This window comes from Stigmatopora nigra, chromosome 8 (genome assembly GCF_051989575.1).
Source record: "Stigmatopora nigra isolate UIUO_SnigA chromosome 8, RoL_Snig_1.1, whole genome shotgun sequence".
NCBI lineage: Eukaryota > Metazoa > Chordata > Actinopteri > Syngnathiformes > Syngnathidae > Stigmatopora > Stigmatopora nigra.
In genome coordinates this window covers 3,742,345-4,319,060 of record NC_135515.1, presented here as the reverse complement: position 1 = coordinate 4,319,060, position 576,716 = coordinate 3,742,345, and the positions used below count along the sequence as shown (strand labels likewise).

The window sequence follows — 576,716 nt, the reverse complement described above, 5'->3', positions numbered from 1 at the left end:
TTAAAGATTAACAAATAAAGGTGCTTAAAGGCAGTGATCTTCTGTGTGCTACATAGGCGACCCTATTCACGTCTCACTAATTATAGCGGACGCGCGTATTTCAGGCCGTGGCGTATTTATACCCGGCCCTCATCACACTTTCGCAGCTTTAACTGGACACGCTGTCTGACTTGGACACATCTCGTAAAGACCTCACACAGGTGCCTTAGTGACATGTCAGGTAAAGTTAAAATTGACTTTCAAAACTTTCATTCATTTTAATGCTGTTTTTAATATTTTCCCACTTTATGAATTGATCTAAAATAAGGAAGCACATTGACTAATAATACAAAAATATATAATTATGACTGAAACACGTTGTGTAGGTTGAGGACTACATCTATCGTAATGAGGTCTTCTCAGGGAAAGTGATTCACTAGTAATTTGTCAATGTCCTCTTTTGTCAACAGGCGGACCAGCTGACCGAGGAACAAATCGCAGGTGAGTACACGCCGCGACAATGCCGTTAGCTTTAGCAGCTCTGAAGTGACAGAGAGATGATCGACTGCAGAGGATAAACGCTTAGCCTGCGGTTGTCACTTGCTATTCTCCGACAAGCCGCTTGACATTCAGCCAAAGCGGAAATCAGCGGGGCTGTGAGTCAGTCTCTTCTGCAAAAAAAAAAAAAAACTCACATATTTGTTTCCCAGTCTGAGCTATAAATTCACTCGTGCTTTTACTTCGGCATCCTTCCAGCGTTCATTTACTTAGGCATTAGGAATGAGTCATAAGCACATAGACACACACACACGTTTGCTACTGCTTAATTTGGTGCGTCCCTTCTAACGGGTAGGAGGCTCTCGGTGTCACGGAGGACCGTGTCAGTTAATTGTGTCAACTTGCAGAGTTCAAGGAAGCGTTTTCGCTGTTCGACAAGGATGGCGATGGAACCATCACCACCAAGGAGCTTGGCACGGTTATGCGCTCCCTGGGCCAGAACCCCACTGAGGCCGAGCTTCAGGACATGATCAATGAGGTCGACGCTGACGGTGAGAAGCTGACTTGGTTACTCAAGCAAGATACAAATGCAGCACTTGAATGTTTACATATTTAAGTTGTATTTCAATTTTTTTAATGGAAATTGCTTTTTGTACCTGGTTAGGAAATGGGACAATTGATTTCCCGGAATTCCTGACAATGATGGCGAGGAAGATGAAGGACACAGACAGCGAAGAGGAGATTAGAGAAGCATTCAGAGTCTTTGACAAGGTCTGGAACGATGCGAAACAATGGCCATCATCCACTTTCTGCCAAATGTCACCATGTGGTACCCCTTAGCCTTTTTTGTTTCACCGATACAATGCCTGTAAAAGCTATTAGTTAATTACTTTAACTAAGTTTCCATTTATTGCAGCATACATTGATTAAATGTGCTTAATTAATACAACCTTTTTGCAGGATGGCAACGGCTACATTAGCGCAGCAGAGCTACGGCACGTCATGACCAACTTGGGAGAGAAGCTCACTGACGAGGAGGTGGACGAAATGATCCGTGAGGCCGACATTGACGGCGACGGTCAGGTCAACTACGAGGGTGAGATGATCGGGATGCCAAAGTCTTGTCAATTAGTCACTTGAAGGAGAAGGTTTCTTGGAAAACACTTGCAAAAGGATAGAAAGCTTTACCAAATGAGGAGTCATGAACAAAGCTCAAATTGCCTCTTTTTTGTCTTCCAGAATTTGTCCAGATGATGACCGCCAAGTGAAGAGAAGACCGAATTTTCTCTTAAACGTTGCTTGTCCTCTTGAGATAACTGTCTTTAAGAACATAAAGGAACAATTGTCAGCCGATGCCCCCCCCCCCATTCGTTCCCTCCCTTTACGCCCCGCCCCTTTAACCAAACAAATCAATTTTATGTCGAATTTGGCCACTTAATACAAATCCAAATACTTCTACGATATCTGTCAAACAATCACCCACAGACAAATCCCCCGAAGAAGTTAACGGACCAAGCTTTAAGAGGGCCAACGGCCTTTTACTTCCGACCAAGATTCTGCCGAGTCACCTAGCTCATGAATAATTTAGTGGGAAGAGCGAGGCTGCCACTGCAAGGGCACTGGGTGGGAAAGGAACCGATGCCACTGATCACTTTGGAGAAGTCGGTTATTCTAATCTGTCCGCTTCCACAAAGAAAATCACCTCATTACTAGCACTGGTGGTGATTCTCTCTCAATATCAATTTGACTACTCTTGCATGCAGCCGTTCTGTGGTTGGTTTCCTGTCTCGACAAGGTGGTTCTGATCCTATAAGAGGTAGTGGTCAGATCTTGTATACAGTGGAGGTATATACTTTTAATATATAGCTATATATCTGTAAAAAAAAACAAACAAAAAAAAGTGTCACTGTTGATTATTTCAAGAGCAACTAGTTGCAGTCTGTGGTGTTCATTGGTGCTTGGTTGAGGGGGAAGAAGAAGAAAAAAAAAGCATTTGAAAAGTTTGGCTAAGAAGACCGATCTGGGTGCTCTCTCGTTTTTTTTTTTGGAGCCGGTGGCTTTATGCATCGCCACGGTAACCGAGCGGGAGTGCTCGTGTGATGTGTTGCTTGAGGCTGATTGTTGTGAAGACGCTCCCGAGGACTGCTGTTAATACATTTGTTCTGCAAACTGATACAATATCGATGTAATGCTTTCTAAGTGTGTTCTAAAATATTTGTTGACAAGAAATTTTGGTCACAAAACCTCTCTCTCTCGCTCTCTCTTTGTCTATCTATCTATATAAATATATATAAATACATGTATATGTAATATACAGTATATTGGTGTGTTGTAAGTTTTGCATCGCCTGTTGTTGAAGTAATAGTAAATGGCCGTGCTGTTTTCTCTTTGGTTTGGAAATGTGCCATAACATTCTCTAAATGCCTCAACCTTCTCTCTCTCTCGCAAGATAAACTTATGTCTACCATACTCTCAAACTAGATTACATAACAGCACGTGTTGTATATCATGGTGTAGATTTTGCAAAAAAAAGGAAACACTATTTGTCTGCTGCGATAACTTGTCTTTCCCTCATTTTTTTTCACCCTCGTTGGCTGTTTGTTGCTTCTTCAGTTTTGTAGTCCAGTGGTTTCACCTCCCAACCCGCTTGCTCGTTTTACTCAACCGAGTACTACTTGTATATTTACAATTACCTAACGTGGTCGGCCTGTTCTAATAAAACATGAGAATGGTTGTAGCAGCGAATTGGAGTGGTTTTTAAGAATTTTAATAAAGTGAATCATAGTTGGTGAGATTGAAAGTTAAGATCACGTCAAGGCATGTCAATCAGTGATGTTTTGATTCCGAGATGAGGATGTAAACGTGAATGGACTGTTACCTTCTGATGGTGTCCCTAAAGATGTAAAGATGTGATATATTTTCCAGAAATCAATAAACTGAATGAGCTTTACTTCGATGTCATGTTTGGGGCTTATGGTTTCCTTCTTTTCTCTATTTCCAAACTTAGGTACATTTCTTCTAGTATTTTTATGGATTTATCATCACAGTACAGCTCACATCTTAAGGTAATAAGGACATCTTGTAAAAGTAATTAAAATATACCTCAAACGTTCATACTGTTCAGGCATATGCACTTAAAACAGCAATACCAAACTTTTTTAAAGTATACATATGACATATCTACAAAATATCAGTTCATAAACCTGGCTAAGAAAATTAATCAATATTTCAATTGCTGGGTATTTTTTCAAGCAGTTTCCAGATGCTGAAAATACTACAAAGTCTGCATAACATTCCAATAAAAACTTGTTCAATGTTCAAATTGTCATGCCCAAGTGACATCAAGATGTCGGTAAGTGAATTTCGTTCACGTTTTTTTCCATCCAGTTCACTGCCTTTCCTTTCTAAAATACTCTGTTAATAGTTTTTCCTTGCCAGTTGAATACATTTCCCACCTAGGATGGCTCCGCCTCAAACTGGGTCAGATTGAGTCACCCAATCCCTCGACTGGAGAAAGCACCCATGCAGCATCGTGTTATATTTAGTGGCTCATGGGATTGCTCCTGACCCTTTGCCCTCCATGCAACTGAGAAGAGCGTGAACCTTCCAGGCCAAAGCGACCAGAATGCCTCATAGGTGAGTAGATGTGATTGGTCGCCTGGAACCAGCACTGTATTTGCATTCACTGAGGTTAGCAGATCCACGAGACGAATTAAGAAACAGAATCACACTCAGCAGGAAAACAAATGCAGTCACAAGGAATGAATGATTCTCCTCTGGTTGGGGCATGAAGAACACTTACTCCAACGCTAGAGGGCGTCGTTACACAATTGCTCGATTTGGTCAAATGAAAATGCTTTTATAATAGTTTCTTGTCTTTTTCTGTTAGCTATAAGAACATGAAAATTTAAAAAAAAAGGAAATTTACCAACCTTTCAAACAGATTTTTGTAAACATAATTGCAATTTCCTACTTGAAACACTTGTTTTAGCATTTCATTCTTTCAAATTTGGTCCACTATACCATTTCATTGTCACTTATTAAAACCAAATAATATTCTTTATTACAGTATCATGAATAATTTGTACCAACTCAGACTTCTCCAAATTTTACACATTAGACACCAAACTTTACCACTTGTGGGTACTCTACTGTTGAATAGATCCACTATAAAGTAGGAAATACATTTTTAATGGCATAAATCCTTCTCTTAAGATGCGTGCAAATAGCCATCATTAGCTGATAGAGCATCCTCAGATTCCATTAGAGCTTGGATGACCTTAAATTGAATCAGCGTTGTCTAATTCCATTTGTGTGGTTTTTGTCTGTAAATTGTCTGCAGGATGGGGGAAGTCCTCCCTGCCTTTTTGTTATATAGACGCTTTCTTTTCAGTTATCTTTCAACGCTAAAGTCAAATACTACATCAGCTTTAATGGCTCTTCGTATTCTTTTCAGCCTGGCATAAAAGCACTTAATTTTTTTCCTATCCTCACCATATAGGTTTTTTTTATTTTTTTTATGGATTTCACAATAAATGGGGGATAACTTTAGAACTAATGGGGAGACTGAATTTTGACATCCTGTAAGGCCTGTGTCTTATTATGTGGCTGCCAATCTGGAAATGATATTTCTATTCATTATCCACCGCTACATTGTCTCCATAAACAGTTTGCATCGCCATGGAAACCCTTAACTATACTTCACTTGGATATTTTCATTTTTTTCCCAGCCAGTATAAAATCACTTGTTCGTGCAGTTCTAACGACGAATTCGTAAACATCTTTGCACGAGTGAACAACTTGTTTGTAAGTTTTGACATTTGTTTCCTAATGTTTAACAGTTCTTAGGTTAGCGCTTTAATATCTCCTCCTTCATCTTCACAAAGCACAATTGCAATACTACATTTCAAATGGGAAATTCCAGAATTCCTGTCCGTGGAAATGAACACTTTACTTATTACCCGCATCCTCATTGGCATCAATTCTGTGCTTCTGTAATGATAACTTGCCACGAGCCACTTGAATGTGTCATAAACTTGTTTGAGCGCTTCCCACTCATCCGTGCCAACCAATCATCCATAACCTTGGAAAATCCACACATTGTTTACCTCACTAATGCCAACATTATGCTCCAAAGATGAGCGTTCACATGGCAAGTGCCATTTTGCAACCTGATCCCCATGAAGTAAACATTGGTACTGTCCTGCTCTAATGATATTTTTGGCCAATTAGACAAACAGAGACAGGAAACAAGGCAATATGTGATTACTTACAATCATTTCTATTTGTTTGTGGGTTGTTTTTATGGCGCTTTGTCTCATTCATGCTTGCTGTTTGCCAGCTGTAAAAAGCAAACAAATGTTGGTAATAGACCAGCTAAGCAGGAACAGGATTATTGGCTTCATATTCTACATGAATGTGATTTTTTTCAGTCTTATTTTAACACTCTTATCTCTTTTATGATCTTGCAGAGATGAATTGATGCAGAAGAAATCTGAGGTTTATTTCAAGACATCCGTTTTTGGTTGATTTGCAAGTGATAAGAGCGCTACGGTGGCAGTGGAAGTCAACTCACTTAACCAGCAACAACAGTTTGGTAAGTTTAGTCGGTTAAAAATGTCAAATTATTAATAAAATAAAGTGTGCCACATCTAACTGACTTTGAATGCCAAAGAATTACACATCACTGTAGACAGACTATGCATTTTGTGTGGTTCAATTGCATATGGCAAATATATGGCCTGCTTTGGCTTCATCGTTGTTTAATTTTGCTTCATAAAATCAGGAAAAAAAACTCAAATGTTGTTTGCTTTTCACATGTATTGCTTTGCTTCCCGTTCCCATGCAGTTGTATGCTTTTTGTCTCTCATGGTGACAAAGTCTTACAAAAAGTATAGGTGTGTCGATATGATAGAAGGGTGGGTGAGGGAAAGTCACAGAGAGAGAGAGAGAGATAGAGAAAGAGAGAAAGTGTGTGTGCTGGTGTGTATGGGCGGGTAAAAATATGCAGTCAAACAGTGCTTTGCTGAGCGCTGCATTCAAACTTGGGTCGTCTTTTGAGTGTGGCTCACATGTGGACTTCACAAGGACACCACAATGGAAAAGTGAGTTACCACTTGATTTTGCTTAGATTATTATTATCATTTTTTAATAGGGTGGTCTTGTCATTCTAACAATCTGCTTCAATGTGTATTAAAATTGTGATTGAGCATAGTGAAGCTGGTAAGCAGGTCTAAAATTAGGTTTGTGTAACTTCCACTGTTGAGATTCTGGCACTACTGGCAACATCATTGATCATTTTGTTGATTATGATTATGAAATTGGATGTCCTCCATAGAACGGCTGTACTTGACAGTACTTTACAACTGTAATTGGAGCATCTTCTAAAAATCAAATCAAAACATAAAAGGTCAAAAGTCTGCATGCTGAAAAAGTTATGATTTATTTTTTGTCTTTTTATTTAGGTCTACAATGTCGTCTGTGTCTGTCTTGCTACCCTGTAGAATTTTATGTATATCTGTAGGTCATGGGAACCCCCCCAGTATGCAAAAATTGGGTATTGAGAGCATTTTTTTTGTAATGCCTCCAATGCAATACAGTATCTAGAAAAAGAGAATGACACGAACCATTTTTTCTTGCATTTTTTGGACAAATTGCTCAATTTATTAATGTCTAAAAATCAGTGCTCCATTTTATTGTACATATTGTCTCTCAGGTGTATTATCAGTCTTATTCTAAAAGGCATTTTGCAGAGTAGTTTAATCTGAGTTTTGGAAGGCACTTGTATATTTGATTTCCTTTAAAAAGGAGATGAATGGCCGAAACAGTTTATACGGACGAACAAGAACGACTTTGCCATTGCAAAACTCAAAACAGGAAGTGGCCAACATATTGCGACAGTCCTAAACAGAGCTACTGGGGGGTCACAAATGACATAAAAAAAAGGTTGTCTGTTCCACAGTAAAACACGAAAAAAAACAAGCACATGATGAGCACAAAAGCTTGTCCATTCTCTTTTTCATGTGGTTATGTGCATTTATAAGTTCACAGAAATGATATTTCTGCATCCCCCTGCAAAGGGTACATTGCGTTTTGGTTTGAACAAGTTGTGTTTATGCAGTAAGAACACATTTTTTTCTTTTTTTCCCACAGAATGCTTTACTAAGAACACCCCGGTTCTTTTTGGTATCTGGACAGACACTAGTCTCCAAATGAAACCAAACATCACCAAGGGAGCCGCTTAATTTTCTCCTAAGGACTGCCAGATGAACGCCAGCGCGTTTTGCGACGGGCCTTGGCCCAATGTCTCTGCCAGCCTCACGTTGCAGGGCGATAGCAAACCGGTGACCAGCATCGTCATGTTCTTGGCCGGCGTTGCCGGGAACCTGCTGGCGCTCTTCATCTTGGGCGTGCACCGAAAAGACCACCGCTCCACCTCGTCCGTCTTCTCCATCCTGGTGACGGGCCTGGCCCTCACGGACCTGTTGGGTACTTGTCTCCTCAGCCCACTGGTCTTCATCTGCTACGCCCGCAACGTGTCCCTCACCGGCCTCGGCAACGACATCCTGTGCCAGCTTAACGGCTTCTCCCTTAGCTTCTTCGGCCTGGCGCCCACCCTCATCCTCTGCGCCATGGCGGTGGAGCGCTGCCTCGCCATCAGCCACCCGTACTTTTACTCGGTGCACATCCGACGAAGCTTCGCCAAGGTGACCCTCGTCATCATTTACCTCTTTTCCCTCGCCTTCTGCCTGCTGCCTTTCGGCGGTATCGGCAAATTCAGGCAGTACTGCCCGGGCACGTGGTGCTTTATCGACATGGACGCCACGGGGGACGCCAACGCCGAGCGGGTGCGGGCCTTCTCGCTCACGTACTCCAGCCTCATGGCGTTGATCATCCTGGCCGTGTTCGCCTGCAACGGCTCGGTGATCGTCAGCCTTTGTCGTATGCACCGAAGTCACTTGATGCGACAAGGTTCGGTCCAATCCGCCAGCAGGAAGAGGAAGCTGAGCCTGTCCTTGTTTGGAAGGGGTGAGGAGGAGATGGACCACCTGGTCCTGCTGGCGTTCATCACCGTCATCTTTGCCGTTTGCTCGCTGCCATTGACGGTGAGGTCATATTTTACTTTCTATGTGTGTGTTTCTGTATGACTGATTTGTTTTTAACGGAAAGAGTCGCTTTGTGTGTGAAGTCAAATGTTGATGTGGTTTGACACGAATCCTCACCACCAATTTGAAAGCAAAGTAGTTCTCATACATGCAGAAGCCAGATTATATAAGTACTCCTATTTTGTATGCTATGGCCCCAAAAGCAGTTACTGAGGCTCATTGTTGGGATTGACAAGAGCAATTAACATGCTTGAGTGATGACATGGATGACACATACAGTAAAATTGTAATTCAATTCAAGTCCAACCAACCAGTCAAGTATTCTCATCAAATAGAAAACAATCGGCAAGTCCTCAAAAACTTGAATTATTGTAGCTGCAGGACTAAATTCCATCAAATTGAAGTTGAATCTGGTATGATTGCTAAAAAAAAACTCCCAATTATGCTACAACACCGGCAGCTGTGGGTTTCTGTGATGATAGTGTTATGAAATGTAGAAACCTAAAATTTTACAGCCAACACAGAATTTGTATTTTAACTGTCGTTTGACAACAAACGACCGTAAAATGTATGCTTAACAGGTCTTGTGGTGGCATCACTGTGCTCTTGGGGTTTGAAACCACGTACAACTAGGTCAGTTGCTCAGTACTCGGCAGTAAACTTTGCCTTGACATATACTACTCTGTCTATTTGAAAGGGGAGTAGTAATATAAAAAAATACCTAGGGAATAGCAGCCAATCAGGTTAATCAACATCTGTTCCATGTACTCAAACACTAGTCAGAGCATATAGGATACCTATCAACCCTTATTAATGATTGCAATTATCCTTATCAGTAAGCGATAAAAAAAAAAAACTTACAAATACACATATTTACTCACACAGGGCGCTCTTAGAAGTTGTAGTACGGCGTACACAATTTGAAATGATCCAAAAATACGGGAAAACGTATAAATTGACAGGTATGATATTGAGTCTGGGTACTTTTTGTCAATACAAACCTAATTTGAGGTTGTGATCGGAAAAGGTTTATGTGCAGGTCATTTATGGGAAGGCTTAAAAGTCCTCATTCCTGCTCTCAATTGCTCATTCCACTTCTTGTGGTAAAGACTGAAACCCACACCAAGTATGAGATCATGCATGTCAATTAGGGAATGTCAAGCCATGTCATGACAGATGTGATGATCCAAGGCCGGATCGCCCCCATTTCCCAGGTTTTGCATCTCTACAATCTGATTGTTACTGACTCCCGAGACCATTTTCGTATGTTAAAATCACATTGCAAAAGCCAAAAATGCAGTGGCATTTTTTTTAAAGTCTGACCACCACGAATAGAATTAACACTATTGCAAACAGATGTGTGAGAAAGCATCTGGTCTTTTGGCTATCAAGACTACAAACATTCCATTATAAACATTACGTTGATGTATTGTCTTATTCTTTATCCGTAGCGCTTATCTTTAAACTAATGACCACATTTGATTAGTTTCCTTTCCTTGACATCAAGTTGCGTCATATTTTGTCAGAAAAGATGTTCGATTCCACGAATGCTCATGAAGTTAATGTACAATCCCTCACCAGAAACATTTTCTACACTTGCTCAAATAACAATGGCTCTGCCAAGGAAAAACTAACTCTTATTGGCACTCTAATGCACTTAACTACCTAGCCTGACTAAACACAAATGTTTTAAACCTGAATTTAAATTTCAATCAGTTCACATCATCAGCTCACACTTCTAATTTGGCATATGTTTAGCACCCAAAACTATTTTTCGCAGTAAACGTTTACTGCTAAACCTTCCTTAGAACATCCAGGCGATTATAAAGAAGGCACAGCACTATCATTACTTGAGATTAGAAAATCAGACATTTTTAAAGTTGCATCCATTCTCAAATGACAACCTGGTTTTCACCTGTTTAACCAGTTGCCTCTGTAATCAAACCTTGAAGCACTAGAAACAAAATGCTGTTGCAATGACACACCTGTACTATACATAACACATAAATTCATCGTCATTTTGGTGATTTTTGATTTTTATCCAAGAAAAGACCAACACATAATATTGCAGTTTAAAAAAATGGCTTGCTTAGCTGATGCATGGTAGTTCTTTTTAACTCGCATTAGGAATAATTAAGGTTTAAAATGCATACCAACTAGACCACGAGTATTTGCGATTGCGTATTTTCTGTGTGTATTCACGTTCTGACGATTTGTGTCATGTCTTAGCATGCCTGGTCTCGCAACAAAAAGGGGGGGGGTCTGAATTTCAGTACTTGTTGTGCAAGGACTGCTTCTGCTTCTTTTGTTGACATTTTTACATTTTCATCTGCAACACGATTGGCACATTCCAGAATAAGGTGATCATTTAGGCATCTTTATTTGTTATGTATTTTTGTAGAGGCCTTTTAAAAAAATGAAAAAGTTTCTAGGCCCCAAACTCTTTGGTAGGTCCTGATTTTATTTTCCATTTGGATAAAGAGACTGTAGCCTTAATGCCTATTAACAAAATACAGTAGTTGGCCTTTCCTAATTTGGGGCCTCTGGACATAAGAAAATGAGATGAGCTATTTGGACAGTGTGGGAGAAGTTTTAAGGAAGTACTGGATCTATTTAGGGAGTTTTCTATTGGGACTCCATTTTTTTTTCTCAAGCTTGTCACATTAACGACTCAAACCAGTATCATTGCCAAACACCTTTGATCTAAACCATCTTAACTTGCAGTCCAAAACAAAACCCCCTTGGTGCTCATAGCGTTATTCCAGTGAACAGCTTGTAGATATAAAACCAATAACAGCTACAGATGGCCTGCGAAAGAACATCAAATTTGTTTGCGAAATAGGAGTGGAGTTCATGCGCTCTATTTTATAGGCAGCGTCAATAAGCATATACATTTATAGTGTTCGTTGGGGTGTTTCACCGAGAACTATTTTTCATGAGAAATAATGATTTGTTGTTTAGATCACAGCCGTTTTAAGAACAGGTACAGACCGGCAATTAGGTTTCGTGCTATTCCCATGGCAATCGCCAGTCAATAGTCAGCTCAATGCAGAGTTGGGTGAAAGCCATGGTACTGATGATGTACTCTTGAATCCTTCTTTTGCTGTTTTTATTTAGGACTGATCGTTTCCTGACGAAAGTACTTCATTGTTATGTTTTTAGCTGGCGTGAATTATTAAAAGATGGAAAATGGCTGAATCAGTCAAGCTTTGGTGTAAAGATGACAGGGATCCGTTAGTGCCGTCCGTTTTCGTGTGGTGACTCAGTCAGCAGGTCGTTATTGACTTAATTGAATCTACTTGATGACATCCCACAAACAAAATGCTCCTGCACCCGCTTAATGAAAGGGTCGCAATAATAGAGCAGAGGTAATGAGATTCGTTAGGTTATCTGTAAGGAACAGCCTCGGTACAAAAAAAAAAAAAACAACAACCGTTACCCAGCAAATGTATTATTTTGTTGACATTAAAGGTAAGCGGTTAAAAAAATAATAATTCGTAAGCAAATTATAGTTTGAAAACAATTCTCAAAATATTGTACTTCAAAGTTAAATACAACTGAACTGTACAAAAGAGAACTTGATTCAAAGTTACATTAAATCCAGCACCCCATCAGTCATTTTTTAGCAAGTCCAAATTAAAACCACACCACTATTTGCATATACGTATATTTAATATTTTCCAATATTTTATATATTGCAGTTACTGTTTGTTCTCCTGCTATAAATCCAAGACATCACAACCCACTCTATCATTCTTTCCTTCTGCTGCCCAAAAAAGAGAAAGAAGAAAAGCATAGTTCATTTTTAAATGTGGGGGAATGACACTTGTGTGGGTGGGTTGAAGAAGTCATGCTATGATCCAATTGCGCAAGACTAAGAATTAAATAGCAATATCACCGAGAGATTAGCGCCTCGTAAATCTAAAAAAAACATGACAAACTAAGCAGGAAGTAGTCTTACATCAAACAAAACCATGTGTGCCCAGTGAAGGAATAAATGGGAGGATATATCCATGCCTCCATGCTTTGACTTCTATTCGAGACGTATTATGTGTTGACAAAAAGCTCATCTCCCTGAATTTATTCTTCCAGTGGGTGTGGCCTCGCTTCGTGTGAAAGTCAAAAGATTTCAAAGGTCATCTTTGTTTTGTGCACTTTTGTTGCCCTGCAGCTGCTGCCTGCCAATTAAAAAAAGAAAAAGGTTCAATGAGAAGAAAGTTGATTCTCCTAAAGTATTCTTTACAATCAGGAATGCCGTTTCATTCATTGTTAAAGGACATTTAATCCTCCATTCAGTATTCACGCATGGTTCATGTTTGTTGAGATGAATGCAAACATTGACTCGCAGATTTGCTTAGCTGGAATTTGTGCTTTGACAGCATTGGCTTGAAAAACAAATGGTCATTAGTTTAATGAGGTTTAAAGGCTCCGAGGCTTCATTTGATTGGCCGTGAGGGCCGAGAAGGACGTTTGTGTCAGTGGATGGAATGCAAAGGTTGCAATCTTCAAAGTAAGGAGAGATGTTTTTTGCTTCTTTCTGCTTTACTCATCTTTTGTTTTGGGAACACTATGTGAATATGTGACTATAAAGTGTTATGGGGGTGCTGGAGTCTGTCATAGCAAAGCAGCTGGGGGGCCACCCAGCCAAATGCAGGGCAAAAGGAGTCAAACAACCAATTGCTTATTGCTAAGGACAATTTAAAGTATTTTACCAATCTAGTATGTATGTTTTGGGGTTGTGGGAGGAAACGGCATGCCCGGAAAAAACCCATGCAATCTCGGGGTGAACATGCGAACTCCACTCGAAAAGGTCTAGAGCTGGGATTGAGCCCTCGGTCTCAGAACTGTGAGGCCGAATCAATAACCACAGGGGGGCCTATATGTTGATGTACCTTGAAAAATTCACTAGTTTTGGGTTTATTACAGTTTAGTTATAAAAACATCTCTTAATGTCTTTTCTTAATGTGGTATCAGATTGGCTGGCGACCAATTAATTAATTAAATCGCCTCTGCCCGTTGTAGCCCGGGATAGGCTCCAGCACCCTCCGAGCAAATACGGCAAAAAATGCAGTCTGACAAGGTAAAGTTGAAATCAGCATTTTTGAATATTTGATTGAAACAACTTCTCTTTTTTTTACCATCCTTTCGTCAGGCATAAACAGGCAAATGTTTCGTTATGTTTTCTTCCCCCAAAACACGTGTTTAGCTTATCAATATGTCGTCGTCGTCATAAAACCGTTCATCAATAAAATATTTTCGACATGGTCGTCGTTAACCAAGAACAAAACTGCTAAGGACCATTAGAAATAATTTCGTCAGCGTTGTTGATCAAAGTGTGTGAATAGTTCAAAAGGACACTTGAACTGACTTTTTTTTGCTGCTATGGTGCAATTCATCAAAGGAAATAGTGTTTTTTTTTTCCTAATTCAAAACTTCTACGACTTCTGCCAGTCGTTTAGTTGCCACCTTGTTTTCTTTCCAATTGTGGCTTAACTATCTTTTATGTTCAGTCATGTTAGATCTTTATCATATTGCAATTCATGCTCTTGCCTGCCTTTTGCTTACACCCAAATGTGCCCATGTCAACACCCCGAGGAATTTTTTTAGCTCTGTTCGCACCCAAAGATTTAGAAAAGTCTCTTGTAGGTAAAGGATCTTCCCAAAGCTTTTTTTTTAAACTTTTAAATCCATGTTTTGAAGTAACTCAAGTTGCATAGAAACATATCCCCACCTTTTGTAGTCGTAGTTAACTCGATATTAACCCCATTTTTCGGAATATGAACTGTCCAAAGGCCCCCAAGTTAAAATGTTGGCAACCTTTAATGATGTTAATTTGTATTACTTATCAATGAGTATCTTGGCGGATGCAAAGTGAAGCCAAAAGCCTTCTTAAATATGGCGTAATTTGACAAATCAATCTCAGATGTCTGTCCTATCATCTGGCTTCATGATGTGGGTCACCAAGGGTTTTCGGATACTTGCCATTTCTTCATTTTTCTGACTCATTTTTCTGGAGAATTTCAAAAAAGCAGAACATGAACTTGGGGTGTTCCCCAAGTGACACATTTTTTGCCATGTGATGATTAGTTTAAGACATGACAAATGTAAAAACTACAAAAAGAGGATTTCCTTCATCCCAAGTATTGCTAAATTAATTAGAATAACCTCCCCGTTTAAAGTACATTTTAATTTAAAAACATTTAATTTTTCTCAATGAAAACTTGATTCAGGACACACTTAAAAGGCACAGACACAAATTCGAACACCCATTAAAACCATCAGCCGCCAACTAATCTGCTAATAGATAAATTTATTGCATCAACGCAGTCGTAAAAGCTATCGACTCCAGCCAAATGTATTATTAGTTTTGATGTTACTGCAAGAATAAATCTACCATCGATTATTAATGGCCGCATCCTACTCAACTTTGCGTTTACTTAAGCAAGAAACACTGCAGTGTATTTAACACGCTTGTCCAATTGCTTTGGCATAAGATGGAAATTCCTAATAACTAGATTTTGTAACTAGTAGAAGACCAAAATGATTTATGTCAGGGCCCACTCAGTATTTTCAGTAGTATGAACCTGCCATAAGTTGGCAGAGACACGTAGCGGTGAAATACGGCACCCTCGTGTCAAATTAAAAAAAATATAGTCAAAACATAAAAATGGCATTCATGTGACTTTGTAGCACAAAAATGTTTCACCTACATTATACTTCCTAACATATCCGAGCTGTACTGTACTTTTTTGTGGGCCTCCCGTTTTGTAGGATTGTACTATTAGGCTAGTATTATTACTGTAATTAGTGATTAATTGGTCCCCGCCTTGTGGTTTCCTGTATCTGGCTCCATTTTTAACTAGGTCTACAATGTCTTGTGTGTCTTCCCAAATACGGGATGAAATAAAAACCTAATTAGGCCAATCTGCGATTTACCAAGAGATACAAAAGTCGAACCGTGAAATAGCGAGGGAAGACCGCACTACAAAATCAATGTTGATCTTCAACGCAAATGTTTTAAGTCAACATGAAAAATAAAGTGATTAATCTCAATGTTCTAGACTTAAGCAGGGAGTGTCAGTGTGAAAAAAAGCCTCTGTGGTTGTTCCAAAATATTTGGATGTTGCATTACACAACTTAGTCATGCACAACAAAGGATTCAAATGAAACAAAGAAGGATAATTACAAGCAGACACTGTGAAAGGTTCTGTGGTTTGGGGAATATGGAGCTTGGTGAACTCTGCCTAATGTTTACCAGCTATCATGATTATGCATTGTGGGAAGAACTTCATCCAGAAGTATCCTTCCTTCACCCCGTTTAACTCTTTATTGACGGCAATCCATGTCCAATTTGATGCAGGAAATGAGTTCAAATACTATAGAGGCAGATAGCAAAAAGACAAAGCAAGATGGTCAGCAGTGATTTAATTTTTTTTTAATCATGACAGAAATCTTTAGTCATAGTATTTTACCTGTCTTTGCAAAAATCCTATCTAGACAAATAAATCCAAATGTATAAATAGATAAAATATAACAACTAATCATAGCTTGGGGCAATTTAGAGTGTTCAACCAGCCTACTACTCTTCATGTTTTTGGGATGTGGGAGGACACTAGATTACCCAGAGAAAACCAACATAAACTCAAGGAGAAAATGCAAACTCCACACAGTGAAGCCCAACTCGGTGATCAAACCCTTGACCCCATGACATCAGGCCAATGCGTTAACCACTCGCCCACCAGTATATATTTAAACATTTCTAGCAACTACCTTCCCTGTTTTCATTTCTCTTTTCCCAGTTTCAACAAAACTTCCTCTTTGCTATCTCTGCATTCAATCGTCATTTGAATTTACCCGTTATAGGCCAAGTGACTATTTTTGGTAAAAAAATAAATATCCCATCAAAACCTAATGTTCACATCAAGTTTAGCAGTTATCATGGACTTTTACTGACATAAATTATTCAACAATACTGTGGTCATCCCTGAAAAGGAGAATTTGGAATGCAACTTCCATATTGGTTTTCATTCCACTGTGTATTGCGGCAGTAGTTACGTAAAAAAATATGCTTCTAAATGGATATCAGCATCCCCACCAACTTGTAAATGATGCTTGCTAAAAAGCCAGGAAAGCATTTTTCCTGTCTATTGATTGGACGGTCAAATAGAATCAGGAAGCAATTTGGAGCAAAGACTATTCCAAGGCTGGAGAATTACAGACAGTGGAGCTCATACTAAACACTCAGACGGCCATTAGCGTAAAGTCGCGGGCGTATTGGCCATCTTGCATGACACGTCCGGTCCAGAACAAGGCATCTAAACCTAGCGAATAGAACAAAGTGTGTCCAGATGTCTCGGGGGGTGTCGTCACGGGGGGCACGGTAGACGTGACTGACGCACAGTAAAAATAATGACATGAAAATGCTCATTACCGTGTTTGCCAATTGGGTAGCGCCACAGCGGTTGCCGTGTAACGTGGCATTAAGGGGGAAACTCGCCGGATGCTTAATTAGGTGAAAATGCGCTAATTATGTCCATGAGCAGGGGAAAAATATTAGCTCTTTGGTTTAATTTAGTTTAAAGTGAATTGGATTTTCTCTTAATTTAGTCAATTTTAAAGACAACTATAATAATTGGTATTATTTTTAATTAATCTAAGATTTTTTTTGGCGGTGAACGTACTATTTAATGACTATATTATGGCTATATTTGTGTATTTTTGCTTCATAGAATATTTTCTTTTTCCATATTTGTTTTTTGCAATGAATAATTTATATTATTAATCAACCTTTTGTATTTTAAAATTATTTTATTGACATTGTATTTTAAAATTTGGTCATTATAATGTGTGTATGTATAAATTCAATTTTTTTTTGTTGAAATCTACTCTTATTTTGACATCTTTGCCCTTTACTTGGCTTGAACTTTTCACCAACTTGGAGTATGTACTAGCAACAGCACTTTGATTTATTTATTTAACTTATACACCCATTTGGGAAAGCATCCAATGGAACAAATTATAGTCAAGTTGGTCCAATGATCGCGGGGGTTTAGAGAAAACATTGCCATTGAACATGTTTAACACTTTGTGTAAGCCACTGGGACATGACAGGATGATTGATGACTTTGCACCAGTGCACTGTGCAAAACAAACATTGCACTTTCCAATTGGCACTAACTTGTACGTACCTTCAGGTTGAGTCTTGATTGGCCAAACCACATTAATATTATGGTGTTTAAAGACAGCATGGCTCCTCATGACTCGTGTCGTTGTTATTGGTGGACTTGTGTTCATAGCGCAGAGCCAAATGGTGCAACTTGGTGATGGATGATGCACTCTTAGACCAACAAATGGCTGTATGGCGTGGAAAAAGTGTGGTTTATAATGCTCTGTTAATGTGCTTTACTTATTCACTGACATTGGAAAATCTGGCATCTGGACACACAGTTATCTGTTGTCCATTTTCAATCACAAGTGCCATATTTTCTGGACTACAAATTGTGCCTGAGTATAAATCGGACAAGCAAAATATGTAGAGAGGAAAAAAAAACATTAATTTTCTTAATCCCTCATCCTCACAAGGATCATAGGGGGTGTTGGAGCCTAACCCAGCATGTATGTATGTTTATGGTATGTGGGAGGAAACTGGACTACCCAGAGAAAACCCATGTAAATTTTAATATTTCGGAATATTTCCTTCCCATAGACCTTTGCGACTCAACCCCACCCGTCGCGTGGTTTAGTTTCTTTGTGCTAGTCCTAGACGGGATGAGACAAAAGTTCTAATCTAATCTAAAATAAGCATTGTGGAAAAAGAGAAAATGTGTTCAGTTTTAAGAAGTTATTGCAAAACTGTGATGGATCATCTGAGTCAAGCACTACAGTTATGACAACAAACTTTTTTGTTGTTGTTGTAGTACTCGCAAATATAAACAGGACCTCAAATCCACATCATGACTACACATTTGCTGTTTAGTTTCTAGTACTTTTTTCCCTTATGCATGATGACAACACTTCCATAGATTTTCTGCTTGTGTACATTAGTTCACTCGAGACTCTCCTATGTCTTGCACACTTGTCAAACTTAACCACAACCATGTGTATTCAGGGCGGAACTCCTCCCACTCTTTGCCGTCATTCACCAAATTCACGTTGGATGCCTTAGCAACAGGGAAACATTTACATTAGTATGTACTGAAAAACAGAATCAGTCATTAAGGATGATAAACTTTGTTGGGATTTTGCCCAAACAGGTTATGAATGGTCGTTGATTGAGCTGAGAAATGAGGTGAGAAAGGCCGTTCACGGAGCAGCTGTTTGTCTTTCAGTGTCCAGCTGCTGTCGTCTGGCTGCTTGGACTGCATTTTAGGCAGTTTGGACGGCAGTTCACAATTGTCTGACTTGGACTTGTTACTGATCGCAAAGTGCAGATTAGCTCATCTTGGAAAAGTACAATCGAAAACAGTAACACAGGACGGGAAAGTAACCCGGAAAGGAGACAATCTTCAGACTTAAACCCTATTGTTGTATTGTTTGAAAACCAAAAATATCTATGCTAAACCCTTCTTTCTGTTTCCCCAGTTTGCCGGATTCATCAACGCCATCCACCCATTCATCGGCGACAGAGAGAACCTGGCCGCTTTCCGCTTTTACGCCTTCAACCCCATCGTGGACCCGTGGGTTTTCATCATCTGCCGCAAGTCGGTCTTACGACACCTACGCTCGCTGCTGAGCTGCCGTTTTGGTCGAGGGGCTGGGGTCAAGACCCCCGCTCACTTGGCCACCGTGCCCCTGGAGGGCCACGCCATTCAACGCAAATCTCCGGACGTGTCGCGCAACGGCTTTTACGCGGGTTTACCCGGATCGCCCGGTACATGACGTCAGGACGTCTGAACGAGAAGACACTTGGTGCAACCCCTAAAAAATCCACTTCCCACCCTTTTTAAGTCCCTATGTTAACATTAGCGGGCTGTTCAATGTGACTTGTTGTGATTCCAGCTTTGAAATATGCATTCATCCCTCTTTGTAGTTGTTGCCAGCCTTGGTCTTTTATTCACTCACTTTAAGTCTTTTAAAGTTCATCTGTGCATGACATCCAAGCCAAACTACTTGCCGTGACCCGTTCTGTAAATCTGCTCAAATTAATGTAGAATTTGATGTGTAATTTATAAAGTACATTCCATAGCACTTAATGTTTTTTTTTTTAATGTGAAATTAAATGGTACCTAAATACTGCAATGTAGATGTGTATTCAAGTGTTTTTTTTGTATTTTATGAAGAAAATATGTATTTTTAATCTTTTTTGTAATGTTCGTGACTGTCAGTAATGCTTATGCTAGTATTTGGAATGAGTCATTTTAAAAGCTCCAGCTTGTTTCACTGAATTCAAAATTTAAAAGGTCACAACAACAATTTAAGCAAAGAAAAACAAGTTCCTTCTGTTGTAAATCCCTTTTTATTCAACTTATACAAGAACACATTTAAGAAAATGTCATCCAGTTCACCACATTACGAGTAGCTTCCCGGCTCAAACAGTTTGACGACCACAGCTTCCCGGGGCCGCAACACCAACGTGTCGAGGGCTACGGCGCCCATACGGTCCATCGGTGAGCTGGCTACGAAGACGCCGGCCTCGGGCAGGGCGGGTGCCCAGCCGGGGTCCAAAGGCCGGGCCTCCGGCCCAACGTTGAGCAACACCAGAAAGTGGACGCAGCCCCACGAACGTAAAAAGGCCAAGATGGGTGGCGAAGAATCCTCGCTGGCGTTGGAGGACTTGTTGAAAGGAAGAAAAGTGAAAGTTCCAAAGAGGAGTGCTTCTTCACGCGCTCTGTTGTGACTCAGAGATTTGAAGAGGGCAGTTATTGAATGTCTTGACTTGAATGTATGCTGAAAGGAAGAACAAACTTCTTATCATCTTAAAATGTCCCAAACTCTCTTGTACTATGATTCCCTCTAGTGGAAAATCAATGCATTTTCAAAACGACTTACAACACTTACTGTGTTATCAGCTAATTCACTGTTGTTTCCTCCCTAACACGAAAACAAAAACACTGTCACTTCAAATATTGAAAATAAAAGAATAATATACAGAGCTTTTACTAAACCTGTGCAGGTTCCAACTGGTCATACTGGACTACCGGCGTCCCTGGCAGCGTCATGAGCAAGATCAGCAGCAGTCTCTTCAGGTCAGATGGGGCTTTGGATCCCACCTAAAAATAAGAGAAGTAGTATTAAAATGGAAAAATAGCTGCTTTTTCATGATTTATCTACGACTTGCCATCCAGCCAAGCCACGTGTCGTCCTCAGGCGCCTGGAGGTGAGCCTCAATGGCCTCCCCGACTTGACGGTCGGACGGCAGGCGAGGGCTTTGGGGCAGTACCGACTTCAGGACCACGTCCACCAAGGTGACATTGAGATCCTGGCTGGAGACTTTCAGGGAAGGAAGCGCCTCTCGTGTTTGTTTGACCACAACAATCCTAAAAATAAAACAAACAAAAAAAACACACTTAAGCATAAAGTGGAATCTTCTCACTAACATTGCACTGATACCTTTCTTCATCTTCTTTACTGAACTCCTCCAAAATACGCCTCCACTGAACTAAAGTCTGCAATGCAAAGAACCTCCATTCAATTGATTCAAAAGAACAACTCAACAGGCTAATAATAATAATAATAATAATAATAACCTTTTCTGTAAAGGCTGCATCTGTGTCACAGATTAAGAATCCTGCCACTCCTTGACTCAACCAGAACCGAAGTGTGTACTGTGAAAATACCAACACAGATATTATTAAATATACATAAAAAATAATAATAACATGTGTCACCTGTGCATGCTCTTCACTTTTTTCAGCCGTCTGCACCTCGCACACGTCCAGAACCACTTTGAAGCCTGCAAGAACACGGCCATGCATAGGATTCCAAACCATTTTGTTCCAAACCAAAACCTTCGTCTCACTCACCTGCTTTGTTGCTTTCATTGAACAGATGCTGGACATGAGGCAACGTCGCTGGGTGCTCCCCAGTGTCGTTTAAAGGGACCCACAATCCCCTCAGCACCAGAGCACTGATGCCCAAAGACTTCAGGTAAGGGAGTTGATCACACAGTGCTTTGTATGAGAAAGACAAATCTGTATATATCTATCATGTCATCAGGATATATAATACATTCAACAAAACATTAGGCACTTATACTATAGGTACTTAATATTTTGCCTGGGCAAGTTGCTGCCAAGTCTCCCAATCAAAAATAATTGGACGACTTGTACTTCCAAATGCACTCAACTATGACCAAACATAATCCAAATCTGATCTAATAAATGATTTTTAATGTTGTCAATGGCATGCAATAAAATAAGGTTTATAGTACTATATGTATACTTTCCAATATGAGCTAGTTGCACATACCACTTTGTTCCACTGGAGGGCATTAAATAAACGACAACGTCGTTGGTCCGTTAATCAGTCTTCATTAAACTACTATGTTTTTTTTTCATTTGGCGAGTAGTTTATGCACTGTTCTACATGGTAACTTCTACGTTCTTAGGGTCTCACCCTCAACTGCATCAGAGCTCCCAGGTGACGTCCCGTTGAAGAGATCAGGCTGCAACTGGAAAAAGAGCGACTCCTGCCACCACGCCAGCGGGGTCTCCACGGGTCGAGGGCTGGTCAAGATGACGGCCACGGCGGTTGCCAGCATGGCCAACCAGACCAGCCAGAAGAGCACCACTAGGTAGCAGCGGAGCCTCCTCCAACCTGGCCCACCTGCCGTTTCCTCGAGTTCTTCCTTACTCATGGGTCGCCATGTATACTCGTCGCCCTGATCCTGATCCCCAAATTGGAGCTCCGGGACGATTAATGCGGCGGTCTCCGAGGAGCTGGCTGCCCCGCTGGATGAGAGCCCCGGACCGGCCACGCTGCCGTAGCCGTTGTCGCCGACGTTCAGTGGCATGGTGCTGGTGCTGCAGGTTAGAGTTCATAGTTAATGCTTTTTATTATATTTGTCACCATTTCCTGTTTCTGACAGGTGTTTTAATCACCTCCAATCACCATCATATTTAGACATTTGCTTAGCAAGCCATCACAAAGAACCACATTTTGAGTGGTAGTATTTCATATCGCAAATTGCTAACATCTTTTTTATTAGTTGTTTACATAAAAAAGCTGTGTTAAAGCATTTCTAAGAATCCTCTTTCCTTCCCCTTTTTGAAATGTTTTATCATTTTAAATAAATTCTTCATAATCCAAACCACTGTACACTGTACTGTTACTTGCTGATGAAAAAAGAAACCCATCTGCTGCTCACCTTATTTTTGTCCCTCCTAGATTTCACCTCTGGTAGAACTCCGATATGCTTGTGTCTTGCCGTCTTGACTTTTGTGAAGTGAGGAAATAAGAAGAAAAACCTATCCAATAAGGGCCTTGCTGAGTCACTTAATACAAAGGTGGCGATCCTCACCACACACCCTCACAAGACATTCTGAAGACACACGACAAAGACCTTCCTTGCAGTTTTGGACTCATCTATCTGTCTGCCAATTCTCGGTATCCCCGTCCTTCCCCGACTACTTCTCTTATGCTATCGTGCCTTTTGTCACCTTTTGAACTCTGGCACCCGTATGTTAACTTCCATAGAGTATTGTCTTCAGTGTCTATCATCACAAGACTATGAAACGGCACGTGCGGCCAACACGTTGTTGATTGTGGTCCTACTGTACAGTAGCATCTCAGTAATAGGTAAGCATCTAATAACAGCCAATCCAAAATGTCTCCAAAAAACATTTTTTTGCCTATCCTAATGTAACTTAACTTAATTTAATCATCTCTAATTTCATTATTAATCCATTTTCTGTATTTTTTTGCATGGATTTGTGTCCAAAATTGAGTTTGCTATCTTTTTAAAGTCACTTGCTGTAATATTATGTAACACCTTTCAGTCAGAAAAAGCACCACTGGACCATCAGGAACTTGTAGAGTTTATTTGTTGAAAAATTCTTTTACATTTACCTCTATTATTTTAAATCATACATTCACATAATTTATATAAAGCAAATTCAAATATGAATTTCCTAAAATATACAAGAAAACCCATCTATATTCTAAATATTTAACTCATTGATTCCATTGATGTGTTGTCCAATTCACATAGATTAGACGTCATTCACCGACAATGGCAGTGGGTGAGTTATAATGTCCCAAAAATGTTAACTTTCTGATTCATTTACTCCAAAAAGTAGAAAGTCAACTGCATTATACCTCCAAACACTTTTGAAAATGAATTCCTCTTAGAATAAATTGAAATGTTTTCCTTGTAAAGGCAGAATGAATACTCAATAAACAGCATTAGTTGGACTCTTCTGATCCAGCAATATCCTGAAAGGGCAAACATCACCAAATTCACTCAAAAATGAAATCTGACATATAAAATTATGTTGCATGCTTTGTGTATACTTACCATTGGCTCGTGAGTCCTGTGAGCTGCGACGTGTTTCTGATACGAAGAGATTATGCAGTCTCGCCTAAATGGTGACAAAGGGAAATTTTAATCTACACATTCTTCAGAGTTTAATCCAATATGTTTTTCTCTAATGTGTTTCAGTTCTTACTTGCTGGTTATACCGCCTCCTAATGGAAGTCCCGGTATCTCCTCTTCAGCGAGGAACTTAATCACATACAAAAGGTCAGGATCTTCATCTTTGGAGCGCATCGTCTGAATGATTTCTATAAAGGAATATATCCTGGATTAGAGAATAAACATAAACAAATGTTTTTTTTTTTAGAGTCTGAGAGAAGCACCTTCTACTTTCATGTCAATATGGCGTTCAAGCGCTTCTTCTTGCCGCAGCGCTTCTTGGGAAATCTGGGGGGCCCCAGGTAGGCACACAATGATGATGCTGATGTTATCCAGGCTGCCCTACATGGGGCGAAACATTGAAGTGATGCCAAAATGTAGAAAAGTTATGATCATATATATCATATCTGCGGTGGTGGTTATACATCCACTGGATAAAGCTGTGGTAAAGGGAATTTTATGCAGGGATTAACCAATATTGATCCATATGTAAAGCTGATTGGATTAGAAGGTGCACTGTTGCCTTTTGAGAAAAGTCTTAGTTGCGCCTTATAGTGCGGACAATACGGCACGTCAAAAGTTGTTGGGCGCTAAAATAATGGTCTACTTAGTGCCGATGACATCATCATAGTCAACAATGTACATCGGACAGCCGAGGATCAGCAAGGCTCAGGAGTGCAATCACACTAAGCTTTTCAGGTGAAATAAATAGAACTGCAAGCAAGAGTTAGATAATGCCGCCGAGCTAGTGTATATTGATTAATGGTACTTACTCCCTTACATATAGTCCTAATCCTTACGTGTCATCAAAGCTCCCAACATAGCTTATACTGTAAACACCTATATATAGCGTCAAGTTGACGCTCTAAACACGGAGGCAGGACTAATCTGCTTACAATTAGACGTCAGCGTACTGCTTTGCCGCCATGTCCACACACACACACACGACGTCCTTCAATGTAAAGCTGTTCATTCATAAAAGCATGTCTTGTAACTATGCCAACTAACAGGCCCAAACGTAATATTTTTTTGTCTCCAAAATTCTTGTAAGTTTCAACCAACAAGCAAACACTACTGTATAAAGTTTTTGGGGAGTTGTAAAGAGAAAATAAGCTAAGAAATGTGAAACTAGTACTTCCACATTAGGTAACCTTTAGTATTTTTGTTTTAACCTCACCTTATAGAGACACAAGTCAATAACTTGTGCACAAATCTCTCGCAGGTCATCGCAAACCAACAAGCGAGAGCGCACAAAGGCGCAGAGTTCCTCGTTGCCGATGGCGTCCCAAACGCCGTCGCACGCCAGCACGACAAACTCATCCCGGGCCTCCCGCTCCACCTCGTACACTTCAGGCTCGGGCGATACTAGCTGCTCGGTCTCTGGCCTCCAGTCCACCTCCTTGAAGTCGAAGTCGCCGAGCGCCCTGGAGACGGCGAGCGATCCGTTGATGCGCTGTAAGGTGACCGAGCCGCCGGCGTTCTGAATGCGCTCCTTCTCCCTGGGATTGAAAGGCTTGTGATCTTCTGTGTAGAAAACCAGCTTGCCGTCGCGACAGAGCAAAGTGCGTGAATCGCCGCAGTTGATGAAGTAGATGTATCGTGGGGAGATCATGATGGCCGCCGCCGTGCTGCCGCTGCGGTCCCAGTTGTCCTCGCGGGCCATTTTGTGCATGTGACGGTCAATTTTGAGAAATCCCTCACGTATGCCTTCCTTCACCTGCTCTGGGTCTTCACTTACTTTTATCATTTCTGTGTCAAATACAGGGAAACGTCACATTATTTCTGGTCACTTTTAGGTTTAGATTTGGGAAGATGTTAACAAGACTTTTTGCTATGCAAGGCTGCCAAAGCAATTACTTAAAAAGTGGGGATATTTATTGCAGTGTGGTGTTAACTTAAAAAAAATACAATCTAATAATTTGAATCTATTAAAATTCATTCAGAGCACTAAATTGGTTAAATTAAGGTGAAAATGTTTGATAATTCAGTTAAAATTAAGTGATAGATTTCATTACAGTAAAAACAATATATAAGTTGTATGGAATTTTACTTTATAAATAATATAACTTGACTAATTTTTAATTCTTTGCACTTGTTTTGGTGGCCTTAGGGAAGAAAGCGTACTGCAGTGATGAAGACACAACAAGAAGACTTTCCTCACCACGTCAAATGACTTAAAGAACTGCTCTAATGGTATTCTTATTATTTTCTACAAATTTGTACCCAAAAGTATTGCATTGTCTATCTACATGAGTTTTGGCACCTTTTGTTGTTCTTTAAATAGCCTTAACCTTTTATACTCACTTATTTACCCTTGTTGAAATAGCTATTATTTAACCTTTCATAGACATTCATTTAACTTGTTGCTACCCATTCATGCCACTTTACTTGAGTTCAAATCCCCCCCAGTTTTAACTTACAAATACCTAAATATCACTGTATTCTGACTAATTGCATTTTTCAGTACCTGTGGAGAGGATGTGGTCCAACAAGTTTTTGGAGCAGTACCGTGCCACGGTACTCCCTGCATGTCCATCAAACACAGCAAAGTAAGCCCACTCGCTCAGTTCTCCTCTCATATGAGGCATACACGTGTGTGCGTCCTCCATCTGAGCCCTCCAACCTTGCATGCTGGCCACCGCATAGTTCACCCCCGATTCAGACCCCCCCTCAGCTACTTGCTTCTCCAAAATAGGCCTTTCTAAGTACGGGCTGGGCATATCATCGTCTTCATCGCAGTTATCCTGCTCCTCCATTCCCTTTTCTCTTGAGCCTCCTTTGAAAAAAAAGGTCACCATCTTCCCCGTTTCTTTGACCAGCTGGCGGAGGAAGGAGGGCACCTCCACGTTGCTCGCCCTACGAGCAGTCCTCATGGCGCCCCCGAGACGCCGCTTGAGCTTTCTGCTGGACCTGGTCGTCGCACGACTCCCCTTTCTGGTGACCCTGCGCCGGCCTTGAGTTTTCTTCAGCAGGTCCAGGGCAACTGGTAAAGGTAAATATAAACTGAAATCAAAAAGATCTGGATAAGAACCCTGTGGTCATTTTCAAGCTTGGTGTATTTAGACGTTGGATTCCTTCTGTTATTATGGGTACAACTCAGTCCTTGCGTTCTTTACTCCTCCCTTATTAGCCTTCAGCTTCTATTGGCTGGTCTATTTCAGCGTCTTTATCCCTCTCCCCAATGCTCACCTCAGTCTGAAGAACACGGCGGCATTAATCACTTAGCAGAAGGCCCGTCTGTGCAAACGGGAGATGTATCGGCATAAGCGAGTGCTACAAAAGTCTTAGCAGAGGTGTAGTTGTTAAATGTCTTCTATCTTAGGTGGCAAATTCCTAAATAGTTTTGCATCAAGGATTTCACTGAAATGCGACTAGTATAGCAAATACAATTTGGCTAACTAGTAAACGAAGGTAAAAACACAACAAATATTTGTATTAGCTTCAGCTATATTATATGAAATCAACAAAAAGTTATTACTATCATTCTTATACTATTCAGAGTTTGTACATTTTTTTAATGTTTTTATTTTATTGATTTTTTTTAGTTATTTTTTTAAATGATAACATTGTATTTAAAATTATATCATTTTTTTTATTTCCCATGGCAAAATAAGCACAAGCAACACTAATACAAAAACATTCTATTGCATAAGGTGCAGCAAAATATTTCTTCATAGACTACATCTTTGAGATCTCTACTTTGAATTTTAGATAAATTTATAGCTATAACACTTTCACAATTCGGTTGAGACAGGCTCCACCCTCTAAAATTAATCCAAATATGTAGAATTATACTTCCATTTTTTGTATATATGTATATATAAATCATTTATAATAGATTCCTAATAACAACAAAGCTCAAAACTTGTCTTTATCCTTCATTGCATTTAATGCCTGCAACTGAACATCTCCCCCCTGTGGTGTCTCTCAAACATTTTTTGGAACGTTGCCTTGACAAAAACTGTCAGATGCCAGGAGCACTTTAACCATGGTCACCATATCTTCATTTATAAGAACAAAATTTAGTGGATGAACCATAGCATAATGCAGCAAGTCCCATGCGCTGGCTTCTAATTCATTATTGATGGCTCCTCCCATCAGATGCTCCCATGGCTACTCCATCACGACCCTTCATCCAGACCAGAGCCATTCGCTCATGCGTCTCTTCGTTTAATGTAGCGTGCCTCGCTAGCTTCACCAGTAGCGCTGATGTGAGAGCAAGTGGAGAGAGTAGGAGGAGGGGGAGGTGGCGAGGAGGATGCTGGTGCGAGGCAGGGTGGGGCGCTCGGTTGTGTGTCGGAGCCGGAGGCAGGAAGCAAGCCGCTCACCCACGTAGCAGAGCATCACACAGGCAAAAGGGAGCGAAGGACCAGAGGGTTTTTCCTCTCGGTTCCCTGGCGATACATGAGAAAAAGGGGGCGGAAAGGGACTGGTGGGGGTGTCTTCCGGACTGGGAGGGCTCAGCCATGTCTTGATGGAGTATGGGCCAGATCTTAGGATTCTCCCACTGCCGTGAGTCTTCTCGTCTTTCCTCTCTTTCCGGCTGACTTGCTGACGTTTGTCATCGTCTAAGCTCTCGTATCGTCGCTTTCGTCTTGATGCGTTTTTATTATTTGATGTTGCGGCATTGCAGAGTTATATTTGTGCACACCATTGGGAAAAGAGATACCTGATTCATTATTTATTATGGAGGGCTAACTGTTGTAGCAATAGCTTTGACATAACCTTTAAAAGCTAAACACTGGTAAAGTCTTATCTGCAAATGCAGTGAAACGGGTAAGAGTTTTTTTTTAATTTGTTAAAAAAGATGCCCTGGGTGGAGGTGCATTTAATGTTGTCAACTTTTGATATAAACAAAATAACCTGTGGATGTAAATGTTGTCACAGTTTAAATGTTGATTAAATTGAGCAAAACCATCACAGTGTTTTGTTTCAGTGAATCAGAATTGTCTTAAATTTGGTAAACAATATATTAGGAATGTGTTTAAAAAAAAGAAATGATGTTGTATAGCCAAACATGGTAGTTGATCCATTCAAATAAATAATGCATTGGATTTTTATAGCCCATTTTTTCAGGATACTCAAAGAAATGTTACATTGTAGATGGAGATAGCCTACTAAAGTATAGCTAACATTTATAAGGTTATGCTCCATGACAAAATATATCAACATTGAGCATTTACTTGGTATTGATTGCTAATGTTTTGCTTGTTTTCTATATGAACCATTTAGCAACAACTTTTACCTCTTTTTTCTCTTTACAGAGGAATATGGCTCAGTGGCCTCCACTCCAGATTCAACGCCCCCATGCACCGATGGTATGAAAGCTGTGCGCTAACAATCTAACATGACTCACTGTAGTTTCTGCTTTTAGAATTGTAAAAGTGCAAGTCTGACATGTCTCTCTCTTAGAAAATATCTGAATTGAAGAGCCACAAGTGTACACTTGCTTTCTTTCTGATTCTAATACTCACAGAAGCTTTCAGTATGTTCTTTAAACATCAAACATTGAGACTCCTGAGGAAATTTGATGTGATCAAACGAAAGATATACATAGTGAAAGAAGCAAATACAGTTAGTTAGTAAACAGGATCAGAATATGCTTTTAAACCTATTTGAGTTTGATCAAATCTAATGATAACGCATGGCTACTAAACAAATGTTTCCAGAAAATCATATCTGCCAAGTGATAAACCTCTGCTCAATAATTGAACCCCCCCTATATTCTCCAGGTGGTAACGAAGAGTCTGAGCTATATGAGCTACAAACGGCAAGGGACTGGTCCGAGGATGAAACGACAGGATTCGACGATGACGACACATTGGCCTCCTCCCCCTCCATCTGGGGAACTCCACGTCAAAGCTCCTTGGAGTTGACGTTCTCCTACATCGCCATCGCCGAGCCCGAGGCCGTGGGGGCCTCACGCGGCCATAGGGTTAGGCGCAGGGGCGGCTCGGGAGGGAGTCGCACGTCCCTGGCGCGCACCGACACCCCGGAGACTCCGGTTGAGTCACCAGACGTCGACTGGGACTCCCTGAGTCGGGTAGACGGCGAAGAAGAGCGGGTGGATGCAAGGTCTACAAGCCCGAGGAGAAGGAGGCAAAATGAGAATGTTATAATGCAGCCAACATCCCAAACTATGGAGGCTGAGACTCAAGGGGTTAATGTAGAGGTCACAAACCTGGAGAGTAGATTGGTCCAAGATACATCTCAACCACAGATACTTCAAGGTAAAACCAGTTTGACGCTCACTTTTGTTCAACTGACTTTTTAAAAAAAAAATTTAAATCTCCCCGCCAACAATGGAATAACGGCAATTTTCATTAACTGATTCATCTACCAAAGCCTCTGGTGATGTAGTAATGTGATGTAGTAATTGTTTTCCCAGCAGTGGCGGCATCCTTACCGACCCCCGAGCCTGAGTCACCCATTGTTTTAGAGGAGCCCGAGTTTGTGTCCCCGGATGCAGTCACCAAAGATACTCAGGAAAAGCTGCTGAGCCAGTGTTTGCACTCAGACAGCGCCACAGTGTGCCCACCACTACAAGGTACATGTTACAGTTTTAGCTTCCACCTTCTAAATGTTTCAGTCGTTCTCATTGCGAAATGCCTGCACTGATCGCTTCAATGTAAAGAGATCGGATATCATATTGATCCATTCAGAGTAAAATAAGAACTGCAAACCCTTGAAAAGTCTTCTCTATTGCATCCCTGCAGCAAACAGATAAGGGATTATGTCTAAAAAAATAAATTAGTAATATATTTCAATTAAAAATAAAGAGTATTAGTGTTAGTGAATGTATAAAAAGTCAATATTAAATGAAAGCCAAAAAATGCCATCAGCCCAACACTAGGTATCAGGGTATGCTATATCATGGGTTTTTATTTATTTATTATTATTATTTCATTTTGCCCAAGACTATAATAGCTATAGAGCTCTTTCAGCGTTAAAAAAAAGCCCTTGGTTGCAAACGTGGGAGTAGGCGGTGCTTCAGCAAAGATTATTTTGGGCTGTCTGAGCAAGCGGGGCCAGGCCAAAAACAGCTGAGGGGTTCGAAGGGGAGCACGGCGGGACAGCGGGGGTAGCCAGGCGAAACGGTGGCCAAAATGGCGAGCAAAGGTGAGAGAATTCTGTTGAAAATGTTGGAGAAATTAATGCAATGGTCACCTGCCCTATCTTGTGTAGTGTTGTTGTGAAAAAGTAGGATTTGTTCCAAATGTTTTGCTGTCTGAACTTTTTTTTGGGACTGCGGTTTGTCCGACTGAATATCTGGCGGGGGAAATATATATGCAGTATTTGACATTTACTTTGTAGTACTTGTATGGTTTCACTGGTGTGAGTGCAGTCAAGTTTGTGGATCATTTTTTACCCTTTTCATTCCTAATGCCATTTTAAATGGGTTCTTGATCTGTACTGTGGTGAATATTGAATGAAGAGGTCTGCAAGGAGACCTGATGGGGAGACTGGTGTAGTACTAAGTCCGACCCGTGAGAGAGAGCATAATACTACATGTTAGAAAACTGCATTATTACAATTCCATTTGCTTTGCTGCAGCATTCTGATTAGTATAGAAATATTTGGCTTGATGTTTGGGTGATCAGGATTGAAATGGATTGTTAAATCATATTTGAAAGCTTGTAAAGCATAGACTTGTTATAGATATTCATTGAAGTATACCTATAGCTCTACTTGGACTCTTTTCACCACATTGTAAAATTCTGAGATGGCGCCAGGGACACAAAGTTATTTCTTTTGTCCAAAGTCAGTTGTCACCTGCTGAATTGCACTTTCCACCAACAGAAATCATAGTATGCTGTATACACACAAGACAGACATATACACAGTGGCACTTTTAAAAAGTCAAAATCATCTTTGTTCACCAACAATAATAAATCAATTACTAACTCATACACGCCACCTTCAGTCTCCACAGCAGCTGTTGCTGGGTGACGGAAAAGACAGGAAACCAAGCGGGGTGTAGAAAATGGTGCTGACGCCTGGTAGCAGGTGCCGTTCGAGGCTCCATTTAAATTCCCATTGACCGCTTGCTCTGCTCTGTCATCCAAGGCTAAATTTAGGATTCCTTATGTGTCCTCTTTGCCGCTCTGGCTTCTCATGTTGGAGGATGATAAGCACCCACTTCTTCCTTATGTCACACCTCAAATGTTACTTGAACCTTTTGCACCTTGGAACTCATTGATCTTTCCCCATGCTTAACATTTTAAACTCCAGTAGTACCTTGTTTATCGCGGTTATGGGAATCCCAGACCTGCTTTAATTGGTCAATAACTACAATGTAGGGACTTTTTTTTATTATGGTGTCCATTTATATTATTATAAATCTGTAACTTGCAAACAATGAGTTAAAAAGTTTAAAAATAAAAGTGGTATTGGCATTCAGTGATACAATACAGTATCGGTATAATATAGCTAACAAGGTTCTATATGTATGAATGTGAAAATTGGAATTACCATCCTGTCTGACTTATTTCTGCTGTAATATGAACAACCTACCCCAATATTTTTATATCTCTTTATTAATTCATACATCTTTATCCTATTTTCCAGTCATGGACCTGATCTATTGGAAGGACACGGAACGAACAGGAATGGTGCTGACTGGCCTGGTGGTGGGCCTTCTGTGCCTCTTCCAGCTCAGCATCATCACTGTGGTGTCCACGGTGTCTCTCGCCATCGTCTGCATCACCATCTCTGTGCGCATCTACTACAACATCATTCATAGCCTCAAGTGGGGCGATGGAGTGCACCCCTTCCGGTGAGCCTTTTTCTTACAGGAAACACCAGTCTCCTGCTCACTCGCCATTTGGTGGTTTGGGTGGTTAACTGCAAAAATTGAAGGAATACTTTATGTGGGAAAATAATTTCTTTTTTAATGTTTGTGGCAGGTCCTACTTGGACATGGACATCAGTTTTAGTGGAGAGCAGGCAGAGCAGCAAATGCAGAAAATGATTGTCATGACATTATGTGCCCTGGACAGCCTGAAAAAACTCGTCTTCGTCAGCAACCTTTTTGAATCCCTCAAGGTGAGACAGGGCGTTCTCGCTAATGACCAATCTGTGCGTTTGTGCTGGACCTTTTTGGACCTCCAGTCTTTCTCATTAATTTTTTTTTATGTGTCTCTTTAATTCCATCCATCAAACTGTATCTTTTTGGCAACTCTCATGATTGTGTGACATCGGTAGCAAAAAGATTTCAAAATTCATAAAAACTTCCAAGGACAAACTATCATGAATTTTTTAGTTTTGGCAGTGAAAGAAATTGCATCATCATTTTACTATTTAAAACTTTAGGAGAAAAAAACTATCCATAACTTTATGTATTTGTCTTCATCTTGACTACTTGACTGTTAACAGCATCAGGTTATGCTTCGAGAAGGTTCCAGTACATTAGCAGTAAATGTTTACTCGTGAGTGTGAGCTAAGGGATCTTTCACCTGAGGACCTTCCAAAGTCAACCCTGACTTGGCTGGAATGTGGCATGACATGCAGTAGCAGGATGAGGAAAGGGTAGGATCGGGTGGGGGGGTATGTCGATGGAGCCCCTCCCTGGCAGAGACTGTTCTTTCCCGTATTGGGATAAAGTTACAGTGGAGTATAAAAAGGGACACTGACACCATTGATGATCCCACTGACACCTCTTTTAGATTTTTATAGGACACGTTACAAAGCGAATGCTTGGTACTAACTTTTTATATTTTGGACGAGGAGCCAAATAGACATGAGACAAAACGTCCAATTGATTTGAATTGAAAAAATCAGGCTGACAGAGTTCAGACTGATAAGAAAAGACCAACAGTTAGGGAGTGTTAGGGCTTTATTTAAAAAAAAAAAAACTGGATGAATGTCAAAATTGTTGTTAAATGTGATAAGTATTGTGCTACTCTATATGGGTGCTCAAAAACATGTAATGTGGAAGACATAATGGTTTTAATCTTGCATTGTAGTTGCTGTTCCTGACCTATCTGGTGACGTACCTCGGTGATCTGTGCAATGGCCTCACACTCCTCATCATCGGTACCACAATCACATCTGGAAATGGTCAAAAACCAACTGCATTCATACCTTTTTAATGTATACTTGTTTTTTGTCCCCAGGTGTGATTGCTCTCTTTTCTGTGCCGCTTTTCTACCAAAGGCGTCAGGTAAAAAGCTTTTAAAATTCTTCCCATCGCCCCACTGTTTTTCTTTTAGATTTAATCACAATGCAATTGTTATCAAATGTTTTTAGGAGCAAGTAGATAGTTTCTTTGCGAAGATCCAGGCAGTCATTGACAACGTCAAGGACTTGTGAGTACAGCGCCATCTATTGAGGATTAAATGAATATGGGAAAACAAAAATGTATCACATAATTTAGCTTATGATCATTTTATTTTATCTAATTCCCACATTCTTATTTTTACCCGGCAGCTTCCTACGATTGGCCCATGGCGGCAACCCCCCGCCCGACCTGAGCCCAGCTGATGCCAAACCAAAAATTCAATAAACACTGACGATGATGACGACGAAGATGACGAAGCGTCACTCCAATGTCTTACCTATACAGCTATGTGTGCAGCTGCAGAGGAGGATGGGACGTTTACTATTAGAATTATCTAAATTATTAGGTTTTAAAAGGCTTCATTCTAAATCTAGCTTCTTTTTTTTAAATATCCAAAAGAGGCTGTTGAAAGCTGTCGTCCAAATGTGGTCCCCGAGACCCCCGTTTGGAAACTTCATATTGACTTGACATCATTTTTCACTTATTTTCAGATGGAGTGCATGGTGAAGTGTTATTCATTTTCATGACTGTCCTTAATGAGCGGATGCGAGTATGTCAAGCCATTAAAGTCACATTTTGTCCTTTTTCTTTGTTTTCTCACATCAGCTCATCACATTGTGTGTTTTTGCAGTTCCACCATCGATTTTGGGCAAAGTTGCTTTAATGCTGGAAAGCTTGTGGGGTAAGATTCTGTATTTAAAAAAATAGAAGGTGTCTTTTGGTGGAGGTTTAAGTATAATCATGAATGACTTTTATTTTGCAAAATACTCATCCTTTTTTTCACATGCACCTTGCCCTTGAAAGAATAGACTTTTGTACCTGTGAGATGCCTTTGTGATGACATGACTATCTTGTAAGTAAAATCCCTTTTAGAAATAATTAAACTGTACAGGTTAGCCTAAGAATTGTAGTCTCTTTCTACATTTTTAAAAGGCATTCTTTTTTTGCTTAGTAACTTGCACTACAACCAAATGGAATAATATAGTATGCAAAATATACTTACATATATAGTCATTGTATTTTTCTTAACATAGCACTTGGTGTGTTACCATATTTTGCCACAGGACGGCGACAAAGTCTAGCCTTCAATTTCCTTAAGCCTAATGACACCATACATTAAATTAACGTTTTGTTTTCGACTAACAGTAAGATTTACATTACAGATTCCTATATTTGAATTTTATTCTTCAACTTACATAATGTTTAAGTGACGAAGGTAGTATAGGGATGTAGTATAGTTTATTATAGGAGTTTCCTTTTCCGGAGGACTCAGACACCAACTCAAAAAATGTTTATATACAACTTGGGACGTCCATTTTTAATTATATTGTGACTAAAGCTCAGCCCTAAAAGTTTTTTCTTGATCTAGTAGTACTCTTTTACATGATCTGCTATTGCTTGTGTTGTGATGTCACAAATCCACAAACTCCGTGCGGTCTACTACGCGAAGTGGGCGTAGTTAAGTCAATGAACCGAGCATATATAAAACAGCTTCACACGCGTCAGGTCATTGTCGTCCCGAAAACCCTTTTTTGGTGATAATGACCGGACTCACTAAAGTTTTCGAGGCGTTATTTTGTTGTTCTTTTAAACATCGGACGACTGGGATCTCATGTTAGAGCCCGACCAGCGACTTATTTGAATGTCCCCCCATTCAGCTTGCATGGAATACCATCCAACCAAGGCGCCTCCGGTGCCGCCTCACAAAGCCCAAAGTGGCCGACCGGGGCAACCCCACGAGCGGCTGCTGAAGTGCGTCCTGCTCGGTGACGGAGCGGTGGGAAAGACCAGCCTGGTGGTCAGCTACACTACCAATGGATATCCCACTAAATATGTGCCCACAGCATTTGATGACTTCTCTGGTGAGTTCAATGAATAACTTTATATTGATTGATCATAACTCTTACAAGCTCTTTTATTGCCGATTTAAAAATAATAATAATAATTTGTATTTCAACCAATATTCTTCCACTGTATTTATGTTAAATACTTTTCTATTTTTTCCTATTTGTCTTGTACCTTGAACTGGATAAGCATTGTCAAAAATGGACAACCGAGTGGACTTTGGATTGTCTGCAAATACATCGTATTGTCCCTGACTATCCATAAATTATGAAATCAATCAATACCATCTATTATCAAACACTTACTGCAAGCAAACAGCCACAGATATGGCCCACAACCCATATATTTCACACCATTGATAATATAGTGTACCCTTGAAGTATTGTTCATACTTATTATGAAATTGCTAGACTATTAAAACATATTCTTGGCAGAGGTGAAGTAAATATGTTTCTACCTGTCTGTAAAAAAAAAAAAAAGGCGGCATCCAACCGAATTTGTTCCATCTCCCATGGTAATAATAATAAGGTGTGTTTGCTGTTAATGCATGTGGGTTTTTCTGCATCTGTATGACTCCTCCCTGTTGTTGTTCCCACTTTTCCAAACATGTCTCTGCAAGGTTTTGGGTAGCAAACCAATGCACTGACCCATGCATGAAAGTCATTTTCAGTAAGTCTGCATATTGTTATGTCATAATCACACCCAGTCATTAGTCTGCCCTTTTTTTGCTAATCGTTATTTCCATAGGAACATTGTTGCCTTTTTAATGTACTTCTTTTTGTGCCCAAGTTTGACAAACCCAGACAAACTGTTTTTGTCATAGAACCTTTAACTGCTCTTATGCACGTTGTAGGAAAGTTTACCATAAATGTCATTTTTGTTTAAATATGTTTTGGAGTAGAAAATTGGGCCTGCAAAAAATCTTGGTACAGCTTGATTTATTGCATAACAAAAAATGACAGTGTTGAATTCAAAAATATATTTAATGGTATATAACATAATGATTCATAAGCCAAGAAAAATCACCCTTAATTTCATTTTGTTTAATTTTTTGACCGTTTTTTTAAAGTTATGCACAGTCAATTTTAATACAAAATAAGACATGATACATTAGGTTTAATATGGGTGTTAAGAACTGTTAAACTGCAATTAAACAGAGTTCTGCATTAATTAGATTTTAAAGCCAACTGTACTGCCTCGAATCTACATTAAAAAAAAACTCAACTGTGGGAAGAGAAACCACAAAGACCCACTTGGCGGCTCACTGTCAGCTTTTGGTGCGCACAAGTGGGCTCGTTGTTGCGGTGGTCGTAGGCAGCCTTGACCCGTGGGCGCTCTCCTCCACATCTGTCACAGGGGCTCAGAGGCACAGATTGTCTTGACAGAGACTGATTGTGCACTTGGTGGGGTGGAGGGGCCGGGGAAGGGGGTTGCAGAAGTGGAGGGGGGGGGGGGGTTCATCGCTGGATGATGATGTCATTTCAGGCCCCACCAAAGAATTAAGGCAACCCAGTTTTCTTGCTGTCGACTTGAGAGGCGTTATGCAACGCGGCAGGTGCTAACAAGTATCACATGATCCATGTTAGCTAACAAAGATAGAAAAAAATGGAATTTGAGGCATAACATTTCATCGCAATTGAAATCAAACTGGTCGTACCCCCAAAAAAGTCATTAGTACAGGGTTTGTGGGGGTGCTAGAGCTCATCCTTCCATCTGTGGTTTGTTTCTTAAACTAATTGAAAACAACCCATTCAGTTTGGCTTAGCTAAAATGAATGTAAAATATTATAGACACGCTAACCCACAGGAATATGTGAACATAAACTATAGCCAGACATTATAGATGTACATTCTTTATCCTCTGCCAAGAAAGAATAACATTATTGTGGCTTTCCCTTGAGTTACTTTATTCATTTATTTACGGAAAAGCCATTTAACATACCACTCACTATAAATGTATCAATAAATAGTCTCTCTATAAACACCAACCTTTAACAAGTGACACATTTAAAGGCACTTTATGTTTGAGATGTTTTTCTGGCCTCCAATCTGAATGTACAAGGATTCATCTGGTTTCTGGTGTTGACTTCACTTTTTTTTTTGTGTTGGTACTGTGATGAGGCCGGCGGTTTCCAGCCGGGGCTTTGATCAGGTGGATATATGCGACCACACACACCCTACGGGCCTATTGTAAACGTTTCCATGTGCCCGTTGCTTTGTATCGCAAGAACCAATGACCCCGGCCGGCGTCTAAACTCGGGATGACTCACTCGCTTTTCATAAATGAGGCCCAGGGGAAGAGTCGCGTTAAACAAACAAATCGGCTTCCCGCTCTTGTCAAAAACACCACTGATCAGTACAAACCGTCCCGGTGGGCCGTGTACGCGTGTCTGAATCCAATTGACATATTTTTTTCTCTCTCTTTTTACCCGCAGCTGTGGTTCAGGTGGACGGAAACCCGGTTCGACTACAGTTATGCGACACTGCGGGCCAGGTGGGTTCAGTATACACACAAAAATGTCCAATGAAAGACTGTATGAATTATATTTGTGCAAAAGATGGTTCTTGAGAGTTTTCCTTAGGCAAAGAGGGATTTTTTTTTAGCCGTCCCATGAGAGAAAATGATGTTTCAATGCTATAAATGAAAATATATTTGAAAAAAAATAGACGTTTTCCTCAAGTGCACATGATAAAATAATTTTGCCCTATTACCGTAGCCCTTTTCAATTCAAGCTTCAATTTTTATGACTAAAAGCATAGGTATGGCAGCCATTTGCCTGGACTGGTCCAGTTATGTTATTAGATGATTGTGGGTGCATAATTCTTTGGTGCATCATCAGTTCATTGTATGAGTCATATGCCAGGGATGCCGTTTGATTCTCTGTTTTGGCAATAAGATTAGCGTATTAGTGGTCAAGCCAAAATATCGGACTAGTGACAACCTATTAATGCTGCGTTTACGCCAACAATGATATATTGTAATATAAACAGGACAAAAATTGCCATTTTACAAGATTAAAAGTCATCTTGCGGCTCATTTTTGTTTTAGTTTTTTTCATTTTCAGTGATAAACATGATTTTTTAGCACAATATCAGGAGATTGTAGTCATAGGAGGAAAGAAATGTAAAATTTCGAAGTTAAAAGCCTTATTTTTACGTGTCAATTGTCAAATGTCATGAATGAATTCCAAAAACCACAGAAATCGCCTGCAGTTGTGAAATTAAAGCGTCACAATTTCAAGTGGAAGCGACGACAAAAAAAATCTAGTTTGATAAACACGCTTTGACGAAGACCCTGTTTGATAAGCGTCCATATTGAGCCGCACGCAACGTGTCATGAGCTGCAAGCCGGCACGTTGGCGTGTAAAGGCAAATATGAGCAGATTAGCGTTCGTGTTTATGTAATTCCACGTGCCAGAAATGGTGGTCGTGTCTGCCAAGCGACTGACTGACTGACATGGGGCGAGTGACACGTTAAGAAGCGGTGGGCACGTGGGTGGGGGTGTTTTGGGGGGGATGAAGGGAGATTAGTGGAAGGGGAAGAAGAGATTTGATTTGGTGTTTGTTTTTGTTTTTTTGTAACTTTTTCATCATGTTGCACACTTGTGATATTTAAAAAATATATAAGTGAATGCGAACGCATGTAATTTAACGGAAACATTGGATTAAATTATGTTTAAATTTGAAGGAGACAATTTTTTGGGACATTTAGAGATCAATTCTTGTTTTTGCATTATATTTTTGTTCATAGATGGCATTTCTGATGGCATTTTGAGCTACTTTTGAGTCATATCTGTTCATGTTGAGTCATATCTTTTATTTTGGGCAATTCGTAGTCACTTTCTGATTAGTTTGGGTCAATTTCTGTTAATTTTGGGTCCATTTCTGATCATTTTTGGGTACTTCCCCCATCCATTCTCTTCACCTATTTTTCAATGAGCTCTTTCTTAGTCTATTTCTCAGTTCTCAAATAACATTTTGTTATTTGCACGTTTTTTTTACCCACTAGTTTTCAGATGATGATGCATAACTCAAACTTACGCAAACAAATTATAATACCATGCCATTTTTTCTCTCTCCCCCAGGACGAGTTCGACAAACTCCGCCACTTTTGCTACAACCGCACGGACGCCCTCCTGCTGTGCTTCAGCGTAGTCAGCCCGGCATCCTTCCAGAACGTGTGGGAAAAATGGGTACCGGAGATCCGCCGGCGCTGCCCGCTCACGCCAGTCCTCCTGGTGGGCACCCAGTGCGACCTGCGGCAAGACGTCAAGGTGCTGATCGAGTTGGCCCGGCGAAAGGAGGGCCCCGTGGCCGAAGAGGACGCCCGCGCACTTGCCGACAAGGTCGGCGCCGTGGCTTATGTGGAGTGCTCGGCGCTCACCCAAAAGAACCTGAAGGAGGTCTTTGACGCCGCCATCGCCGTGGGTTTGCGCAACTGCGAGCGCAGGCTGCGGCGTGAGAGGAAGGTGCGCAGCACGGCCGATAAGATGAAGATGCTGTCCAAGTCGTGGTGGAAAAAGTATGTGTGCGTCCAGTAGAAGCGGAATCGAAACCGGGACTTGGAAAGGACCAACACGTGCATATGAACTGAGGAAAATATACTGGGTTTCATCTTTTTTTTAACTTGTCATGCGGTACACTGTAATTCCACTTCAGCCAAATTCAGCCAAATCTTGCCTTCACAAGATGAAGATAACTTTTTTTTTACTACACATTTAAAGCTTTATTTGATTGACATTTTTTTCCCTGATGAATACCAAATCAAACTGTTTTGGAGTGTACCGTATGTGAATGGACGCCAGGACTTAAGGCACCTTTTTAAATCTGTTTTTGAGTGATTTTCGAATCAATGTATTGAAACTGGATTTTTTTTTTAGGGTGACATGAACAGAATATTTCACTTGGAATGGTAACACATATAGTTCTATAAAATGAAACATAAATCAATATAATTATTTTTTTTAGTTTTAAAAAACAACAAAAAAACAATAATCAAAAGGTATTCCAAATATTTTCTTACTATTTTGGTAAAATGGGATCACATTATGCAAGGCATTTCCAAAATATAAAAACATTGCACATTTATGGTTTCATCTCCTTGTACATTTGTTTTCCTCCAAAAAATGGCCAAAACATCACATCAAGTTGTCTACTTTCATTTATTTGTTAAAACAAATGATCAAATAGGTGAATTTTTTAAGTATTGGTTGTTTCTCAACATGGATTCTAACATTTTTAAATGTGCTAAATTCTGCCCTTCCACTTTTCATGATTGAATTTTTGTTAATCCCAAAAAAACATGTCATACCTCCCACTAGTGATGTTTTTTTAATCCATGTCATCATATACTGTTGGTGAATTTCATTTAATGACTAACTAAAGTCGGATGTTGCCACGCGGATGACCTTTGGTCCACGTGGTGGTCCGACACCAAAGTCCGCAAAAAACAAACGCGTACTCCCCTCAACTAAAGAGCGTGCCAAAGCATAGACGTGTGGTGATGGTGGTCCACGATGGTCCATTTTTTACGCTCTTCTGTTGACCACCAAAGAGACTCCAATTCTACTGTACATTTTGCTTCTTATTTTTCAGAAGCCTGTATTCATTCATTCATTGTTTCTTCATATCTGATCATGAACAAAGCGGATGCCTGAATGTGCCATGTTCACTTATGTATGTTACATAGTATATATACTTCCTATAAAATGATGTTTGTAATGTCACCATACTTACTGTAAGAGGTAATTAACAGCAAAATAAAATGAAAACATTTAAAATGGCACCATTGCATGTTTCATTTGTAGTTTTATGAGTTTATTCAGATTTTTATATTTTTTATTTTATTTTGGAGAATACACTGCCCCCTAGCGGTGAAGGTCATTATGAGACTCAACGTGACTGCAGAGCACGCTTCTGGTAGGAAGTATATTTTCAAACAAATCACATAAAACAATGATTATCTCATTCATATTGGTGTCTAACGAGTTGCTTACGTTTTAGGGCAAACCATTGTGTTTATTTTGATGTGAAGACCTGCGATCATCGAGTAAATACTACTACTTTAACGACGGTAAGCAAGTAATGATATACGTATCTTAATTGTGCTTTTGTGTGTTTTTCGGCCAAATCTGGTCATTTTCGAGAAATCGTGATCTTCAATCGCAGTTTCAGATGTATGGAATCGTTATATGTTCGATCTTGTGTGAATATCATACTAATTAGCGATTAACTTGAGCCTAGTTAGCTAGTCGCGAATGGATAGACGTGCAACTATCTTGAAGTTTTTGTTTGTTTTTTAAAGTCATTAGAGACTCAAGAAACCATTTCATTTTGGTATTTGCATTTAATACCCCCTAGAAAGTGCAATTACTCCTAAAATTATCCTGGATGACATTAAATGTTTGCCATCTAATCACCTGCCCTCTCTCTGCCTGTCATTGGCTGGGCTACGTTCCAGCACCCCCGCGAACTTTGAGAGGATAAACGGTACCGAACGTGAATGAGGAATGAATCTAACTAATTAATAGATTCATGGATTTCTCAAATATCATATAGCTGCAGCCCAAATTGCAATCTCATTTGGCCCCTGCATAGAAGTTTATGAGAACCATTGTACTCTTAAAAAAAATAAAATAACATAAAAACTACATTGCACTTTTGTTCTGTGAGTGAAGGTTACATAATAACAATCATATGAAGTCCAGGGATGAGTGCCATGAAGCAATCTGGAAGTGGAGTACCATGTCTCCAACAATAATTTGCAACCCAAGCCATGATTCTCTGCCCCACAAAAAAATAAAAATAAATAAAGCAATGATCTGCATGGTAATCAGAGGTCAACTCGATTGCAATAATTACTTAATGTCAGATAACTCAAGAGATAGTGTGTTGTCTGGCACCATAAGTGATTATTTTTGTGGGATTGGAGGTTGCGGGTTAAATCACAATCAGTTGCATAGTCAAAAATATTTCAATAACAACAAATAGTTGGCTTCTGAAACATACTGAATGCTTGCTTATTTAACCTTGGCACTTTCACTTTATTTGTGTGCAAACTTATTTTCTAGCCCAATCCAACCACCCAAAATTGTTGCTAAATACCCTATAAAACATACAGGAGCCATTTTATGACAAGGTAATGACTTTAATCATTGTGGTTCTTGCTTTGGCAGTTATTGGTCGGTAGGAATGATGAAAGAAACAACTTTTCAAGGTCATTTATGTAGCAATATTTGCACATTATTTTATTCTAGTAGTGGATATAAACACAGCAATCATCACATTTTCAATGTCATGGTTTTGACTTGAGTGGCTTTTTCTGGAATGTACTGCATCATTTTCATTATAAGTATTTTTTCTCCCAATTTTTTCAGGTATGATGCAACCAAACCTATTGTGCAAATCTCTACTCATTGACTGCTACTGACGGAAAATTACATCCAATCCATTCAAAATGGGAGGCCTGACAAAGGTAATAACACGAATCAAAACTTGCAAACCAAAAAAAAATGCTGCCTAAGGGAAATAAATTAGGGTAGCCAAACTACAATTATTAAAACCCTATAAAGTATGCATTTCCACTACTAAATATGAAACTTAAAACGACTAAATGCAGCAACTATCTCTTGTTACATGTGAAAAACATTTTTTTAGTCTATGCAAAAATCTTAAAGTTAACAAAAAACTTCCAATTTCATTTGGTAGATATCCAATTCTCAAGGAGGAATCCGAAGATTGCATGTTTTTTTGACAATATTTTCTAAACTTGTCTTTCCACATACAGTTCAAACTTTTTTTTCATTTTTACAGTAATCCGCAAACCAGAAAGTGGCGCCTGAATACCTTAAAAAACATTTAGTGGCATTTTAATGACAAGATAATGGGCTAAATCTGTGTTGGTGGTACATTGGTTTAATTAGTCAGCGTCTAAGTACACTTTATAAACCGCATTCTGCCAACTGATGCATTTCAGCATAACTAGATTGAGGAATGGTTAAGAGTCACTGAAGGATTCCTGGGACCCCCCCACCCCCCTCCCCTCAATTTCCAGCATGATGACTGCATAACTCGCCGGGTGGGATTACAGAAGAAATGAGCTCCCCCGGTCGGTCAGCTCAGTTGGGTAGGAAGGGTTTCGATACTTAGACTGTGTTCCACTTTGTGCTTTGTCTTTGGGATTAAATGTTACCCAAGACCTTGTAATGCGGTGTAATTTGTCTAGGGGCCTGATTAGACACCTACACCAAGGCTTGCCCTGTGATATTATTTTTGATGGAAATCCGCTCACAGGTATTATGTGGTTCTGTGGTGTGATGTACAGACCATTGGAGTTTTACGGTCATTTTCTCCAAAAAGTCCTTCAAAACCTGTTGTACTTTTATTTGTAAAATAAGCCTAAAAAGCATAACACGTACACAATCTCAATGCAGCATTATAATTATAAGGTCTCAAGTACTTGTGTGGCTCTGTGGCGTAATGGATAGCGCATTGGACTTCTAGGCTGTTAACTCACGAAGGTAATTCAAAGGTTGTGGGTTCGAGTCCCACCAGAGTCGTATTATAGTTTGATCGCCCTGGATAGATACAAGGTTTGATAAAAGGTTCTTGTCATGCTACCTCTGAAATGAAGAAAGAGTTAATAGTGGTAGAAGTATAGATAACATTGTAGGCAAATAGTTGAACTAAGTTTATCAAAACTGTTTACACTGTACCTTAAAGTACCAGTTGCATCTTAGTTAGTACTTCATTGAATTTGTTTGATTGGACTTGATGAGCCACAAGTCGACATTATTGTGTGGCTCTGTGGCGCAATGGATAGCGCGTTGGACTTCTAGCTAAGAATCTTGAGAAAGTCATTCAAAGGTTGTGGGTTCGAGTCCCACCAGAGTCGTTATTATAGATTCTTTGCCCTTGATAGATACTAGATTCGTGTCATGTTACCCCTGAAACAAAGAATGACTTAGTACTTGAAGAATAGATAACATTGTAAGCAAACAATTCTCAGTTTGTTGGTGGATTGAATTAATCTGAAGCTTTTACATTGTATCTTAAAGTAGAACATTGCTATCAGAGTTTTTGATTCATCACTCATCTCTTATCAAATGTATGTGATCTCATCATTCTCTGGTCCAAATGAAACTTGACCTGCCTGATATATGTTGGAAATATTTACGTGGAAGAGCAAGTCATTTATCAAGATAGATTGGGATTTCTATTTTTAACTGTTTCCAGGTGAAGCAGTTTTTTTCGTTGAGGAACCTGATTACATTTTTCCATAGTAACTCTGTTGCCTGTTATCAGTTGGGACTTGAAAAACTTTCCAAAACACCATAACTGCTTTTATTGCCCTATTGATTTCCCATGGCTTACTTTTATATCACTCTTGAAACACTAAAACAGCAGCATGTTTTGCGATTATTTTCTTACAAAGCACTTTGACATGACGTTATCTTTTCACTTTTCCATCTCTGACGTATTGGACGAGCGTTCATCCATTGAGGTTTGGGTTAATACATAACTTGACTCATGTCACAATCGAGCCTTGTCGTTTTGAAGGTCGTGGTAGACATTAACCACAAGCTCTGCGATACTCGATAAGAAAAGTTTGCAAAGCTCAAATTGCCCGAGACTGTACACTCGTTGGTTTCGGTGTCAAGAGACAAATTTTATCCAGTAGTCATGAAAAATAGACTTATTGTTGAATGGGTTGAAGTACATATTATGTGTCATTTCCCTCCACCGACACCTGATATTTTTATCAAAACATATTCCTTGCATGACTCTTAAGATTATTCCTTCCTCCTCTTTTTCTTTATCAGTTATTTTGTTCCCTCGCTGAGTGCGATTACTGGCAGCCTAAGTTGCTTTCATCTCTCATATGGTGCAGATAAGTCTGACAAAGGAGGTTGTCTTCTAATTCAAACACACCTAAGGCTAGTCCACGTTGTTCCCGCTTTGGACACCCCAGATAACGTGAGGGACTCCCAGGTCAAGCGACATTGTCAACAAATCTCAGAGAACAAACAGATGCTGGCGGAATCAGCAGGAGGTTCTGGAGCTCGTTTATAAAGCTGACACAAGCCCCTTGGGCTAAAGTCCTATCCATTAGTATGGTTAAAAAAAAAGAAAATCACAAGCACGCAACAATAAAACAATATAATCTAAATTTAGTGCTCCAATCAAAACCAATAAGCACTTAAACTGAATATTACATTGAGCTTTATTGTGGAGTGAGGAAGTAAAAAAGTACACACCTCTGTTCCCTATGAAAAGTTCGATGAAAGTTCAAGAAAGTTAAGTTTATATTGCAGTCATTGTGCTCCGTTTCTGTATGATGTAATGAATGTTACATACACTATTTACTGTAACCAGTTAATAGGCTTAAGACTGGAGAATTCCATAATTGCTTAATACTAGATGCTAATACATGAAGGTTATTTTCAGAAATTGATGTCACAAAAACATACTTTATTTTATACAGCCTAAATGCCTAGATGTTTTCTTTTGTACATAGTCTAGTGTTCGCGGATAGTCGGACTGGGGTATGGATTGGTGGCCATTGTGCAATGTGGACCGGAGAGCCACGCATTTTGCGGGGTAACTGGATCAGTATGAGTTGTTGGCTGTCGATCAGAACACATGTTGAATGGATTCAGTCTGATGAGAAACAGGGGCGTTCGTGTCCAAATTTTGGGACCAGTGCACTGACACATGCGCGACAACTGGATCCCTACCACAAATTGTGTTTATGTAGAGCTGCTTATGTAAGACTGACCCAGGCGCTCTCCTTCCCTTGATACCACCATCTTGCTGTGTGGCAAGTTCTTAATGGCACATTTGAGATAGAGTTAACACCTGCTCAGTTCAATCCATTAATTTGAATCAGTCCAATAAATTCATCAGTGTCTGTCGAGATAGGGGCTCCAAGGGCAAAATTCAGTTTCAAAATAGCACCAGGTTCTGTTCTAGTTCTTTTGTTCCAGAACATTTTGTAACTTGTGCTTCGTCACTCTTGGCAGCGTCCCCTTCTCCCCTTTTGTGTGGCGCACACCCACGCCAAACTCCCTTTCTCCTCTTCCTCTGTGCTTGGCCTTTCTCCCCTTGTAAATACGTGCATTCACTTTCTCAATGCGAAAGCACCAAAACAATGACTTATTCTTCAGGGCTGGAGCCAGAAGATTGACCCCTTGCGTCTCTTCTTTCTTGTCCATTATCTCTTTCTTCTTCTTCTTCATTTCTACCGACAAATCTCTTGAGTTTGCAAAGTTGGCTTCAACATGACTCCTACTTCAATAGGTAGAAAGGAGGAGAAACCACTTTGATGCTCTCGGTTCGAAAGAGCCATTGAGTCGCGATGCATCATTAGCCGAAAAAGACCAATCATTAATCAGTCGTCAATCAATCATTAAAGCAGGATATATTTTAGATAGCACTTTGTTTCTGCTTTTATATGTTAACTAGTTTTGCATTTGAATTGGACGATAAACTCGTTTCAACGAACAACTTCATAGGGCTATTTTGGTAGAAGTTACTGCATTGACATTGAAATAATATCATAACTGATTTTCAAAAGATTATTTTATCAATATCAAAGCATCTACATTTACTCAATAACTGCCATTTTCGGCGCTAGATATCCAATCCATTCAAAATAGGAGGGTTGGCAGCGAAAGAACGTTGCTAGTTCTTAGCTCAAATTCATTGTCTGCCTTTCGCCGCTAATAGTTGTGAATGGTTTGAACTCTTTAATCCCGATTGAAAACTTCTTAGTGGCTTCCGGGGTGTTGTTTGTTGTTTTTTTCCCTTTTTTATTATCTCAAGGGTCTTTTCCACCACACTAGAATGCATCTTCCACAGACACTTGCACACACAGTGATGCCGGAGCCCAGTGGAGCCACATTGTAAAGCGAGCTCACACTGGGCTTGTGTTTGTCCACTCAGGCCGAAAAAGCTGAGGCGCCCTCAAAGCTTGATTGCTGACTAATCCCCACAGTAAGACAACAACACCGACTGCAATCTCCCTTGGAGCATGTGCTGCAGCGCACAGCAGGTAAAAGGCCTAAAGGGGGGCTTCATTCTTGCCCCCTCCCTCAAGCCTTTTCTATTAGGCAGAGGATATAACTGCTTCCATTTTTAGTGTTTAATTGCGGAAGCCATTACCGTGATGTGCAGCGACACAGTGGCCCTAACTAGAGCGAAACCCCCCACCCCGAACCCATCACCTCAGCCCCCCGAGCAAGCTTTGAAACCCGAGAAAGCAATTCTGACCTTTGGCATTCTGCCTCCCGTGGTAAAAACCCGCCCCCCAAAACACATTATTTCACTGTTTCTACCCTAGTTTCGGACAGGATGTGACCTATGCAGAGGTCTCTGTAGGAGGGCCTTGACCCCAGACACTGTCCAGACTACATGTCTGGACCCAGCAAGCCCCATTGGGCTGACCATTAGACCTGATAAGAATATGTATAAGTACTCAGTTTAAGATAATGATATAAAGTCAATCACCTCAAGAGTTGTAGTACACCCAAAACTGGTTACCAGTCAGTGGTTCAGTTAACCATTTGCCCCTATCAAAGTCAAGCAAATGAACCACTACACTGTCCATTAGAATTTGCAGAGTATCTCCATTTAGCAATATTTTCTGGGGAGTTCCAGATGGAGGTCCTTTTTAGATTTTATCGTTAACTTGTGTATCTTATAACGCCATTAAAGGCCATTCCGTAAGCACGTCAAATAAATAAAAGCGCAATCCGGGTGGGACACGTTAGGAACCAGGTCATGACGTCTGCTGTGAGTCAGGTCCAAAGCTGCTTTTTTAGAACAAAGTACTGCAATTGCTGAACAAACTTTTAATACCTCATTAAACCACACAATTTGCAATTTGTCACGAACAACAACAACACAGAAAGAGAGCTTAAGCTTACTGGGATGTTTGCAGTATAAAATGTTCTCATTAAATAAGTGTTAAGAGTTACTGTGAACGAACAATTGTACACTTAATTAATTTCAGTTATTGTTGCGTTGCAGTCAGTCTTTTTGAAATAGAAGTACTACATATTAATCCTTCCATGAGTGGTTATTAAAAGACACATGCTGGTCGCTGTCTGATTCGTTGTTACCATAACAACTGGGCACAGCAAAACAAGTACTTTGAGGGCAGGAGAACTGACATTTTTTAATGTAGAGCATAACAATTTGGGTCCAGTTACTTTGTAATAATTACTTTTCTTCAATGTTGAAATGAAATTGAATGGATTGAATGCTGCCAAGTCAAGTAACCTAAGGCTATTTGGGGCATTCTACTCAACTATGCTTTGAGAGCACTTAAACATGCTGCTTCGATGAAGTGGAATTTTACATTTTGCTTTGATGATCTGCTATGAATGCTTTTATGGCGGAGTTTCATTCACTCTCATTGACGTTGATAGATGTCCAATCTATTTGAAGAGATTAGAGATGCAAATTCAGTAGTGTAAAAAGTAGAGTGCTGAAATTGCTCTTAATGCTGACTCTGGTGGGACTCGAACCCACAACCTTTGAATCACTTCATTTTAACTGCCTAGAAGTCCAATGCGCTGTCCGTTGCGCCACAGAGCCTCTTCTGATATTGATTTTGGACCTTCAATTTTTTTTAACCTGGATACCTTTAACTGTGGGGCTGTTGACATGCTAAACAGTTGACAAGAACAGCCTGGACTGTGTCTTACTGTAGTAAAAATGTATTTTTTCCTTCCTGATAAAGAACAGTACTTGGACGAAAGAAATTCAGTAGCAATCTGAATCAGGGAATATCCCGCATTATACTGCTTGTTAGTTAACTAGCATATCAATGTTCAATCCAGTGCACCACCACGTTGCAGCTAAAGTCTTACAAAGGTGGATGGATTTAAGTGTCAATTACATAGAGCTTCCTGTACAAGTGGTGGTCTATAGCTGCTTTTCAAAGGATTACAGTAGATCATTAACATAATATTATGACTATTTGTGTGGTTGCCATAGATCATCTGGCACCACTTAGTGTAGATCACTAGAGGAGTAAAGTACTAGAAATTTTGCAGACCAATTGGTGTAGTCATTGCCTGTTACCCACATTTTTCAGCATTGGGTAGCATAAGAGCTTTCCAAGCAGTTGACCTGCACAGGCTTATGCAAATAGACCTCATCCCTGGTTGCTAAAGTCACTATAAGACGACTCTGGAGGGACTCGAACCCACAACCTTTGAATTACTTCGCCAATGCCTATCCTAGAAGTCCAATGCGCTATCCATTGCGCCACAGAGCCTTACATATCCACAGTGGTGGAGCTGAGAGAATTTATCAGAGTTAAGACATTTACGTATATGGGAAAGACAGAGCTCCAACCATATAGCAATATGATCCAATATAAATACTCATTACAATCCAAGTCCAAAATCATTATGATGGCAAAATGCCTAAATCTGAAGAAAACCATACAATTTGTAAAAACAGGTCATTTTCTAGAGTAATCATTGCCTTATGTATCACCAAGTTATTTTAATATGAACCCTAGCAAACTCAGTAGCTCATTTACTCAGGACTTGATTTTTCCAGCACTTTTGCCACGTCGATCTTCTCGACAGTATCACTGGCCCGTGTAAATTAAACTAAATCAACAAATGGGTCTATTTCCTTAACCCGTCATTTTTAAAGACCATTCTGCTGTCCAAAAATACGCTAATCATTTTCCAGTCTTCTGGTCAGCCCAAAACTGCCAAAAGGTCAAAACACAGCAGAAATCCACAGATAGACTCATGATTATTGCTTTTTACATTTTTGTGGATGATTTTACAAGTACAAAGTGAGGCTTTATTCCTCCAAAGAAGGCTTGAAGGAGAGAAACGGAATCCAACGGAATCCCCTCTTGGCCACAGACTCCTAATTGGCCTCATTACTGCGTAACTTCCTGGTCAATGCACGCCACGCTGACCTTGGCCTTTGAAATGTAGAAGTGCCGTCTTGGGGTTGGTGCTCCAGGAACAAGCTTTCTCTGTGTGCGAATGCATGTGTGTGCAATAGCGAAACTTGTGCTGGAGTGCTCATTGGTGATCCCTCTGACGTCAATCTGCTTCACTTGCACTGGATCGATGTCAGTGTATAGTGTAGGGCTGAGGATTGTATTAGACTAGGAGCCCAAGTATCTATCAATCACTTTTACTGATAAACGCAGACTTCAGACCTGATTGTCAGTGTAAGTGCTAATTTTTTTTCATTCTCTCACCAGTAAATATTTCTCCATGGAGAAAATAAGTTTTTCTTCATATATATTTTATGTTTGCACACAGTTATGCTTGACTTTGTCCTTACTTCAGTTAAATTAGTCACTCTAGTAACCCCCATTCCTTCAATTAGGCAGTTAGCACAATTTGGGCACTGAAAAAAAAATCCCACTTTGTTTGTATGTAGCAGATTATTGAGATTCACCACTCAGGTTTAAGAGCCCAGGATTGAAAGAAAGGAGGCCACACAAAGCATATCGTAACACCTTGTGTGGGACGATGAGCTGGTGGAAAGTATGAGTCCTGTTTTATGAAGCGCCAATTGATGGGAGGCCCCCAGAGGGACTGCAGATGGAGAGTGTGACATAACCAGTGTGGGGGGAGGAGAAAGATAATTGGCACTCCCAACTTGGAGGAGGGAGACAGTGTTAAAAGAAGTGAGATAGTGGAGAAGGAGCAGGGGGGCACAAAGCAAACTGGAGGAGGCAAAATGAACTGACATCATGTCTTCAAACAACCTGAGGTCACCCCCACATTGTGTTGCCTTCCAATCTTATCTTGATAAGGTAGATTTTTAGCTTCTAGTTAATCACTAAAGTTGTATTTTGGGATAAAATGTTTTTTTTTCAAATGGAGGCAGTTTTTTTTGTAAAAAGACTAAAATGTGATTTGCTTCTTCCACTTTATCCTTTATAATCTTGGCATGGAATTGCAGTAAAACTTTTGGGGTTCAATATGCACATGAAAATAAGACGTGTCTAGATCTTTTTTTGGCAGATTTGAGAGGGGTATTTTATAATTTGAGTTTGATTCACTTAATAAGGGACAGCATGTATTAATGAACATATTTAGGGAACTACACAGTCACCTCTAGAGCCAGCCCTTGTTGATGTGTTGATTTTTTTGGCCAAATTCTTGCAGTGGAGGAGTAGCTTGGTGTTGGAAGATTTTGTAAACTTTTCGCAGTTCAGGCGTTTTTTTTTTTTAAATATCTGACAGTGGTGGTGCTTTTTTATGAAAGTCAAGAGTGATTCCTAGGTATTTAAATTCTTGGACTACACTGATCGTTTTTCCTTGGACAAAAACATCAGGAATATGGTGGTTATATTACAACTTAACGTCAGTATTTAATTCCAGTTTGAATCTCATGGGTTGAAGCGACTTAACCTAGCGCTAAGTGCCAACAACTGCTCGGCCATGATGATTTACAAGATGAAACGAAGGCATCTGATACGAGAGCTCCCTGGTCGTATCGCCTTGCATCATTCAGCGTGGGAATCATCTCGCATGTGTTATCTCTTTGCCGCAAATATGTCCACCACCATATCAAGTGTCACAAGCTGGCAACGCTCGTATATAGCGAACACAAATCACTGCCACGCACGCGGCGTGTTCCCCAGCTGCGGTGCGAGGTCACATGATGGCTCTCAGTGACCCTCTTCTTGTGTCGGCTCGTCTTGGGTTACACGCCGACATCTGCTGTGTTTTGGATCCTCTTGTCTTCTCTGTCTTAATAGACAACTGTAAAAACGGTGTCAATACCGGTATGTGATGCAATATGAAGTATTTGGTTATGTGCAAGATGCTTTGATAACGTAAAAATAGGTCATCCATAGATTTAAGTGCAGTCATTTTAGCTTGTTCGCCTTCTAATGAACTCGTCATCGTGACCTCAGTGTCCAATTGGTGTGTGATAATGCACACTTAAACCAGTTTTTCTTTGATTTTGTGCCAAGATCTCACCTTTAATGCTTTGTGATGGTTTCTAATTAAAGACTTAAACATTATATAAATATTTAGGTTCTTCCCCTTTGCATAAAAAAGCTTTGGGCTTGTGTAAACATGGCTGTGAATGCAAAAACAGACTTTTGCAATGGAACTACGGCCACAATAATTTACGTTTTGAGGCTATACTTGATGTAAAGAGTTGGAAAACCTCTGCTATATTTCGAACCTGGGCACATACGCGTGTTAACATTCCAATGCATTTTCTTGTGAATGGCTGCCATTGATCTAGCTCTCTTTGAGGCCACCTCCTAGCGTGAGTGTGGTGCAGAGCAGGTAAGCGATAGCAGGTAAACCAATACAGCCCCCCCATCCCCCACCCCTTGTGAACACACACGCCACTATTGTATTGTGGCTTGCTTCCTGGGCCCCCCGTGTACTACCTGCCGGCACATTCCTGCCCAGCCGTGTCAGAATGGCTTTGTGTTCACACTCCTTTTGTGGCGCTCTCCCATTCCGTGTCGCCCTTTTTCTAGTTTGTCTTCTTCCTCTTTTCACTACATGACAACATGTATTAATTTTGTTTGTGTTTACAATAAATATGTGCTTAAACGTATTTAATGCATGCAAAATTTTAATTGTGTGTTGTATTCCAATTGGAGAACTTTTAAACAACATTTATAGTGTATAATTTTGCAGTACACCAAATTAACCAGTGCTTGCTATAATGGACAGCTATTTAAAACTCAAGAACTTATAAAGCATTATTTGTACTTGTTTTACATTTAGGATATTTTACCCTTTACAGGCAAAGTGTCTATTTACAGTCATTTAAAAAAAAACAATTTTACACAAACTCACTCCAATGACTTGCAGTTATCAACACAAACAACATCACTTTTATTAAGTGTGTAGTTTCCCCAATTAAACTGATGACTTTAACTTTGTAGGGGGGTCAAATTGTAAAAAAAAAAACGTCTCAACGACCCTGACAAAAGTAACAATAAAGTACTGTTGGAACACTTCTACTTTGACAGTTGGCAAATAAAAGCCCCTTTCTGGGGTAACTCATATTTTGACCCATGAGTTTTGAAAGCCAAAACTGTAGCCCACACCGTGTGTCTAATAGCTAAACCATATGTCACAGATACACTAGACAGCTTTAGTAGTGGCTAATTCAGACTGTAGGAGACAATCTCTTTTGCACACTTGGAACGCCTGTAAGCCCAATTCCTGTAATTACGGAAAAGGGTTCAATTGTATATGCAAGTGGCAGTATTTCATTTCAGACTGCTCATTTGCACGTGATTGGTGGAACCGAAAAGTGCAGTCAGGTCTTAAAGCTGTTGAAAGCAAATAAAAGTTTAGAGCCTCTCCAGGCAAGAGTCAGAAACGGAGATGGTAAGTGACACCGTCCACTTGTTGGAGTTGTCACTTACTTTTGCGGCTTCATTTGAGCCTTTGGCCGCCTTCTTCTTCCTGCCTGCTCAATAATGCCCCGGGAAGCTTGATTACTTTAGGATGAGGTGATAAAGAGAGAGATTTACAACAGCCAGACAAAATCCGGCACTCCTTTAGTCCACTCAAATGTTATCACTTAGAAGCTGAAAAGCTATAGTTTCATTTTTCACTCCCAGTCAAGGATAAAGCAAATAAAATGTGATAGATTTTTTTTCTTTACTGCTAATTCCTATAGGCAAGGAGATGAAATGTGAGGAGCATGTTTGGGTTTCCCTCAAACATGGTGGTTACGACTAGGAATATATAAATACAGCATGGATACAGCTACGATTAATCGACTTTAAACGCGGCTGACGTAAACTTGTCAAATCTTATAGTCTCAAAATCTTGGCTCAGGCGAAATAGCGCAAAGGTCCTGATCTGGCCCCCGTGCCTCGAGTTTAACATCAACGCTTTAGCCTAAAGTGACCCTAAACAGCCCCCACACCATCACCCACTCTTTCCATTTTTCTTCTCAGCTTTGATCTTCTTCCCCTTCCCTAACCTGACCTAATGCTCTTCCCTCAAATCCCAGGGAGCCCCACATCCCTCTGTTGCTTATCCTCCATGGTGGGTTGGCGTTTAGGGGGGGGCGTAAGAGCCCGGCTGGGTGGTCCCACCCCAAAAAAAACCCAACCTCCCCGTTCTAGCCCAGGGTCAGGAGTCAGAGGTGAACTCCGACAGTGTGTGGGAAAGGTGCTATGGAGTGTGCGGAGCTGAGGAGGAAGGAGCCGGCCGGGGGGCTCTGCCGGGGGGCTCAGGCCGGTTCCTCCGCTTAACGCACCGGCGTGGCTCCTTAATGGAGCTGTGGGGTCAACGGGACAGAGAAACACAGGCGTGTTGCTGCATGGTGTCACTTGCGCTTTTGATTTATTGGTCCAATTCCTTCCCCAACGCGCCATTGTTTGGACTGACTGGGAGGGACGGGAGACCGCCTTAACTGCCCGGGTGATGTTCTCTTTGGAAGTTGCTTACGTCAGGATAGTCAAGGCTCTCAAGTTAAACTGTTTGGTTGGCGTTTTGAAACAATCACTGTTTTGAGGGTCAAGGTCCGCCATTGATGTAGAGCAGGGGTGTCAAACTTGGGGTGCTAAGGTTTATTTTTTTTTAAATTGGATTAAAGGAACTGGACCTGGAACCTAAATAGTCTGTTTTTATAGATCTAAAGCAATGTTTATTTGAGCTTTTTTTCCCCTTAATATTTTTAAATGTCTTTTAATCATAATGTCATCAAGTGTGATAGGACTTTGAAAAATTTCCAAGATTTGACTGGATTTTTTCTATTAAATTAAACTCCTAAAAATGCTTAACACAAGCAACTGTAACCCCCAAATCTTTTTTTGCAATACATTTCCCCGGAGAAAGATTTTGACGGCTTAATATTATTTCCGTGGTTTGCAGAATGAACGTCACAGTCAAAAGTTCCCAAGGACATATTTTTTTTTTTGTAAATGACAGTCATGAGGTGAACAAAAAACCCCACATTAGAACAAAACGTCCTGACAGGAAATGAAACCCTCATGCAGATCTGTCTGTTCCTTTTAATCTATTAATTCATTCTGGCTCTTTTTGACAAGCTTAAAAGAAAATCAACTTGAAGAAAAAAAATATAAAAAAGACAAACAGCTGCTCTCTGTTTAGGAAGCATCCCAATATGTGTACAAAATATGTGGTTAGCAGTATGTATACAATTATACACCTAAAAGTATGCAGTCCACATAGTTATTGTTATGACTAAACACGCCCTCACTGACAATGGCGCCTATTTGTTGACAGATTTGCGTCTTGTCAGACTTATATGAGAGTCTTTGGCCTCCAAATAGCGCATCAAAAACAACATTAGACATCTTTTTGATTGCCAGCCAAAGATGGCTATGAACTTGTAAAACAAAACAGCTGTCAACATGAAACGCTCGGTAGGATACAAAGATGGATGGCGCTGCCGTTTTGGTTAATGGAGTGTTTCTTATTAGGCACAGACTTAAGTTGCCGGAGAAACTTCACATGATTTATTTTCCCAGAGAAGTAATCTGTAAAGGTGGATGGTTTGGGGGGGAAAAGTTCTTGGTCATATAGTATTGGGAAATGAAAGCTAAATGTACAGTAATCCCTCGAAGATCGGGGTTAATGTAGACCAGACGTGGCCAAGATAAACAAAAAACAGCAAAGTAGGATTATCCTAATTATAACTACCACAATATAATGTTTTCGTGCCTATACAGGAAAAGTACAGTTATTAAAAATGGGATTTATTAAATGTTACAGCTGGAAGCATGTAAAAAACTGTGATCTATTAAGATCTAAATATAATGTATATATTTAAAAATGTACCTACTTTAAATACTGTACTCAGTGAAAATAGTTGATGTCAATCAAGTCCTTTTTCCGTGATATTGGAGGGCATACTGTACATGATATAAGAAGCCGAATTAATTTTGAAGGACTTTAAATGTTTTTTTTGCACAATTTGCTACTGAGTTTTTTAAAGGAACATTAGAAAAAATATATAGAAAAGGTAAAGTGTTAAAATCAATATGACACTCATGCGATGATGCAATGTTTTGTTTTTTGATTGAGTGGAAAAACTATTTTACATTATTTATATTGTCTTTGTTAGCCTTTGGGAGGAGGAGTCACATTTTTTTTCAGTGAAGTTCACAGACGGCAAAGTGACATCACGGAAAGTAATTTTGCAGCAAACCAAAGCAGGCGGCTGCCCCAAGGTGGCTTTTATGATTAGGAGATTATTAGCAGGGAAATGAAAGAGCCTCACGTATACTTCAATTGTGTGTGTGTGTGTGTGTGTATGTTTGTGTGAGGGATAGAAAAGGAGGTCATCAAGTTGGCCTGCCCTGACCATTTTCAAAATGAAACTGGGCCTATAATACAGTGAAAAAAAAGTTAGAAAAATCTATGTTTTAAAAGCTTTAACTGACATGTGTAGTATAGGAACTGAGGAAATGAAACAAGTGGTTACCATACATGTGTGGTTGGTTCCATTGGCGTTGATCAAAGGTACAGAGGCGTTTCAGGGAGCGACGCCCGCACCGGCATCCAATCAAGACCTTATTTACACAACAAAGCCAGCGGGCCTCACGTGAAAACGTTCCACGTGAGCCACCTTACGAGCCGATGTTGCCACATGTCGTCCATATGCCGTGTTTGTACTCAGGCTGAAAAGATACACTAAAAAAGTGCTCTCATACACACCTGCCATGCAGGTGGGAATGCTACCGCCAACATGAAGTTGTAGTACTTATTGAACTCCTCGACTTTTAAAAGTAAAAAAAGAACCATCTGAAACAGGAATAGTTCATATGAAGATTTGTAGAATGATGTTTTTTTTTGTAGAAACTCACCTTCAGACCAACTTATAAAAATGTCAACAAAAGTATACATACCGGGGAAACAAGGTCAAAATGAACTACGACCTCCCGGCTCCTTCTAGTGGCTAACTCATCCTGTAAATAACACTTTAAGTCCTTATTGGAGTCTATTTCCACCCGCTAATCAAATTTAACTCAAATAAATCAGTTTTTTCCAATTCCTTTGTATCCCAACTTCAACCAATCCAACAAAACCTGTCTTTGACAACAAAAACTCACTACGGGACGGAAACGGAATGAAAGGATCCATAGATAGGATGACAATTACAGTAGCAGGATTGAGAAGACTCCAACATGTTAGGACTTGTTGGCACCCAAGCAAAACCTGCATTCAAAGCAGGGTTTGACTCCACCATTGCTACTTTCCCAGGTGAACATCCCCCCACCCCACCTAACCTGACCTGCTCACAACTTGTCACTTCCCACAAAAGCTAATCCAGCCTCTCTCTCTCCATTGTGTCCCGCTCACTCAGCATTCAGAAGCCCCCCCCCCCCCCCCCCATGCCCCCCTCAGGCGAGACGCTGGGAACGTCATGTAAAAAAAAAAACGGATTGTAAAGAGCTAACTGTTGAGCCAGGCTTTAACTTTATTAACTGCCGCCTCCTTTGAGGTGGACTTGTCAGCCTTGACTGGGGCCCTTATGAAATCATGTCGCCATAGAAAAAAACTTATTCTATGGCCTTCTTTCACGACGACTAGCAAAGAAAGGGTCAGCAAACACAAGAGAGGCACACTTCACCCACGATTGACACCCACTGTTTTTCTGCCCCAAGTGAGGAAAATATCATTTGAAATCATTCAGTGTCATTGATCCTGATGCCCAATCCATTTCTTAACAGGACAAGAAAAAATGAGAAAATAAATTAATAGCCACACTGGAAAGAAATGTTAAATATACGTAATGATATGGATTTGAATGCTTCATTTTGAACATATGCCAAAAGAAAGAACAATAAACCTATAAAAATACATTGAAAAAATCGGACCAAACCAATGACACACTTTCGGATGAAAACAACAATACTTATGATAATAATAATAATAAAATTAAAGTGAATTTACTCAGTCTTCCCAAAAAAGATTAGGCTATTCCCCAATTTACAATCAGTCCCTTATTTATAATAGAAATAAACTAAATAACCATACACATAAGTAAAGATGAGAAAATAAAGACCCAAAATATAGAAACTAGCCAAAAAACAGCTCATTTTTAACTTGACAAATATCACATTCCCAATCATGATTTATTTCACATTCCATGCCCAAAAATCAAATGAATTATGTCCAATTTAATTTCCCCCACATCTTTTGCATGGTATTAAATATTTGAAAACTGGTCCCGTGATGATGTCATATATAATAGCAACACATTGTAGTCTAAGAGGATAAGAACATGAGTCTTTAATGGGGGGCTTTTCCAGGGGATGAGAACACAATTAAAGCAGATTATAGGAGCGTTGGCTGGTGAGTACAGTGTGTCACACTCAGCTGCACAGGTGTTGTACACCTGGGCCTTTTAGACTCACCTTTTAGCCTCACATTCACCTCACTAACAGGGGCTCAGGGACCCTCGACCCTCAGGCGCACCTGTGCTTATACTTCCAAAAAGGTGGACACATTTTTTGACCCAAAAAGTAAATCATAAAATATTGCAAAGAAATTCACGGCATTTGAAGTAATGATGATTGTTACCACTCAAGACAGGGACGACGTGATTGGCTGAGTTGCGGTTGGTCTCGTGTGGAGGTCACGGATGTCATCCATCAAAGTTGACATGATCCTCCAGGGCCCACTGTCTCCTCTCATTGACACACTGGAGAGCACCACGGGCTTAAGGCAGGACACAACTCGCAAAGGGTCTTTAAGTAAGCCCCCCATGGATTTCCTTCCACGTGAGTTTGTTCCACTGACCCATCAACTTTTTCAACTTTGTTCAATGTATCTCTTTTCATTTTAATTGAATAACTACCCGTGTGTTAGCTAAAATGAAACCATGAGTAATACTTGATATGCTGTTTGTCTTTTTTAAAATGTATTTGAAGGAATTAACCATTGAAAAAAAGGAAAATGCATTAAAAAATAAGATCTTGATGCACATTTCTCTTTAAGAAATGGGCCAACAAATGTTTGTTTTTGTCCTCGCATGATGATGTAAGTGAAATATTTCTTTACTAATTTTCCAGTGCAGGTGATCAATGCTGATGATTCGTGACAGGTGAGAGAGAGCAGGAAGGAAACGAACATGGACTATTCTGGAATGTTGTTGTGCCTGGAGGGATGGTGCAAAAAAGGCCTGCTGTGGCATTTGGGAAGGTAAGAGACAAACTCCAAAATTGGGCGTGCCTTGCAAAAAAAAATGTAGTAAAGTCATTTTAAGCGGGAAGTTTATTTCCAAAAACATACTTTTGACTCTCTACGTGCAATGCATTGCGTAAAAAGAACCTTCGGACGTCAACAAGTCTTTGTGTACGTGCAGTCTGGCATTTGTCAACGAAGACTTGATGCTCTCCACATGGGTTTTTTGGGTTCACCATGGGCAAGTGTTGAAAGATGGAGTGTCAGTCACATTGATGGAACATTCGCCCCATGCGAGGGGATCCGAATATATATAATAATGCAGCGCTTTTACAAGAACAAATGACAAAAAGAGGGAGGGATAGGATGTGGCACGTCTTTACCTTGCAGCCTTGCAGACCTGCAATCTGATCTTCCCAACGTAAACGACCTGCTATCAATTCTGATCATTTCGAGTGATGTCATGAAAAGATTCCTCAACAAGTTCCATCCGGTAGCTCATATGGGTCTTAACAGGAGATGCGCATATTTGATTGATTATTTCAATGACAGATCAGGTCAACTTATGCTACTTGTTTTTGTTTTTAGCAGTGCTTTAGGCACTTTCTTCCATTGACTTAAATAAGGATGAAAAGAGCATAATAATATTAAATAAAATGATCAGAACTGACAGATTTAATATGGAGTTAAATCTTTGTCGTTTTTGTTATTTATGGTAAAAATGGTCAATGTACATTGTGTTCGGTAGCAAGGTAAAATTATATCATTATTTCAAGTATACACAAGTTGTTGGCTAAGGTGTTGAGGATAGGCTGATAGGGTGGGTAAGTATGACTCATGTTTTTTTTTAAAGTAATGTAGTCAACCGCTGACGTTATTATTATTGTGCATAAAAGGTACATAATGCATGTATGTCATTCAAAATATGCTTTTTGTATGCTTCTTATAAAATAGCATTCAGGTTATTGCAGGATTTAGATGGACATGGTTGTATATGGTTGAGTTGCTATGTAATGTTTAGAGTTCACATTCCCTTTCTGCTCTCTGCCACTTCAGCAGGACGGCTTGAGTTTAGCCACAGGTTGTCAGGGTAACCAAAGCCACATTTTTTTTCTATTAGCCCCCTGGCAGAAGGGTGTACACTCAGACAGTTGCTAGGGCAAGGTATATTTTTGCAAGACAGTATTTTGGGTGTGTAAACTTTGCTATCATTCTAAATATCTGCCGTCTTTTTGTTCTGGAGATTTATCTTTAGTCTTGAAAATGAGGGGGTCGTCTTATATTCGGGCCAATACGGTGGTAGTAGTAAACAAAGCTGAAAAACTTTGTTTATTAGCACTGTAAATTGAAGGTTACAGTCAAATCAAACATAAAAACAGATCAATACAAATACTAATCTATCTGAAATAAGCACATAGTTTTGCTTCAGATAAAATTATTTACAAACACTAATGTTAGGTATCTTCATGTCCTTGTTTGAATTGACTTTTTCCATGTACTCTTTGAACATGACTCATTGTTTGGAGTAAATATTGCTTAGATTGTTTGGCATTGCATAGGGATTTCCCCTCTGTAATCACTGTATTTGTTGTAGAGTTTGAATTCCGTCCTCTGTCCATTCACCTTCCTCACAGACGTACGCACAAATCTGTCCAACTGAGCTGGTTGTCTAAAGTGGACAACAATGCCCACAGAAGGACATCCGTCATGATGATGTAAAAGAAAAATAAAGAACGGATACAATGAGCGATGAAACAGCCACAAAGGGAAGCAAAGTGAGTAACAGAAGCACAGTCTGGTACTTTTTTTTTTTTTGCTTAGCCAGCTGCACACCTTTGAGACCCCCCCTTGTCCTCCTTTCTTCTAGAGCCCACCTTAGGAAAACATCCAAACATCCTTGCCCCCACACGACGGCTTTAATCTCTGTGAAAAGAGCTTTTAACGACGAAGGGACCTGCCAAAGTGCAACAAAAGCAGGGAGGAACTAGGAGGATATTAGGTGAGTGCAACCTTCTGTAATTTATCACCTGTTGCCTTTGAGCCTCTTTACCTAAACCGTTCAACCCCGAGGGTTTTTGTGCAATTATTATTACTATTATTAATGGTTAAGAACAAGAGAAACTATGCATCAGGATGTTCAGTCCATTTGTCAGTCCTCCTAATTCAAATGAATTTGACGTCTAGCACTGTTTTTAACCCAATATTAATTTTTCGTTGCATGTCTTTTAAAAATATGCTAGATGAGGAACTCAATTCAATGCATTTTGCACAGAAAATCTAACTGTGGCTTTCCTGGAATGGTTTAAAGATATTGCCTGCCCTCCTGTGGACTATGATTGCAAATACTGATTTTATGTTTTAATTCACAGTATTTACCAAATGAATACTGTCATAGTCGAATGGATTGTGTTTTAAAGTCATTTTATTCCCAACAATATAAAGGTGAACGTATCATACAGACACAAGAGAAACAGGTTCGCTGCGCGTTTTTGTGCACCATAGGGTTAATGACGTCATGCCTGCACTGTGGCGCATAAAGCGAAAGAAAAGATTCCGTTTTATTGTAAACAAGTATAAATTAACTGAACTTTGAACAATGACCATAATTTATCGATATGTTTATTTCTGCCTTCTGCTTTTAATTTAGAATCCGCAACAAAAAGCAGAAAGCAGAAATACAATATTTTCAACCGTACAACCCTGTTGTTTGATTTCCAACTGCACGTGAACCCAACACTTACGGCAACGCATGACGTCATCAAGCAGTCCCAGCGTCCGTCTCGGCTCGATTGAGGCGAAAGCAACACTCAGACTGCATTAACAAAATCATTTAAAAATAAATAACTAGAAGAAACGCCCGACTTTCCAAGTCAACCGTGAAAACGGCCCAATTGACTCATTCACTGCAGCGAGGGGGGCAACATGTCCGAGACGTACGGTATGTTCGATCGGGGTGTTTTAATTCCCCGCTTAAGCCGTGAATATGAACGTTCCTCCGCTCTGGCAGGATGTGAAAAGCGCTTAGCTAACATCGCAAACTGGCTCGTTTACAGGGTAGATCCCTGTTGTTTAATGGTGATTATTCTTAAGGGAAAGGGAACTCTTTTTCTAAAATGAAAGACGCCGTTTCTGTCTGTGTGGGTGGTTGGATCTTTTATATCTACAGTTTACGGTACACCCCCTGCTTCCGTAGCACTGGGAGGCTACATTTGGCAGGTGAAAGTTGGTCAAACTTTAATATTTCCGTCCATGATTGACACAAGGGATCGGTGATCTGCAAGTAATGAAACAAAAAGATAATCTGCATTCATTGTCGTATTTAAAAAATATGTTTATATGACATAAAGCGAAACTAAAAGGGCCTGCAGTATAAGGAAGTTAGACAACGTTTGTGTGTGTTTTGGGTTGGACGGTGCAGGACGTCCAATCTGTTTTGATTGAATGTCATGCAATCTGAAAAGTTAACGGTATTTTCCCCATTTTATTAACCGTGGCTTACAAATTAATTATGAAATACCTCACCAGTGTAATAAATAGCCATCATTAATATTTCTAGAAAGGCAACTTGATCGTATTGGCTCTCAAGTTTTGCGAATGCCATCATATACTATTGTAGGACATATGTAATTTTATAAAGTACAGCAAATAAAGTATTGATTTCCTTTACTTCTATTTTGTTATTAGCCAACTTGCCTCTTCTTTTGATACTGTGATCCAACAACCATAGCATCCCAGTGGACTGCTGATAAAATGCCAAAGTTGGCGTGTCGCTGCTGTCACATTGACAACATTGTGAGGGACAACCGAGGACGTCTGGGAGGACGCTTGAAAAGCTGAGGGAAGCTTTTAGAAACTGCCAATTTTATTTAGTCAGCTGTGCTGTCTTAACACATCAAGCGGAAGAGTTTTTTCCCGTCTAAGTACAACTTCATGTTATTCTTCATAAGTCTGCTGCCAATTTCACCTTGACAAACTGGGCCTTAGGTCCGTGTTTGCTGAAGGAGTTGGCTTGAGTGCTTGTTTTTTGCTCCGGTAGACGGCAGTGTTGCTTTTGACAGAAAATCATGCAAGCATATGCGAGGCCTTGGTTTCATCATCTCATAGTTGTCCTCTGTGAAAACATCTGTACAAACACCTGGCGATGGCAATGGCGCAGTCACCCGAAGCCAGGTTTAACAGCTTTGACGCTTAACGTCGTGTGTTAAGTTCTACTGTTTGGCTTGGCCTTCCAATATTGTCAAAGCGCGCAAACCATGTTGTGTGCTCAGCGATTAGAAGGTTAATTTGGAGCCTGCCAGAAGCCGCGAGAGTGGGAGCTTGACGAGATTAAACGGATTGTCTATGCGGTTTCGAGCGCCAAACGCAGACTGTTCGGGTTGTCCCTTGGTATTTGTGTATCATTGATCTCTATTCTTTTTACTTCCAGACTTCCTCTTTAAGTTCCTTGTGATTGGCAGCGCCGGGACAGGGAAATCCTGCCTTCTTCATCAGTTCATTGAGAACAAATGTGAGTTTTGGGGATATTTATTAGCTAACTTTAAGATAAGAGTTATTTTGAATGAGTATTTGCGTGATTTATTGCAGTTAAACAAGACTCCAACCACACTATCGGCGTAGAATTTGGTTCCAGGGTGGTCAATGTTGCCGGGAAGACGGTCAAGTTACAGATCTGGGACACTGCTGGCCAGGAACGCTTCCGGTAAATTTGCGGGATTATGTTTTGAAATGCGACAGTTAGTGTGAAAGTTGGAAAATTAACAACAGAGACTGTTTGGGTTCTCAGGTCGGTGACACGAAGCTACTATCGCGGAGCAGCCGGTGCACTTCTTGTCTATGACATTACCAGGTAAAATATTTTTTGTGCAAATAGAGACAAAGGTGACAGTAAATCTTGATTCAGATTTAGTTTAAAAAAAGAATGCGTTCCCATGTTTTGTCTTACAGTCGAGAAACGTATAACGCCCTGACAAACTGGCTGACGGACGCACGAACGTTAGCAAGTCCCAACATTGTCATCATCCTGTGTGGCAACAAGAAGGACCTGGAGGCCGAGCGAGAGGTCACCTTTTTGGAGGCATCACGCTTTGCTCAAGAGAACGGTAAGTGGAAAGGATACGCTTGAATTTTTATTCATTTTCTTGTTGTCATGTTTCCTCGTTGCCTAATATTGCCCGTATCTGCAGAGCTGATGTTCCTGGAGACCAGCGCCCTGACGGGGGAGAACGTAGAAGATGGATTCTTCAAGTGTGCTCGTACCATCCTCAACAAGATCGAATCAGGTGAGCATCTGGTGTGGGCGGCAACTACTGAATTGACACAATTACCATGAATTGATACACCCCCCCAAAAAAAACTCAATTAAGTTAACCAATTTTAATCAAGTGCATCTAAAATAACTCAAAATGTGCACTGCATTTCAATAAATATTAGCACATTGTGGGATGAACTAACATCTGTAAGAATGTTAAATCATCTCCATAGTTAAATTGAAAACAAAAATATAGGGTGGAAAAAACAACATGAAAAAAACATTAGAAAATACCATTAAAAAATCATATTAAAATTGAAACCTGCCTTCCACAAATGTTTGAATTATATCACATTATGGTTCATGTAAGCCACACTAACAAATTTTAATATCATGGCCTACATGTCCAACTATGTGAGCACCAGATTATTTTTTTAATGTCCAAAAATAGTCACTTCCATGACTGACCATTGTGTTTACCTCCCCAGGCGAGTTGGATCCAGAAAGGATGGGCTCGGGCATCCAATACGGAGACGCTTCACTGAGGCAACTTCGACAACCCCGAGGCAGCACGTCACACAACAAGCAGCAATGTAGTTGCTAGGGTTGCATGCATGCTCCTCTTGCACGGTCCAATCCACAAGATGTCCCATGCAGGTCAGTGACTTCAGACTCCAACAAGTTTAGCCAGGGAACCTGTTTTAATAAGTCTCTCAGATCCAGGTGTTTTGGGGTGTCTTGCACACACCTCGGAGCACCTGGATCAAACAATCATGAGGACCACTTTAACTCTTGGCTTCTCAGAAGGTGTATTTATAGATGTGAGGATGTGCCGGAATGGTATTCAGTCCTTAGTAGACATGAACTCTTTCAATGCCATTTGGGGATGACAGATGTCCAATCCTTTGGCTCTTTTCGTTCTTTTACTTCAAATTTACATTCTTTTCTCACTAGTTGACGTACAACCTATTTAAATTGGGAAGGCAGGCAGTGATTGGATGTCTATCTATCGCCATAAATGATAGTCAACCAGTTAAATGGAAAAAAAAGTAATGGTACGTCAAGAAGAGCTTCGTTGTCCCGTTTTTTTGTTAATTGCACATTTCAGTGGATTTGATCCATTTTTGGACTCATCAGCTTTATAAATGCACAAATGTAAGAATCATCCTCCAGTTGGCCCAAGTGTAATACATATATACTTAAAGACCTCCCAAGTTAGCCACCTCATGCGCATACAGACGTCACAAGAAACCACATTTCCCACATTTTGACCAAAACGATTATACATGCACAAGGCTGTTTTATTTTTATTTTTATTTTTTTTCACTTTCCCTCAAAAAGAACAGCCAGATCACAACGGGGTATTTCCTTGATTTCGGCTCCACAGCTGGTGAGTTTAGTTAAGCTTTACTTGAGGAAAAATCTAAAAGAAAAAAACAAAAAAATCAGGCCAGATTCATCCAAAAATAACAAACTTATTTGCGTGTTCTAAAGCGTACACCTTTTGGGAACTCAAGTCAGCAGGTTAGCACACTGGAGAAGATAAGAAATGTTTAATATCAGTGTTTTTTTTTTGTTCATTTTCTGTATGAAGAGTTATTAGGGTCACACTGATAAGAACAATATATACTTTTTTGTTACTTATTAGTACCATTTTTCTTCTCAGTGTGGCCTCAATTCTACTTTTCTTCTGCAAGTGCACTTTTATTTTACGGATGTTTTTGTTTCTATGCTGAAATGACATAAATGTACATTTTCATTTGACTTGAAATTGAAAAATAGATTTGAAAAGTCATTTCTTATGAAGGAATATCTGAGTGGGACATTGAAAATTAGGCAAGAGGGGTCAGTTGGTGTTAAAAAATGCGACTGTTATTTATTTATTTATTTTTAAAATGTCATACCGTCCAATCGGAGCCACTCGGGTTGTTTCTTGGTAAGAAATGACACTTAATCTGAAATAAGACATCTGGAATATGATTTTGTGTTGTAAATAAGAGTTGTCTTTAGCAGGTGAGTGTTGCTCATTGATTGTAATAATTATGCAATCCCCAGTAAATTTGCTTGTCTTTTTCCAGTGAACAATTTATCTCATTGAATTTAGCAGACTACATTTAAAAAAAAAAGCTTTATTCTTAAAATCACGAGCCAAAGGCTTATGTCTTTTAAAAAGAGGAAGGTTATAATATCGCTAGGCTCACATGATGAGCAGTAAATGGTTGCCAAGGCATCCCAATCGTCTTGATTTATTCCCCCTAGCTCGGTTCAGTTACAGCCTGAGTGGTTTTATGTTGCCAGAGTGTATCTATCGATTGATTTATTGATCTTGGCCAGGCTGTCGGGTGACCTCATGATTCAATTCCACAAGGTGTAATTCTGATAGTGGCCACGAGACGGTGCCAAAACACTTGGATGGAATTCCACATGACGTGCTTTAGCTATTAGTAGTGTCGTTTTCTAACTTTAATTGAGCAATTTCCTTGTTAAATTCAAATCAATAGTCTTCACGTAATTATTCCGGGCTTCTGTTAAATAAAAGGCACAAATTTGATTAAATTTGCTTTATATTTACATCACTAATACTCCTCTTTTGTTAAATGAGTGGGTTAAGTGTAATTTCTGATGAAAGCAAAAAAGACTTAGGGACCAAAATTATTCTCATATATTTTTATTTACACATACTGGGACAAACTGGGAATCGTAAAAAAAATGTGAGGGACTTAGATGGACAGAAAAGGAAATATCACATAAGTACTATAGTGAATCATTCAAAACCAAAATAAAAAGTATCAGAAACCATATTGGAAAAGAGTCAACATTAGTTGATAGGTGGTTGTTTTACAAACAAAGTTGTTTTCCTGAAGCCAATAAGTAACTGACATTTAGTAAATACTGATTGAGGCACATTTTGTGTGCTCTGGAATGAATGCTTCAATTGATAGGCAACATAACTATCTTAAGACATGTATTCATATTTACTCACAAACCATACTACACACAACAGTACTGCTTCACAAATAGTGTGGCAAACAAGCACCATGTCATACAGAGGAGTGGACTACATTAAAATGACATTGTAAGGAGACGGATAGCCATCTTGTGCCCCAACAGTTTCCCATGACATATTCGACCATAGGACAGCAATTTATTTTAACCATAATTTTCTGACAAATGTATGTTTAATACAAAGGCCCTTGAACTGGAACACTGTTTTTACCTTGCCATTATCTTAAGATTCCTAATGTTCTATAGGTGATATTAAAGTCGTAAAATGGCCTTTACAAGATTAATATGACACCATTGGCATGTTTTAAAAATCCATTTTAAGCGCTGAGTGCACTGATTATGATGGTGCTTGTTCATGACAGTAGTGCTCTGAGATGAAGGTTAATTGGGGGAGCTGGATGTCAACGCGGCGGCCTTGTCAAACCATTGGAAGAGATGATTCACTTGGCTTCTTCAATTTTATAATAGGGGGGGATTACAAGCCACGCCACACATCCAAAATATCACAAAAGAATTTCAAGGTCTCCCTATTATCGACGGGAAGGGGAAGGAAGTGAGGAACGTGCCCATCCGTTGTCTACTCCAACGATTGGAGCATGAGGAGTTGCTTGAGAACCTTTGTCTGACTGGTCTCCCTGATCTCCCCGGCGAGGAACATTTCGTCCACTACTGTGTACACCTGGTGGGGAAACAGGGCGGCCGTTAAGAGCTGGGGAGTTTTTGGACGTATATTCGATCTGACGTAAACAGGACCGGAGAACAAAAATAGCAAAGGACAGCCACCACCAACCGCAGGCTGAAAGAGGATGTGGCATTATCTCTTTCCCTATTCATGTAAAGTTAAGCTTCCTGGAATTTCACCTCAGCAAATGACAACCTTGTCATATTTTAAAATAATCACTGAATGACCTTACACAAGTCAACTCGAAGTATTTTGGACAGTCCTCAGAAACTCAAGTTTGGCATTTGTTATTTGTACACTTCTTGGTGAAGCTTTAAATCTCATTATACTTGTTTATTGACAATAAAAGTATTCAATTCAATTTAACCTGTTTTGTAATTAAGTGATTTTTTTTGTCAATTTATTAGCCAGAACCAAAAGTAATTGAACTTTAAGCTAAATTATTATAGCTAACCTAAAAAAAAGTCTTTCTAAATATGACTTAGTATCGATTTTTTTGGACCATTTTACTGTGAATATGTCGTTGTAGTCTAGAAAGTAAAAACAATAGTCCTAAAACTAATTGTTTTCTCAGTTATTCTTCCACATCTCTTAGCACAGCTCACAATAATAAAATGGTTAGTGTTAATTTGTGCGTGGGCTTAAGTGCTTAAAAAAACATGTGTTTAGCAAAAAGCATCAACTGGGGAGTTGTTTGTTGCTAAGCATTCTCGTCTCGACCTTACATGGAAAAACTGACACAAGTTTTAATTACATTCGGGAGAGAAACCGGTCTACTGTGCCTTGTTTATCGCTTTGTCAATGTATTTACCTTGTAGAAGTTGAAGACAAGATCCAGTTCGCAAACATTGTGGAAGTACTCGTTGAGCACCTAGGATGGGGTAAATATATTTAGTAGTGTATTTTGTTAGGCTTTTACTGGTGTAGAATAGAAGATTTAAGTCAAAATATCAAAAAAACGTTATGGAAAATGTGATGATGAGGTGCTTCAGTCAATGATAATCATTAACGGACATTCCAGAACACAATTAGGGCATGAGAACTAAATCATCATACTTGACTTAGAGTAACTCTACTGTGTATAATGTTGTGCTGTGTGCGTCTTACCTCTACAAAGTTGTGGATTCCCTCGAGATACGCCAGGTTATTATCAGTCACGTCAACACAAATGCAGAAGTACAGTCCGGCGTAACGTCGGTAGATGATCTTGAAGTTTCGGAACTGTGAAAACAAACAATTATTTAGATTTTGATTTCCATGTTGAGCTGCATTTTTATGGACATGTGCACACTATTAATTTATTTTCTTTCAGTCAGAATCCTTACGGACAAGTATTTGGAACAGTTCATTAATCCTTCTGCCATTATTATTTAAAAAAAGGTGATTGTCCAGAAAATATCTTGAGTTTCTGCATGCTATATGATTCGAATATTGAATGCAAAATAGTAGTCTTTACCTCCACAAAATTGGTGTGCTTGGCATCTCTGACAGTCACCACAGCGTGGACCTCTTCAATTAATTTTTGCTTCTCATCGTCGTCGAATTGCATGTACCATTTGGCCAGTCGTGTTTTGCCAGCTCGGTTCTGGATCAGAATGAAGCGGATCTAGAATATAATGTAACAAATACACACCAATTAGACATTGACTGCAGCAATCACTTAATAATGTAATGAGACATAGGCCATCGATGTCATTCAAATGTACATATCTTAGTTTAAAGATGCAGAGACAAATTGATCCATAACACCAACGATCGAGGGTTTATTTTACGTTCTGATGATTGAATTGCCATGTTTTGATTTTATTAAGCGTCTATAGTAATAACGATTTAGCAAAAAGCTATCTAAGACGTTAGCATCTTAGCAGTGATCGGCATCTCAAGACATTTAAAACACTTTATCGTTAATATGCCACACATTTACCATGTTCGTCTTCTATTTGTGGGACCTTGTTGACTCCAGAAAGGCACGTTTATGGAATTTTAAGCGACGCGATTACTCAAATACATGAGTAATTCTTCCGATTCGCCCGCTATCTTTTCCAAGCTAACAGGAAATAGGGAGGGGGCGATTAGACCGCTTTGCATGTTGGGAGGAGTAGTTTTTATCAGCAAGTTTGAAAGAGTTGCGCTTTTTTTTCAACTACAATACCCGCAATACTTCTTTCGTTGATCACATGAGTATTTTTTTTAATTCCTCAAACATGATTTTCTTTATCATTGCCATATCGTTTACTTTGCTTTCCCGTTTAGTTTTATATCGTGAGCAAATATCCTTTTAAAACCAATTTTAATTGTGTTTGAAGGAATAAAGTACAGTTAAAAACTCCAGATTTAAATATTCATTATTTTCTGAAGCACTTATCCTCACAAGAGTCGTGGGGGGTGCTGGACACCATGAATTGGTAGCCAATTAAATTTTGTAGAGCAGTTTAAGAATAAGACTCTTGATCAACATGCAAAATAATACGAACAATAGATGTACTTTATAGATTCTGTGGTGATAGATGTACTTTATAGATTCTGTGGTGATGTTAGAGCTAAAATCTTGACCTCGGAATTGCCTGTGGTCTCATTGGGAAACTGAATTACCACAGCTGGGAGTTTGGACAGCGTTTCTTGCTGAGCATTTATTGGATTTAGATTGGGTGGAGGAATCAGGACTGTCGGGGATTGCACAATGTTTGAGTGCAGGAATGTCTTGGGCCCTTGAGCCCAAAAACTATTTCAGCTGCAAACCCGGAGAAAGCGATCGGGGTGAAAAAAATTCAATAGCAAGGACAACTAGTAATATAGGTAGTACACCATATGTATGTCTTTAAATATTTTCTCTCATTCAAAGTAATGAAGTTATTTTGTTAGGTCAAAAGCCAAGGCAGAAAGAAAAACAAGATGGATGAAAAACAGAAGGCTGATTATTTTAGCACAAACTTTGACCCCTGTTAATCTTGTTTTGCATGCCTCGGGTCATACAAATATTGCTTGAGAGCGACACAATGTCCGCTCTGATTGGCCTTCTGTTTTTTGTGTTTGTTCAAACAAAGGTCACTGCACTTTGAGCAAGGCCTTGCCTGTTGTGTGCTTCATTTTAAAGGCTATGGTGGCCAACAAAAATGCATACAATATTCTAAACTCGTGGGGTTCCTACATTGGGTTCATGCATAGTCCAAACACTTTGAGTACACTGAAGACTAATTAAATTGGCTTTCTCTGCGGCGTCTGTTGAACTTCATGGTATCAACCCCCGAGAAGCTGATAATATATCTAATTTCTATAGCTATTTTCTGTGTTTTGGTCTTGACATACGTGCTCAATCCCACGTTTGAATCTTCCTATGTAGAGTACGTATTCATGTTCTCCCGGGCTTGTGTGGGTTTTCTCCGGGTACTCTGGCTTCCTCCCACATTTTAAAAACATGCATGCATACACATACATATGATGCACAGATATATATTGAATTGACTGCTTTTATTGTCATTATATAAGTATAATGTGATGCCAATATGAAAGTAATTAAATTATGGAAGGAAAGAAATCACAATGGCATGAATGGTTATTTCTAAATGTTTATGTGTAAAAAAGAGAGAGAATATAATGTGAGTTATGTTGTAATGTTGTGCTTGAACCACTGGGCGAGACTGTTTTTCTGTTTTGGCCGAAAAAGGAAGGGAGATGCTGCCTAGAATCGGGAGAAAGGCCGCCGCCATTATTGGGAACCAGACAAAAAAAAATAAGACTTGCACACATTTTTAGGCTGCCAGCAGCCCAACAACACTAGCGAAGAAGACCGGAATCCAACCTTAGCTCCCCTCCTGTGCCTCCCCCTTTCTCTCTCTCTCTCTTCCCTCTCTCTCTCTCTCTTTTTTTTCTTCTTCAGCTCCGATCGGATCATCGCAGACATCTCGCTCGCCTTTCCCTCTCTTGGTGAATCTTTTATTTTGCACACAACAAAGGAAATAATAATCGCTCCAAACAACGTGGTGACCAAACGAGAGACAAAAAGACTGAGAAAGGACGCTTTTGAAACTCGCCCTTCCTGCATTTAAGCCCTTTTTTCCATTCTTCTCAGGCACGTTGAAGACGACTTTGTGTTGCATTTTGCTGGCTTTTTTCCACTAGAAATCGCGTTTGTTGGATCGCCCTCCGGCACGCACACACGCAACAATGCTAATGTGAAAACTTAAGACGTGAGCGTATAAAGTAACAAGAAATGGACACTTGAATACTTTTCCCGGATCCTAATCAAGGAGTGTTTTTGTCTCTTTTTTTTAAGACTGCGAGGAGGAAAGGAGCGGACGGGATCGGAAGAGGAAGAAGGAATGTTATGGTAGGTAAAATGACTTGCTTTTTCAATTCTACAATGTGATCAATGCTCTCTTAAATATTGTATGATTTATAATTAACATTATTACGACTTGATTTTCGCCATCAAGCGAATAAAATCCACATTTAAGAGTCCATCCCCCTAAAAGGATTCCGCGATCGCACCCTCTTCCTATGTAATAATCATAATTCTTATCCGATTTGGGTGCGTGTTTATTTATAGCTTATTTATAGGAAGTTTATTGAGAGGAAGGAGTTTTATAAACATGGACGTTATCCAAATAAACATTCAAACAATTGTTCTGAGCACACCTGGAATGCATTGATTGGATCCGGCCTGCAGATTTCCCTCGTGTTGGCCTTAAAAAAACAAAAAAAACAATCATAAATGCAAGGGAAAGTACATTTATTTTACTTAGATGTTTGTCAATTAATCACAAATGGAGGTAAGTTAAGTTTGCCAAGTCATCAAATTAACATTTTGTATGTTAAGCATTAAAAATGACTTTTAAGTCATGCATATTCCAATCATTGTGATTCCACGCCCATTTTTCATCTTCCTGGAATTCATTTTACATCACATGTGAAGCTATGTGGCTCGTGTCATGTTTTACGTTAACGTCACCACGTTAGACTTGCGTTACGAGGGTGACCTCATGTTAATGATTAACATAGCTGCGGATCTATTTCCTACGATAGAGTCAGTCAACGTTTAGCTTACTGCAAAGTGGTCCTTGGCCCCTTTTGCCGGCCACTCCCTCTCCTTCGGGTCCCCGCTGGACATCTGGTCACTTCATTTCAGGAGACGTACGTCTCTCTCTTTACTGCCGCTGGGTTAGGATTGATGCCCAAGCATTTAGAACCAAACCGGTCATGTGTCATTTCCCAATGAGGAACTAAAACAGGAATTTTGTAGCTGATTTTGAATCCTTTAAGCCAATCTGATAGCTTTATCGGCCAATGGAGGACTATAACGGTGTCTATAGTGTGTCACGTCTCGATACCGGCGAAGAAAATGTCATCTAATGCCTGGAATGATCTTAAATGAAGTGCATTCCCGATTTGATGACTGTTCATTTAATCATACCCTTACGTCGTCTAATTTATTGGAATTTCGCCCCCTATTGGTGTCGTTTTGGAGCCGATACTTTGACTCATTTTAGCCTGCAGTTTATTGGGTAAGATTTGTGATGACTCTTGTCTTTTATGGTGGTTAATCAACTGCCTTGGGAGGATGGCAGTGAGAAGCAAGTCAACAAAACACAATTTTCATGGCAGAACATCTCTTGGCTCCCAGGTAAAAGGCATTTGCAGCTGTCAGCACTTCTATTCCTCGCCCGATTGGGCTCATTGCAACATGGCAGCCACACCTCCATTCACCTCGTCCTCGCTCTGCATGCCACCGGCTCGTGTAGATCCACTTTTGTGGGTGAAGGCCATTGCTAAGATTGGAGGAAGGCTGACTCTGCTTGTCAGGCTGCCAGCCAGACATGTGGATGTATACTTTGATTAGGACACTGGAAGTGAGATTAAGACCCTCATTATCTGAATAACTTGCAGTTTGGCAAGCTTTATAAGAAGGAAAGTTGAGGACTGTACTCCCCTTGACGTATTCTGAGAAATTTAAAACAGTGCCGCTATCCCTAAGGTTGTTCGTAATATGAATGAGGTAGTTTTTGATTGACTATGGGTACATTTGAAAATTGACCCCATGACATATTTCCGTGTTAGCCCACTCGGCTTGTCTAGTCGTCAATGCCAAGTGACTTGACACGGCAAAGATGGATTGCTGGCTTCTTGGTCTTTTTCCTCCCGAATCATCCCTTCGCAATTTAGTTTCCCAGCAGAAGCTTGCTTGTAAATCAGTGTGAGCCTATGCTTGATGGAGAAAGGAGCTAATTATAGCAGGCAGTTTGGTGGTCCAGATTACAGACAATCTTCGTTCAATGGTGGCTTTGTTCTGGTGACCGATTATTAGGCAGAAAAGAGGTGCATTCTGGGATGATTGCATCTGAATTTCCATTAGAAAGTGTGCCTCGCCTTGGTTGAAATGAGGTTCTCTTTCCCTCAGTCAGTGTTTTAGATTCTTTGCGTATGACAGTATTGATATAATGACCTCGGTGGCTTTCCCATATTCTCTTTTAAATGTACTACTTTCAAAGAATTGTTGAATTATGCGCTAGGGATTGACCTCAAATCAGCAGTTTTTTTTCAATTGTGCCTCACATTTACCCGTGGGAACAAAATGACTATTAAATATCACCAAGACTCGTTATCTTTAGAATAAATTGCTCTCCCAAGAACTTTGAATGAACAGTTGACAAAAATTGAATTTGCCCTATACCTAATCCAGCCTATAATTGTATTGTTTTCCAATTGAAATGGCTTATTAAAGAGGACGGCTTGTAATAAGAGAAGCTTTTAGATATGATTAATGGTGGCTCCAAAGAGTCACGGCGATTTAAGTGGCCATTTGAATAAAACCGATACAAGATATCGTGAAAGAAGAATGCCTCAATAGGAGCAGCGGGATTATAATCCTTTATTTCTATTCCGTTTAAGTAAGAGCTGCATCTAAATTAAATAGATCCTAAATTTTAATTACAAAAGAATGTTGGCAAAGAAGACCTACGCACAACAGCAATGAATCTGTTGTGAAAAACCTTATTGACGTTGACTGAAACTGAAAACAGAACTCAACTGCAACGCTTGATGGAAATGTGGCTTTTGACAAAAGGTGGAACGAGGGGGCTCGTAAACGATACATGAGGGGAACGCTGGTTGAACTGTTGTCCCTTTTCAGGATTACAATAGCTTGGCACTCTGCGCTTTCAACTGCTTTTGTACGCTTGATACTTTTTCAGTGTTGGAACATAATCGATTGTTGGTTCTGGTACAAATAGTTGTTACCTTTTGGGTTTAGGAATTATCACTGAAGGCTTCATATTGATTGGGAAAATTAGCGTGAGAGAGGGCAAACTGTTGTTGGTGTCGGCTTTAGGTGAGAACTTTATTTCATCCCGTATTTGGGAAATTTCTTGGTTTTAGTAGCAAGACAGACACAGAAGACATTGTAGACCTAGTTAAAAAAAACTGGAGCCACACACAGGAAGGTCTTTGGGCCTTTGCCTTCTATATGAACTGCTATTATTAATTATACTGACAAGACAGATCTAAGATACTGAACCCTTGTTTTGTTGAATACTGTTTTTATACTGCAAGTTATTTTTTTCATGTTTCTTGTGAATGTTCCCTGTCGCCTGCTATTTTTAAAGAAGGTAGATGTTTTGAGTATTTTTTTTTTAGTGAGTGTTTTTTTTTTTGTTCAGGGATGGAGCTATTTTACCTTTATGGAAGCATTTTTGACATGAATCTGACTAGTAGATGAGTACTCTTAACCGTCTTCATGGATCTCTGCTGGCCACTTTGATTCCATTCAGCAGAAGTCCTAATCCATTCTCGCCGCGTTTTTAAGCCATGTGCTTTGTTTTGGTGAGTCGCCATTTAGCTGTGCAACAAACAATTGAATGGCTGTTCTCGCAACGTCTGTTTAGGACAGAAATACCATTTTTGTCCATTTTCCCACGTCCCAGATCACATCACGTAATTTTCTGACTTGTGCGGCTTAACGATGCCAAACAGAATGTCAGCCAAACGTCCGAAAAATCCCGGTTGTGGTTATGTGAACACTTTAAACAATCTAGATAAATTCATTTCAAATTTGGCCCAACTTTTGGCATCTTACGTCATTAGATGTGCAACTATGTACCTCCAGTTAATGAAAGCTGGACGCTTTCGTCTCGGACTGCCAAACATCTTGAAATTAGAAAATCAACTGCAGATAGAAACTCCCCCAGGCCTTCAAATACCTTGGCCAAACCCATGTTTTTACTTTCCCTGCATTTTCGGTCTCCCCTCTTTTTGTTTTTTCCCACGTCATCATCAGCTATTTTCATTCGGCATTTTTTTAGGGCACTGCACGTAGAATTGTCAGCTGTGGTTAAGGCCACCAAAACGGCACTGCCTTGTCACCCAATGTTTATCTCAGATGCCACTTCAGGGGGGGTTCTGACCACAACGTTAGCCTTTGGCGTGTCCTTCGCAAACACGTGGGTGCTGCAGGCGTCTCACATACAAACAAAAGCCCCATTTGGGGGGCTTCTAAGGTCGCTGCCATTTTACTTGTCTGAACTCTGGAGTGATCCAGACATTCGAAGTGTCGAACCATAATGTTTGTGTTTGTCTTTGTTGTGGTTCATCCAAGGCAAGCAATTAAAATGGGATTTAATAGCAGTTATTTTTGTAGAGATGGGCACAAAATTGCTCCTTTTGGTTAATTGATCAGTGATAAAATCCCCAAATTGGTTTGTTGACAAATGTATAATGCAGCAAATCGGACAAACCAAAATGAGACCATTACATTGCCCCAAAATTACATTAAAATGACATATAAGCCACTTTAATATTTTTTGACAATCTAGCTTAAGTGCCAATTATTCCTATTATCCAGGCATCAGTATGACAGTGTCCGTCATATCCTATTTTAGGTCCAAAGATAAGCAAACTTGCACATACCATCTACTATAAATGATATCCCAATGCTGCAAAGCTTTGATACCTCCACTCGGTCTAAATCTAAAGCCCTAGCAAAGGCTTTACGCTAGTAGCCCCTCAGCTGATGAATAAGCACCGCTCAGGCTGCGGATGGTTGAGTCGGCCTTTATCGATTGCAGCGCCACCACCTGTCACCAAGCCACCACTTAACTAATGATGTCCATACCAGCGTCACACGGTAGTGGGGGCGGAAAAAGAACAGAGGCAGCAACATAACGATTGAGAAATTTACCGGAAAAGCTTTGACCCAAGCACTGTACTTTTTGTTTAGTATGGCAGTACTCTCTTTACTTCCTGCACTTTCCATGTCTACGGCCGATCTAGTCTGTGTACTGGCATTAAAGAAAGACAGATTAGAGTTTCCGACAGGGTGCCAGTCTCTGCCTTGGCCTGGGTTTGACCTTGTTTTCTTTCTTTCAGTCTTTCTATCGTCACCAGAATCGCCTAAATTAGGGTAATGAGATAAAGGCAGTTAAATAATGGGAAGCATTCATGTAAGCCATTAACTGATATGTTGCTGTCACAGAATGAATTAAGTTATACTTTTTAAGTTGTATTTCAGTCAGGATAGTTCATTGTAAAGACCCCCCCCAATCCCACCCACACAAAAAAAGGCTGACTATGCTTGCATCAAGCGGTTTTAGTCACTCTTTTAAAATATTTACAGTATTTGACCATGGAAAGAATGAAACTTAGGCAAGAAAGTTGTGGTAGACTATTTTTCAGCCTTCGCCCCCTCAACAAGAACAATTTGTCGAGTGAGTAAGGACAATACTGGAAAAAAATATATATAATCGTGCTACACTTATTCTTCTGCCGAACTAACTCTTAAGTTATAATGTTGAATTCTGAATTTTGTTATTGTGGCAAACATCCTCTGAGTATAATTGGAATTAATCTTCCCCTCCCTCTCAATGTCATCATTTCCCAGGATGCACCAGTGGCCCCAAAGTCTACTTCTTATGTCAGAGTTCATTTCCTGCTGTGGGGCTGTTAAGAATCTCCCTTTTTGTCGCATTCCTAATACTCAAAAAATGAGTAGTCCCCCTAATCAAGGCACGGAGCACATACTAATAAATAATTGTAAAAAAAAACCCCTACATTTTATTTACACTATTTATTTTTCAAACAAAGCTGGTTTTACGTACTTTCTGTCACCAGCTTGTTTTCCGTTTTGCAATACTAACTTGCCGTCAGTCAGATAAAAGTGACACAGGTGAGGAATGTAAACAAGTTTTGTTTTTGACAAAACGGCCTCACCACGACTCGTGTTAGTCACAGTTGTCGGAGAAGCGAGAATGCAGACTTTTTTTGTTTTTCTTTTTCGGCCCAATGAGGGAAAAGGTCATTGAGAATGCCGTTTGTCAGGTCAGGACGAGCTGGGCCGGTTGTAGTTTAAATCCACGTGACTGCCATGGAGGGTGGGGGTGGGTAAGAGATAAGTAAACCTTAGAGATGTATCTCAATTTAATAGAATCCTCAGTTTATATTTTCTGGATTGATCTACTGGATTTCACAGTTTGTGGCGTAGTATTATTTATCCTTGTGGATTTGGAACTATGGCTGTGACTCCATTTAAAAGAGTAGTTAACACAAACATCATATCTGAGCTTGTTTTATTTTCTTCTGTGTTATAAACAAACGGAATGTATTGAGTCATACCGCTTTGACTGCAAAGAATTTCACTTTGCAGTGTTTTTCGGGGCAAACATAACGAACAAGTCGACTCGTTTAACCTGCCCTCGAACCGCAACCCTGGCTCTGTAAGCGTACTCATCGTCAGGCTGGCTGGAGGCGCAAGCCGAATACTCCCATCCTTATTTTTCTGCTTCATAACTATGTAAATATATCCTCTGCTTGTCCCCACTCAGTGTTTGGTCATAACAAACCCGATTCTGGGAAATTGTGCAGTGGCGAGCGCGTTCACGTGCAGTCTCTTCGCAAGCCCCGCCTCTTTCTACGGGGTACGTCGTTGAAGAGAGATGAGGATGAGGATGGGTGATGTAAGGGTTCTCTCCCAGAGATGACTAGGGGCCCCTCATGGGTGCTTTGTGGTTGGGGCGCTTGCTCCAAAGTGAGCACAGGAAGCGGCGATGGCAGTCTGTGGGGGGAAGGAACGGCGTACTGTTGTTCTACTTTGTTTGTTTTTTCATATGTCAGTACTAAAGCCAGAAACACAGGATGTGGACGCTCAAAAACAGTTCATTGCTTGCTTGTGCGTATGCACTGTATTTCTTCCTGGCTTTGAAAAACATCTGTTTGCTGTTTTCATCTTACTACTGCCAAGAAAATATTTTATTACTCAAATATTTGCATAAAAGGGACTATGTGGTAATTTTCAAAGTTATCCAAAATCAGCTTTACGCATTGAAATGAATGGAGATGTAGTAATTTGTTCCAGGTAGGGGGAAAAAATGCACTATTATTACTATTCTGTCGTATTATTTGATATTATATTACGACCCATTGGCATTTTAAATAACTCATATTTTTTATGTTGAAAAGATCTGCTCCTGCAATGCATATTATGTGCCAGTCAATGAAGCTCCCAATGACAACCGTACATGAGTAATACATACACTACAATTGAAAGTAGCTCTTTTAAAAATGTTTTTTTGATCAAACTGAAAAGAAACTCATTTTAATTTACTAGTAAATTACGAAATATAATAACATTGTTCAGAAACGCTATTTAGCAGCTTGAAAGTGTGTCACTCAAAGTCTTTTTGAATTCTCTGTCTAGAAAGCAAATCCAATCCTCCTTCCATATGGATTTTTTTTTTGCTGTCCTTCATTGACCAGACGCCAAGCGAAAATGCGCCCTTTTCTTTTCTATTTCTCTCTATCATCCTTTCTCCCCCTTGCTGTTGATTGGCTAGACCGAAAGGGAGGCATGAGGTTTTGTCGCCTAATCTGCCAGCAGATCGCCACTGATGGGCCTGTGCAGAATGGCTTTAGTAAATGACTGTTCCAGGCTGGAGCAAATCCTTTCTATCAGATAGCAGCTCTCTTCACTCCAGCCTCCTTTCCAAGTCTTCCTCTTGGCTACGTCCATCATGCTTTGACTTTATCTCTCTATCGCTACCTTGCACGCCGTCTCTACTTCTCTGTAGTCGCTTCGCCCATTTCCTTTCTGTTTGTTGTTACTGCTTTCATTATTTAAACATCTATACCCGTGATCTCGGTGGTGGATGAGTTGTTAGAAAGTAGAGATTGAACGGATTTGGGTTTGGAGATATTTGCTTTGGCCAGAGTAGATCACGTTTGCAGTTGTTTTGGTTGGTTGATGGTTGTTAAGAAGATGGATGGATTTTGAGTGCTGTGGAAATGCCAAAGAAATTGAAGGTGGACTGATTACAATTTTGATTGCCGTGAGCAATGGACAGGTTTCCCCGGGAAATTGCAAGAAGTCTGACAATGTAAATTCAGAGCGAAAAATTATTGGGCATAGAATGAGATTAAATTGAACTATTTACAAGGTCACAATATGATGAACATTGAATTATAGATTATACTATTACAAGATTAAAATTGTGAAAGAGTCATTTTGTTGCTTATTTGTCTCTAACATGAACTGTTTGGTTTCTAGGGAGGCAACTTTTGGTGACATAAACATTTTTTGTGTAATATTAATAGATTTTAGTCATGTTTGGAGAAAGTCATAAAATGATGCGATTCAAAAGATTTTTTGCATCACTTAAACCAGAATTTGTTCAGGGTCTGCAGACATCCACTTTTGGTGACATACCGACGTCGCTTCCGCATGGACTGCGAAACATGCCGTGCCAGTCCTCTGACTGTGTGATAATTAACAGGTTTAGAAGAGGCGTTTAGAAGAGACCACACACACACACTCACACACTTAAATAGGTGCAAACATTTTTTAAAAGCTTATGTGTTGTTTGGAAAGAATTTCAAGAAAACCTGTTAAAGAGGGATTTAATAGTGTTCTCAGCAACAACAAGTTTCAGTTGAATTTCAATTTGTTGTTCGACATAAAGCTCTTCTTGTAATACAGAAAAAGCATTCTGTTGTAGAAAACGCTTCGCCGAGTCACCTTTTGTCAGCTAGATGTACAACACTGAGCTCTTTCCCCCTGTAGGCTACAACCAGATGTTTGAACATGTTGTTCAGATAGTTGTCCAGTTTTACTGGCTGAAGCGAGAGGGAAGAACAAGAAGAATTTATTTAGTGGAAGAGGATTTAATCCTACGTTTTTTTTGCCATTGGAAAGATACAGGAAGAAAAATATTGAGTATTTCTAAGTCGAACTGTGTTTTGCATTTGAATATACTAACAGTATTGATGATTTTTTTGATGGACAGTTTGTAGTCGGGCTTAATTCTCACCCAAATTGCCCAAAAAGTATTTCTTGATCAGCATTCTCCATCTTACACTTTAAGGCTTTTCAATTCTCATGTGAAATGCTTAACATGTTTTTATTTTTAATTTTTTTTTAAAGTTTTGGATGCACTTGCACCTGGAGGGGGGAAAAATCCCTCAACTTTCCCTGCTGACTGTTGGAATGCTCCATTACACATTGGCTGAGCAGTTTTTTTTTATGTGCATTTAAACACGCACTGGTCTCTTAAAGTGGAGTCTTATGGCTTTAATAGTCCAGGGAGTGGGGTCCCAGGTTTTCGGCAAGTCCCACACATCCATTAAATCTCTCTCTCTCGATGGCTCGCAACCCAAACGGCTCGCTATCCCGTTCACACCGATGTGGCGGCGACTAATCTCGCCGCGCTCTAAAGGCCACGCAAAAGGGAATTTATGTCCGTCCGCTACGGAAAGAAAAGAGGTAGTGAAGAAGCGTTTGAGGAGGTTGACAGATAAGGCTCTTGTGCTTTCTGTGCGCTGCTTTTTAAGCGGTGTTAAGCTTCTTAATTAGACATAATCTACAGGCCCCAGACTGAGGCGGAACTAATGAAGTTAAAAGACTCAAATCCCAAATCCTGCCATCACACTTTCTACCACCCGCCATCATCCTTGTCGCATTGTCGCTTTTCGATCTACTGCCTGAATCTGAATTATGTATTTCTTGCTGTTGAAGCAAAAAAAATGTAGCTACCTAACTATGCCACAATTGGCAGATATCGCTGACATTGAAAGATAACTTTGGGAGACATTTTCTCCAGTTAGTGTTTCGTCAAGCAGAAAAACGGGCTGATTTTGCGATTTGACATTAAAGGTTGAATTTACTGCTTTTTGAGCAATCAAACTATGACTCATTGACTCCATTTTTTTTTGGGATTATTACTCAGAGTTCAAAGGACAATTCTGTTTATTTTCAGTGTTCTCCAAAATAGAACAGAGGTTGAAAGACTGAATACATTCACATTTTCTAGGGTTATTATTCTGTCAAAGTAGCTGCCATCATTTCTCAAGAGTAATGCGCTATATGCTCCAAATTTAAATGAGATCACATTTTTCTACACAGCACTAGTCAGACCAGTGCGCCTTTTTGTTATGTTTATGTGCGTGTTTATGTCTGCTATGCTATCATAACTTGGCTTCTTGTTCAAAAACAGTGACAAAATCCAATCCTAGCAACAACAACAACAACTTCTGAAAATGTCACGGTAACCCTTAATATTTTTTATCCTCTGGACTTCAAAATCATTTAACTGTGAAATTTCCCAAAGGCAAAAACACTGCCACGTAATGGCCCAAAAAAGGAACTCCTATTCGCCAACATTTTTGTTGACAAATGTGGACATTAAAATAAAAACGGACATTTTCAATCTGTTAAAACTATCTGTCCTTAGTCCAATTTTTGATTGTTGTGCATCGTGGTTGATCTATGAATTAATTGAGGAATTATATTTTGTATTTGGCCAGTACTTTTTGTCAGAATTGGGCATATATGGATTTATTGGTGCCTGTGTTGCCTGTAGGTTAAAAATTAGGCAGTAGACATCATTCAGCCTGTTGTAGTACGCGAGTGCTTGTTCTTGTTTCCTTTCTATCTCGTTACCAGACATTCATTTTATCGTTTAATGCAAAAGCCAGAAACATATTGATTAACGACTATGCGACAAAGCGTATAAGTGGAAGTAGATTCTTTGTCATCTCACCCTGCTGTTATCAATCAATCCTCCTCAAACTTTTATCGTTGTTCATTTGTGGAAGGAAAACCGTATTTGCTTTTCATACGCGTCGTCCACTCTGTAGAGTGATGGGATTTTCTGGCTTTTTTTACGACGAGTTTATCGCAACCGTTATTTAATTCACGCGCAGTGACCTTTTCCAAACGTCGTCACGCAGATGGGACGGTAAATGTAGTGGAAGATGTCTTCTTCCTCAGCTGCTGAAGTTGATGAAAGTCGCGTAACGCCTGCTACACAAAGCAAACAAGCAAGGACATCATAATGATGGCTCTGTCAAGCCAAGGCGCCTCATCAGGAAAATTCCTGACTCAGAATGTCGGGAAAGTGGTGAACAGCACAACAAGTTAATTAAAGTTTTTTTTTTATGCGTCTTAGCTCATATTGGTCTTTTCCGCACTGTCAAGAGTGTTGACTTGTCCTTGTTTTCAGTTACTCGCATCTACCCATGTATTCAAATGTGGGTGTGGGTGTTGTTTGGTGACCCAATTTTCCTCCCTAATCTCACCGTGGAGATATAGTACACATTCTCCAGACACTTCAGGAGGTACATCTGTTCAATGACTGTTGTCTAAAAAAATTTGCCTTCGCAGTGTTTAGGATTTTATCGGAATAATTACATTTCAAGTTTTTGTGATGGTTTCTATTTCCAAGTTGTAAAATGAGCAGTTTAACAATTGCAGTAGTTGATCTGGATTTAGTTAGCATCATTGTGTAAAAATCTATCAAAAAGTGGAATATGCCATTAAAAAGTGGTTTTCAGGAAATTATCGAGAATGTTTTGGCAACCAAATTTGACAATTTTGCTTTGTCATTTTTACTGTTTTTGGGGAAACAGGACTGATTGTATTAAATTTGGGCAGACTCTGCAACATTATGGCATTGTCATTAAATTGGTGGTTAACACTGCTACTTTAAAATTTTCACTTTCCTTGTTTTGGAACGAGTGGGCGAAAAGATGTCAGGTTTGACAATAGCCATTTATTTATTAATGCACTTTTAAAGTGTTAATTGAGGTTGTATTTGTTCAACAAATGATCTTGCGCCAAGTAAATCTGGAGTTACATTTATTTAGCTTGAGAGCAAAGATTTTGTCCCTACACTATAACTGTCTTCATTCAGATTAAGCCAAGGTAAACACCAGACCAGCTTCATTGACTTTATCAGCCCAGACTTTTCAGGTAATTTGTCTCCCTCCGTATGTATTTTCCCATTAAATTCCACTCTGCCTTGATCTGCTTCACGTCCTTCAAGCATACCTTGCCCGCTACTCACCGAGATCATTACCTCGCTGAGTGGATCTGAGCGCTGACACATTCTGGACACGCTTGATTAGCCATGGCGGTGCTCGAGGTAGCTTTGTTTAGAGCCAGAATGCAATGTTGAGCTCAGAGCATCGTCGTAGGAAGCAGAAGAATAGAGAGGACGTGGTGGCTGTTGTACCAAAAGGAAGGGAAAGAGGATGCTGAAAGGGGGAGATAAAGGGGGAGAGCAGGTGGGGAGGAGATAAATGGAACTGGAGGAGGAGTTGGAGAGGTGATGGGAGGACAGCGATGTCGAGTGGAGAGGACAGAGGAGAGGGAAAGAGAAAGAAAAAAAATAAATGACCTTTCCGCCTGTGCACAGGGAAGATAACTGTTTAGAAATGCTGAGGTGGACACAAGGCATATCTTCCACCAATAGAGCATCTCGTGCTCGTCTGCCTCTCTGCAATTGCTTCTCTTTCCAAGACTGACTATTTTTCACACTATTAGATTGTGTCACCCCATTTCTCTGTATTTTGGTCTAAATAAGGAGAAAATTATGCGGGGCAGTTTTTATTAAGAGTCGTCAGCATGAATCGCCATCTCAAGCTTAGCTCTGGACTTTCTATGTCATGTTTGCTTAGGGTTTCTTTAGCTACTCCTAACTTGGTTCACTCCCCACCAAATCTTATTTGTAAAAACGAAGCAATATACTATATGACGAGGCAATACTACTGTTCTTACGATATATCTTTCTCAGGCTTGCTAAAATGTGTTTTTACATACAGAAAGAAGGGGTTAATAAATTAGACATGTTTTTGCTGTTTGGAAAATGGAAAGGAGGGTGAATAAGAGTTTATTGCTCGGAACAGGGATGACCCTATCTGGGTTTACTTCTCTTTGTCTTTTATTCTGGCACTAAGACCCAAGTTGAGAGTCACTGGACACCTGTCAGCTGTTGCATTTACAATATGTGGTCTGTGCAGACTTTAGTGTATCCTTCGCATGCAAAATATGTGATCAACACGTCCCTATTGTGCAGTATTTCAATTTTTTAGCTAAACTGTACATATCAATCATGTAAGTACACCAAGGGATTTTGTCACCAATTGTGAGTCTAAAAGTAGACTTGTTCGTTTGTGATTGACAGTCAGAAAACTGCTTTTCTAGTGGCAGGCACATCTGTTTTTCCATATCTGGAGGATTTGCTACATTTAGTAACTGGAGTGTGCAGAGCTGAGGCCTTATGGGTGACGTTTATGACGGCAAGGTTGCTTCTTTTGTCGAACCCATGTTTCCATTGCCACCTCCTTTTTGCCGTATGAAAACAGCACATGCTTTATGAAGCATCATCTTTACTGTAATGGCTAACATGCCTGGTGCTTCTCCTTAGTTGTTGTCTGTCAGCCCATCTCGTTCCAGTGGGTGTGATTTTCACAGATCGTGGTTCCTTCCCCATGCTCGAAAAAAAAGTATCTACTGCTATTGATGCGTTTCCTCATGCCAAGATTATGTGCGAAAATCTCTTCTGCCCGTGCCAGTGTGTGTTTGCCTCTGTAGACGCAGACTGGAATTGAGCCCAAACGCCAGTGTCAACGGCGTCGTCTCGTCATAGCGGATGGGGTACACGACTGCTGAGCAATATGCGAGGTAGTGTTTTCCCAACAAATAAATTGAGGTGGCGCAAATAAAATGACTCGATAAGACGTCAGCCGTCTTTGCAAATTCCGTCGTCCAATAAGTGATTCCTTTTCCGTCTCTTCTTATATTTCCTGTGTCCCCCGATACTTTGCATCTACCCCCCTTTTGCCTTTCTATCCCACCCCCTTCTGGCAAATGCTCTGTTTGCCAGACGAACGGGAAGAACACACACATCTACACATCCATTCACACAAAACCGAGAGGCAGAAATAAAGAAGGCCTTATCTCTCCTACCAGAGACACTTTGTTCACGCGATTGCATGCTGATGAATAATATATGCGCTCACACACACACACACACATACACACACATACACATACCCCACGAGTTGCACTCTTCGATCGCTGATGATGCTGACACGGGCCCCTTATGTGGTCTTGTGTGTATTACTGTATGCGTGAGCACTGCAGACTCTTGTCACTGTAGAAGGATGAGGACTCTCTAGGGAGATGCTGATGAATGGGAGTGTTGTCACCAGTCAGTTCCAGCTGCATTAATGCTGCATGCTCTGATATTTTTTTATGTATTTTTCAGATGGGAACAAGAATGGAATGGGAAATTGACAAATAATTTTAAAAAAACGAACTCTGTGTGACATGACATTCTTTTTGTGACAACTCCCCGTTGACAGCACACTTTCAAAACTGTCGTGGTTATGTTTGATGGATAGCACCATGTTTTTATCGTTCTATATTTATGTTTGAGGTGGCTAGACTTTTTCGGATGGAGTTTGTATCCTGAATTTTCAAAAAGGCACGGATTCAAAACAGTTAAAACTCATAAGTCCAAGCTAGAAAAGCTTTCTCTTTAAGGGAGGGGCATCTGTCACTATATAGTGTTTATTAATTATTCATGCATAATCCTACTGCAGCCCTAATATGTATTTATTTATTTTATTACTTAATACGACGCTGTAGCAGACCTGGAAAATGACTTGTCAGATTTAATATTGGTTTTATTTTGTCTAAAAAAAGCTTTGTGGCACTTTAAATCTCTTCACTGCACTATTTGATGTTGAAATAAGGATTAAAAATGGTAGTGTTGACTTGGATTTTTTTGATTTATCCAATTAATTGGCATTGGAAACAAGCTTGATAAGGAAGTGGATTTGTACTCTGTCGGCATTGACATTTTGTATTTGACTTTTATATTCATCCTCTTATCAGCAATTTCTACACAATTTGCATATAGAATAATGCAAGTGAAAGTCTTAATTTGAATCAAAATTGATTCATATTTTCGCCCTTTACTTATCATACTGCTATTTTTTTTCCCTCTCATATCCTAGGAAGACATTTCAGCTTTACCGTGTCATCCTCTGAATTATTCGAGCGGGATCTTGCCAAGCGGCCACAAACATACTCAGCACTTTGATCGGTTATTATTCTAAATTAAGTAAGTGTGAGACATAAACAAGTCCAATATAAATGTTGCCTTCGCCTTTGGCTAAGATTTTAATCTATGGCAACTTTATATTCATATATTCATTCATCTTTACAAAGCCACTTTTCCTTGTAAGAATCGGGGGTATTAAACCCGAACTCTAACAACTGTAAGGCAGACATGCTAACCACTCCTCCACCGTGACGCCAACTTTATATTGTCAACTTTAAAACGGAGCTCTTATTGTTCCGTTTTGTGAGTTCTTTGTTCCTGTTTTGAAAATTATACATTCACGTAGAAGACTTTGCTGATGTCATTTAATTTTTGCTGACTTGATATTTACAGTCTGTTAACATTCCTGTTGGGACATTGTTTTGACATTGAAATCCTATGAAGCAATGCTTATTTTTCAGCAGTATTTTCTTTATTAGCATCAAGATAAAGGCTTTTACAGGGAAAAAGTACATTCTGAGTGTACCCTATTTTCTTTGTGGGTGTTTAGTTTTATAGTCAACTGGAGTGTAATGCATGGTTATGTTATGATCAGGGAATGCCATAGCCTGAGGTTTTTTTTGTGTGTTTTTGTGGTTTGACCTAAATCCAATCCTCTGGAAATGAGGTCAGAGTGCCCGATTGTCATGGAGGTGATCGGATCAGGACATCTGCACCTGGGACCGTTGCCCAAAAATTGAATGACGACCCATCCACGATTATAGCAGACATCTGATCGAAAATCCCATGCAGGAAAAGTAGGATTGAGAATGAATGGCTGTTTAGTTATGTCCATAACACGCAAAACTGCACCTGAGCACTTGCTATGTGCTTTGTTCATTTAGCGAATTGTCTGCCGTAGTAGTTAGCGGGGGGTGTCTCCTGCGGGCTTTTCGGTGTGTGAACAATGTGTCGTGGGGGGGGGGGAAATGCTGTCACAGCAGTCGCTAAATTTGCCAACAGACACATTTGGGATTGGGATTGTGCATTTAATTCAATCCAGCAGTGTGGCGTTACATTTGTCGTGTGTCTGATATTGCAAATCCCCAGAACTCAGTGCTGGGTTTTTTCTCCTCGACAGCTTTTAAGAGGAATATTGGCCCCACTGGCTTATCTTCTACAAGACAAGAATAGCGTATCGTACTTTAGAGATGCAGAACTTGTCTTCCTATGACTGTGTAGTGCTAGTAGGTGGACATCTTGCCATAATTCTTATTTAAATTTTTTAATCCTCAGTTAGTAGCAGTCTTGATGTGTCAACACAATTGCCTTTTTCTCATAGACATAAAGGCTATGATGAGTACGTAAGATCTAGTATATTATTGGGTTCAGCTCTATAGTTTTGCTAAACAAGTGTACATGTTTATTTATAAATGCACTTTGGGGCATTTGAGACTTTTTGATTTGATGGCAGCAGATCTGAAAAATCAGCAACTTTGGCCGAGTCATGTAAGACATCCACAATGAGAGGGAAGGGTCTTTGCTTTTTTTTTAGGAGTTTTTCGAAGTAATTATCCATTCCTCATGGCAAAAGCATTAATATTAAATTGAGATTCCTGTTTGCCCTCCGGCAAAATGTTTTTCTGTCGCTAAATGCTTTTTAGTTTGACTGTTTTTATTTGGGGGGAGAAACCCCAAATGGCTTAATTTTATATAAAGAGCAGTCTTCATTGAGTCCACTGTTGAGTTCTACAATTCGGTTGCAATGACTGATTGAGCCTCCATAGCAGCTCATGTTTTGAATTCCAATGACAAGGCCAAGATGTTCATTTAAAAGCTTAGTCGTTCATTTTGACACGGATTTATCACTCTAATTACAGCGAGGTCAAACACGAACATACCCCTGACGAGCCGTCACCTCCACGTACGTCTCCCGCGATCTAAATGGGAATCTGACTAGAGGTTAGCGTCTCGCCATGCAGAGCGGCCTGGCAAACACAACACCTGACAGGCCAATGAATGCCGACGTAAATGGATGGGATTTAATACGCGGCGCCGAGGGAGCGAACGGAACAATGTTTACCAGTGTGGTCAGGGCTCAATCGTGTTTAGATTGGTCTCGCCATTCCGCACAGGACCATTTGTCTTCTAATTGCTGTGATTTAATTAGACGCTTTCGTTATCAAACCATTGTGCCAAGAGTTTGATTTAGCTTCCGTCTCGGATTGTTTCGAATGAGACGAGAGCCGCACTTGAAAATCCAAACATGGAAGTGGCTTGTGGGCCCAAAGCCAGATTGGGTCCTCTCTTAGTGCCATTCCTCTACAAGCGTGTGATGAATGCCCACGTATGTTTAGTTCCTTCATTAAAAAGCTGTAAAACACTTGTGCTGGATGATGGGCGGATGGTACAGCTTTAATTATTCCTCTAAAAGGGCTTGATTTTGATTTGACGGCTGTCTCCAGGGCTATTATTTCAGTCACAATAAAGTATGTAATCCTAAAAACCAAATATTTTTGGTCAACCACGTCTGCCAATATGATGGTTTATTGGGATTTTGGTATTCTAGCGGGGTCTTTACAGGACAGAACGGTCCAGTGAATTTTCTTCCATCGCCTCAGTCAGAGTGGCTTTTCCAAATAAGCCTACTCAAAGTCATTTGGTCGCTCTGCCATTTGAGGTTATTCCTTCTCAGCTCCCACATACAGTCGACTTAATAACGGACTCACCCTTCCACTATCTCAATCCGCCCTCCCAATAGACTACCGAGCGAGGAAAAGGGTGAATGCGATGGAGGAAGTAAACAGAATACCAAAGTCCTGCGATGTGTGACTAGTGTGAGTACTGGCAAAAATCGTCCTTTGTCTACATGGGATAATCACACTAATGACCTGAGCCTACTCATTAATTGACAGTGCTGTACCTTTTTGCTACATGAGGGATGTACAACACTTTGTGCCCGTGAAAGCTTCCCATTCCTTTGGGATAAAAGATTAGAGGGGTTTTGAGGATGTTGTGTGTTAGGGGAACGTTAATGGAAGTGCCCTTAAAGGCTTGCTGCTCGTAATACATCGTTGTAACTGTCCTCATCTTGTCAATGCCTTGTTTTCACAGTCGTTTTTATAGCCAAAACAAGATTGGCGTACTCTTAAGTTAAAGTAAACTAATAATTGACTATACTTCATTGTTTTTCACCAATTCATGACTCCACAACTACAGGACTTAACACTGTGAAAACCTATTTAAAAAAGTATTGTTTAATAGTGACACGTTTCTGTGTTTTCAATTGATCTTGAGCTTTTATTAGTCATAATATAGGCTGAGTAATGATTGAAAGCATATGGGATACAAACATATTTTGATATGAATGTCAAAGTCAATCAGGATTTTTATGTCTACATGTTTTTGCTTAAGGGATATTGCACTTATGGTTCTATCACACTTGAAATAACCCCGCGTTAATACGAGTTGATGGAGTGTACTTAGTATTTAGTGTATTTACCATCCCCAAAGCACTTAAGGTTAACACCATTTCTACACATTGTAGATGTCTGATTTCAATTTCACTTGCAGATCACACAAAAAAATCAAAAAAGTGAGCAAACGACAGCCAATAATAGAAGACAATCTGTTGTGCACGTTCCAGTTTCGTTTTTCAAAATGAAGTGCTTATTTCCTACTTGTTGAGGCTTGTCAGGAAGACCATCGTAAAAAGTGGATGTGAGTGATGGTGAAGTAGCCAGTGCCAGTGTACCATTAGCCAACCGCAAGTGCTGAGCACTCAGCAAAAACGGCCAGCGTTAACCTTCTCATCCCTTTGCCGCCTCTCATCTCACATCCTTCTCAGCCCTTTTCAACTCACTTTGCCGGGGAGTCATTTTGCTCTTTCATGTTGCTTTTGGTCTCACAACCTCACAAGACTTTCTCTCATAACATAGTCATTATTTTCTTTCACGTAGTTTCTCACTCGGATGGCTAAATGGGTTCAGGTGTTTATCGTTTTTTTTTTTTTAGAATTTTTTGCCCTGGCGTAACAAAAGAATCCAATCTTTTTTTTTTGCTGTTTACAAAAATGTTGCATTAATTCAAAAGATAGCTGTTTTCATCTCATCACAATTTGTGGCTCTTTGTCTGACAAATTGGGCTTCTAAAATGTGTCCAATTTCACAAACTAAAGTGACATTTAATTGCCTCGGGTAAAAGTTTTTTGACCTGACAATATGAAAAAAAAATCTTTTATTTTGTAACGGGATGAACAATTCTCTCTTTAAATGTTATGATTATTTTATGTTTACATGCCCACCACATTACTAATGATATATTGATTTATACCCAGCACATTATTTTGACTAGACATCCAAATCAGTGCCCTTTTCAAGAGTTAGTTCAAACCTATAGAAATCCCTATTTGCAATCGTAAAGGTGCTTCATGCATTACACTTTTTGCCCAATTTTCAGCTTTGAAAAAGACTGTTTTCTGAGTACTGTTTTGTTTGCACATCTTGGACATTAGTTTGCATTGCAGTGTCTCAAAGTTGCTTTTTTTGCTACATCAGCCTTTTTCGGAGGAATATGATTGAGTGCATTGACTAGAAACGTTACCTATCAGGCTGTGTTTTTCATTTTTTGCCCTTGCCAGGTTTTTGTTAGCCTCTTGGTACTTGAACCCGCCCCAATCCCAATCGTCCTCTTTGCATAGGAAACATGAAAAGACCCAACCCCTGGGTAAGTGTGTTTTTTTTCCCCACCACTAAAGAAATAATCTTCAGAATACACATTCTCAGAAATAGGTTTACGCTATCTTTTAGTCCCCTTGAGGCTGACCCGTGTTCTCCATTTCTCTTTCTCCTCATTTAATTGGACTCGGGGAGACTCTGCAATGCATGACAATTACTCATAGTGGTGAATGGGGGTGGTCTTAAAAAATGGGAATTTATTTCAACTTTGCCTGTTTAAGCAGACTGCAGACATTTGGTGTGACTTGTTGAAGGTACAGCATCTACGTGCAAACATATGGCACACTTTTAGTGTGTTATGTTTGTGTTTGTGAGGACCATCTGTCACTTAAGAGTCTGTTCGCCGGCGTGTGAACGCAACATCTTCTTGTAAGAAACATAGAACACAATTCAGGGTAAAACTGCAGATACCAAGCATGAAAAACCTTGCTATATTTTTATTTGAGGGAGTGTTTTAAAAAGTCAAACTAATTAATTTTCAAACTGAGAGCAAAATCAATGCGACTGCGAGTTATTCGGCTGACAAGCTTTTCCAAAGCCTTTTATTTCAGTACCTTGATAGCAAAAAATAAAATTGCTTTGCAGTTTGTTTTTAGGGTGAGACAGACTGGTTTTTGATGAATGTAGAATTCAAAGTTTACTTTGTTTTGGGCCTGAAGTTTACTAAGTTGAAGCTCCTAAACTTTTGAGGTTAAGAAAAATACAAACCATTTCAATGACCAGCATTAAAACTGTATTTTCCACACTATGGCTTTTAGTTGCGCTTTTAGAGGCCATAGATTGCTAATCATAAACTAGATCCATGCCATTTTCTGTATATTGTAGCTTCAAATTCCTCAGAACTCATTTAGTATGGTTACAGTCAATGTTTTCAACAATCTGTTTTTACATTCTGATTTCATACCCATGTTTATCTAGTGTATTTTGATACCAAATCGGTTGATATGTATTGCACAAGAGGCGTTTGCATTTTCCTTTTTTCTCTTCCTGGCTTTCGAAGCACATTCCAAAAAAAAGCCCCCCTTGTCATTTTCGGTCAGTTCCCCGAAACATTAGTCCATTAAGGCGTCCAAAGTCAGAGGCACTTGTCATAACACATTAGGTCATTCACCTAACAGACAAATAAATGTATTCAAAACAAAGTGCAAAAAAACTTCCCTAAATGACAACCAGATGCATGCAATGAAAGGAGATACATATAAAAGGGGTTTTCCCTGCTTCTGTGAGACTGTCAACCCGATAACAGTCGGACTTGGCTGCTCATTCATGCAAAGTCTTTCAATCTTCCCTCAACCAAGTAGTTGTCATACCAAAGTACACGACATGTCCGTTTGCGTTTAGTGTCTCCTGTCAGTCTTTTAACTTGACATGTATTTGCATACTTATTTGTTGCCGTTAGAGCTATTTCCATGCGTTAGCCCCAGGTGACAACATAGCTAACGTTTCGCTCAAACATGAAATCTCATAAGCAGACATTCTATCGGCCACTATTGTAGGACTGAATGCGAAATGTAAGCGCCAAAGGTCGCGCTTGAGAAAATCACTGCTCCTATACCTTTTGCATTATATCACATTTTATGATGTGTCGCTTGCACATGCTGAACAAAGACTTTGTGTGTGAGCACCAGCCCATAAAAGCCCGAAAATCCATCCCCATTTGGTGTGGTGGTAAAGGAATATTGTACCTGGCTCAGTAAGTAAATGAAGCTGGTGCTTGTAAACTTTGACGCAAAGTCAATTCTGGTGAATGACTGCTACAAACTTTTGTTACAAAGTTGTTGATGTTGTCTCGGAAGCACTTGTATCCCATAACTCGTGCTCTGGTGTCGTCCACTCGGAGAGAAATGGTCTCCACGTTAAAGGAGACACCACACTGTCGCTCCTTCTAGATTAATGTGCGACACTGGGAGGATTTATAAGACAGTAGTTTGAACTTCCTGCTGTCACAGTCAGTGGCGCATTATATTTAGAGGTCCTATCTGTAAGACCTTCTGCTGCAGTTGAAAAGGTTAAACCGCCGTTACATACACTTTTCTGACTCTCTCATCCTTACGCTTGTCCAAATAGGCTTTTGATTCTTTCAAGAACACATGTTTTTTTGGACTGGGAGTCTGGGTTGCCTTTCCCTTCTTCATTTGTATCCTGCATTCTTACTTGTTGAGTGTGTTTGTTTACAGTCTTTGTCCAGCTTATCCTTTTTATACCCTCATCCGGCCGGCATCCTTCCGCCTTCTGTCCATCTGTCTGACAATTTCTTCAGGAGGTGTGTTGGGCCTGATGTGTAATAGCCAATGTGCTAGGCAGGCACGGGAAGAGTAGTAGTAGTATTACCTAAAACCCAGAAATTTCTATGTACGTTCTTGAAAAATGGCACTGTAATAAAGGTGGGTTTATGTGCAGGATATCCATATGTGCAGTGCAGTATATCAGACATGAAGGGATTTGCTACTGTATCCTGCTAGATGTTGTGTTGCTATGAGATCAGATCCCATCAATAAATGGACCGTGCCATTTGCGGAGATGCAGCAAGTCTATAATCCTTCTCAGAATTATTCTGGATTAGACCGTGTTTCTGGTTCCCCGACTGTTTTTATGTCTGCTTACAGATGTGCATTTTCTTGTCTGTTACATGTTAGGAATGCGCTCGTCAGCTACATCGTATAGCGTGGAGAATTCCACTAAGGGGAAAAAGCTTTGAACATTGATAAGAAAACCATAAAAGAAACTCGTGAGTACACTCTGTTGACATTAGGAATGCCAGAAACTATTCTTTTTATAGGGAATCAATGGACTTCTTTTTAAAGACAAGATTATGTAAATTTTGTGGCCTCCGTGAACCAAAATGGGATTCCACCTATTTGAAGGAGTGCTATGTGTCATTCTTTTATAACATTTGAAAATGCGAGCACATGACAACACGGAAATTCAAGGAATGTCCAACCCACGGTTTCTATCTCCCGCCTTCAACCTCCAGTTTCTTATTAATGGACGACACTTCCCCTGAGAGACACCGTGGTATGAATGGGTAGGAAGAGTGTGCAAGAGAGAGAGAAACCATGATGACCAGACAGACAATCCTGACAGATGGGGGGTGGGAAATCTATAATATGAGGAGGGTTGATCGCACACGAGTAGAAAAACAATAAGGGCAAGAAGGGCGGAAGAAAGCGCTTGTATTCTTGCATCATTCAAGTGTAAGAGAGAGAAAACATGTACACAACAAATTGAAGAAGAAGAAGAAAAAACACGTGAGAGAACTGCTATTCTCTCAATGTTGCCTTTCTGCCACTGTCATTGTCATTCCCGTCACGCTGCTTCATGACTGTTTCATGACCTTCTCAATTCCCAAACCTCCTGAGTGAATAACTGTTCACAAGCAGGAGACTGGCAAAGCAATCTGGAAAAAGCCTGATTCTTCATTGGTTGCTTTTCATTACAAAATAGATGCCAATCAACCCTTAAAAAACAATCAAATGCTTTTGCCGTTACAGAAAGGATTTACTTCAAGGAATAGCCCAGGGATATCTGGAGGATGAATCATTGATATCGCCAGTGCTATTGACACGCTACGTTCTGCCTCAGTGGTGAGCATTCATTAGATTCCCAGAAAAGTTGTCTTGAATTAGTTTCTCCTTGTTGTTGCTGTTGCTTTGTACAAAGATGGTTTAATCTCTGGCCTTCCTGACTCTTGTTAACGGGCGTAATGAGAGGAATGCAGAGCTACCCCGTGAAGGCGCGTACTTGGGCAAATATTTCTCCTTCTGGACAGTGAACACAGCCTGTTCTTTCCTCACTAGCTTTTGTAGCACATGGTTTTGTGAAGCTCACGCACTGATGCACCACTACCGTTGGTTCGGCCTATCTTTCTCGCCATCTCTTGTCCTCCAGATGGGCAGTGACCTAGAATAGGCTCTTGTTACTTGTCTCTTTTAACCCCTTTTAAATAATTGGAAAAAGAAAGTGCTACAGGAAGAGAACATTTTGGAAGGGGGGCAGAAAAACTGATTCTGCATCATTAAGGTCGCTTCTCTATTCTGTGTTTATATTTTGAAGGTAGTCAGCTGAGGGAAGGTACTTTGAGACTGGTGAAAACACTTGTAAACAACTTCCAATTATGCTCTGCTTTTAACGGAGCAGAATCGTCCAGAATGTGCGGTGAGCATCTGCGTAATAAAGTATGACTTGAATTATCCTGCCGTTTTCATTTTTATAACTTGCGCTTTTCTCAAGAAGGGCCTCAGGTTTATTTTTACACCTTTTTCCAGAAGTTAAATGCCTTCAAATTCCCAATTATTTACACTAGTATATCCATAAAACAATTTATTATCCTATTTGTTTCTTCTTTTGCTAGTACAATAATATAATATTGTATAATGTATATGTAATATGTATTTGAAGGAGACTGAATGTCTTTTTCGCGTCATTTCAGGAGGAGGAATCAATCCAATCCAAAATCCCCCCCTTTTTTTTATCAGAATTCCATTTAAAGCCTGGCCCCTTAGTCTTAAATTGTCATGCTTTCCTCATCCCAGCTTTACCACCACACCCTGCCCCTTCTTTCCTGAGGGGATTCCAGTGTGGAGCTCACATGGCTCAGGCCACTGACCTCTATCCCCTTCCCCTCTCAACCATTCTTCTCCATACCCCCATTCTCTCTGTGTGCGCTAACTTCCTAACCTCGACCTCCTCCTCCCTCCCTCCCTCCCCCAAAGAGAAGCTTCCATTCCTTCCTGCTCTTCTTCCACCTCATCCTCTCTCAGTTTACCACTTTTTTTTAAGATGAAGAAAAATGGACCAGCACATGCTTTAACTTATCTCGGTCTCTCAACACTCTGCCCTGACACAGCGGTATGTGTCTGGACATGTGTGCCAGACTCAATCTCAATCGACCAATGAACTAATCTCAAAAATTAGTTCCGTTCAGCCATAGGTGTCTTTTAAAAGTCAACCTAAACAAAAGCAAGTCTTCTCTCAGCAGTTTTACTGCCAGTTCTGTCAGTTTGTCTTAATCATTGTGAAGTCTGTCTCACAGACCGTTTATTTACACCCTATCTGATGTCAGATATCACCAAACAATAAAACTGCACTTTGAGTTGACTTGGTTTTGTAAAAATGAAACATCGTACGCTCAAATCCAAGTCTTAACTATTCGTCAGTTCTTAGGAATTCCAGAAGTGACTAAGTCGATTATATCGTAAACATCTGATCTGTGAATTATTACAAAAGGACAGCAACTGATTTATCTTTTTGTCAACATGCCGGTACATGTTTGTTAAAGCCAATATATATTATAGGTTAGTTGTCTAATGCAGTTTAAAAGTAGGACTTCTCCCTGTCTATTTGTCACCCCATTCAGTTTTTGTAAGTATACCATAAACGTTCTTTCGTTTAACATATCTAGAGGGTGAAGCTTGTCTTACTTTTCAATTGATTTTATGTACTTTTATCCCAGGTCTCAAAAGGCTAAACTACTCGTACAATATAATATATCATGTCTTACATTATCTATAAACATGCTGCAATTTATAATGTCAAAGTAGAACATGTATCTGTTCATTCTAACAAGAATAATGCTTATTCCTATAATCGTTTGATAAATATTTTATTCATCTTAAACCTGGCAAAACATCGCAAATCAGGACATTCTTTTTCATAATGAGTCCCTTTTTGTCTCGTATGCGGCAAAAGCACAGCAGGGAATATTTTTCCTTTGTTATTGATATTGACAGTCTTCTAGGAATTATGAAATCCAAGTTCTAAAGGCCTCTGCTGTAACTGTCAGCTTTGAACTTTGATTAAGCAAATTCCTCTCCGCTTTATAAAATCGAACACGTTTTATATGCCAAGTTTGACACATGGCAGTTTCTGTGGTTGTTTTATGCAGATGATTGCACTGTATTGTTTTAATATATAGTCTATATACTTGTTTTGAAAGAAAGCATGCCAGTTCCGTTTCACCACTTAACCCTCCAGAACAGAGTTATGCTTTGAAGTTTGATGTTTTCAAAAGATGAATGCATAACCGCAAAGTCCCCACAACAAAAATTCAAGCTTGATTTCGCTTTACTGTTTTTGTTTTAAACAGGTGATTCGTGCTGCATAATAATGTTTGTTTTAATGTCTACGTTTTGACAAAGATACGAGTCGTCGTTTCAGTGTTTCAAGCGGGAGAGGAATTACTTTCCTTACAAATTGTAGCAAACCACAAGGTTCGTTTCATCAAAACCTAACTTTGTTTCGATCATGTCACATGACATAATGCATTATAGACCCTCCACCCAAACAAAACAAGTCCAAATTGTTTATTTACTCTCGTATATTTACATTCAAATGAATGTGAAAACATTTTGTCTCACTGTTAGTTGATGTTTGTTTTTTAAAGTAAAATATAAAAACATGTTTTTCATTTTCAAACACTGTCAGTCGGCAAACTGATTTTTTTGGCCTTTCAAATGCAGATGGCTTTCCCTAGTTGGGCAATTAGTAGCTGAGACCACATGTATGCTTTCATCTATTTGTTATGTATGTCTTTCATTTGGGCTGATGGGAGTTTGGTGCTAATTTTCACTGATGTGCTTGTGTGTCATATCAGTGAAAATGTAGTCTTAATAATAATAATGTTAATGATTCCTCTGGAATTGAACAGCCCATACGACCTTTTTTGCGCAATACGACAACCATTATTGGTGGTTTGATAACCCCAAAATATTAAGGCTTAACAATAACAGTGTTGCTTTTTCAGCTTCCATTCATGCAACCCTATTATTTGAGGTGCTGAATCATCTCCAGCCAAGAAAAAAAAAACGTATTAAGTGATGTGCTAGATTTTATCAGCTGTTAATGACCATATTCTTTGTAGGAAACCTTAGTCAAAGGAATGATTGGGTGACAAATAGAAAATGATTATCAGCACAGATGATTATAATTAAGATTCTAGCGTTGGTAATTCTAGAAAAACGGCTTGTCAATATCATTCTATATTCATCTAAATTTCTCACTTACACTTCTCTTTGTCTCTCTTTCAGGGTGAAATCAGAGTGTAGTAAATCCTCTTGCATGGGATCCCCGTGTCCTTGGCAGCCTCCTTCTCTCGCTAGAGTTTGAGGCAAGCATGACAGGATGAGCTTCTGCCAGCGATGATGATGGCCAAAAAGCAAGATGCGCGGGCTCCCACCTATAACCTGGTCGTGGTTGGGCTGTCTGGTACGGAGAAAGATAAGGGCCAATGTGGAGTGGGAAAGTCCTGCTTATGCAACCGCTTCGTCCGGCCAAGTGCGGATGACTTCTACCTGGACCACACCTCGGTTCTCAGCACCAGTGACTTTGGCGGTCGTGTCGTAAACAATGACCACTTCCTCTTCTGGGGAGAGTCCGGGCGGACGGTGGAGGAAGGGCCGGAGTGCCGTATGAACGTGGTGGAGCAGACGGAATTTATCGATGACCAGACATTCCAGCCACATCGTAGCACGGCACTGCAACCGTACATCAAGAGGGCTGCCTCCACCAAGTTGGCTTCGGCTGAGAAGCTGATGTACTTTTGCACAGACCAGTTGGGGCTAGAGCAAGACTTTGAGCAGAAACAGATGCCTGAGGGCAAGATCATGGTAGATGGATTTTTACTCTGTGTGGATGTAAGCCGGGGCATGAACCGCAGCTTTGAGGATCAGATGAAGTTTGTTACAAATCTGTACAACCAACTTGGCAAGACTAAGAAACCCGTGGTCCTGGTTCTCACCAAATGCGACGAAGGAGTCGAACGCTACATTAAAGACTCGCACAGCTTTGCCCTAGCAAAGAAAAACCTCCAGGTGGTGGAAACATCCGCACGCTCCAATGTAAATGTTGACCTAGCCTTTCTGACACTTGTACAACTCATTGACAAAAGTCGAGGAAAGCCTAAAATCATCCTTTACTTTGAGGCGCTGAAACAGCAGAGTCAACAGATTGCCTCAGCCAAGGACCGCTACGAATGGCTTGTCAATCGAATTGTGAAGAGCCACAACGAGCTGTGGCCGGCTGTCAGTCGCCGGATGCAGACGGCCCAAGAGTACAAAGAGTACGTCTTCCTCGAGGGAACGGCTAAAGCAAAGAAACTCTTTCAACAACACGTGCACAGACTCAAGCAAGATCACATTGAGAAACGTAGGAAAGCCTATCTAAGTACTCTCCCACAGGCCTTGTCTATACTATTACCACAGCTGGATGAGATAGACCACTTGAGCTGGTCTGGCGTTCAGAAAGTCTTAGAAACCAAAAGAGATTTTTCCCATTGGTTCGTGGTCTTAGATGACACACCGTGGGAGACCACACCGCACATAGACAACATGGAAGATGATCGCATACCGCAGGACCTCCTGGAAACTCGCACGGCTGAGGATATCTACGAGACCCACCTGAAGCAGCTCAGGAATGACCGAAAACGGGCTGAAATCAGGTGGGAGTTTAAGGAGAGGCTGAGTGTCTCTCCATTCATTTCTCCAGGGAAGCCGTGGGAGGAAGCACGTAGCTTCATCATGAATGAAGACTTTTACCAGTGGCTGGATGAAGCGGAATATTTGGATATCTACAATAAACATCAGAAGGAGATTATTGACAGAGCCAAAGAGGACTTCCAAGAATTGCTTCTTGAATACTCTGAGCTTTTTTATGAACTGGAGGTGGACGCAAAGCCAAGTAAAGAAAAAATGGGAGCAATCCAAGAACTGCTGGGGGATGAGCAAAGGTTTAAAGCCTTGCAAAAGTTGCAGGCAGAGAGAGACGCTTTGGTCTTGAAACATATACACTTTGTCTACCACCCCACAAAGGACACCTGCCCCAACAGCCCCCATTGTGTGGACTCTAAACTCGAGCAGATCCTTTCTTCTAGATTTCCCACTCGCTATGCCTCGCCCGACATTTCCAGATTAGAGGGAGGCAGAGCCGAAAGGATCAATCTGGTCATTCTTGGCAAAGACGGGCTGGCCAGAGAGATGGCCAATGAAATAAGGGCATTATGTACCAGTGACGATCGGTACGTGCTAGACGGGAAGATATATGAATTAGCCCTTCGACCCATAGAGGGCAATGTACGTCTGCCAGTTAATTCCTTCCACACGCCAACTTTTGCACCCCACGGCTGCCTTTGTTTGTACAACTCGAAGGAATCGCTCTCGTATATCGTGGAAAGTGTAGAAAGGCTTCGCGAATCAACCATAAGTCGAAGGGATAGGGAAAACATTTTAGCCCAAATTCCGCTTTTCCTACTGCTGGTGACAAAGCGTGGGGTGGGTTCCATAGGGGATATTGGAGGGGAAACGGCTCACACCCTGATCCAGCAAGGCCTGCATGTGGCCGCAAAGCAGCAGTGTCGTTACCTGGAACCAGCCTCTCCGGGCATGGGCTACGGGCGCAATTTCAACGAAAAGCATCTCAACCAGATGTTGCGAGGTCTCTTGGAATCCCGGAGAAGCCTACGTAGTAGCTCGCCACCCTTACCTCCTTCAATAGCTGCCTTCAGAGACTCTCAGTCGCAAGCCGTAGTAGAATCGGACCTCAAGATTGTTATGTGCCTCATGTGTGGAGACACCTATGATCTAGATCAGCTCCTCGCTCCTTTCCTGTTGCCCCAACATTGTCGCCCCACGAGCAGCATCCATTGTGGCACCTCCGTCCTGTTGGATCTGAGTATAGGTAGTCAGAGGCAGACTATCGAGCTGTCTTTCCTGTCCTTCCACTCGTCGTTCTCTCTCCGCAAGACCAAGTTAGTCCACGGATACATTGCGGTTTATTCCGCTCGTCGGAAAGCCTCTTTGGAAACCTTATGTGCTTTCCTGTGTGAGGTTCAAGACATCATTCCGGTCCAGTTGTTAGCAGTTGGGGAAAGCCAGATGGAGCTCTCGGACTCTGACTCCGCCAGGGAACAGGTCAGTCAAGGGGAGGAACTGGCTCATGAAATTGAGGCGAGGTTCAACACAATAATATGTGGGCACGGAGGAGTTGTTGGCGGACTTCATAAAATGGATCTTTTCCAATCGTTCCTCAAAGATATAGTGGAGAAGCGCACCATTATCGAAGCCACTCACATGTACGACAACGTGGCCGAAGCCTGCACCAATGAGAGCATCAGCCCCCGTTGTGGCTCTCCCAGTCCGGTTAACATTCTCATGGACTCGGAAGACGACATTGACCCTTCGCCACCTTACCCCACCTTTAGGGAAGATGGAGGTCTTGGTTCCCATCTGGTTAGCTTCAAGCTCCCAGATATGGATTCCAGTGATACATTTTCCGTCATTTCTGAGCTCAGTACGTTTGAGAGTAAGCTGAACAACAAGGTGCCTCCGCAAGTGAAACCCAAACCTGCTCGTAAGGTCAATCTCGGTCCTTACGTGGACCAGCAGGTTGGTACCAACAGACGCTCCATGCCGCAAGCCGTCACCTGGGCTCCGGGTAGCGATGGTGGCTACGATCCTTCGGATTACGCCGAGCCCATGGATGCTTTGAGCAAACCCCGACACGGAGAAGAGGAGTGCATCTATGCGGTCCCTCATGATAGCACGCAGGGCAAAATTATCACTATTCGCAACGCCAACAAAGGTCACTCCAACGGGAGTGCAGGTGGAAACGGCTCGGACAGCGAAGCCGATAGTAGCTCACTGGAGCGCAGAAGAAAATTGTCAGCCATTGGGATAAAGCCCAAGCTTTACAGGGATAGATCAAAACGACTTGGGAAGTTCAGCAATTATCGGACGTGCTTCTCCATAGGCAGCGACGATGAAATGGGCGGTCCTCCCAAGGCTAGCCAAGATGACGGAGGAAGCCAAAAGGACAATTCCATTGAAGAGAATGAAGATCCCAAAAGGAGGAATATCCTGAAGAGCCTGCGAAGAAATACGAAGGTCAGTATTCTTTTGGTTTTTGTGAGGTTAATTTAACTGTCAGGTCAATTTGGATAACATGCTGTGTTTGAGATCAAATACCTTCAATTACAGAAACAGAAAAGGTGAAACATTTTTTGATCTTGGCATTAATAATGCATTGTTGAGCAATTAATTGTGAGTAGCAGAGATTCAGATGTATATGTCTTGAAACTTTCTTGTATTTTTTATTACATGCATGAGCAGCTAAGCTATTTCATCTACTTCCGTAAAAAGTACTGCAAAGTTTTTTTAGGTGATGCACATTGATACAAGATATTCTTCACATGCATTTGTTGACGGCTAGAGTAGAAATATAATTAGTTTTTGGCTGAGAATCAGCACCTGCCTGCCTCCTTTGGAGGATAACTTATCACGGAAGTCGAAGACTAATTAGTGCAATATTTGCTTTCGGGCAGCCTTCCTCAGTGAAAACATGACAAGCTTGAGAAGATCCTCCTAAAAAACACGTTGGCAAGTTTGTCCCTGACCGCTCTGTGGGAGCCCCCCAAACAAGCTTATTAGCAGAGGCAAAATGAAAACTCAAGTCATTAAATTGCGATCACAGATAGAAGAAATGTATTGTTGTAATGTATTCAGTTCACAGTTGGACTTCAATACATGTTAAAAGAAACTATTTGAAACCCTCGCCATCTCGTTTATATACTGATTAGTGCAATGAAACCAAGATGACATGTTGACTATTTATCTGCAAACATTTATGTAGTTCCCAAAATTACCATTTTTTTATTCGCATTAATTATATTTGGTATGATTCACCCGTCAAACTCATTTGTACATAAAAATAACTGAAAGATAGTCTTAGGTTTCAAGCCAACAGATGATAATAAAAAGAAAAGAAAAATGATGTTACCCTGCAGTGACAAGGATCTTCTTGGTGATTTAAAGTTGACTCCCCTAATTTTTGAGTGGTGTGTTTTTCATAGGTATCTGCCTCTTCACCCCCCCCCTCTCCCACCCCCGCGGTGACACTTTTGACCTTGAAATGTTTATCAGTCCTGGTATGCTGCTCATTCACTTGTACGGCTTGGTACAAGAAGACTCTTGTGTGTGTGTAGCTTGCACTTCTCTGATCATGAACAGCTTTTCACACAGTCATTGTGAGGTCGAAGGAGAGCCAATATGAAGTCTGTCTTTTATCACACAGTGGCCCTAAACATTTTTTCTTAGTAATTTGATTCATAATGTTAACCCAATGAGCACCAACAGTTTGCAAACTGAAAAGATAAGAGTACAAACTACACTATCATGGTATTGCCTAACTAACTGCCTGTGACCTAAATAAGCAAGGCTCCAGTAGAGTTGACCTTTCCCTTGAACCTCTGTGGCTGCAGGGTTTAAAATCAATACATAGAATTTTACAAATGATTATGTTTCAAACCATGCACCATTCGCACCATCATTTTTGCAATAATTAGCGACTCATTTTTAGTTTTAACGTCCACATTCAAGCCATTCATAGCTTTAGTGAAAAAGGTCTTATCTGGTTCCAACCTAGTGTTTCCACACTGCTGGCCTCACATAAAAAAAGACCCTTCATTTTCAATCTGCTCCAGTCTAAAATCCCCGTAGGGTAGCCAGCCGTCTGTGTGGGTGTTTTTGAGTTATCCGATCATCTTTGGAAGTCTACTTTGCTTTGACTTTCTAAGCAGTCAACACATTTTAGATCCACTGTGAGGCCGAGGGGACCGTCCACTCAAGAGTTGTGACGGCTGTCAACAAATAATTCAAACGGCTTTCCAATTTTTTGCATTTTAGCAACCTCCTCGGTCTCAATTTACCTGAGGATCTCGCAACCTATCCCATATTCCCTTTCCTCGCTCAGCTAGAGGCCGGAAACATCCCTCTCCCCTGGCTCCGTCGCCCTGCAGCTTTTTTTTTCATTGGTCTTGAGCCGGCAAGTGGAATGTTTTGAATTCCTCTGTCACCTAGTTCCACTCGAGTGTCCTCATGCAAGAAGTAGGAGAGTGGGAGATTAGACTAACGTAGACAACACAGTGCAGTGCGAGGATATTAAACTGAGCTGGGGAGAATTAAAGGGTATGATAACGCTGGCCTTTGACACATTGACGATTTGAACTTTCAAATAAATACCAAGATTGGTAGACATTGAAAAATCTTATTAAACTATTGGAGCATAATTTAAGTCTGTTATAATAGTGCCCGAATGTAAGACGACCACTGAACGACGGTGCAATTTTTTTTATTTTTATTTATTCAACTGCACATGTCAGGCTCTGTTGAACTTCTGTCCTAATGATTATTTTGTTGCTCTGTTTCTGCATGTAGCGGTTTCATTGTGCGCTACTGTGTGTAGAAGCGAGATGGTAAACCTTCAGTGTAGTGCAATATCGAGAGCTGAGGCCAGTCTGGGCTCCGTCTCCGTAATGAGCCCTCCTCCACCCACAATGTGTCAGGCCCGCTCTGTTGCTGCAGTCCATGTGAGCAGCCAACCATGCATCCCCGGCCCCACTGACTAGCCTGCCAGGTTATAGCCGTGGGGATCTGCCAGACTTACTGGAGATGCAGGCCTTTGGGGAGGGGGGCGCTTCAAAACACGGCCACCTAAAACCGTGATTGCACGGGTGTCAGAACGGGTCCTCAAGGGGCACAATGGGTGCAGGTTTGGGGGATATCTTTTCACTACTATAGCAAAACATGTTAAAAACCTAATCTTTTTTTACCCAATTCAGACCTCCCTACTTAAAAATGTTATTTGATTCAGAAGAAACCTCATTGATTAGTGTTGCTGTCGCTATGTACGCATAGTAAGATGAGTGAGTGAGGCTGTTTAGAAAGGAATTACAGTTTGTATTTTCAGTATTCAAAAAAAAAAGTATGGCGGCACCCTGGCGATATCGATCTAAATTATACGCAGATCAGGTTGAAAACAGGATTGAAGAACCGATTGCTTATCAGACAAGCTTTGAAGGAATGTGCGGGATGGCTGTCCATGCATTCCACTAAATACTCACAACCATAACACACGTAGCGTGTGAATGCACCTCATCCAAAGGGCCTTTTGTTAGCGTTGTCAATCAAGTAAGACAATAGCGCCAATGGTTTGTCCGGCAATGGCGTTTAAGCTATCAAGACCTGGACTCCAATTCCTCTAACCAATCTTCTCTTTAATTTCTTTTAGAAACAACGTGCCAAGCCGAGGCATTCCATCTCCAAACCTATCGAGAGCAACTACTTCGGAATGCCACTGGTTACCGCGGTAACTCTGGAGAGGCCCATCCCAGTCTTCATTGAGAAGTGCATCCGATTTATCGAAACCACAGGTAAGAAAACTGCATAATTGCACATCTTATCTTTTCAGTCATTTCAAGATCCTCTTTTAAATAATACATTCTTCAAATACTCTCTAGGCACCGCATATTTGTCAGTTAAAGTATAATCCAAGTTAATGGGGGGGGGGAAAGCATTTAACTCTGACATGTTAAAGCGTTTGTAAATATTTTTGGGATTGATTTTTTTTTATATTGTCTGTTGAAAAAGTCCAAACTGTTTTTGCATGAGTTCACAGAAAGCATTTCTGGTGCTTACTGACATTCCAGTACATTCCGCTTTTAATCTGTCTGCCGTTAAAGGCCTGTGAAAGCGTGGATTACTCAAGCCTTACAAAACATCCTTCGGAAGAGTGAAGGTAACTCTCTGGATAATGAGGCGTCGCATCACGTTAGGTCTGCCGTTGCCGTTTTCACACGTGTAATGAAGCACTTCCAAAAACTTCTGCCAGTGAAAAAAAAATTATTTGCGCACTCCACCTTGGGCGTTTTTCTTTGCTTTTTTTTCCATTGCAACTTTATTACCTCCAGTATTTGATTTGATTCACGTTCCCTTCCTTGTCCTTCACTGACTTGTTTCCGTAGCCCCGATTCGCTCCCCCCTCCCCCCGTCATTCTCTTTGAGTACTTTCGACCTGTCAGCTTTGATTTCCTTCATCTATTTCTTCACCCGTATTTCTTTATGGCGGCAGTATTATTACCTGCCTCCCTTTTCTTTGCTATCCGTGCATCTTTGGCTTCTCCTCTATTGCCTATCTCCATAAGTCAAAAATCAACACTCCGGTCATTAAAATCTGACTGCCTCTTTAAGCCCGAATAAAAACCCTCTCAAAAGCCACTTCAACAAGTATAATGTTCCAATCCAAAACCCATCTAATATAAATTTGATAACGAGTATCCACTAGACCAGCAGTTATCATTCTTAAAAGATTTAAACCAAGTACAAGTAAAGAATTAAAAGACTGACAGCACAGTTGAGCGTGGGTTTTCTCCGGGTGCTCCGGTTTCCTTCCACATTCCAAAAACATGATTGCACACTACATATTCTCCATAGCTATGAGTGTGTGTGCATGGTTGCTAGTCTGGTTGCGTGATGCGATTGGCCGTCAGCCCATTCAGTGTCCTCCGCCTACTGTCCTTCATAGTTGGCTGGGATAGGCTCCAGCGCCCCCGCGACGCTTGTGCAGTATAATTGTGGAAATTTGAGCCATATTAATCAATCACACTCTGTTCTGTGAAAATAAGGCCTAAGTTGAAAGGAACATTTGCAAAAGTAAAGCAACGATTAGATTAGATTAGAACTTTATTGCAACCTGTATTCGGAAAATTTCTTGGTTACAGTAGCAAGACAGACACAGAAGACATTGTAGACCTAGGTAAAAAACGTTTAAAAATCATCTTCCTTGCCTAGATGCTCCTAACTAAAATTGCCAACAGTTTGAATGATGGCTATGTAAAATGCTTCTTTCAAAATACCCAATTATTTTTTTTCCATGAAATTGAGCATTATTAGAGTAACTATGTAGGCTTCATGTTGAGTAACAATGCAAATGCGCTTTAAAATCAAGTTGTAGCTAAAAATAAATGAAATAAACGCTTTCATGTTAGCACAATAGAAGAGCCGTGGGTCACGGACGAGGGGGAAATCACTAACAATGTATTATGGGCTTTTGGTAGCTGCTGCAATTCAAGACTTAGCTGCAATCTGTGTCTGCGATCTCTGCCTATAATGCTGCTTGCAGGAAATTACGATATAGTGCTGACACCGTGTTTGTCACCTTCGTGGCGCTTGATAACGAGCGAGCGTCGAGCTTGCCAGGTTGACCCACAGCCGTCCCCCCCCCCTGTGCAAAAATACCTACAGCAGAGGACTCGCTGGTCATCTGTTTTTATCTTGACTTCTTTTGAAATATCCTTAATGAAGCAGCTTTTAATCAATCTTCATACTAAATGAACGATTATTACACACACTTGACCACTCAACTCACAATTATCTATGAAAACATTTCATTTTGTACGTGCGGTATGAATAAGCAACAAAAATAACAACCCCATGGGTCATTTCGGACCCCTAAGTGGGCCACTTCCAGCCCTCGGGTCGCTTCTATAATAAAGCAAAACCAGATGAGATTTCAAGAAGTCGTTTTCTGACAATAATTTCAACCGATTGTTCCCATTTTTTTGCGTCTTTTTGGAACAGCACGCATTGTAATATGTAGTCTTTTTTATTTTTACTCGACGCCACAGCTAATATCTTGTGTCCCTGCGGAGAATGCTCGTGCTGTTTTCTTGTTTTTCAGTGACTAGTCATTGTTTAAAAGAAAAAAATGGTTTTCAGTTTTCTGCACGATAGATATGGTGGTATAATGTGCACGCACGCCTATGCGGCGTGCATATCTGCCGGCTGTGTGAGCCTCCGTAGTGACGTAAAGGGCAGACCCCGTCGACCCGGCCGTCGCCATGGTGAGCGATGAAATGGGCCTTGGGGCGGCTTAGCCTGCGGAGAGGCTTTGGAGAATATCGACTGATGTGGGATTGGCTGAAGCGTCGTCCCGCTGTGAAATGCGATGGGGGCACGACTGGTTAACCTGCTGCCTCATTAATGACAATGACTTCATGTTTTTTTTTTTTTTTTTTTTTTGTGTGCCTGAGACTCCATTCAGATACTTACTGCTACTGCTCATCATATTTCTTTCATGAAAAATTGCTACTTCAGAAATGAGTCCAGAGTTCTTTTTAACTTAAAATGTGCCTTTATAACTTGTGGAAATTTTGATTTTTTTGCTTTTTCTAAATAATATGGGATAAATTTACATTAAAAGGTAGCACATATTCTTGGTAAGACCGATTTTGCTAACCTTTTTTTTATTCGTTCATTTATTTTTTTGACAACAATTTTCTCTACTTTTTGGTCAAAAACCAATCCTAGCACTTAACCGGAAAATAATATTTAAAACTTATTTTTTCATGCAAAAGAATGTCTTCTCTTTCTTTTCATAGATTTGGGAATAATCAATTGAAAAAAAAACAACAAATTCCCCCCAAAAATGTGGATGCTGTTCTTTAAAAGTACTTGTGCATTTTTAGTTTTTTGCTGCTTTTTGATTAACAACTAAATTTAAAAAGTCTATCCTCGTCAATGAACTCAAACTGACAAAATGACATAAACTACTTTTGATAGGCATTTGACCAAAATCGATCAATTATTCATTAAAAAATGTCTGAAATATTCCCTGGCTGCCAACTAGAATTGGCACCAAACTTTTCTTGGTCACTTTCCAAGAAGGTATTCTCCAAAACGTGCAATCCAATCCAGTAAAAAAAAAAAAAATCAAGCACCATTTTATTTTATTTTCGATACGTTGCGAATTGGTACTCCGCCATCCCTCCCTTCCTTCCTTCCTTCCTTCATCTTTCTTTATAGTTTGATCCTTTCATCTTTGCGCCCAACATTCAGCCGTCCGTCCCCCACCGTTGCTCTCGTCCTTGGGTGTTTACTGTTCCCATTTACCGTCCCATTTCGTTCTCTTTTCCTTCTCGTCTGCTTTGAAAAGCTTTTGTGGATAATTGATTGGGAAAGCGAGGTGGTCGATGCCATCCGTGTGCCTTGACTGAAAGCTCGCTCTACCTCGCCCACGCCGACTCTCCTTCGTCTTTGTCAAAAGTCTGAATGGGCAAGTTCATTGACGGAGATCATGTAAAAAATTGATGAATTACAATTTAAGCAGCAACGTGATTACCGTATTTACTTGCGTATAAGCCGTACCCTTAAAATTGCCTTAAAATGGTAGAATTTTACAATTTTTCGCATATAAGCCGCCTCCTGATTCACAATTTTCACCTGCATATTCATTGTTTTAATAGGAGTACAAATGTGTTACTTTGAAGGGAAAATCTTAAGAAAAATCATCACACGTGGTATTTCTGAGATACTGTATGAATCAAAAGCGCATTATTAGGGTCAATATCAAAAGGAATTCATTCTTCCAGTAATGGTTGATTTTTTTTGTACTGCAAAACTGAAAATAACCAACAAATAGTAACTGTTACTTTGCCAATATCTACTGGTGAAAGAGTATAACAAGTCTTGTGCGCATATAAGCCTTACCCTTGATTCCGTCATCATTATTTTTAGTTAAAAATACGACTTTCCTAAAGTTAGGCTATCCAACACTTTAAACTTTTTTTTAAAACTTTGCATCAGTACATCCAACCAACAAAACTATAGCCTTGTAAGCTGCTCTTCGTGCTTTTCATGTGTTGTCAGCAAGTAATAAAGACCAACGGGGGCCACTTTAACAAGCGTTTAACTGAAACCTCAAGACATCACACTTGACTGTGTCTTTTGTTTGATGTAAAAAGGCAGGAAACATACCTTACGAGCACATTGCAAGACAATCCAAGGTGGAAAGTATTAAGCGGAAAATTTGGACCAATTAACCTTCTACAGTTCTGCCTCAAAACATACCAATCTGGCTCCAATCTAGATCTGAAAACATTTTTTAGTAGACAAGGATTATGTATATGACAAGTGAATGTCTTAACATAGCACTCTGGTAACCTCAACTCATCTCGGGGCATCTGTGGCCTCTATGCTGGCTTTTAGCATGCTTTATGGGTTTAATAAGCACTAATAGTGTATTGAGAAGGACAAATGAGCTAACAATGGGCTATTGGAACCCTTGAGTGCTTGAGTATATAAAGCATTTTGCTCTTTTTTTTACCAGGGTTGAGCACTGAGGGGATCTACAGGGTTAGCGGGAACAAGGCGGAGATGGAGAGTATGCAGAGGCAGTTTGAGCAAGGTAAGTTATCTTCGTGCACTTTCTGAACCCTTTTTTTAAGGGTACATTGCATTACTTGGTTTGTCATGGTCCAAAAAATACATTGCTTCAAGGTTACTTACTGGATTTAAAGTAAAAATAAACACAAAAGTTCACTTTGTTGATTTTGTACCTACTGCTATTTTGCAAAAAAAAAGGAATTAGTCATCATTTGACTTTGGCAAATACAAATATTTTGCTGTTATCATCATTTTTGACCAAATAATTGATTATTTATCGTTGAGTAGGACAATAGACTGAAAGACCAGAATTTTTTTTAGTTTTTTTCTGACCTATTTTTTTTATTGAATAATCACACTTGCATATTGACTTTGTTAATGGTAGCTGCCTTCTAACTTCTCTCCCGGCTCTCAATGTGCATGTGTGCCCAAGCAAGTGTCTTATAAGGTTAGGGCGCTTCATTATCTCCAGATTGGTTTGTTTAATGAAGCACATCATGGCTAAGATGGACAGCCAGAGTGAAATGGCGGCAGAATGCAAGCGAGTAGACATGTAAATGAGGGGTTGTGGGAGGGGGGGCAGCATCTCAAGTCCAACTCGGAGCAGTGCTGAATAATTCAAGATGGCCATTTTGATTGACACATTGACAGATACTTATTCATTTAACTGTGTCTACTGTGCCGCATCAGGTTGCCAGATTTGTCTAATATCTTGGTTACCTCGTTTAGCCGCATAAGTGGGGTAGAATGCTCCAATCACCTCGCAAAATGAGGCTGTGTCATTTCTGAGCAGCCAAAAATAATGATCAAAGTCCACCGTTATTTATTCATGATTGGATTGCAGTAGATTTGTATTGAGATGCCGCGAAAGCACATACTTGCAAGCGTCGACACACATTTGAAGTCATGATGAAAAGGAAAACAAATTGTAGCACATCAAAAGTTTTAATTTTTCTTTTTGTATGTCATTTATAATCCCATTAATTACATTCTTAAATAATACAGGGGAGAGAGATACCAGGTCATTTAATTCATAAGTTTATATATGAGATAACAATAATGGCTGGGGTGAGTGGATAGTTAGTCGGCCTCACAGCTCTGGGGTCCTCGGTTCAAATCCAGGTCATGTCAACCTGTGTGGCTCCAGCACCCTCTGCGACCCTAATGAGGATAAAGCAGTTCAGAAAATGAGATGAGAGAGACAGCCCCACCTAGCTAACCCTAACCACTACTATTACTATTACTACAGCTCCATCTGGTGGATATATAACTGAACCCACTACTACTACAGCACCATCTAGTTTATATTATAACACCCCCCAATTACCACTATTACTACAGTTCCATTTAATGGATCTATAAAACAACCCACTACTACTATTACTACTACTACTGTTACAGTGCCTTCTAGCGTATATATGTATTACACAACCCCTACTACCAATACTACCACATCTCCATGTAATATAACAGTATCCCCTACTACTACTACTGCATCTTATAATCCATTGCACTTTAGATACTAAACACATTTTAAAATATGCCATTCTTTAACAGTTTATTGCTTCCTCTTTCTTAGATCATGGCTTGGATCTGGTGGAAAAAGACTTCACCATCAACACAGTTGCCGGAGCGATGAAGGCTTATTTCTCCGAGCTGGCCGAGCCTTTGGTCCCATACGGCATGCAGGGAGAACTGGTGGAAGCTTTCAGTAAGTGCTGCGACGACACTCCTCTTTAGTATGGTGGCTTGCTTATAAAACAGTCCAGTCGGTGGGTGCAAGGCTAAGGTCTTCCTTGAAACCCAAAGTCTATTGGATTTTCCTCCAAATCCCTTTTGCATTTCTTCAACCTAACAAGCACTTCTCGCGCAAGGCAAATCCATTCATGGGGAGAATTGGATTTGCCCCTCAGAGCGTTATACGCGGGAGTAGGATGGTGGTAAGAATATGTCAGTCTCGACCGGGGGGTGATAGAGGGGTAGTAGTCGTGGCTGCGATTGAAAAAAATTTTTTAAAGGGTGTTCCGGTCTTTTTTTGTTTTTTTGGCACTGTGTGCCCACACAGGAATTAAGATTAAAGTCCAAGCTTGGACTTGCTTAGTGGCAGATATTTACCCAAAGGGATGGCGCTTTCACCCCCCTTCGCTCACACATGTATTTGCATTTGTGTGTTTTTCATTTTTATAACCGCTCCGGCGAGACCCTTCAGCCGTGACAGGGACCTGATAAGACTTCTCCAGGCGCTACCAAAATAAAGGGACCCAATGCTTAGAAAAAGAAAACAAGTACGCCTTGACAGCTTCGTTTAGTACAAGATTGCACAACTAATATAGTGCTTTTTTGAATCCCCTCTATTGCTAAAATAAATTTCAAAAAGAATTCCGGCTAGTAAACTTTAAATATTCATAACTAAATTGTCTCTTGCACACAAACAGAAAATGGCAATTTTTTCACTAAAACAACACATTTCCAAAGGATTGGCTCTTAACAACAAACATTAAACATGATGCCAAATAAAGAGTTATACCACACTGGGCATTGTAGGAAAATTAAACATAAGAGTTAGTTATAGATGAGTAATAGGCGGAGAGTGTTAGACGCCAAGAAAATGCATGCCAGTCATCCCACTGGCAATTGCTTTCAAGTTGTTAGTAACCGTTACGTATTGTCGTATGGTTTTATACAGCCCCACAATGTTTGTCATTTGCAATGTGATCCCGGTGACAAATATTTTTTTATACAATTTAAAGCTGTTGTTTAGTGTGGCAATCACAGTTTGTCATGCCTCCATTTAAACATGTCTGATTTGTCGGCATTCTACAAATGTTAGCTCGCTCGTGGAGATGCCAAATACTCTCAAAGATCCATATTTTACCATGCCAGTTTTTACCAAACTACAAAAAATGCATCTTGCATGATTTTTTCTCCCAGCAATTTAAATGGGGACAAAATTAAGATGTTCGTTCATTTTAACTCATCATGATGATTCATTTCCAAAATGCAGTCTCATTGTCAAAATATTTTTAGCATTTTGCACGTTGTGAAAAGTATTATTTCGAAAGTAGCGTCCTCGTTTTCCTTTTCAAGGACTCGTGCATCAGTTTTTTCAAGCCGAGTCGATGTTTGTTAACTAAAACGAAAACATGAGTTGTAGTCTTTTTTTTGTTGCTAAAATTGAACTTATTTGTTTGAAAATCATTAAAAAATGAGATACTATTGATACTAAAGAGTCACAAAATCCAACAATTCTCTTTAAACACTCCGAAATCCAATTTTTTTTTAGACGTTTGGCAGCTCTGACATCATTTTCCAACGAGCCGTTAAATGATCTTTTTAGATTGTAGGATGCTGACCAAAAACCTTGCCAGCAACCAAGAACAAATCAAGTGTTAGCTTCTCCACCGCGTCCAACACGTGCTGATGTCACCGCAACGGAAATGAAAGAAAGCGGTCGCCCATCGTCGGATGCGATTTCCCCCGAGGACCCGATTCCGCCTAAAATGTGTTTTTGATCCAATGTGACCGCAAGGCTCAATTCTCTGCGTGTAAATCACGCGTGCTGCATAGAAGAGAACATCTGCCGCTTTTGTCCGCCCCGTTCGCGTATACAGTACACACGGGACCGACTGTTAGACGGATGACGTCAGCTTTTCTGACTCACCCCTCGTTGCCATCCGTCTTAACACACCCTATCTGTGTGTGTGTGTGTGTTTTTGCATGAAATCTCCAGGGGTCGCATGTGAGGTATTCTTGTTCTCTCAAATGTGTGTGGTCTTTGTGTCACACTTTGGCCTCCTTTTTAATCATGTGAAATGCATACTGTCATAGAAGGAAATCACTGGCCGGATTATTTTCGGAGAATCGAGTCCAATTGCTTTCATTACCCTTGTCGCACTCTTTCCGATGCACCCCGTCATCTTTTTGGATGACTTTCTTTGCCTCAGTGGTATTTTCTTGGTTGTTCCAAGGTGTGGCTCACGGGCCAAAAGTGGACCGCTGTGGGCTCAGGTCCGGCCCCACTGGGTCGTTTTGCCTGATAGGGGACTTAGTAACATACTTTATATACAAAATTAAATTATTTAATGTTTTCCGACCAGGTTGTGGCAAAAATCATTTGTTAATTTGCCCCGTGCTTTCAATAGGAGTCTTAAATGAGAGCCAAGAACCTGACAATTCCCCAAAAACAGAAGAAAATGATCCACAATTTACCAGATGGGGAAAAAGAGTGCACGTAAAATGTTCTCATTGAATGCTATTGACATCAATAGATGTCCAATTCACTTAAATATATCTTTCTGTGCCATTGACAGTGCTAGATGTCCATTGGACCTCCTTATCTATTTTTTTTTCCTACCCTTTCCGACCACTTCTCTTCGTCTTACCTGTCCTTTTTTGTGTCCCTCCTGTACAATACAGAGATCAACGATAGGGAACAGCGCTTCCAGACGATGAAGGACATTCTCCGCCGCTTTCCCCGGGAGAATTACGAGGTCTTCAAATATGTTAGCAGCCACTTAAACAAGTGAGTGACGAGGTCGGGGACATACTTTGATGGCCTGATGACTATACCTTTTTACAAGTGCATATTTCTTTTCTGCTACATGTTACTTACTCCACTTTATAACCTGCAAAAAACTGAACAATGCTTACATAACTTTTCCCACTTGAAGGTACAATAGAGTACTAAGTATGATCTGGGAGTGAAAGGAGACAAAACAACAAATACTATTGCCTAATCATGTAGAGTGGTGGCCCAGTGGATAAGTCATCAGTCTTCCACCTCTTTGGTCTTGGGTTCAAATCCAAGTGCTTGCAAAGATTTTCCCAATATTATTCCGGTAAATGAGTGAGACAAAAGTACAAGTACTACTGTCTACTCTCACAAGGTGGTGGCCCAGTGGCTAAGTCGTCAGTCTGCCACCTCTGTGGTCCTGGGTTCAAATCCCAGTGCCTGCAAAGATTTTCCCAATATTATTCAGGTAAATGAATGAGATAAAAGTAGAAGTACTACTGCTTACGCTAATGTGGTGGTGGCCCAGTGGTTAAGTCATCATCGTTTTTTGGCGCTAAAAAGCCTTACTATACTATGTCGTTTTTGGCGATAAAAAGCCTAACTATACTATGTCGTTTTTGGCGATAAAAAGCCTTACTATACTATGTCGTTTTTTTGCGATAAAAAGCCTTACTATACTATGTCATTTTTTTCGATAAAAAGCCTTACTATACTATGTCGTTTTTGGCGATAAAAAGCCTGACTATACTATGTCGTTTTTTTTCGATAAAAAGCCTTACTATACTATGTCGTTTTTGGCGAGAAAAAAAGCCTTACTATACTATGTTGTTTTTTGGCGATGAAAAGCCTTACTATACTATGTCGTTTTTTGGCGATAAAAAGCCTTACTATACTATGTCGTTTTTTTGCGATAAAAAGCCTTACTATACTATGTCGTTTTTTTTCGATAAAAAGCCTTACTATACTATGTCGTTTTTGGCGATAAAAGGCCTTACTATACTATGTCGTTTTTTTGCGATAAAAAGCCTTACTATACTATGTCATTTTTTTCGATAAAAAAGCCTTACTATACTATGTCGTTTTTGGCGATAAAAAGCCTTACTATACTATGTCGTTTTTTTTCGATAAAAAGCCTTACTATACTATGTCGTTTTTGGCGAGAAAAAAAGCCTTACTATACTATGTTGTTTTTTGGCGATGAAAAGCCTTACTATACTATGTCGTTTTTTGGCGATAAAAAGCCTTACTATACTATGTCGTTTTTTTGCGATAAAAAGCCTTACTATACTATGTCGTTTTTTTTCGATAAAAAGCCTTACTATACTATGTCGTTTTTCGCGATAAAAAGCCTTACTATACTATGTCGTTTTTTTGTGATAAAAAGCCTTACTATACTATGTCGTTTTTCGCGATAAAAAGCCTTACTATACTATGTCGTTTTTTTGTGATAAAAAGCCTTACTATACTATGTCGTTTTTTTTCTATAAAAAGCCTTACTATACTATGTCGTTTTTGGCGATAAAAAGCCTTACTATACTATGTCGTTTTTTTTTCGATAAAAAGCCTTACTATACTATGTCGTTTTTTTTCGATAAAAAGCCTTACTATACTATGTCGTTTTTTTGCGATAAAAAGCCTTACTATACTATGTCGTTTTTGGCGATAAAAAGCCTTACTATACTATGTCATTTTTTGGCGATAAAAAGCCTTACTATACCATGTCGTTTTTGGCGATAAAAAAGCCTTACTATACTATGTCGTTTTTGGCGACGACAAAAAGCCTTACTATACTGTGTCGTTTTTTTTTCGATAAAAAGCCTTACTATACTATGTCGTTTTTGGCGATAAAAAGCCTTACTATACTATGTCATTTTTTGGCGATAAAAAGCCTTACTATACTATGTCGTTTTTTGGCGATAAAAAAGCCTTACTATACCATGTCGTTTTTGGCGATAAAAAAAGCCTTACTATACTATGTCGTTTTTTGAGAAAAAAAGCCTTGCTATACTATGTCGTTTTTTGAGAAAAAAAGCCTTACTATACTATGTCGTTTTTGGAGAAAAAAAAGCCTTACTATACTATGTCGTTTTTGGCGATAAAAAAGCCTTACTATACTATGTCGTTTTTTGGCGATAAAAAGCCTTACTATACTATGTCGTTTTTTGGCGATAAAAAGCCTTACTTTTGGGACCTGTGGCCCAGTGAATAAGTCATTAGCCTGCCACCTCTTTGTAAGCTTACCTAACTTTTGCCACTTGAAGGTACCATAAAGTACAAAGTATGATCTGGGAGTGAAAAGAGACAAGATAACAAATACTACTGCTTATTCCTGTAGAGTGGTGGACCAGTGGATAAGTCATCAGTCTCCCACTACTGTGGTCATAGTATAGTAAGGCTTTTTGGACTTAAAAAACGACATAGTATAGTAAGGATTTTTTGCCTTAAAAAACAACATAGTATAGTAAGGCTTTTTTGCCTTAGAAAACAACATTGTATAGTAAGGCTTTTTTGCCTTAGAAAACGACATTGTATACTAAGGCCTTGGTCTCCCATCTCTGTGGACCTGGGTTCAAATCCTGGTTTGCTGTGCTCAGTAAGCATACCTAACTTTTCCCACTTGAAGGCACAATAAAGTACTAAGTATGATCTGGGATTGAAAAGAGACACAACAACAAATACTACTATCTAATCTTCAAGAGTGGTGGCCCAGTGGATAAGGCATCAGTATTCTGCCTCTTTGGTCTTGGGTTCAAATCCAAGTACCTGCAAAGATTTTCCAAATAATATTCAGGTAGATGAATAAGATAAAAGTATAAGTATTTCGACCATCTCTCACAAAGTGGTGGCCCAGTGGATAAGTCATCAGTCTTCTGCCTCTTTGGTCTTGAGTTCAAATCCTAGTGCATGCAAAGATTTTCCCAATATAATCCAGGTAAATGAATGAGTTAAAAGTATAAGTATTACTACCTTCTCGCACAAAGTGATGGCCCAGTGGTTAAAGCGTCCGTTTTCCATCTCTGTGGTCCTGGGTTCAAATCCAAGTACCTGCAAAGATTTTCCAAATATTATTCAGGTAAATTAATAGGATAAAGGTATAAGTATTACTGCCTTCCCTCACAAAGTGATGGCCCAGTGGTTAAGTCATCAGTCTTCCATCTCTGTGGTCCTGGGTTCAAATCCAAGTACCTGCAAAGATTTTCCAAATATTATTCAGGTAAATGAGAGAGGTAAAAGTATAAGTACTACCAATTTCTCTCACAGAGTGTTGGCCCAGTGGTTAAGTCATTAGTCTACCACTTGTGTGGTCCTGGGTTCGATTCCCAGTGCAAGCAAAGATTTTCTCAATATTATTCAGGTAAATGAATGAGATAAAAGTATAAGTATTACTACCTTCTTGCAGAGGGTGGTGGCCCAGTGGCTAAGTCATCAGTCTGCCACCTAAGTGGTCCTGGGTTCAAATCCCAGTGCTTGCAAACATTTTCCCAATATTATTCAGGTAAAAGAATGAGACAAATGTACAAGTACTACTGTCTGCTCTCACTGAGAGATGGCCTAGTGGCTAAGTCATCAGTCTGCCAACTATGGGGTCCTGGGTTCAAATCCCAGTGCCTGCAAATATTTTCCAAATATTATTCAGGTAAATGAATGAGATAAAAGTATAAGTATTACTTACTTCTCCCATAGGGTGGTGGCCCAGTGGTTAAGTCATCAGTCTCCTGCCTCTGGGGTTGTTGGTTCAAGTCCCAGTGCAGGCAAAGATTTTCCCAATGTTATTCAGTTAAAAGAATAAGTTCTAATGCCTAAGTGTTTAAGTGTATAAGTATTCAGTGGTGGATGAAAGATTTTGTCAAAAAAATGACTAAGTGTTTCACCCCATTTCCCTGGATAAAACGTTTCAACACCTATGTATAAGTGGGGCACGAGTTGGTGTAGTGGGTTGCACACTCGCCTTTGCACCGAGAGAACGTGAGTTCGCTTCCCGGTGTCGGCGGTTCACTGACCAAACAAGCGGTCGAGGGTCGGCCGAAGGCCGACCCGAGAACGCCTTTCGCACAGACAGGTCCTTCAACTGTCTTCCGAACTGCCGAAGGCAGTTCGGAATATAACCTTTTGCTGAAAAGTACGACTAAGTGTTTAATATAAATTAAAAAGATTTTTCTTTTTTTTTTCTTCTTCTTCTACTTGTTCCATTTACCAATTCTTCTTTCCAAGTATTTTCAGCCAAACGACGGCAGCGGGAATCGAACCCAGGTCTCCCACACGGGAGTCCTGTGATCTAACCTCTGCGCCAACCAAGTGGCTACACTTTCCTTAGTAATCATTTGAGTGTCTTGACAAGAAGTACACAGAAACAACTAAGTGAAAATGTGTCCCAACCGAGACTTGAACCCGGGTCTCCCAGACGGGAGTCCAGTGAACAAACCTCTGCGCCACACTGGCCACACTAGACTTTCATTATTGGAAGGTCTTGACTACTAATACACAGACAACTAAGGAAAAAAAGATTTACTATGTTGTCATTTTTTTTCACCAAGAAAAAAAACCTTACTATACTATGTCGTTTTGTTTTAAGAGAAATGCCTTACTATACTATGTCGTCTTTAGGGGGGAAAAACCTTACGATACTATGTGATTTTTTTTAGGGAAAAAAGCCTTACTATACTATGTGATTTTTTTAGGGAAAAAAGCCTTACTATCCTATGTCATTTATTTTTAAGTGCTAAATCGATTTACATTTTCAAACTGTATTTTTAGGTGTTTATGGATGGGTGAGCCATGACCAAATTTGTCTGTTTTCCTCAGAGTGAGTCAGAACAGCAAACTGAACCTGATGACCAGCGAGAACCTGTCCATCTGCTTCTGGCCCACATTAATGCGACCTGACTTCACGACCATGGACGCGCTGACTGCCACGCGCACCTACCAGACAATCATCGAGAGCTTCATCCACCAGTGCGCTTACTTCTTCTACAATCAACCCCTAGCCGAGGGCCCCCCGGGCTCACCCAGCTCCACGCTGCCCTATGGCGGGGGCACCTCGGCGTACTCGTGTATGGCCGGCGGCTACTCCTCCTCTCCGGCTCCCTCCCCACCGACCCCTTACGTCCTCCCCGCCACTCCTCCCGTCATCCCTCACTACGGCCCCCCCATCCACCATCATCACCACACTCAACAACACCACCACCATCATCACCACCACCAATCCCCGCCCCGTTCGCCGCCGACCACCCCCCAGTTACCTCTCCCAGCCCTGCTGCCTCCTTCCTTGCACCCTCATCATCCACCTACGGAACAACACACACTGTGAAAACACCAAGGGATCAAGGGAATATATTAAAAAAAGGAGTTTGCAAGTCTTTCGACCTTTAGAAAAGCAGAGAGATGATTTTAAGGTATCTGCAGTATATCTATACAGGGTGTTCCAAAATGGTTGATCCTATTCAAAATGCTCATATCTAGGAAACTACTGGATGGATTTTAATGAAACTAAATACACTGTTGAAGGTCATTTATCTTATTGGTTAAATTTACAAAAAAGTACAATGTACTATGAAAGATATTCATAAATGTTCGATATGATTTATGTATGTATGCAAAAGTAGCCCTTTTCTTTAATTTTTTTGGTGCCAAATCCTAATTAGTTTTGTAGTTGGTACCTTTGCAAAATTTGTGAAGAAGTCTCGCTGCACTGTCTTGGCTGACTTTAGAAGTAAACAGCATTTCATAACCTGAAAGAATAGAAATGCCAAATGTTACACACAAAAAACTTGAAATGCTTTGACACAAGTTTTGAAAATTTGAGGTAAATTTTATCAATATTCTCAAAATTATTGTGCTCAAACATTTTGGAACACCCTGTTTTTGTGGGTCAAACTCGATGAGAAAAAGCAAACTTACCTGTTTAGTACCCATTCTTCCTTGAGTTTGAGCCACAAATATGTTCTTTGGGAGAAGAGTGCTTTCATAGAAAGGAAGGTCCTGATTGGCCACTTCACTTCCCATCTCATCCCACTCCTTCTTCTTATCACCCAAACTGCAGAAGAACATGACAGCAAGATGTTGTCAGGACCTAGGAAAGACCCAAGGTGGGACACCATTGACATATGAACAGCCACGGAACTTTTTTTTTTTTTTTTTACTTAGCTGGAGGCCCCCTTGCACACATTTGCTCACTCAAATTCTTGTGTGCACACACACATGCACACAGACAAAGACGGACGGTTTCACTCCAGGCTCTTTGCCAGGCAACGAAGAGCTAGAGAGAGAAGAGAGAAAAGAAGAGAACACACCCAACCGGATCTGCAGAACGGGGCTCATTGGGTCATGGGTCCACTCACACCCTTGGCATTCAATCTATAGAAGTGTGATTACCAATTGACCGTTATCCTTTTTTTTAAGTCAGCAGCCCCCCCCCCCCCCCACCTCATGTTTCCACCTTTTCTGTTAGCAAACGGCGTGTAGGTGTGTGTTTTTTTTTTTACCTGTGTGTAAGTTGGTGCCAATTCTGCAGTTGTCAAAGCAAGGACCTTATTCAAAAAGCACTTTTCAGAGCACTTTTAGGGCATGTTTTTTATATATAATCTGAGCTGTGACTTCACTTTCATCTGACTTGCTTTTCTGGGAGCACATCACTGACATCTAAAGGAGAAATTGCGGTATTGGAGTCACTACATGGGCGTTGCACCACATCTTTCACTGCTGATGTTTTTTTTTTTTTTTGTCCGCTTTGTGTTTTTCCTTTTTTTTTTCCTAGGATGGTGTTTTGTGGGCCAAGGCACATATTTTTAGTCTAATTGATAAAAAAAAAATCACCCCAATTGTTTACAGTTTAATCTGTATAGAGCTGTTTTTGCATTGTAATGGTCTAACATTTGATTTAAACTTTGTCAAATTGCAAGCTCTCAAAACAACAGGAAAGGCTTCAACAATTAATTAATTTGAAGATGGATTTGTGTACAAACAAAACATCAATACTAACGATCGTCCCATGTTTTTTTGCTTATTTAAAGACCACAACAATTCAATTGTGGCCCTAATAACACCAACGGCCCAATCACATCTCCCCCTCTGCCCTATTCTACCACAACACCTCCTTGCCGAGCTGAAATTGTTTTTTTTTTTTCGGGAATTGCGACGGGAACAGATAGTCCATTCATCCGTCTGCCCCACCGGAACAGAGCATCCCCAAATTCCCTTCCCCGTCCCGCCGTTACCGTAGAAACCATCCAGATCGGGGGTCTCCGGAAGAACCGTAATCCAAACCGCCTTTGAAGTACATCTTTGTGTACTGTCCTACAGATACTCGCCAAGGTCACCTGGACACAATCATAGAAATTTAACAGGAGATTCTCTTAAAGCGGCCTAAGTCGTTCCTATGTGTACTTGTGTGTATGAGTGAAGTTGCGAGTACTGCGATTAGAAGTGTGTACGTCGGACGAGGTGTGCGTGGCAGACGTCCAGACGACGTTATCCAGGCAAAGGTGATGGCGAGGAATGCGGCTGCTTGACGCCCTGCCGGTTAAGCCTATTTGCTCATCCACATTATTACGAACAGGGGGGAGTGGGTTCTTTAAATTTGTGTGTAGGTGTGTGTGGGTGGGTGGGTGTCTCAGTAAATTCAATCTGTTGACTGTGAGGCAGCCAAAGAATGGACAAAAGAGATGACGCTTCAGAAAAAATGGAACTTTACAACAGAAAATGTGACTTTTCCCTTTCCCAAATGGTTAAATTAAAATGAAAAGTGGAGGGAAGAAAAAGTATATAGTGAGTTTTTTTGTATGGTATGTCAGGGTGGGCCAGGGTCTAACATTTTTGCCTCTTTAGTCAGTGGTGATAGGAAGAAAAAATAAGTTTTGTTTTTTTATGTTAATAGTAAATAAAAATGCTTTTAAAAATGTTTTGGGTGCCCATTATAGTGCATGAATTCTTCCTGAGAAAGGAAGAGAAGGGCCTGACCACTTGGGACTATTTAAGACATCATGAAATAAGATATTATGAACTGTTTTGAGGAGAGAGGAGGAAGAAAAAAAATACAAGTAATGGGAGTGTACTGTACTGAACTGAAAAGATACGTCAATTTTGCTGAGTCGGGTCATTTGTCTCAATGGGAATGATGTATGCAGCAAGGCCTTATGTGATCTGTATTATAGTTAATAAATCAAATCTTGTACAAAGGTTTTGTGTCACTTGCTATTCCTTAAGTCTGGAAAATAGAAAAAAAACAAAGTGTAAAGTGGACAATACATTTAATTGAGAAAAAAAAGACAATTGACAGTAGTTGGTCCACACACACACACAAAGAAAGACAAAGCATACCTCCTTGGCACAAAGTTTCAAGTTTTCACAAAAGCGGCGACAAAACTCGGCGCTACAGTGCGATGTTGATTCACAGTATGAGAGACGCTTCTACGACGTCCAATCGCTTCGTACTACATGCTGCTGAACTATAAAGCGCACTGCAGATAAAAAAAAAAAAGTTAAGACAGCCACCAGACTTGATACGTTACTACTTGGTAGATTTGACTAATTGATGAAAAAGGAACAGTCGTGCAATGCAGCCACGGAGTAACTTTTGTCGTTTTAAATACAGCGAGTTAAAAGAACGCAGCTAAAACTCACAAGGCAGACGGAAATGAAGTAAAATACTTAAGATTTGTGCATTTCTGATTGTTTTTTTTTTTTGGTGGTGGTACTTGAAATTTTATTGCTTTTGCTCTATAGTTGTGTCTTAATATTTCAATTTGTGCCACTTCCCTGACGTATTTTTGTAAGGAGGAATTCAGTGTAAATAATTGTGACAACTTTGCAAGGCTACCTATAAACATGTAGCATATGTATTTAGTCATGTTTCTGCTTGATTGTATATGCATGCCATTTTTTTGGTCCTCTTAAATTCACCTCAACTGGAGAGAATGTGGGACACATGAAATATTACACTAGAGTACTTATTTAAAAATGAAAAAAGTACAGGTCGGTAACATGGCTTTGTGAGTCCAAAATATTAAAATTAAGATCCTGGAACAATCAAAGTGCTTTTAAAAATGAAAAAATAATAATAATAAAATCTCGGCCTTAAAATATTCCTGTGAATTACTCATTTATGGGGATCAATTTAGAATGTACAACGCAAATCTTTCAAGTTCTAAGGATAAAATTTGAATTCTCAGGTTGCACAAATCTGCTGCAGATGAGCTGAAATTTAAAAACAATAAAAATCAATTTCCAAAATTGATCAGCTTTTAAAAATATCGGACCGGTGTATACCTAGATCCGAAATTTCAAATAAATAGATTGAACAGTCGCGTGAAAAACATTTGTAAACTTGGGAAAACCGGCAAGTAAAAAGTCCGATCCCAGACTAAAATGCCATGATTAAAAATGATTAAAACTGTGTGCGACAAAAAGGAGGAAAAAGTCATCGCTTGCGCGGTTCTACCTTATCGGCAACAACGCACCAGTTGGAGTGGTCGAAGTAGGCGCGGCGGACACGGAGCTCCTCCACCTGAGCGATGAGTTCGGCCAGTTCGCCCTCCCGGAACACGTGGTAGTAGCGCAGGCAGTCGGCCGAGGGGGGGTGGGCCGGGGGGCCGACCGCCGCCTCCGGGAGCGGCACGAGGTCGGGCAGGGCCAGGGCGCCACAGTCCTGAGCCAGGGCGGCGCCGCCGTGCCCCGCTTTTCCACTCCCCGGCTCCTCAAAGACGTCCTCCTCGGACGGCGTGGAGAAAAAGCTGGAAAAATGACGAATGAGGCCTCGGCCCACCGTCACGGGATCTCGAGAAGGGGGCCGGGAGACGGACAGGCTCCCGAAGTCGAAGATGGAATCCAGGGAGCGTGAGAAGAACCAGCGAGTGCCCGGTGGCGGCGGGGGGGCGGCGTCGGCCACCGACGATGCGCTCCTGACCTTCCTGTGCTTGTCTGCATCACGGCGGGGTTCCGGGGCGGGGTTCCACGGGACGAAGATGTCCTGCTTCTCGAATTTGCGGCGTTTCTGTTCCATGGCCCACACGTAGATCATGAGGCAGCCGCCCGCTCGCAGCGTGCGGGCCATCTCCTTTATTGCTCGGATACGACGTTCTTTGGTGGACAGGTGGTGGATGACTGACACAAAAAACACAACTTGTTAAACCGGGCACTCAATGGCGACCATTCACTTAAAGGTAAGGCTGCCAATTAAGAAAAAAATGGATTGCGTCCCCAGCAATGTTTTGGCAGAAATACTAAACAATAGAGTGAGAAATTCAGGTATCGTCGCGAGCCACCTCACCTGCAATCGAAAGCACGGCGTCGAAGCAGCCATCCCTGTAAGGCAAATGAAGCCCGTCGCACATCTGCACCTCGTGCCCTCGGCTCCCGGCAAAGTCCACCAGGGGGCGACAGACGTCACAGCCCAGCTTGAACGCTTGCTCGTTGATGTCCAGGTACTTGCCATTACCGCAGCCTGCCCGGGTGGAAGAAAGGGCACACCTGATTTAGCCGGGGGCTACCGGGGTCGCGGGGGGTGCCGGCGTTTGGGTGGCGGTGGCCCGCTCCTTACCGACGTCGGCGACGACGCTACCGGGCGGTTGCTCCAGCAGGAACTGCCGGACTTTGGGCCAGGCCTTGTAGCGGCTGTCGTTAAAGTAGGGCGCGATTTTGTCGTAGACGCCGTGCACGTGGTCGCGCTCCAGCCGGCTGGCGGCCTCGTCCATCGTGACCGCGGCTCAGCTGCCGTCACGCCTTGTCGACAGAATGGGGGAAAAAAATAAAGGTCAAAACAATAGATCAGAAATCAACGATAATTTAGCTTATCGACTAATCGTATGATTAATCGGTCAAATGGCACATTTTTGTTAATACCTTCAAAATGTCATAGTAAAACAATACTAAAAAAGGTTAAGTTGTTTTAGAATGTATTTTTCATTTTGTCCAACTGCAATAATCACAAATACAAACAAACGAAAGTTAGCATCTCCACATTTTAATTACTAATGGCAAATTGCGAGCAACAATTAAGTACATACTGCCACCTACTGTACAAAAATGTGTACCACCTATTCCTTCACCTTGATTTCCCCCATGAGTTTGAGTAGATTGAGTGACCCACAAATAGTAACTGGCAATAACCGTTTATCAAATCCATTGGAAACAAATTTAATGACCTTTTTAAATGAGTTTTTGCAGCCTTCCACAATAATCAAGTCAGTTCCTATTTTGGCTCGTGAGCCTCACGTGACCTTCACCAGAGGACATTCGGAGAACACACATATGGATAAAGTTGCAGATTTATTCTATCTCTCTCTGCATCATGTTTTCTACCTCGACATTTACAGAATAGAAACGGCGCGTTAGATTGAAGCCCTGGCTCGATAAAACGAGCGTTTTGTTCTCTGCGGTCATAAAACAGACAGACGGGTGCTTGGCTTTGTTTGCAGCCGGTACCATTAAAAACCCTGCGCAGTCATCAAACGCCATCAAAACTAATTGCAAATGGCATCACGACAAAATGTAGTGGGGCACAAATGTCTTTTTTTATAAGAGCCAAACGACTCATCTAAAAATTTGAGATCGATTGTTTAGGTTCTTTGGAAATTGCTCTTGAAATTTATGACCCTGTCTTGTAGGCCTGGGCAAGAAAACCATTTTAGGGATTGATTTTAGCTTTTGTTATTGTAGACAGTTTAAGTCATTTGTTGTTTTTTTTTCCAATATTGTTGCGGCTTATGAGATAGGGAACTGACGCGACCCCTGTGAAGGCAAAACAACACTATTTTCAAGCAATAAATGATGTCTGAATGCAGTTTTTTTTTGTATTTGAGGGCTAAAAACAAGGGGAAATAATTTGATTCGTGACAGAATAAATGGTTACTTTGCTCCAGTATTTACAAGCACCTTATGTTAGCCCAACTGCTTTCTGTCCTAAAGTGATTGAACTTATTAGCGGCTGTCAGTTTGCGAATTATTCCGCTGTTTGCTTGGCACTGGACATCCTGGTAAATTTGACCATTAAACGTGCGCAATGGAAACACTGGCGATTGACGACAGACGCCTTAAAAGCCTCCAAAGAGCTCATTTGCAGAGCAGATCGCCTCATCATCCCATCCGAGTGAAAGGAAAACATGTCTTATGTAACACTGTCCCTCTTCAGCACCCCCCTCCTGTCTCACAAAAGTGAGGGTCTCATTATGTAATCACCTCAGACTGACAATGAAAAGATAGGATAGCATCCTTTGCAGTGCAGTGGAGTCTAGCGGAAGATAACCTTGGAAGATCCAGAGGTCACAGCGTGCTCTAAACAGCAATGGACGCTCATTATGACGGGGAGTGATTCGAATTGGGAGCACCTGGGTTGCAGACAAACAGGTTTATCCGTCAAAGAAATGCCTGTAGCTATGACTCACTAGATAGTTTAATTTGAGCAACCATTCACTTACCGTTGCAGGTATGAGTCAGTTTACACCAAAACATAAAAATACAATAAGGTGTTTAAACATGAATGTCTTCTAAGAGGTTAAAAAGTTTGACATTGAAAATAAATCACGTCATTTACTCAGCATATTGCAAGATCTCGAAAATAGCTCACCATGAATGTGCCGAGATGCGTCTTCACCGTGGCCGCCTCAGAGCTCCCCTCGCCGGGGGTGCTGAGGTGAAGCACCCGCTCCTCGTTAATTGGCGACGGGGACCACGCACCTGCTGCTAATGCTGCTGCCACATTTCAGATCTTCACTAACGTACGTACACGAAATCACTTTGGGTTAGATTACGTGAAACGCACGGAGAAGAGAGTTGATGTCGGTGCGGTACCGGCCGCCGTTAAACAGCCACCGGACGCCCCGGGAGCCATCGCCGTCGCCGATGTCATCTCACGTTGAGATGGTGTGCACCTGTAAACTCACCCGCCGCAAGGTGGAGACAGGAAAACAACTTCCGGATAATTTGAGGGAATAAACGTGATGGTAAGACTTTTCACGAAAAAAATCTTAGCGCATTTCGAAAAAACAGATGAGTTACAAGAAAATGAATTATAGCTAACCCTGTTTAACTAACTCAAACCAAAATACACTAGGTAAAAAACCGGATTTACATTATTTTTAAAGAAGGAGGCTTTTCTTTTGAAAGGCACACACCCCTATTGTTGTTCTTTCTTACGAAAACTTGACTAAGCTGATGAGAGAGCGTGTATGCATTAAAAAAAAGGCACTCGGTGCAGTGGCACAGCTCGGATGGGATTGGCTCAGCGGCTCACGTGACTACTATACTACTAAAACAATACAACCTGTCTAGCACGTGGACGCGGAAGAAATTCAAGTTTTCCGGGAATATTGAACTTCTCACAAATCCAACAATTGTTTCTGACAAACGTAACAGTGTTTTTCAATTTTGTATTTCTTTCATTCCACTGACAGCTATCGATGTCAATGGTAACTGCCATGACATGAGTAAAGAATAATCTATCTGAACAATGTGAGGCATATGCATTCGGTCATAACATAAATAAATTAAAAAAAGAATTGACATTCATTGTTAAAAAATTAGAATAACTTTTAATATCTTTTTCACTTGAAAAAAATATTGTTGAAGTAAAATCCTTTGAGCGTTTAAAAATATCTTCAACTTACATAAAGTGTACAAAAACATGTTATTTAAAGACTAAAACGTCCCTTTGAATTTTTTTTTAAAGTCTAGGCAGTTTGAAAATTGATTTTTTTCTTGGCTAAATTTAGTGTCTCTGGTGGACGTGTTGTGGTTCTTGAGAACGCAACACAACGTCGACTGAGATGGGATTAGAAAAGCGATCCAGCATCTGTGCAATCTTCTCTTGAGTCACACCGTGCTTGTTCCTCCTGTAGTTTCAGAAAAATATGGCTTTTAAAAATTGTTTTCTTCCTGGCCTATAATAAACTAATTTGTTGATTCAATTTCAAATGCCTAACTTTGTGTCTTGCTGCTAGGAAAAAACTATTTTTTTCGCAGCAAATAAAAAAAAAATATTCTAAATATTCTTTTTTGGTTGACAAACAATAAAAAAAATTACTTCTCTAGCTCATGGGGGTCATACTTCCAGCTGGTGTTTGGTTCACAAAAGTCCACTCTGTATCCCATCTGCAAGGCCTGTTTGTTAAAAAAAAGAAAACATGAGTTGGCACAATTTAATCAGGAAAATCCCATAACCCTACCATACCATTTGCACATAAGGCTTCATCTCCCAGGCCTGCAGGTTGGTGTTATCAATGATGATGGGAGTGTGGCCATCATGCATGGCGTCGGAAGCTGAAAGCATCAACACAATTACTGTATTAAGATTTATGTCGCCTTTTCCATTGTTTTGATTCAAATATTTTACTTTAAACTGTTTTGACCAAGTGATATGTAGCCATTTTTTAAAATGTGGTTAAACTAGTATTGCAGAACTATGGACTTATAAGTGATGACATGTATTTTGTGCCTTGTGATCTTTCTAACCTCTTCTATGGTTCCACACGTGTGCCTCCCCAAGAAGGCTTGGCTCGTAGTGGTAGCCATCATTATGGACGAAGTAGTCATCAGTACTTAAGATGAGCCCGCTGGGACCGCTCTCCAGCAGTGACCTGTTGGACATTAAAAAGTTAGTCTAAAAGATTTGGATGTATATAACCTGATTTTGAGATTTACCTCGCCATTGTCGTTTTTCCTGAACCCGGTAGGCCTCTCATGAGAATGAGGACATAAGATGAAGACTCGTCATAGGGTGCATCCAAAGGCTGTTGATGGGATTGGTCTTCATTGAAATAACCCTGCGGTTCTTCCTGGCACCACCCAGAACCGTACCTACTACCACCATCGTCAAAATCCCAGTTTGGATTATAACGAGGGGCTGATGGGTGCCTGGGGAACGGTGGTAATCTGGAGGGATAGTGGTGGTCTCTAAAGGGAGGGGGTTGGAAATTGTGCGAATTTGGGAAAGAAGGCTGCCGGAAATTGTGGAATGATCTGGCATCCGGTGACGGGTGGAAGGCTGGTGGTGATGGATAATAATGATGATGATTTCTAGAAGATAAGTCTGGTCGATGGTTGGAATACGGCTCGTTTTTGTACCAGTGAGGCCGGGACATGTGTTTTTCTGGGGGTCTGCTTCTCCCCTCTGTGGGGGAGTTTGCAACATTGCCTTCCCATGAAAGGTTTTCTAAAGGGGTGCTTGTCGATGTTTCCGGTTGAACTAAAAAATCCTGTTCCTTTTGAGCCTGGCTGTCAATTTCTTGGAGCTCTTTGTAAAAGTCATTGAGAGAGTCGTTAATCTTCTTTTCTGAGGGAAAGGTGGGACCGATAAAGCTGGCGCTGGTTAGTCCCACTTCTTTTAAAACGCGTTGGACATCGGTAGATTCTATTTTGACAGCTTCAGTGCTTTGTTCCCCGTTAGTAGAGTTTTGGACGGATGAGGAATCAGCTTGCGACATCTATTCAAGACAAAAAATATATTGATCTGTAGTAAAAATATTTACTACATTTTCGTTAAACATCAGCCAAATAAGGCAGTTGAGGTATAATACTTATTTTCTTAAGGTATATACACTGAACTAAAAAAATGATCCTTTGCAGCGTATATGTGTAGGAGACTAACGAAGAAGGAATTGTATTGCTCAATGTTTACGTTGGTTTTACGATCCATATGCATTTACTATAAACTAGCTTGAAGTGCGATTGAATTCAATGTTAAACACGTTGCAACGTCAAATAATTTACCAAGAGCGAATCAAATAAATGCAATAACTTACCCTTTATTTCAACAACTGCTTACCTTGGGTTACGTAAATATTCGAACAGAATGAAATTGGACAGACGGATATACTAAGTGCTAAAGCTAAGTGAGTGTTTACGGATGTGACATCACAAACGAGTATTCTTTGTGGTTACCGAGCGCGCTTTTCTGCCACCTAGAGACGAGGCGTAAGCATTGCAGTTGTTTAAATCATCCCTCCTCTTCCAACTAACAGAAATACCACTTATATACAACTAAATTCCGTCCTCATTTGCACATTATCTCCAGTGTACCCAAAATAAAATACAAAAAATATATTTGAACACGTTTCTTTTGTAATACAACAATTCACAGTAACAAAGCCTGCGTATCAATCATAGCAAGCTCTTGGTCTTTCACAAACCCTTCCTCCTTTTCCTGAGGTGGTATTACCGACACACGAGTTGGGGTATCTACAGGTGTTATAGTTCTGGGCGTGGAAATTCTCCGAGGTGGGTTGAAGGTCTTCCTGACGGATGGCGATGCAGATGGGACTGTGGGGTGCAACAATGAGGGAGGCGAGGGGATGCAAGATAGGTAGTCCACGGCTTTCCTCCTCTTCAAGCTCCTCGGATCTTTCTCTAGAGAAGAAGGCTTGGACTGAAGGTTCCTGCTCACAGGAGTGAAGCATCTGAGGTTTCTGACTGCCTGTTGAGGTGTGTTCCTCGGAAGGGGGGCATCAGTGACAGTGCAACTTGACACAGTTATCCTCTCCTGGGGAGTTGTCGGAGTCTTAGGAGGGAGACTGGGAGCACTGTCCAAGCTCCACATGTCTTTTTTGAGAAGTTCAGAAAGTTTTTCTTCAGCACACTGAAAGAAGTTGTCTTGGTCCTGAAATATGTAAAGAGAATACCCCAGTTAACATGGATATTTTACTTCTACGACCACTGATCAGACTTTACCCGCAATCTGTTTCTGAGCTGATCGAGTCCCTGTTGAAGGTGCTCTTCTTTGGGATTGGTGGAAAATGTTGCAAGGTCTCCTGCATATACCACGGGGGTGGGTTGGGTGGACTGGCCCCTCAGCTGAATATTGCTCAAAGCCAGTATCACGTTGGGTTTCACTATTTCCACCAGGCCAGCTTGAAGCAGGCTGTTAAAACAGCGGACCTTCAGAAAGTTCATGTTGCAGTCCACCAGGTAGAAGGAAGGAGAAGGCCCTAAGAAGACAATTAAAAAAAAGAAATAACTACAATAAAAGTCAGTAAAATGCAAGTCAGTATAGAAATAGTACAAACCTTGTCCATCAATCACTCTGACAACAAAGCCAGTCAAATCAACCTCTCCACACAGAGGATCAAAATCCATGTTTTGAAGAGCCAAAAAGTCAGTAGATACTCTGGGTTGAAAACACGCTGATAACAATTCTGATGATGTCTGCATGAAAACAACAATTTTGTCACTGACAAATTATTTTATTTGGCTAATCATCATCATTGAATAAAATTGGTCACCTGCAAATCCTGAAATTGAGTACTTTTAATAGCGGAGAGCTGAAGTGTGGCAATCCTACCACGGTTTTTCCTCTCCAACGTGGCCAAGTTGTAGACCTTGTAGCGACGACCTTCCTTTAACATGGCCTGCAGGTCTTGGGATGGCCGCCAAATATTGAATTGGTAAACTTGGGGAAAAAAGAAAAAAACGACATGTTAATAAAATATGAACTACATACATTAGGTGAAGTGATAAAAGTGAACAATTCTGTTTTTTTGTGTGGTTTCCCTTAACTGTTGCCAGCAGGATTTAAAGAGTCAGCGATGCAAAGTCTCCAAACGGGGGTGACGTCTCTGAGAAGGCAGCTGGCTCGGTCATCTTCCGTGTTTTTCTCGGTAGCGCGACGGTAGCGATCCTGGATTTCCGCCTGTTTTTTGTCCATGAGGCAACGACGGTAAGCCTGCAGAGTCTCCAGCTGCTTCTCGCTCAGTTGGGCCTTGGAGCAAGAATGACCAAAGCCATGATGATTATGTCTACCATTTAAAACTTGGAAAATGAATTTTTACTTCTAGTCCAGCCATGTCATCTCCCAAAGCTTCATGTAGTTCCTGCCCGTCCTTCAGACCTGCAATATCCCGATGATTTAAAGTCCGCCTTCTGCCTTGAGGTTTGTTTTCTGTAAATAAGCATAGTTCAATTTACTTTTTAAGACATGCCAGTTTGTGTTTTTTTTTTTTTTTACTCCTTCTATACCGTCATCCTCCTGTTCCAACTCGGCTTGAATCTTAGCATAGAGCACCTCCATGGCTTTCTGCTTTTGGCCATTGTAACGAACTGCCTCCTTCTCTTCGGCGCGAGTAGAACGGAAAACCACACCTCCTTCAGACTTCCTCTCCATCCACTAGCAATATAAATGAAAAAAATAAAGCCACATTTACAAAAAGATCTAATAATAATTCCAATTGCACGTTTACATGACTGCAGTATTTCCAAGTACCTGTACAGGGTAACTTCTTAACACCAAGATATCCGCACATCCAACATGTCCTCCATTTCCATACAGCGAAGACAAAGGGAGCGGAAACGGACGAGGATCCTTGTAAAACCCCAGTTTGGTGTCCCATCGAGCAGGTCTGGTGCCATTAGCGAAAATCTACAAAAAACAACAACAATCTTTTCCTTCTGGAAATTCCAAATAAACATTCATATTCCCAACACACCTTCAACATGAGTGACTCGGGCGCCTCCAGTGGCGCACACCCATCTTGCGATCCCACCAACTGGGCGCCATGGACGATGATCTTCCCACCGACGGCAAGTCGACCCCGGCAAAGCCGAGCGCTCAAAGGCTCGTCTAGTTGGGCTTTCACAGCGTACCAGCCGTCTGTCACCCATACCACCGCACACTTGTTCTCCGATTGGCCTTTTGAGACCACCCCACAGACGCAAAGAACTAAAGTTTTGGTCGCCGTGTCGTCCTTTTCCACGATCTTCCGCAACGCCGGCCGGCGGCTGTGGTCCACCTCCACATCATATCTGCAAAAATAAATCAATAAATCAATAAATTTAAACCAAAAGAAGGCTTTGTCCTTGTCACCCACCTATACTTGAGTTGTAGCAAAACCCTCTCTGGCGTGAGGCACATGCCCCCAAGTGTTTCTGGGAAGGACCTCTCCATGGAGGCCAGCTTCCACACAATCCACCTGTAGTGATTGTACACCCACACGTCACTCAGGAGTTTAGGATCCACACCGGGCACGTCGCACAAAGCTCTGTAGGGGAAAGATTACATTTGATGTAAAAAAAAAAAAACATAGCGACTCAAATAAGGCTATTTGGTATGGAATCAACCTACTTAAAGAACTGCTCTTTGCCAGCCATCCCGTCCCTGCTGGGAACCAGGTGGCCGCCGTCCGCAAGTTGAATACCACTTTCGTCTGCGAGAGCCTCTTTTTTGAAGTACATCTCGAGTTGGAATCGGAAGGCCTCTGCGTTCTCGCTAGTGATTTTGCACACATGGTGATGCACTCCATATTCATAAAGCTGCAAAAAAATACATGAAACTAAAGCAGCCTCAAAATAATACAGCAGATGTCCAGTACAATTGAGATGTTTTTTATGTTTCTACTCATGATTAAAATTCACACATTTTACAATCATGTAGTTGAGGCAAAAAAAATGAAACTCACCTGTTTCTGTGTATACCTGCCAGGAGTCCTTCCATGAACCGAATCTTTTAAAGAAATCCTTGTCCCAGCCGAGTTTTTAGTTTGAAACAAGCTGCCCGGCAAAGGTCTTATCGTCTGCCGTTTCTTTTTCCTGATCCTCATGTCTTGCATATTTTGTGCTAGCTGGATTTTCTCGAGCGCCGTCCCTGTTGACGTACACCAATTTAAAAATCTTTGCTTGTGAGAATTCCCTAAAGTTGACAATGCGCCCATTCATTTGGTGCGCCTTGTGTATGCATTAAATTCAAAATTTGTATAAAATTTAAAATGATCAAAAAAAACTAATCAAATACGGGGAAAACGTATAAGTTGACAGGTATGGAATTACTGAATGTAACCAATATATTTACCTTCACTCCAGGTTGAGACAGATGGGGGGCTTTGATCGGAGAGGAGATGGTCTAACGCAGTTGTGCAAGAGGCCTCATTGTTAGCGTTGCTATTATACAATTTTGTGGAGTTTTGCTCGATTTTTATGTTTTCTCTTTTGAATGGAGGAACAAAACCCGGATGTGTTTTTGTGTTACAACTTCTCGGTCGCCCTTCTGTTTTCTTCAAAAAGGGAGGAATAGAGATCAACTCTGTTGGGGATGCCTGTGGAGCCCTTTTTGTTGATGCAGCACCTTCCATGTAGCCCAAGCCGTCTCTGTTTGGTGGATGAATGACGGATGAGACGGTAGGTCGTATTGACATCAAGGCTAGTGGCTCACCTGTGAGGTGTTGTTACGTGCGGGCTGAGAGAAAGGTTGTAGTTGAATGCTGGCCTGTCTTTTGCTAGACCTTAAAAAAGAAAACAAAGACAATGAATAGTTTTGGCCAAAGTAGTAAATTTCGGACTATTATCTCAGTGTTATTTAGATTTGGCAGGGTAAATTAAAAAAACATACTTTAATTTAAATACTTTGAGATACTGAACATTCATGTTTTGTTTGTATGCTGATAAATGGTCGTTTCTAGACCCAAATACTATTACTGATTCAATAACAACAGCCTCAAAAAATGCAATTAACATATTACCATTATGGAAACTTCTTTGCGGGCACAGCTTTGAACGTTCTGGACTGTCCAAAGATCTGTCAAATTCCTCCAACAGTCTTCTTTTTAGAGGAGGCTGGTCTACAATAATAGATGAAGTCATTTGCTTAAAACCAAAGCCTGATACTCTACCAAAACGGTCTGATTCTTACCATTCAAGTCAGCTTCTTCTGCTAATCTCTTTCCACACGTTTCCCTATCTGGAGTGCCGTTGGAGTCATTTTGTGTTAGCACGTTTTCCAGAGTCATTGACTCTCCGGCAAAACTCTCATCCCGCAGCAAAGCTTTGGTGCAGTCCAACGCTTCCTGGGCCAGGAACAACTGCTGCGTTTCGGTGCAGTTTATTAAATCTAATGACTGGAAATTGACCACTGAAGGCTCCTCAGTTGTCTTGCTGATTTCCCTATCAAACTTTTGTAAGATTTTCTGTCCTTCATGTGCGCTTTTTTCTATGACAAGGCTTTCCTCAAGTGGGGACATTGGTCTTCTGTTGTCGGACAACAAGATATTTTTCCCACCTGCTAGGCTGAAATTACTGCTGATGGGTGTTGACGTCTGGGGTACAACTGCCATTGCTTCCTGGGACTCCATGAAAAAGGATTTTGCCTTCTTATGGGCTTCAGAAGTAGACATGAGCCCAACATTTTGAAGGCTAGGCTTTTTGTCATTTTGTAAACTCTTGTTCTTGTCACACTCATCTTTAAAGAAGGATTTAGCGTTGGTTAGCGCTTCTTCGGAAACAGATACATTTTTTCCGCTAGCGGTACAGAATCCGCCACCACACAAGGAAGATAAAAGAATCTCCGATGTTGGCTTTGACCGATTGTTCGATTTCCCTATGCTTTCCACCTCCATAAATTGTGCAGCTTTTACGTTACCAGACTTGACTTTGGACAAATTTGCCTTTGTTTGACTTCTGTCCTGATCTTTTCCCGACATTCCAACAGTGTTCACGTCTTTGAAATGATCGTTTTGTGCAAATGCATTTGAAAAACTATCATCTAAGGCTCCCGTATTCTCCCTTTCTGACATAAAAGAACTTGAAGTTGAATAACTGGATTTACTAGCTGTATTTCTCTCTAAAGGACCACAATCATCAAACAAGGACTTTGCTTTCTTAAGAGCAGCTGAAGAAACTGCAACTTTTTGGCCTCCAGCTGTCTGGAATCCTCCTGCCCAGTTGTCCACACGGCCTGAGAAGCTTCCATGTTTCATGTTTGTACTTGAGTCGTTGTCTTGGACTTCTTGGAGAAGATGTCTAGCTTTTACCAAGGCTGTTGCAGACACAGATACCTTCTTCCCACTTGCAGTTGAGAATCCACCACCACTCAGAGAAGAATCAAAAACATCCAATGATGGATTTGAATGGTTTTCCATCTTCATACTACTTGGTCCAGTAACTTGTTTGCCTGCTGGTGTCTCAAATCCTCCTGCCCAGTTTACACTTTTCATGTTCATACTTGGAGCATCCTCCTGGTCTTTTTGGAGAAGATGTCTAGCTTTTACCAAGGCTGCTGCAGATACAGATACTTTCTTCCCACTAGCAGTTGAGAATCCACCACCACTCCAAGAAGAACCCCCAACATCCAACGATGGAGGCTTTTTAAAATTGTCCTCATTTTTACAACGCCATACATTTTTGCTTTCTGAACTTGGAGCAGCGTTTGAGTTTCTCCCGTGCGTATTTTTAGCAATTACTGTTTTTGTTAAAACTGGCTTCCCAGTATCTGATGGGAACTCACTTGCATCACAATCATCGAGCAAAAATTTGGCCTTCTGGAGAGCAGTGGACGAAACAGTGACCAGTTTGCCTCCAGCTGTCTGGAAACTGCCAGGATGTTGGTCAACATCTGAGAAGCTTCCATGTTTCCGTTCTGAGAACGGGTCCTCGTGGTCTTCTCGCAAGATTTGTTGTTGTTTTTCAACGGCTGCCTCCTTAATGCAAACCTCCTTTCCACTGGCAGTAGAAAGACATCCGCCACTCATGGAAGACTCAATTTTCCTTGATGACGAGAACCCGACTTGTGGTTCTTTTATTTCTATACAATCATCAAGCAAAGATTTTGCTTTCTTCAGAGCAGCTGAGGAAACGGCAACCTGTTTACCCCCAGCTGTTTGGAATCCACTTGGACAATGTCTAACATGTTTGATTTCTGAAAGTCTTCCTTGTTTCACTTGTTCGTCCTCATCAAAAAGATGTTTGGCCTTGGATATAGCCTCGGCGGACACAGATAAATGTTTCCCTGCAGCTGTAGAAAAGCCAGAACTAGCGCTCGAGTGGCTATTAGTGGAGACAGAATTTGACAATTTTGAAGAAGAGGGTTCTACATTGGCAAAAGTACCGAGTGGTTCCACATTGTAACTGTCTATAAAGACGTTTTTCTGAGAGACAGTGGACAAATGTGATTGAGTGTTTTCCTGAAAATCCTGGAACAAATGTTTGATTTTCTTCAGGCACTTTTTGGAAACACTTTTGTTTTCTTTTTGGATTGGATGAGCTGTTGGAGGTTCCCGTATGAGATTAGGGACTTTAAGTTTTGCTTTTTCTTGTGCTATCGAGTTAGCTTTCTCATTTGCTTCTGTGCTAAAGCTATCGTCGAAATCGATCCCAGATAGGAAGCCTGGGTCGAGTTCTTTGTCCGCTTCTATGGAGGCGACATTTTCTTGGGGTTTCAACTTATTGGTTGTAAACTGTGTGAATTCAAACTGGCTTTCTGCTTCTTCCAGGATCGAACACAACTCTTTGACATCAGCCTTCTGGGAGGCGGTCAATTGGCAGTTGTCTTGATTTTCTTCCAACGGATCTAGAGTTGACGTTGTGGCAATTTCTTCTTCATGGTTGCAATTCTCTGGTTGGCTACCCCGAAATGTGACTGTATTCACGTTTCCAGAAATTTCTGGAGCATTTTTTACCATTGTGACGGATGGAGATGCACCTTGAAGCGATTCGTTGGTCAAAGGAACTTTTATCGGGTAACTTGAGACAAAAGATGACCGAATTTCCTTATTGGGAGCATCATCTGATCTGATGGATTGGTCATCTTTATATGTGGTTGTCTTCATATCTACTTGATCTTTTGGAGCATTTTCAGATATTTGGACGGACGAAGAGAAGCCTTCCAGGGTTTTGGAAATAGTTACTGGAAAACTCCCTGTAGAAGAGGTTGTAGGAATGTCTTCGTCAAAGACGACTTTGACTGGTTCTTTATGGCTGGTCTCGTCAAAGAGGTGTTCAGCCTTCTGCAGGTTGGATGCCGATATCTGGATCGCTTTGTCAGAAGCAGTTTTGAAAGCAGAAACAGTTTTACCTATTTTTACACGAATGTTGGGTGGAACTGAAACCAAAGGGTGGGTTAAGACTTTGGGACTGCTGGGTCGTTGGAATAATGTATCATTGGCATTGGTGGGTGTTTTAACTGAAACCACTGCTTCATTTTGTTCTGTACTTGTTGTCTGTACAGTCCAACAGTGACTTGTACTAGGTTTCTCGGAGTGGGTAGAAGTCAGATGTGAGACGTCGGTACCGGCTGACAAGAAGCCACTGTCACACGCCGTTACTTCAACAATGGTCTCCAATGGGGGAGCTTCAAGTTCAACTCTTCCAAGATTTTGGGGCTTTTGTCGAACAACTTTCAACGCGGTAAGACAGGCTGACGGAGAGAAGGCTCGTGGTTGGGGAGCTACTTTGGGCGGTTCACCCTGGTGGGTCATTTGACTAAAATCTTTTGCAAAGACTCGGGAGAGCTGGGACATGTCTAAATCCTGGGTATTATTAGGCTGAAGCAAGGGAGGCAGTTTTTCTTCAGTCACATGTTCTTGAAGCTCTTCCTTTCTATCACATTCGTGGGATCTTCTCAATTTTTCATCAGACTTCTGAAACAGCTCAACATCATGACCTGAAAGTAAGAATATATAAAGTTTTAACTTTAAATTCACAGGCATTGTCTAGCATAACATAAAATGCACTCTTTTTGAAGGGAACTACACAGTCACCTCTAGAGCCAGCCCTTGTTTATGTGTTGGATTTTTTGTACAAAATCTTGCAGTGGAAGACAGCTTTGTGTTGGAACATTTGTAAACTATGCTGGCATCTGGATATTTAACAGTATTTTTCCAGTACCATTATTATTCTCTATTAGACTAAAAAAAAATTCCAAATACCTTGACTGATGTTGTTCAGGGAGTGCTTCTTCTTGTCAATGGTGTATATGAATTTAGCCTTTTTCTTAGTAAATCCAGTTGATTTAAAAGCTGGCTTGACTGTCTGACCAGGTGTACGATCACCCTCTGTCTGGGTTTTGCATTTATTATCATTAAGTGGACTAATTGTGGTGGCTGGAATGTCTGTAAAACTCAAAGGGGACCACTGTGAGGCTTCATTTTCTACTGGATGTTTTATGTCTTGCTCTTGAGCAGATTCTTCTTGTTCAGAGTTCTTCACCACCTTCAGTTCTGAATTTATGTCAGCAAAAGATTCATGCAATGGGCTGTGGGTCTTCCTGTCCCCATTAATGGCATCTGGCAACTCCTGGGTATTTTGAGGGGACTCTCGGGACTCTGGATGAGGGCCAGCCTCGGGAGAATCCGCTATGTTTGATTGGAGCAGGAGGATTTAGTATTCATTAGTTATTTTAATTGAACTCAGAAAAGTGGCGCCAGAACAAAACAAAAAGTAAGTAAAAGTAGTAGCAGTACCTTGTAGAGCCACAAGCAAAGAGTCATTGCCTTCTGCTTCATTTTGGTTTGCATTGGAAAGTGAAGGAAAAAGTTTCCGGACCAACTGAGTAAAAGAGGCCAGAAATAATGTTAGTAATCCCTCGATTATTGCGTCTTCACTTATCGTGAATTCACTACTTTGGGATTATTTTAGTTCATAAAAATGCTAAGAGTAGAACTGTACACAGGATCTCACCAAAACGGTGCCACTCAGAGCAAATGTCCCTGGGCGAGGACTTTCCTCTCTATCAGCTGCAGGAGGACAAAACCAACACAGTTGTTGCAGTGCATGTCAATTAAGAATTAAACAAGAGTTGCTTACATAAAATGATGGTGGAAGGCAAAGCGGATGGTGTATTCAGTGAGCTGGTCCATGATATGTCGGGGTTTAGGTTGGCGCCCAGGCTTTCGGATATGCGTTGGGCGTAGCTGGCCTTTTGTCATATAAACAACATGTAACTTGAAAGTTTAAAGTAGTAGTAGTAGTTTGAAGTAAAAGCACTTACTGGGGACTTGAGTGGTGTGTTAAGCAAACCTGATGGCAAAAATAGAAAACCTGCATTGGACTCAAATGACACATTTGAAGAAAATTTCAATTATGTGTAAATTGTATTACGTTTTGAGAGAATTTATGGTATTTATTTTTAAATACGTGTACATTTATCAAATAAATTAGACCCCAAATAAATGATCATTATGGGGCAAATGTGAACGCTTTAAATCCATTTAAGTTAAACGGCATAAAAGGTTGAGTGATTAAAATAGAGGTTGAAATAAACTTACCAAAACAGTCTGGATTGTGTGACTGCATGAGGCCATAATTTGAACCCATGCCCCTGTGTGATGGAATCACAAAATTGATTGAATGTCAAAAAACTTCAGAAATCTAGTAGCATTTTACTTACACATCTTTGAAAGTCTGAAACAGACATGGACTCCTGGCACCCCATGGGGAAGTCTCCTTCCCTGAAGAAAGCAAAAGATGGAAACTTTTGTCCAACCAAAACAATATAAGCAGACCTGCACTACATCATCATTACCATGTTGCTGGTCCTTGGCATCCGGCGACACAAAATTCCGCCGTCGGAACACTTTGGGAGTTGAAAACTGTTGACTTTCCGCCCTCGATGCAGAAGTTTCCTCCAATTTTTTGAAGTTTCCCTCTTGGTTTGGACACAATTCTTCTTGATCTGAGATGTTTTCTTCCCGAGATGATGCCTGGGTGGTCAACACTTGGAACCAATCGGGGTCCACAGGGCCCAACTCTTTCATGGAATAAAAAAATGGACGTTTTAATGAATATTTCTGCAATGCTTGTGCAGTGTGTGTTTTCTTACCTTTCCATATATCATCTGTCAAATGTTCGTACATTCTGGTAAGAAATCCACTCCCAGAGATTGAAATACTTTGAACAATTTCCAGTTTGGCAGAGGTAAGGTGGGTAATTAGTCTTGAGGTGATGCCAAAGGGAAATAATCAAATAAAATGATAAATTAGTTGTCATTTCTGATCTTTAAGACATGTTTGAGATGTTTGTAGAAAAAACAACAACTTGTTAACACAGCATCAAAATCAAGGAATTCATACTACTTACCATCACGTCGTGTGGCAAACTATCATAACGACACAAAATTTCAGCATACAATGTAGTTGTCCAAAAGTTCCCGAAGTTTTAAACAAAATGTAACGTTTATAGATAGTTTTGACTTCGAGTGCATATTCTGAATCCGTTGTGCGCCTGCGCAAGTGGTCGGCACATGTTCATAGCTAACTACGGCAGACACGGTGGGACAAATTGTGCAAAAATAACAATCCTAGTATTTATTCTTATTTTATGAATTTGTATGATTTTCTTATTAACAATGACTATTATCATATGCGTTCTATATAGTAATAAATATGACTATTTTTACAAGCAAAATTGCAATGCACACCACAATCTGGTGATCATACAGCTACATAGATATAATTAAAGAGGCAATTGAAATTGTGAAGCTGGTACGTATTGAGTGAAAAAATATGAATGATCAGTACGAACTACACACAATATGATAATTAAAAATGCTGAATATCAATTTTATGAAGATAATGCATAATTAATGTTTTTTTGTTTTGTTTATATTTGTCCGATAAGGTAAAAGTAGGAGATTTCCAAGGTGACCCTGAACATCACTTGAAAAATTAGAGGAAACGTGTTCAGTTTGAGGAGGACTAGCTTAACAAAATCTATTCCTTCAAAATGATTTTGTTTTTGTTTATTTGTGCCTCGACTGACTATGGAACCCCTACGGACCAAGTTATATTGTACAGAGGTAAATGCCAGATGATCAGGTAAGCAATTTAGACTTTTATTCGACTTCGGGACCCACTAGCATGACCTAATCATAATGATAAAAAAGTATGATGACTAAATTGATGCTCGGTAAAAAAATATGTACGTTTCTGCTTTTAGTATATAATACTCACTGTGTTTTAGAAAAGTTATTTGTATCACAAATGTTCAATGGTTTGTTATGTATTGCCTTGTCCCAGATCCTCCTCACAAACTTTATGTTAAAATCGTCAGACATAAAATAACGGGGAGTGTGGTTTTTAATGTCGATAGTGGGAAAATGATTTGATTTAGGATTTTAAAAAGTTTGCAAAGTGATTTGCAAATACACGTGTCGTTTGCCTCCACTCGATTGGTGTCGCTGTTGTACCATAATGTTACTTACCAAACGGGAAATAGTACGCGGGTTGGATGAGTTCACGAACCTTTCGTTAAACAGTGTTTCGCCACAGCGTATTCCAAATAAAATCACGTGCACATTATTGTTAAAATAACTATTCGTGCCCTCTTATTGCTCATGATTTGTTTTCAATGTGAGTGTAGCACAAAACAACAAATGTTCCAGGGTGGATCACGTGTAAAATCCATGAAGTTTCTTTGCGTTAAACGCCTGAATAGGAATTAGTAATGTTGTATTGACATCAAATATGACTGGTGGTTCAATTCTGCTGCCGAGGAAGTCTTTAGTGCCGTTAAATAGATTCAAAGTAATACTACTCTCCTATTGGTCTAACATGAATCACATGACCCACCGCGCTTGGCATTCCCAAATATTCCTTACATTTAAATGTATAAATACGTCAGCACTTTCCCTCTTAGTACACTAAATATGTATTGTGGAAGTTTGTATTATAAATGTCTTATACCTTTTACATTCCGACATGTGTTACCACTACTATAGGTCGTAATGGCTGGAAAGAAGTAGCCCTTCCTAATAATGGATAAGTTATCGCTTCTCGGCCTTTTGGCTAAGATCAAGTGTAGTATCTGTTCTTATCAGTTTAATATCTGATACGTCCCCTATCCGGGGACCATATATTAAATTGATTTTTGGAACTGGGAGATGGAATAGGGGCTTGCTCCGTCCACTCCACGCATCGACCTGGTATTGCAGTACCTCCAGGAACGGTGCACCCCCTCTCAATGTCAAAGAAACATAAGATTGTAGAGCTCCCATGGTACAAGTAATGAGTCCCTCTTTCATTCACTTAACAAGTATGACGTTAAATACTGTAGTAAATGGGTTATGCTTTGCTCTCAGTATCGTCCCATGCAAAATTTTGGCTTTCAATTCTTGTGTTTTTGGTATTATTTTCCTGTGAGCTGATTGTTAAATTAAGGCCAGTTAGTTGATCAATTTTGTGAAAGTTGCCATTGTTCAACACAAGACTGACTATTTGCTTCAAAGTCGTACATCACAACGTTGCTGCAATGCCCTGACTGCCTAATACAGTTGCTGCAACATGATTGGCCGCATATTACAGTTGCGGCAACCATTGGCTGCTCAAAGTACTGGAGACGCCCAGTAGTTTGTAGTGCTTTAGCCCGTGTGTTAAAGTAGTATTGCGGATATATACGTCGCTCGTTCTGTCATCCATTTGACAGTACACTCTTGTTTCTCTTCAGATCGTATAAATCTTTCGCCTTTTACTAAAGATTTCCGTGGGGAGGAACAACAAGAGTTTTATTCAATTTTTTGATGCTCTGCGAAAGCGGAGCTTCCCATTCATGTCAATATAAAGCATCTCAACCTTCTACAATGTATCGAATTGCAACACTATATTTTCTATCACGCCCAATTGTGTCTATTCCACAATTGTTTCGTTCGTGTATATTTTAAACTTATTTTATTACACAATTTCTATTTACTGTTCTGAATTTCTAAACATTATATTACAGATTTGAACAATGTTGTATATTCTTATTTAACAACTCACAGCATCACCATCCTTGACTTACTGATCAGACTGTAGTGATGCAACCTGCAGTAATAAATCAACTTTTGTTGTTGAGCCAATGTTGTTCTACTGGCAGGAGTTCTGAGTGGTCAGACGTCTCCAAGCACCATGTGTCTGGAGAGACTGGACTCCGCACAGGTGCTGCAGCTTTGCACCCGCTACCAGGACCACCTACACCAGTGCGCCGAGGCCGTCTCCTTCGACCAGAATGCTTTGGTCAAGCGCATCAAAGAGGTGACCAGCACTATCAGTGTACAACTAAAAACTATACATAGTCATCTTCCAGAGTTTAACCTCTAGGAACCCCTGCATTTTAAATCACTTGTTAATTCCTGATTTTTCAAGGTTTCATTCATGCTCATTTGCGTATAAGAACTCCAGCAAAAGCCATTTGTTCTAAGTTAAATAATGTATTATCCTAACAGGAGTCACTACAGCCTTCCCTCGATTATTATGACTTAATTCTTTGCGATTTTTTCTGTTATTAATTATTTAAAAATAATAATAAAGAATATATATATATATTTAAGTTCATAAAAATCCTTGCTGAAACTCAGAAGCCACTCCCCTGCCTTCCTCTTGCTACTAGGAATCAGCACTAAATAAAAAAAAGATAGTTATAATAGGGGTGACGCTACTTTCGTAATTTTCCGATTATCTTGGCCATGTCTGGTCTACATTAAGCGTGATACTTGAGGGATTACTGTATATGCTCTATTCATTTGTCAACTGACGTGCCTGAAGTACATATTGTGTTATATTTTGATTTGTGCCTTCAGACCCTTCTTAAAGTAATGATTTGGCAAACTAAGAACAAAATTATTGATTTATGATCATGCAAATGTTTAATGACTGCATTCATGTTCTGCACAACACTAAATGTTAGTTGCACTGTGCATTCCCAACCAAAGAAAGGAGAGAGGTAGTGCTCCATTGTCAAGTAGGTTACTCCAAAGAGCATGCGCATGGATTCTGTATGCGAGCAGCAATGCATGATGGGATTTTGTGAAATTATACTTTAAAGCTAAATTAAAGACCGGCCAGTTGATATAATGACTCAACTATGACATGTAATAGGTGTCGGTAGAATTGCCTTATACGGGGTCTGTGTTTATGACTGTGTTATTACAGTGTAGTAAACGAGCTCGTGACAGAGAATGACGAGCAGGCGACTCAAGATGGTGCTGCAAATGTGTACAACTCATACTTACCTGGCAAGGGAGACACCATGATCACGAAGGTGGTTCACCCAGGGTGAGGCTCAGCCATTGCACTTCGGCTGTGCTGACCTCTGCGAATTCCCCAAATGTGGGAATCTCGATTGCATAATTTCTGGTAGTGGGGGACTGCGTTCGCGCTCTCCCCTGATCTAATGTAAAGAAACAACCTAACAAATGCTTGCACATTAAACTGTGTAACATTTTCATTATGAATTAGAGTGAATAACCCAAAATGGACCCTGTCCCATATCTTTTTATGTCAATCATCTAAATAAGTTTTTGTATTCAATAAAGGTTCCTGCTCTATAAATAAAGGTTTTCCATTTCAATAAACATAATTTTCGCGTTTTTTTCACATTTTGAGGTGTCAGCGATACTCGGGGGACTACGATATTTATTGAAATGGAAAACCTTTATTTATAGAGCAGTAACCTTTATTGAATACAAAAACTTATTTAGATGAATGGCATAGATATGGGACAGGGTACATTGGGGGTTATTCACTCTAATTCATAATGAAAATGTAACACAGCATAATGTGCAAGCTTTTGTTAAGTTGTTTCTTTACATTAGATCAGGGGAGAGCGCGAACGCAGTCCCCCACTACCAGAAATTATGCAATCGAGATTCCCACATTTGGGGAATTCGCAGAGGTCAGCACAGCCGAAGTGCAATGGCTTAGCCTCGCCCTGGGTGAACCACCTTCTTGATCATGGTATCTCCCTTGCCAGGTAAGTATGAGTTGTACAGAAAAGCTGCACCATCTTGTTCCGCCTGCTCGCCATTTTCAGTCAAGAGCTCGTTTGCTACACCGTAATGACATAGTTATAAACACAGCCCGTATAGGGCAATTCTACCGAGAACTAATACATGTAATAGTTGAGTTATTACATCAACTGGCCGGTCTTTAATCTAGCGTTAAAGTATAATTTTGCAAAATCCCATCATGCATTGCTGCTCTCATACAGAGTCGATGCACATGCGCTTTGGAGTACTTGACAATGGAGCCCCACCTCTCTCCCTCCACATTTCCTGTTGTTTCTTTGGTTGGGAATGCATAGTGCTGGTATTCCCTAAAAATGTATGAATACCTGTGTAAATTAATAACAACATAAATGATAATCAGCAACCAAAAATTGAAAATGAGAATAATATTGGCGGTTTATTAAATATTTCCTACATAAATTATTTCTTCAAATTCAAATATATAATTTTTAAATGAACGTATTGTTTCACTGGTTTTATTTGATTTTCAGCTATCTTATATGAATAACATGGTTTAAAAAGATTTTGCATTGATTTATTTCAATTTTAAAACGAACCCAATGTTTGCAGGGCAGTTTTCTTTAGACGAAGACGTCATCGAAGAGGAGTTTCCTCCTCCTCCATCAGAAAAAGCAAGGAGGAGAAAGACTTCGCATACAACACTGGAGTTGTGCTGGTGCTACTCCCTGCTGTTGATCTATGCATCGCCAGTAGCCGTAATAAAACGGGGAAAACCCGTATTTCTTCCTTTGAGGTATGTCTTTTCCTTGTTTTTTCCACCCATTGGGCTTCATTTCCACAAAGGAAAAGAGCTAAAAAAAAATGACCAAATCAGAGCCAAAATGGCTCCACACGGTTTCTAGCTGCTCGATCGTATTCATCGCAGAGATAAAAACTGTCCAAATTGGACTGGTTCACGTTGTTCTTTTCCAGTAGCGAACGGAAAACAAGTAACTAAAATGTTATTTAACCCGTACATGATCAAAATAGAGCTATGTGGTTTATACTATTCGCGTTTTTTACTTGGACATGTTCTGTTGGTTGCTTTACTGACAGGGAGACGCTAGCAACACCCAATGTACTCGTAGTCACTGAAAAATATTAGATATATTAGCAAGATAATATACCATTATACTCGTTTAAGAGTGTTACTTGCTTGTAACTCAATGTGTATATAGTGGATCCCTTTATAATTGTGTATTCCCTAATGCACTGATTTATTAGAGTGAACGAACAGAAAAATATGTTGTTTTAGTGCCGTCTTGTGGTGGCTTCTTGCCATGACAGTAAGGTGGAAATTTAGCCCTGTGTAAAGAAATGGAGAATAATTAGTGCCACTGTTGGAATTTAAATCCCGCATTAATGCCCTATTGATACAGAGATTGATCATTTTTGGTGCAACATCATCATGATTTTGTAATGCAATATATAAACAAATTGCTTATTTTCATTAGTTGAGCATGAGTATGGAGGATTATGACTACCTGTTCAAAATCGTTCTGATTGGGAACGCCGGAGTCGGGAAGACATGCCTCGTACGCCGCTTCACTCAGGTAGGTGTTGATTTGGAAAAAAAAAGAAATGAGAAATATACAGTTTATTTTACACCTTCCCCCTGTAACTGTATTTTTCAGGGCCTTTTCCCACCCGGACAGGGAGCGACGATCGGGGTGGATTTCATGATTAAGACTGTGGAGATCAAGGGGCAGAAAGTGAAGCTGCAGATATGGGACACAGCAGGCCAGGAGAGGTTCCGCTCCATCACTCAGAGTTATTACCGCAGTGCCAACGCCCTCATTCTCACCTACGACATTACCTGCGAGGATTCCTTCCGGTGCCTTCCCGAGTGGCTGCGGGAGATCGAGCAGTACGCCAACAACCAGGTGGTCACCGTTTTAGTCGGTGAGTGGATCGACCGAAGCTCCTTTATGAGAAAGTTAGCTATTATAACTTTTTTTTTTGTGTGATTTTCACATTTTAATGAAAAAAATAAAATGATTAATAGCGGAAAAATAGTGAATCTGCGATAAGCGAAGACGCGATGATCAAGGGATTACTGTATACAATAATGTATTTATTTTTTTATCAATAAATCTGACAAATGGGATTGAAAAAACGAACTGAAGACGATTATGTCATTAACACGTTGCCAGTTTTCAATTGAACTCTATTGCAAAAAGCAACTAAATAATCAGAATGTACAAGTAAACTGTCAAAAGAAACACAAATATATATTTTCTAATCAACAAATTAGCAAGCTATCAGATCAGTACTCAAGTCCAAAAAATATGTGATCAGGAACACTCTTCCCACAATATTGCAGTATTTACATTACCATTAACAGCCATTTTTTCCGGCTGCCTCAGGTAACAAGATCGACCTAGCCGAGAAACGCGAGGTTGCGCGTCAACGGGCTGAAGACTTCGCCGAATCCCACGGCATGCTGTATTTGGAGACCTCCGCCAAGGAATCGGACAACGTGGAGAAGCTCTTCCTGGACTTGGCCTGCGAACTTATCCGTGAGGCCAAGCACAACAAGCTGGACAACAACGACGCGGCGCCCGCGCCTGGCGAGGGCAAGAACATCAGTTACTTGAGCTGCTGCAGCCTCAACTAAAAGGAGGCGCCTTTTCTCCCACCGCACAGGGCTCCGTTCCCCCCAACCCGTTGCGCCCCAAGTCTCAGTATTCACCAGCAGTGTTGCTAAAGCGCCACCGGCTAGTGTTTTGTCGCCGTGTACAGTAGAGAATGTTTTTTTTTCTGAAAAAAAAAGTTGCACACATCTTCTTGCTCCGTAAGAATTTATTCCAGAATTAAACTCTGACTAAGACATGGAATAAATGCATTAAAAATAAAATTAAAAAAGGCTTTTCGTACGTCCTCGCTCCTCGATAAACTGTGAAGTATTTTTGCCTCCTACTTGCTGCTACAGTACGGTTTTGCTAATGTGAAACAGCATTTTATTCCATTCATATTTTTTGTCGTATTAGCATTAGGAAGGTTTTAACCTACTAATAACAAACGATTTGGAAAAAAATCCCTGCTGAATGCAACATTTATTGTTTTTCGCTGATTTTAAATCAGTTTTTCTCTTTCACGTCAATTTTTTTAACTCATTAAAATAGCAGACAATTAATTAAGTATTGTCTGGCCAAGATTTATTGTGATTGGTTTACATTGAAGTGAGTTTGCAGTTGTTTGATTGTTTTTAATTTTTCAAGAAATGTACTATTCAAAACTACTCAAAAAAATCTGATCTGAGTTTTTAGTTTGAAAAAAAATGTCTCGAATCAACTATCAAAATAGAAACTCTGGTTAATATGTTAAATATCACCAATTTGGGTTCATGTGTCAATCTAAAATAAGTCGATAGTGATTATCAGACTTGTTTTTAACCAAAAAATGTGATGTTAAACCACAAATGTCCATGTAAAAAATGGATTTTTTTCCTGACATGGCAACATTACGCGCATTTTTATCTTTTGCCTCTGTAGTGGCGGACTGTAACATGGCCTCCTGTCTTGTAGTTTGTGTCCAGTTGTTTCCTTTGCTTGCCAGCGTGTTTTTTTGTTTTTGTTTTGTGCCATAACAAAAATTTAGTGCTCATGTAAACATCCAGACTGTAACGTACTGTACTGCACACACACGCCGTATAACTGCACATGTTTTTTTTTTACTGTAAACATTTTTGATGTTGTAAAGACTTAGCACTTTCCTTTTTTTGTTTTTTGTTTTTACTTAATATTTGTATTTCATTTTGCTGTTACTTATTGTTAATCCATTGGATGTGTGGTTAAAGCTGTAAGAAAACACTACGGCAAGGTTTATGTGTATGAAATATACTCTCAAGTGCTCTGTATGATATTAAATAATCTGACTAAATGCAGCTTTTATTCCTCTTAAGTGTGCTCTGTGGGATATAAAAGTTAAACCCAAAATAGCTTCATTTGAATATACAATTTAAAAATATACAAAATAGTTATTTTGATTTGTTGCATCAAATTAAAACTTCATTTACATTATTTATTTATTCATATTTAACGTGTTACGAGGCACGAATTGAAAATAGTACAATTAAATAAGGTGACTTCAAGTTTTCTGCACATTGGACTCCAACTCCCATGAGTCTCTGCGGCTATAACCCTTTCGCCATCGGCTATGCTGGAAGCTAGCTAAATTTAGCGCAGCTAGCAAAACTCAGAGAGGAAATTAAACTTGTTGTTTATGCTTAATACGTGATCCCGTGACAATTATTGTTCCTTAAATCTGGGTTTTTTTGCTTGATGAGAGCAGATTTGCTTCCTTTTTCCTCTTATTGATGAGGATCATCCGGTCTGCTCGCCCCAAATGTGCTGACGACAGGACTCTTGACAGCACAGCATCAAGATGACATTTCAAGCCAAGAAGACACTTTTGGACAGAATTGCATTTTTTTGCATTTTGTCATTGTTGTTTGTATGTTCAGACGCTTTAAAAACTCAACGATTCACCAGACACGGGGGATCGTTTACATCTAACAAGATCTCCGTCAGCTATGAAACTTTTTACTTTGAGCAGAAGGTGAGTAAAACATCTCTGATTTTGGAATATACGTCTAATTATTAATTGTGATTTCAATATTTGATTGTTTTCATGTTTTTTTCCGAACAAAAATAACCATAAAATATGCTGGGGTAAACTAGATGCTACAACTCGTGGCAGTTTGTTAAATTATGATCATAACATATCATAACAGTTGCCAGATTGCACTCAAATTGGGCTCCCTTTTGTTGTTTGTTGATACAGTAAACATCCTTAATAATATTTATCATTAGCCTAGGTCACAGAGTGTGTTATAGTAGTAAAAGAGGGAAGCTGATCATAAAAATATTTATAATATAACAGACGTTTTAACCATTATGCCACATAAAATGAATTGGACGTATTTTGCCGTCAATGGCAACCCAAAAGTTATGTGAGGTAACAAGTTTCATAAAACACATTAATACATTTTGAATGATTATTTTTTATTTCACTTGGCCTATTATTATTATTATTTTTTAAAGAAAATGTATATACTTTGTCAAATGTTTTCTTTTGCTTGTGTGGGTTTTCTGCAGGTAATGAAGCTCAATTGTATAAAGTAAAGCTCATTCTGATTTTATTTCGGGTTTGTTTTTAGACATGACGACTGCACACTTCCTCATTATGCTGAATATTGGCGATGTTGCACAAAAGCTGCGCCTGCAGACAATAAAATATTTCCTCTTACTACTTCCCGTAGTAAAAAAACACAATTAGTGTGTGGGTGTTCTGTCTTGATACCAAATTTCCGTTGGGAGGATTCGTGATCTTCTTGTAGTGTCCGTTAACCCCTTGCTGTCTAAATTTACTCCAGTCCAATCCTTTTCGGACCCAGTGGTTGTTCCTGCATTGTCCACGTGAGGGCATCACTTCTTCTTCTTTGAGGGCCAGTTAGTGCCAGTTCTACTAGTCCAAATTGTTGGAACTTCTATCACAGCAAAGAACAGACAATTAGTAAATTTTAATGATATAACTACATATTTATTAATAGTGAATTGATTACATACTTCGAAATTTGGTTAAATGGAGCCCCTGACTGCAGTTTGAGGGACAAAATTGGGTTATGAAAGTTGTTTGTTTATACAAAGATTGTGCTTTGTCGCCACCTTGTGGCATATGTGGAAAATGACACGTTTATTTGTGTTGGTTGGGTTTATTGTACGATTGTTGCAAAAATTAGGAAGATTTTTGTCAATCTTTTATTATCATTCAATCTTTTTCATTTATAAACACGAGAATTATGGTAATACAGAGCTATAATTTTAAAATGGTTATAATTTGAAGATATTCATTTAGTTTTTAATGAAAGAAAAGGAAAATCGTAAAATCCTGGCAAATATGAAGTAAAAAAAGTGACATTTAAAAGCAAACAAAGTCACATTTAAATGCATTCTTCACGCAATTCACTGAATATAACCCCACTGAGCATGCAGCTGCCCAAATGTGTTTCTTTTGGAGTCGGGTAAAGGGGTTGGGGGGGCACCCTGAGGGTCCGCACACTCTGCCAAAGCGAGACTGAATAGACGCTTTGAATCTTTCTACTGTCATTCCTGACTAAACCTAGTGCCCTCTTTTGTCTTCATGTGGGGACCGAAAGTGGACTTGGGTACAAAATCACCAAATGTGTGTGTTTATAAATGATTTTTATTTTTTCCAGATTGATCATTTCGGCTTTCTAGAGGATGGCACTTACAAGCAGCGCTACCTTGTGGCGGACAAGTATTGGCACTCCCCTGGGGGTCCTATTTTGTTTTACACGGGCAATGAAGGAGACATCACTTGGTTCTGTAACAATACCGTAAGTGATAGAGTGTACATTGTCGTCAATGGCGGTTAAAGCACAATCACATGATTGGTTCTTTTGGTTCAGGGCTTCATGTGGGACGTGGCTGGAGAGCTGGGCGCCATGTTGGTTTTTGCAGAACATCGTTATTACGGAGAATCCATGCCATTTGGAGCCGACTCTTTTAGTGTGAGAAGACAAAATGTCCCGAAAATGATTTAGTTTGGATTTCTTCCATTTTTGGTCAATTCTAGAAGTACTTTTTGTGTTCAGTTCTTATGTGAGAGAAGGTTCAATTTTCTTTTCGCAGGACAGCAAACATCTGAACTACCTTACAGCAGAGCAAGCCTTAGCGGATTTCGCCGTCCTGATCCAGAACTTGAAACACAGCCGAACTGGAGCTCAGCAAAGCCCGGTTATCGCTATGGGAGGGTCATATGGCGGGATGCTAGCTGCGTGGTTTAGGATGAAGTACCCCAACATGGTTGTTGGGTAAGGTCGGCAGCATGAACAATTGCTTTAACAGTCATGTCAAAATGTTTTTTTTTTTAGTGCTCTGGCAGCGTCGGCGCCAATCTGGCAGTTTACCGAAATGGTACCGTGCGGCGACTTCTACAAGGTGGTCACACGAGACTTTGCCATAAGTGGACGGAACTGTGACGCAAATATTCGAGCGTCTTGGAAGTCCATCAGTAACCTCTCTGCTACTGGTAAGGCACTAGCAAAATACTGTATTTTCACAACTATAAGGCGCACTTAAAAGTCTTACATTTTCGGAGAGTCATGATGAAATCCCAACTATTAGCTGCCCTCTACCAAAATAATTAGACAGGGCTGTTGTATTCTGATAGCTTCGGGTCTGGCATGGCTGTCAGAAGAGTTTGGCTTGTGTACGCCGCTGAAAAACGACAAGGACGTGGCTGTCTTCAAGGGCTGGCTCCAGGAGACGTGGGTTAACTTAGCCATGGTGGACTACCCCTACCAAGCCGATTTCCTGCAGCCACTCCCTCGCTGGCCAATCCAGGTATTGACACCAAAAACTATCTTGTCAATTCATACTGCAGTCTCTCTGTTTTTACCATTTTTCTACACTAAAAGTGTACACTGTGTAGTGTATTGCACGGATTGAAATAAAAAGTGTAGATGGTTTATTGTTTAACATACTAAGCGATGCGTATAGGGTCGTGAAATGTATTGTAAGGATGTTGTGCTGTTTTTCACACAGTGTGACTATTGTTGCTTCTGTGAGTGTGTACATGTTGGTCCAAATGCCTACTGGTTGTTTAGCAGACTTGCTCAATAACGGCCCGTAAACGCTTTCTCCCATAAAACGCCTGATTTGCATGTGAAATTCTCGGGGATTTACGACGGCCGTGTCGGAGGGGGATGTTGGGGGGGTCGGCTTTGGCGTCCTAAAACGCTGGGAATGCAAAAAAACAAAAAAACGACAATAACTGGCAAAACAAAAATAATTGATTAACCATATTTCAGTGCATTTGCATTTTTTGGGGTTTCTAGCAGGGGTTTGCAAACTTTTTTTGGGCCCGCAGGCCAATGCATGGACACCCCTGTCTTAAAGAAACTTGAGTTTGTGTATTTACAGTCAAAGTTGAACCAAATTTTATATTTGGAACATCGCTTTTTTGGTCACTTTTGTTACATTTGCCCATTTGACCCTCCCCTTTCCAACCATGAGTGTTGATACTGAGGCTTTTGTACGCCGACTCGGCGGTGGTCGATGGATGAGGACGGCCGAAGACACGTCCAAGCCGAGATTTACGTGGTGGAAAAAAATAAAGAACCCCTAAAAGGAGTAGTGGAAAGAGGGGGGTAGCATCTTTTCCTTACTTTTCAGCCAGGATTAGCTTTATACATTCATCTCTGCCAACACCTCTAAGCCCTCCAATGGCCCTTCTCACACTGGCTCACATAATCACATTAGCTTTGTCATTAAAAAAGAAGGAAAAAAAGAAGGTTCTCAGCCTAAAGCGCTTAAAGACGTCGCATACATTAGAGCAAGGGGATTCAAACTTGGGTTGTTTCGTGGGCTGAATTGTCAACTTGATTTCATGTGGGCCGGACCATTTTTCAATATGATATTTATATACATATAAAAAAACGGATTAAAAGAACTGGATCAAAAGCCCTAAATATTCCATTTTTTTATAGATCTAAAACAATTTGGTTGTGTTTGTTGGTGTTTTCCAGGCAGTGTGCAAGTATCTGACGTCAGATTGGTCAGCGTCTGACCGGCAAATCCTTCACGGTGTCTCACAAGCGGTCAATCTCTACTACAACTACACCGGAAGTTCCTCCTGCCTCAACACCTCTGAGACGGCTACCGGCAACTTGGGAATGATGGGCTGGGACTACCAGGTAATGGGTGTCCGTTATTATTTTTCCACCAAAAGAAAGGTCAGCAAAATAGGTAACAAATTGTAATATTATGGCATGTAAATGTAATGTCTTATGAGGAAACAAAAAGAGATACAGTAATTCCTCAATTATAGCGTCTTTACTTATCGCAAATTCACTACTTTGCATTTTTTCTGCTAGTAATTAGTTTAAAAAAACAAATATATTTATATATTTTTAAAGTTCATAATTGTGAAAATCCTTGCTGAAACTTGCACTGAGAAAAAAAATGTAGTTATAATAGGGGTGACCCTATTTAGTGATTTTTCGATTATCTGGTCTACATTAACCGCGATATTTGAGGGATTACTGTAGACAACAATAAGTGTTTCTGAAGTGAACAGAATCGAACCGTAGTTCCATTTCAATAGCCTTATGACCCAAGCTCCGCACTTTCTCCAGGCCTGCACCGAGATGGTGATGCCCATGTGCACCGACGGCGTACGGGACATGTTCGAACCCGCCGAGTGGAATTTCCAAGCCTTTTCGGACGAGTGCCACGCCATGTTCGGCGTCAGGCCGCGAGCCGATTGGGCCGGCGTGGTTTTCGGTGGAAAAGACATCTCCTCACACAGCAACATCATCTTCAGGTAAGAGAAAATCTTTTGTTTTCTGGCGCCGATATTTCCTCACAGATTCATTCCCATCTATCGCAGCAATGGCGGCCTTGACCCGTGGTCTTCGGGAGGCGTAACACACAACTTATCGGACTCTCTGGTCGCTGTCCTGATTCCAGAGGGCGCTCACCACCTGGACTTACGCTCCGCCAACGATATGGACCCACCTTCTGTACGTGAGGCCCGTGCTGTTGAGCTAAGCTATTTTAAAAAATGGATCAAACAAGCCCAGAAAATGCAATCAAATGCGGTCTAAAGTCTTCCAAAATGATATTTAGTGCTGTTTTCTTTGGTTAAAATCTTTATTTTATTTGATTTTTTTAATACACAATTCGGAATAAAGTGGGGCGGGAACATCGGGCTGGAAATTTAATAAAAGTTCACAGTCGGAGGAAGGCAATAACGGGATTGGCAGGAGGTTATTAGCATGTGACCCCGGCCTGCGGGCGACAATTCACTTCACCTGCTGCCTGGTTGTTTCCCCCCGCTAGCAATATTATTAACAGTGCTCCCTGGGGGTAAGGAGTGTAATGGAAGGTTAAGAGAGGCCAGGAGGGAGTTCACTCTTCAATCTGTGCAGGAGAAAGTCACAAAATTGGACAGGAATTCCTATCATTGTTGAATGGGACTATTATCATGATCAAATTAAGTGACTTTTACCCTAAAGTGGGGGTGTTGAGCTAGATATATTCTATTTTTGATGGTTTTCTTTCAATGTAATGACATTTTTTTATCAAAAGGGAGGAAAGTAAATGTTTTTTTGTCTTTTGTGCTTTAATTAAAAAAGGGAAAATGGTAAATGCTCTCTTTATTTACTAATGGAGTAAAAGCATCCTCGGTTTTATTTATTCTCATTTTTAGATTAAAAAATAGAGATAAATAGATATATTTGGATGAATCATAAAAATTAAATATTCATGCTTTTTATTTAAATACTTCGCTTATTAATGGAAAACATTATTACACTTTTTATCATTATCTGTGATTATTATTTCAAAAAAGGAAAGACAGAAAATTGAAGTATTTAATTTTTATTTATCTAAAAAAATAGGACATTATTTCAACTTTTAAAAGTATTTATTGTGATTATAAAATAACGGAAAATGAATTGAAATTGTTCATTTTCAAGGCCACAAAAGATAAGTATTCTCTATCTACAACTATAATCTTCATTTGAATTTTAGCAATGAACCAAATCCACACGCACATTTTACTTTGGCGGTCCACACTAAGGCCCCCTACCCTCCACTTTGACACCATTGACCTACACCGCCACGACGCGTTCGGGTAACAGGGTTGAGCGCTGGTATGTCCCACAACAAAAAGAAGCTGTACTTGTCACCAGCAACTTTTCCCGATGGCAAGATTTACCGATGGAGTCCCCCCCTCCATACCCTCCACACCCAAAGGCCCTCCTTAAAAAGTTTTCTCAGGACTGGCGGGGGCGCTTTATTCCACCGCCGTCCGACAGCGACCATCAATCAAAGGCGTTATTTAGTATTCACCGGAGGCCAAACGCCAAAGTGCGTGGCGCTCAGCGGGCGGACCACACACGCAAACACACTATATGGGATGAGATTAAGACTCGGGGGTGTCACATTTAAAGGAGAGAGGGAGGGTCGGCTGGAGACAGGGAATTTTCTTCACCGGACCAATAGAAAACTAAGGTGAGATTTGGATTCACCACCCCAAAATTACACTTTTTTTGACCAGTGTCATAAGAAATTTAAAAATTAAAAGAACTTAATGATGGCAAAGACATTTTTTTCATGCATTTCTATTGGTCATTCATAAAAATTGCATCAAATAGGACATTTTATATACATTTTTTATGATTTTGAATGCATTAGTGAATGTTTTTGGACATTATGCACTAGTTTTCTATTTATTTTTAAAATAATTTCATAGATCAATCTTTTTTTTGAACCAAATGATTGCAAGGACTATTATTTTCATAAGTATCTATTGGCCCTTCTTACAAATAAAGGAGAAGCTGTAAAATTGCATAAAATAAGACATTTTATTTGAAATTGTGATGATTTTGAATGCAGTAGTGAATATTTTTGGAAATTATTCACTACTTTTTCAGTTTTTTAAATTAAATATGTAATACAAATTCAAATAAAGGCCCATTTTGCTCATGTCCTCACTCCATTACAACTAATGATCTAAATTTGATGTCTCAAGTCCTATTTTTCCCATTTATAGCATCCCATAGAACACCAAAAAGTCAAATGCTATATTCCTATTGTGTGTATTGATTTGAACCTTTTCATGCATGAATTATTTATTTGCTTACTCTGTGAAAACGGATGGCGCTCAGACATTCAATTCTATTTGAGTGCCTTGAAAAAAAAATGAAGGATGCTGGATTAGAAGTAAACAATGTTAACCTCCCTCTAAGAATTCCTTTTAAAATCCCAAAAGCGACACGACCCTCCTCACGCCCTTTCTGCTTTTCCGCAACAATGGCAGCTTGTTTCCGGGATGTGTGCATGCGTGCGTCATGCTCCGCCAATGTCAAAGACCCTCCAGCGCTGCCCCCCTCCCCCGAAGCTCCTACAGCAAAAAAAAAAAGGTTGTGAAGATGGCAGGGGGTTGGTTGGTTGTTTTTGGGGGGGTTGACCCCTGTGGCCGCTTTGTCATAATCCCATCAAATAGATTTAAATAAGTGGAAAGAGACAAGAACACCGTTTTATTCATTGCAAATGGCTTAAATGTCCACTAGTGACAGCCTAATTTTAGTTTTTTTTTTAAAGCCATGTCATTGGATATCTATTATCGTGAATTGAGTGATTTTTTTGTCTAATTTGACCCACAAAAATGATCCAAAACAGTCGCATTGATTTTTTTATTCCAGTTTTCATTTGAGATACAAGTTGCATACTTAGGATATTTTTTTTATTAAGCTACAACAACTATTCAAAAAAATACAGCGCAATTCAGACTCCCACTGCTAGGGGGCGACAACAAACTTCCCATTTTGTAACTACATCTAAGTATATTTCATTTTTTGTTAGCTAAAGCGCTAATCGTATAGTTTGCTGTTGTATCGAACAAATATTACTGTAATATTTGTACAATATCAATATTAAAACACAATTCTGGCGCCATCTGGTGGCACAGTCATTTTACCCGAGCTTTGTTTGATTAGCAAAGCTGCCAAAAACCCTCAGAATCACTTCACTTCCTTAAAAGTAGATGACAAAAAAATAAAAACAAAGCTACACTTCCCTTTTCTGTAGAAATAAAGAAATCAAATCAGATTTTGGTGCAAAAAACATCCGTTTTTAGCCGAGATCTAATGAGATCGGCACTTTCCTCATTTTTTTTGGGCGCCATTAACATGAGAAAGATTTTTTCCAAGTGTCACCCAAAGTAGCTCACCTCAATTTGCACTACTCCCAAGAGGAACCCGATGAATTATTCAACAAGGAACTGACACAAAATAGTTAAAGTGCATCTTTAGAGCAAACCAAAAAAAAAAAAAAAATGGCGCTGCTGGCACACAACCCGGCGTCCCCCTTTTCAACGGCTGGCAAGGCAACTTCCTGTAAAGACGCCCCCATCAATGCTTCATATGCGACATTTCTGTAAAAGTCAGTGTGACTTCTCTTCTGTCCTGCGTTCTTTCCGTTCTTTCTTTTTTTAATTTAACAGCTTCGGCAGCTTTTCCAGTTAAATGGAGTGTTCCATTATTGGAGAGGCATTTTAGCGAGGGGCTGTGAGGTGCAATTTAATGAATCTCTGGCACAAAGCTTCCTTTCACCAGGCTCGCCGAAGAATGGGGGCTATTTAGACCCTGTAGGGCTTTATGTCAAAGGCGGCCCCATAATAGCTGTCAGGCTGGGGCAAAAATTCCCACTGGCCCTGGGAAGGCACCAGAAATCAACTTTATGTCAAACAGAGATTAAGACGCGAGCGGACTTTGCCGGAAAAGTCGGGCGTGCATTTTCCCATCAACCGAGACTGTTACCGGATGAACGGGATGAAAAAATGGCGGAAGGAAGTTGTTCAGGTGGTGAAAAAAGCTGGATTTGCTTTTTGCTTGAGATGTGGCCTTTTTTCGGGCTCTTTTTGAACATATAAACTGTATTAGTAACTCAAAAAACTGATGACTTAATCAATGGTACGGCTTATATGCATAAGAATTAGCACAAAAACACCATAACGCAAGAAAAAACTATATTTTGATGTCTATTAATGCAATTCAAGAACGAAAACGTATCTTGCAGAAAATGTGCAAAAAACTCAGTTACCATTGCTCGCTCAGGGCGCTGCAGGATGACAAACTAGACCGCTATGGACACACTTCCTGGTAGTATTGCTCACCTGACGTCCTTTTTGAATTTGTCTATATGCAGGTAATACCTTTTAAGAATGTGCAATCCGGCAATCAATTTATACACTAACACAGAAATACTATGTGTGATGATTTTCTTAAGATTTTCCCTTCAAAGTAATACATTTGTACTCACTGTAAGATACATGAATTTGGAGGTGACGGTACGAGACGTCTAATGGGACGTGGCACTGAAAAATGAGCCAGTTTAAATGAATTTGAGCTGTATCATTGTCAATTGCAGGCAATGAGTTCATTTTATGTTACTTCCTTGTCATTTTAGGGATGCAGATCACTTTTTGGGAGAATTTCTCGGTCTACAAACCACCAATTTCCCTTTTGAAGTTCTCGTGGGTTTTCCACACAAACCTAAACGACCGGGGAGTGTCCAAGTCCAGTTATTGTCCTTGTCTCAGCGTGGAATCACCAACCAAATCCCTCCGAGGAGAGCCTCAAAGAGTTAAGCCCCTCTCTCTTTGAGGGGGGAAACCCCCTCTCCCTTCTTGTGACATCACGGGGTCCAGCCCCCCGAAAGATCCCCCAGCTCCACTCGTCGGCTCGTCACTCGGAGGCGGACGACGTGGATTAACATCTGAGGCAGCGGCCCGGATCGCTGGCGGGCGAGGAATGGCCGCCATCATGAACCCGCCGCCGCCGTTCATGAATTTCTGCTTTCTGGGCTCTACAGTGGACGGGGGTCTCCCGGGGGAGTCGGAGGAGGACTGCAAGGAGACTACCAGGGAACTACTGAGCTTCATGGACTCAGCCTCCAGCAACATCAAGCTGGCTTTGGACAAACCGGTCAAGTCCAAGAGGAAGGTCAACCATCGCAAGTATCTACAGAAGCAAATCAAACGCTGTAGCGGGATGGTCGAGACGCCAGACGGCGAGGCCAAGGGTCCCGGATCCCCCACTTCGTCTGGCAAACCCGTCCCCAAGCGGGAAGGCGTCCAGGCTAGCCTACAAAACCGTAGCTTGGCCGCCCTCTTCAACCCGGCCAAGGAAATTCGTGGCGAGAAAGCCAAGAAGCCGCCACTCCGCCATCGCAACCTGCCACCCTCCTTCTTCACCGAGCCGGCCCACGACGCCAGAGTCGACCCCGCCGGCGGATTGTCGCTTCGTGATCTGGAGCGAGCCAACCCGGAGGCTGGCGACTTTTTCGACCTGTTAGGACCGGAAGACGTGGGCCGGGTAGCCGAGCGGGAACTCTACCGAAGCGTGGGCGACCAAGAACAGGCCGCCACCGCCGCGGCCTCCTCCTACGATGCCCATCACCTCCTTCCGTACCCAGACTCGTGGACGAGCTGCTCACCGCCCCTCTCCAGGAAACTCCCCACTCCTCACCAAGCGGCGCTCTACTGCCACCCGGAGGCCGGCGTTCCCGAAGGTGGCGAGGAGAACGCCCTCTGCTCCTTGGCCTTCTCCAACTTTTTCACAGACTGCTCACTTCCTCAGGTCAACTATGACTTTAATGGCGACTACAACAGGACTCATTACTCATCTCTATGAGAAAAGCCTTGTGTCAGGTGGGCGGGGCTCCATTTTTTGTTAAAAGCTGAATTTAAGTCAGAAAGGGCACTAACCTCTCTAATGCAGTAGTTGGAATATATATTTTAGGCCTGAATATACGCCAGTCCTCCCAATTGAAACAAATTATATCCCTGTCAGACCTCCCATTGCAAAGGGATTGGACATGTCAATGAATCGAGCCGCCTAAGTCAGACTACGTTTTCATTTTCCTCAAATTGAGATGAAAATATGTGCTGGAATATTACATTCATTCATAAATCAAGATCCTAGATGCTGTACCCAAATGAAATAAAGCTGGTCTTTATTGCCATGAAAATTGTGCTTGATTCTGTTTCAGCTGATGAAAAACCTTCATAAACTTTCTCCTGCATTCTTTCCATTGAAATGAGTTCAAATAACACTCTTTTCAATAGAATTGATTGTATTGTGATCCTGTTACATTTGGATCCAAAAGAGTCATTTAAAAGCTGGCTTTCTGTGTGTAAGTGCGCAAAATATTAAGATAATCTAAGGTCCTATTTTGATGGTATTTGGGTTTCACGTTGTTCAAAAAGTAAATATGCTGTTTTGTGTAGGGAATAGGGTCTCCTTACGTAAATTTCACAGTTTACCACAAATCCACAAAGAAATAAGAAAAATTTAGGTCGTCAAGGTCACTGACTAATTGATTTTAAGCATTGTGCGTAATGATGACACTGGCCAATACATTTTCCCTAATATATCTTTAAGAATAAGAATATGAAAGAAATTCCTGTTACAAATCTCCAAAAAATTCAATCACCAAACGAAAATCCACTTGTAGCATCCTGTATTTTATTTTGAAATCGCCTTTTTTTTTTGAAGGTGCACTTCCATTGGCTTGCTAGCAACTATTGAGCATGTTTTGCTGCGGATCTCTCTTGTTGATCTCTTCACGATCTTTCTGTTGTTTGGTAAGTTTTTAAATCGTGCTCAAAACAAATGTATTCTTGGTGATTCATCTTGAACCCCAACAAAGTGACGTGCGGTTAAGACATTCCTGAAGAAAATCATTTGAAAACTCTAATAAATTACTCTAAAATGTACTTCTAATACATATTCCATGCAAAACGCTGCATATATTTGTCATGAAGGATCGTGGATCGGATATATTTCTATATATTTGGTGTGTAATATTTCTTCCCATGTTTACTTCTTAATCGGGCCACTAGGTGGCAGTAAAATTCCACATGAGATTTTGACCCACTCCCTTGCAGGCAAGTAGCTTCTTGCACCTAATTTATAATCACAGTGGATGATATGCTGCATATATTTGAATATCATTCCCTTACTAGTGACGTCTATTAAGTCGTATACAAGTCAAAAAAATAAAACATCCCCACAGAAAACCTATGGATTTTTGGCCTCATATTAGGATTCATCATCACTCCAAATTGAGGCCTGCTTTCAAGCCAAATCGGTTGTACTTATATACAGACTCCAATCATGATGCGGGAATGCAAATTAAGACAAAAAATGTCTGCATTAATACCCGTCCAACGGCCAGAATTTTCTTCTTTCAGGCTGCTATCGCGGCACAGAAAAAGTGGCTTGCAGCTTCACTCAATTTCTTTCAGATACGTTTCATGTCTTGGCTGCCTTTCATTGGCGCCTTTTCTGTCCTCGGGGTTTCTGGGAGACGCTATGTCTGATAACAACATGACTTAACGTATTTTCTGACTGAATCGAGGGTACGGCTTATACGCGCCCAAATTAAACGACATGCACGAAACTGCTAGGAGGATAAAGACGAAAAAACATAACCCAAGACAATACGGCCAATAGGGTCATTTATTTCCAAATAGAGAAACGATAGACAGATAAAATGCTTAATAAAATTAATTTTGTGCCTAAAAATAAACCATATCTTGCATAAAAATGTGAAAAAAACTAATTTAATTGTGCTTGTCTTTGTTTACTCAGGGCGCCGCCACCTTGCATGATGGGATACTGAGTTTAAGGTTGGTGAACACAATGCATAGGACAGACTTTTCTTTACATGGATTTTTATGGTAAAAAAAAAATGCTTTCCCTTTAAAAGTAGAATAAATGGGGGGGGGGCTCCATCCGTTGGTCTGTCCGTCTTGAATCGTGTTCAGTCGGGTCCACGCCACACATGGTTGGCGTGGAAACACAAGGTGAGCTTTTAAAAGTTGCTCTCCTCGTAGTTGGTCACACTCCACCGGAGCAGAGAGGAATTTTGGGCCCCCCGGGCGCCAAATAGAATCTTTTGGCAGGATGTTAATTCGTCCCTGGAACATTCCGCTTGCGCTAAATCTTTCCTTTGAAACTGTCAACGACCCTGCTCCCGCATCAGGGCGACATTAGCATTTTCTATCGCCATCACGGCAGTTGAAAAAGAGACGCCTCCCAACTTGGCAGCCGATTAATTTGTTTTGCCATTTAACTGCTAATATTTCCGAAAGGTCTGCTACCTCCCAGTCGTGGTCTTTTTTGATTTGATATTCCCTTCCATAGATGTCCAATCCATTTGGACTAGGAGGGACTGGACATTTGCATACCTGTCAACCTTGGCCAATATATCTACTCTTATTAATGAATGTAATTCCTCTTTTTAAGCAAAAATAATTCATATAAACAGGGATGACAAGATCAGTTTTACCAAAAAACGTCCTTTTTTCAAAAAGTTATACGGCATATACGATTTGAAATGATCAAAAAACGTATAAAATACAGGAAAAACGGACAAGTAGGAATTTGGCTATCGTTTTGTAACTGTTTCTATCATAAAAGAATTGAGAGAAATATGATAAAATACAAACACAGTACTTCTAGATGGTAAAATATGCAAACCACCAGCTCAAATCCGATCAATCAAACAAAATAGCACCCTTTCCCCTTTTTGGCATGCAGAATGAATGTAATAAAGTATGATTTTCCCAATGTGGCAATCAGTGAAATCAGTTCCCCCCACTGATGTGAAGGAGAATACTTTGTAGTGTCCCAGCTGCGCTTCCCTAGAGAATCATGATCAGCTTCAAGATAAGATGACGGCAAGAGAGAGAAAAAAGTTACAAAAAAAACCACCCTGACTTGCATAAGATTCACAATTTCAATGTCCTTCTAGGTCTGCATTCTGGGGTAAAGGTCAGTCCTGCCTTCCAGTAAACAGTCCTTGGGAACCAGTTGCCAAAATAATTGAAATTAATACAAAAAGTACAGCTCAGATTCTCTTATTTTCCATTTTTTTTTCTTTATATATCATAGTAGAAGAGACAAATTGACATTTTTGTCCTCTCCAAAATTGCCCCCGTGAACGGACCGGGCGTGACCTGGCTGGAAGGCGGCTCCATTTGTATGCAGATTGTCTCGTTTGGCGTCAATAGAAGACATTAATGCGTCCTCATGTTGGGGGATCAGACGCTCTTGTTGTGAGATTTGATTTGATTAAGCTTTCCGCCCATTTTACATGAAGCCTCATTGACGTGTCCATGGTCGTGCCGCCCTGCATATCAATACGTGGAAATATTCATTAGGGCAAAGCATTGGCTTGCTATTCTTTTCCGTCAATCGTCCATCAACCTTTTTTGTATCCATTGAATGCGGGATTGACTTAATGGGAATATTTTTGGTGCAATTGTGGTACATTTATATTGGAATGGATGCGTTGAGGCATTTAACATCAGCGATTCCATTGTGATCTCATCTTTAATGTAGTTTGTTGATTCGTCTTCCCGCTTGTTGCGGGTGTGGTGGGCGGGGGTCCGGCTAAGGGTGGGCTGGAGTGCTAAATGCATCATTGAGTATGAATGTGATTGCTGCTGGTAGAACAGCTGTATGCCATTTGTCTTCATTTGGTCAATGAAGCGATTTGATGGCGGCCGTTGGGAGGATTTCACCTGTTACGCCGCGTGCGATTTTCACCTTGGGGAAAGAATGAGGATTTTTTCTTTGTTTTCTTGGATTGTCTTGATGGTATGACATGAAATAGATTTAGGATTAATGAGTGAGAGGCAAATAGTGAAGGAATAGTAGCTTATTCAAGCAGACATTTGTAAGAATAGCTCAGGTTTTGTCAATCTGGCCAAATATCAGGAGCGAGAGAGTGCTCCTCGCTGACCTTTTCCGAACACATTATGATAGCCTGCGTGCTGAGAAGGTCACCTCTTCAGCCTGGAGGAGGTGGTGAAGGAGAAATAAAAACCACAGGGACCACCATTCTTGCTCAGGTGTTGATTAAAAAGGCATCCTGACAAGTGGGGATGTGTATGGCCTCAAATCTGGTGATATGGTTCATATCCCGAAACTACAATTTGATTTATTATGTTATATTAATTTTTTGATCACTTTGGAAATCTTATTTTATGGCATGTAAGGGGCCCCAGCATCCTTAAAATTGCCTCAAAATCGTTGAATTTGACACTTTTTTTGCATATAAGTCGCCCCCTGATTCACATTTCTTAATAGGGAGTACAAATGTGTTACTTTGAAGTTCGAGTTTTTTCACGTTTTATGAAAATATGGGTTATTTTTTTCTTGAATTTCATTCTTAAACGACAAAATAAGTGTTTTATCTATTTATATTTCCTCTATCTTGAAAAAAATGACCATGTGGCTGCATTATCTTGCATTATGGCCTTTCGTCTTTGTCACTTTGCAGTTTTGTGCATGTCAAGTCTAATTTATGCGCATATAAGCCGTACCCTGAATTCAGTCATCATTGTTTTTGTGCCACAAATGCGACTTATATGCGAGAAAATACGGTAAATATCATTCCTCAACCTGTGTGTAGATTTTTTGGTCTGATTTAGAACTGTTTGCTCCAAGGCAGAATTTCACAAGATTCACTTACTTGGTTGTGTGATTCACGCTCGACAGGCAAGCGCCCACTCTGGGAACACGACTATTTTTACACAAGCAATTAAAAATTAAAATTCCCATCATCTCTGCCCTTTAAATGTTGTGTGTGGATACTCCAAAGGTGTAAGTGAAACTTGTAAAGTGAAACTCGGCCTGGCTTGCGTGCTGTCACTTTTTACAGCGTTGTAATAGTATCCAGTAAAGTGAACAAAAAATACTTTGTTAAAAATCTGGTAGGGAGAAAAATAGCCAAAATGCCATTAAAGAAAACCATAAAACATTTCTACCTTTTCCTTTCAAAGTGTCACTTGCAATTTGATTATGACACGTCCTGAGATACAAAACGTGACATTTATTTGGAGGGGATTTAGCGAGCCGGTGAGAAGGAGTTCTAAGTAATTGACATTAATGAAAAGGAGGTTGAAATCCACTTCTAGGGCAACGTCAGCCGTGTTCTTAACCCGCCGTTCGTTTTATTTGGAGCTTTGGAGATTTGGCGAAATGTCAACCTGTACGGGAAAATATTTGATTTCCCTAATGCAGAATAACACGTGGCTTCTTTGGTTTCTCCTTTTATCTTATACACTTTCAAATGTCATAATTAGATGGATTGTTTTCTTCCTTACTTATTTAACTCATTGGCTGCCATTCAGTGTTATTTTTGGCCCTAACTGGCATTTTATTGGATGAAAAACTCCCGAAGCAAAAATATGCAGGTGCTCACTGAGCATATACAGTACTTTATAATATCTGCAATGCCCTTGACTTCCTGTAAACACGGTATTTCCCCATGGGTTGACCAGTAAAACCAATAAATATCATTGTAGCCTCCCAGGATGAAGCCCGCCCCTCACGTCTCTCATTCCCATCGCTCATCCAACACCCCTCGCGCACCCGTGATTGATCGAAATGATGCCTTGCCAAGCATACTCCCAGGGATGAATGAGAAGTGTGGTTTGCACGGCTATAGATTGTTCCATAAAGTTGCTCTCTCGTGATGTTGGGACCAACGACAAAGTGCGGGTGTGTTCCCGCCCCCCCTGACCAGAAAATAAATAAAAATGGTGGCATAATTTACCAGCCCTTGTGCAAGCGAGCTAGCTCCATCTCATTTCCATCCGTCACCATAACGGTTGTTCTCAAAGGGCCCATTCAAGGCTGGTGCTGAGGTAGGGCCCCGGATGTAGGGCGTAAAGGGGCGTGGTTAAGGAAGGGGAGGATGTAAAACAAATGTATTATGATTGGAAGAGATCTGAGGTTTTTCTCGTGAAATTAATACCAGCTATGTCTGGGGTGGGCAAACTTTTGGGCCCGGGGGCCATATTGACTTAAAAAAATTGACAGATGGGCTGGGTCAGCACAAGATACGATACAAATAAAAAAGTGCATCCGTTAACAGTACATGTGAAACATAAAAAGAAAAAAAGGATTAAAGTATTAACATACTCATCACTCATCATTAAAGTAAAAAGTATAAAGTACAAAGTAAAGTAAAAGGAATGTATTAAGAAATATTAAAAGGTAATTTAAAAAATGATAGAGAGGCTGGGCCAGATTAAAAAGCCTAACAGGCCGTATGTGGCCCGCAGGCCGTAGTTTGCCCATGTCTGGGCTATGCCATGTTTTCAACAAGTGTATTTTCTTTGCTTTTCGTATTTACATGAAAAGTAAAGCAGAAAACAGGAACCATTTCACTTATTTATGTAATTGGATTAGACACAGATGATTTACCGCTCACACAAAGTGATGTAGTGGGCCGGATCTAGCCAGATCTGACATGATCACATGGTGCAACATCATCATTTCAATGTCACAGATGACTTGTCAGATTCCCGATGAAGTTTAGGGCGGAGAGAATTAAAAGCAAATGACGCTTCGCCAACCAAGCGCGCCAACATAGATGAGCCTGGCTTTCATTAAAGAAGCAGAATCACTGATTGCGCTCCAAATCATTCATCAGCGTAACCTTACTCCTGCTTGATCAGGCATTGGCTGATGACTATTTTCGATGTTTTTGTTACTTGCACTAACCTCTAGTCTAGTGTGAACTTTTTCATCATGGATGTTTGTGGCTAACATGGTTGGCTGATTTACATTAGATTGAAGTACAATAAAAAGATCTTTCTGTCCAACAAATAGTTGGAAAAACAGCATTTGGAGCCTTAATAGCTATTTAAATGGTGCCCAGTTTTATTGTCAAATCGAAGCAAGTTGACGATATTTGATGATCATCACTCACTTAGAACGTTTGTTGATGTCTAGACTTGTTTTTTCCATCCATTGATTTTCCTCAAGAAGCTCGCTTATGTTTCGCGTGTCGTCTCTTTGGCCGACTAAACCGATGCGCTACTGATTTCTCCTCTCACTCCCTATTTGTCGTGTCAGTATCGTGATGATGACCATATATAAACGCAGGAATCCAATAAAACGGAGCCGTGCGGCATGGAACGGGGTCATCTATTTAAAAACGGTATCATGTGGTATTTGTTTAGTAGCAGACTGTCGACCTTCGTTGTTCACGAATAGCTACTTGGAAAAGCAAATGTTTTGCTTTTTAGTAGAAACGGAACAATCACTCAAGGGCATTTTTTTACGTTTCATTTTGCCTTTCAGAGAAAAACTACAAACGGATAGGGGTGTATATTGATTGCGTCAGATTTGGTGACATGTTTCCAAGGTCACGATTCGATTTGTTTCCGACTCTATTGAATTGAATTGATTTATTTCAAAAGACTAAACCTTGCGATTTTTGTATTTCACTTTGGAAAAAAACTCATCAAAATGGGCATGAAAGTTATGAATTTATTTCCGAAACCACATTCCGGACTAAAGTAAACTTGTTTTATGTCTATATATTTATGCCCTTAATTGAATTATTTTCTTAGTTTTTAGTGCTTTAAAGCGAACCAGTTTTTGTAGAATCCTGCTCCCATGCAGCTGACTGCTACTCACTAGTGGATGGGAGTGGTAATGCAGCCACCTCTAGTTTATTTCCACCACAAACGTACATGTGAAGATCAAGTCAGGTGGAATTTGAATCGATATGAGAATCGTGCAATTTAATATTGCAAAATCTATTTTTTAAAGCACCTTTAGTAGCGGGGTGTCAATTTGCTTTACTCACTTTTCAGTAAAGGACAGACTTCAGTCTTATCCGGCTAATCGACGAATGATGCAACGGTTATAATAACGAGTCAATTATCTGAATTATCAATGCGAGAAATGTGACAATCTTCTCCATCTTTGGCATTTCTGTCACGATCAGGCGTTTTATAATTGAAAGGGTTTTGAGACGGCGCACGGATCGGCGCTCTCGGCTGATTAAACGCTGATAGGAGGGACTATAAATCAAAGGCAATCCCACCCAACTAATTAGCAGTTATAAGAGTTACACGCGCTAAACAACTACCGGGGCTCCTTTTGCTGACATAATCAACTTATTTGTGTCGGAGTGGAGCAAAACCCGCCAAAGAAAGCTTGAGGCGTCACAACAAATTCTTTGGTTCTCAAGGGCAAACGTAAAAAAAAAAAAAAATAGGGTTTTTAATTAACGAACGGCCAGGGTTTCATTCTAAAGCGTCTTTTATATCAATTAATAAACCTCGACAGCGGCATTACATCACGGCCCAAACTATGAAGGACATGCTTGGACTTAATTCAATCGTGGCAATCCGCGACGACATTGTGTGAATACAAAACGAAGCCGTTCCCTTTTGTGGGGGTGCCACTGGAGACATGGAGCTCGAGAGATAATCCTCCAGAAGAAGAAAAAAAAACCAAACAAATTTCGATCGTCTGCGTTGAGTAAAGATTGCGGCCTGAAAGGGTTCACCTTGAGAACGCGGTTATTATGTCCGTCCAGATACGACTTCTCGATGCTAATCGCCGTGTTCTGTGCCCGCTTTAAGGCAGACGGGGAAAAAAAATGCGCTGATGAGTGGTCCGCAATAAATGAAGCTTATCACTTAATGGCATCTTCTCGGCCCACCCGGTGACTCGCTGGAGAAAGCCCTTGCAAAATGTCACAGGCTTCACGTACCAGGTAATTATGGCGAACCGCTGTCCGTGGTCGTCGTCATAACCGCTAAAAGAAAAAATCAGCGGTCGTTCAGAAAGGCTGCACGTATTTCTATTCCTTGGCAAGAAAAAAGGTTGTGGGGGTGCTGGAGCAGTCAAATGCAGTGTAAATGATTCATATTAGAATTAGACACCATGTATATAATGATATATAACATAACATATGTATTTAGACATGATATTTTGGTCACCCTTGTAAACCAAATGTTATTAATATTGTGCCTAGAACAGGGGTGGGCAAACTTTTCGACCCGGGGGGGCTATATTGACTTTAAAAATTTGACAGATGGGGCGGGTCAGCACATGATAAGATACATATAAAAAAGTGCATCCGTTAACAGTACATATGAAGCATAAACAGGAAAAAACAACTAGAACTTTTTTCCATATTTTTTGTTGTCAAAATGGAACCATTATTAATAGATTTCTTTGTGTTGTTTTAACTTTGCATTTGGGGGCTAAAAGCACAAATAGTGGGAAAGGAAAATGTGTATTCATGCCAAAAAGGGTTTCAAAATGTGAAAATTCTCTTTACTCATTAGGAAATATGATTTTTGACATTTGGCAGCTCTGCTCTCAGCAAGTTTTACCCAAATGCCCATCAAGGATGTCGCTGAGTGATTAATAATCAGGTCAGAGTCGGTTCAACAATAATGACTCACTGATGAAGCTCCCCTAACGCTCACAGATGAGCTCGTGTCACAACCTGGCGTCTTTTCGGACCAACGTTACCTCTGGTGAAAGCCAAGTAGGCGATCGCTCATTCTGAGTAATGGAGCAGGTGAAATGTAAGTAAACTGAAATGCAAGAGACAGATGTTGGCGAGTGGGCGCCAATGTTGACTCATTAAGCCTGACGAGCCCCCCTTCCCACTACAGCCTTGTTTCCGACTTTTTTATATCGCTTCATTGAAGCAATTCCTGCATTGTTAGAATATGGCTAGACTGGAAAATAGTAGCATTTTTCATTTTATATTTTGATAAAGGATGGAGACGTGTTTGACACTAACAGATTGCTTATCTAAACAGTCGCAGGCTCTGACTCTGGATAGTATCTGTAAAACGCAGTTTTGCTAGCTACAAGCAATATTTTGGCTTCCCAAACTATCTATTTGGACTATATATGAAATTATTTGGACAACGTCGGCGGGCCGGATTAAAAAAGCGTAGCGGGTCTGATGTGGCCCGCGGGCCGTAGTTTGCCCATGCCTGATTTAGAACATGCATATCTGACTCGTTTAACAATCTTTTTTTTAAATCTTATCAGAATCCAAGTGTGATGCCGACAGCTAATATAAATGACCTGTCACAGCTGCTTCTTAAGTATTTCCTTTGATGCTGAACAGCTTCATTTCGCCGCCCTTTGTCAGTAATGAGAAGCGTCTCAGCTGCAGAGTGACCCCCCCTCGGGAGTAGTTTGGTTCCTTGAACAAGATGAGCCAAAAACCTGTGGGCACCCCTGGGTTAACTCTTGATAGCAAAAAGATAAATAACTTTGAACTTTTTGGCTTTAGTCATGGAACTGTGTTTTCTCATAGCAGGTCACAAACGGAAAGTTGCGGAAGGGAAGCCGCCGTGGTGCGCCAGTTTCCTGTAAGCGGCAAATTTCGAGAACATTAGGCAACAATTACCGTAATCAGACGTATTGAAGCGGCAAGGTAGCAGACAAGCTGTGTGCATCTGCTCGCCACATCTGGTTGCCCGTGGCATGGCATCCAGCGGGGGCAGACGCTGAGGCGTTTGTTTCCGCCCGCTACCGTTGTACAAATGACTTGCCAAAGGAAAGCCATGTGTCGTGTTGGCCAACCTACAAGGTTTTGCAGCAAGGCCGCTCCTGGGTAAAATGAGGAAAATCAAGTCGATTGGTTGTTACTTGTGCCTCAGCGTGCTCTGCCATTTTCTCTGTCTTGGGGTGAATTCTCTATCCAGAATGGAAATTTACTGGCATCCATCCACAACCAACTTCTGTCATTACCACCGTTGAGGGGATTATGTTGTGCCTGCCTGATTGTTAGCGGGATTATGCAAACGTTTCCAAGCGATTGCACCAAGAACTTTGGCCTTGCGCTGTTGTCGAGATTGTTTTTTTTTTTCCTAGTCTAGTTCACACGAGCTACTTTCGAACTTGCTAGAGTTTGATCTAACTCAGGTTAAGAACCATTGCACTAGATTTACATCCATGTAGTTAGTTATTTGTGTATTTTTAGCTAAATGTCGTTATTTGAAAGGTTTACCCTGAGGAATGTAGTGCATTCTGAAGCATTACCCTGAATTCTAGTTGTTAGCACCTCTACACATAGTCTAGGCCACTGGTGTCAAAGTGGCGGCCCGGGGGTAAAGTCTGGCCCACCGCATCATTTTGTATGGCCCGAGAAAGTAAATCATGAGTGCCGACTTTCTGTTTTAGGATCAAATTAAAATGTAGAGTGTAGATGTATATTAAATTTCCTGATTTCCCCCCTTTTAAATCAATAATGGTAATTTTTAATCCTTTTTGTGTTTTTGGTTCAAAAATCCATTTGTAAAATCTAAAAATATCTAAAAAAGCTCAAATAAACATTGTTTTAGATCTATAAAAAATGGAATATTCAGGCCCTTTAATCCAGTTAATTTAATCCATTTATAAAAAAAAATCTAAATATTAAAATGGAATGTTCATGTTCACCAAATCCCCCCCAAAAAAGTACGTCTTCTCAAATGATTCAAACATTAAATATATTTACCCATTCTCTTTCATTGACCCAAATTTCTTATTTTTAAGTGTTACATGCTTTAACAGGACTCCAGTTCATAGCCAAAAAAAAACAAAAACAAACAGAGGAGCTTCTTCTTACAACTCTGTCCCACGTTGCCATCTGTTGTCATCAGCAACCGGGCGAATGATTTCTCGTAATCACATGAGAGGGTTTTGCGTAGCTTTGTCTCATGAATAACTAGTTTATTGCATCGTGTCCACATGTAATAAATCCAGTGGCACGGGTGATAACAAATGCCGTGACATTGCTGATTTATTAATTTCCCGTCACACCCGTTCCCATAATATTGACTCATCAGGGCACCCGGCAGGCCTTTTAATCAGGAGGCGGGATTAAGCGCCTGGATAAGACGTAAAGCAAGGCATGCTCTTTACGAGGGGATTGCAAGACGGATAGCCCAGGCTCTGGTCTGGATGGGATGTCTCCGTTGGACCATTGGGCCTGCTGGAGCCCATCAATCAGGGTGGCACCAAAGGTCTAGGCCGCGGCTGTGTAATGATGCAAGCAGCATGTGGCCAAGCCGTCTCTGGCTACCGAGGTGGAAGGGTGTGCCCCGTCCGACGATTCATTCGAGCTAGCTACCGCCGTCATCCATCAAAAGATTTGTGGCGTACAACAGATTTTTTTTTGCAGGTTCATTTTGATGAGATCTGCTCCAATAGGCAATCTGTAAATGGCCTAATAAAAGTAGACATGGCTATTCAATGATTATACATTTAAATGCCTCATTAGGTTAAAAACTTGATGGAACACTATGGAACTGAGTTAATGGTAAATGGGATGGTTTTGACCTTTTACAGAGAAGTTATGGATTGGACGTCTGGTGACGTTAAACGGGTGTGAAAACATGTGCTTTCACAACCCAGTTTACCCAGTTTAATTGACTTGGGTGTCTGTCATGGTTGCGAGAAAGATTGTTGTGTAAAAAGGCATGCTTAGAAAGGGAAATCTGGGACAGGTTTTGTCACATTATTTTATGTATTAGAAGTCACCTGGACTTGCACTATTGAAAATCTAGGACTCCAACAGAAAAGTATAATCAGAAAATAAATGGACAATAATAAATAGGTCAAAAATTGGCATCCAATGGACATGTGTTGGTTTGAAAATATGAACCAAAAATCATGCGTCTATTACACAAGCAAATGAGAGAACAGCTCTATTAAAGTGCGAAATGGCGATTTGTTTAACGACGCCACAATGCGGGTAACTCTTGGCCCGGAAGCGCAATTATTCTGATCTTAGCTTTATTGCTCCGTAAATTCAGGTCAACAGGCCAAATGGATGGAAACTGTGCTTTATGAATTCACACTCTTGTATGCATGAGACATTTTGATGTTTGGATTTGCGCCAATATACAGTAATGAAGGATGTTGAATCATCTATGCGTTCTCCATTTTGCCTACGTAATCAATGTCAGAGGAGGGGGGATGTAGAGGGGGGTCTTCATCGTGCTTGAATGGCTGATAATTGCTTTTTGTTCTCAAGCTGATTATTAATAGGTAATAGAGGCAAAGCCCCTTTGATGGAATCCTCAAATTGGTTTGGAGTTCTGGGATTTGAGCGGCTTTATTTATCATTTCACATCATTACCAAATACGATTTTTTATTAATTTGCCATCAATTCTTTCCATTTACATCAGAGGATATTAACACCCAATGAAAATACCTTCTCCAACCCGTGGAAAACCCCGTAAAATCCTCGTTTGAGTTTTTTTTTTTTTTTTTAGCGCTATGAATTTTTCCTCGTCACATCTAGTTAAACCTGAACCTTATTTGGCCATCTAATCAATCCCACCTTCTAATTAAACAACGTGTTATTAGGACCGCTTTAATTACGCTAACAATGTAACTTTGGTTTAATTGAAAACACACTCCGACACCCCCGGCGAGAGTTCTCGTCAAAAGTCTGCAAAAGCAATCCCGTCGTCGATTGGGTGGGAAAAGTTGTCGGCGACCTTGGAAACAAGCAAACGACCTCGTGCAAATTAAAACACGGACGTGTCGTTATGCCTTTTGGCTTCCACCAAACGGGGGGAAAAAATGCTGGGCTCAAAAATGGCTGGGTTAATAGCTAGCTTTTACGCGGGGCGCTGAGGGTGTTGCGTCCTTTTTGCCAAGAGAGCCGCGTCGGCCTTGGATGATTATGAAGACGTAATGAGGTTCCAGCACATTACGTACACTTCTCCATGTCATTAGATCCCGTCAGGCGCAGAAACACTCATTTGGCTAATACGAACAAACCATTCTTCATTGACAAGGGTGGTCCGATATGGGCGGTTGCATGCCTTGTGAAGCTGTAATTACTTCATTCTTTCATTGGCAGACATTTAAACCTTTAGAGGGCATTTATTTAACTCATTGGCTGCCTTTGATGGCAATACATGGCCACCTATCACTTGTTTCTATGTGTGTGGTGGTGGAGAAAAGTGGTACTTTACTGAACTAGAATGATTGGACTCCTATTTTTTGTTAGATACTTCAAAACAAAAGTTTCAATTCCATTTTGTTGTTGCATAGAATAATTACAGAGTGAAGTAATGAACAGATGGGCACATGTGTACATGTCTTACGTTCCATTTAGTTTCATATTTCATTACTGTGATGGCCAACGTTTTCATCTATTTAACTAAGATATGAAATTTTGTTATCAGGAAAATGTTCATATGTATTGTGTAGGAAATTATAATAATGATAATAATCGGACATAGGCTTGGTCGTCATCATACTCAGAACTGCGTATGACGAAATTGGTAGTGCTTCTCCTTAAGGTTTGTTTTCTCGGCAAAAGACCCAAATAAGTGATAATTTCGGACTCGTAATTTGGCATTCTGCCGTTATGGATACATCACATGACTCATTGTCACCACCCAACATTTTTTAATATGACCTCACCCCGAAGTTATTACACAGAAGGGATTGTGTGTCGTGCTACTGCAAGTTTAGAGTCCTGATGGATGTGAGAAAAAAACTGTCCTTAAGCCTATTTGTCCGTACTTTGTGGGACCAATGCAAGTAGTTTATTCAGTTTTTTTAATATGAACATTTTCCTCAGGCCTGTTTTGACTACTTTTTTACAGAATTTTAACATTTAGTTGGTGCATAAAATCCCATGAAAGTAGGCCTTAAAATAATTGCAACTTGCACCCAGAGCCTGTGATAAAGCAAGGCTACCTGCACAGATGTGATAGGCAAAAAATAACCTGAATGACTCATATTTCTTTTAAAATAACTGTTAAAAAATATCTAGAAGTAAAGATATCCTTTTTTTTAAGACATCCCTCTTTGCCATCACAATGAGTACAAAGAATGAAATAACCTTTCCTTACTTCTCAATATTTGTACAGCAATTTCAAAGACATGAGTCATTCACCTTGACAAGGCTATTTTTTGCCTTAGTCTATCACTTCTACGCAGGTAGCCTCGTTTTATTACAGGCTGCGTCGGCACCTAGCAATTATTTAAAGAGGGCTAATCTAGAAATAATTACGGGGTAAACATCCGTCCTCTCCCCTCGCCGCTACTTCCTCGGATCACTCGCGTGTTGATTAGACTTCGCTGCTCACGCCATTTTATAAACTCCCTTCCTGCCTTTTTTTTACATTACAGGAACGCCATCAGCTGGGGTTCGGCGAGATTTATCTGAAGTAGACTTGATAGGTAAGTACTTCAAGTCCTCTAGTCGGCATGGCGTTGTTGCGCTGGGGAATGAGAGCTGAATTTTAAGTGAAAAGACGTTAATGGGATTAAAAAAAATAATAATAAAATGAAAAATATGGAGGTGAGCAGCCAGCATGCGGCAGGTGGCCCGGGCCCACGGTTCTGGCGCGAGATGGTTTGGCAGGCCTGACTGAGACTCTCGTGATACAACAGAGTGATGTTTTAATGAGCCCATGTCTCTATTGTGCTCCAAACGCTTTGGCAGGGAAAATGAATAGTCAGGCTGCAAGTATTTGCATGAAAATGGCGGACTATAAGCTTGAGAGGAAAGATACAGTAGCGATAGCAATGAAGGTGCAATGTCACAATGTGGTAGGTTCACATTTTTAAAATAAAGTGTTTGTATGGTGAGTCAATGCAAGAAATATTTGCCCCAAAAATGATAGTATTAGAACTGTCTAACAATCAAAGTTCATATAGGGTTGCAATTCATTAATCTTCCATATAGAGTATCCTCACAATGATCGCCCTGGATTGGTTTCCAGCCAATCACAGCACACATCAAGACAAATAAAATCGATCACAGTCTTATTTAAGGACATTTTAGAAGGCTGTCGTTATAGTGACATAAAAAATAAACTATATCACATAGAGCCAACAATAGGAATCAAACACAGGGCCTTCAAACTAACTCCCAGGTAAGCGAGGGTTATCATTTCATTATGATAGTAGAGATACTTGCCCCAAACCCAGAAGTCCTTTAAAAAGTAACAAATGACAAAGTATATACTAATTCTACCGGTTTGGACTATTCCGTTAATAGCATGCGTAGTTATGTTATGCGTGAAAGAGCATAAATAAAATTGCCATCCAATGAGAAAGGCCATCATCCCCTTAATAGTCCATTCCTGAAGTACCATTAAAAATGCATCACTGAAATGAAAGTGCCAGGCAGCGGAACACTTTCCACACACATTTCACACAGTTTATATTGTTTAGTTGTTGTTTCATTAATGCCCTTTGTGTCCCACCTTTGCCAATTGCTTACTGAATATACATATGGAATTGGGTTTTAGTCATAATGTTGAACCATAAGGTAATGTAGTAACACATACTGTATTTTCCAGACTATAATTCCCACTTTATTTTCATAATATGTGACTAATATGCAAGTGACTTATATATATGCATTTTTTCTCTCACTTACCAACAGCAATCTATTGTTGTTGTTTTTAAGGCTATTATTATTTGAAAAATGGTTATGTTAACAGATCTCTATTTTCCTATTGTTACTTTGACCTGCTTGTTCTTAGTTTCTAATCAAATAAAAAATTATACAACACCACAATATTTATAGACAAATATTCCTAGCGGAGTAAAAGATAAAATAAACTTTCCCATAACAAACACTCACTTTACTATATATCCACCACACTTTATTTACCACACATGCGATTTATTGTGTGAGCAACATATGTGAAAGTTTCTGTTAAGTATGTTACATGTGAAACTATATGAAGCACATTTGGGCGGGTGTCATTAAAAAAAAATGGAGAACACTCCTAGACGCCAGGCTGTATGTAGTAGGTGTGGAAATGACACCCCTTGCTGTGCAAGTGGAGTGTGGCTCACTCGGCCATCAGTGAGGCTAAGTACTACTGTGTGTGTGTGTGTGTGTGTGTGTGTGTTTGTGTGAGTGGGCGAACTCATAATCTTTCTGCAAAGTGTCTACTAAAAAGGTCTTTAGTATCAATGCGTGCCTCCCGGCCATTTCTATCACCACTTTTCCACTTTCTCCACTTTGCTATGCAATTAATTTACAATTCCATAAGCGATGTCAAATCTAACAAGGAAAGTGCCTTTTAATTAACATCAATAAACAAATCCAGACATAGCAATGAAATGGTTTAGTGTAAAATATTAGTAGGGGAGTGAGATGTCATGTTTTGTGATGGATGTTTTTTTTCCTCCATTTTTTTTGTGTCCTTGTGATTGCTCATTGTTTTCACCTGTTGGTTCCTCCCTCATTGGTTTCAGTATACCGGCTGCATGTTGTGTTACATGCATGTTTCCATGCTTTTTAAACTTATATATTTGTATTTAAAATGCATTTTTGTTAATGCATCGTCAGTATCAGCATTGATGCTTGTCTACTTGCATGCACATCCAAATCTTGTCCTTATTTGGGGTAAGTTTTAGTTTTTTTAAATTATTTATTTGTATGCTTGTCTGCACTGTGACACACTTGCACATTTAAGCCTGCAAAAAATAATGTAGCAGGACTAAAATGTATTAAAAAAAACATTATTTGAGTCACTCTAGGTGTCATCTAGCCACTAATCTTTTATCTTCATCTATAAAATTGTGCTGATCTTAAATATGCATTGGTTTAAATATCTGATTATGTGGCTGTTATGTTAGTGGATATAGTTCATGTTATGAATACTTATGGGATGTTGTGAATGCTAAAAGAGTGGCTAGTTAATTAAATGTTTACTTTTGACACTGTAATTCAATTTATTTTATTCTAGTTACCTAGATAAATTTCAATTTTGTGCACATTTTGGCACTGTTTGTGTTACGAGCTCCATCTAGTGTTAAATCTGACAAATGCAACATAACATAAGCTGAATTTAAGCTTTTTCTCCATGTCATAAGTCAATATTTTCATCATTTGCCGAGGAAAAAAAGGGCAGCGGGTGGCAATTCGCCCTGGGGTCGTAGTTTGGCTTGGGTGGATCACATGCACGCCATGGCTTTATTTTTATTTGATTTTTTGTCGCCGCGAGGTACACATCGGCCCTGCCGACTTGTCTGAATGCGGCGATTGTCATGTCAAAAGTGACAAGGTGCTGATTTGCCCGCCTGGCACTGAGCGATTGGACATCCTGTTGACAAATGGGCAGCGGAACAAAACTGGCAGCATGCTGGGGGAGACAAAATTCCTTCAAGGCCCGAGTGTTTGCCTCTCTCTTATCAAAGCTGCTTGAAATTCCACAATGTACTGATTAAAATAATCATTTCACTCTGTCGTGGAGCTAAGATAGTCTTTCCACTGCGTATGCTTTGCGTACAAATGCTTTCTCTTTTATTTATTTGCAGCAGTCACAAGATAAAAAGACGTAAAGGGTGTACATGTGATGCTTATTTTCCTTTAAAACACTGCCAATGGATTGCAAAAAGCTATTACAGATAGCCACGCTAGTAAAATGTACATTTTTGGTGTCTATTGCTGTCAATGGCAACTCATTTTTTGTACTATTAATCCTTGTCAGGTTTGCTGGAGCCTGACTATGGGGAAAAAGACAGACTACACCCTAGATTGGTCGCCAGTCAGCTGTAAGATGCACAGACAGACAAACCTCCAATTCCTCCACCATCGGGCATCGAACCCACGCCTGGCCGCACCCAAATCAGGTGAGTGAACTTCAACACCATCAGGCGGCTGCAAAAAAATACTGTGTGGTTCATTTCAAAACTGGTCGCTTGGCCAATCAATTGTGCCAATTTTAAAAAAGGTAAACAAAAAGGCAAAAAGGCACAAAATGATGCGGCTGGCCAGATTTGGCCCCCGGGCCGCCAATTTGACACCAGTGATCTATACTCCTCTTTGATTCAATTTGCGGGTGTATGTGCATATTCTTTTTCTTTAGTTTGTACATAAAGATATTTCTAATTAATACCTCATTTTCATATATATAAATAGACTGTTAGATATGGAGTTACAAAGGAAAACAACAATCCCAGTTGAACTGATTCATTTTTTTAACTGCACATTAGGCCACTGTTTTAATGCAATGCCAACCTATTCTACTTTATGCCCCATAATTTTATGTGCATATGCTCTTTTAACCGAACAAGGTGAAAGCAAGGCCACGGCGTTGCCGAATGTGCGGCTACCGAGGCTACGTAAATGTCAGCGCGTCTAAGGGAGGGAGAGTGGAACTAAGTGGGTCAGCGCATGTCATTACCAGGCTACGCGTGTAAAGGGATTAGAGGCATAAGATGCAGATTGGGCTTTCTCCAATGCACGGGTGCTTCCTCTATCCAGCGGTGTTAAATTTAACCTGCTGTGCTCTCCAAATATCAGCGCGGTATGATTTTTAATTTCAACAGAATCGTGGCAGGTTTGCACTTTCAGGTCAAAACGCAACATCCCCAAATTACGTTCCTGGAATGTCAAGTGTGTACATCATTTTTTATTCCAACTCGGGTGACGCCATTTTGTACAATACTACTCCATTTGTGAATCGACGTTCTGACAAATTATGGTCCATAGTTACTGTGCTAAAAGGAATTTAATTCAATGATTAGCCAATTATGATAAAGCACATCGGATAATTAGGCACATTTCCGGCTTTTGAGAAAATTGTCTTTTAAGTTCACATTATAGTGTGGAGAATACGGTCATTTTTTTTTAAAGCATTAACTCATTGGCTGCCATTGATTGCAATACATTAGCACATCTGGCAGCTAAAATGGACACCTAATGTTTCTTTTTTTTTACCTGATTCCGACCCCAATATGATCGAATATGTGTAAATAGTGTAAATAGCAACTTTGGAGGCAGTTTTTCTTTCAAGTTATCCCTAAAAAAAATTGTGTATCATGCTACGTGTTAGTACAACAACAACAAAAAAAGACAAAACCTGAGTGAAACGTTGCCCCCGGGTGTTTTTGACGAGCAGGGTTGTGATGCATCTCCCCCATGTCGTAGTGTTCTCGCAAAAAAAGCCTTATAAAAAATAAGCGTAAAAGTTTTCTACGGAGGCTTCAGTTGCCCTTGAGTCAAAATCAATGTCATCTACTGGCCAAAGATCCTCGCAGGTGATTTAAGAGGAGAAACATACAAACAGCTGCGAGGTGCAGTCAAATAACACCTTCCCAAATGGAAAATATATATTTTAAAAAGTCTTAGTGTGCTAAAAATAAAAGTACCTGGATTGATCTTGAACATTATACACCCAAGTATCCCAAAACGCTTTTTTTTCTATTTCCCACTGCTAGAAAAACTCAATTCCACCATCAAAAAAATTAAAAAAATAAAAAGCAGAAGAGCTCCCGTCCAGAGTTGAAGAACCAATTACCTGAATATATGTCTCAGGGCCCGAAATATCATCGTCTGCTTGTCAAAACCTGAGAAATGGCGAGTATGGGGGGGTGGGAAGGGGATTTTTTTTGTGGGGTTGAAGGACCCAATAGTGACAAGGAAACATGATAGATTAGGTCGTATTTTAGTCTGCCTCGCCCTAATTCTCCGCCAGTCAGTCAGTGTTATGAGCTCATCGTGAACGCCAGCACTTAGACTGGGGCAAAGGTCAAGACATTTTGCAGGTCCAGAAACTTTTACGGTCCAGACTTTTTTTTACTTGCGACATTGTAATCCTGTCTTCATGCTAAAAATTTAAAACAAGAATTAAAAAAAAGATTAGTTGTCCCATTGAAACCATCATTTATCAGATTAATTTTTCAATATTTAATATTTTCCATCATTATCATAGATTTTTTTTAAAATAAAACTTTATATACCTACGGTATTTTGCCGTTTAATGTAATTTTTGCTTTTTTGAGCCTCCCGTTTGTGTGCCATTTAATATACCCTGCCGTTTAATATACCCGGGTATATATTAAATGGCAACTTAGCTTTTTTGGCAAGATTTGAATGGTGTTCATAGGGGCATAATTATAGATACTTAAGGTCATTAAAATTCCAAGTCAGACTTTATTATACTTTATACTAAGTAGTTTTAACCTGAGCAGTAAGTAGTTTTAGACTGCAAAACGTTGATGCACCTTGTCACGGCATAAAGAGAGCATAGTGGATCGTACCTTCCCGTTTGTGCGCCATTTAATATACCCCTGCCGTTTAATATATACAAATGTTATTATTCGTTACTAGTGACAAACTACTTTAACTTCACAGAAGGCTGAAAAAAGATAGATTAGTGAACGTCTATTGTCATAAATGCCACTGCCAAAGTTCATGTGAAAAATTCTCTCAATTGTCTGTGTCGGTACCGTGTCACCACCAGCTGTCCCTCATGCATCGCCACATGTTTTTAATCACCGTCACATTTTTTTTTTAAAAAAAGGGTCCAAACACCCATCTGTATTTCCTTGAAAATTGACCCCGTGGGCACAGCATCAACTTACCTAGCAGGTAATCTTTTTATTTTCCCGCGGCGCATAAGCGACGGCAACAGCTGACGGCGACAGCGAGATTTATACACGGACACCGATACGTTCATCACTCTACGTCAGGTTCGCCTACGACAAACCGACACTCCATTTTTTTATTCTTTGATACGGGATATCTCTTTCGCCTTTTTGACAGCCGCACATTGAAGGATGACACTCTGAAATTTGACCAGTTGGATGGGAAAGAGAAAGTTGCTCGGAATATGATGCCTGGAATAATAAGGCTGCTATGAAGTATTGTTTTGATAGTCTGTTGATTGTTTTGCTATTTGCCGACTCATTGGCTCATTCATTAAAATACGATGTAATGTTGGGGTTTACATTTGAGCATTAGTGAAGATTCTATTAGGAATACTATGTCAAATTGTAATTGTACAATGACTTTAAAGCCAAAGCATGCGGTTGCAAATCTTGTTATTTGACCTAATAACAAATATAATCTGTTTTTGAGGAATAACGAAATCAGAGAGCATCTACCCATTCATTTAAGGCTACTTAGAGGTCACTTCTTGTTTTGAGGAATTTCAGGGTTGCTTCTTGTTCATAGGTGGTTTTCTGCTGATTTATGGGCTTTTTCAGATTATAACCTGTTGGTGTTGGTGCATTTTTCAGATTCAGTTCTGTTGGTTTTGGTGATTCTTCAGATTTAGTTCTGCTGGTTTTGGTGCATCTTCAGACTCGGTTCTTTTGGTTTTGGTGATTCTTCAGATTCAGTTCTGTTGGTTTTGGTGCTTCTTCAGATTCAGTTCTGTTGGTTTTGGCATTTTAAGGTTACTTGTTCATTCATCGTTGTCATTTTGAGGGCTAAAGCATGAATGTAAATGCATAGGAAACTGAACATAGTGCATTAGTGCATGCACTCTGTCACACAACTCACAAAATGCTAGTTTCACGGCACCCCCGTAAAAGCATTTCAGTCTGTATGTACAGTATGAAGGAGCTGCAAAGGGCCTGTCAATCAGAACAACCCACGGGCCGCTTCTGTCCCGCGGGCCGTACATTTGAGACCCTTGCATGAATCAGTTCCTAAGTGAGGGCATCGCAAGCGAAAAGACCTCCGTCTGTAAACGTCCATCGCTTCGTTCATGCATCACCGTCGGCCCGTGTTCGGCGTGGCGTCACGTGGCCATCTTGTCGTAAATACTTCAATCACGGCTCCCCCTGGAGAAAACGCCACTCTCTCCGACCCGTTATGAAGAAGAGAAGAAAGGATGAGGTTCGGGTCACTTTGGCATCGTCGCCGGCAGCTCATCAATCAGTCAGACGTGCAATGGCACCTTCGATGTCCTTATTATAACCACTTTTCATCAAATGCAGTTTGCGCCTAAAGCGCCGCAACGGACATCTTTGCGAATTGGGACTTGAAATTCAGAGTTGCTTCAACAAATTGTACTAGGTCTCATGTTTTTTCTTTGTTTTTGTGGTTAATTTCACTAGCCTTGATGTAGATTAAACGACTGCCTCTGAGAAGCAGCAACCATGGCATTCATTTTATTGTTAGAGTACCGTATTTTCTGGACTATAATTCAAACTATTTTTCATCATTTGACTGGCCCTGCGACTCAAGCGTGACTTGCAAACAAATACAATTCCTCCCTGCCAACAATATTGGCAAAATGATATAAAACTGGACCAAAACAAACAAATCTTGACCATTAGGCATCCCGTTGAACCACTGTATTGCAAACTCATGTTCTGAAAGCTATCCCCCATCCCCCTCCTTCAATTTCTAGCTGCTTTCATCGAATCACTAACGTCCTGTCTGGATAATCATGCCGAGTCACAACCAAAGCGCCGTCGTGGCCGCCGTCTCGCTTCCCCCTCCCCGACGCCTACAGCGGCTTAGTCACTTTTCATCTTCCCGCGGGGATTAAGTATTTGTCGGCTTTATTTACATGAAATATTCTCCAACGTGGCAGCTTCCGTGTCCTGCTTTTTTGCGTGCTAAACAGGAATGTCTTTGACTCTCCTTGTGGCCTTCAACAGCAAACACATGGGGAGACAAAACTAAAAAAAAATCAAGTTAATTAAAAATACTTTCTACTGGGGAAAGTGGCTTACTGTATACTGTTTACACGCTTGAGGGTGTCCTTTCTGCACAAGTTTCCTTATCGGCACGCACATCCAGGCTCTAATAAAAGGAGAAGTGGGCTGTTAGTTTAGTTTTTTTTATTTTCCTCCCTAACCCTCGACTAATTACCATCATTAAATCCTAGTATTAAATCACCTTTCATTGGATACTCCCTTCAAGAAGCCACTTTGTGTTTATAGTTATTTGACCGCCTCCAGAAAAAAAGCGTCCATGGCTGTTATAGGACAAGAACGATCCTTTTAATTCTTTAATCTCGACGCCGCACGCGGAGATTCACGAGGGTGTTGTGGAAGTTCGGGGTGGTGGTGGTGGGGGGGGGGGGGTGTTTGGCAATGCAGCGTGATGGGCAGGCTGGGAATAGCCTATCGCTGATGACAAACTGCGTGAACAAATACAAATAGCCATCGTGTTTGAGCAGCACGGGAAAATCCGTCCAAAAAACAACAGAATGATCTTTTTTTGATCAAATGCACATATTTGCCCTCAGCCATGTCAATACAGATTGAATAAATGGCAACATTAGTTTTCTAGAGGCTGGTTCAGAAAGATTTGATCACTTCCTTACAGGAGATGGCAGTCATTTGATGGAAATTTGACTTTATTCTCCTTTTTACTGTGGTTTAAATTGGATTTTTTTTCCATTTTTTTTGGTTTAATTCAGCTTCTGAGTGTGACTCATCTTATTTTTAACTTTTTAAATTCTTGCATTTAATATTTCTTCGATTAATGAATGTTACCTAGTTTTCAAAATAGCATGTTTTTTTTCAAAATCATTTGTAGACTAAGTTAAAATTTAAAACTAAATTGATATTTTCCCACATTTAATTTTACTTATCGTACTTAATTTAGTCATTTTTCAATGATTGCATTTTAATCATTCTAATTGACCTTCATCTTAAATGTATTTAATGTCATCTCTATTGCTTTTTTACTCTTACATTGATTAGAGATGTAATTTTTTTTAATTACGGCAACATTGATTACTTCAATTACTTTTATTTGACACTAACATATTTAATTCAAATTAGCATTTTATACATATTTTTTTTAATTTCCCTAATTCATACCACCACTCACTTCCATTCAACAATTTACCGAGTTTACTTTATCAGAATTTAACAGCTTGACTAGCGAACAATTAATTGTCCGCCATAGATGCCGGCAGACGTCCTATCTATTTGAATTGGGGAAAACCCAAATGGATTGGACGTCTACAAGTGATAAACTCATTTACAGACTTTTAATTGAGTTTATCGTCGAGCAATGCGTGTGTGTCAAGCGCTTTGTGTAATCGCGTGTGCTGATTGACAGGCCTTAATCCATGTGTGTGTGTGTGCTTAACCTTCCCTAAACACCCCCGCGTCTACGCACGGCCGCTTCGGGCCAAAAGCCCACCCCCAACCCCCCCATCCTCCAACTCTACACCCCGAGCATGCTAGCTAATTGAAAAGGCATACGTAATGAGATTTGCGTTGGAATCGGCAAAGAGTGCCTTTGGTATTTTTTTCATTAGCGCGTCAATTGACTCTGTGCACCAACATTGTAATTAATAATGTAGATGTGATTTGCTATCGGGGGAGAACAATGGCACTAGACCACATTGTGTGGTTATGATTTCCTATGGAAGGTTCGGGTTTCTGACAATCTATCAGGGCTGCCATGATTAATCGATGTTTAATCGTTTTTCAAAGGAAGGATTGACTATTTTGGAAGTCAATTAAATCCTATGGAATTCTAGAAATTCTATACATATTCTTTATATTTTTTTTAGATTTTTTTTTAAATCAGAAAATCTATTTTATTTTCTAAAGATAAAGACAATATTCAGGCAAGATAAGTCTTGATTTTTTAGGTAAAAATATTAAATATCCTATTTTTTAATGTTTTAAAATGTATCTTGAAAAAAGAAAACACTACATTTTCTCTAATTGTTGTTTCTTCTGACTTTATTTACATTTTTTTGTAATAAAGTCAGAGAATATGACTTGAGATAAAATGATATCATGACCATATTATGCTATCAAATTCATGGAAAAAAACAAAAGTAATTTTCAAAACAATATTCACAACCAAGTTCAATTTGCAATACATTTTTTAACACTCACTTGCACACATTTCTGCTTCAAACAAAACTAAATCAATACTCTACCTGCTTTTGTTTGAATATATCTCATTTTCAAAATGATTCAGTTAAACTTCTGACTGAAATGTAGTGAAATTTTCTTGAACTTGTCCCCTTTGCGACCCCTAAATATGTCGACTCTGCTTATGTCGCTATGATTTTCTTTGAACTCTGCACACTCCCATCAAGTGCGAGGCAGTCTTCCATTAATATTTGATGGAAAGCAATTCTATGAGCTAGCTCATCCAACAAAATGCTTAACAGCTTCATGGAAGAATAGCTGGGACAAGAATTTTAATATTCACAAAAAAACACATTTTCCCCCAAACATTCTCTCTTTGATATGACTCAATTCTAACATTAATTAATAAGTTGGCAGCCCTGTGGTTGTGGGGTTCATATTCTGGGTTCAAATCCCAAGTTTGGACTGTCCTGTATGGAGTTTGCATGTTGGGATGTTTCCCACATCCCAAAAACATGCATGCCAGGCTATTTGTACATTATATTGTCTTTAGGTATCAGTGTAACTGGTTGTGGCTCATTATGCCTTGCGATTGGCTGGCCATCAATTCTGGGATAGGTTCCAGCACCCCAGCGCGATCCTTGTGAGGATAATCAGTATGGAAGCGGAATGAATTTATCATTTAAGTCACAGGTTCATGATTTTTCCCCTTTTAAATCAATAATTGTCATTTTTTAAATCATTTTTTTCTGTTTTTAGTTCAAAAATTAATATTCAGGGCTTTCAATACAGTTCTTTTGATCCATTCATTAAAAAAAAGTTAAATATTATATCTAAAATGGTCCACGTGAAATCAAGTTGACGTTAAAACAGCCCGCGAACCAACCTGAGTCTGACACCCTTAACTTGAGTTATTTAATTGGCATGCAATACCCTAAATATAATATTCAACCTTGCTCACTCTTTGTAATATGTCAAATTTCCACCGTTCATTATATCAATAAATCACGCGTGTTTAATTTCCTCTTTGGAATGACTGAAGAAGACCTGAATGAGCCTCCATCAATCAGTCAAGACACGATTATGAAAAGCAAGCATTTTGTCATGTCTTAAATCTACAATTAATGTTTTTGTCCCCTTGCAATATCTCCAATGGTCATGGCAAGCAATGCTCAGCAATATCCAAGTTAGCACAAGCTGTCGGTGTGTCACTGTTATTTTGTCAGTTCCCGCGCGTGGAAACATAAAAACCAAAAACGACACATCACCGGGGGTCAATCACCTGCCACCTAGTACTCGCGCTGAGGAATTGTAAATGACAAACATTAAAGGGAAGTTTGTCGGTAGTCTCTGTACGCCAGTAAACGTGAATTGGATCAGACGGGGTCCTCCACTTTGACGGAAACATCTGTTTGTGGTCCTCTGCTTGTGTAAAAAGTAGCAGCAAGCTATTTTTACCATTTTTGAAGCATAAAGAAGATCTGTTTAGTTGTTAAGCATCCTTCAAATACCTTTGCATTTTGAAACAGAAAAATATTCGTACCTCCACATCAGAAATTAATTTGTTCCAGAATTGGTTTCATACTGGGATTTAATTTTTGTAAGTTGAGTCACAATGAAAATGCAGTATTGCTGAATTTCTCGATCGTTGGTGAATTTTTTTTTTTTTTGGAACCACCACTATCACATAGAATGTGTAGAAAACCCCTGGGTTTCCAAATAGTTTATAAACCTGGCGGGCAGCCTTTGTCCTCATTAATCCAAAATCAAACTAAGTTTTCATCAACTGCCAGAGGTAACTAACCTAGATTAGTAATTTCCTGAAAAATTAAAACAAAAAAAACTAGCAAATATACTTTAATAACTTATTAAATCAGACTAAATCAGAAAAAAAGTCATGCTAAACAATAACAAGAAATCCAAAACTCGTCTAACATTGAAACTCATTTTGTGTTTGTTTTCAAATTCGACCCTAAAGCAAAATATATCGTGTTTGTGCCATACTATCTTAGAAGCAAGATATAAAATGATTCTCATGTAAACTAGGCATCCGGCTCAATAAAATTGAACAAATCTGGTCTAACTCAATTAAACTGGAGTTCATCAAGTAGTACACAAATTCATTTTTCCTCATGGAAGTCCAACGACAGCATTTTCTCTCCGCCAAGATCCTTATTTGCCTCCCTGGGATGAACTTTCAAAGCAACAGCCATTGACATGTTGACACTCGCTTGTATGATTTACTATTTTTCCAGCAGTTCCACGCTGTAACTGCCACCAGATTTGAACAACATTGATTTCGCCAGATGCTGATGAGACAGAATTTTAATGCGTCCGTGGCAGCTCGATACTGATAAATTGTGTTGACATGAGCCTGGGAAAAAAAAAATACTTATAAACAGATTTACAGTGCAAATTTTAGGACTATGCAGTAAATTTCGGAAATAAAACGGCATCTGGCGCACTTAAGTCACAGTTTAATTTCGGGCGCAAATGTGTTTTACAGACGAGATTTCGAGGAATAACGCGTGCCAGTAGCTATGTTTTTACGTAAAATCCATGGTGGGTAAGAAAGTTCTGACCAAAATGCTAATCTGACCTATTGCTGCTAGTTCTAGAAACAAGGATTTCGGTTAAAAAATGCCAATTTAAAAATCAATTTAGGCAAAAATAGACAGGCAATGGCTAAAAGCACCCAATCGAAAACCGACACCACTTTACATCAATGGTCCAGAGTGGTTTGGTCAAATATCGACCAATAGATAGCGATGTATTACGCTTTCATCCATATCAGATTTGGTTGAAGTATGTGTAAAATATTTATACTTTATAAACTTTTATGAAGCACTGTATTAGTCTGAGTTGACTGTTTGGGTGAGTACATGGCAGCCCACCAGGTTTATAAAGCTTTGGGGAAATCCCTCATATATATATTTGTTCAATTTTTTGGTCAATTTTAGGGTTATTTTGTATTTTAACTCAATATTTGTGACACCACATGTCAGTTTTTTTTTTAAAGCATGAACACTTATGCAGTCTGCACACGCCACAAGGACAGCAGGACCTTCCATAGCAACACGAGAGGCACACTATATTACACATTCAACATTCAATCAGCAGGTGCGTTCAGACGGCGTGACATTTACAGACAGGGGGGTCTGGGACCCTCGTGTCACAGTGTAATTACGGACAATGCGCGTGACGCATGAAAGGAATTAAGAGCCGAGTCAAGTCAGAGTGGTTTGGGTGGATTTTGCTCATCGTCAGTCACTAGATTGAAAATCAGTTTTGTGCTTGGTGTACGACATTTACACATATGTCATGTGTACATATAGAGAATATACACTTATACCCAGCAAAGATTGCTCATAGGATGTGCATTGAAATGACTTGATGCTTTGGTTTAGCTGAATAAGCAGACATTTGAAGTGAAATGGCAGTGATCAAACCTCAGAAGGACGGCGTCTGCTTTTACGTCACATTGAATTTTGTGGATAGTCGTCTTTACTCGGGAAAGTGTATACGATGCGGCTTGTTGTTTTAAACCTGCTGACAATTTAAGGCACTGTTTAGGTGCCACACCATCAAACTATGGAAGTGGGTAGAAGTCATATGTCTTCCTGACAGGGGGGTACATAGGTCAATACTACACAAATATAATTCTGACTTGGAACCAATGTTTTATAGGCTGTTTCGCTACTCGAAATTGTCTTGAGGTACGTGTGAGAGTGTGAATGTTATTTTTTTTTCAATCTCAATGTGCCCAAAGATTGCCTGGCAACCTATTCAGGGTGTCCCATGCCTACTGCCCATAGTTGACTGAGATGGGCTTCAGCACCCCTGCGACACTGATCAGTATAAGTGAAATGGGAAATTATTTCAATGCATTGAATGATTTTTGCCTTCTAGTGTGTACTGAATCAAGGGTACGGCTTATATGCGCACAGATTAGACTTGACATGCATGAAACTGCAAGGTGACAAGGACGAAACGTCATAATGCAAGACAGTGCGGCCAATGGGGTCATTTATTTCAAAATAGAGAAAAGATAAACAGATAAAACACTAAATAAAATGTATCTTGATGTCTGAATGAATGAAATCGTAAAATCCAACAAATTTAAGAGAATTTAAGTGTACGGCTCATAGGCGGAGGCTGTCAATATGCGAGATAATACGGTAATCCATATCCGTTAAAGATGACAAAGTTCAGTTCCCAGTTTTCAAATTTGTAACCATCTTTTGTCTTGGCAACGTCGTCCCGCATAGCTAAAGCTAAGCTAGACTCGCATGGGCGACGTCTCTGCGGCAACAGTTGTGTTGACACTGCAAAGACAGGCTTTTGTGATAGACTATTTTCCATTATTTAAATTCAAGCTCATTAGCCGGCAAGCTCATTTCCATAACAAACATAGACACTTTGGGCCCAGCCATCCTCACGTACGTTCACAGTGGGGGCGGGAAACTTGCTCTCCCCCGAATACACGCAACCCTAATCACATTTTGGATTGCCTAATAGCTTCTTCACTCCCACTCGAATGAAAAATCGGGTCACCGCCAATTTGTGTGCAGCTCTAGATGACATTTTATTTTCTACTCCAAGCACTGATTATTCAATGCAACCTGTAAGTTGAACTATCTTTGATGTCAGTGGTCAACCACAGATAACAACGGCTATTTAGATCATTCTAGCTACCGTATTTTCTCGCATATAAGTCGTATTTGTCACTAAAAAATGACTGAATTGAAGGTAAGGCTTATATGCGCATAAATTAGACTTAACATGCACGAAATGACAAAGACGAAATGCCAAATTGTAAAACTCAATGATTTTTAAGGCAATATTAAGGGTGCGACTTATATGCGGGGGCGGTTTATGCAAAAAAAATACAGTAACTGTTATCTCTCCAGGATTGTCTTGCAAATTTCACCGAAATTCTGTACTTCTTCACGCTATTGTGATGTTTTAACAGTGCATTCCGTTTTGTACTCTTCCCCTTCTGTGTTTGACATATACGACGTGACACCAGCGTGCATAGCAGGCAGATAATACAAAAGTTCAGTGAAATAGGCATCCAAGTGTTAAATTGAACTGATATGTATTCATGAGCTGCCAGCTGCGAAAGGTTATCCACGCAGGTGTCGGGGGAGCGTGGTCCGTATGACCCCCACCCCCTTCCAAACACAAATTATTTTTTTATATGCTGCCATGCTGCGAGAGTGAGATGTCCCTCCGTGTGAAATGTTAACACTTTTTTGGGCAAGGCACGAAAACATGGAGAATGCCAAGGAAAGGACACAGTTGGGTATAAATTTTTGGGTAAAATAAGTCTTAAATCTTTGAATGGTGCAATTAAATTTTGGAGCAAGAAAGTCGAGTGTTTGGGTGTCTAACTCGCGACCTGGAGGGCAAAATGTGAAGTCTGCATTGTTTTGCATGGAAGTAAATTATTTGCATTGACATTGTTTCGCATTAGAAGGGAAAAACAACTATTTTAATTCACTTTAATTGTAAAATATAGTAGTCGACCAACTAATTGCTTACAATTGATGGCAACAGACATTCAAACCATGACATTTTTATATATTCTGACTGGTAATGTTAATCTTTTAGCTCCAATGATGTCCAATCTATTTGAACTGGGATATCATTGGCTAAATAACTTTGGCTTTTAGCCCTTACCGTTGCAGCCAATGTATTAATGCCGACATAATTACAATGAGTTGTTTCAGACACCCAAAAAGTGATACGCCTCACACCGACATACAACAATAACCCCCGGGTGTTTGATTTTGTTGGAACAAGAGGCCTCTACGGACCCTCATATCCCGTCTTGTTTGCATGGGCTTGTAATTACATAAAGCTTGAACAAACGAACCTCCCGCCTCCCCTTAAAACATCACACGAGCCGCCTCATAGGTCGACTCTCCGACGGGATCCCCGTGACATAATGGCCAATCATTTCAAACGACCAACGACGTGTATTTTTTTTTTTTGCCGAGATAATACGGCGCACATGGCGGGCTGGCGCTCATGGAAGCAATTACACGCGCAATCATTGCTCACAGGAAGAGCAAAGCCACCTCGTCTGGTGTTGAGTTACGCGCTGCCCGGCAGAACCCTCCGCCGGGCGTACGCCGACCCAATACTAATAGCCCGTTTGCGGGCGCCATTCATCTTGAAGTTATCAGTCGGCTTCCCAGGCAATATGAGAACATTGGAATAAACATTTCCAGACAGTCTCATTGGCCGAGGGGACCTTATTGATTAACGGTTCGAACCAAGCTCAAGAACCTAAGCCTGTAAGCATTGACTTCTTTTAAGTACAAGATGTTTTTTCAAAGCACGGCAGGGAGCCACTGTGTCGTCCCATATGACTATATTTGTGTATATTATGCGACTAATATCCCTTGTTAGCACAGTGGTAGCTTAACTTGCAAACAAGTCTACTTTAAAGTCCCACTGTTAGTCCTGTACACAAATATTCTAAATATTTTATTGTTTTAATTTAAGTCTGCAGTAGTACCTCGACTTACAAAGTTCTTTGCATATGAAATATTCAGGTTACAAAATGCCGCAATTGATTTGAGGAACATTCCCGAATCGTGAATACACTACATGTAAACCCATATTTTATTTTGAAATTGGCACACTAGAGTTGCTCTCTTATTGATTATCTCCTAATACCTCACTGGTTTGCCATTGGCTAGGAGGGTGCCGTGTCTCCATGATGCTTTTTGTATGCCTTTCGATCTATGGATTCATTTTTGAGTGTGTTTTAACCAATATTATTCTTTTATTTTTCATAAGATGCCCCCGAAAAAGTTCTTTTTAAATCATAATTTGAAATTATGTGCTTATGTTGTTATTTGCTAACCGTCCCCTCTGTTTTTGCATTGTTTATTATATTTTTAATGGCCTCAAATGTAATTTTCTTATTGTTTTTAACGGATTTCATACAAAATTGTTATACTTGGATCATTTTTAAAGGGTTACTTGATAATATTGGGGATCTCTGAACAGTTTCAGGCTTATACCTTTCAAATGCGTCTCTAGTTAGTACAAAGAAAATTAATATTGCAAACGCCCTTCTGGAACCAATTGGTATTTTCATATCTTGAAGAAAACCTTGCCCATTGTAAATTTTGAGTGTGTGTGTGTGGGTGGCTTGGTTGTTTGCCAAGGGTGCCAAATCAGCCAGGATTGCCTTTTGTTTTTCTCTCCTAGTACACACTGTATTCAAGACAGTACTTATCGCTTTTACTTCCTTCAGAGAAAACATCTCTCCTCATGATTTAACAGTTTTCTTGACTCTTGTCTCTGACAAATAAGCAAAAATAACACAACACGGACGGTAACACCGCTTGGCTATTATCTATAAATTTCAGTTTATTTTCCTGTGAAAAAGGAGATTTAACAAAGAAGCCAGACATTTGTTTTATTTAGTCTCGCCGAGCTTGGCGACGAGGCTATAAAAAAAAGGAAGTCTTTGGAGAGCCTCGCTTGATACTTATGTCGTGGAATATGGAAGTAGAACTCAGGATGGTCCCACTGATATCAGGGGTAAACACGGCGTTTTCAATTTCAATAATTCATGAGCGTAATAAAGGCGACTCTCCAGGCGAAACCGCCATCTTTTTGTTTTATTTTTAACTTGGCGCCGCACAGGAGCGACGAGCAAATATGGGATTTTATTAGCAACTCGGTGAAATGTTTATTGAGCCGTCCACACGCACATAGAGACATCGCCTCCTATCTGCAGCCGTCGAATTAAACGCCCGCAAACCCGTAATGGGATTACCGTAGCTAGGCTCTGGGAGACATCTTGCGTTACTTCTTTATTTATCAAAAATGCATGAGGTCGGCCAGATAAGACCAAGGTCAGAGTGTCTCCCGGGGTGCCAGGACTCCAATTATCGTCGGCGAAGACCGTCTCCATTTTCTCTCCTCACTCGTCGCTGTCGCCAAAAGACGCAGAACTATGGCAGATGAATTGAGGTCATTGGACGTGGCGTTTGGTTGGCATAGACAAATATGGAAAATTACAAGTGTGTGGACCGTCAGAGTAAATTCTTGTCATTTTGTAGATGCTTAGTTGGGAAGGTTGATAGAGACAGTTGTGTGGTTTATGGGGTTTTAGCTTAAATTAGGAGCAGTGATTGAAAGGAAATACATTTGAAGTGTGTTGGCTAGCATGGGTGGTCTTGTTGAACTGCTGTTGATGGGGTGAGATGTCCAATCTGTTTTGACTGGGAGGGGCGATTAAATGGTCGTTTCATTGTAGGAAATACTTATTCAGCCCGGTCAAATATACTTAGATATTAAACAGTACATAGATATTAAACAGTACTTAGATATTTAACAGTACTTAGATATTAAACAGTACTTAGATATTAAACAGTACTTAGATATTAAACAGTACTTAGATATTAAACAGTACTTAGATATTAAACAGTACTTGGATATTAAACAGTACTTAGATATTAAACAGTACTTCGATATTAAACTCTCTCTCTTAGAACCACTAAACTCTATATAATTTTGAGAGCTGGTTTCAACAGTAAACTGTCCCCATTTGACCGGCGACCAAAAGACCGGTGACCAAACGTCCGAGCACCATAATTTCACACAAGTCATGAACTTAAAAAAAATTCAATAAAAAAAACTGCGCCTTATAGTACAGAAAATTAAGGATCTCCATTTTCCAGCATTTTCCAGCATTTTCAAGCAAGCATTGTAACACAAGTGTCAAGCCAGTGTTTTCCTAAAGTATCGGTTGTTAAACTCTGCGTATTTTCCTAGTGATGAAGCTCATTACATTTCCCCCCGCTTGACATCCTGTCAGCACAGAAATACCCCCGTGAACACCTTCCTCATGTTACCCAACCAGACTGGCAGAGGACTTCCAGGCGCTATTTCCCCGTCTCGTGTAAACATACATTACAAGGACGGGGCGGCGCGTCCATTGGCCGTACCAATCTCGACGGCTCTCAATTTCCCCGCGCCGCCATCGCCCAGCGCCGACAGCCGCCCCCCGAGCCGACACTAATGCACGTACATTCCAAATATCCGATTACTTTTCATAAGAAATCTGGGAGACTGGCAGCCGGGATGGCAAACATAGTGTGAACTCTGCGTTCTGGGGGGAATTTAAGACCCCTTGACAGGAAATGTCTGAATATGCCACACGTTCACTATTGCTGCATTGATAGACGTGATTGAACCTGTCAAAATTGGATGGATTGGACATCTGTCAATGGCAGACAATGATTTAATTTTCAGACAAAAAGGTGAATTATGACTTTTATCCCTAACGCTGTCGTGATAACTATTTTCTGTGGGCATTATATTGTTTCATAATTTATTCTCGCTATGTGATATTATTTAAAAAACAACAATTGAACCAAATTAGGGACTAATGGAGTAAAAATGTATTTCGATGAACTGTCCATTTAAGTGTCAAACATGTTTTTTTTTTAAATAAAACTCAACTTTATATAAAAATTGAAGTAAGTAATTTCAAAATTATTATTAATAATATGCAATATGAAAGCGTGGTTTGTAGAAAATGAGGAAAAACTGAATGCCTTGGTATTTTTAGGGAAAAAATGGAGCACAGATGAAATTATAATTCTAATAATTGGTTGTTTTAGTAAAAATCAAAACTTCAGAAAAAAAGGGAAATAAGTCATTTCATATGTCATAAATAATATGCATGAAACATGAAAGTGTGCTTGGTATAAAATGAGGAAAAACTAAATGCCTTAGGGAAGAAAAACAGAGCACAAATTAAATACAAATTCTGATAATTGCTTGCTTTTTAGATCTTAATTTCCGTCTCCTTTTCAAAATCTTTTTGGTGCAAAATAACTCAGGGTCATTTCAATTTTCATAATTTTCCAGTTAACTATAACCCACTTGCAGTAATTTTATCTGGCATATTGTCACTTCTTTCCAAACACTTATGATTTGCACAAAAAAAGTATTTTTCCACTGCACCGAAAATATTGTCATAGTTCTCAAAATTCTCCAGATTTCTTCTCCCAAATTGTGTTGTCATTTTTTTTTTTTAACAATCTCTTTACAAGCACAGGTATTGGCCTTCCTTCCAATAAGCAAAATTGAATCTCCGGGAGTTTAATAACACAGCGTATGCCATTGTCGTGAAATCAATGAGGTGTCTGAGAAAGCTTTATGGCAGGAAATGTAGCGGACCGCCTCAGGAAATGACAAGTAATTCTTATTAACAGGAGTGGACTATTTCATTACAAGTTGACCAACATCTGACAGATGACTCAGTGCCGTTTGTGTGTACAATAGATTTCCCTCAGGAGTCTCGCTTTCTGGTTCCTTTGGCTCCCAACGCCGCCGTCTTTTCCGACAAATTTGCCGTGTGCGTTTTCCCCCTCTTGAAACGCCGGCCCTGATAATCACTGATTTGTCTGCGAGCGAGCACAGACGCTGCTGGTGATTATCCTAAACCGCCGAGGGAGGAAATCTTCAGATGGATTTATGTTTCTCGGGAGATTAAGCTGTCGCTGGCTACGGGTTTTTGGGGAAATCTAGGGCTGTACAGTACAACCGAGTAACCTCTCCTATTGGGCTTGGTTTGGTGTTCACTTCGGCGTTTTGGTAAAATTTCACTCTCAAATATGATATTCAAATTTGCTGTCAAATGTACGACACCGCTAAGGCAGTGGTCCCCAACCATCGGTCCCTGGACCAGAACCGGTCCACGAGCTACCTAATGTCGGTCCGTTAGAGTAAAATATATTAATGTTTTTCCCTAATCTCGCTCTCCTACTTGAAATGGGAAAATATCTTTTAATAATAATAATGATAAACACAATTTTGTCTTAATTTATCGCCTCCCCATTAGCCAATCCGTGCGGGGTTGTCCGGCGTAACAGGCACTTTGTAGCTAATTTATTTTGTACATAATAAGCGAAATGTTTTCACTTTTTGAAAGAATTTTGGGAGTTGTGTGATCGACTGTGCGCACTTTTGCACTTTTTATAAATTTCCTATCCACAATAACATCTGTTGTTTTGCCCCCTTTAGTCAAAAATGCACTCTAAATGGCAGCGAATGAACAAGAAAAACTTAAAATTCCCCAAACCAACTGGAAGTATACTGTAAAATCAGAAGAAAACATCCAACAAACCCTAACCCAGTCCCAAAAAAAAATATATCATTCAATATTTGGACGTCTATTGCCGTGAATGGCAACCCTAACCAACTGTTATACTTCTCATTCCATCAGTCTTTTCCCTGTCAACAATCTATTCTGTGCATGAATACTATTTGATTTAATAAAGCACAACCTCACCATGGCCCTACCAGGGCAGGGCTTGTATTCCCAGTACTATCATTTGTGTACAAATTAATTAAAATCCTTGGCTTTTTTTTCCTCTCTCTTTACCCCAGTCCTAATTCAAGGCTTATTTAACAAGCAAGCGTAGCCCCTACTTACATAACCTCTCGCATACGTCGTGATTTAAAGAGTCTGTGGCACTTTTGGCACATTCTGATGAAAATTAATGTGATGGGGAAGTAATTTTCTTCCACGAGGGACCTGATGAGAGTTTCCCCCCTCTGGCCAACCAGTAGGATTTCCATGTCAATTTTACACCCGCCTCATGTGCTTTCCCCTACTTGTGGATGTCAATTTTTTTGAAGAAAAATTAGTCTCTCAACATGTCTTGGAGCTTGTTGAAAATACAGAAATAACCTCATGAAAAATGTATGTTTATTGGTTCTGCAAGAGGGACAAATAAGGTTAATATCCCAATTACTGTCGGATAATTTGATGGCCTTAGCAAATGGGGTATTTAAGTAGTGCACTAATAAAATACTCCCTAGTGTCGTTTCTATGAAACTTGAATGTGTTTTTGTCAGCAGTTTTTAAACAGTTGCCAAAATGTGCATTAGCTTCGTTGGTGAAAGAAAGTATGAAGAAGGGGGAACAAAAGGGGGAGATTTTTCTGAGAAAAGCTTGATGTGAAACATGAACAAAATTACAAATATACGAGATTTATTATGTTTTGGTTGTATTTTTGGTAATACAAATATTTTTAATGGGAAAATGTAGGTTTTTTTTCAATTTATTTTTTTCTGGGTCTTTTTTCCTAAATTATTTAATGTATTGATGGTTTTCTACTTTTTATTTTTTGAGTAATTCGCTTTCAGATGAAATGACATCTTATTTATAATATTATTGCATTGCAGTTGTGTTTTATAACACTTGGTCTTACTGTATTTCTGTATTTTAATGTTGTGCTGATTACATAATTACATTAGAGTACTGCATTAGATTCATTTAGTGCTACAATATGCAGACAAACATATTTTCCGTTTGACCTTCAACAAAAAACTCAGTTTCTCTTTAAAACAGTTCAGAAATTTGACAAAAATCCTTTTCAGATACAACATATCTGACAGACCTAATTGACGTCAAACGATTTAAACGATTACTTGAAATTTTTACTCTTTTAGTTGCAAAATGTATTCATAACCGCTACCTCAAAAACTACAGTAAAAAAGTATACCGACTCCCTCCAACCGACACGATAAAAATATAGACGTAATAACCTCGGTGTTCAAATTTCTTGAAATGTGCGTCAAGAAGCCGCGTGAAATGCATTGGCAGCTGCGTCCCCAGCCACAATAGAATCAGTATGTAACAAGAGTTGCCGATGAATAAAAACGCCGGTTAATATATCGTCAAAAGGCGCTGCCTAAAAACCAAACGGCGGGTTGGCTAATCCAGGGTTTAGCGCCGCTGTTTTACTTTTATAGCCTCGGGATTATTTGTGTTGCATGGAGGTAGATTTAACCTGTCCTAAATCACTGGCGTTTATTGTTCCAGCTGCTAGTCGGGGGTAGGAAAAGGTTGCTTTTTGCTTGAGGTCGTCTGGCTCCGTATGAAATGTTTTCTCAGCTGCCGCGGCCTCACTTGAGCCTTCTCAGACTTTGGATGAGACGCAGAGCTAAACCCCTAACCACCCATGTAAACCCCCATCCCGCCTTCCTTCTTGTTCTGTCAGGAGAAGACCCCCCCCACTCCCGGGAAAACCCACGCTTCCAGGAGTTTTAGGAAAGTGGCTTCTTATTTTTGTCCAAACGTTATGATGCCATTGACTCTGGATTGTCGTATTTTACGGACTATAAGTCCCACTTATTCATAATTTGGCTGGGTCACTGATTTGTGTTTGGGTTTTTTAATTTTTTATTTTTTTTAAATTTTTTATTTTTTACCCTGACAGCCAACAGCTTGTTATGATTAGGCAAGCGGCCATCTTGAGTAGTACTGCCAGCATTGGAAACTTAAAAAGTACAAATTACAGAGTATGTAAAAATATACTTTTTTTTTAAACTACTCTCCGTTACTGTTGATTTACACTAATGTTTCACATACATTAGCTTCACTTAGGAAGGGCAGAATGCAATATTGGCAGCATAATAATTGCCAAGACAAGTCTATTCTTGATGGATGTTATTTGGAGTACTTGGTGTTCGTTGCCATCCGTGCTTTAGCCGGTAGATTCGTCACTCGCTGACAGGTTGCCGTGGAGAACAGTGACCAGATCCACATTCTTGCTCACCTGCATCCATCAACACCCTCTGAGCCTTCTTTCTGTGCAAGCTGCTATCACTGGAGTTGCCTCTCAACTTCATTTTTTATCTTGGGCACAATGTGTTTTGATCTTTGAACTAGGAGAGGGGTGCTTAGAGGCAAGTAAAAGGCAGGCCACTCTTTAAATTTCAACAAAAAAAGTGGATTTGAATTGAAGTAGTAAAGTTAAAAAGTTAATTCTCGTTGGAGGGAAAACACTGGAAATCCTGGAAACAAATTAACACATTTCATTGTTATTATTATTTTTTAAATAAAAGCAATCGTCAACAATGCAAATGAACGTGATGACAATTTTTCATAACCTTATTCAAGAAAATCTATTTAAATAGTCATTTTTAATTTTTCAATCAGACACAAACACATTTTTAAGGTAGAAAGGTCTTCATTAAAAATTAAATCTAAAATTAAAAATATTAGCAATGATACAACAGAACTACATTTTATAATATGAAATGATTATTAAATACTAATTTCTATTTTTAATCCCTTGTTTTAAGAAAATATACACTTGAACTTTTCAAATGCCCATTCAAAGTTCTAAATCCAGCATTTTTATCTTATTTCCAAAAATAATTAATAATATACAGCATACACTTTTTTTTATTTCACCTTCAAACATTTATTAAAAATTCCCCCAGCTTCCCAAATTCATTTAAAAGACCCTGTAAAATGCTTAAATGCAAAGTGAGTCACCAGTCCTCTATTTTCTTCTTTTTTTACGTGTGTGTGTGTTTTTGTAGAAGTGCTGTGCTCCTAAGTAGCCGCGATGGCGTCAATGTTTTTGCCGGCCAGCCACTCGGGAGGCTACACTTTCACTGACTCGCAGCCGTCGTGCGTGGGGTGCTAGTAAAGACGTGAAAGGCCTCGCTTGAACTGCTGTCAACATTAGCCACGAAGCTTACAACATTAGAACTTGAGAATAGCAGAGAAAAAAAAAAGCTGTTCAATCACAGAGAATACAGACAATGGGTCATGGAGTAGGTCAAAATCTTCTCTTGTTTTGAATTTCTCACATGCCAAAAGGTGATGGTGAAGTACAATTTTGCTGTTTAGCAACCACCACAAACAAAAAACCATAAATAACTTATTCTAGTGGGATAGAACACTTGTTTTTATTTGGGTATTACTTATTAATTAAATGTATGCAGTAAAATTTTATGACTTGAGCTGGGAAACGGCACCCTTGTGCGTTGGTCAATACGCACAGATTGTGAGGTATGGTGGCTCTGTGCTGCTAACAAGTGGACAGAAGTATAGCCACGTATTGTTTATTTCCACCGAAAAATTGGCGTGTCAGATTTTTGAATTGATACGGCAACGTAATATTTTAATATATCGCAGAATTGATTTATGAAAACACCTTTACTGCACAATCATGCGAAACTAACCTATTACAATCGTATTTTTGTGTTTTTTCCAGGAGCGGAAAGACGAAAACCCATCCGAGTTGTCAAGTCTTGCAACATCTCGGTAGCGGCAGACTGATTAGTATCTGGACGGCGGCCGTTCCCAGCGCCCCCCGGCAGGTTGCCTTCAATCACGCTGCTTCTGCTATTCCCAAGCATCTCCACTTCAGAGACGGCGAGATCCTATGCTAAGTGTCCGACTCGGTGATCTACCGGAGAGCCGCGACTCCGCTGAGACGCGTCGTCTTCCGCCTTGTTTGTCTCGCCGAGGAAAACAAATGGAGGTGTCTATTTGAGGTGAGCCGTTTGTTACAGTGGATGGTACACATGGCGACTATTTAGGGAAGAGTTGATATTGCAGGGTTGTTAATGGTGGTCTTGTTCTGAAAGGGAAACTAAGGACACTTCCAGGTATAATTTGGGAAATTTTGTAGGGTGTATGGCCCAGTGGATGAGTGGTTAGCATGTTGGCCTCACAGTTTTGGGGTCGAGGATTTGATCTCCGAGTACTCCAGTTTTATTGAACATATTAGAGCATGAAATGTTCTCATTTTCTGAACTGATTAATCTTGGGAGTGCTGTAGCCTATCCCACTCTTAATTGGTGGCCAACCAATCGCAGGGCAAAAGGAAACAAACAACCATTCACGCTCAGGGGCAATTTAGAGTGTCCAATCAGCCTGCCATGGATGTCTTTGGAATGTAAACCGGAGTACCTGGGGAAAACCCACACAGGCCTAGAGAGAACATGCAAACTCCACCCAGATGGACCGACCTGGATTTGAACCCAGTTCCCCCAATGTGAGGCCGACGCCCTAACCACTCACCCACCAGCCTGCTACCCATAATTACCTAGGATAGGCTCTAGCACCCCACGATTCTTGCAAGAAGAAGCAGTTCGGAAAATGAATGAATAAAAATAGCACCTTACCTTGATGTAGTAAAGCTTTTTTACAAAAGTCCAAGAAGTGTTGAATACAATGCTTCCATTTTTTTTCTTGCCAATTGGACGGCAGCCAAGTGGACTGGGTCGTGTCGTTAGGGAGCACCCGCGTGCGGCTGGCCCGGCATTCCAAAGCTATTGTTTGGCGCCGCTCGTTGCTTCATTAATGCGCAGCGAATGGCGGTGGGCAGCGCGGCCAATGTTAATGAGCACATTAGCTTGCTCCCGGGCCAGCCAGCGTCTTTTGATCAAGTTCATATCGGTCCGAGATGCAAAGACAGATGGCCCCGGTTAGATGATGCATCTCCAGTCCAACATTCAAGGCCACTTGAACTCGAAAGCACGGCTGACACTGCGGTTTACATGCCCAGTTTTTTTTTTTTAATACTATTTTACAAGTAAGATATATGTATACTCCAGTGAATCGATGGATGTCAATTGGGATTTTTCTATAGTGTTTCTGGCAGGGGGTGAATGTGCAAGTCAGTCTCATTCAGGATAATGGGCGTCTGATCTTTTTGAACTGGGAGGGCCTGAGGGATGGAATGAAACGGTATTTGTGTTGAAACTAAATTGGTGCTCGGACGTTTGGTCGCCTTTCTTTTGGTCGCCGGTCTTTTTGGTCCCTTTTGGTCGCCGGTCAAATGGTGACAAAGAGTTTACTGTTGAAACCAGCTCTCAAAATTATATTGATGATAGAGTTTAATATCTAAGAGAGAGTTTAATATCTAAGAGAGAGTTTAATATCTAAGAGAATTTAATATCTAAAAGAGAGAGTTTAATATCTAAAAGAGCGTTTAATATTTAAGTACTCTTTAATATCTCAGTACATTTGACCGGCGACCAAACGTCCGGTCACAAACTAAATTACAATCCAGCGTTTCATTGCGGGGGTGTTGGAGCTTGTCACTGGCCAACTAGAGTTAGCACGAATTAATAGCTTGTACACACAAGCGGAAGTATTTTTATTCATGTTATGTCGAGATTATGTAGATATCTTATCATTCCTGGCATCAAAATTCAAATGGCAAATGCTGGCAATATCAGAGCAGTTTTGCTCTGGAGAGCATTTTTCGATGACGACATTGTACCGCTCGGGTGTTCCGCTGGAAAAAATTGGAGTGCCATACAAATGGGGCTGACCTCTGCACCCTCGCCTACCATTTCTTCTCCCTCTCTGCCGGATTTGCTAACAATGAACAGAGCGGACGATAGAATACATCACAAATGCGATTGAGGCTAAAAGGTGAAGATGTTTTTCTTCCCTCCAGACACATGCAAAATCATTTTTTTCTGTCTTTGTTGTTAAAAAAATTGAATTTGCTCATTGCCAGGACTTTCAGTACCAAAAAATTGGATATCTTTTTTTGTTTGGGGTTACAACAACTCTGTTGCGAACACATAAAATATTTACTTACTTATTTTTTCATGGGTTTCTAATTGCCTCAAGCTGAAAAATACAAACATGCGACAATTTATTCATTCATACATTTTACGCATTGCTTATCCTTACGAAGGTTGCAGGGGGTGTTGGAGCCCATACCAGTCAATTAACCATTCACCCAACACAATTTAATTTTATATATTTCTTCCAAGATAAAACAAAGGTACCGAATATATTTATCGCAAAAAAAAAATATGACTAATGGGCAATGTTCCCTCTAAGCAATTGTGCACTACCCATCTTCTCTGCGCAGCAGCCATCATATGGCACGCAGTAAATAAAATCCAAACTTTTAGTTTTTTAAAATATTTTTCTACCCCTTTCCCCATCATGGCGCTGTTTACGCAGCAGCCAGTGACAGTAGCTCTGTCCACTCTTATGTTTTGCATATTTTACAGCATGTTTTCCATGAAAAAATAGAGGGAACATTGACATGCACCTGCCTATGGCAGGTGAGATACAGGTGTGCCCATAACGAGCAATGATGATGTCACTCATACTGGTACTCCGTGCGCTAAGGGAGGTCGTCTTTCTGCCCAGACCAACGAAAAATTTGAGGGAACAGTCATATATTTCAAAATATAGACTAGATAAAATGTTGTATTTCAAGGGTAAGGCCATACCTTCGTTTCCCCAGCTTCCTTAACTCATTAACTCGGGGCTAAAACGAAAAGTGATAATCACCTTCAGTAATAATGACCATTGCTCCAGATAGCTTCATTCACACTCCTGGGCGACCTCTCCATCAACGACTCATCACTTCCCCGGCGTCCGCATTTCACGTGACCGGGCCGGGTCATCTCACAATAAGTGAACGGGCGGAAAGGCGAGCGCTCGCCGGTCGATAACGCGACTGAATGGCGTGGGCGCGCATCCCCACTCATTTGACAAAATGAGGGAAAAGAGAAAAAAAATGGCGTAACTGTCAACACAAATGCTGAAGGTTAATTAAGGAGGTTAATTAAAAAAGTTCCACAGGAAATACGGAAACAAAAGTGATCAACTTTATGAAGGCTGCTTTTTCTTTTCTCGCTTGAGCACAAAATATAACGCTCGTCTAATAATAAAGCATTTTTAAAAGTTGACAATTGTCCCCATAGGAAATTATTAAAATGGAACTAATCATTTCCTAAGTACTTCATATAGTGGCAATGGTTACTAGGCAACGTGTCAATCAATCTCATCGTATTTGTAGAAGGAAAGCAAACTCGGCGGGTGGTTTTCTATTTTTATAAAAAGGCTTAAGATGACCACATTATTGATTTAGACTCGTGTAGTGGAAGAAGCTTCATCGCCGCATAAAAGGTCAGGCTTCCCAAGATGCTGGAAGGTTAAAATGTCCAGTTTAGGACTGTTATTTGCTTAATGGCCGCTGGGATTACTGTAGCCTAATGCGTTGTTTTGCAGTATACTTTGTTAATAACCATCTCTTCAACTATTATAGCCCAAACCTCAAAATAATAGACAGCAAATTGAATGTATTTACACTCAGAGACTTAAATGGTTCCTGAGAACCGAAAAAATTCAAACCTCATTTGTCGTAAGTTTGCATTGTTTTTATCAGGGGAAAAAATGGCCTTCCTCCAAATTTTTGTTCAAATAGAATCTTTCTAGCCTTAAACTAGCGGTCTCACAATGTTGTTACTTTTGTGAATCAGATCGAAGACATGGTTTATTTTAGATGGTTGACCAGTTTTGATATTCATTGTCGACCTAAAAAATGTCCAAATCCCCTTTTTTTATAGTCTTGTATTTACCAATGTCCTTTAAGTTAGTCATCATATCATTTTTTTACTCATTTATTTTGCAGTATTTATTTTTGGAGTTATACTACAGAACTGTAGTATATAAATGTGACAATTAATACTTTTACATACTATGGTCAAACCACAGATTGAATTGACCCAAATCGGATTTTTCTCATGTTATTTCATTCCCACAAAAAAAACACCGAAAAATATTGAGCATGAACCTTCCCTCATTGTCATTCTGACATCATTTAATTGCGTCCAATTCCTCACTGGCCTTAATGAGTCACGTACATACGGTCCGCCAGGCCAAAGCTTGGCTAAATGAATGAACGGCTAATTTCAAGATGTGATTTAAGGAATGAATAGAAGCTATTACATATTGTAGAAGCCTAATTAACCACTTGCTTGACAGGTTGTGATTGGACAGACAATTGGGCTAATTAAACCAGGGTACAATTAACCAAAAATACACGAGTAATTGATAGTGTCAACGCTATCCCTTTTGAGCAAATTTCTTTTCAGCGAGTGCCGTTTTACAATTCCTTAGCGCTGATCCCTTTCGCTATAAATGCTTGGATTGTACCCTTTCAGCAAAAAAAAACAAAAAACAATTGAATTCCCATTTGAAAACAAACTTTTTTGTTGATAATAATGTTCGATCGTAACACCAGTCTGCAAATGTTCCAGACCAGAATGCTTCTATGAGTCATCTCCATTGAAAAACATTTACCTTCCTTGACAATGCACCTGTTATGTAGCAAAAAAAAAAAAACTTTCATTTGCACAACCTTGCGCTGATAGATTTTACGTGGACCTAATGAAACCGTTTATGGGCTGTCGTTGATGTATTTTCAGTTCCGACTTTATCCAGCGCCAAAGGAAACATTACCTGACTTTGATTTTTCTTTCCAGTCTTGCCGCAATCATTATCCCGTTAAAGTAAACCTTTTTTTTTCAAATCAAAAGTAAATGCAGTACTTCAATTACGTATGTCTGTTGCAGATCCATGAAAAGCATTGCAAAGAAACAAATACAGTGCATTATATCATCCTCTGAGTCATTGCAGCTCTATCAAACTATTGGCTTTGTTACCCGAATGTGGCCTTTTTTAGAGGCATTTTTGAGCAGGTGGACATGTATCATATTTTTGTGACTAAGTCGCACTCGAGTATAAGCCGTACCAGCCAAAGAATGCAAAATAAATAGGAAAAAAACATTAATAAGGGGCATTTTTGGGAAGACCTTGTGATTGGCTGGCCACCAATTCAGGGTGTCCCATGCCTCTGGGCCAAAGTGAGCTGGGATAGGCTCCAGCACCCCTCCAAGACCCTAGTGAGGATAAAGTAGTTCAGAAAATGAGATTTTTGGTAGTATTTCTGTATTGAAAATGGAATAGGAATTAGTTCAGCTGGAAAAAAATGTCGAAAGTATAGGGAAATCAATTTATTTTGTGATTTTTGTCTGAAAATTTGCAAAAATACTGTAAGTTTAGAGTTAAAAAGGTTAAAATCAGTCAAATAATTATATTGCAATGTGTTTTTTTCAGCTAACAAACTAGGCAAAATTTATCCCACTTTTACCTTCAAATATCAACAATACATGGTTAAATAAATCTGTAAACAAGCCATCGATATACATATATTGGTAAAACAATGTTAATTTTCTCTTTTACTTTTTTAGAACCCTTATTTGAGTTGAATTTCTGCCTCGGGCGATTTGCATGAACAGCCACACTGGGTGCCATTGTTTGGTCATTTCCTAAAAATATGAACATTCCAAAGTCACCTTTAAAATCGTGTTCATTCGACATTCGCTCACCATAATGAGAATAGCGTCTATTGCCAGGGTTAGCTTGCATTGAACCTTATTGGCCGTGATCCTAATGTGTGGCTTTCAAAGCGTTTTTCCAAAACTCAAACAGGAGATTCCAAATTAGAAGCCCTAAAATGTGAAAATAGTTTGCGCCCGCCATTATCGGCGAGCCATTCGCCGCTTGGGCCTGGAATCGGCGTCTATAAAAAGTAATGATAGGCGGGTCGTGACACGCCGCACGAATCGCTTGCGCGCCGCCCTACGTTTTTACAAGGCGGCGGCCCGTCGTAACTCAAGCACACTTTTATGGGAGGAAGTACGAGCCTTGGTCGAAGGCAAAGCTTTAAGTGTACCCACTGCCGGCAGTGAATGATTATACTGGGCAACGATTTGGGGGAAAAAATCATTTTGGTCTGAAAGTGGTTTTTAAGTCATATTTGTGGGAGGAATTTGTCAGTTTTTTGGGGTAACCCATTCTCTAGAGCAGGGGTGGGCAAACTTTGCGGCCCGGGAGCCACATTGACTTTAAAAATTTGACAGATGGTCCGCGTCAGCACAAGATATGATACATATAAAAAAGTGCATCCGTTAACAGTACATATAAAACATAAACAGAAAAAAAGGATTAAAGTATTAACATACTCATCTCTCCTCATTAAAGTATAAAGTACAATGTAAAGTAAAAAGGAATGTATTAAGAAATATTAAAATGTAATTTAAAAAAAGATAGAGTGCTGTAAAACACTAAAAACAAATAAGAGTGGACACAGCTACTGCTACTGGTTTCTGCGTGACGGCGCCATCTTGGGGAAAAAACAACTTGTTTGGACAATGTCGGCAGGCCGGACTAAAAGACCTAGCAGGCCGAATGTGGCAAGCGGGCCGTAGTTTGCCCATATCTGGTTTAGAGTGCAATGTCAATAGTATACCAATACCACATTTCTTTTAAAACTAAATTAATGAATCTAAAATCCATGTGTAGGATCAGATAACGTGTTCAAAAATCATAAACGAAAGCATTTTGGACTGGGAAGTCTGGCAGAGATAATTCAATCCAATAATTGTTCCCAGTCCAAATAGATGAGACCTCTATCATCGTCAATGGCTGCAAAGACTTGATAGTCTTCATATTGGCCTTCATTTTTGGATGTAAAGCCTACCATGAGGAAGAAAAAGACTGCATTAGTTTTTAGCAGTTTGGCTTTGCTTGAGCGCCTCTTGTGACACGTAGTTATTTTTATTTTTTTTTGTCACGTCTGTCCCGAACGTGATAAAAGCAAGAAAAGCTGACAATGTCTGACCCTCAACTCCACCTCAATTTGATGTTGATCGACACGTAGTTGTTATCGCGTCTCGTCATTGGACTATCGGGTCAAAGGGTGATCATGTTCAAGGATGTTTTGCTTGTTATAATTTGAGTGGCAATCTGATGCAAAGTAAGCGGAAAAGGAAGGGAATTTTTAAATTTGACATTGAAAAGGGCTCTTATATTTTAAAAAAAAACAAGTACACAACAGTCATCATTCAAATGCAGGTTTAGATACTTAAAAATCACACGTACCTTATTGGCTGAATTGGTCAATCTTAAAGTTATGTTTGTGTAGGGTATAATTGTTTAATTTTTGGGTGATTTGTTTGAATTTGGGGGATTGTTTTGTTTTGTAACTCGATTTTCTTTTGTATTCAGAGAAAATATTTACGTAAAGGCGTTTTGTAAAGTGAATAATTTGTGAGTTGGGGCTTTCATAATGTGAGATATGTGCTAATAATTTTACAGGATACATTTGGAATATAAAATTGAAAAGGTGGTTCAATTTGGGGGTCAAAGGTCATGGGGGTCATGGAGCAAAAGTGCGCCTAGTGTTAGTTTTTTTTGCATTTTTTAAAATGTATATTTAGTAGAGCATATTTTAAGTTGCTAGCTTGTAACTTGAGATAAGCTTAATGAAAAAATGGATGTATATATTAAAAAATATATATATATGACGCTTGCTTTAAGCAGATAGTAATATAAAAAGGATATATTTTAATCTTCTGAGATAGTCACATTTATAATATCTACCATTGACAGTGATACATATTTAATAGATTTGTCAGCAGATAAATGAATAATACTAACTATATATAGTATATCCCTCCAAAATAATACCTTTTTGAATAATAATTTCTTTGAAAATAGGAGGAATAATCTACTACTGAATGTAATATATTCACTTTAAATTTGCATTAAAATGGAATTTCCTGATTTCCAAACAGACACAAGCATTCTGCTAGATATTATCACTTAAATTGATATATATGGATATATTTTAACGTACTTGATTTCTCGCGTTTTGTGAAGGAAGGATAAGACGCAACATTGGAAGCCATGGCGGGCTTTTTTCGCCATCCATGTCACATCACGGCCAAGTGGCGCCACTGGCGTCCTTCCTTCTTTTTATTTTTTTAACGGCTGTGGAGGCTCGCCAAATTGGACTTCGGGGGGAGAACTAAATGTGCCTTCAATCTCAACAATCCTTTTAATCTTTCATCAGTCGCCGTGGACGGCGCTCTTTTCACAGCCCGTCGAGAACGTCTGAGATGACGGCTCGGCAAATTAATGAGAAATCGCGCCACATAAAAAGTGTTTTGGGCACATGGCGCGTCTTAAAAAATGCTTTTCGGCGGCCCAACGGCAATCACGGTGAGGCTAAAGTGACAGGTCGCAGTGCTCTTGCGTGTTCTGCTTAACATTCACTGCGAATCGGATGCTCATTCAAGCTGAAAGTTTTCTTGTTAGCGAAGGGCGGCATTTTTTTTTTTTTCGGATGCTGGTTGACTGACAATTCAATTTGATTTTGGACACATTCCAAGATTCACTGAAAACAACAGGCGACCTTTCCAAAGTGTACGTTTTCAGAGTATTTGACTTTTGATCAAATTCTGAATGATTGATTACTTTGTTTGAGTTTAATTGAGATCGGTCAAAGTTGCTCTAAAAATGTGATGTTTTTATTGAAATGCTTTATGTTTCCTCCCAAAAAATTAACATTCAAAGGAAACATACTTAAGTTTTAATGATATTTTGTTCATTATTTGGAATATATTGCTTTTTTTGAGTGAAAATCAAATGGAAATACTGAAATTGGTGGTGATGAACAAACCAGAGTTGGTTTAAATATGAATGTGTTTTAGTTACAAGGCTTAAAAGTTTATATTTTACTCAAATTTTTGCTTTTTTTTTGCAGAAAAACAAATTGTAATGCCACTACTGACCAGAATTGCTATTCAAAACAAGTTTTAGACACATTCCCACTTATATTTAGTACTCAAACTTAAGAAATTGATCAAAAACATTCTCACAGTTCTTTCAGTTTAAAAGTTACTTAAAAAAACAACAACTAATTGACGACGGTAGACTTTCAATCCATTTTTTGGAACCAAAATGGATCAGAGAACAACAAACAAAATGATGCAAACACATCGCAATTACTCGCAGACAAAGCCAACCTCATTTTCTGATCCAAATCGCATCGAACCTCAATCTTTTTGATGAAAAAATCCTGATTTAAATCGCAGCCCTTTGTAAAAAAATAACCCCCACAAGATAAAATATCCAACGACAGTCGGTGTCAAGAACCAGACGCCACGCTCCTGTTTTAATGATTAACGGGGCAGATATATAAAAAAAAAAGATAAAGAAGGGCAAAACCGTAAAAAATAAAGAGGGTGGCAGTCAAGAGCAAAAGTGAGCATAGACCAATTAGCAGTTTTATGAGGCGAATAATTGAAGTCACAGCTCCAAGCCTCGTTTTAAAAGCAAACGTGTCATTTTTTCAAGGCGACGCCGGAAACAAGAAGTTTGCGAAAAAAAAACTTGTTGAATAATTAAGGAAACATTCTGAAACACCTGAAATATCCATCCTAGTTTGCCACTTGTAGTGTCACTTTGGATTCAGCTAAAAATATCCATATTTCTTCACGTTATTTACATATATTATAGTTTTTTTTTAAAATAATGACCTTTCATTGTTGTCCAAGCCGTGTGTTAAAAGCTAGCATTCCCACACTGGCGCAAATCCCCTCACGGACCCCCACATTGGTCTCCATTTTAACATGTGAAAGCATATTTAAGTTTGCAGCGCTTCTTTGCGTGCCAGATTAGCTTCTAAGCACACAATAGTTTGAATTAGAGGACCACCATAGCCATCCCCCCTTACCCCAAAAGCGACCCTCCGTCTCGTGGATGACCAAACACACTTCGAGGGTTAGGAACTCTTGACCGACAGCAGCGATAATAAGTGCAAGTTGCCAGCGGATTTCGTAACAGGACAAAAGATCGGTCTCAAAAAGGCGCTTATTTTCATGTCAGGTGTCAAAGGTTCGAAGTTTTTGCTCCAAATTACGACGTTGTTCTTTGCACATTGTCAGTATTTTAGTTTTTTTTCCCAAGAAACTAAATTGTTTTATCTGAAAATGGTTTATTTGTGTTTTGTAGGGAATTGGAAGATGAAGAAAACACTGCCGATGTATGTTTTTATTCTCTCTGACTGACGGCAAAATGGACACGTACAAAGAAGTGGAGCAGCTGGTAAGTAATCTATTTTGTTGTTTGAATTTGAATATTTTTCTACAGACTGCTTTGACTAAGTGTCAAATGATTTGTGGCTAAAGAGTTGGATTAGGTTAGGTTAGGTAACTTTATTAGGGAAATTTCATTGTCACAGTAGCAAGAGGGTGAGAATACAGACACAGAAAAATACATTGTAGACATAAATAAATAGGTATTAAATAGTTAATGAATAAATAAGTGTGTTGCTGAAATATATATTGTTTTGGTTGCTAGAGTGCTGTAAAATATACCCGTGTAAGATGGTAACATGCAACTAGTTATCATTCAAACAGATCTCCAGGTTTGTTTTCCAGAGTTGGGGGCTATGAATTTAAGAACTTTACCATTCAGTAGTGAATGGAGACCACCATACTTCGCCTTTGCTAAGTCTGCTATTGCTTTGAACTTGTACGATACAATTTAATAATTTCAAGACCCCTTTTCCCCACTTCCAATTTTGTATTCCACATTAAAAACAATAAGAATTCACATACATACTCCTTTTACCCTGTCTCCTATATTCCCGCGAAGTTAACATCACATAAAAAACTATTTTATTTCTTCCTTCCTACAATTCCAACACCCTGAACATCTCCAAGTCTTGAATATTCTTGAATACTCATTGAATTGAATGGCTATGTAAATCCACTCCATTAAGCCTTTTTCTGTCACTTTTTTTTCGGGATGAATTTATGTCCAGAATTCCAGTCACCTGCAAAAATTCAATTGTAAAGCATGACAAAAATGCTTTAAAGGTGCCATTGCCGTTTGGCCGCGATCTATTATGAATGCAGTCAGTGTATGGAGGGGGATAGAGGGACAGGGAAGGAGGGGTTTTGAGAGAGAGAGCGATGGAGAGAGAGAGAGAGTCAACGCCAACCTCCTCCTCGCACCGAAGGGGGCGTCCACGCTCGCTGCTCGCCTCGCGTGTGCTCAGTAGGAGTGGAAGCAGCAGCAGCAGCAGAAGCAGCAGCAGAAGCATCTTGTCACTCCCCTACCCGTGACACCTCGGAACATTCCACGCGCATTCCAACAAGGTGGACGTGCATACGCGTGCGTGCTTAAGCCACACTCCTCTCTGTGATTATTCCGCTTTTTTTGAACATTTATTTTTGGGGAGGAGAGAAGCAGGGTGGGCTGCACGCACTAAAAAAAGGAAGGAACAAGGACAGGATCGTTTCTCTGCCTGATTTTTTTTCCTTTTCACGCAGCATCGTGTGCAGTTGCGCGCACTGTGGGAATAAAAATCACGTATCCACCAGTGGGAGGATCGCCATCAAGTCAAGTGTGGACGGACCCCGGACGGGACCTGCTGCATTGTCTTCATCATGGTAAGATGCAGACACATGCTGCTTTGAAATGTACATCGTATGAACAGATGTGGTACCCCCCCATCCCTAGTTACTCCCCCACCACCACCCCTAACCACCTCCCCGTAGAACCGCACCTTCGGTCCCGGCAGTGTGCACGAGGTAGCTGTACCTATTGGCTTCAGGGTTTTTGTCCATGGGGGGGAAAATACATGATTTAAAGGCAAGGGTGTCCCCAATATGCTACCTTAGAATCGCTATTAGGATGATGATGAATTTGACATGCTGTCCATAGGAAAGGGAGTGTAAACAACTTTTGCTGGGTGGAGTGTAGGGGATAAAAAAACAGTTAAAATATATTTTTTAGATGATCACTGTTGATTTATCTATTTTTTTAAACGGAATATTCTTTCTTAAAAATATCTTTTGAGTGGTAATATTCGGACATTATATTTGGAAATTTTCATTTTTTTTTAACTAACAAAACACAAGCATTCCAATTGGAGAGGATAATTTAGTTTTCTAGAATTTTTAAATGGTACTTATTTGTAGTTTTTGAAATCATATTTCAATCATTTGTGACTTATTGTCACAGGGGGGTGGTGGAGCATGTCCTGGTCATATATAAGAGGTCTTATTTCATTATTAGTTGACTCTTTTTAGCCCAATGACAATAATTAGACAACCGGGCATGCTTCTTCTTCTGTTAATTTAAATGAGTTTGTCCCGAGTAGACATCCAATCCATTTGGAAGACATTTTCCGGATTAGACATCTTATTGTCCTCAATGGCAGCCGATAAGTCAGTATAATTTCAAAATGAAACTCTACAAGCCACACTCATGTGTGGACATACACTATATATTTCTTCAAATCATATTAAAATGCCAATTTTCCTTCCAATAAGGAAAAAAAAAAGAGTTTTTCGGCAATCCCCTAACCACATCTATGTCCCACTGTGTTTTTAAATGACATTTTTCCACTTCTAAAAATGTCCTGCGTTCAAATGAATAAGAAATGTAGGAGCCTCTTAGTGCCGTGTTGCTGCGTGCTACATTTTGAGGACTTTCCAAATCGTGTCTTTAAAAAAAACAAGAGAAAACCAGTGAGTGAGTCGGACCCCTGGGAGCCATTGTTGGGTCAGTGGGGAGTGGTATGCACCACTATTGGCTCCCATTATATTCATCTCTGATTGGTTGGCTACAAAGTTCTGCTGTTCACTCCTCCATTAATAATTTTGTTGAATCGTGTGGGTCCATTGACATGCGCTGCCTGTCGAGAAATGGAAATAATGTAGTTAATCAAATGTTGAGTTATGTTCGTTCACCCAGAGCCAATCATGTAATTGTGCGTAAACCAGTTGAGGTGTCAATGGGAATACTTGTAGTCTATGATTGACTGGCGGTTAGTTCAGGAACTTAATGTGAAAGGTATGTGTAGTTGCTGTTCAAAACTCTTTTGTGGGTTATTGACCTTTTGAAATGAGAGGTCAAATCCTCCAGGGTCATTGGAGGGGGCGTTGAGTAAGACGATTGTACTTGGGTCACTTTGTATTGTTCTTCCGTTAACTTTGTGGTGGTGACAAGCTCCACGCTGTCGTGTAATGTTGTTTTCATGGGTTTGCAGGGCCGGTTATTTGCTCTAGGCAATGACGGTGATTGCCCAAGGTGCAATCTAATTGGTGGGCGCACCCATTTTGTGTTTTTTGTTTATTACATGACTAATTAGACTATTTATCCTTCATTTCCACTTCAAGTTAGTGGCAAAGACTGTCCGTTTTTTGAGAAATTTGACGTCATTTGTACATTTTACCGCTTTTAACATCATTTGTAAATGCTACAAACCAAAAGTTTGACCTTTTTGTCTTGTGAAAATCACATTTTTGGAGAAGACTCCAATTAGTTCATATCAGACTAAAGCTGTTTTTACATTGTCTTCAATCATTAGCCTCAATGTCACATTTCTAATGCTGCACAATATGAAAAGAAATGGATATTTTCTCATTTTATTTGTCTAGCCTTGAGTTCCATGATGTATTTGACCCATAAACTTCTGTGTAAAGAACTAGAATAGACGTCTACAAAAGTCAATGGCAGCCAATGAGTTAACCTCAGCAACGATCACAATTGGTGATTTCTTCAACCTATAGCAGTAATTCTAAAGTGTGTAGTGAATCAATAATTCTTGGGTAACGGCTTTTTCAGCAGGCAGGCGCAACCTGAGTGTTTTTCAGCTTTGGCGGTAGGGTGGGGGAGCTTTGGGGGCTTCCCGTTTAGCCAAGGCTGCTCTCTGATGCAGCTCGTGTGCACTCCATCAAAGTGTAACACTTGAGTGTACGCCGTCTATATATTTCGACATAGCCGCATGCTGCCCCCCACCCCACCCCACTCCCCAAACTCATTTAAAGTCACCCACGAAAAGGGCCCCATCCTGACCCGCTCTTCAACCTTTTCCACCAACGCTCTCTCAAAGGAGCCCGAAGACATTTAGCCTGTCTGACCTTGCGGCGTCTTCATCCTCACTTTGTAGCGACGGCTTCATTAGTTTGGATGTGACACGTAGAGGCTACTACGATTCTTCATTCTAGCCTGTGCTGAGCGCCGGCTGTTTGTCTCTCTTGAACGCTGATAGCATTCTTTTTTGAGAAACTTTAAGAGCAATTATAAGAAATTTAACATTTTCAGAGTAAGTAGATGTGAAGTATGACCTGGACATGGGTTTGGACTAGGTTTTTATTTTAAATAGTGCATGGCATGTCGAAAGGGTTTTGGGCAGCATCACAAAAACATCTCATAAGTAAGCAGGTGTGAAGGTACGAGGCCCGCATAGCTTCAGGCTCCGATTACTTTTTTAAGTCACCGTAGGTGTTGTTTGGATAGGGGGCCAGGTGTTAGACTGTCTCGCTGGGACACACCTCCTGCACCCAAACAAAGATCCTTCATCCGGTCATTTGTTGGATGGGGGGGGATTATGTTTTTTCAGTGGAATTCACAGTGATAGACGACTAATGCATTTGAACTGATTCATTTTTAAATGCAGGATTCTGAATATGAACAAATGTAGGATTCTGAATATGAACAGATTTTGGATTCTGAATAGGAACACATTTTGGATTCGGAATAGGAACACATTTTGGATTCTGAATAGGAACACATTTTGGATTCTGAATAGGAACACATTTTGGATTCTGAATAGGAACACATTTTTTATTCTAGATAGGAGCAGATTTTGGATTCTGAATATGAACAGATTTGGGATTCCAAATGGGAATAAATGTAGGATTCCAAATAGGAACAAATGTAGGATTCTAAATATGAACAGATGTAGGATTCTTAATATGAACAAATGTAGGATTCCAAATAGGAACAAATGTAGGATTCTAATGATGCATAATCCACTCAATATGGGATTTGATATGGGGTTAGGGTTATTAGATGCCCAGCAGCTCAATGCTGCTAACCCATTGAATTATTTCCGCCAAAAACATAATCATAACGACTGATTAAGACCGATTCTGAATTGTGCAGTGTAATATATATATATCACCAAATCCATTTTTTAAAACTCCTTTAACCCACAGCAGATTTTAATACAGTTTATTGTAGTAGGCTTTTTTTCCACAATTTCCCAGACCAATGAACATATCCGACATTTATTCTCCAGTCTGAGATGCAAAGCACCTCCTTCTTGACCTTCCTTCTCTATCACCTGCACTGACTGTGATTACATATTGATCACAGCAGGGGGGAGAAATGCAAAGTTTGGCGACCACGTACGATATTTCACCGAGACGTCTTCATTAAAGTGTAGTGGCTAAAATGAGAGCCCCGATGGCGGCGAGACGGTAGAGGCGACGTGCGATTCACAGGGGCTTAATTACCTGAAGATTAAGCCACGTTTCAGCGTCTTGCATAAGATAGCGGCGGTCATGATGAAACGCCACGGGGGAGGCTGTTCTGACGGCACGGGCCAAACAAAAAGCCCCCGCGTGTTGTTAGCGGGACACCCCCCGAGGGACGTCGTCACGGTTGACGGCGGAACGGTGACCTTCATATATATATATACACTCCTTCCCTTTTTTTGCGGTGTGGAAATTTAATCATTGTCACTTTCCGCCTCGCAGTTCGACGCCAGGTTGCGGCGCTGTGGTGAAAATAAAAGGCGGGTCGAATGGGAGAAGTAATTTGCCATGCTGTGTTTTAAGGAATGTTGTTCGAGATGAGAAAGCAGAAGCTCTTAAAAAAACGAATAGACTGAAATTGTCTGCTTGAGGAAAGAGAAAGTGCTTCATGCAGGACATAAAACCTCAGGTCTAGAAATTGTTAGTAATTGGAGGGAGCTTTATAAAGCAAAAAAATATCTTTATTTTTCACAAAAGATGGTGCATTTACACTCTTTGACTCTTTCCCAGGAACTAGGAAATACTCTTCTTGACTCACTTGTTATACATATTATGTCTTTTTATCGCATATATGTCATATTTGTAGCTAAAAATATGACTGAATCAAGCGTACGGCTTATATGTGCACAAATTAGACTTGACATGCATAAAACAATTTGGGCAATACGGTCATTTATTTCAAAGTAAAGATAAGATAAACAGATAAAACGCAAAACAACATTTATTTTGACGTCTATGAATAAAATTCAAGAAAAAATAAATATTGATATTTCTCGCTCAGGGCGCCGCCATCTTACTGTGCTTATAGTGGTTACCATGTCAACGCAATAGTTGTTGAGGCTGACACACTTCATGGTTGTTCCTTTTTAATTTGTCTACGTACAGGCAACACCCTTTCAGAAGGTGAAAATCATATTTTTCAAACTATGTCATACCTGAATATAATAGTCGCACTAGCCAAAGAACGCACAATGAAAGGGATAAAACATCTTCCTCGCTCTGGACTCAGTCACATTTTTGGGGAATTTTACCCGATAAAATCCAAAACCAAGTACAAGCATATCTTAAAAGGCATTGAAAATGTTGAAAAAAATCATAATGCAATACTAGCTGAGAGTGAAATTTAAAGTTATATCATAATGTATGAATAATTTCACACATAACTCATACTGGAGTTTAAACCAGGGTTTGCCAAACTGTAAAAATAAAATAAAAAATGCTATTTATAATCCCAAAAAAATATGGTACCTCCATTTCCGGTGAGAGCCCAACTTGGTGGCGAATCCCGTGCCCCGCTCCATACATTTTGAGAGCATCGGCAAGCGGAGTGGTGGCTCCCAGCGGAGCTGACCTTCAGCTGTTACGCCATCAATATTTATGAGGCCCCGCGAGCGCCCCGATGCTCCAATCACACGTACGCACACAGCGGGGCGTTTTTCCTCTCAGCCGTCATGACATTTTAGCGGCCGGCCCTATTTATCAAAGACGTACAGAACGTGCTGACCTGTTCTTTTATGCGGCGGCGTGACCTAGACGACAACACCTGTCTGTTTGCATTGTGGTTTTAGTGTAAAAAATGCATCGATGTTATTGATTCCAAGCAGACGGTGACGTAAGGCATGCCAGCCCATAGTCGTCCATCATGCAGTAACACGGATTTGTTTTTTTGTTCAGATGAGTTGAAGAACGTAATCTAGGTTTTTTTGAGCGGGGCGTTAACAGTTCTAAGATCGAGGGTTCAATCCACGGCTTTTCTCTGGGTACTCTGCTTTTCTGCCATATCCCAATGACATGCATGTTAGGCCAAAAGGATGAGCACTCTAAATTGTCGTTGGATATGAGTGTGATTAGTCAGTTGTTTCTATGTATACACATGTATACACATGTATACACATGTATACACATATATAAACATATATACCCATATATACACATGTATACACATGTATACACATGTATACACATGTATACACATATATACACATGTACACACATGTATACCCAAATATACACATGTATACCCATATATACACATTTATACACATGTATACACATGTATACACATGTATACACATGTATACACATGTATACACATATATACACATGTATACCCATATATACACATGTATACCCATATATACACATGTATACCCATATATACACATTTATACACATATACACATATACACATGTATACACATGTATACACATATATACACATGTATACACATATATACACATATATACACATATACACATATACACATGCACATACACACATATACACATATATGCACATTTATGCACATATATACACACATATATGCACATGTATACGCATATACGCGCATATACGCACATATACACGCATATACATGCATATACACGCATATACACGCGTATACACATGTACACACGTACACACACATACACTCACATACACACACATACACGTATATACACGTGTGTATACATACATATATACGTGTGTACATGTATGCATATCTATATATTATTATCATTAACCACGATTGACAACGATACACGTCCAATCAATTTGAACTGGATCATTCGATCACCGCCAACCCTCCCAGTCCAAATCGATCGCTGTCTATGGTACTGAAACATCGTTGACCGCCTAGCATTGATTTTGATCCCCGGCCAGTCCGAAGTCCAGCTGCCTTGTTGCGTGTAGCTTTAGCGAATCCTCTTGAGTGATTTTTATGTCTCCGGCAGGATTAACCTTTTAATAGGAAGATTATGTCGCTTCGTCTCGATGTCTCGTCTGATCGTCTTAACATCTTAGTTTTTGCCAGCGTTATACTCTACATATTGCACCATCAGAAATGACTATTTGGTGCCCACTCTAGATGACAAACGTCATCTTCTGGCTCTTAAATGGCAGAATATTCAAGGTTCTAGTGTTGCTGTACTATAGCTCAACAGGATGCCATCTCCTATTGATTTGGTGCTAATCGATATTTTAAAGAAAGCTTTTCTTTGTCGCTCTGGACAAAAAGTGAACTCTACATCAGTATATAATGTCAAGAAAGCCACGTGTGATTATTTAGCCGGTGAGCGCAAAGCACTCAAGGATGCACAGTGATTGTTTGGCTATTTTTTTACCCTTTCAGAATACTTTCCTGCAGATCGATTACGATAAGAAAAGGGCGAAAGTTTTGTCAAGAATGTGTAGAATGTTTTATTTATGTTTTCTGGTATGTGGTAGATGTGGAATAGAATTGTTTCTTTCTATATCCCTTTTTTATTTGCAATACATAGTTTATGTTAACTCACTTTTTGGCCAATTTAGAATATATTTTTGTTCTCATGTTATGTGGACAAGCTAGTAGTTTTTTTATTCATATTTGGTTGTTTCAGGCAAATACTTTGGTAAAAAGATGGTTGGACAAAGTATTAGAATATTTTTACTTGTGTTCATTTTGTATAGTACCAAATCAAAGTACCGTATATTCCAGATTATAGTACATTTTTCCTTTTATTGTGCATTTTTTTGGACCAAAGTTTCCCCCAAAAGTTTGGTACCAAAATAAAAGTGTCCTCTATTGCTAATTGGATAAACCTTTTTGGAATTTGCTTGCAGTAAGTGCATTTGTTTTGTCTAAATATATTGGAAAATGGTCTAATAGATAATATTATTGAGACACTAGTCTGCCGCTCTCATAGAAAAAGTGACCCAGTACTTTTGTCCGCGTTGATTGACCCCCTTCGCATTCACGTGACCGGACGCGGACGCCAGCGAGCCCATCAGGCCTTGGCGGCTATCCCGAGCTGGGCGATGAGCGCTTGGTTCAGAGATGACGATTGCGTGTCGTATTGAGCCGCTGGAAGCCAATCCACAACCACGGATGCCAGTTTGAGTATTTCTTTTAGTTTTTTGCCAAAAGCCTAAAGGTCTTCAGACATTTTGAGGAAGATGTTTTCCGTAGAGGGTCCATACACTTAAGGAGTTGACTTTTTAGGTACTGGGTTAAATTTAAATGAGGCAATCAATGTTCATTCATAAAAAAATAGGTTGTTGTTGATGATTAGAGACTTCCAATCCGTTTGAACTGGGAGAGGCGAGATGGAAAGTATATTTTTTTAGACTAAAAATGACCTAAGCAGGTGTCGAAATTGATATCAGGACCAAAAGAGGTCAAACCGCAGGTTGACAGCTGTTTTCGTCCAAAATCTAAATCTTTTTTACCTATAGAATGGCAATTATCTTAAAATATATCATAAAAACACTGTAACTAACCTATGCACTTTAATATGTATATTTACTCCGTTTTTTTTTAATATAATATGGCTAGTTTTGGGCATTTACACACCAAAACTTGACATAAAAAAATCGAAAAAAAAGGTTTTTACGCATCAATCCATAACCAAACGTTAGCTAACGAGTATCTAAGACCTCAAACCGTTTTTTTTCTCCCTCCAGAATTCCTGCCGAGTGATTATTACCCCTTAAACTATACAACCACATCACCCCTTGCGACATGTTCCAAATTGCTTATTAACAAGTTTCTCCCAGCATTTCGCTGGTGACGCTTATTTTTTTCCAGGCTGTGTTTGAAGCGTGCGGCTAAAACGAATCAATGAAGAACGACATGAGGTTGCAGGGGGGAAAAAAAGCAAAAAGGCCCATGTCGAAAGCGACGGTCTAATTCGTACTTTGTCGCTTGTGACGGCGTGCCAAAGCGAACCCCTCGGGTTCTACCGCCCCGGTCTAGTCCGAGTAAATCCAAACACTTACCCACATTTTTATCCCCCTTCCCTATTGCTCAATTCAAAGTTAAAAGAAGGCACCGCCATCTTATTTACTTGTAGAGCGTTTGATTGTGTGCATTCGTGCATTAACGGTTCATTTTTTGGCGGCCTAGCACATCAACACGCTGTCTAGTTTTCCGCCATTTCCTCATTAAACAAAAAGCCGGCACAAACAGTTGTTTGCGCGAGTGGAAAAATGTTGGGATGACACTGCGAGGGATGTGTTAACGCGTCCATCTGCTCGCACGGGCGCTCGGAGAATTGGAAAAGCAGCCGAGTGTTACGGTACGAGCAAGGTGACGGGATTATTTTTGCTGCCAACTGCTCCTTTTTTACTCTTCCTGTTAAAGACGTTAATGCGCCTGCTTATCGTCTTTACATTTCATTGACTATGAATGAAGGAGTTGCATAAGACTGGTAAAAAGAAGGGGTGTTATTTCAATAGGAAGCGCGTATGGAAATATCTTAATATTAGAGTAAATTTAGGTTTGTGATCTAACAAGAAAATGTAGCAACTTGTTTCTTGTTTTTTTTTTTTTGATGATAGACGTCATGTGGCTTTAAATAACCTTGTCGCAATAAGTCAAGTCATTAAATTGTAAATAAAAATGAGGTCGGTAATTTTCCCAGTTGTGATTTAGTCCCGTGGGCGTGCATGCATTTATTAAAAAGTTCACTTATTGATTGGTTATGAGACTCCAGTTCCTTTTGGCAGATGTTTATTTGACATTATCACATTGTGGTAATAAAGTTCAGACACATAAAAAGGAAAATATATATTTTTTTATACATTGTGGAGTGGTTAACATTGCTACATTGAGGCTAATGGTGAAAAACAATGTAAAAGACGCTTTAATCTGCTATGGAACAATGCCAGTTTTCTTTAAATATAAAAACTTTCTGGTTTACAACAATTACATAATTTGAAACATTTAAAAAATGTGTTGGAGTAAATTTTGCAAGCAAATTTCTTAATAAAACCACATGTTATAGAAATGCAGACACAGTTACCCTCAATTATTTCACATTCAGCACTATAGTCTCTTTGGAATGATATATAATTATAATTGTTCTGTGTATTTCCGAAAGTTGCCGCATCTAAAAATTTCCTTCCACACAAGCTTCAGCGTGAAGTCGCCCTTAAAATAGTCCAATAATCCCTTCTTGAAAGCTGCTTGGTTGAAGGATAAGAGCGCTCTCGCTGCAGTCTCAAAGGATAAACTCACCCTTTTGTCTGCCTTAATATAGTATATTTAAAATCGTTATACATTTATCTATCTAGTCGAGTAAAATCATGAATCTTTCTTTTTTTTTATCGTAACTAGACATTTGAGACAACTTGACTGTCTGGGTACATTGCTTGCTGACAAGCTATATTTATATAGTGAAAAGGCGGAAGTGATGTCATGCTCAAAACAGGACAACATTAGCGATTAACAATGACATTTTCCTTACTAACAGAAACCAAGACAATCCCGATTAGAGCCAAAATGGGTAAAACGAGATCAATTTCACAACAAACATTCTTTTTGTCAAACATTTTCATCCCGTACAAAAGTTTTTTAGGCATACACAATTTGAAATGACCAAAAAACGCAGGAAAAACACAAGTTGACAAGTATTGTTTGAGTCACCCTCATAGTGTTAAAAACAAGACATTTGGATGTGCTATTTATCGGATCGTGACTCGGGATATGCAGAGCCAGAAAAAAAAAAAAATCAGCTTACCCTGGCACGACTTGCCTTAGGGACGTCCCTAATTATCAACAAAAATAAATTTAAACATGGAAAACTCCACAAAGACTGCTTTGAAAGCGTCCAATTCTTGCACAGTATTGGACTGTAGACCAGTCAATAAACATCAGTGTCTTTCGCTGCAGCAAAGCTATTGTGACTTGTTCGCTAGCGAAAGTCCTGCCAGGTTGTTGACAAATGACAATAAATCAGTAAAACAGGAGTCGGGAGCTTTTTGAGTCATAAACGAAGCAGCAGTGGGTCAACGCCGTGAGCTACAACACAGCCGACCGGCTAGCAGGAATATTCGTCTGACTCAGCTCTAACACAGACCGTGATGATCTAAATCAAATAAGCTTCTTATGGATCTTTGCACTCTAAAAAAAATCTGATCAGGTGAAGGTTTTGCTGCACAATTTCCGCTTAATTTAAACTCGGCATCAGATAGTTTGCAGCGTTTGTCTTCCAACGTCAGGCGGGAGACGTTTAAATGATATGACGGAAATACGCCAACTGGCAAATTAATCTAGTTTACATTTAAAATGAAAAGCCAGGCTAGTTGGCGGCATATGCTGTATTTGCCTAATGTCTATTTTATCTTTTCAATTTTTAGATTTATTGGTCATTTACTGGTTGCATTAATGATTAAATTAAACTGTCAAATTTTAGGTGTTGGAACAGTATTAGAAAATGTATTGAAACATTTCTACTTGTTAATAATGGATGATTTATCTGTAGTAGTTAAATCATTGTCTGCCATTGAGGGAACTGGATGTCCAATCAACTTAATTTGGGAGGGTTGGCTGCAAATGACAGTTCTAATTTTGATAAGGTAAAGAGTTTTAGTTTTTAAGAGCCATGTGATTTGATTTTGATGGTCAATGGCTGCAAAAAAAAAGTATTTTCACGACTATAAGGCGCACTGCATTATAAGGCGCACCCTCAATGAATGACAATGAAATGAATTTTTTTCCATATATTAAGCACACTGGATTATAAGACGCCCTGTCTATTTTGGAGAACATTTCAGACTTTTAAGTGCGCCTTATAGTCGTGAAAATAAGGTTTATAACATTTGGTCTGAGTCTATGTAATTTTGAATATAATACTTAGTATTTTTTTTTTTCTGGAGTATCAAAATTAAATTGAACATTTTATTATCCTGACAACTTAAATCTTACCATCACTTAATAGGAAGTATTTTTCCCCCTTGTATTTTCTTTTGTTGGTGACCCAAAAAATGGAAAATAGTAGTCTAAAACATTTAGCAAAGGCAACATCATCATCTATTCATCAGCCTCCATGTTGGCCTTGTCACGCCAAATCTAAAACCCAAACCTCAAAAATAAGTCAGTTGAGCGCAATAAAAACGTCACAGTTGTCGAGGAAAATTTTGGATTTCTCCATCTGCAGTTAAACAAGCATTCGGGGGGGAAAAAGCTGTGCTCATTTCTCAACTTGTTAAACACGTAGACGGCGTTAACACGCTTTGTTTCCGTCCGGCTGCACAATCCCCGCCTCACTCTTACATCCATTTCCCCCTTCGATCCTCCTCCACATCCGAACGGCACCCCGGTTTGAAGTCTCCTCAAACCCCCCTTCTCCAAACGCTCTGGACCCCAGGGAAGCTCGGGTTACAGGCGACCGATCCTCACCGCGTTAGCACAGCCCGTCAGAATAACAGCTCGCCATCTGGAAGCGATGCGGCGGCCGTCCTCGCCTTCAGTCACGCTGACCTCAATTAAGTTTCATTTGTAGAGCAGTTTTTGTCGCTCCTTCCCTTTTTTTTTTTCTTAAAGAGTCCCCTGCTTCAGGGTTCTCAATCTTGGGTTCTTCAAAACCAAAAGAGGATTGTGGCTCCTCCATTTTCTTGTGAATTTTATAGTATCATTTAAAGTTGGGAGTATCACCTCAGGGGGTAGTGAACTTGATCGATGGGAGTTTAGCTGAGCTACAGCAAGTTATTTTTCTTCGTAAAAATAAATGAATAAAGAGCAAAAACTGTTTTAATCCCATTTCGTTGTTGGGCAAAAAGCCAGGGTTACTACCGGGTTACTACTCTTCCGTTTAGTTTCATGACTTTGGCAGCCGGCGTTTTATTTTATTTTTATTTTTTTTCCCAAAAAAATAACCCTTCATGCAGGAAAATAGTGGGTTTTGTGTTGGAAATTGGTACCACACGAACTCTGCCGCTATAAGCCTCGTTTTTTCCCCCATTTGACCAAGCAGTCATTGTGAATTGAGCATAACAAAGGAAGTGTGCAAGCCAGTAAGCTTTCGTTTTAATCTAAAAAAAACAGCTAACTTGGATTTTTGAGAATAAACTAACAGTACAACGTTGATTACATCAAATACTTAACATTCATTATTGGGTTTTTTTGTACCAACTATCCTCAGAAGGGTGGGCAGGATGCTGGGTCTAATCCCAACCAACTATGGGGAGTAGGCGGCCATATTTGCAAGTGGAAAACAATGATTGTGTCATAACATTTGTACTCCCAATTAAAACCATGAATATGGAGGTGGAAAATTGTGAATCAGGGGGCGGCTTATACGAGAGAAATTGTAAAATTCAACCATTTTAAGGTAATTTTTAGGGTAGTAGTTGCCAATCGTAGGGCGCAACAAGACAAACATCCAATCACACTCATACTTAGGAACAATTTTGAATTAAAAATAGATTAGGCATGTTTTTTTAAATGATTTAAAAGAAATGGGTTCATTTAAAAAAGAACCCTATAGCTTTTAGAGGTACATCCCCTCTTCCCTGCCTCCACTCTCCCATTAGTCAACCTTATGAGGAGTTTTTGAGCGAGAGCACCTTGAGTTTGCCTGGACAAAGCCGGCCTTTGTACCCGAGAGAGCCTACTTGGTATGCCGCGGGTTAAGAGTGGATGTTTTTTAGGCGACGCATCCCGCTCGGGGGACCTGGGGCCGAGAAATGGGGGGTGTTCATGCAGTCTTTCTTGACCCCACTTAAACGGGAGACAATGAGCGCACTTGAGCAAAGTCCTCGTCGGCCTCCGATCTTGACGAGCGCTCGCTTTCGGGTTTACGGCGGCGAGAAAGAAAGGAAGCAAAACATGCATGAGATCATCCATTTTCTATGAGAGTTTGTTCAAGAGATTGTCATAAGGGAACTCACTGCGTGAGTGCGTTTTGGAGATTGGGAAAGTGGAACTTCAAAGAGTGAACAGGATCAAATACTAGAACAGAATTCATTAAAACATACGTAAAATAACTTTGTCATGAGGAAACTAGCTTTCATTTACTTGTGGTTTTGTGAAATTGAAGCATAAAGTCACAAATATTTTCACTTTTCTTGAATAATGGTGGAAGTTGTACAAAGTTTTGGTTTGAGATTGCGGTTACTTCATCTTGATTTGCGTAAAATTCGCAAGATGTCGTTATTGAAAGTGGAAAGACAGAGTTTGGAAGAAAGCCACCGTCCTAATGCCGGGCAGATAAAATAAAGCGGATTATGGGTAATGTAGTCTATACCCATTTGAGCCATTGGGGATGAGGCAGATTTTTTTTTTTTCTAAACCCTCAAAAGCTTTACAGCTTATAGGCACTGTTTTGTTTACCAAGGACAGTCTCTTATTTCTACGCTCATCATTGATGATCATTTGCAAACAAACTTGCTTGTATTTACATTTTGCCATAAGCCAAAAAGATATTACAGTTCAGTGAGTCATACTTGGTTTTAATCTTCATTGTCAGGGTATATAAACCATTTTAGGTCTTTGTTATGCGCTAAAGCTTCTTAAATAGTACTGAATTGTTCATGTTGCTGAAAATGCATATCTCTTTAAATCGATTCGATATTTTAACAGATTTTTAAGTTGTATTTTGACTAAGATTTTTTAATATAAATAGTTTAAAAGTCTAGCGGTTTCAATGGCAGTAAATATGAATACATAGGTTAAAACCTGACCTCCCAGAATGACTAAAGTTGTATTTATTTTCAGTTATTTCCTCAATTACATGCTTATATTTGCCTTTTATCTTATTCATACAATTATCATACCAATATATATTGCATGATATCAAAAACACCCCAAAAAAATTGCAATATCGTTTTTCCCCAATATTGTTCAGCCCTAGTCTGACTTTTACTTAATCACAGTTCTTCTTACAAGCACACCTTTCTCTGTTGCTCATATTTCATACTTTAGGAGCAAAAGACCGATAAAAACACGTGTGCCACAGGTGTTCTTCCCGTCAAAAATAATGACGGTAAAAAAAAGCAAACAAACCAACAAAAGACAACAAAATGCACATGGTTTTGTTTGCCTCAGTGTCAAAGCCATAAACACAACTCTGAAGGATATGTTCTTCTAAGTGAATATACCTTCACCTCTTCTACTTTCATGTTTTCTTGTGAAAAAGGAGATCCACTTATGTGTAGTTTTGGCAAAGAATGGCTCTTTGTAAGTAGGTTTTGGATGTCAGGCGGTGGGGGGTCTCAATGTGTGCATGTGAGGCATGCTGCCATTGTATTGGCTATAGGGCAATCTTGTGCTGCCGCCTCCATGAGTGCTTTGTGTCCTTATGAAATGATTGTTGTTTGCCCACTGTCCATTCAGGTGGTGTTTGCGGCTTTGGCTCTGTCACAAACGCAGTAGTGGCTTGAAAAATTCGGTCCTTTCTCTCAATTTTTGGCTTATGACAGAGTCCGTCAAATTAAATCAGGCTGAAGACCTGCTTCATCTTATGTTTGTCTTGTTTTAGATCTTATAAAGTCATCTTTTATTTAGATTTTTTTAGCATTTGACTCCAAGTCACATGCTTTCGAGGATATGCCAATCCCGAGCACTGAACTAATACCCCATTAATTTTTTCCTCCTTTTTTGTAGTCATCAAAAATTATCTACAAAACAATCTTTTTTTGACTGAAAAAATTGCCAATCACATAATTAGACTGAAGACAACCCTAATAGTTATACCTCAGGATTACTGTTTATGTGATTTCAGGTCACCTGATCAGATTGGGTGGGCATGAAGAACCGGTCCCCAAACTAAAAATAGGCCCTAGAATTGACCAGATTTACAGGCTCCTTAAAGTCAAGGTTTAAGCACCCTTTAAAAAGACTCTTTGTACCTTGGTAGTGTCAGTAAATGATGCGAGATGCTTGTGTCATCTCCTTAACGCTCAGCTCTTGAGTCAGCCATCTTGTCTATCTTTCCTCTTGAAAGCTGTCGATGCATGTTTGTCGGGTTTGGTTTTCACTCAAAACGACCGCATGAGTGCATTTTCAGAGGAAGAAAATACATGTCATCAGCCTGTGAGGGAAAATAAGGCATTCCTTGCTTTCCCCTTTTGAATATATGCCTTTAGCCGAGTGCTATTTGGATGACTTGTTAATGTAGTGGTTATTTTTTCACCTGCGTATCAATGAGATGAGGCAATAAGAGAATTGTAAAATGGTGGTCTTGTTGTACTGTACTCGAGTTGGTGTATATGCTTAAAGAAAACGGATGGTACAAGTAATATCATTCAAAAGGATGTTTGTTTTTCTGTTGGTTGTTGAACAGCCGGTTGGTCAGTTCTATGGTCAATTGGTCGTTCTGGCAAATACGTGGGTTGGTTTCTTCCTTTGTCTGCAAGTCATTTGGTTTGTTGATCATCGTACTGTCTGTTGATCTTTTTGTCCGTCGGCTGACCTGTCTTTCATTCTGTTTGTCATTCTATTGGGTTTTCTGGTGATCTGTTGCTTCAGTTTGTTGGCCAGTCAGCTTTCTGAAAGTAGTCTGGATCCGATCCGACCTTGTGACCAAATACTACACAGTCCAATACTTCAGAAATAGTCATATCGAGCTCTGGTACCGATACATAGTCTCGGATCAACCCATTACTACTTACAATCTATTTTTCTACTTGTGAATCGACTGGCTTTTCTGTTGTTTTTATGACTAGTCCTTCTGTCTTAGGGTTTGTCAGGCCATCAGTTGACCAGTCTGTCATTCTTTTTATCCAAAGGTCGGTCAGTCTATCATTCACTAACATAGTTATTTTCTTGAACCTGAAAATTTGCAACAAAAAAAAAACATTGGAGTAAATAAATGAGATCAATGAAAAATGTGACCAGTATTTGAACGCTGTTTGATCCCACCGCCAAACGATGCACATATTCCAGGAAACTCTTTCAAAGAACACCTGTGGAGAAGAGAGACAGACCTGAAAATGAGAGCTAATAAGATTGATCAGACTATGATGGGCACTTGCAGACTCTCATACGCTTTTATTTATGGAAGTATCCTTTTCTGTCCTGGCCCAAGTCCTGATTAGATCACCAATAGTGATTTTGGCCTTGAGTCGTGGCGATCAATCCTCATAGAGCGGCAGGATTAAATTAATACATCACAAGGTGCAGTGCGACCCACTAAGGGTAGACGGGGTGCCTCTTTACCTCCGGTGCTTTTAAATATTGGCTTCCATTGACAGAGGTAGAAGTCGATTTGAACTGGGAGTACTGACATTGAATGATGATTGTGAGGTGTGTTACTACTTGTATTTTACTGCAATTTTGTACTGTTAAATATTTTATTTTCCCAATCACTACCAAGCGGGAAGAATACTGGACAACAGCTGGTTTGATTGTTGCTAATGACCATGGTTTGATAGGTTCTGTCGCTCAGTGTCTCCGGCCTGCTGTTTTCTGATTCGGTTTTGCAAGAAAAAAAGGGCAAAAAATGAACAGCTAAAATCCATCTTAGCGTCATTACAAGCGGAGAAAATTGGGCCAATTTGGTCCAAGTGATGGATGGATAATTGCGTGCTTTCACGCTGCTCGCTAGTTTGATCACGCCGGGGATATTATCATGTTGTTCATAAATAATTCTGCTTATTGTGGTCAGCATGCGTGTATAATTGCTGGTGCTGCTTTTGTAACGATAATAAGGCTTCTTGTTGAAACATTGAGTGGCTTTAATAGAACTAACATTTTTTTTTTAAATTGTGGTTTGCAGCATAAAACTGCACTCGCAGTAAGAACTGATTTAAAATTTGGCTTCTTGAAGGATTTTGAAGCCCTGAAATGGAAATGGATGTGTCGGCATTCAAGGATTTATTGTCATGTTTGTCAGTCATTCATCTTCTGTTATGCTTATCTTCACAAGGCTTCTTTTTATAGTAATATATTATTTTTGGGTAACTGTTTCTTGGCTGTCTACATGTGTTACTACACAAATATCCATTGATTTATGATTTTTTCAAGTAGGTGCTCTATCTGAGTTCGGGTGTCCTACCTGGTTCTCAAGGGCCACTGTGGATCTTGGTTTTTCTTCCAATTGATTCTGCCAAGACACTTTAAACAATGACATTTCTGCTAAAACTAGCTCCACCAAAAAAAACGTTGTCTTGTTTGGTTAGGGTAAAAATCCTGCGCCAATTTGGAAACTCCTTGTGGAAGGTTTTGGAAGCAAGTTAGTTTTGTGGCAGTGTCTGGAGCCAAGTTAGTTTTGTGTCTACCTGAAATTGCTGCTTTTAGCCATTCAAAGTACTAAATACTTTTACCTCGATTCCAATCAAGCGACTCGAGCGCCCCCCCTTCACCCCGTCTTCGGTGCAAGAGTGATTAGCGGCGAGGTCCAGCTGCAGTCAGTCATAGACGTCTTCTGTTTATGTTAAGGCCCTTTTACACATTCACTTGAATGCACCGGTGCGCTGGAGGAGTTAGCTTTTGATCCTGGAAGGAGTCGGCAGTACCTCGACACCCCCCGCCGCCGCCGCCTCCCTCTAGCCTTGCATGGCTGAGGCTGAATTCCGATTTGTTTGGCGAGGCATTCAGCGGAACTAGGCGCCCTGAGCGCGCACAAAAACACAGGCCTCTTTGGCTAAAGTCTCTATTGAAAACACACCTTTCTGTGGAGCCAGGAGGCTTTTCAATGGAGGCCCGCCATTTGAAAGACTTCCAGAGGCCAAGTAAGTAGTACCCGTGTGCAGCTTTTTCACTGCTTTCAATGGTCCTCATAGACAATACCGCCGATATCTGCCCAACGACCCGCCGCGTTGCGCCGCTGGGTGCTCGAGAGTGGCCATGTCTGTGGCTTCAATAGTACAAAGCCCATGCAGGTTTTATTTCTATTTCTGAACATTTGTATGGGAATGTTAGGTGATGCTGATGTAGAGCCGACAGGCTTCTGACATTTCGAATGTCAAGTTTTGAAGTATTAGCTCATGAGCTGCGATTATAGGCCAAACACCTTAATCTCATTCGGAATTATTGCAGCAAGCCATCGCTTGTCCGAATGGATCGGTCATCCATCGCCCACAACATTGGCTTCTGTCCAAATGCTTCAGGTTCCTTTTTGTTCTAACCACTACCCGACTATACAAGTGCATTGGCTTATTATTACAACAATTTACCAATGCATTTACATTTTTTTCCAAGTCGACATACAACCGAGGCCTGCATCCATGCAGAGAAGAGACGAGTTTTGATGGAATTGTTTTGTTTTATGGAAGGGCTTCGAGGATGCTGGATCTGATTGGCCGGTTGGGCGTTGTCTAGAGGCTGGCCTTCAGTCTTGGATTGGGCAGAAGATTTTGTGGGATGGGACCCTGTGGCCGGGGCAACTCTGATTATATTCTGTCAGCAACCTTGGTGCCATTGGCCAATTGGGCGGGTCATGAGCTAAGGACTTTATGTCCATCGGTTATCATATGTCCGTGTGGATCGGTCAAATGTCAGTACACTGTTTGGTTCTTTTTGCTAAATCGCTCATTTTTTTTTGCCCATAAGGGATATTTTGTCTGCTGACACAAATATTCATGCACTCATGCGTTTTATTGTTGGTTACACTACCATTTGGATATCTTTATTTTATGTTGTATCAAAGTAAATAGCATCAGGCATGTCTAAGTGGGATTATTGACATGCTGATGTTAGCAAAAGTACTATTTCCCTTGGCTAAGTATTTAATTGGTCTTGCCAAATAAGCGGATAAGTGAGGCTAATATTTAACAAACATTATTTTTTTTGGAGAGTGCAACTTGCAGGTTTTCCAGCTTTGTTTCATGTTGAGGAGCACACGATTAATTATGGCAGGCAAAGAGAAGGTGAGATATTTCAGCTGCTGCAGTGAATAGCAACTCTCAGCACACTTGCTAATTGCGTGATGGATAACGTAAACTCATTTGCATTTATATTGCCCCCAGCTTCCCACTGCATTTTCACGGTGTTTTTAAGTGACTCCTGACACGGGAGCAACAGTCACAACGACGACTCGGCCAGAATATAAGCCAGGGGTGTTTGTATTGGGACCCGTCGATCCCTGCGGTGAGCAGAGCACGGTAGGGGGATGACGTCTGGACTGGTTTGACAGATTAGCGAGAGGCTAACACTGCGGGAGTGACATGCTCGCTGGAGGCTCTTTTGGGAAAAGGCTTCATTTTAACATGGAAGCTGTTTTAGGTCAAGCTTGTTTTTACAAAGTTCACTTTAAGATAGATTGATGCTCAGTTGAGACAGTATCTTTGACAGTATCAAAGCCAAACTAGTTGGCAGGAGTATTTGGAATACTCAATATTAAAAGTGTGTTATTTTCTGTTTTCGTAGAAAGTGAAATATATTTTAAATTTATTCTAAAGACGTTGATAGTTCTGGGCGAGGAGTGCAATACATAACAATATACTCATAACATATTGTGTTGTTATGATGCATAGTCATATTTTTTATTATATTTGCAAATATGACATGAACTATAATCAACTGAAGTGCTTACACTTTCAAAATCAACGACACACAACGGCCACTAGACGTCCCAAAATCAGCGTGTGATCAATCACCAGACGACACAAACATATGGTGCCAAAATAAACATGGAATAAATAAATAATGAACTAAATTGGGTGAAAAATAAATATAAAGTAGTGAACCTAAATATCATCTTTTCTAACTTTACATTAGGAAAGAGTTAAGCCACTAAGCAAGACAATTCAATTTTTAGTTAGTTCACATTTAGTACTGAAATTGGTAGTAGTTGTACTACTTACTACTTGACTAACTCAAATTTAAATCACTACTGCTCATGCCAACTCTTACATATTTTCCTAGATATTATGTCATCATTATCAACTGCTTACATCACTCATTACCTAAAACAATCTGACTAATATTGTGACCAACATTTAACTTGCAGCCATCATTCATAGCCAGGGGTCGAAGTTCAAATGAAGTAAACTCGAGTTGTCAGTTCTTAGTTCGAAAGTTCAACGTCAATCTTTTCATCCATTCCTATTGGAATTCTTAATGAACAGTTTCTTGACATTGCATAATACTCTGTATGCATATACATAATAGATCCATTATATATATACTGCATACATAATACATTTCCTCATCATTGTTGGTTAGGTTTGCTTATATGTGGTAACCACACCCCTGAAAAGGTGTTTTGCAAATAATTTAATGAGGTAGCCTGTGTTTACGTGCATTTCTACATACACAATGTGACTTCTTGGCATTGTTCATTTGAAATCTCAACATTATTTGTCTCAGACCAAAACCCTTTGCCAAATGCGAACAAAGCTATTGAAAACTGCTGAGTGGCCAAGATGTATTAAAGAGAAAAAAAAAAACACAAGTTAGCCAAACAGACCATTTATCATTTCTTTTGTCCCTGGCAATCAATTTGGGATCATTGCATAGATTAGCGTCTGTGGCCGAGAGAACTTTTGAAAAAAAAACACAGCACGGTCGCTATCTTTATCTGCGAGTCGCCGACACGTCGTTTGTCAGCGGTGGTTGTAAATAACTCGTCTTTGTGAGCGTATCCTCATTAACCTTCCACGTCGCTTTTTTTTTTCTAAGCTGCCTCGCTCCTATGAAGATGATAACGCTTTAAAAAAATGGAGCCGCTGTCTCTTTTGGATGTGCCCGGCGAAGGCTCTGTAGTCAAATCAAAGCGTTTGCTTATTATCGGGGCCTCGCGCTGTGCGATACTTAGAAGTGGGAATTAGTCACGTGGTGGGAAAGAAAGTCTCATGTTTTAACCGTTTGAATCACATGGAACGTCGCCTCATAAACTTTGTCACGCAAGTCCGAAAAATTAAAACAAGTTTGTGCCTATATATATATATTTCTATAATTTGTATGCCTAATTTGTATAAATAAGAAAAATATATAAATGAATTATATACATACATTTTATTTTTATAAATATGTATATATATATATTTATTTATGTGTATAAATATTTGTTTAGATTTAAAATGTCTAATTTGCTGTTCTTTAAATTCGTTTTTTAAATGGGTATTAATAAATCAATTATTAAATGAATGTCTTTTTATAAATTCCTCATTGGGCATATTTTTCCTCCATTTAAAAAAAAAATAACAATGAAAATCTAAGCAATTTTAGAAATTAGTCTTTCGGAAGCAAAATAAATGAAGTTAAATTCAAAAAGTGCAAACATAGCCATTTGGTAAGATGTTTATGCATGTACCTTTTTACAAATGTCCTTTTTATACCTTTCTTTGTTGCACCACTTTATCCTTTCGGGGCAATCTTAGTCTGCTGACCCGCCAGGCTTATAAAACATTTGGTGAAACCCTGCAGTCTTATGGAATACATTTAAAAAAAATACACTTACACCTAACTGTGTTTTACTGTAGCAAATAATACATCCATTCAGCAGAGATATCTCTATTCCTCCTTTATGGGCCAAACAATGGGACATCATTAGGATTTTTAGAATTCTCCTGTCATTGGGCCGTGAACAAAAAAAAAAAAGTCCCTATGACCCTCCTGGCAGAATTTGTGTTGTCAGGAAGTTCCACCCACGCCCCTGCAAACACAACATCCCTGGTGGAGGTCAATGCATTTTCAGATGCTACGCCACTGACTGCTTGGGGAAAACAAAGTGGGAAACAATGGGCCCGACTGGACCCTACTTGCCTCTGCTCGGGGGCGAAACGTGCCTGAAAAGCACCATTGTGCCCTTGTGTTTGTACCTATCGACAGCTGAAAGGATGGCGGTGATTAATGACTCGGGGCCGCCGCGCCAGGACCTGGGCCACGCTGGGGTGCGCGGAAACGCCGCCCACTAGCCAGCTGTAAGAGATCTTCATGACCTGGGTTCTCCTGCTGATTTGGTTGTTTTGAAACCATTCCTTGACGCTATGTTAATGCGAGAAAGCAGGAGGCTTTTATTTTTTTAGCTTTTGGGAATGTTGCACAAAGTGCATTGTTTTTGTTCTTGAATGGGGAGGGGTCGCCCTCATTGGTAGTCGGTTGGGGATATGGCGTTTTTTTTTTTTTTTGACGGAGTGATTGATGGAGGTTTAATGTAGAAAACGTCTAATTTTTGCAGGCAGTGAATGGACGTCTAGCGCCATCATGGCAGATGAGTGCCCTATAGAACAGGGGTGGGCAAACTTTTGGGCCCGGGGCCCACATTGTCTTTTGACAGATGGGCCGGGTCAGCACAAGATATGATACATATAAAAAAGTGCATCCGTTAAGAGTACATATGAAACATAAACAGACAAAAAGGACTCAAGTATTAACATACTCATCACTCATCATTAAAGTAAAAAGTATAAAGTACAAAGTCAAGTCAAAAGGAATGTATTAAGAAATATTAAAATGTAATTTAATTTATGCCAATGCCTGATCTAGTGCCATCATGGCAGATAATGACTTAAATGAGCGCCCTATAGAAGCTTAATACATAGTAAGGAGATTTGGTTCATCACTGAAATGTCGCTTTTTGAGTCATTTTTTGACATGTTAATCAACTCTACAATGTTTTTGTGTCTCCTGTTTTTGTCCATTTTTTTTCGTTTTTCGTGAGTGAAGAGAAAAATTGGCATATACATGAAATTGCATGTTGCTAAGTGAAATGTTTGGTTAAAAGCCAACCTTGTCAAGCTCGGTTAAGAAGGAATCCAGGATGTGGCCAAAATGACCTTCTGTAGTCTTTGGAAGCTCTGCTGATGGAAAAAAATAAACCAAATTTGATGTTGCTGAGTGAAATTTTACATTAAGATATGGCTTTGTGGAGTTTAGTTATAAAACTCTTTTTATAGTGAATGTGTTTTTGAATGAGGACCACTTTTGAAGGACACACAATTTGTTTGCATTTATTCATATAATTTGTATTTGTATTTTATGTAGATAGCTTTGTTAATAAACTTAATTTTCCCCTTTTTCTGATTCTAAAGGTCTGAGACCCAAACATCCTCGCCAACTTGACTTTGTCGACCAAAACTGAGCGGAAAGGAGGCCGGCGCCGCCATGGAAGTGAAAGAACGCCGACCGTACCGCTCTCTGACTTCAGCCCGTCAGGAGCCCCCCGAGCGGCGCCACACCAGCTCCTCGGCCGACAGCGAGGACGGAAAACCCCACCCCAGGTCGTACAGCTCCACCGAGACCCTCAAAGCCTTCGACCACGACGCACGGATGGCGTACGGGAACCGCGTCAAGGAGCTGGTGCACCACGAGATGGACGAGTTTGGGCGGCCCGGTGAGAATTCAACTCTTGGTCGCCTAGCGACAAGCTAAATACTATTTATGCAGTCGTAGCATCACAAATGTGCCTGATTAAACGATAGGTCTGACTCCCGCCTAACTCAAGGTCAGACTGCGGTCTTTATATTCTTCTATTGGTTCACCACGGGTGCTCACAGTATGTCATTTTTTACCCTGACAGCTCATCTTCTGCATATCTCTCTTAAGGCTCATTTATATTGGTTTGTTTGCGTTCAGGATGTCTGAGGCATTCTCAAGCATACTAATCCATCTGACAAATTTCACCCCACCCCCGCGAACTGTCTATGACAAGGGGTGTCAGACTCGGGTTGGTCCGCGGGCTGCTTTAACGTCAACTCGATTTCATGTGGGCCGGACAATTTTAGATATAATATTTAGATTTTTTAAATATAAATGGATTAAAAGAACTGGATTAAAAGCCCTGAATATTCAGTTTTTATATAGATCTACAACAATGTTATTTTGGCTTTTTTATACATAATTTTAGATTGTACTAAATGTTTTTTAAACTAAAAACTGAAAAAAATGATTAAAAAATTACCATTATTAATTTAAAAGGGGGAAAATCAGGAAATTTAATATACATCTATACTCTTCATTTGAATTTGATCCTAAAAAAGAAAGTCGGCACTCATGATTTACTTTCCCGGCCCACACAAATGATGCTGCGGACCAGATTTGGCCCCCTGGCCGCCACTTTGACACATGCAGTCTACAACATGACTGATCGAATGGTAGTCACGACGCTCAAGCCCATTTTTCCAACTTTGCCCTGCAACATTTTGGTAGTCATGATGCAGCGCTCCCGGTGTATTGCCACGTCTGAAAATGATGGATTGTACTTGACAGAGCCCAAACACACCTATAGTCTCATTCATCCTTCTCTACTCCATGTGTTTATGCACAAATATGTATTATTTTCCGGCCTCGAGTTCGAAGGGAGGGCAGCAGAGATGCGTATGATTACCGACAAGGGACGCCGAAATGAAGCATAGATGCGACAAGTCTGTTTTTTTTTTTTCAACGTCAAAGGAATGATAAAACAAGCTGCCATGACAGGTCGTTTATGTTAGCCGAGGTTGCTACACTTCGCTTCCCGTTATGATGAGAATCTAATGATTGTTAAATGAGTCAGATATGCATGTTCAATAGATCATCCTGGTACATAGGAGACGGAATGTTGCCGTCTACTAGGTACTAATGGTCAGTTTTTTTTTCCCATGGCAGGTCCAGACTTCTCCCTACGAGATTTGGGCTTCGTAGACCCTCACCAAGCCACGTCCTACCGGGGCGAGATGGGAATGCCCCATCGCGAATACTCCGTCAGCGTCTGTTCTGACGCAGACACGGAGACGGATGGCGTCGTATCCCCGGATCATGAGGCTATCCGGCTGTGGGGGCGTGGTGGGGGTACCGGACACCCCAAATCGGGCCGGAGCTCATGCCTATCCAGTCGAGCTAACTCCAATCTGACGCTGACTGACACGGAACATGAAAACACTGAGAATGGTGAGTGGAAGTTTGCTTTATTTTTTGAAAAAACGGAAAAATGACAAACTTTTTTGGCTAATGTAGATTTTCTGTCTTATAAAGTACTCTAATTTAGGTCTGGGCAATTTCACGATTGGGAAAAAACATTCAGATCGGCCATGTGTTTTTTGATCTAGTAGATGCAAACTGACTAGTTAGCATTTTTTGGAAGTATCTTTCAAAAAGATTCTGATTTTGAGAGTTTTCAAGCAGTGAAATAGTTCCATTGACGAGTTGTCAGTTTCTTTCCGTGCAGTATTGTTATTATCTCCCTCCAAATATTTCAGGGATATACTCAATTTATCTAATTTCTCACACATCCCAAAAATCAACTAATACCTTTTTTTGGTAGAATATGTTGCATTTCTAACCCCCAAAATTTTCCTTAAGCTTAAACTCAGTGGTAGTCAATCTCTTTCTGACTCATTAAAGCACTCTTAGCACTTAAAACATAAGAACATGGCCAATTAGACGAGTTATTTGGTTGGCTTGGAAAGCAGGATTTGCTAAAATGAAGAAAACAATGTAATTATTCTAAAGTAATAATTGAAAATGCTCTTCGACAATGATCCCTCTAAGCTGTCCTCGTGCGAAATACTCTTCTCTGCACAGCAGCAATCATATGGCGCGCAGTAAATAGAATCCCAACTTTTTTCCCCTGTATGTTTTACATGAAAAATTAGAGGTAACATTGACATGTACCTGCTTATGGCAGGTATTATACTGGTGTGCCCATAGCGAGCAATGATGATGTCGCTCAGGTTGTCTTTCTGCCCAGACCAACAAAAAATTTAGATTGAATATTGATCTTTAACATTTTACTAAATGTAATTGTTTTGACTATTGAGAACCAATGAGAACTTGACGGTCCTATAATGAGCTAGTGGTGGAAAATAACACTTGAAGTGTGTTATTTATGTCTTGAAAATTGTTGTTCATTGCCAAAAGATTTTGGAACTAGAGTTTTTTTTTTTTGAAGTTGCTTCCTGAGCCTTTTTTTTCTTACACTTGTCTTTCATTGTAAGTTCTTAAATATCAGCATGAATCAGCATCATGTTTACCTTTGAAAATGATCTTTTTTTTAAATTGGCTCGCAAAAACGTTGGCAGTTCCCGTCCTGTATGCACCAAAAGTGGAGATAGGATCTGACAGATGTGCAGTGCCGTTCTTAGCAACAGAAAGCCGAGCCCTCGTAGCGCCCGGCGGCGAAATTCTAATTACCCTGACGTAGCCTTGCGGAGAACCTCGCAAATAGTTTTTTACATTTCTATCTGCCGAGGCATTTTCTAAGCGACAGAAATGTCCGCGGGAGGGAGAATCCATCTGAGCGCTTGACTCTCGGCTATGGGGAAAGTGTGCCTGGGCCTCCACATTGCGCCTCTCTTGTACATAATTAAAGAGAAGCTCCTGGCACGGCGACGTTCACCCTGGCGGCGTTTCGGAGACCCCCGTCAAGATTCACTGCGGCCTTTTTTATTCCATTCGCTCAGGCAAAATGTGCATTTGGGCGTTTCATTCAGATAACATGCCATTTATATACAGCGAGTTAATTAAAATCCATCAAGTAGGCCTGCTTCTTCTATGTGTCTGTAAACCAACAAACAATTTACTGGGCTTTTTTAATGTATTCAAGCCGGCAGCGGGTAACCCCCCCCCCCCCCCCATTCACATGCGACTTACTTGACCCTCTGTTTAATGCATGCAAATAAGCAAGTGCAGTTTGCCTTCATTCCGCTTCTCCCATTGCGTACTACAGTGAGAATATATGTACTATATATCATATTTACTTGCACAGTAAACCCTCGATTATCCCATTTTTTTTAATAGTTTCTAAAAATATGAAAATGTACGCTGAAACTCGTAGACAGGAGCCACTTTTGCTATGAGGACTCTAGAATTTTTTATAATAGGAGTGACCCTACTTCGCGATTTTTGTCTGGTCTACATTAACCGCAATATTTGAGGGATTACTGTATATCATTTCCATTCACCAGCTGTCTCTCTGTTAGTTTCTCTCGTCTTGTCTATTCACTAAGCCTGTCGCCAAAGGCTAAAAGTCAATTAATTGCACAGTGAATAATCTTTTTCCTGGCTGCGATTTAAAAAAAATAATAATAATTATCGTCTGCGTACATGTTCAAATGTAACGCACTGATTGCCTCTATGAGACTTCAGTTGCTTTCACAGATGCTTATTGGTCATCAACACAGTGTAGAAGTCACGTTCAGACATACAAAAAAAAACCAAAATATTAAATATTGTACAACATTATCATTTCTACATCGAAGTTGGCTGGGATAGGCTTTAGCACCCTCCAACACTGAACGCTCGCCATCTTTGTGAGAATAAGCCACATCGAAAAAAAGGAATGTTTTGACTCAACATGTCTTGCTTTTAAATGGGTCATTTATTAAGACATCTCATATTTTTTTAGATTAATATTGCACATTGGCATGAATTTGTTGGCAATATATCACTGAAATCTGTTACTACGACAGCTCTACTATTTACTTTTCCACACACACACACACACACACACGACACTCCAAAGCAAAGCACATTGAATTGCAAATGTAAGGAATGCGTTCAAAGGCAACACTTCCTCGTGCACATCGCCTTGTATTCCACACGCCCTGAAAGCAGGAATCCTGCGAGCGTGCGTACTATTGGTGTGTCTTTTCTCCACACCGTCTCCCGTCATTTTCCCAAGAGATCCCCGTAAGGACACTCGGAGCGGCCGGCACCTGCTGAGTCACGGTAGAATGTCAAGGTGCTCGTCTCCTTGTCGTTTCAAAGAAGCGCCGTTGGCTTTGTCGGCTCTGACCGCGTGCTGGTTTGCCATCGCAATTCGCCTGAGGATTGAACTCTCGGTCGCAGAACTGTGAGGCGGACGTACTAACCACTTGATCACTATGCAGCCCTTTGTGTTCATTAATGAATTCATTCTTTCATTTTCAACTCTGCTACACGTATCAGAGCTGTGGGGTGCTGGAACCTAAGGCACTGATGGAGAGTGACCGTTTTGTGACCGGACGTTTGGTTGCTGGACGTTTAGTCGCCGGTCAAATGGTGACAAAGAGTTTACTGTTGAAGCCACCTCTCAAAATTATATTCATGGGAGGGAGTTTAATACCTAAGAGAGAGTTTAATACCTAAGAGAGAGTTTAATACCTAAGAGAGAGTTTAATATCTAAGTACTGTTTAATATCCAAGTACTGTTTAATATCCAAGTACTGTTTAATATCCAAGTACTGTTTAATATCCAAGTACTGTTTAACATCCAAGTACTGTTTAACATCCAAGTACTGTTTAACATCCAAGTACTGATTAATATCCAAGTACTGTTTAATATCTAAGTACTGTTTAATATTTAAGTACATTTGACCAATTCAAACCAGTTTAGAAACCCCTCTTCTATCTATTTTGTCCAGAGTAGCCTATCAGTAATCTGTCCCTGTCAATGGCAGCCATTGAGATAATAAAGACTGTTTTCAAGGGTGGAGTCTGGCGGGAAATCACTGTGCCTTTAGGCATCGTTCCAGGCCCCCCACAAAAAAATAAAACCAGACCTGGGACGATGTGCTTTTTTTTTGTTCCTTCACAAGCCTTTCGGCAACACTTTTGTCTTTCTATAGTTTTCTTTTTCCCAAACAAAATATTTGGGAAAACGTCTCCCGTTAAATCTACGTGACCGTTTAGCTGTTTGGCTAAATAATCTAGTCGGCTAGTGTGTCGATTTTTACTCCCCAAACGTTTGGGAAGTGTAAATGTCGGCAGGAATACGACATCAACTTGCGTTCATGTTAACACGATGGCACAACTGGCCTTAAAATAAACATGTGACATGATTTATTTATCCAAATAACATGCCTAAAAATAAACACGTCCGATCATGTCAGCGTTTGGTCGGAACGCCGCCCGACTCAGTGAGCTGACACATCACGAGAGCTTTGTATCCAAATCCGGTCCGCTCAAGTCTTTAAAAAAATTAGCTGCCATTGACGGTGATAGACGTTCAATCCAATTTGTTCATTCGTCACTTCCAGTCAAAGTTGATTGGACGCCTATTGTCGTCAAGGGCGAGAAAAAATCTTTCCTTAAATGAAAGTAAATCCAACAGGCGTCGCCATGGCAACAATAGAAGCATTGGTCTCGTTATTGCAAGTCTGCGTAGTGTCAATATGAATAACTAATTAGCACATAATGCTTCTTTAATTAACATGTTATTGGTTATGATTTGCTTCATGTAATTGTGTGATTTGATTAGCTGTTTTTATAGTATTAAAAGCAAAGGAAATGCATGATCATAACAGCTATTGGCTTTAAAAATGTAAATTAATAAATAAATGAAAAACACCCTTTGGAATGCTGGTGGTAAGATTTTAATATGTGTTGCTGAATAATGTTTGTGAAGGAATGGAAATAAAAGAAAGAGGACATCAATAGGAGGTGGTCATGAAAGCAGACCAAATAGTCACACAAATGAGCAGCTGCTTCATTAACAATCTTTAAAAAAATAAACAACTCTCTAATTATTTCAAAATATTTACCCTTCAACTCAGGATGTGGAATGTTATGAGAAAAATATTTTTGGAGAAAATAACTTTTTTCTTTGTAGTCGCAGTAGACAAAAGTGAAGGCAAGTCTTTAATCATTTTATTTAGTTCTTTATTTTTTTTTAAATTAAACCCTTATTTGATGATTGATTCTTCTATGTATTTTGTTTTTATGGAATTATGTTGTGTTTAATATGCTTTGAGTCAATTATTGGAGCCATCAGGTTTTAATAATGATTAGTAATTATTAATTTATTATTATTTTAGTTTTTGGACAAGTGCCTCAGCTTCATAGTTCTTGGTTCGAGTCCTCACTGTGTGGAGTTTACATCTTCTCAGGCTTGCGTGGGTTTTCTCTGGGTACTCCAGTTTCCTCCCACATCCCATAATCTTGCATGCTAGGCTGTTTGAACACTTGAATTGCCCCTAACTATGAGTTCATTGTTGTCCGTCTCCTTATGCCCTGTGATTGGCTGGTCACCGATTCAGGGTGTCCTTAGTTAGCTGGGATAGGCTACGGCACCCCAACTGGGCCATTGTGAGGATAATTTGTAAAAAAAAAATGAAATAATCGACTTCTTCCATTGACAAAGTGATCAATGTTTGCGTTTTCAGTATCCCAAAATGCCATTGACATGTAAACGATATCAATGACTATCTGGAACAGTTTTTTTGCGTTTTCACCCCCATTGTTGTGTAAACGGCCCAAGTCTGAATTTAATAGATGCGGCACGCTTATATTCATAGGACAGAGCAAGGTGATTCTTTTTTTTTTCTATGCTACCGCCTGCCGTGTTTCACTATTGATCTCAGCTCCAGCTCGTAATTCTTGACGTGTTATGTGATATTGCGGATGACGGTCATATCTGATGTCTGCGCGAGTCGCTGCGTAAGCCATTGTGTGCGTGCCACATTGATTGCTTAGACTCCAACAGCGTGACAGCCTTGCATTGAATTAATAAGAATATTAGTCGTTAGTGCTGCCACATGTGGAGTCCAATATGGCAGATCTATGAGGCGCTATCTCACCAAGATGTCTATTCATAATTCGGTAAAAGTTTGTTTTCGTATTGATCTGTTAATGTTCCCCCGGATCCTTAATTTAACATCCTACAGAGACGGACCAATGGCGTATGTTATTGCAGTAATTGTAGTTGTTTCAGCACTATATTTCCAAATTGTCCAAAAAAGATGGAAAGAGTCAGGATTCTTCTTAAGAGTCGTTTGCCAACGACTCCCAGCAAAACCCGGGATGACATCCAAACGGCTAGGCACTAAGGCAATACGAAAATAACCTACACAAAGGCTGGACTTAACACTTGGCCAGAAACGCCTTGACGCTGTCCAAGACCTGGAGAAATATTTTACAGACAGATGGGACAAAGTGTGCAATCTTTTATTTCTCTCATGAAAAAAACCACTGGTGTTAGGGCCATGGACATTTTTTTCTGGCAGTGTAATGACCTTCTTTGTAGGGAGTCTATACCCTGGACTGGTCGCCAGTCAGAAAGAGACAGAAAGAGACAAACGACCATTCACACTCACAATTATACCGGCACCAGGAATTGAGCCCACACCAAAGTCAGTCAAAATCGACATCCACAGCCTGTTTAAGTAAATTCGACATCTATCATTATAAAGGAAGGCAATTGGTTAATTTTGTGTCACTTCTTATTTTTCACTTCCATTTTGGGGTAATTACAGGTCACTTGTGGTAATTTTTGGATCAATTTCTATTGATTTAAGGCACTTTCGGGGATTCCTGTTAGTTTGTCAGTTCCTGCTGATTTTTAGGCATTTTATGGTTCCTTATTTAATCATTGGCTGCCATTGAAGGTGCTATTTTGGCAGCATAGTGCGAAAAAATGAAAGTATTTACTTATGGACGTACAGTATGAATGAGCTACAAAGTGCCTGTCCGGCAGAACAACCCCCGTGGGCTACCTCCGGCACGTGGCCCTTATGTTTGACACCCCTGGTACAGGCCCTACCAAAAACCAGATCATCCAACCGTCCTTAATTACAAGTACTACTTGAATTGATCTTCAGTGCAAACGAGACACTTGCAGTGAAGGTTCCATGTGCACAATCAGTAGCCGTGTTAATTATTCGAGTTGTTGAGAACAAAACATCGGTAACGCCGACGCATGGTTGCTCTCATCGACATTTCCGCTGTAAACATTTGCTGTTGCTACTATGCAACGACAAGATGTCACACGTTATCATTAGAAGGCAACAGGAAAGGTGGTGGGGATAGCACTCACATTGTTGTTCTTAGTAGAAGTAAACTATTAATTGAAAAACTCAGTACTATGTGTTTTTAATTTGTTTACTTCCATTCAGTTCAATTTTAACTGGGATGGGAAAGCTTGGAATTTATGCATTTTCCGTTTTTTTTCAGCTTCTGAAGCGAAACCTTTATTTTGGACCAGTTTGAATGGGCCCAAAGTGAAAAATGTAGAGCCACAGAATGGTTCTTTCCATTGCTGAGGACCAATGATGCAAATCACTTGCGGCTTCCCAGTTGGCCCCACCGCCATGTTACTTGTGGGGGCTATTTAATTGTTGACGTTTTTTTTCTTCTTTTTTTCTTTCCTGTTGGCCCGAATTAGAGTACAGAGCTTCTCTGGCTCATTTGGAAGCTAATTTGCAAGCCTTTAGAGGCCCTGGTGGACGCTTTTGAGTTGTTATCAACGTAGCCGCACACCCGCCTCATGGCAGTTTGTCGGATTGGGGGGGCCCCGAGAGGAGGCCGAGCCTTCCCTCCCAAGACCACCGCTTGATGCGGGACATTCAAAAGGGGATGATCGCCCTAATCCTGATGCTCTTTTTGCTAAACCCACAGAAGATCCAGCTAATTATCCCCACTTGTAGTTAAATTTATGCGCTTTTGAGGAGAAGCAATACATTCACGTCCTGTTTGAGACGAGATAGGGGGAGTCGAACTAATCATCTGACCACTGTGGAGTTGGGTTTTTGTGCGGGTGTCAGAAAGTTTAGCATTTCAGTTTAGCGTTTCAGTTTAGGGAAAACATAAGCCATCATTTTGTCAATTCATTCTACTTTGATTTTGTCTTGAATACTTCTCAATGGATACATGCATTGTATGAAAGCTTATATCAATAGTGTAAGCAGTAGTAGTAGTGGTAGTAGTGATAGTAGTGGCAGTAGTGGTAGTAGTAGTGGCAGTAGTGGTAGTAGTAGTGGCAGTAGTGGTAGTAGTAGTGGCAGTAGTGGTAGTAGTAGTGGTAGTAGTGGTAGTAGTGGTAGTAGTAGTGGCGGTAATGGTGGTAGTAGTACTATAGAAGTGTCATTTTAACTAATTTCTGCTCTGTGTCTAACTTGTTCACCCCCCCTGCTCTATTGTAATAAGTTGTAAATCCATGTATGCCATTTTATTATATTTTAAATGTCCTTATCAATTTTTCTATTAAAATAGAAGATCATTAGTGTAAGCCTGCTAGATAATCATCTTTTTCATTATTGTACTTGATGAAGTACGACCGGACCCCAATTTGTTACTTCGACATTATGTCCAATATTCCGACATTAAATACACTTGTTTCTGTCCGAACTGGACCACAATAATTAAATCATAGACTACTTATAATAGATTTAGTCCACGGTCGCATTAGTTTTTGGTTTGATTGGAACAAAAATGTTTGTCGGATGCTGAATAACAAGTCATATTGCATAGTATGTGATTGCTATGACAACCTGCTCTTTATTATTAAAGTTTCCTCAGTGTGTAACATTTTAAGATGCAAGAACTTAAACCCATATGCCGCTTCACACACACCATCTTAAGATGACACTTCATTTGGCACTAAATTGTTGGCGTGTTCCAACAAAGGTGAAATGTACTGGCGGGATGCCTGCCAATTAGTTATTCACCCTCACACCTTATCTTATTAATACCTTGTGTTGACTTTGACAACATCTGTTTTAAGCAGAAGGGAAAATGACAAAATTAAAACTCAAATGTTCCATTATTTTGAAAGTTAAGTAGCATCTTTTCAACAACACATATATATATTTAATTTCCTTGCAAGAATTAACAACATAAAATAGAAAAACATTAGCAAATAAGATTATATTATAGTCATCATAGCACAATCATTCATTTACTACCACCAACCCACTTCAAAATGGCCGTCTATTAGCGAAAACCTCAATTTAAATTCCTCAGGACGGATGAAAAGATTCCCGTAATGTGATGTCTATTATCGTCAATAGCGATGAAACGTTAATAATAACCCCTGATCCATTCAGCTTATAATAAACCAATTTATAGCAATGAAAGAAAATGTAAATGCATGCTCTGGACTGAGCGTCACTACATGTATAAATACAGCATAATTGGCGCTTTAGCCTTAATAATAATAATAATAAAGGGTCATTTACTGTCCCCCTGCGGGCGTCTGCATTTCCATTCATTGGCACAGTGGGAATTAGTCAATGGAAAATTGGATTGCCTCCTTTTTATCTTAATTTGCACTCTGCCGTACATTTTTGGTTTCTACTACTAGCACCAAGTTGAATTCGCTTTTCTTCTTTTATCACCGTCAAAAATGCACCATCAGCGTCTCTATTTGGCGATTTATTCCACGCTCACAGCTCAAACGATTCGCTTTCTTCCCTCAAACAAGACGGCGTGGCCTTGCCGGTGTTTTACATTCCGCAGATGTGCAAATAAACTCTTTGCACAAAGTGACTGAGATGGGAAAGCAGCCTGGGCATAAATAGTACTTTGACGAAGGTGCGGCGACAACAATGGGAAAATGAAATCAAAAGGCAGCCCATCCATTCGCTAGAAATGATGAGATGAAGGCAGGCGAGGCGAGTGGCGCTTCCTTTGTTAAATGAGCTGTCTAATAATTGTCCATCAAACAGCTAAAGTCAACTTTTTTCTGCTTTAAGATCCCGTCCTTCATTACACAATGATTGTGCATTATTAATTGTCCTGTCATTGCGTTTATGCACTACACAGCTGACAATTTTTAATGTCTACATGGCAATTTTTTTACCCCTGATATGGATATCAATTGCCCCATACGATAACATATTTTGCTGAATTCCGTGACCGGATGTTTGGTCGCCCTGACTTTTGGTCGCCCGGACATTTGGTCGCCCGGACGTTTGGTCGCCCGGACGTTGTGTCGCCAGATGTTTGACTGCATGACAGAGTTTACTGTTGAAACCAGCTCTTAAAATTATATTCACCCGGGCGACCAAACGTCCGGCGACCAAACGTCCGGTCAAGAAATTCAGCAGTGTTCCTGTTGGACCAATTTCCTACACATGCTTACAATTCTCTGAAAAATAACCAAAGCGCTGGTTGCCATAGCACTGAAGTTTCACGGCATTTTTACAAGTGACTCCAGTTTTCTGGCCAACAGCAATGTGGAATTGAAACAGTTGTTTTGGTGTATTTTCCCAAAAGAAAAACACTAAAATTGTAGCTCCGTGAAGTCCAATCTATACCTGTCAGTGACCCCCCCGAGGCGATAGTGAGACTTTAAATAAGAACCCGTCAAACATTTTCGCTTTGAAAATATTTTGCGCCTCACACGAACAAAAGCTATAATGATCCATTATATAAAGATTGATAATTATTTCCATTGTGTACTTCTATTGTGTGCCAGAGAGCTCTGGGAAATAATGGAACAACCACAGTGCTTGTGTAACCGAGGCCATTATGTGGGATGAAGAACACTCAGATGAGACGCATTATTTTGTGCAACACTTTTTTTTTAATCGAGCCACTCTTACCACACACTTTATGTTGCTTCGGCAGATAAATACCTGTCGAATTATACGTTTTTTCCCCCCCCATATTTTCTACGTTTTTTTGGATCACTTCAAATTGTGTTTAACAACTTTTGTACTAAAGCAGATTATGTTGCTAAAACAGCTCAGGTTGATCAAACACAAACTAAGCTAAGACTGCTAAGTCGGCTTTAGTATTACGTTTCCAACATGAGGTGAGTCTTAGCACTCTTCAGATTGCCTACGTTGGTGAAGTGGTATACGGAAATCTAGCCAGTTTTTGTTTTTATTTTCTGTATACAGGCCACCGGCACGTTAGTTCCAGACACTTGTGTCGGCCGGGAGTTGCTTAAAATAGTCGTCGCATGCCTGCAGGCTCAGGCCAACTCACAACAACGCTCACTTTTCATCTTTGAACAATGGCCGGCTTGAATGGGGCAACGCAGGGGGGGCAGTATCTACGTAGCAGGGGGTGCGGGGGGCTTAATGATGCCACACTACATCAGCGCTAATGATTCTATTGACAGGTCGGCGCAAATGGAAAAATTTGGTTTTGTTGTGAGTCAGAGCAGTTAAATGGTGGTCACAGTGTTTAAAAAATGGACAAAATCCAGGTCAATTACAAAGAGATAAAAGCTAAAAATGTACTAAAATAGAACAAAAAATGTGAAAACAAAGGCTAAAAAAGAAAAAATATGACCAAATTTATACACAAAAATATTAATAGTATTTCCCCTAGATATGTACTTGCTACTAGGTTACTCCCTATAAAATACACCCAAAATATCATATATGAGGAAAAAAATGTAATAATAAAAACTAAATTATATGATTGTTACACATTTAAAAAAAATACAACATTACTACAGAAATACAAGTCTACTAGCCTTAGTTATATACTTTGGGAAAAATACACAATCACCAAACAAACAATAATAAAAATTTACAAAACTGCAATAGCAACCAACTACTTTTGAAAGTACTACTGCCTGCCACCTGCAGTTCTACCACACCCTTCTTAGTCTTCATAATTGTTTGTCACGCCAAAGCGTAAACAGATGGCGTCCTTCAAACAAATCGCAGGGCTCGCCGTCCCTCCGGCTGGGAGGACGACACTTGACTGGATAGATGGCCGTGGAGGTGGGAGGGTGATGGAGAGGGGACGCTTCATCTTCGCCCACCACAGTGGAGCCTTCTAGAATGAAGGATATCCAGATAACTTAAATTGCGGCTTAGCTACTTCAAAAATAAGGCATCAATAATGTAAAGTCAACCAAAGTAAGTCGTTCTCAAACTGTATTGCAAGAATCACTTCATCAGTACAATTCAGTTGTATTTAACTTTGAAAAAGAACTACATTTTCATTGTCTTTTTGGGGTAACATTCATTTAATTACACATTGGTTGCCATTGAAATTGATAGATGTCCAATCAATTTAGATTGGGAGGGTTGACAGCGACCAATCAATCCCTGCACATCCCTACGATTCAAAATGATTGGTCGTCTATTGGCATCAATGTGTGTTTCATAACCAAATAAGCTTTTAATTTAATAAACTAACATAACACATACTGTGTAAACACTATTCACACACCAGGATTAGGAGTAAATTAACGCATAGTAAACACTCATACTAAAGATGGAAATTAGCTCTTGGCTATAATCTTACATATTTACATAAAAATGTTCATTAATATGAATATAAATATATTCATTAATATGTGCTGTCCGTTATTCAATAAATTATCGCCCAAACTGCTTTTGTAAACATTGACGCCGCCTACTTGTGGTGTGTTCAAAAACAAATTGGAGATTGCAATTGCTTGGACATCCTCAACACGTTCGACCAATCGCGTCCATTGTAATTTGCTGGACACTTAGCTTCTGAATAATGGCCGCCGGCTTTTAAGTAGCGATAACACTGTTGGTTGGCTATAAATGGAAACCCTGCTGTCTTGCGTGGTCATGTTCTTTTAGTACAACACAAATATCATTTCCATTTCCTAGGCTCGATCCATTTATGTGCCTATAAAAAGACTATTTGTGACCCGTTGTGCCATACATTTATTCCATTCTTGTGTAATATCGATTTCAAGTGGCTGCTCAACTTTTATTGGCTTGCTGAAAATGGGGAAAATAGCATTGATTTTGGCACGGACAAGAAGCTGGAGTTTAGACTATGTTTTTGGTGGCATTAGTTTGGGACTCAAAAACAAACGTACATGAAAATCAATCCAATATGATTATTACACCAACCTTGATTTTTTTCCATCCATTTTTGGTTCGTTCTACAAATTTTGTGCTAGTAGTAGAGTTAGTTCGTAGTAGTACATACATAAACATGTATATTTGTTATTGGAATGTCCTTTCTGTCAATGGCAGTTAATGAGAATACTTTTTAAGGAAATCCTTGTATATTTTTGAAGGTTTGTGCAGATTAGTGCTTTGCAAATCATCTCTTTTAAAGCAGAAATGTATTTTGGAATACAGTTATTGCTCTAGTTTTTGTCTCTCCTTATTTTTTTCTAAAAATACCGTCACAAATTGTCCATGGTGGGTCCCCTGTGAATAAAAGGAAAACTGATGATGATGATCAGTGCAATTTGAAAGCCATTAGGCGTCCAATTAAGGCATCACATTGGCAACAGTAGCTTAATGTAACTCCCATTATGAGGCTTTTTTTCTATTAAGAGAATGAGGTGTATTTAAAGGAACCTGTAATCACTTTTTTTCTTCTCTGTGGCGACAACACGGCGCGACCTTGAGGACAGATCACAAAAATAAGGCGCTTTGGAATAAGTGTCATTTTGAATTCATTAATAAAATAGACTGTGTGGAGAGAAAAAAAGGTATTGCTGAGGTCAATTAACAGATGATGTATTCATCTTAACATCTTTTTTGAAAAGGTAGGAATGAAAACGCCAGACTTTTGGGTTTGAAATTAACAGAAAATTGAGATTTAAGAGGTCAGGATAATAAGAATTCTTCACTTCATGGATCCGTGTTGACTTTTTTAATCAATTTAGTTGATCTCCATTCGAAAAGTCTCCCTTTTTAAATAGTTTTCTATTTATTTAATTTAAATTGATCATAGAATTTCCGATTGACGCCTCCTTAAAGTTAAAATGCATCATTTAGGTTATTTTTAATTCTGATAGACGTCCATTCACTTCATTTGCAGTCTTATATACTCAAAATTGAAATAATATAGCAAAGTACAATATGACATTAAAACATATAATAATTAGATGGACGGATGGTCTTTAAAATGTTAAAAAACAACCAAAATAAACATAATTTGAGCTTAACAAACAATACTCAGTCAAAACAACTGTGTAATGAAGACTGCTATAACTGCTATGTGTATACGTTCTTTTTCTAATTAGATCGAATAGCCATAATGGTCAACATTAATTTTAGCCCAAGGCAATGCAAACTAGTGCTGCTGCAAATGATTCCTCAATCAATAAAAACAACAACAAAGTCAATGAGTGCAACATCGTGTAGAAAAACTACTTATTTTTTAGAAAAAAGAGAAACAGAAAGCTTTTTTTTGGTTGAGTTTGGGTTTAAAAAGTGGAAAATATGTTTAAAATATTTATATTTGTTGTCTCATACCTATCAACCTCAGCCAATTGCATCCATAATGCAATTCCCCTTATTTAGCCATTAAAAATATTTGAAATGATCAAAAAACATAAAATATGGGAAAAATGTATAAGTTACAGTCTAACTGAGCCATTTTGGTGCATTTAAAGTATTCAAATGAGTCATATTGGATTAAAAAAAGCTTCCTTTTTATACACATTTATTCATGTCACATCACCCAAAGTGTTAAAAACTGCATTTATTAAAAAAAATGTAATCAGAACAAGCCGAACATGGCAAAGTGCTGTTATTGCGTTAATGCATTTTTTAATGAAAAACTTTTTACTTATTGTATTTAGTTTGTTTACTTGAAAACATAGCAATGGCGTTTACTCACTAATGAGTCATGGTGGCGGGAATGTTGCACTTAACGCCACTTTTACCAGCTAGCTCGTTGGCCCCCGTTAACGAGCTTGATAATGCGTCGGCGGCGGCGGCGGCAGACCTTTATAATGCGTGGCCTGTTTGCCGCTTGCTCGCCGAGGCTGTCAGGAACTAATCGGCCCACTCCGTGTTAAGTGAGGGTCTCGTTCGTGCTGCTGGAATGGAGTGACGGGAAGTGGGAGGTGGCCACTGAACTTTCGCCGCTTGGATTTTGTCAATGTGTGTTTGTGTATTTTTAAGCTTGAAATGTGGTCAATTGAGCTCTGACAAGTAGTTCAGACTTGGGTTCAACGATCACATATCCCATCCGCTCTTTAACAAAATAAATGGCTGAGTTTTAAGACCTATCGTATGTATACAAGTACATGTATTTGTATGTATACATGTATATGTATTTGTATGTATACATGTATATGTATTTGTATTTATACATGTACATGGATTTGTATGTATACATGTACATGTATTTTTATGTATACATGTACATGCATTTGTATGTATACATGTACATGTGTTTGTATGTATACATGTACATGTATTTGTAAGTATACATGTACATCTATTTGTATGTATATATATATATATATATATATATATATATATATATATATATATATATATATATATATATATATATATATATATATATATATATATATATATATATATATATATATATATATATATATATATATATATATATATATATATATATATATATATATATATATATACATATATATATATATATATATATATATATATATATCAGCAACATACTTATTGATTTGTATATTTACTCGTGTATTTATTAACTTACTTATTACCTATCTATTTATGTCTAAAATGCCTTTCCTATATCTGCATTCTCACCCTCTTGCTACTGTGACAGCAAAATTTCCCAAATACGGGATGAATAGAGTTATTATTACGACTCTGGTAATACTAGAATGTATGATTTCCGTGTTGTGGCAATTGGAGTTTGTGTCGTGGCTATTTGCATTTTGGTTTTGGCGTTCATGTTGTGGCACTTTGCATTCGTGCTTACGTAGTTGGTCTGACACTTCTCGGCCACTAGAGTTGAAAGATGGACCGCGACAGCGCCCCAATAGGCCTGCCGGACACTTACTGGCGGCATGTGGCCCGGGTCTCTCATACTAATGTGGCTAATTGTTTCCTAATGAGATGTGAATCAATGAGTTGCATTCGAATTCTCTTGAGGGACGCTCACCTAACCGTGATGGATGGATGTTTGGTCAGCACAAATGCAAAGTCGTGAGATGCCTTTGTTGAAATTGCTTGAATAGTTTTACGGTCGGTGACCCGGTGAGCCAGTGGTTAGCCCCTTGGCCTCACATTTCTGGGATTGAGGTTCGATCCCAGGTCCAGATCCAGATCTGGGGCGAATAAATGTTGCTATCACAGTCAATGGCAGAGGTTTCAGATTAGCCTTGAAGGAGAAAGTAAAAGGGTTGAGGTAAATTATTCACAGCTGCCATGTAGGTCAGTTCCTTTTTCGGTTGGTGAAAACTGTTGAGGTTAGAATTTGCTCTGCCGTCTCATGGTGGGAAAGATTCACGAGATTTTTAATAATAGTTTACCAAGCAAGCCAGATATTAATGGATAGTTAGATTTTGATGGTAGATCAGTTTAATGGTAGTTCGAAAACAGTGTGGGTTAAAACGGTCCTTTTTTGCAGAATTTTTCACACAATATTGTCATAAAAAAGGGAACATATCGTAATAGAATTCCATATTGCACGGCAGAAGGCTGATTTTCTGTATAAATAAAGTCACATGACTTAACATAGATAGAAGACTTAACATAGATACATTTAGTATTTTGATCAGTTATTGTCAGGAATTTTTCTTCTTTTTACAGAATACCAAGTAAACTTTGGATTTGATTGGATTGGATAACTTAATCCATCCCGTATTTGGGAAATTTGGATATTTTCTTCATAGTATGCATGTCAATCTTAAATAAATCCCAAAATTAGGGAGTCACCTTGGCCATTTTTGGTTGTAAAGACCAACTTGTTCCCAGGATTTTGTTCAAAATTGAACTTTCAAGACAAATGGGTAGGCGCTAGAGTGGAAAGAAAAAACAGCACATGATTGCAAAAAACTAGGTTGTGCTTATGCACTGTGAAATTTAATTTTGAGGTGATATTTTCACTGGGAAGTCTACCTTAAGGTGTTTCTGTGTGTGTTATAGCAGTTTGGCACAGTGTCACCAACCAACCTCATGTTTTGTTGCTTAAATGTGCGATGAAATATTATAACGAGTAACTATAGGCATAGGCATATTTTTTCACAAAAATCCATCCAAAAAGTACATTTATGTCTATTCTGATTAGTTAGTGATACAAAAAAATTGCAATGATCATTTTAAAATGCAAAATCGGGATTAAATATACACTTTTGGGATGCTACAGTGCAAAGTTTAATTTTTTTTACTAAAAATGATCTTCATTGGACAAGCCTGGAAGGTGTTTTTGCATCTTTTTATGCAAAGTCACGGCACGACTTCCTACTTCAAAGTCACATCTTATTCTTAGATCAAGGAGGAAATGTCACAAATTTTAATTTTGATTTTATTTTAGCGATTGTCATCAAAGTCTACGATTTTTTATTTATTTTTTTAATTTGTGTGATGTTTTTTGGCTGTTTGGCACCCACCCGCTATGCCCCCCGCCACCATGTGTCGTCTCTGTTTGTGGTCCGCAGGTCCTCCGCCTCTTTGTTCATCCGCCTCCTCCTCCCCCGTCGAGCGGCTCCCGTATCCTCCCCCTCGCGTGTTGGCCAATCACAACCAAGGGGTGTTGCTAGGTAACAACGCGGCCCAGCCAGCCCGGGACTCCGAATCGGAGGATGAATTTGGCCCCGGTTCGTTCTTAGTTAAAGCCGGCTCGGGGAGCCTATACGCCGCAACTGCCGACGGTGAGTGGTTTCTTAACTCTGTTGGCTTTTCTGAGAGAACTGCGATCTCTCGTGTTGTAGGTGGCGCAGATGGCTCAAGGCGAGAACACAGACTTTCTGTTTTTTTTTTGGCCATTCACTAGAGAGAGTAGAAAGTTTTCAGGTCGATACGCAGCCTCGGGGAAACGGGCGGCAAGTTTCAGATGTTGCTTTCAAAAAAAGATGGATGATTCGGATCCGACGGGCAGGGATTTGTCGCAGTGGACTTGCGGTTAAGAAGTGTGTCTTGCGATTTTGGATGGTCTTGTGAAAGTTTTGTCCATATTTGTCAGTGGCTTTGAGGTCACGGATAAAGGATGAAATCGTTTTTTGGTAATCTGGGTTTGGATTTGAAGATATTGCATACATTTTTAAACATATTGACAGGTCTGTGTGTCCTTACTCACAGGTCCTTAGCTATATGTATGCATTTTTATACTTTGCCCTCAATTAACCAGCCCCTTTTTGGATGGGGCCCGGGTGCAGCCACGCCCACAAAAAAGCACCCTTAGTTCCGCCCCTGGTTTGATGTTTTTTCTTCATTTTTTTTACTGCTTGTTCCGTTTCAAACTGACAGGAATACCCTTGACATTGAAAACGACATGTTGTGCTAATTCTTTACCTGAAAGCTCAGTTTTGCTCACTTTAGGGAAAGGTTTTGAACATGTTTTTTTCAGGGGTTATGTCGTAGTGATGACTTTTTTTGAGAGGGTCGATATCTGTAGCAAAAAATGATTTGACTCATGAGTTGACAGCTTTTCTGATAGTCGGTTAATCATTTCTAGACATTGAAATTTGTTAAAATCCTTCAATTAAGTCTCTTAATAGCAAATATCTTGTTAAAAAATTATTTCCAATTTTTTAAACCAAAAAAGGGCACATATTACACAATTTTAATCAATTCAAGAGCATTTAACTGATTTTATACCAAGATATGTCCACAATATTGATCTTTTTTTCTGCTGTTTTTAACATGTTTGGTTTAAACTATGGCATCCAAATGTTGTTTTCTTTACCAAAACACGCACTTCTCATTCAATCCATTCATTAAATGGCAAGCGAGAGAAACAATTGGACGTTTGATGCAGCGGGTCGAGCGTGTCATTTCCAACTGTAATTGCTCAATTGATGTGGTGCAATGCAGCAACTTTTCGCAGGCTTAATGAATTGTTAAAGCAAAACAACGTGGGGGCTTCTCTGATCTCCTTTGTGATTGGGATTAACTCCTTTCTCCACGTCAACCTTTGTGTTTCCCCCCCCAAAAGTAAAGCCAGCACAACTAGAACAACACACATTTGTTAAGGAATGTGGAACAAATAACCAGAATTTAGGTCGTGACATCTAAACTAAAATAAAGAAAATAGCATGCTAACAGAGTGCAGAAATCTGCAGCTATTCTGGGTGTGACATCATTTTCTGTTAAGAGAAATGATAGTGAGGAGAGAAGACTGATTACAATCACTTTTTGGGATTAATTTGCTTGTAAAATATGTTTTTTCTTCATTTTAAAGGCACTTGCTGTGAAATTTTATAGCTTTAAAAGGCCATTAAAGAATATATAGTCTGACATACTTTTTTATTGAAGTCGCTATTTAGGTGCTTTAAGAGTTATTGTTTTTAAATTAATGTTTTTTTTCTGGACATGAAGGCTTGAGTTTGACTAACTTTCATTGCCACTTGAACTCATCGACTTCATAATAATAATTATGTGAACAAAACAATCTCAAAATAACATACAAACACAAAAGTCTGCGAAACCTATTCGATGAAAAGTCTTCTTTTCCTTGCCTAACAGCAAAACGGTATGTTTTTTCACATTTTTCTGGTTTATTTTACAAAGATTCAGTGTTTCAGTCAAAACCAATCCATCCAATTCCTTAAAGTACCTCCTGAGGTGACAATCTGCCTTTAAGCGTCGAATTTCGGGGTAAATAAACGAAAGCCTGAAAGGATGCGGGATGGCTTTTTAGCTATTTCTCTTTTTTAGTCACATTGGGAGAAAGTGAGGAGGACCCCTTTTGTTCCACGTGGCCGCGGGCTTTCCGCCAGGCTGCCGGCGGGAGCCCCCGGCTGCCGCATACGAGGCTCGCCAACCCCGTTCCATTAGCATTTCTTAATGCCCGGCAGTGGGGGGCCAGGGGGGCTGCGGGTTTTTTAATGCAGCTGTTTTGGGGGATGACATAAAAAAAAGGGGCTCGTCCGCCCTCAGGCAGCTCACACCTGACCAAGCCGGAATGCTGAGCAGTGGGTGCTCAAGGCCTTTGGGGTCTTTAGAGGGTGTGAGAGGATTTAACCTAGATTGAAAAAGCTTCATCATCCCTCCCGTGTACACGCAAGGGCGAGGCACACTGTTTTTAAGTGGGTAGTAGTGGGTACTAAGTGGCTAATTCTCCATCTAGCACACAGGTGTCAAAGTGGCGGCCCAGGGGCCAAATCTGGCCCGCCACATTATTTTGTGTGGCCGGGAAAGTAAATTATGAGTGCTGACTTTCTGTTTTAGGATCAAATTAAAATGAAGTGTATAGATGTATATTATATTTTCAGATTTTTTTTCCATTTTAAATCAATAATTGTAATTTTTTGGATCATTTTTTCTGTTTTTAGTTCAAAAATCATTTTGTAAAATCTCAAAATATATTTAAAAAAAGCTAAAATAAACATGGTTTAAGATCTCTAAAACACTGAATATTCAGGGTTTTTAATCCAGTTCATTTAATCCATTTATAAAACAAAATAAATCTAAATATTATATCTAAAATTGTCCGGCCCACATAAAATCGAGTTGACGTTAATACGGCCCACAAACCAACCCTCTAACACCCTCAATCTGCCTCACAGTGCTGAGATCGAGGGTTCAATCCCTGTGGGTTCTGACCTCTCTGTGTGGAGTTTGCATATTGCTTGCATGGGTTTTATCCAGGTAATCGGAATACTGTTGTTGGCTTCAGTTTCCGCCTTGAAAATGTCTTCGTTCCATAGCCATGACTTAACATTTTTAGCCACTCCGTCTTCACAGTCTGGCTATTTCTCGCCGTCAAGAGCGCAGTCGGCAGCCAATTTTTCCTCTTCCATTCCTGCCGTTGCATGGCTAGTGCGGCTAATGGCCTTTGCATAGCGACATATCTCCCTTTTTTTCCGCTGACACAAATTGAGATGCATCACGTCCATCGCACGATGATTGCGGACCATCTGTGTCCTCCCTCCCACGGTAACGAAATCCCAGAGCCGTCCCTGATGGATGCGCGGCAGACGGACGTACAGAAAGCTCCACGTATAACCGCTCGTCTTGTTTCGACGGTGACAGGAAATCTATGGGATCTCGGGAGGGATAGCGGCAGGGCATCTGTTCCAAATGGCTCAGGACAGCCAAGAAAATATCCATTTATGGATAAATATTACAGTCTGAACCCTAGTTTATCTTGGGGGGGTTGGATGATGGACTGACTGCCCAAGTCTGCAAACTTGTGAAAAACATTTTCAAATTAGGGATGTCTCGATCCAATCACATCATTTTTAGAGGATTGTAAAAAAATGGAGCCATTTTGACATAATCGTTTATATATTTCAATATATTTACTCATGGGGTTCCATTGAAGTCATGAGTCGGAAATGACTTTTGTTTTTATAAATAATATTTCTAGCAAAACTATTGTTAAAAACCTCAGTTAATACAAATTAAAAAAACACTGTCTAGTTCCAGTTAAAAACGTCAAGTAATTTCAGATAATCAGCCTTTGTCTGTCTATTCAAACCCTGTGTGAAAAAACATTTTCAAATTAGGGATATCTCGATCCAATCACGTCATTTTCAGAGGATTGTAAAACACTAGAGCCATTTTGAAATGTAATAGTTTATATATTTCAATATATTGACACATTGCATAGAAGGCAAGAGTCGTAAATGCCTTTTGTTTTTAAAAATAATATTTCTAGTTAAACTATTGTAACAACCTTCGTTAAAACAAATTTTAAAAAAACACTGTCCAGTTCCAGTTAAAAACGTCAAGTAATTTCAGATAATCAGCTCTTGTCTGTCTATTTAAACCCTGTGTGTTTGTTAGTCTTTATCGGATTGTCTGCTATGTTTGTACCATGCCATGTTTCCCTGCCAACTTCCTCGTTACTCCATGTTCCAGCTGCAGTAGTTGTTGTCATATTTTGTATGCTGGTCAAAGCCATGTAACATCCAATCAGATCCCTGCAGAAAAAGTCCAAGTGTCAGCCGCTGGACTGGACAACATTAATCAAAAGCTATGGTCGTCTTAAAGAAATCATTACTTCTTGCTTAGCTCTGTAGCGCCTATGGCTAATCACCACTGCACTCTTTCCAGCTGAGTAGCATTTAGCGATCAAAAAAGAAAAATACAAATAGAGTTTGTCAGGAAAGCAGTCGAGCAAGTCTTTTTTTTTCTGCCGGCTCTTTCCTGCACCATTAGACGAGTCCGCGGGGAAGCTCGGCCCGGGAATAGCAGCCGTCTCTTGCTGAGTTGTCGGGGAGTTAACGAACAAGTAGTGGTGGACCGGCAGCAAATACGCCGTTGATTGAATACGATGCTAATTGCAGTGGTTTTTGTCATAAATAATACTTTGGCTTACTTGGGAGATCAAATGAGATGCTGAACAAGAGAAATATGTACTGAATAACTGCGTTTGGAATAGTATTTGGGGTGTTGTGGTACTGGTTTTGGATGGAATACGTGGGATGCATTGATGCAGTGGATGAGTCAGTCTTTTAAAGTGATGAAATGTCGTTTTGTATTGTTTTTGTTGATATTTGGTCTTTTGTGGGATCCATATCCCTCCTTCGTAACAGCTTTTTTGGCTGATAACTATTTGATTCGCTTATTTTCCCATGAAAGTTATGGATACCAAAAAATGCATCAGATTCCTAAAAAAACTGTTGGAAGATAATTTTAAGAGTATGTTATGTGTTGTTATCCCTTGTCAGGTTGAAGAAATAATCACCCGGCAAAAAACTGTTGGTAAATTGTAAGTTTATTTTTTTCATGAAAATCAATAGTCTTTATGAATATGTGAATGATCGCTGAAAGCTAATATTTGGATGGGAAATGTTTATGCAACCTCAGAAAATGATGCAAAAGCAGGAAAGGCAGTTTTTCAGAAGCATGAATCTGTCAGTTAAAGGGTTAAAGAGTGAGAAAAATGAATGAATGAATTTTATTTGGATCTACTGTAAGTCAAAATAGGCATGCTGTGACCAATCAATGTGCTGCTTTCGTTTTACTTTCATCCATTTCAACAAGTTCTGGTATTGAGCAGCTTTTTCTTTAAAAAAAAAAAAGGAAGAAAAGACTCAAAGACAGAATAAGGCACTAAAGATATTTGTGTTGGACCTTTGGTTGAAATAGATTTTGGCAACATACTTTTATATTCCTCATTTTCTACTTTTATAGCTAACTTCACATGTCAATCTGATTTTAACTGCATAAAACACGGTCCAATAAAAAGAACAATTCACTGATTTAGGACTAAACATAAAGGTGTAAGTAAAAAAAAAATGGGTGGGATTAATTTTGACTAGAAGCAGGAGTCATTTTATAGCAGTAAGACATAATGGGATTTACTTTTTTGGCTTAGATTGGGATGGAATGGGAATTTTTCTTTGGGAAGGAACAGTAAAAAATCGACTCCACCTTCCTTTTCTAGACTAAAAAAGGAATAAATGTATTCCTGTTTCCCACTCAACTGAATAATACATAGTTGGCTAACTGGCTACTATGTACATAACAAGCATGGTTGTATTCCCTGGAGAGTAAATATCACGTATGTGCTTCTCGATTGGTTGGTTTTTCCTCAATATGTTGTGTTGCCAGTCAGTGTGTGTGTGTGGGAGGAAAATGTCTGTACTAATGAAGTGCATTAGCTTAATTACTTGCCCAAAAGAAGCGTCGGGAGGCCTGATGCGTGCATCTGCCAGGAAGAAAAATGGAAAAAAGTCCTATTCTTTCACTTGAATGCTATATGAGGGCTTCTGTTAAATAAAAGCATGTGAAAGTTTGGGGCTTTTGTGGCCCTTTTGGCCATTTGTGCTTTCTCTGTGGTAATTAATGAATCGTCTTTTCTTTAGGCTTCGTCAATAGAGAAGTGCTCATTTTTTTTTAGCTGTCCTTTTTGAACGATTGCCTCTAAGTGATATCGGCACGGCTTCTTGGCGTTGCTTTGTCTTTAGAGTTTGCAGTTTTTTTTTACTTTCAAAGTAGGCGCTTTCTTACAAAGTCGGTTTTACTTCATTGGAAAAAAGTAGTGTAGGATTTGGTTTAAAAAGGATGATCATATGGGTCAGAAGTGTTTGTAATTTAAGAATTTCTTTGTAAGGATTTACTATTGAGAAATACTATACAGTATAAGCTTCCTAATTCGTGCATCTTCCTTATTTTTCCGACTATTTCAGAACTGCCAAAAGCCAAAATAATTTCATAGTGGGCAAATAGAAATTACAGATGTCATTACCTTGTAAAAAAAATCAATTGTTATCTAATTTTCTAATGCTTTTCAAATAATTTCCTTTTTTCAATAGGTAATTCATTCATTGAACTGCCTTATCCTCATTAGGGTTATGGGCGGGGGGTGCTAGAGCTCATCCCAGTTGACCCCGGGCCAGCCAATCACATGGCACAAATAGAAGGACAATCATTCACACTTGTATCCACAACTAGAGGCCATTTAGAGTGTCCAATCAGCCTACCATGCATGTTTTTGAATGTGAGTACCCGGAGGAAACCCACACAGGGAGAACAGCCCCAACACAAGCCCCAATAGTAAATAAAAAAACAGCAAATCCAAAACAACTCATACATACTTTGAGGATACCAAATTACCCGAAGAAAACCCACACAAGCCCAAGGAGAACATGCAAACTCCAACACAGGAAAATCCAAATCTGGGATGTTAACCCTTGTTCTCAAAATTTTGAGGCCAACATGCTCAAAACACTCTGCCACCATTTTCTTTAGCATAGCCTCCGATTTTCGATGCCATCCTTGAATCCTCGCCACGTCCTTTCCCCCCCCCTTCTTGCTCCACGCGGTATCTCCGCCTCAGCAGCCGAGCTAATTACCAGGGAAGCGCCCCGCTCGGCCATCTGTCGACGCGACACTGGCGTGATATACAGTAGCGCTCCACCCTGCAAAACACTCCCCTTGTCTGGGCTCCCGACCATGAAATATATGGCAGGGAACTGGGTTCAGAACCGAGTGGGAAGGTAAATCAACGCCCGCTACACTCTTCGCAGATGGCCAATGAAAGATGCGCATTATAAATCTAAACGAAAACGTCATTCGCTAGTTTAGATTGGCCAGCTTTTATGTCTTCCATTTATAATTTTTTGTTTTTTTAAAGTGTTCTGATGACAAAATACTGCCTTTTTTGGATACCTTATCCTCAAGCATCGCTGTTAGGCAGTTGTGAAGTATCAACCAGTGGAATATTTATATTAAAATGAATTTGGATGGAGTATAAGCAAACAAATATTAGAAAAAAACGAGCCTTTAATATTTTGTACTTTTATTTTGGGCATGAAAGAAAAATTTGAATCATTTATTGGTTTTCTTTACAGTTTAAACAAGCTAAGATGTTCAAAGAGTACTTTCTACTTACTTTGTACTTTGTAATGACATTTTTGCAATCTTTTTGCTTTCCAGACGCTGTCTTTCAGAACCACCCCCGACTCCGAACTCCCCCTTTGCCGCTGTCCCATTCGCACTCGCCCAACCACCTTCAGCACCATGCCGCCTCCGTCAACTCCCTGAACCGGGGTAACTACACCCCTCGGAGCAACCCCAGCCCAGCGCCTACCGACGGCGGCTCCTCGGCGGTCCCCGACGGCTCCGTGAACGCCCCCGATGTGGGCGGCGCACCAGACAATTGGCTGCTCAACAGCAATATCCCATTGGAGACCAGGTAAAGATGCCAATAGGCCAAGATTCTCTTAAAAAATTAATATTAACAACAAAATCATAATGTGAGACCAATTACAGTACATTTGTACTCTCTCACTGCCTGACAACAACAGACATCCAATCAAAAGGCTGCTGGGAGTTCTTCACTATCGCCAATATCAGTATTGGTTATAAAATGACACTAAAATGACATCATTGGTCTTACCAAGTACTAAGAAATGGATTTTCTGTATAATAATGTACATTTTGAGATCTAGTTTCCAATCCCTAGTCACCCTACCCAAGATGGCCGCCATGTAAAGACACTGCCATCACAAAGAAGCAATTATTGCTCCTTTCAAGATAATCTTAAGCCCTCCAATCATAATTCTGGGTCATTAAGAGTTTATCACTAGTAGATGAACTATTGTTCATTCATCTTCTATTTCCAATAGATTGGACGTCTATTGTTGTCTTTTAGTGTTGCACCAATAATGGTAGTTATATCACTAAAATGTTAGAAAGACGACACTTTTTCTGGCCGCACAAAGTGATGTAGCGGGCCAGATCTGGCCCCAGGGCCGCAACTTTAACACCTTTGACTCTAGAAGCGTTTCGATCATTTTGTTCTTCATTTTTGAGCAAAACAAAGATTGAAACGGCAGTCAGGTGGAAAAAAAAGTGAAGGCTGATCAACAAGAGAAAAGTGCTGCTAGGCCTTTTGTTTTTCCGTCGGTAACTGTGGCGACGCGACTCCATCTCAATTATAATCACATCCAGCCGCAAGTGAAAAGCGCACGCCAGACGTATTTTTTTTTGAAGTATTAATCAGCTGGCGCGTCTCGATGCGACAAGTCTGGCCGGCAAACGTTCCCATCCAGCGACGGCTGCCTTAATTTGGCTGGATTCTCATTATGAAGCACCAAATCAAAAGAAGTGACCACTCGCCTCAACTGATTATCAATATTTTGGTGAATCATATGCAAAAGGGAGTTGAGGATCGTGTTCAGAATTTAGGGCGGCTCTTGAGTGGAGTGGAACTTAACCCTTCGTTCCATCAAATTTGTATGAAAGATAATTACGTAAAATGTTGAGGAAAGGCATTTTAAAATGGGGAAGACACATTTTACAAGGAGTTATGTCTGTCATATGTATATTTATATAGATAGATAGATACATATACATACATATATACATATACATACATATATACACATACATACATATACATACATATATACATATACATACATATATATACATATATACATAGACATATATACATATACATACATATATACATAGACATATATGCATATATACATATACATATATACATATACATATATACATATACATACATATATACATAGTACATATATACATATGACATACATAATTGTAAATATAACATTATTTTTTTATAATCAGGATGCTAATTTCCCATTTGCATTAAAAAAGCACCAGAATTAGTTAAAAAATACTTTTTTAAACCCTTATAAAACATTCTTATACCAGTACTTTATAATTTATAGTCACATTATGGAACAGTTTAATCCGTCCATTAATAGAATCATTGAAATTTTAATATTTCTCATTGTATTTGGCATTTCTGTCAATTTATTTAAAGTTGCCAGGACTGATCGCCCCCACTGGATTTTTGTTATCAAAGAATACATAACAAAACTTTTTTCCCCCAAAAACTTTGTAAGCAGCTGTTTACAAATCCACGGACAACCTAACAATGGTCCTCGGAATGTACATGCGAATTCTGTGCCCGTGGATCCAATTCCGATCGCGACGGTACATCCACATCCAGCCTTTTTTCTCCTCTCTTTTTTTTCGTTCCCCTGAGCCCAGGTATCCCCGCTCATTAAAAGTTAGATTCCTCGTCTGTGAAAATACTTCAGTAGCAGGACTTTTCTCTTGGTGAAGCGGCCCATCGCATGCGTACCTTCCTTCTTTCTCTCCAATTTTACTCACTTATGGAACGGTCCGGGCCGAGGAAAAAAAACATTAGCATGAGCTGAATGTGCACAACCTTCATTAAAGCTGCTTCCTCATGTGAAAGCAATCGTAGTGACGGGGTGCTTTTGCAAATGTCGTCCCCGCAAAACAGCAGCAACTGGAAACACGTCGCCCCCAGTATTTGGCAATGTCCCCGGAGCTCCTTTCATGTCGGCCATTTCCCCCATGCAATCTGTTTCACACTTTGTTCTTTTTGTGGCGTTCCATGTTCCGTTTGTCACTCATTTTCTCTTTAGCCTTAATCCTACAAGTTATCTCAGTATATATCCCTTTCATTTCTTTACACAACGAATCCATTTGTAGTGGGAAGGTCTTTCAAATGGATCAGGCACAATAATTCACTGCCACCCCATTTGCACTTTTTTTAAACCTCTTACCTTTCTTTCTTCCCATCCTTCACTGTTGTCTTTAAAGTGTTCTCTTTTCATGTTTGCAACAATTTCCCTTAAACCTCTCCTCTTTGTTTAAAACTGATCCTAGACCAGTCACCCCCATTTACACCCTGTTATCTTATGTCCTACATCTTTTGGCCTAGTATTTCCTGCACTTTATAAGACTTCACATTCATCATACCCTACTGTAACCTACCCTAATCTAACCTACCTTACACTACTGTTCACTGCCTACCCTACCCTATCACCCACTACCAGACCCTATCTTTGGTTGCCTTATTCTAGACTACCCTACCCACTTCTCTACCCTATCTGAAGTGACTCTACCCTATCTGAAGTGCCTCTACCCTACCTTGCCTTTCCCAAGCCTATAATCCCTCTTCCTACCCTACTCTACTTGAACCAAACCTACTCTACCTTCTTCTACCTAATCCTACATTACTCTACTAGGCCAACCTTCCCTTCCCTGACCCTACCAAAATATTACTCTCAAATCCTACCATACCCTATGCTCTCCTACCTCACTTTATAACTCACCCTACCCTACCTGACCATGCCCAACTCAACTACACATTCCCCTCGCCTCATGCCACTCCGGGTTCTCCACCCTAACTCACCTCTGCCTTATGAATATATTAACACCCTCTTGAAATATTTGCAAAAAAAATAACCATTTGTAAAAGCTAATTGTTCCAATCTTTTTTGTATAAATATAGACTTAGCCAATTATTTTAATTGGGCGATAACGTCCTACTCCTTTTTTCAACTTTGCGGGGACGACACTTCATTAGCATTAAAATTCATTGCTCTCACTTTTAGCCAGTGTAAGGTTTCGCATCTGTAAGTGACACATTTTCTTTTCCAACCTCAACCTTGCAAGGAGCCAGAATACTCTAATGTTAATTAGAGAGGAACAAGAAGCTTGCAGAGAAGGACAGGGCTCGTACAAAAACAGGTAGGCCAGTTTGCCCAAATGATGGTTGGGGTACTAGTATTAGTAGTAGTAGTATTAGTCGTAGTGGTGTTAGTAGTAGTACCAGTAGTAGTAGTAGTAGTTCCATAATATGTTTTATGTGTCATGCTACGAGTTCCTTGTGCTCCCCTTGCACGTACATCTCACCAACGCCTTCATATCCATCTCTTCATCTGTGTGTAGAAACATAGCAAAGCAGGCATTCCTTGAGACTTTACAGGACAACCTCATTGAGATGGACATACTGGCGTCCTCTCGCCGCGACGCCGCCTACAACGACGGGTAGGTGTCCAGCTTTCCCCCGCTTCTGTCGCCCTAAGCTTTGCGCTATGTTTCCATCTAACATTCTCTGCTCTCGCTAGCCGTCGATGTGTATGTGTGTTTATGTCTATGTTAGCGTGTGTACATATGAAATCCCCGTGTAGCCTTTTAGAAGATAATGAAGCGTAAGCCCTAACTTAAGAGGTAGTGAAAAATGGACCCCAAATGTCCAATTGGAAGGAACGAAAGCACATTATTTTCTCTCGGACAATCAGTGAAAGAAAAATAATGTTGCCTAGAAAGACACTGTATGTAGAATGTGGACATCTGCCAAAGAGAAGTAATCTCCAACAGCTGGCGATTGGCCCCCTCAGGCCACGTAGTGAGATTAATATTGTGAAAAAAGACAAACAAAGCGGAAAAAAAAACTCACTTCGGTTGAGGCTGTTTGGCTGGCGTCCTTTCGGTGGCAGTCGTGCATATTAACTTATTATTTCATCACTGTCTAAAGCGATGAGTTGGATAAATGTTACTAATTTTTGCCATTTTATCGTAATTGATCTGTTTTCACACCCTAACGTCAACTGGAAATCCCGACATACGGTGACATAGCCTAACATAAGTGGCTGTAATCCACTTACCGAAATTCCTAGATCCGCACTATTATCCTGTTCCAAAACCAATCACTTAATTGGATTTTACGCTTAAGTAATTTTAGTCTGCAAGTATAAACACAAACGTTCGTAACCATCACGACAAGGAATGGGAAATCTTTGAAATCATTGTCAAAATCTTCATAAATTTCACTGATGTTAGGTTAGTGGTCTAAAAATATGTCCACTTGTATGTCTTCATTGAAAATAGTGTATCCGCCGCCCTTGTACTTAAAAGTAACACATGTTCCCAGTCACGTTGTAATATGCCGTTGAATCACCCCTCGCCGTTGTTAACGTGTCAGTAAAAGCGGCCTTGACAGCGTCGCGGCCGCCTTGGACCGACGCTTCGTCTTCCACTTTCCTCTTAAAGACAAATGAATAGCCTTGACACACACGGGGAATGATTCCTAGCCGCCGTTTGGCAAATGCGGGTAGAAACAAAAAAAAATGAAGCAACCGAGTTTGTTTTAAAATCGATTCATGGAGCAAAGCCTCCACGCTGCCTCACCGCCGGCGTAAAAAGGTTGTCGACGCTCGCTTGTGTCTAATCCGGCGACGTGGTTACCATGGCGACGGTACAGAGTGTCTCTGGGAACATTTATTCCACTTCATAGCTAACTTAAGCCACTTTCCTCCCCGCAGGCACTTCCTGTTCAAGCCGGGCGGAACTTCGCCCATGTATTGCACCACGTCGCCAGGTTACCCGCTGACCTCCAGCACGGTGTACTCGCCGCCCCCGCGCCCCCTGCCGCGTAGTACCTTTTCCCGGCCTGCTTTTAACTTGAAGAAACCCTACAAGAACTGCAACTGGAAATGTGCTGCCCTCAGCGCCATCTTGGTCTCTGTCACACTGCTTTTCCTGCTGGCGTATTTCATCGGTGAGTTTTTGAATTACTTGTTTTAGCTCGGGTTCACTGTGAGATGGAGTTCATTTTGAAAGGTTTGGGTACTGGACACTGATAAAGGCGGATAAACCAGTGGCGGAACAAATGGGAATTGGGCCTGGGGGCAAAATGTCAATGGGTCCCTTATAAATTAAGTGGTTAGGGTGGGAGAAAAATGCTAGGGACTGAATCACTGCATTATATCTCTGTACACCATCTTAGGTCAGTTTTATAACATCCCCTTACAAAATATAAAATAAAAAACTGCCTAGAAACAGAGGCTCAAAGAGATTCTGGGTGTGGAACCGTACCCCCAAAAAGTTCCGTCATTGGTAGATAAATGTTGAGGTATATAGTTATATTTATTATTAAAATGAGATGATATTATGGTTATTTTGTTAGCCTATTCCTTGGTAGAAACATACTAGTTGTCAAATAAATCTTTGACTTTTCGGTGTATTTTTATACTTATTTTAAAAGTAATACACATTTTAAAGACTGTAAATTTTAGATTATACAAAAAAAATAGTATTAGAAGAGTTGACAGATGAAAATGTGATTATGGTCACAAAATTAAAAACATCTGTCGGACCGAACTGAACAAATATTGGGTTTCTCAGTGTAATTAAATTAAAGATGTGTCGAAATGAGACATTTAGAGAGATTTTATTTATAAACTCCCATGCCTCATCTTACATTGTCACTTTTTTCATATTTTATGATCTCAATTTTGAAGGAATTGCTGTTGCGTTCTTGCTGATGTCTGCTGGTCAGATATCAAAAGGATTTAGCCATTTTTATATTTCTTTTCTAATAAAATTCCGCCCAACTCGCGTGCCCTGGCTAGCTAAAGGCTATCTTGGCGTTATTAAATCAACTCTCCCCCTATTTGGCCAACCTTAAGTGAATTACGCCCAGGTAATATAAGCTCTCATTTATCTCTATGATCTATATTTCATACACTTTGCACTTCGGTATGATGCTCAAAAAGCAAAAATATGATGACCATTTGAGCGTAAAATCTGACTAGAGATTATTTTCCGCACGTTTATTTGACATGCAGCCTTGAAATTTTATGCTTGTTTACGACACTGGTTAAAAATGTGAGAAATGTGGAATAAAAACTCTGACTGTTGACTTTCCTGTCACAGTTTAATGGTTATCTGGCAAGAGATTAAATTCTAATGCCAGGTTTATTAGTAGAATTTGAAACCATCCAAAAAATGAAATGAAAGAGGGCAGTTGAAGTCAAGTCTGGACTTTTTTTAAGTGTTAGTTTTTGGATGAAACAAGCTGGTATTCTATCTAGTCCGTTTTTTTGTGAATTTTATGGGCCTTCCAAAACATCTGGACCACTTCCTAAAAAGTATTACAAAGTAATATATTCCTTACTGTGTTTGACCATGTTGTATTCCAGGGAGTCGGTGTTAAATTGTGGTTGGCAGGATAAATTCGTTTTTTGGTCTTTGAGGGCCAAAAGAAAATGATGGTCATTTTCTACAGCTATTTATTTATTTTTTTTGTTCATGAAAATACACTTCCGCAACTCCAGGCGCTGTGAAAATGCCGTATTTTTGAAACAGATTGACATGTCGCTAACACTAAATGTTAAAATGGTCCTTGAAGACTTCCTGAGTAATAGAAAGAGAAGGAAATTTGTGTTGAAATGATTTCTTTAGTGTTTTGGTGAGTGCGTGTCTGATTTTTTTAACATTTGTTATTGTGATTTAGTTGTTGTTTTTGGTGCCATCATGTCAAAATTGGAAGTTTTTTAATTGATTGGATGTCAAGACTTGCTTGCCATAGTTCTACGTACGTCAGAAGATATATTTTGACGTTTTTCCAATATGTTTATTTGTATTAGTTTGTCACCAAACGCTGACATCAATTAGCCAAAATTCTGTGAGATATAATTTGCAGTGTAGATTTTAGCTTGACCGGACGTTTGGTCGCTGGTCTTTTGGTCGCCGGTCAAATGTACTTGGATATTAAACAGTACTTAGATATTAAACAGTACTTAGATATTAAACAGTACTTAGATATTAAACAGTACTTAGATATTAAACAGTATTTAGATATTGAACTCTCTCTCTTAGATATTAAACTCTCTCTCATAAATATAATTTAAAAGACTGTCGACCAAAAGACCGGCGACCAAACGTCCAAGCACCAGATTTTAAAGGTCTCAACCCAACTGCAACTCTGCAGTTTAATCACAGCCACACACACAAAAAACCCAAATCTGATCGATGCCCCTCCAGGTGCATCAAGACATAAGGGGAGTGAACGCCACCTCAATCAGTGGCCATGTTTAATTAAAAGGCTGATGAGAAAATTACATTTGATTTGGAGTGCAATTTATTGCACAAGCTCGTAATTGGGGTAACTGGAGGTGAGATGTCCTAGTTAAGCCAATTGTCCTTCTTTGTGTATGTGGTCAACTCAGATTTGGTTCTTCACATATAACCCAATAGAGTTAGATTGCGTATTTCCCCGATTATTTACTGCAAAAAAACAGAGTATTACTGTATTTTTTTTCTCTATAACGAAGCAAATGTAACCTATTTCTACATCCATCTGGCTCGAGGCGATTTATCTCGAATTGCCTGCGGAGTCCTTCATTTCCGTGTTCCCTAATTAGAACCTGGCGTGACTCGACGTTGCTGCCAAGATGTAAACGAAAGGAAGCCGCAACATGTGTTGGGAAAACTCCCGCCAGGTCAGAGCCTTATCGGCAGCGTTGCTCGTCTTCTGTCAGCTGAGATCTCATTAGAAGCTCCTAGTTAGTCCTACAGAAACATCCCTATTGCCATTGCATAGTTTGTACACGAACCCAGAGTGGGTGGGTGGGAATATACCCAACAACTAAATGGGCTGACTCTCTCAGCCTGTGACAGATTCCCTGACGTAAATCTTTAAAGATGGGAGCGCTCGTTTGCCATCGGAGGCCTGGGGGACAGACGGGATGAGGAATGAGCCCCGGCAAAGACGCATTACTAGGACACCGGGAACGACACATCCCACCCGGTGACTTTGAGCTTTCCGCCCGCCGAGCTAGCTTTGCCTCCCCCCACCGTCGTCTCTCTGCAAACTCTGCTTAAACCCACAAATCAAAACTGAGCGGCGCTTGGCAGAGACAAACAAAAAGCGAGTGTTCAGTTTGTTCACCACTTGTCATTGCCATCTTAGATCAATGCTTTGAGGAGGAACCTTCTTGGAGGAAAATGATGGAAGCGTTACAGAACATTCATACATTTTCTGTACTCCTCTTTCTGTACCAGGGGGTGCTGGAGCCTATTCCAGCCAACTGTGGGTACCAGGCAGATGATGACCTAAATTGATGGCCATCCAATCGCAGTGTAGTGGTTCGTTTATTGGTTGCTGCTTATTTTTTGGGGCATTTCTAGGTGATATTTATAATTATTCATGTACAGTGTGAATGGGCTACAAAATGCCAGATTGAATCCCTGCATGTATGTCGAAGTGGCGGCCTGGGGGCCAAAACTGGCCCGCCGCATCATTTTGTGTGGCCCGGGAATGTAAATCATGAGTGCTGACTTTCTGTTTTAGGATCAAATTCAAATGAAGAGTATAGATGTATGTTAAATTTCCTGGATTTCCCCCTTTTAAATCAATAATTGTTATTTTTAGTTCAAAAATCATTTTGTAAAATCTACAAATATATATAAAAAAAAGCTTAAATAAACATTGTTATAGATATATGAAAAACGGAATATTCAGGGCTTTTTATCCTGTTCTTTTAATCCATTTATATATAAAAAATCTAAATATTAGATTTAAAATGGTCCGGTTCACATAAAACCGAGTTGACGTTAAAGCGGCCCGAGTCTGACACCCTTGCCTTAGTAGGTCACTTCTAGCCCGCAGGCCACACATTTGACACCTCTTGATTGAACCTTTGACCTCAGAATTGTGTAATCAACATGCTAACCACAAACTCACTGGAGCACCGTTACAGAACAATAAACCGCAAAAAGATCTGCACATTGAAAAACACAGCTGTGAGAATCAAGTAGTTTATCTTCAAAGTTGAAAAGGTCGCTATTTTTAATTTTAAAGCATTACTTTTGTTTTGTGTCAAAACTAATCAATTGAGGATGACAAAAGACACTAAATCAAAGCTTCCGCTTTGCATTGCGTTTTTAATTTAGTGACATTTACGGAAATGAATCACGAGCAAGTAAGACTTTGAAGAGAAAACATAGTACACGAAAGTACACCAAATGACAAATGCACTTTGCGTCTATGAATTTTAAATGAAACGTCTTAGATAAACTGAAATGGATATGACTTTCATTCATCATTGTCCTGGTAAAAGTGGCAATTTCTAAATTAATAAATGAATAGAGTGGTTATTTACTAGAAGAGATTAAGAAAAGCAAGAATCCAATAAAAGGGACCTATTGACTTCCTGCACCTTTTTTCCGCTGACTGGAATTCCGACGTATTTCTTCTTTCTGCCTCGCTAAGCTCATCTTGTCCATTCTTGTATCGGTGATCTGTCACCCTCCCCGCCTTTCGGTCCTCCATCCCCGCCTCTGCTCCCCATACCGATTCCGTAGGATGTCTCATTTGTCGACCTTGTAAAATATCAGCATGCATTTTTTTTGCGCTTTAGTGCTTTCCTCACGTTTGGGGTAATCAGCTCTGAGCAATCACGAGGCAGTAGAGACGTTTGCTTCGACAGATGTTGTCGCCCGAGGTCAGCGTAGCACCCGGATGCCAAAGCTCAGCGGAAAAGGCCGTTAACCATTAAACCGTGTCATCTTTTTTGTTTTGTAAACTTCAGATCTTTTGCTTTTAGTCAATTAGTAGATTTTCGACAATGTATGATAACTGCACGCTTGATGGTTTGTGTTTTGTAGCAATGTCCCCATTCGATGCTTAGGTACTCGGACATTTGGTCGCCGGACGTTTGGTCGCCCGGATGTTTGGTCACCCGGACGTTTGACAACATGACCGAGAGTTTACTGTTGAAATCAGCTCTCAAAATTATGTTCATGCAAAAGAGAGTTTAATATCTAAACATTTAATGTTGAAACCAGCTCTCAAAATTATATTCACCTGGGCGAGCAAACATCCGGCGACCAAATGTCCGTTCACAAAAGCTTAATATCTGTTTTGGTTATTTTTGGAGTGTTGGACATTGAGATTTGGTACAGAAAATCATTGAATGAATGTGTGCATTATTTTTACTGGTCTTAAACACTGTCGGATTGGTATCGGGTCAAATTAAGCAAAAAAGATCTTGCAAAGATTTGTATTAGATCAAAATGAGCAAAAACGCATTGACAGTCAATCAAGTACATAGTATTTTAAACATTGAAAAAACCTTTTACGAACAGGACTGTAAAGAGAATAGAAACTTTCTTAGTGACCATCAAAATATCGTCAAACACAGATTATGAACTCATTGCCTGCCATTGATGGTAATAGAATCCATTTGAATTGTCATCATTGACATTGAATTTCTCTTGTCATCTCCCCTTCCAGCCATGCACCTTTTAGGGCTAAACTGGCACCTGAAACCTACACAGCGGCAACTGTACCACGTGACGGATGACAATACCAGCGGCCCGCCTTTCCCGACGGACCTGACCTTAAGACCGCTGGGCAACTCGGGCCCGGAAATCTACGATCGCAGGGGCAAAGACGACAGTAAGTTTCAGCTTCAAAGCACTTTATCGCCAAGACGCAGGCAAGGAAGTTTAGCCAGAGAAACCAAAGTTGCCCAATGACATTTGCGTAAAGTCTTGCGGAAGGCGCCCACTCGGGCCCCAGATCTGCATTGTAATCCGATAAAAGTGCTTGTCAATGGGAAAGCCTTATTTGTTCCTGGAGGGAGAAAATGGCAGAGCTTAAGGGAGCCGGCGTCCCGGGGCTACCGCCACGGGGGCGAGAGGGGGGGGATTAGCTACTCGCTACCCCTCGCGCTGGATGCCGTCCTTTCATCTGCCAAAGAAAGCGCCCTCGCCCCACGGCGCCGACGGCCCGGCTCCGAGAAAGTTTGCTCGCATTCCGACGTAAATGGCCCTAAATGTCGCGGTGTCATTTGACACCGGTGGGCTGCAAAGGTAGAGAATGGGGGTCATTACCATATAGATGAATCCTACGCCTGTCTTTTTTTATTTAACACAAGGCAGAAACGTACGTTGAGAGGATTGGAAATCAATCGTTTTTGGAAGAAGTCTCATTCTAGGCTGCTGTCAGTGGTAACAATGACGAGCTGTCTTCGTCTTGTTTTGCCAACGCAGCAAACGCGGAACATTTACATGGACTTGAGCCAAATCAGCTAATTGGGTTGGTCACGTCTGTTGAGCGGATCACCAACTGTGACAGCCTGCCGGTGTCTATACTTCTGTCAAACCGTGCGGGAATGTGTTTTTTTAAAAACATATTTTAAATGACTTGGGATTAATCTCTCGCTTCAGAAACTTTTCCAGTCGCTGACGCGAAAATTGTTAGTCTTTAATGAAGTAAACAAAATTTTACTACTAAAATGTTTCACTAGACCATGATGAATAAGAAATGTAAAATTTTGACTGTTCATAAGTTTGTCATGGGCCTGCAAAACAACACAAAAAACAATTGAAACCATTTATAAGCAAGCTCTAAAAGTATTAGACAAAACTAATATTTAATTTAAAAAAAACACTGAACTGGGAGCAATATTGTTAAATATGTAGATGTCAATTTAGTTTACAAAATCTTTAAACACAAGCTCCTCCTCCACTGCAAGATTTTGTACAAAAAAATCCAACACATCAACAATGGCTGGCTCTAGAGGTGACTGTGTAGTTCCCTTAAAAAACAATATAACTCAATAAATTTCACAGATTTTCTGACCAAAACGTTGATAATTTTGGCATTGCCATTTTGTGTAAAAATCCTTTCCACCTACCTAAAATATTTCCATACCATATCTAACATTAATTGCTCCAGGAATCCTATTTGCTACTTTACTACACAACACATTGTTCTGACTCACTACTACTGATGGAATTCTCAAGTCAAGCGCCATCTGCGACCCGACACGTCCACGGCGTTGTCTCGTTGTCGTTAGCGCCTACATCGGAGCTCGTTTACGCCGGCCAAACAGATGTTGTCATTTCCACTGAGTCCGATAACAGGTGCAATAACCGGCATATGGAGCTTTCCACCTTTTCATATATAATTACTACATTTTTACTATAAGTTCAGTTACAACTGCAAAGCACTTGTTATTTTTGTCTCGTACCATTTGTGCTGCCATATGTCGGACTTCTTTTTAATTCAATTTGTCACATTTGTTATTTCCAGAATGAGTGCTAAACCAATTAAATATATCTACATCGGGCGTGATTTCCCACTTACACATTTGTTTTTACACAATTGATACAATTTTGTCAAACAGTATTCCAAAAAAAATAAGACTCACACTGGTTCATCACTATTGAAATTGTACAATAATAATAACCCCACAAAAATGGGGGAAAAACTGGGTATTGTACTTTTTGGAGTGTATTTACCAAAGAACAGCAGGACTTGTTTTGTTTCAGTCAAGTCCAATTTATCGAGTTCAGCACCCCTCTTGAGTTTGAGTTTGATTTATAATAATGAACATATTCATATTCATGTTAATGAAAATATATATGTAAATAAGTAAGAATGTAGCTGAGGGCTAATTTCCATCTTTAGTCCCTTGTGTAGGTTTGAAGATAAACAATGACACATACTAAACACACATACTAAACACACACACACACACACACACATAGCACAGTTTTAGACAGTGATATGATTGCAATTTTGTTCGGCTAGTAGCCAGAGTTCCAAGTATGTGTGGCATGGATAGAGAAGGTGCTTTGGCTAATTTAGCACTTTTTTTGAAGGGAACTACACAGTCACCTCTGGAGCCAGCCCTTGATAATATGTTGTAATTTTTTTGTACAAAATCTTGCATTGGAGGAGGAGCTTTGTGTTGGAAAATGTTGTAAACTAAGTTGGCATCTGCATATTTAACAGTTTTGTCCCATTAATGGTACATTTTTGGCTTTCTGTCCAATATTTTTCTTTTAAATGGTTTTAATTGGTTTTAGTGTTGTTTGTCAGGCTGACACGGGGTCATTTATAATGTTTCTGTGCTTTTTTTTCAGCCAAATTGGACAACTTATTGCCAGATGACAGCTACATCGATATGGGCGAGATCGACGTGGGCCGTAAAGTCGCACAGCAGATCGCGCCCGGCGTCTTTTGGAGGTCACAGATCTTCGTGGACCACCCCATGTATCTCAAGTTTAACGTGTCGCTAACTAAAGACGCCTTGGTGGGAATCTACGGCAGGAGAGGCTTGCCACCATCTCACACGCAGGTGGGATTTTTATGGTTCAATTAGCTCACTTGGGGAAGTGGTTGCCATTCAGGATTTAGAAGGATTTACAGGGGAGAGGGCGGTGCCATTTTATTGGCGTTTACACTCGGTTTAATGGGGAGAGATGATTTGAGTGCTTTGAAATACGAGTGCAGTCAATTGAAAGTCCTTGACTGACAATCACGGGTTCACCTGAAGACGATTGGCCTACTTTCCAGTCAGGTGGTCGGATTGGACGTAGCAATGGACGTCCGATCTGTTCATTCAAACAAATTGCCTTTACCAAATCCTTACATTTTCAAACGTTTTCAATAACCATTTTCTTGTTGTCAATTTCTAGCTTTGTAAAACGTAGCATTCTCGCTTATTATATTTACATTAATGCAATACAGCACAAGCAATTTTCCACTTTTCCACTCTGCGGCAGAATATAAATCGCTATATTGTTAGATCACAAGCAATATCAATTCATAACCCTTTCATGCGTATTATGAATCACCATCTTTTGTTAAGTCGTTGAAGATTTACAATACATTTCTTTGCAACCCGGGTATCGTCAATGAATCACCAAAAGTAGCAAAAAGCCTCACGGGAAGGACTTTTTCTTCTGCTTCTTAATTTCCTGCGGATAGATCTCGTTATGAATCGTATACTGGCTGACCGCATAGCACTTTAGATTTCATTCTCATCGCACCAATCCTCGTTTGCTTTTTTTTTTTTTCCCCCTAAGTACAATTTTGGTTGAAATTACCCTGCGGCACCGTTTAGTTTTTCTCGGTCGGGAGTTGTGGGAAAAGTGGTGGTTTCTTTACCTGTTTGTGATCAGAGTGGAGATGAAAGTGGATTGCGGCCTCATTGTTATTCATGGAGTCTGTGCTGATATGATAAAGTGTCTCCTCGTAGATGTTATACGGCAAACTGCCTTAATTTCTCCCAACGGATTCCCATTATTTCTCATCGCCGCTATTGACGGCAATAGGTGTTCTAATCCATTAAGGGCCGCTAAGGGTTAGTTGCGGTTATTTACAAAAAAAAAAACATTTGACCAAAGACTACTATGAATGCGATGTAAATATTTATTGAATTGAATTGAATGCTTTTATTGTCATTATAGTATAATGAGATTTGTAGCTTTCACCGCATAGTACACAAATAACAACAAACAAACTAACTAATTAATTATAAGTAAATACCTAGTCCAGGTCAGATCAGCAGCATAGATCAGCACTAAGTTGTTGAGAGCACCAAATATTTATTGTTATTTCCAAATAGTAATAGATAAATATGTGATCAATATAATAACTAAGTAGTATAAGTAGTAGACAACATGGGTAAGTGGTCCTAAGCACAAAACTTGAGTTGAGTATGGTGACAGCTTTTGGAAAAGGACTGTCCTGGAGTCTGATTGTGTTTTTCAAATTAAAAGCCTTTATTATCATTATAAAATACCTGCGTATACCAAAATTAGTGATTGGCTATTATGGCTCTTATGATTGTGTTATAGTTATCCAAAGAGAAAACCTATCATTATTATGTATTCTAAAAACCAGAATTGCCTGGTTTCAAGGTCTACCAAAATTGGAAATACCATTTTTCACGACTTTTGTTTTAAAACAATTATGAAATGAAAAAGAATCATTGCAGAAACAGTTCTTTTAAATAAATACATAAATAAAGTATTAATTTTAAGGTCAGCAATGGCCATAAAGGCACAACCATTGAGTCAACTAGCAAAGTAGTTGTTGATTAATTTTATATTCATTGAAATATTTGTGCTCAGTTTGACTTTGTGGAGCTGCTGGATGGTCGACGACTCCTTGTTCGAGGACCCCCGGGTCTGGAGGGTCCGGCCGCCCTGCAACGGAGCCCGGCGCTGCCCGTCACCCACGACACGGGTTTCATCCAGTACATGGAATCCGGCATATGGCACCTGGCTGTCTATAACGATGGGAAAGACGTGGAAACTGTTTCCTTTCTCACTACAGCCATTGGTAAGCATGCTGGAATAGTAAATAATAACATTTCAATGCTCCTAGAATAGATATCAGTACCTATGATGAGATTTGAATGTTAATCAGTTCAGAACTGGACAAAACTACAAAATCAGAACATCATACTTGGGGTACTTAGGTTTTTTTTAACCTCAATTTGCTCCAATTTTAATGCCTCTGAATCCTTGATTGCATTTAGCATATCAGACAAGGCTCAATGGGGAAAGAGTGTCACGTTTTGCCACCATGGCAGCTCTTTAATTAAAAGGAGCCGTGTCAGGAATGGGATGCAGATCTGTCCCCGTTCGGACCCCCGCCACCTCCACCATGCACAAGCGGGCGGCCGTTGTAATTTGATATTTATGACATGACACCAAAGGGCGAGTCAGGCCGGCTTGTTTACTCTGCTTATTTCTTCTCGACCAGGGAGCTCGGCAAAGTTCCCCCGCCCTGGCGAAGCGCGGAAATATAGAGCTGAAAAAGGGCCGAGGGCATGACGGATCGGGATTCGGTGGGAGCGAGGGCGGGGTGGGGGCTGTTAGCGGGTTCCGCTGGATTACTCAGAGTTGGTGGGTTTGCATATGAGCTCTTCTGCCCACAGGAGGGCCTCTTTTAGAAAATGGGTCACTGGTTAAGTGCCCTTAAGCAGAAATTTAATCCCACCGACTGGTTGAGCTGCACAGGCTTCGGGTTGACCTTCAAACGGGGGGCGCTCAGGTAGAGGAATGTGGGAGATCCCAAAAAAACAACAAAAAAAGCAGCATTTTCAGATCCGATATTGTACGCGTGTATGCCTTTTAAGGTTGCTGGGTTCAGACACAAAAGAGTTTCCATATGGTGGATGTTCATGGTCATGTAAACTCCAATGCCAAATTGAATAATAATGCTATTATGTTACTTGAAAATGTTCTAAATAAAAGACTAACCTTTCAAGAAAAATAATAATAAAAAAGTGCATCCGTTAACAGTACCTATGAAACATCAACAAAATAAAGGACTAATGTATCAACATACTCATCACTCATCATTAAAGTAAAAAGTATAAAGTACAAAGTAAAAAGGAATATATTGAGAAATATTAAAATGTCCTTTTAAAAAAGATAGAGGGGCTGTAAAACACGAAAAACAAATAAGAGTAGACACAGCCACTGCCACTGGCTTCCGCGTGATGGCGCCATCTTGGGAAAAAAAAAAATTTGGACAACGTTGGCAGACCGGATTAAAAAGCCTAACGGGCCGTATGTGGCCCGCAGGCCGTAGTTTTCCTATGTCTCAGCTGACCACTTGTCCGCCGTGCTACCCTCACATTTTTAATTTTATATATAATATATTGTTGTTTAAATATAATTTCTTTTTTATCTATTTTGGCAGCTTCATAGTTCTGGAGCATGCGAACGAAGGAAAGAGCGCCGATTAAACTGGCACCGCCACTGTGGGTAAAGGCGCAATAGTTAGGTCCCGCGATACACGGTAATGAATTTCAATGAAGGCCGCCGCTTGAATGGGTGATTTATGCGTCAGGCTGGCGTGAGGCGTACGCCTAAGAGATATCCGTGGCCGCTTTCCAAGCAGAACGCCAGGCGGGAAGAACGTGGCCAGGGCTGATGTGTATTCAACGCTGAGGAGACAGGGTTCGCGCTTAGTCAATTAAATGTGACAGCGACAGCTTTTAAATGTCATAAAAAAATAGGAATGGCTAGAATGTGTCAAAAGGTCTCGTTAGCATGCTCGACCGTCCGTTTAGAACCAAAGTGCTAGGGTGCATTCGGACATTTTAATTGGATAAAATTGTATGTAATGTGAGAGGATATTGGAGTACCTGTAGAAAACCCACATAGGCATGGGGAGATTATGCTAACTCTACAGAAAGGTTGGATTGAAGAGTTAAATTTAGAACTGTTAACGGAGGTGCTAACCACCGTGCTAATCGTCTTTTGTCAGTTATTTAGCAACTTCATCTGAAACTAAGGGTACTATATGTTCATTTTCACATCAATGTATGAAACATACATCATAACTATCCCTTGATAATGCCCTGCTTTTTTCCTATTGTCACCGTACCGAGGCCTACGAAAAAAATCGTACTTCTTTCGGGACGTCTCGTTCACAAAAGCTTCGGCCAGCCAGCTTCTTTTGTCCGTCTTCGCCTAGCGTCTTCGCCGATGATTGACTCTCCCGAGGAACGGGAAACCCAATCCGGAGCTCGTCTTTCGGAGTTCTTTGTGACGGACACAAGAGCTTCTTTTGTCCGCCAAAAAAGTTGCTTGCCGGAATGAGACGGAGGATTTTTTTTTTGGGTGGCGCCTGGCGATTTAAGGCATTCTTATGACTTTGATAATTAAGTTAATGTCCTTAGCGGCGGCTACGGACAAAGTGCATCATTGCAATATGATCCTGATTGACGAGCAGGGGAAAAAAATAGAACATGTCAGGCATTTGTTAAAATGTCCATTTGCATATTTAATGGCTGCATTAAATTAGTCAAACACGACATAAACATTGAGAAGGAAAGAATGATTTATTGTTTACTATAAACAGCGTCATGATGAATGCACATTAATCATGGGAATGATTTTTTTTCTGTAAGAAACAAAAGCATGCATGCATAATAATCACATTGTTGAACCGACCCTAAAACTACTTACTATATTAAATAATTTTGTGAAAATTGGGTTAATTTAAGTGTTGGACTAAGAAGAAGTAAATATATTTTAGAGTCAAATTAAATTTGAACAATGACTAAATTGCTCATTTAACCTAAATTATTCACTTTTAATTATCCTCAATTAAATGATATTTATCTCATTAACTTTTTTGTAGTTGTTTACATTTCAAATACATCTATTAAAACATTATCTTAAAAATAAATAGAATTTTCGGGAATACAAAACACAAAAAAATGCTGTTATTATAATTCAGTTTATAAAAGTCAATATTTAAAGTATTCTTTTTAATGATAATGTCTAAGAGCTGATTAGAACTCAAAATTAACTGAAACACATCAATAAAAGAATTAAACTATTTAATTTTTAATTGAAACAAGGATCAAATGTGATAAATATTTTTAAAACATCCAAATGTGTTTATACATTGTCTTCATATAATTCAATTAACATAGAAAATACTCAGAACTCCTTTAAAAAACAATTTAAGCTCATCCTTGACACCAATAGTTGTCCAATCCATTTGAACTGAAAGCATTTGGCAGTCAATCAACGTCCAACTGGATTGGACAATCCCAACCAATTCCAATTCACAGCAGGTGGATAAAAAACATCTCGATTTCAGTCTAGTTCCACTCTAATGGAAAAATGGCCGTTCCTTCTTCTGAAATGGGACTCATCCCCATCATTAACGGCCAAGATAATAATCAAGCCTCTGAGAAAGAACAAGTGGGAGGAATGTTGTCCAGCCATTACTGTGCAAAAGACCTCCTTGTTAGCCATTTTGTCTTTCCGCCTCTTTAGATTCGGTGGAGGAGTGTCCAAGCAGCTGCTTCGGGAACGGAGACTGCGTGGCCGGAACCTGCCGTTGCTTTCTTGGATTTAAAGGCCCCGATTGCGGTCGAGGTCAGTTCCCATGACCTTAATTTAAAGCAATGAGTGATGCAATATTCAACCTCAAATACATGTTATTTGGAATTGACCAATACTACAAAATACTATTGGTGCTGCAACTATTCATTGTTTCAGTCGAGTACTCTGATTTGGAAAAAAATATTGCTGTCACACGCCAAACTGTTTGTTTTTTCATTTTAATTATTAACAAATTGCCCGATATTTGTTGCATTTCTAAGACTATTTTGACAGTAAACGCTTTCTCCCACAGCTGCCTGTCCGGTTCTGTGCAGCGGCAACGGTCAATACCTGAAAGGTCGCTGCATGTGTCACAGTGGCTGGAAGGGCTCCGAGTGTGACGTCCCCACCAACCAATGCGTCGACGTCACCTGCAGTAATCGTGGCACCTGCATTGTTGGCACCTGCATTTGCAATCCTGGTTTCAAAGGAGAGAACTGTGAGGAAGGTAATGAACGGCCCACTTTGGTTCAACAATTTCAATGGATTGAGTTTAGTTTGTAATGTTAAACCAAAGAAGCGCGAAATGCAGTTTTAATCCCACTTTTGGGCTATGTTCACATGCATTTTTCATGTTGTTCCACCTAATCTAAAATACACACATCTATATAAATCTTGGAAAATACATTACCATTTGTTAAAATTGATTAGCTTCAATATTTTTTTTAAATACTCCTAAAGTACAGTTGTTAGGGTTATTAGCCTTACATTATTATATATTCGCTTGAAATGAAGAGAGTACTTTGCTTCCTACATCTAAAATGCTTACAACTAAGTAAATGCTTTGCTCCTTAATTAGACTAAACTTAAGTTTACAAAAATACGTACATAGTACTATATTATACATTTATATTAACACCAATATATCGAACTTTGCAGCACAAAAAAGCAAATATCCAGTGACAATATTAGAATCAATAAAAAAACACAATCAAGCTCAATTTAACACATTGCAATATTCTATTTATAAGTAAAAAATCATCCCTTTTGTATTAAAAAAAAAATCCACATAGCGTATGGTTCATATTTTTAATTTATACTTACATTAATGGAACCAACTTTTCAGAACAAAGACAGCCTTACAGTCGAGACTATTTTCTAATTAGTTTATTTATGAAAAGCAAATATTTCAACATCCTAATTTGCTCACAGTCTTATTTTGTGCTGCACAACTAATTTGCATTGAAAAATCGCAAATAATATGGCTATATTGTTGTATGGCTTCGTTTCTATTGGTCAAAAAATACATTTGGATTCATTCCCGAGGTATCGCATCAGGAACAGCAGATCCTAAAATCTCGACCCGTTTGCAAAAATGTGCCATCGGGACATCCCCATTCCAAACAATACTGGAAAACCACGCACAGATGGAGAGCGCTCGCCGGCGACATCAGTGGCGCCCCTATTTTCGAATGACACAAAACGGACACAAGGGCGTCGGCGCTAGGACAAACGGCATTTCTCGCCTCAAGCCAGATGGTTTGGGCAGCAGGCGTGAGGATCGGAGGACTAACTGACAAGAAGCGCTCTCCTGGCAATTAATCACAAGCGATTGAAGGTCGTAGCGAAGAAAGGTAACCGCTGACACGCCAACCTGAAATAGAATGGGGGGCCCGCGGATGTCGGGGACCCCCATTTATCAAAATCCCTGCTGCTATTTTTCATCTTTTGAAATGAGAGCTGACAAAACACAATGGCCGTCGTCGTCCAGCTCCCGACGGATTCCGCGTCCGGCTTTGCACACCAGAAATGCTTTTGTTATTGACTTATTGTCTGCCATTGACGGATAGGGACGCCCAATCCGTTTGAAGTAGGAGACTGACAGCCAATGAAATCGACTCAAGGTAGACTTGTGGTCAACTCATTCAATTTCAATGAGATTTTTTTGGGAGTACCGTTTTTTTGAGAGAATGTATTGCTATTTTCCAATATTTTGGTTGTAGTATCTCATTTAAACTGGGGATATTATGTTGTTTTTCAGTGGACTGCCTGGACCCGACATGTTCCGGCCGAGGGGTGTGCGTCCAGGGTGACTGCCACTGCTTCGTGGGTTGGGGTGGCCAAGGCTGCGAGAGCCCCCGGGCCTCCTGTACGGACCAATGCTCCGGTCACGGCGCCTTCCTTGCTGACACAGCCACGTGCAATTGCGACGCCAACTGGACCGGCCATGACTGCTCTACAGGTGAGTGACGTTTCTACCTATTTCCGTACATACCAACACCGCAGAAACTTGTTGTTGATGATGATGACGACAGGGCCTATTTTCGATTATTATTATTACTTTGCAAAAAATCTAGTCATATAATAGGACATTTATATCCCTTCATTTCTGAAACGTCATTCAGCACTCAAGTAAACATGTTTATTCCTGAACAAATATTGAATTGAATGCCTTTATTGTCATAATACAATGAGATTTAAAGCTTTCACCATGTAGTGCACATATAACAACAACAATCAGTCAAATAAATAAGAAATGGTTGTATGGTTTTGAAAAGGTTCAGCACCAAGTTGTGGACAGCGCACCACTTGCTGAGTCAATGGACTCGACAATAAACAAACACATAGATAATCAATGTATAGTAATGATAATGAATCAATAAATAGTTTTAGATGACTGACAGGTCAAAATAATTACATAGTAGTAGTATAGGTAGTAGTAATAAGTCTTGATTGGGTACTATGTGCAAAACTCGGAATGAATATGGTGACAGCTCTGTCCTGAGTCTGTTTGTCTTGGCTGTTATGGCTCTGTAGCCTGTCTATTTATTATTACCACCTAAAACACATATATTGTAATTGTAATATCGCAATATATCGCAGAATCGATTTTATCAAAACAGTCTGTCCAATTAGCTGACTTTTTCGGAAGGCTAATAAAGCATAAACTGTTCAGGGTGTTCTTGTTCCGTCTTAATTAGCGACCGTAAATAATTCCCGGACTGCCGAGCGATGAACGGTAGCGGCCCGGTTATAAAAAAAAAACGCCGATCATCCTTTAAATCTGTGTGAAGGAAGGAAAAGAATCAGCCTAAATAATTACAGAGCTTCAATTTTTGTGACAGACTTTTTAATACCACAACCAACGACAACCTTGACATCTATGGCAGCTCACGCTAACACTTTTGTGTCCTGCCAAAAGACGATATTATAGAAGTTTATTATATTATATAAATTTGATATATTTGGAGTGTAATTGCCAGTCAAGCTGAAACGAAAACAACTGCAAAAAAATGCCAGATAGTTGTCACGTTATTTGACTTCCGTACGATTCTTTGCTACTTGTGTCTAGAAAGCATTCCCATATGTATAGAAAATTGATAGTCCTGTCAGATTTCCAAATGTTTTGGGAGAAAACAAGCTTTTCATTTTATAGCGAAAACCATTTCCCATGTAAATCCACATAGACCAAACACTTCCCTTTTAACAACGCATCCCCATTGGATTAAATCCTGACTCTGATGTACTGATAATCAGTCCACTGGCCTCCGATTGCTTCCACTCAGACAGCAATTTGTTTTTCCGCCTGATGACAATTTCAGTCCGCCATTGGAAGACTCTGAGGATATTCCAAGCGAAGCCTTATGGACGTAATCCGGTCGTTTCTTTGCTATGTGGGGGGGTTAAGGTGCTGAGCTCTGTAAATGATGATGAGTTTGTGCTTTATCCTGTTTACAATGCTCGGCTTACGAACATACAGGATAGCAAACAATCTACGAGGAAGCGTCTCAATATATTTTTCCATCAGGACTCGCTGATGTAATACTTGTGAGGATTAGACGGCATTGGCGTAGGGGGGCTTGGGAACGCCCTGAGTAGTGGGCGACAGGAAATAGCTGAGCTTAATTCATTTGGAGTGGGGTGACTTTGTTCATTATCTGGCAACAAGGCCTGGAATTACATGTTTTTGGTGAAATTATTGTCTTAAATGATTGCTGGTATGTGATGATATTATCAGTTTCTTTTACTAAACCAATTCTTGACCGGACGTTTGGTCACTGGTCTTTTGGTCGCCGGACGTTTGGTCCAAGCAACAACCAATTGAATTACTAATGTGACCATGTATTCTAATAATGCAATATCTGGTCATTCTTAAATGAAATACACAAATGATTTTAAGAATAATACTTTTAAAGAATGACAATCAAAGAAAGCTGCCCTTGGGAGAGCCTTTTTATGACCATCAAAAGCACATCATCGTCTCAGTTTGTGCACGGAGCGAAACTCCCGGAGTTGTTGTCGGCGTGTTTTTCGCCATATGTGCTAACGAGCTCGCGCAAGATGTTCACTTTCCCGCTCGGTGCCTTTCGCGTATGTCGTGTATGTATTGCTATGTGTGTGTGTGTGTATGAACTTGAGATGATTGTGGTCGTGCAAAAATTCCTTTATGAAGAGCATTATGTAATCTTTGCACATCAATTAGTCGTTAAATGGCCCTAAAGTTATTATTATTAACAAACAAGTGACTGAATAAATTATTTAAATGGAAAGGACCAAAAAAAGGACAACATTTGGAGTAAAAACTGCATTTATAAAAAAAATATGAATGAAAATATTGAATAATGATTGTCTGACTGGTGACTTCTTTTCGGGCTAGTATAATTTCCAGCAATGAAATTTAAAGTTTCAATGGAAACCCCCCCCCCCCCCAAAAAACACAGAATAGTCCACATTTCTCAAAAAGAAAATACATCATGCCTTGAAACTGTTCAATTTTTAGGATAAAATCCTCAAATATGACTAAGACACAGTTCACATTTGTGCTTTTTGTCCACTCTTATTAGAAGTGTATTGTCAGAGTTTCCTTTCAGCATCCGTGAGACAAAGTATCAGAGCGTATCCCCCCTCATTCCTCCACAATAACTCCTGTATTTGAATTCTCTTCCACCCCCCTTTCTCCCACTTTGTCTCCCACAGAGATTTGCGCGGCCGACTGCGGCGGCCACGGTATCTGCTCGTCGGGCACCTGTCGCTGCGAGGACGGCTGGACGGGCCCCGGTTGCGCCCAGAGGGCGTGTCACCCTCGTTGCAACGACCACGGCACCTGCAAGGATGGCAAATGCGAGTGCAGTCCCGGCTGGAACGGCGAACACTGCACCATCGGTAGGTGGCATCTACGTGGCCTTTCGTCGTGATGGGGGAGGGGCCTCGATTGGCGTATGAGATGAAACTGGGGGGCCACCGTCGGGTGGGCGGGGAGGAAGCATGCTTAATTGAATTTGTGCAACTCGGTAAAGCATGAACGGGTTTACTCAAGGATCCCAGGCTTGCCTTCATGCATTTTAATGTGGGAATGTGCTAAGGTGTCCTTTGAGTTGACTCATCCTCCCCCTCCTTCTGTGCTCCTCATTTCCGGCCGCCTGACCGGTTTGGGCCGCTCTATGTGTATGTGTGTGTATGTTTGTTTTTGCTCTTTTCTTTGCACTGCTTCTTTAAGGTTTTGTGTAATAAGCAAGCGCTGTCTTGAAAACATTGTATTTTTCGGATGTCACCGTTATTTCTGGGGTATGCGTGCACCCGGTGGAACTAACGGTGAAAAATAGATATATGGAAAAAACTAAATGGAATCTGTAGTCTCCACTTTCAGGTAAATGCATCATGTTTTGGGGGGAAAAAAAGTACTACAATGGGAGATTTCAGTAAAAGTATGCATAACAGTCATAAGTACATCCTATATTCTCATATTCAGGTAGTCTCCTTTCAGGTAAAAATTGCCATTCCAAAACTTAACAATGAGCGTACATGAAAAGTAATGATCAAAATATACTTTACACCCTAACATGTGTCAAAGTGGCGGCCCGGGGGCCAAATCTGGCCTGCCACATAATTTTGTGGGGCCCGGGAAAGTAAATCATGCCAACTTTCTGTTTTAGGATCAAATTAAAATGAACAGTATAGATGTATATTAAATGTCCTGATCTTCCCCCTTTTAAATCAAGAATTGTATTCTTTTAATCCATTTTATCTGTGTTTTTAGTTTAAAAATAAATTTGTAAAATCTAAAAATACATCAAAATAGCTCAAATAAACATTGTTTTAGATCTTTAAAAAAAACGGAATATTCAGGGCTTTTAATCCAGTTCTTTTAATCCATTTATAAAGAAAAAATCTAAATATTCGGCCCAAGTGAAATCAAGTTGACGTTAAAGCGGCCCGTGAACCAACCCGAGTCTGACACCCTGCTTTACACCCTAAAATATCCCCCTTTTGCTCCACTTGGATTTAGTTGACCAAGATCCTTAAGCCCACTACCTCCCTTCGAGTAAAATTGGTATCTTTAAAACAACCAATATCCACTCCAGATTCATCCACTTGGATAATGACACACTATTGGCTTCCTCCAACCCAATAAAAACATTTTTATAATGTTTTTTGTTCTCCATTGTGACGTTCCCAATGTCCCACGGACCTGATTAGATTTACAATTTTGTCTACATCATCACGTGTTCCCTTCTGACAGCAAAGGTCCTTTGTTAAATATAATTTTTGTATTTGGGCTAGGAAAATGATGATGGATGTTGTGAGGATTGACAGCTCACCAAGTATGATTGGCGCTCAGCAGGACAGGTGGCTTTTTATTTACTTAGCGCCCCGCTATTTAATGTCAGACCTGTCACGCCCGTTCAACGTCAAGGGCCAGGCCAACCAAAGGTCGCCCCGTCCAAAACGGGCAGTCCTCATGCGGGACTTCTACAGCAAAGTTCAGTGATCCACGAAGTGATGTACAATAATAATCAACAAGTTTTAGTGATTAAGATCCATTCTTTAACTGCCGTGGAAGATATTCAGCCCCCGCCTAGAGGGAGTCCCTAACCTTTCGACCGCCTGAGTCGATTCCATAGACATCTTGGCACTTTTTCCTCATTTCCTTGTTTGCTCTTGGACAACAACAACATTTTGGGAAGAAAAGTGCACTACAGTTCAGGCAAACTTGAACTTTCAGATGTTCGAAAAGTAGCTTTTTCTCTACCAATTTTAAGCATTTTTTGTCAATGACTACCACTCATAGATTTGAACTAGGAAACCGTTAGTAATTATTCCAGTGAACTATTTAAGGTTAACCTGTGCTGTGGGTTAAACTGACCCAAAGACATGTTTTGGATTAAACATCTAGCGCAGGTGTCAAAGTGGCGGTCCGGGGGCTAAATCTGGCCCGTCACATCATTTTGTGCGGCCCGAGAAAGTAAATCATGAGTTCTGACTTTCTGTTTTAGGATCAAATTAAAATGAAGAGTATAGATGTATATTAAATTTCCTGATTTTCCCCCTTTTAAATCAATAATTGTAATTTTTTAATCATTTTTTTCAGTTTTTAGTTCAAAAATCATTTTGTAAAATCTAAAAATATATTTAAAAAAATTTAAAATAAACATTGTTTCAGATCTATAAAAAACTGAATATTCAGGGCTTTTAATCCAGTTCTTTTAATCCATTTAAAAAAAAGATAATCTAAATATTATATCTAAAATGGTCCAGCCCACATAAAACCAAATTGACGTTAATGCAGCCCGCGAACTAACCCGAGTCTGACATCCTTAATCTAGCGGGTCAAATTGACCCTCGGATATATTTATGGCTAAATATGCAACAAGCTCATCATGACATTGGGACTTTATTTTTTTTGCTAACGGGTCACGTTGACCCATGGGTCAATATTTATGACTAAACATGCACCAGTCAAATTTAAACATGGACATCCAATTGAGCTCTATATGCTTTTTGTTTTTGGTTAAACATGTTTACATTTGACCCACTGACATATTCAGTGTATAACATACAGTCACAACTACAACGGTAACACGTAAATGTATCAACAGTTAAACATTCAGCAGGTCAAACTGACCTGTGAATATATTTATGGTTAATTATGCGGTAAGCTGATACAGGCATAATTCAGTAGTCAAATATGTAGCAGGTCACATTGGCCCGTAAATATGTATCTGATTAAAAATGCATGTTGGCCCATTGAATTTTGTAACAGGGGTTATTTGGTAGGGGGAGGGGTTAAAGACAAAGGTCAGATCGACATTTTCAACCAATCACATTGCATAATTGAGGACACTCCTCCAACCTTTTCAGGTAAAAGCTCTCTTTAACTAAAGCAGTTTTTTTTGTGCATTTAGTTAAAGTGTAATTGGTAATTCCTCCATTATTGATGAACCATTTTGAGCTCTCTCAAAGAAAATCCCTCCGTGGCGCCCATTTAGAAGTCAAGGATCAACATTTAAAATCAATTGTCACAATCAAGGCGGCTCATTTCAAGCCCGTTGGAAGACGAAAACGTTCGAAAGACAACCCGACTCGCTCATTCGTCAATCGGACTTGAAAAAGCTCCCTTGGGATGGTGCATCCATCGCCTGCATGCTTTGTTTTCATCTTGGCGTTGGCTCATGTTTATCGTCTTTTTTGCCCGTGACGCATGCTTTGTTTTGTTTTTCCTTGGTCGCACTAACACTCTGCCTTGCTGTCTCTACCTTCCCTTATTCTATTGTCCTTGTCTTTTATCTCCCAAGCTCACTATCTGGATAGGGTAGTGAAAGGTACGACATCCTTCTTTATTTTGCTTTTCCACGTCGCCCTTCCTCCATCATCGTCGTGTGGAATTTTCCAGACAAAAACCGCCATTAACACTACATTTTTTGCACCATTGTCAAGTAGCATTTTCCACGAGTTGTGAAACCCTTTTCCACAACTGGCTTTTCTTTAAGGGAATGAAGCCAAAATGGCGTTTGGGTTTTTTGTTTTTGCCCTGACCGCAGCGCATTATTTATTCTGTCTTTTTATTGAAATTGATTTTTAAGGAGCCTTCATCGTTTAGCGGGAGGCCCTTTTTAAATCGGGCGATCGCCTGAGCCGCATCGATTATCTCGGGCGGACAGACGATGCGCTTAAAAGCTTGTATTCGATTGTCAAATGTGCAAAAAAAATGGCATATAAACACTCACGTAGGAAGTACGTTGTCCAATTAATGGCGTCCAATGGTTATGTTGTAGGAAGAAGCTAACATCTCGTGCTATGGTTATTGTCGTTTTTAATTCATTGGCTGACAGTCTATTATTGACTATGGCAGTCAAAAAGAAAGAAAATAACAACTATGTACATAAAATTGGATTATATCCATCCATTGTACCTCAGTGAAATCAAATCAAATCACAAATACCATTACATACATTGTTATTCCATAGCTGTCAACTTATGTTTTTCCTGTGTTTTATACGATTTTTGATCATTTCAAATTGCCATATGACAATTTTTTAAGGGAAAACTTTTTTTTGTAAAATTGATTTCATTTTACCCATTTTGGCTCTAATCCGGAACGTCTCACTCACTGGCAGCAGACCAAAATATAATAATATTGTCATGCTTTAATAATGATATGCGCTAAATAAATATATAGCGAGTCAGCAAGCAATGTACCCAGACAATCAATATGTCTGCGTTATGCAGCGACATTAATAGAATCCTGAATTTAGTGCATACTGATTGAGAGCTGTTGTATGTTTTGGACAAAAAAAATTAGACTTTTAAGTGTGCCCTATGCGAATAAATACTTTAAAAATAGTTTTTTTTATTAATAATCGCTTAATAAGGGCAATTTCAATCATTAATAAGGGGAGCAATTGGCCAAAATTGACATGGTATGGTATTCGTAAAACCAGAAATTTATTAAACCAACCAGAATTGTCGCATACTTTGTGCTATTGGCAAATATCGTATTGTTATCCTGAAAATATGAATTGTATCACATTTACACTAAATGTAGTATTTACTATAGAATGATGCATTAAAATCACCACGCAATTTAGTCAACACATTTTCCTCTAACCGATGACTACTTTTCCATTAGACTTTCTATATTATTCCATCTTTGATGTTATATTTGACTTAAACGAACAGTTTTGCATCGTTCTTCTCCCTAGCATTTCCATAAATACTAGCTTTCTCATTCACCCCACCTGTTGCTTTTTTGTTCTGTCTTTCATCCTCCCCGAACAATTCCCCCGTTTGATGTAAGCTCCAAGTCAACCTGGCTCCTCGCACTCGATAAAATGGGTCAGCTCAGCAAGGCACCTCGCCGACAGCGCCGAGCGTGACAGACGTGCGTGTTTGATTTCCCGAGACGTGGCCATCGCCAGATAATCGGCAAACGAGACGCCACGCCGGCTTTTAAGAGGAGAGATTCTCCTGAATAAACACTAAGGCATCGTCTGGAAACATATTTTTTTCTAATGCTGACCAAGTCTCCCGATGAGCGCCTTTGTTGTCTCTGGCGCCTCTCCATGGTGGAACACACCCTTTTAACTCCTTCACAACCACTATTTAGTCAGTAAAGGGAGCAAATAATTGCCAGTATCCATTGTGTGTCAGCACAATCAAGGTTTAGTTTAGAATAATTTTACATATTTTTCTATTTCTTTGAATGCTCAATGTGACTAAATAAGTCCTCGCTCTTGGCCCTAAAAATACAGATTTTCAATTTAAAAAATGTATATTATTTTTGCTGTTGGCCCTAAAAAAACAGATTTTCAATTAAAAAAGATATCATTTTTGCTTTTGTCCCTAAAAAATAGATTTTCTATTAAAAAAAATGTATATTATTTTTGCTGTTGGCCCTAAAAAACAGATTCTTTATTAAAAATTATATTAATTTGGATGTTGGCCCTCAAAAAACTAATTTTCTATCAAAAATTACATTAATTTTGATGTTGGCCCTAAAAAAACAGATTTTCTATAAAGAAATTATATATATTTTGCTGTTGGCCCTAAAAAATCGATTTTCTATGAAAAATTTAAATTATTTTTGCTGTTGGCCCTAAAAAAACAGATTTTCTATAAAATAAGGAATATTATTTTTTAACATACTGCAGTTTATAAGATGTAAAATGAAATGTGCTGCAGCACCCCTGTAAGGATAAACTATACTATGATTTGAATATTTGGTTTATTTTTCGGGCTTAATTTTCTCTCCTTTTCATATTGATATTTTCTTATTTTTAACTAATCTGCTGTCAGGTCTCCATGTTTACATGGATTGGACATCTAACAGCATCAATGACAAATGGTTTAGATACCTTTGCATGTAACTACATTAATCTGCATGGATACAAATAACGTCATTCAATTTGGGATTCAATGAAGTAAATTGGAAACAGTGGTTAGCTTTGAATGAGCTCCTTTTGTTTGATTAAACTAGCCTGCGTAAACAACACGGGTGAATAATGACATGCCTTTAGGTCAATGTGTACGTGAGCTTGCATGATAGCTTAGGGAGAGTGTGCCTGGAACAATCTGTGACATTATGCAGCGTGAAAGCAGGTAATGAGTCCAATATCGACTGTGAGAATCGGATGCACGCTAGTGGATGGCGGGGTGATATTAGCGGCTTCGCTGAAGGTGGATCACATTGATCAACTTCAAGCGGAGGGTCATTACGTTTGCCCCCCTCCACCCCCAGCCGGGGGAGCACTCGCCGGAGAACAATTGCAAATGCGTTTGTTTTTGAGTTTGTGTGTGGATGTTAGAAAAGTGGATAAATAAATAGGAATGCCGGGTTTTTCAATCGGAGGGTGCCGGGCACAGGCGAGGTCCGATAGATGGAGGCTAGGGACACGGAAATTTAATGATAAATAAGGTGTTCCGCCGTTCTAGATGTAGGTAGCGGGGATAGACTACAGCACCCTTGTGAGGGTAATCGCATCAGACGGTTTTTTGTCCATATTTTTAAAGTTTTAAAACCAAATGTATTTTTTTTTTACATTTTAGGTTGTTTTTTTTATTAGATCTAAAAGGTTGCTTTTTGTTCACTGGTCTAGAAAAACTATGACTAAAACATCTAAAAATAATCGAAATAAAATGTTAAATTGACATAATTTTTTTTAAAATTATTAGCAGAATTTTATTTTTGAATTCTGCCTTTTATTATTTGTTTCAGAATTTAAAAACCTCCAATCATTTTTTTTCTTTCCTCTTATCTAGTTGATATTTTAGGATTTAAAATTGTTTTGTAATTTTTTTACTTTCTATTTCCCTTTTTTGACAATTTCTAAGCACTTATGTATTCCTCTAATGTTTTATATAAATCATGGTAAGTAAATCTGTGAATCTTAAAAACATGCACTATGACTTTACTTAACCTTTACTTAACCATTTCTTTCCATATACAGAGGGCTGTCCGGGCCTATGTAACGGCAATGGCAGGTGCACCCTGGGTAGCGGCGGCTGGTACTGCGTTTGCCAGCTTGGCTGGAGGGGCAATGGTTGCGACACCTCCATGGAGACGGCGTGCGGGGACGTCAAGGACAACGACGGAGGTAAGAAGCTCACCGGGAATGCAAATGACGATATGATCCCCCGAGTCACGGCTCGTGGACCCCCGGTAAGAGAATTTGGCGCTCCTAAGCAGCCGCGAGCATCGACAAGCACGCGACCGAGGAAGTCACGTCTCGGTCCAGGAGGGGCGAGACGTGACTTCCTCCGCTGTGCAACTCATTGCAAAATCAAGTTCTCTGCAAGCGTCCTTTGATATTAAGGGAGACGAGCAAAAGTTATAATGGAAATGTTTAGCTTCAAATTGGATTTTCTGGTCGTTTTTGCAAGGAGAAAACCTAAATAACAGAGATTTTAATCCCCAACATTGCTATAATATTTAAAAATCTATCAAAATGGGGTGTAGCTTTTCCATTAACCAGTGCTTAGGAATTTTACTTGTCCTGTCTTCGTCCAATAATCATTGGTTTGACCTCCTCAGACGGCCTTGTGGACTGCATGGATCCAGACTGCTGTCTCCAGTCGAGTTGTCACAGCACGTCACTGTGCGTGGGCTCACCGGACCCCCTGGACATCATCCAGGAGACGCAGCTGGCGGCCGGCGAAAGGGGAAAGTCACGGAGCTTCTACGAACGTGTTCGCTTTTTGGTGGGCCGTGAGAGCACCCATGTGGTGCGTGGTGCCAGCCCCTTCGACACCAAGTAAGTCTCCTCCAATAATCACTTTCTTTAGATTTTTCTGGTCATTTTTAAGGGAATTTCAGGTCACTTTCGGGTCATTTTAGGGCAATACTTGTTGATTTAACGGCAATTTTAGGTCGCTTTCTAGTCATTTTAGGGCAATACTTGACTTTATGGCAAATTCAGGTCATTTTCTGGTCATTTTAGGGCAATATTTGTTGATTTTATGGCAATTTCAGGTCACTTTCTGGTCATTTTAGGGCAATAGTTGTTGATTTTACAGCAATTTTAAGTCACTTGTTATTTAATTTGAGTCTCCTTAATTATAAATACATACCTGGTAACCTCCACCAATTGCTCAACTTAACAAAAATTCCCCTTATTAAGTGATATTAAAATGTACAAATGTAAGACTGCACATATCCGCCAAAGTGGATGGTTCGCCCAATCAATCGGTGCGCCTTGTGTATGCACTAAATTCAAGATTGTATAGATGGCGCTGTATGACGATGACAGCTTGGTAGTGTTGGGTACATTGCTATATTTATTATAGTGAAAAGGCAGGAATGTGTATCATGATAATTATATCGAATTATCATCACAGTGGCAATTTGTAGGAGGGGCTTAAAATATTTTCCTCTTCCTAGTGAACGTTAGAAATAAAATAATAGAAAAGCACTTTCTTAATGTGTGTGATCTTTAGTACAGGTTTGCTAACACTACTAGTATTCATCTAAAAGCAATTATATACGATAAACAAGCCATTCAATATGTTGCAATAGAACGCTAATGAATTGTTTTAAATGTAAAAGCGTGGGGCCGCAGTGACTAAATGCTGTGAAATAAGATTAGCCAGACCCTCGCTTGTTGCTCGTTATTGCATTCCCTGAGTTATTTTGCATTTTATCGCCGTAGACAACCGCTCTATAAATAACATGAGCAAAAGCAAGTGTCAGGGGCTGTTTTTTTGGGGAGGGGGGGGGAAGAGGAAGGCAGCTGGATGGAGTAATGGAGGGTGAAATGGACAGCCGGCGGTGGTTGTGCGTCGCTTGACGGATGACGGACGGATGATGATGGACAAATGTGAGGGGGGGGGGGAGCCTTCAAGCCAAGTGAATGGCATCTCGTATTCATGTATCGTGATTACTTTTAGCGTAATCCATCTGAGGCCTTCTCCCAGTGGCGGCCTGTTGAAATTCGACGGGAATGGTTGTCAGGGTCTCACAAGAAGGCGCTTTGCCTTTTTTGGTTCCTCGCCGTTTCATCTTAAATGCTCTCCGGCTTTATTTTTCACTCGTGACAAATTAGCATCAAAATGGAAAACCAACTTGACAATATTATGTTTTCCTTATGGGATGATGATATTTTTTTAAACATGTTGGGAAAACAAACAGTGGAGTGTTGTTATTTCTTGATGGTGAAGGTTATGGCTTGAGACCACACTATTTTTAGCCTATTGTCCCGAAGTGAAAAATTAAAATTTTATAGTTCAAGTCTATGAATTCAAGCGACATCATTTTCCAAAACACAGCAGTAACATATATTTCACCATTTAATATTCACATAAGGTTTTTTTCTTTAGAAAATATATTACTTTTCATACATACGTCATATTTTTTGCTAAAAAAAATGGCGAATCAAGGCCACAGCTTATATAGCCTACGTGCAATACCCAACATTTCCAGTAGCCTAAGGTTAAAAACCCTCGCTTCCATCGGACACCCTTAAAGCTTTTCTTGTAGCATTTCGTGTATGAGGAACACAGTGACAACTGACATTTTTTTTTCTGCCCGTCAACAAGCACTCAGCGTTCTCTCGCCGCCGGACCAAGACGGGTAGAAAAGAAAAAAGTAGTAAGTAAAGTAGCAGAAGCAGCGTCCATGAATAAGTAAAAAGTCGAGAATCCAGAGAGATGAGCCTCGAGAATGGAGACTCACCTAAAAATATCAGTGACAATCTATTATTCATGCCTGGTGTGCGTTTCCCTGGCACCCCCCGCTTATAAAAGCCGCCGATTGTGACAGTGAGTTCGGAGGGGGGCTTTGGATGGGTTTTCTGACACCTTTCCTGATGCGACCGGTCAGCCTATCATCTTTCCATTGATCCTTCTTAACCGCTTCCTCGTAGACATGTCGTAGCTCGCCACCCTCCGATGTTTCTCACCACAAGAACTTGCAGAAGTGTCACCCAATGAAGTGGCCGCTGTTACATAAAGGCTCCCTGCCTGTTACATGCCATATAAAAGTGAGAGGGCAACTTTTGGAAGAGACTGACATACTGATGCCAGGTTATCTCAGATCGAGACAACTGATTTGGTGTTTTATCGCCGGCATTGATAGCCAATGAGTTTGATACATTTCCTTTTGGATGGACGCCACATCTGACACAATTTATCAACTTTGTTGATTGTCGGTTAGTCTGGATCGTCTTTTTTTTAGTTCTCAGAATATTATAGCCAAAAAATACAACGTAACAGGCTGTTGACGGTCAGAGAGAAAATATTTAAAAAGTCGGACTTGAGTATTAATCGCAGACCAAGCCAATCTATTAAAAAAGTCATCACTCTCAGATATTTCAAAAACACAAATGGCTGAACTGGGACAATACTGTTAAGTATGTAGATGCCACCTTAGTTTGCAAAACTTTCCAACATAAAGCTACTCCTCCACTTCAAGATTTTGTACAAAAAAAATCCAATACATTAAGAAGGGCTGGCTCCAGAGGTGACTTTGTAGTTCCCATCAAAACGAGATATAAATTACCCAAAGCACCTTCTCTGTGCACATACCTGGAACTTAATATCAATTAACATACGTAAACTCCCGTTTCTGAACTTCTTTGCCATCATCATCTTAAAAATATTCCGTTCACAACAATGTCAAAAACTATACTACATGTGTCTGAGTATCCAGCATGTGTCATTGTTTATCTTCAACCTACAAATGGGACTAAAGATGGAAATTTCACATGTATATGTTCTTTAACATGAACATAGATATGTTCGTTAATATGTGCTGTCGCTTATTAAATAAATCAAACTCTTGAAGACTTGTAATCGGGGAAATTCCGTTAGTACTGTACTCAGCCATTGTTTTCCCCCAAAACAAGGCACTCCCAGGGTATACAGCTATTTTTAAATGGCTTTTATTCTTAAATAATGCCACACAGCGGAAACAATTAACACTAGCGTGTTAACGCCCGCCCTCGCCGTGTCCTTACCAGAGGCAAGATCGTTCACCTCCTACTACGTCGCTCCCCAGGAACCTGCCTTTATGTTAATTAGTCTGACTCTCCTTCAGTAGACCTTGGCTGTCCAAGCGCCTTCATGTAAACAAACCGGTGGAAAAATCCAAAGCTGTATTTGCATAGAGTGACCGCCAGAGTTAACCGGGCGCTATGGTGCAGTCAGTATTAACATCGTTGGTTTGTTTTATTTGAAGAGCACAATCGCAACAGGTTTCGAATGCACAAAAGTGGAACTATCTGGTTTCTGCTCGCTTGCTCTATCCAAAAAAGAAAAATCTTCTTTTTCCTCCTCAGCAAGACAAATGATTTCAATATTGACATCAAACAAAAGTCAGAGAAAGCGACGATGAGGGATCAGCTAAAGTCTTATCGTTAAAGTGTAGCATACTGCGTTTTTTATCCGGCGAATCCATGTTAATATTGAATGTAAACATGAGGAATTTGGATTTAACAGACAGTATAATGCATGAAATGGACAAATTCCTCTATGGCGTACTGGGTAGGAATAGGGTCGGCCAAAATGAAGCAGTAAATGGAAATCTCCAAACTAAGTGGTGAACTTCATTTTTTTATTTTTTTTACTAAATTTCATCTAAATTATATTTTTATTCAAGATCTAACTTTGTGGAATTGGGGGCAAACTGCTTCAGGTAGAAATGAATTGCAATGCAATTATACATATAGAAAATTATTTGGGTACTTTTCTACCCTAAACAATGCGCTATGGAATGACTACTTTTTTTCGACAATTCTGGTTGTGATGTCACAACCAGAATTAATTTAGTGGTTTGAAGAAAAATGGCTGAATTAATTGTGGTTTGAAGAAAAATGGCTCAATTAATTTAGTGATTTAAAGAAAAATGGCTGAATTAATTTGGTGGTTGAAGAAAAATTGCTAATTTGTTGGCTTCTTGATACTTATACTATCAGTTTATAATACACATCCCTACTTAGCTTCATATTGCTGCATACATCTGGCTTCTTAGGCTAAAATTATGTTATAATGGAAAAATTCTCAATTGCCAATTTATTTGGCCTGACAATAATAGCCATGACAAAATGGAACAATTTCAAAAAGCCCTTGACAGCATGCACTACACACTAACTCCATCTTATTATAATTGTGGACAAAAGGTGTTTATTTCAACCAACAGAAGAAAAAAAACATAACACTAATGGCCTAACTCTAATAAAGGCTCAGTTGGATATGTGTTCTTTTGCCTGTTGCGACTTATTGTCCGACAAATACGGCACTTTGTTACTTTCCACCAATGGTGGATGCCAATCGATATTTTATGGCGCCCGTCGATCGGATCTCATTTACTTACCATCGTCGATATTTGGGTTCTCGATGAGCAGCCAAGTAAGCATTCTTATTGTTTTCTTTACAACGAGAAAGATAAGTTGTGCTTTTTTTAATTAGAGCAAAAAAAAGCAAAGTAAAGCTTTCTTATCTCATTATCGCTCCAGCTCGAGAAAAGAAGAAAAAAAAACCCTCAGAGACATGCAAGAAGGTGTTTTTTTCTGTGTGTTGTTGTTGCTGTTGTTGTGCTTGATTGCTTTTATTTTGTGCAGTGCTTTCTTTTCACAATCTACCATGAATCTTTCGACTTTCATCGTTAGGCTGCAAAGAAAGAAATTCACTGCTTTCACACCAGTAAAGCATGTTAGTTAGAATAGAAAACATTCATTGAGATTCTTCTTTAACAGAATGAAAACAATGAAGGTCATTGTTTTTGTACTGCTGTATGGTGTATTTGTGCATTTTCTTTGTGTTATGCGGTAAGATTTACAATGCAACGCCATTTTCTCATGCAAAAGAAGTAGCATTTGTGATTTTAGTTCTTCCTTAGTTTGTTATGAGTGTCAAAACTAGCCATGGATCTCTCAGACTCATTTTGTTAACACATGGAATGACATAAATGTCAGATTTATTTGGACTGGGTGGGCCTATATTGATTGAATGATCAATCTTTCCTGTTGAAACAAACTTTAATGGGTATATGCTGACGTTTTATTTCTTAAAGTTCTTATTTACTGCCATTGACAACATCAAATTCCCAATCCATTTGAACTGGGAGAGGCTGGAAGCAAATTTTCAACACCAAATCTCATAGGATGAAATACACATAGGCCAGTAATATTTTTTTAAATATATTTTCTGGACTAAAATTCATACTCTTCATACTTTGCCTTATCGGCTCTTTAATTTACAGTTTTTAGGCTTGTTTACCCACAAAAATGTTCATATGTTACATTAACAGGTGTATATATTTTTTACAGTTTTTACTTTATTATATAACTTACTTTAGTGCAAGTTGTAAATATATTTTTGCTTTCATTGTTCATTTTTGGCTATTGCAACATTTTTATTATATCTTAAAAAACATATGCTACTTTTTATTTGGATTTTTCAAATTTTTTTATATGCAAGCAAACCTTTAAAAAAATAATTACTATTTTTTTAATTGAATCTAATATAACTTATTTTAATAGAAAATAACCATGGTCCCACTAATGCTACCCTTATATGTAAATTATGGGGTATCAAATTAATGTCCTTTGGGCCTCAATTGGCCTCTCTCAGTCAAAATACAATTACCAGTGTTTTGTCACCAAAAAGATTGTCTGCTTCTGGAAAAACAATCTTCTTTTTGTCATCTTTATTGCGGGGCAACACTTGCTGGAATTAAGGTGTCATTTTAATTGCTTGCAGTATTAAGACATTGATTCATCTGGGCTTCAAAGTAATGCGTTATCTAACAATAAACTTGTATATTCCACGACCCAGTTTAATTTGAGACACTTGTCCTCATTTACGTAGGGAACTATTATTCTTGGACATCATTAAGCACGCGCCTCCACTTTCCGTCCCCTTGGTAACCTCGCCATTTTCTCGCAGGCACGCTTGCGTCATCCGCGGACAAGTGGTGACCTCGGATGGAACGCCATTGGTGGGCGTCAACATCAGCTTCATCGACAAACCAGCGTTCGGGTACACCATCACCAGGCAGGACGGAAGGTGAGATTCAGACGCCGCCATTTTTTTTTATTCCCGTGATTCTCGACCGCCGTCGTTGATCTGTCTGGCGTTTTCCGTTTCCGGAGCGCCGTTCCGCAATCCCCGGAGACGGCAAACAAAGACAATCTGGTGCAGGCTCGTAAATTATGCGTCAGTAGCTACAGGGGAAGGAAAGGAATTAAATATGCCAAGTATAAAAAAAAAAAAAATTGCGATCACAGATGGACAGCTTTTGCACAACAACAGCGTCTTTTGGAGAAATTAGGGCAAGCATTTTAGTCCAGACACCTCACAGATATTTAATTTTGGCTTTTGGTCATATTCTTGAAATGCCCTGCCATCGCAATCCAAGATGTAGAATTATAATGCAGTTTGATCCATTTACAACAGAATTAAATGGAGTCAACTAGACTAATAGTCGCAATAATGCTTGGAACAACAACAAAAACTGTAACAGTCATACCACCACATACTACATTGAGTTGGAGACAGGATACCTGCAGAGTTGCCATTAATGCGCCAAAGAAACAGACTAAAATGAAGACAATGTAAAGAAGAGAGGCTAAAAACACCCTGTAAAGGGAGAGCAATGACAGTTTATAAAAACACCCACTTTGGAAGCAGTACTAGACACCAAAATAGGGATGTTGACACCAAATAAGGTTTAAGGGTCAGACAAGGGAGTCCCACATGGGGATGTGGGTAGTTGCAGTAACTATGTTACGCGATACATTTGTAATAGTTTGCATTGAATTGAACTGAATGCTTTTATTGTCTTAATATAAGTTGTATGAGATTTTAAGGTTTCACTGTGTAGTGCACACATAAAAACAACAAAAACAGACAAATAAATAATCAATATATAATAAATAAATAAGTAGTCCAAGTAAGACCTTGTTCTGTCTGAGGTCCATCGTTTTGGAGACGTTTAGTGCCAAGTTATTGAGAACGAACCATTTGCTAAGTCTATGGACTCCATAACAAACAAACAAACATATAATGATCAATAACCAATCACTAAATAGTAATAGATAAATAAGTGGTTAACATAATAAATCAGTAGTAGTCAGCATGGTTAAATCACTAGATTCTGGATTCCTTGCCAATAGCAAAAAGGTTTTAAAACATTTTTTTATGTTTTTTATGTTTTTTTTGTGTATTTTACAAAGAGCTCAGCCAAGTTGAAACTATCAAACCCTGCAAAGAACCCCTAAGGGAACTTTATATATTTAATCTATGTCAAGGCAAATGTTGCTAGCAACAATAACCTCAAAAGACCTCTGTAGTTCACGTCAGAAAACTTTTTTTTTTTTGGTGGGTAACGTTCTTTGAAAAAAGGACGGCCCCGGACAATAAAGAACACATCATAGAAATGAGTCTAGACAGCTTTCCCATTTCTAAGTGGCTGAACAGGTGCATTTTTGATTTCACGGTGCACTGCGCCTGTTTACAGTCATTGCAGTTGGGGGGTGCTTGTGCTGGTTGGTGGCTTGCAGGGGGAGTTGCAGGGCCATGTTTACAGGAGGGTAAAGCAAGTAGATGGAGGAGTGTTTACACATAAGCTTCCCTTCTGGAGAAGCATATAGAATTTGATGGAAAAAAATGGAGCTATGCGTGACAAAAAGGCTCACCGAGGGGGAGAGTGATGAAGGAAGGTGGAAGTATGCCAGGAGAAACCAAGTCAGAGAGGAAAAGACTTCAAGGCCAAGCAGATTAGAGCACTGTTGATGATGAGGAATGTCGATGAAATGATATCGGGGAGAAAGATCAAGAGAGCGACATTTTTACAGACGTTGGAAGGTGATAAAATTGTCAGCGGGAAGGAAAACGTACATTGCGACATGACAGCTTTCCTTGAAAATAACACAATTGATTGGTGATTTGTTTTGTCGTCTCATTATATGAACTACTTTATTTTCACTAAGGGGGTGCTGGAGCCTGTCCTAGCTGACTTTGGGCTAGAGGCAGGGGACTACCTCAATTGGTTGCCAGCCAATCGCAAGGGCACTCGACAAAGACTTCAAAAATAAACTATAGACTCATAATTATTGGAATTGGAAACAAACAAATTATTTATGTAATGTTGTGGAGCAGCATTCTTAAAATTGAAAAGACCTGCAGAAGAAAATAAGTAGACTTGTTGTGTTTATGGTGTGGTGAGTTGCAATACAAATTTGAAAGTGGGTCGGTGAGATTTCACCTATTAATTTTCAATCTAAAGTGTTAGAGCAGCATACTACGGCCCGTGGGCCACATGCGGCCATTAGGCTTATTATTCCGGACCACCGACGTTGTCCAAATAATGATTTTTTTCACGTATGTTAATACTTTAGTCCTTTTTTTTCCATTTTATGTTTCATATGTACTGTTAACGGATGCACTTTTTTATATGTATCGTATCTTGTGCTGATCCGGCCCATCTATCAAATTTTCAAAGTCAATGGCGGTTGTTGTGGTCGTTGTCCCAGCAAGAAAACCCTATTATAAACTAGTGCAAGACTGCTAATCCGGTGTCATCTTATCTTTCCAGTTTCGACTTGGTGACTGACGGCGGCATCGCCGTAGCCCTCCACTTTGAGCGTGCTCCCTTCATAACGCAAGAGCACACCCTATGGCTACCTTGGGGTCGCTTCTTCGTCATGGACACGGTGGTCATGCGCCACGAGGAGAACGACATCCCCGGTTGCGACCTGAGCAGCTTCGCCCGCCCCGCTCCCGTGGTGGCGCCGGCGCCTCTCACCGCCTTCGCCGGCTCCTGCGCCCAAAGGGGAGCCGTGGTGCCCGAAATCCAGGTGACTAACTCAACACCCACGTGCTTTTTCCTTCAGAATAAAACGCACAAAGGGGGTGGGGGATGGGGGGTCTTCTGCAAAATGATTCATCCCACACGTGCCAGACTCTGAGCGCTATTCATCAAGCGTAACAGTCACCGCTGTGATCCTTATCTCTGGTGTAATTGGTCTTCTTCTTGGGAGCTTGGCCGCTTTCCAGTCTGCAGAGCCAAGATGATTTTGCAAGTTCACATTGTCGGGTCCAGCATTTTATTGATATTTTACTTTGAAATGCATTTTGATGGCTAAATTAGTTTTGATTCTTATCCCCCATGATTCTACATCTGTGACTTATTATGTTATTCTTCATTTTATAAGTTAGTTCTTGGTTTCTAGTCGAAATAGGTTAAAGTAAGACTAGTAGAATGGAGAACAGTTACCAACTGTTAACATATCGCCTAAAATAAATAGATAACAGAAAAAATATTGTCCACAAAATAGCGTACTCCTAAATTGTCATTTTAGTCGTATCAGTACCTCATTGTTGCAAGACTTGTCTCTTTAAAATATTAAATTGAACATAATACCATATTTCCTCGCATATTGACTGCCTCTGGGTATAAGCCGTACCCTTAAAATTGCCTTAAAATTGTTTAAATTTACAATTTCTCGCGTATAAGCCTCCCCCTGATTCACAATTTTACCTCCAAATTCATGGTTATAAATAGGGAGTACAAATATGTAACATTGAAAGGAAAATGTCAAGAAAAATCATCGCACGTGGTATTTCTGAGATACGTTATGAATCGAAAGGATCATCTACTGGTTTATTGAATTATTAAATATCCAATATCATAAGAAAGTTAATATTCCTGTCTTTGTAAATGCAAAATATCAAATTATTCAATTTGAAAAAAAAATACGTCTATCTTGACGAGAACCTGATACTTTTTAATGACAGAAATTACAAATTTCTTACCAGAAGTTTAAGTTGTTGTGGCGGCCGTATTGTTTCTTAAGTCAAAATATCTCCATTCTTTCAATGGTTAAAATTCCTACAACATTTAAACAAGAAATCTGCAGAAAGGGAGGAAACTCCAAGTACTCCAAATACGGAAACTAACATTGTTTAGGATGGTGATAAAGTGATTTTACCAGCATATAATGCCATTGACCTCTTTTACACACAAAACCACCACAAGTACACGTGACTTTTTCTGTCTAACAGGCGTCTCTTTGCCCTTTTCTAATGATTTCATCTCCCGGTACACTCCGGTAAGATTTATGGCATATCAGGGAATTTGGTGGTACTCTATTCATAGCCCACGCCTCCCTCGTCTTTGCCTGGCTTTCCAGGTCGAGTCATGAGTACGAATTTGGATCAATCGCCCTCCAACCGCTGACCGACGTGTCCTCTGACCGCCGTTATGGCAGGTCGCCGTTTTAATTGTGACTTTGGCCAAAAAAGGAAAAGCGACAGACTAGAGGTGACTTAATTAGAGCAGAGCGGAATAAACCGGCGCTTGTTGACCTTTAGCCTTGAAGACCCACTCTGTTATTATGACTCTATCCATATATTATCTCTCCGTATAAGCCGCCAGCCCAAGGGCAACGTGGCGGTATCGCCACACTCGTAATGAAGGGCTTTTCCGTTATTAAATCGATGAAGAAAACTATTCAGTGCGCTATAATGAAGAAATCCTTCACCGGGTCGCTTTCAATTCCGCGCTATAATTGTTCCCCTATTGATGTTTCGGCTCCATAGATTCGCTCGGAGGAAAGGTTATGAATAATACGTGACAGTCTGTACTGGTCAGCGGCCAGAAGGGAAGACAAATGGACGTTAGTTGGAAAATCAAGGGGTGTAGGGGGGGATTTAAATAGAGAATTTCTCGGGTTACTGAAAGTCACAGTAGCCATAAGGATGAAAAAAACACGGGAATAAGTCAATGGAGTGTAAATGGCATATTTGGGGAACTAGAATGTCATTTTTTGGGTGATTTTAGGGCACTATTTGGTGATTTTGGGGCACTTTTTGGTGATTTTAGGGCACTTTTTGGTGATTTTAGGGCACTTTTTGGAGATGTTTTAGTTTATTGGACAATTGCTGGTTTTCGTCTTATGTTCAGACCATCTCCGTTTTTTTAATATACACCTTGTTTTTTATTTTATTTTTTTAATGAATAATGACGATGAGATGGAGTGTTTTTGGGTTTATTTTTGGGAATTTGGAGAACACTTCTTGTTGAGTTCAGGGTACTTTTTTTAGGGCATTTTCATGTCATGTTTCAAGTTAGTAATTTTTGTGGATTTATGGGCGGAGTAAATAATGACGACTAGAACCCGCCAAATCCATTACAGTCATCCGTTAAAAATAACAACAAAAAGACAAATAAATAATCAAAAAAGTCAATTAATTATAATCAATTAAGTAAGCAAATCTGGCAAATTGTACATAAATATTCTTTTCCACTTGTATATTTTTTAGACACTGCAAGAAGTCGTTCCCATCCCCGGTAGTGACATGAAGCTGAGCTACTTGAGCAGCAGGACAGCAGGCTACAAGTCCATCCTTAGGGTGACCCTGACGCACGCAACCATCCCGTTCAACCTGATGAAGGTGCACCTGATGGTGGCAGTGGAGGGCCGACTCTTTAGGAAATGGTTCCCTGCCGGTCCCAGCCTTCTCTACGACTTTGTTTGGGACAAGACCGACGTCTACGGACAGAAAGTCTACGGATTGTCAGAAGCTTTCGGTCAGTGAAAAAAAAATATTTTTTTTTTGCCATTTTTAACTCAACCAAAATATTGCTTAAAGCTAGAGTGAATGCAAGATTCTGGACGCTGACACTGGCGTTTCCAATGGGTATATCTTTTATTTCCTAAGGGACAAATCCATGCTTGACCTACTGTATATTGGACAAATAATTTTTATAGTACAAAAAAGGTTTTATCAGCAATTAGAGGGTGTGCTGTGGGACACAATGCAGTCACTAATGAACAAAAAAGGTTCAATTACGTATTTTTCGCACCCTAAGTCCTAGTCACTTGTTTTTGGGGATCTGCCTATCCTAATATTTTTTGTACCAATTTAAAAAAAAATCTTTAAAACCCAATCTGGTTCCATACAAAGCCCAAAACTGTATTTTTAGACTATAAGTCGCACTTATTTTCGTTGTTTGACTTTGCCTTTAACAATTATTCAAAGGGGACTTATTTATATACATTTTTAAGCGATACTTATCTTAAAAACTTATGTTAAGAAATGCCAATTTACACCTATTTTGCACCTTAAACTCAAATGCGACTTAGAATGTATTATTTTCTTCATTTTGTATTCTTTGTCTGGTACAAATTATATATTCCAAAAAATACAGTCCATTATTTTCTTCCTTTTGAACATATCCTTCAAAATTTTCATTTTTTTATTTTGCTTTTGCCCTCAAACTCTAAAAAAAACGCTAAAACCGAACATCACATATTTTTGGCTCTCATCAGCCATACAAAATATGAATATTGTAACATACCTGACCCAGAATGTCCTCATTTCTAGACACCACATTTTTGTTTTTCTTCTTTAGTTGTTTTTTTTTAAATCCACTCAGCTCAAATAACATAAAAAGACAGTGACATTTAAAGGGTGAGAAGAGTGCAAAAGAAATAAAATACAACTGCTAACAATGTTCCTCCCACCTTGTACTTCTAGTGTCAGTGGGTTTTGAGTATGAATCATGTCCGGATCTGATCTTGTGGGAGAAGAGGACGGCGGTTCTTCAGGGCTACGAGAGCTTGGCCTCCAAACTTGGCGGATGGACTGTCGACAAGCACCACGCTTTGAATATACAGAGCGGTGAGTCAATGTCCATGTTCTATTCTGGTCGGGCTTTTCTTTTATCTTTGCATGCCTACGCTCGCCCACTAACTGCCGTAGACAATAAAAGTGACTCTAAATCATTTTGAATACCTCATTTCAGATGAATTCCAGGAAAGGAAATTAGCTTTATGTTAATTATGTGTAATTCTAGCATGGAAAAAAACAAAAGTAAAACATATTTCGATATTTTATGGATGCTTATAGTGGTAAATAGTAGGAGTATAATGGCAAATAGTGTAAATATGATTTTTGATAGGCTTAAAATGGACAAAAACACATGAATTCAATGTATTTCACTTGTAGAGGTTTAATTTATTTAGTCTAATTTATTATGTTGATTCTACATTCATTTTCATGATTTTTTTATCAGTAATTTGTGTTATATTCCTCATTCTGACAAAGCACAGGAATAAGCGATTAATCATAAGCTTGTATCGTTAAATTGTGTTGAATTTATTAGATTCATGAATGGATTATTATTTATTTATCTATTCATGACACTTGCAAAATAAAAAGGGATTAATCGCATATTTTTTTCAATATAACGGGGATTAGATTAAGATTAATTTGATCAATTTATCACAGGCACACAGAAAAATAATCATTCATATAAACAACAAATAAGTGATTTATCGCATGAATTATTGATACATTGCGGCAGGTATCAAGATTTATGACCATTTTTAATCTAATCCCATCATAGTACTAAAACATGACCAAGAAAATATTAATTAACAATCAAAAAGTATTGATATATTTTGACAATCAATCTCAAATAAGAACTTTGATGATTCCATTTCCGAACCCGCCCATTTCAACTCCAAACATTTGCGATCTGGACACGTCGGTCAGCCTGACGAGACGTTTACTTTTCCTTTCATTTTTTTTTTTTTTTTTTGGTCCGTTCCTTTTTCCCCACCATCCTCGGGGTCCCTTTTCTCATTCCTGCCAAATGGCTCCTGAAAGGTGGATGAAAAGAGAAGAAAGTTCTGGCGCGTCAACTGTCACGCTTGAAGGCCTCGCTTTGTGTGTAAGAAGCTCATCAGAAGAGATGAGGCGTGCTGATAGGAAAAGTGCCGCCAAAGCTTTGATCCGTCGCACCGACTCGGAATGCACCATCCAGAGGAGGAGGAGGGTGGGGGGGTGTAGGGGTTTGGCGTTAGAGTCTACAAGACGTTAAACACACCCGCCCCTTCGCTTCTTGGCTCGGCGGTGTCATGTTCGCACTCGTCGTTTTTAGGACCGACCTTAATTTAATCGCCGACAGCCCGCTGGCGGAAGCCGCCGAGGAATTAAATCACCTCCCGGGAAAAGGATGCTCGGCCCATCTTCGCCGATATACCAAACGTGGCTCCATTCGGAAAGAGGGGGAAATGCAGCTTGGGGTTTAAACAGGATTTTGCATTGATGATCTCGTAAACTTTTTAAAAGTGCTACTCTAAACCAGACATGGGAAAACTACAGCGCGCGGGCCACATACGGACCATTAGGCTTTTTAATCCGGCCCACCGACGTTGTCCAAATATTTTTTTATTCTTCCAAGATGGCGCCATCACGCGGAAGCTAGTTGGAGTAGCTCTGTCCACTCTTATTTGTTTTTTGTGTTTTACAGCCCCTCTCTATCTTTTTTTAAATGACATTTTAATATTTCTTAATACATTCCTTTTTACTTTACTTTGTACTTTATACTTTTTACTTTAATGATGAGTGATGAGTATGTTAATACTTTAGTCCTTTTTTTCCTCTTTCTGTTTCATATGTACTGTTAACGGATGCCCTTTTTTATATGTATCATATCTTGTGCTGACCCCGCCCATCTGTCAAATTTTTAAAGTCAATGTGGCCCCCCGGGCTGAAAAGTTTGCACAACAATCTTAAATTCAGCCTATTTTCTAGCTAGTTACTTAATTGGTGACTCTCCATTACCTCAAGGGTAAAAACTTAAGTATATTTTGAAATCTAAGTATGGCGACTAAACTAGAATGAACATTAGAAAAATATGTCACTCAAAATGTATCCTCATCAGGTATTCTCCACATGGGCAATGGGGAGAACATCTTTATATCGCAACAACCGCCCATCATCGGCAGCGTGATGGGCAACGGTCGGCGCCGGAGCATCTCTTGCCCCAGCTGTAATGGCATGGCCGAAGGCAACAAGCTGCTAGCTCCGGTGGCGCTGGCGTGCGGCTCCGACGGGAGCCTCTACGTGGGCGACTTCAACTACGTGCGGCGGATCTACGCCACGGGCAACGTCACCAGCGTTTTGGAGCTCAGGTAACGAAATGTGGGATGACGAGCATGGATTGCAAATTACTGTCCTTTAAAGAGTGCTGATATGTTGATAGGTAGACCTCTGATAACTAATAAAAGCTAACAATTGAACATAGAAATCATAAATTGAAAAAACCCGCTGAGGAAAACAAGTAGACTTGTTGTGTTTATGGTGCGGTGAGTTGAAATATGAAATTGAAAATGGGTGGATGAAATTTTACCATACAAGTTCAAACCGAAGGCTCATGACTGTGAAATTGCGGAAAGCCTGACACAAAAGTATTAACATATGATCCAGTAAATGATATCTTCTATTTATGAATGGCGACTCTACAAGCAACCTTTTATTAGGAACTCATATTCAATTTCCTGTATTTGTTAGCTCATTAGCATTTTCAAACCGTATTCTGAGCAATTTGAGACGTCATAACAAGTGGATACACCTGATTTTCTAGATAAAACTTCAGTCTTTCTGCCAAAACCGCCACCCTATCTCGTTTCCATACTTGGGGATGTCTTCCACAAAGCAAAACATTCAATTGAGATAGACAGAAACACCCCGGAGGCGCGAGACGGACACTCCTCTCGCCCCGTCCACCTGTCGTAGTTAGAACCCGATGTTTTTATCTTAGAGTGAGCGATCAATGTCGTTGTTAATGTCTTCCCAAATGAGCTTAGGGAGATACAATGTTCTGTTTGATTAATTCTGTCTCTTCTTAACCCTCTTTTTTACTAACAACTTACATTTCCTTGTCTGTCTTGTCCCCTTTTCTGTCTGCTGCTTTTGGCAGAAATAAAGACTTCCGGCATAGGTAAGAAATTCTGTTAGACGAGTTCCAGAGTTGAATGTCGTCGTCACTTGATGCAAACTTTTGAACCCAATTCAGGCCCTCACTTCAAAGCAGAGAGTTGACACTGAGCCGAAATATTGTCTGTCTGGATCATTGTCATCTTCCCACAGCTGACACCATTCCATTTTTAACAAGCTTTCATCTTCCAGAGGCCATTGCTTTGCATCTGCGACTTTGCTTCAATGGCTAATTAGCATCTATTCAAATGAATGACAAAGCAGTATACATAATAATAGTCTTAGGCATACTTCTACGAGCCAAAAACTGCGCCTAAAAATCAACACATCGATTCATTTACAGGCGAACTGAACCTTTTCGTTATTACTTTTCTAATGAAAGAAAGATATTTGGGAAAGGACAACTCACAGAGACGGAAAGAAAAGTCAATTGAGGGTCCCCGGGGGCGTTTGCTATCTATTGTGCTATTTTTTTCTTTCTAAATGGGGGCCGGTGACCTGTACGACTAGGCTTTTCATTCTATGTTTGACCACATGTTCGTCAGCTCAAGTCATGACCCCGTCCGTGATGGGAAATCAATCAAGAGCCCTTTCGCCTAAGATGTGGCGGATTTGTAGACAGTTCTGCCTTACCGCCACCTGCTAGGCACTTCTACCCTAACACAGAGTCAATTATTTCTTATTTTTATCTGTAATCAACTGGACTAGACATATACTCAACTATCAATGCACCTGTGTCAAAGTGGTGGCCTGGGGGCCAAATCTGGCCCGCTGCATCATTTTGTGTGGCCCGGGAAAGTAAATCATGAGTGCTGACTTTCTGTTTTAGGATCAAATTAAAATGGAGAGTCTAGATGCATATTATATTTCCGGATTTTCCCCCTTTTAAATCAATAATTGTAATTTTTTAATCATTTTTTCAGTTTTTTTGCTCAAAAATAATTTTGTAAAATCTAAAAATATATTTCTAAAAAAAGCTAAAATAAACATTGTTTTAGATCTATAAGAAACTGAATATTCAGGGCTTTTAATCCAGTTCTTTTAATCCATTTATAATTAAGAAAATCTAAAATGGTCCGGCCCACGTGAAATCAAGTTGACATTAAAGCGGCCTGCGAGCCAACCCGAGTCTAACACCCCTGCTTAAAAGGATATTAGTTGTCTCCCATTGACACATGACAGCTATAAAATCTTGAGAATTTGTGTCATATCATCTTAAAATGCATGACAACAAAGAGGTCTCTCCCATCCTATATGATATTGGGAACAAGATCGAGGGTCTTGATATTGCCCTTCAGACTAATATGACCTGATATTAGTATGCTAATACTTGCCACACCTTAATATATTCCACACACCATTGGACTCTGACAAACACAAACTCAGCGCCTCACTTGCTAGCACTAGATTAAAATAGCCAAACGTCCCTTTGTACTTCCAAGCACATTTGCATGATAAAAAGGAGATATACTCAGGAAGAAAAACAGCATGCGTCGCTAAGAAAACCACTAAATCCCGCCATCAATGCACTAGCCGTGCATACCGATACTGCGCCAAGGGGGGGATGTGGTGGCCCGGTTCACCCCACGTTGGTGTTCATTGACCCCCCACCAAGGATGTCCCTACCGCGCCCTTCCTCTATTCCTGCACCAGCATGCAAAAAGCAATTATCTCCTACAAACTAGATGTTGTCGATGAATATGCACGGCCGTAGCGGCCCAAGGTCGGCAAATAACGCTTCCCGGTTATGAAAGCGGACGCTCTACATACACCCCAGGTGCTGATAAGCGATGGACTGATTGCGCTAGCTGAGCGGAATCCGGTTACCGACGTTGGAAGCCAGCCTGACGTTTATTTATTTTATTTTTCTTTCAGTAGTTATCTTATGTTCGGACCGACGCCAGTTGAAGGTCAATTATCACGTGGATGATCCCAATAGAGCCTTGCCTTGTTGTGGCATTTTAAAAGAGAAAAAAAACATGGAGAACTGAAAGAGCCCTCAAGGTTAAAGAGTGGAAATTGGCTCTTAATCCACTCTGAATGACGGCCAGATGACAGCCATCTCTGTAATGCTTATCAGGCACTGCCGGGGGCCCGATAAACTCGGGTTATCTTTGGAGTGGACTTTAATGACTACCTAGTGCACACCGTGCTTTTATTAAACTGCATGGGGGGTAAAATATGTTAGAAAAACGCAGCATTTCAGATGTCAATCAGAATGTTTGCTGTTTTATTACTCTGGGTTTAACATGTTATCTGTAAACTAAGGGTGTCAGACTCGGGTTGGTTCGCGGACCACGTTCACGTCAACTCCATTTCATGTGGGCCGGACCATTTAGGATATAATATTTTGATTCTTTTTTTCATAAATGGATTAAAAGAACTGGATTAAAAGCCCCTGAATATCCAGTTTTTTATAGATTTAAAACAATGTTTATTTTAGCTTTTTTATATATATTTTTTGATTTTACAAAATGATTTTTTAACTAAAAACACCAAAAAATTGATTAAAAAATTACAATTATTGATTCAAAAGGGGGAAAATAAGGAAATTTAATAAACATCTATACTCTTCATTTCAATTTGATCCTAAAACAGAAAGCCGGCACTAGGGCCGTACGAAATGACACAGCGGGCCAGATTTTGCCCCCGGGTCGCCACTTTGACACCTGTGCTGTAAACTTCGACTATTTGTGGCTGTATCTTTCCTTTCCTCCCAACATTTTTTGTCATTTTCAATCTGCTTACATTTAAACTGTTTATCACATTTCCAAGGAATAAAAATGGCTTCCCTGTCGTTTTTAATTGTTCTTTTGTCCATCCCTTTTCCACAGCAACAGCCCGGCGCACAAATACTACTTGGCCAGCAGCCCCGTGAATGGCGCCGTATACCTATCGGACACCAGCAGCCGCAAGGTCTTCAAGATCAAGTCCCTAAACGCGCCCAAGGACGTGGCCAAGAACGCCGAGGTGGTCGCCGGGACTGGAGATCAATGTTTGCCCTACGATGACGCCCGTTGCGGCGATGGGGGCAAAGCCACCGAGGCCACCCTCACTAACCCGAGAGGTAAAGTCAAACACAGGAAAAATACCCATATTTTTTCTTCCACCAGCTGCACATTAACGTTGCTTTCCTGTGAATTATTTTAAGATTTCATTATTTGTATGATTCGTCGTTTCGTTCTCCATATTTGAAGGAGGCGCGAAATCATTTGATCACACGCTAGTGCACTTTATGCCCCCCAAAAAGTTGGCTGCAGTAAAACTAAAACGTCCAATTCATCTGGACTGGGAGAAAATAATAGTTGTTATAAAAAAAAGAGCATTCAGAGCAGCCCTTACAATTTTATTGAAATGCAATTCTATTGGTTTCAATGTGAATACAAATAAATAATTAAAAATGGAATTTTAATTAAGATTGTGTGCAATTAACCAGAGTTTTTTTATATTTTATTCCTTTAACTGCATGAATGTATTTCTAGCAACAAGTACATTTGCATGATATGATGTATAAAGAAAGAAATGAGAACTTTTTGTCATTTTCATATAGTCCAAGAATCTGACCACAGCTTCTTTTTGTAGGCATCACAGTGGACAAATATGGCGTCATCTTCTTTGTGGACGGCACTATGATTCGTCGGGTGGACCAGAATGGAGTTATCTCCACCCTCCTGGGCTTCAACGATCTCACTTCCGCTCGACCCCTCAGCTGCGACTCGGTCATGGACATCTCTCAGGTACGGTTCAATTTTACATCCTCACAAAAAGTATACCAACCTGTACATTTGTGAACAAATTTCTGTTAGGTTCCAGACATTTGTAGTAATTCAAGAAGAAAAACAATTCAAGGCAATGTATACAGACATTAAACAAAACACAGTGAGATTAGTCAGTGTTAAATATATCACTTTTCAATCTTCTTTTTCATACTCTTCTTATTATTGCAAGAACCTATTAGGCGCATACCGCCACTTATTGATCGTGTCGGCTGGCAGTTTCGTGTATATATGTTGAGTTGTTTCTATATTATTTCTTCTTGAATGAGGAAAAAAACAAATAAATAAGAAATGTGCCAAGGGTGAAAACAGAAATGTGTTCAAATATATACATTTTGGTATACTTTGGGCTTTAAGGTGGAGTTTTAGTCTTTGAAATTTAGTTTGCATTGGCGTGTGTTTTTGCATTTTCACTTTGTCTGATTTGCATTTGTCCTTTTGCAAGCCATTTTGAATTGCCGTTCATGTTGTGCCAATTTACTTTCTTTTGGCCAAGTGTTTAGACTACGCAATTTACTTGACACCCCTCGACCACTGTAACATACGGTTATCTATCTATAAATATTCACCATATCGCCCACTAAGTGATTTATTTATTTTTATATCAAGTCGTATAAACAACGTTTTGGACTAAGCGAGTAAAAATAACAAGCTGAGATCTGCTCTAGCTCTTGTTGTCTTGTTCAAACTGGTCTGAGCTGCTCCATCTTTAGCTTTAAAGTCTTTAAAGTGTGCTCTGCGGGGACCCCCACTGAGTTCAGACTTTAAGAGAAGACAAACGGAAAGGTATTTACAGCTTACACGGCACGTTGGATTTCGATTTAGGCGCAGACTTGAAATGATGACATTTTGCTCCTCTCCCAAACGGACGTCATGCAGCTTTCAGCAAATAGAGGATGTGATTGCTGCTTAACAATGTCCTGGAGTCAAAATAGGCAAAAATCAAGCTTCAGTAATTGTACTTTTTTGTGTTTTCTTACTTTGTTTACCTGTAGTACGAGATAGAAAAAGAAATATGTCTTTAATTGGTTACCATTGGCAATGAAAGATGTCCAACCGCTTAAATTTTGGTCTAAATAGCCTTCGTTTTGTTTCTTCTTTGGACAAAAATGTAAGAATTTTCTAAACCTTGCAGCTCTGCCTCATTATAAGGGAAAGTCTGTACTTTTCAACCGAGGTTGACAAGCATGAGAGCCAAAAGCGAGGCCAAAAACGCGACTAAGAACACCATTGAGGCGGACATGACATTTTTGGTGTCGTCAATTCCCCAGTTGGCCGTCAAATGATGAAATTGGCTAAAAGGGCGCTCAAAAAATTGAGATGAAATGGGGTTAGCGATCTTTTGCATGCATACAGATAACAACCTTACCTGTGTATTGAGGATTATGCTGGATTTGACATTTCAGGACCACTTTTTCCCCCAAAATGCAACATTGGGTGGACCAAACTAGACCTGGTCTTGCTAGTCAACCTGTAATTTAGCCTTTCATATTCGAAAAATATATGTAATTAATTATATGGTTATTATTACTATAGTCTACCCCAAAAAATAACAAATGCTGCACTCTGTAATGTCTTTAAGATAAATATTCTATCAATCAAATCATCATTCAATAGATTAACACTCAGTTTTGCAGAAAGTTGAGAAAAGGGGAGAACAGAAGTTTAGTTTTATAAAAGACTTTGACAAATATTTTTTCTTTCCACCAAAATAAATGTTTGCCAGTTTGTATTCATTAAAGTGTTTTAATCAATCTGCTATTGAAACGAGCCACTTGATGATATGTACTTGAAACTAATTAAGTGAACAGAAGCTTGAACAGAGCGCTTACTGCATTGTCTGTACAACAATAGAACTTAATTGAGAAGGCTCCAGGCGAGTGTACTTCAGTTTCATCTGCGACGTTGACAGAATTAATAACCCACCTCGAGTAAAACATTGAAAGCTGACGAGGAAGTTGCATTGTGGCTTTTTTTGAAAATGTCCAGTTTATGTTATCCTTATCGCTTCTCATGTTGGCCTTTTGGCAGCAGCCATTGATTACCATCTTTGGATTTCGCTTACAAAAAAAAGCATTTCTGCTTTGAACACTACGCTTGGCACCTTATCAGATGATTAGAGTTTTTCCAAAGAGTAATCCATGCGATGGCTCTTTTTTTATAGCTAATTGATAGTCTACTATCCTTATGGAAAGGTTTCTTTGACGTTGAAGCTTATTTTTATCAAGCACTTTCAGTGCTCTCGTTTCCCTGCATAATACATGCATGATTTTTGCCAAGGACACCTATTTTTAAACCAATGTGCGTCCATCCTATGCAATGTTTTAAACATGTCATCATCCATTTTTCTTTTATTTGCAAAGCTTGATCGCTTGCAAACATTTCGACAACATCATCCGCCATTTTTGATCGGACCTGGTCGCATAATCTTGTTTTAAAACGAGATCTTATTGTCATTTGCACAGATTTGATTTAATGTTTAAATTCTCCTTCTCAGGTACGACTTGAGTGGCCCACAGACCTCGCCGTCAGCCCCTTAGACAACTCCCTATTCGTTCTGGACAACAACGTAGTCCTCCAGATTTCCGAGAACCACCAAGTCCGCATCGTAGCAGGCCGGCCCATGCACTGCCAAGTTCCTGGCATCGATCACTTCCTCACCAGCAAGATAGCCATCCACGCCACCCTAGAATCCGCCAACACACTTGCCGTGTCCCACACCGGCACTCTATACATCGCCGAATCGGACGAGAAGAAGATCAACCGAGTGCGGCGAGTGTCCTCCAATGGAGAGATCTCCTTGGTAGCGGGGGCGCCGAGCGGTTGCGACTGCAAGAACGACGCCAACTGTGATTGCTACTCCGGAGACGAAGGCTATGCTAAAGACGGCAAGTTAAACGCCCCGTCCTCATTGGCCGTGTGCCCAGACGGAGACCTTTACATCGCAGACTTGGGCAACATCCGCATCCGTTACGTACGCAAGAACAAGGCCTACCTGAGCCCCCTCAGTATGTACGAAGTGTCCTCACCCATCAATGACGAGCTCTACCTCTTTGACGCCAATGGCAGCCATATCTTCACTCAAAGCTTGACCACTGGGGACCACCTGTACAACTTGACCTACACTGGGGCAGGTGACTTGAGCACTATTACAGATAAGAATAAGAATGTGGTGACTGTTCGACGGGATAGTGCCGGGATGCCTCTGTGGATCATGGCGCCTGACGGGCAGACGTTTTGGTTCACCATGGGAACCAACAGCGCCCTGAAAAGTGTGGCGGCGCAGGGCCAGGTGCTCGCTGTCATGACCTACCACGGGAGTTCTGGGCTCCTCGCCACCAAGACCAACGAGAATGGGTGGACCACCTTCTTTGAGTGAGTAGTGTGTTACAATATCAGATACTAAAAACGTACGTTCCTCAATGCATTATTCAACCAAAAAATGAGCAATAACTGAAAGATTTCAGCACCAAATTTTTTTTACATATAAAAAAAAAAGATTAGAGTAGCCATTTTTATTTTTTGTCATACTCACCACTTCATAGCACTTTTAAACTCATCAAAACATTGGCCTTGGCGGTGAATGACTGCAAAAGAAATTTAGTTTGCTGTTGTAAAACGAAACCAAAAGTAGGACAGAAGCTTATTCATTCCTCGGCATATCACATTTATCAACAACTCCTCTAAAGGCAAGTCATAACCTCTGAGAGCAAGCGAGAGAGAGAGAGAGAGAGAGTACAGAGTGTCTGTAAATATCGGCTCTCAGAGATTGATTTCTTCTTCTGCACTTAAGACCACATTCTCAAACTCTTGCTGTGGTCTTTGCAGTAATTTCTGGTTTTCAGACTTGCCCCAGGCTTTTAGATGTACTCTTCTTGATCAGATATCCTCAAAAAGCATTGAAATCCATCTAGTAAGTCTTAATTCAGTTTTATTTTTAAGTTACCCTACATTTTGTGTCTTAGTCTAAGATCTCACAGATTAAAGTTATGCAAATCTGTGCATTCTGTGACATTCAAGGAGTTGGAAATGTTTTGGATATGTTTGGATATGATATTTGCGACCAAGTATAAATTTGATTTAGCACGACTCTTAATAGTAATGGAGAATATTGGTGTATTTTCCTTTTTAACTGATTGACTAGAATGGTCGTAAACAAACATTTGTTCATTCAATGCCACCCTCCCACTTCAACTTGAGTGGCCATGTCCTCCATCATGAACTAATTCCCTGATTTTTAATTACTTTTTTTAAGACCAAGATAGAACAAAAGACTTCAAGGCATTGAATATTTTAAAAAGCATCGAAAACGAATAGAAAAGTTGTTGTTTTTACAAAGTTGCCTGTGAACTTTGCCCTAGAAATGAGTTTAAATCTAGTTCCACTATTGGACTTCATCTTATTTATAATCTTAAAAGAGCCTTTGGGTAAGCTTGGGTTATGTTTAGGGTTAAAGCTTTAGTTTAGGTGTCAAATTGTGCAGTCTAGCGTACAACCTGTGTGTACAACACATTGCCGTGAACATCACACACTTGGCAAGAGCAGCACACGTATACAGTTGTAATCCCATTTCCGTTATCATATGAAAACAGGATTAGCGCCTGCCATAGTGCCATCCTCATCTGCTCCTTGCGATGTAATGGCATTGTGCACACTTCAGAATAGTCGTTTGAGGGCGAGCTTCCGTTTTCTCCAAGACCTCCACCAAGCAATCTGTCCTGTCGCTTAATAGCCGAAGGGACAAATGGTGTTGTGGTCGTGTTCCGGAAATGGAAAAAAAAAATGCTATCAAGTGGACAAAACTGATCAGACATCTGTTTCACCTCGCCGGAGGAATTGATGCATCGTCAGACACTCACTTTCATCCAAGTTGACACACATCACCTGCCTTTGATTTGCTCAACGTGGCCGCAAGATGTCCTTGCTTATGTCGACCTAAATCTCAATGGGAAGATCTGATTGGTTTGGGGATCTCACTTTAAAGTTTGGCGTGGAGGTGGGCTACATTTTGTGCTTAAGGGCTTCCCTTGATTTTTAAAGGAAGGCCTTATAATAAGAGGGATATTGATAATGTCAGAATCTTGAGGGCTAAATCTCCTTCAATATCAGTCTTTTTTGGAATGGAAAATCTTACTGTCCGATTCATAGTATTTATAATGATATGCAAGGCCTATACAAATGTAAAAAATATGGTAATTCTTTAAGTTTGACTGCTTAGGCAGCAATCACTTACATTTTGCTTTGGTGAATTGAATTGGATAACTTTATTCATCGTTTATTCGGAAATTTCAACTTAAAACATTTGAACAGTGAGTTCTTAATGGCATAAGCTCCCCATAAATAAAGTAATTGAGGATAAAAGTGATCAATAATTAGCAAAATTTCTTTGACGACAATAACTTTTCTAATCATTTCAAGTTAATACATCAAAAGTCGCAAAAGCTACTTTTCTGTATTCTGAATTTACCATCATTATTTCTATTTCACATTTTTGTTGTGTTTTTGTCCTATTTATTAAAGCTAGAGCAACCCATTGGCTTCCGGCTAATACAATCCATGAATAAATTAGCTTTCAATCATGTTTTAAAGACACCACAGGGTACTTTCTATTCAATTCAATCCCTCAATTCATTTTTGTTAAACTAATCCATAAATTGCATCATGTAATCTTTCTAAAAAAAATGCAATTGATAGAAATGTTCCAATGTTTTTTATATAGCCTTCTGGTCTGAGCTTCTATTAGGCCAACTCTCTATTTGCAGACAGTACCTGGCGAATGATAAAAAGTGCATATTTTCCCTTCACATGGCCAGTCCCTTCACTCATCAATGTTTAATCTCAACCAATAACGATGTTTACTTTCCTACCATAATTAGCTTTGAAGGTCACTTTGACTGCTCGGGGGATTGTAGTGGCGCTGGTGGTCAGAATTGAAATTCCGGTCTTCAAACTTTAGTGTTTGGATTAACTCTGCAATGTTTGTAGAAAAAAAATGCAAGTAGAAACAACATTTTCATTATTTTAGAAATCTGAGCCAGGCAAATTCAAATCAAATTAGCATAAGGAACTGATCAAGGTAAACTAAATTAAATTAGGGTAATTGGTTGATAAATACTGTAAAGCAATGTCAGATTTATCCAATAATCAGTGGGTCCAGCAAATATAGAACTATTGGGTAGTCTTATCCCAAGAAAAATGATAAAAAGTATCATTTCTGTGGCTATTGATGCAGTGCGTAGGCGGACTCGAGGCATAAACAACCATCATTATTTCAAAGTCCACTGTTTGGCATCCAGCTGAGGCAGTCAGCCTCCTATTATTGTTTCCCGTTTTCACTCATACACGAGTCCTGACATCCCAGGCTCTGCGTGGCGCTCGCTTTAGCTACGCTGGAAGGACTGCGAAATGCAATGTCCAGTCTATTATTATTGGGTAGCCAGCCTCCCCCCATCCTTCCCATTCCCGTGCGAAAGGTCAGCAAGCTAGGGCGTGACACAGATGTGATGCAATATGAAGGGACTCGTGGGCATCCGAGGGGAAGACGATTGCAACCCCCACGCCATCCTTGACCACAGGAAGGGAGCCAAAAGACAGCTGCGTTCTTAGGAAGCTGTTTGCAAAATAAAATCTGCCATTTAACTCTTTGGCTTCCAGTGAGGGTCACAAGAAACTAAAATCAGATCTGTCCGATTCTAAGTACTGTTTAATATCTAAGTACTGTTTAATATCTAAGTACTGTTTAATATCTAAGTACTGTTTAATATCTAAGTACTGTTTAATATCTAAGTACTGTTTAATATCTCAGTGCTGTTTAATATCTAAGTACTGTTTATTATTTAAGTACTGTTTAATATCCAAGTACTGTTTAATATCCAAGTACTGTTTAATATCTCAGTACTGTTTAATATCTAAGTACTGTTTAATATCTAAGTACTGTTTAATACCTAAGTACTGTTTAATACCTAAGTACTGTTTAATATCTAAGTACTGTTTAATATCTAAGTACTGTTTAATATCTCAGTACTGTTTAATATCTCAGTACTGTTTAATATCTAAGTACTGTTTAATATCTCAGTACTGTTTAATATCTCAGTACTGTTTAATATCTCAGTACTGTTTAATATCTCAGTACTGTTTAATATCTCAGTACTGTTTAATATCTATGTACTGTTTAATATCTAAGTACATTTGATCGGTGACCAAAATACCAGCGACCAAACGTCCGAATGCCGTAAGCATCGCATCGGAAGAATATTATCATTTATGTCGGTAGATGTCCAATCCTTTGCCCAAATCCAAATGTCACTGCAACATGATCATCCAATACCCCAGCTAACTAAAAACAAATCTCCGTCCAAATCCAAACATGGGGTAATTTCTGGTCTTTAGCATTTAGAGTCTTCGGAAGCGGAAGACCAAACTGCTTCTTTAGTGCTGGCTGTGCTCGGATTACTTTTATATCTCCGGGAGACGCTTCCTCTCCGCTCTTTCCTGTCCGTATTGGATATTTGAGATGGCAGTGCTGAGGAAATAAAGCGGGAGAGCTGGCGTACTTTATGAAAGGCTTTAGCATGGCAGGCTGCAACATGCAAAGAGGTCTCCTTTTCAATTGCTATTCAGCGCGCGTGATCGCTCTTCATTCCGCCGTAATGCGGCGTCGGGCTCAGTCTGGAACGCTGACGAGGTGACAGCTTTCGGATTGTTCGCCGTTGATGGGCCTTTGAAAGCCAGATGAAGCAATCTGGCCCCATCTTGTAACTTTGTGTCATAAACGCCCATTTTTAGGTGCAGGTGGGACAAGTCCACGGGCACCTTGATGAGATATTTTAAGATCAAATTAGTGCTCTGCACATTATCTTACTTTATACTCTCTTCTAAATGAGTCTCTGGAAATGGATTTATACAATATCTCAGAAATACCACTTAAGATTTTCCCTTCAAAGTAACACATTTGTACTCTCTCTCTCTATATATATATACAAACACATACATTTATACGTACATATACATACACATACATATATATAAGCACATATACATACACATAGATATATATAAGCACATATCCATGCACATACATTTATAAGTACATATACATACACATACATATATAAGCACTTATATACAATCACATACATATATAAGCACATATATACATACATACACATACATATATATAACCACATATATACATACACATACGTATATAAGCACATATACATATATAAGCACATATCTACATATACATACATATATAAGCACATATATACATACACATACGTATATATAAGCACATATATACATACACATACATATATAAGCACATATATACATACACATACATATATAAGCACTTATATACATACACATACATATATATAAGCACATATATACATACACATACATATATAAGCACATATATACATACCATTTTTTTGTTAAAGATCCTGACCAAATGCAGATACTCTTGGAAAAGGTTAAGGCCCCAACAAATGCAGAAACAATTTTCAAAACCTTAAATCTGCCTGAGCAAATGTGTCACTGTTATATCTAATCTCACATCATCTTGTTTGTGCAGGTACGATACTTTCGGCCGTCTGACCAACGTTACACACCCGACGGGCCGCGTTAGCAGCTATCGCTCGGACGCCGACAGCGTCGTCCGCGTCCAAGCGGAGGGCGCCGCTAAGGAAGATGTGATGGTCACCACCAATCTGTCGGCCTCAGGAACTTTCTACACACTCATGCAAGGTGAGTTGCTATCATTTGTATTGAAACATTTGGCAAAAATACAAGAAAAGCAGATACTGGTCCAAACCAAAAAAAAATGTTAACCTTGACAGTGGTGTCTATTCCTTTCTTAATTGTTCATTTTCAGGTGGTATCGTATTTTTGAGTGCTTAAGCTTCTTATTGATTCGAAAGAATACAACATTATTGATTTCACCTGAGCTAGCTTGTGGTTATTCCAGGTCCAATGTTGCATTTGAGAGTGCTGGGAAATACGCTCAGTTAAATGTAAGCAATAAAAAGATGGATTATATCTGTAAGAATATTGATTAGTATTAGTACTTTTTTTAGGCCTGACTATCTATGAAATATAACCAAATTCAAGTCGAAACTTAACCGTTTCAATACAGTTTGACAACAATAAACACGCAATCCATTTGGCCATTTCAATTGGATTAAAGGTCTATCACTGTCAATGGCTGTCGGTGCGTTTGTGTTCCTTAATAATTACCTTTTGATTGGACGCAACCAATGTTCCCTCTAATTTTTCGTTCTGGGCAGAACGACTTCTAGCCCACCTGCTCAAAACAGACTTTTCATCCCTCAAAGAGTTAACAAAATGATAATACGGCATGCTACGATTGGACACATTGATTTTATGTCCTGACACACAATGGCGGCAATACACACACAAGACTCCCCAATCCGTGTCGGGGCTCTGACATGTTCTGACGTCCGCCTTTGTACTTCATCGATCGAATTTTGGTACCCTACTGACTCCTTTCACCGCCGAAACGTAAGACGTCCAGCTTCGGTTTCCGCCGTACCGCCCGCCGATCAACTTGGTGTCGTGACCTTGCCGCGGACATCTGTTCGCCAGCCCGTCGGCGCCAGTAACTCAGCCCGCTAATTAATTGGCTATTGTCTGTACCACAGAGTTGGCAAGAGTGCTCTCACTTTGTCGTACTGAAATCCTGCGACATCACAAAATAATTGTCGGTGGTGCCGCCGCCGTTTGGAAGATTGCAACCGGATAGAAAGTGTGGTTTAATTACATGTCTCCAGCAGCTGCGGGATACAGTATATCTAACACTCCTTTTTTAATCAGAAGGGGGTGTATTAAAAGTGTCATTGCACATTGCTTACTGCCACACAACGCCCACCAAGAACCCTGAAATCACTTCTTCTGGTGTTGTAACTTCTAGAATTGACATATCGTACACTAACTTTCACAAGTTCTAAAATCATCTAAAAACTAATAATAGCAAAAGTACATGAACAATTCTTCTGCCTAAACTGCTCCTCATCATGAAATCCCATTGTAGTGTTATTAGTGGCTACCTTTAACTGGGCTAACTCAGCCAATCAGAGAATAGCTTCCTAGAGGAATCAAGATATCTTGTGAAATTGTCAAGAATGACCTGCAGATTATTGCAGTCTGCTAGCATGCTATCCATAGGTTTGCCATTCATTTGTTGCAATGTGACTATTTGTTCATTCATTTACATATAAACATCGATTCTGGTTGTGATGTCACAACCAGAATAGCCGAAAAAGTTAGTGTTCCCTGATCAATTGCTTTGGGTGGGATAACTAGGAAATAGTCATAATCAGGCAGATTAAATTGCCAAATTAGTTTTATAAATGTAATATTGCTAAGTGAAGGCATTTTCTGGCTTTGTTACAACTTCATAATACCTTTTCCCATTTAATATACTTTTGTTTTTAAATACAGTTCCAATTATAACAACAAGTTCCTGGACACTAGACTTCTGCAATTATAAAGAACAATTTCAACCTTCAGAACAAAGGATTAAAATAGTTGAAACAATGCCACAAAAGTGAAGTTTTTAAAGTAACCAGTAATCTTTTCCATCCTCCTATTATCATCCCATTATGTAACACCCACATAGCCACTTACATTCCTGTAATGATAATGATTGTTATTAATATCCCCGTTCCTCTTCAGAGGTTTGAAAATTACAGTTCCAAACCCTGACCCGAACAAAAGAAAAGTGGATATCATATCACCATCCAGCAACTCAAAATGGTCTTCCATCACTCAAAAAATACAAACAATTTAATCATTTAAGGTAAAAAATGGCCCTGTGAGTGCTTTCCAATAACCAAATAATGTCCATAAACATTTAAAACTGTGCACATCTCCCCAATAAATTCAAGTTGAGAAATAGTCTTAGCTTACAGCATTTCTGCAGCATTTCCAGCCTTATCTGGCCTCCGAGGTCCCCATACAGTCTCCCCCCATCTCAACCTCAGTGATGGAGAGAGGAAAGGGCTTGCAAAAGGTCAGCCTGCCATATCCGTTCATTTCTTTCTCTTGGCAGCACGACGACCAGAAAAAAATAACGTTGCTTCCCTTCGTTATCATCTGCAGGGAAAGCGTTCCACGTACTTAAACCCGTCGTGGCAACACGCAAGGATGACAACATCCATTTTTTTCCAGGCTCTTCAACAAACTCATTAACATTTGACAAGCCATTAGGACCTCCCCTTAATGACCGTGTTTTTGGTCCCACGATAAATAGGCACAAGAAATTAAGTCTGGGTGTGTTGTGTGGCGTCAGAAAAAGCGCTAAATTCTTTTTTTACACGAGTCCACTGAACTGTTTTCACTCGGCGTCAATATCACCCAAGGCTACTGCAAAAAATTTAAAAAAAAAAGTTTACAGGCGACGTGAAAGCCTATTGATCCTTGTTGGGCAGGGCATGGCGTTATTGCAGAGTTTCATTTAAATACTGCTGCCACTGCTAAACGTTCTACTTTTTTTTTTTTTTTGCTTTTGCTGAGCGGCCATTTTAGCTCGTTACTTTGTGCCCTGGCTCAGATGAATATTAGATTGTCCTCTTTCATTAGCTATGAAGATGTTGAGGCGTGGATATAAATTCAGTACAGAGTTAAATGGGTTTTATTTCTAACTCTTTGTTAATTTTTTTGCAGATCAAGTACGCAACAGCTACTTCATCGGTCTGGATGGCTCTTTGCGGCTGGCCTTGGCTAACGGCATGGAAGTATCGCTACATACAGAACCCCACTTGTTAGCCGGTACTGTTCACCCCACCGTTAGCAAGCGCAACATCACACTAGCCTTGGATAACGGCCTCAACTTGGTGGAATGGAGACAACGGAAGGAACAAGCTCGAGGCCAGGTCACCGTCTATGGACGCAGGCTACGGGTAAGAAAACTCTAGAAATTTGCCAATCCAATGATAAAATAAAACCATTGAATCCAGAAATGTGAGGTGTAATAACAACCCATAAATGTATGATAGGAATAAAAATGGCTTTGGTTCAAGGGTATTCATTAATAATATATATTTGCCAAACATACATAGCAAGATTCAAACCAGAAATAATCTGCTTGCAAGCAACAGTTTTTATTTTTTTAATTATTTTTTTATAGAAATCCAAGGCGCCTTGCACATTCTCCAGCAGGCGAAAGTGCTAATGGGGGAGGTGCCACTTTGTCTGTCATCGGCTGTTCATTTAATGGCTCTGTTGTCCCTCTGGAAGTGCAAGCGTCTAATGTATGTTACAGACAATGGCCCTCCGGGGTGAGCTTGGGAAACAGGAGCAGTCTAATAGCGATGGAGCAGGCCAGATGAGCAGGGCCGGCCGAAATCATTGAGCGACCTTGAGTGGCGTGTCAAGTGATATTACGTGGGTGGCTGGCTTGCTTTGGCGAGGGGAGGGCTGCGACTTCGCAGATCTTTCAAGTCCACCATGACACGGGGAGAGATTAAGTGTTTTGGATTTGGCCCGTCGCTGGGCGTTTGTTGTGATCCTCGATTTGACCTCGGTGGTTTCGGTCCTACCCCTGCGGGCCAGTTGTTACGTTGTAAATTTGTGGAGCATGGGCGCCGCACCCACGTTTTATCTCTCGTAGGGTGACCAGTTAGTCCAGGGGTGGGAAAACTTTTCAGCCCGGGGGCCACATTTACTTTAAAAACTTGATAGATGGGCCAGGTCAGCACAAGATAGGCTACATATAAAAAAGTGCATCCGTTAACATTACATATGAAACATAAACCTAGACCGGTGCCTCCGTCGGTAGCCACCTCATTTGCACTTTGCTCCATAGCCCAATCAAATATTAAAAGCGGCATTAGCAAAGCATGACGTTGCAGTATTCCAAGCACTCTGCCCAGCTGGCTCTAGTTATGCGACTCTGAGAAGACTGCAGTGAATGAACTGCTCTAAATCCGGGTTATAGACTCTTCTTTGTCATAGGCTACATCGTAGTCGTCATTTTCGTCAGGAGGCGGGGTCATCTGACATATCCTTTTGACTTCACGCCAATCCCCTCATGAACTCACAGACTCCATTCTCTTCTCCCCAAATCCCACTAAATCCCAAAGCCACTTCATCTAGCATCACACCAGTTTACAGAATATCTGAAATAAGAATAATCAGTACCTGGCACGAATTTACCCACATGCTGTCAGAACGGAACGGATTTAATGATCATTGCGGCCTAAATGGGCTCTGGGTGATTTTGGAATGCTCCCGCTTGCATTTTCAAGGGTTTACTTGACACGCAAACAAAGAACTGAGGTTATTTCCAAATGTAATTATCACAGTGGCTCCCTTGATCATGCTTGTCCAGATGGAACCAGTCTTTTTCACATGACTACCTCCCTATCTTCTCCTCTAGGTTCACAACAGGAACTTGCTGTCCTTGGACTTCGATCGTATCACCAGGACTGAAAAAGTCTACGATGACCATAGAAAATTTACACTGCGGATCCACTACGACCATGCTGGGCGACCCACTTTATGGGCCCCGAGTAGCCGTCTGAATGGGGTCAACGTAACCTACTCTACTGGAGGCCATGTTGCAGGCATCCAGAGAGGCACCATGTCAGTACGCATGGAATACGACCATAAAGGCAGAATTACCTCCAAGATTTTTGCAGATGGTAAATCCTGGAGCTACACTTATCTGGAGAAGGTAAGAAATGATGTTGCCAGTGAAAAAAAACATGCCATTTGATACTTAATTGAGCTTTAAAGTTTAATTCATTCCCCAGCAGTAATGCGCTCCATTATCAGCCTCACAAATATCAGCAGAACTTCTAATTAAAGCCTGTCGGTGCACTGCAGATGTCACGCTTTTGATAGCAAAGTATGTTAGAAAACGTTCAGATCTGGATAGTTCAGATAAGCAGCAAATGGTATTATCCCTTTTACTTTTTGCCTCATTTGTTGGTAGGGGAAAGTAAGACCCCGCAGTTCTTTGAAGGCCTCACGTTAGACGTGTTAATGAGAGCCAGTCACCTTGATACAAGTCACTTTTCCGGCTGTTGCTGAAAGCACTTAAATACCAACCTGGATCTTGCTGTGACAACCTTCTGAACAAAACTGAATTTCACGATTTCCAAGGCCAAGACAGAAGCGAAATAGCTAATTATCTGGTGCTTTAGAAAAGGTTAACACAGTGGTTGCTAATGACACCGTTTACAAGCAAATTGTTAAAGACTTTTAAACTTAGTTCTTTTGTAGAAAAAGGGGAAGGTGTGTCACATCCATCATTAGCTTTGAGTTTGATTCCAGGAAAGTAAGAGCATATTCACACCAAGTCTATAGTTTCCATTCTTTGGACTGCATTAGAATATATATTAGTAATTGACCCAAAATTGTGCAAACATTCTTCATCCATTGAACAAAATGGTCTTAAAAGTGTAACATGGTAAAATACGGAAATGAGCAATCACAAAACTCCAGTTCTTGTACCAAAATCCAACTGTATCCTATTGTCTTGCAGTCGATGGTCCTGCTACTTTACAGCCAGAGACAGTACATCTTTGAATTCGACAAGAACGACCGTCTCTCATCTGTAACCATGCCTAACGTGGCTCGTCAGACTTTGGAGACATCGCTCTCAATCGGCTACTACCGAAACTCCTACCGACCCGCCGAGGGTAACGCCTCAGTTCTGCAGGACTACAGCGAGGAAGGCCAACTGCTACAGACCACCTACCTCGGCACGGGCCGTCGGATCATCTACAAATACGGCAAACTATCCAAACTTCTGGAGATTCTTTACGATACGACACGCGTGGGCTTCTCCTACGACGAGGTAGCCGGTATGCTGAAGACGGTCAACCTACAAAGCGAAGGCTTCACCTGCACTATCCGCTACCGCCAAATCGGCCCTCTAATCGACCGTCAGATATTCCGCTTTAGCGAAGAAGGCATGGTCAATGCTAGATTTGACTACGTCTACGACAACAGCTTCCGGGTTACCAGCATGCAGGCGGTCATAAACGAAACTCCACTACCTATCGACCTATACCGCTACGACGATGTCTCGGGCAAGGCAGAGCAGTTTGGAAAATTCGGCGTCATCTACTACGACATAAACCAGATCATCACTACGACAGTAATGACCCACACAAAACACTTTGACGCCTACGGTCGCGTGAAGGAAGTGCAGTACGAAATATTCCGCTCCCTCATGTACTGGATGATGGTGCAGTACGACAACATGGGCCGGGTGGTAGCCAAAGAGTTAAAAGTGGGACCCTATGCCAACACCACACGCTACACATATGAGTACGACTCAGACGGCCAACTCCAAGTGGTCTCCATCAATGACAAGCCCCTATGGCGCTATAGTTACGACCTCAATGGCAACCTGCACCTACTCAGCCCTGGCAACAGCGCCCGCTTAACTCCATTACGTTATGACATCCGGGACCGCATAACTCGCTTGGGGGATGTCCAGTACAGGATGGACGAGGACGGTTTCCTTCGTCAGAGAGGCAATGACTACTTTGACTATAACTCAGCTGGACTTCTAGTGAAAGTATACAACAAAGCCAGTGGCTGGAATATCCGCTACCGCTATGACGGCTTGGGTCGGAGGGTCTCCAGCCGGAGCAGCACTGGCCACTACCTGCAGTTCTTCTACGCAGATTTATCCAGCCCCACCCGGGTCACCCATATGTACAACCACACCAGCTCCGAGATCACATCGCTGTACTACGATCTACAGGGTCATCTATTCGCCATGGAGCTCAGCAGTGGCGATGAGTTCTACGTAGCCTGCGACAATATCGGCACGCCTCTAGCTGTCTTCAGCGGTTCTGGCCATATGATCAAGCAGATCCTCCACACGGCATTCGGAGAGGTCTACCTGGACACCAACCCCAACTTCCAGGTCATTATCGGCTATCAGGGTGGCCTATACGAACCCCTCACCAGGCTGGTACACATGGGTCGTAGGGACTATGACGTCCTAGCAGGACGATGGACCACACCCGATCATGACGTTTGGAAACGTCTCAACAGCGGCCATATTGTGCCATTTAACCTGTACATGTTCAAAAACAACAACCCGCTCAGCAACAACGAAGAGATCAAGTGTTACATGACAGGTATGTTCAAATTCCGTTACCTAACTACCTTAACCTCTGGTCGCTATGATGTCCATGGGTTGTGTATATATAGCTGAATATTAATACTCTAGGAATACCAGCTAATGTTAGCTGAGTCCCACAAGTCTGATCAATAATGTATATACATTTTTTTATGCTGCTAAAATTACACATGGCAAGGGGGAAGAAAGATCCCCTCATCTCCCTTCCCCCTCTTTGTTGCTCACCGAGTGACACTCACTTCAGGGTGACAAGGAGCCTCAGAACACCCTGCAATTTGCATTAACACGCATATATCTGCTCCAGAGATCCCCGTCTCCCGAGTTTTACCACATTTTGGAGAAATAATGTTAGGTCGAGGCCTTATTTTGACTTGTGGTAAGTTATAGATCAAACATTAAGGTCAAAAGACAAAATAGAAAGAAGCAGGAGTTCATTACGGGATCTTAAAATGACCCAAAACCAACAGAAAGTGAAAAAAATGATGCCAAATCTACTCATTGCCTGCTATTGAAAAATAAATATGTCCAATTTACTTAAATTAGTCATAGATGCTCATCTTTCAGTGCCCTTAATGGCGGCAAGTTAACTTTTTGGTCCAAAAATAAGCCTACATGCAATCTAGTTGGCCCATGTACAAAAAATGAGTCTGACACCCTGTCTTTATAGGGTTTGGGTTTGTGAACAATGCTAAGCTCACTGCTTCTGAGTAGAAGTGGCAGCACAATAGATTTATTGAAACAGTCTTCAAGTTTACCCATCGTGGCGTTAACTCGCTGGAAGCAGATCAACAATTCGCTCTAATACTCGTCCGCTAAATCGTTTCCGTGTTCTTTGTGTTTATTCAACGCGTGCTCTCTCGATCATAAATAACAAGTCCCTTTTGTTCGCCTATGGAAAATACCGGGGGAATTAAACGTGCTATTTGCAGGTTTACTTCACCGTCATTTAGTGCTGGAAGGCATTTGAATGCTAAGTGGACGTGTTGATGTACGGCTGCGGAGTGTCCGCTTCTGCTGTGATTGATAGTCCTGGCATTTCCATACATTTCATTAAATTACCAAGCTTCTCTTAGACAAACAAGCCAAAGATTTCAAGAAGCATTTGTCAAGTGCTGTCAAAAGTTGGGTGCCAAAGTATTCATGCTGGGTGCTGTTAGACAACAGTTAGAAAGAATGACACATTACTGCTTAAAACAGGGATAGGGAACCTATGGCTCGGGAGCCATATATGGCTCTTTCCATGAGAACTGAGTCCCGAACGCACCCATAGTAGCAACACTGGCATTGACATATCTCTAGCACCACTTTAATAATAATTTTGTTTTCCATTACTCTTCCGCATACATAATTTCATTGATTCTGATTGATTAGCAACAACCTAACAATGTTGTAAAAAGAATTCAGAGACTTTTTGTACTTTAAAAGTGATGAAATGACCCAAAAAATCACACATTTTTCTATATTTTTATTCTTCAATTCTGAGAATGGCTTTCAAGAAATAACATTATGAAATGTTAATTGTTTATAGCTCTATCTATCAAAAAAGTTTCCGAAAAGATAGCATAGCAACGTCTCTCGCCTTAATGGCCATTGAGTTAAAAACAAATACTGTGTAAGTAGTGTCCCAATTTATGCTCAAACCCCAATCTTAGATCTTCGGCTATATTTTTTTGTCAGTCGCACCTCACAATGCGCAACGGGGTACCTTCTGCTATTTGAGGAGTCCCATTCTGCCAATCCCAGATGCCTCCTGCATCTCATTACAATATAGAATATTTCCCAGGTCTCAGCTGCTTGGAAATAACAACATATTATAATTATCGATGCAACAGACTAGCTCATGCGTCATTAGGTCTCGGCGAGACTCCCCGGCCTCCCGCTGAGCACCACCTGCGAAAGCTAGTCAATCCAGATGTCCTTAGGACGCAGCTTTATCTACTTTTTTGTTTTGTGCATTTTATTCGCTTTTCAAAAACGTCCCCAGGTGTGTTTTGCCCAAAGTATTTCAAGGACGGTGAATCCCAAACGACACACTATGAGATTTCATCACACCTGCTTAAGGAAGTGATAAAATTTTACATAATTGGTCAGAATATTATGTATTTGCTGCAAGTAGTTCATATTTGTTCATCTATCAATTCCTCTGCCATGATTACACACATTTTAAGGCCGAAATACCTTTAATACCTTTTCTAGATATACTTGCAGCAAGTGGCAGCTGAGTAAACATACATAAACATGCATGTAAACACACACTGAACACCATACACTTCTCATAACAGGTCTGAGACTTATGTAACTATGAGAATCAGTTCTCATACATTTGCTGTTGCTAGGAAGAACCCTTTGCTTCAAAGATTAAGACAAGATTGTTTTCAGTCCATCGCAATGTTCCATAACGATGACCAGAGGAATTTTAAACCATACTCTTATATCTAGACCAGGTTTGGCTATCTGAGATAAGGTATAATGTGTTGCTGCATAATACAGAAAAACCCAGTCAAACTCAGGCATCCAAACTCCGTCTGTTCACCTACTTAGGACGCCATGTAAAAACATTTGTAAGCACTGTATTCAGAACATTGTCTAAATGTCTCATTCATTTGCAGATGTCCACAGCTGGCTGGTGACCTTTGGTTTCCAATTGTACAACGTCATCCCCGGCTACCGCAAACCCAACACGGACATGGTGGAGCCATCCTACGAACTACTCCGCACCCAGATCAAGACACAAGAGTGGGACAGCACCAAGGTGAGACATTGCCGCTTCGACATCATTAGCCCCAAAGACACGCTCTGTCGACACCATCCCAGAGGAAGTACCGGGTCTCACTGGGCCCTCATCTCGGGGAACGGGGGTCAAGCTAAACAGCCCTTGTAATTGTCCTGCCATTAGGGAAATTCACTCTCCATTCTCCTCTACCACCAGCCATTGATTTCATCTCCAGTCTCACACCCCCGGTCAAGGTCTACGAATTAGCAGACATGCTCCGATTCCCCCGATTTAGCAAGGGCTTTAAAGTAGACCCCAGCCCCTATTGGCTGAATTATTGAGGAGGCCACTCTTGTCGCTAGGGCTTCGGTTACAGCGAGACGAGTGAACGCCGCCCGTCAGCTTGGTGTCGGCAGACGCTCTGGCTGCCACTTTAACTCGGCGTCACCCATTAGCGAGCGCTGATCAGATGGCACGGTGGTCGGACGTTTGGTCGCCGATCTTTTGGTCGCCAGACAAATGGTCACAGAGAGTTTACTGTTGAAGCCAACACTCAAAATTATATTCATGAGAGAGAGTTTAATATCTAAGAGAGAAAGTTAAATATCTAAGGACTGTTTAATATCTAAGTACTGTTTCATATCTAAGTACTGTTTAATATCTAAGTACTGTTTAATATCTAAGTACTGTTCAATATCTAAGTACATTTGACCCTTTTTGGTAAGCCATGAGTCGAAAAATTGGCCATAAGTTTTAGTTTTGCCGTTACATTTTAGCTGGAATTATCAATTATATTATTTTGGGGGTTCTGTATTACTCCCCTGATTTTCGTAATGTACTACAAAATCCACAAAAAACGTGAAACGTGTAAAAGCGTAAAAATGAGGAAATACTGTATTAAAAAAGGTGAAAAACGGGATAAATAGGCATCTGATAACATAACAGTTTTTCAGAGTATGACTTGCAGGCCTAGCCAAACCATTTTTACAAAAAAAAAATGAGGTAAAGTCCCTAAAATACAGTATAAGGCTAAGTTCAATACTGCATCAAACTGGATAATGGTGTATACAGTATGTACATATAGAGTATTATTTATGGATGAAGAAAGATTATTGGTATAAAGTGCAGCTTTCCACCGCGTGCAATCCCACTTGTGTACACATCCAGAAAAGATGGCAGACTCATTTTCTCCTCTTGCTTGTTGCATGAACCTCACGCAAGGTGCCAATCTACAAAGCAGCAAAGGCAACAGAGGAAATGGCTTTTTGAATCCAAAGACATTTGCATTTCAAATATTTCCAGCGGAGATATGTCAGGAAAAGTCGTGGTTGTAGATTAGACAGAATAAATAAATAAAAAACTGCACCACCTCCCAGCTCCCTAAATTCAAATGCGTTGTTCATCTTTTCTCGACACGTCAGAAGTCTTTTTTTTAATCAACAGTTTGAAAAGGAAGACAACTGAGATTTTTTTTCTTATTCCTACTCATACAGCGCCACAAATTTTTTGAAGCACTTTACGTTATAACTTGATCTTTGGGCGCGCCTCTTATGTTCCTGACTGGACGTTTGGTAGCCAGTCTTTTGGTCGCCGGTCTTTTGGTCGCCAGTCAATTGTACTTAGATATTAAACAGTACTTAGATATTAAACAGTACTTGGATATTAAACAGTACTTAGATATTAAACAGTACTTAGATATTAAACAGTACTTAGATATTAAACAATACTTGGATATTAAACGGTAATTAGATATTAAACAGTACTTAGATATTAAACAGTACTTAGATATTAAACAGTACTTGGGTATTAAACAGTACTTGGGTATTAAACAGTACTTAGATATTAAACAGTACTTAGATATTAAACACTACTTAGATATTAAACAGTACTTAGATATTACACTCTCTCTCATAGATATTAAACACAATTACACTCATTGCGTATCTGTTATTGTATAGAAGAAAAATAGGATCTGTTTTCGTTTATTTTCGCTTCGCTGGCCAAGCATGAAAAATGGCTGTCGAGGGTGTGGACAGATGAGGTCCTGGCATTTTGGGTCACGCCCATGATGCGCGCATGACGGCACGCCCCGGAAGGTATGCCGTAGGGTGATGGAGGAGGGGTGCCGGGTACGTCCCCCTTCTGTCTCGTCTGCTTGTAGGACACATGACCCGGTCTTGTTGTCAACAAATATGGAGTGATGGGGTAGATCAGGCATGTTTCTGTTGCTTATCACAAGGAAATCTTCGCCAGACTTAACCCCACCCCCTTCCTCAGCTGCCGTTGCAATGAACCGTAATAATTGAGGAAAAAAATATTTCAGCTGGCAAAGCCTTTTATACAATGACTTACTGCTACAATTACTTACAACTAATTTTCCAATTGAAAAAGAATTTACTGAAATCAATTTTATTTTGTTTTATTTTTGACATGTCGTAGTTAAATCTGCCATCACTCCTTTTTTCAGCAGTATTCTCATCCGGAAACTGAATTTGACATTCAAAAATGGCAGTTTTATTTAAATTTCTTAGCTTTTGCACCCAAAACAAAACAGCAGGGAAACCCCTCTTTTTTCATCAGTTCTGGTTGTGACATCACAAGCAGAAACATAAGCTTATTGTTGTCAATGGTTGACTATCAAGTGGATGAAAAACACCTGTCTTTGCTCCACAGTCTCTTCTCGGTGTCCAGTGTGAAGTCCAACGGCAGCTAAAGGCCTTCGTGAAGCTAGAGCGCTTCGGCCAAATCTACGACGCCAAAAGCGCCGGCTGCCCCCAGACGGACGGCGATCCGTCGTTCGCCTCTGCGGGCTCCATCTTCGGCAAAGGCGTCAAGTTATCCCTCCGCGACGGCCGAGTCGGCACCGACATCGTCAGCCTAGCCAACGAGGACGGACGTCGACTGGCGGCCGTACTGAACGACGCCTTCTACCTGGAAGCGCTTCGCTACACGGTGGCTGGCGTGGACACGCACCACTTCGTCAAGTTGGGCTCTGTGGAGGCCGACCTGAGCCTGCTGGGCATGGCGGTGGGCCGGCGCACGCTGGAGAACGGCGTCAACGTGACGGTGTCGCAGATAAACGCCGTGCTCAACGGCCGCGCCCGTCGTATCACCGACATCCGGCTGCAGTTTGGCGCGCTCAGCCTCAACGCCCGATACGGTAGTAGTGTGGACGAGGAGAAGGCGCGGCTGCTGGAAGCGGCGCGGCAACGAGCCGTGGCGCAGGCGTGGGCCCGGGAACGCCAGAGACTACGTGACGGCGAGGAAGGGTCGCGCACCTGGACCGAGGGCGAGAAGCAGCAGCTGCTGGGCTCGGGCAGAGTGCAGGGCTACGACGGTTTCTACGTGTTGTCGGCCGAGCAGTACCCCGAACTGGCCGACAGCGTCAACAACGTCCACTTCATGAGACAGAGCGAAATGGGCCGCAGGTGACATGAACGCGCACGGACTAACGCGATTGATCTCTTGCCAAAGACGCTTCGGTACGCCACCGCCGCCGTTTTGCTCCTTTGTGTGTGCAACTTGATTTGGAATAGAAAAGATGATGAAAAAGGACAAAAAAACAACAAGTTGCGCCCAAGCCGGGTTTGTCTTTTTTTTCATTTACTGATGAAAATCCACAATTTATTGTTGGTGGGTAATTGAATTTAAGGATAGACGTTTTTTTGGGGGGGGGAGTGGAAGACACACCGGCCAAAGAATGCACAGGGAAGAGGAGAAAAAAATGGATTGTATGTCGCGTTTTTTAAAAAAATCGGAAACCACAAACTAACTTAAATGTAAATGCATAACAGGCTAAATAGAAAAATCGACATTTTTTTCCGGACGTTTGGTCGCCCGGACGTTTGGTCGCCCGGACGTTTGGTCGCCCGGACGTTTGGTCGCCCGGACGTTTGGTCGCCCGGACGTTTGGTCGCCCGGACGTTTAGTCGCCTGGACGTTTGACAACATTACAGAGTTTACTGTTGAAACCAGCTCTCAAAATTCTATTCACCCGGGCGACCAAACTTCTGGCGACCAAGCGTCCGATCTCGCTCAAGCCTGCATGAATTGAACGTCTAATCTAGCGCCATCAATGGTAATTAGAATACAAAAATTTAGAACGTTTTTGTCGTAATTTCTCACTTTAAAATGGAAAGACAAATATAATACCCAGTTTTAAAAGAGTGCCCTTCTCTCTTTGCGGAGATTCTTGAACAGTCTTTGCCCTCCAAGTGCGGCTGGTCGTGGATCAAAACGACAATTTTCTGACTTTGCCTCGTTCATTCTATCTTTTTCTTCAGCCAAGGAGATTCCGTCCGTCTCTTTTATTCACCTCTTTTCTTCCTTTTTTTTTTTTTACTTGAAACTTCGGTAACGAGAGACGCCGTGTATCCGGGGTGAGATCAGTGTTTTTTGAGGAATGATCAAAAGTGCTGATTAAAAAAAAGAGCTAATTTAAGGCATTTGACGGCACTTTTATTTTTTATTGTGTGTTTTACTTTGGGGGGGGGGGATGCAAAGTGCTTTTCTTTCATTCACTAGATGACGAACAACAAACACGTCAGGTCACTTCCTGGATTTTTCCCGTCAGTGAGTAGTGATCAGAAAACAACAAAAGTGACAACAGATGTGAACTTAACAAATGTGAATTAGTGTCCCTTTTACCGTCCGTTGTTGTACTACACCAAATAAAGTGAAAACGTGGGCTAAATGTTTTTTTTAAACCTGACGAAAGTATTCCGAGTTGTGCTTGTGAACGAGATGCTACGTGGACAAAAACTAATGTGGCGCCCCCTTGACTTTGGAGGTCAGTACCTCAAGTGGAAGCGTCCATTTTTTTTCTTTTTTGGTCCACGCAGTGCGCTTTGCCTTAAGGGAACGCAACGCAAATGGACCGGCAGGTGTTCCTGATTCTGTTTACACGTAGCTGGGCGTTGAGGATGATAAAAACGTGGTCATGTGACTCTTAATCTCTCCATTCAAACAGACTCGTGTGTCCGATTGATTTTTTATGTGTCATTTTGGTTTGTATATTCAATGTTTGCTGCACTGAGAACTGTTTTTTTCTTTTTTATTATTATTTTTTTTCATCCTACCCACTAAAGGTCCAGATTTCTTATATTTTGAGTTCCCGACACTGTGTTTTACTTTCCGTCTTTTCTTCTCGGATCGTGTAAATAACAAGGCGAGTCAAGAAGCGAGCTGTATATGAATAACATGCAAACTGTAGATACCGCTTAGAGCTACATCTTGTGTAGTCTTATGAAGGTAGAAGGAAAAAAAATAAAGGGAATATTTTGTGTTTATGTTCTGTTTGGTTGTGACTTTTTTCCAGAACTTGTTTTATATTTTACATTGAAATGTTGATTCATTTTCTGAAGTGCTTTATCCTCACTAGGGTCTCAGGGGGTGCTGGAGCCTATCCCAGCTCATCGCAGGGAGACCATTCGATCTCACAATCATACCAAGGGGCAAGTTAGAGTGTCTAATCAGCCTACTATGAATGTCTTTGGAACGTGGGAGTACCCGGAGAAAACCCTTTTACGTGAGTATGTTTTATATTTTACAAAATTACATTGAAATATTCAAATTTATACTATGATCCACTAAATTGTGTAACAATAAAGATCTTAAAATCCTTAGTTTACCCAATTTGAATGATTGGACTTGATTTTCTCTGGAAAATACATTAAAAATAATCCTAATCCTAAATTAAAATTCTTAAATCCAAAACTAAAATATTTTACTAATTTACCAATTACAATACTGACGTTAAATGACCAGATCTGCACATTTTACTTACTACATTAAAATTCACTATTTTTTGCATTGAAATAACATCTATTTTACCCAATTTAAAATAATGAAATGATGTTCTTATTGCATCAAATTATGTTGCTTATAAATGCCACCATTTAAGCTGTTTCAAGTGTTGCGCCCTCCAAATTGCCTGAAAATGGCTGACAAGGACCCACTTGAAGTTTGGATTTGTAGCAACCTTCAAATTTTAATGAACGCTTGCGACCTGTGGCCTTCAAACGCAAGCTCAATGGGGACACAGTTTACATCCTAATTTCAGCATCAAAAGGTCACGTCTGTGTCATTAATCTAAATAACAGAACACTTACTACCTCAAGTAACATGCTAGCCATCTTTTTTTTCTTGACCATGTTTAACTTTTTTAGTGCCATCAACTATAATGGGTGTTCAATCACTATGCTCTTTTACCCTTCTGCTGTGAATTTAAATGAGTTTGCCAATGCACAATTTGCATGAAGGTCAATTTAATTAGCGATGTAATATATGGAAATGTAAGATTAACATCGTCAAAATGTTGACATTCTCGTGAACCCGAACTTTACCGATTGAGCATTATGGTGTCATCTTATCGTGGCCTGCATCTGCCAAATATATATGATTTTTTTTTTACAATATTACAAAAATGTCTATTCCTTTTGTGTCCTGTCTTTGTAATTTGTATGTTTTTGCCTAATATGTCCCTCTTGGCTTCCCTGTCATTCATTTGTGTGACCCCCAGTTGTCATCAATCCCTGTCTGTGTATTTAAAGCCCCGTGTTTTGGCATGTCTTTGGTGGAAGTATTATTCTGTGAATCCTATTCAGGTGAGTAATGTTTTGCCTCTTCTTTAAGTGTGTGTCTCCCCTGTTTATTTTATTTTTTGTTTACTTTAGCTAAACAATAGTATTCTTGTGCTTTATTTACTTAAATTTCATTATTTTGCTTAAGTATTTTAAATGTTTTGCCTCTTCATTTAGTGTGCGTCTTCCCTGTTTATTTTATTTATTAATTTTTGTTTACTTTAGCTAAATAATAGTATTCCTGTACTTTATTTACTCGAAATTCAATATTTTGCTCAAATATTTTTTTGGTTGCAGCTAGCATCGTTTTGGTAGAATATTTTTGTTAAGAATCTGATTCCATAACCCTGCCCTAACTTGTACTTTCAAACTATGTTCAAAAAGTTTTGCTAACTAGAAGCACCTGAAGTTCTATCATACATCTTTGACAAAAACTTCTTGCTAGGAACTCTAGTTTTGGCAGAGCAAGGCCATATTTTTGCTTTCTGCCTGCAGGCGTGCATGTTATGGCTAGAATCATAATCCCAATAAATTCACCTCAGGTAGACTGGCCTGCGAATACTGCTGAGCAAAAATAAATGGCGGCTTAGAAGCAAAATGGGCGGCTTCCTTTCCGCTATTATATGCATATGTCTTAAATGGCAGATTTGCCTAAATGACAAGAAAAAGTACTGTGACAAAATGAAAATAAAAAGGGGTGAAGCACCTTTTTTTAATAGCCAGTGTATTCGCTGTCAAATACTCAAATCAGTGGAGAATAAAATAATTGCTCTTTATACTGATTAAAGTGACATTTAAATTCTGCTGGCTATAAATAACTTCCTTTTATCCGACTATAATTCATATAACGCGAGAAAAAAAGATATTAGGTCAGTGTGTAGTTTTAAAATAGAAGTACAGTAGTGTGTATTAAGGTCATATCAATCAGACAATAGTGATCTTGTCATTTTGGACCAATAAGGGTAGTTGTTTTATGTGTTTGGTTACAGCAAGAAAAATTATTCACATAAAGCTGATTGGCTTCCATTGACAGTGATAGACATCCAATCCATCTCAGTTTAATCGTAAGAGTTTACCGATAAATTGTGACAGTATTTGAGAATAGTTACAGGAAAAAGTGGCATAAATTCCATTTATTTTAAACTACATTTTGTCAGTAAACCATTGCATAAATAGTTCTCGTTAACTAATGAGCTACCATAGTTGGCAATCAAGCTTGTTGCAGCCTTGTTTTTACCAAATCTTGGAATTTTTTGGGCAAATAATCGTGTAATTTTGCTGTTTTGAAATTATAAAATCAACAAAAAATACAGAATGTATAAGTTAGAAGATAAGTCCTAAAAGCATCCGACAAAACCTGGCTTTTAAAGCTAAAAGCATCTTTCCAGATGAAAAAAGAAGAGTGGAACACTTGCCATCACTTCCAAATTTTCCAATAACGAGCAAATATCTTGCACACTAAAACGGGCGTCGCCTCTCGTACATTTTGTAGCAACTCTGAGTCAAAAGCATCCATTTGCAGACTGGCTTCAAGTTAAGTGTCTTAAAAAACAAACTGGGGCTTCATCTGGGGGTGCATCTGAGCGGACAGTAGGTTGATCTCATTTTTTTAATCATTTGGGCCTTACGCCCTTGTGAATGATGGCGCCGTCGTAAAAGCTAAATGGCGTAGGGGACAGTAAACCAAGGAGCTATTGAGCTAGTGTTCCAACCGTCCCCGAAGGATCTTGCTCTCGTTTGCAAGCTCGCTGCCGTGACGCGCCGTTAAAAGAGTGGACGCAAATAAAATCCTGACGCTCGTTATTTAAATGTCACCATTGCGTGGGTCAGACGGAGGTCGGTGCTGCCTCTCGTGAATGCTAATGGATGAGATACTTGGAAAATGTAGTGAGCTAAGCTACACATTATTCAATGTTCAATGAAGCTTTGCCCCACTGAAGCTATCGACCAATTTTAGCAAGCTAGGCTTATTAGAAATTTAGTGTCTCTTCACCCACATGTGGAATGAAGTTTTATTTTATTGCTGTCCAAGATTTCACTTTGGGGAACGTGTCTAATAGGAGTAAGAAGAATAGTTGTAAGGGCAGTCTGAAGTTCTTTGGAGGGTGAGCACGTTTTTTTGTAATATGACTGTAGAATATCCCATGAAAGAAACATAACCAACGGTTTAATGATCTATAAATGCCCAGCAACAATACATGATTGCAAATAAAAGTCTTGTTTATTTTTTAGGGTGCCATGTCGGTTCAAACCATAAGAAAGACCTTCTGAAGACCATTGGAAATAATCAAAGATCTTGCAAATACTCTGGAGCTAGGTTTTCCTTTTAGACCACAGTACACATGTGTTGGCCCAGGAATGGAGAACCAAATGCATGCACTTGACCATGAAGGGACTTGAACCCTCAATCTTCTGATCCGAAGTCAGACGCCTTGTCCATTAGGCCACATGGCCACATTATTGACCTGGCGATGTCGGCCCAAAACCTGAGTAGTCAACAGAGCCATGGGAGAAAAATTCAAATGCAAGAATTTGACCATGAAGGGACTTGAACCCTCAATCTTCTGATCCGAAGTCAGACGCCTTGTCCATTGGGTCACACAGCCACATTATTTAGTTGGAGATATTGGCCAGAAACCTGAGTAGTCAACATAGCCATTGGAGAAGTTAAACAAATACAAGAAGATGACCATGAAGGGACTTGAACCCTCAATCTCCTGATCCGAAGTCAGATGCCTTGTCCATTAGGCCACACGGCCACAATATTGACCTGGTAAGTAGGCCCAAAACCTGAGTAGTCAACAGAGCAGCCAACCAAATGCAAGACATTGACCATGAAGGGACTCGAACCCTCAATCTTCTGATCCGAAGTCAGACGCCTTGTCCATTAGGCCACATGGCCACATTGTTGACCTGGAGAAGTTGGCCCAAAACCTGAGTAGTCAACAGAGCAGCTAACCAAATGCAAGACATTGACCGTGAAGGGACTTGAACCCTCAATCTTCTGATCCGAAGTCAGACGCCTTGTCCATTGGGCCACACAGCCACATTATTGACTTGGAGATATTGGCCAGAAACCTGAGTAGTCAACATAGCCATTGGAGAAGTTAAACAAATACAAGAAGACGACCATGAAGGGACTTGAACCCTCAATCTTCTGATCTGAAGTCATACGCCTTGTCCATTAGGCCACACGGCCACAATGTTGACCTGGAGAAGTCGGCCCAAAACCTGAGTAGTCAACAGAGCAGCCAACCAAATGCAAGACATTGACCATGAAGGGACTTGAACCCTCAATCTTCTGATCCGAAGTCAGACGCCTTGTCCATTAGGCCACACGGCCACAATATTGACCTGGAGAAGTCGGCCCAAAACCCGAGTAGTCAACAGAGCAGCCAACCAAATGCAAGACATTGACCATGAAGGGACTCAAACCCTCAATCTCCTGATCCGAAGTCAGATGCCTTGTCCATTAGGCCACACGGCCACAATATTGACCTGGAGAAGTAGGCCCAAAACCTGAGTAGTCAACAGAGCAGCCAACCAAATGCAAGACATTGACCATGAAGGGACTCGAACCCTCAATCTTCTGATCCGAAGTCAGACGCCTTGTCCATTAGGCCACACGGCCACAATGTTGACCTGGAGAAGTCGGCCCAAAACCCGAGTAGTCAACAGAGCAGCCAACCAAATGCAAGACATTGACCACGAAGGGACTTGAACCCTCAATCTTCTGATCCGAAGTCAGACGCCTTGTCCATTAGGCCACACGGCCACAATATTGACCAGGAGAAGTCGGCCCAAAACCTGAGTAGTCAACATAGCCACTGGAGAAGTTACACAAATACAAGAAGATGACCATGAAGGGACTTGAACCCTCAATCTTCTGATCCGAAGTCAGACGCCTTGTCCATTAGGCCACATGGCCACACTATTGAATTGTAGAAGTTGGCTCAAAACCTGAGTAGTCAACATAGCCACTGGAGAAGTTAAACAAATACAAGATATCGACCATGAAGGGACTTGAACCCTCAATCTTCTGATCCGAAGTCAGACGCCTTGTCCGTTAGGCCACATGGCCACATTACACTGAGGCAGATGTTTGCCTAAAACCTGAGTAATCTACAGACCCAATGGAGAAAATAGCCAAATATAAGCACTTGACCATGAAGGGACTTGAACCCTCAATTTTCTGATCCGAAGTCAGACGCCTTGTCCATTAGGCCACATGGCCACATTATTGTAAATCTATCAGAACAAGATGATATAGCAATGAAACTAGCCATATAAGGTTAGAAAACATTTCAAAACACTGGTACCTCGGCGTGAGCACTCTTGATTGAAATGTGCTTATTAACATGATGCACGGGCATGATGATCAGTGTTGACTCATCAACCGAACATTTTGCCCTCCTTAATGTATCCAGTCTTTGCTTTTCATCACGCCAACGCTGAAAAGCCTTAATTAGTGCGGCACTGGTTGACACCTACTTTGTCACAGCTATGAAGCGCTACACGAAAAGCTGTCTGAAGACGTTAAAGTCAGATTTTCATCCTGGGTGACCTCACCCTCAGATGCGCTGTCAATACAACTCAAATCAACAACACTCACAGGTCTAGTTTAAGTTGTGAAATCACATAGAAGTGACATTTGTACATTCACACCTGTTGAGGCAATGTGAGAACTCCAGCTGAGACTCCAACAGCTCCCACGGTTGATATTTCGAGCTATTCTCTTCCAAGAGTCCCCCATCGGAGAGCCTTTGAATGATTTTTAAATATTTCATTGTCGTGTTTTTGACAGAATAAAGATAATGTCTGAAAACAAAGGTTGACTGGTATGAAGTATCATTTAAATGTCTAGAAATAAAAAAAACTAATGACATTTGTGTGGGTGACTTGTCCAGTTTTTTGTTATTTAAAAAAAAAATGAATGGTGATGAAAATCGAGCCAATTACGCAAAGAGTGAAAGAGAACATGCTTTTTTTTTTAAGTCAAATTGTGACACTAACACTTAATGCTGACTAGTATGTGTGTTAAACTTGACATTAAACTAAGAAATTTGTTGGCGTTTTGGGCTCAATTAATTGCTGAAAAATCTCCCGATCGCGTGATAAAAACGCATTTAGGCCCCAAAACGTCTATGTTTAGAAAATGACGAAGAATAGTCGTGGGTTGTGTGGTCTTGATGCTATAAAACAAGCATTGCAAACAGAATCTGAACAAGACTGCATTGTTCTTAATAAAAGTGCTGGCAGAACATAACAATAGCATCTTGTTTCCATTTCACGAGACCTTGCAGCACCAAATGAATAATATATCGCAGTCTAAACGAATAAATCGTCAGTATTACAGCACTCGACTGCATTGTGGGATGACAGCGCCGTCTTGTGGTCATAAACGTGCAAATTAAAATGGTTCATGCTACTATTTGATTCTGCAAATGTCTGCAGTAATTACTTATAATAGTTGCCTTAATAAAATTCCAGCCATTTTAACTAACGTATTTGTGATCAGTCATATGGTTTAGTCTATATTTTAGAATACGGTTTGGTCTTATTTGCTTAATTGTTTTATTTATTTATTGCCAATATCTAATCAATAGCATCAATGTGGTGAGGTTCATTCTAACCCTTTTACGTCTCTATTAAAACTTACTAATTTATCTCATAAAACTTGATTCCTGTTAATTTAAAAGCTTCTATTCCCACTATTGTACTCTTTATCCCGATTACTGCTAATTGCGAGTCATTTATTGACAATTCTGAGAAGCCATAAGTAACCAAATCAGTTCCAATGTGACATTTTTTTGACAAATGTCCTACATTAGTGTTTCACTTGTCAATGAATCGCCAAATAGAATTGTTCCGCTTCCCCCATTTAGAAGAAACGCTATGCATAATTGCTTCGTCTTTAGGCTGGAGATCATTAATATCACTGATGCGTCACGTTGAGCTTTTAATGATGATGTGTCAGATGGCAGACAGAGGTTGATCACACCCACAAACCCACACAAATCCCACACACACAGCCTTAAGCATCTCTCTCTCTCAGACAGCCTGACTCCAGAGGAACTGACAAGGTTACCCGACCTGGTGAATAATTGTTCATGCCCATCTTCTGGTTGTCATCCTGATGTATAGCACCTAAGGGTGGGCGCGTGCACCCGGTGTCACGGCGGGGGGTGAATGAGCGGGCTTTTAGTGCAAATGGACCACACGCTGACAGAGCATTAATCAGGCAGAATTCAATTAAAGACTTCTCTGATGCTTTTAACACTCGGCTGAACTGGCCATGAGAGCAGACATGTATCCAGATGAATATATTCTTATTAACAGCAAGTATGAGGGGGAAAAACAACCAATCACAGTAATATCTAAGGTCAATTTAGGAATTGAACCATAGATCTCTGAAATGAGAGGGAGATGTGATAACCACGGCAGCATTGTGCGGCCTCCTAGAAAGTATAGTTTATATAATTGTAAATAATACTTGGATAAATTATGTATGTGATGTGTTTAGAGCAAAATGTAGATGAAAAGGTGTTTAAAATGCATTTAAATAAAGACATTTATATTATCTATATGGATACATTCGAATATTTTTGCTATTACAATCAGATTTTAAGCTCTTTGCCAAATAGACAGAAAACTACAACTTCCAAAAGCACAGTACAGCGTCACAGAGACGCTCAAGAATTTGATTGGTTAGCTGTCAAAGTGCGTGTTTTTGAGAGCCAATGGCTGAAGACAAAACCCGGAACTGATAGAACGAGGCGAGCGTGCTCAATGTGAATGTCAAGTCAAAGAAAAAAAAGCTATTTGCAGCATAGATCACCATTAAACCTGTTTTTTTCTATGTATTCAAAAGTTGGCGACACACATACCTTTTAGCGCTTGAGGTCCCGCGATGTTATTAAGATGCATCGGACAGCAGTACTCACCCTTTCCCGGAAAGTCTTCTTGCAAACTCTGAGGCATTTCTGCAAGGAGGTGCCGAGAAAGCTTCGAATTTTTGAGGCACTTTCAGGTGTTGGATTGGGGAAAGATGTCCAGATTCAGGTAAGCTTTAACGCATTTGTCAATATGATGTCGATCTTTTAGAAGTTAAAGCATTATATCGACATCAACATCACATTTTGTCTCTAGCCCTTTCTTGTATAATTATAAATCTATATTAGGGGTGGGCAATTCAATCCTCGATGGCCGATATCCAGTCTGTTTTCCATATCTCCCTGACTAAAATGATCAGGATCGGTAACAAGCGTCTGGACAGCTTGCTAATGAGTTGATCATCTGATTCAGGTGTGGTAGAGGAGGGAGATGTGGAAAACTGGAATGGATAGTTGCTCTCGAGGACCGGAGTTGACCACCCCAGTTCTATGTTTACAATCAGGTTTTCAGATCTGCAACCTGTTAGTCATTAGTGTTCAATTAAGCTACTCTGATCTTTGCCAAAACAATTACTTGCCCAAATACCAAGAAATTAGATTTTTTTTCAGTCATTTTGAGGTTTTCATGAGTTCATAATGCCCTTGCATGAATAATCCGAAGTGCATATCCTGCAGGGATGGGTTCGTTCCGTCCGATCACAGAAGGCAAATTTGTTTGTGGATGTCAATGATGGTAGCTGCCTGCAGCCACTGCAAGTTGTCACCACTTCGGAAAATCACGACCCGTAAGCACTTGGGTATATATTGATGGTTGACTTACAGAATTCCCAGATAAAATAAATGTTCTTCCTTTTTTAGGAAGCTGACTTTCGGAAGTGCCGTCAAGATTCGAGGAGTTTTGAAGAAAAGTCTGCACCGTAAACAGTCTGTGGAGTTGGAAGCCGGGAATATTGACGTGGTTGGAGAATGTAACGCTTTGGTGAGATTGCCGCTATCACTAAAATATAATAATATATGTAATACCATATATTTAGGTATAATTTGGGATAGATTTTATTATTTTATTATTTTTACTTTACAGATAAAAAGTCATATAATTTCGTGATTGGTAAAAGAAAAATTGCATATTTGCATTTTAAAGTCTTATGAGTTGATCTCTCTCCATGGTGCTGAAACATGTACACATCAATGTTAATATTTTTAATGTAGTTCTTTAAGAAAAATTGCAGCTTTCTTTTTCAAACATTTTTTTTAGTCTCATCATTTGATTTGAATATTCCTGACTATAAATAGCCTAAAGAAGTAACATATTTTTCTTAATATACCTTTTCCACAATAATACAACTTAAATTTACAAATTGTACAATTTATACATTCCGTATTCTTCATATAATACGACAAATTTTGAATTTCCATCTGAAATATACCTTTATTTGAACAATATTAGTATAACAACAACACAGCTTACTGTTATTATTTTCCTCTTCCCCAGAATTCCACTATTCCTTCATGAATTTAAACTTTTTTTATATATATATATATATATATATAATACTCAGCACTCATCAGCCCTTGTTCTCCATTGCAGGATTTCCCGTTTAAAATCAAAGAGCGGCACAAACTGGACTACATCCGTCAGTTCCCGCATCTCCGCAGTAGAACAAACACCTTCAGTTCCTTGCTGAGGATACGCAGCGAGGCCGCTTGGGCCGTTCACTCGTATTTCAAGGTGAGGTCAAGTCAGCTGAGACTTTGCTGAGCCATCGCTCACCTTCCTGTTTTGCAGGAAAATGGCTTTGTGCACATTCACACGCCGATCATCACCTCCAATGACTGCGAGGGGGCCGGAGAGCTTTTTCAGATTGAGGTGAGAGTTTTTTGACAAGCATTTTCAACCTCATGATACCCAAATTAACATTTAACACTTTTACCAAGAGCCACATATTTTCACGACTTCTCTATTTTATATTTAATCATTTAAAAAAAATGGCAGTGATATTCAGTACAATTTACAATGGATTTGGACTGCCAATGTCTTTTAGAGTTAAAATTAGAATCTATGTAACCAAAAAATAATGAAATATTCACTAAGTATTTTTGAAAATGAAATCAAAATGAGTTATTTAGTAATCATTTTTAACCTATTCATTTTTAACCTATTTATTTTCAACGTCCTCCCCTAAATATTGCCTTCTTTAAAAAATATTTACATTTATTATTTCATATACAATTGCATAATTATACTTAATTTTGCATACTCCAATGTTTAATAATTCTATTTTTTACACATTTTTTACATATTTATGTATTCCCAGACCCTTTTTAAATGCATATTTGTGATATAAAAATTCAGGCATCACTGGGTTCATAAAAGAATATACCCATGAATCTTTTTTTTTTTACTTTTCTCCATAGCCATCCTGCCCACAGAACGAAAACGACAACTTCTTCTCGGTTCCGGCCTACTTGACCGTATCTGGTCAGCTACACTTGGAGGTCATGGCAGGGTGATGTGTTATTTTATGACTTCTTTTTTTTTTTACCATCTTCTTCTGCAGAATTACTTTTGCAGCGCCTCGGGGTAAAAACAGCACACGCACATTGACTCTTCCTCATTGCATCTTGCTATAATTATGCCTGCAGGTCATTTTCTAGAGTTTATACATTCGGGCCGACCTTCCGTGCCGAAAACTCCCAGAGCCGACGCCACCTGGCCGAGTTTTTCATGGTGGAGGCGGAGGTAGCCTTTACGGAGACTATAGAGGATCTCACTACGGTAAGCGTCATTGACTTCTATCTCCGTATAATATGTGCCTCACGCTGTATATTAAGGGTGTTCAAACTCGGTTCGTGGCCCGTATTAACGTCAACTCTATTTCATGTGGGCCGGACCATTTTAGACCTAATATCTAGATTTTTTTATTTTATAAATGGATTAACAGAACTGGATTAAATGCCCTGAATATTCAGTTTGTTTTATAGATGTAAAACAATGTTTATTTTCAGTTTTTTTAAAATATATTTTTAGATTTTACAAAATGATTTTTGAACTAAAAACACAGAAAAAATGGATTAAAAAATTACAATTATTGATATAAAAGGGGAAAAATCAGGGAATTTAATATTTATCTACACTCTTCATTTGAATTTGATCCTAAAACTGAAAGTTGGCACTCATGATTTACTTTCCCGGGCCACACAAAATGATGCGGCGGGCCAGATTTGGCCCCCGGACCGCCTCTTTGACACATGTGCTATATATAATATGTAAACAAGCAGAGCACAGGGGGGGTTAAAAAAATTAAAGGAGAATTGTATTTACTTTCAGCACTTGTTAATTAAAAAAAGCTAAAATAAAGGCTTTCTGTCTTTGATAGACTTACTATCAATAAAAAAGTTGACATGCAAGAGAAAAATTAGGATGTCTTTTGGATTTTTTTAACTCCAAAATGAGTTCAAACCATCTAACAGACCAAAAACATACAACAAAAATCTGTCCCCCATCGTAATCATGTTAAAATGCAACAAATAAGTTAACATGCATAGCAAGTCTCACTTAAATCATTAATGGCGCACCCGCTACAGGTCATGGAGGCCATGTTCAGACGAACCACCGAGCACGTGTTGGACCGCTGCCCTCAAGACGTGGACTTATTTCATAAGCACGTGACACCGGGACACAGGGTGAGTTTTGCCCAGCAACAGGCTGACCAATCGCCTCATTGTGGCTTTTTTTCCCCTCTATCTTCAACATGATGAAAGGATGCAGTGGAAGCCATGCTGAAGGCAAAATTCCATGTGTAAGTATTTTTTTTTAATTTATTGAGTTGCAAAACTATCCTCATAGATAAGAACATCTCTATGCAGATTATCCCTATTTCAAATTACCGTATTTAAGGACTATGAGGCGCACTTATAAGTCTTACATTTTCTCCAAAATAGATAAGGCGCCTTATAATACATTGCACCTAATATATGGAAAAAAATGTCATTCATTGAGGGTGCGCCTTATAATGCAATGCGTCTTATAGTCGTGAAAATACGGTAATGCATAAAATAATGTAACCATTAAATCACAAACTGCACAACTGATTGAAGGATTTGTGATAGTTTTTGTTATTATTGTTGTTACTGTGTTGAAATTGTCCAATTATTTGATTATTAGTGCTGTAATAGATCACAAATCTTCATTAACTTTGCTCATGTTGGGACAATTATTAAAGAAAATCTTTCCACATCCAGGGTGACCTACAGCGAGGCTATAAATATCCTTAAGCAAAGCGCTCAGACGTTCGCCTTCCCCGTTAACGTACGTATTATCGCTTGATCATCTAAGAAGCTCAATGCCACCTTGACATCCGTCCTCTGGCCATTTCCCAGTGGGGCTGCGACCTCCAGACAGAACACGAGAAGTACCTGGTGAAACATTGCGGAATGCGTCCAGTCTTTGTCGTCGATTATCCTTACCAGCTCAAGCCCTTTTATGCCAGAGATAACCGAGACCAGCCCCAACGCACGGTGGGTTGAAAAACAATGGCAGATGCATGAGTAGAAATTGTTGATGTGTTGTTTTGAAGCGCAGGTGGCTGCTGTGGATCTTCTGGTGCCCGGCGTTGGCGAGCTATGTGGGGGGTCGCTGAGGGAGGAGAGGCTGGACCTGTTAAAAGCTCGTCTGGAAGAGTAAGAGTGCACTCATGCAAAAAAGAATCCATTTTTATGATTTCAATATCAGCCCTTTTCTGATTTGACTCTTATATCTAAGTTGCAGATGTCAATGTCAAAATCGACCGGAAATTTTTCATGGTCACAGTCAAATAATCACCCAGCCCTAATCCACACACCATTATTTTGGATTATAGATCAGTTTTGTGACCAATGTTCCCTCTAATTTTTTGTTGGTTTATTTACTGCACGCTATATGATTGCTGCTGCGCAGAGAAGACAAGAGTAGTGCGCAATTGCAGCTTAGAGGGAACATTGGTTGTGATTTGGTAAATGGAAATGCTAGAAATAAGTAGATTTTCTATAATATGCTTTCTTTTAAACAGTTTTTTTTTCTTCTTAGGGTCGGATTAGAAGACACCTACAGTTGGTAAGAGCCAATTTGTTGTCTTCACGGAATGAATTCTTACATGATAAACTCTTTCAATTCATGCTACATTGGGCATTGTGGTTGGACGTCTATCATGGCCAATAACAGTGAAGGTGAATTTATTTTCAGGTATTTGGATTTGAGGCGTTTTGGCTCCGTTCCCCACGGCGGTTTTGGGATGGGATTTGAACGCTATCTGCAATGCATTCTTGGAGTGGACAACATCAAGGATGTGATTCCCTTCCCTCGCTATGCACATTCTTGTCTGCTGTAATTATTCCAGGTTCAGCATTTTCATTTTGTTTTATGGGGATGACTGTTGAAATATGTCATATTTAACAATATATTGCTTTCTGAAATGTGAAGGCTGCTGTCATTTTTATCTTAATTTCAATTCACAGTTTAAAGCAATATGAAATGCTCGGGCAGTTCTGCATTCAAACTGGCATAAGTTTTCTCAAGATATAATGCATCCCAAAATTGAAGCTAGATGGCAGCAGTGCCTTTAAGAACAGCAATTGACACTGGATCTTTGCTCCAGTTATTCCTAAATTCAGGAATAATGTTACAAATTTGTCTCCTGCTGGGAAAATACAATCCTGATTCGAAAAAATGTCTAAAATAGGAAAAAGTGCTGATCACATTTCAGCTTCATTAGTGGTAAGTTTTGCTTAAAACACAAAGATAAAGCATTTAAGGCAACAAGTTTGAAAGAAATTAATCCAGTTACCAAGTGAAGCCTGTGTTTACCCCACTTCACCAACATGTGGTGCCGTTTCCTCATCCAACAATGAGAAATTGCGTTTTGATACACTTCTATTCCTAAAAACGTTTCATTTTTTAAGTTCCTGGAAGTGTTATGTTCCTCATTAACTAAATTTAAGCCTCAATACAAGTCTAAGTATAACATTTTGTCTGACATTTGTAGATACCGGCCCGCCCCTCTCTCACAAGCCGGCCGTGGGCGTGGTGTCGAGTTGGGAAAACAAGCCGCAGACGCCCCGTGACGCTGGCCCGCATCAGTCGAGCTTCCCCGCGGAGGAGCAGCTCAGGCTCGCCCGATTGCGTCTCTCCACCGGCACCGCCAGACACTTCCCCCGGTCTTGGATCGTGTCGTCCCGCCTGGTCCCGCCTGGTTCCGTCTCGGCTCGGATGGGGGAAAAGCACACGCCGGTCTGGGGCGTCCTGCGCGTGTAGGACACCGAGGGACGGACTTGTCGGCGAGATGAGCGGCGGAGAGATCATCCTCCAGGGCTGGCTGAGGAAATCGCCACCCGAGAGGAAACTACGGAGATATGTAAGTACATATTTGTCATTTAACCCCATAATCAGACGTCAGTTTATTAGGTACACCTGCACCATGTTCAGTATAGACTAGAATAAAATAGATATTTATTCATCTCCCATTGGGGAAATTCAATTGCCACTGCGGCATAGATAAATAAAGCAATATATAAATGAATACTAGTATATACAGTACAGAAATACTGTGAAATGTTATAATGAGAATAGTTACATGCAGGAGTAATAGGGCATTTTTTCAGAAATATTTACATTTAAGAAATGTTTGTGATGTGCATTGAATTTATAACTACTGTGTGTGCTGTAGTTTATAATTTTAGCCCATTGAAAGTATTTGACAAAAATAATTCAGAATTCTTTTAAGGAGTATAAAGGGTTGGCCTATGCTTCAACAGTGATTTCCAACCAGTGCCATGGCATCTGGTGCACACTGTGGCGAGAAAAAAAGTCAAATTTAATGTATTGTGTCCTTGTTTGTTTATCTATCCCTGTGAAGTGTAGCGAAAAACAATGCCATTCACTTCCATTGTATAACGGTTGAAAGAGACGGTTTTCAATACTGTTTAACTCTACACCAATGACACATTAATTCCCACATCCATTTTGACCCCTGCTGTTTCCAACAGCTCCCAGCTGATACTACTACTACTGCTACTACTACTGCTACTACTGCTACTACCACTACTACCACTACTACCACTACTACCACTACTACCACTACTACCACTACTACCACTACTACCACTACTACCACTACTACCCCTACTACCTCTACTACCACTACTACCACTACTACCACTACTACTACTACCACTCCCACTACTACTACCACTGAACAAATGCAGAGAAGGAAAATTATCCCATTCATTTAAGTAGTCCCCAAGTTATTTATGGGGAGAATAATTAACTCATTCACTGCCATTGTCAGTGGCAAACGTCCAAACGGGGAGGGACTGGCAGCGATCATTCGTCAGTGGCAATCGATGAGTGCTTTGACCCATTTTGAGAGTGACATTTTTGTGGTGTTGTGCAATTTTTAGCACTTGAGTAACATGACTACAACTGAATTATCAGTGAAGTGACTATTTTTGTTCATTTCAAAAACTAAGGGTAATATTGTTAGTTATATATTATATTTATATAGAAGTCTTTTTATAATTGTGTTTGTATTTTTTAAACAAATGCACACATTTATTATAACATGCCATAAAACGGATGGAGCCAATAAGTTAAATAACTTCCCCATGAAGACTTAACAGTTCATTTTGACCCCAGCCCCATTATCAAGCAATTGCAGGTGCATCTCCTAAAACGTACAAATCTGGTTCACTTAACTCCCTATCACAGGCCACTAGCGAGATGCTCAACCAGTAGTTTTTACTACTATAAACATGCAAATTTCTTACAGTCGACCACCCAGATTGTAGCGGGAGGTTAAGGTGGTGCGTTCATATCACAGTGTGTACACGCCTGCAGCTGTCTCCGCTCTCCACTAAATGCCTCTCGCGCTTACCTCGGCATTACCCGATCACGATGAGGTCACGTCTGATGTGAGCTGTTTCCATCTTAGCCGTGTCACAACAACGGCGGCTCCTTGAGTGGCCCGATAAAGCTCCAGATAAGTGTCCAACCCCCCCAGCCCCTGGGATATGGGAGCTTCATCGGGCACGAGTCAAACCCAGCTCACATAATAGGATTTATGAAGGCCCATAGTTACATGAGACCATTTACAAATACTACAGCTGCTATTTGTTTATATACAGTAATACCTTGTTTATCGCTGTATATCAGTTCAAGACCTGTCGCAATAGTTATCTAGGGATAGTGTTTTTACGTTGCCTATTTAATCTAACAGTGACTCTACTATTATTTAATTCAAATCCAGGTTAATCCACCTGTGTGTAGTATGACCCTAATGAGGATAACGCGGTTCAGAAAATGAGATGAGATGTTCTTCCTTGGCTTCCGAGTAGCTGGTGTAATACAGTTCAATTGTGATTTGCTTCCCCCTGTTTTATTGTTATATTATTGTCCCTAAAGGATAAATTTTGATTCATATTTGGCGGACTCAACCTGTGATGTGGTCACTCTGCAGTACTCAATCGTTGAAGTATTACTATTGGGGATTTGTTGCTGTTTTACTACTTGACGCAATCCTATGAGCTAATTTTGCGATGGAAAGCCTCCCAAATTGAGTTCTGAATCTTCCTCGGCCATTGGTTGAGTAATTATGGCCGACTTTTCCACAAAGACCTTCATGGTCAACATGGAGCAGCTGCCACCGCAACTGTACACAGGAAGATCCCGTGTACTGTATAAACAAGAGTAAGGCGCCAGATAACATGATATAAAGTAGTAGAGGTGGTAAGTGCAAGTACTTTTGCTACCCTATGCAGGGCGGACAGGCGTCTTCAGTGTGATGGGACGTCAACAACCAGTAGACATGTGGACGTAATCCTTCAACCATCTGGAATTCCTTCCTTGTAAAGTCGAGTGCAGGAACAATCGGGGCTATTTTACCCTCGGCCGTTGCCGTCAGCTGACCGAGGTGACTTTCGGGTCGTGGCGTGGGCCTGTCGTTTGTTTTTTTTTGTCCTTTCACGTGATACTAGTCTGACCGCAAAATTAGGAATGTCTCGAAGGGAAGTTTTATGAAAAACGATGCCTATCCCACTTGTTGGCAAGAAAACAGTCAAAAATCAAACAATTTTCTCCTCATGAGTTTTTCTCGTGAGCAATTAGAAGTGTAAATACATGCTTTTTTAATGCATAATCAGCATCGCTTAGCATCAACCATTTTTTAGATCATTGGACGCCATTGACCGAGTAGACATCATCTATTATTCGCTCCAAGTCAGAATGGATTGCAGCTTTATCGCCAAAACATGGTTCGATATGATATACGATAATTATCACGCATTAACTGAACCCATTTGAGAAGTGCTAGTTCGGTTGCGTGTCAGATGGAAGCCTAAAAGGTGACTGAGTAAAAAAACAGGTCGATCATGCAAATCGCATGCAAACCGGTTGAAGGTGAAGGATATAAATACGCAAGAGCTAGACTTGCTGGGATGTTTCCTAATTGTGTACCAATGTGATTAGCGCTTGCCAATGGTGACTCACTAGTTCCATGGTATGCAAATCAAGTTGAGTCAGGGAACCTCATTACAAGGTACGCTAAGATATCAGCTGTGTTAAGGTTGTTTATCTCTCTGTGGCTCAAAATTACCTGCAAATTTGTTGACATTTACGGCGATAAACGCCTGATTTGTTTGAATCAGGAACGAGTAAACGTTTGTTTACTTTCTGCTGACCCTCACGGTTCGGACCTCCCAAAAAAAACTTGTTAAAATGGTTGGAAACACATCGTTATACCACATGGAAGAAAAATCATTCGGCGAAACGACATTGTTCTTCTTCCCGTGACCTTTTGTTTCTGTTATCACTTGTTGCTAGGCAGAATTTATATTTATCCTTTAAGTACATAAAGATTAAACCGTCCAACTTCTAAAGAACTGACGTACTTAGTCAGTTGGTCATGCCGTGCAGTTTACAGGGTAAATATGACTCTAAATCAAACTCACGTCAGTCTACACGTCCAACATGAATCATTCAAATGACATAGTGTAAACAATCTAATTCCTGTTCCCACGTCAGGATAAAAAAAAAAAAAAAAAGAATCCCTCCCACCTGTCCGTTGCCTAAACGTGTCTGTTCACACACGCCGAAGACTTGCCACATTCCAGACCGATTGTATCGGGAAAGGCGATCGCTCTCCCGCGGAAAAAGAAGCAACGGAGAGAGGACAGTGGTGTGGGGGTCTTTGGGAAGTCCTTGCCCCCCTCAACCCCTGGAGGTCATGCAGCAACGCCTCCATATTTCCTGCTTTGACAGGCATAGACATTTTGCTTGTTCCGTTTTTATTGGCAGGCACAGTGGAAGAGCTTCATGTCATGTAATGTTCGCGTAAAAAAGCCTCGGGGCGCCAACGTGCGTTTCAAACATGGGGGGAAAAAAAAAATAGCGCGCAATGACGTCAAAGCTTAGTAGGTCACCACAAGGAATGGGTTCATCTTTATCACAAGGTTAATCAAATGACAGTCATATGATGCGGAAGCTAGAACTAGTGTGTGTGACGTCCAGGGTAGAAAGGAGGCTATCTGTGCGTTGTGGTCCTCAAAACAGACGCCTGATTTTTTTTTTTTCACACAGTGCCGCAAGGCTTGTTCGGGAATTACCTCGACGTTAATAAACCGCAGACTACACCGTTAAAAAGTTTGTTTCGAAGTCCTTTGCTAGTGTAGAGGAACACCTGGTTTGGGAAGCTGATTGGTTGGCATGGTAACCTATTTAGACAAGGATGAAAACATAGAAAGACGCATAGTCTGAGTTATACTCAGTATGACTTATGTCTATTTTATTTTCTAGATCCATAACAGCTTATTTGTAGTGCTTTTTTAGGCTATAGTTAATAAGTACTTGTAGTGTATGTTGTTCCTTATTATACTAGTATTTCTTTAAGATATAATGTTTCTCATTGGCCCCAAAAAATACAACTTGTACTTCACTGCGACTTATATATTTGTTTCTCTTTCGTTGTATATCCTTTAGTTGGTGCGGCTTATACTCAGGTGCGTCTTATATATGGCTGAAAGGACTTTTTTAAAAGGGAACTACACAGTCACCTCTAGAGCCAGCCATTGTTGGTATTTTGGAATGTTTCCCTGTTTTATAATAAACAAAATATAAATAATCCGATTTTTTTAACGTGGCTTTGCATAACCGGGTTACAGCCCAAAATGTGATGATGCAGGCTGGCAGTAAAACACAGCCATTGTTGTTTGACCACAGTTATTTGGTTTCATTCCTGATTAACTAAAAGTTTGTGTGTACAAAAACATTACATACGAAAATCTCGATGTTTGGTCTGTTAGACCCGAAGGTTTCCCACTTTCATGGCGTATTGGCCTTGGTTTTGTGCGTGACACCCGTTTGGACAGGGCAGGACAGTAACCAGAGACGTGTGGCGTCCGTTCACGCAGTCTGCTTAACATCTCTTACGACTGGCGCTTGTGTAAACTGTGCGACTTCCCCGCTTGTGTTTAGTTTGAACTCGCAGGCTGTTGTGTAAACTCATGTCACACGGATAGGTGCCCATAAGTTATAGAAATTACAAACACATAAGCTATCATTTATGTATTAGGTTATAATATATGTCTGAACTAATATTGTTTTTCATATTTATATGTGTTTAAATTATATGATCAGTAACCAAACTTGTTTTATTATGAAAATCATTATGGATAATTGGTTGCTAAAAATCAAAACAAATACAAAAAAAGCACTCAAAATCTTTACATTGATCCAAAAAATCATTGTAATTTTCATGATTTCGCCAATAAAATTCATATTTGACATATTTTTAAGATGGGAAGCTCAGTTCTCTCTGTAAGTAATTTTCATAATACATTTTTTTCATAATTATTTTCTTATGTATCTTTTCTAATGACTAAAAAAGGGCATCCAATTGGTTCCCAATTTGGGCTAAATTGATCATTTCAACCTCTAAATTGAATTTTTAACCATTTTGATAGCTTATTTTTTAAAATATATTTATTTTTTCTATTAACAGCTCAGCTCAATCCCAACAAACATGACGTTGTATGCCTGGGCACGCCCCCATTTATGATCTCACAGTTGCTCGTGCCCTAAACAATTATCCGAGGCGTGTCTGTTGTAGTAGGACACACAGTCGTACGAGAGTCTGTGTCAACACACGAGCTGATACGCGTCACTCTTGGTGTTTTCAAATGTGCATGAGCAAACATACAAACTAAACACTTTGTCTGTAAGCTACAATAGGAGGACAGGGTGGCCTCTCACCTTGGGGCACCCCCCTCATGTGCGTACAAACACACAGCTGCACAAACACAAGGTGCACTACGGCTTGTCTATTTTCAGCCGGTATATCCCAATGTAGGACTTGTCGAATTCTGTATTCAAGTTGTTTGCTCGCAACTCCGCCCCTTTATTATACAATAACAGAGCTGCCAAACCTCAAAAATCATATTTCTTAGTGGGTAAAAATAATTTTCAAATTTACCATCTACCTGTATGAAAATAAACCTTAATATCTCTTTTCTAATTATTTTCAAATAGCTTACTTTTTTCAATACTGTATTTTCACGACTATAAGGCGCACTTAAAAGTCTTAAATTTTGTCCAAAATAGACAGGGTGCCTTATAATCCAGTGTGCTTTATATAGGGAAAAAAATTTAAATGCGTCATTCATTGAGGGTGCGCCTTATAGTGCAGTGCGCCTTATAATGCAGTGCACCTTATAGTCCTGAAAATACGGTAGCTAATTCTTGCAAAGAAACAATAAACACAAACAGCCAATCAACTATTACTTGTTTTTTTTAGCTAACACAACCATCACTGCTTAAAACAACTGTTGAAAATGCACTTGTTTCCTTAAAAAGACAGCATCTTACTAAACTTTAAAAATAAGCATTTTCACAACATGCAAAATGTGTAGATTATTTAGAACATGCCATTTTGAAATCACCAATTAATTTCATATGTAGAAATACCACTTTATACTATTATACTATCTGATTTCTACAGTTCTTGTTAGGTCATTCAAGACTACAAAACTGCTATTAATATTTATTATCCCAAGACACATGAAGTTGATTTGACTCTCATGGTGGGCGACATCTGGCCCCCAGGCCTTAAGTTTGACATCCTGAAGAAGAAAAAAACTGAGCACGCTAGCAATGTACTCGACACGAAAGTGACAAGAACGACACGTGTGACTTTTTGTTTGTCTCCGCCCTGCTCCCGCCTTGCAAAAAAAAAAAAAAACCCGGCAAAACAGCTTCGTCAAGCAGACATGTGATATGCGATTAAAAATTTGCGGAGGGAAAAAAGGTGCTACAAAAGCCCGGTTTGTTTTCGGCAGGGACCACGCCGGGACAAGCAGACGCCGATAATCTAGTCGTCATCAGCAGGCGGTCACACGCAATGCAGGCCACATTCCTGAACGAAGACAAGAGGGATCTTCTCTTGATTCAGCATTGTTTGTGGTTTGCCATATTGATAATTCCCTGGAGGAAATTGTTAAGTTTTTCCTTGTACTTCAGGATTTTCAACGTCAGATTGTTTTGCAGGCCACATTCATGTCAACTAGATCTCATGCAGTTAAATTTTGGACAAAAAAAGTTAACTCACTTGTTGTAAACGACACTTGTACATAATTTAAGTAAATTGGTCATCTATTGTTGTCAATGGCAGGCAATAAGTTCATTTTGCATCACTTTCTTGTCATATTAGGAAATATAGAGGTCATCTTTTTGGATTTATTTGCATCTTTCCTATCTATTTAGGGCGTATTTCCTGGTTCCTTGTTCACCTGCTGATTTTAGTTTTTTCCAGGTTGCTTCCTCTTTGTTTTGGGCCATTTTTGGGTTCCTTGTTAAGTCGTTTTGACTTTTTTTAGTAAATCCCTCTGAAAAAATTAATGTGAAATTGGTTGGGAAATTGAGAAAAGTCAATTATAAACTCTTCAAGGGCCGAATCGGAACCCCTTAGCGGGCTACTACCGGCCCACGTGCTTTATTTTTGACACCCATTGTTATAACTTAAAGATTTACATAAATCTAGAAACGCAACTTGATTTTTTGAGGAGAACTTCAATAAAACAGCAATGCAAAATCAAGAAATAGTCAGATAAGTTATATTGATGGAAGCACCTGTCACTATCATTATAGATTATAGTTATATATAGTATATATTTCCATCTCTTATTTTATAAGATGTTATTCTTCGATGAGTTCAAACCAGTATGTGGCCTCACGAACAGATAATATTTGCGACAAATGCAAAGTCTTTTGAATTGTTTGTCAAAGTCAGAGGAGGAACTCTATTGACTTAGAAATACTCTGAAGCACCCCCCGGGCACGTAAGTTCGTTTATTATTCGTCGACTAGAGCTCACGCAATCTTCCCCGCCATTCTTGTGGAAAAGAAACAAAAAAAATCCTATAAAATGTTATATTTCACCAGTGTATTTGGATGTGAATATTTTTCGCCTAAGCAGCCAAATTCAATGCATCGCCATATTCAATTGAGTTATGATACAATTTATTTTTTGACCTCTGTGACCTTTCACCGCCATTGGTCAATCGCTTCATTTAAATGAAGTAACGTTTCCCCTCAAATTGCCCCCCAAAAAAGCCAAACATTGATTTTGTGACTTATGTTTCTGGCGGAAATTCGCGTATTCATTGTGGGTTTATTATTTCTGCAAAGTAGATGAAAACGCCATGATTATTTGTCTTCCCACAATACATGCACCCAAAATAGAGACAAACACGCCTGCTTTTCGACAAAAGGAGCTGTTGCTATTTTTAGCAGAATCGCTGTACACTTTTTGATGTTTATGTTCTCCTTCTCACGGCATTCAGTACTTCTTCTATTTAATAGTCGGGCCATATGACTGTACAAGTTTAGGTAGTTGAAAGATAACTTCAAAATAATCCACAAACAAACTTTTTATCAAATTCCAGATTATAGATGTATACAGAGTATTTACTTTTTTAAAACTAATATATTAAATAAACATATCAATGTTTTAGTCAGAAAAAAACACTTTAAATATGAATACTAAATAAGAGAAACCGAATTTTCTGTAAATAAATAATAGATATTCTGTCTTTCCCAATTCAGGGTGTACCTCACCTACTGCCCATTATTGGCTGGGATCAGCTCCAGCACCCCCTGCGACCTTTGAAAGGGTATGCGCCTCTAATAATAATTGAAAATGGCAAAAAAATATATAATATTAATATTATGAGGGGTAAGTATTCTTGTTATTAGTGAAGCTGACAATTTATATTGAAAAAAAAATGGGTTGTGATCTTGTTCAACATGGAAAACTAACTACTGTTGTTCCTTTGTCTATTTTGGAATGTTTTTCCCTGTGATTTTCCATGGTGAAAATAACCTCTCAAGCAAAACCACCTTTAGTTGAACTTCAATTTATCTACAAGTCAGACACAATTGCTTTGACGCCCCAGCGCAACCCAGTTGGTAACGAGGCCAGTTCGTCTTCCCCGAGCTGTTTGGCCTCGGGGGTTGAGGGAGGAAAACTCACAAGGGTTCATCAGAATGGGGGGGTTGATCTGAGAGAGTCAGAGGGGAGGTTAGCCTCATTCTAAATTGACAAGCCGCACCTGCCTCCGCACCAGAAATCAATGGCTTGCCTTTGCAATTTCATTCTTTCATGAGTTACTTCTTTTTGAAGAAATGTTTTGGTATGTGAGAGAAATTAGGACAGTGGTGGCTAATCGCAAAGAAAGGGGGTTTCCATTGGGGGGTTTCCATTCATAACCTGTGATTGGATGTTCTTTTGATATTTTTGGTTGATAATACTTGAACTTTTTTTGTCGCTTGATCTGACAGGGGGGGTGTATTCTTTTTTTGTAGCATGACCAAGATCTGGTATATTGATTCCTAATGAGATGTGGATTCAGCTGAATAAGTTTGGATCCTGATCTGTTAAACAATTCTGGAATATTCTTGCTGGTCTAAATATTATTATTATTTATTTTTTGTCATCTAAAATGACTGGTTCTAATCACAATTGTTCTCCTTTGCAGTATCTATACTGATTTAAATTCATATGGATTTCAGATGAAGACAAAACAGCTCCAATTTTGTCTGAATTTGGATAATTTTGTTGAAATCCATATTTTTTTCCATTTATAATATATACTGAGGTGTAGAAGTATTGTCCAAAACATACAGTAAATCTAATTTACTAATTTACTTCAGTACAATGGAGCTCTGCACTCAACCCTGTTTTCTCCAACTGTTTTTTCCATGGTAATCCTCTAAATTTAATATCAAGTTTGATAAGACTCCATACAGGAGACGTCTCTAGGTAATACTTCAGGTCGTTCTGACCTCTTACGAGCGGGCACAGCTCCAAAACTCAATTAAAAGGCGCCATCTCTCTCTCTAGATAAGACCGGTATTATTTGAAATAAGATCTGGTCCAGAGTAACAGCTATTCGTCTTCCACCTTTCCAAGTAGTAGCACTTAGCCTGAAAGTACAGTTACCGGAATTTCCTGAAAAGTCCTTGTTGATAATTCGGGAATTGAGATTCTTAGAGGACGATTCACAAAGAATGACTAATTTCTCTGAGGAAAAATGTGACAATGACTTTTGATGAGCATCTCTCAAGCCCAGGAGAGCTAGAGTGTGCATTGCTGTCACGTTGACGCTTATCGGTGTTCACTCATCTGTTTCCCAGCCCGCCAGATGCGAGCATGCATGCAGCAAGGATATTAAGGTTACCCCCTCGAGGTTTATCAGTCCAGCAGGAAATAGACTACATACAGCTAAGACTCACTGGGTACTTCTATACCAGCTTATCAAGCCTAAGCAGTGAGTTCGTTTAACTCAATGGCGGCCTTAGAGGAACGTTCATTCGCCCCCTTCCCAGTTAAAATGGATTCCACATCTAGCTTTGACGATGACATTGAAAGATGAGGATCCAGTCTTGGCAAATGACCATATTTTCTTGCATATACACTGTATTTGCCTCTAAAAGATGACAAGGGCACGCCTTATATGCGCACAAATTACACATAACATGCAAGAAAATGACGAACGAAATGCCATAACGCAAGAGAAATTAATTTTGATGTCTATGAATGAAATTCAAGGAAATAAAATAGACCAAATGATGCATAAAAGGTGAAAAAACTCACTTGTGCCTGCCATTGCTTGCTCAGGGCGCTACCATCTTACCTAGGGATGACAAACCAGACCACTACGGACACACTTCCTGGTTATACTAATCAGGTTTTTGATTTAGATTCATACAGTATCTCAGAAATACCATGTATGGTGATTTTCCTTAGGATTTTCCCTTCAAAATAACACATTTGTACTCCTATTAAAACTATGAATGCTGTGAAAATTGTCAGGGAGCGTCTTATACAAAAGAAATTGTACAATTCAACTATTTTAAGGCAGTTTTAAGGGTACGGCTTATACGCAGAGACGGCTAATATGCGAGAAAATATGCTATCTAAAATGGTCACTTGCATACATGCTGGGGTAGGCGTACTCTAGCAGACAGGAAACCCACATTGTCCCCTCATGAACTGTGGTCAACAGGAAACTCAAGGGCTCAATGACAGTCAATTGTCTTTTATTCTGGCTCAAAGCAGGATAGTCTTTATTTCTCCGGAGAAACGTCTGCAACAAGTGTTGTCATTGGGTTCTGTGTTGTGTCAGTCGGGGGTGGGCAAAAGTGGGGCCCCGCAGGATCCCATGTGTCAGCAGAGTGCATGTGTGTGAGACGTGGACGGGTGGAAGTGCATCGCTGGCAGATGTCCAAAAAGCTCCACAAACCCCCTCCTTCTCCTCCTCGGCCTGGTCTATCTTCTTCCTCTTGTGTCTCTGAGCGAAAAGATAGCTGGTAAACATGTTTTCATGGTACTGTGCAGTCTTTTTTTTTTTTTGCTTCCCGTATTTTTTGTATGCGAGTCCGAGTCTGAGTCACCTTATTTTTCAGTCCTGATCTGATACCTTGGAAATGTATTGAGGAAGGAAAAATAGTGCATCTGAATGTTTTTTTTTTTCAATTTAAGACATTTTTTGTTGATTTTTTTAATGCATATCAGTTGTGCAGCAAAATAATAAGGTTGTGAAGAAATTACATTGAAATATTTGGGTCATATAGATAAAATTGGGGTCAGAGTGGTTAGCATGTTTGCCTCATAGTTTCAACATTGTGGCCTTCATGTGTGGGTTTTCTCTTTGTACTGCGGTTTCTTTCCACATACCAAAGTACACGCATAGTAGGCTTTTTGGTCACTCAAATTTGTCTGTAGTATAAGCGTGAATGGTTGTTTTTCTCCATGTGTCCTGCGATTAGCTGGCCAACAATTCAGGGGATCCGCTCCAGCACCCCCATGACTTTTGTGGCTCGGAAATTGAATGATTGGGTAAAACTTATTGTCCAATGTGACAAATTAAGATCTCTTGGTTGAGATTTTCTTGACTTTAATGCAGCCTTTGTTTGTTTCAGTATTATAAATATTATGGAAAATGTACTATAATTTCATTCCTTTTTATACTCACTCAGGATGAGAAGGATCACATGATTGGATGTCTAGTCAATTTTTGTAGTCCTCAATGAAATCCGGCTGTTTATCTTTAGTAAAAAATGCAAATAAGATCTGTTAATTGCTTTTTTTCCATAGCAAATTTCATAGCAAAACTGCAAATCCCAGAGTAATACAGTTAGTTGCCAAATCACCAAAAATAATCAGCCATTTTTTTTATATAATTAGGACCAGCAGCTCCGGATCGTGGTTGGTCATTACTAGGCTAATCATGTCAGGTGACAAATGGAGATGCATGGCGTTAACTGTACGCCAAAACGTGCCTGTTGTGCTCATCAGGAGTCACAATCGTTCTGAGTTGTGGACACGGGATATCGGCACAGGAAATACGTTGAGCTTGTGGGCGTAAACACCTGCTACACACAAACCACATGTGTCTATTTTACTTACAAAGGTTAGACAGCAAAAGTCCAGCTGTTGAGCCACTGTTTTGTCATCAAACAAATGTGTTTTTTTTCCTCAATGCTCTGAATTTGCACCACAAATTGGACGTCGTGCATCGTAGTGGCGTTGCGTCATGAACTCTTATCTCTCCCTGCCAGGCATGGAAGAAGCGTTGGTTCATTCTGCGCAGCGGGCGCATGAGTGGTGACCCCGACGTTCTGGAGTACTACAAGAACGACCACTCTAAGAAGCCGATCCGGGTCATTGACCTGCACTGCTGCGAGCAGGTGGACGCCGGACTGACGTTTAAGAGGAAGGAGTTCCAGGACAGCTTTGTGTTTGATATCAAGACCTCAGACCGCACCTTTTACCTGGTGGCCGAGACCGAGGAGGAGATGAACAAGTGGGTGCGCTCCATCTGCCAGCTGTGTGGATTCAACCAGTCTGACGATAACAACCACGGTAAGGGAATGAGTCTTCTTATTATTATGCTGTATAGGTTCCAAAAAAAAAATTCTTACTGGCAATTTCATGTTTAATTATTAAGCATTTTTGTTAAGTTATGTTGCGGTATGATAATGTGTCGTATATATTCTGTTAAAATATTATTCCGTTTTTAAATCCCCTTTTTCATTATTTGTGTCTTAATGATTTAAATAGACCAGATTTCAAGATGAATCTATTTTAAAGATGTATATTATATGATATATACAATATTATATATCATATAATGTATATCTTTAAAATTAATTCATCTTAAAATTTGGTCTATTTAGATCATTAAAACACAAATAATGAAAAGAAAAAAATATATAACATTTTTTATTATATATATACATATATATACACATACATATAGATATATATATACACACATACATATAGATATATGTGTGTATATACACACACATATATACACACATACATATAGATATATATAGATATATACACACATACATATAGATAGATATTCATGTTTACATGACAAGGGGATTCCCTCCAAATGTTGACACTTGGCGCATAGCACTAACCGTCTGGTTGTCATGTCTTATTTTGGTACTTCTAAATATTTCCTTCCCCTCACTTGAGTGGATATCCTATCAAAGTAGACTACTAAAAACCAGCTGTGACCCACTTCTATTTTTCAAGCTTTCATGCTCATATAATACATTAACATCTCCATGAATTTCTTGCTCGTACTGTAAAGTTGAATTGAATGCATTTTAAAACTTTCCCCTGAAATGTCACATGATCACAAACTTTTACACACTAAGGAAAAATTAGCAGCAACAAAAAGAAATCTTGAAAAGCCTCTTTTTTAACTTCTATTCTTTTATAAGCAGCTGCAGCTGACACTAAACAGGCTGGGGGAACTCCCTCCGTGAGGAAAAATAAACAGTGACAGAAACAAAAAAGTCAATTCAGTTAAATCTTCTCATCCGCCAAAAAAAATGATGTTGTTTCACAAACTTGTTGTTGTTTTGGACCAACCAGAAGTGATGTACTACCCATGAATCCCTTTTTGCTGATGATAAATTAGGATTCCTTTCAGTCATAGTTGGACCACTTTGAAATTTTAAGCAACAGTGTTGAGGGAATTGTGAGGGGGAGTTGACTCAGTGGTAGCAAGACAACAAGTCATTGTTACGTAAGTCGCTTTTGTTCCTTAAATGCACACTTACTGGAACACACACATCATCGCAAACATGTTTCATTTCTAGCTGGTTATATTTAGATGGATTTGCTGATGTGTGTGGATTCGGTGTGTGTAAACACCACCAAAAAAACTCCCTCATTTGTGTGTTGTTAAACTTTTTGAGTCGTAATACTAACACCAATGAACTCACATAGTATCACAGCAGTATACAATCTGAACAGGGTTATATTCCATATTTTTCGGACTATAAGTCATACGATGTAAAATGAAGAAGAAAAAAAATACATTACATTGGAGTATACATCACATTTTTTGGAGGGTACATTTTTTATTTTAGCGAAAAATAACAACCGACACTTTTCATGTAAAAATAGTAAAAGTAATCTGTTAGCATAACAGTTTTTCAGATAACTACAACCTCCCAAAAATCATACTAGGATATTTTTGGGTCACAAAGAGAAAAAAAACATAGTATTAGTCAGAAATCCAGCCAAACTACGAAAAAAATGCGACTTATAGTCCAGAAAATACATATTTTGCTAAAATGTCTTCCTCTCTGTGTTAGTTACTCTTGTCAGATAGTGATTGGCTGAGAGACCACCGCACTAAAGCACGTCCTGGCCATCCTGTTCCACTAATATACTAATATTTTTTTTTTTGCAGGACATACTGTTCTTTTTGTTTTAAACAGACTCCTCATTTAACCTACGGTACAAAAATAGTCTTTGGTTTAAGCTTTTAGCTTCTTTTTCAGAGAGGATGATGAGTGTTAAGTAAAGAACATCACCAAGGCAGAATAGTCCTCAATCATTTCAACATGTATGCAATTAATTTTGAGAACACAACAAAGTCCCTAATTTGGTATTGGCAGGCGTAACTGACGTCAGAAAGAGTCATAATTCATCTGAACTGAGGGTTTAGTGTCCCCTTAAGACAAAGTTGGCCACTCATCCCTTGTGGAGGGTAAAATGGGACTTTTGCAAAAAGCATAGTTGCTGTTGGATGTGACTTAGTTAAATTGTTACTCAGTTTTGATTATACGTCAACCTTAAAAGCCTTGAAAATGTCTGTTAATCTTTTGCGGTTTATTTCCAGTCCTCAGAGGCTTTCAAAAGGTTCATTTTCTCTAAATAAAAGCATGAAATGAAAATACATTTTGTGTTATGCAGAACTAAATGTATTCATTATGTTTTATATAACCTTTTTTTTAATTTGGCTTATTTTTATTAGGCTAAATGTACCGTCAGAAGGGATTGTTGTGTTTTTTGGGGAGTTTTACATGCTTATTTTTGGCATTATGTCTAGTTTTGCTTGCAGTTATTTAAATGCATCATAGCCCAGATGGTGGAACTTGCTGTAAAATGTTTTCAGAACATTGCAGAGATGATACACACGTCTGTATTTTTCCTTATCTTGGTTTTTGTCTTGCATGTTGTCGGTTAGATCAGGCAGCAACTTCTCACTTCCTGAATTCGTGGAATTAGTTACAAACCGTCAACTGTTTCTCTGTAGCATTTTTCCTAGATGACCAGCAAAGAATCTTAATTCAAATCTTCACCCTTAAAATTGTGAGCTAAATCTGCCTTGTCAAGTCATATGACAACACTACATAATCTTGACTTTGTTATTCCATAGCAAAAAACAACAGGGTCAAAGAATTGCTTCTAACTCCGTTTAAAGCCCCTTTTTTTAAATACTCTGAGCCACTCGTGTGCTGGAACGCATGACGAACCGACGGAATGGCCAGTCGCGTGTGTTGAGGTCGTCTGTAGTCACGCATTTCCAGTTAAAGGGTCACCCAGTGTTGTTTTTCAAAGACCGATTGCACTCCCCGCACTTACGCCGTTTCTTAGAAACGAAGACGCAACAGGAATCCAGAAAATCTGGATTAATTTACTTTTTCCTTTGCTTTTTTTGGAAATTGTGGGTTAATTTAGAATTTACACAGACGTGATCCTGTATAGAACTTGTATGACCTCCCCGGGCTTGCGTGGGTTGTCTCTGGGTACTCCATTTTCTTCCCAAATTCCCCCCAAAAACATGCATGCTAGGCTAATTGTATGCTATATTGTCCCTAAATTGAGTTTTTCATCTCCTTGTGCCCAACAATTGGCTGACCACCAATTTAGGTTGTCACCTGCCCATAATTGGGTGGCATAGGCTCCACCCCATGCGACCCTTGTGAGGATAACCCGCTTTTTCTGAAAGCCGCATACGAGAAGAAAAACGTTGGGGCACCCCTGCTTTAATATAACGCATAATTTTTAACATTTATTCTTCCTGGAGCCAGAAGCTGTGTCTCCATCCCCTTTATTGAGTTACGTAGGCGACCTGTCTAGTAACAGCACCCCCACCCGCTACCACCCACCTGCGTTTTTGTTTTTTTTCGCGCCTGGTTGCGCTTTGCCAGATCCGCGCTTCGCCTACATTAAGTCAGCAGGTGCAAACTTTCTCCATAACACTTTTGTTTTTGCCCTCCTGTTGATGACATTGCCAATTGCATTCATCTGTTTTTGTTTTAATTTCAGTGTTCGACTTAGTGATTCTCCTAAATTACTATGCGGTCAAAAAACAGTTCACTTTCCTATCAGATATGCTTAAACAGGATCATAAATCTGCATATTTGATCCTCAACAATGAGTCCATTTTGATCTATATACTACGACTAAATGCCACGTAGATGTTGGCTTACTACACACAGCTGCTCTGTGAATCACACATAGCAGAGAGATGCCACACTTCTCCATTTCCACGTACAGTAAGCTCTGTTCACAAAGACATCTCGAAGGTCATGCCGCTTTTACGCAACCGTCCCAATGCGCCATGATGTCACACAGCGACATACTACAATGTGCGTTTAGCCATTGAGGGGGAGGATTCCATTCAGTCTGACTAAAAGAGTCCACGCCTGAGGGAGCCTGAGCTCTACAGTGGGATGTCCTGGCCTGGTCTCATGTAGGGAAGCCCCCCCTTATCCCCAACCCTCCCCTTTCGCCTTTCTAGCATCCAGTGAGTCTCAATTACGCTGTTGTTCTGAGTGATTCTCTATCGGCTCGCATCTCACCCCGCAAAAAGCTTTTGTAAAAAGCTTTCATGTCATGCCGCGAGCCCGGACCCACTAGCACGAATGGCGGTGTATTGATTGGTCATAGTACCCACCCACCCCCTGTGTTATTCCCTCTCGCTTGACGTAAATCCAATTCTAGGAAATTCTCTTTATATGCTAGGAAATGTGATTTTTGGCATTTGGAAGCTCTGATAAAGAATTACACAAATAGGGATTGAATAGTAGTTGGGTTGGCGGTTGGTTTCTGCCCAGACCAACGGAAAATTAGAGGAAATATTGATTGGACGTCTATCCCCGTCCATGGTGCTGAACCATGGTTACTTTACTAAGCTATTTTCCCAAGCAGGCCCTGTAATACATCACCTACTGTCTCATCTGCTCTTTGGTTGTAATCTAATAGAACGGCTGCTGGATCTTCCAAGGCCAAAATTAGAGTCCAGCTGGTACATAGAGGACAACCGCCGTCTTTGTCGGTGTGCCGCTCATTTCCGCCCAGTTGGGCCAAAAATGGCTTGGACATGAAATAATTTAATTTCGAATGTGATGTAAAATTAGAAGAAGAAGAAAGAGGGGGAGCGAGGGAAGGAGGACTTTTCGGACAATTTCATGCTATTTAGATTAGGCCCAAAATGCAAAAGGTTAAAGATATTTATTCTGTCCTGTGTATAATTGACTACAATTTTTCATGTCATGATACAAGGGAAACTATATTTTTTCAACAACACAATACTCCTACTCGATTATACTATAATTATGATTTTTTTTTATGTAAGTTATTTCAAAGAAAAAAAATCCAAAGCGCTGATAGAGACCTTAAAAAGTGATACATTTTTTGGAAAAAAATGATAATTTTCCTTCATAGTTTTTTGTTGTTGTCTTTTTTGGGGGGGAAATACATGTTTTAATAAAAAAAATAATACATTTTAATGTTTTGCAATGCTCTATTATGACACTATATTTAAAAAAAAAAAAACTAGCCTGACTAGAGCACTCAGATAGCTGCTCCTTTTCTGACCCCTGTGACCTCTGACCTATTTACCCCAAAATGTAATGGCCTCTCCCATTGCATATCCCAAACAGAGCCTTCAATTTTAACAATAATCCTTTCATTTGCTCTTGAGACAAACGTGCAAATGGAACAGAATGCATAACCCCCGCTTCTGGAAAAAATGAAAGTATTAAAAAAAAAAGCAAAAATCAGATAGGAGTGGTTATAATTAGGCCATTCGATCACCACCACCGCCACTCCCCATCCAAATGGATTGGACGGCGGCGGCACTGAAACATCATCTTCCTCTGCCTGCACGTAAAAACAAATCCACTTTCAGGTTGTGCTGAGCTCAGAGAAAGGGAAGCTTTTTAATTTTTTTCCCTTCTCGGCTAGAGTTGCATGCGGGTCGATGGATCGGCTCGCCGCCCGTTTTCTCCTCCTCGTCTGTTCGCTGCCTTTATCGGCCGGCGCTGGTCATGCAGCGGGAAAAGAGGTTGTTGTCTGCGTAAGATCGAAACGGGGCGGGGATCATGTGCCGCGCGACTAACCCCCTCCCGGCCCCGAAAGAGGATGATACTGGGTTGTCTCGTCCCTCGGGGCGCATCCCTCTTACGTATTGATTAGAGTGCAGACTGAGCCGCACCAAGGTCGTCAAAATGGGAGCCTTCAATAAAACACAATACACTGACCTCGTTGTTCCGATATGTGAAGTGATTGACATTGTATACAACGACATGATACATTTAGTATGACATAAAAAAAAAATATATATATATATATATACATGGAGCTAGATTCAATGTATAATATTTATTCCATTATTATATTATTGATTTTGCAGCAGGGGCAAAAATAAGTACAAAATATAACATTTTTATGTGTTTTTGTATGTAAAAAAGATATATACATGCAGCTAGATTCAATGTTTAATATTCATTCCAATATTATATATTGATTTTGCAGCAGGGGCAAAAATAAGTACAAAATATAACATTTTAATGTATTTTTGGATGTGTTTATGTTCATAATAAGATCCATAATTTAATACACAACATTGATACACACAAAAAAACCCTAAATTCAAATGTGTAATCATTATATTTTTCCTTATTTTTAAAATTTTAAAACTCCATTTTGTCTCCTTTTAATACAATAAAAAAACAGAATGAATACCAGAATGAGTATGACATGTAAAGTACACATACTTGGTATTTTTTTCATTTTTAAGCCTTATTTGGATAAATATAATTCACATTTATTCCTATTAATTGGGAATCATAGTCCCATGCTTTTGTCCATGATTTAAATAGCCAATAATGAGTATCACGCACAAAAAGTCACGCGCTAGTTCTAAAATTATTTGCAAGTCAAACGCAATTCCATTTGGTCTTTCTGCAATTTAGCCTGAGAAAGTTCTTACTTTTTAGTTTTGATCAAAACATTCCTTAATTTTCTTTCAGATGTCCGACTTCAACAAATGCCACGTTCCGTAGGCCCGGACGTCTCCTGCTCGGCGGCCCCGCTGAGTGCCGTTGCCGGCAAGTTATCGGCCCCGGTCCACTCCAGCCAGCCGGTCCTGTTTACCTTTGACGTACCTGCCCGCCATTCGCACCACAACGCCCTGTCCAATAGCGCTCCACAGGACTACCTCCTTCTACACCAATGCATGAGCAGGAAGACGGAGAGCGCACGGTAAGGGTCGAGCATTAAGGAAGTTTGTAAATCAGAGGTTTCTAACCTATGGCCAGCGGGCCAGGGGTGGGCAAACTTTTCAGCCCGGGGGCCACATTGACTTTAAAAATTTGACAGATGGGCCAGGTCAGCACAAGATATGATACATATAAAAAAGTGCATTCGTTAACAGTACATATGAAACATAAACAGAAAAAAGGGCTAAAGTATTAACATACTCATCACTCATCATTAAAGTAAAAAGTATAAAGTCAAGTAAAAAGGCATGTATTAAGAAATATTAAAATGTAGAGGGGCTGTAAAACACAAAAAAAACAAATAATAGCTAGTTTCTCGTTACTCATCGATCCTCTATAAAGGAGTGTATTTGTTGATTAGATTTTTTCTGGCAACCAATGGGAAACAAATGCAGCCAATTTGACTTTTTCAAATGCAAATATAGGACAAAAATTAGCGTTTTTTGCCACATCGACCTCATCAAAATGCGCCGCAGCTTCTCGAAGCTGAAAGCATTTGTTAATAACAAGAGCGGCAGGTGATCGATGTGGGCCAGGCTGCAATCCGTCACTTTTCTAGACGTCGTCATCGTCCCCCGGTCACCAACGCTAGAAACCCCACCCTTCCCCCTTCCTCCTTGAGGCTGTCCCATGTCTGCAGCATCAACCTGCTGAGTCGGGAATAAATTGAGAGGCCGTTGTCCATTTCATCAGCACCACACACACAAAAGAAAGCTTTCTGTGAGTCGAATGATTTCATTGGTGTTTAAAAAATGTACTCGCCCCCACATTTGCCTTCATCGGACGACAAAGCACTACATCGATGTTAATCGTTTTACAATGATGGACGACCGACGGGAAAATCGTTACGATAGTGATGGAAGGCGTTCCCAAGTCGAGGTGAGACACCCAACAAACTCAGGTCAAATAGACATGTGGTCAAGGTCATACTTGGGCGTGGCTTTCTTTTTTTCAACCCCCATGGGAATGCTACCTCTTGAAACCCCATAAAATGACTAATCAAAATTCTAATGCTGCTTGTAAAGGCGTTTTTTGTTTGTTTCAAAGGCAGTTCTGTATCGCCTTCTGGTGGCTGGAAGGGTAACTGCAACGTCGTTGTAGGGAAATGCAATTGATTTTACTTTACATTTTGTATTCATTTTATTTTAGTTTTTCTTTTTATTTGGGGCAGATTAGTCCACAGAATGGATATTATATCCAATTTCTGATCAACTGCATGACCAGAAATCCAACATAACGACGATTGTGACCTTTCTAGTCCACCAAAAATGTTGCTAAATTGTATTTTGATATTCCAGGAGCGCCAGTTTCTCCCAGGCCACCAGAAGCAACGTCTTCTTGGGCAGCGACTCTGCCGTCCAGAAGCTATCGCACGGTTTCTCTCACTGCCTGAACGGGATGGGCGCTCAGCTACATGGCTTCTACAGTCTCCCCAAGCCCGGCAAGCACCAACTATCAGCCACATCCGACGACTCCCCCCAAGAGGCCTGCTATGTACTTCCACGGGGCGCCCCGTCCGACACCGACTTAGAAAACGAAGAAGTGTACACTTTCCAGACTCCCTGCAACGCCCTAGCCACGGAACGGCCCGCCGACAACTACGACCTCCCCACAACACCCGGCTCTTTCTACCAAATACCACGGACGTTTGATAAGAACCACAACGCTCTGACGCCTTCCAGTTCGGAGTCGTCCTCGGCACCCCCGCCTAGGCCGCCCAAGCCCGGCTCGGACGGGCAGTGGGGGAGTCCACAATCTCACAACGGGGAAGCTTCGGCGGCCATGTCGGTCATCCCTAGAAGGAATACGCTGCCAGCTGTGGAGAACATCAGGCTGCATAGAGGTTTGCTATGGAAATTTATAGCTGGGTTCTTGTGGGTCCTTGAAAAGCATTGAATTAAATCCATGTCATTAAATTGTCTATAAAGTCAATGTATGTACAATAATACATGGCCAGTTGGTGGCTCGACTTGGATCTGCCAAATATATATGAACAATAATGTAGATAATAATAGAAATATGTAATGGGGGGAAAATCGACAAGTCATAATCGGAGAATATTTCACTGGCCACTAGAAAGCACTGTCTTCACGCAAGAGTTATATTATAGTTCATTAATTTGCCAGTATGCTACTATACTGCACTACAAAGGTACCATTTTTCTCCAGGAAGCATATTTTTTCAGCTGATCACCTGAAATTTGTTTTTAATTGCGTCGAATTGTCGCAAATTCTTTTGGTGTGAGGTTGGCTGGGTAATTTCAATATTGCCATGTTATTCTGTTCTAAAAGTATTAAAAATCCTTAAATTTAATTCCAAGAACTTAATATCAGAATAATCCATTTGATCTTAAATATTCTAAATAATGTTCTTGGTATTCACAGGCTCCTCCTTTGAAACCAGCAGCCATCACCGTCCTATCCATTTCAGCAACTCGGGTCAGTCTGTCGAGTCGGTCAACGACGGCTTCAGCTCATATTTGGTGAGTGAAATCGCATGGAGCCAAAGCCCACTTCCCCAATCTTTATCAACAGTGTATATATTTATATATATTAAACAATCCCAAGTTACACCACCTGTGACTGTCCACAGAGAACCCGAACTTCCCTTACCCGCTCAGACAGTGGCAACTCGGACGACAACTACGTGCCAATGAATCCGGGTTCGTCGCCACTCAGCGCAGCCCAGGCGGACAGTCCCAAGAACGTGTATATTCCCATGAGCCCCGGCCCGCATCACTTTGACTTCCCGGGATTCTCGGCCACGTTGCCTACCCGAAAAGGGAGCAGCGCTTCACTTTGCCAACGGCCCGGACGCCTCAGCGACGTCACGCCGCCGCCTATTAATCGGAATCTGAAGCCTAACAGGAAATGTAAGTCACGTCAACGTTTAATAATTGTTCTAAATAAATGGACTGGACATCTGTCCTCGTCAATGGCCTCCAATGAGTTACATTTTTGGTCCAAAAAGGTCAAAATGGCAAGTATTACATGAAATTGTATTGACAGAGCATCTTTGTTTACCACAGCCAAGCCAACACCTCTGGATCTGAAAAACAACGGCTTCATTGACGAACTGCCATTCAAGAGCCCGGTCACCATGTCCTGGACTCGGCCTGTGTGAGTCTCAAACACATACAAATATAATCAGGAATCACAGATTTATTCTTGAGAATTTTAGGAACCAAATGTCTAGAATTTAACCAGTTAAGATCAAGACTGCAGAATCAACATGAATACCAAGACATAACCTGATATTTGAAATCACTGAGATCAAGTCAAGACTTTAAGAGTCATAACCAAGACTGTTTAAGACTTCCAAGAGTCAGGGTCTAGACTTTTGGGAATAAAGACAAAGAACAAGTTTTGACCATATCTTTCCATGACATCTGTAATCAATGAAATGTCAACATCTATATGTTAATGAGTCAAGACTACCACTAAAACCTGACCAATACTAATCCCAAGACCTAAACTGATTCTTTTATGGACCAAACCAAGACCTTGAAAATATTTCTCGACCCAACAACCATTTAGTAACTGCCTCTCCGCCCATGCACTTTGCTACAGGCCCGCCACGAACTCCATGTCATCACAGCGTTGTCGTCCCATCTCCACGCAAAGCATCACCAGCACCGATTCGGCAGACAGCGAGGAGAACTACGTGGCCATGGTGTGTACGTATAATCCAAACAGTAAAACCCAAGCATTCCATAACCGCTATCTTTTTTTTCAACAGCACAACCCAGCGTCTACCTCGCCGGCTGTTAGCGGCACCAGCAGTCCGGCCCTTCGCAAGAGCGGCAACGTGGACTACCTGGCACTGGACTTCCAGCCTGGTTCACCATGTGCGCACAGAAAGGTAAACGGCTATTTCATCACAGCCAGTAAGAGCACGTTGTAAACTTTTGTGTTTTTTTTTCTCACTCGGCAGCCCTCGACGTCGTCAGTAACATCCGACGAGAAAGTGGACTATGTTCTGGTGGACAAGGAGAAAACGCAAGCCCTTCAGAATACCATGCAAGAGTGGACCGATGTGCGCCAGTCTACCGAACCCGCCAAAGGGGTCAAGTCTTGACACTGGGTACCTGTGACATGTTTTTTTTTGTCGGGGTTTGAATTGTTTGGACCACAAAAAAGCCATAATTTACAATTCTATGCCTGTTCTCTGCCATGAAAGAGATTTTTGTTCCATTAATGGAACAAATATCTTAACTGAGAATGCTTTTTTTTCAAATAGATGGCCATGTTCAATGTTGTTTTCTTTCAGGGATATCAAAAACCTGCAAGAAATTACCCATTTTTAAGAAAAAAAAATTCAAAGCATAGATAGATTCCCATCACAATCCAAAAACTGTCATTTCAAAGTCATTTGGCAAGAGTAACTTTAAAAATAGAAGCTGGCTGATGTCTCTCAGGCGAAATCTACTACGTCAATGTAGTAACGGTAATACCTCGCTACTTGGCGGTTTGACTGTCGCGGATTTACCGCATCGTGGCTTGGATCCGCCAAATATTTAGTTTGTAGTGTAGGAACAAAAATACAAACATGAAATTGCAGGAAAAAAAATGCAAGTCCCAACATTGTGGTTATTCCTCCATTGCGACAACTCTTGGAACCTATAAACTGCGATAAATGAGGTATTACTGTACTACTTTTCTTTGTTCTCATCTCAGGCAATATAAATAATTTTTGGAGCAAATAGGTCAGGAAAAACTTGGGGCATAGCCAACTACAAATATCTGGGGTTTCACTGTATACCTTGCCCTTTTACAACCACCACACGACAATCTGTTTTACAATATGTACTACTTTGACCATTTCAGGAAGATTTTTTCCATTTCCAAGTAGTACAAGAACTTTAGAACTTTAGTACGAGCTTGTCACCTGACTTTTAATTTCGAGCCAAAGCCCATCGCTCGGAGGCCTGCACTGACTTTACCAAGACGCTACCATAGTACCATGGGAGCGCCGCTCTTAAAGTCACGGTGTGCATTTTTTTTTAATTGCCTTAAATTGCGTAGCATTGATTTGCCTTTGAAAGGTCTTTTTTGTCGCCTTCAGGGAAAAGTCCAAGTTTTTTGCCAGTGTTTGGTAATACTCCAATCAGGGATGGAGACCAAATGAAGCTCTATGGATTTCTTACAGTGTATTTTTATTTTTAAATTCCATTTGATTGTTTCTCATATTCTTTTAAAGTTGAAAAGAAAGTGGACAGACAGGCGGGGCAGGGGAAGAAAAAAAACAGACTGAAGTAGGACAAAATGGCTGCCACCGGGATGTAAATTATGATCCAGCAGACGAGCCATGCGTATGTGTGCGTGTATTCCTCGCATTTCGTGTTAGATTGTGATCGTGCTAGCGTGTGACGTCATGATGGCGGGGAGTACTTTGTACTGTATTTAATGATGATGATGATGTTTCTGATTGTTGTCTTTTCAACCACTGGTATGGCTACTACTGTAAAAAGTGTTTGCAGGCCACTCCTATGTTGTGTGTTTGTTAATTTATTAATTTATTGTGTGCCCACCCCCTGTCAGAGTGTCTCTGCAGTTGCCTGTCGCTTTATTAGGTGCACCCAGCTTGTCAATATACACAAAGGTAATCCTAGATATTTCTTGGGGTGCCCCCACATTGATTGCACCATGTGCAGTTGCCCACATTGTCCATAGGAAGAACTGGCTCTGCTATACATTACTGTCAGATGCGGTATTGGTGTAAATTCCAGTTTCAAAAGCCATGAAAATAATACTTTAGTCAGGAATACTAATACTTTTTTTAATGCAGGTTTTATGTCATTCATTTTGCATGGAACACACAAGTGGGTGTGCCTATTGAAGTGTCTGGTAAAGGGTCATGTCAAAATGGTGTGACGCAATAGGAGAAAAGCCAAGTGTCACGCAGCTCACTTTGTTATTGGTGTATCATTCAAATGTGGATGTAGAATAAATTGACATGGTTTTGCTGCCAGAATTCTTTGAATATTGACTTGCATGCAAGTTTTTGTCCATTTGGTGTCTTGAAGGTGCAGAAAGCAGCATTTGTGCATTTTTTTTGTTTACAATTTTGATGAAAACCCACTTGATTCTCCAAATTCTACTTTTATTGACAATACGTTTGTAACTGAAAATAAGATGATTTAGAATGCAGTGTTATATGTCTAATAGATTCCAGTCTAAATAGACACCCATTGCTGTTAATGGCACTGAAACATGATCATTGCCCCTCCAAAAATCCATGTTGTCAAACATAACAAACTGACGCGCTACCAAATATGTCCGCCAGACGGCGATAGATCGCTTCCAGCTACTTCCTCATGTGCGCGCGTCGAAAAAAAAACTGTCAGGAAGGCTAAGCACAATGAAGCTCTCTGTTGGCTCATGCACGCGCACGACTCACACGGCTCCTTGTCAATGGACTGTTTGAGAAGGAGCTCAAAGGACGGACACGCCAAGCAACCGAGAAGAACAAGAAAAACCCCCACGAGTAGATATGCCGTCTTTTTTTCTCCCCCACTTCGCACTTTCGCCCCGACACGTTTTGGGGTGACGTGACGGCGTGTGGAAATGATGTCACTTGCAAATTAATTTGATCAGAGTATGGATTAATTTATTTTTAATGAAATTTGGCGTCTGGGAGGATTGCAATTGATCGCCTGACTTTTTGGGATCTTTTCCTGTGAGTCTTTACCGCACTTTCGAGCCACTTTTGTCTTATTTTTTTAATGTAATAGTATTTTTTATTTGTAGGTGCATGTCTATTTTTTAACCACATGGGATCTTAGCAGTGCGATTTCCCCACCGAAGCCGACCTCACCCCGGATGGGAGAGGCGACTCCGGCTCAATCGGCCGCCGGCGCCTTCGCTCCAATGCTGGCGGTCGGCATGGGATCCGCGGCCGCTCACGGCACCCCATCGGCGGCCACCAGGGGCTCAGCGGTGCCGCAGCTCCACAGCGCCATCGTGGAGCGTCTCCGTGCCCGGATCGAGCTGTGCAGGCGGCACCACTCCACCTGCGAGGACCGCTACCGCCGCGGCCAGGCCGAGAGCTCGGACCGGGAACACGAGAGTACCCTGCATCTACTCAACGTCGTGCAGCAAGGACCGGGCACCCGCAAGGGCAAGAGCGGCCGCGGGGCTGCGGCACAGCCGCATCCGCATCCACAGCCTCCTCCGGACTACAGCGTCAGGGGGACCAACGGGGAGCAGCGGGGCGCCGATGGGGACCACAAGATGTCCACGCGTATAGCGGTGAGTCAATCCGGCATATATTACGCAGATGTTCACTTGTCATTTTCCACGTTTATCCCCTCTGAGACCCAACTTGAGGCTCATGACACAAGTTGAACGAGTTCCTACTGTCCACTCGCAAAACATACTCGTATCTCAATGCAACACTATCAAGACCAGCGTCAGACTAGCGTTGGTTCGCGGGCCACATTCATGCCGCCTAGATCTTCTTGGGGCCCGTTTTTTTTTTGCGTCCAAAAGGGGAACTTACTGGCCCCCATTGAGGGTGTAGTCCTCAAATATATTTTGACTTGGACTGCAAATGAACCTAATTAGATGAAATTCAATTTAAATTATATAATTGTCATTAAGTGATCATGTTGAACTGCCATTGACAGCCATAGACGTCAAATTAATTTTGCCTGTAAATGGCGAATTAATCCGTTTCATTGGCCCCTCCCAGTCAAAATAGATTGGACGGTTTTTTTCCGCAACTGAGTTCTTACTTAAAAATGTAAATGAATACATTATATTTTTTTTACCCAATTCCAATCCTCCGTGAGAAGGCTTGATTTCCATAGGGGACATCCCTATTATTTATCGCTTCTATATTATTTTTTTTATAAATGACACAACACCATTTATTGCTTCCAAATTGGCGCCGAGGGAACTAAAAATGGAGAGCCACTGCCATAAAGGATATTAAAAGTTTTAAAAACAAACTCCCAGATGTCAGCTCAGAAAAACAAACAATCCATGTTTTCCCAATGACGACCATTTACCGCCAACGCGCCACGCTTTAGCTGGCGCACAACAACGGTGTCGTTGAGCTTTGAGGAACATCACCGTCCCGTTGCGTTTGCACTAAACGAGGTCAGGCAACATCATTACCATGTTGTGCCGGCGTTAAATTGATGAGCACAGCAAAAAATGCACGAGCAAGCAGGAAATGAGCCGCTGGCGTGCGTGTTGTGCAGCTTAATGTTTTTAACAACCAGGGTGGTGATGGAGGCAAAAGAGCAACAACACTTGTCGACAGTGTTGTAGCACGACCGTATTTTACGGACTATAAGTCCCAGTTTTATTATTAGTTTGGCATTGACTTAAACTCAAGTGTCTTTTATCAATTTATTAATAATTTGCTGTGTTGTTTTTTTAGGCTTTAATGTTCCAAACTGCTAATATTATCATTAGAAGGTGCTTAGTCAGTATGTTGTTCACCATTTTAGGATAAGTTTAATGTATTTTTTTGTTTTAGAGGCCTGATGTAAGTGTTTAACATGTTTGATGCAAAGTTCTGTGGTCGAGGGTTTAATTCCTGGTGGGTTCATGAGTCGTGTGAGAATTATTGTCACATCAAACAGCAAATTTACCACGTTTAAAGTAAAACATTTCACTTAATAATGCCTAATTTTTCATGGTCAGAGTTAATCTACATTGACATTTATCGCAGTAAAATAAATAAAGTATATCATCATCAAATCTATTATGTTTTAACACCAAAATGCCAAATTTAATATGTTAAAAGTGAAAATGAACACGCACAAATGCCAAATTGAAGGTTATAACATTATTTCAGGTCTTGGGTATCTACTATGTAGTTTATTAACATAAAAAAATGAAATAGAAATAGATTGTAGGCTTTTTTGGGGGGCTATAGAAGTATTGACTGTTCACACTGGAGTTGTTGGACGAGCGCAAAGGATTGTGGGGGAGCGGCAGCACCGGTTGAGAGCAGATTAACAAAGGATATTCTTCGAGAGGGAATTTGAGAAGCGCGGGGAAGGCGCTGTGAAGGGATTTCCCATCATGCTTTTGCATCTTGTTCTTCTCGCAGCCGCCAAATTCCAAACAAGTGAGAATTATTTTATAATATATCATCTAAATATCCCCAAAAAACATCTACACTCGATTATCTGGGAACTTGGAAAGCTCATATCTGTTTAGAGTCGCCATCAAAATGAATTAGACGTTTATACCCGCCATTGGCACTGAAATTGAACCAAATAGACTCCCAATTGGATTAGAATGATCACATCCATGCTGCCTATGTTAATCTCTTGCCTCAATTTCGGATTAGTACCGATTCCAAATTATAATGGAGGCACGCGTTCAAACCAAAACAACGTTGTTTAATAACTCCCAGTGTGTCATATTAATATTCACTGGATAGCAGCTCAATTTATGAGTGTATGTTTTCAGAGCTTTTTGTGTGTTTACTGTGCTTGCTTCAGGATGTGTTGGAATTGATTCCATGTGTTAGCTCAGTGATCCATGAAATGAAGTTCTCAATTGGGTAGTAATCAGCGTTTTTGTGCGGAGTGTTTGTGATGATGATATCAGGCATTTGAAAAAACTTAGCTAGGCAAAAAAAATCCTGATGATTGTTGCTCTCGCACAGCCACCATAAACATTCAAAGGGAGCTTGACCTATCGTAATAATCGACATTTTCATCCAATGCATGATGAAAAAAGGAGATTTTCATGCCCCAAAGGGTTTATGTAGTGTCATGGTGGTGTAATCGTATTTGGTCACAGGATTTGGAGATGTTTATGGATACTTTTTTGACAAAGAGAGCCACAAACTATTCATATTTTGCAATGTTATTTCTTGTGAGCCATACTATGAACTATTTACTATGTAAATGGGTGTTTTTTAGTAATTTCACCACTTTTAAAGTGGAAAAAAATGAATATTTTTATTAAATATTCTTATGCTGTTGCTAATCAATGTGAAGATGCAAGAGTTTACTGCAAAAAATTAAGATTAAAGCAGTTCTAGATGTAATATCTCAGTTCTGTCACCATAGATTTCCATATTTTAGCTCACAGGTTAGCAAAGAGCCAGATGCACCCATCAAAAGAGCCACATGTGGCTCCTGAGCCATTCCCTACCCCTGCTTTAGAGAGATAGACTCACTTTTTTGCTCTCATCTGTCAATGCATGGATTTTTTTGTGACTTACATTTGTTATTTTTTTTTATTTTTCAGCTTTTAAATGTTTTTTTTTAATTAGTATTTCTGACATCCTTTTTTCATGAATTTAACACTGTGTTTTTCCAAAGTCAAAGCATTCCTGGATTTCCAAACTCTGCGACCTTTAACCCTTTACCATGTAATCCCATCACTTGCCCTGTTAAATACACACAAATCTGTCAAAATTTCTTTTCTCACCTCCATGACCTTTGACCAATCACCTCTTCCGTTTCATCTTACAACATTGATAATAACCTTTATATTAGTTCTTGAGTGATCCCTACCAAAAACCACAAAAAAACAAATACATAACAGTTTCACTTACTCTAATTACACAAAAATAATCTCATTATCGACGTCATCCCTTTTAAAAATAAATAAAGTGGAGTAGCTGGTCTAGAATTGGAATTCTCTTTGAAGGCGAGCCATATTTCCAACCCTAAAATTTGCATATGAATCATATCATATCATTCAAATTTTTACATAAGGTCCATTATCCTCCCTAAATGACATCCCATGCATATAAAAAAATGATCTAAAATGACCCATGGAGTTTTCCAACCTTGCTGTCAGCCAGCATCAAAATTGGTTTATCGTTTTCTATTGGAACTTGTCGCCACCAGTCCTACTTTCCCTCCATTTTTACACACAAAAAAGCCCCATGGCGACTTGCGCTTATGTTTTATTCAGCAGCCTATGGGATGTCTGCGCCGGTCTTTGAAGCCGGCGCGAAAAAAATACGGCGCCGTTTCTCCGTCTTCAAGGAACGCCGATGTCTTATCTGGGACACGACGTTCAGGTGTAAAAAAAAAAAAAAGCTGTCGTTAAAAAGGCTAATGTGAGACGATAATGCTAGTAATGTTCCATCATCGGACGCCATTGTTGCGTTAGACGACCCAGCCACGTTAACTGGTAGGGGGGGGGGGAAGGAATGGTCGTCCAGTAGTCAAAATACATTTGAATATTTCTTAATACATTCCTTTTTACTTTACTTTGTACTTTATACTTTTTACTTTAATGATGAGTGATGAGTATGTTAATACTTTAATCCTTTTTTCCTGTTTATGTTTCACATGTACTGTTAACGGATGCACTTTTTTACATGTATCGTATCTTATGCTGACCCGGCCCATCTGTCAAAATTTTAAAGTCAATGTGGCCCCCGGGCCCAAAAGTTTGCCCACCCCTGGTCTAGGAGGTCGAAAATATGGCATTGCTTTGAATTTGGTTGCTTAGGTAGAAGTTAGTTATGAATAATCAAGTGTTTTCCCCTTAATATACAGTGTTAAATTCATTACTCATTTGAATTGGAAATATACTGAGACCATATGCAAAGAATAGCCGAGGGAGGGGAGGGGGTTGTTATTGTAGCCCCGTGGGAAGCTGCGCTTTCAGGTGCAAAACACATGCAGGTGTTGGTCGTTTTTGCGGAACGTCAGCGGCCACGTTGACGTCGCAAAAGTCCAAGCTGGCGTGTTTATCTTGGAATCTGCTCACACTGTGTGAGAGTAAACAGGTCCAATTGGTCGACTCAGCTTTTCTAGGATCCCTCAGATTGACGTTTTTTTCTTCAGTTTCACAAGATGGTGATTTTTTTGGGGGGGTAAAATGCCATTTTTGTAGAAATTTTAATAATTGGAAACATTACAGAATTATTTTTTTAAGTATAACAAAACTACTCAAATACAAATCTATATATTTTGCAGTTTAAAATACAGCATGTATTACATAAGTCAAACCTTTTAAAACCAACTGTGAATAAAATCCTGAACAAAAACTTTAAAATGCGAAATAACAAAAGTCATATAAAATAAATATGTTAAATGTTAGACCTGCATAAATTCAGAAATTAATAGATAGATTAATAGATTTTTCTTTATATTTTTAGATCCACACAATAAAAACGCCCAGAACAATCATGGCCAAAAAAAAAACACCCCCATTTTCCCCACGGCGTCATTAAAAATTCGAACGTGGCCTCCTGATGTCATCAGTGAGCCCCCACAACGACTGGGAAAAAAAGATGGGGGGGCTTGGAGGGGCGGCACTTCTGTTGGTGCAGAGTTCAGACATGTTTACATTTCAAGTGCAGGATATTTCTCAGGGCTGCAAAATTTCCCAGGCTCCCATTTTCAGCTCCCCACCCTCTGTCAGAGTTCACGTGCATGGAAGCCATCCATTTTCACTAGAATTCAATAATCGGGATTCAGTGTACTATTGACAGTTATAGCTATCCAATTTAATTATTTATAATTTGAAAAAGGAAAAAATTTCGAAGATTGTGTCAATTTATCTAGATTTTTTTTAAACAAAGAAAGTGGGAAAAACTATGGCAATGCTTTGAATTTGGTTACTTAGGTAGAAGTCTGCATTAGTTATCAATAATCAAGTGTTTTCTCCTTAATATACACCGTTAAATTCATTACTAATTTCATTCATAATTCATTTTAATGTTCTTTCAAAAGTATAACATCTTTTTGTGTTTACATTTGACTATAAATAGTACATTTATTCAGACAAAATTCTCATTTCTGTTGCCTTCAATGTTTTCTACAGAATTTTAAAGTATCTTTAAATTGAATATCTTAAAAATCTGGCCTTATTTGACACCTATACGAGCGTACATTTTGTAATCGACCCAGTTTTCTTCTCATTTTTTGGGGCATAGCCAAACCAATTTTACATAAAGCAAGACTTTGACGGAACAAGCATCCAAAAGAGGAACACGGCTTCACTTGTTCCTCACTTCTACTCTGCCAAGGGACAGCGGCTTGGTTTACACAACTGTCGTTTCAGCATCCATTTTTTTAATATGTGGGTCTCTCTTAACGTTCCTCTTATTTGGGGGACAAATTGTGATGGCAGCTTGTTTTTAACTGACGACAAGAGCGCAAGGCGGCTTTATTACACCAGAGAGAACATTCCTTTCTCACTCCTTTTTTTCCAGCATCAGTGCCATGCACTCCGCTCCACCCCCAGTTTCCTTCCTGGGCTTTTTTTAGAGTCCACTGGATTTTTTTTTTCACATCCGGCAACAAAGGCGTCCCTTTCTTAATGCCGTAGTGGAATTTTACCTTCTTCACTTCATAATAGTTATGTATACACAAGTGCTGTAGCGATGAATTGATTAAATCGAGTCAGTAGATAATAGAGGAAAAGCTTCAACTTAGATCAAATTGTAATGGTTTGTTTTGAAAGTCTTGTACTTGGTTTTATTGATTTGGGAGGATACGCTGCCCTCAAGTGGCTCCAATGAATATGATCTCATTCTTGTCTACTATTGGTCGCCGGACGTTTGGTCGCCGGACGTTTGGTCGCCGGACGTTTGGTCGCCGGACGTTTGGTCGCCGGACGTTTGGTCGCCGGACGTTTGGTCGCCGGACGTTTGGTCGCCGGACGTTTGGTCGCCGGACGTTTGGTCGCCGGACGTTTGGTCGCCGGACGTTTGGTCGCCGGACGTTTGGTCGCCGGACGTTTGGTCCCTTTTGGTCGCCGAGAGAGAGTTTAATATCTAAGTATATTTGACCGGCGACCAAACGTCCGGTCACGGAAAGAGCCAGCCCTCCCAATCCAAATAGATTGAACGATTACCGTGGCCTCACGTGTTTTGCCCAAAGCAGTCACAGCGAGCGTGAGGCGAAAACAGCTGGCATCACCAATGCCAGCTGAGCCGCGAAATCCCCTTCAGCAGGGCTGGGGAGCGCGCGCCACCCTTTCTGGGGATACAAAAGCCAGCTGCAACTTTTGGATGGCAGCCCACTTGTGCCATCACGCTCTTGTAATACATTTACATGGCGATATATTAAAGCCGTTACTTTTAAGGTTACATACTGCCAGCTCTAGTTGCTAGCCTCGTAACTATAAAATGTTTGTGTCAAATTAACAATAAACTACCTGCATTTTAACTTTTAAACTTTTAAATCAGGGGTGTCCAATTGTGGTGTTCCATAGTAGATAAGCCTTGTTGGAGGTATTGACTCTAAAAAGGATTATTTAAAATGTAGTATGTATTTATCCTTCTGAAATGGATTAAATAGTGTCCAATATTTGTTGACATGGTTCATAAAGCTGTTAGTTTGCTGATGGTATTTAGAGATTTCCCTGTTGACTTTTTGACTGTAGTGACAGATGTCAACATAGACACATAGATTTAGCTGTAGCCTGCAGGCATAGGCTTGTTAGTTTGGGAGTTTTGGTGGATAGACAGCAAAGTCCAGGAGGAGACTGCTGACCTCTATTGAGGTCAGCCAATCCTTGATATTTTTCTTTTTAATAATACTACAAGTACTACTCCAATGAAAGACCGACTGAGGGGAGTTTTTGTTAAACCATGCCAGCAGAAAAATTCTCATAACGGGGAAACAGCAAGCGAGGGAAAGTCGTTTTAGTGTTCGTGCCGGTAACGAGGGTCAAAAACGACAGGGGATTAGGAAAATATTTGACCTTATTTATCATGCGGCTGATATTTCCCAGAGGCCAAAATACAACGTCAAACTTGTATCAAGAGAGGTTAAATGGCATAGAAGAGCAACAAAAGAGTTTTTGAGAAAATTGGAGGAAAAAGTCTTTCTTTGACCACATATACAACACAAGTATAACTGTACAACATCTTGTTTTGGGTGTGCTTTGCTCCCTCAGGGCCTGGACAGCTTGCTATCATCAACATAAAAATGCATTCACAAATAGCTCAAGACTCAGATTTTTCCCCTCGTAATTTTCCATACCCAACCAATAGGATTTAAAAAAAAAACACTGTTAATGTCTGGTTGGTTTAAAAGCACCAGCGTGAACATTAGCACGCCAATAAGCACTTAGCCTGTCTTCCCCTGTGGGACGTTAAATGGATGCTAAAGAGCTTTCAGTATCCCGGCTTGCAAATGGAACACTTAAAGATCATTTCAGCGTTAAGAAAAAATGCAATATGGACAAGGGAAATGTTGGAATTGTAAACATCATGTGAGATATTCGTAACCTTGTTTGGCTAGCGTCGCCACGCAGCTGCACGGCGAGCCAGATGTGTAAAGATGTGGGACGGGGGCAAGCAGGAAACAGTCTCTGTGTGCTTTAGGAGCCGTCTTTGAAAACAGGAAGGGGATTCTTTTGCTTCCCACCCGCTTAACGGGACTTATTTTCCTGTGGCAAGGACGGAGGTGGAGACTGTTCTTGTTGTGTGACAGCTGCCTTTTAAGGTTTCTTTTGGGATTTGATGCTGTTTTGATTTTAATTTAAAATTTAATTCTCCTTTTTAACACCTTGGATTAAAAAGACGGTGATAGACGTCCAATTTGAACCAGATTTGGTGGAAATTGTCAGATTTGGCAGTAAAAAATAACTGTCAGGGCTGCCTTTCCCAAAGTGTCGCATCAAGGTTTTGCGAGGAGCCCAAACGAGAGGCGACAGCGATGTCAGAGGCGCTTGGCAAACTCCGCTTGATGCCCCGCGACAGCTTGTGCCGGCGGTTCGTTCTTACCGGCTCGGACTTGATGCGAAAACAAGATTCTTTTCGATCTAGTTTACTCTATCTGACGCGCCTAGCTTTGTCAGCAATAGCAACCAACAGCCTTAACTTAGGAAACAATAGATATCCTTTGTGTTAAAATATATCTATTTGGCCATAATTTCTTCTTATATTTTAATACCAATGATCTTCTCTCAGTCTGTAACTAAAAATAACTCGCTTTCACTCAAATTTAGCTTTAGGAATTATTAAAATTTCTTCCCTAAAGGAACTATACAACCGTTAACTGCATTAAGAAAGTATGATCTAGTTCACATATAAAAATACATTTTTAAAAAACCCACTCTTCAAGATTTAAAGGGAAAGAACAAAGTAGCGTTTCACAGTCCGAAAATATGATCATTCCTAATCTCACGCCTTGGGATCATGGAAACTAATATTGGATGTTTCTCCGCGTGAGTATTTTATGCACCAAAAAAATCTGCCTTGGGTAAATATAATGCAAGATTTTTCTTCAAAGCGGGCTCTTATCGTCTCTTTCCATTTCCCTCAGGCTTCCTCTCACCGCTCTATTTTTTTCCCTGTATATGAACTTTTTTTGCTCATCCTTCTCTTCATGCCAGATAAGTGTGTCAGGAAGCGTAAGGGGAGGCAAAGTGCTGATGAGGCCAAAAGTAGCCCACCTCGGCAGGGCCCTGATTAGTACAAAAGCACAGTATGAACCCGCCGTGCACCCCTCGAAACACGTGGCCGTTTTGTCGGAGAAGACCCGAACCTGACTTGAAAGGATAGTGATTTTTGTTTTTGGTTTTTTTTAAGCAAACATGAGTACTAACGATTGGCTGCCATTGACATTGACGATCAATATATTGATGTAAGCCCTTTCTGGTTCAAAGAAAGTGGACGTCTATTGTCGTCAAGGGCAGATTGTGATTTTTAGCAGACTCCCATGTTTTCCAGCTTGTCCTTTGAGTCTAAACAAACACTCGGACAGATGACACCCGGAAGGCTTGAGTGGTGTCATCCTGGTTTCCATTCACTCAATGTCAGTGCGGGTTGGTCTACCTGACACGTCAGTTCTGGTCTGGCGGCGGAGATTTGCGCAGCACATTCAGGAATAGATAACATCAAAACAATTCAACAAAAGTCTCTTATAGTATTTTCACGACTATAAGGCGCACTTAAAAGTCTTAAATTTTCTCCAAAATAGACAGAGTGCCTTATAATCCAGTGTGCTTTATATATGGAAAAATAAAATGTGGCATTTATTGAGGGTGCGCCTTATAGTGCGGTGCACCTTATAGTCGTGAAAATACGGTAAGTATATGATTAAATATCAGATTTTTTTTTTACTCAGACTTATACTCAGGTGCCACTTATAGGTAATACTTAATATACTTAATTCACATTCGTTTTTGGGCTATTTGTAGTCGTGTTGTGGCTATTTGTATTCATTCTTTGGTCAATTTGCATTTTTGGTTTTCTTTTGGTAAGTACTTCTTATTGTGGCCATTTTAATTTGTGCTTTTTTTTTTGCTAAGCATTCGGACTATGCACTTATCCCCTTTTTGAATGAAAAAATAGCCTTGCAATAACAAGAAACCATAAAAATGCACTACTGTAAAAATTTGTTACCCATTTTGGTTGATTATTAACCAAAAAAAAGCTTCTAAATAATTTTAAAGTCACTTTCAGCCACCTTCCATCCCACCTTTTACATTACATCCCCTCAAAATCCGACATATACGTCAGTTTTGTCATCTGACCCGACTTCGCTGAAAACTAGAAGGATTCTGCGCTTTCCGAGCTCATTAAATGTTAATCAAAAAATCTATTTTCAGATGACTCGCATATCTATCATGAGGATTTGAGGCCAGTGCTCGTGAGGGGGATTATCTTCCAGTACTGTGTATACTTCAATGTACAGCAAGGGGCTACTGAAACATGAGCACTTTCTCTCATTAACATACTTTTGGGTGTACAACACATTTCAATGAATGCCCAATTAAGCTCAGCTTTTATATCATATCGTATCCACTCTCGATATCACGTGGGTGGGCACAATGGGGGGGGGGGGGGGGGGTTCTTTTGTCCGCCTAGCTCATTTACATACATTAAAAGCTTCCCTCTATTCGTTATTCGCACCGGAATGCGGATGCTTCATATTTCCTGCTTGAATATACAGTATTTGTTGCCATAGCGACACAATAACAGCACGAGGAGAAAGTGTTTACCCAGCGGCCATATCATCAAGATTAATGTTATCTGATGGAGCGCACCGGCATGGAAGTCGAAAGTGCCGCCGCTGACGTTGAGTGTGTGTGTATGTGTGTGTTTTTTTTCATTTTTTTTCACTGTGGGAACCAGTTTGTAGACCTTCCCGCCAGCTGGCACCCGTTTTACAGAGATGACTCACGGCCAGGGTGCTTTTTTGCATGATTAACTGTTTCAATGGTGACAAAACATCCAGAATTCAAACGTTCTACCGACAAAATCCTGTTTAACGACATTACTGAATTGCAGCTTTTGAAAGAAAACCCTAAAATTTCATAGTCATTAAAATGTAATACAATACAGACTTTTTTAATGCAATGTTTATTGCGTCTTATTGTATCCTAAGTAATATTTAAAGTGAATGCCATCTATATTTAAATGTATATTAAGCTCCACCCATTTTCCATGCTGCTATTAGTATATTAAAGTTGTTTTTTTCTCATTATTTTCAGCTTCAAGGTTCTTTGAGGAGAAAGTTGGAAGGCCACGCCCCCAAGCAGAACTCTCTCTCCTGTGCCTTCTCCGGTTCCGACTTCAAGCGTGTCCGGCTGGAAGTCGGCAATGGGGGGGCGGGTCTAGGCCTGTGTGACGGCACCTTAAGACACACCCCCCAATCGCAACCTCCAAGGAAAACCTTTACCATGCCGGACGTCTTCACCGCGACCCTCAAGGAGATGAAAAAGGAACCCACGGAGTTGCAATCGTCGTGCGGCCGCTCCCACGCCGATACCGCCTATGACTTCAAGGACGAAGGCGGCGGCCACATCGACCCGGATCTACAAGACCTTTTCGACGAATTAACCAAGTCGGTGCCGCCACTCGACGACCTGGACTTTGAGAAGATGCTAAAGCAGGAAGACGCCTTCTCTCTGGATTTAGGTCGACCCGTTAAATTGGAACGCTCGCCGGATTACGGCGGGGTACAGGGTGCCTCGCCGCAACTACGGCCACCTTCTGCGGGGCCATCCTTCGCGTTAACTGCCTCCCCCGCGGCGGGGTCCCTCCCCTGCTGGCCGGAGATCTCCCACGCCGAGCAGCTGAAGCAGATGGCGGCCAACCAGCATCAACCCGGTTCGATCCTCCACCACCACAACCACAACCACCACCTCCACCGCCAAACGCCAGCCGACGGGCCTCCCGGCTGGGGTTCCCCCGCCTTCCAAGACAAGGGGGCTCGGCCGAGAATCCCCCAACAGAGCAGAGGCGCCAACAGCTGCATCTTCAATTCGAACGGTATCCATTGTGTAGAAATGAAGCCGCTAAGCGCCAAACCCGCCTTGCACTTCAGCCCCAAGGCGCCACCGTCCTCAGGCCATGTGTTGCCCATAATGGCGGGTAACAAAAGCGACAACCACAGGCTACGGCTTTCACCTCATGACGGACAGAACCAGAACAACCCTCGTCTTCCACCGACGCATTTCCACCATCTTCAGCACGCGCCATCATCGTCAACTCTCCTGCACGCAGGAGCGTTGCGCTACAAAATGAACCAACATCACCAGGTGAGGCTGTCAATCTTAAATCTACAGTATTTACTCGAATATAAGCCACATTTTTCCGACCAAAAAAAATGATGACTGAATCGAAGATCCGGCTTATATGTGAGTAAATACGATAAATCAAAATATGTAAAAAAAGGGATTTAATGCTAAATTTCTCAGTATACTTACAAGTTATATGGACCCCTCACACTCAATCGCTATATTATAGCTCTGTACATCAACCCTGCCCAGGTAGCCACCCCTAGCTAAGCTCCGCCCCTTCCTTACTCATACCTTCCCTGTCCTATTGGAGTCATCTTGTCCAGGAAGACACACTTTTGCAAGGAAATGCAAGGCGTGTCATGTCTTACTCACTCTCAAAGAACCTTCACTACTGTGTAAAGAAAAAAAATAGGACAATGTTGTCAAAACAATCCTTCCATTGATCTTTGCAGCTTGTCTTTGTCAGCCTATCCCACCTGATTTCCAGCAAAAGGCCAGTTGCCAGTCACTCATAGGTCACACTTTGTGAAAGACAACCATTCACACTCTCGATCACAAAGTTGAAAATAGAAACAAAAGAGAATATTTTTTTAAAGTCAATGATCAACTTTTTCTCTTTTTGTCCGTGCGACCTAAAAAGAACGATAGTTGTCCATCCGGTTGTCTTAAGTTAAGAGCTAAAGTGATGTCAATTCATTCATTTTTTGGCAACTTTTGCCCTCAATTAAAAAAATGTTACATTTTCAAAGAAATCACATCTTTTGAATTAAACTCGCGGAGAATAAGCAGTACTTTTTGGGGACTTGAACTGATATTAAGGTCATGTTTTGACATCAGGGTGGACCGAGGCCAGCAGCTAATGCAAACCTGGGTGAAACGCGACCTCTGGTGGCCATCCATCAACCAACAGCTCCTGTCAAATCCCCTGTCTTGCAAAGACAACTAAACCAAGCTCATGGAATTGGCAACACCTCGGTAAGATTTGTATATATACATATAAACTATATCTTAGGATCATTTTTTCACAAAGTTATAGTTATTTTTTTCCTGCGCAATTTCACTCTGGATTTTCTGGTCAAAACAGGACAAAGACGCCGTGTCCCAAGATGAGTTCAGCCGTCACTTGACGAGGCCGCCGCCAGATTACCGAAGAAGCGTCTTCCCAGGTGGGCTAGCTCAAAAAAAAAATTTAAAAAACACTTGTCTAAGGAAAATTAGAGGGAACATTGCACTAAGTGTAGCCCGCTCATCGTCCATTTCCTTTTACCTTTCGTCCTTTCAGGTGCAAATCCAACGCGGTCGTCCATCTCGGAGAAGGAGCTCCCATCGGCGTGCTGCCTGCTTTCCGCCTCTAACGAGCCCGTTGCGTCGGACCGCCGCTTCAAACCCGCGGGACGCTTCCCGGATCCCAACCGAACAGTGTCAACTCCAGACGAGGCTGGATTCCCAGGCCCCGACGTACGAGGGAACCCCTTGGCAGCCTCCGCCCACTGGCCCGGGCGCCGAGCTCACGCACCGGATACCCGGTATCCTCCGAGACCGCCAGGACCTCCCAAGCGGGCGTCGACGGGCGACGGCGGCGCCAACCGGCTGACCTTTGACTTCCTACCCGAGGGAGACAACACAGTCCCGGGAATCAACGCCGATTCGGACTTCATCGACTCGCTGCTCAAGTCGGGTTCGGGAAACGATGATTGGATGAAAGACATCAACCTGGATGAGATTTTGGGAAGTCACAGCTGAACACAAACTTCTGTTTGGTTTTTTTTTTTTTAGGATGTCGTCCATGTTTGGTATATTTACTGTGAAGGGAACAAAAGTAGCATCTGAAAGTGGACGCTTTATTTGTCCATTGGGAAGCTTTGGCTCAATTCCCATTGGATTGAATTATGTGGAATAGACTGATGAGTTTTATTCCTAAAGACAGATCTTTTGGAATTTGTTTCTTCAATTCCAGTGAGATGTATATGTCCGTCAATGCCAAAGGCAGATATCCACATCAATTTCATTGACGGGTGAGTTTTTGTCAATTTCTAAGAGGGATATGTACATCAATTCCTGTGACAGACTTATCAGTTAATTCCAAAGACCAACAGGAATATGTGCATCAATTACAAAGACGTGTATGTACACCAATTTCAACTATTTACGACAATTCCAATGACCTTCCCAGGACTAAACGTCAATTCTAGCTGAAAGTGGGAAAAGTTACCGTCCAACACAATGTATTGAAAGGTTCCATAGGATATAACAAAATCAAACAAAAAGTTGATATTCACACTGTGAAAATATGTATTTTAGTGTTGCTTTCAAGTTAATTCACAAAAAAATATTTGTCTTGTTTTAGTTTTTTTGTTTGTTTGTTTATTTTTCAGGTGTGATCATTTATGGAGGAAATTTCAATCACATAGCCAATGTTCTATGTTGTATTTAATTGAAATTGGGATATTAATGAGATTCCAGCTGTATTGAATTCAATAAATACCTTTGACTAAGTTTGTCTCGTCTTATTTTTACAGATAAAATAGAATGTTGTGAGTGCAGTCAAAAAATTATATAGTGTAGTAAGACTTTAAAAGAAGACATAGTATAGTAAGGCTTTTTTTCTCAGCAAAAAAATGACAATGCCTTAAAATGAGCTCTAATCAGTAGTGGCTCTCAAAATTGGAAAATATCACATTTCTTTGAGAAAGAATCCTGACTATGTTTTTAAAAGACCCTTACCCTAAACTGTTTTTAAAAAGACCCTATCCCCACCCATAACCCCTGAAAAAAAGCCTTACTATACTATATTATGTCGTTTTTTGGGGGGAAAAAAGCCTTACTATACTATGTCGTTTTTGGAGAAAAAAAAGCCTTACTATACTATGTCGTTTTTGGAGGAAAAAAAAGCCTTACTATACTATGTCGTTTTTGGAGAAAAAAAGCCTTGCTATACTATGTCGTTTTTGGAGAAAAAAAAGTCTTACTATACTATGTCGTTTTTGGAGAAAAAAAAGCCTTACTATAAGTTACGGCTGGCAACCTGGACACACACTAGGAGGAGGTGTGTGGAGGTGTGTGCTTTCTTTTCTTTACAGGTACTTGAAGCTGTGGCCCCACCCCTGTGACAAAGCCCTGCCCAGGCCAACAAAGCTGTAATTAATTCCCCAATAATCCCTCCTTCAATCAAGATTCACTTCCTGCCCTTATTTAAACCCTTTTCAGTTGTCAGCTTGCCTTTGCCTTGCCCTTGATGCCTTGCTGAGTTGCAGGCTTGTGAGTACGTTACTCCCTGTTATATTTTGTATGTGTTGTTAATGATTTTTGGGTTGCATAGGGGGACTTGAGATAAGTTTAGACACCCCAGGGTATACATATAGTTTGTGCATTTAGACACAGATATTCCCCTGTCTAGATTATATTACATCAGTTTAACAGTGGCATCCTTCGGTCTTATTTCCTCTATTTTGTGGGTGTTCATTTGGACACCTGTCTGGGAGGGGGTTTTACCGTGTTTATTTGAGGGTGCCACTTTAATATCTCGTACGTTATCCCGTAGTCTGTTTTAATGACTTTATTGTAAATAAAATATAAATAAGGCTACTTGCAGTGTTTGTCCGAACTCATCTTTGACCGAACCTGTCTGCTGTGATAGTTGCGACTCCCTGGTATATCATACCCCAGGGGGAGTCGTAACACTATACTATGTCGTTTTTGGAGAAAAAAAAAGCCTTACTATACTATGTCGTTTTTGGAGAAAAAAAAGCCTTACTATACTATGTCATTTTTGGAGAAAAAAATCTCACTATACTATGTCGTTTTCGGAGGAAAAAAAGCCTTACTATACTATGTCGTTTTCGGAGGTAAAAAAGCCTTACTATGCTATGTCGTTTTCGGAGGAAAAAAAGCCTTACTATACTATGTCGTTTATGGCGATAAATAGCCTTACTATACTATGTCGTTTTTTGACAAAAAAAAATCCTTACTATACTATGTCGTTTTTGGAGAAAATAAAGCCTTACTATACTATGTCGTTTTTGGAGAAAAAAAAGCCTTACTATACTATGTCGTTTTTGGAGAAAAAAAGCCTTACTATACTATGTCGTTTTTGGAGGGAAAAAAAGCCTTACTATACTATGTCGTTTTCGGAGAAAAAAAGCCTTACTATACTATGTCGTTTTTTGACGAAAAAAGCCTTACTATACTATGTCGTTTTTTGACGAAAAAAGCCTTACTATACTATGTCGTTTTTTGACGAAAAAAGCCTTACTATACTATGTCGTTTTTTGACGAAAAAAAGCCTTACTATACTATGTCGTTTTTTGACGAAAAAAAGCCTTACTATACTATGTCGTTTTTTGACAAAAAAAAGCCTTACTATACTATGTCGTTTTTTATCGATAAAAAGCCTTACTATACTATGTCGTTTTTTATCGATAAAAAGCCTTACTATACTATGTCGTTTTTGGCGAAAAAAAGCCTTACTATACTATGTCGTTTTTTATCGATAAAAAGCCTTACTATACTATGTCGTTTTTTGACGAAAAAAGCCTTACTATACTATGTCGTTTTTTGACGAAAAAAGCCTTACTATACTATGTCGTTTTTTGACGAAAAAAAGCCTTACTATACTATGTCGTTTTTTGACGAAAAAAAGCCTTACTATACTATGTCGTTTTTTGACAAAAAAAAGCCTTACTATACTATGTCGTTTTTTATCGATAAAAAGCCTTACTATACTATGTCGTTTTTTATCGATAAAAAGCCTTACTATACTATGTCGTTTTTTATCGATAAAAAGCCTTACTATACTATGTCGTTTTTTATCGATAAAAAGCCTTACTATACTATGTCGTTTTTTGACGAAAAAAAGCCTTACTATACTATGTCGTTTTTTGACGAAAAAAAGCCTTACTATACTATGTCGTTTTTTGACGAAAAAAAGCCTTACTATACTATGTCGTTTTTTATCGAAAAAAAGCCTTACTATACTATGTCGTTTTTTGACGAAAAAAAGCCTTACTATACTATGTCGTTTTTTATCGATAAAAAGCCTTACTATACTATGTCGTTTTTTATCGATAAAAAGCCTTACTATACTATGTCGTTTTTTGACGAAAAAAAGCCTTACTATACTATGTCGTTTTTTGACGAAAAAAGCCTTACTATACTATGTCGTTTTTTTGACGAAAAAAAGCCTTACTATACTATGTCGTTTTTTGACGAAAAAAGCCTTACTATACTATGTCGTTTTTTTGACGAAAAAAAGCCTTACTATACTATGTCGTTTTTTTGACAAAAAAAGCCTTACTATACTATGTCGTTTTTTATCGATAAAAAGCCTTACTATACCATGTCGTTTTTTATCGATAAAAAGCCTTACTATACTATGTCGTTTTTGGCAAAAAAAAGCCTTACTATACTATGTCGTTTTTTATCGATAAAAAGCCTTACTATACTATGTCGTTTTTGGCAAAAAAAAGCCTTACTATACTATGTCGTTTTTGGCAAAAAAAAGCCTTACTATACTATGTCGTTTTTTATCGATAAAAAGCCTTACTATACTATGTCGTTTTTTGACGAAAAAAAGCCTTACTATACTATGTTGTTTTTTGACGAAAAAAAACCTTACTATACTATATCGTTTTTTGACGAAAAAAAGCCTTACTATACTATGTCGTTTTTTATCGATAAAAAGCCTTACTATACTATGTCGTTTTTTGACGAAAAAAGCCTTACTATACTATGTCGTTTTTTGACGACAAAAAAAAGCCTTACTATACTATGTCGTTTTTTATCGATAAAAAGCCTTACTATACTATGTCGTTTTTTATCGATAAAAAGCCTTACTATACTATGTCGTTTTTTATCGATAAAAAGCCTTACTATACTATGTCGTTTTTTATCGATAAAAAGCCTTACTATACTATGTCGTTTTTTGACGAAAAAAAGCCTTACTATACTATGTCGTTTTTTGACGAAAAAAAGCCTTACTATACTATGTCGTTTTTTGACGAAAAAAAGCCTTACTATACTATGTCGTTTTTTATCGAAAAAAAGCCTTACTATACTATGTCGTTTTTTGACGAAAAAAAGCCTTACTATACTATGTCGTTTTTTATCGATAAAAAGCCTTACTATACTATGTCGTTTTTTATCGATAAAAAGCCTTACTATACTATGTCGTTTTTTGACGAAAAAAAGCCTTACTATACTATGTCGTTTTTTGACGAAAAAAGCCTTACTATACTATGTCGTTTTTTTGACGAAAAAAAGCCTTACTATACTATGTCGTTTTTTGACGAAAAAAGCCTTACTATACTATGTCGTTTTTTTGACGAAAAAAAGCCTTACTATACTATGTCGTTTTTTTGACGAAAAAAAGCCTTACTATACTATGTCGTTTTTTGACAAAAAAAGCCTTACTATACTATGTCGTTTTTTATCGATAAAAAGCCTTACTATACTATGTCGTTTTTTATCGATAAAAAGCCTTACTATACTATGTCGTTTTTGGCAAAAAAAAGCCTTACTATACTATGTCGTTTTTTATCGATAAAAAGCCTTACTATACTATGTCGTTTTTGGCAAAAAAAAGCCTTACTATACTATGTCGTTTTTTGACGAAAAAAAGCCTTACTATACTATGTCGTTTTTTGACGAAAAAAAGCCTTACTATACTATGTCGTTTTTTGACGAAAAAAAGCCTTACTATACTATGTCGTTTTTTGACGAAAAAAAGCCTTACTATATTATGTCGTTTTTTGACGAAAAAAAGCCTTACTATACTATGTCGTTTTTTGACAAAAAAAGCCTTACTATACTATGTCATTTTTTATCGATAAAAAGCCTTACTATACTATGTCGTTTTTTATCGATAAAAAGCCTTACTATACTATGTCGTTTTTGGCAAAAAAAAGCCTTACTATACTATGTCGTTTTTTATCGATAAAAAGCCTTACTATACTATGTCGTTTTTTGACGAAAAAAAGCCTTACTATACTATGTCGTTTTTTGACGAAAAAAAGCCTTACTATACTATGTCGTTTTTTGACGAAAAAAAGCCTTACTATACTATGTCGTTTTTTGACGAAAAAAAGCCTTACTATATTATGTCGTTTTTTGACGAAAAAAAGCCTTACTATACTATGTCGTTTTTTGACAAAAAAAGCCTTACTATACTATGTCATTTTTTGACGAAAAAAAGCCTTACTATAATATGTCGTTTTTGGCGAAAAAAAGCCTTACTATACTATGTCGTTTTTTATCGATAAAAAGCCTTACTATACTATGTCGTTTTTTATCGATAAAAAGCCTTACTATACTATGTCGTTTTTGGCGAAAAAAAGCCTTACTATACTATGTCGTTTTTTGACGAAAAAAGCCTTACTATACTATGTCGTTTTTGGAGAAAAAAAGCCTTACTATACTATGTCGTTTTTGGAAAAAAAAGCCTTACTATACTATGTCGTTTTTGGAGAAAAAAAAGCCTTACTATACTATGTCGTTTTTGGAGAAAAAAAGCCTTACTATACTACGTCGTTTTTGGAGGAAAAAAAAAGCCTTACTATACTATGTCGTTTTTGGAGAAAAAAAGCCTTACTATACTATGTCGTTTTTGGAGAAAAAAAAGCCTTACTATACTATGTCGTTTTTGGAGAAAAAAAAGCCATACTATACTATGTCGTTTTTGGAGAAAAAAAAGCCTTACTATACTATGTCGTTTTTGGAGAAAAAAAGCCTCACTATACTATGTCGTTTTTTGAGAAAAAAAAGCCTTACTATACTATGTCATTTTTGGAGAAAAAAAGCCTTACTATACTATGTCGTTTTTGGAGAAAAAAAAGCCTTACTATACTATGTCGTTTTTTGAGAAAAAAAGCCTTACTATACTATGTCGTTTTTGGAGGAAAAAAAGCCTTATTATACTATGTCGTTTTTTGAGAAAAAAAAGCCTTACTATACTATGTCGTTTTTTGAGAAAAAAAGCCTTACTATACTATGTCGTTTTTGGAGAAAAAAAGCCTTACTATACTATGTCGTTTTTGGAGAAAAAAAGCCTTACTATACTATGTCGTTTTTGGAGAAAAAAAGGCCTTACTATACTATGTCATTTTTGGAGAAAAAAAGCCTTACTATACTATGTCGTTTTTTGACGAAAAAAAGCCTTACTATACTATGTCGTTTTTTGACGAAAAAAAGCCTTACTATACTATGTCGTTTTTTGACGAAAAAAAAGCCTTACTATACTATGTCGTTTTTTGATGAAAAAAGCCTTACTATACTATGTCGTTTTTTGACGAAAAAAAGCCTTACTATACTATGTCGTTTTTTGAGAAAAAAAGCCTTACTATACTATGTCGTTTTTGGAGGAAAAAAAGCCTTATTATACTATGTCGTTTTTTGAGAAAAAAAAGCCTTACTATACTATGTCGTTTTTTGAGAAAAAAAGCCTTACTATACTATGTCGTTTTTGGAGAAAAAAAGCCTTACTATACTATGTCGTTTTTGGAGAAAAAAAGCCTTACTATACTATGTCGTTTTTGGAGAAAAAAAGGCCTTACTATACTATGTCATTTTTGGAGAAAAAAAGCCTTACTATACTATGTCGTTTTTTGACGAAAAAAAGCCTTACTATACTATGTCGTTTTTTGACGAAAAAAAGCCTTACTATACTATGTCGTTTTTTGACGAAAAAAAAGCCTTACTATACTATGTCGTTTTTTGATGAAAAAAGCCTTACTATACTATGTCGTTTTTTGACGAAAAAAAGCCTTACTATACTATGTCGTTTTTTGACGAAAAAAAGCCTTACTATACTATGTCGTTTTTTGACGAAAAAAAGCCTTACTATACTATGTCGTTTTTTGACGAAAAAAAGCCTTACTATAATATGTCGTTTTTGGCGAAAAAAAGCCTTACTATACTATGTCGTTTTTTATCGATAAAAAGCCTTACTATACTATGTCGTTTTTTATCGATAAAAAGCCTTACTATACTATGTCGTTTTTGGCGAAAAAAAGCCTTACTATACTATGTCGTTTTTTGACGAAAAAAGCCTTACTATACTATGTCGTTTTTGGAGAAAAAAAGCCTTACTATACTATGTCGTTTTTGGAAAAAAAAGCCTTACTATACTATGTCGTTTTTGGAGAAAAAAAAGCCTTACTATACTATGTCGTTTTTGGAGAAAAAAAGCCTTACTATACTACGTCGTTTTTGGAGGGAAAAAAAAGCCTTACTATACTATGTCGTTTTTGGAGAAAAAAAGCCTTACTATACTATGTCGTTTTTGGAGAAAAAAAAGCCTTACTATACTATGTCGTTTTTGGAGAAAAAAAAGCCATACTATACTATGTCGTTTTTGGAGAAAAAAAAGCCTTACTATACTATGTCGTTTTTGGAGAAAAAAAGCCTCACTATACTATGTCGCTTTTGGAGAAAAAAAGCCTTACTATACTATGTCGTTTTTGGAGAAAAAAAAGCCTTACTATACTATGTCGTTTTTGGAGGAAAAAAAAGCCTTACTATACTATGTCGTTTTTTGAGAAAAAAAAGCCTTACTATACTATGTCATTTTTGGAGAAAAAAAGCCTTACTATACTATGTCGTTTTTGGAGAAAAAAAAGCCTTACTATACTATGTCGTTTTTTGAGAAAAAAAGCCTTACTATACTATGTCGTTTTTGGAGAGAAAAAAAGCCTTACTATACTATGTCGTTTTTGGAGAAAAAAAGCCTTACTATACTATGTCGTTTTTGGAGAAAAAAAAGCCTTACTATACTATGTCGTTTTTGGAGAAAAAAAGCCTTACTATACTATGTCGTTTTTTGAGAAAAAAAAGCCTTACTATACTATGTCGTTTTTGGAGAAAAAAAAGCCTTACTATACTATGTCGTTTTTGGAGAAAAAAAAGCCTTACTATACTATGTCGTTTTTGGAGAAAAAAAGCCTTACTATACTATGTCGTTTTTTGAGAAAAAAAAGCCTTACTATACTATGTCGTTTTTTGAGAAAAAAAAAGCCTTACTATACTATGTCGTTTTTGGAGAAAAAAAGCCTTACTATACTATGTCGTTTTTGGAGAAAAAAAGCCTTACTATACTATGTCGTTTTTGGAGAAAAAAAAGCCTTACTATACTATGTCGTTTTTAGAGAAAAAAAGCCTTACTATACTATGTCGTTTTTGGAGGAAAAAAAGCCTTATTATACTATGTCGTTTTTTGAGAAAAAAAAGCCTTACTATACTATGTTGTTTTTTTGCGAAAAAAGCCTTACTATACTATGTCGTTTTTTGAGAAAAAAAAGCCTTACTATACTATGTCGTTTTTGGAGAAAAAAAAGCCTTACTATACTATGTCGTTTTTGGAGAAAAAAAAGCCATACTATACTATGTCGTTTTTGGATATAAAAAAAGCCTTACTTTACTATGTCGTTTTTGGAGAAAAAAAGCCTTACTATACTATGTCGTTTTTGGAGAAAAAAAGCCTTACTATACTATGTCGCTTTTGGAGAAAAAAAGCCTTACTATACTATGTCGTTTTTGGAGAAAAAAAGCCTTACTATACTATGTCGTTTTTGGAGAAAAAAAAGCCTTACTATACTATGTCGTTTTTGGAGGAAAAAAAAGCCTTACTATACTATGTCGTTTTTTGAGAAAAAAAAGCCTTACTATACTATGTCATTTTTGGAGAAAAAAAGCCTTACTATACTATGTCGTTTTTGGAGAAAAAAAAGCCTTACTATACTATGTCGTTTTTTGAGAAAAAAAGCCTTACTATACTATGTCGTTTTTGGAGGAAAAAAAGCCTTATTATACTATGTCGTTTTTTGAGAAAAAAAAGCCTTACTATACTATGTCGTTTTTTGAGAAAAAAAGCCTTACTATACTATGTCGTTTTTGGAGAAAAAAAGCCTTACTATACTATGTCGTTTTTGGAGAAAAAAAGCCTTACTATACTATGTCGTTTTTGGAGAAAAAAAGGCCTTACTATACTATGTCATTTTTGGAGAAAAAAAGCCTTACTATACTATGTCGTTTTTGGAGAAAAAAAGCCTTACTATACTATGTCGTTTTTGGAGAAAAAAAGCCTTACTATACTATGTCGTTTTTTGAGAAAAAAAAGCCTTACTATACTATGTCGTTTTTTGAGGAAAAAAAGCCTTACTATACTATGTCGTTTTTGGAGAGAAAAAAAGCCTTACTATACTATGTCGTTTTTGGAGAAAAAAAAGCCTTACTATACTATGTCGTTTTTAGAGAAAAAAAGCCTTACTATACTATGTCGTTTTTGGAGGAAAAAAAGCCTTATTATACTATGTCGTTTTTTGAGAAAAAAAAGCCTAACTATACTATGTCGTTTTTTGAGAAAAAAGCCTTACTATACTATGTCGTTTTTGGAGAAAAAAAGCCTTACTATACTATGTCGTTTTTGGAGAAAAAAAGCCTTACTATACTATGTCGTTTTTGGAGAGAAAAAAGCCTTACTATACTATGTCGTTTTTGGAGAAAAAAAGCCTTACTATACTATGTCGTTTTTGGAGAAAAAAAAGCCTTACTATACTATGTCGTTTTTAGAGAAAAAAAGCCTTACTATACTATGTTGTTTTTGGAGGAAAAAAAGCCTTATTATACTATGTTGTTTTTTGAGAAAAAAAAGCCTTACTATACTATGTCGTTTTTTGAGAAAAAAAGCCTTACTATACTATGTCGTTTTTGGAGAAAAAAAGCCTTACTATACTATGTCGTTTTTGGAGAAAAAAAAGCCTTACTATACTATGTCGTTTTTGGAGAAAAAAAAGCCTTACTATACTATGTCGTTTTTGGAGAAAAAAAGCCTTACTATACTATGTCGTTTTTGGAGGAAAAAAAGCCTTACTATACTATGTCGTTTTTTGAGAAAAAAAGGCCTTACTATACTATGTCGTTTTTGGAGAAAAAAAGGCCTTACTATACTATGTCGTTTTTGGAGAAAAAAAAGCGTAACTATACTATGTCGTTTTTGGAGAAAAAAAGCCTTACTATACTATGTCGTTTTTGGAGAGAAAAAAGCCTTACTATACTATGTCGTTTTTGGAGAAAAAAAAGCCTTACGGGAAGGGTAGCCTGAAGGTACACGACACAAAACACATACTACAATCACCCAGACAGTACACACAAAGAAACACACACGCACACAAAATGTTATTTAATGTTTTTTTAAGAGAAAAAAAAAACCTTAGTATACTATGCCATTTATTGACCACGAGAGGCCAGCAAATTTCCACTTTTCATTGACTGCCGCCGAATGGGAGTGATGTAAAGGAAGTAAAATACAGTGTTCCCACGGTTATCGCGGTTAATGTGGACCGGGACCACCCGTGATAAGTGAATTTCCAAAGATGTCTCCATTATCATTCAGGTAAATGAAAGGGGTCAAAACACAAGTACTACATTGGTGGCCCAATGGCTAAGTCATAAGTTTTCCACATCTGTGGTCCTGGGTTCAAATCCCAGTACCTGTAAGGATTTTCTGAATATTATCCAGGGAAATGAAAGAAATAAAAGTATAAGTACTACTGCATCCTCTTGCAAGTTGTTGGCCTTGTGGATAAGTCATCAGCCTCCCACATCTGTGGTCCTGGGTTCAAATCCCTGTACCTGCAAAGATTTTCCAAATATTATTCAGGTAAATAAATGAGATAAAAGTATAAGTATTACTACTTTCTCTCACAAGTTGGTGGCCCAGTGGCTAAGTCATCAGTCTCCCACATCTGTGGTCCTGGGTTCGATTCCAAGTGTCTGCAAAGATTTTCCAAATATTATACAGGTAAATAAATGAGATAAAAGTATAAGTATTACCAACTTCTCTCACAAGTTGGTGGCCCAGTGGCTAAGTCATCAGTCTCCCACCTCTGTGGTCCTGGGTTCGAATCCAAGTGTCTGCAAAGATTTTCCAAATATTATACAGGTAAATAAATGAGATAAAAGTATAAGTATTACCAACTTCTCTCACAAGTTGGTGGCCCAGTGGCTAAGTCATCAGTCTCCCACATCTGTGGTCCTGGGTTCGATTCCAAGTGTCTGCAAAGATTTTCCAAATATTATACAGGTAAATAAATGAGATAAAAGTATAAGTATTACTACTTTCTCTCACAAGTTGGTGGCCCAGTGGCTAAGTCATCAGTCTCCCACATCTGTGGTCCTGGGTTCGATTCCAAGTGTCTGCAAAGATTTTCCAGATATTATACAGGTAAATAAATGAGATAAAAGTATAAGTATTACCAACTTCTCTCACAAGTTGGTGGCCCAGTGGCTAAGTCATCAGTCTCCCACATCTGTGGTCCTGGGTTCGATTCCAAGTGTCTGCAAAGATTTTCCAAATATTATACAGGTAAATAAATGAGATAAAAGTATAAGTATTACCAAGTTCTCTCACAAGTTGGTGGCCCAGTGGCTAAGTCATCAGTCTCCCACATCTGTGGTCCTGGGTTCGATTCCAAGTGTCTGCAAAGATTTTCCAAATATTATACAGGTAAATAAATGAGATAAAAGTATAAGTATTACCAACTTCTCTCACAAGTTGGTGGCCCAGTGGCTAAGTCATCAGTCTCCCACCTCTGTGGTCCTGGGTTCGAATCCAAGTGCCTGCAAAGATTTTCCAAATATTATTCAGGTAAGTGGATGAGATAAAAGTTTAAGTATTACTCACTTCTCCCATAGGGTGGTGGCCCAGTGGTTAAGTCATCAGTCTCCCACCTCTGGGGTTGTTGGTTCAAGTCCGAGTGCAGGCAAAGATTTTCCCAATGTTATTCAGTTAAAAGAATAAGTTCTAATGCCTAAGTGTTTAAGTGTATAAGTATTCAGTGGTGGATGAAAGATTTTGTCAAAAAAATGACTAAGTGTTTCACCCCATTTCCCTGGATAAAACGTTTCAACACCTATGTATAAGTGGGGCACGAGTTGGTGTAGTGGGTTGCACACTCGCCTTTGCACCGAGAGAACGTGAGTTCGCTTCCCGGTGTCGGCGGTTCACTGACCAAGCAAGCGGTCGAGGGTCGGCCGAAGGCCGACCCGAGAACGCCTTTCGCACAGACAGGTCCATCAAGTGTCTTCCGAACTGCCGAAGGCAGTTCGGAATATAACCTTTTGCTGAAAAGTATGACTAAGTGTTTAATATAAATTAAAAAGATTTTTCTTTTTTTTCTTCTTCTTCTTCTTGTTCCATTTACCAATTCTCCTTTCCAAGTATTTTCAGCCAAACGACGGCAGCGAGAATCGAACCCAGGCCTCCCACACGGGAGTCCAGTGATCTAACCTCTGCGCCAACCAAGTGACTACACTTTTCTTTGTAATCATTTGAGTGTCTTGACAAGAAGTCCACAGAAAGAACTAAGTGAAAATGTGTCCCAACCGGGATTTGAACCCAGGTCTCCCAGGCGGGAGTCCTGTGAGTTAACCACTGCGCCACCAAGTAGTATAAACCCTAAGCATGGCCTTAAGATTTGTCGGCTATTTTTCTTTCAAACTAAAGTCACACATTTTCTTTCTTTAACTTACAAATAAAAAAAAAATCACAAAAAAGCATTACCACAAAGTATATACTTTATTTCAAGCCAATTTAAACGTTTGTATAAGAAGGGATATATTTATATATATATTTATATAATGTAACAGATTTTATGGTTCTAAAACATGCACATATCTACCAAAAAAAAAAAAAAACAGATCATTGCTGAATATGAATTCATTTCATGTGCATTTAGAAAAATTCTTAATACGAACATTTGTTCTTTTACTGGTGTAATTAGTTCTACGGCTAGTCAACAAGCTAATTAATGTGACAACAGATCCGTGCTAAAATTAGGCAAAAACCCAACGCCAAACTGAAAAGCGTAGTCGTTCAATACAAGTACTTGTAGTGTACCACTTATTTTATTGCTGCATTAATCTCACCAACACTGTTTTTTTCTCATCTTCAAATTAATCGATTTAAGTCAAATCAATTCTAGAAAGAAGTTCTCGCAAGATGTGTGTAAATAGTATATAAAAACAGTTCTTTGCTCGATATAAAATGGTTCCATCAAGTTCCAAAGTTAATGCTACCGAAGGATACTGAAGGTTAGAACTCAAAAATCGACGTAAACATCAGAAAATCGGCGAAAACTCCAAATCACAAAAATCCTTTAAAAATCTCAGGGTTAGTCACTCCGAACGAACGTCATTGTCCGACAACTAAAAACAACAACAACAACAAAAAGTAAGAAATCAATCAAAAATCTGTCTGGTAAACCTACTACCATTTGTTTTTTGTATTCTTCTCGCTAGCTTATGATACATTTTTTTGTTCATTCACAGTCCGATTAACAGATCACTGTGAAACTGGAAGCAAAATAAGTTGTCATTACAAACAAAAAACATCTTTGGAATCTGCCACAACAATCCTAACTGAGATCGTATCTGATTGTTTCTTAATTATTCCTCCAAAAAAAAAAATCAAGAAAAACGTCAAATCTCGGTTAGTTTCGTTTTCCAGCCGCCGACTCGACCTCACAAAAACCTGCTCCGACACGTCCGAGCTGCCCAAAAAAAAGTATTTTCGCATCTTTCGGACTTAAAATTTCTCTTTTTTTTCGTATTTTCTTCTTTTGGTATAGGAATACTTGTCGTGGAAAGACACGAGATTGCGTTAAAACAATGGTCCAAGGAGCTAAAAGAGAATCATCGATATTTTTCTTCATGTGAAGTTAAAAAAAAAAGACAAAATAATAAAAATCTAAGCTATCAAATATGTTTGTACTCTAAAAAAAAAACAAAATAAAAGGTCCAAGAATACTAAACTAGGGTTAAAAGCCCATAAGACTGCAATAAAAACGCTAAAAAAAATCCCTACATCCCATTAAAAGGCGTTTAAAAATCAAGTTAAGAAAATGAGAGAATGAAGAAAGTTGTTCGAGTTGCTCGCGTTCTTAAAACAAAAAGCGGAAGGCACTTGATCTAATAACAAAAAAAAAAAAGTTTAACTTAACACGCTGGCACAGCCAAGCAGCGATGTGGTTGGCCCCCCACACGGACCACCCTCCTCGGGTTTAAAAACCTTCACCTGTCCTAAAATCAAGGAGAGAAAGGTCCTCTTCATAGCTGGACTCCAAATCCGTATCGTCAAATACATCATTTTTTGGTTCCAAACTAAAAAAGCGGAAGCTAAAGCTAACCGTGGCAGGGGGGGGTCCGTCCGAGATGGAGCTTGGGGGGTTGGGGACCCTTTGCGTAAATGTCTGCTCATGGGCCAGCCTTGAAGACGCAGACAAATGGAAAGAGCGAAGAGACGGAGAAGAGAGACCAGAAGAATACTGCCACAGTACGCAGGCGGGCTCGTGTAAAATGTCTCGTGTCGAAAGCGCCGGAAGATTTGGACGCCAGACGGGATGTCCCCCCCTCTATAACCACGTAAGGAAGCTCTCCTTGTCGAGCTTGGTGGCCGCCAGCACTGACTCCATGTCGTTGATGATGTCAGAGCTCAGCGCCTCCTGCAGGCTGGGCATCAGCTCCTCACCTTCCACCGCCATGCTCTCACCTTCGAGGGTGCCCAAGTCAACATCAGTCCCCGGGATGGCGTCCAGGTAGTCGGGGAAGCGGCTGGGCTGTGTACCCATGGAGCTCGGGAGTGGGTCACCTGCGTAGAAAAAAAAAAGGACCGTTAAATCAACAAAATATGGAAATAAACAATAGGTGGATGCAGTTTTACTCCCATCTACTAGTAAGCAACAAGTAGCTGTCACAGACAAAGCTCAGTGCTCAATATGTTGATGACCCGACAAAATGTGGATGTGCTTATCTTTACATGGTTTGCGGGGGGTGCTGGAGCCTGGCCCAGTCAACCTGAACTGGTGGTTAGCTAATAGCAAGGCTGGGATCAATTTATTTTTAAAATTCAAAACATTTTAAAATATTTTTTTTAACTGTGCAATAAACATTTTTTGTGATGCTAGATCCAAAAGAAAGATTTTATCTTGATTCCCATTTTTACTTTTTTTTTTTTTTTTTAAAGGCATGGCATGGTGCATCCTCACCTCGGGGGGTGCTGGAGCCAAGCCCAGTCAACCTGAACTGGTGGCTAGTTAATAGCAAGGCTGGAACCAATTTATTTTCAAAATTCAAAACATTTTTTTAACTGTGTGTCGAATAAATATTTTATTTGATGGCCAGATCCAAAAGATTATTTATCATTATTATTATTTTTTAAAGGCATTCTTACCTGTGTCCATCTCATCAACGCTGTTAAGGAAGTCGTCAGGGGTGCGAGGGACGCTGTAGCTACTCATGCTCAAGCCACTGTCTGTACTCTCGTCCCTAGAGTGGTACGTCCCGCTATGGGACAAAACAAGAAACCACTGTTAAACGTACAATATCTACATTTTTTTTTAAAATCTAGAGCGTTATCGGAAACGCCGGAGGGAAACACGGAAAGAGAAGGACAATAAAGAAAAGACATTTGACGAGCTACTCTAATTAGCAGAGGAGAAATATGTAGGCAGTGTTCGGCAGAGGCCACATGAATGAGGCTATTGTAAGTTTCGGGGGGGTTGGGGTGGGCTTTAGATGAGCTCGGCCCGTTGGCGGACTGGAACTCGTGCTCCCGGCCCACTCGGTTTTTCTCTCCACTCAGGCGAGCAAAATCAAGCAGAGGAGGTGAAGTAGTTTCTCTACCAACCTGTTGAGGAATGGGTCCGAACTGTTTGCGGTCATGGTGCGGGCGTCCTGGGCCATGGGGGAGGACACGGGGTTGGTGCCGCCATCTTGTTCCATGCTGGACGGAAGCTGGTTCCTCAAAGCAAGCTCCTGTGAACCAAAAAAGACCAACAATCACTCTAAATCTTAAATATCAGCTTGCTCATTGGTTTTCAACTGTATTCTTCAGACTATAGGTCGCACCTGAGTATAAGTCGCACCCGAGTATAAGCCGCACCAGAAAAAGACGGAAAAAATATTGGTTGCACTGGAGTATAAGTCGCATTTTTGGGAGGACAATTTTCTATTTGTTAAGAAACCTAGCACGAATATACCTTAAAGTAACAAAAGTAGCAAAATGTAGAAAAATAGACTGAAGAGGAACCTGTTAACATAACTGTTATTCAGATCAGAGAGGAAAAAAAATACAAGTTGGATTTGAGTTATGAGTTGCAGGCCAAGCTACTTATATTCCGGAAAATATGGACTTATAAAAACTGCACAATAAGTCACTGTCCTTCTTCTGGCTCATCAAATCACGTTTAAAGCCTATAAATGTAAAACAATCGGTGATAGCCACGTGGGTCAACAAAGTCGCTAGCGGCGCTCATTTATCATCATCATAAAGCCATTGCGGTATCAGTACGCTGCCTTGAGTAAACTCCTGAACTGGAGGCCCGCACATCTCCGTGAGGAGGCGCCGATGCGTCACTAGGAAGTGGTAAAACCAGCGCCGATGAGTCACGAGACTCCGTGGCTACGTGGCGTAACAACAGAGGTCGATCAAAGCCGGCTTTGGAAGTCCGAGTGAGATGAGTCAAGACTTAAAGGCTATTCCAGATGTGCTGCTGTGAAACGACAGCGTTCGCCATTGCAACTAAACATTTCTGAAAACCTCTACATGTTTCGGGGATGTTTAGATGACACGCTTTTTAATTGAAAACAGAGTCCCGCTTGTCCAAAGCAAAACAACTGGGGTGGGCTGCCGTGCTGTTTTCATATTGCAAGGACATTTTTAGACTTCTTTATTTGCACAAGAGATTAGAATTAATGAAATGAAATGTATTATTTGAAGAGCTGAAATCCTGACCTGAGGTCTTTGTCTGAGTAGCTCCTGTTTCAGCCTCAGTCTCTCCTTCTCCATCTTCTGCAGCCGGAGTTGGTTGACACTACCGAGGGTGGCAGAGGGTAGTGGACCACTTGGTTTCACAGGTGCACTCTGGGAAATTCTCTGCTGGTTCAGCGCTGTGATAGGAGAGCGGAGAGTAAGTACAGAATATTAAAATTTAATGCAGAATTCAAGTAAAAGCGGGTCAAAAAAATACAATTACTTTTTAAATATATATTTTTTACCATTGCATTTTTATAGGCAATGCAATAATAAACATAACTCATTCATTTCTTCATTATCTGTACCTTTATATTCCACATTTTATCAAATAAAGCGTATTTTCACGACTGTAAGGCGGAATTAAGTCTTAAATTTTCTCCAAAATAGACAGGGCGACTTATAATCCAGTGCGCTTTATATATGGAAAAAAAATGTAATTCATTGAGGGTGCGCCTTATAATACAGTGCGGCTTATAGTTGTGAAAATACAGTAACTTAACAAAAAGCAAAAAAAATGCGGAATCTGGCGCCTTCCTGTGGCATTTTGCATGTTAAAAATGGACAAAACTGCATTTTTGTACATGAGTACATGAGTAGATTAATAGATAAACTTGCATATGAGACTAACACGATTCTATGAAACACATTAAACAAAAACAACTGTTGACCATGATGACACACTGCGCACGTGCATCCGCCAACTGCTTTAAAAATAGTCTGTAAACATAGTCAAATGATCCTCATTTCCTACTAGAGGGCTGCATAAAGACCATCTCTTCATCTCAAGTTAGTGAACGGAAGCATGCATTCGCGCGAGGGTTCATAAGAGCAAAGCTTTCAGTGCTTGGTCATGTTTAGGGAAGAAAAAAAACTGCACAACAGGACTTGCAAGTTCACTTGTGACGGAAAAGAAAGCTGGAGGCAAGCCAGTACAGCAGGTTGTGTCGGATAAAGGAAGTCCCGACACTCTCTCGCTTCCAAACAAGTACAATTCCTGTAAGACCTGATCCCCTCCCACTCTCTGACTAAGACCGGTATTGTTGCCGGGCCACGTTGCATCAGTCGTGACTTATCCTCTTCATTGTGACTTATTGTTTCCGTCCAAACAAAGCTGATTGGCTGTGTGTCTTTATCTCACATTGAGGCTCCTCTGATGCAATCAGTGGGACATTTTATGAGGTACTTTTGCGCAATTTAACCACACCAAGGGAACACTCAGAGCTTATTAAATTATTATGCAGTTATAGAGAAATGTTTGACTGTTGTTAATGTCGTGCCAATGACGATATTTGAATGAAATGGATTAAAAGAATTGGAATAAAACCCCTGAATATTCAGTTTTTATAGATCTAAAGCTATGTTTATTTGAGCTTATTTTTTTTAGGATATATTTTTAGATTTTACAAAATTGTTTTTTTTCCCGGGCCACACAAAATCATGCGGTGGGCCAGATTTGGCCCCGGGGCCGCCACTTTGACACATGCACTAACCACTAGCCCACCATACCACCCCATCAATTTTAACAGTGAAAAAAAATGACATTTCTCAAAATTAATGTCTCAAATATGATAAATCAAGTGTTTACAAATTCAAAACATAAGATCAACCAAATATCTGTAAAGTTTGAGCACTTTTCCCTTTAACAGTAATTCCATTCGTCGGTCAAACCAGCTTACAGCCCTCCCGGTCAGTCGGTGCCAACAACGTCACAACAAAAATTGTGTTGTGTATTGGAAACACAGCTGTTCCTCAACCACATCTTTGTTATTTTCCAACCCCCGGGGGAAGATGAGAGTGGTCCTCTAATAAACAAGCTTAGGGGTAATCTATGCATGCAAAATAGGTCACGGTTGTATTTTTATCAACGAGACAAGCAAACGCACCCGACCACAAGCGGTGTAGTAACAGTAAATGCGTGCGCTGTTTGCTTATGCGCCGGAGGGCCCGGCCACAACAAAGCCCGTGTAGGGGGGCATCCAGCCCCCCTGTGCTGTCCCGCCCGCCCCCGGCATCTTCCTCATTGCCATTCAATCACTGTCTGTTTACACTCTCCCCACAGCTGAATGGAAAGCGGCCCACGGCACTCCCTGGGAAGCACCGATGGGCCCACCGCAAACTTCCCCGCCCGACTCCCGATCCACCCGTTGGCCTCCCGTTCTTAGCTAACCCGACGCCGCCCCCCTCCGGCCCCACCCGCACAGTCACGGAGCCACCACCTCCTCTCCACTCCCACACATGCATGCAGTCATGGGAGAGAGTGCTACTTCTCTCTGCTTCTTATCTTTGCCACACACAGTGTAAGATTCGCTCCCTCCGCCGAGTATGGTACTAGTTTACTCGGAAAGTAGGAAAACTTTCTTTAAAAAAACAACAACTATTAGGGATGTTCCAATTAGATACTTGGCGCCTGATATAAGTTTTATTGGAATCTCAAAACATCTGATTTGCTAACAAAATTGGTGCTCGGACGTTTGGTCGCTGGTCTTTTGGTCACCTGGTCTTTTGGTCCCTGGTCTTTTTGGTCGCCAGTCAAATGGCGAGAGAGTTTACTGTTGAAGTCAGCTCTCAAAATTATATTCATGAGAGAGTTTAATATCTAAGAGAGTTCAATATCTAATTACTGCTTAATATCTAAGTACATTTGACCGGCGACCAAACGTCCGGTCACAACAAAATTGGATGTGATCTTGTAGTCACGCGTGTTTACAGGATTATCGTGTTTTTAGGCTATTCTAAATCAAATCACTAAGCAAACACTTTTTTTTTTTACCCATTTCCGATCTTATGAAAATTAATTGATTGGGCTTAAATTTCGTTCACATGTCAAATCTGGGACATCTCTAAAACATATTAAACTTGCACTTTGGTTGTTTTTTTTTTTGTCCAAGAGACCTCTAATAAGTAATGCATTGGCCATTGTCAGGATACATTTTAGAATGAATCATTCTTTTATTGATGCTAAGGTTAATTTGACCTATTTTACCCCTATGGATCATCTACCAGTGACTAAAAGGATGTCCATCAATGGCAGCCAAAAAGTTAAACAAGCAGCCAACAAAATTTAATGACTGCCTTTGGTGTGGATAGTGAAACTGCTAAAAATACTGTGCCATCCGTTTTGGAATTCACAACACCTGACTCACCTAATTGCCAACCATATGGTGGATTCTTGTTTTGGTTTGTTGGAGATGGTGACAACTCACCACTAAACAATTCCAGCTAGGTTTTGTGGAAATAAATATTCAACTTTATATTCTTTCAGGAGGCCATTACAACAAAATAGTTCAGTTAAAAAATATATACACCATATTTTCAGGACTATAAGGCGCACTTAAGTCTTAATTTTTCTTTATTTTGCTTTATATATGGAAAAAAAATTAAGATGTGTCATTCATTGAGGGTGCGCCTTATAATGCAGTGTGCCTTATGTGGTGCGCCCCATAGTCCCGAAAATACGGTAAAAAAAAATTCTCCACTTCAATTTGTGCTGTCGCCTCCCAAAAATTGGCAAAAAACACAAGTTGCTTTACAACATAGGCCTACTGTAATGTCATAAAACAAGTATGTTTTATATTAATAATAAAGCGATAATAATAATGCTCAATGTAACACAAATTCAGCTTCTTCGGCCTTCACAAAGGTAGGTCAACCTTCTATAATACTCTACACCATGTCCTTCAAAGCCTCCCTTTAGAGTAGAAATGACATAACAAACCAAAATAAAGGCCAGTCTCGCAGACGAAACAGTAAAGCCGAACTAGCTTAGCGAGCATGCAGCAACAATGAGAAAAATCGCCCCCACGAACAAGCTTTGCGTGATTGGACGAGATAGGAGCGAAGGACAGGTTCATTTCAGGGCCAGCCTGATAGCACACACAAGTGTGTGTGTGTGTGTGTGTGTGTGTGTGTGTGTGTGTGTGTGTGTGTGTGTGCATGTGTGTGTTTCAGAGGGCTTGTACTAGCAACACAAGGGGGGGCCGGAGCTGCCAAGCCAAGAGAGATAAGAGACCGAGTTAATGCCGTCTGCCTTTTGTCTTCTTCACGCTCACCCGCAACACAACCAGCCAGCAACACCGGCGATATCAAGTCATCATAAACCCAGACACACACAAAAATTGCATAAACCCACAATCTACATGTAAAAATGTCAATGCATTACAATTAAAACTAAATAAATACTATCATAATCGATAGAAAATTAGATTTGCAACCTCACACACAACTCCCAGGTAAAATGGATTTGACATCCAACATATAATTTATAATATCATTTGTCATTTTCCAATCATGAGGTCCTGATCACAAGTCACTTGTTTATTTTTTTCTGTATTCCATTTTTGTTTGCCAACATTAAAGTAATTTCACACAGCTCCTTTAATTTTTGCAAAGAGGGCACTGACTTACCGCAACTACTTTTACGGCAATTAGAGAAAAAACTGGCCGCAAAAACCCAATGAAAAGCTGCTTTACAATTTCTATGACTGCTCCCTGACAACTTTTTTAGAAGAATCGGAAGACCATCACACGACACGTAGGCCATATTTAACAAAGAAGCTTTGGAAGCTAGTGAGATAGCTAGTTAACGCTTTACTGCAGAGAATACAACATGTCCACACTGGCCTCTTTTTTCTCCCCCCTTTCTCGACAACTCCCACTTATCTCGTCTGGATGTTCCCTCTGTTCCTCACTCTCCTTTCTTTCTCTCAAACATTGAATCCGAGCCCCCCCATCCAACTTACTCCTGCCCTCTTTCCCCCCCCTTACACCACACACACACATACATTTGAGTTCTTTTACTGAAAAGGTCTGCAACAGATTAAGAGTTGGAGTGCAGAATAAAGAGACCTGGCTGAGTTTCAAGTCTGTCTGGAGCGACAGCACAACGAGGCCGTGCCTTCGCTGGGCCTCACGAAAAGGAGCAGGGGGGTGTTGGATGGTGGTGGTGGTGGTGGTGTATGTGCGAAACAGCCGGCAACAGGCCCCGTTAAAGGCGCTCTGCTGCTTTTCTCCTACGAGCTTAAATTAGCTTTCATTATCAAAGCAGCTGGTTGGCGATTGGACACCTGCATGGCAGCCCGTTTTCGGCGTGGAGGAATATGTTCCGCTGTGTGCAACGTTTTAGAACTTTCTACTAGAACCCAAAGGTCTTCAAAACAGCTAAAATATAATACCTTAACACAAGGCATTTTTTGTTATAAATGGATTAAAATAACTGGATTAAAATCCCTAAATATTCAGTTTTTCTAGATCTAAAACAATGTTTACTTTAGCTTTTTTTTAAATATATTTTTAGATTTTACAAAATATTTTTTAAACTAAAAATACACAGAAAAAAATTATTATTTCTAGTTTTACTGTACCTATGCGTGTACAATAAGTACTCGGTCAGAATTTTCCTGCCTCCTGATTGGCTGAGAAAACTTGTAAACTGAAATCTGCAAGCTCAAAATAATTGTGAATTTATCCCAAAAACACACTTTCTTATGCATAAAATATTTTTTTTACGCTTCCAACAAGCTTTACGTATGGAATTTTACATCAAGCTATTTGTGGCATAAATTAACGTCATACAATGGCATGCAGACACTACTGAAGGTGAATACTTTTTGTTTTTTGGAGTGTTATCACAAGCACCGAGTCCTGTCACTTATCTGCTAATGCCACAAAAAAAATCCTGTCAAACTTTAGCTTGGGTTAGAACAGAGAGTGAAGGGTGTGTGTGTGTGTGTGTGTGTGTGTGTGTGCAGTTTTTTTAGGATTAATGGCCAACTCAGCTGTTGTTCCAACACTAAAATGGTTGACAAAAGGTTAGGTGCTGCTTTAGAGCAAGAGCAGCAAAGTGGAAAGTAGAGGGGGTAAGGGGGGGGGGGGGGGGCATGGAGCAGTCCAAAATAAAATCAAAGTAAGAACACTACAGCTGCGAGCAACTTCACACCAGGAGTGGGGAGTTGACGTTTCTATGACGACAACTATGACGTTTTGCATTCTGTTGACGATAAATGTCCATCTTTTACTTTGGAACTCACCGAAACGGGGGTCGAGTCGTGGGTCCAGCCAGGAAGTGGTTTTATTCTTGTGGTTAATGTAGTAAATTTCACCCTCTGATGTAATGGCTTGTTCCCATCCTTCAGGGAGGGGACCTGGGGGAGAGTGAACAAGGCATATGACGTAACTCTCCCTAATCATCTTTAAATTGACCTTTTGCTGGCTTGTGTATTGACTGCAGATTGGCTGGAAAAAAATTGAAGATTCACTGACAATTCTCCCATCCCTAGATTTGTTTCTATTGTTTTTTTCTTTCATCCGGCATCAACAAAAGCAGATTTAGCCATCAGCCGCAATTTGAAAAGACGTAATACGTAAGACGGTGAGCACGCCGCTGCGAAAAACATGTCAGACAGGACCCGTCACGTTCTACCTTGGTCTCGACTCACCCGAGGCAAATTCCAAGTTGTGCCAAGTCCTGCGAGCTAAACCGAGCCACGCTGACGTGTAGCGACTCGCATAAAGTACAGAAAGACCCAGGCTGTAGTAATGGTGTGCATTTAAAGATGCAGATAAGATCTACTCTACCCACGCCTGCAAAAACCACATTTTCCACTTGAATTTTTCCGAGTTATACCAAGCACCGATTAATTTTGGGATTGACAAATCTGTATTAATATAATTAAAGTGTTTGACTAAACCGCAGATGTGCTAATCACATCAAATGTGCAACACATAAATACATGTTTAAAAAATGTAATAAAGTTGCTCACAAAACCTGATGAATGCAACTATTTTAGTTATTTTTTTTTAAGGTTTGTTTCAATAGCGTCAATGTAAGAAAAATAAGTTGTAAGCCCAGCTAGTCAATTCATTGTAACAGTTCGAATAACATTTGGCATAGAAATATTAAAAGAAAAACCTGGAAATTCAAACTAATAACATACCACTGGCCGGGTTCATCAAGTTCTGCTGTTGAACTGGCACAGAACTGGGCGGTGGAGCCTGGTTCATCTGGAGCAAAGCCTTGCGGGGGTCCTGCCAAGTGGTGGTCTGATCAATATGGCTGCAAAAAGACAAAAAAAGATAAGACAATCAGTTTGGGGAGAGTTCAAAGTGGAGGTCGGACACGTGCGGGAACAGATGAGTCAGTCGGACGGAGAGCTTTTAACTGGACAATGGGAGCCGGTCGGCAAGTTTCCAAGATCAACTTACGTACGGCTGGAAAACATGTTTGCAGTCAATTCTGGGGAAATTGGTACAATGGAGAAAAATTGACATTTGTAGGCAACAGTTTCAGTACCATGGATGACCAATCTATTTAATTTGGGATTGGATGTCAATGGCAGAACTTGAAATTCATACCAGAACATTCTTAAGCATTCCTGCTAAGACATGTAACAAAAGTACTACAGGGATATCAAACTCAAGGCCCGGGGGGTCAAATCTGGCCCATTGAATCATTTTTTTTGTGGCTTACATAATTGTAAATCCTATTTTTAAAGATTTGTCCAATTTTTCCTGAAACTCTGAGCCTATTCCTGGAAACGACAAACTGAAAAATTTCTGCACGCCAGATTCTCCAGTGGTTGTTGATGTTTTAATAAAACTTACATTAGACAATCTTCCACTTTAGAATGTTTTGCTTAAAATCTGATCAATTTAATGTTTCAGCTGCAAATCTTGCCATTTTTGGATGAATTAGACTAATTTTTTGGTCGCTTTCTGGTGTACATGCAATTAAAATATAATATATGGTCTTAATTAGCAATTTAATTTGTTAATGCCTCGTGTTTTGGGTCTTGCAACTCCCATTAGAAAACAGAAATGACAGTGTTATTTTTCTTGGCGATATTACTGATTGCAGATCATTTTTATTTGTATTATTATTTATCTTTGGATTATATATTTATTTATTGAGAAACCTGGCGTAGATGCTTTCTTAGCTGGAGTCGAAAAAGGCATGCGTGGCCTCAGGTGAGGCGCGGCTGTCTACAGGCTTTGAAAACAACAAGTGAAGGGCGGAATAATGTTGCTGCATCTATTTCACGGCTCCTCTCTGCCTGGCAGTATGGGGGGGGGGGCGTAGGGGCTTTAGGAGGGGTTGCAGTGGGTGTCGGGGGGGTATTGTGTCGCACGGAGTCTGTGAAGGCATTGATAATTAGTGCTTTGTTGGTACTTGTTGCTTGATTAAGATGGAAAGCTAATACAGGAAGCCCTCCTCTCCGGAGCGGGACCCTCGCTATAGAGGGAGGGTCAGTCCCAGGGCTCAACGCAGGGGGTCCTTCTTTTTTTTATTTTTTATTCCCTTTCCTGGAAGCCCCCTCGGACACTGTGGAGTGTCAGCGGCTTTAACAATCTGGCGCCACATTTACAAAGCTTTCACCTGCTTGACAAAAGCGCAGACTGAGCTACGACCTAAAACCCCACACCATTCATGGGCTTTTTTTTTGGTGGTGGGACCCCCATCCGTTCAAACCAAAAATACGGAAGATTGTTTACAACAGGGAAGCAATTTGTGTTTACAACATGACCGGCAAGTTAAACGACCGATTCCCTAACCAAGCAGAAAACTGGTATGGGATTTTTTGAGGGATTTTTACCACCCAGTTCCTGTGATTACAACATGACTGAATAACTAAACTAACCAACTAACTTCTACTTTCCAAGCACCCAGTTGGTTTGGGAGTCTTTTTTAAGGATGAAAACATGTCCTACTAACTGACTAACCCAGCACTCATTAGGTCTTGGGAGTTATTTTTAAAGATTTCTTTTGTTATATTTCATGGTTTTAGAGTTAGAGTTGGCACTTTTACTTTTTTGGGACAATTTAGCAAGGTGCTTAAAATTGTCAAACTAAAATTGTAGTTTGGCATCCAAAATTAAGATTATGCAGCACATTTTACAATTAAATATAACATTTTAAAGAAATTTAAAGAGCACTTGGGGAAAAAAATATTGCGACATTACACAGCCAACCCCCCAAAAATCTAAAATTCCTCAAATATTGAAAAATACAGCCATTTAAGTTAATCGAAGAATTTACAAAACCTCACATTCCCCCAATTTTACCTATAAAATAACTCAATTCATAGCTGTCTTAGCTTGACTCTTTCATTGGCTGCCTTTGACAGCAATAGAAAATCAATCTATTCGAATTAGGAAAACCAGCCCCTCCCAGTTCAAATAGATTGGACGTCATTTCCCTCAGCAAAACTTTAACATGATCAATTTATTGCTTACCCCTGTTTAAAAAAAACCCTCAAACATCATCATATTGTTATTTTTTACTCTATCCGTAATCCCAACCTGCCCATCGGAGCCCTCGGTCCCAGGGGACCAGAAAGCGAGAGAGGGCCTGACTCAGCACTCCTCCTCTGGCCTCCCGGCCCAACCCCTACCACCCTCCGCTGCACAATGCAACCCATTTTGAAGCCCCCCTCTTGTTTATGCTTTACTGATCAAAGGAGCTGCCAAATCCCTGGCCCCCTCCTCCCCCATTCGCGGCCCCCCACTCACACACACATACATAGAGCAAAGCAAGCAAAGTAGCTGGACATGCTCAGACTGAAGGGGCCCCCTTGAGAAAAAGGGGTCACCGGGAGCGGGGTGAGACAACTGTCCAATGGAGAAATGGGTTGAAAGAAGGGCAAAAACATCCATGGATGCTTTTTACCCCGTGTAACGTGATTGGCTGACTGAGTTGCCTGGGTCCCGTTATAGTCTGTCCTGCCACCACCCCTTTTCTCATTAGGGAAACTATGACATTTATTATAACGGGGAAAGAATGCGGTGAAGCGCCGGGGTGACAAAATGAAGCTTTGATGATTAACTACAATTATGTATGCTTTTTCATTCTTTTACGCTCTTTTAAATGTCGGGATGGCTTATGTGGGCCTTCTGCATGATTTTTATTGGGATGAATACTACTTGGAAAAATAATTGTTATTGATTAAACGTATAAAAAGTTAATTGTTATATGAAATAGCAAAAAAAATAAGATTTATTTAGCCTAAATACAGATTAAAGATTGTAGTTTTTGTTATTTAAAAATAATTTGTCAATAGGAAATCAATTTCAATGGTATTGGTCATGTGATACTAGATTCTTTTAGAAATAAATCTTTTTTATAGTGTTTTAAATTTTAAATGAATCAAAATGTTTTGGGTTCATCTATTGCTTAGTTTTTTTGCATTTTAAATTATTTTACTTGACTTAATGGTGTTGGTCAGGATTTTTTTATACTACACAATTTGTCATGTGCTTTTAACTAAGATCCAATCAAATATTCTATTCTTCTTCTTTTATTGACCTTCAAATCAAGTCACTTATCATCTAAATTGACAAAAAAAAGTTGATCAAAGGAATAAGCAATCAAATCCAATCTTTTCCGCCTCACAGTCTGTATTCAAAACATTTGGTAAACCGAAGAGCAGGTCAATGAGTTACAAGCTCCCGGTAATTCATCACCGGGCTGTAAATCTAAAAGATTATTCATTCAACCAACCCGATACGGATCGAACTGCTTCCGGCGGGCCAAAAAGGCAAGGCAGGAAAAACATGGGAACAACTGTCGGGGTGTGGACGGCACACCAGTTGCTGTGAGGATTTGATCTTCAAACCCAGACCGCTGGTGCAACTGTTCAATGTTTTCTCAGTCTTTACCTGAATAAGGTGGCTACTTTCCTTTGAGTTGTAAAAAAAAATCGATTTTAAATACTACATTAACTTGAATAAAAGGTTCCGGATTGGTGGCTAAATTGAGGTATTTTGATTCGGATATGCTGACAAACACGGCGCTAATCACGTGTAAGCGGACTTACTTTAGGCAGGGGATAAAGATCCCCAGCGTTGTGCTATTTGTGTCCACTCAAACGGCTGCTTGTTGTTGGAAAAAGCAGCCGTGGAGAATGAAGTAGTGATTTTTATCCCATGGGTTGGCATGTCTTGTTATTTATTTATTTCGGAGATTATGGCTGCATTGGGTTAGGGTTGCTTTTCTCGGTTAAGTCGAAAGCAATGACTCTTGTTTTTGCTCGTAATCTTGGCATGTCCGTGACAGATAGCCCACTTATCAAGGTAGCGTTTATTGAGTGTTATTTATAATGTCCTGCTGAGGAGGCTGACGGATTGTTTTCATCGAGGCTATCTGTAATTTACTTTGTTGTTCCTAGCGACCAAAACATAAGGATACAAAACAATGGTCAGGTCTGCAAGTCCAATGCCCAAACGTGGACTTTGGTCAAGAAAAATACTCTGTTCGGAGATAACAAAATGTCCGAAATTGCTGCCAATGTTGGGGTACGTGCTCAGAAGGTGGTCGAAGCTGTGGACTAAAGAGTCCACTAAGGGGGGCAGATGTAATCAGGCCCCTAAGATGGGGATGACCACCTCAGCTCTGGTTTGACTGGGGATGCCTGGTTGGTTCTCTATCAGCAGGACATCATCAAGAGAGATTATTGGGGCAACCTACGTGACCCCATTGTGGCTTTAAGTTTCCCTTTGAAGAGGCGTTTGTTTCGACAAGATTGTCTAAAAAAAGTGGGGAGTGTGGAGCTTTGGACATTGCCATTTTTCCCACAAAACATGGGTTTTTGTTAGCTTAAGTTCTCTCCAACAACCTTTAACGGGAAATGAAGTAGATATGCTGATTCATCCAATTTAGATTTTCTATGAAAAACCATAGACATTTTATAAATGAAACAAGGGGAATATTTATTACCCATTAATTTCAACTGAGAGGCCTAGCAGCGTCCAATCCAAATGGATTAGACGCCTGTCACCATCAACAGTACTAAAAAATTATGATTTCCTAACTGGAAAAGAGTCAATTTTTGGGTATCTTTGACCCCTTAGTCCCACCTGAGTGGACCCACTTCCCAAGCCAGGCCAGAGATGCACCCAGCTCACAGTAGAGGTATTGATGTCTGGGACAGAGGTGTCACATCAAGACTCTGGTAAACATGGTGCTCGACTTTCTCACAGTCCCATTTGTGTGCTGAGCTGACAGGCCCCCCAGTTGAACAGGAAGGGTCTTGTCTGTGTGTGTGGTCAATAAAGCAAAAGTTTGTCAAACACAAAGTTAGTCCAAATGAGTTCTTCACACAGTCCCGCGATGCCGACTTCTCGAGAGCCGTTTGGGCGCCCGCGGGGTCTCTAACATCGGGGTGAAATTCGATTACTAACTCGCTATGCTAATCTTGAACGTTTTACATAGAAAAATGTAATTTAAACAATAAAAAAATAGATTCCGATCTTGAAGATTATTACGATTCATATCAATTTGGGTTTTTAACAAATTGTCACAATAATTGCCACGGTATAGCAGCTTCACACGACCTTTCCAATACCGAACTAATCAAGCGTTTTAATTTGCCTTTTGAAAATCAAACAACTGACTAATAATTAAATGCGACTCCTTGTGATGCCCCACAACAAAACAAGAGGGACGCGGGAAAAAGTCGGCCCTTCCCAAGTGTTTAAAATCCAATTGGGCGAAAACAAAAGCAGCCATCAACGCACTGCCGGACAATAACCACCCTACCCCCCTACCAAAGAAGCTTAGTTCCAACTTCCCACGGACTAAAAGCTCATTGAAAGCTGCATTTAATAAGCGTCCGGAAACAGTGATTACACCTCCTAGTTGGCCGGTGTGTCTAAATTAGAAACCTTCATTAGTTTATGACCCGGCCCCTTCAGCTCCGACCCACCTCTACCCCCCGTCCCCCCTTCCCACCCCAGTCAACCAGCACTAAGCAAGGTGACCCAACCTCCCTGCTGCCATAAATCAAAGGCCACAGCTAAGTGCTGGAAGAAAGAGGAGGAAAGGTCAACAGACTTTGTTGATGTTGGAGCGCTCTTTAAATTGGAGGTGTTTTCCTTTCTCATGCAACAATTGTGCAACTCTAGCCACAACCTAATTGCTCTTGGATGCCTTGCTCCAATTACCCTGTATTTATAATCTGCCATTTAGATTACAATGTAACAAATAGAAGCTGCAATCTTCTCCATTTTTTTTGTTTTTTTTTAGCATCCACAGGGTTACACACCCAATCTACTGTGTTTTTTGGCAGGTCCGAAAAACACAGGATTCACATACACAGTACTTGGTTGATTATTGAGATTAATCTATTATTTTCTTGTATTCTTTTTAATCCGAAAGTTTTTTGCAGTAATATCCAGTCAAAAAGTGAGTCAGCTAGTATTTTAGAAAAGCCCACAGTGTGAATAAAGATCACTATTTCAGCAGCAGGACAAAAGAACCCCCCCTTGATTTTCTACTCGTCTCCACACGGCTGCCATTTAACTCTGCCAGCACAAAAGAAGGCCCGTCACAGCGCGTCGGCTCTCTATTGATGTCGCCGCTCTTAAAAGGACGCCGGCGTCCGTGGGGTGGCCGCCACTCTTAGGCCCATCACCCACCACGCCACTCATAAACAACTGCCGAGGGAATTCCGGATTGATACGGGGACAACTGATGGAAACGTGAGCCGAAGCACTACTCGCCCCCTTCTTCGCTACTCGGCCTCGACACTCGGGTGTCCGAGTCAGCCCGGTTAAAAATAGGGGAGTGTCTTTTCCAGCAATGGCAGCCGAAGGCCGTCTGTGCTAAGGATCGAGTGTCGGCGCTGTGACGTGGAATTTTTTTTTGCGTGTTTTTTTAAGACATCACTGTGGATATACTCATTTTTTTACGGTTAGCGATGTATTTTTTTCTGGTTTTCTGTTTAATAAAAAGAATTGACAGGTGCTACCAAGATTTTCCACTAGACCAAATCTTTCTACTAGAGTAGCATTTGTTAAAATATTGTAGGCCTATTTCATTTTGACTGTTTCCATTGGCCCTTCCCAGTCAAAATGAATTGGACATTTTTAACTGTCAATGGCAAGAGAAACATCCATTTTTACATTTAGTTTTCCCTTTAAATTAGTGTCGATGAAAATGACATGGTGCTGAAACAAAAAAACAACAAAAAAACAACCAATTGCGGATGCCTAACAAATACATTTGCACAAATTTGGGTCCTATAGAAACCAATAATGCGGCCACCATCTTTTATCCAACTAGAACCCTTATTTATCTCACCAAATTGAATAATGATCAGTTTCTTAACAACATCAGCCATCCTGGGAGAGTCTGCAAAACACTACCCCCCACCATCTTCAAGACACAAATTTCTTTGAAAGGCTACAGATGTGCTCCAGATGTGAACGCTTCCCCACATCTGGCAGCAAAATCTCGCTTTTGATCCTTTATAAGTCAAAGTTTCGTGTTTGTGTAGTCATTTTTTTGGGTTGAATTTGTTGCACCAGAGATAGAAAAAAGTGCCAAACTCTAGCGTCAAAATGAGATGTTCCAGAATCATGATGTAACAACGACGCGGTAGGTCACTCACATTAAAAAATGACGTCCTTTGAGAGGTATTTCAAAGTGACGGAGTTTCTGAGTAAGGGAAACATTAGCGTAATGTAACAAGATGGTGGTGTATTTTCCAAAACAGGGTTGCATGTGTTGAAGATTAAAGTCAGATTTTTATGACAATCGCTTTGTTTTTGTTCTCTGGGACAAACCCAATTGGTTTAAAATCCCACAGTTGAAATAATATGAGCTTGCCCAAATGTTTTATCTAATTTTGACAGCAATGGACGTTTTAGACGTTTTAGAAAGGATGAACCGATGATGCCTCAAGACAAAATATGACTTTTAGAACATCTTTAGAAGAATCCAATTGGGTTTCCACCCAAGATAGTGTCTCCTCATGCCCTACAAATGTCTGGCCACCAATCAGGGTGTCATATTTTAAAGTGACACCCATAAATCTTGACTTAATCCGCTAACTTTTCGACGGCGAATGGCGTCCAGATACGCAGGTAAGCAAACGTTGCTGACAGAGTGGCATCCGCCAAGACCACCACAGTGGACCTTTTGTCTCCCTGGCGAAACCCGAGGAACACTATGCTTGTTTGCTGGCAAAATTTAATAACCCACAATTACGTGCATGCGGGAAAACCGTCTGGCATTGTGCGCCATAGTAAGCCTGCAAACAACCCTAAGCATAATGTACAAAATCAGTTGCATTTAAACTTAAGCTTAAAGCCATTTTTAAGTTTTTAACAATTTCGAAGGTAAACTGTCTTACTGGAATACTTAATCTTTTAAATATGGCGTTTGGTTATGAAGTACAGATGGATATAAGGGTATAAATCATATATCCATATTTGGATTTAGTGAAATATGATCATTCAATCTCAGACTGTCCATTTAAAATGGATTTGACATACTTAAATTCCAAGTGAAAATACCAAAAGCTGTTTTTTTCTGGTATATGAAACAGTTATGCTGTCTATAGGTTCTAAAATAAATGTAAAAATAGATGGCATTAAAAAAAGCATACCTACCTCCAGGGAGTGGTGTAGACAAACTTATTACTTCAATTACTCCTCCCTTTTTTTTGCTTAAGGCAAATTTTAAAGTAACTCAATATGACTGTGACCTAATTCATGGTAAAGCTACAGATGGATAAAAAATATATATACCAGTTGTTGTTGGTAGCCTTTCACTCAATCACAATTACAAACATTAAAGCCATTTTAACTACAAAAGCTGGTATCAGGTCAATTTTCTAGTTTTCTAACTTTCTAAGTTAAAATAAAGTAAGTAATGGAGAGTTGACATTCTTACTTGAGGAAGTATCTCTGACCCGAGGCCGTCTTGGCCATCTCCCATCCGGGTGGCAGCGGTACGTCGTCAGGGATCTCATACGAAGACTGTCTCAGGTGCTGGGGGGAGGCGCCCGCCGGCGGCATCCCGGACAGGGATCCCCCAGAGACGGCGCCCATCTGCAGGGAGGCGGGCGACGAGTGGGCACGCACGTGGTGTGGAGTGAGCGTGCCGCCGGTGCCCGCGTCTGTGCTAGCCTGCCAACGAGGTACAGTAAGTCAACTTCCGGTATCACCAATTTGTTTCCTTTATTTAACAAAATGTAAAAACGAGTACGTCTAGTAGTTGGGATTAATTCCTACATAGGGGTGAAATGACCAATTTCTTACAAAATGTACTGATTTCAGAATTGAATGGATTTTTTTGGAATTCCAGCACCCCCCACGACCTAAGTATGGATAGTGTTTCAGAAAATTTGATGAGATGAGCAAAGTTTACCAACTCTGAACCAAATATACCTCAAAAAGTAAAAGGAAATTATTTATTAAACCCTTACAATAATCTCTCATATTCCTTTATGATATGGCATTTTCATAAATAGATAAATGTTATCATTTCCAATAAAATAATTTAAAAATACTAACAATATTTATGTACATTTGTATAGACGTTACAGTATCTGGCAACCCACTTTTATGGAATGAATCATGAGTGGCCTTCAACGCTACTGTATTTGAATGTTGGTCAAGAGTATGCCACTTAGACAGTAAAATATTTTTTTAAGTATTGCTTGGTGTAAAAAGTTTAGAAACCACTGCTCTTTGGAATGTCAACTATTTCAACTGATGTATAGAAGTTTTTTGATGTTTGACAGCTAAGAATTTGGCGAACTTTGTGATGATGTCACCATGCCTCTAATTATCTAAATGGGTGACGACTCAGTGGCCATGTTGTCGCAAAAAAACGTCTAGTTTGATTCTAAATATTGCTTTCATTTCACCAACCAAGTTTAGTGGAGGGGTTGTTGGCACTGATTTATCGTGTTTGTTTGACAGTATCAGATTTAGCATCTCAGTACAGAAAACTTTTGTCATAAAATGCCATTTTGCAACACTAACAGTTTTTGCAGCATTTAATTTAAGTGCAATTTGTTATATTCTTCCTGTTGATTTTTTGAAAGCTCTTTTTTCATTTGCATCATTTCCTATTCATAAATTGTCAGTCTAAAAAGATCCACGCCCTTTTAATTGTATCGCCTTTTAAAAGTTATGACATAAGACGACACATTTCTTCAGCCCGGACAAGAAACCACGTTTTGATCTAGCTTAAAATGGTTAGATTGTATGTTGGGTGGACCCAAATGACCTCCTAGCATCATATCTCTATTTTTATAATACGATCAAAGCGGTGGTAACTTTTTTCCGACATTCTTTATGTTTTAATTGCAACTTTCTATCTATATTGGGAGGTTGTCTGTGTAGAATAGTAGGCCCTGCAAGGAAAGGAACAGAAAGGAAGTGGGGGGGCTTGCAGAGAGGGATGGAGGAGGAAAGAAGGAGGGTAGAATAGGGTTGGAGTCGGGGGAGGGGGGATTCACGCATGCGCAAAGGCCTAACAACTTCCAAAGGGGAGCAGCAACAGTTGTGGGTTTAAGGGTGGGGGAGGAAAATGGGCACAAACAGGGCAAAAATGGGGATTTATATCCTGCAAATTAGCTATAAATTGCATTGCATAAAACACTTTTTCACTATTACTTCAGAAAATGGCAAAAGGATTGTTGACAATGGAAATAGATCCAGATTTGGTTGATTAGTTAGTTTTTCGACAGATTTACACCTTAACAACAAGTTGGATGGTTATGTAGATATTAATGGGATATTTTGAGGAAGGGGGGATAGGTTAAAGGGGTTGAAGGGGGGAGTTGGGAAGGGTTCTGATGTCTGGATCGGAACCCAGTTGAGCCGAACTTTGGAGGCCCGATGGGGGGCGGACGACGACTTACTTGTCTGGAGTGAGATTTGGGCTCGGGTGGTTTGAAGAAGGAATCGGGTAGTTTTCTCATCCTCATAGGCAGTGAGGTGGCCATTTGATTTTGGGGGTTCATCACAGCGTTGAATAGAGCCTCCAGATCTGTCTCTGAGTCGCCCCGGACGTGGACGACTTGGTGTCCGGCTGGAGGGTTGTTCTGGTTGGGATCCATCTTCCCCCGAAAAGTCGAACAAAAGTTATGGGGAGAGAAGAAAAAAAACAAATAAAACCCCCGAAAGAAGGGGAAAAAAGTCGACTCCCGGATTTGTTTTCCTTAGATTTTCACGCAGCAGGAAATGTGCAAGAATGTCGACAGCGTTTTAGTTAAAGTTATCCCGGCTCATCCTAAACTTTTGCCCCGACACACAAAAAAAAAAGTTGTTAGTTAGCTGTCGAAGTGTGCACAGGACGTCGAAGATTTGTGGTTGTTTCTTGCGGGCATTCTCCAGAAAACAACAAAGCGCATATCTGGAACCGAATCAGAACTTTCCCAACTTCAGAAACTGAACAAAATGTCGAACGACGATCAGCGAGGAAAAACAACAACAACGAGTCCTACTAAAGTTGTAGTTTAGGAACAGAATGGATCTAACTGATTGCTGGTAGGATAAATCTCCGCTGCTCACTTTGGAAGAGGGAGACAGAGGGGGGGGAGAGAAAAAGTTTCGCCCCAGTCGAGTCTAAACTTTGGGCAGGACATTAAACTTTATGACTCATGGGACGGCTGCTCCAGGGGCGGAGCTTGCCTCCAACCGGGACGGGAGCCTTTAAAGGTACAAGCCCGGCAGGAGGTCAAGCAGCCGGCCTCTATCGACTCCATCAACTTCTTCCAGACAGGAAACATATTCAAAAGTCGATTGACACTTTGCCCATGATCAACTAATAATAAGAGCTAATATCTCATCCATTTCCATACAACTTGGACAGTTGGACACTGGGAGGGTTTCAAAAGTTGACAATTTTTATCAAACAAATGACTATTTTTGGTCATTTATTTAAAAAATGTTTTTTTCTTCAAAAATTGCAATTAATATTCTTAACCCTTTGTTGTAGGGGTAGCAAACAAGTTAAAGAAAAAGAGCCAACATTTTTAAATGAATAAAGGCAGCACAGACAAATCCAATCTGCCAAATTGTCTGAAATATATTATAAATGTGTTTCTTTGGTGGGCATTGATGAATTTTAGTGACTTAAAAGAGAATAAAAATGAAAGAGAAACGTGAAACAAGGCAAATATCCACAATATATGTGTACAAAATATGATAAGAGGTAAAAAGCCACAATTATTCAGTCCGAGAGCCGCATTGGGCTCGAGAGCCACGTGTTCAGGTTAGGGTTAAACCCTGTTATAGAACCTGTGACACCCACCTGGCAGGACCACCAGCGGGTGAAACAACAGTGACATGTGGCCCATTTGCAAAGTGTGACCCCCCAACATGTGTTGTGTGTTCTTCATTCTTAGCACATTATGTTCCAAGTCAATCTTTGGATTGCTTTACCTATGTTTTTCATTTAAAAATATATCATAAAATGACTATATTCATTACAATTGGCTTGCCACCGATTCAAACTGCCTGCTGCCCATAGTTAGCTGGGATAGGCTCCAGCACCCCCTGCAACCCTTGTGTGGATAACCGATCCAGAAAATGAATGTATTAATGAAAAAAAATCACATTTTTTCAACTGAATTTTCAATGCAACAATATTTTTGAACATATTACCCTCTATAAGTGCTCTTTTAAGAGTAATTCTGTGTCATGTACAAATTATTAAATTCAACCCTCTGTTCTCTATCCCAAAAAATCCCCATCTTTCCATCAAGTGTGACACATAATGGCACTTTCTCAACTTTTTTTTTGTTACAGTCTTTCACAAAAAGTAGATCCATGCAGTTCCCACAATTGTCATGCTAATGAGACCCCTCTTCCATTGAGAAATCATTTTGTCAAGATCCACTGTCTGTAGACGCGTAAGGTCTGTTTCCCATACTTCTCTCTGAATGAATGATTATGATGGAGCCCTATTAAAAAGGCCCTAAACAATGTAAAGCAGATTAAGGGCTTGGCCCAACCAATCACACGCTCATTTTTTTGTCTGTGTGTGTTCTAAAAGGGTGTATTCATTGTTACGTGTACTCAATTGGATCTTTGTTAAAACAATGCAGACACATGCAAAAAAGTGATTATTTTCGGGGTGCAAATTTAGCACTTTTGGAGAAAGTAGCTAGCTGTAATCCGCACGCCATTTTTTAAAGCGGCCGCCTTGTTTGTGGTCATCACTGTAACACATTGTGACACATTAAAGGGACAGTCGGCACTGATGCAGGGGGGGGGGGGGGACCACCCAGTTGGAGGTGCTCTCATGTTTGGTCAACATCTTTTCAGGCATCTGTCCCCCCGTGACGCCCCATGCAACCCCCCCAACTGTTCCCCTCATTTAATGCTATGTGCTGTACTCAAACTAGATGGATGCCAATCAATCTTCAGGTCACTTGTGTTACACTGCCTGATGTGATGGTATTATGGGCTGGATCTTGTTACAAAGGTGAGATGGGAGTTCCCTCTGTAGTTTATGAGTGTAACTTATGGTGTTTTCATTATTAGGTGGTAAGTAATCAATCATATTTACGCTGAGAACTGTCCATTGAATGGTAGCAAATTAGTTAATGGGTGTTCAGTAAATTTAACATGTGAATTGTCCACCATTTTTACCGGAAAATAGTTTTTGTGATCATGTCAATTGTATTGCACTATGTTGAAGTCAGTTGAGGAGCTTCACTTAGACGTGAAGGCGCTTTGCCACCATCTAGAGGCATTTAAAGTCATTACATGTTTTGAGACTTGCATTACTTGCAGCTTTTTAGCATTTTGAAAGAAATAAAGTTGATGAAAATGACTGGTTATATTGTAAAAAGCCATTCAAAATGTAATAGATGATATATTTATTAAATACAGATTTTTTTTTAACCATTTTCAAGTGGATTGGGAAGATTGACATCCAATCATGTGACTCTTTTCATCCTTCTGATGTCGACTTTGAGTAAACAGTACAGAATGAGTTATAACAATCGGCAAATCATTCACACAAGGGATATTTTTTTGCTGTTTTTGTAGATGGATTTAATGTTGTCACCAGTTTGGCGCAACAAATAAAGCATACTCTAGCACTTTTAATCTCCAGCGAGATAGATTTCCCTTTCTTTACGATCTTATTCCTCCAAAACAACTCAAATGGAGTGTGAGAAAAACATGAGATTGAAGGCACAAGCAGTAACTTGTAAGCAAGTGGAGACATCTTCCCCTATTTTGTGTCTTAGGTGTTGTCTCGGCTTTGGGTTTTAAATGTCACGAACGCTCACCAACTTCTGTCAGCAATCCGGACGAAGCACAGAACAAAATGTGCTTTCCGGTGCTGAATAATCACTTTCTCCAAAGTGCAATTTCCATTTTTTTGATTGTATTCACCACAGAAAAACACACTAGAAGTGTCTTTTGTACATATTGTAATAGTGTCATCAATATGGAGGCGCCATTGACACTTTTAGGTGGGCTTCCTCTTTGGGGTACAAGTCTAAACAGGCCGACAAAAGGGCAAAACCAGACATGTTGGAGGTGGAGCAACATAAGCCCCCATAAGTGGCTGGGAAAGGTCGAACCCCCACCTTTCCTGTGCACACCCATTTCGGGATCACAATTGATCACAAATGTCTACACAATTAGTCAGTGTGGTCCTGTTATTCATACATGTTCAGCTTTAAATCCAATTCAGAATAAAAAAAAAGATTTCTCTTAATGGTAATCCAAAAAATATATAAGTACTCACCAAAAGCACAGTAGTCACCTTGTCACAACTCTACTGGGAGGGAAAAAATAGAAAATAATTACACTTGCATATACTTGATAAATTCATTATTGTTATTATAACCTGTACATTTTAGTGTGATTATTTGGTTGCTACTTTGGTTGGTACTTCTATTACAGTCAATGGCAATTAATTTGTTTTAAACTGCATTAAACTGTACACAAGTCTACCCAAGGCCAAAAGACAATACATAAATGAATTAAAATGTTACATTAGGAATGTGGTTGACTTGTTTCCTTAGTTTGAGTGTTTTAAGTGCAAATTTCAGTTATTATGTCCAATAGAATGAGTAAAAAGCTGTCAAGTGGGAGAGTTTAAATTAAGAATAATGCTTTTAAGATCATATTTTGTGGTATATTTGAGATTTTAGTTTAGCATATGAAAGCAAGATTATCAGAGGTAGCTAGTGTCAGAGGTCATAATGCTATATAGGCTAAATTTACACCGATAGGTTGAAGTAAGCTGTTTTTTTTTAGTTAAAACAGGATTAATATTAACATATTGGCTGCCATTGATTGTGATAGCCGTCCAAAATAGGTGAACGTCAATGATAGCTAATGAGTTAATGTACGTTTTTAAAAAAAAGAAGTCCACTTGCAGTGTAAATCTAGACAAAAGATGGAAAAAATAACTTCCAATGAGTGATGGCCAAAGTGTTATTTAAGATAAATCCAGATTTTTTTAAATTCTGCTTATGTTTTCGCAGCTGGTTCTTAATTTTTCCTCCATAAGGCACACTTGGTTTCACAGTAAGCGGAAGCTGTTTCACCTGGAAGCAAAGGAAGCTAGGTAAAGCAGTCCATCTTGCTTAGGGGTTGATTAACGCTTTGGGCCTATAGTGGCGGTTCAATGCGAACCGCCTTTGCGGTGAAGCTTGCAATTAAGACGGTCCAAAGACTGAAAGATTTTCTGCTCCTCAACGGAGATGGTTGTAGACGCCGGGGGTCGGCGCTGGTATTGGTGTTGATGGGGTTGAGACGACGTCCTGTGAGGTTTGACAAGCCGGTCGTCCAATGGACTGTGACCGTATGTATCGCTTAGACGGCGTTGGCTGACAGATTTAACACCTGAAATGAGGGGGGGAAATCATTGTGTCAGCCACTTATCAGTTTGGATTTAGAGTTTTTTTTATACAGACCTTTGTTGGGGTGATTGGTGCCTTTAGGAGACGATCCTACTGGATTACCCGCCTTGACACATGTAATCTGGAATGGAAATTTGGATGTTAAACTGGAGAATTTAAATTTGCCGCCATTGATGTGTCACCATTTTTTTGTTAAGAATCCTGCTTGCCCCCTTGTGGTATATTTTGGAGATATACTTTTAAGAAAACTGGTTTTGATACAGTCCAAAGAGTTGATTTACAAAAATGAATGGGTTTTATGATGGTGTTAATCTTTTATATTGTTCCCCTATTCAGTTTAATGGGGATTTCTGAATGGGAAAAGACCACAAAAATGAAGGATTAAACTGCATGTTTGTACCCACCTTCAATATTTCAGGGTTCCGTTTGTTGTTAGAAGGTCGTCGGTTCTGATCCGTGTCAGATTTTTTCCCTGTGCGACCACTGGTAGGAGGCTGAGAGCGAGGAGTGCCAGCTTTAACTAGAAAAAGGAAAAAGGGAAAATGTAACATAAAAATCAAAATATCTCTATTTTTTATATGTATTTTTTTTCAGTGTTTTTTTAAGTAGACAAACAGAAGCTTCCAATTGAAACGTCTACTCATTTGGTTCTGTTTAAAACTAAACAAATCATTCAATTACTGTATTTTCACGACTATAAGGCGCACTTAAAAGTCTTACATTTTCTCCAAAATAGACAGGGTGCCTTATAATCCAGTATGCTGTATATAGAGAATTTTTTTTAATGTGACATTCATTGAGGGTGCACTTTATAGTCGTGAAAATACGATAAATATTAATTAAAATTACAATTTACATCCATTTTGGAATGGGCCACTTTTGGATCAATTTGAATGAACCTAACTTTTTTCAAATGTCAAGTGTACCTAATGAAGCGTCCACCCGTTGTCCACCAATACCTATGAAGGCATTGCTGACATCCCTGCAAAGTTGATAGATCTCCTCATCCGTAGGGGTGCGGTCTAAAACCTTTTCCAATTGCGTACACCCTTTCGGTCTGCCACCATCCCCCGGAGTCGCCGATTGGCTGAAAGCCGGCGAGCCTTTCCAGCTGCCCCTAGTTGAGGGCCGTACTAACGATGGCATCGACCGGGCGTGCACGAGTCCACCGTCCCCTGTCATAAGACGTTGCGTGTCCTTATGTGGGACGTCTTCAGGAGTTGGAGGAATAAGTTGGTGGTTTATACGAGGCCGGTCCCCGATGTGGGAGCTTCTTATGGGTGCCCCAGTCTTCTGCAACTCGCCACGAACTCTGGCCACGGGAATCGGCGATTGGGAGACGGCGTTGGTGGAAACAAGACACGGTCCGACTCTTGCTGGGTAGTCCCCACGTACGTCTTGGGATACCCGACTGCTAAGATCTGTCGAGGACCAGGATCGGATGTCCCCAGCTTCGCCTGATTCCTCGTCCAGCCAGCGTAGTTTCTTAGACGCGCTCTTGAAGTCTGCAGATTTGGTTCTGGATTTGGCTAATTCGATGCTATCGCGCACAAGGAACTGCATAGGTTTGACGGCGTTGTTGGTAAAATGCAGGGATTCTGACGACGATTCACTCGGGAGACTTTTAAGGATGCCTTTCATGAATTGGACTTTGGAGGGTGCCGGCGACGAGGAGTTTGACTCTCCAGATTCTTGAAGTCGAGGGATCTGGGGGCTTGCGGTGTTGACGCGTTTTCCCGCGGGGACATCTGCTGATAACTTGTTGAGGTTGTTTAGGGAAGAGCAGATGTCCTTTTGAGCGGGTAGGTTGTAGTTGAGGTCTGCGGGTAACTTGTGTATGTACGGTTTCACCGCAACAAAGGTCGGAATGGGCGCTGATGATACAGGACTTGGATTGTTGGCGCATTTTAGCTCCTGGAAGGGTTTTTCCAAATAGTGTAAGGTAGGATTTTGTGTGGGTTCTTCGTTCTCAAGACTGTCTTGACTGCAGAGGCTGTCGGACTTTGAGCAACAGGACACGTTGTCCTCCTGGAAAAGACAGAATTGATTTAGTGTCCTGTGATGTGTTGTCACCACTGTATTGTTTATTTGCAGCAAAAACACACACGTAAAACAGGTTTTAAATTCAAGCGAGATTTGCGCAATGATAAATCACAGAATCAATTATTTTAACACCCTTATAATACTAATTTTGACATTACTCTATTCTTGGTGACCAGTACGAACCTGTCCACTCAGATCCTGAGGCTTCTCCTGCCTTTTCGTAAGCTCCTGCCACCTTTTGACAACAGGGCTATTCTCCCTTCGTCCCAAAAACGCTGGCAACCCAACCGGTGGTTGGCTAGCTGGTGATTCTGACAATACAACTGTCAGATTGGAAGCTGGGTTTCCGCCTGTTGAGCTGAAGACAAAGCAAATAACGAATTAGCTCCAAAGGTACATCGGCAAGTTAGTTAGTTGGTGTTACCTGTTATTGGTAGATGCTATCTTTGGGCCTCGGATTTGATTGAGCGCATCTTCCAAATTTGGATTGTCTTTGACTATGGTCAGCCTCTCGCAATGGGCAGGCCTCTGAGACGGGTGCACGAAAGCCCTCTGGAAGTGTTCAGTGACATCTTGGATCTTCTTACGGCGCTGTTGGAGCACTTCTTCGCGCCGACGTTGCTCCTGAAGAACCCATAGTTTCTGTTTCTCTCGCAGATCTCTGCAATGGACGCAGACCAGAAAGAATGCACATTATCGTGTGGTTAGACTAGATTCAATCCCGATTCTCGTTTTGAATTCTATGATTGCATTTTTTTTGTATTTTACTTTGGAATAAGCCATCAAAATTTACATAAAAAATATATTTATATGAATTGACTTCTGAAACTTCATCCACCACTAAAGTAACCATATTTTTGGTTTGTTTGAACAACAATGGCCTTCATAACAAGTCTTTACTTTTAGGTTATACCCGATTTAGATAAATACAGTTTATTCTGAATATTAAAAAAAACACTTAGTAACAAACATTTTTAAATGGAAGGTCAAAACATATCAACTACCACAGGGCCAAAAGATTAAGACAAATATTTATTCAGATTATAAATGTGCATCATAACTTAAGTACAACAATACTCACATATAAAACTTGCTTTTGTTTTGACATTTTAAAGAATTAAATCCCAATTAAAATTAATTGGACATCTGGCACTGAAACATGAACTTATTTAAAGGCGTACAATGAAAAATGAAAAAAATAATGAACTTTAGAATGTTATTGCTGGTTAGATCTTAATTTCATTAAATTACTGTTTATTAACATTTGAAAAACAATCCAAGAATGACCAATAATAATTACCTGCAATAGCCACTTATTAAAATACACAAATCCCAACAACAAAATAGCAATCCTTAAAAATTCACTGCCATTGACAGCATAGGACGCCCAATTCATTCATAAATCTGATGATCAGACATTATATTTTTTAAATATTCCAAGATGTCATACCTGCGTCTGCGGTTGGTTTCCTGCACACATTTGCGAGCTCGTTCTCTATTCACCTTTTGCTCTTTAACAAGAGCTTCTCTCTCCTGCTGAAGGCTCGACATTACTCATCTCTGTTTAGGGACAACAAGCACACGTATTTGAGCCATTAAGGAAGAGGAGGAGGAATAATCTTACTAACTTGCTCAACTCGACAGAACATCCCATCAGGCAGTATCACTACACTAGCTTTGTAATAGTTAAGATGACGTCGTTTTATTTCTTTTAAAGAAAATAAAACTGCAGCGGAGTTGGTTTTCCCTGCGTACCAGCATCCTTGCTGTAGAGCCTTGACGTTTATTATGTCATCGTGATGTAGAAATGTAGATCATCGAGTTGGTATTGGTTATATATGTCAAGTAAAAAGTAAATATACATATGATAAAAGGAAACTGTGTTCAGGATTAGCAAATTTAGCGATTTTAGTTCAGAACGATCGGGGTGAATTGTATTAAAAAATACGGCCCAAAATTGATGACATGACATCGAGGAAACATCGATTGTTTTGAATGGATCTTTTCGTTGTAGTATTCTATTAATTTAGTTGGAAAGATTCAAACACTTACCTGTTTGTATGTTTTTAGTGGAGCCATAATTCAACGAGTCAGACAAGACGCACTTCCTTGGTGACGGTTGCTGTGTGGATACTACAACTGTCCAGTAGAGAACGACAAATTGAAAGATATTACCTTGAAGTTGTGTCAACGTCATTTTGAAATAGAATTTTATGTATTTAGCTATTTCACTGCTAATAACATTGATCCACATCAGATCCATTGGCTGAGATTGTGTACCATTTGTCTGTCATTGACAGTGATAGACATCCAATTTGTTTGGGAATGTCCATTTGCGGTCATATTTTCTGGAATTGTGATACAAATGCTCAAACTGTGCATGACCTTAGAATGTTTCAAAACTATTCTAAGTATCATGTTCAAGTAAAATACAAAACTAACTTTAATTAAATTTAAAAAACTTGGGTCTACTATGGAATTGTATTTTTTTATGTGGGTTATTATGATAATAACCTGCATGGTGTTATTTACTGGGGAAAAAAGCGCTTATGAACTTGTTGGCTGCCAATAATGGCAATAAATGTCAGAATGTGATCTTAAAGAAACACCAACTGCAAAGGGCACATCCCAAGTATGACCTCACACAAAATTGCATGTGGTAACCACAACGTCTTGGTCAGTTCAGCACTCCCTCAGTGGAAAGCAAGAGACTGAAGGATGCCAATAAAGACAAAACCTAGTATTTTTTATTTATTGACTGACTTTCCTGTGATGGAAAATTCAATGGAGAATTGAAGAACATATTTTCAGGTGAGTGAAAAACCAAAGTAGGATGATTTTATTTTTCTATTGTCAATCAAAAGCTAGTGTCTTTGTTGGTCAGTTTTAGCTAATTTTGTGTGATTTGAGTGCAATATCAATTGGGTATGAGCTAATCCTTCGCAGCAATGTTTGCAATAGAATGAAAGGACGCTGATGCAAAAAATAACACTTTTATCCTACATTCACAAAGTAGGCCACATAAAAAGAACCCTCCATCCACCCCCACCACCACCTGATAGCACTGTGGTTATGACGCAGGAGATAGGGCCAAGGCCTTTAGTGCCCAGTACATCAACATCAAACCCAATTGGCATCACTCAGAAATCAAACAAAAAAACTTCTCTTTTGACTATTAAATGAGGATCAAGCGGTTCAGAAAATGAGTTGATAACCTTTGAAAAACTTGTAATCACCCAAAGGGTTCAAGGTAGAATATCGGACACGGATATCCTGTCCCAACTGACTAAATAAATCAAACTTGTTGTGTTTGCCAGTCCTTGTCGGATCGTCTACTTTATCCAAATTCGTCAACGATTACTTGATATACCTATGCCATGTTCCAAGTTCCTCATATCAGGTTTGGTTATGTTATTTAATTCTAATTCCTTGTCGTTTTCTGTAGATCCTGCCTTCTTTACTGAAGTTTTTGTTAGAGCACTCCATTCCACGTCCTTGATTGCTTCCCTGCATTTGGCTCCTTCTAAATTCCACACTCCAAGCCACCCTTTCCTGACAGTATCATAGAAGGCGTCCAAATTATGAGGGAAACAGAAGGAGGCGTGGCTAGTTTCAATCACAGAAGACCCTCCCCCTCATCGCCCGGAGCTCTCAACTCCTCATTCTGCGTACTGCTCGTAAAGTACAGTGGCTTCCTCGCATCTTTCCTGTGTTTTTACGCACGCCAAGCTGGAGAAAGTCCACGGTTGGATGCTGGAATCCATGGATGACATCCTCGACTTCAACGAGATGAAACTCCCAGACGAAAGCTACGAGGGTACTGGCCAAGAGAGCCAAGAAAGCGATGGTTCGATATTCCGAGACTGCGCCAACCTGTTGGACGCTCCTCCAGAAGAGCAACAGGGGGGTTCTCCGTACGAGTGCGAAAAGGACTTTTTAAAGTGGGACCACAATGCTCTCGAATCCAGCCTGTCGTACCTCAAGGACGAACAGGAGACATCCGTCATCACGGAGGCTCCGTGTCCGACCTTCGATGCACTGGACGCCCAAATACAAACGCACTATGACTTCGGGGAGCCGGAGTGCGCGCGTTTCGCCACGGCACCTCCACGGCCGGCGCAGGAGGCGTCACCCAATTTCCTGGCGCACCTGAGCCCCGGCGATCAAGTGGCGAGGGTGGAGCCCCGTTGCAAGGGATCCCCCTTCCACCTGGAGGCCAGCGCACCTTCCCCGACTCACCTGGCCGTGTACAAGAGCGAGGTGGGCCACTGGCAGGTGCCTGGTATGAGCCCCGGGGAGGCACAATTCTGGTGCCAACCGGGTATGGGGGTGGATGACCCCTACGGCTGTAACGGGATACACGGCCAGGCTGCAGCCATCCGGAATCAGACGGCTTTCCATGCATACGCCAGGTGAGTAAAATCCAAGTTTTTATCATTTTTTTGTCTGGCTCTTAAGTAGTGTTATGCCAATACTGGTATTGGTACCAATATGTCACTAAAATAACGTTATAAGTCTTGAGAAGTAGCCATAGTACTAAGTTTGTTTCTTCTTTACTTCGTTGTTTAAAAAGGACAATACTTAATCTTGTAAAAATCTTAATAATAGTATGTATATATTAAATTAGTGGTGTTGGGGGTGGTTAATACGTTGGCCTCATAGTTCTGGGGTCCTAAGTTCAAATCTATGGTTGGTCCACCTGTGTGGAGTTTGCATGTTCTCCCCAGCTTGTGTGGGTTTCATCCGGGTACTCCGGTTTCCTCCCACTTTCTAAAAAACATGCATGGTAGGCTGATTGGACACTGTAAATTGCTCCTAGGTATGGATGTGAGTGTGCATGGTTGGCCATTTCCAATTCAGGAGTGTGTTTGAATGAGGTAAAAAGTATAAGACTTGTTCTTCCATTGGCCAAGATGCACCCTCCCACTAACTAGTTTGTCATTTGCCCAATCAATTTGAAGTGGGAGGGTTGGTTCATTCACTGCTAGATTGGATGTCAAGAAATGAGGTAAGCTGTGTTTTACCAAGTAATCGTCTACCAAGTGCAATCTTCATGATTTTCTCCGATAAAAATGTTCTAATTTGATGATTTGGTCCCAAGCCATAGTCCATATTATGTATTAATTTTTAAAGCAAAACAATTGCAAATTATTATCTGAAATTGGTGTAGACTAGGCGGCAGATACAATGCAATCTTGCATGGTTTTAAATTCTCTATCTTTTGTTTTGCAGTTTGCCACCTCAAAGATCCTGCGTGATATGCGGTGACGAGGCTTCTGGTTGTCACTATGGAGTTCTAACTTGTGGCAGCTGCAAAGTCTTTTTTAAAAGAGCAGTAGAAGGTGAATGAATGTATTAAAAGACTATTTTGATCCTAGTATAAAAAGATGTAAAGTTAACATTGAAATACTGTCTAGTTTAGATGCCAGAATTTGTTTACTTCCCAATAGACTGCAAGATAGTAGACATCCAATCAATTTTGACTGGCAGGGCTGACAGTAATCAAGCAATCCTTCAATTGGACGGGGGGCCGCACCCTCAAGTGCCCCCCTAAATTCCACCCCTGGCATTTACGAATATACATTAGTGTAAAAATGTTACCCAAGTGGGGGAGTTAACCCAAAACATCCACATTAATTTGTTTTCCCCTCCAAATTTGACTTTTAGCCTTCTTGGGTAACAGTTAAAGGTGCCTAGTGCTGTTATCTGCCTCTTTTTGGATTTGTTTGGCTTATTATCACGCCACGGCCGATACTCGGGAGCCATGGAGTCTCACCGCGGCCGTGTCACTCTGTCCTTGCAGCCTTGCCGCTATCTAATTTCCTCCTTCAGAGCTCTTTACTTAACACTTAGGAGTTTTTTTTCTGGTCTTCATTCTCTGCTTTTGTAATTGAGGGAAAAGTGAAGTGTTGAAAATGACGCATGTGTTTTGTCGTACCCTAAAGGGCATCACAGCTACTTGTGTGCCGGACGGAATGATTGCATCGTGGACAAAATCCGGAGGAAAAACTGCCCGGCATGTCGTCTTCGCAAGTGTTATCAAGCAGGGATGATGCTAGGAGGTACAATATCCATTTTGGGGTATAATCTGGTGAAATATGTCTTATTGTTCTTCTAGTAAGTCATTTTAATGGCATAAATCATTTTTATATCAGCATTTACTTCTTTTATAAGAAATTTTAGCAATTTCCACATCGTTTTGTTGGCTAAATTTGGCAATCATGATCAATTTCCAAAAGAATTCCAATTGAAAAAAACAGCGTTTCAGTTGTTATTTCTCTTCTGTCTGACTCACTATCCACATTTTAAGCTCCTTAATCCCCTGTGAGCAGATATATTGAAGTATTTGGCACTGGAGTGAGAACTATAAATTTGATTTGTAACATGGTTTTTAAAGCAAAGATTTTTGCGCCGATCTTCTCAGGCAGGAAACAGAAGCGTTACGGGGCCATGAAGGCGATAGGCTTCCCGTCACACTTGACGGTGGATGGGCAAGCGCTGAGCGTGGTGGCAGGAATGGGTCTCCCTGGTGTGCAGGAGGTGGTATTTTCGAAGCAGATGATCAACATCTTGGAGAACATCGAACCCGAGATGGTCTTCTCGGGCTACGATGGCTCCCAAGCTGACGTCCCGCATTTGCTGCTTACCAGTCTCAACCGGCTTTGCGATAAGCAGCTGCGGTGGATCGTTAAATGGTCCAAATCTCTACCGGGTAAGATAAGATTTCCCTCAAGTACAAGGCCATCAAATGTGGATTTCTCCAATTTTTTTCCAGCTAACTTAGAGCAATTTGACTCATCTCTAAAGTCACCAGTTTTAGCACACTAAACAGTCAGGAATACCGTATTTTCAGGACTATAAGGTGCACTTAAGTCTTAATTTTTCTCCCAAAAAAAAGAGAGGGCGTCTTATAATCCAGTGTGCTTTATATATGGAAAAAAATAAAAAGTGTCATTCATTGAGGGTGCGACTTATAATCCAGTGCGCCTTATAGTCGTGAAAATACGGTATTCATAAATAAATGATCAAGACTCACACAAATCCGTAATTATTGAAACTGTACAGTAAAAATAACGTACTGATATGGCAAAGGGAGAAAAATATATAAAGAATATAATGTTCAGTCAGAATTTATGTGCCAAAAGTAGTAACAGAAAGAGAATTCTCTCCATTTTGGATTTTTTTTCCATATATATCTTCATGCTTTAAACACCAGCAATGGAACATTGGTTAGTTTCTTCTAACATAGTGGTTTTGTGGTAAATTAAAAGTCACATCCATAAGAGTGACTTTGATGGCCATGTAATTTCAGATTGACTATTTAATAGTTCCAATGCCAGTTGATTCCGAACTGACAGAATTGTTCATTTTGTTGGGCCAAGGCTTTCGGAATCTTCACATCACCGACCAGATGACGCTGATCCAGTACTCGTGGATGAACCTGATGGTCTTTTCTCTCGGCTGGCGATCTTATAAGAACGTCACCAGGGAATATATGTACTTTGCGCCTGACCTCATTCTAAGTTTGTAAGTAGGAATTTTTTGAATATTTTTTTGGTTTGGGAGGGGCCAATTGATGATTTTAACTGGACCATTATTGATTTTTATTAACAAAAAAAACAAAAATATGTACCTGATGGTGACCTGATGGATTGAGATTGTTTTTTGGGGCGCCGCCCTCTTTCTTTGCTCCTCCCCCTTCATCTCCAGGGAACAAATGAGGAGATCCCCCATTTACGAGCTATGCCTGGCCATCCAGTTCATCCCACAGGAATTCGCCAACCTCCAAGTGACTCGTGAGGAGTTCCTTTGCATGAAGGCCATCATTTTACTCAACACAGGTAAAAAGGCAAAAACAGGAGTTTTAGAGACAAAAAATGAACATGAAAATTTAATTTTTACGTTAAAACGACTTTGAATTAGAGGCAGCAGTGGAGTCAAAGGCAAAGTCAAGTCAAAACAAGGCAATAAAACTGCTGCACAGCTGTCTGAGCTAAAAACAAACATGGCGGAGCATAGTTTCATTTTGTTTACACCCCGTTGCAGGCTGACAAGCCTTGAACCGACTACATGACATCAGAGATAAACACAGACGCTGGCTTTGTTGCAGCCGGAGCTTTCTGCGGCTGGAACTTTTACAAAGTGCCTGCTTGGAAGTGTCGTTTTCCACATTTCGAAGAACCAGAAATCTTCAAATACTCTCCAAATTCAAAGTTTGTGTTTTTGTTGTTGTTGTTGTTGTTCCCTTAGTGCCTTTGGAGGGTTTAAAAAGCCAGGCGGCATTCGAAGAGATGCGTCAGAATTACATCCGTGAGCTGACCAGGGCCATCCATATGAATGAGAAGGGAGTGGTGGCCAGTTCGCAGCGTTTCTACCATCTCACCAAACTCATGGACGCCATGCACGAAGTACGGCGGTGAAAAACACAACACACTTTGAATATCTTAGCCCTCTGAAAATTTCTAATGAAAGCAATGAGTTAAAAAGGCAAATTAACCCATAATAGGGTGCTCATATAACTCACAGTGTTAGACTTCCATTCCCTATTGACTGTCTTGTCAATGGCACTAAAAAGTGAGCATCAAACTAGTCTCCCTCATTGAATTAAATGGCAAATAATGCATTAAATACTATGGGGGAAAAATATCTACTTTAGAAAGTTCCTTCAGCAGGAAAAGAAGAAATTTAGGCTTTTATTGACTTTCTAGTCATTCATAAATGTATTTATACTAAAATAATTTGAAAATTTGAATAATTAAACCATTTTGATTTTTTTTAAATGAGCAAAAATAGTCATTTATCTCGTAAAGGGTCAAATGTGACATGATGACAATTTGAAAAAGTGAAAATAGAAGAATAATATACTAAAAAAATTGCAAATATTTGCACAATATAAAGATTTTTAAGTGGGCTTAGTCTAGGCAGCTGAAAAACGAAGACTAATTACACTCTAATGGCAGCAATTCTAATGATAATTGATAGCAACCAGCTTTAAAATAACTAAGTTTAAAAAAAAATGAATATCCATAAATGGTCGAGTACTCTAAAAAGTGTTAAAAGATTTTAAATGTCAACTGCAGTGACCCAAGACCTACTTGACAAAATGCAATGCCTTTTTGAAAAGACCAATTGAAACTCTTCCTCCCCCAGATAGTCAAGAAGGCCAACCTGTTCTGCCTGAGCACGTTCATCCAGGCCGACGCCATGAAGGTGGAATTTCCCGAAATGATGACTGAGATGATCGCATCGCAGCTGCCCAATATCCTGGCGGGCATGGTGAGGCCACTGCTCTTCCACCCCAAGTGACATCTTACCCCATCACCACCCCGCCCCAAAAGGTTTTCCCTTAAAAAATGAGTCTTTTACTTTCCAAATACTGCCTTTTGTGACCCTCTTGAATTTTCACTCCTACTGGTTGGGGAGCAATCAGAACAATAATAATCAATAAAAGAAACTTCATGAGAAGATCACTTATATGGCTGACTCACATTTTAGGGCTATTTGATTAATTAAGATTAATTTTTGAGAGATGTTGACCTAAAAGTGTTTAAAAATGTCTTCTTTTTTAAACCTTTTATCCCTAATGGCTAAGATTTCATCTTAAAAAACATTTAAAGATGCTTTTATTCATTTATTCTCTTTTTGTAGTGATTTTCCTCACAACGTTCGCAGGGGGTGCTGGAACCTATCCCAGCCAACTATGGCCAGTAGTCAAGGTATCAAGGACAACCAATCACATTCATACCCAAGGACAATTTAGCTTACAATTAGCCTAGCATGCATGTTTTGGAGATGTGGGAAGAAACTGGAGTACCCAGAAAAAAACCACACATCAAAACATGCAAAACCCTTGCAAAAGTACATGAAAAACTTAAATCTCCGCCTTAATTCATCATTGTTTATTATTATTTTACAGTTGTGAAAATGTAAATAACTTTTGGAGACAGTATAGCAAACGACCCCCATAAATGGAAATGTTACAGTCAGCATTTCCACCACGTGCCCTTTAACTTTCCCCTTTTAAGGATTTTTTAGTTGGACACTGTTAGACGTCCAATCGCGTGCTTTACATTCTTCTGCTGTGAATTTAAATAAGTTGATCACTAGTAGACGTCCTAGCCATTTTAAGTGGGAGGTGCTAGGTGATAAAAAGCGGGTACACCTGTGTACTATTTGGTAAGAGAAGTTGCTTCATTTACAGCAGTAGTTTAAAAACTTAATTGACAAAATACTTTGCTAAAACTGCAAAAGCAAGCAAGACAACAAATTAGACATTTACCAACGTTAATGGCACTGCAAATATCTTGGAATGTTTCTTAATACATGTTAACCATGCATAGTTTTAGCCAACTATTATTCCACAGGTGATTTTTTGGAGAAAAATTGCTCATTTTTTTATGAATTAACTAAGTGGTGTCAAACTGGAGGTCTGAGGGAAACCATTGTTGATTTGTTTAACAGAAAAAACAAGAATCATAAATTTCCGGAGCTATTTGAGAGCAATAAAAGTTGTTCTTGTGTCTCTTTTGAGGTCGTAAAAAATGTATTTGGATGTCTGTCTTATTAAAAACACATTTAAGGAATGTTTTGTCCAAATACAGAAAAAAAAAACGAGGTAACTAAAAATTGCATAGACCAGTAGTGTGAATTTTTCCATGGATACCATGGGGGGGGTAAAGTAAAATATTACAGATAAATAACATAATTCTCCGGGATTAAGCCCGTTTTTCCTTGGTAGGTTGCTTGCAGCCATCCAGGTTCGATGGACGGGTACACTGTGAGGATAAAAAGTAAAAATTATGTATAATACATTTAAAAAAAGTATTTACAACAATTATATCAATGATGGAGTCCAACTCATCAGTACACCAGATGTTTTTATGGACAAAAAATAAAAATACAACCCAAAATCAATCATCAGCCCTCCAAAAAAATATATAATGCTAATCTACTAATACTGAGAGCTACAAAAAGCCTTCTGCTAAATGGCAAGGCACTTTTTCTTCGTTTCTAACTGCAGAGAGCCGGGGATAGGGGGGTGTATAATACGCCCGGGTGCCTTCCATCACTAGGTTACTGTGACCTGCCTCCCCGCTGCTCGCAGGCCAAGCGGACTCGTCACGGAAAAGGCAATAAAATGAGGGAGAGGGAAAAAAATGGCTTCTTGTATTTTGGATTGGTGCTCACACTTAAAAGCTGGGATGAAGCCAAATGGGTTTAAATGAGTCCTTTATGAATAGATAAGCAACCGGTGGTGCAAGTGCTTGGTTAACCCGTCCTCTGCCTTTGTTAGGGAGGGACGGCCATCTTTTTGGTGGACTATAAATCGGATCTGAGCATAATTTGTACAAGCCGAAGAATCCACAATGGATGAAAAGGTTACACTGGAGTATAAGTTGCGTTTTTGGGAGGGCAATTATTCATTTAATCAGAAGCCAAGACCAAATATGCGTTTTGGTAACAATAGTAAAGCAGGCTAAATCACATGTGTCAAAGTGGCGGCTCGGGGGCTAAATATGGCCCGCCGCATCATTTTGTGTGGCCCGGGAAAGTAAATTATGAGTGCCGACTTTCTGTTTTAGGATCAAATTAAAATGAAGAGTATAGATGTATATTATATTTCCTGATTTTCCCCCTTTTAAATCAATAAATACAATTTTGTAATCATTTTTTTCTGTTTTTAGTTCAAAAATCATTTTGTAAGATCGAAAAATATATATAATAAAAGCTAAAATAAACATTGTTTTAGATCTATAAAAAAATGAATATTCAGGGCTTTTAATTCAGTTATTTTAATCAATTTATTTTAAAAAACCTAAATATTATATCTAAAATTGTCCAGCCCACATGAAATCGAGTTGACGTTAACGCAGCTCGTGAACGAAAACTTTTTCAGAAAAAAATAACGTCTGCGACTTATGCTCCAGAGAATACGACTACAAGAAAACAAATAACCCCAATTTTTCCTCAAAATAAATCTCGAAAACTGTTCAAGACACAAAGGTGTTTTCCCATGATATTTCAGTACTCACCATTAGTGAAGTGCGCCCCCTGTGGGAAGCTCAGTTCGTGACTATGCTCGGCCTCGCACGAGTACACCGCTTGGGCATCCCTATCAAAAGTATGAGAAATCAGTTGTGCATTTTATCGTATTCTCGCGATTGCGGTCCTCACCTGCCGAGCGCCGTGGCCTTCCGGTCACCGCCATGTTCGAAAAGCATCGCTCTGGCCGCCACCCTGCGTAGAAAAAAAAAATCTACTCAAGTGAAAATATCTCCTTGACCTTTCTTGCTAAGATTTCCAAGAACGCAAGTTGACTTAACCACCGACATTCCTGAATGCTTGGCCCGAGAGTGAAAGGCGAAACGACACAATGTGAGATGTTTCCTTCCTTCCTAAGGTAAAAAAAAAAACGAGTAGTTGGCGTGACGCACTCGAACTCGCGTGCCATCGCGACCCAGGAGTCGAGGTGACGCCGAGCTGCCACTCAAGTCCAAACGCGGTCATAATAGCGAAGAAAATAGCTTGTTATGTCAACATGTCTTGTAAAATCTCCGAGTCTGTGTGACCTGTCACCTGATTTGATATAAAATTGATAAAATAAGGGAAAAAAAACATGTATTTTTCAGCAATTTGAACAAAATTATCCAACATTAAACCCATATTAGTGAAAACTATTTTGATCCTGAATCTGGGAGATCTTAATTTATTACATTTAATAAAAAGAGCTTTAAGGACTAGAAAGAACTTAAATTTTCAAATTTTTTAAGATTAACCATGATGGCAAATAAGTGGACATTTTTAAAAGAAGTCAACTTTTATAGTACTTTTTAGGAAAATAACGCAAGCCGGTTTAATCTCGATCATATGATTAGTTTTGGGACATCTCTAATTTGTTTTCTTGCTTATTTGGATCCCTGTTTTTGAACTCTGTACAGACACATATATATATATACACACGTACACAAGTACACACACACATGTCAAGCGAGACGAGGAGGAGTGTAGTCAGGGCTGGGTCACATCAACCTCGAGAATTAGGAGCAGCTCTCCCACCGCAGGCGAGCTTGCATAAATCCTCTCCACACTCACCGGCGTGTAGTTCTGACAATGGCAGACTAAATGATCATTTTGAAAGGGGAATAACTACTGATTACTTTGGGGTTTTCAACTCATCTACCCTTATAGAAATTGTGTTATTTATTGTTACATTCATCTTGGTTGAAGACTTTAGCTGGGAATGTGCGTTGGAACGATAAAGTTTATTTTATAATTGCTAATTTTTGCCAGCCCTATTTATAGATGTATTTCTATCTATATAAGTAAATAAATATATAGACAGACCTATATGTATGTAAATATATATATGTATATGTACGTATATATATGTACCTATATATATGTATATGTATGTATATGTATATATATGTATATGTACATATATGTATATGTATGTATATATATGTATAGGTACATATGTATATATATATATATATATGTGTTCATATATGTGTATATATATGTATACATACATATGCATACACATACATAGACATACATGTACATACATACATGTACATACATACATATATATATATATATATATATATATATATATATATATATATATATATATATATATATATATATATATATATATATATATATATATATATATATATATATATATATATATATATATATATATATATATATATATATATATATATATATATATATATATATATATATATATAAATAAACACACAAACATACTATCATATATGTTTATAAAATATAGAGTTAGTTACACTGAGCCTGGTCTTTGGTATCCATTGACAGCCGCCGCCGCTCCACGTCGGCGAATCACAAGCTTTGGAGGAAGCTCCGGGTTTTCCTCTGGCTTCAGGTGATCGATGAGGTCCAATGAGGACAGATTTTGGGTGGATTTGGAGTATTTCCTTTGGCCTGCTGGGAAAATGGGATGAAAAATGATGAATGGCACACAAAATGTCATTTTCTACGTTTTACGGATCACCTTCGGCCACCAGTAGAGAATTGAGCGAAGTTGCCGCCATGAGATCAGGCGGTCTGGGTGGGAGGTAGTGGCGGTGGGGGGCCTTTTTGGGGGCCACGGCAGGGAGGACGTCCTTCGATCCCACGTCGGGACCGGAACCCGACTCAGGGGTGGCGAGGTTGAAGGGCGCCGGCTTCGGGGGGACGTCGTGCTCTGAAGAGTGCGACGACAAGGACGCCAAGCTACCCGAGGGGGTGCTACCAGGACTGCTGCTGCATGGGTCGCCTATGCAGGGACCAAAGTTGAGGCGGAACAAGCCCTCATTAAAATCATTTCCACTCTTTCAATGCCAGGGACCGTTAAAAATCAACTAAAAAACGAAATTGACTAACCAGAAAATAACATGGCAACAATGTGGACACCGCGCCACCCTTAAATTCCAAGAAAGTGGCCCTTTAAGGACTTGTTTCCTCTTGGTACTCACTTTCAGCATCAGCCAGGCAGAGCGTGGGCACGTAGGTGCTCCTGGGCTTCCGAGGACCGTTTGACAGGCAAATTGCTCTGCTCCTTCGGGAACCGGGCCGACTGGGAGGCTGTGGCGGCGGTACGTTGTGTTCCGGCGGCTGACGGAATATCTGCAAATGCCACCCTCGGAATAACTCACTTACTTTGTTTTTTACCATTTAAAATTCCACTCATTGGGACTTACTTTGCTAAAATTCTCAATAAGAATTTCCGTCACTATGTTCTGGAACTTAATATTCATCATGGCGGCTACCGTCTCCTCTTGCGAACGCATCAGCGTGGGGCCGAAGATGACGCCCAGGTTGGCTACGCTCATCATGTTGGATTGACTTTGCGCTGAAACGCTGCAGATAGAAAACGGCGCCATCATAAGGAAAGGGTTAAAAAAAATGTTTGGATTTTATTTACTGCACGCCATATGATTGCTGCTGCGCAGAGAAGACGAACATTGCTTATAGGGTTAATGTACATACACAACAAGATGTTGAATGAGCATTTCCAGCATCTCCTTATTCCTATCTGGAAGCTTGTGGACCAAAGAGTGGACAGCACACACTCGGTAGTTCTGTTCATCTGATTCTGAAAAGAATGTTAAAAAACACCCCGAAAAAATCCATAAAAATTTAAAAAAAAAACGCATATGAATCAGCTACAGGTATCTGGTTACCATGGAAACCGCATCCTGAACTATACTACACTGAGCATCACTGTAATGATTGGAATTTTTAGGGAATATTCTTAACTCTTTATGAAAGAAAAATGGTGATATTGCCATCATGCCCATTTTAAATTAACTGTGTGGCATATTTTTTTCTGTATTAGTTGGTTATTGACGGCTGTTGACGTCTAATTAATTTCATTGAATGGTCGTCAATGGCAACGACTAACTTACTGGCAGCCATGATGAAGTCTTTATGTAGCTTGAAGGTCATGAGCGGCTCAGAGAGACATCTAGAAATTTTGAAAATAGAATCAAATAAATAAATACACTCCTTTGTGAGTCAGCGAGCCCGGCTTTGTGAAACGGCGACAGGCGAGGGCGAGCCGACCTGAGGTAATTTTTCAAGCCGCTAGTGATGGTCTTGTTGTCCCATGTGTCGGGATCTAGATCCACGTCGACGGGGGCTTTGGATGCTTCCAGAGAAAGAAAAAAATATAGTTAAAAGAAAAGATATTTTTTGAAAAATGTATTTAAAAAAATGAAAGAACACTAACAAAAGACGGTAGCCATCAGCTTCTGTACTTTGGAGTTGACGCCGCCAATCCGGTAGAGCCCCATGGTATTGATCCCTTAAGTGTAGAAAAAAGGGGCATTTTGAAGCTAAAATGTGGCCAAATTTGAAATATGCGTTACCTCTGCTCTCCACCAGGTTGATGCATTTTCTCACAAAGTTGAAGCCAGCATCGTTGAGGAATGCTGCGAGTAAACAGATATTTGCATTTCTTATCAAAAATAGGCAATTTTTTGACATTTAAGAGCAAACACAATGAAAATTCAGGATGAGAGAGACTTAAAAGGTACACTTACTCTCTTCTCTCTTACTAAGTATGGTAGGCAGGTTGTAAATCTAGATGGAATAAACAGAACAAAACATTAATTTTGCATGTTTTATAACCGGGAGTCTATAATTATATATATATTATACATTCACTGGATAAAGACCCCAGTGAAAAACTGATTCAGCCCTTTAAAAAAGGTTAATTGTTTAAACTATAAACCTTTGCCATATTGCAACAAATTTTCCTTTAAAAAATTGTTGATGAAATTATTGTGAACAAATAATAGTGAAGCAAAACATTTTTATGAAATATGCTTATTCCAATCACCTTATTATGACCCACAAATCTACAATACACAATTCTGCCACTACAACGCTTCCTCTAAAACTTCTTAAAGGCAGGTTGTAATTTCTCAAGACAGACACAAGAGAGCACCATTGTTACAAGTATTACAGCCGATTCGAACCCCGTTGGTCCCTCCCTCGCCAACTGACGAATGTCGACAAGGTTCCTTACCGGCTCCTTGCCATCCATGGCCTCCAGCCATAGCCGCCTATTCGCCTCGGACAACGCCTGCAGCGTCATCACGCCATGCCTGGGGGACCAAAACAACAAGATGAGCCCCAAAACAATGGTGTCAATGTGATTCCATTGCCGCGGGGGTGTTTACAGCATCAAAATTTCACACTCGATTTATTCAAAGCTGCAAAACACCAGCGTGATTCCCCTCTGCGCACCCAACATGCACCTGATTTTTCATGATCAACAATTAAGAGGCGTGGCTTCATTACGGTGGCCCAGAAGTGTCAGGGCAATTGACATAAATGAACGCAAATATCAAGTCCAATGTAAATGGACAAAAAAATACAAAACAAACAAAAAACACACACCAAAATCCAAATATTCGATTCCATTCGATCCCTGTATACGACTATTTTGAGCACTTTGGCAAAGCCAAACAATAGCTTACACGAGTGCCAGTTAAAGGGTGACAAACTAATTTGATTTTCACGTCAAATGCGCAAAGCAAAGCAAAAAAAATGACTTATTTTTTGCCCCAGCGAGGCAACAAACATGGCAAGTGAAGAAAAAGCGAGAATCACTGCAAAAAAAAAAGCACGCATACGCGTACATGCCACAAGGGTCCGCTCACGTACCGGACTTTATAGAACAACCGGAGCGGCCTGAAAAGTGTTCCGCGGTAGACGCCGTTTCTACGTGGAGAATCTCTGGCGGGAAACGCACAAAATCTCTAGAATTTTGAATAAATGTGTCGTATTTTTTTTTCTGAATAGAATTCCCACAAAATATAACCGACCTTTCCACTACTTGGATGTCGAAGCAGAAGCGCTTGTCGATGGAGTCGGTTTTCCTCCGAATGCAGGACTTGAGCTTGAACATTTCGTGTTGGCTGGAAACAACGCCATTCTGAAATGTGATCAAATCAGCAAAAAGATAAATAAAATCAAACTGAGCAAAAATTGGTCACCGGACATTTGGTCGCCGGTCTTTTGGTCCCTTTTGGTCGCCGGTCAAATGGTGACAGAGAGTTTACTGTTGAAACCAGCTCTAAAAATTATATTCATGAGAGAGTTTAATATCTAAGTACATTTAACCGGTGACCAAAAGGGACCAAAAGACCAGTGACCAAAAGAACGGCGACCAAACGTCCCGGCGACCAAAAGAACGGCGACCAAAGGTCCCGGCGACCAAAACGTCCGGCGACCAAAACGTCCGGCGACCAAAACGTCCGGCGACCAAAACGTCCGGCGACCAAACGTCCGGCAACACACGTCCGGTCACGCAAAAACCAAAAAATATGGCGGCTGAAAATGACCTGTTTTTTGTCTGACTTGTTGTCATTGTTGCTCATGGTTAAAGTCTTGCAGCTCTTTTCATACGTGCAATAGTGTCTCGCCCACGTGCAGCCAAGTGGACCTAAAGAGTGAATTTCCAACAAATATTTCAACCTAATTTCTCATTAATTAGTTTCTACAATCGCCCATGGCACTGAATGATTTACTACCTCGGGGATTATAACTCACGTTTCTCCTGTATGTAGAGAAATCCTTCCATGCTCCGAGGCCCTGGAGCTTTGTAGTCCTGGTCTGCTGACCTGATTCTTTTCATCAGCTTTTCCACTTCCTGTTTGGTGCTAACGAAATTGTTGCGCGTCTGCGTGGAGGAAAAAAAAAAAACAATGTTGCAATAATTTCGACATGATTCCAGTTGAAGTTTCTGAAAGTTCCTCATCAAAACTGCACGTTTTAGCTTGTTATCATATTGATAATAACCAATCAATGGATTAAACTAGACAACCATTGATAGTATAGTAGTATTAAAACAAGAGTATGCATGTAAATCGGATTTTAATTGGAAATTAATGAGTGTTCATGATATATTAGGGCAGTCTAAATTAATTGACTAATTGGTTATCAAATTATATTAGTATTTTTTTGATGGACGTGCACATTAATTGATTAATCGACAACAAATTGACGATCAAATAATTATACATATTAGAATTATTAGTCCAAGAGTATATGTCTAAATTAGGGCTGCCATGATTAATCAAGTCATTGAAAAGTAATACATTTTCAATTTAATTGATAATAATATTAAAACAAATGGATGAGTGTAAATAAATGATCTATTGAGAACTAATTATTTACCAATTGTCAGCTTTAAGTATGAAATAATGAGTATTTTTGGATATAATATTTGTGCTGTCATGATTAATCGACTCATGGATTATTCCACGAATTGACAAATAGCAGAATTATTAATAAATATGCACATGTACAAATTAGGGCTTCCCTGATTAATTAATAAATCGAAGAATATTAAAATGAGGTCATGTGTGTATATTATAGCCATTAAAAAACATCAACTAATCAACAGGTACTGTTGTTAAATTGAATTTAGGTCTTAAATATGTAAATGACTACTTTATTGATAAATAAAATTACTATTTTAATAAACCGCTTGAAAATTGGACTTCTTTTAGACCTTTAATAATAAAACCATTCTCCGATTTTTTGACAAAAGAAGCCCTCAACGGATTCACATTTATTTGTTTTGACAAATCACAAACAGAAAGCCCCTCGAGCCACATATCAAAATAATTATTGATGGGAACAATTCCCAACGCTGTTGCCTTGAACGCAAAGCAGAAAAGGAAACACAGTAATCGAGGAAATATGGGATTTTTTTTCCTCATTTGCAGTACTGCAGTGTGTCATGGCGTACGAGCGGCGAGATGCTGATGCAGCCTTGCAAGTGCTACGCTAGCCCTCAGCCTCGCGGGGCGTGGAGAACTAGTGGAAAATGTCAGCGGCTCTGCTACTGCTGCTGCTGCGTCAGGCCGATTTTTAGGAGCCCTGGGGCTGTCCGACACAGCTTGCTGTTCTTTGACCGTTAACCCATCTTTTTTTTATGATTAGGGCGGGACATATTAAAAGGAAACGTGTTCGGGTAAAAAAAAAAAAAAGGGACTATTTAATAGTTTACGTGAGACTTCAACGGATTAGGAAGCCGTTCTGATCAAGCTAGAGATTTCTGAAGTCCAACGATTGTTTTTCAACCTTTTCCATCCATTTGGCATTAAGAAAAAGCATTTTGTTGAAAATGTCAAGAAGTATGACATTTGCGGTAACAAATGACGAGGTTAAGACGAGTAAGTGCTCACTCATTTGGCCTCTTCGCTTATTGCTTGTCATCTTTTTTTTTTTTTTTGGTTTTGGAGTGTCAGTCTCTACTCGGGATGCCACCCGAGTCGATCATGTGATTGGAAATTGGTCATTTTTTTTAGATGATTGATATGGGCTGAAAAAGATTAGGTTTGTGTTTGTTATACCGTATTTTCAGGACTAGAAGGCGCACTGCATTATAAGAATTTTTTGCATTTTTTGATCTATTTGTTTTTATGGCAGGTCAATGAAACCCACGAGATATTGTTGCAAACCGAACTGTTACTATTGGATTACTTGGTAATTGCTGGTTTAAGCAGATAAAATATCTTCTTTGGAGCCATTAAGTGAGAAATGTGATGCTCATTCAAAGCATGCGAGTCAAAAACTTACGTTTTGGAGGTTGAACTGGAGCTGCTGCTTATACGGCTCAAACTCGTGAGCCAGCTCATATCCCTCGTGGTAGAACGTAAATAAGCCCTGCAGAAAAGCCAAGAGCTGTGGAGGAAATAAACGTCATTCAAATCATATCATTGACAAATATACATACTGTATTTTCCGGACTATAAGGACTATAATACTCAACCATGACATTTTTTGTTGTTTTTTTTTTCCCTTTCTGACCAATGAGAGTCATTTATATTGTTTTTTTAGCCCAATGTTAACCTAAAAAAATGGTTATATTAGAAAAAATGCCTATTTTGGCTGTTTATTTCCATTTTAGTATTGTTTTAACATATGTTTGTTCTTGGTATAGAATCAAATAAAAAATGGCCTCATCAAAAATGGCACTTATACACTTATGGCCACCCAAAATATGATAAATTGGAAAAGTTGGAGATAAGGTCATGTGACATTCTTATATATCAATTATCTTCTTAATTTGAACTGACCGGCTCCACAAACTCAAACTTCTTCTTTTCTTGCACTTCTTGTATTTTGAAAACATACTCGAGGGACGCATCATAGAAAAGCTGCCGTTCTTTATCAATCTGTGTGTCGGCCTGGGAAAAAAGCACAAAAAAAGGAAACAAAAGAACCATGGGGGGTTTCAAACAAAGGTCATTCCGAGCTTTATTTGTCTTGAAATGACAGACAAAAGCTGGCGTTTGTTTGGGTTTTACCTCTTGAAGATAAGCTTCTTTCTTTTTGGACGACAGATTGAGGTGCCTCTCAAGTGTGGAGTAATACTTTTCCGTCTCCTTATCAAATTTCTTCTTGCCTTCCTAAATTCAAATTGGAATAGATGAGGAGAAGGTGAGATTTTTAAAGGGTATCTTCTATAAAAAAATGTGTGACGTGGTTGCCGCTAGATGGAAGCCGAGCCACATTAAGGTTAATGACGCTTGCTGGTGAGATGATCAAAAACGTGGCTTCCAAAAAAGCATGTCGACAGTTGAAAAGGAATTTTTGGTTCAAAGTTAAGAGCCACATTAAAATACTGTGCTTATACTTTCATAAAAAATGAAATCTGAGATATATTAAATTGGATGAAGAGTTGGAAAAGAGAACAGAGGGTTTTTTTAGAGCCACTCCTCCCAGTTGAAATGGATTGGACTTAATATATTTTCCATTTAAGCAGACTGTCATGATTAATTGATTTGTGGAAAACTAATAATTACCAGATAAGTCGACGAGTATTCAAGTTGTCTCACATTTATCTAATTTATTTTTAATTTTCATTTTATTTGTTTGAGGGGAACAATTATTTTTTTAAAAATATATTTTATTAAATGTCCTTTTTCTACCTAAAAAGATAAAAATGTAAAGACTCAATTAATAACTATTTATTAATTTGCCTTTTTAAATTCTTCATTTAAGTAGTTTTTATTCAAAACTATTTTTTATTTTGGGTTGTAAATAATACATGTTATAAGTAAAAAAAATTATAATAATTAATAAATATTAATTATTAAATAATTGAAAAAATAACAATAATCATAATTTATATATATATTTTTTTAATTTATATCATGTATATATATATCGTGAAATTAGGTCCAATTTCCAGACAAAACATTAAAAAATTGGCATGAATCAACATGATTTATTTCGCGGACCACAATTTTTTTTATGGTGGGCCAGATCTGGCCCTTGAGCTGACAGTTTGACACCATCGCTATCAAGGGAAACTTTTTAGATGCCCTTTTAATGAACCTTAAAAACATGCAGAGTGATTAGCGACTCAGGAATGAGAGTGAAAGATTGTTATAGCCAATGGAGGATGGAGCAGGATGGCGAAGTTTACAGTAAACCCTCAACAGCGGCATAAATTTAGCAGCCTTTCTGCTTGGGGGTGATTTCTCATTTCTAAAAAGTGCCTAGATGACATTTGTATTTTCTGAGATAGTCCCCGAGGAGCCACAGATGGTTCCCAGGAGAGGAACAGGAAATGGGCTTTTCATGCCAGACAGCCATCTCTCGCAAAGCATCTAAGCCGTCAACATTCAACTTTCCCCATCACATATTTTAGTCTTAATATGTCTTACCTAATTTTGAAGATTTAAAAAAAGGGGATGTGGCCATGTACAAATAATTGCATTTTGTTTTTTATCACTTGAGGAGAAAACTAATCAAAATGTACATAAAAAGTACATTTATTCCTATTCAGCAGTAAAATTAACATGTTTTTTTTTTAAATCTACGAACAACATATGGCTTTCATTATAACATTTTCTCCATTTTGATTGCAAACCAGCATGAGTCCAAACCTTTTTTAATGCACGATTATAAACATGAAAACATAAAACATCTTAAAATGATGCATTTAACTCAATAACGAACAGTTATAAATAAAGTGTCTATAGTAAATTTTGAAACGGAACTTGTAATGGCAAAGGCTACCTGCTGCCAACTAGTGGATGGGAGTGTAAGTTCAGCAAACAATTGTTTATTTCCACCAAAAAACACACGTATAAAGACGTTTTATATAGAGAACATATGTTTGCCAGACAATTAAATAATTATATGAAAAAAAACATAACTAAAAATTTTAAAAGCCCATTTTTTTACAACAGAAAATGACTTGTTTTGGCCGGATTTCTGATCACGAGATCGGCTCGGGGGCATCTCTAACCATCCGCTTTAAAACCGACCAAATCAGAGACATCTCCATTCTAAAGGCATTCCTGTGTTTTGACCTTTCGGGCCGAGGTGCTTTTAACAGGAAGAAGGGAGGGGGGGGGGGGGGGGGGTTACGAAGGGGGCTTGAAACCAGAGCCCACTTGTTTGTTTTCATTCCCATGGCCCCGATGTTGAGCAAGCCGACCGGACCCACAAGAGTGTTCCGCCTGAGTGGGTTCAAACTGGAGTCCTAACAATGAAACAATCCCTCCACAAGGGAGCGAGCGAGAGAGAGAAATCGATAGATAATTTCACGAGGTTTCTGATTTCCATCGCGGCCTTCTTGTCTGGCGCAACATTGATTTTTTTTTTGGCGGCTAAGAATGAAGGGGGTGCTGTTGTCCAGAGAGACAACTTACACAAAAAGCTGCCCTGCAAAATAAACATGATTAAGTTGGATATTACGCTGATATACGTATATATATTAATATATATTTTCCAAAGGGAACCCGCTGAGGACATTTAATATAAAGAAAATAAGCTAAAGTGCTATTGATATGACATTATTTTGGAAGAATGCGCCTTTAGACTAAAAATAAAATCACCAATTGATTTAGGTTTATTTTTTAAGGATTTTTTTCCCTCCAAACTTATTATTATTATTATTATTTTACAAAAGAAAAGCTCAAAACAAGTTTAACCCCTAATAAAACAATCATTAAACTCCTTTTCAAGATTAAAAAAAATATAGTAAGTGTAACAATCCATTCAAAAAGATTTCTCAATGGCAGGTAATGAGTTAAATACAATAAAATTATTTTTTAAGCCATGAATTTTGACGCCCACGCGTCTTTTCTGCCGAAGCCACGCCCCCTACGCCAAAACTGGGCCAAAAGGTTTGAAGGTAAAAAAAAGAGAGATCTATATATGGGAAAAAAAGACTTTGAAACTGGAAAAAAAACAAGATCTGAAAGTAAAATAAAAATTTTAAACTGACAAAAGCATTCAAAGATAAAAAATAAAAATAAAAGACCGTTGTTTATAGCATCCCAACAGCGCAGCAGGTGTGCTCTGATCTCTCTCAGTAATGAGCATGTCACCTCCATCACATTTACTGTTTACTGCCACAAACGCGAATGAGGGAATCATACAGAAAAACTCAGCCATATTTAAAACTCATGTCATTGTGTATCTAACTCAACCAGGTCTTTTCTGGAAAGATAAATGGATTCAAGACCACCTCCAGATAAAAAATAACAACAACACTTATACATTTTGCTGCCATTGACCACTCTAGTAGACACAACAAACAGGCGCTGACCATGGTCCTGAAATCAGAAGAATGCATGTTGGCCATAAGGAAGAATGAATGTATCTATAGCAAGCATTTGGTTGCCCTTAATCATTTTGGGTGCTTATTTTTATTTCTTCCAGCCTATTTTCTTTTTGTAGCAACACGCATACCTTTCACTTTGTAAAAATTGATACCTTTGTAGATATTTATTCATTTTTTGGCACCAATTATCCTCAAAAGGAGCCCACGCAGACACAAGGAAAAATGACCGACCTCTTTTCTTTTTTTTTTAAACCCTGACATGAATTCACTTCTTACATATCGCGGCAGGTTGTTTAAAAACTCAAAGCCAGAATGCAAAAAATGTCACATGACTCCATAAAAGCAACATTGACACGACTCTGGTTCTCATGAAAAGCATTATGAGTGACAGCTCTCGCTAAGCATTACCGCTTTCCTCGCTTCCATCCCCCTTTTGACACTTTGATACACTTCATATACGCCTGATAAATGTTGTGGTAGTGTTGAACAACCAGAGACGGCATCTTAAACTCATCTCAGGTGTCAGGGAGTAAGTAATCCATTGAATGAGAAAGAAAAGAAAGAAAAAAAACTGAAACAAAGCACTCACGAGCAAACGTACACACTCTTTCCTACTGTACCACCTGGGACGCAAGCCTTTGTTCTCCCTCATGAATAAATCACACGGAAGAAGAGAATATACCGACGCAGAGCAACGTCGGAATGTCTTGTTTGTGTGTATGGACGACAAAGCCTTGGTGTAAAATACATACTGCCCGGCAGTATCTTAAAAAGATCCTATACATGATTCTATACACACCAAATTTTGCATTTACAAATATTATCCAGGAGAAGCAAAGATGATCGATAAATAAATATATTTTATATGTGCTTTACAAATGGATGCTAATACACTAGTTGATTTATTTTCCCCCCCAGGCGGTCAATTTAATGAATAAATAATTGTGTTGCATTTTAAAATGCGCATCTATGGGGACTAGGAAAATAGGCATACAAATCTAATTAGTTCTGCCAACCATTGCTTTGTGCTAATTAATTCATTTACAGCTATTAACGGTAATAGACGTCCAATTCATTTGAGGTGATTAAACCAATTAAAAATAAGAATAACTTTCTGATGTCAAACCTGTGGCGTGAGGGCCAAATCTGGCCCACCAAATCATTTTTTTATGGCCCATTAATCATGAAAATCGATCTCATACTGTATTTTCCGTATAAATGAAATTTAATTAAAATAATTTCCCCCATATTTTCAAATCAATTTAAAAAGACTAACCCAAACTGTAAATAAAAATAAAATATTCATTTTTTTCCTTTTTATCGTATGAAACTCAACACCAAAATTTTTAAAAAAATACTTTTCCTATTCAGTTATATGCTAAATTATGATTATTTGAAATACATGATAAAATTAAATAATAGTGATGATTAAAAACATTTTTTTAACCCTTACCCCATACATCTCATTAGCTGTGCAGGTGTAGCTAATGTGTATATATAATATGACTAATAACCAGGTGAAAAGAGAAGATAAATCCCATTAATACATAGTATAAGCCTCCTTAACATTGGCTTTCTTGACACTGGTTCTAATGAGCCACCTGGCTGTTAAGTCCTTACACAGTGTCACCATGGTAACAGACGCAAGCGACAGTGCTGAACGCACCTTGTGGCCGACATAGTACATGTAAAGTATAATCATGGCATTTCAGGTTTAACATTAAAAAGTACAAATGTCATACTGCTCGAAATACTCTCATCGGAAGAAAATGATACGTTGGCTGTGGTTTAATTAGCTTGCACCGGTCACATGACTCCCATGTGTATTCGTATGAGTCCATATATATGGTGATTATTTTTGCCTTTTCTTTAAATAACAGTTAAAAACGCCACCTGTGAGCGACCATAAAAATCTTTTTGGCAATATTTACTCATCTATTGACAGCCATGAATTCAAATAATATTTTACCCCCCAAAATAGTTCAAATCAACCCATCAAATCAATTTTCCTTTCTGTCACGCATTTTTCTTTTCTGTATTTGTGTTGCCATGCCAACAGCGTTCCGTGAGAAGCCGTCACGGGGTCGCGTGTGCAATTCCCAGTAACGCTGTCGCTTCCGCGGCGGCGGGGCGAGCTAGCTTCATGCCTCGCCGCTCGCCAAGCTAAAAAGCATCCGTACGTGACCTTCCGGGATTACTGTACGGCCAAATAAGGCGCTAACTGGAAATGGTTTTTGCACAGAATGGGGGGGTCGGCGGGGGGGTATTCGCTCCGACTGCGGTGAAAAGTCAGCAATCATGTTGGCTGTCTTTTATCTGCCTCCAGTTCGGGCTAATGTTTGGCGATATGGCAGGAAAGGGCCATTAGGATTCAGCGTAGCCAGCGGGAGTGACGTGGGTTGCGGGCTTTTAAAAAGCTACACTATAAACATGTGCAATAATAACATAGAGAAGTGCAGTTGGTGGAGGAGGGTTGAAGCTAAAGAGCTACAGCCAAAAAGATGCCGTCTATAAGATTAATGAGTCTAAGAGGAAGCTCTCCTTCTTGTATTTTCTCTTTGCTTATGAAGTTAAGTAACTAGTATTATATACACGCCTATTTTTATATGAAAAGTTGAGTTGTATATGGAGTATTTTCAAAGTAGGTGGATATAATATAACTGTTGGTGTTCACTTCTTGGGGGATGAGCTTATAAAGGTTGACTGATATTGGATGGTTGATGTGGTCTTTGTTAACTGTGATTTGAAGGGTTATAAAAAGGGAGTAGCAGGATAATTTAGAAAATACTTTGTATATAAATATATATTCATGTAATGCACATGTGTCAAAGTGACCGATGAACCCAGTTTTTAGTTCAAAAAGCATTTTGTAAAATCTAAAAATAAATATACAAATATGTTCCGTTTTCCACTTTAATATTGAACATAATTAAAAAAAAATCATTTGAAATGAAGAACTAAATTTTCCATTACTAAGATAAAATTACTTAAATAAGCATTGTTTTAGATCTATAAAAACGGACTATTTGGGGGCTCTGATCCAGTTATTTTAATCCAATTAAAATATACATTGGTTTTAGGCTTGAGCATATATATATTTTATTCAATCAGCATCTGAAAATGTCCTATCAGTCAACACCTACTTTTTATAGAGCTACCAAATCCGTGGCTCACATAAAATCCGCAAAAATAACTGGCGATTAATCGATTATCAAAATGATTTTTAAATACTTCTACTCGCCTATCCCTCTTTTTCAGTGTTTTTCTTAGTCCTGCATATCAGCATTTCTTATTTTAAAGCCTAGCTGATCTTATTTTGCCAAGCCATGGTATCTCATTTACAGTATTAGCCATTTTTTCGAATCAGATTACTCTAATCCGGTTACGCGCTCCACACCCGAGTGAACACGAAGGATTGATTTGCGAGCAAGCGCTTGCTTGGGGGCAAACGTAAACTTGACTTGCAAAGAGCAGAGTTGCTTTGTTGTACCAAAAAAAACAGTGTGCCTTTAATTTGACGGTCATTCCTGCCTCTCCCCAGTTTCGGCCTTTTGGCGTTTGGTTATTTGTTTTTGACCCTGGTGAGTTCACACTGGCATCTCTGAGCTTTTTTTCATGATCTGAGATGGTCTTATTTACTTTGTGATCTCCACCAAGCAACCCCAACAGCATCTTGAGGCCTTGATTTGAAACCTCAACTCATGCAACATCAAACTAACACTAACCTTTTATCTGAAACTAACTCTTGCTTCAAAATAGTGTTGCACCAAGTACTAGTATTGGTACCAATTCGGCACTAAAACTTCAAGACCTGTACTAGCCAGACCTAAGAAATGGAATTCCAAAGCTATTTAATACAAATCTACATTTCAAGACCTAGTTTACAACTACTTTTTGCCTTATCCAAGATGGCCACCGGCCAAAATAAAATAAAAAATGATCCTTAACTTATTGTTAGCCCTTTGACTTCTAATGGATTGAATTTCTGGCCTTGTTTGGAATTGGGAGCCCCAAAAAAATGGCAGTCCTATCTGAAACCCAAAAAAATTAAACAATATTTTAGAAGCCCAACTCTTTTTTTAAACCCTATCTAGTTTATACACCCAACACAGGTCTACCCTGGTCTTGATCCCTAAATAAAAAACTTTAAACCTGGTAAAAAAAAACCTGAATTTTAACAAAAATCCTTGTTTCAAACTCTAATGTGAGCAATTCATGGAAATCCGGAGTGTCAAAATGAAATGATCACGCACAGTACAAATGCCGACAAATGATTAATCGTACGCGGCGGTATTTTTGCTTACCTTGGCGACACCGATCTGCTCCTTTCGAAATTTTTCCAACGGAGTGATCAAGACATCGTCTGCGTTTTGAATCTGGAGGGAAACAAAACAAATCCAGACAAATGTCAGCCTGAGAAAATTAAAAAGCTTTATGTCGTTGACATCCTGCTCCAAAAGCTCAGCAGGGTTTCTGACAGATGGAGTGGGATTCACATTACGGAATAAAATATTGTTTCAAATTGGGTTTTAAAGTCATTTGGAATTGGGTTTCAAAGTAGTCTGACAGTGAGAAAAAACTAGTGTCCAGTCCGGTTGGGGTTGTTCTGCTTTGTGATCACTTTGTAGCTCATTTATACTCTATGTTCACAATTAAATGCTTGCATTTTTTTCAACACGGGAGCCACTAAACCAGATGTTTGTGAGTTGTGTGATCAAGTGCGTGTATTATCGCACTTTGCTCAGTTTCCTATCCGCACTCACATTCAAATGGCGCCTTTAATGGCAGCAATTAGGTTAATAAGCAACCTTACAATGCCCCGAAACCATTAGAAAACGACAAAGGAACAATGAGAATCCAAGAAAGTCCCTCAAAATCATTAGGAAACGATCCAAAATTTATCGCAAGTGACCTGTAAGTACCCTAAAATGGAAGTGAAGGAAGTTAACTCATTGTCTGCTATTGGCAATGTGAATGCTTGCTTTAAAAATTTGACAGATGGGTCGGCACAAGATACGATACATATAAAAAAGTGCATCCGTTAACAGTACATATGAAACATAAACAGAAAAAACGGACTAAAGTATTAACATACTCATCACTCATCATTCAAGTAAAAAGTATAAAGTACAAAGTCAAGTAAAAAGGAATGTATTAAGAAATCTTAAAAGATAGAAGGGCTGTAAAACATAAAAAAAATAAGAGTGGACACAGCTACTGCCACTGGCTTCCGTGTGACGGCGCCATCTTGGGGTAAAAAAATAAAAATTAAATAAAAACAGTTTGGTGTTGGGGTTTTCCAGTATGGTTTAATATCTTCATTGTGGGTTTAAAACAGGCCAAAAAGCTGAAAATTTAATGAACTATTTGTAGTATTTGTAGTATTATTGTGCTTGGGGTTTCCATAATAAACAATGAGGTTCATTTTTAGATTTTTTGCATCATTTTTGTCTGCTCACACTACTGCGACCTTTCCTCGCACAATCTGGAACGCCCCGTTTGGCGCACGAACTGATAAGGTGGAGATATATGGCCTCAATTACAGGCTGTGTTCAATCCTTGGGTGACTGCTCCGCTTGAAGGTACCATTACGGCCTCGAAAAATTTACTCAAGATAGGCTTTCACTCGTGGCGAATTGATGACATCAGAGCTGGGTTGGGTTAGGCTTGGGGAGGGGGATCTTAGTGGGGGGTTTGGGCACACGTGTGGCTCATGAAATGGCTGTTAGGTTGATGGAAGGTGTTATTCTGTAAGGTGGGTGCACATGAGGAAGGTAAAATAATTCATTTTGGACAGCAGTGGGATGGGGGAGTAGACATGGTGGGGGGGTTAGTTGTGTTGTTTCAAACCAGAAGAGTTTTAAACAATGGGAAAGCTTTTCCAACCGTGAAAATGTGGTTTTAAAATGAGGTTTTCAAGTCAGGGTTAGGATTTCATATGAGGTTTTTAAAATGGTGTCACGGATATTTTTTTCTAGGGGAAAATAGTGGATGAATGTTTAAGAAATTACTTGGAAAATGTGTGTTTTTTGTTGAAATGGCCTGCTGTTTAGGGACCTATACCCCCCAAAAAACTGGATACAGAGTTTTTGTTTGGCAACATTAATCAAAGCAGCAATAATGCTGGCATTGCAAACATCTGTTTGGCCGACATAGACACTCCAAGAGGTACTTTTGGTCTTTGTTGATTGCGCTATTCCTTACTTTAATCACCATAAATGCACTTTCAGAATGGTGGCCAGGAGACAAGAAAAAAAAGGGCTACAATTGTCCTTGCCAGACCTTTGCTAGCAATCATACTATCATCTGCATGCATCTGCTGGCAAACCCCAGGACGTCCTTCAGATAGGTCACTCATATACATGCAAAATAGCAATGGGGTCGGTTCGGACCCCTGGGGGATCCCAGTAGACTGTCCTTTTGCAAATGCATTTTTTTTCCCTTGAGGTACATGCAAAAAAAGGCTATTTGGATTCCAAGACGTTGTGGTGAATATTACAGAAAGGTTTTTTTTTTTTTCATGGACGAGAGTGGCAATATTGAATTTCCACATAAATTGTCTGTTTTACTAAGTCATGATATAATTTGCCTTGGGTGATATTTCAAACATAAGAATATAATAAAGAAAATTGTGATTGATAATTCTTCTGATGATAATAATAGAATTAAAACCCATCAGAAAAGGTCATATGAGGATATTTTATAAAGACTTTGTCAATAAGAGTCAATTCAATTACCTTCTAATTATTAAATGTGATAAATATACACTTTTACACCTTTGAAATGTGTCTTATTGTTGTGAATAACAATAATAGGACACATTATAATTATTATTTACAACATTTAGACACATTTCAAAGGCGTAAAGGTGTATATTTATCGCATTTAATAATTTGAAGGTAATTGAATTGACTCTTATTGACAAACTCTTTATAAAATATCCTCATATTACCTATTCTGGTGGGTTTTATTTTTATTATTATCATCAGAAAAATTATCAATCACAGGTTTCTGTATTATATTCTTATGTTTCTTATATTCTTTATTTTAAAACCATGAAATAAAATACAATACATGGACATCTAACTTGATTTTAATCCAATCTACTCAACAAATTGACTTAACAATCCCACCAAAACATTTTTTTTTTATAAACCTACACCAGCCTTGACTTACTTTCCTCCAATTACAATTCCCAAAAAGTACAAAGTACAAAAAAAACTAGACCTGACATTCAAGCAACTTAATTTGCTTTCTGGTAATTAACATTTGAACCAATACAGTATAATAGTATTTTTCCCCCTTCACTACAGCACTCATTAAAAATATGGCTGTGTTTTTTTTAAATGTGCACACTACCAGCCTTTGGTAACAAATTGGCCACCGCGACCGAGTCTTTTTCCCCCCCTCTTCCCACTTGCCGGAATATTGGCCTCCCTCTCATTACCGTAGCACGTGATGTATGCACTCCATCCTAGAGAGATAAGGTCAGCCATTTTATCACTTGTTTTCCTCGCTAGTGGTGACAATTCCATTTTAGTATTGCCTGTTCACACGTATATAAAAAAAAACATTCAAATGCTGAAAAGATGGAGGCGTTAAATCAGAAAATCACTACGAGAACACTTGCGTGAAACTCAATCGGAGGACGTTTGGCGGTCGTCAAACGTCGCCCCGCTTGTAATCCCCCACTGACGGTGTTATCTGCAAGCACCTGGAGTTATCTACCCCGTTTGGTAATGTCATTTCCTACACTTTATCTCCACCGTGCTTGCTTCTAATTGAGCCTACGGTGTGTGTGTTGGTGTGCGTTCCAATGGAAGCGTCTAATAGAGCTCACTTGTTCAATTCCACTTGTACAGACAGGATTGTTAAATACGCGCCTTGATAAACCAGAGAGGTTAATGTTGAAAATTGTAATTGGTGAATGGAACAATAAGTCAGTTGGTGCTGACAGAATTTCCTCTCTATAGACCACACCTGACTATATAGCATAGACACGTATGCCACAGTAGATTAAAAGCTATACATGCCCCAGACTTAATATTTACATAGACATAATACACTATGCACCACAAGTTGACACCATATAAGGCAAGGGTGTCAGACTCGGGTTGGTTCGCAGGCTGCATTAACGTCAACTCAATTTCATGTGGGCCGGACTATTTAAGATATAATATATATATATATATTTTTTTTTATAAATGGATTAAAAGAACTGGATCAAAAGCCCTAACTATTCTATTTTTATAGATCTAAAACAATGTTTATGAGCTTTTTTTCTTAGTAGAGGAAAATATCTTTTAATCATTATGTTGCATATTATAGTGGAAACCAGAAAATAATTTTATATATTTTTAGATTTTACAAAATGATTTTTGAACTAAAAACTGAAATAATGATAAAAAATTACAATTATTGATTTAAAAAGGGGGGAATCAGGAAATATAATATACATCTATAATCTTCATTTTAATTTGATCCTAAAACAGAAAGTCGGCACTCATGATTTACTTTCTCGGGCCACAGAAAATGATGTAGCGGGCCAGATTTGGTCCCCGGGCCACCACTTTGACACCACTGATATAAGGTAAAAGAAAATCTGGGAAATCAGACAAATGCACTAATCATCTAAAACAAAACCAAAGTTCTAAATGCACAAATCACTAATGTCATCCTAATAGAACGTGATAAAGAATACAAAATAGATTCCAGTTTAATCCAGTATTGCAATGTTTCCACCAGAATAGCAGACAAATTTAAGATTCGCCCTGAGCAGCTGTCAACAGAGTCCGTCCGCAATGCTCAAAAAGACACGCTGGAGCTCAAGGAATTTCATTACCGAGCAGGACGGGCGGAACATAGTGTTGTAGTTCTTCTATTCTTGCTCTTAGACCCCCACAGGCGCATTAAATACAAGTGTAGTGCACAAAAGGAAACCGCAAAGTGTCACGGATATACTTTGGAAACAATGTGTTTGAAAGACTTTGCTTGCAACACTAAAAGTTGCAACAAAAGTGGTAACAACTTTTGTTCTTCTTTAAAAAATATACACCTATATAGTTTCCTATTTTCCCCTTATTATAAAAATCTGCAAAAATTGAATTAATATGAATGCCTGCAGTCCACAAAAGAATTTGGTAGAAATTTGGGTGTATTTTTGTGTATTTTTAATCATTTGGTATATAAAAAGTTTTTAATAATTGTCATTATTGTCCTAAAATAACCTTGTGAACTAATACATATTTAAGAAAAGTTTGGGCAATGTGTTTTTTTGTTATGAATAAATTAAAAGACAAGGATATGAGACCATTATAAAAGAATCATTACACTAGATAATAACTGTAATTCCATTGCACGCAGTGATAAGTCTATTCCAAATCCGTTATTATCCATGTTAGCAGGAGCATATTTATGACGCATTATCAGTAACCAGGAGCAAGCTCTCAGCCTGGTGGTATTGATTTCTTTAAGGTCGCGGTGCTTTCAGAAAATAGGCAGTCTGTCGAGCAAATGAAGTGTGGAGGAGTCAAGAAGTAACAAAACACAACTGCATCTTGCAGGGACAACCAAAGTCGACATCAAATGTTAAGATGAATATCGATTTAGGGCGAGTTTAAGCTTCGATTTCAAGAGGGGAAAAACCCGCAGGCATCATGTCATCTCAAAAAAAATGTGTGAATAAAAAGCAGGTCCAAAAAAAGTGGATTTAAGTGAACAGTTTGACATTAAAAAAGTCAAATAGCTACTTGCTCCCATCATTAAGTTATAAGAGAAGTTAAAAAAATGATATTTGGCTAAAATAACAGTTTAATTTATCAATAATTTAGCATTAATTCATTTTAGGAAGTCCCACGCCCACTACGCACATTTAATTTGGATAGGCTCCAGCACCCTTGCGACCCTTGTGATGAAAAATGAGAAGTAATTCAGCATAAATTCACCATAATGTCAACATGTTGCGTTCCAAATAGCAAAACATATTTCCCCCAAAAAAACTCATTTCTATTCCTTGGTTTTGAGCCACTTTCCCCGTTAATGATTGCCAGAAGCAAGGCATTAAAAATGTACAGTAGCTAGCACTCGCAACTACATTCCCAACGATAGAATCCGCCCGGCGCCCTAAAGAAATTAGCCCGGCCCGTTAAAGCCATCGGAAGACAGAATGAATGCTTAATAAACATTCCACCCTCGTCATTACGATCAAATAAAATCTCCCATTTCATGCCGAGGGTGTGAAATGACCTTTATTAAAAAAAAAAAAAAAAAAAAAGCAGAGTGTAAATTAGTTTCAGTAGGCGTGCAAAAGTGGGAGGTTGGTTGGTGGAACAATCTTATTGCACGGCTAAATATTTATCTGGTGTGCAAATGGCACCTGCAGCAAGACTGTAAAGTTAGGATTTTTTTCATTACTATACTATGATAAGTTTCACTTCTCGATGGGGGGGGGGGGGGGGGTTAAATAATATAGGTATATTGTATCATGACTGCAAAATACTGCAAATTTTCCATAGTTTACTACAGCAGTTTTTACCAAACTATTAAGTATACAAAAAAATAAAATGTTGTTAAGTATTTGTTTTTGGTTCACCATTTGAACTTACCATAACGATTCATTTCAAAACACAATGTTGTGTTCTAAATACATTTTGCAGGTTCAATTATTTTCATAGTTAAGTAGCATTGCGGCCATATATTAGCTAAAATGAAAATGTGAATAATAGTTTAGTTGATTTTAAAAGTTGAAAAACAAAAAAACAAACAACAGAATCCAAGAAATACAATAGAATATTGGTTAAATTTAATCTCATAAAGCAGGCTATATTAAATAAAAACTGTCCAACTCATGCCTGATTTACAACATATTGTGGTTAAGTTAACAATTTGGACATATTCTTTACATTATTGAGGTTTGGATTTATATAGTAATTCACCACAAATTCTCTGACTTTTTATCTTCTGCTCTAAATAGTTTTCCAACCCTCATCAAATAAACTTTGGCCCAACTCTGTTAAGAACAAGGGCTGCCTTTATTTGGCACGGTTGTTTCAGGGTCATCGGAAACATTCCTGAAGTCACGAGTTCTGCACAAAAAGGTGCTCACAAAGTCAAGCCATTGTGCAAATACACACACTTACGCTCACATAAAAAAAGGCTTGACAGAAACACAAACTATGAAGCCGAGTGTCTAAATGCTTTTGAAACGTGTTTAAAGTCCATTGAAGGAAATGTAAAGTAGAAGAAAAGTGTCAACGTGGGAAATAAATACGAGTCTGCACAACCAAATAGCACTTAAGGGATGAAGAGGCTTTTGTTGTTCATTTTAAAAAGCAGCGGGAGAAGGTGTGAATTACAATGTAAATTAAAACCTGGCACTTATTACTAAGAATATAAGATGTTTGTACAGTATATACTCTAATAAATACAAAAGATGCAATATACTTTTCCTGGCATTATTGACTTAAAGTTTTATACAGAATGAATCTGTTGATTAAAAATGGGTGTGAAAGAATTGTGTTTATAAGACATTTGTCTTTCTTTCTACATGAATTTGACGTTTTATGTTTATTTTTTATGTTCCTATTTTTATAGCAGAAATCAAATAGACAGAGAAAACGTTAAAATAGCTTTAAAAAAGTCAATAAAATGTAGTTAAATATAGTTTGCTCTCCCTTATTTGTGATTTCAGCCCTCAAATACAAGGATCAGGGATTAATAACTACAAAAAAATAGAATAAACTCATAAATTAATCTATTTTTAACATGAATTAATTTGTAAAATTGTCTGTCACTTTGTGCTTTGCAATTGGCTGTCCCCTATCTAGTGTGTCATAGTTAACTGGGATCCTTATGAGGATGAGCGTTTCAGATATTCCAGGAATGCAATCCATTTTGAGTGGGCAAAATGGAGGAAAAAAAATGAAAATGTTGTCTCTAGTCCGCCAATCACAACATAATTTCAAGGTTGGTCTCCCACGGAGTCAGCAGACAATAAATGGTGTCATGCCTGACGTTGTGCAAATTGGACTTGTGGAACAAGTCAATCCTAAATGTGAAGGAAAATGGAGGAGAGAAAGAGAAGGAAAAAAAATCAAGGTTTCTTCCTCATTTGCCATTTGAGGTTTGGCTTTTGACAACGAGGCTTATCAGATGAGTTATTTTTAGGCCAACTATTCAGTCCAGATGTGAAAAAGGAGTAAAACGACAAAAGGGCTAATCTGGCTTTAGATGATCCTTTTAAAGATAGAAAAAATTAAATCAAAGAAAAAGAAAATACTCCCACCAACATGTCTACCAAATCTCGATAATACCATTTTGCAGTATAAACTTAGTCACAATATTTTTGTCAGCTGTTGATTAAAAAAGACAAGCGTACATGAACTAGTGGGCCACTTGAGGCTCGCGGGCCAGATGTTTGACACCCCTGCATTATTTAATGGATAACAGCGACATCCGTCTTTGAAAAAAACCCACACAGTATACATAAAATATAAAAAATGTACTTCAAAGTACTTTTGTAAGTCTGGTGGGTCACCAGGCTTTGCAAGTTACACCCACTATTCTAACCTGAAGTAATATTATATATTAAAATATAAGAAAATGTACTTCAGAGTGTACTCCGGTACTTTTGTAAGCCTGGTGGGTCGCCAGGCTTTGCAAGTTACACCCACTATTCTAACCTGAAGTAATATTATATATTAAAATATAAGAAAATGTACTTTAGAGTGTACTCCGGTACTTTTGTAAGCCTGGTGGGTCGCCAGGCTTTGCAAGTTACACCCACTATTCTAACCTGAAGTAATATTATATATTAAAATATAAGAAAATGTACTTTAGAGTGTACTCCGGTACTTTTGTAAGCCTGGTGGGTCGCCAGGCTTTGCAAGTTACACCCACTATTCTAACCTGAAGTAATATTATATATTAATTATGGGTAATTGTAAACTAAATGGGATGCTATAGTCAAGTTGGGACATCTCAGTTTATAGTAAAGCATTCCTATCTTTTTGCAAGTATTTTGTACAAAGGCTTGCCAGTCTGTGTCTAAATTGCTTATCAAAGTTTACTTCGGTCTACTTCCTTTATTGTTTGCATTAAATTAGGCCAGCAACCAACAGTGCAAATTACATTTCACCCATGCAGCAGTTTATTGGCAGCCAGTGGGTAATCCAATGGTGTATTCCATAAAAGCACATCCGTCTTGTTTGAATTTACAACTGGTTGATACGAGTCTCTGACCTATCGCCTAATGGACATTTAAATCACCCAGGGCCGGAATAGGATCAGTTAATAGCGCGTGTTTCAATGCCTGCTCTATATTTATGTGGCCCTTACACACATACACACACACAAAAACGACTTCCCTGAAATCAATGATATCAAAAAAATGCGTCAATTATTTATGACAGTTGGAAGGTGGGGGTGTGATGCGTAGTAAAGCGGGTTTAAGGATTATAGCCCATCCGTCCGTTGTTTATTCTGCTGAAAGAGAGCCTATCTTGGTTGATTTTGGATGACACACATGACTGGTCGCCCAAAGGAGTTACATGGCAGAGAACCATTGTGTTTCAGTTGATGGAAGTAGAAAGAATTTTGGCATTTTTGGGTTATTTTTTACAGATTAAGATTAGAGGAGGTTTGTCTATTGTTATTTTAATGGAAAAGCGATTTGAAGAATTTGAGAAAATAACGTTTTTTTTTAAATGACACATTTAGTAATGATGGAAAAGTTCTTCCAAAACAGAAACTCCAAAGTTTGGAGTCATTTTTTATTTTTTTACAGAAAACTACACTAGTAATACATCACAATCAACCAAAACAATGTCCAAACTGATTTATAAATCAAAACAAATGAATGCCTGTGTTGTTTGACACTATTTCCACATAGAATTATAATTCCATTCTTAAGGAGAGACGCTTGAATAGCAATGCTTTATTTTGATCAAGAGGACTTGTTATTGTTTTCCCAGTTGGGGGTTGGGAATTATTAGCTGTTGAACATTTTTCATACTGAGCCTTTGGGTCACTACACGACAATTCTTTTAAACAATAAAGAACAGAACAAAAGCAAAAAGTAAAGATTGGAAAGTCTCAAAGGTAAACTGCATTCTCAGAAGTAATTTGTTGCCATTGACGGCAAGTATGGTCCAATCTAATCGGATGGAAGGAATTAATGACAAAAAAAGTGCAAAAAAAATTTTCTGTAAAATTTTTGAGGGATTTCAACCCTATTTTTTACTTAAAAAATGGGCATTCTTACCAATCGTCGTCTCTCCTCTTCCACCGTATTGAGCAGTTTGGAAAACTCCTTAAAAGACTGAGCTGAAACACAACCAAGAAGCAACTTTTAACAACAATTTTACAGATGCAACACCGTTAGTTAAACAAGGCGCGTCTGTTTCGCCCTGGAGTCGTTAAACGTCAGATGCTGCCCCCCGCGAGCATGGCGGGCGGGCGGGGCGACTCTAAATTCTTTATGGAAGCGCAGCCTCCGAGCTTTCTCTGCAGCATATTTTAAAACCTAATAAAGTCGCGCAGCTGTCCGAACTCCAGCAATAACATAAACCAAAAAAAAAAAAGCAATACTGGAAATTGAGCGAAAAGCATTGATTACTCAACTTTATTTTTCCTCCCCCTGCCGGCTTGTTTAACGGCGTCTTATTGCCAATAGGAAACTAACGGCCTATTACGAGCCGCGGGTCCGGGGCGAGGCGACTACCTCGGCCAAGCTTGGTCGGCGGCCATGCGTCACTGTCGATACGTTGGCCCATTTCCGCCGCGGAGCCTTAAAGTGAAAGGAGCAATGATTTTTGCTCACCCGGCCTCCCATTAAATCTAGCGGCTCCTTTATCAAGCGCACAAAAGGTCTCAGGCAACCAGTGATGGCACTCCAAAGACAGCTAATTGGAGTCAAGGGTGCTTACGACTCGCAGTTCGCTCAAATGGAGGAAAGATAAGCACCCACAACCTTGAAAAAGGAACCTTAAGACCCAAGCGTACCTCTACATACGAGCTTAATTCGTTCCAGGACTGAGCTCGTATGTCAATCTTCTCGTAACTCAAGCAAACGTTTCCCATTGAAATGAATTTAAAACAAATTAATTTGTTCCAACCCTCTGATAAAACAGCAAAAACAGGATATTGGATTGGAAAAAATGTTTTATTTCTTCTAATTCGCCATTTAACACATAACTAGTGGGTTTAATAGTAATAAAATGTGTTTAATAGAACTAAAATTGGGCGGATTTTGCAGAGAGGGTACAGAGAGGGACAGAAAGAGAGATTTGCTATTGATGGGCTGTTTGTTGTTGTATTCCCTTCAAAATATTCTGAAAATAATGCACAAAAATGTCGTCAAGCGCTGTGTATTTTCTGGAAATTGTTCATTGCTCGTAGATATCTGTTATACACTAAACTTTAGTGTATAACAGATATCTACGAGCATCTCGTAGGTAGAGGTACCACTTTACATGGTATTAAGCCTAGGTTATGTTGCGATACCACCATTTCGGCTCCACTCTCAATAAAATGATAAATAATGCCAAGATTCGCTACCACAACAAGAGTAGAAACATAACCGATCAAGACTTTAGCTGCAATATATTGACAATAGAAAGTTACTCAGGTTAGAGGGTCAGGGGAGATTTGATGTACAACTCGATGGTGAAGCTTTTGTATCGACCTTCGAGCGAGCAACTTTCCAACATTTTATAAAAATTTCTATCTTCGCCGAAATCCTTTGGTGGCATCGATTCACCGGAGAATGTCACGGACTCAAATCGATGGAAGGTCAGGCCGACTCGCCTGCGGGGTTCCGACGTGACGCGTTGGAAGTGGGGAGGATCAAACGAAGGCGCGCCGTGGCTGGCATTCACACTCAAGTCCGCCCGGTTCCGCCTGGGGAGTTTCCTGGTCGGGTTCGCCCTCACTGATGACTCCATTTATTTCTGCAGGGTCTTTCAACAAGTACTTGAGACTTGAGTACTATATATATTTTTTCTTGTATCTTTCAGTGGCAGAAGCTACATTCCTCCAAGAATTAGGGATGTAACCCTTATTTGTTAGACAGTATGAGATTACATTTTGAAACCTAACTGTACTATGAGTCTTGTATAAACATGAATTGAAGAAAAGAATGCAAACTGTAGAAAATAGATATTACATAGCTTTGTTGCGATAGAATCGAATTTGAATGATTTTCCATTGTCAAAACCCTGCAATGAGTTTTTATTTGTAAAAACTGTATACAAATTTTTGATTCCTGAATTTTTATGTGTAATTTATCTGGATCAGACAAAAAAATAAGTTGGATGATTATTTTTCTTCCAAATTTCCAATGTTATTTGCCATTGGAAATGAGTATTTGGGTAAAAAACCTTGTGTTTTGGCCCTAACTGAAAAATGAGAATCAATCAAAATGAGCGTCAAAACATGATTATCTTAACAATCATTAATTCCGGTAATTGATTTCTCCCTTTCTTACAATTAATAACAAAATACCCCAAATTGCTTTGGGTTAAAAAATCTATTTGCCACTATTCTTCAGCCTTGGCAGAATTTAGTTTTCTACCCATCTTTATGTAGACACTATTCTTGATATAGCCCTCATGTTGGATTTCATTCGATTGTGTAAACCCAACCCATGCCAGAAGGCTCCATTCTTCCTTTTCACTCCGAATAAAAATAAAAAAAACACTTCTTGGAAAAACATGGCGTCTATTAGTCCGCATATCTGACAGATAATGGGTGAACAGTTCTTTTGTCAATTGAACCATCCAGGTAAACAAACTGATTCCTGACAACCCCGAACAAAGACAGCCAATGGTCGATGTGAGGTTTTTTTACGCATTTTTATCCCACACTAGCGAGTATAATTGGCCTCTCCCAACAAGCCGCCTATCACGCAGCCTTTATGGCGTCTATTCGCTTTACGTTCAGTGGAGAAGGTCGAGCGTCACTCTCCCATCGTAGATGAGCCGTAATTCTGAAGCTAGCTAGTCGAAACTTCAAACTGAGAATAATGAGCGGCAAAAATGAAAATGCAGGAGTAGAAAGAAGATCCAGATGGACTGATTTTTTGCACAGATGCTTTCATTTTCCTGCTGGAAGGTTTTACTGTTCAGACCTTCATTAATCTCTGACACTGGTCACAATTAGTCATTTTGATAAGCAGAACCGAGAAAGCCTTCGAAACATCAATTATAGCGTATATAATAGTTGAGGTTTTAATTAGAAGGAGCTTTAATCATTGATTATTTAATGGCATACATTTGTGGATTATGTAAAATGGCTGTTTTTTTTAAGGTAATCAGATCTAAACGCTAATGTCAAGCAGGTTTATGTCAAGGGAGAGAAAATGGCGAAGTCTGTAAAGCTGACGGCTAAATCAGATTTACGATTCAGCAAAGTTTTTTGCTGTAGAAGACGTACATTACAACCAAAAAAACTCACCAATGTTGACCTCATCATCCGTCTCGGCGTCACCGAGGCACTCGAACTGGAATTCCTGAAGCGATTGGGAGAACTTCTGGACGGCGGCAGAAAGATCTGGACAAGAAAAACAAGAAAGAGCGGAAAATTTAATGCTAACTTCATCAACAAATTATCCGCGTTACGTCTAAAGTAAAGTCTCAACTGTTAATTATTTTTTTTTCCAACTTAAAGTTAATAAACATAACCCGAGTAGAATTTTATGTTTAAAATTCCACTAGTTAGAACAAATATGAAAATCTCACTGTGGAACAGCTGCAGTGGTTCATAAGTTAAAAAAAATGAAATACTTAGGAAATATAGAAGTGAGATTGACAAGCACTAATTGTTATATATATTCAAAGAAGTCCTTTATTTATCATTATTATATTTTTTATAACACTGTTGTGGTTTACATGATTTGTCTGATATTCAGAAGGTACCTACAAATTGGCAAAAATAAATGATAATAACTCATAATTATTGGTTAAAATACAAGGGTTGAGAAGTTATTTTTGATACTTTACACGCAGAATTTTGATTGGATAGATTGCTGATAGTGGAGTAAAGGTTTGTGTTGTATAGTATGTATAAAAGTACACTTAGGTGTTTTTTTACTATTGCCAATAAACCAAAAATATGAAATAAAAATAGGGATTACTGAGTGCTAGCGTAAAAAAGTGTCCAGTATTATCTATACTGTGTCGATGATCTCACACATGCTGGAAGATAATTAAGCAATATTGCTCCAAATAATGTGATAAAACAGAAAATTGTTTCGGAATCTAAGTGACAGATTAATGGGTTGAATACATACAAAAAAATACACAATATCGTCATATTTGTGCTCGGTCAGACCTCAAATCGAAAGCCTCTTTTAGGGACATCTACGTTACAGTGAACGATGAGTGCTTGTAAATGCGGCAAAGGGCGCCCCGAGTGCCGCTTAGGGCAACGTTTCCACAAGATGTATGCTCCCACTTTGTCCGTGTGGCTGCAGATTTTGGGATCAATAACTTGCTCGCGGTCTAAAGCCGCTTGCAGTGCCATCAATAATGGACGACCTCTGACATTCAGACAGGCGTAAAACCCACAAATAAACACGGGAGGGTGCTGTCTTGTATGCCACTTCTACCATTTCTGATAAAAAATAATAGAAGTATCCACCAAATATTCATTGAAACAAAAAAACTCAAGCGGATTAATAATTTGATTTGAGTATAATTTCCATAAGCGACATCATTTATTTGATTTTTGCGATCTCAAATATGAAATTGTTCCACTTTTATTTGTTGAATAAATCATCTGAATCAGGTGTTATTTTCTCTAGCCCAATTAAAACTGGAAAGGGGCCTGGAATTGACCCGCTGACCATATTTTGGAAACCCCTGCTTTAAAGCAAATGACAGCAAAGTACAAACATATTTAAATATGAACAAAATTAGTTATAATCACTTCCCTCGTGGGTATAATTTCATTTTTTCACCCCAACATAGATACAAATAGTCATATTAATGAATAAAAGTAGAGGACATAAAAATAATGAAGGAATAAATAGTATTAAAAGTAATAACAAGATTAGGTAATTGCAGGAACAATAGTGCATTTGTTTTCGGAACAAATAAGTTTGAATACAGAACCTGATCTGATTAAAAAGTCACCTAAAGTCAGATTTATTCCTAAAATTTAGTTTCCTTGCACCGTTTAAGGGTTAGGATACTTCCTTCTCCATTTTCCCTGTAAATGTATTGATCTCAGCACAAAGTAAACAAGAGTGAAAGGGCTTCTAGAATAGGGCGACTAACACAAGAGGTTCCAATAGCTTCTTCTCGACAAGTCTGTGGGGAAATAAGGGATAAAAGCCCCAAATAAAAGGGCCACATCGAAAGGATATGGCCAAGTAGAGATGTCACGGCTCCCCAGATAGCTCGTCTTCATCTGGTCTGACAGAAGATGGAATTTGCAGTGCTACACTTTGATTATACGTAGCGAAAAAGAGATATGGTGAGCCAGGCAAGTGTAGAAGGGGCAGTAAAAAGAAAAAAAAGGCTACACAAGAAGGACTAAAATGTCTTACATGAGAAGAGCAACATGATGAAAGCGCCTCGCTTCCGTAAAATAAAGCGTTTTGCACTTATTAGAAGAACATCCAGGATCCTAAAAATAGCCGCATCTAATTTTATAGCGCTTGACAAGCGTTTGATCGAGCCCGGACTGTGATTATTTTGTGCTGAAATGATCCTTCGGCGCCGCGGGGGGTCCGGAGCGAGAACGATATTAGCCACGGGGGCATCTTTGCGCGCCGGTTTAATCACAAACGAAATGCTCTCGGCTTTTTTTCCGGTGGCGTGTCGGTTAGCAGGCATCGTACGAGAGAGACGCTCCTTGGGGGACCGCAGCAATTTCATCTCCAGGGCAACAGCACGCATGGAGGCCGAACCGTGCCTGTCACAACTCGCCGTGTTTAGAAAATTGGGATTCAAAAGACACCTACTCAAGCTCTTTTTAAAGAATGTGATACTATGGCTTGTTTGGATTCCATTCGGGGTATAATTAGATCAAAATACCCTGTTTGGTCAAAACTAAGCCCCCAAATAATCGTACTGCAGACTTTTTAATAGTGTTCCCCCGCTACTTTGCGGTTCAGCTACCGCGGACTCAGAGCTTCACGGATTTTTTTGGGAAAAAAATACAAATATTACATTGAAACAACATATTTTACAGTTTTTTTTTGTTATAACATGAATTTAACTCTCTCTACCTGTATTATATATGGTGTACTGTATACAGGGGGGTAAAAAAATAAATATATATATTATTATTATTTTTTTAATTAAAAAAATGAATAAATAAAAATGTTGAATTAAATTCAAATTAGGCATTTTTGAAGGGGAATCCCTACTTTGCGGAAATTCACTTATCCCGGTCCCCATTAACCGCAATAACCGAGGGAACACTGTACTCTGAAAATGACGCAATTGGACCCACTTTCTGATACATTCTGATTCAAATCGAGGACATCCTTAGTTCAGAATCTTAAATGGAAAAACCCATCCATTCTTGTTCATCTCAATAAAACACAATAGTATTTTTTTGTTTTTGCAGTTGTCAGAAGGTGCGAAAAGTATCACTGGTTTTCCCATCTCACAAGCTGGTCCTTGGACACTGCTGTGCAAGTGACAGGCTGACGCTATAAGTTACCTGAAGTCAATATCCACTCTTTCATTTCCATCAAATTTCCACAATGTATTTGGCCATTTCTTTCCTCACTCTCCTCCCCATGGAGCCCAAGCAGGATAATAGAAAGAGGCACTTGCCTTTGGCAACCTCTTCGCCCCCAATCAACAGTGATGAAATGGTGTTTTTTTTCCAACACAATGTTCCAGAGAAAGGGACAAAAAGAATCTTATTGTTTGCAGGATGCCTTTGTGCTTGTGTTCTCACCTTTGTTAGAAACTGAGAGCGATCGTTCCATCTGGTCGGGAATGAAGAATAACACCTTGATCACTTACTTTCTGATGAAAGACAACAAGGTGGAAGCTGTAAAGTATTCAGAGCCATTTTCTTTTTCTTATCCTTGGTGGTTCCAATATAGATATATTCCCAAATGGAATAAATTCATTTTCAGCCGTATTTTGAAGGTTTGGCTAGGATCTCGGACTCAACTCCCAGGAGTTATAGCGTGTATTCACACCAGGAAAGTCCATCATTGGATTCCTCCAGTTCGTACCAAAATGCAATGGAACATTTTTGCAGTTCTTTTTGACTTTGAAATTGTTGCAAGAGGCCCACAACTTCAAACTTAGAATTTCAACATCATTTAATCATCTCCTTCTTCTGTCTAGTGCACATGTGTCAAAGTGGCGGCCCGGGGGCCAAATATGGCCCACCACATGATTTTGTCTGGCCCGGGATATTAAATCATGAGTGCCGACTTTCTGTTTTAGGATCAAATTAAAATGAAGAGTATAGATTTATATTAAATTTCCTGATTTTCCTCCTTTTAAATCAGTATTGTATTTTTTTAATCATTTTTTTCTGTTTTTAGTTCAAAAATCATTTTGTAAAATCTAAAAATATATAAAAAAAGCTAAAATAAACATTGTTTTAGATCTATAAAAAATTGAATATTCAGGGCTATTAATCCAGTTCTTTTAATACTAAAAAAATCTAAATATTATATATAAAATCGTCCGCGAACCTTCTAAATGAAAAAAAAAAAACATTTCTAACTCAGCTATTCAAATAATAACAGTTAATCTTCACAAACAGAGAGCAACTAGCCTCCATAACACGTCTCAAAAGTCATTGACAGATACTTACAAATTCCAATCAAAGTATAAGAAGAAACTTTGTAATACCCTCTTACGTCTCTAAAGAAAAACTATTTATGCACAGCTCAAATCTTTTTTTCAGCATTTCTGCATTCTTCACATGGAGTACCATTGATTGCCACTCTTATCGTGCCGAGAATAAACGCTAACACCGACATTATGTTTCCCAGCACGTACATCGTCATTGTACAATTACGCCGTGAATCAAAACAAGGACGCCACGCTTCCAGCACGCCAGCCGTTATGATAGGAATTTTATTTTTGACGGACCTTAACGACAGTAACCGCAGCATCTCATCTACTCGCTTTGCATGGCTAACTACCTTCTGGGGATGGACCAATCAGAGCCTCTCTATAAGTAGCCAGTTAGCAACTTTAAGGAAGTGTTTATGGAAAGAATTTAATGTCTTCATGAAATAAAAAAAACACCTCATTATAAACTCTAAGTCACTTTTAGACTGAAACTAAAACATAAATGGAACTCATTTGCTTTATACTTAACTGAGTGATGATTTATACCAGGGATGGTGAGTGAACACGTGGCTCTCGAGCTGTATGTGGCCCCCCGGGCAAAATGAATGCGGCTTTTTTTGCTTCTTATCATATTTTATATATACTGAGGCGCTATGCCTCGTTTCAAGTTTGTGTCAATCTCAATTTATTTGACGTTTTGACAGAGTGAAACACTCACAGTAGTGACAACAGAAACATTTTTTTCATCTGATGACCTATTTCCATGACAACTTAGACACTTCCAAGTGACACTCACAATTAGAGTACAGCTCGAGTAAATTCATGATATGATTCATATTTTCTCTCACAAGTAGTTTGCAAAACAACTTTACTTCTACTAAATAAGGCGTGCCCAGCCATTTTTTGCCCGACTGCCATTTTAAAGCAAAACAAAGTGAGCATTCTACTTTATTTTCAAAATAAATAAACGTTTTAACCACCCAAAATGCAAAACCGATTTAAAACACGACATTGCCTTTCGAAATGAATCAAAAATTAAAATGGTGAACCAAAAAACGAAAACTTAACATTCTAACTTTGTTTCAATTACCATTGCTCAATTTTTTTCGCAGTTTTTATCCAAAATACTTAAGTAAATTTGATAAAAACTGACGTAGTAAACTACCGACGCTAACAGAGTCGCTGTTTAAGTGACTAGCTCCTTCTAGTGTTAAATCTAAGAAGTGCAAGGGTATGTAGAGCTAATTTAAGCTTCTTCTGCAGGCTTTAGTCATGATATTTTTCCTCATACAGATTCTTCCCCCGCAGCAAAAGCAGAGTGATGTCAAGACAACTGCTACATGAGGACAGAAGGGAGGAGGCGGAGAGTTACACAAGGGAGCGTGTTTACAGGACACTTCCTTTTGGCCCAGGCGTAGAAGCGTCATCTATCCTCACATCAACACAGAAAAGCTCCCAGAGCTCCAGAGCAGACGGGATAACAGATCACTATTATTATTTTCATAACTACGCCCAGACGGTGTCGTCGGACTAAACTATGCACTGTGTCAGAACACGTGAAAATGTTGTTTACGGGACAAGTGCCAGGTTCATAATAACATAATGCGTGTTGTCAACTATTTATTCGAGATTGACAAGCACAGACTTGGATTAGTTAAAATGACGTAAGATTGGATGTAGATGACCTTTTTTTTTGCAGTTAAGCCAAATTGAATGAATAAAGTCATAAATACACCTTTAAAGCTGTTTTTTAACCAATTATAACCTGCTAAAAATGACACGATCGGTCCCAATTGCCGTTAATGCAATTAAATTTCAGTAATTTCTACTCTTATTATTGTTATTGAATATAAATATAGACGAGCCGAGGAAACAGTGGTTAGCATGTCTGCTTCACAGTTCTGAGATCGAGGGTTCAATCCCCTTTGACCTTCCTATGTGCAGTTTGCATGTTTCCCCCTCTTGCGTGGGTTTTTCCGGGTACACTAGTTTCCTCCCACATCCCTTAAAACATGCATGCTAGGCTAATTCTATGCTAAATTGTCCCTATACAAGTATGATTGTTCCATTGTGCCTTGTGATTGGCTAGCAACAGTCCCCCCTGGCAGTAGTTGGCTGGGATATGCTCCAGCACCCCCTGGTTCTTGTGAGGATAAGTGGTCCAGACATGAATGAATATAAAATGTAATAAAAGTCAAATTTAGCAACCATAAAGAAGAAAAAAAGGAAAATCTGGAGATTAGTCCACACCCTGTGTCAAAGTGATGGCCCAGGGGCCAAATCTGGCCCGCCACATCATTTTGTGTGGCCCGCGAACCAAGTCTGACACCCCTGGTCTACACTAATGTTCATCTGGTCTTTATTTAACAGGTTTCTTAAATAATAAACGACAGTAAACAATTTGAAATAGGATGGCTGATGGCCAATGAACATTAATTATCCTCAATGACAATTAAAAAGCCAACAAATTCATTGTTATTGTTAGAGATAGATGTCCAATTGATTTAAACTGACAGCAAATGGATTGAATGTCGATCGGCGTCAATGGCAATGAAACACGTTCATTCCCTGAAACTGACCCAAAATGCATCATTATTGGCTTCGTCCCTATCCTCCCTCCGGGCTCGCAAAGACGTAATTAGTGTATTCAATTAGCAGGGCCACGCCGGGGGAATTAATACAAGTCGGCGGTGGTTATCGAGAGCAGGTGTGAATATCAAGTAGTTGGGCGGATGCAGATGGATTTCACTTGCATCTGGAATCAATTATCCTTGGCACAATAAGTTCGGGATGCTTTGGACTTTCATTTATTAAAGCGACAGGAGAAGCAGCTGGTGCACCAAGGAGGACATTTTATCGTTACGGCTCAAGCATATTTAAATATAATTTCAATTTCAGCATTAAATGGATAAAACACAACTTGATTTCAGGGTAATGTGTTAAATTGACTCAAGGTGTATTCACAGCTGCATTTTTTTGTAGTCGGATAAATTGGTTGGTGTGGCGTCCAATCGTTATTGATTGGTAGGTTTTCCAGTTATATTGGATTGGACGTCTATCACTGTCAATGGCAGTCAGGGTTGAACTATTTTTTTCTTTTAAATCATTATTTTCTGATTTTTTTATGGAATAAGTAGGATTACTTTTGACATTTACATGTAAATTGCCAGCTGCACAGAAAGAAAATGTCATTCCCCTGGAAAAAAAACATGTTATTCACGTTAAAAAAAGTTAAATTCAAACAATTTCACTCAATGGAATGCCTATTTCTAAAAGACTTTTGTGTAAAAACTACATTCCCAAACTAGTCTCAGCATGCAACCAGTCAGAAATCCTGCACAAAGCAAATGTTTTCACTCGCAATCGGCAAGAAAACCTGCAAAAAAAGTGCGTGTTTGCAAGTTTTTAAACTAAACATGTCCGCCAAAGTGTCATAACTCACTTCTGAGGGCACCGATGAGAAGATTTCCATCCTTGATGAGCTCCTTGATGAACTTGTTGGTCCTCTCCAGTTCGATTTCATGACACTTGAGGCAATCCCGGAAATCCGGACCGTCTAAAAACGCATCGCTAAACTCCAACGTGGGGAGCCCCATTATTCGGCTAAACCTTCCTTCCTAACCTAGTAAAAGTCCAAGAAGTGAGATCGCCGCATAAGGCAGCCAACTTTCGGCCGATCTGCTTCTCTTTTCCGGGTTTCTGTTACTGGTCGTCCGGTGGGGGGGCCTCCATAGTAATTGCGGTGGTCTTGTGACTCCTGCTGGTGGAAGAAATTTGGCATTTGGGGGAAATAAATTACAAGTCATCTACATCAATAACTATTCAAGACCCCCCTGTTTTTTCATTGAAAAAAAATAGTATAAAGTAACAAAAGTGAACTGGAGTACTATTAATTGTCCCATTGACATACTTATTTTGTATTGATTCAAATTAGAATTATTTTAGTGGATGCTAAATATTTTGAATAGCATTTGAGACTTTTTGTTTACTTTTAATTCAACTGCCAGTACCACTATTGTACAAAAGAAGGTGCTAGTGAGGCCTAGGTGAAGGTAACTGAAGTCAAGAAAACGGTAGTCGAGACTTGTTGTTTTTATCGTGCGATGAGTTGAAAGAATGAATTGAAAGTGGCTCAGAGGAGGAAGTTGGTCTCAAAGATTATCATTTTCCCGAAAAAGTGCAATAATAATATTGAATAATCTCGGAAAAATCTTTAACTCCATTAACATCAGATCTCCTAAATGTTAAATATACAAATACGCAGTAATCTTCAGTCAAATTAGTGTAGCGTCTGTTAAAATTTTGCACATCGTCCTTCCTTCTCCAATCTACCTCCGTTTTCACAGCTAATGATTAATGACCCTAATTTACACTTTTTTTCTAAACCCAATCATGCTTTGACATTTCCTATCAAATGAGTCCTTCCTCATACCCGTGTTGTTTACTTCTTGACAGAGCAATCTTGTCGGCTTTATGAGTCGCCGAGACGATGAGCTGTTCCGCGTGATTACCTCCACCGATGTGCACCAAAAAATCCATCCGGTGCCCTTTTTATTATCCATAGAGCAATATTGAACTTGGACAATTGTTGTCCAAACAGCAACATCGAAAGAATAGTTTCAGCCATTGGAAAAATTAATTTGTAGTTTGACCAGGATTTAGTTTTAATATCTTGTTTGCACTCAAATACTTTGAATTTAAAACAATGCACTTGAATAGTCATTTTTGCATAGTACACTTCATCATTGGCTGCCAGTTAAAATAAGTGCTATCAATGATAATCAAAGACCACTCTTGTATTTGTCTTGTTTTCAGATGTTTGAATATAAGTACCGTATTTTCAGGACTATAAGGCGCAATTAAAAGTCTTAAATTTTCTGCAAAATAGACAGGGCGCCTTATAATCCAGTGTACTTTATATATGGAAAAAAAAATAAAAATGTGTCATTCGTTGAGGGTGCGCCTTATACTGCAGTGCGCCTTATAGTCCTGAAAATACGGTATTTTTCATTAAAATCCCCTCTACTTTGACCTTGAGTAGTTGTTTCTTTAATGCACGTTTGACAAATGACAAACAGCTTTGAAAACTTGTATTGTGCCAAAAAAACATTTTTTCTTTGAGCAAACCTTCCTTTAAAAAACCCTGACCAAGTTTCATTGTTTTCTTTTCTCCAGGACAAACAACAGCAAATCCCACATGCTAAACACAACCTTTCTTCCTTGCATAAATCTTTGCGACGACGCGTGTCAAACTGTTGTCAAGGCCCGAGCGTAGCAGTGGGTTGGGATTAGCCCCTTTTTGTTTTGTCTCTGTTAAACTGCCTGACCTTGGATTATCGAGCTCCCGTCACAGGCTGCCGTTTGAGGACAAAAAAATGGATGGACGGCTACGACCTTGTTTATCGGGCCTTTCGGAATCTAACAATTAGCCATTTGCTGCGTTGAAGCTGACGAAAGGAAAGCTTGCCTGGAAAAGTTGTGAAATAACACTTTAACAATGGAGATCAACAGCTCATTTAACATTTCTATGACAGCCCATTTTGCAAATGTATACCTTTAAACACACATCTGACAGTTATGAAGTGAGGGTGTCTGTTTTCAACATTAGGCTTCTCACATTCGGCGTTGCCATGGCAATGGGCGAGAATCCATTCCTCTCGTCTGAGAAATGTGTTTTCAGAACACGAGCGCGAGGATGTTCCATAAAATGAAAGGAGTACTTTGTTCAGCTGCCGCGTATAGAAAACTGCCCACACCAATCACCTACACCATTTCTAAATTTCCTCACCTATTGCGGACCTATTTTTAACAGTATAAACCTTAAATGTGTCTGGAATCGAGATGTATTTTGACTTCTAATCACTTTTTAGTCAAGATATATTTTTAGGGTTATAGTCCAATAATCAGATTGGTGAAAATAATGGCCAAAAATAACTAAACCGTAAATGAGAAATTGTGTTTTTTATATTAAAAGCACTGGATTAAAAGCCCTGAATATTCCATTTTTTATAGATATAAAACAATGTTTGTTTTAGCTTTTTTAAAAATATATTTTTATATTTAAAAAAATAAATTTTGAACTAAAAACAGAAAAAATGATTGAAAAATTACAATTATTGATTTCAAAAGGGAAAAAATATGGAAATTTAATATATATCTATACTCTTCATTTTAATTTGATCCTAAAACAGAAAGTTGGCACTCTATTTACTTTCCCGGGCCACACAAAATGATCCAGCGGGCCAGATTTGGCCCCTGGGCCGCCACTTTGACACTTGTATATTAAAGTGACCATCTTGTCAAGAAATGCCAAGGTTATTTTTCTATTTTTCAAACTTTTACTGACAGTTGAAAGCCCTAAACTCCAGGTTTCAACATCATTATTAAGGTTATACGCATAGTTATTGGAAATTAATGCTACTAGCAAAAAAAAAAACACAGACCACTCATTCATCAGAAGAAATAAACTCAATATTCTTCCCACATTTTGACATGGTGATCACTACCAAAAGAAGCCACGTACTAAACAGACAGTTGTTTTTTCTCCCCATCTTATATAAAAAACTCAAGTGGCATTGAGAAAGCCAAAGAAAATGAAGGGCTTTTCATTTTGAACCAGAATGCAAAATCGCATTTCAACCTCCCAGGGAAAGCGTTGAGGGGAGAGAAAAAAACTAATTCTTCTGGGCTGATGGAAAGTGCTTGAAGTGATTTATCTAATCAGCATCGCCTCCTCCGCCACATTGCCAGGTGCGCTGCGGGAATACTAAGAACGCTTCACTTGGGTACATGAAAAGTGTCCACGCATGTTTTGCTATGCCATCTCATCATTAGCAGACAATTAGTCACCAAGTGGCAAAAATCCAAACTGATAGCAAAGAATCAGTCAATGTCATTTGAGGAAAAGAGTGAAACAACTTGCGTCATTGATTTTCAAACTCTTTAAACCAAACTACCGTTACAATAGACACATGTAGCCCCTAAAACATAAACTATAGTATAATTTTTAAGGCTAAATAAACTTTGACTAACATTAAATTAACATTAAACTGCATAATAGCATAACATAAACATAGTTAGATTTTTGCTTGAACATTGTTTTTGTTCATAATTCATACTTGTCAACCTTAACCAACATTTTTTAAATAATTTTGTGGGTTTTTTTATGCACTAAATTCAAGATTCTGTGGATGTCACTGTTTAGCTCTGATAGCTTAAATGTCTAAGTACATTGCTTGCCGACACGTGCTAGTGAACAAGACGATCCGTATTAGAGCCGAAATTGGTAAAACGAGATCAATTTTCCCCCAAAAACTTTTTTTTTTTTAACTGGAAAGCGGGCCACATTTGGGCCAGGAGCGGCAGTTTGGACACCACCAAGTTAAGCAGACTTTTAAAAACAAAACAGAACACATTTGCCTATTTGGGATATAGTAAAAAATCTGAAAAGTAGAAGCTTATTCTCCAAGAGTTTTGAAAAAAAAATCCCACAGTGAAATGAGCCACATAGTCCTGGTCCCAGTAGCTTTTTTTGCCTATTTACTAATCCACTCGGTTGCTTGTTTTCTGGCACTGCATAATCTCCTCTGGTCACATTTGTGTGATGATCTGCAAAAACTTGTCATGTCCTCCTTTTGTGTGGTAAATGTTAAATACAGATGAACATGAGGCCTCACGAGCTTGTTTTTTTTTTTTTAGTTTGTTCTTTTGTCCCTCCCACTAAAAAATGGATTTAGCCAAGACACTATTTTGGTCATGTGAAAATTCCTCTATAACCGCCAATGAGTAACGAGTAAAACACATTGATGTAAAATCTTACACATATATACACATATATACACATGTATACACATGTGTACACATATATACACATATATACACATGTATACACATATATACACATATATACACATATATACACATATATACACATATATACACATATATTCACATATATACACATATATACACATATATTCACATATATACACATATATACATATATACACATATATACATATATACACATATATACATATACACACATATACATACATATGTACATAAATACATATATACATACATATGTACATAAATACATATGTACATAAATACATATATACATACATATGTACATAAACATATATCTACATACATATGTACATATGTAGACATACACGTATATACATACATACGTACACATGTACATATATACATATATACATTTATACATATATACATTTATACATTTATACATTTATACATTTATACATATATACATTTATACATATATACATATATACATTTATACATATATACATATATACATATATACATATATACATATATAGATATATACATATATAGATATATACATATATACATATACACTATCTTAACTGGCAAATAATAAAAACAACTGAAAGAGTTAGAGATTATTAGCACAGAACATGAACCCTGAACTTTATGCACGTCTCTAGTGACGCAATGCATGCTGGGAAGCATAAAGTACTTCTAGTCACTTGTCCTTTAAAAAACCCTAGGTGTCAAATTTTGAATAGAATGTTATCCACTGTTCCTGAAAGGGTAAAAGCGCCCTCAAAACTTTCTCTTCTCAATTTTTTCCCAACAGAAAGTGAGCCCTTCTCTATCCCCGGGCGTTCCCGAGAGTCATTTCCTTCATTCAACTTAAAGTAAATAAGGTCAAATCCACAACATTAATCATTGGTGCTAACAAAAAAGGAAAAGTCAGCATCCCGGTGTGAGCTCATTAGGTTTGAATCTTTGCATGCTCTGCACATCTACATGCTGCTGGAGGTACCACATAGCTCTCTGGCCTTCAATTAGGGGAAAGTATCGACACTTGTCAGACGTCGTATTGTTGTTTTCAGCTTCGCCATCCGTTGAATTTGCCTCTACTAACAAAATCTACAGTCCTAGTACCATAACCCATTGGCCATGATGGTCCATTTTTTAATAACATACTCCACTAAAGTATTTTTTTTAACATGCAAGAATGATATCGGAATCGAATTTGAATAATAAACTACCCACTAATTACATTTTAGATATATTTAGATTTTTTTTTTTTATAAATGGATTAAAAGAACTGGATTAAAAGCCCTGAATATTCCGTTTTTTTATAGATCTAAAACAATGTTTATTTGAGCTTTTTTTAGATATATTTTTAGATTTTACAAAATGATTTTTGATCTAAAACAGAAAAAAAATATTTTAAAATTACAATTATTGATTTAAAAGGGGGAAAATCAGGAAATATAATATACATCTATACTCTTCATTTCAATTTGATCCTAAAACAGAAAGTCAGCACTCATGATTTACTTTCCCGGGCCACACAAAATGACGCGGCGGGCCAGATTTGGCCCCTAAGCCGCCACTTTCACACGTGCAGTCTACAAGATAAATGCCCCTGTTTTCTAAACCAAAATGAAGCCTTATTGTTTCCCTCTAGTCTAAACATGAAACAATTGAGACAACGTTGTTTTAATTGCCCACGGTTTCAGGGCCTGTTGTAATTAAACCAAACCAAACAAAACAAGCTTTGGGATTCTCTCTCACTTTGACTCCTTGTTCTATTTTTTCTAGCCTGAAAGTCATTTTCAAAATGCAGTGAGCGCAAACCATGATTTTTCTTTTAATTTCCCCAGTTTCGAGTTGACAAATCTATTAAGACGCTAAAGACCACCGCTTTAGTTTGTGGAGTGTGTATTTGGGGGGGTTGTATTATGCCGCCTTTAAACCACATGTGTCAAAGTGGCGGCGCGGGGGCCAAATCTGGCCCACCACATCATTTTGTGTGGCCCAGAAAAGTAAATCATGAGTGCTGACTTTCTCTTTTAGAATCAAAATAAAATAAAGAGTATAGATGTAAATTAAATTTCCTGATTTCCCCCTTTTAAATCAATAATTGTAATATTTTAATCAATTTTTTTCTGTTTTTAGTTCAAAAATCATTTTGGAAAATCAAAAAATATATTTAAAAAAAAGCTAAAATAAACATTGTTTTAGATCTATAAAAAAACTGAATATTCAGGGCTTTTAATCCAGTTCTTTTAATCCATTTATAATTTAAAAAATCGAAATATTATATCTAAAATGGTCCAGCCTACATAAAACCGAATTGATGTTGCCCGCGAACCACCCCGAGTTTGACACCCTTACACCGTCCGCCAAAGGTCGATGCCTTTACCTTTCCTTCCGAACGGGCGACGGGTCACGACGTTTCAATTCGCGGGGAAGCCAGTGCATTAGAGGAACAGATTAGACTTTGATCTAAATCCCATGAATAAAACATGAGGTATTATGCTCAGATCCACTTGTTATTGAGGTCTTAAAAAGCCGAGCGAGCACGGCCACGGGATGATTCCTGGCAATTTACACAGAAAGCTCAACGGAGGCTTGAAAACGGCGTTTCCTGCTGCGCCGGTGACAGGTGCGCATTTCGCCGCCCGACCTTGGAAGAATTGATTACTTTCTCGGGAAAAATCAAGGGCATATTTTAGGCTTAGCGGGGAACCAATCATGTGACTGTGTTGGGTTTTCTCAAAAGGGCATCATCAAAGACCCATGAACATGGAGGTTTTACGCTAAATAAATGATGGTTAAAGAGTATTTAAAAAAAAGGAAAAGCTCACTGATGGTGCAGGGGTTCATTCGTGGAGGTTTGATTCCTTTGTGGTGATTGTGAGCATCAATGGTTGTCTAGTTTCAGCTGCTCCAGCACCCCGCAATGCTAACAAGGATAAGCAGTGTCAAGAATTAAACATTTTCAACATTAACACAGATTCAAAAGTGATGAAATTCTGTAAAAAAAAAACGGTTTACGTCAGCAATTTTAAAGCAATTTTCGAACCACGACGCAAAATAACCGATTTTCCGATTAAACATGATATTTGTTGGACAAAAACAACCAAAAAGCTGATATTAAAAGGACAAAAGACCCTACTTTTGCTTTTTGGCCAACAGCGAAATGGGATTCAAACAGTAGTATTTTACGCTTTTTTTTTTGGTTTATTTTTACCATGAAAAAAAAACTACGGGTCGTGGCTCAGTCAAGTCCAATCTATCCAATCGAGTCAAGTACCCCCTGCGGTGATATTGGGACGTTAACTGCCAGTGCAGCGATAGATGTCCAATCCATTTGAACCCTCCCACTCCAAATGGATGAGTTGAATCATTCACTGCCAGCAATTTGCCTTTTTTTTTCTTCTCAAGCTGCCAGCATCACATTGCCAGCCGCTTTTTTAGGATTCGCACAGATTGTGTTCTACGATTAGGTGCTTAAAATCAAAACAGCTTTTAACACTGAATCCTACATTTTGCCTATACTCGCAGTTCTGCGTTTTCATTATTTTCCTCAAAAAAGGAATCAGGCAATTGCATTTTTTTCTCAGTATTTTATTTCCTATCCAGGGATTGGTCGTGGGTTCTGTGGATTCTGAATGGAAGCCCAGACTTCCCTCTCCCCAGCCACTTCATCCAGTTTCTCGTGACCGGACGTTTGGTCGCCGGACGTTTGGTCGCCGGACGTTTGGTCGCCGGACGTTTGGTCGCCGGTCTTTTGGTCGCCGGTCTTTTGGTCGCCGGTCTTTTGGTCGTCGGTCTTTTGGTCGCCGGTCTTTTGGTCGCCGGTCTTTTGGTCGCCGGTCTTTAGGTCACCAGTCTTTTGGTCACCGGCCTTTTGGTTCCTTTTGGTCGCCGGTCATTTGGCAGCTGGTCAAATGTACTTCAATATTAAAGAGTATTTATATATTAAACTCTCTCTCTTAGATATTAAACTCTCTCTCTTAGATATTAAACTCTCTCTCTCTTAGATATTAAACTCTCTCTCTTAGATATTAAACTCTCTCTAATGAATATAATTTTGAGAGTTGGCTTCAACAGTAAACTCTGTCATCATTTAACCGGCGACCAAAAGACCGGCGACCATAAGACCGGCAACCAAAAGACTGGCGACCAAACGTCCGGCGACCAAACGTCCGAGCACCCAGTTTCTACTAACAGCCGCTATTTGAGTTTCCGTGTGTAAAGTCTGTCACTTTATATTCATCCCTTTCCTTCTCTCTTCTGTCATTTTTGGGGTTATGCCGAGAACAAAAGCTGACTTCTTAACATCCCCGCTGAGAATTACACTTCAGCCCACTTACCCGCACTCCACTACAGAACAGTCTGTTTCTATTTTGGGTGGAGAGACTCTTTGTTAAAGGTGAATTTAATCATAAATGCTCGGAAAAAAATGGTGTTGAAGCATTTTGCTTTGCGGGTGATTTGTAGGAAAGCCTTCATTAAATATTACAAGCACACCAAGTATTCGAGGAAAGGTTTTTCTATTTTTTCTTTCCCCCCTCTTGCACATTTGCTCATAAATGCCCACCTAATAAGGGTGCACAGCAGGACGCCATCCTTTTATTTCCTACGGGTGTGAGAACTCTGTACGCTTTGAATTGGCCGCTATTTTAATAGCGGCGGCGCGACGGCGGCTGTTAATGAAGTTTTTTTCTTTTTTTGCACGCAAACAAGGGGACCTGCTTCCACAAACTCATTTTCTCAATCATCAAAGGTATTTTGTTCTGTGCGATATGTTAATTTATATCTGCGATTACAAATCTGTTGTCAGAAATAGATCTGTTTCCGCAATGCGTATTCTTTTTAGCCGGAAAATGGCGGCCAATTTTCGATGACTGGCTACATGGGATAAAATACGTCATAATAGTACCAGAAATAGGCCACGAGATGTCGCCATTTCCAATGCATAGTTAGCCAATTGGAGCACTTACCATAAGTGAGTAATGCATACAGTATAATTAAAAAATATTAATCAAAACTGATAACACTAGTTCTAAAATCAATATTACTACAACCTAAAAAGTCAGAATGAATTCTGGAATGAAAGTACAGGTCAAATAATAGAATTTAGCCATTTTTAACATTTTTAAAGTCAATAAAAACATTTTTTTGCAGTTTTTATTCATCTTGATGGCTTAATAAATATATTTTTTACCTTAAATTTTTTCAAACATACGTACATATATATTTCTTTCAAAATTTGTATAATTTTAATAACTTTTAAAGGGTTAGTATTAAATATTGTGGAACTAATTATGCTAATTCAATGTAAAATATCTATAATAGCCAGTAAAAGCTCAGCAATTTCATTTACTGTCAATTATTTACCGATTTGGCCTTAAAAATATCCTATTATCACACATTTTTACACTCATATTCAACTATAGAATTTTGTCACAGTTTTCAAAAAAAACATATCATCAAAAATCCCAACAACATTCCAACTCTACAAATAGTAAAACATATTTTCTTAGTGGTGCATTTTGTCATGCTGCCATGGACCAACAAATCCAGCCAAAGCTTGGTTGTTTCAACAAAAACAGCTGAAGGAAAAAAAAAAAAAAAGAACAAGCATGGTGTGTTTTTCAATAAAAGATGGGAGTCCAGTTTTAGAAAAAAAACTACAAAAGATTTGTGAAGAAAACATGACTGTGAAGCAAAAAATGGCAAACCAAGACTAACTCGAACTGCCTTCTTTCTTCTTCAATGTTGCCAAGGAACACAAATTGAAAGTTGAATCAAACAAATGAATGTCAAAGTCAAGCAGGACACTCTGTTTGCTTTTATTCTCCCCGTGCGGAGGAGGTCACAAGGCGACTTTAATTAAGGCGGCCACGATTACAGACCTCGCAAAAAAAACTGAGTGTTGACTGTAGCTGGAAAAAAAAGCCTTCACTGCTTGAATCCTTTTGTCAACATTGGTCTACACAGCCTAATTCTTACTACGGTGCAGCGAGAAGCAGAAAAAACAAACATTGTAAGAGGAAAACGTAGCTCATTAGCATGAACAAGCAAAGACACCAACAATCTGACTAAATAATACCAGGCAAGCTTGCTTTGTATTCAACAAAGTGCAGAAATGATCTTTAAATTGATGAGTGTCAAATGCCATTTGATGCATTTTTTAATTTATTTAATATTGTCTAAGTAATCAGTTCTATTGTGAATTTCAAGATTGCATAGAATTTTGCTTCATTAACGAAAGAAAATATTACAATTAATTCAATTTATGTCATGTATTTTTTCCTCAAATCCATGAGATATTATAATATATTAAAAAAATCATTGAATCAGTGTACTTTATAAGTTTCAACATTTTTATCAAACTGCTTCATATTCATTTAATCCATTATTAATTCCATTTTTACCCCTGATTGATTTACTATCATTTTAAATCTGCATTCCTCTGCAAAACTTTTAAATTAACAGCACAAATACAACTACAATTCATACACATTTTGTCCATTAAAAATGCTTTTTTCACCTCACCTCATTTCCTCCATTTGGCAGTCAGCAAATAATCCCTGCCATCTCTCCCAGTCAATATGAATTGGACATCCACCACCATCAACAGCAGCCAATGAGTACTCTGTAATTAATATTAGTGGAAATTTTGGGTGACATTTGATGTCAAAATTTGTAGAAATACTGCTGTAATTTCCACTAACAAAGTCCAAAACCAGTGTATAGTAATGCAGTGACAGTAGTTTTTCCACACATTCACACACAAAGACACACTTAATTGCTGACACTAGAGGTTGTTGCTCTCCCTTCCTCGAAACATGATCCATTATTATAAATCACACGTGCCAAGGCAGAAAGCAGCCACATGAATAATTAAAGTTGGCTACATTAGCACTTGAGAGTGTGTGGAAAAGCTGCGCCACCAATCCAATGCATTTAAAAGAAAATCAATATTGCTGCCGTCTAGACAAGTTGGAGTAGGTCCACCTGAGGACCAAAGCCCAGTGAACTACTTGAAAAACTACTACTTCGAAGGTTTTTAAGGAAGCGCTCGGAGTAATCACCTGCTGAGATCGGCTTCTTCCAAAAGGTTCTGAAAAAAAGTTTTTGGGCTGGAAGTCTGTGTGGGAATATGTCGATGTCGCCATTATTTGACAACTAATTCAAACTTGGGTTGTCCTATGACGTATTTATATTATTAATATTTTTGTATTAATTATTTTACCATATTTTACATTATAATAAGATTAAAAAACTATTTTAACTCATGTAATAGGATTTAAAAAGAAATTCTCTTTTAAAAATTTCAAATAAAAATGTACAATAATCTTAATTTGCCAAATTTTCATGAATATTTCCAAATAAAAAAGCACTTTCATGCATTTTTTTAATGACAATAACATAAAAAGTCACATTCCTTTCTAAGGATTTAAAGTACTCTATTATCTTAGCAGATGTAATAGCCACATGATAACAATAACCAGCCAACTAAATACAAAAATATATTTTTTGCAGCCCTAGTTAATTTCTATGTACGTGATTTGTGATTGGCTGGCGGCCTGGCCTCTCGCCCTTATAGAATGCTGGAACGTGTCCCGTTGGGTTGAGGAAAAAGGAAATGGCTGCACGACGTGACAAATGAAATGTTTGCTGTCTGAGCGCTGACATTTTAAGCCAGCTGCCCACGAGAAAAGGTCTCCGTCCGTGGGCGCCAACTTGGACCTCTTTGCGGTTAGGCTTCGGATTTTGCAGCCCCGTTCTTTTTTTTTAACTATTTGGCTGCCATTGCCATGGTAATTCATCCCCAAAAAGTATGTAAAATTAAAAAATAAATAAATAAATAAACAAAAAGGTAAATTACCGTATTTTCTCACATATTTGTCGCCAAAAAATGATGACTAAATCAAAGGTATGGCTTATATGCGCAAAAATTAGACTTGACATGCATAAAACTGCAAGCTTACAAATACAAAACGTCATAACGCAGGACAATGCGACCAAAACGGTTCAAAAATTTAAAGGCAATTTTAAGAATAAGGCTTATACGCAGGTACGGCTTATATGTGAGTAAATACGGTAATGCAATTCCCTTGCCAAGCTTTAAAAATCCAATTCATGTAATATCAAAAATAGCATTGGGGTCTTTTTTTCAGTATTTAAATCGAGTTAATGAGATATCGCGACAAAAGTATGACAAGAGGACCAAATGTAAAAAAAATACATCACATTTATTGGTCACCCTACTGAGGCCTACTGTACTTCCACCAAAACTGGACCACCGAGTACCAAAGCGTTGCTACCCACAGAAACAAAGCTTTATACACACCAAGGCTGTTCTTCTCTAAAAGGTAACACTGTGTACAAAAAAAGCAAGTCTTGGAAAGTAGTCCCAGTGTTTTCATCGTAAAAAAATGCATTTCTTTCCTCAAGTGAGTATTTTTTGCCAGTCAGAGGAAAGCAAAAAAAGGGCGGGCGGGGGGAGGCGCTGCATCTCTCCGAGAAGTCGCCTCCGTTGAGACGAGTGGTTTAAAAAAACGGAGTAAAAAAAGAAAAATCCTCACACGGCACACGACAACAACACGAAGCGCGATGTCGGACATGGAAACAAACGTGTGAGAGGATGACGCGAGCCCCTCCCAGAAGGATTCCTCCGAAGCAAACGTCAAGAAGAATTGGAAAAAACGGCCTCACCGGGACGCCGAAGGCACCAGCAGAACCAAAAGCAACGCGGTCCACGTCAGTTTGGGTTTGCAATCGCAGCTCTTCGCCCTCACCCCTAACACCAACGACAAAAGAGCACCAAGTATTAGCGATATCCCCCCCATATGATCATGTGATGAGAAATCAGGATGATCTTGTCTATTTTTAAAAAGACGAATGATGATAATGCACACGTGTCATTGAAAAGTGAGCGCGCTATTTCACTTACAAAATTATTCAATGTTTCGACAATGTGTTAAAACGGGGGTGGGCAAACTATTGGGCCCGGGGGCTATATTGACTTTAAAAATTTGACAGATGGGCGGGGTCAGCACAAGATAGGATACATATAAAAAAGTGCATCCGTTAAGAGTACATATGAAACATAAACTGAAAAAAAGGACTCGGGTATTAACATACTCATCACTTATCATTAAAGTAAAAAGTATGAAGTACAAAGTAAAGTAAAAAGGAATGTATTAAGAAATATTGAAATGTAATTTAAAAAAGACATAGGGACTGTAAAACACGAAAAACTAATACGAGCGGACACGGCTACTGCCACTGGCGCCATCTTGGGGATAAAAAAAACATTTGGACAACGTAAGCGGGCCGGATTAAAACACCTCACGGGCCGGGTTTGGCCCGCGGGCCGTAGTTTGCCCATGCTGTGCTAAATAGAAAACTTATTTATGTTGCGTGTTGAAGGAATTGTCATGGTAAGTTAAAATGGCAATAAAAACAAAGCTCAATTTCTTCCGATTTTTGTAGTTTTGATACAAAATGCGTACTTAGTAGTTTGGTAAAAACTAGCGTAGAAAACTTACGGAAGATTCGTCATATTTTGCAGCTCTGGTTAGTCAGGAAAGAGCTTAACTTGACCAGCAGGTTTCAACTGTTTCGTCTTGTAGTGCACAGTAGGAAACCACTGAGTCATTTTCCGACTAATTAGGGCTGCAAAATAACCCAACTCGTTGAAAAACGGCGGTTGAGGACAAAACATCTGCCGCCTTTACAAAGTGGGTTAGATAGCCTCTGTTCACAGCACGGGTTAATTAGTGCATGTGTGCGTGGGCGAGGTAATTAAAAGAGTATTCTGCAAAGAAAACTTTGCCGGTGCAACAACTATGACAGCTTAATTAGTCCAAAAAACAGGTTTATCGATAAAAATGAGGAAGCCTTTTCTCACCCGAGGAGGTAACGAGTCGCACTTGTGAGCTGACCGCCCCTTCGCCGCCTTCGCTGAGCGCCCGCACCTCGATGGCGTATGTTCCGCCCTCCGGGAGGGTCAACATGGTGGAGGGGTTGATGGTTCGAGTCACTTGGTTGTGGCCTCGGCCTTCTTGCTTCAGTAACACCTGGACGGAAACCGGCATTTTATTGATTTTGGATGGTGGTTAAATGGACTCATCATTGCAATAAGCCACGCCCCTTTCAAATAGATTAAAAAGGCAAGAAGGTGAAGTTTTTTTTTAGTGTGACATAGTTTTATGATGTATTTGAGTTCAGGATAACTCAATAATTAAAAAAACAAGAAAATGGAAGGGAAAGAACAAAGATGTCAAAAGTCAGAAGGATATCTGCCTTTAAGATAACTATAAAATGAATAAAGGGATAACTATCAAACCTACAGGATTATTTTTGTGATATTAAATGGGAGAGATGGTTGGATTTTGGACATTAGGAATTGTATAATTAGGAAAAAATTGAAGAAAATGAAAAAATGGGGTCAGGAGGTTAAAGATTACAAAGTGTCAGAAAGTGAGAAATGAATAAAGGGATAATGATCAAATTTGCAGGATTCTTTTGGAAATTTGAAACAAGAAAGGTGATTACATTTTGGGGTGACAAGGTCATATGTCACAGATATCAGAAAAAGCAATTTCGGGCAACTCTCTTAAAATAAATGGGACATCTATCTCAGATAAAGACATGAAGGGTAACTTGTATGTTCTGAAAAACACATCATTTCCCAAAGTGAAGTAAAATAGCCCAATTACCATGTAGCCAATGACATCAGACTCATTTTCTTTGGCCTTGACCGGGTCCCAGCTTAAAGACACATTATTGCCCTCTTGGATCCACAGCAGGTTGCCTGGAGGCTGCATGGGAGCTGACCAAAAAAAGACACCATCAGTCTCCCAAAAAAATGTAGCTGGTGCAAAGCAAAACTCTTAAACTCACGAGCTTTCCTCGTCGTGGCCGTGACGGAGATGCTCGCGGGTCCTTGACCAATGCTGTTGAAGCCACGGACGGCGAGGGCGTATGGGCTGTTGCCTTCCAAACCACCCAGGACTAAGGAAGTTTGGTTTTTGGTGGTTTTCTGTTTCCAACCAGAGTCTTCCTTTTCTGATGCCTTCCAGTAGCTCACCTGATCCCACAAAGAATCACAGTTTTTACTCATATATCTTAATGAAGACTTTTAAATCATTTTTAACCATTTCATCGATATTCCACCTATAACAATAAATCAAAAAAGGACTATTTTTTTCATCAATTGTGTTTGTGACATGACATAACCACAATTTATGATCCTTTCTAGCCTTCTATAGCTGCTCTAAATAGTACATTTTGACAGTTATAGAATGCTCACACAGCAATAATGCTAGCAAGTCACCAACACATTTGCAGATCGTCCTGGGTGTCACATAATGGTCTGTTTTGAGATTATTTAGTGGGTGTAATTTACCTATAAAGCCTTTTCTGGCATGTATTTGGATGTATTTGCATCTGTATCAGATGCTGTGGTATTTCATATCAACTTTATAACTCATTTGTTCATTTGACTGGACGTCTATGGCCATTTCAAACGGATTTGTCATTTGTCAGTCAATGTCAACCAAGTCCAGTACACAAAAAATGTTGAGTTTCTACTGTTGTTTTAGTAAAATCAAGTGGAATCGTCTGACTTGAAGTTTCTTGAGTTTACCGATTGTGTCGTAAAGGCTTTGAATCAAAATCATATCGTGAAACAATGGTTAGCATATGAATATGGTCTTCTGCATCTCTAATAATGAATAATAAATGAATGATTCACCTCATAACCTTTAGGTAATCCGGGTCCAGGGACGGGTGGCTTCCACGTAACTCTTATTTGCGAAGCTGAAATAGCGTAAGCTCTTACATCAGATGGCGCCTCTCTGGGTTCTAAGCAAACAAACATAATTATCGTTTTCGACATTCAAAAGCATATCGATGCACGTAAAATTGACCCTCACCTCCTTCTGCAGAGTGAATGATGACGACTGGGCTGAAAGGTCCATCGCCCTTGTTGTTGTACACGCCTACTTTGACCTCGAAGGGGGTCAACGGCGGGAAGGTCTCGTCACGGTATTTGTACGTGGTGGAGTCGGCCGACGTCACCATCTTCTCTTTCCAGCCTCGGGTGCCGTTGGCTCGAAACGCCACAATGTAGCCGAAGCTTTCGCCATTTTGGAACTCCTCCGAGATGGGCTGAAACGATCAGATAGTTTTTTTGATTTCCGTTTGAAATTGGAGCGAAGCACAAGTTGGGTAGTGTCACTTTTGGAAGAAGGCCAGAATAAGAGAGCATTTTACTTCTCACTTTCCCTGTAATTCCCTGCCAGAGTTAATAAAGAAACCGTCCGTCGCCAGGATTGGGAAAGCGAGCGGAGGTGTGGCTGGGCGCCGCTCGTTACCCAGAAATTTGTCTAACGCCATTGCTGTCAGGAGGAGTTATTTTTTGTATTCCCTGGATAAGATCTATTGCAGTTTCCATTGAGTTGTTTTCCAGAAATTCTGTCCAATCAAACGGCTTTACATTTGGACGGAAATCAATTCATTAATGTGAGCGACATAGATTAAAATGAACTCATTCACTACGATTTTTAGGTATAGATAGCTGGCTAATTTGAACTGGGAGGGCTGGCAGTGAATAATCATAAATGATAGAGATATTACATCATGGAGGGGATTATATCTTCTAAAATCAGAGCTGTTGTTTCCCATAGAAACACTATTGTATGGGATTTCTAATAGCTGATGTAGTCTGAAAACAGTGATTGATTACCATCAAAATTCATGTGCATAGCTTTAATATTTTCCACTCCAATTTCTCGCTCCGTTTCCTCGACTTATATAGTTGCCATTCACACAATTTTATTCCGCTTATCTTCACAAAGTATAAAAAGCTGTGTGATTTCAAAACTGGTTTACACCTGGCGTTAAACTTTCAATCCAATTGGACTAGGGAGACGGGGGGCGGGGCTTGCAATCCAACTAAAACAAGATCATTCAATAATTACGACCCCGATTAAAATGCTAATTGCAATTAACGGTAATCAAAAGGGTAAACTCAGCATCTCTTGAAAGTACACATCATAAACCCACTCCATCATACACCTGAATCATCCATAAAAAAAGTACTTTTCCACTTTCATGTTCTCGGACCCCAAACGCCCAACTAATCTGTGCCCCCCATAGGCCGTGTCGAATAGAGACACGATGACCAATCACTGTGACGGCACTCATTACTGAGATGATCAGCGGAGCTAAACGAGCCATCGTCATTACAGTCTGGCTGTGCCGCTCATTGATTTTCGGCCTTTATAGGAACAGCGTGAAGAAACCCGGGCTATTTAGGCCCCCGCTGGTAGAGCTCAGGAGGGGCCGACATGGACAGGAGATGACAACTCAGTTCGTCAGTGAGCTTTTGGTGGACTAGATGAGGAGAATTTGCAAAAAATATTCAGTTACAAAAGGCCTAAATGGCAAAATTTGGTCATTCAAGTTATGAAATGAGAAGTCTCAAAAATTCAAACATACCCCAAAATGTAAAATCACTTGTAGGATCCTGTATTTTGTCTTAGTACTGTTTAATATCTAAGTACTGTTTAATATCCAAGTACTGTTTGATATCTAAGTACTGTTTAATATCTAAGTACTGTTTAATATCTAAGTACTGTTTAATACCTAAGTACTGTTTAATGTCTAAGTACTGTTTTATATCCAAGTACTGTTTAATGTCTAAGTACTGTTTTATATCCAAGTACTGTTTAATATCTAAGTACATTTGACCCGCGACCAAAAGACCGGCGACCAAACGTCCGGTCACGTTATAGTTCGACAAACGTAACATAATTTTTAGTTGTGTATTTATAATTTTCGAGTTTTTCTCTTTCTCACACATTTCAGCCAAAACTAGCTTTTGCAAGGATAATTCAAGTGACAAAACTACTTGTAGATGGAATTTATTTTGTAAATAGAAGTACCACTATTTTCTTTTCAAGTGAAAATCACCACAAGTCCTTGGAAATGGGCTTCATTACAGTAACGAGAATTTGCAGTTCACCCTCAAAGCTCCCCTGTGCGTACTCGGGGAGACGTGGACAAAGCGTGATGGCTGAGCTCGCGACCTAATGGGTCAGACGACTGGGAGGCCAACCCTAATGGACGGCCCCACGGTAAAGCAACCGGCTGTTTAGTCATTCATCCTGCTTTAACCGCGTCCGGCAGGCGGACCGCCTCGCCAGATGACTCCTTTGCGAACGCGCCTCGGATGGAAAAGAGACGGCGTCTCCTTTAATAAGGACCTCCATCGGTCAACTCACGCTCTCCTCCTGATTTATTCCCAAACGTGTTTGGCGGCGACCGTTGAAAATACCGCAGGGGCTGAAAACTAGTTGCGGTGGCAAGAGTTAAGCTTGTCATATTTATGGATGACATCAAAGCATAGCGGAGAGACATCATCACATTCATATTTCATATCAGTCTTTCACATGAGGGAATATACCTCTACCAAGGCTGAGAGAAAACACAAATAGAGCATCCAGTAAGATAAATTCAGTCCAATGGACCCAATATCAACAGAAATTGACCCAAAATCAAACTCTTCCAAAATCAAGGCGTCTTAGTTATAGTAACCAATGGGAAGTGACCTGGAAATGTCCCTCAATTTACAAGGACTGATCATAAAACTTATAAAAATCCTCACAAAGTGACCAGCAAATGTCCCAAATGAACCAAAAATGACACAAACCTGTCAACCAGTAATTTCCAGTTCTAAATTTTGGTGTCTCTTGTTCTTCTACTCAAGAAAATTGGATTCAAGACCCTAACCATCTGTAGTCCAGAAACTAATTAAACTCTCGAGTCAGCGTATCACTGTTTTAATATTCTAATTGGACTCAGGCCAAAAATATGGTGGGCCGACCTCGCCGTTGACACCAAGGCGGCCATCCCATCTGGACGGCGCTCGACCTTCCATAAGGCTTGCGCTGTGGGTTCCACTTCCTTCTCCCAGCGGTGGATGGGCTGCCAGACCCAACTTAATAACCACGACTTGATTTCACATCTGTTCACCTCTCCCCTTTTGAGAAAATGTCCTTCAAGCCATCTTAATTGCAAATTCTCAGGCCCCCCTTCATAGTCATTTTGGGCATTCCGTTGAATACCAGGTTACTCCCTGAATGGTCGCTTACAAACGCTTGGTAGCAATTTTCTCTTCACTCTCTGCGAGATTTATTGTCAATAGCCAGAGATGACAGAAACATTAATACACACAGACGGGTTCATTCAGTGTGCTTCTGACGCGCCGCCTTCTTTGATCATTTGCTACTTTTCATCATGGTGACAAAAAGCCCATGTGGGCCGTGACAACGGCAGTTTTGTCAACTGTGACCGAGGTGAGCTCAGAAACCCAACTTCAATTTTTCCAGTTTAACGCCCTCAATGCATATTCTTCTCATGTATTAGGAAATAATTGACGAATTGAGCTCTGTCATGCTAGATACACTAAATTCACATTTTTGTGCACAATCTATCTTAATACTAAAATACCTTTGGTAGACAACGTTCTATAAAGAATATATATATAAATATTTTGGTAAAACCATAGAAATCGGAAGATTTGGTTGTAAAGTTTTCTTGCTTTCAAATATATTGCATTATTTTTATTAGTATTTGATTTATTTTTTTACATTTTAACACACTATGTAGTGATTACAAGCTGCATAAAACTTTTTCTACTTTTGAAGGGAAAACTAAACCCTTAAAACTACTTATTACAACTACGATAGATATGAAGATCTGAATGCTATTTCATGCTGGAACAGTTATGTTATGCCGCAGTGAACATTGAAATATTTCCCCTGTAGATATTTGTTTGGTTATGTTTATTTAAAATGCGGCCAGAGAGAAAATATTAAAATCCCAGACCATGCTTTCAAATATATGAAATTTGGATGATTGTCCTCAAGAAGAAAACCTGAAATTAAATTATTCCCATTTGAATGGTGAGGATAGAAATCTAATTATTTGGCTTTTGTCATTTCTTTACTGTGAATTTGCATTTGATTGATGCTCTTATTAGTTCAAATGGATTCGACGTCCATTGGCTTTAATGGCAGCTAATGAGTTAAAGGGATGGACCAATATTTGTTTTTTTTTTTACCCATTGCTTCACAATCAGGAGTGTTTATTACATCCTGTGTTTTGGCTTAACATCCCGCGGGTCCAATGAGATAATCCTTTTTTATCCTGGTAGGGAGCATCTTATTACAGTAATCACTTCTACCTCTGTTCTGATGGAAAACAATCTTGAGTTAGGAACTACCAGAATTTGTTTTTGAAAGAAAAAAAATCCATTCCTGACCAAGACTCCAGATGTAAAATTCCATTTTTTTTGTCATTGGAAATAATCCGTGCATTAAGTCACAGTCCCTAGCATACATATATTGAATAGGCGATGCTTACTGATACTATTGTTTTCAGTTTTAGTTGGTTTTGAGTTAATTTGTTATTGATTTTGTCTTGAGGGGGAAACTTGCAGCAGCTCAGACCATATCAGCAAAATACGTAAGACCGCACTCGCCTGATAAAGCGTGGCTTTTATCGTGAAAATACTACTTTGCATTCAGGTCCAGTCTGTGAACATTCTTCTATGCTTGATACGATTCTGTTACCTCTGCCAAGACTGAAGGATTTTTTTTAGAAAAGAAATCTAATTATGTTTCTCTGGCCAATATTGGATATACAATTTTCTTCAAGTCAAGCTTCAGTCAAGTCATATTTCCAAACAAATGACATCGTATCATCAAAACATAATAAAATACAACTATAAAGGAGCCAAGTTTATTGCAGTTGGTTCCAAAAATCGTATATTTTTCAGGCCCATTGAATAAATGAAAAATAAACTCATTGGCAGCCATTAACAAAAATAGACCTCATTTTAACTGGAAGCACTGATTAAAAGTTGGCCAAACTATGTATTTTTGTATTATTTTTCATAACCCTGGATGCCATGACACCATGTTTACGAATAACCAAGGTTTGTATATCCATAAAGTTTGTCCCAGATCCAAATAAGTTTAGTCAAACCTTGGCTTTTGGTATTTGCTCCACTGAGTGTTATTCCATTTTTCATTTGCCTCTATTTTTAGCAACCCTGGACCTTTGTCACGGTTTCAAACTTTCCTCTGAGTTTTAATTAGCGACCACTCTGGAAACGACGTCGCCAATCGACTCGGACGCAGCAGAGTGTAAACGTTTGTGATTATTTTGCAAAATGTTAGCAATCGTTCAAGCGTTTCTTTCGGAGGCTTTAGAGGCAGCGACATCCATCAACTGACTTTGATCGCCTTCCCCCTCCTCCATTGCCCACTGTCACTTGCCCCCCCCCCCCCCCCCCCCTAATGTGTGACAGGTATTCCCAGGTAAGACAAAGTGACAAATGCTAATGAATGGCTTGTGCAGTTGCGGCATGAGTGTACCCATTAAGTCACATTCGTGGTGCTGGAATCAGTAAAATAGTATCACAAAGGATCACAATTCAGTGGCAGTGACGGTGGTAAGTGCCCAATCTATTTGGATGTGGGGGGGTTGGCAGCCCAGCTAGTTGAAATTGATTGATGGGAAAAATGCTGGGCTAGACCCAACGTGACGCAATAATGTTGTAATAATGTCATCAAAGTAAATTATGCGCATAAACTTTATGGTTAAGTAAAATAGATTAAATTAATAATTTTACAACCCATGTAACGTCAGAAGTACTTCGAAATCTATATTTTCTTGCACAGATATTCAAGAAACCCCCCCGATATTTTGAAGTATGTTTGAAAACGATGACTGTAGAGCATATGCTGCAATATATACGACAGGGCTGGTTCTTCTTTGAAATATTATCTTTACATTTGAAGCACATGTGGAGAGAGAAAAGTGAGTGGCGAAGTGGTGATGTGTGGACCAAATTGAAAGATTCTTTGAAGCCGCCTGTCTTGAAGCCTCAGTGGTCACGCTGACATTTTTTCTGTTCGTACTTTAAAAAAAAAAGTCTGTGGTGCACCGCTTACCTCCCAAGAGATGACTAGTTCGTGCCTGCGGCCATTTCCGCCACTCACGTTTGCCGGCGCCACTGAGGGCACTGAAAGCAAAGTTTTCAAATTTCACGGCCCAAGAAAAAAAAACCCAAATACACACAAACTGAATAGAAAACTACGACTACACAGTTACCTGCTTCTTTAGTTCGAACTCCTCTGGAAGGAGTACTGGGATCTCCCGTCCCGATGGCGTTGCTGGCGACCACTCGGAACTCGTATTCTACCCAAGGGTTGAGTTCTATGGCCATGGCTGACTCCAGGTCTCCGGTTACGGGTTCGGGATCTAAAATGGGCGAAATAGCTCATTGGTTAATGCTGTTTGGGGTTTTTAGTTGTTATTTTTACGCTGTTGCCGTTATGTTTTGTTTTTCAAATTCTATGTTATGCTAACTCACCATACGTTTTTTCCAAATACTATGTCATGCTAACTCACCATACATTTTTTTTCAAATACTATGTTATGCTAACTCACCATGCGTTTTTCAAATTATATGTTATGCTAACTCACCATATATATTTTTTTATTTTTCTCATTTCTACTCAATTGTTTCCCTCATCTGTTCTCGAGAATAGCGAGTTTGTGTTACTTGGGCAACTTAAAAATGCAAATTCCTTGTTTTCTTTACTTCATTGGCATAAGAAAATAAAAATCATAATTGGCCTCCCATCCATAAAAAATTAAAAGTCTGGCAACCATTAAAATAACCCTGAAACCCGAGTATTCCTTGCCAGAAACAAACAAACTACTTCCATTTAACTTCTTTTAAATGGAAGTGAAATGTTATAACAGAGTCAGAAATTATTCAGACATTTTTTTATTTCTTGCCAATGTTTATGATTCCGAGTGCGGCTATTGTTTCATATTTAATCCAGTTTTCTGTGCCAGCAAAACAAGACAAAAGACCGCATAAAATATTTAGCTTTGCATATTTTTCCTACACTGGTGGTCACAACCCGCTTTCCACTGTTTCTCTAAAAAAAAAAACGTCTTGCAAAGCACATTTGGATCCATCCTCACTGACATTTTACACGCAGCTGAGCTTTTTGTAATCCTGGGGGTGAAGAAACGCACCAGCGAGCGTACATGTTAATCCTCGGGGACGCTAGGTGATAACGAAACGCTCGTTATGATCGCAAGGACAACGCCCGCTTTCCGAACATCCGGATTATGTTCTTACAATAAAGATAATTGGTGTAAATTCTGACATGCCGTCTAATTCTAACTGATGATTTGAGTACCGAAGAAAGTACAGAGAAATGCACTTTTTGCAAAATAAGCATGAATAGATTTGCTAATCGAGGCCAAAAAAAGGTTATACTAGCAGACATAAAGGATATGAAAAATGTCCCAATTACTTTCTTACAGGATTTGAACTTATTAAATAGGCTTTGGGGAAGTTTAGACAGTTTCCATTGCCATGAATGAACACTATCTCACTCGTTACCTGTTTTGACAGATTGCCAGCCTAATGAAAACGGGCTCCGTGCCTGCAGGTGGTAGGCGCTAATTGGACTATGGTTGTCCAAACTGCGGGTCCAAGACAGGGTGGCGGTGGTTTCGGTGATCTCCTCTACTATCACCACACCGGGAGGTCCGGGAGGACCTTAAGGGTTAGAGAAATTGACTTTTAGTCATTTGCATACTATTCTCGGTTCCAACTCTGTTTGGAATCGATTCGCGACAATTCGACATGAAGAGAATGTCTTCACGGAGACCCCCAGACAAACAAATGAATATGAATAGCCACAATCTCGTAATCTCCCTTACCCAAAACAAACAATCGACCAAAGAATAAGATCGCCGATCTGAGAAAAACACTCAAATATTGCCTTTTTTTTGTGGGCGTTCGGATTCATCGTGTTCCAATAAAAGCCGACATATGCTTACCTCCGTCTTATTTATGTAACGCCATCATCGCGGCAAATGTAAAGACTCGAGACAGGTGTGCGGTTTGGTGAACAGCTGGCGTTCCCGCCATTGAATGTGATGCGAGGAGTTTTGTTAGAAAATGAACATTAAAGTGGCAACATGACAAAAACAAGGACATGCTTGGAACGTGCATTAAAAGGGACACAAATATGGTGTTGTGCCAAAATTTAAAAAGGTGTTTCTGGAGTTTTTCTGAGTGTGGATAACATCATTTGAAGTTGTGAGGTGTTTACATGTGGGTGTATGTATGTTTACTCAGCTGCCACTCACAATTCCCCACTTTTTTATCGTTTTTATGCATATATACATTTGTTGGCATACATAATTTAAAGGGTTTAGGAGGCAATGTTAAAGACTGGAACGAATGATGATAATTCAAAGTAAAATATGCTTCTACTTTAAAAAAATCTAACTTACGAAACCACTTCTGGAACCATTTAAGTAAGAGTAATTAAGTATTTGAGTAGAGGTACAAGTGTATTTAGCTTTTATATAAAAAAAATATGAAACAAAAATATGTAAAATTATTTTTACCCACTTTAAATATGTTGGTAAAACATGTAACATGTAGAAGAATAAAAAGTAATCGTCCACAATATGGAGAAATGAAATTAACCAGGGTCCAGTCATCCAGTAAAAGTAAACCCAATTTAGTTGGTGCAGGCTGACAGGTCCTGTCAGCTCCATTTAAGAGCCAGTGCGCCTGCGGTACAATATTCATCGGCACACTTCAATTAAAAATAAACGATATGCCTTAAGAGAAAGGAGATGAAAAGAAATCAAAAGAAAACAGTGAAAGCGCTTTTTTTTGGTGGCATTGTGATGGTGGTGGCATAGAAAGGGAAACAATTAGGAAGAACCAACAGGCACATTATGAGAATGAAGGAGATGATTCTCATATGTTTTAAAGAAATTCAAGTTGCAAAAAGTTTTAGTAACTTAAGTCAAAATTTTCACTTGATAAACTGGTTTTGGGGCAAAACTGAAAAGCTAAAATGTGTAATAATAAGACTATGTTTAGGCCATATAGTTAGAATACGAATATCACCACAAAGTACAGGCACATCTTTATTTCATTTTATATTAAATGTTATTTCTTAATTGTTCATAAACTAGTTTTGGGGCAAAACTAAGAAGCTAAGAGGGCAGTTTGTGTAATAATAAGACTGTATCTTTAGGGTATATGGTTAGAATATGAATACAACCACAATGTACAGTAACATCTTTATTTTATTTAATATTAAATGTTATTTCTTAATTGTTTTTGTTAGTGCAGGACTATAGAACAGAATTGTCATGTGTAAATTCAATAATAGAGAAGGTTTTCAAAGTAAAAATAATATTAAACAGACACCATAAATACACTGTCCTGGTTTCGGGAATCTATCTACCGCAATGAACGAGGAATTGCAGTAGTAATGTTGAAAGAAGCTCACCTCGAACCAGAAGCTCGGCCTCTGCGTTGACGGTGTCCGCGCTGGTCTGGGCCCTGCAGCCATATTTGCCGGCGTGTTTCAGCAAAATGCTCCTAATCATCAAATCCACCGTAGACGACTGCTGCAAAGACATACAATTCAAACATGATCCCTGGAAGGAGCTTGAAAGGAAAGCTCAGGGAGCTCAAGCGGCTGGAGAAGAAAAACATTCTCTTCAATTCAGTAGCTCTTTTTTTGGGGGGGGTTAGTTAAGGGAAACGCCGCAGGCTATGAATCCAAGGAAGGTCTTTGCTGGGCTGCTTAGCAATGATCCACATTCAAATTGCACCGTGTGCTTCCGTCGGCGATGTGGAACTTCTGCCTTTCCATCACGGCGTTTAGAAAAAGTCTTGCCAGATAAAATGTGACTTTAAAATGAGGCTTTTTGCCTAAAGGGGGACAAAGTTACAGGTAATATTTCTTCACTTTCAAGCTAGTTAGTGTTAACATATTTGGAAGAAATAATTATAGTCTTGAATAGTCCAATTAGTGCTAGTGTAATTATTTGTCAAATTGACAATTGCTTTAAAAAGTTTTGCGACTTTATTAACTGTTTAAAATTTTCCCAAATCCTTGATTTTTCGTTTTTATTTTCTCATCTCTGATTTCTTTGAAATTGTCATTTTCTTTTTAACTCATTACAAGCTATTATTCAAAAAAAAAGTGTCCAAAAAAACCTTTTTTTCTTTTTAAATTACTTTAAAATAGGCAATTTCTGTCAATAAAACCCATAGAAAATAACTATTCTCCTATTTTTTTTACCTTTAAAGATTTTTTCATCTGTTTTCTACTTTTTCTACTACTTTTTACTGAAGGAAAACCCAGTAGCAATGTTGTCTTCTCTTTATATGATTATATTATAGAATACCAAGTATTTCTGTGGTCCACAACGTAATATAATGCACTTACTTTTGCCCGGACAGTCTGGATGTATTCAAAGTGTCCAGGCGGCTGCTGGAATGCGATGGGCATGTGGTCGAAAAGCCACTGGAAGCTGACATCCAGCGAGGTATCGTGGGTGGCCTTGCAGCTGAGTACCACACTCTCTCCCACCGTCACCTCCACGCGCCTCGGGCTGAGCTCCACGCGCATGGCCTCTGCAAGCACAAAGCTGCTGTACTGTCACCTCGGACCTAGCGACCAGCTTTGATGTCAAAGTGCCGGCCGGGCCCACATTGACGGCTAAAGACGGAGGCGGACAACAATTGAACTTTTGTATCTTTTTCATTGTTGGGTAAAGTTTTATTTTTCTATTTAATATAGGCAACAGTGATTCTAATACTGGATGAGTTGGAATATTAGAGTATATATTCACTAGAGAGGTATGGCAGACACTGTTATTCTAACGTGGCGGACAATGACGGCATCGCTTACCTTTGACCCACAGCGTTGCCGTCATGTCGGCCCAGCCAAGTTGATTCTCCGCCCGGCACACGTAGTCGCCTTCGTCGGCTCGGCTGGCGTTGATGATCCTCAGCGTGTTGTTTCTCAGAAGCATCACCCTGCAACACGACATCCAAGAATGTGATTATCAACCCAAACAGCGCACAAAAGGATTGGAAACTAATTTTAAAAAGGTAAAACATCAAATCAAAAGCCATTATTGTCATCATACACAGCTGCGTATAACGAAATTGGTGGTGCTACTCCACAAAGTGCGTTTTCCCAGTAAAAAATAAACATAAATAGTAATATAAAAGTATAAAAAGTCACATCCCGGTAAGGTAAATTCTAAAATATTGCACAATCTAAGATATTGCAGATTGTTATTGCACACCTTGGAGTTATTGCGCAGAAAGGATTGTGTGTTGTGCTAACGCAAGTTCAGAGTCCTGGAAAAACTGTCTTTAAGTCTATTTGTCCGTGCTTTTTGAGACCTGTTGCGTCTGTAAGAGGGCAGCAGCTGGAACAGGTTGTGACCAGAGTGGTATTGGTCCCTGACAAGGTTCCTTTAACTTTTTAATTATCGATGTAAAGCTGGAACTTTGTCAAATGTACTCAAATCCTTATATATATAAATTAAAGCCAAGGTTGAATATTTTCCTCATTGGACCCAAAAACTGATCATAAAATTCCTATCCTTCATTTCTAAAATGACGAGAGTTCCTCAATTCACTTCCCAAGGACATTTACACCTGTGTACTCTTAAATGCTAACTCGACATTGCGTATTGAAAGCTTAATCACGGCGAGGAGAATACATGAGAGCTTTTCACAATGGATCAATGAGCAATTTAAATACGTTAATGAGGCTGACCCGCAGATAGCGCTGAGAGTCATTTCGCAGATGTTCCTCCTGATAGAGACCACGCTAAGAACAATAGCCAGACAAAAGATAGACCAAAACAGAAAAAAAATCAACAACACTTGAACCGTTGTTGGCTTTTGAGGTCAAGAACAAAAAGTCACGCTATCCGTCGTGTTGCAATCAATGGCAGGTAGAAAGCGGATCTTTGGAACAAACACAATTGCCTTACTTATGCCGCTTGCTTTTCAAACAAATGTACAGAAGAGCGTAGCGCATGTGAAATTGTCTGACAAAGGCTGTCAAAAGCCAGTCGAGCATTCCGCCGCCGCCGCGTCCTCTGGAGAGACGCAGAGTGTAATCGACAGGAAAAACAAACAGGTGAGCATGCCGGGACTCGTAAGTAGATACCGAAGGACGAATGGGAAAGACTTGCTGGATAATGGAGATCCCGGATCCCCACTTACTCTGCAATTTTCAGCAAAAAAATGTTAAGACTGCTATTATGATCTGACTGAAATATGGGGAAAATGACATGAAAGTAGCACAGCGGCAATGTGTGTCTTTTATTTTGTAATTTAAAAAATATATCAACTGTGGATTGTTTTTGTTTTTTAATCGTTATTTGTCACTTTGGATTTTGATTGAAAAATTCTCAACAGCTTGCTACTAAGACAGTGAATTTCCCGAAAACAGGATGAATCAAGTTATTTAATCTAAAAAAAATGGGGCCTGCAAAATATTGTCCCAGGAGACTTAGGAGGCCCCCAATCCACAGGTTTGAGACCCCTGCTATACATGCATATTGTATACTTATTTTTGTAACCTAACTAACTTCATTTGGCCTTTTCTTCCAAAAAAAAAGTGGATGTCTATCGTCGCCAATAGCAGATAATGAGTTCAACAAAATGAAACCCTTTCCCGATTTACTTTGTCTTACCTTGTCTTACTTGATCATAGCCACATTGACATTTGAAGGTTAAAACCTACGTCCTATTCAAAATTAGCACTTTTACGTATCTTAATCCTACCTCTGGGAGACGACATTCCTCAACTTTGAGAACAAGCTGTTTCTGCGATGATGCCATTCAAATTAATTAATAGTGTTTGGCATTTAAATCGAGCCAGTTTCCCCCCGTTCATCATGCATAAAGCTGATTGAAATTGGCAACGAGGGAAGCCGGGAAGGCGTGACCGAATCTCGACAGGCGATATTCACGAGGCAATCTGCAGCCAGGAGACATTTTTCAAACGGGGGCATTTGGATATTGGCGCTACCCCCTCCGACAAGGACGATGACACACAGAGGACAGGATGAAGACCACTCTATGCAAATAGTAAAGGATATATAAAGCAAAGAATCACAGTATGAAAATGACCTATTTCATGAAGATGACATATAAAACATGTGTTGTTTTGTTCCATGTTAAAATTCGGCAACCAAGATATATACTAAATACTAAAACTGAGAACAACAGGCTAATTAGGTATCTGCTAACATGACAGTTCTTCACATAGCCTTAAATAAATAATGTAACAGGTGGTCAATGATCAGAGAGAAAATAAAGAAACATAAAAGTAGTACTTGAAGATTAAAAACGTGAGTTATAGTCCAGTAAATACAGTAATCCTTATTATGAATTTGCAAAGCTAGTTTAAAATAATATGGGTATTGCACTTATTTTCTTATTATATAGATATAATCTGAAGTTGACAAAAATCTTAATAGCATACAAACAAATGCACTATGTGTTAAAGACAGGGCCAATAAACTGATACACTAATATTTAGTAAAACATAAAAATATTGATATGATATGCCCAGTTTCGAATGTGAGATCTTGTATGTGTGAACTAAATCAAATAACTGCGAGCCAAATTTGACTCTCTGGTGGGTTGGTTGTAGCCTGCGGGCAGCTAATTTGAGGATTGGTTACTTTGCGGCTTTTAACGAGGCAAATATGTTTCGTTTTTTGGACTATTTTCTCGTCTATCATCATCTTGAATTTCGAATTTCTGCAATTCTTTTGGTGGAATATAACTGAATGGGAACTTTGTGGGTTGTGATTAACTAGCGACCAATCCAGGGTGTACCAAATGGATGCCTGATTAAAAAAAGAGGAATTAAAAGGTGCAGTGAAGCCTACTTTTGCCACGTGACAAAACACATCCCCGTCCTTGTCTACAAAAAAGACAGGATTAATACTTTGTGCTTAGGCAACAAAAGGCGTAAACATTAGCGGAAATCCATGTTAATTATACACCTTCATTTAGTCTGGACAGCTGTCAATGATAGATAAACGCGCAGCCATTTTCGATTCATCCCGAGAAAGGAAAAAAAACAAAAACGAAAGGCCTCGGTGTCCATAAAGCTCTTCGCTTTACAAAGGCCGATGTCAAAAAAAATCTTTGGCAACATCGGCCCGGGGGTCAGCGCTTGACCGGCGACTTTGTTTCCAGATACAAATCAGTATTATCACACACTGGATCAGCAGCGACCTTTTCAAAATGCGGCTTATTGATTGTGTCCGGAAAGAGTGACGAGGTTATGTCGGTGACGTTTCTTGTCTGGGAAACTTTGAGGTTCAAACCAGGAGCCTTTAAACTACAGTAGTACCTCGATTTACGAAAATTGATTGGTTCCGGAACTTAAAATTGGGAGTTTTAGTAAGCAGATACAAAGTTTAAATTGAATTTGAATAATTCTAGCCACTTTCAACCCATTTAGAATTGCAGTATAAAGTCAAAATATATGAACAAGAAAATAAAAGCCAAAATGAAATAGTACTCTTAGAAGCGGGAGAAAGTTTTCCCTTCAATTTAAGGAACAATTTTCCGCTTTCCAAAGCCTCGACTTTATCTCAGGTCAGATAAGACCCCGATCTCAGGTACAACTTTTCCTGCGGCTGCCACAGAAAAATAGATTTGCAGCTTTGACGAATGCCTCCGAGGCTTTATCGGGTTCAAGCGAGCCCGAGTCATTAATCATCATTTTATAGCTCCGTACACTTTGCCGAGCCAAAAGCCATCCTTCAGCGGCAGTGCCGAGTTCAAAGAACAGCCCGATTCTTTCTCCCAAATAAAATATTTCCATTAAAACGAGCGTATCAAAGCCACTTGGACACTCAAGAGGATTTTGATCCTCAAGCGAGACGGACGATCGTCTACAGAAACCGACACCGATGGATACAATGTTTCGCGACGTCGCTCATTTTGACTGACAGGCAAAAGGATGGAACCTCAAAGTGAGCGAGGACCACTTTTTTTCCGGGAGGAAATGCAAAAAATGTTTTGTTTTGTTAGTCCATTCCGGTAACAGTAATAAAACCTCCACGCCTTCGCGCCGTTGGGAGCACGCTTTAAAAAATAACGATGTGTGCATATTGTGGTGGGCAAACTTTTCACGACATCATTAATTATTCAACTCGGTGAAATTAAAATAAACTGTTGTGCTTTGAAACATGCAAGTTGGTATCTTGGCATTTAAACAGTCAGTGATTATTTCATTCAAATTCAAACTAACTCTACCTTTTATTGGGTTGTATCCTCTTGTCTCCTCGCTTCCATGTGATTCGTGGCTTGGGCGAGGCCCGAGGTTTGCACTCAATGGAGGTGTCCTTCCCGAGTGTGGCGATGACTCGGACAGGATTGGGAACAAAAACAGGTGCCGAAGCTGGAGGGAGAAAAATCATGGTTAGCTATGAGGTGTTAAAGAGCCATATTCCCATTAGCTAACATTAAAAACATTAGAGATCTGATCCATAAGAAATGGGAGAGGCTGCCATGGGACGCCCACAAAAACATTCACTGCCACCACTTCACCTTTAAATGGATTAGACATTGTCCAAATTGAGTTAAAAAGAATTTGCCCTATAATTTTGTGAAGTGCACCAGTCCCTTCGATAGCAAAGCAACCCCCAAACACACATACATACATATATATGTATATATATATATATATATATGTATAAAAATCAACTCAAAATGCATTATTCAACCAATGCCTTCATCAGATATTTTGCTTTTGGATTTGTATGCAAATTCCAGACCAAAAGGCATCATAATCTCACAGTATGTACGCTTTATGAAGATGAAGAACGTATCTAAAAATACCCATTTGTATCAGTCTATCACAATAATATGAGATACAAAAACAGTTGTGAAACTGGGAGAAGAAATTTAGAGGATTGTGAAGCATCATCAGCATCTGTATTACACATCAAGGCCATCTTCACGCTGCGAGGCTTTGTCAGACGGGATTATTTAAATGCTGAGTGACGTTTCTAAAATGACATTATACACAATGACAATCCAATCCCATCTATTGCTTCAGGCTGACCCGGCCACGCTCCTGCCCGGGAACTCGCCCGCATTTGGTGCGAGTGTTTGTTTTAATCAAAGTGAGATTGCAGCCGGCCGCCGGGGCGTCACCCGCCACCGATTGCGCTCCAGGCATGGGCCGATGAGGGCCACGGTGCCTGGCGACTGCTGGCCTTGAGTAATCGCTCCTCTGCGGTCTGTCATTAGCCACGTCATCTGTCCTGAGGTTTGTAAGGGGGCAGAACCAGCTCGGAAATGTCAACAGTCGTCAGTACTTGGGAAAGTTTTGAACTAGTCTTGAGGGTAAGGGGTTTCAAACTTTTTGCCCATGATAGAGGACACAAATCCACTGATAAAAATTTGCGAGATTTAAAAATGTGTCCAAAAAATAGAACTAATGCAATAATAAACACATGCTAGCATTTCAGCAACATAATTTGTGGAAAAACATAGCGTCAAAAGACTGAATTCATTTTTTTTACATTAGTTAAACCCGCAAAAATAACTTTAATGGACAATTACAATTTAAGGTGGGCCCATCTATCACCCTCAGTGGTATAAATAGATTTAATCACAAAAAATAGGACTTTTTTATTGTAATCGTAAACTTTATAGAGCAATGGCCAATTGTCCCTTATGTGTAAGGTCACTGCCATTTAAAAAAAACAGGCAAAAACATTAAACCTTTACCTAGCATCTATTTTGGCAGCCAACAAAAATGGGCCTTTGATTCTTGCAAATGCCACAGATTCCCCTTCAAAAAAGGGCACGCCATGCTGACAGTAAATCAAAGCGTCCCTCAGGGGTACGCAAAAGGGGAATGGGTGTCACCAGCTGTGTTCCACTATCGAAGATGACAAGGAGAAAATGGCGTATTCACAGCGCGGAGGACAACAGCATTCCACTTTAAAGTCGCACAGGATCGTTGTACTTGGGAATAACAGCGCATGGCCCGAATCTGTCTCTGTTTTCAAATAATGTAGAAAGCACTCTGGACCGAATGCAAAAGGCGGAGTCTAATTTTACTCACGACGTCCACTGCTTACCTTCATATATTTTCATCTAGAATTTCTTGATGCATGTAATCCAGGGGTGGGCAAACTTGGCCTGGGGGCTACATTGACTTTAAAAATTTGACAGATGGGCCAGGTCAGCACAAGATACGATACATATAAAAAAGTGCATCCGTTAACAGTACATATGAAACATAAACAGGAAAAAAATGACTAAAGTATTAACATACTCATCACTCATCATTAAAGTAAAAAGTATAAAGTACAAAGTAAAACGGAATGTATTAAGAAATATTAAAAGGTCATTTAAAAAAGATAGAGGGGCTGTAAAACACAAAAAAACAAATAAGAGTGGACAGAGCTGCCACTGGCTTCCACGTGACGGCGCCATCTTGGGAGAAAAAAAATACATTATTTGGACAATGTCGAAGGCCAGATTTCAAAGCCTAGCCAGCCGGATGTGGCCCGCGGGCCGTAGTTTGCCCATGTCTGATCTAATCTATACATAACAAATGATACTTTATCTCGAGTGGACCCAATTGGACAATGATTTTGAATCTAGGACTAGGAAATGAATGCGATGCAATGCTCAATTATACAATAAAGTTCTTGGTTACCTAGGATCTTCAGTTCGGCGTTGGAGTAAATGGCGCCATACTTGTTCTCTGCCACACACTGGTACATCCCAGAATCCGCGGGCTGGCTCTTGTGAATAGAAAGCTCCCCGTTCACAATCTCCACTCGACCCTGGAACGTGTAAAAAGAAGAAACGGACGGGGTTTGGTTTGATGAAGATTCATGACAACGTCGAGCACCCCGAGGTATTTTTTCAGCAAAAGAAGAAGAGGCAAGGTGCTTGTACCTGGGATGTCAAGGGCAAACCATTACGCAGCCAACGATAGGTAGGCCGGGGCCTCCCGGTGGCCTTGCACTCCCACTGGAGCGTCTCCCCACTATCCAGCTGAGAGTCATTAATCATTCTCACCCACTGCGGCAGCGCTAAAAGAAGGGGGCAGAATGCGAATGCAAAAAGAAGAAAAATTACCAGAACTGCTGAAATGTCCGTTGCTGTGGTCTTCCAACTTTTTAAGGGTCTTTGGTGACTCTAGCTGGCTTTTTGCTCTCTAAGTCCAATACAAAAATATTATATTTTCCAGACTAGGAGTTGTACTATTTTTTAAGGTCAACTATGGACTTTTCTGGTGTCAAATCGGCCTAATATACACATTTAAAAAGTGATTATTTTAACTGCATTTCATAAATCAATACTTAAAAAGTAGTGGCTTGCAAAATTTGCTTTAGGCATCAACAATTGTCAGATTTTTTTTAACAAATTGGCTCAAAATCCCACATTATTCGACCTTTTTACTTTTTAAAGCCAAATGAAAGGTGCTGAATTCTTATTAGGGCATCACTTATGAGTTTGTGATTATATTCTTGCAAAATCTTAATGTTCATTTTAACTCATTCAGACTTTTGACAGATTTCCAACTCAACTTTAGCGGCAAACGGATATGCTTTTCCTTTTCATCTACAAGTCTCTGTCTTTCTGCTCGATGCATTTTTCAATACGTGAACGTGTATTCATGAGATTATAAAATTTACAAGGACCTTTCGCTGGAGTCGGATCGTTTGTCTTGCGTGGGAGCGAGAATATTAATCAGCCACCAAAAACCAGGCGAGCGCCGCCAACTCGCCCGGTTCATTCGCTTAGTTTCATCTTTCAAGGCCTTTTTTTCTATGTTAATTTTTTTCCAATTATGTTAATAATGCACAAACGAGGGAAGGCTAATCTACAGAAATGAAAGGCATGTATATTAATGCAAGAAGCTCTTTTATTTAGCTTGAATTGTTTAATTGATTATTAAAACATGTTTTGGAAGGCGTAAAAGGGTTGTCAATTTAGCCTTGGATATTTGATCTAGAAAGGTGATTGACAGGTGAAAGTTGGGTGGATTTTTTTGCACTGGGTTTTAATTCATTAATTACCATTGACAATGATAGGCATCCAATGGATTTAAATTTACAATGGCTGTGAATGCTAATTTTTCATTAAAATTGACAGTGCTAGTCAAAATGGTTTGGATTACCCCTGGAAAATTATTGAAAAGTATATTAACAATAATTTAGGAATAAAAAATGGATGACTATAATAAAAAAATAATAGAAATGCAGAATAAATACATACATGCATTGGGTATTTTTTTTAATTGCCTAGTATAGCAAAATTTATGATAAATTTTGAAATTTTTGTCAGTAAAACAGTCGCCTATTTTTCAAGATTCCTACAGCTCAAGGCCAGTTGACTTCAAGATTTTAACACAGAATTTAATGTTTAAAACTTAATTTAAGAGCAATTCTACAGCAAACTGGATGGGAGATCTATTGCCTGGCAGCAAAAGTGTTAATATGTAATATTCCCGTATTTTCAAGCTCATTTTGTGTCTCCCTTTGTGGTTTTTAGATTGCTGCTTCATAGGCAGGACGGTCCAACTTGCAATGAAAGCCCAAACAAACAGATGGCCTCAAGGAAATTACTTTTTGCCACAACAAGCCGGGATGCCTTTTCTCCTGGTCCTGTCAAGTGAATCAAATCGACAGGGCGAGACCTTGGAATCGTGCCTCACCAAGGCTACGCCACTCCATTATGTTGGCCTTGTGCGTGCGACAGAGGTGGAACGAGGGGCCATTTCTTGATCATCACAAGTGGCTAATGCAACGTGCCTATGCCAGCCATTTCCTCCAGGGGAATCTTCAAGGACACTTATTGTGCATGCCTTGCAAAATTAACATTGGTTTCTCGTTCTTTTAGTACGTTGATTAGTCCAAATTTTGCTCATCTTAAAGAATTGGAGCATAACAGTATTTTTACAATATTTTCATAAGTAGATGCACCACTTTCTTGTTACGCTTGTTAAAAAATAATAATAATAATTCTTGATACTTTTTTTCATGTGTCTGCATTAAAAGGTTGATTAATCTATTAGCAATGTGCAAATTGAAGATAGTTAAATGAAGTATAATTCAATTTTTCCAATGGTTTAAATATTGATCAAAGAATAACAGAAATGTAGTTACAAAATACATAACTACAACAACTTTTATGAATAAAAGAAGTGAGCTCTGAAAATAGGTATGTTAACAACATTTACAAATGAATATGATTATGAAAAATTCCCCAATTAATTATCATTAAATGGGAAAGTGGGAAAATTAAATATTTTTGAAATTAAATAAATTACCATATAATAACATTTAAATATTACTCCATTTGTTAAAGCTAAACAATTAATTAATAACAATAAACAAATACATCATTTAAATAAGTATAACTTGCAAGAAAAATGAAAAGAAAAACTGTGATAGAACCGCCATATTCTACAGGTAGCTTTAAACTCTTACTTTTTTTGTATGAATATGTATAAAAAGTACATTTTCCAAAAGTTACGTCACACTAAATTTAAACCCCACCTTCCAAGACTAAAAGCACTCGCTCATTTTGTACGGTAGCTGACGATGTGAGCTTATCTGTAATTACAGTTTGCCTGAAACTGTCTTCTCTTTGCTTGTAGCTAAAAATAAAACTTGCTACCAGCCAAGAAAATATTGTTGGCAAGAGCAAAGCGTTTCCTGTAAGAGCTCATGAAAAAGTTAATAAGGCTTTACGGTCCCAATTTTTTTTTTCCCGGAATACGCGGCGGACTTTGACATGGTGACGATAACCAGGACTCGCCTCACGTCCGGATTAAATGAAATCGGCCCCGGGTTTGACTTCCAGTTCTAAATGTTTATTGTGACTGATGTAATACAGAGATTGACCGAAATACGGTTCGTTTTCAAAGAAGCGTTCCGAAAATGGGCTTCAAATAAAAATCCCAATGAAAAAATAATTTATCAATAGAAGGATGGGCTTGCTAGACTGCTAAAAATTCAGATGACTTAAGATATTGAAGTAAAACTTACTGTAGACTTGTAGATGCCCCTTGAAAGCCGTCCCTCCCCTAGGGTTTTCGGCCTTGCACTCGTAGGTCCCCGAGTCCTCCAGCTGAACGTTGGGGATCTCTAGAACGGCCTGAGACTTTCGTAGTCGGGCTTTTTTCGGTATGTTGCCGTTGATTTTTCTCCATGTGATCGTGGGGACAGGACTAGAAGGAGAAATGCAGTTTTAATTATACAAATTATAAGGTTTTTTTTTTCCATTACAGCAAGTCGTCCAGGTTCTGAAGAAGCAAAGCAGCTCCAGTCGTTGTATACCAGATTTAACAGGCTGAACAACTTGTTAAAATGGATAGGTTGATCTCAGAACTGTGAGGAAGACACCATAACCACTAGATTATCAGGCTGCCTGTATGCCAACCTATTTTTAAATGGACTGTATTTTTTAAATCTATTTTATTTCATTTTTAACATTTTTTTATGATACAAGGCTTTTTTAAAGTTATTTTTTTTAACTATCAAGTAATTGTTGGTCCCAAAAATGAATCCTTCAATGACTCATAATATTTAAAAGTATTTAGTATTTTATTATTTTAATACCACGGCACAAAATGGGCAACGTTACTCAAAATGGATTGAATATGTAGTACCATCAATGGCAGCCAATGCATTAAAGCAAAAAGAAAACATTTCATGTCACATGCATACGAGATAAACTGAGTTTACAAGGCGTCCCGTGGAGATGTGATTAGGAAGCAGCGACTGAGCGCCACCTTTGTTCACAGTGAGCACGTTCGGACACGGGAGATGGATGAGACGAGTATCTCAACACGCACGCCGTCACTCACGCTCTCGTATGACAACTGGATGTGACGGCTTCTCAACCGGTAGAAATGAGATGCCGCGTCAACCTCCAGAGAGCACATCAATCAATGGACTCGTCTTGGAGCTTTTGCAAAATCACAAAGGCACAAAATGTTTTTTTTTAAATTAGCCAGTGAGTAAATCTTGTGTCTTCTTCGGTGAACGATTCCTAAAATGGCTACGGGTTTATTTCGAAAAGAACCCAAATTGTAAACAATAAGTAGGTTAAAATGAGGCTTTGCGCAGATTATTTTTAAAATCTTTTTGAGAAAACAAACAAATGAACATCTACAACCGGTATGGCTATTTTTTGAGTATTCGTTTTGGTCCAAAATTCTGAAATATTCCACAAATCAAAGAACATTCATTGGCTCCTCCCAGTCAAAAGGAATTAGACGTCTAGCACCATTAAATGCATCCATTGAGACGTACTTGAGATGACCAGGTATTCTGCTTACTTTTCTTAATTTATTCATGAAAAGATGACATTCCAATTAGCATTCCACACATTGCCTTCCCTGTCGTTCGAAATTGCTGCATGATTGAGGCCAAACATCGACTCGGCGCTAGGATGCTAGTGAAGGATGACTTGGGTTCGCTTGATTAAGACCCACATTGTGTCTCCATGCTTCTCCATTTTTTTTCCACATTTCCAGAAATATCCATCTACCTGACGCATTGATGGGCTGCCTCAAGAGCGGAGCCCGCTGTTATAACAAGGCACTTCTTCGCTTTCACCCGCTGAATGCCAAGACCCTCACCATCTCGTTTGCCCCCCACCCGGGGGCTTAAGGAGAAGCTGCCGAGATTCCCACCCCCCTTGAGGTCAGTTAAACTGAAAAGTGAGTGGGCGGCTAGACGGCAATTTGGGTGAAAGTATCGAAAACGTTTGCGAGGAAAGAGACGCAACACTCACAACTGACCGACAGCTTGTTCTTTTTGGAATGAATGAAAAAAAAGCCACGTTTCTACTTAATTCGTCCATCTGTGCATTCATTTCATCCTGACTTTTGTATTTAGAAGCTGGAGTAAGTCCCAATACACTATAGACAGTCAGAAAATTATTCACAGTCACATTAAAAGGGTCACTATACCTCAGAGAGTACTTTACTGAAATGTATAGCTTGAACTTGACTGAACCACAACCTATAGACCTTTCCTTTGTAAAATAACCTCTCTAAAACAAAAGTTTTCCATTTTATTGTTAGCCAGGAAACCAGTCACTTACTAAAAAGCAAAGGCATGCTTTTCAACCATTTTAGTTCAATTCTTGGGGTAGCCACCATTTAAGTTGTTGTGTTTTCAAAGAAATGCAATCATTTGTGATGGAAAAATGATTAATACGCTTTGTGGAAAGTGCTCCAACATGAACAATGCCGATAGAAGCTTAGATGTTTTTTTTTGCGTCCCACCAAGCTTTCAGTTTAGTGGATTAAGCGCATAAAAGGAAGTGGACCATCCTGTAAGTAGCTTATTCTGTTGTTTTGATCCAAACATTTGACATAAAACTGCTTTGACAAAATGATGAATTATGTGTAGCCAATGAAAAGTTGTTGACAGTGACATTGGAACCAAAACAACAAGGGTTAAGCTGTTCTCTTTCCGTAAACAATGGTCTTTTATAGTAAGATTATGTGTTACATTACTGTTTTGGGGCTGCTTTGCTACATCATGACCTGGACGACTTGCTGAAATGAACTCATTCAATGTCACTGAGAGTGAAAGATGTCCAATCCACCAAGATTTGGAGCGATGGTTCGATCCCTGCTAGGCTTTCCAGTCCAAATGGACTTTTTTCCACCCTTAATGAGATATGTTCAGCTATAAAATCGATGAAGTTCCTCCTGAAGATTAGTAATCCTTCACACTAACTGGAAATGCATTTTTGTTAGAAAATTATGAAGCAAAATTGAGTTTGTCGATGTGAGCTGGAAACCCAGCTGCTGTTAGTTTTATTCCACTCTAATTTTCATTCCCCAGCACCACGACATTTGGGAAGTAACTCGACGTAATGAGTGACGCTGATTGGAATCCAGGTAAACGGCGATGAGATTTTCAGTGATTTATTTTCGATTAGAAACACCGGATGACAGACATGCATGAATAATTCATGCAGGCTAATTATAAACATAATGGATTGTGTGATGCGGGATACATTTTTTTTCCACAAAAGCAGATCTAGTTTTCGCAAAGGATTAAAAATGTGTTGTGTTTTTCTTTGTTTAAATATTGTTAAATTAACAATATCATCAATCTTTCAGTTTATCCACCAAGTCTGCAATGTTTGTTGAAAAAAATGAGTACGTTTTTGAATCGTCATTATCGAAATGTAAAAGAAATGCAGAAAGATCAGAAAATAAAATAACTAAAACTGGAGAAAACCCACGCAAGCTCAGAGCAAACATGCAAACTCCACACAGAAAGTTCCAAACCTTGGATTGAACCCTCGATCATAGAATCGTGATTCCGACATGGTAACCACTTGGCCCTCTGAACTACAGTCTTAATAATTAAACCAAGTTCTGAAGAAGCCTTCATTGGTTTTCCCCCAGAATGACCTCTGAATCCAATAACACATCCCAGCTGAGGCGCTAGAAACAAACAATCCTTGGCCCAGGCCAACATGAGCCCCCTTGAGGACGTAGTAATAACTGTTCAGCTTTTCCAATAGCTACCCGAGCGCTAACTTTAGTAAGTGTGCTAAGTGCTTTTGGAATACACTCTCTATGGACTCTCCCTTCTGGCAGACGACTATTACAATGTCATTTATTTTCCGCGCCGATATAACCTTGTCGCGTTCCGTTCATTCATTCAATCCCGCATTGAAAAACACACGCATACATTAGGCAGCATCCCTAAGGCTGGCAATGCCAACCATCCAAAACGCTTACTCTCGTTTCGCCTGAAGATGTCATGTAATGGAATAAAGATGTTTAAAGAGGACAGGAAAACACAGGGAATATCAACTGGCTTGTGCTTATTTGCTCATCTAGCGCAGGAAATGTCTTGTTAGTTATTGGTGTGCTTAGTCTTTGTTTACTCACTTGCCCAGCGCGAAGCACTCCAATCTGACGGTAGCGCCTCTGGAAGCCAGCACTGAGGATGGAAAGTGCACCTCAATTTTGGGTTCGTACTCGCCCATGACACCTGGAAAGGGCGAAGAAGAGGATTAAAGATATTGGATGTGTTTGGAATCACATCCGGAGTCAATGTACAATGACTTCTAGCTTGAGTTCATAGCGTTATATGAATGGCGCCAGGGTAAATCATCTCAAAGAGGCAGACAGACTAGAAAACAAACCTCCATCATTGGTTCGTGAAGGAAAAATTCTGCCTTCTAAATATGACACCAGCGAAAGCACTACATAATATAAATGTCCTATTTTCATGTGGTGTATTTAACTTGTTGAAATGTGACAGATTTCTACGAACATGGGTAATGAGTCATGTATAAAAGTGATGAATTCAAATGGATTGGACGTCAATCGCTGTCCAAGGTAGTAAAATGTATCCCATTCACTCAACTTTCCACCTTTCAAGAGACAAAATGCAAAAATGTATGTATTAGTTATGACCTCAGGGTTAAATGCACATTATATTGCCTCTACTAAATCCCACAATTCATCTGGTAATGTAGGAATCAACCAATGAAAAGCAAGATACCCCAAAGGATTATAACTTTTGTCATTTACTGTGGCCCAGAACTGCCCTCAATCCTTTTCTTTCTGATATGCAGACTCATAGACTTTATATATCAATAAGTGTAGAGGATGTGCTGCACATGTCTGCATTAAGTGCACCATCTGCCTTATCTTTCAATTCTCTGCTTCTACTTTTCACACATTATTAAATGTGTGTGGCGACACCATTCTCACGGAACATAAAAGTGAATAATTGCATTTCCCTTTGGTCTCCACAATGTCCTTTCCTGCCCGGTGTTTATTTATAGAAGGTTAATCGTCGTCCACGCGTGTATGCTTTGGCTATTTTTTGGACTGAGATAGCGCACTGGCTGAGTTGGCTGTGTTAAACGCTAGACGAGAAACAGGCCATTAAGATGATGTACTAACGCAATGTGGGAACAAGCGAGCCAACCGCCATGCCGCCTCCCGACGGTTAGATCCGTCCGGCTTAAGTGGCGACATGACTAACGGCACCCTTCCACTCCTTACGCCAGCAGACCGAATTTTCTTTGGCTTATTTGGTACGCGCCTAAGTCATTAATATCCGTCTGTGATCATGTCCAGGAATAAGTTAACTGACTAACTTGAGGAGAAAAACAAAACTGGCCGATAGACTTACAATGATTTATTAACAAATTTGTGTTTTGTCATCAGTGAACTCTATAAATATTCAGTAAACATTCTTAAAAACATGTTTTAAAAATGCAAGAAAGTTTTCTGGTACTTGTTTTGCTACTCCAGGACCTGGACAACGATTTTGGACATGTATTTCCGTCAATGGCGATAATGATTTGTCCCAATTGCAACTTCAATTATTCACCTTACTGCTAGCAGAATTAGATCTGACGGTTTTACTCCAAACCAGAAAATTACTCATTCCATTCCGAACATTCATAGCCTTAGAGAATTTGCAATATTTCATTCTTGCTCCGGTCACATTTTTATTTTTAAAAAGCACATAAATTCTTCTCAGCTCAGCTACGATAGGAACTAAAGAAAGGAATAATGTGAGGGGCATATCTGAAGCCGGGACATTACCAATGGTTATAGCGTCTCAACTTTACGTCGGAGGTCCGATCCAAAAAGGTCAACATGCTTTCTTCTACTCTATTAGTACTTTCTTCTGTCCCATACTAGACAAATTATGAAATACCTTATGACTTATATAATGATTTATGGCAAAATGACATTTCTCATGGATTCCAGTGAGAGCTAATGTGGGGTTATTAGCATTACCAAGATGAGACCTGGAATAAAACCCATTACAGTAATCCCTCGAATATCGCAATTAGTCCGGAATAAACGAGAAACCGCAAAGTAGGATCACCCTTGTTATAACTACTTCTCTTTTTTAGTTTAGTGCTGAGTCCTAGTAGCAATGAACTTAAAAAATAAATAAATAAAATCTGCAATGTAGTGAAGTCGCAAAAGTTGAAGCCGCGATATTCGAGGGATGACTATTATATGAATACAGTATATCGACAGTGTATATACCAAGCAAGGCTTGATGTTAAACCTAAGTTTATCTTATTTCAAGTTATAGCGTGACTTTGCAAGCAAAGGAAATGATGTTTGCGAGTTTGAATAAAGTATAATCAAAAACAGTTCAACAAGAGCATGCAGCAAACACGTTCTAGGAAATTCAATCAAAGGATGTTGACTACAAAGCATATCTCTGCCTAGTGCGGCCGGTGCATTAAGTCGACCTCAGTTATTAAATCTCTGCGGTTGTAATTTCGATTTTATTTTTGCAACATAAGGTCCTTCTGATTTGGTTTGCCTCAGACATGTGGTTACTTTTTTATTTTTATAAATGGATTAAAAGAACTGGATTAAAAGCCCTGAATATTCATTTTTTATAGATCTAAAACAATGTTTATTTTAGCTTTTTTAAAATATATTTTTACATTTTACAAAATGATTTTTGAATTAAAAACACAGAAGAAAATCATTAAAAAATTACAATGATTGATTTAAAAGGGGAAAAATCAGGAAATTTAATATAAATCTATACTCTTTATTTTAATTTGATCCTAAAACAGAAAGTTGGCACTCATGATTTACTTTCCCGGGCCACACAAAATGATTTGGCGGGCCAGATTTGGCCCCCAGGCCACCACTTTGACACGTGACATAAGTAATGCTTGTACAATCTTTGATAGGGCTGTAAAAAGTTGAAAAAAAACACAATACTGGCAGCTCCCAAAAATCAGGCGACAGAACTCGACCCAAATGCAAAAAATCTGCTATCGGATTATCCCTCATCTATTGTATTATGGTCTAGCCCAAAGTAAACCACCATGTAAATCCCTGTCCTTGTCAATCCCAGCCATGAAACCAACTCACTGTCAGCACTCCCAGTTAAATTAATTAACATCCTTGTAAGCCACGGATTCTGAAAAAAAATGGCTTTAATTTGATCTTGTCTGTGAAGACAAGATTGATACTATTTCTAGTTTTTTTTCTTTTTTTTTCTCTATGCTGGAAGATAAAATCTGTCAACACGCTGTACTGAATTGGAGCTGGCGATCAATGGCGTCCAGTGGGCCGTAATGGAGCCCAGATGCTTGTTTTGATTAAGAGCCTTGGTTAGGGTTGACAACCATGAGCGGCACAAACACACATGCGGGCACGGGCATATACTGTGTAATCACTTTGAGCGAGACACAGATGATGCTTTGCGATTGGTCGCCACCCGTGACCGGCGCGGCAACATTGGTGTCCGTCTGCCGTGAGGCGTGCCAATGCAATTTTCGCCACTTCAAAAGTGGGACGCGCAATATGGCAGCGGGCTGAAGGAGGCCAACAAGGCGAATAGGGGGGAGTATGCGAGGGTGAGATACGCTCTGGCATGGCGTCGGACCTTCATCCGGGGAGGCCTGACAGTGTCGCGTTTTCGGCGGGGGAGAAAAAGCAAGACAGCTGCCACCAAAATGACAGATTCACATGCGAGCCAAATTATTAAGTCACTGCTTCTCAAACTGGCGACTGGCAAAGTGTAATTTGGAGGGGGCTGTAAATACATCTGGAAGCAATTATAATGTTGGATGATTTTTCCCAAAAAGTGTCAATATACATATAGGAAACAGTAGAGGGAGTACCATATTTTCTCGACTATAAGGCGCACTTAAAAGTCTTAAATTTTCTACAAAATAGACAGGGCGCCTTATAATCCAGTGTGCTTTAAAAAATGTCATTCGTTGGTGGTGCGCCTTATAATGCAGTGCACCATAAATGCAGTGCACCTTATAATGCAGTGCACCTTATAATGCAGTGAGCCTTATAATGCAGTGCACCTTATAATGCATTGCGCCTCATAATGCAGTGCACCTTAGAATGCAGTGCGCCTTATAATGCAGTGCACCGCCTTATAATGCAGTGCACCATAAATCCAGTGCGCCTTATAATGCAGTGCACCTTATAATGCAGAGGTCAAATAAAAAGAAGACAAATGATGCTCACCGTCGGACCGAAGCATGAGCGGCGTGGGCGGGCTGAGGACGCGGGCGTTGGTGGCCATGCTCTTGAGCAAGCAGATGTAGCTGCCTACATCCGACGGCTGAACCTTGGACACGTAGAGGTTGCCCGTCAACTGCGAGATGAAGCGGCGGCTGTCTTCGGCTACGAAGGATGGGAACTCGTTGAACACCCAACTGTAGATGATCTCTGCCGGACATGAGATATTTGGTTTATGATCTGGTATAATATCTGGAAACAGCAACTTTGACTACAGGTTTTGCAAATGTTCTTGTTCCTACTTAGGAATTTTAGGCTAGAGAACATCCCTCTATGCTTATTGAAAATTTTGGAGTAATTTAGTAGACCTTTATGAAGCTGTATGGTAGTTACCAATCAGATGTTGCTAACAGTAACCACAAAAATAAGCATTGTGTCAATGGAGTAATGGTAAAGCTTGAGAATGTCTTTTAACAAAGGTTGTGAGGATTTATGATTGGTCAAAAGCCGTTTGTGAAAAGGTCAAATCGTTGGATTGATGCCATATGTGCAGCATTAACGTCCCACTATTAAGACTATAATTAAACGAGAGTAAATAGACTCAAAGTGAAAGAGAACAGAAGGTGAGTGAGCAACTAATACTTACAGCGGTCCTTCATTACTCCATTATGAGGCAAAGGACGTCTTTACTATTACATTTTACAGTCTGCATTAGCATCTAAAAGTAAATGTTCCGTCACAGATAAAACCAAAAGACGCTCAAGATTTAGAAAGAAAATCAACTTCAAATGACGATTTAAATATTTAAATGCCAAATTTAACTGAGAACAAAGTTTAAAAAAACAAACAATATAAAAAATGACAACTAAAAACACTAATTAATAGTGTGTTGATTGAAAGCAGACAAGTGAAGTGTCAAAAATGTCACCTTTATAAAAGCAATCTAAGATGACATCACAACAATACTTATAACAGCACATGAATTAAAGTAAACTGTGACTGTCACAGAAAGATGACACATACAGTTAAAATAAATCATATTCATTGTCACTCCCTGAAAACGACATGACGCTCTTCTACATTATTAACATATACGTTACCAGACTGGGTTGGGGGGGTTATATGTTGAAAAGATGAATTTGCCGAGAAATTAATCGACTTAACACGCCCTGACAGTATTTGCATGCGTTATCTGTCACGACTAGAGAGCAAAAGTGTTCCCGTGTCGTGTCTTCAAAGTGAAAAATATTGGAAAATGAATAAAATGCGGCGTCAGCGTTGATCCCATCTGGAAACACTTAAAGTCCATTCAGTGCTTGAAGCTTAACTAGATGACGCTACGACTTTAATCTACTAAAAGGACTATTAGAGCAAAGGAAGGACTTTTGGTGGGAGGGGATTAGACCCTATGATTCGCACCCTTATTTTTTGCTTGGTTAGTAAATCTTCTTGCTGAAAGTGCAATAAAAATGCAGTCGTCGCTATAATGCAAGGTAATCTGTCACCTTGCCTGATCAATATTGAGGTGAATCTGCCAGGATGACCCAAGCGTTATGATTGGATGCTTTTTTATTGCCATTGATCTTAAAACTAGACTTTAACGTTTGTTTTTAAGAATAATTTGCAATTTTTTCGCTTAATAAAAGTCTATTAATTTTCCCAATTTCAAGAAATACAAGTTAGAAACATTTACTTGGAGTACTGCCTAATAAACTTACTTATTTCTAGTCGATTGACACTGAAAACAAGGAAATATAACTTGTTTTGCGTAGGCGTATTTTTGCCATGTAGGATTTGAAATTGATTCCAAATTGTGCTCAACCTGAAAGAGACGCCAAAATAAAATGTGCCCTGATCGATCTACTCTGATATGAGACACGCGCCACGCATGATCGGTCAGGCGTGAGTGTAACTAACCCAGTTAGACAGAAAATCACTGGTCCTGAGTCATCTACGCTCGAAAGAAATGCTTCTAATGGTGCGTTGACCTTTCGGTGCCACAGGCCGGAAGTTCGGAGACTTTATTTTGGAAAATCAATTGGTAAAAAACTAGTTTCGTGTACCCTAATGACACTAAAATTACATCATCGGGGAGTGGTATGAAATAATGCGCCAATGCTAGCGAGTATGTGTTTTTCTAGCAACTACTGGTCGCCATAAGGTGTGTTTGTCAGGCAATGGGAATATGATCACGGACGTTCAATTGTGTGGCGTCCAATCAGGCTTCTGCTGGAAATTCAAATGAGTTTATCACAATTTTTTGTTTTTCTGGTTTTCAGTATTTTTTATGTACAAATTACTTTGAATCTATTGGCCATATAACATTGTTAGTGGCAGACAAAACGTGACCGGACATTTGGACGCCGGTCTTTTGGTCGTCGGTCAAATGGTGACAGAGAATTTACTGTTGAAGCCTGCTCTGAAAATTATATTCATGAGAGAGAGTTTAATATCCAAGAACTGTTTAATATCTAAGTACTGCTTAATATCTAAGTACTTCTTAATATCTAAGTACATTTGACCGGCGACCAAAAGGGACCAAAAGTCCGCCCACCAAACGTCCAAGCACCCAGACAATAAGGTTAAAAAAGAGGAATAAAAGAAAATGATCTTCCTCTGGCCAAAAGGTACCCTCCCACCAATTATTGTATCTCTCGTAGACGATGCTAGATGAACACTTCAAATGGATTGGACATCTCGCCCCATAAATAGAACTCAATAAGTAAAATAAAAAAAGTTTATTTGGCTAAGAGGCACCCATGCACCAATTAGTTTGTCTTTAGTACACATCTAATTAATGCTCAGTGAATGCGGTGTTTCTATTTGGTTTGGACGTCAACTGCTATTGATGGCAGATAATTAGTTGAGGGTGTGCCTTTACGCCCTAAAATGGGTGCAAAAACACTTTGAGCATCCTCAGAACTCCCCCCCCCCCTGACGGAAACATAACACAGTTCCTGTATTGCATGAAAGCAGTACGCCACGATAAAAGGTTGGGGACCCTGTTTTACAAAACATTGACCAGTCACTGTTTTTCCTGCTGGTTGATGTTAAAAATGGGAACGAAAGCTGAAGAGCACTCTCCGTTTTTGCGGCGGCCGACATATCCGAGTGAGTCACACTCACTGGCAAGAGCGTGCATTAGAGGGCGGCTCGGGCCAGATATGCTTTTATACGGCGAGCAACGTTGCCTATCGTTGCTAATGATCCTGTAAATTGCATCTGTAGGACGTCGTGTTCTACCGCACACTCTGATAGGCCGCTACGGAATCACATAGAAACTATACAGTGTTCTTGCACGTTTCAACAAGTGAATTTTAAGGCTGGTTAAAACTACTTAGAACAGAATTTAATGGCAAATATATGGAAATTAGAGCCCAATCCTTATATTTTAGAATATTTTACAGAACATCGCAGTGCAATTGACAATTTCAGGAATATTTTCATCATCTGACTGATTTTTATTCTAAAAAGAAAATGAAAACTCACCTGCAGAATGAGGCGGCGGCGTACACATGAGCACGACACCTTGGCCTTCTCGCACCGAGACTCCGCCTCTTGTTTTTGCACTGAATGCTCCAATGTCTGAAGAAGGAATAAAAACAAACAAAAAATGTTATTAAAGTGACTGCCCAGTAATTTGGTTGATTTGCTTCTATTCATTCATCATCATAAAGTGCTTATATCCTAATTTACAGGCTGCTAGTCGTTCATTGGTCGCTTACTCTTGATTTAGGGGTATTTCTAAGTCACTTTCTGATGGTTTTGGGCCATTTTTTATCTACCTTATTAACTGATTGCCTGCCAATGACAACAAATCAGATCAAACCCCTTAACGGGCTACTCCCGGCTCACGGGCTTTATGTTGACACTGATTTGATGCATCCAGGCAGGTTTTGTTTTTTCTTGATTATTTGACAATATGATTACACCATTTTGCTTTGGAAGAGTTCGACCTTGCGGTCACCCGATATTTGAAGGTGTCTCCCAATCACCAAAACTTAAAGCCCTTACCTACCCTAACGGCTGATGAAAACCTCTTTTCCTCCCATCGATTTCCCCGCGTTCAACTAAACTCTGCATTTGGCTTCTCGGCGCTCATCTGGCCACTCGCAGTCGCCATCCTGGAGATGCCCGATCCCCCGTAATCACGCCTCATTTGCTCGGCGCGACCGGTATCGATCGGAAGCGCTAACGACCCGCCGCTGCCGGCCGGCGCGGTCACGGCCGATTGACGAGCGTCTGTCAGCTCTCCGCGCCTGGCGAGTCCACGCATAAATCTGGATTTATTGCTCATTGCGGCTTTAATGGACTAACTAGGTGGCGATAACGCCCGAATGGGGTCGACTTCCATTCCGAAAAGGTTATCTTTGGCGAGTTAGTAAACAGAAATAAGCCTTCATGGCGTGATCAACAGTATATTATATTGTACAAGCGCAGTCATTACAAGGCTACAACACAACTGCGGTACTTGCTAGAGCAGATGGAATTCACGCTGCTATAAATAGACCACCTGCTGTGGAGACGGTCTGGTCCTAATTCAATAAATATTGAATGGACCGGAATGGGACCAGGTCTCCCACTGCTACGGTACGATAACAGGTTCTTCCAAAGCGTAACCATTGTAAGGCGCCAATATCCAATCATCCCAATGGGATTTCATTTTTCTTATTCTGGGCAACGACAAAGATGGTTTGCGTTAGTTTGCATAAAGCCACATTGTTAGGGGTATTCATGATTGTTGTGACATTTACAAATTGGTGTGAGGGCGGGAATGTATCAGAAAATGGGATTTGTTTTCCACAGCTTGGTTTTATAAGGGTGAATTTGGGAGTCAAATAACTTGCAGTTTTACGAAACAAAATGCAGTAAAAATATGTTGTTGTAGCGATAGTTTTGGTGTAAATACCTTATACATATATTTTTATCTATAATATGTATTTACAATGTTGTACTTCTAACTGAAGTTCACTTGAAACAGTAGATTTGGTGTAAATATCTTATACATATATATTTATGTATAATATTTACAATGTTGTACTTCTAACTGAAGTTCACTTGAAGTGGTGGATTTGGAGTAAATACCCTATACATATATATTTATCTATAATATGTACAATGTTGTACTTCTAACCGAAATTCACTTGAAGTTGGTGCAAAAATACGCTATAGTTGTTGGAAAAATTTAGTTGTATAAATCACTTGTAGTTTCTGAAGTATTATATATAATTACTAGTTGTAGAAAAATAAATTCTCATAATAACTAATTTACAGTTTTATAAGTAAAGTTAACAGAATTGTCATCAATCATTGTTGCAGAGGAAAGTGGTGGTCAAAAATTTTAATTTTGCTCCAAGCACCACTTGGTACAACTAATATATCTAATATTTCAAAGTATAAGCTTTTTTTGCTACTACTACTGACTCCATGTTTTCCCCCATTAAAAATAATATGAGAAAAACAACCTCACCACAGATTTGACAATGTTTTCATTCGGTCTAATTCAAGGAGACTCAAAAGTTTAATTATTCAGAGGTTCAATTCCATCCAGGCATCTTGCTTCTCCTTTTTTTAAATACATATTTCTCCTTGTACGGAACACCTCAGAGAATCACTACACCATGTACCAAAACTAGGAAAAAGAAACATGAGTATTTAAGAGGGTACTTCAGTCACACTACTATGTACTATGGATGTTAATGTGCCATAAAATTCCCTCTCATTCCATTTTGTGCAGAACTAGTTGGCAGAAAGTGATGAGGGTATCTGCAAACTTAGTTAAAGCCCAATCAATATTCATGACTTGATTTTAAATAATGCAGGAACGACAGTGCGGTCGTTAAAGCGTCGTCCGGCATTACAAGTCAACATATGTCTGCATGAATGTTTCAAAAGATGGTGATGCAATCCGGAGAAAACCGTGGCAGGTGCCTGATGCTAATTTGCAATGGCGGACTTGAATCAAGACTCATTAATGTAAGCCTCATTCTTTGCAAAATGAAACAATCCTGACTTGATGGTCCAATGACGTTTAATTTTTAAAGATGGACTGGTACCGTATTTTCACGACTATAAGGCGCACTTTAAAGTCTTAAATTTTCTCGAAAATAAACAGGGCGCCTAATAATCCAGTGCGCCTTATATATGGAAAAAATCAAATGTACCATTCATTGCGCCTTATAATGTGGTGCACCTTATATATGGAAAATATGGTATTTACCTACTACAGTCAATTTTGAAATAGAATAAGGCTGGAAAACAACAAAATCTGTACTGACAATGATAAATGCAAAAACTATATTGAATAAACAATAGTATTTCAACCAATAGTGGCCTACACGCAGAATAAAAAAAACATCCTAAAAAAAAACGTACTGTATTTTCACGACTATAAGGTGCACTTAAGTCTTATATTTTTCTCCAAAATAAACAGAGGGTGCGCCTTGTAATCCAGTGCGCCTTATATATGGGAAAAATGTCATTCATTGAGGGTACGCCTTATAATGCACTGCACCTTATAGTCGTGAAAATACGGTAATACCAAATAAATGGGGATATTTGAGATATACATTTTGTGTTTATTCTAATTCCCTTGTTGATAAGTTTGGGTATGAACAAATTCTTCCTTGAATGTCTTCATTTTAAAGAACATTTCCGAATTTTGTTCTTAAAATAATATCTAGTCTGATGAAACCCATTAACACTCACAACGCCTGAAGAAAAAAATGCTTTTAAAGAACCCTTTCCCTTGCTTTTTTTCTTCTTCAGTGCACATAGTTCCAGGCTAATTGAGCCATTTGTATCTTAGCTCTCTCCTCCCGCAAGCAGAAACAAACCAGAATGTGAACTTGCCTCCCCCCTCTAGGATTGCTACTGAGGTCATTATGGTCTTAGCACGTAAAAAACCCACAGTGTACTTTCTCTTTCTTTTGCTGGACCGAGGCATTGATATTATTATGGAAGCCAACAAATTACTCTTGGTGGCTGTCATTTCCCCCCGAAATGTTGAAAAATTGAAGGAACATCGCGTTATCACTGCAATTCGACTTCATTCAACAAATCTACTGGGACTACAACTATGTACAAATGTTGTAGCTAATGATACAATAGCTACTCTCCCTCAACCAAATACCTTTAAAATGTACTTTACAGAACTCAATACATTGGACAACACTAAACACAACCTATACTTTTTCTTCTAAAATAAACCATAACCGTTTTAGCGAATGACGTCACTAACGCAGACCGATTTTGCGCACTACATCGTCTTCCATTTAGTTTCATTATTCATTTAGAATCGAGTACAACCAATGTGAATGGAGCTTAAGATTTACCTCACTTTTTCTGAGTTCAAATGGCCATGTTATGGAGCTTCAGCCTCAGTTATGAACTGGTATGGTAAATTCTTACATTCTTCAGAAAAATTGGTCAACTTTAAATGGTTTCGGCCATGATAAAACCAATTAGAACTTCTCTACATACTGTTTCTAGTGAGGCCTACGCCCTCTGCTGTCATTGTTTTTAAAAAAACTGATTTTTTTTAATATTAATGGATCTAGGGGAGTCTTGATACTCTTTCAGAAGATTCTATCATTGAATTTGTGTGGAAGATCGGTGGTTGTGGGACTTTAAATAGCTTCCCATGCATAGAAAATGAGAAAAACAATTCAAATGTACTCACATGCAAACTGCAAATGAGCGTCCCGGCTCAGAACGGTGCCAAAGGTATTCTCAGCACGGCATTGGTACGTCCCGACATCGGCGGTCAAACTGGCATTGGTAATAATCAAGTTGCCCTCCGCTAGCCTGAGGCGGTGGTCCGACCTCAAGTCCGCTTGTGTGCCGTTAATGTACCAGCTGTGCAAAAAAAGCATAGAGGAAGAAGCTTAGGTCAATTGGTTAAAGGCACGATTACAGGTTTAAAGTATACTGAGGTTTCAAAAGTACCTGTGATAAGCTTTTATTGGAGTCTGCAGAATTCATTTATGATTAGTTAATATAATCATTTTAATTTAAACTTTTCCAGAAACATCCCTAAAAAAATGTCATTCCTTCAATTTCATATCGCGACTCGTCACCCGATAACGTCAACGAGTCTTGACTATAGTTTTCCATTGAGTCATATTCATCAATTATTACATCAATTATTTTAATGATACCATTTCATTAGTTACCGATCTATGTGGATCTTGAACATTTATTTTTCTATGTTCTTTAACAAGGTTCTATCATTTAAATAGTGTGTAAACATCATGATAGTGAGACTGTAAATGTCATACCATTAGACTACTTTATGCCTGATCAAGCTTTTGTTTTCTATTTTGAAAAGGATGAAGCAGAAGCACCATTAGTTACAATTACCTGTACGCTGGGGGTGGGTTCCCTCGCGCCTCACAGTGCATCACCACTTTGTTGTCGTCGCCATCCATAGGGAAAATCACATCGTCAGGTTCCTGGATGAAAAAAGGCCCAAACTCTTCGCTCTCTGTTTACAAAAGCAAAACGAGAAAGAGAAAAAAAGGGAGAATGATCACTATTATCACCACAGGAGGTCCACTCTTTTGTAACATTTTGTTTACTCGCAATTGTTCCCGTGGCTCTGGCTTGTCTTTTAACTGAATAATACAAACTGTAAAGGAATTTCAATGGAAAACGGATTTTGAAGCCCTGGAGAGGGTTTTAGTGTGGTAGAAAGAAAACCTCTGCTTAATAGATAAATACTTTCAAAAAATAATGATAAAAAGGACTGTGCATTACTTGGACATTAGGTAGCTGAAATACTTTTTCACCTTTAAAAAAATTTAAAATGAAATACCACATTTTGGTTGTCATTCACAGGGTTGCCAATTGTTGCCTGGGGTTGCTTTGCTATTTCAGGACCTGGACAACGTGCTGTGATTAATTCACTGGCTGCCATTTGGAGGGTAAAAGACATCCAATTAATTATAAATGGGAGTGGCTGGCCCTCAAGGACATAAAAAAGTGGGATAAAATATTTTGTTTCTGCTTTAAAAATCCAAGTATATATGTAAGGGTATATAAAACACAATCTTATCCAGTGACAATGCAGCCACTTAAGAAGATGGTGAAGGGAAGCAGTGAGTTTGCTTTAAATAACCGTTAGACTTTTGTTTATTTTCTCTCCTTCCACTGATCTTTTTACAGAATCAACAGAAAACAGACAAGGTTTTTTATTTGTCCGCCTGGAAAATGGGCGCCAGAGCGCTCGTCCTGCAAATAGTCAGTGGCGCAGTGACAGGTATTTACTGATGATAACAAAGCCTTGAAGCAAAGCGTAGGGAATACAACATTCCCATCATTCTGAATCTCTTCCCTTTTCGCATCAAAGATTTTGATCTAAAATTAAAGCTAAGCTGGCACTTTGTGGAGTTTCACAATGCAACTGGAACCGAAAAAAAAGCTATATTAGACTAAACAATATGAATAAATAGTCAACATTGATAAGTAGTCAACATGAATAAGTGGTCAGCTACAAAAAGTGAATAAATACAAGATAATTCCTAGTCAAGTAGCCTATTATATAAATGAAAAGACACTATTATCATGTTTTAAATTTTCCCTAGCGTTAAAATAGAGAGATTTTTAGTCTATTATCTATTTCAAGAACGTGTGCACTTAATAATTTCATAAATAGGTTTATTACGCAAAATTCTAAGCGAGGAATGCACTTGAAGCTTTGCTGCTGTATTGTACCTCCTGGGTGGGTAATTGCTCTCACTTGGAGATATTTAACTCCTTTTAAAGTAGTGGTACTGCCATCTGTCAGTCACATAACAGGATGATCACAATCTGCCCTTAAAAAGGTGCATGATGGCCTGTCTAAAAGACAAGATTAAAAAAAAAGATAGCTACTTCAGCGACTTCCGTCTGTCGACGCTTCCTCTTTCCGTTAATTAAGCACTTTCAGAGGCAAAGAGCATAATGTCATTAATTCCGCAATAACGGATCGATGTGGCTTTAAATGAATTACTACAGGCAAGAGTGGAGATTTATGACGGAGGGTTTCCGGCCAGGCTGGGGCCGATCCCGACAAAGATATCCGTCATCTTGGCGGTTGTCGCGCTGACAGGCGGCGGCTCAAGAGCGTCAGTGATAGATGAACGGGATTGGCGTCTGGGTCGTTCACCAACTTGGCGGCAAGCCCGTCGAGTTGGACCTACGCTGGCGGCAATGCTGCCAAATAGAACTTTTTGTTCTGCTGAATTTCTACTTCAAAAACTGTAAAACTACAGTCAATTAAACTTGCATTTTTTCCTATCGTAAGACACCTTAAGGTGGCTGATATTTGTGTATTATTTTATTTATGTATGCATTAAAAAACAAATATGTTTCAAAATGTTTAAAAAAAATAATATATAGATAAATGTGTGTTATGTTTTGGGTCATACTGGCCAAATTTATAAACCAAATGATAATTTTGTGGCCATTAAGATCAAATTGGGACCTAAAGTTTGGTTTCTCTTCTATTATTTTGGGTGAAAATATTTAGCTGCATCTGTTTTTTATTGTTATTTTATTGATTTATTGAAATATGTCAACACTACTGAAGCCACAAAGGAATTGACAAAAATCTGGCAAAACGGCTAATGATATTTAATGAAAATTGGACAATGTAACCTCTACTTAAAGAGAATTGTTTTTTGTAACTTGGATATTTTAGTAGTTTGTATTTATTTATATTTATTTAGCATAATCTGTTCCACGATCTTGAATACAATGATGTAAGCATACCAAATTTAGATGCAATATGGTGTGCAAATGTACAGAAAAAGTTAGTAAATCTTGAATGTATGGTGTACTACCTCCATGTCTGTAGTCCTCCTGAGAGCTGATTATCCCGACCGCTGGATGTGGGTTACTGGTGAAGACAGGCCAGTCGTCGCTTTGGTGCTGCCTAGGTCGTCCGCGGAGGTTGAACGCCGACGACGAGCTGCCCGCTTTCATCCGTAGCACGGCGGCGTACGAGATAGGTCGCGCCGCCACCGCCGTTGAAATATCTACCACAAGCAAAAAGAAACATAAATATAATTATCACAAAACATCAAGACATTTGCACACTTTTTACGGGCCCCAAACTCACTCCCCAATGGCCGTACGCCAACGTATTGTTTTACTCCCGATAAAAATAGCCCCACTAACAAATCTCACCCCGTAAGAAACCTGCGTTTAAAGTCACTCGAGGAAGAAAGCTGAAAAGTCACAGATGGTGCTGATGAGCTGCAGAACATTGAATGCTCGAAGACAAATGCAAACGGCTCAGAGTCAGGGTGCACTGAGAGTTGTGTAAGGAGGTTGAGCGGGACATGATTAGAAGGCAACACAACCCAAGAAGTAATCTGGGGACCCTCAGGGAGGCCCCAGCTAAGAACAAAACAGAGCATGTGATTACTGCCTTATGTGTATTATACAGAAGACTACACTTGCACGAAAGGGTCAACTTGCTCATTGCCATTGACAGGGAAAAATGCGCAACCTGTTAGTACCATTCCATTGGCTGGAATACTTCATTGACACGCTACCAACCTTCGTACATTCAAAGACAGCAAATGCAACAATGCACAGTGGCAAATATTCTTTGTATTCTCCCAAGAAGTTCTTTCCACTACTTCTAAGTCTCTTTATTACTATCAGCACTTCTCAGCGTCGCTTCCACCGGCCAAAAAGGTGCAAACGTTCGCATTGTGTTCCTTGAAAGAGCAAGTAGGAAAAAGACATATGCTTTATTTCGGCTAGTAAAGAACTCCAGGGTCAGGCTGAAAGTCTGAATCTTGGAAAGAGCTGGAACAAGGAGAAGAAAAAAACAGCTTGTCTTGTTGATCTTTTAAAGCCAATGTCCTTTTACTCATGTGAAGGCTCTTACCTTCACCTGATATAAACGATGACCCTTGTACAACTTGTCGATTGATACCTTTCAGAAATGGCAACAAAGTAAAATAAACGTGGATTCCATTGAGTAAAAGGACATGGCAACTGTACTTTGAGGCAATTGTTGGCAAGAAGGTGTCTCCTCAATATTGCCATGATGATATGGGACATACATTCTATTATTTTTAGAAGATAATTCATTATTATACAATATATAAAGATGCCTCAGTTCTGCATGGCTTTTCTCCAGGTACTCCCACAACCTAACTTCCCCTAGCTATGAGTGATTAGTTATCTGTCCCCTCATGGCCTGTGATTGGCTAGCCAGAAATTCAAGGTGTCTCTCGCCTGGTGCCCATAGAGGTTCCAGCACCCCCTGTAACCCTTGTGAGGTGAGCTGTACAACAAATTAATGCATTTTATATATTATCATTGTTATCTTTATCATTCTTTAAAGATGATTGTGGTTACTGCATTGTTTTGTACCTCAATACAAGCTACCAATTCATAACCTTGAGTATTAAATAATAATACAGCCTCTTTTTTTACTCAAGAAAACAAGGGGTATCAAAGCTGTACGGCAAAAGGTTTGTTTATTATTCCTTTTGATATTTTTCCATTCCATTTACCGCACAACATACATTTCTTCCCCTCATCTTGTCTACTTGCATTTAACAATCTGAAGTGGACTTAAATCCATCTTTAAGTATCTGCACTTCTACTCTAGTACAGCCTATGTTACCTATGAATGAATATAAGTCACATTAGCATACACCCTTTAAGGTCAACATTAGCCGCAGTATAGCCAAGGGTCTGGAGGCGATGAGCGTGGCATGCAGATTAGCAATGACGGCAGGAGGTGAGGCTAAAGCGAGACGGCACGACAGAAAGACCCGGGGCCAACATTGGCGGGAATGTCACACAGTGCCCCCCCTCTTGACTGGTGGCGGCTCCGGAATCGGGGACCGGAGAAAATCGAGGGGGATTAACATACAGTAAGCACGTGAGGCGCCAAAGGGGGGTCAGAGCAGACGAGAATGATTAGTCGGCGGAGCCTAAGATTAATGAAGACATTCGCAGGGGAGATTCTATTGACTGAGGCTGATTAGGCTGGAGTACATTTATCCAGTGAAATCTCCTCCATGGAATCATCTGCTGTGAATCATTTTTATTTCGACTTCTTGGCCGCTGAAAGCTTTTTACTTGATCGTCACACTTGCTTAAAGCCAGTATCAAGTGATGGGTCTTTTTACATGGTTGCCATTCTCATGGAGACAAGACCATAGACTCAGCAGGAGTTTCAAATAAAAGGAAATGATAGCATAGAGAGAGGGAAGAAAAGAACTGACTACTCCTGATTTGTTCTACTTCTTTTTTTAAATGAGAAAAATAGCAGTACATTTAGCAAATAGTCCTGCAAAGAGAGGCAGTTTTAGAAAATAGCAAAGCCTAAAAGGCAATAACATTATTTTAATTTTCGTAACCCGTCGTGCACTCACAAGAACTTGACAGCAAAATTCAATCAACCTTGGATTTGTTTGAAAATCTTATGGACTAAAAGTTGACTTCTTTTCCACAGAAAAAAAGACTACCATATTAAGATTGTCGAATTTTCCGGACTATAATGTGCATGCTTTTTTTAAAAATAATAAATAATTTGACTGGGCCTAGTGCGACTTATATATGACTACCAGCCTGATATGTTTATTTAATTCAATTAGTTCATTAATTCGATCAATCTTGGGTTTGTTTGAAAAATCTTGTGGACAAAAATTTCCAGCCAACAAAAAGTTGACTTCTTTTCCACAAAAAATGACTACAATATTAGGATTGTCGAATTTTCTGGACTATAATGTGCATGCTTTTTTAAAAATAATAAATAATTTGCCTATGGCCAATACTCGAGTGCGACTTATATATGACTACCACCCCGTTATGTTTATTTTTAGGCTCTAATCATCTGAAAAAATATGTTAAAACGTCCCTATTGTTGCCAGTTATTCTCCATTTTATTATTATTAGTACTTAAGATCTCATTGGTAAATCTCCATGTTTTCTAGTCCAGTATTTCATTGGGTTAACTGAAATGGATGTGCTAATTATAAGCCTGCAGGGATCAAATACAGAATAATTTTCCCCGTGGGGAAATGATGGTTATTTGCATATTTAAAATATTCATATTATTTGATGAAGAGATGTTTTCCTGCTTTTAACAGGGAATTATTTTGCAGCATGTCAGAGCAACATTGCAGCATCTGCCGTAATGTTTAGTTCATGTCTGCAGCATCCACAAATAGGCCGTAGGCTGTGTGTGGCTCATGAAAGCTTCCTTTTCACCAGCTCTGGCATCGGTACAAGGAACCGTGAAAAAAAAAAAGATATTTTGTGAATTCGAAGGTTGATTGTTTTTTTTATTTTTCTGCTGGGCTTAAATTGAGAGTACAGGGGAGTTTTTTTGTCAATTGGAGGAAGGCCAGGGGTCCTTGATGGTGGTACTATAAATAGAACACATCTAGGTAGAAAACTTTCTTCAGTATATAAGTGTCGGATTAATACACTTATAATAATTTGGTTATGTTGATACTGTAATAATCCCATGGGAGTTAATGGATGAGTTTGTTATAAGTAATCATTTTCTATCTGATGACAAAATAAAGTCTGTAAAAAAGTTTAGTTAGGTTAAATACCTGTTTGGGTCAAAATATTGATAGTCATAAAACCAGACTTTTGCATTTTCTCTACTCGTTGAAGGATTGGTAAGTAACCACTCACGTTGCTGTTGTTGGGTGCTCGGACGTTTGGTCGCCGGTCTTTTGGTGACAGAGAGTTTACTGTTGAAACCAGCTCTTAAAATTAAATTCATGAGAGAGAGTTTAATATCTAAGTTCGGTTTAATATCTAAGCACTGTTTAATATCTAAGCACTGTTTAATATCTAAGTACTGTTTAATATCCAAGTACTGTTTAATATCTAAGTACTGTTTAATATCTAAGTACTATTTAATATCTAAGTACTGTTTAATAACCAAGTATTGTTTAATTTCTAAGTACATTTTACCGGGGACCAAAAGACGAGCGACCAAACGGTCACGTTGTTGTCGGGGGTATGAACACTCATTTTTCATCTGTTTTATCATTATCTTCGGGTGGATCTCAGTGAATTTTATTTTTCAATTTTGTTCTTTAAAAAAGGACATGATATCGGATCTAGGGCCGCCCTAATGTCATCTCTTGGATCTCATTGAATCCACACAGAGGAAAGTACATTTAAGAGTCTATCATGGTAATATAGTCATTTCATGTGTAGTATGTCTAAATCCATCAATTTCCCCAAAGCGTATTTACGGCGAAGGACACCTTTGCCCTTGGTCAAAGCGGCCTCATGCATCACCTGCGCTTTGCAATGCATCTATATTCCCTAGAAGCCACTTCTTTGAAATGGAGACACCTCGGAGGGACGGTTGAATTACAATCCTACACTCAGTGCTGCAGTTCAATCAGAATCGGGCTCCGACATGGAGGAGAAAATGGCCCCGATGTCGTTGCCTCGCCGCCCACTTTTTAAACATGAGAGAGCTACGCGGTCCGCCCTCGCCGCCGCCGCAACTCGCTTATCTGCGGAAATGGAAAAAGGGAGCAGATAGCCGAATGAAATTATAATAAGGAAGGGAAAGAACAGAGGCACTGGCGTCCTCAAAAGTGGCCATCTTTTTGGAATGTTCCGCAAGAACAATGCCGCAATAATCCATTATAGCGGCCGTCGTGTCACGAGAATTGCGGCACATAAAAAGGCGGAAGCGCACCCTCGGGGGTGCTCGTTGTCACCGGCTGAAACGTGCCGCGTCATTGTGACAGCTGTCGGCGCTTAACTCGGTACTAAAAGACACCGCTTTGCCATTTCAGAGGGCAAAGGGTTTGATAACTTTTTAGGTCTGGGGAGCCCTTATAAGGAACCCTTTTTCAAGGACCTCATTTTCTAAATCACACAATTTTCTCACTGGTATGAGTTGCAGTTTTAATTTTGTATCTAATTCTTTGTCTCACAAAGTAAGGACAAATAGGCTTAAGGACAGTTTTTTTGAGTTAGGGTCCATTAGGACTCTAAACTTTCGGTAACACGACACACAATCCCTTCTGTGTAATAACTGGTGAGATTTAAATAATATCTTCCCGATGCCTATGCAGTATGACTGTGATCCGCATCAATGTGAAGCATATGCCATTCAATTATTCATTTTCAGTTCTCCTCATCCACACAAGGGTCGCAAGGATGCTGGAGCCAATGCAAGCCAACTGTAGCCAGTTGGCAGAGGACACCCTGAATTGGTTGACCACAAATTGCAGGGTGCAACCATTCAAACAACCAATGACACACACAATTAAGACTATGGAACACCAACAAATACATGTCAAGGCTGTTTGACACTCTTGGCAATCCCCAACATTGCCACTAAAAAATTACGGCAAAATCCCCTACTGTGACCCTAATTAAACACTTCGACAAATAACATGTCACGTTACTAACACATTGATTCACATTAATTTTCATGAAATGAAGCGCTATAACAGTAAATAAATAACCATGATGCTGGTGAAAATAAGTGGCTGGGAAATTGAATAAATATACAAAAAAATAAATCTAGACTGCATCACCTCATTTGGTGTGAACGCAGCTTCATTTATTAATTTACTACAATTGATTTTCACTTGTTTTTGCACCTAGAAAGCTAGCGGCAAATATTCTGCTCGTCAAATGAATTGGACATCAATTGCTGTCAGTAGCATTGAAACATGATCTTTCATATTTATTTAGCATGACATGACTGTCAACTTTGCTGATTCAACAGAAAAATAAACTATTTCCATCACCATCTGGTGTGAAATATAATGGGTTCATGACTAGTCCAACATTTGTTCATTTGCTGCCATCTCACCCACTGCAAACGGCTTGGACTTCTATGGCAATCAATGTCAGCTGAGTGCATTCATTCTGTTTTAGGCTTTTCTGGTTAATTTTAAGTCATTGTCTGTTGATTTTGAGACATTTCTAGGTGATTTATTGTTGATTTTGAGACATTTCTAGGTCCTTTAATGTTGATTTGGGGTTACACAGATCATATAGTTGATTGTATGTCACAGAATAGGAAAGAAAGTGACTTTAACTTAACAGAAAATGGCCTGTAAATGCTCTAAAATAAACAGTATGTGACGTTTAAATAGTTTGGTTGTCTCGCACTGTCAATGACAGCCAATGATTGAACAGAAACTGTTCTATTGAAAAATGTTAATTCATTTTCTTTTAAACAGTGACACCTTTTCAAAAGTAAGTATCGATTTATGGCGAGAGTATATCGATAACCTTTTGGGAAACAGAGACATCATTAATCACCATTTCGGCACACTTCTTGGACACTTCGTCTATAGAAAGTTGTCATAGAGTCAGAAATATAATATCTCTAATAATAATATGAACATGTGACTGCAACCATAGCGGCAAAGACTCATTTTTTTTCCTCTTCATATACATGTAAATCTGGAATAAGCAATTTCTACCTCAGCTCTGAAAAGTGCACATAGGAAGACCCCATCCCCCGCTTATTTGCATACGACATGTCATCTCCTGAGATTCTGCGAGCCTAAAAACGTCAACATGCGGCACTCCTCATCTCAAACGAGATTATTGGGCGAGACGAAAGCCAGGCTTTCCCTTACCTGAAAGGCCACTGATCACAGACAGAAGGAGGATTGGTTTCCATGGTGACCCCATACTTGTTGAGACGGGACCCTTCAGCGAAAAGGTCAGTAGCTCCGCTTCTTCATTAAAGCTGCGCCTGGACACAAACGCACAGAAAACGACAAGTCGGTCAACGACACCCAACACAGCTTGAGCATGACAGGATATCCAGATATGGAAATGTGCAAATATATGTTTTATTCACAGGGAAAAGGATCTGAGTCAGAGGAAGAGATAGTAGGAGAATGTTGTGCTTCACTTGAAATGCCATCACACCTAGCGGCAGATATAAAACATGTTTGCAACAAAGAAGCACCATAGCAACAAAAAAAATGAAGTTTTCGAAATTTCAAGCTCGGGAGAACACATTCAAATGTTTTTTTTGTTATTTAATAAAAGTTAAATCCATTTTAAACACCAGAAGTTTAGCTTTTAGAGCAACTTTACTTTCGGTAACACGGCAAAAAAATCCCTTCTGTGTAATAACTTCGAGGTGAGGTAACATGCCTCCTACTGGCTGATTGAAGGTAAGTGAAAGACAGTGAGAGGTAAGTGATCCACTCGGGGGTGATGCCATGCATCCATAACGGCAAAATGCCAAATTACGAGTCCGAAATTATCACTTATTTGGAGTTTTTGCCAAGAAAACGCACCTTATGGAGAAGCAATACCAATTTCGTCATACACAGTTTCTGGGTATGATGACAATTAGGCTTTTGTCGAGTCAATGATGATGACAAAGCCTATGTCCGATTATTATTATCATTACAATAACTAATTGTTACTTCTGGACTTTCACATCCCATAATAAAACACCAACATCTAACACAACGTAAACCATTTTGCTTCTAAATCAACGAACGGCTATCAAAACCATACATTTCGCCCTTTCTAGAGAACACAAAAAAAATCACAATATCCCTTGCCAGAATGGAAAATAACATGGCAATTTTGCAATCACAACATAGACAGATCAGGAAGGGGTGTTTTCCTGAACAACACTAACCTTTTTCGTCAATCATCTCGGTCGGTTCACACTATAATTACCTCTGATTGCTTCCGACCTGTATTGTGTACTCGTTTCTCTCCAACACTGACTGGTCAGTCCAGTTTTGTCTCCCCCGCATAATGTGATTGGGATTCTTAAGATACCAACTTGGGGTAAAGCCAGCATGTCAAGAACATCTAGCTTGAGTTGTCCCGCATTTATCTTTTATGGAAGGCAAGAGCTCGTTCCTTTTTGCCTCCCTCGCTGACGCACTGCTCTACTTCTGCCTTGGAATGTAATCACGCAGACAGCGATGGTAGCCCTTGAATTATTTGGATTTTTTTTAGTTAGCCGTGCCTACTGGATGAATTCCTATTGGCCGTAGACGTAACGGTAAACAAGATAGGTCGTAAATTAAATGGTTTCAAGTTGAGGATTAATGACAGCGTGTTTGGTATCAAATTGTAAAACGTAAAACTAACAAGAAAACATAAAAAAAATTATTAGAATATGTCCAAATCCTCCTTTTGAACGTATTATTCGCAAAAATTCTCCTGTATTTCATTGTCTTAAAGAGTAGCATCTGGATTAATCTGGATTAAAACGTAAAACTATGAAGAAAACATCAAGTAAATAGTACAAATGAAACAGTGGAACACTATAGTGATCACAAGAAATACTTATTTAAATGGGAAATTCTAATAAACATGATAAAGCAGCCTGAAGTCTGTGTTGGTCTTTTTTTCTGATAAATAATAAAATAAAATTTATAAAATATGTCCGAATCTACTTTTTGAACGTCTCATTCGCAAAAAATATCTTGAAATTAATCGTCTTAAAGAGTAAGATCTGGATTAATCGGGATCGATTCCAACCTGTGAATCGTGATACGAATCATATCATCGCCAAATATAATCCATTACAAACCCCTAGTGGCTACCAACAAATTATTGAAAATGTCACCCTAACCTGCTCTACTTTTCGTCAGTTTTTGAATGAGGTTCCCCGTAACCTTAAAAAACATATTTTCCTACATATTCAGGCGACACCTAATCTCTTCTTTCCGTTGCTCAGTGGTTCGTTCATGCAGAAAAAAGCTCTCCGTTTCATCCCGTCATGTCCCAAAGAACAGGAGGGAAAAGGGCGAAGGCCGAATCAGTGACGGTCGCTGCCTGTGTAATAAATCACAGCCAAGCTGACAACTGTTAGACTAGTTAGTGTGCCGGCGAGCCTCTTTGACTTTGGCGGGGACCCGTGCCTACAGCACAGGAATAAAAAGATATACTGTCATTCAATACACAATTATTTATGACCCGGAATCAACGAAAATGTTGAAAAGAAGATTCCCATTTGTTTTTTTTTAAATGGACATTTTTCGTATTCATCTTCCCTTGTACGAAACCACTGAACTGTTTAGAAAAAAAAATGAGTCATGGCAGAAAACAAGGAAAACGGAGCAAGTGCGACTTCATAAGCGAACACAATGATCCGAATAATGGGCTGCTGTGCCATTGCGATGAATCATAATCCCGCCTGCTCACATTGGATGTGATATGGTGAAATGTGAGAAATGACAAAGCCATGCTAACAACAATGTTGTTGTTGTTTTGGTTTTTTTTTTTAAATCACAACATGGCTGATTATGGAAAATGTTGTTTGTTTCATTTGCCAAGAAAAGCTTTTAGTAAGGCACTCAGACACCTTGAATCAAGATAAAAATATGCAAATAAAGCAGTATTTTAGTTAGGACATACAGTTTCTATGGATAATTTACATATTTTGAAGGATTTAAAAATGGCAGCGAAAAATAAAATGGTCCACCCCACATGAGATCAAGTTGGTCCGCCAACCAAACTGAGTTTGACACTCCTGCTCTATATGTGTTATGATCGCCTCAGCTGTGGAGCGGAGTGTAACCCAAGAGAAGGAAGCAGGTATACGAGAGGGAAGTGCTGGTGCACAAATAACCACAAAAATAATAAAAACAGGGAAAAATAAAAATAAAAACTTAACTGGGGCAGACAAAAATGGTTGGAAAGGCAAAACTAATGTAGACAGAAAAACACGGGGTTTAAATACACAGACTTGGGTTGATGACAACAACGAACACAAGGGAAGGAGAGCCAGAAAGGACACCAGCAGATAAAACTCATACACAATCCCTTAGATAGGACACACAAGTAAAAAACACCCACCCATTAAACCCCAATTAAAACATGACAATATGCTACAAAACAGGATCAAACCCTCGATCTCAGAACTGCAAAGCTATGAAATATAATCTGCAATTCCAAAACACTTGCATTAGATTCACACCTACTTTGTATGTGAAGATTCCTTAGAAATTGTTATAAAAGATGAAAAGTCCCTTACACGGAATAATTTACCATCTCTGGGATTGTCTGTACTGCCGATTATGCAAAGCTATGTCAGGCAAGCAATATTCTGTTTTTTTTGCAGCTTTCTGAAGGTGGAAGAGTGCGACTATGTTTAAAAAATATATAAAATAAAGTCCATATGATCATTAAGCTGACATTTCAGTGCTCCATTATCCCCGGCGCTCATCCCTGTCGCTAACGTCGGCTGTCTTGGTTTCTTTGCCGCCTCTTTTTCACCCCTTGATGCTTTTAATTGTCCTGCTGACCTCAATCAAAAGACAATTACCAAAGGGGAGCACGGCGTAGGCAATTATCGTCTCCGCCATGACACCCCAGGATTACACGCATGGCATGCTGGGCAATGCTAGATGGAGTGTCTCCAAAAAGGTCCTCATGTAGGTGAAGATGTAGCAAAGATGGATACTTGAGTTTGTGGGAGGACAATCGATTTGAGCGTGGGTGAAGAAGCATGAGGACAATTTCCAAAGCCAGCAAAAAGTGCATGGCAATATTTGGAAAGCAGAGGAAATACAACCAAGTTTGAAAATATAAATCAACAGTATTATCTTCATTATTTAGATGGGTCCAAAATAACAAGAATTTAAGATACTGTCCTGTAGTTTAGACTTGTTACATTCCTTTCTAACTAAATTATAGCAAATAGTATAACAATCACTACCCTGATAGCATCTGTGTTCAAAAATTGATGAAAAATAACGTGTTTTTGAATGTTTTTCCTGTTTTTTTAAGATATCCCGTGATAAATTATACAAATCCAGGGGTCAATAAATGAACTCCTATTGTCCGTTTTACACAGAAATACTTTGATTATGTTTCTAAGGTAAGAAAATAATAATGGCAAAAGAAGAAGACGACCAGATAAGCCTCCTTTTCAGCTCTTTTGTGAAATTCAAGATGCTGTCAGATCTCTCAGGAAAAACCACTTAAGTGCAAAAGGAGGCGTCTTTCTTTTCAATATTTTGTTGTAAGTAACTCTTATGTTAGCCACCTGTTTATCCTCCTGTGGGAACGTAGTACACATATGCATTATGTGGAAAAACGTTCTCTAAGGGAAAGAATATTCGGATGGCAAGAGCTGCAATTTGCCCATGAAGCTGCAATTCTATATGTGACAGGTTGCCATTACCGGTGAAGTATTGTGGCGCTACGGTAAAGTGTCCTCCAACAAATCATGTAGACGAGACGTACCACAACACTATTCTATTTTACCTTAAAATGTAAAAAGCACCTAGCCCTTGATACTCAGAGGAAATAAAATCACCTAACCATGGCATAACATGTTTTTCTTCACTGTGTCGGATGACGTTAAAAAAAGGGTGAAGCAGTCAAATCAGATATGCTGATGTGTCCATTTTGTGACATTTAGAGTGCATGCTTTCAGTCAGAACATTGGCCTCCAAGCTATACTACGCTTATATTATAATGATATAAGGCAGCTTGTCCTTTGATGAATGCTCATGAATATACAGTACTGTGTACAGAGTAGCAGTTCGCTGAACACCTGTCACAGCATTGCTTAACAAGAGCCGATGCAAAGGGATTAGTAGTACTAATACAGCATCAAATACTGGTAGTACACTAGTACTCAAAATAGGGATGTGCCTGATCAAAAAAAATGGATCGGAATATATGGAAACTGTATTTTTATAGGATCGAAATCAGGTACATTTTTGTTTTGTATTATTTTGCACTATTTTACAACTATAAGGCGCACCTCATTATAAGGCACACCCTCAAAAAATGAGACATTTTATACATTCATACATTATTTTTCCATATATAAAGCTCACTGGATTATAAGACGCCCTGTCTATTTTGCAGAAAATTTAAGACATTTAAGTGTGCCTTATAGCCGTGAAAATACGGTACATATTTAGGTATTAAATTATTAGCTTCCAAGATGGTGGCAGCCATCCAATCCATGTTGACTGTGAGCCTCCCAGTCAAATTGGATTGGACGCCTTGTACAGATAGGATCGCTTGCAGTTAATGAGTTAAAATCATTTGAAACAAATACGTCTAATTCAAAAATGTAGAGCTATACAGGACATTTTATCATATCTCTATATTTATAGAGAGACTATACCGGTATATGAATGTTAACGGATGGTAATAAATGCCATAGCATAAGTGTATAGTTCATTTTAGAGGTACTACAAAGTAAAAGTTGTTTAGCTTTAGCCATAAAGTGTTCTGTCTGTATCATCTACAATGCAAACTGCATGAGCCAATACTAAAATATTGCGTTCATGTCACACTAATGCAGAGTACAGGAAGCTTTTATCCACCGAGCGCTGCATATGAACACATTTGCCTTATTATGAAAGAGACGTTACTGGCGCTGTAATCAGCCCTTTCCAGAATCCATTAACAATCCAATAGGACTAGCTTAATGACGCTCTGAAGGCAGCGGGAGCGAAAAGAAGAAGAAAAAGAAGACTTTCTTTTATTTGATGCTAGAATCTTTTTGATATAAAAAAGAGGCAGACTCTATTGAAATTCATGTTTGTTTCATGCAGATATAGGACCTGAAAAAGAAAAGGCTGGTAGGAAGCGAAGTTAGAAACGCAAACAATTACGCAGTTTAAATAAAAAACAATGTTATTGACAAGAATTTAATTGAACTGGATAACAACAGAATAAAAATTGCAAGATTGGATTGACATGTTTTCAATAATGACATCTTTCTCATCTCTCATAACTAGAGGCAATTAACAGTGTCTAATCAGCTTACCATACATGTTTATGGAATGTGGGAGTACCCAGAGTACCCAGAGACTATCCACACAAACTTAATAATGGCAGGATTTACATACTATTGCCCAGACGGAGTTTCTCTAATGAAAACGTCAAGTTCTGATGGGATGGCTCATAAACCACACATGTTCAAATACTTTCTTACATTCTGCATGAATTGCAAATGTAAATTACATATTCTGTGCTTTTTTCAGAGGAAGCTGATCCTCTCAGAGTATCATTATTGTGCAGGAATGTATATGATATGTGTAGCTGATACCATCAAACAATACACTGAAGTAGGGAAATTGATATTAATGCTCAGAGCTTCTGGTTTCTCCATGTAACTGCTATCCTTTTCTTTCACTAAGATCTGTCTATCAATCAAAACTTCAACCATGGTTAACACTAATCCTCTCAACAGAAGTATTTTTTGATATGTTGTCATCTCTGAAGGAAGAAAGTGGTGAGATGAATTTGACGAAGGCATGTTGAAATGTACTCACTTCAAATGTTAAGTCACTAAATACTAAAGAGTAGATACCTTAAAAGTCTACTTAACTAATTCACTAATGAATGAATCAGTTAAAAAAAACATGACGTGAATCTGGGAAGGGGTTATTGATTGATGAAGCCCTCAAACAGATTTCTGATCAATCAATGCATTTGAAAGATAAATGTCTGAATAATCCAATTCAAAATAATGAATCTAATCCAAGAATTCTCAGGCAGCCAACTGTCAATCACCACAATTGACGCTGAAACATGATCACAGCCTTGAAATGAATTAATCCACCATTTGGCCTCAATTTCAAGTGGTTTTCTGTGAAAGCCCCAGCACGATTAACATTAAATGAGAGCCACTTGAGGTAGCTGATTTTGCAAAACTAACCAACAGGTGTCCATCCTCCAAGTGTAATGCAAAGTGGATGTGAAATGGGCAGCATGATACCCAGAGTTGAAATAGTTGTCAAGCAGACTCACAAAAAGGGCCCGGCAGGAAATTGAGATTTAATGAGCTATGCTTAATATGGCTATGTCTCAAGGCTCCTTGCTGGATGTGGATACCTCAGGTCAGCCTGGTTAGCACACCCGCTGATGCATAAAAGAGACGTCGTTGCAGAGGAGAAAGACTCCAGAATTAACGTCCAACGTCAATGTGTCGGTGATGGAGTTTAAAGGCGACTCAACGGGAAAGCAAATTACACAGTAAAGTATGATTAAACCAGAAATCCCTTACAAGACATTAAACACTAAACTTTTACCAGGTTCACATCTGGTCATGCCATCCAACAGTAGAGCTAAGCTACAGCCAATGACAGGGGTGGGCAAACTTTTCGGCTTGGGGGGGCCACATTGACTTTAAAAATTTGACAGCTGGGCCGGGTAAGCACAAGATTTGATATAAATAAAAAAGTGCATCTGTTAACAGTACATATGAAACATAAACAGAAAAAAAGGAGTAAAGTATTAACATACTCCTCACTCATCATCAAAGTAAAAAGTATAAAGTACAAAGTCAAGTAAAAAGGAATGTATTAGGAATGTATTAAGAAATATTAAAAGGTCATTTAAAGAAAAAGAGCGGACAGAGCTACTGCCACTGGCAAAAATAAAGAAAATAATAAAAAAAACATTTGGACAACGTCGGCGGGCCGGATTAAAGAGCCTAATGGGCCGTATGTGGCCCGCAAGCCGTAGTTTGCTCATGTCTGGCCTATGACCAACAACGAAAAAGCATTTTTCACACAACATATGAAAACATAAAAGTAGGGCACCATCACGTTCCATAGTCATAAAACTGAACTTTCCAATATGTCGCTAAAGTTCTCCATTATTGCAGTTTTACGTGTAGTTCTCAATGTTTATATTCCTTCCAATATTCATGTCCATGTTGTCATGTCCGTGACTTTAGTCCTAGTTAAAATATTGGATGCTGTAGTTCTTTTGACAAGCCAACGATAGATAGTATTGGCTACAAAAAAATGGATGTTTTGGTCCTCTAGGTTACTTGGATCCATAAAATTTGACTCCCTACAGAGTTTCCCGAAATAATTCACACTCTACGCCAAGCAACCAGGTTGGTGTTGCCAACTTTCCCCCCAAAAAATGAACAAAATCCATTTTTCGGGAGTCTGTTTAACTGAACTTGGCTGAATTTTTTCCACCAAAAAGTTTAAAACTTGAAGGTTAAACTTGAGACTTATTCATGGCTTGCACCTATGTGACTTAAACTACTCCCTGGTGCGCTTTGCTATTGCAAGTAAAAAAAAAAATGGCGAGGAAAAAGAAAAGTAGCCCAGGACAGGCTGGTCAGATGCTCTGAAACTATTAAGCGTGACATTTATTCCCAAACGCATTTCCATGCTGTCAAACAGTACACGGGTGTGTCAATGATATATTGATATAATTAAACGTCATTTTATTTGTAGGCCAGTGCCAGCATTTTTCTCCCAAGGGCACCAAAAAGAGAGAAAAAAGCACCAGAGACATTTTACACTGGAGGCTGACCGAGATCTTGTGTCTGTCAGTCAATTTGATTTTTTTGTGCAAGTACAAAAAATGAAAATGATCCAAACGGAAATGGAACTCGTGAAATACCGCTTCAAGGTTTTGATGGTGTATTAATTTCCCCTCTAGTTCTTAAATTAGGGCAATAATGTTTGACAGTGACTTGGAACACCAGCAGCCTCGAGAGAAAAACACTTCAACATGATGAACATTTGTTCATGTCAGATATTGCCTAGTATGCACTTTATGAAAATAATCTTGACTTAAATGTTTAACGCATAAATAAATATTAGAGAAGAACTAAAAAAAAATCTAAGAAAACTTCAAAAAGAATCTCATGGGAGTTGTGTTCAAAAAGAATGCAAGAATTCCGACTGTCTATGTTTGTTTTTCTTGTTTATCTTACAAGTTAGAATTAGTATCAACAAGGGGTGTTAAAATAATAATAAACTTTCCAAATACAAAACAGGTTTTTAGCTATCAAGCATTTCCAGCTGGGTCCATCTGTGTGGAGTTTCGTGACCGGACGTTTGGCCGCCGGACGTTTGGCCGCCGGACGTTTGGCCGCCGGACGTTTGGCCGCCGGACGTTTGGCCGCCGGTCTTTTGGTTCCTTTTGGTCGCCTGTCAAATGTACTTAGATATTAAACAGTACTTAGATATTAAACTCTCTCTCTCTTAGATATTAAACTCTCTCTCATGAATATAATTTTGAGAGCTGGCTTCAACAGTAAACTCTTTGTCACCATTTGATCGGCGACCAAAAGACCAGGGACCAAAAGGAACCAAAACACCGGGGACTAAAAGACCGACCAACCAATGGTTGTTCGTCTCCTCGTGCTTTGTGATTGGCTGGCCACCAATTCAGACTGTTCCCCAACTCTAGCCGGGAGTAAGCTGGAATAGGCTCCAGCAAATGAGAGATGTTATTTCTAGCCCATCACCTCTTGGCAGGCGTCTCATTTCCATGCTGAATGAATCTTCGCAATACTCTAATTTATGAAGGGCACGTTGTATCAAATTTGCATCTTGCAAAATATATGTACTTTTATAGCTCACGTTCACACCGAGAACACGGTTCATTGTCAGTGGAATGACACTGAGCTGGTGCGCGTGCATTGTGTTATTAAATCACCCATGCCTTAACCGGGGGTCTGCTATTGCGGAGAAGAAATACATTCAAGAAATTATGTTCCCAAGCCCGCTCGGGTGGAATAAATCCAGTGGCTGTCAGAGGGTGAGACGCCGCAGGAAGTGAGCTGAGGACAGCAAGTCGGGGCCATCAATTTGGACAAGAATTATAAACAAAAAGATGTTATTATTCGCCATGGCGGCAGTTTCTAATACACGACAAAGCCGGGGTGGACTTTAAATGCCCTCGTGCGAGATTCTTCAAGTTAGTTTGACGCTGGAGGAAGGAAGACAGATACTGTAACGACGTCCCTATGGCGTATGAGCAGCTGGAAGCTGTACTTGAAGAACTGACATGTTGAAGGAAGAAGCATTTAAATGTGTGACATGTTTCTTCATGATGAACATCTGTATAGTAAAGCCGTCTAAATAAACGATTCATTCTCCAGTTGGATGTGCTCACAAGAAATTCTATTTGATTTGTGGGAGTGTGGCGGTAAAGATTTGCGTGGTGTCGTATTTGATCCTCGTTGCAAAAATGAGGGTCAGGGCAGCCGGTCAGGTTTTATATTTTATACGCTTCTAAAATCCAAAAAGGCGACCTTAAAGCTTCCCTCATTTTTATTCTACATTCTTGATAGATATTCCTTCAACAAGCTTCTGAATTTATTCAAACCACATCTCAGGAAAGGTAGTCATATTTTTTTGTTTTGTTTTCAAGATGACACAAAGAAACTGCTTGATAAAAAGGTCAAATTATGCATAAAAGTTCTTAAAATTGAAAATTACCATTGACCTAAAACTACAGATTTTTAAGGGAAGTTTATGGTATGTGAGAAAGGCTTTAAAACTTTTGTTTGGGCATATAGACTGAAAAAAACTAATTTATCAATGATCCAGTTATTGATTTTTAATTTAATGCTTTGTCTATGAGTTTTGTTATAAGAAAATCTTTATTAACAATGTATTTCTTTTCTTAACTAGAATAAAACCTTTGCATTTCTACAGACTAAAAAACATGTTGAATACCCATCAATTAAAACAGTATTTTTACTATTTTCCATTCATAATAAATTAAAAGTACTAGCCCAATAAACAAATACATAATGAACCATCCAATAGTAGTACAGATGTCAACATAACAATTGTGCGCACAAACCTCCCAGACAAGGTTGTCAACCACCCATAAACAGACAAACAAAAAATATAGCCCACCTGTCCCTCAAAAGCAAGCAGCCAATGGGATGCATCGAAAAAAAAGTGTAGTGAAGAGTTCATCTGAAGTTTATGGATGATACTCGTAAGTCATCCATGAATACCCAAGCTTTATTTCTTTCTCGTTATCTCAATCCTACACACACACACCATTGTTTGCCACATCAAGGAATCACATTTTTTTTTTTGCATTTTCAAATGTCAAAAAGTATATCTGGTTTATTCGTGCTAATCTTTTGCTTCGGGACTATCAGCAAGGAAGCAGATTTGGACTTTAGACCCTGACTCCTGCGAAAAAATCACCTTGATCTTTTTAAATCTGTCTTCAGTACGCTAAAAAGATATGAGTACGTCTAAATTACAAACATTTTTATTTTTGACTGCCATGTTTTAGTTATTTAATTTGATTGTGATAACAATGGAGGATATTTAGGTGTGTTATCATTGTCTGCCATTGATGATGCTGAACGGGACCTCTAATGGTGATAAACTTATTTAAAAACTTTATTTATTTAGATTTTTTTAAGCAGCGTTATGATTGGACAACTATCTTTGTCAATGCCACAGAAAGAGTTAAAAAGAAGAATTTATTTTTCGTTATTTGTGTAGGAAATGCCATTTAATATCAAGTTCAGATGAAAAAAAAACATAAATCGATAACATTTGTACTAAATGCAATAAATGGTTGACTACTCACCATAAAAAAAAATGTACCCACTTAATCTAGCAATCATAAATATATCCATACCATAGAAGCAACCATCCATTACTGCTACATTGTGAGCTTGAGTAATTAAAATGAATTTAAACATAACGTTGAGGCTGCTAATTCAAAAAAGCAACCTTCGGCTCATTGCCGCAGCAACAAAGGATTCGTGCAGCTGTTTTTGTAGTTGAATCGATACGTGAGTTCACACATTAAAGATGGTGCAAAGAGAAGCTGATGAAAGAGCGTCTTAATTAAATGTAATAAGTCTTCCTAACACATCGGCACACCCTCAGACTGTCGTCGCAGGTCAACGGATAAATTAAGAACTGACTAAAAGCATCAAGAGTAAGGTTGCACGTTGTGCCGACGGATGACTTTTCAGATGCAATGTAGCTAGTGTTAATTGCTTCTGCTTTGGAAAGACCAGAATATATTTTACGGGTAGAGGAATTTGCAAAAGGCAAAAAAAATGAGAGATAACGGAAGATTACAAGGAGGTCATGAGGCTAACTTGATTTAAATCAACTTTCAGATCAACTTTGCAGCTGTACTATTTGTATTTTATATAAATCGTATTGGCCCGAATATAAGACGATGTTTTTTTTGCATTGAAAAAGTTTTGGTTGGCTTACATTTGCAAGGCTGCAACGAGCCAGATACTTTTAAAGCAAATGCAGAACTATGATTATTAATTGAATTAAATTGAATGCCTTTATTGTCATTATACAAGTATAAGATTTAAAGCTTCACTATGATGTACACATAAATAATCACTAGATAAACTAAAGCTAGTTTGCACTAAAGCTGATCTGCACTAAAAACTAAAGGAAAATGTTGAAGGCCAGATTTTGTTCAAACATAAAACGTTTACTTTAGTGTTGAATGATGTTCCAGAAAAAAATTACATCAACCTACCATTTTGATTATTTTTGTTTCAGAAAGTGAGATACAAAAATAGCAATAATTGACGTTAGGTGTAGTAGTATCAGGTTGAATCGGAATCGAATTATGACCAGTGAATTGAACTGTTAGACATGAGGCAATACATATTTCTATGCTGTACATATTTAGACTGATCACAATAAGCAGTTTTGCGGTAATATTTGACCCTTTGGTAGTGAGTTTTATGGCGCGATGACATCCCAGGCGGCGGTTGAAAATGAATAAATGATTCAAAGTGATCTGTTCAATTGTTGAGCCAAGTGTGATTGTGGTACACAGCCTTGAGTAAGTGATGCGTCTACTGTAATTTGTTCTTTGGTGACTCACTGGAAACTCAGAAATGTTAACATAAACTGATGGAACACGCGGCCCGATTAGTTGGGATGTTTTCTTCGTTTTGGCCGTTAATTTGATTTTGTTCTGGATCCTTGCTTTTTCTGACAAGTCACTACGTCTTGTAAAAATATAACAATGGCCATCGGCGGTTGTTTTTCGGGATGTTTTGGAAATGGGGGGGTAGTTTTGGGGGCTGCTGCAAGGTATTTTGACAGTTGATTGAATGCTGATTATTTTGCAATCTGTCAAGTAATCAGCTCATACAGAAAATACTTTTTATGTAATTGACATAAAATTGAAAATTTCATTAAAACCAAAAGCTGTGTAGTGAGAAAAGTAAGACATGGAATACTTTGTAACTTTCAAAAACAAATCAAAAACTAATTGTGTTTGAGAGTATTTAATTTGTCTTAATTACTAAGATTTAGCCCCTCACTTTTTTAATTTAGATATAAAAAATAAACAACTTGAAAATATACCCCAAAAATATTTGTAGCAAATATATATTTTTAAGGAAAAATAAAATAGGAAAAATATGTATCATTAGCCTTTAGAGCCACCAAAAAATGCATTTTGAGCAATTTTATTATCTTTTTCCCTTGTTAAATCCTATAAATAGGATAACTATATATGAAATGTTATAGTAATTGTATTCCTAAGGACGATTAAAGGCTTACAGTGTAAAGATAGTTTATTTTGCTGATAATTATTCAATGGTTTTGGTTTCTTTATACCTCAATCTCTTTAAACTATTAATCAATACAATCAAATCAAAGAAGTTAACTCAATTAGCTGCCAGTGAATCGATTGATCATGGCTGCCCTCAAATTGAAAAAGGGAGGCTTTAAAACTTTGGAAAATATCAAGCCACTGATCCGTTTACTTCACCATTGATGGTGACATACATCCATTCCAATGGCATCGATCCCTCGCAGTCAATGAGTTCATTTGGTTGCCTTTCATTGAAATGTCTACCTTTCAAGCTTGACAGTCCAAATTCTTGATACCTGACTTCCTCCCACTTCTACTTTAATATATTTGTACGTTTCTGTGAGTCGACAGCCAGCATTTTATGTTGGATTGTCTGTTTGAATCGGAGTTGATGGTGAAAGTGACATGTGGGGGAGGATAGTGAAGGTCTAAGCAATCGTACCAATTACCATGTCAGATTATTCCTGGAGGGCATGTCTGCCACTCAGTCACTCACAAAAGGATCACGTAATAATAATAATAATTGGAACAGCAGCAACCAACAATGGAGTGTCAGTGCTAACATTTTTTGGAGAATAAGTCATTTCATATTTGAAGATTTTTTTACTAATAACCCATTTTACAAGTCAAATTTCAGTCATTAAAATGACATTTTTTAAGAAGAAGGATTGTATATATATTTTTCAGGCATGTTATCATTACTTTTCAAGTGCAGTGCAATTGTAGTCAACCTTTAAAGACAGTATTGATAATAGAAGGAATGGAGCTTATCCCAGATAACTTGGGACAAAAAGCGGACAACACCCTAGACTGGTCGCCAGTCAGTCATTGGGCACACTCACCATCACAGCACCACAGAGCAGAAATCGATCCCACGCTGACCACACCCAAATCAGCGAGTAAACTCTTACCCTATCAAGTAAATTGAATTAAGACCATTTTTACACAGTATTACTATTCAAACTCCATAAAACATACAATACTTAATTTGATTCATACAATTAAAATTGTAGATAGTAATTATTTACCTCATTTTCTGAGTATTTCCGTACTATAAAGCCGACCTTCAATGAATGAATTAAAATATGTTTAATATACAAGGCGCACTGGATTATAAGGCGCAATAGCATATATTAATGCCAATAATGGTGGTAGTAGTAATAGTTGTTGTTAAAGTAGCAGTAGTAGGAGTAGAAGTGTTGGCATTAGGAGTAACAGTAGTAAGAGTATAAGTGTTGGCATTAGGAGTGGCAGCAGTAGTAGTAGCGGTAGTAATAGCAGCAATAATAGGGGATTGGGTTATACTACATCAACTAGATGGAGTTTTGTGATACATGAAGTAGATGGAGCTGGGCTAGAAGGAATTTAAAACAATAAATAACTAATATTGATCTATATTTAAGCGCATCGGATTATTATTTTGAGAAATCCATTGTCAATTTTTTTATTTGCACCTTATAGTGCGGAAAATCCAGTGGCAGACTGTTCTAATATTAGCCACAAGGGTGACAATTAGAGTTTCTTCAAGGTAGTACTCGTCGTAAAAAGTTCTCGCCTTAGAGTGACAACTTCTCACAGAGCAGTCATCATCTAAGCCGACTACAAGCTTGGGGGACATGTTGGGTTGTTGGGTCGGGAGACTTTTATGTCCCTTTCTGCTCACATTTGTCAATGACAAGCAGACACCCATGGGTGCCATTGTCTGAGCGAGGCAGTTGTTGCCTCGACCCTTCTGTCCAATCTCTCGCTCAGTGGTTTTTCTTACATGGCAACGTTTTGTCATATTCAATTAGTCTGAAGACCCACGCAAAACATGTCACATATATAGTCATCCAATCTATCTGGACATTCCAAATGGACAAAAATAATAGCAAATACTGAGTCTGCTTCACCATCTTATAATGCCTGAGTCAATAAGACCTTTTACCTTGATTCTAATTGCAATCAATGTTTTGGGTCAAGCTCGCTTGACGTGAAGCCTTCTGGAGTGGTGAATTTTTTATTCAATTTTTTGGCTGGCACTTGTTAAACGTTTTTGAAAGGAGCTGCATTATACATGAAGAAAAGCCACACAGCAGTATAACAGCAGGATAATTTCCTGCCATTGCACACACAAGTACACTCACACACTTCTTTTTTAAAGCATTGATCGACTTTTTTTTTTTAAATAGCTACCACCTCTTGACTGTGAGATGGTTGGCATTGCGAACACTTGAAATGATAATAACAAAAATGTCAAGGCATAAAATGATACTTTTGCTTCACAATAGGGCATTTCATCCTATGGAGCCTATAAAATAACTACTAAATGCATCTAATAACAACATTAAAATGCTGTGCATTTCAGGAACACAAGTCATACTCTGCAAAGTCAAGGCCAAATACGCCAAATAATTGAATTTGGGGATATTCCAATGGCAGAAAACACATTTTAAACCAACCATGGTATTGCAATTAAGTAAATTCACCTTGAATAATTTCACTTCAAAGCTCCATTTCTCCATCGTGCGCAGTTCTTTCATGAGAAAGCTGAAATAGAATAATAGACTTTGCATCCATGCAACATGTCACATCTCCATCATTCTTTTCTTAACAAGTTTAATTAACTCTAATCAAAAGCAGTAGATCAAAAGCCACAATAATTGGAAGTATCAGTGTAATTATGCAACCAACAATGCATTAGTTCTCCCCATTTTTAAAAACAAAAACAACCGCCCCCGTTGCAGCATAGTAGCAAAATGTTGTTGTTTTTACGCACCAGGAAAGCAGCGGCACGTACGGTCCGCTTCGCCTCTCCAAGCCGGGATTGTCGCCTCCTCGAGCGGACTGCCGCCGTCGCTGCTACCGCTACCTTCGGAGCGTCCAGGAAACCTCCAGACAACTCCGAGAAGGCACTCAACGGGCTTGAACATCCATAATTGAAGAAGAAGGTCGCGATAATGGGAAGTAAACGATCTGTCGTCCACTTTGGGTCCTTTTTTAAAGTGGTTTGTTTCTAGGCGGAACGATCGTCAAGATCAACGGTGTAGCCCGCTGGAGTCCCTCTGCAGGACTGCATCCTGGCAGTCAGGAAAGAGCTGAAAAAAAAGGAGGGCGGAGGGTGGGAGTACGGTGGTCCTCCTCCCGGGAAGAGAAGATGAGGAGTGGCAGGCAGCCTGATTCCCGTCACATCACTTGCAATGAGATCACATTTTTTTGTAGGCGATATTATTCTTCCCGAAAAAAACATTGATCCAATTTAACCACTAAAGTAGTCCCAATATATTCTACCAAAACACCAATGTAAATGTAATAGATGGTTATTTCTAAATAGAATATACAAATGAGTTCTTTTTTTGAATATAATGCATAAGATGGCATTTGAAATCTTGATGATTGGAGAATATGAAATAAGATGATAAACATGACGTCATGTTTGATGTTTAGCCCATTAAAAGTTTGCACATTTGTATTTATATGTGCATAATTAATTGTCGTCATCTCGAAGGTATCATGGTGTTGAATATGAAATAAACTAACTGCATATAGTAAATTCTGTGTCATGTTGAAAATGACGCCTTTATTTTGAAATGTTATCCAGAAACATGCACGCTAAACATCAAAATATGCTTTGCATTCGGCTCTAAAAGTGCGCACTTGTTATTTTCCTCACGCACCTCGTGTCAGTTGCACATTTCTCGATTCGATCGTTTGCATATTCTGTAAACTAGCACGTTTTCATGTTGGAAATGTCATCTTTTACAGCCTTTTTTTACAAGCTCAAGTGTTTCATATATTTCCCTGCACTATTAGACTCAACGCACTAATACCAAAGTTCTACAATGTGTATCGTAATACATGTTTGATATCTTACACTTTATATGTTTCAACTTTATTTCTACGTTGTGTTTTTACGCATCTATGTACGGATCTTGTGACGCATGCAATGCGCGTCAAATTTGTGATTCCGCCAAACTGTTTGCCATACAAGCTTCCGGTAATGTACAATGTTTGACACGTGTTTTTAGTTCTGTAATAAACACGATTTGCATTGAAAAGAATCACTTAATATGTTGAAAAGTGCCATAAAAGTACACATATGTTACTTTTATACAATATCTTCAACCGGATCTGGCAGATCATCATCATAGTTACCTAGAAACTCAGGTATGTGTCTCAATCATGTCTACTAAAGTTTACTACACAAATCTATTGTTTGATGTAAAAATAAAATCTGCACGTGTAGTAGTTTTTTCAAAGGTCAAATGTGTCACATTATTCCATTAAAAATGAATCATTGCAGCGCCACACATGCACCGACCTTCAAATATACTCTGCAGGCATCACGCGAAAAACAATTTTATTTCTCAACAAGTCAGAACATGGCAAGCTCAATTTTTCAAGTAATTCAACCTCTATGGACTAGAATGGATTTGTAGAATGTGTATTTTTGTATTAATATTTTTGATCATCAGATATGTTACCTTTTTAGATGATATTACACTATAAATTGTTCATCTCAACTGTTCACTTTCTGAAGGAATAATTCAACAATACTTGAACAAGATCAACAGGAATAAACAATTGGGAATATCTATTCTTTATCAATGATTGACATCCATGAATGGAATTCAAAGCCAAATCTCCCAGTTTATATGAATTGGACGGCTCCATTTGTCAATGGAAATCAATTAGCTATGCAAACTCTAATTATTTCATGATGGAGAAATAAGAAGAATGTTTTTGTTAGTATTCATGCTATACTAGGTTCTGTACTTATTGTAGTGTGTCAAGTAGTTTAAGCACAAGATTATATACGTATACATGTCAGAAAACCCATTTTGGATTAGAATATGCTAATATAATCACAGATTATGCTGCTTTTTTGAACTATTTATAGTATTAAGACCATTTATTGTAGTCAGGGGTGTTAGAGTACTCGCTACTATACATACCACTGCTTGTGTACTTGTGTGTATAATCCACTAAGTAAATATTACAATTCCAACAAGAGCTTAAATGCATCAACCATGTTTTTTTCTCTCAAGAGACATAATTTCATTAAATACTTGTAAAACGTTTTAACCAGACCATAAAAATCCATACTACATGCATTTATATTACATTTTGTTTGTAGTATTGTTGTATTTATTCTTTGTAACCTCAGTATTTTGTTATTGGTGCTACAAGATTGGTGTCCAATGTCAGTTCTGGACATCATAGTTTTTCTCCGTACTGTTTTAGCTGTGAGAATCTTATCAAAAATGAATTTACCCGAATAATTATGTAAATATAACTTTCCCCGTGTTTTTGTTTATATACTCTTTTGTTTTTAGGTTATTGTAGTACGTCCTAAAGTTCCAATGCCACTCTGACCTCTCTTTACTGGTCATAAACACTTGAAATCCAGACTGGTCCATATAGATCTATTCCCCCTGTTTGGTATTGGTATCACTTAACAAGCTCTCATTGCCTGAGTGTTTGACTGACATTATGGAGCTAACGGTCTATCTTTGTCTGCCATCATTAATTAAACAGTGGCCATGACTGAATGCGCTTCCTATTGCACAAATAATCAATTTCAGTGCTTTGTTGTTATCAGTTGTTAGATGCCATCTTTTGGAGAAGTGATAATTGGAGGCCCTTTTTTTCAGTATTGGTTGTCAACGTTGATATCGTATCAGGGGAATGATTGTATGTACGTTGGAGAAACGGACTATAGTCTACATTGTTCCTTGTATCTTTGCCTTAGTAGTTAGTAAAGATGTGGCTTTGAAAGTCTTGAGAGGAAATAGTTTCATTGGTGTTAAGTGCCAGAGTTGCGCCATTAAGCACATAGTCATGCTTTTGAACGGGTATTCTCACTGGCACAAGTATAAGGGATGAGTAAAAATAGATGAAACATTTGAAACTGGATGAAAGAAGAATTGCAACTGTAAAATCTAGAGTGTTAGGCTTGCAATGTTTTGCAACTCTAGTAGCTGAATCAGGCTTTTATAAGGTCTTTATTCATTAAATTTGACTAGAAATGACAATGTTTTTAGTTTAAGTCAGTTAAAAGGTATGCAGAATCACTAGTCTGCATTAGGACGGGTTAAAAACAAAATGGTGTAGTGTTTATTTGCTCTGTTGTGCCAAGGAATATTAGCTCTAATCTCCAGGATCATTTTCTAAATGGAGTCAATTTGTCGGAATTGTTTGTATATACGCAATTCATCCTTTAGCTTGATCCTTAAAGGGCAGCAGGATAAGTAGGGGACATCAGACCTCATTGTCCTCTTATACCTTCTCTTTTGCGGGTGTTTCAAAACTGGATCTCAGGTATTGATTCTGTGGTGAGTCCTTGGTCTACCGTGTCAGGCTCAAATGGTTGGGTGATCCCGAATCTCAAGGGATCAGTCCAGGAGGAATTATTATTTCGATAATTTCTCCATCTGGTAATAGGTTGCTACTCTTGAGTTGTCTCATGGGTAATCTCTGAAAGACGAACCTCCCGTCTTACATGTCTACTACCAACAGTCTTGATTGCTTCTAACTGATCGATTGGGGGCTGATTTCATCTGAGCCTGCTAGCATGAGGTCGGGACATTGATGGTCATTTCATTGTTAGCGCAAAGGTGCACAGGTGCTCGGACGTTTGGTCGCCGGTCTTTTGGTCGCCGGTCAAATGTTGACAGGGAATACTGTTGAAGCCAGCTCTCAAAATTATATTCATGAGAGTTTAATATCTAAGTACTGTTTGATATCTAAGTACTGTTTAATATCTAAGTACTGTTTAATATCTAAGTACTGTTTAATATCTAAGTACTGTTTAATATCTAAGTACTGTTTAATATCTAAGTACTGTTTAATATCTAAGTACTGTTTAATATATAATGAATGAGCGTTTTCTTTGGCCTTGTTGAAGTTAACCGCAATGTTTCATAATGTCATATTAAAAGCTGAGAATGGTACACTCATTTTGAGCCCAGCATGGTGGTGTTGTGCAGTTCACTTCTACGTGATTGGCCTGTCATGCGGTATACATCAGGTTGTTTGCCGCAAGATGACAGCAGCCACATGTAATTAAACTGCAGTACATTTCATCAGCAGGTTTTAAAATAATAAATAAATAAACATCTTTCTCACAACTTTACTTTGGGAACTTTGGAATGTTCCAGAATGGTATGTCGTCCGTTACTAAAATTCTAAGATTACATGCTGTGTATTTGCTCTGTACATCATTAAAATGCATGTTATTTTTTTTTTAAAAAGTGTCCCTTCATCAGCTTTTCGCACTAACACTGTTGCAATTAAATATCTAGGCATCTGCGACTGATGGCACGTCAACAGAAAATGTTATGTGGAAGGCAAAGCTCAACACTTCTCACTCATCAAAAGGTGTGTAAAGCTTTTTCACAAGTTTTATTGTCAATTTACAAGGCATTTGGACAGGAATGATACAGCTAAATATATATATTTATTTGATTTTCTGGTCATATTTTGCCAAAAAAGTGTATTTAATTATGGCAATGTTACTACAGAGAGCTTAATACTTTAGGCAAATGATGCTCAATGTGTTAATATTTCTAATTGACTGTATACAAAGGAGTCAAATCTATAGTTTTGTGGATTAATTCAATGTAAAAAAATGTTGGGATTGGCTTGCGATTTTTAAGAACTGATTTTCATTCAAGTCAGTCCATTGAAAATAGAATTCTGCCATTGTTTGCTAGAACCTCATGGAATTGAATATTTGGAACAATGTACAAATACTGCCCGTTTTTGTATTGACAGTGTTGATTTTTTAAAGGGATTACTTACACCATTTTTAAACAGATTGTTTTTCCCCTGTTGTATGAATTATTCATGATAATCAGTACCCTTTTTTTAGAGTTGAGCACCTGTTCCCCAAAAGCTCTCGCTGTTTCCTGGATACACTCCAGTATGTTCAAGCAAATGTGTGTTTATGTGTGTGCGTATCAGATTTTTTTTTGTATTTGTAGAGTCTTTGTGTCTTTTGAGCGCTTCAGCGAAAAATTGAGGTTTACAATGGTGCAGATGGTACGTTGCATTAACAGTCTTAGCGAATGCGAGCAATTCGTATTTATTGCTCAACAGATGCTGACTATATAGGCTGAGGTAAATTATCATTTGTTTGATAGACGGATGCTTTTCATTATCAAGAGCGTCAACATCTGCCGGATTCAACTTAGGCAGTTGTAGAGAGTCACTTTGAGGCATTTCCCCTAATTGGACCATGCAAGAAATAACAAAAGAGTGAAATTGAGGTTGAAAACAATCCATTAAATAGAATCACCCAAAGGTCGGATGGTGCGGTCATTATATTTTTCAATTCAAATTATGGAGCTTTATTAAAAGCAATGGCCATTACATAATCGGGCCATTTTTTCAGTCAACCGTGAGCGCCTTTGTTTACTTCAGCAATTTTGGAAAACATACTTTAGATATACATCATAACATTCCCCTAACAAAGGCAGCCATCTGCCTCATTATTAACCAACATTTGCATAAACACAATGTCAACAAAACTATGCAAACAGTCAGCAAAATTGAAAAAATGAACAGTAAAGAGACCTCAAATTGGTGGCCATCCAATCGCAGGGCACAAGAAGACAAACAAACAATGACTCATAGTTAGCAGCAAGTAAGTGTTTTTCAACAGGTAGCCTTGCATGTATGTTTTATGGATTTGGGAGGAAACCAGAGTACCCGGAGAAAACCCATGCAGGCCTGGGGAGACCATGCAAACTACACACAGTCATCGATCAAACCCACAATCGCTTCTATTTAAAATAGCAATTGTATCATTGTCCAGATCTACTTTGAATGAGCCCTCCCTATCTTTTTGGCCGAACAAGTTTGTAATAAACTTTGCCTCAGCACTATATACAGTGTTGTCTGCCTAAGAAAAGCCAGAAAAAAGCAGGCGTGGCAAAACTCACTCCATTTATCAGCGCTTGTGCCAGCAGAAGGTTGGTGTCACCAATCATCGCCCTCCATGTAATCACAATCATTTGGTGCAGACAGTCAGTGCGCCGCTGTCACAAATAATACAGTCTGACTTCATTCAGCCGGAATGGCAAATCACCATCATAATTACCACGCCGTAATCGTATCCCGCAGCAATGAGTGTCACCGGAGAAGTGCCATTAGTTGGATCGGTTCGAGCCAACGGATGGTCAAACGCAAGACGTCACACAATTACATTACAATAGTGCTGAGAAACTGTTCGATGAGAATTTAATTTGTTGTTTTTTCCCCCAGAATATATATTTATGTTAAAATGAAGCCTTTTCAATTGGAAATATAGACTGCTGGAAAAACCAAATAAACAGTAAGAGTTCTAGTGAAGAAAGCAATGCTCAAATTTAGTTTTACAAGTAGTTCATGTAGTTATTACATTAGGAAAATGTCTTCTCATTTAAAATAGACAGAATTTCAGTGTGATTCCCTAGAGCTGGGGCTAGTTTGTTAACATATCATCCATAAGATGCTGTCTTTTGTAGCTTGGCGTGAGGTCAAGAGAAGCTCGTTCCATTTTGTAAGTAGAGGTACTGCTGTATTTGTGTAACCCACTTCAGGTTTGTTTTGATCTGTAAAATATTCTCCACAGTATACCCACTAATCCCTATTATTCCAAAGGTTAATGTATTTTTGTTTGGAGAAGGACAGTCTTTGTGCACGCTGCCATTCACCCTTTTTCTAGGACGATTCCTCATCTCCCGTGAGGTGTCCCATTTATCCTGCAGTAATTCATTACCTGTTCACCCGGTAGTGACAACAACTCAATTCCATCTGGCTCTACCGGCTCCCGGGGGCCTGCCAACTGGGGGAATAATAAGGACCGCCAACAGGAAACATATTTGCTCACCTATTACCCCGCTAACAATGCCATGATAGATTCCTGTTTGGATTATCTTCGTGTCACCGGGTCGCCAAGAGCCTTCTTTAATGGAAGATGTAGCTTTCTTTCAAGCTTGTGTTGATATTTAAGAATCAGTGGTATGAAGGGACATGAAACATAGGCAGTTGCCTCAAATGATAACCAGATGCAAACTTTTTGTCCAATTTCAATTCACCAACAGTGTTGATTTTCCGGCAAACTCTTGTAAATACAAATAATTTGGCCTCCTGTTGGAAATGTTGGGTTTGTTCATGTTGTCTACGGAGATAGTAGAAGGTGCAAAAGGTAGGAACGAACAGTGCTAGAACAAACAATTTGAGGTTGTCAAAAGGCTGTGCTCCTTCAAATGCCGTTGACAGGTTTTTTTTCTTTTTCTTAAAAACTTCATCTTCAAAATAATTCCAATTTTCATTAGGATTTGAATTGAGACAACCTATATTTTGTGACCGAATGTTTGGTCGCCGGTCTTTTAGTCCCTTTTGGTCGCTGGTCTTTTGGTCGCCGGTCAAATGTACTTGGATAATAAATAGTACTCAGATATTAAACTCT

General features: G+C 39.5%; 25 protein-coding genes, 7 long non-coding RNA genes and 20 other non-coding genes across 75 annotated transcripts in view; 24 read left to right on the top strand and 28 right to left on the bottom strand.

Annotated features, from left to right (window-relative positions):
* Positions 1-3,431, top strand: part of calm3a (calmodulin 3a (phosphorylase kinase, delta)) — a 5,484-nt gene extending 2,053 nt beyond the window's left edge. Inside the window, exons 2-6 of the mRNA XM_077722330.1 lie at positions 450-480; positions 885-1,028; positions 1,142-1,248; positions 1,438-1,573; positions 1,717-3,431. Coding sequence (XP_077578456.1) covers positions 450-480; positions 885-1,028; positions 1,142-1,248; positions 1,438-1,573; positions 1,717-1,745 — 447 coding nt within the window. The 3' untranslated portion in view covers positions 1,746-3,431. The remainder of the gene's footprint in view (positions 1-449; positions 481-884; positions 1,029-1,141; positions 1,249-1,437; positions 1,574-1,716) is intronic.
* Positions 3,432-4,040: 609 nt separating this feature from the next.
* ptgir (prostaglandin I2 receptor) lies at positions 4,041-19,820 on the top strand. 3 transcript variants are annotated; one of them, XM_077722933.1, is made up of 4 exons: positions 4,041-4,113; positions 5,949-6,073; positions 7,630-8,582; positions 19,164-19,820. In XM_077722933.1, the coding sequence occupies exons 3-4, from the start codon at positions 7,743-7,745 to the stop codon at positions 19,458-19,460; spliced, it is 1,137 nt and encodes a 378-aa protein (XP_077579059.1). In that variant the 5' UTR covers positions 4,041-4,113; positions 5,949-6,073; positions 7,630-7,742; the 3' UTR covers positions 19,461-19,820. The 3 variants fall into 3 exon arrangements, with proteins under 3 accessions (XP_077579059.1, XP_077579058.1, XP_077579057.1); XM_077722932.1 differs by lacking the exon at positions 4,041-4,113 and adding an exon at positions 5,158-5,283; XM_077722931.1 differs by lacking the exons at positions 4,041-4,113; positions 5,949-6,073 and adding an exon at positions 6,502-6,581.
* A 204-nt stretch (positions 19,821-20,024) lies between these two features.
* Positions 20,025-22,954, bottom strand: LOC144200677 (amino acid transporter heavy chain SLC3A2). The gene is made up of 9 exons (XM_077722934.1): positions 22,888-22,954; positions 22,137-22,543; positions 21,545-21,691; positions 21,269-21,474; positions 21,132-21,187; positions 20,860-21,058; positions 20,687-20,791; positions 20,580-20,612; positions 20,025-20,468 (listed from the first exon to the last, which is right to left on the bottom strand). The coding sequence occupies exons 2-9, from the start codon at positions 22,531-22,533 to the stop codon at positions 20,091-20,093; spliced, it is 1,521 nt and encodes a 506-aa protein (XP_077579060.1). The 5' UTR covers positions 22,534-22,543; positions 22,888-22,954; the 3' UTR covers positions 20,025-20,090.
* On the top strand, positions 22,091-24,488 carry LOC144200678 (uncharacterized). Its single transcript, XR_013327165.1, has 5 exons — positions 22,091-22,549; positions 22,908-23,126; positions 23,217-23,318; positions 24,181-24,261; positions 24,362-24,488. It is a non-coding gene; the product is annotated as an uncharacterized LOC144200678 (long non-coding RNA).
* ppm1na (protein phosphatase, Mg2+/Mn2+ dependent, 1Na (putative)) lies at positions 23,540-27,284 on the bottom strand. The gene is made up of 6 exons (XM_077722930.1): positions 26,621-27,284; positions 25,331-25,902; positions 24,378-24,495; positions 24,188-24,302; positions 24,037-24,100; positions 23,540-23,954 (listed from the first exon to the last, which is right to left on the bottom strand). The coding sequence occupies exons 1-6, from the start codon at positions 27,024-27,026 to the stop codon at positions 23,925-23,927; spliced, it is 1,305 nt and encodes a 434-aa protein (XP_077579056.1). The 5' UTR covers positions 27,027-27,284; the 3' UTR covers positions 23,540-23,924.
* Positions 27,285-28,293: 1,009 nt separating this feature from the next.
* rtn2a (reticulon 2a) lies at positions 28,294-35,337 on the top strand. Of its 3 annotated transcripts, none has more exons than XM_077722597.1 (10): positions 28,294-28,665; positions 29,418-29,471; positions 29,886-30,383; positions 30,542-30,700; positions 32,722-32,929; positions 33,060-33,198; positions 34,119-34,188; positions 34,269-34,315; positions 34,402-34,460; positions 34,582-35,337. In XM_077722597.1, the coding sequence occupies exons 1-10, from the start codon at positions 28,635-28,637 to the stop codon at positions 34,655-34,657; spliced, it is 1,341 nt and encodes a 446-aa protein (XP_077578723.1). In that variant the 5' UTR covers positions 28,294-28,634; the 3' UTR covers positions 34,658-35,337. The 3 variants fall into 3 exon arrangements, with proteins under 3 accessions (XP_077578723.1, XP_077578724.1, XP_077578725.1); XM_077722598.1 differs by having other exon boundaries at positions 28,295-28,665; positions 30,545-30,700; XM_077722599.1 differs by lacking the exons at positions 28,294-28,665; positions 29,418-29,471; positions 29,886-30,383; positions 30,542-30,700 and adding an exon at positions 31,201-31,272.
* A 582-nt stretch (positions 35,338-35,919) lies between these two features.
* rhoub (ras homolog family member Ub) lies at positions 35,920-42,061 on the top strand. The gene is made up of 3 exons (XM_077722693.1): positions 35,920-36,294; positions 38,712-38,770; positions 40,362-42,061. Exons 1-3 carry the CDS (start codon positions 36,075-36,077, stop codon positions 40,815-40,817), a joined length of 735 nt encoding a protein of 244 aa, XP_077578819.1. The 5' UTR covers positions 35,920-36,074; the 3' UTR covers positions 40,818-42,061.
* An 84-nt stretch (positions 42,062-42,145) lies between these two features.
* LOC144200346 (uncharacterized) lies at positions 42,146-44,555 on the top strand. The gene is made up of 4 exons (XR_013327096.1): positions 42,146-42,195; positions 42,280-42,349; positions 43,653-43,750; positions 44,089-44,555. It is a non-coding gene; the product is annotated as an uncharacterized LOC144200346 (long non-coding RNA).
* Positions 44,556-44,740: 185 nt separating this feature from the next.
* Positions 44,741-44,834, top strand: trnar-ucu (transfer RNA arginine (anticodon UCU)). Its single transcript has 2 exons — positions 44,741-44,777; positions 44,799-44,834. It is a non-coding gene; the product is annotated as a tRNA-Arg (tRNA).
* A 241-nt stretch (positions 44,835-45,075) lies between these two features.
* On the top strand, positions 45,076-45,169 carry trnar-ucu (transfer RNA arginine (anticodon UCU)). The gene is made up of 2 exons: positions 45,076-45,112; positions 45,134-45,169. It is a non-coding gene; the product is annotated as a tRNA-Arg (tRNA).
* Positions 45,170-49,784: 4,615 nt separating this feature from the next.
* Positions 49,785-49,875, bottom strand: trnar-ucu (transfer RNA arginine (anticodon UCU)). The gene is given in 2 exon segments: positions 49,785-49,820; positions 49,839-49,875. It is a non-coding gene; the product is annotated as a tRNA-Arg (tRNA).
* A 592-nt stretch (positions 49,876-50,467) lies between these two features.
* On the bottom strand, positions 50,468-50,560 carry trnar-ucu (transfer RNA arginine (anticodon UCU)). The gene is made up of 2 exons: positions 50,524-50,560; positions 50,468-50,503 (listed from the first exon to the last, which is right to left on the bottom strand). It is a non-coding gene; the product is annotated as a tRNA-Arg (tRNA).
* Positions 50,561-63,161: 12,601 nt separating this feature from the next.
* Positions 63,162-67,293, top strand: rab4b (RAB4B, member RAS oncogene family). The gene is made up of 7 exons (XM_077722437.1): positions 63,162-63,360; positions 64,849-64,929; positions 65,007-65,121; positions 65,206-65,268; positions 65,367-65,521; positions 65,606-65,701; positions 66,159-67,293. The coding sequence occupies exons 1-7, from the start codon at positions 63,345-63,347 to the stop codon at positions 66,272-66,274; spliced, it is 642 nt and encodes a 213-aa protein (XP_077578563.1). The 5' UTR covers positions 63,162-63,344; the 3' UTR covers positions 66,275-67,293.
* Positions 67,294-68,322: 1,029 nt separating this feature from the next.
* ap2s1 (adaptor related protein complex 2 subunit sigma 1) lies at positions 68,323-71,438 on the bottom strand. Its single transcript, XM_077722435.1, has 5 exons — positions 71,283-71,438; positions 70,815-70,964; positions 70,466-70,579; positions 70,170-70,229; positions 68,323-69,355 (listed from the first exon to the last, which is right to left on the bottom strand). The coding sequence occupies exons 1-5, from the start codon at positions 71,283-71,285 to the stop codon at positions 69,254-69,256; spliced, it is 429 nt and encodes a 142-aa protein (XP_077578561.1). The 5' UTR covers positions 71,286-71,438; the 3' UTR covers positions 68,323-69,253.
* Positions 71,439-73,053: 1,615 nt separating this feature from the next.
* On the top strand, positions 73,054-122,658 carry arhgap35a (Rho GTPase activating protein 35a). 5 transcript variants are annotated; one of them, XM_077722813.1, is made up of 9 exons: positions 73,054-73,545; positions 73,632-73,685; positions 96,890-96,982; positions 100,424-104,272; positions 107,454-107,595; positions 112,329-112,406; positions 113,964-114,095; positions 116,801-116,906; positions 121,701-122,658. In XM_077722813.1, exons 4-9 carry the CDS (start codon positions 100,535-100,537, stop codon positions 122,203-122,205), a joined length of 4,701 nt encoding a protein of 1,566 aa, XP_077578939.1. In that variant the 5' UTR covers positions 73,054-73,545; positions 73,632-73,685; positions 96,890-96,982; positions 100,424-100,534; the 3' UTR covers positions 122,206-122,658. The 5 variants fall into 5 exon arrangements, with proteins under 5 accessions (XP_077578939.1, XP_077578938.1, XP_077578936.1 ...); XM_077722812.1 differs by lacking the exon at positions 96,890-96,982; XM_077722810.1 differs by having other exon boundaries at positions 73,054-73,685.
* On the bottom strand, positions 119,456-119,930 carry LOC144200036 (uncharacterized). The gene is made up of 3 exons (XR_013327025.1): positions 119,865-119,930; positions 119,734-119,794; positions 119,456-119,660 (listed from the first exon to the last, which is right to left on the bottom strand). It is a non-coding gene; the product is annotated as an uncharacterized LOC144200036 (long non-coding RNA).
* A 2,468-nt stretch (positions 122,659-125,126) lies between the features above and the next one.
* On the bottom strand, positions 125,127-129,996 carry trmt9b (tRNA methyltransferase 9B). Of its 2 annotated transcripts, XM_077722817.1 has the most exons (5): positions 129,457-129,996; positions 129,069-129,164; positions 127,432-127,613; positions 127,162-127,335; positions 125,127-126,995 (listed from the first exon to the last, which is right to left on the bottom strand). In XM_077722817.1, the coding sequence occupies exons 3-5, from the start codon at positions 127,583-127,585 to the stop codon at positions 126,313-126,315; spliced, it is 1,011 nt and encodes a 336-aa protein (XP_077578943.1). In that variant the 5' UTR covers positions 127,586-127,613; positions 129,069-129,164; positions 129,457-129,996; the 3' UTR covers positions 125,127-126,312. The 2 variants fall into 2 exon arrangements, with proteins under 2 accessions (XP_077578943.1, XP_077578942.1); XM_077722816.1 differs by lacking the exon at positions 129,069-129,164 and having other exon boundaries at positions 129,457-129,994.
* Positions 129,997-130,225: 229 nt separating this feature from the next.
* n4bp2l2 (NEDD4 binding protein 2-like 2) lies at positions 130,226-132,783 on the bottom strand. Of its 2 annotated transcripts, none has more exons than XM_077722815.1 (6): positions 132,652-132,783; positions 131,529-132,310; positions 131,340-131,464; positions 131,059-131,147; positions 130,912-130,988; positions 130,226-130,720 (listed from the first exon to the last, which is right to left on the bottom strand). In XM_077722815.1, exons 2-6 carry the CDS (start codon positions 132,308-132,310, stop codon positions 130,597-130,599), a joined length of 1,197 nt encoding a protein of 398 aa, XP_077578941.1. In that variant the 5' UTR covers positions 132,652-132,783; the 3' UTR covers positions 130,226-130,596. The 2 variants fall into 2 exon arrangements, with proteins under 2 accessions (XP_077578941.1, XP_077578940.1); XM_077722814.1 differs by having other exon boundaries at positions 132,629-132,736.
* A 175-nt stretch (positions 132,784-132,958) lies between these two features.
* Positions 132,959-143,024, bottom strand: brca2 (BRCA2 DNA repair associated). The gene is made up of 23 exons (XM_077722808.1): positions 142,969-143,024; positions 142,847-142,899; positions 142,570-142,598; positions 142,386-142,497; positions 142,260-142,315; positions 142,043-142,127; positions 141,509-141,934; positions 137,500-141,243; positions 137,330-137,428; positions 137,023-137,092; positions 136,663-136,958; positions 136,274-136,458; positions 135,940-136,127; positions 135,686-135,856; positions 135,305-135,620; positions 135,082-135,237; positions 134,838-134,985; positions 134,651-134,760; positions 134,379-134,580; positions 134,105-134,271; positions 133,889-134,027; positions 133,554-133,810; positions 132,959-133,482 (listed from the first exon to the last, which is right to left on the bottom strand). The coding sequence occupies exons 2-23, from the start codon at positions 142,893-142,895 to the stop codon at positions 132,961-132,963; spliced, it is 7,527 nt and encodes a 2,508-aa protein (XP_077578934.1). The 5' UTR covers positions 142,896-142,899; positions 142,969-143,024; the 3' UTR covers positions 132,959-132,960.
* Positions 143,025-145,343: 2,319 nt separating this feature from the next.
* LOC144201080 (U2 spliceosomal RNA) lies at positions 145,344-145,534 on the top strand. The gene has a single exon (XR_013327277.1). It is a non-coding gene; the product is annotated as a U2 spliceosomal RNA (small nuclear RNA).
* A 467-nt stretch (positions 145,535-146,001) lies between these two features.
* On the top strand, positions 146,002-146,115 carry LOC144201074 (U5 spliceosomal RNA). The gene has a single exon (XR_013327271.1). It is a non-coding gene; the product is annotated as a U5 spliceosomal RNA (small nuclear RNA).
* Positions 146,116-146,439: 324 nt separating this feature from the next.
* On the top strand, positions 146,440-147,894 carry LOC144200575 (uncharacterized). Its single transcript, XR_013327144.1, has 2 exons — positions 146,440-146,587; positions 147,485-147,894. It is a non-coding gene; the product is annotated as an uncharacterized LOC144200575 (long non-coding RNA).
* LOC144201071 (U1 spliceosomal RNA) lies at positions 147,557-147,720 on the top strand. Its single transcript, XR_013327268.1, has one exon. It is a non-coding gene; the product is annotated as a U1 spliceosomal RNA (small nuclear RNA).
* A 254-nt stretch (positions 147,895-148,148) lies between the features above and the next one.
* On the bottom strand, positions 148,149-148,312 carry LOC144201079 (U1 spliceosomal RNA). The gene has a single exon (XR_013327276.1). It is a non-coding gene; the product is annotated as a U1 spliceosomal RNA (small nuclear RNA).
* Positions 148,313-148,923: 611 nt separating this feature from the next.
* On the top strand, positions 148,924-152,224 carry rab30 (RAB30, member RAS oncogene family). The gene is made up of 4 exons (XM_077722818.1): positions 148,924-149,092; positions 149,793-149,891; positions 149,973-150,240; positions 150,705-152,224. Exons 2-4 carry the CDS (start codon positions 149,799-149,801, stop codon positions 150,953-150,955), a joined length of 612 nt encoding a protein of 203 aa, XP_077578944.1. The 5' UTR covers positions 148,924-149,092; positions 149,793-149,798; the 3' UTR covers positions 150,956-152,224.
* Positions 152,225-152,479: 255 nt separating this feature from the next.
* On the top strand, positions 152,480-158,516 carry prcp (prolylcarboxypeptidase (angiotensinase C)). The gene is made up of 9 exons (XM_077722590.1): positions 152,480-152,898; positions 154,559-154,699; positions 154,772-154,873; positions 154,995-155,176; positions 155,237-155,394; positions 155,536-155,708; positions 156,893-157,060; positions 157,502-157,689; positions 157,756-158,516. The coding sequence occupies exons 1-9, from the start codon at positions 152,725-152,727 to the stop codon at positions 157,970-157,972; spliced, it is 1,503 nt and encodes a 500-aa protein (XP_077578716.1). The 5' UTR covers positions 152,480-152,724; the 3' UTR covers positions 157,973-158,516.
* Positions 158,517-162,420: 3,904 nt separating this feature from the next.
* On the top strand, positions 162,421-163,904 carry fam181b (family with sequence similarity 181 member B). The gene has a single exon (XM_077722701.1). It carries the CDS (start codon positions 162,686-162,688, stop codon positions 163,565-163,567), a length of 882 nt encoding a protein of 293 aa, XP_077578827.1. The 5' UTR covers positions 162,421-162,685; the 3' UTR covers positions 163,568-163,904.
* Positions 163,905-164,405: 501 nt separating this feature from the next.
* LOC144200043 (uncharacterized) lies at positions 164,406-182,322 on the top strand. Its single transcript, XR_013327027.1, has 4 exons — positions 164,406-164,520; positions 165,530-165,567; positions 178,869-178,919; positions 182,195-182,322. It is a non-coding gene; the product is annotated as an uncharacterized LOC144200043 (long non-coding RNA).
* Positions 182,323-196,657: 14,335 nt separating this feature from the next.
* LOC144200181 (uncharacterized) lies at positions 196,658-221,484 on the bottom strand. The gene is made up of 3 exons (XR_013327059.1): positions 221,334-221,484; positions 202,802-203,135; positions 196,658-197,272 (listed from the first exon to the last, which is right to left on the bottom strand). It is a non-coding gene; the product is annotated as an uncharacterized LOC144200181 (long non-coding RNA).
* Positions 215,800-341,417, top strand: tenm4 (teneurin transmembrane protein 4). 9 transcript variants are annotated; one of them, XM_077722142.1, is made up of 33 exons: positions 215,801-216,206; positions 239,764-240,065; positions 241,319-241,600; positions 258,708-258,920; positions 266,599-266,857; positions 270,136-270,210; positions 270,412-270,510; positions 271,788-272,023; positions 277,544-277,708; positions 280,186-280,400; positions 282,181-282,391; positions 285,859-285,960; positions 286,220-286,414; positions 287,948-288,148; positions 290,884-291,069; positions 294,480-294,506; positions 298,131-298,277; positions 298,715-298,934; positions 305,062-305,181; positions 307,712-307,973; positions 310,441-310,708; positions 311,659-311,802; positions 313,853-314,102; positions 314,891-314,911; positions 317,742-317,974; positions 318,490-318,644; positions 321,181-322,058; positions 327,262-327,434; positions 330,372-330,607; positions 332,086-332,382; positions 333,196-334,810; positions 337,422-337,564; positions 340,199-341,417. In XM_077722142.1, exons 2-33 carry the CDS (start codon positions 239,837-239,839, stop codon positions 340,955-340,957), a joined length of 8,616 nt encoding a protein of 2,871 aa, XP_077578268.1. In that variant the 5' UTR covers positions 215,801-216,206; positions 239,764-239,836; the 3' UTR covers positions 340,958-341,417. The 9 variants fall into 9 exon arrangements, with proteins under 9 accessions (XP_077578269.1, XP_077578268.1, XP_077578274.1 ...); XM_077722143.1 differs by lacking the exon at positions 314,891-314,911 and having other exon boundaries at positions 215,800-216,206; XM_077722148.1 differs by lacking the exon at positions 258,708-258,920.
* A 5,070-nt stretch (positions 341,418-346,487) lies between these two features.
* Positions 346,488-346,560, bottom strand: trnar-ucg (transfer RNA arginine (anticodon UCG)). Its single transcript has one exon. It is a non-coding gene; the product is annotated as a tRNA-Arg (tRNA).
* Positions 346,561-346,639: 79 nt separating this feature from the next.
* On the bottom strand, positions 346,640-346,712 carry trnar-ucg (transfer RNA arginine (anticodon UCG)). Its single transcript has one exon. It is a non-coding gene; the product is annotated as a tRNA-Arg (tRNA).
* Positions 346,713-346,792: 80 nt separating this feature from the next.
* On the bottom strand, positions 346,793-346,865 carry trnar-ucg (transfer RNA arginine (anticodon UCG)). Its single transcript has one exon. It is a non-coding gene; the product is annotated as a tRNA-Arg (tRNA).
* A 70-nt stretch (positions 346,866-346,935) lies between these two features.
* Positions 346,936-347,008, bottom strand: trnar-ucg (transfer RNA arginine (anticodon UCG)). Its single transcript has one exon. It is a non-coding gene; the product is annotated as a tRNA-Arg (tRNA).
* A 71-nt stretch (positions 347,009-347,079) lies between these two features.
* Positions 347,080-347,152, bottom strand: trnar-ucg (transfer RNA arginine (anticodon UCG)). The gene has a single exon. It is a non-coding gene; the product is annotated as a tRNA-Arg (tRNA).
* Positions 347,153-347,376: 224 nt separating this feature from the next.
* On the bottom strand, positions 347,377-347,449 carry trnar-ucg (transfer RNA arginine (anticodon UCG)). The gene has a single exon. It is a non-coding gene; the product is annotated as a tRNA-Arg (tRNA).
* Positions 347,450-347,520: 71 nt separating this feature from the next.
* Positions 347,521-347,593, bottom strand: trnar-ucg (transfer RNA arginine (anticodon UCG)). Its single transcript has one exon. It is a non-coding gene; the product is annotated as a tRNA-Arg (tRNA).
* Positions 347,594-347,664: 71 nt separating this feature from the next.
* trnar-ucg (transfer RNA arginine (anticodon UCG)) lies at positions 347,665-347,737 on the bottom strand. Its single transcript has one exon. It is a non-coding gene; the product is annotated as a tRNA-Arg (tRNA).
* Positions 347,738-347,808: 71 nt separating this feature from the next.
* Positions 347,809-347,881, bottom strand: trnar-ucg (transfer RNA arginine (anticodon UCG)). Its single transcript has one exon. It is a non-coding gene; the product is annotated as a tRNA-Arg (tRNA).
* Positions 347,882-347,961: 80 nt separating this feature from the next.
* trnar-ucg (transfer RNA arginine (anticodon UCG)) lies at positions 347,962-348,034 on the bottom strand. Its single transcript has one exon. It is a non-coding gene; the product is annotated as a tRNA-Arg (tRNA).
* An 80-nt stretch (positions 348,035-348,114) lies between these two features.
* trnar-ucg (transfer RNA arginine (anticodon UCG)) lies at positions 348,115-348,187 on the bottom strand. The gene has a single exon. It is a non-coding gene; the product is annotated as a tRNA-Arg (tRNA).
* An 80-nt stretch (positions 348,188-348,267) lies between these two features.
* Positions 348,268-348,340, bottom strand: trnar-ucg (transfer RNA arginine (anticodon UCG)). Its single transcript has one exon. It is a non-coding gene; the product is annotated as a tRNA-Arg (tRNA).
* Positions 348,341-352,806: 4,466 nt separating this feature from the next.
* On the top strand, positions 352,807-356,456 carry nars2 (asparaginyl-tRNA synthetase 2, mitochondrial). Its single transcript, XM_077722874.1, has 10 exons — positions 352,807-352,866; positions 353,415-353,506; positions 353,643-353,775; positions 354,585-354,683; positions 354,762-354,799; positions 355,242-355,308; positions 355,380-355,517; positions 355,582-355,679; positions 356,065-356,091; positions 356,221-356,456. Exons 2-10 carry the CDS (start codon positions 353,499-353,501, stop codon positions 356,363-356,365), a joined length of 753 nt encoding a protein of 250 aa, XP_077579000.1. The 5' UTR covers positions 352,807-352,866; positions 353,415-353,498; the 3' UTR covers positions 356,366-356,456.
* Positions 356,228-383,388, top strand: gab2 (GRB2-associated binding protein 2). Its single transcript, XM_077722873.1, has 11 exons — positions 356,228-356,374; positions 357,020-357,388; positions 370,141-370,444; positions 377,158-377,389; positions 378,705-379,249; positions 379,791-379,888; positions 379,999-380,278; positions 380,435-380,525; positions 380,976-381,078; positions 381,145-381,267; positions 381,340-383,388. The coding sequence occupies exons 2-11, from the start codon at positions 357,317-357,319 to the stop codon at positions 381,481-381,483; spliced, it is 1,992 nt and encodes a 663-aa protein (XP_077578999.1). The 5' UTR covers positions 356,228-356,374; positions 357,020-357,316; the 3' UTR covers positions 381,484-383,388.
* A 334-nt stretch (positions 383,389-383,722) lies between these two features.
* maml2 (mastermind like transcriptional coactivator 2) lies at positions 383,723-399,323 on the top strand. Its single transcript, XM_077723367.1, has 6 exons — positions 383,723-384,084; positions 384,156-384,656; positions 395,796-396,845; positions 397,665-397,802; positions 397,912-397,993; positions 398,110-399,323. Exons 2-6 carry the CDS (start codon positions 384,228-384,230, stop codon positions 398,568-398,570), a joined length of 2,160 nt encoding a protein of 719 aa, XP_077579493.1. The 5' UTR covers positions 383,723-384,084; positions 384,156-384,227; the 3' UTR covers positions 398,571-399,323.
* Positions 399,324-409,048: 9,725 nt separating this feature from the next.
* Positions 409,049-410,566, bottom strand: LOC144200710 (uncharacterized). Its single transcript, XR_013327178.1, has 4 exons — positions 410,500-410,566; positions 410,368-410,435; positions 409,654-409,730; positions 409,049-409,448 (listed from the first exon to the last, which is right to left on the bottom strand). It is a non-coding gene; the product is annotated as an uncharacterized LOC144200710 (long non-coding RNA).
* An 808-nt stretch (positions 410,567-411,374) lies between these two features.
* Positions 411,375-433,995, bottom strand: yap1 (Yes1 associated transcriptional regulator). Its single transcript, XM_077723033.1, has 8 exons — positions 433,278-433,995; positions 431,297-431,532; positions 422,562-422,680; positions 421,656-421,769; positions 415,609-415,763; positions 414,502-414,629; positions 414,046-414,158; positions 411,375-413,463 (listed from the first exon to the last, which is right to left on the bottom strand). The coding sequence occupies exons 1-8, from the start codon at positions 433,473-433,475 to the stop codon at positions 413,228-413,230; spliced, it is 1,299 nt and encodes a 432-aa protein (XP_077579159.1). The 5' UTR covers positions 433,476-433,995; the 3' UTR covers positions 411,375-413,227.
* Positions 433,996-436,220: 2,225 nt separating this feature from the next.
* On the bottom strand, positions 436,221-442,432 carry cep126 (centrosomal protein 126). 2 transcript variants are annotated; one of them, XM_077722209.1, is made up of 8 exons: positions 442,344-442,432; positions 441,742-441,851; positions 440,716-440,952; positions 440,475-440,649; positions 439,175-440,276; positions 438,653-438,768; positions 438,303-438,369; positions 436,221-438,231 (listed from the first exon to the last, which is right to left on the bottom strand). In XM_077722209.1, the coding sequence occupies exons 2-8, from the start codon at positions 441,840-441,842 to the stop codon at positions 438,011-438,013; spliced, it is 2,019 nt and encodes a 672-aa protein (XP_077578335.1). In that variant the 5' UTR covers positions 441,843-441,851; positions 442,344-442,432; the 3' UTR covers positions 436,221-438,010. The 2 variants fall into 2 exon arrangements, with proteins under 2 accessions (XP_077578335.1, XP_077578336.1); XM_077722210.1 differs by lacking the exon at positions 442,344-442,432 and adding an exon at positions 441,920-442,011.
* Positions 442,433-443,802: 1,370 nt separating this feature from the next.
* pgr (progesterone receptor) lies at positions 443,803-450,964 on the top strand. 2 transcript variants are annotated; one of them, XM_077722211.1, is made up of 8 exons: positions 443,803-444,703; positions 445,524-445,633; positions 446,237-446,353; positions 446,716-447,003; positions 447,674-447,818; positions 448,002-448,132; positions 448,542-448,699; positions 449,442-450,964. In XM_077722211.1, the coding sequence occupies exons 1-8, from the start codon at positions 444,042-444,044 to the stop codon at positions 449,595-449,597; spliced, it is 1,767 nt and encodes a 588-aa protein (XP_077578337.1). In that variant the 5' UTR covers positions 443,803-444,041; the 3' UTR covers positions 449,598-450,964. The 2 variants fall into 2 exon arrangements, with proteins under 2 accessions (XP_077578337.1, XP_077578338.1); XM_077722212.1 differs by lacking the exon at positions 443,803-444,703 and adding an exon at positions 445,199-445,299.
* Positions 450,176-490,712, bottom strand: arhgap42b (Rho GTPase activating protein 42b). 4 transcript variants are annotated; one of them, XM_077722208.1, is made up of 26 exons: positions 490,630-490,709; positions 489,640-489,954; positions 481,873-481,968; positions 478,682-478,743; positions 468,726-468,797; positions 461,147-461,248; positions 460,916-461,026; positions 460,416-460,520; positions 458,379-458,508; positions 458,171-458,271; positions 457,652-457,761; positions 457,491-457,562; positions 456,850-456,928; positions 456,362-456,401; positions 456,188-456,250; positions 456,049-456,123; positions 455,883-455,967; positions 455,726-455,784; positions 455,307-455,412; positions 455,018-455,177; positions 454,793-454,943; positions 454,330-454,593; positions 454,103-454,259; positions 452,466-452,528; positions 452,324-452,403; positions 450,176-451,066 (listed from the first exon to the last, which is right to left on the bottom strand). In XM_077722208.1, the coding sequence occupies exons 2-26, from the start codon at positions 489,791-489,793 to the stop codon at positions 450,978-450,980; spliced, it is 2,586 nt and encodes an 861-aa protein (XP_077578334.1). In that variant the 5' UTR covers positions 489,794-489,954; positions 490,630-490,709; the 3' UTR covers positions 450,176-450,977. The 4 variants fall into 4 exon arrangements, with proteins under 4 accessions (XP_077578334.1, XP_077578333.1, XP_077578332.1 ...); XM_077722207.1 differs by lacking the exons at positions 450,176-451,066; positions 452,324-452,403; positions 452,466-452,528; positions 454,103-454,259; positions 490,630-490,709 and adding an exon at positions 485,335-485,405 and having other exon boundaries at positions 454,280-454,593; positions 489,640-489,768; XM_077722206.1 differs by lacking the exons at positions 450,176-451,066; positions 452,324-452,403; positions 452,466-452,528; positions 454,103-454,259; positions 460,916-461,026 and having other exon boundaries at positions 454,291-454,593; positions 490,630-490,712.
* Positions 490,713-502,239: 11,527 nt separating this feature from the next.
* On the bottom strand, positions 502,240-569,387 carry cntn5 (contactin 5). The gene is made up of 24 exons (XM_077723070.1): positions 569,040-569,387; positions 552,583-552,701; positions 545,809-546,003; positions 543,347-543,470; positions 542,667-542,842; positions 538,475-538,570; positions 534,992-535,195; positions 530,891-530,993; positions 527,010-527,191; positions 523,909-524,045; positions 523,664-523,793; positions 521,242-521,386; positions 516,845-516,972; positions 516,380-516,567; positions 515,432-515,552; positions 513,511-513,669; positions 512,199-512,348; positions 512,039-512,109; positions 505,949-506,183; positions 505,768-505,877; positions 504,915-505,101; positions 504,731-504,843; positions 503,920-504,088; positions 502,240-502,806 (listed from the first exon to the last, which is right to left on the bottom strand). The coding sequence occupies exons 2-24, from the start codon at positions 552,635-552,637 to the stop codon at positions 502,718-502,720; spliced, it is 3,267 nt and encodes a 1,088-aa protein (XP_077579196.1). The 5' UTR covers positions 552,638-552,701; positions 569,040-569,387; the 3' UTR covers positions 502,240-502,717.
* Positions 569,388-570,214: 827 nt separating this feature from the next.
* Positions 570,215-576,716, top strand: part of LOC144200961 (F-box only protein 40) — a 75,021-nt gene continuing 68,519 nt past the window's right edge. The window contains exons 1-2 of the mRNA XM_077723362.1: positions 570,215-570,427; positions 573,565-573,640. Of these exons, the coding sequence (XP_077579488.1) occupies positions 573,578-573,640 (63 nt within the window). The 5' untranslated portion in view covers positions 570,215-570,427; positions 573,565-573,577. The remainder of the gene's footprint in view (positions 570,428-573,564; positions 573,641-576,716) is intronic.

Coding starts and splice junctions, on each gene's coding strand:
- LOC144200677 (XM_077722934.1), bottom strand. CDS start 22,533: ATGCCACTGAACGTCGGCGACAACGGCTACGGCAGCGTGGCCGGTCCG. Junction 21,059..21,131: donor AGTAAAGAAGATGAAGAAAG/GTATCAGTGCAA, acceptor TTTTATTTTTAG/GATTGTTGTGGTCAAACAAA. Junction 20,792..20,859: donor ACACGTGGCTTGGCTGGATG/GCAAGTCGTAGA, acceptor TCTTATTTTTAG/GTGGGATCCAAAGCCCCATC.
- arhgap35a (XM_077722812.1), top strand. CDS start 100,535: ATGATGATGGCCAAAAAGCAAGATGCGCGGGCTCCCACCTATAACCTG. Junction 107,596..112,328: donor CCGATTTATCGAAACCACAG/GTAAGAAAACTG, acceptor TTTTTTTACCAG/GGTTGAGCACTGAGGGGATC. Junction 116,907..121,700: donor GTTAGCAGCCACTTAAACAA/GTGAGTGACGAG, acceptor TGTTTTCCTCAG/AGTGAGTCAGAACAGCAAAC.
- nars2 (XM_077722874.1), top strand. Junction 354,800..355,241: donor CTGAAGGCAAAATTCCATGT/GTAAGTATTTTT, acceptor TTCCACATCCAG/GGTGACCTACAGCGAGGCTA. Junction 355,680..356,064: donor TTAAAAGCTCGTCTGGAAGA/GTAAGAGTGCAC, acceptor TTTTCTTCTTAG/GGTCGGATTAGAAGACACCT.
- gab2 (XM_077722873.1), top strand. CDS start 357,317: ATGAGCGGCGGAGAGATCATCCTCCAGGGCTGGCTGAGGAAATCGCCA. Junction 379,250..379,790: donor GAACATCAGGCTGCATAGAG/GTTTGCTATGGA, acceptor TGGTATTCACAG/GCTCCTCCTTTGAAACCAGC. Junction 380,279..380,434: donor TCTGAAGCCTAACAGGAAAT/GTAAGTCACGTC, acceptor TGTTTACCACAG/CCAAGCCAACACCTCTGGAT.
- cntn5 (XM_077723070.1), bottom strand. CDS start 552,637: ATGGGGTCACCATGGAAACCAATCCTCCTTCTGTCTGTGATCAGTGGC. Junction 524,046..527,009: donor GGGGCATCTACAAGTCTACA/GTAAGTTTTACT, acceptor CCCTTCTTTTAG/CGCTGCCGCAGTGGGTGAGA. Junction 505,878..505,948: donor CATTCACTCTGCAGAAGGAG/GTGAGGGTCAAT, acceptor TTGTTTGCTTAG/AACCCAGAGAGGCGCCATCT.
- rhoub (XM_077722693.1), top strand. CDS start 36,075: ATGTCCCCCCATTCAGCTTGCATGGAATACCATCCAACCAAGGCGCCT. Junction 36,295..38,711: donor AGCATTTGATGACTTCTCTG/GTGAGTTCAATG, acceptor TTTTACCCGCAG/CTGTGGTTCAGGTGGACGGA. Junction 38,771..40,361: donor TATGCGACACTGCGGGCCAG/GTGGGTTCAGTA, acceptor TCTCTCCCCCAG/GACGAGTTCGACAAACTCCG.
- prcp (XM_077722590.1), top strand. CDS start 152,725: ATGACATTTCAAGCCAAGAAGACACTTTTGGACAGAATTGCATTTTTT. Junction 154,700..154,771: donor CTTGGTTCTGTAACAATACC/GTAAGTGATAGA, acceptor CTTTTGGTTCAG/GGCTTCATGTGGGACGTGGC. Junction 157,690..157,755: donor CACAGCAACATCATCTTCAG/GTAAGAGAAAAT, acceptor CATCTATCGCAG/CAATGGCGGCCTTGACCCGT.
- trmt9b (XM_077722817.1), bottom strand. CDS start 127,585: ATGGACGAGGCCGCCAGCCGGCTGGAGCGCGACCACGTGCACGGCGTC. Junction 127,336..127,431: donor TAGCGTCGTCGCCGACGTCG/GTAAGGAGCGGG, acceptor CCACCCGGGCAG/GCTGCGGTAATGGCAAGTAC. Junction 126,996..127,161: donor CGCCGTGCTTTCGATTGCAG/GTGAGGTGGCTC, acceptor TTTTTGTGTCAG/TCATCCACCACCTGTCCACC.
- rab30 (XM_077722818.1), top strand. CDS start 149,799: ATGAGTATGGAGGATTATGACTACCTGTTCAAAATCGTTCTGATTGGG. Junction 149,892..149,972: donor TCGTACGCCGCTTCACTCAG/GTAGGTGTTGAT, acceptor TGTATTTTTCAG/GGCCTTTTCCCACCCGGACA. Junction 150,241..150,704: donor GGTGGTCACCGTTTTAGTCG/GTGAGTGGATCG, acceptor CGGCTGCCTCAG/GTAACAAGATCGACCTAGCC.
- cep126 (XM_077722209.1), bottom strand. CDS start 441,842: ATGTCGAGCCTTCAGCAGGAGAGAGAAGCTCTTGTTAAAGAGCAAAAG. Junction 440,953..441,741: donor GAAACCAACCGCAGACGCAG/GTATGACATCTT, acceptor CGTCCATTGCAG/AGATCTGCGAGAGAAACAGA. Junction 438,769..439,174: donor ACGGGTGGACGCTTCATTAG/GTACACTTGACA, acceptor TCCTTTTTCTAG/TTAAAGCTGGCACTCCTCGC.
- pgr (XM_077722211.1), top strand. CDS start 444,042: ATGCTGGAATCCATGGATGACATCCTCGACTTCAACGAGATGAAACTC. Junction 447,004..447,673: donor ATGGTCCAAATCTCTACCGG/GTAAGATAAGAT, acceptor TGTTGGGCCAAG/GCTTTCGGAATCTTCACATC. Junction 448,700..449,441: donor TCATGGACGCCATGCACGAA/GTACGGCGGTGA, acceptor TTCCTCCCCCAG/ATAGTCAAGAAGGCCAACCT.
- rab4b (XM_077722437.1), top strand. Junction 65,122..65,205: donor GCTGGCCAGGAACGCTTCCG/GTAAATTTGCGG, acceptor TTGGGTTCTCAG/GTCGGTGACACGAAGCTACT. Junction 65,269..65,366: donor CTTGTCTATGACATTACCAG/GTAAAATATTTT, acceptor TTTGTCTTACAG/TCGAGAAACGTATAACGCCC.
- brca2 (XM_077722808.1), bottom strand. CDS start 142,895: ATGGGTTCAAATTATGGCCTCATGCAGTCACACAATCCAGACTGTTTT. Junction 134,272..134,378: donor TTTAAATCCTGCTGGCAACA/GTTAAGGGAAAC, acceptor TTTTTCCCCAAG/TTTACCAATTCAATATTTGG. Junction 133,483..133,553: donor AGCTCAGAAACAGATTGCGG/GTAAAGTCTGAT, acceptor TACATATTTCAG/GACCAAGACAACTTCTTTCA.
- arhgap42b (XM_077722208.1), bottom strand. CDS start 489,793: ATGGGGCTCCCCACGTTGGAGTTTAGCGATGCGTTTTTAGACGGTCCG. Junction 468,798..478,681: donor AAGAGGAGAGACGACGATTG/GTAAGAATGCCC, acceptor GTTTCCCTCCAG/ATTCAAAACGCAGACGATGT. Junction 461,249..468,725: donor AGCAGATCGGTGTCGCCAAG/GTAAGCAAAAAT, acceptor ATTTGAATTTAG/GAAGGCAAGAAGAAATTTGA.
- fam181b (XM_077722701.1), top strand. CDS start 162,686: ATGGCCGCCATCATGAACCCGCCGCCGCCGTTCATGAATTTCTGCTTT.
- n4bp2l2 (XM_077722815.1), bottom strand. CDS start 132,310: ATGTCGCAAGCTGATTCCTCATCCGTCCAAAACTCTACTAACGGGGAA. Junction 131,148..131,339: donor CGTGTGGAACCATAGAAGAG/GTTAGAAAGATC, acceptor TGATGCTTTCAG/CTTCCGACGCCATGCATGAT. Junction 130,721..130,911: donor GACCCCCATGAGCTAGAGAA/GTAATTTTTTTT, acceptor CTGAAACTACAG/GAGGAACAAGCACGGTGTGA.
- yap1 (XM_077723033.1), bottom strand. CDS start 433,475: ATGGATCCCAACCAGAACAACCCTCCAGCCGGACACCAAGTCGTCCAC. Junction 431,533..433,277: donor CCAAATCTCACTCCAGACAA/GTAAGTCGTCGT, acceptor CCTCGTTGGCAG/GCTAGCACAGACGCGGGCAC. Junction 414,630..415,608: donor TACTCAGACAAAGACCTCAG/GTCAGGATTTCA, acceptor TTTGGTTCACAG/GAGCTTGCTTTGAGGAACCA.
- tenm4 (XM_077722142.1), top strand. CDS start 239,837: ATGGAAGTGAAAGAACGCCGACCGTACCGCTCTCTGACTTCAGCCCGT. Junction 270,511..271,787: donor GACGCCGCCTACAACGACGG/GTAGGTGTCCAG, acceptor TCCTCCCCGCAG/GCACTTCCTGTTCAAGCCGG. Junction 311,803..313,852: donor CGCTTTGAATATACAGAGCG/GTGAGTCAATGT, acceptor TATCCTCATCAG/GTATTCTCCACATGGGCAAT.
- ap2s1 (XM_077722435.1), bottom strand. Junction 70,230..70,465: donor GAATCCACAACTTTGTAGAG/GTAAGACGCACA, acceptor ACCCCATCCTAG/GTGCTCAACGAGTACTTCCA. Junction 69,356..70,169: donor TTGTCTTCAACTTCTACAAG/GTAAATACATTG, acceptor TTTCCCCACCAG/GTGTACACAGTAGTGGACGA.
- rtn2a (XM_077722597.1), top strand. CDS start 28,635: ATGGGCCAGATCTTAGGATTCTCCCACTGCC. Junction 34,189..34,268: donor CCTCACACTCCTCATCATCG/GTACCACAATCA, acceptor TTTTGTCCCCAG/GTGTGATTGCTCTCTTTTCT. Junction 34,461..34,581: donor ATTGACAACGTCAAGGACTT/GTGAGTACAGCG, acceptor TTTACCCGGCAG/CTTCCTACGATTGGCCCATG.
- ptgir (XM_077722933.1), top strand. CDS start 7,743: ATGAACGCCAGCGCGTTTTGCGACGGGCCTTGGCCCAATGTCTCTGCC. Junction 8,583..19,163: donor TTTGCTCGCTGCCATTGACG/GTGAGGTCATAT, acceptor CTGTTTCCCCAG/TTTGCCGGATTCATCAACGC.
- maml2 (XM_077723367.1), top strand. CDS start 384,228: ATGGGAGAGGCGACTCCGGCTCAATCGGCCGCCGGCGCCTTCGCTCCA. Junction 397,803..397,911: donor ATGGAATTGGCAACACCTCG/GTAAGATTTGTA, acceptor TGGTCAAAACAG/GACAAAGACGCCGTGTCCCA. Junction 397,994..398,109: donor CCGAAGAAGCGTCTTCCCAG/GTGGGCTAGCTC, acceptor TCGTCCTTTCAG/GTGCAAATCCAACGCGGTCG.
- ppm1na (XM_077722930.1), bottom strand. CDS start 27,026: ATGAGGACTGCTCGTAGGGCGAGCAACGTGGAGGTGCCCTCCTTCCTC. Junction 25,903..26,620: donor GGACCACATCCTCTCCACAG/GTACTGAAAAAT, acceptor TATTTGACACAG/AAATGATAAAAGTAAGTGAA. Junction 24,496..25,330: donor TTGACTTGTGTCTCTATAAG/GTGAGGTTAAAA, acceptor CGCCCCATGTAG/GGCAGCCTGGATAACATCAG.